Below are 566709 nucleotides of genomic sequence, written 5' to 3' on the forward strand. Positions count from 1 at the left end.
TGAAGTAGAAGTTCAGATTAAGTTGCAGCTGAGATCTGCTTTGCTGGGGAAATTGTGGAGCTCGCTGTCGTGTGTTAGCTGCCAGGAGGAACAAAGCCTTTTAGTGGCCTGTGATCAGACAGAAACCTCTGCTTTCCAGAGCTGAAAATGCTGCTGTGGGGAAAAGTGCTACCAAGCTCCTGTCTGCACTAGTGTGACCAATATCACTTCAATTATGGAGCTGCTTGATCCAGCCCAAGAAGGACAGTTGGGCTGTATTGACCTCATTGGTGAACTGGAGCTTCTGGCCTAGCCTGGTCAAGTTGTCAGCACCAATGGGTGCTCAGACAGCAAATGAAGAAGAGCAAAGTCTGCTCCCACTGATGCATTTTAGTCTGGTGTGGATCCTAGGTGTAGTAGAGAGAGAAATTGGAGCTTTGAGATATATCTCAGCTTTTTTAATTGTTTAGGTGAACTCAATTTCTGTAATTGCTTCCTCCGGGAAGCTCCCTGGCTGTGCATGTTGAGGAGATGCATCACCTGAGGATCCAGATGCAACAGTTGTGAGTTGGGAGGCAAACCAGGCCAGGGCAGCAGGTGCCGTGGAGGGAGGGGAAGGGCACTGGCAAATGTACGTGGAGCAGGCCTGGTCTGAATGCATGGACTCCGTACCGAGTTAAAACACGCAGTGGCTGTTTCTTTCAAGATATTAAAAATATCCCAGATTCACCATGAATCTGAGAGTTGCAACTGCAGTTGCCTAGCACAAGTGTGGATGACTGTCCTCCCTCAGAGCCCTGGTGGGAGCTGTAATACTTGCACCAAGTTGATATTTTAGGAACCCTTACAGCGTAAATTGCCTTAATCTTTATTTTGGCAGCTGAGCTGACCCAGCAGGGCTGTAAAACAGCGGTTCAGGGTGACCTGCTCCTTCCAGTGACTGAGCGTGAACTGACCTCATTCATTGCTCTCCTGTGGGGTGCAAGGTTCAGCCCGTGACGTTGCCTGTATGTGATTGAGGCTAAATATTTTGAGCAGACTGCCGTATTTCCCAGAGAGTCCTCCGAAGGTGAGAGCCTCCCCCATCCCGGGGTGGAAGGACCCTGCACTCAGGTTGGGGAAGGCATCCCACTCCCCGCATCTCTGGAGCTCGCTGGGCTGCAGTGTCGCCCTGCCATCATACCACCACACTGGGCTTATATTGCTGCTGCTGTATAACAGCAGCAGACAACGGCACAGTGGTGCTGTACCCTCGCTCTGCCCTTCGCGCACATCTTGTCGCTGCAGCCACTGCATCCTCTCCCTCCGAGCCCTGGCTGGTGGAAGATGGGTTTCCATCCTGCGCCTCCAGGCTCTCACTTCCCTGAGTTACTCCGGGACAAATTCAGCAAGGAGGTCTGCCGTTGCTGGAAGGACTGCTGTTTTCAGGGCTGTAATCTGCCCCCTCCACCTGTTCCGTGCTCCCTGTGTCACAGGCGCAGCCTTTCTCACCGTACACTTCCAAATCCAGGACACACGTGGCAGAAATGCTGCACAGCTTAGCAGGGGCCAAGGTGATCTCTAAAAGCATCTCTGTCTTTTTGAGATAGTGCTTATCTGTTGGGAGGGAGTGAAGGAGTGAGCAGGCCTGACCTCCAGAGTGCAAATGAGACTAAAACCTCATGCCTGAATCTCTCAGCTGATCTATCAGATCTCCTTCCACCTACAAAACCACGAAAAAATCAGTAAATATGATAGTGAGGTGCTAGAAGATGCTTGGCTGAAAAGCGATTGTGCTAATGGAGAGCAGTCAGAGGGTAATGTGGTACTTGCAGCCATGAAGTATGCTATATATTGGGTCCTGTGTGATGCTGAGCCACTGTCACAACATATGGCAGCCAGTGTGGGCTGTCAAGTCTGGGTGCCTCAGTGGGTGCGTGCTGCCAACCAAAATGGCTCGAGGGATCTGCTCTGACTACCCCTCTTCCTGCTGTACTCATGCCCTGAGCCTCTATTTCCTGCTCGTAGCCTTTGCAAAGCAGCCACATCCTTCTCTTGGAAGAATTTGGAAAACTGTAAACCCAAATGTTTTGTGTAAACCTTCATGTCAACAGCATGTTAATGTGTTGGAGATGTTGCAGATGCTTCCTGCCCTCCTCTGTTGTTTGTTTCCTACTGAAAGGGGTCAGGGGGGCTGCAAGAGCAGCAGTCCCCGGAGTTCATGTCCAAGCTGAAATTCCTAAAACAAGGGCCAATGAATGTTTGTTTAAAATTTCCTTCCATCTAATTTCCACAGATGCTAGTGAGATAACATTTTTTGCAGGGTTACTCAGCAACGAAAAAATATTTGGGTCAAGTTGAGCTGTTTACATTCGTCTTGGTTTATCCATCTTGTAGGGAATGAAACAAGTTTCTTGTTAAGATTTTTTTTTTCCCCCCTTCATTTTATTTTTGTCTTGGTGCTGTATATAAAAAGTCTTCCATGTGAATCATGGGTATTATGATTCCAGTCATGATGAAGGCCTTGTGACATCTCTTTGCTGTGGTGGTGCATAAGGGATGAATAAGCTGGGTTCAGTGCAGTTAGACCCAGCCTGGTGTCTGTCTCCTGCACTTTGTTGGCCTTCTGGTTTTGAATGGAGTGGCCCCAGTTTGTGAACTCGTGATGGTAATAGGAGTGAATTTAAACTCTTGTCTTCTAATGAGATACCCAGTGGTCCAGGGTTTCACATGCAATTCTCCAGTGTGAAAATGCTCCCAAGGGAACAGACCTGTTCTTCACACTTGTATTATATTTTCATGAACTCTTCACTTTCTGATTCTAAGTGAAGGGTGCAAATAACAATGTCTTTCAAAAGTCAGTTTCTGCTTTTTGTGTGAACACAAAGTCCTCATAAAGAGACTTACTGGAAGATTGGTTATACTGGCCCTCGTCTTGTGGAAAGCTTAGTGGTCTGTATGGGCATTAATCTATCCTAAAAAACACCCCACTAATTGATTGAAGATCGTCCTGTAGCTTTAGAGGAATGTCCCATGCCTGTCCCAATATATTGGTGCCTCTGATATTTGCTCTGTGTCCTGGGGCTCTGCTGGTCTTGTTCAATTAAAGTTATGGAGGCTGGAAAGCTAGAAATGATCAGCCGTTGCCCGAGGAGACCCATCTTGTGTGTCAGCCCTCTGTGCTCACCAGCCAGGGGACGCTGTCTCCCTTCGGGCCTCCTTGGAAATGCTGCCATTTGGAAAGGATGGAGAAAAAGCCCCGAAGGAATGGACCGGAGACAGATGATGCTGCACCAGCTCCGAGGAAATGCCCGGGCTGGCTGAATAACCCGAAAGCCCGATCTGTCATTAAAGTGAAGGGTGTTCTCCTGGTACCCAGGGGCCTGCCCCGTGCGCAGAGCACAGGTGTTGCCGCAGGGCTCTGGGCAAGGTGAGGATGCTGCTTCCAGGAATACCTGGGGCTGCCGTGGGAGACAAGAAGCGTGTCGCAAGCACATGAATGGAAAGTAGGTCAGCAGTGGGGAGCAGGTCTCCGTGGGCATTAGTGTGCTTGTGTGTGTCTGGCAAACTCAGGGAATGAAGAAATAGAATAAAAACAGCCTTTTTTTTTTTTTTCCTTCCCAATGTGTGCTGTGGAGGGAAGAAGGGGTCTTCAGGGACAGCAGGGCAGATCCTTCTCTGCTGCAAATCTTTGTAGCTCCTCCATTGATTTAGTTGGCACTTCACTGATTAATACCAGTTGAGAATCCAGGCCGGAGTGTTTTGTATGCTTGTAAATAATTGAAGACCATGTGAATATAATGATGTAAGGGGGGATGGGCACAAAACAGAGACTCTGAAAAACTTTAGGGTTTTTGCAATGAGGCTTTTATGTGGAAACACATTGGCATCTTGGCTGCCAGGCGCTATTGTCGAGTGTGAGGTTTTTACATTGTAATTATAAGGACTAGAGCTAGAGAGCTGTTGAAACTGCAAAAAATGGCAAGTACATGTCAGATGGGGAGAGGGAGACTGGTGCCAGCTGTTCCCCCTCCCTGCTGCCTGACTAGGTTTGATAAATATGCATTATTTTTAATACTAAAAATGAGTCCTAGTTCTGGCAAGGTGCTAAACTGGCAAACCTGGAGATTAAAGCCCTGGTTATCCAGGGTGAAGTGGTGGCAGCACAAGCTTCTCCCGTGCACCGAGGGACCCAGTTAATGCTCCACTGCTCTGGTGAAAACCAAGAGATCCCACTTGTGGCAATGACGGTTTGTGGTGTGGACCACAGTCTCCTTTTATGCACTGGCTGCCAAATCCCTGCCTGTGAAAGATGGCTTTTGACGGCAGGAGTTGGTGGGAGCTGATGTTGACTTGGCCTTTCTCCTTGGTCTGGGGACAAATCAAGGGCTGCCAAATTCACACCTTTCCTGTTTGCCCCTGCATAACATGCCTGTGACAGCTCCAGCCCCTGCTCACAGGGAGATGTGAGGTTAGCAAATCATTTGATGTTATTTAAACCCATCAGTGTGTGTGATGCGAGGACAAGAAAGGAGCCAAGCCAGCGGCCCATGAGCCGGTGGCTGCCTGCGGCAGGGAGTGGGGTGGAGGGCTGCTGGTACGCAGATGTGAGCTTCAAAGCCTGGAGCCTTCCCAGGACCTCCCATGGGAGGAGAGGAAGCTGCAAGGCCTGGAAATGGGCCTGCAGATTACGGCCAAAATTTCTGGACCCCTGTGAGCTGTTTACCCAGCGGAGAGGGGCTGTGTCCATGTCGCATGTCCTCACAAACCAGGAGGAGTGAAGTGCAGACACTTAGGGGGAGTAGTTACTATTTTTGGAGATTAATATCCAAGTTCCAGAAAGATTCAGGTTTGGTTAGTGCCTATGAGTTGTTGTTTTTGCCCATCACTGAGTAGAGATCAATGTCCCTAATTTCTTGTCCACCTCCTGAGCCGGGACTGAGGCAGAGCAGCTCCCACCCCTGCTCTTTGCCCACTTGCAGGAGCAGGTACCATTTTGTGTCTGGCTCTAGGTAGGCTACGGGGTGAATTGCTTTGCTTAGCCCCTTGTGAAGGCTTTATATTCTTCTGCTCTTGGTTGCTTGAAATAAAAGTCACTCAGAAACAAATGATCGGTTTGTGCTGGGTGTGGGGCAATGTAAGAATGGCTGCAGGTGCTTCTATTTCTTGGACAGTGGGTGCAGCTTAACACCATAAGCCATTTTTATCCGGGGCTTGGACTTCTCTCGCTGTAGTATTTATCAGTTAGCCGTTCACTACCTTGCAAATCCCTTTCTGCCGCAAGATACTTTTGTGTGCTGGCAGATCTCTGCTCTGCCAGTCTCTGGTCGGGGCAGTCTGCAGAGAGCCTGCACGGACACAGGAGGGGCTCGCTGGGAATGGACTAGCAGGGAGTGTTCAAAGTCAAGATGAAGATGTCTGAGTGACAGATACAGCCCAAAATCACACAGATGAATGCCCTCAGGACAGTGCCACAGTGGGAGATGGCAGGAGCAGGTGGGATGGGGCTCTGAGGGCAGCCCACAGGTGTGGTACACAGTGCTGCTGGGGGTGAGGTGGTACTTTGTCACTGCTGCCTGTAGCAGCAGGGCAGATAGAGAGTGCCCTGTAAACCAGCAGTGCTGTCCCACCCCAGCAAGCGGCAGGAACGCAGGATTTAGGGGGAAGTGATCCCCTCCCGGCTCAGCAGAATGGGTCTGACCTGGAGCTTGTCTAAACACTCCCTGCGGGAAGAAAACTAGAACCTGTGGGGAAATGTCAAACAGCAATTGTTAGAGAACTTGATGCTGGAAAAAATTTCAACCCTCACCCCACAAACTTATTCCAAAACATATATTAAAGGTTACCCAGACAACCTCAATACCTCTAGCAATGTGACCTTGAGAACCATGTAGAGAGCAAGAAACTTGCAGGAGATCTCAGCTCCTGGCCATGAACAGTGCCCACAGAGTAACGTGCTTTATTCTTCACCTTTATTCCACTCAGCTGTTGTTGCTACCACCTGAGACCCCACTGGCATCAGGTTTGGCTCAGAGACTTATTGCCTCTTGAGGGGGTTCTGGTGAGGCATCTGTCAGCACTGAAATAGTTATTTCATAACCATCTACCAGGGAAACTAAATTTTGAAACAAGTCAGCCCTGTGGGGCCTCTCCTGGAAGGACTTCTGAAGCAAATGTTGAGCACTCTGCAAAGCACTAATTTTTAAAATTCTTTATTTTTTTTAACTGCACTGAGACCTAGGGTGCAAAGCTGCCCATTGCAGGGGCGGCTGCCTTCCTCTGGAAGGCAACACTTAGTCCCTGGGCCAGAGGGTTGCAATCTAGTTTAAATACATTAAAATGGAATTCTGTAACTAAATCACCCCCATAACATTCCTCAAACTAGCAAAGACCTGACTTTTTTCTAGGGACCAGAGCAAAAGAACAGTGTGATTTCTATGCCTGAAATGTTAGTGTTAGGACATGGTCTTGGTGGGGAGGGAAAACAGTAGAAAAATGCTAAAATACCAATAGAATCACAACTTTCAAACCCTCCTTTGTCACTTGTGTTTCATTTGTCAGCTGCCCTGCTCAGTGGGCTCTCCAGGGGCACAACGGGCTCACCAAGCTGCCCCTGGCCAAGGCTGGGGGCCAGAGTCTGGTGTGTGAGCCACACAACCTGCTGCTCGTGCCTTGTTAATAAGAAGCTCTTTTGAGTCCCTGGGGTGAACCCTAGATTATCGTCCCCACAGGAGAGGGACAAAGTGCTGCTCCTACCCAGTTGGGTCTTATATTAAAGCATCAAGTTAAAACAGGTGTCAGGCTGCAGGGGATGCTTTGGGCTGACTGATGAAGGTGCTGTGGAAAGCAGGAGGGTCAGGGGTCTTCTCCTCCTGCTCCTGCCCACCTCTGAGGCTGTGGCAGCCCCTCAGCTGTGGCTTTGCTTACTGCTGAGAGGTGGTGAAATGGGCTGGGAGCTGCAGTAGGAAAGCAAAGCTGCTACTGAAAGAGGTCTGGATTGCTGAAGTGGCGACCCTTTCATGCCTGCGTGTTTCAGGGGCACTTGTCAGAGCACTATTGAAAAAAAAGGCAAGTAAAATGTCTAATCTATTATTCATTCTGGAAAAATCATTTCAGAGTAAAATAAAATATTTTCCTTCTCTGCTTCATTCTTAATATACTTTCTTCTATCTTTCTCTCTCCCTCACCTTCCTTCCACCCTGCAGGGCTCCAGGGAACAGTATGTATGAAATTATTTTATAAAATCCAATAAAAATTTTAATCGGGTCAACATCATTACAGGAGAGGAAGGTGATGGAGCTTTTCTGATACATTTACAAAAAAAAAAAAGTGAAGAAAAAAAGTGATGTAAACATGCAGCTGTAGAAAGCGGTGCAGAGAGCAGCACAGCTGGACAGCAGGCAGTGCCTCATCCTGTCTCCACGGAGCACGGTCTCACGTTCAGCCACGCACATGCCAAACCTGTGGCTGTTTGCTGACACAGCCAGAAGTGTGCACACCTGCCTCGGCCCCTTGCACATACACCAAATATACCCCAAAGCAGGGAGACGCAGGCAAAAGTCTTTGACTAGCACCCTTTAGGAGAACATCTGCCTCTGCCTGTAGGTCTTTACAGCGCCTTAGGCCCATATGTCCAGATACTGTCTGCAAGCAGTGGTTAGTAAAGCAAAGGGACCAGCTAGTTATGTGGCAACTCCTGTTTTTAATCCTTGTCTCTCCGATTACCATGGAGGGGAATAAAAAGCCCTGGCAACACATGGTCATGCTCTGAGGATTTGCATAGTATATTAAGGCTTGCTAAGATCTCATTCCTATCCTGACATTTACAGAAACTGCAGCTGGTGAGGCTCCTCTCCATCTTCCCTCTTTCAGATTAAATGTGAACTTCTAAATCTGCCAGGAGGAGTGAATGGAAGGCTGGGGAATGTAACTGTCTCGTGTCGACCTTGGTTCATTACCGCCATCAGAAACATGGAGCTAGGCCAAACGATAGGAGTGATGGATGTCCATGCAGGTCAAAACCCCTGTGGGAAAGGAGCAGACATACCAAGCCCTAGAAGTAATATACTGTTGATTTTGAGGGATTTGCAGAAGCCTCCAGGAATGAGGCAATCAATGCTTGGAATAATGTATTGTTGCCATCAGGTTCTGCAGGAGGGGCTGCTTACCCATCGCATGCTTCCCATGAAGGTCAAGGTAGTGATTGTGGATGACAGTGCCAGCTCTGGAGATGAGAACCATACTCAGAGAAGCCCACCCATGCAGTTGGGAACATAACTCCTGAGACCAGCACAGTACTGGTAGAGATGCCCATCTCTGCACTGTTAGGACTCGTCCTGTGGAGTTTGCTGCCTCCCTTGGGGAAACAGGGACCAATGGAAAAAACATGGCATCCTTGTGTTTTTCTGACTCTGCTGGAGCATAGAATTGTCCTGGAGGACTTGGGATATTTGTGTTGCAGTTTAGAGAAACTGGAGTGGAGACTTCACCTTTGGGGATGAGGGTGCCTTGTGTTTTCAAGCTGGAGACAGTCGAGTTTGCGTGGTGGTTGAGTTTACTGAGAAGGTGGCATCAGCAGGAGCAGAGCAGTGATCGCTGCCCTACAAAAGATGTCTGAATCCTGCCCTAGGACAGGAGATGGCTGTGGGGGCTATATCCCCAGCCATGGTCAACCACTGAGGCTTTTCTAGTGGCAGCACCCGCTTACATCAGGGTAGGAGTGTTTTGCAATTCATCACATCAACTGCACCCTTAGTGATGGTGTCCCTCTACATAGTGGTGTCCTGCGTGGCTTGTGGGAACATGTGCCTGGGCCTGTAAGCTGGAGCCTCTGCTGGCAGGTGGGCTAAAATCGGAGTTGAAATATTTAGTGCTTTTGGAAAGAAAAATAAACTTGCAGGTAAGTGCCAACTGTAGTGACTATTTTGGCAGAGTACCTTTGTGGGGCAACTGGGATGGGGGATAACAGTCTTGTGGTCAGTGGGGACATCCAGAGGTAGAGTCAGCCCCAGCCCAGGCTGCACGTGAGCTCGCAGCCCCCAGGCTGGTGCCTTCGCCTCCCGCAGCCGCGGGCTCTGCGGCCGGCGGCAGGCAGAGGCACCCTGCCCGCGGCACACGGGCTGGCACCGCTCCTCCTCCTCGTGACAGATCTCTGCCACCCTCTCAGTACACACACACACGCATCCTACAGCTCTGACGTTATTCTCCTTTGGTTGATGCGAAGGGCTCAAAAATGTCCATTTTAGGGTTTTTGTATTTTGGGAGCCAGACTGAAAAATCTTTTCATGGTCAATGACAAGCAGCTTATGGGAAACAGATGAACAATACTCCCAGGAATTCCTCTTATTGCTGCTTGTGTTTAAAATCTAAAGTTAGAAAGGAAAGGAGGGGTAAAAAAAATAAAGTTTTGTAGGCTGAATTCCAGTAAAGTGTTATGAGAGTCTCTGCAGCTCTCCCTGTATGGATACAGAGCTCGGATGGTAGAAGTGGGCATGGAAAGCTTGGCTGGGTACAGATCTGATTTGGAGTGAGGCCCTTCTTCTCTGATGGGAAGCTGCTGATCCTCTCAAATGGTTCGATCTTTGCTAGGGCTCAGAAAGAAATAGCGAGTGCACCTGGAGGCCAACCTGCTGTGGGGTCTCTGCACGGTGCACCACAGCCAGGCCAGGGGGCTCTTTGCAGAGGAGACCATGGTCCTCTGGTCTCTCCCACCATGAAAAAGGGATTTGCTTCCAGACAGCCTGATAGCGATGGAGGGCTTGGTGACCATCCTCAGCCACCACTGCTGTTTGCAGCAGGGTTGATTTGTTTGGCTGTCACCTTTCCCAGTGTTGCAGATGTGGCTGCGTAGGTCCTACAGGATCGATGCCCGGACCTGCCCCTTCCTGGCTGCTGGATCTTTTCCTGAAGCCTCGTGCTGCTGTCTGCAGGGAAGGGAGAGCTGCAGCTCCCGGTAATAGATGGCAAGAGGGACTGATGGCCCAAGTGGTAAATAAATCTTGTGGGCTGGGTGATATAATAAAGCACTTGACCTTTACCCTGGTGGTTTATTTTGTAATCAGTGCCCAGCAATTGATTTACAGGATAATCAATCTCTGCCTCTTTCCCTTTCTCTGGCCTTGGTGTTGCCTGCACCATGGTCCTTGCTTCTGAGTGATGACTCTAGGTTACAATGAGCTCTCAGGGACGAGGCTGCCTACCCCTGCTCCCTTCTCTCCCCCATGCCTAGCTCAGGAGCATACGTGCTATTTACAGCCTCATCTGCCCAATAAATGCGTATTAGGTATCTCTCATGCCTCTTGCAGGGCAGTCATCTCCACCTTGCCCATCTGCAGTGCTCCTGGCTGACAGCTGGCTTTCCAGCACCTCAGTTTATAACTCCTGCAACAAATTGTCCTGAATGAAAGGCTTTCATGCCTTGTGACGGATTTCCCTCATATAAATTGAGGCTGTGAGCATCCTTGCTCTTCCCAGGGATGCTCCTCACTGGGAAGCTGCAGCTGGAGCACTGAAGCTCGTGCAGGGGCAGAATTCATGGCCAGGAGATGCACGTCTCTGTGGTGTGTTCACAGCATGGCTGCGGGTCTGCAGGGCTTGAGACAAAGGGCAAAGCAAAGAGCTGCTCCCTAACGTGCAAGTAACTTCCTCCCTGGTTGTAATGCACAGTTTTTCATCTTTGTGGCTGTTATCATCCTTTCTCTTGCACTGCCTTGTGTCTTCTTTACTCAGGACTGTGCTGCCTGACAGCTGGATGTGGCTGCGGTGTGGATGGGATTGCAGGTGGAGGGGAAGCACCATTTTGTGTCTTGGGATTGGGCTAGTGAGGAGAGGGGCTCTGTCGTCCTTTGCTGCCCAGTAAATCTGTTCTTCTGGGCCCTGATTCCCTTCGCTTCCTCCTTGAGAGGCTGACGGGATTCTCGCTGCTCTAATAGCTGCTGTGTGGCCAAGCCTGCCCGAGCGATCGATAGAGACCTTGGAGGAATCTCATAAATATGATACTGTAAGGAAAGGAAAGAGAACAAATGAGGGAGCTCAGTGTGTAGCGAGTGTCTGACAGGGAGCAGATTCACCCAGTCAGTGATAGCCTGAGGAAGGCATTTAAGTGCCAATTCCAGCTGGGTGGTGTTTGTGATGAGCCAGTGAGATATGAGCAAAGGAGGAAAGGTCTGAATTGCACCAAGGCAGCAGGGCCAAGGCCCTAAGTTCCTGAAAAGCTCTGGAAAATACTTCCCAATTTTAATAGCATTAATTTTGGCCCAAATTTTTATCAGAGGCCCATCCTAGTGATGCACTCTTACATAGACCTGCATGTCTCCCACCCATCCTGAGGACATGAGATCATGTACCATGCTATGGGCAACCATGGTGAGCCACCTGCGTTGATGGAGACCCATGGGGCAGACTTAGGGGTGAATATAAAGTGCTCTGAGCAGAAGGCTGCCGGGAGAACACAGCCCCAGCCCCATGGCATGTGGGGCACAGCTCCATGTGTGAGGGACACCATAACCCTGAGGTGATGCTGTGTGGGATGTGTGGCTGGGCTGGCTGCAACCATTCCTAGTGATGGCACCTTTTCTTGAAGCTGTTTTCTAACATCTCCTTCTTCCTTGTGTGAAGTCTTTCCTTATATCTATTCTAAACTTGCCTTTCTCTTATTTAAGGCTATTCCTTCCTGTAATGCATCATCCTTGGTCAGCCTTAAAGGTTGGCAAACCCTGAGGGAAGAAAGGAAAGAGTTATAATGTCTGAGGAACTAAAGGTTTGATTTGGATGCAACCACATTTATTCAGCAGCAAATTACATCTTCAATCAAACCAATGCAAATCAGGCTCCCACTTCAGTCTATTTGTTTGGACTTAGTGAGTGCAAGGGGATTTATTATTTCTTCTTCTTCCTTCCATCCTGTGAAGTTGATATGCGCATGTACAGATCTGTGCACGCTTGTCTGTGAAAACCCTATTCCCCCCAAGGTGTTGTGCTGTTGGGAATAGGTACATGACAATCTCCGGGTGCGGGCAGAGCCTGTATCCCTTGGGAAAGCAGCAGGAAAACAGCAGTTTCTGCCCAGGATGGTACCGTGTGACGGAAGGGAAGGATACCTTGGAGCTGCAATTAGAGCTCTCTGAATAATGCAGTTTTTCAACGGGGTGTCTGAAGTAGAACAGTTAAAAAATGTCTCTGGGAGACTGACAGTGATCCCTTTCCCCTCACACACACCCTGAGGAAGAAACAAACCATGAAAATCCATTTCATTTGTTTGGGGTCATTTCATTTTGCTTCTTGTTTGTGCACGCTGCTTGCTTCCTAAGTGAAAAGTGCTCTGTTTCAGAAATGTCCAGGAGAAAAAAAAGCAGGACTGAAGTTTTATTTTCACTTCTTTTTCTGATGTTTGTTTCCAAATCTGACCTGTGTGTCTCTGGGTTGATACGAAACCTGCATTTTAGGGAGGAGAGAGGAAAGGTAAATCTGTTGCTTTTATGAACAATTTCCCTTGCCTTTGTCCTAGTCTGCCCTGGACATCTGTGTGTCTGTCCCTGCTACGAAGCCTCTGTAAGTCCTTCTCCTACACCTCATGCCCTAGAAGAGGATGGGGGACTTGTCCAAGTCCCAAGTGGTGCCCTGGGCAGAGCCACCCATCCCGCGCTTGGGTAGCCACACAACTCAAAGACGAGAGCAGCAACCTGGTTTCCCCCTGGCAGAGGGAGGCTTCTTCCCCTATAATCATCCTTTGTTTCTGGAACAGCCACGACAGCATTTGCAGCGAAGAACCCGCCGGTGGGGTTTTGTATTTGATCTGCTCCGACACAGCGCGGGGCGGGGGGTGCTCTCTGTGTCCTGCGGCGTCCCGGTGTCTGCGCACCCCTTGCACACCACAGCTCTGGTCCTGCAGTGGCTCACGCTTGGGTTTAGTTCACTGTGCTGCCACATTCAATAAAACCTGACCAGTAAAGCTCAGGAGAAGTTTGCGAGGTCTGGACTTACGATGGTAAACCCTTGGAGGCTGGAATCGTCTTGATGTTGCGTGTGTGTTGTACAGGGTTTTTGTTCCTGCTTGCAGCCTCCTGTAACCCCTGCCTACCGAGTCCAATCTGGATTCACTGCACAGAGCGTTTTGAGCTGAAAACAGCTCAAAGCACCTTCTGAAAATTGTAGGAAAAATTTCCATGCTGAGGATAATGAGTGGTGAGTGCAGAGGGGGGACACAGCAGGAATTCCTCTCCTACAAAGTTGCTCTGAGCCTGAATCTCAGTGCCACAAAAACCTTGGAGGATTTAGTACGTGGGTCTCGTTGTATTGTTTTTTTTTTTTTTTTCTTTTCCTTTTTTTTTTTCCCTCCACTCTTGAATTGGGTCAGAAAGCTTTGCGTTTTTTTTTTTAATGGATCTAGAATTGTGCATTATATTATTTCAGAAACACTGCAACTGTTGTGTGCCCGGCACTCCCCCAGCTGCCGGGGGATGGCTGGGAAGAGGACCGAGAGGCTGCCCCTGGGACACGCTCACTTTTTCGGGACCGGTTCCTCAGGGTTGGTATTGTCTGTCAGTCAAAAGCATCATATTCAAGTGGTGCCAGGGAGGATGGCAGAGAGGACTGGAGGCAGGGATGCTTGTAATCACTACAAGTGAGGCTGCTTGCTGCTTTCTTGAGCTGAAACCTGCTGGCCCAGGTGAGAGCTGGGTTGGCTAAGCCTGGCTTTCATGGGCGAGTGCAGACCTCCAGCTGCTGGATCCTGGCTCCTCCATCATCCCCATGTTATCTCCTGGCAGAAGCAGAGCTGAGAGCTCGCAGATCTTTCCCCTGACCGCCAGCAAAGCCCGCTGTGAGCACCGGGTCCTGCACACAACTGGCTCTGGGCTGGCACGTGGCAGCAGAGAGAAGGTCTCACAAGCACCAAATGGCTGCCTGTGCTTTTGGAGGGGAACGGAGCCCTCAGCGTCAGTTAGTTGCCCAGATCCCTGGACCCACCATTCTGTTCCAGGGACCTTGCTCACTTTAGGCAAGAGGAGCTCCTTTTCTGTCCTAAGCAGCCCAGAAGTTGTTTCAGTTATGTTTTGTGGATTCTTTGCCTTGTACATATTTGCTTGTCAAGCTAAAGTCATAGACTGTGTTATTTTTATGGAGAAAATGGATATTTTAGGCTGTTCCACTTTGTTACTGTCCGTATTACTTTCTGAAGGCCAGACCTCTTGTTACAGGGCAGCTGCTGCTGTTACCAGGATTTCTGAGCCAGCTGGTTTATGACTTTCGCCCTGCTGCCTCTCACTTGGCTGGTCTGTGGGAGGCTCAGATCAGCTTGCAGGGGGTGCAGTGACTTCTTCCTTACACCATGATTCCCTACCTCTTTCCCTTTTGATTTTCCCTTCCCAGAGGGCTGCTTTTCTTCCCTTCTACCTTAGCCCCCATCAGATCTCACCCACCTTTTGTCCTCCCCAATTCCCATAGCTTTTTGAATGTACCATCAATGACTGATGGCTGGCTCTGCTCCTCTGGTTCCAGCACAGGGCTGGCCCCATGCCCTGCTTTCCCTGATGCTGATAAGCTTTCCCTGGCAACAGCTCTGCACCAGCAGAACATTTCCCTCCTCCTGATCCCTTGTCCCACAGACGTCTTGAAGACTTGTCCTTCCCTTGGCAACCCAAATCATCTTTCCTGGTTTTCTGTCCACCTCTGTTTGTGTTGTCAGTCTGAAGATCTTCTTCGTTGCACCAGCAGACGATTGGGTTCGGGAATAACTCCCCAGAGCCCATCCTCAGATGCCATCACCTCCTGTGCTGCCCGGATGAATCTCAGCATCCATGTGCAAGCTCCGCGTGGGTAACTGAAGGTTACCCTGATCCCGGGCCAGCTCAGAGAGGGCTGTGCTCAGCCTGCTGCATTCCCTCGTGTTGGGTTGCTAAGGCACAGCTAAAACTCTCATCTGAGTGTCATAATCTCACGGCTCAATTCCTGCAACATCCCTTTCTCTGGCCTTGACAAATGCAATCTTCTCCCACTCCTGCCTGTTCCGAGCTCTGCTGCAAGGATCATTTTCCTCGCCTGTCATTTTGCTTGTGTCACCCGTGCTTTACTCGCTTTCGCTGGTTCCTGCTGGCAAACAGCAGTTACCTGTCTCTGCTCTCCAGGCCTTTCACAGCTTTCTCTCCTGTTAACCTCGTAATCCCTCTCCACACGCGGTTTCTCGCTGTCAGTCAGCCCCTGGTGACAGCCTCTGCCAGCACTCGCTGTCTCCCAGCTCTCTGCTTTCTGCCCCAGTGCCTCTTGCTTGAAGAGCTGCTCCTAGATGCACCCTGCAAGAAATGTCTCCCTGCCCTTCACCCCTCCTCTGCCAGCCTTTGTCCCATGTTGGTGATAATGGCTCAGGTGCAAGTGTAGGAACCACCTGTCTGTCAGGCAGTGACCCTGTGTTCTCTTGGTTTTTCTCATCTGCTGCTTAGGCTTTGGGGGCAGGGCCTTTTTTTGCAGTGGTTACCTAAAGTAATACAAGCTTGTGATATCCTCCTGGCTCCGTGCATGCGTATTGTGTGTCTGTCCTGCTGCCATGCTTCGTGGAAGCAGCGGTGACTTCAAGCTGACTTTGGCAGCCTAGCTGGGGATAATAATGTTCTCCCAGGTTTAGCGAAAAGAGGTGTCTGGATACCAGAGACAGACCTTCTCTGGCACCCAGAGATGGAGACTTGCTTTGTACTGGTTTGTACAGCTCAGTGCTGGTGCTGGGCAGGTTGAGCCCTTGCCCCTTCCTGTGTGATGCCCACTCCATTGCGCCTGGAGCGAAGGGTGCAGGCAGCCGGCCCCGGGGGGCTTCCCCAGCCCCGAACCTTGCTGGGGCCTGAGGGACACCCTGGAGCAGCATTTTCCATTGCAGACCAAGTCCGGCCCCAGATGGTACCTGCCTGGGCTAATCTGGAGCACAGGCAGTGTCACGGTGATCCTGACCAGCACATGGAGCCCCTTTCTGGACCACAAGGGCAGGAGGGAGATGAAAATGCATTGATGCCTTCATCTACCCTTATGGATTTTTCCACCATATTTTATAAGCGTTCATTTTTATTTATGTGAGGTTAAAGTCAGTCCAATTTGGAAATCAACTTGTCTAAGGAGCTCCCCTCAGATCTTATTAGCTTCATGTAGTATTTCTATTCATTTTTGCTAATACCATTCACCAGGCTGGCTGCGGTGGAGGCTGCGGGAGATGGTAACCCCCTCCTTGCCTGGGCGCTGTGGGTGGCTGTGGGGACACCGGGATCTGGCCATGCAGTGAGGGGCTGGGGCTCCTGGCTTTCCAGCTCTTCACAGCCAGGGAGGTATTTTCTGATGTCTGCTCCTGCCCAGTCCCCCCTTACTGCACCCAGCATCACCAGCAGCCCGCCTACTGCTGCTGGCACTGGGGGAAACTTCACCTGCCAGCACTGGAAATCAGTGGCTGGTGTGGACACAGAACAGTTAAGAAGTGCTCACGCTCAGGCTATCCTTGTAATTAGAGAAATTCCTGGAAGAAAAAAAAATAAAAATAAATCCATTGAGGGCTTTTAAGGGAGAGATAGGATGCCTGACTCAGGAAGTCCTTCAGCCGCAGATCGCCCGCGGCTGGAGGGGCGTCCTGGGGAGATATCAGCGCACGCTTGGCCAGCTTTTACACCCATCCCCTGGCATTTGCTGCTGGCCCTGCCAGAGAGGATATTGGCAGGACGGACCTCCTGAGGAGTTATTTCGGTAGCCCCAAAGGAGCTGTCTGCAGCCAGGGTTGCAGTGTTAGGTGGGGGTCAGAGCCAGCCCCAAGCGGTGGCCCCAGCATGGGATCCATACCCCCCCGTGCCGGTAGCGCAGCACGCGTCTGCTGAAGCGTCACGGCTGCCCTGTCTCTCCCCTGCCTTTGATTATTTATTGAAGTGGCTTGATACTGGGTGACTGTAATTAAAAGAAGAAAAATACACACAATAAAATGATTTCTGAAATGGCAACATGCTGGATGCAGTGAAGCAAGGAATGTATTAAATATTTATTGCACTGGTCTGCTGGAGGGAAAATATTAAAATTATTTAGCCTGAGAAAAACATTTTAATTATTTAATTTGAGGGGGAACCTCCCCCACAGCCCTCCTTAGTACTAAGCCTCAGACAAATGGCAGCATAATTCAAGGTTTGATTAAAATCTGAATGGGACAAAGGCCTGGAGATTGGAACAAGGTCTGGGGAGCCACAGGGTTGCCGTTTGAGCCTGAGGGATGCCGTGGCTCTGCCATGGCAGTTCTGTGTGTGTGATCTGGCATCTTGCAGGGTAAATCTTCATCTCGTGCTCAGGAGCAGTTAGCCAGGGATTTGCTCCACACGCAGGAGCCTGGGCTCAGGATGGGAGCTGCTGGGTGCATCAGTCACAGCGTAGGAAATTGCAGCAGATTACCGTGACCCACCATCTGCAGCTTGAACTCTCTGGGCCCGTGGGTTGCTCTGAAGAGCTTTGCCAGGCAGGAGCTCTGGCACTTCTGTAGCAGCAGCCCAGCTCCGCCACGGAGGCTCTGCTGTGCTCACCAGGCATGTCTGGTGCATGGGACGGGGTTCAGGCTGTGCGAACGAGCCACGGGGCTGTTAGAATGGCTCTGTCTGATGCCGGTTATATACTACGGCTGTGAGGCTTTTCCCAAGAGCCTCTGCACGTCTCCGCAGGAAAGGCTTTGGGGCCGGTGTCCTGTCGGCATGTCCACTTGAGGCTGGAGCTAAGAATCTTCCAGCTGCATATCAAAGATTGAGAAGTACGAAGCGTGAGGTCTGGCAGCAGTTGAGTGTTTTCTGTGAGAGGAGGGGCTGTGATTTTTTCCCTTGTGTCTCCAGATTGACAGTCTCTCATTATTAGCCCCCTGGAAACAGGCACTTTGACTGAAAGAGCCTTCACTATAACAATCAAAGCGGCTCAAGAATAAACATGGCTTGGCAAGAATAAACACAAATTGCAGTGCTTGCTGTGAACTGTGATATCCAAGGGAGCAAACATCAAATGAAGGATTATCCCTGTTTGCGAGGAAGCTCTTCTAGCAAGAGATTGAATAAGGACCATCTGCAGCCCAGAGCAAAAGGGCTACCAGGAGAACCTGCTTGTGCCATCAGGAGCTCTCTCGTTTGAAGCTCATATGGTCTCCTTTAGGCACCGTCTGGTTTTACTTCACATGCTCTGTTGGCTGCTGAAGCTCTGAGCTCTTTGCAGCCACCTCCAGCTTGGGCCCAGAGAGCCCAAGGAGCGGACTTGCCTGGGAGGAGGGTTAGAGAGGATGAGGAAGGCTTGACTGAGATGGGCAGGCATCGGACCTGGCTGGGGCGGCTGTTGGCAAAAGTGCTGAGCTCCTGCAGGAACTGGAGGATGGTCACATCCACCAAATGCTGCGGGAAGCTCCGCTCTCTGCTCCTGGCACTGATGCTGCCAGTCTTGGGGCAGAAGCCCCAAAGGCAGCTCTTAACCCACAGCCATCCCTGTCATGGGAAGTGAGCACAAGCAAGACCTCCTCCCCAAACCCTTGCCGAGAGACAGCCTGCACGACATAAATCAAATTTGGAGGCGCAGAGGTTCCATAAACAAGCTTATTTTCTGAAGCTGTGTCCCATTATGTTATCTGTCACTTTATTGGGGTTTCTGAGCCATTTATTTTTATGTATATACATTGGAGCTGGTGAGCCAGTGCTGGCCTGAGAGTATAAAGCTGACAAGACACGGTAGCAGCGTGTGAAACCTGTCAGCAGAGCAGCCGCCTGTGAAATGAGCATGAGAGCTGATGCCGACGATTTTATTTATGGGGAATCTCGGGTAACGTGTGCTGGAGCAGTGGGTGCTGCTGGGCACACACCAGCCCCTGGCCGTGCCACCCTGGTGCCGCTGGTCCCAAGCCCCCTGAGAGGGACCAGGACCAGACCCATCACAGGCAGGAATAAGGTCTCAAGGCAGCTGGAAATGAGATTTTCTTCTTAAGGAGTATCTTAAGCTGCTGAAATACTTCAGTCACCCAGAATCCATATAAAAGGGCAAATTTTCTTGGGATGGAAGGTAATGAATACAGTTCCGCAGCACTTTGCTTTCCAGTATTGATCTTCTTGGTAATTGTTCTCTTTTCTGTTTGTTTCTTTGTATTTAAGATAAACTCAGATGTAGTGTAAGGATTTGTTCTGAAATGGGAAAACTGGAGTTGCCTTATCTAAAAAAAGTGGGGCTTTTAAATGTTTTTGAAACGTCTTTGCATTTATTTTACCCCTGGAGCAACATCTTGCCGAACTCAATAGTCTTTACAAAAGCCTAAATGAATAATTGTTTCTGACATATTCCAGGAGAAAAGTATTTAGATCAGCATTTTTTCCTTTCAGTTAGAGCAAACATTTTGGATACGAGATAGTTCTATGGGTCATTGAAAACCTTAGATTGTCATCAGGGTGATGGTACAGAGCACAAACCCTACTCTTCCCCTGTTCTGACCTTACTAAATCCTCTGGTTTAGCACTGAGGGGATGATGCTGCCATGGTCTGGTCCTTCAGCAGGCAAAAAGCGCCGCTGGTGCACAAAACCTGGTGAGGTTTTATTTGACAGCAATGATACTTAAAATTGTAATCTAGACTCCCACGCTGTCTTCATGGTTCACGAGCAGTTAGCAATGTGTCATCTTCCCAGAACCATTCAGGACAATGCTGCTGGAGCAGCCGCGTGTCTCAAGGGCTGAAGGCCACAGGTCAGGTGATGGCATTTTTCCTCCTCAAAGCAGCTAAGTCCTGACCTGTTGGTAGGATATTTCCTGGTACTCCTCTGCTGCCTGCTTAAAAGTGAGTGGTACTATTTTAATCCTCAGCTTTCTCTCTGGTTTGCACGGGGAGCACCTGGTTTGCCTTGCAGGCTCTTCCCCCAGCCTGTCGCATGCCCGGCAACTGCAGGAACGGCCTCTCTGCTTCTCTGTGAGTGAGCATGGGCAGCTCTGCCTGATCGATCTGCTGCCTTCCCGTCTGCATCATTCCTCTGCAGGTCTGTCTCTCACCTGCGTGGGCACTGCTAAATCTTCCCTGGAAGGAACAGCTATTTGTCAAGTAAAATAGGAAGGTTTGAGTCTCCTGCTCCCCAAGGCCACTTAGCAGGGCTCTGGCTGCTCTCTGGACACTCGCTATTCTGTGCCAGCAGTACGAGTGCAAATGAAGGCAAAGCAAGCTCTTTTCTGGAGAAAGAGCTGCCTTCACCCTGCCTGATGGCAGTGCCGCTGCCGTGAGCCCTCGTGGCGAGCGCTGCCTGCGGTTTGTCCATCCCTCTCAGCCTGGAAATGTGCAACGTGCCCCAGGTTTACCCTCCATGGAGCGACGGCTGTGGTCCCCGCACCGTCGCCTCGTTCCTTTGTGCTTCTCTGCACCAAGCCACTTATTGACTGGGAGCGTAATTGTGCTGCATCTTGTCTAATTGGTTTGCTCTGTCGCTCTCCATTTGCTTTCCCTGTCTGCACCCTCCCCGCTCCGCTCTGTCAACGCGCCGAGCTCGAGCGTGAGCAGGGCACGAGGCCACAGTCCTGATTGCTGGAGAAAAAAAGGCACCCAACTTCCTCCTTTCTTCTCCTAAATTCAAATGACAAGAAACAGAGGAAAACAATTTCGCAAACCCTTGGCAGAGGGCCAGCTCTGATAAAGAACCGTAATTAATCTCCCCAGCTTTATTAGAATATCATTACAATTAACTCAGCAATCTTCTGTTGATCAAAGCCATTGTTCCCCGCAGAGCAGAGGAAGCCAGCGTCAGCCTGGATTGTGCAGTGCTTTAAAGCATCAGGATCATTTCTGCCAGCCCAACAGCAGCCGCTCCGTCCTGGCTGGCAGCGCACGGGCCGGCGCAGGAGACCTGAGCTGGCACAGACCTCTGCCCGCAGCCGGCCTCGTGAGACACTCGCAGCTTTGATTTATTGGGTTTTTAGCTCTTTTTTTTTGCTGAGCTATATATATAGCCCAGATCCCTTGCAGGCATCTCGGTGTCCCTCTTTCCTGATGTAGATGCTTTTGGGTCCAGCCTTTTAAGCACCGGGTTTATTCCTTTGTGTGTGTTCACACAGTTTTTCGTGTGCCTGCTTCCCAGCCCCAGCTGGGGATGATACGGTGAGTGCTGCAATAATACAGCAAACAGCAGCGTAGCAGGTGAAGAAACCAGGGGAAACATTTGTGGAAGCCACAGTTGAAAGAAAGAGTTGTCAGAATGAAGCTTCATAAGCTCTGCAGTTAAATAGCCTGAGATGTCTGCTTATAGAAAAGCAGAGAAAATGAGCACTGTTAAACTACCCCTTTCCTCCTTTTCAAACTGTTCTTTTAATATCGGGTATTTATCTGTAATTTAAGCCTGTGATTAGTTTTATCAAAAAGATAGTTCTGAGGCAGAGATCTTAAAAATGATTAGGTGTGTGTTTGAAAGACAAGAACAGCTCCACTTGCACTGTAGGATAAAGACGTATCTGTTTACTGCCTTGAGCATCCATCTGGGAGGGTTTGTGCCAGGAGGAGCCTCCTGGATCTCCCCAGATCCCAGCCCACCCCAGACTTCTCACTCTTCTCTAAAGGTGCCAGCGCCAGATCCTCCTGTCACTGGGCAGCATTGTTTGAGGTGATTTATGCTCTCTGTTTTCAGCCTGAGGTAAGATGGCACCGGTGGAGGTTTTATCCCTAATGTCTCTGCCACAAAGGATTTATATGCTCTGAGTAGACATGGTGAGTGTGAAACCATGCTGTCTGGTTACACAAAGACAGGGAAGTAGAGGAGTTTTAAAAGCTTTGGGTCATTTCTCCAGTGTTTTCTTGAGCAGGTCAATGGGCAGGCAAGCTGCAGCAGAAAAAGCAATACTAAGCTGCCTTGCCAGGATGCCTGGGAAGGGTTGTTAGATGAAGGTGTCTGGAGCCTTCACTCTTGTTTTTTTGTCCTGAATTCTCATCTGTTTGAATTGTCAACACTTGTGAGCCTTGGGAAAAAGAGAAGAGAAAGAAAAGGCAGGTCTATGGTTGGCTCTAGTTGACCTTGGCATTGTCCCTTTCAGCAGCCGCTCAGGAGAGGGGAGCAGCTGCTCCAGTCCATTTGCTGGTGCAGATACAGTGATAGTGGGGGCAGCCCTGCCTTAACCCTTCTGAGGTGGGAAAGGAGGGACAGGGCTGCATTTGCAGTGCAGGTTTCCTATGCACAGTGCAGGGTGTGCTGAGCCTGTAAGGGCCATAAGGCAGGCCCTGTGGCTTCGTGTCAAATGCCACAGTCTCCGTCAGGTCCTTTGCTGGTTGGTCCCTAAGATGAGAACTTGTCCTTTCCCACTCTGGCTGCCAACGCTCCTCACCATGGGCGAGGGCAGGAGAGGTGGGGCTGAGGACTGGAGGGGTGCCCAGCCTGGGCTGAGCAGGCTCAGGAGGAGCAGGACCTGGGGAATCTTCTGAAGGGCTTAAAGCAACACTTCCCTGTGCACCTTCCCCAGGAGCCGCAGGCACCGCTGCTCCCCAGGGGGCTGGGGCCATTAGTCAGGCTCCCGGCGTGACTGCCTCGGGTCTGCAAGTGAGATGCAGGGGCTGAGTGTCAGGTTGTTATTAAATATCATTAGTAAGTGACAAAACTGTGTGGAGCACTGCAGGCACAGACAATGGCTGAAGGAGGACCGTTTGCAGTGCCAGGGAGACGAGCGAGCAGTGGAGGTCAGAGATGCCTTGTGCTGGGCTGCCTCACGCTCCATCTCCTGCTCCTCCCCTCGAGGAGGCAGGAGGGATGGGTGCTTCCTTGGCAGGAGACACGTGTTTGCAGGGAACCTCTGTGTGTCACCAGGGGACTTCAGCACACCCAAACATGGGGTCCCCAGGAGGGTCTGTGCATGAGGAAGGGTGACCTGTGTAGTCTCCAGATCCTCCTGCTCTTGTTTCGTCATCTCTTACATTCAGCAGAGACAACTGGAAAAGAAATTTTGCAAATGTTTTTCTTGCTAACTATTTTCCATGCTTTCTCCTAGAGAGAGAAGAAGATGGTGAACGGCTGAGAAGTCGGTCCCCAAACCAGCAGCCCCAGCATCTCCGGGAGAGTTGCCTGCTTGCTTCAGTGCCTGGCCAGCCGTGGAGCTCTGGGGAGGAGCTGGCTTCAGTGGCAGTGACACAAGGAGAAAAAGCCAGAAAGCACCTGTCTAAGGGGTGAGAGGCGAGGCACCGCTGGTGAACATGCCTGGAATGGGAGCCAAGGGATGGCGAGTCGCGTAATCATTTGCTCCAAGCAATCTCAGGCAGTCAGTGGAGCGGAGAGGCGCTTCCTCGCGTTTATTTAAGGCGAGATGCCCTAGTTTTGTGCTTTCAGTGGACTCCCTAATTATTCTGCAATCTTTGTAGTGAGCTAATTAGTTTTGCAGCACTCAGGGCTGGGGAACACTGATAGGCTTGGGAAGCACAAGCTGGAGGGACAAGGAGGAGGAGGGAGGTGGTTGACTGGCAGACAGGAATGTCTGGGAGCAGGGCAGGGTTTGGAGAGCTGATGGATGATGGTGCAGGAGGGATGATGGAGGAGGGAAGAGCCATAATCTCATGTCGGGCAAGGTGCTGGAGTGTAACGGTACAGGGAACAGCGATGGAGTGGCAGGCGGTAATTGAGGGGGATGGTGAGGTGGGCCCAGAGGGATGGTCTGTGCGAGAGAAGCCACAGAACCCAGCGCAGGGCTTGGAGGTGGGATCCTGCTGGGGGGTGCACAGCCCCACGTGGGACAGGACAGAAATGTCCTCCTACATGGACATCCTTGGGCAGCTGCCTGTCCTGGGGTGCTGCTGACTTTGGGCTTGCAGGACTGGCAGTGTTTCCTGACTGTCCCATCTCTTCTCTAGCTTATTGGTGACACTGGAGCTCTGCTGGGAGTGGCAAGCCTGGTCCCCACCACACGGAGTGGCTGGTCCCCAAGATGGGTGCTCACCTTCCCACCCGATCAGAGCTGGTTCTTTCGGAGAGAGCCGCCACAGACAAGGTAACCCACGTGGATAACTGGTCCCATGATGCTCACACGTATGCAGCCAGCTCTGGTTGGTCTGTGTGTGTGGATGCCTCGCTGCTCTGACACAGGGTTGTGCTCCGGAGCCCTGTGTCTGCACCGTGAGCACAAAGGTCTCATTCCTGTTGTCGCTGTCATTGGGAAGTTCCCAGTGGCCACTGAGTGCAGCATGTGACAACTCTGAAGTGCCCAGGTGGCCATGGATTTATTAGGATATTATCCTACTAGTGCTGCAAATGGCGTCATCTGTCTTCTAAACTTTGCACTTTATTTCATGGAGAGAATTTAGTATATCCAGGCAATATGCTGTAGTTTTAGCATATGATAAAGCCCTGCTGGGAAGTATAGTTTTATTGATTTTGTTATTAAAGTGCCACTGGAATAAATTTGCTCATTTGAATGAAATGTCTTATTACCTGGATCGTAACAGGGACATGATGAAATCTCCGGAGGGGCTGGAGCTACCCGCTGCCTGGTGATGAGGAGCTGAGACGGAGCAGCCAACAGGGACCCGCAGCTGCCACCCTGCTCACCCCAGGCGGGGTCCGTCGTGAACCTCAGCACCCGAGGCTGCTGGGAAACTCTGCTTGGAAACCTTAGGATGCCAACAAGCTGCAGTGACAGAGGGAGCTGTGTTTTACTTGAGTTTGTATTGTTCCTCCGGTCCTTTGCTCAGGTAAGGATGTTGTTTTAAAGGAAATTAGGAAAAACCTCTTTCACAGGGCTATATTTCTTTAGTACCACCACTAATGGAGGTAGATTGGGAAATGAACCATTCCCCATTACACTGGGACCTAACTGCACAGCCCATGCTTTCCAGTTAAAATTTGATTGCCTTGAATCCCGCGGATTATGGAAAATAAGAAAAAGGCCTAGTAAAATTTATGGGTTTTAATCATAAACCGATAGAATCACAGTAAATCTATCATAAGCATGCAGATATAGACCCAGAAAAAAAAGAGAGAAAAGCAATAGGCCACTTTTTTTTCCTGGAGGAGCTGTATGTACCCATGGCAGGGCCAGGGAGATGGGGAGCAGGGCTGATCCCCCAGTCATCTTCTCCAGGGTGCTGAGCCCCTGCACCTCAAACCTGCCTCTGCCGTGTCCTGCCCTGACCCGTGGCAAACCAGGGGGCACGTGGGGACTGAGGAAGGGGGAGGTGAGAGAAGGGGGACAAGGCCAGGGGGTGGAGGAGGAGAGGGAACTGAAGGGAATGGAGAAAAGGAGGCAAAGCCTGAAGGTATTTCTATCCTTCTCTCCATGCCAATGTGCTGCTCACCGCAGAGGGAGCAGGATGGGATGCTGCCAGGAGAGCACGGAGGTAGAGATGTGGGGGAGAAATGGTGTGCAGTGCGCAGATGTGGCAGAGAGAGAAGGGCATCTGACAGAGAGAAATGGCAAGAGAGAGAGAGAGAAGCACGGAAGGCAGTAAGTATTTAAAAAGTAAAAAAGGAGAGAGCAAGCGATAAGGAAGAAAAAAGGGAGAGAGTAAAAAATTGACTCTGAAGCAGAGATAAGAGAGGGAGTGCAGTTAGTGAGAGAAGGAGCAAAATTGAGCGAGATAAGGCCTGATAGAGCTGGGAGAAGGCAGCGCAGCCCGGGCTGTGGGCAGAGAGCTGGGACTGGGGGGCACAGGGGGCGAAGGGCCTGCCCAACCCGACCCCCTCTCCTCTGGCCACCTGTGCAGGTGAAGGTGCCGGTGACAACCCCAGCCTGCGCTGCTCTGCGTGCTCTGGCCATCCGGGGAGAGGAGCTGAGCGGGCACAGGGATGGATGAGGAGGGTCAGGGATCAGCAGGTATGAATGTCTCTGGCACAGGGTGCTGGTAACTCTGCTCCTGCCCCAGTGGACGGGGACAGCTGGGTGCTGGCCAGCCACAGCCTGCGGTGGGGGAGGTGTGGAGCCTGGTGGGGAGGGAGGTGCCTAGGGAGGGTGATGCACCCAGGCTGGAAGTGCTGAAGAACCCCTCGTCCTCCTCCCAGTGCATGGTGCCCGTCACGGAGATCCCCATGGGGCTCCCATCAGTCTGGGGAGCAGGGGAACTGAGGTACATTTCACACGCATCCTCCCCTCCTTGCCCTAAACACACCTCTTCCTGGGTTTTTTACTACCTCTTTTAAGCTATTTTATGAAGTGTTTTTCATTTATCCTTATGAAAAAAAAAGCATACCACTAAGTGAGAAGTGCTGTCTGGCTCTGACACATAGCCCACAGTTACCCGAAGAGCAATGCTGGAACCCAGCCCCTGCTCTCTCACCCCTGATTAAGCTGCAGAAGAAATACACTTTAAATTTCAGCAAAGAGTTTATTCTTTAGGGTTTTTTTCCCCATCTTTACCCACCATGAGAATTGCTGAGCTGAGATGCTGGCCACTTTGAGATGCTTTTTTATGTTCCATCCATCTGCTTTAATCACACGGTGACCGAAAAGAAATATTATCCAGTTCACAAAGCACCAAAGATTAAAAAATCAGCGTGGATAATAAACTGTGTGGCAGGCAGCAGTGCCATGGAGTGTGGGGCAAACTTGCTAACGAGGGACTTGGAGCTGCAGGTTGGATGCAGGGCAGGCAGCGTGGCCTCACCCTGGGAGGACTTTGAGCACAGAGGTGGGTCTGGGGACACGTGTGGGTCTGGGTGGCAGGCCCCAGGCTGGGAAACGTCCTGCACTAGCATAGCCCGAGACGTATGCAGAAAAGAAACAATTTTCTCTCTTCTTTTCTTTTTTCAAAGCTGCTTTTTTAACAGTGAAAGGCTTGATTGCTTTCATTGCTGGGATGCTGTAGTGTGCTGCAAATACCTTGTTGGACTTAATTATTAGTATGTTTTTTTAAAAATCTGTGTGTGTTGAATTAGCTCTTTTAGCTCTTTTGATCACAGCATTAAAAAAGGCTAACTGGAGTCAATTAAGAAGCTCTTTCAGGTTGCCAGTGTTAACAGCTGTCCAGGAACACGGAGACCCCCCCACCTCTTTGCCGTCTCTTAACTGCTGATTGTCAGTCCTGGCAACAAGGCTCCAGCTGAGATTCCTGCACCTCATGTGCCTCTGCGAGCGGCTTTTTCGGCTGCACATCTTCCTCCGGAGGGCTGAGGGCTCGGTGCATCCCGGCCTCTCCCCGGGGAGTGCCGCTCCAAACCGCTGCAGGTGGAGCCGAGAGCACCTGCCTTCAGCTTCAGGTACGGTTTGTGTGGTGCTGTTTGTGGCTTTGTATTTAGCTCCCTGAAAATGTTGGTTAAACACTGGTGGGAAGGGAAGCTTTCAAAGAAGCATTTTGCTTTGGCTCTTTTAAAAAGTAAATCAAGAGCAAAAGGCTTTTAAAAATAATGTTTTGGTTTCAAAGTTATAAAAGAACGATGAGTTAGAGATGAGAAACTAACAAATCAAAGCTCCTGAAACCCGCTGTGGAGAAAGAAACACAAAATGCTTTGTTTGAAGATGAATGGAAAGCTGAAGCCAGCAAAAAAACGCACCCTCCCCACCAGCACAGATGTTTCAGGTTGGTTCTTCTAGATTGGCACATTGCTGGAAGAAAAGCAAATCCATTCTTTTCCCTGTTGGCGCTCCAGGTTCCTGTAGCTTATTTTGTTATAGTCTCGTAGTGACTTTGATCCCTTGAAGACTCCATAAGTGCTTTACAAATCAAGCATGCAAATCTCGCCTCGGCCACCTTGGCGATGCCGCTGAGGCTGGGCGGGCCAGGAGCCGATCCTGGTGGCAGCTGGGAAGCATGGGAATCACCCGCTGCCTCAGGAACACTTATAAAAACCTCTAGTGCCCGTATTACCAGTGTTTGCAGGGATGTTTTGTGCTTCCGGTACAGCCAAAGGCCATCACCCTGTGCTGGCGGCCCAGGGCACTGTACCACGCCTGTTTCTCCCATGGAAAGGCCCCGTGAGGGGATTGGCCGTGGCCTGCACCCCACTCTGTGCCTTCTGGGGGGTGGGAAGGTGGCACAAACCAACTGGGGAAGCGCTGAGCTGGTCTGATGATACTGCTCGTATTTTCAAAGCTTGACTTGAGGCATCTCTTTCCCCATGAATCTGTCTCTTAATTTCACACTCTCCTCTCGGGTTACTCTCCTGACTTGCACTTTTTGATTCATCTGCTGTACGACACCATGCTTTCTGTAGCCTGTGCTGTGTCTCAGTGCTGCAGGTCACTCTGCTGCCAGGGCAGGGTGGCACTGTCACACTGCTCCCGCAAGGCATGCACCCATCAGCACAGCCCTGCTCGGGGCCGGGTTATCCCACATTCGTCCCCTGCTCCTCCTTGACACAACACAAACCTCCCAGATCTCCCGCACGCAGAGCTGAGCAAAGAGACATCGCTGTGTGGTGACCACACACCATGGTGAGGGCAGGCAGTGCCATGCAACCTGCACCACTGTGCCTGTTCTCTGTTTCGGGGTCGTGGGGGGGCGTCTGTGTGTGTGTCTGTTTCTGTTTGTGTGTCTGTGCTGTCTGTGTGAGTGGCGGATGCACTTGACACACTCCCACAGCCAAACCAGCAGCAGTTTGGCAGACTCATGTGTGCATGTATAACCCTTTGGCCACAGATATAATACACAGAATCCTTGACCTGTTTGCCCTTACCCTCTGTGTCTCTTAGACTTGAACCGTCCGTCAAGTCTGCGGCTAAGTCTGGACCCAGCCACACCTAGGCTCCTCTCTCAGGAGGAGTTCAGAAAGCAAGGGGGTCCATTCTGAACCCTGTGACTCAACAAGAGGGGCTCCGCTGCCCTTTTGCGTCTCCTGTCCCCAGAGGAATCGCTTTGGAATAGCTGCCACCTGGCTCTCCTCAGCGCATTTCCCCCCAGCAGTAAGAAATAAAGTGACTCCTCCATCCAACTCCGTAGAGTTGCACTTGTCTGTGAGTGATCTAAATATTGCTCTGTTTCTGTGTGCGTCTGTCTGTGTGCACCTGTGTGTGCACGTGTGTGTTTGTCTGTGCATGTCCCTGTGTGTGTCTGCATGTGCGTCTGTGTGTGCATGTCTATGTGTGTCTGTATGCACGTCTGTGTGAGAGTGTGTCTGTGCGTGCGTGCATCCGTGTCTGTGTGAGTATTTGCACATCTGTGTTTTCATGCGTGTGTCTGTGCATGTTTGTCTGTGCATATGTTCTGGTGTGTGCGCATGTGTCTGTATGAGTCTGTGTACACCTGTGCATATGTCTGTGTGTGCGTGCACATGTGGGTGTCTGTGTATCTGTATGTGCATGTCTGTGTGTTCATCTGTACTTGTGTCTGTGTGCAACTGTATGTGTATGTGCCTGTCTGTGTGCAAGAGTCTGTGTGTGGGGGTGTTTTTGTATGTGGGTGCACATTTCTGTGTGTGTGTATCTGCACATCTGTGAATGTGCATCTGTGTCTGTGTGCATGTATATATGTGTGTGTCTATGTGCATGTGCACATATATGTGTGTGCATCTCTGTGTGTGTGAGCATGCTTGTCTCTGTATGCAAGTATCTGTGTATGTGCATGTGTCTGTCTTGTGTCTGCGGTGTATCCGTGTGTACGCATATCAGTGTGTGCATGTGTCTGCATGTCTGTGTGTGTGGTTTGGTGTGTGCGTATCTTTGTGTCTGTGTGCGCGCACATCTCTCTATGTGTCTGTGCGTGGGTGCACGAGTCTGAGTGTGAGCCTACGTGCCTGTGTATATGCATATCTGTGCATGTGTATGTGCATGCACATGTGTGCACGTATCTGTTTGCAGTGTCTGTGAGTGTGCATGTCTGCACGTATGTGTGCGTTTGTGTCTGCCCATGTCTGTGTGTAGGTATATCTGTGTGTGCATGTGTGCATCTGTCTGTTCGTGTGCATCTGTCTGTTCGTGTGCATCTGTCTGTTCGTGTGCGTCTGTGTGGGGGGGGATGGAGCGGGGGCGGGGGGGTGTCTGTGTGCAGTATCTCTGTGCATGTATGTCTATGAGTATGTGTATGAGTGTGATTGTCTGTGTGAGTGTGTGTCTGTGTGCATGACTGTGTCCGTGTGTCTATATGAGTGTGTGTGTGCATGTTTGTGTGTGTGTGACTCTGCCCTGGGCTGTTCTCAGTGCAGCGGATGGAAAACGCCTCTCCAAGGTGAGGGAGCGAGCGCTCGCCAGAGATACAGAGCTGGACAGATCAAGAAGTCAAGATTTTGCATTCCAACTATCTATAGGAAATAGGGGTTTTTTTATTATTTCAAGTTTTCATAAAAATCCATAATTATTGAAATCAAAGTTACAGAAGAAAGTTCGTAACTTTTTATTGATTTTTATTTCTTTTTTTCTTTCTTCCCCCCCCACCCCGTTGTTTTTCCCTCTCAGAGTTTTACCTGACACCAGAGTCCATCAGGCAAAGTCCTTACAAACACAGGAGTCCTGAAGACATCGGCTGAATGTTTTCCTGGTATAAAGAAGAAGAGGAGGAGAAAGAGGTGGTGACAGTGCGGGTGCAAGTGGGCTTGGACGGGGTGGAGGGTGTGGTGGAAGGAGAGAGGTCGGTATGTTTGTAGCAATGTTTGGTTCTTTTAAATTATTTTTTTTATTTGTTCATTTGTTCTTTAAAAAAAAATAAAACACCCACCGTTATTATTTGCAAATTGTGGCCTGGTTAAATCATTTTCATGTTGAACTTGCGCGGCGCATCGGCAGAGCTGATGCCTGCGTCGGACTTGCGCGGCACGTACTCGATTTCGATGTTGTGCTTGGTGTTGCCTTTCCCCCGGCTCCACAGGAAGAGGAGCACCAGACAGAAGAGCACGACGCCCAGGAAGGAGATGAAGCCCATGGTGGTGGCGATGATGAGAGTCTTGATGTCAAAGGGGAAAGGCACGGTGGCGCGCGTGCTGTTGGCATCGCTCTCGTTGGGCTGGTTGGAGATGAACGCGAAAGTCTTGTTGGGCTGGTGGGGCCAGTCGGGGGAGTAGCTGCGCACGTGCAGGTGGGCCAGCATGGTGTCGTTGCCACCCGCGTTGCTGGCGATGCATAGGTAGGTGCCGTTGTCCTGGATCTGGGCGTAGCGCACCTCCAGCGTGCCGTCAGGGAAGACAGTGAGGCGCCCGTTGGTTTTGGTAGAGATGAGGTGCTTGCGGGGAGACAGCCACATGATGGTGGGGGGCGGGTCCCCATCTGCCCGGCAGACAAAATGGACCGTGTGGCCTTCATCCACAAAGATCTGCTGAGGTTTGCGGTCCCGTATCCGTGCTCGGCGGCAGGTGAAGTAGTTGGGCAGGAGGACGTCAGGGAAGTCTTTGAACTCCTTGCCCTGGACGAACTCGGGGGTGGAGCAGGTAGGCTGCTGCTTGTTGAAGTTCAACCTCCATCGCCGCCGGAAAACCCAGAGCAGCCGACAGTCGCAGGCCAAGGGGTTGTTGTCGAGGATGAGCGTCTCCAGGTTGCCCACCGAGTGGAAGGCCGACTCCTCCAGGGTGGTCAGCAAATTCCCCGACACGTTCAGGATGCGCAGGTAATTGAGGCCGCGGAAGGCGAAGGGCTCGACCATGGTGAGCTGCCCTCCCACCAGCTGGATCTCCTGCAGCCTGAGCAGGTCATGGAGCATGGAGCCCTCGATGGTGACAATGGGATTGTAGGACAGGTTCAGGAACCGGAGGTAAACCAAGTGCCTCACTGACACATATGGGATGGACGTCAGGTTGCAATGGGTGATGGACAAGGAGGTCAGGTTCAACCCATAGAGGCAGTTGGACGTCATAGTATCCAGGTAGGGCCAGTGTGAGATCTCAAGGACCTTGAGCCGGTACAGCCTCTTGAATGAGTAATCCCGGATGGTGTTGATGTTCAGATGGCGCAGCCGCAGCACGATCAAGCCGTGAAGGTGGGACAGGGCCTCCGTGGGGATGGAGGTCAGGTTGCATTTCTCCAGGGTCAGCTGCTCCAGGCTGTTGAGGCCACTGAAAGCCCGGTGGGAGATGTAGACAAGGTCATTGTCCCCCACCTCCAAAGACTTCAGGTTGTACAAGTCCTGGAACATGTAGTCTAGGAGGATCACAATTTTGTTCTCACTAATGTCTAGCTTGGTAAGGTTGCTGAGTCCAGTAAACACTCCCAAGGGGATCAGCTTGAGTCTGTTACTCCTGAGCCCCAGCGTCCTGAGGTTGAAGAGGTTGTTGAAAGCCCCAGGTTCAATGGCACTGATAATGTTCTCATTTAGCTCCAGCTCCTCCAGGTGAGGGTAGTTGGCAAATTCATCCTGGTTGAGAGTCTTGATGCGGTTCTTGCCCAAGTCCAGCAGCCTGGTCTCGGTGGGGATCCCCTCGGGCACGACCATGAATCGCTTGCGGTGGCACAGGACAGCGCGCTCCTGGGCAGAGCACTCGCAGCGCGGCGGGCAGCCCGTGGCAGAGCCGGACAGGATGGATCCCAGCATCAGGAGGAGGATCGGCTGCCAGCAGGCCAGGATTGGGCTGCGCATACTCGCCTCCCCAGCTACCATCCTATCTCTCACCTGCAGGTAACAGGGGAGAGAAAGAGGAAGGTGGACATGAGCAAATGACCATGACAAAAGGTTTACCTTCCTGATAGAGCTGACATTAAAGTGAAGGCACAGCAGAGGTTCTGGTTTTCCAGGTGAAATTCAGCCCTTTGGCTACAAGACCATTTCTCTTCCCCAACCCCTAACTTCCCGCTTGATGATGGAACGTGCACAGACTTAAGTGGAAAAGCCTTGAGGAATCTGTGTCAGACAGACCTCGCTTCCTCGGCTTCTTAAAAAAAAATTAATACTAAACACATCTATCTACATCCTATTTTAAGCTCTTGAAATTATTCAGTTCCCTGTAGATGGAGCCTGAATATAAAGGCTGCTTTGCAAGTGCAGAGGAGCTGAGCACAGGATCGAGCAGCTGGGGGAACCCCGCTTGGGCTCGGCTGGGAGCGGGGGGTCTGAGAGAAGAGCAACAGCGACAGCTCCGTGGGGAACCATCCCCTTCCTCTGCACCCCCGGGCTCCGCAGGGGGTAACGTCTGGGTAGGGACCGGCCTCTTTCCCTGGGGGAGCTGCTGGGACACCCCCTCTGGGGTTACACCTGGTTGTGCCCCAGCCCAGAACCACCCCAGTCCATCGGGAGCAGTAGCCAACACTCCCTGTCTTGCTGCTTCTGCTGCATTTATTTCTCTGTTGTTCAAGCTGTTACGAGGGATCAAATCATATTAATATTGCATATTAGATGTACAGCTACTCCGGACCGTGCTTATATCTATTGTTATATGTACACTCTGCATTGTTTCCACTAATGCTATTTATGGCTGTTGCTGAATATACCAAATGCATTACTTCCATTGAGCTCCGTTTGCATCTATCATTATACATCCTGTGCATTACTTTCCCTGCTCTGGCACTATTTATGGTTCTGGTATGCATTCTGTGCATTACTTCCACTGCGTCTGTTTATATTCATCATTTAATACAGATATATGACCCAAGCATAACTTTTGTTTCCAAAAAATTACTCAAGATTTCTTTACAAGATGCAAGGATGAAAGACGATGGACCGGCCATAAAAATACCCCCAAGCACCATCTCAGAAACCACCGGGCCTTGGCAGCCCACGTGGTCTGGCTGTGAGGTCGTGGAGCCCCCCACAGAAATCCTCCCGCACATGTCTCGGCACACTGTCCTTCTCCATCCCCTTTCCCTGCTACCTCCGCAGTGGGGCTGGTCACTGGGGACCACACAGCACCCCCAAACTGGAGGGGTATGGTGCCAGGACCGACCCCACACAGCTTCCCTGGCAGCGAGGCCGAGCTCCCTCCCGCCGGCCCTGGGCCAGCACGTCCCAGTCCGGTGGAAACATTTCCAGTGGGTTTGCTTGGGCCTGGGCCAGGCTGTGAAGAGCCATTTGCCGGGTATTTACAATCCATCATCTCCCATGTCATCACCCCTCTGGTGCTGATGCTGCTGGGCAGCCTGACAAACACATCGCCATGAGGCCGGGACCTGCCGGAGGGCTGCACCGTCTCACCGTGGACAGGACAGCACCGCCCGTTGGCAGCTCTCGGGCAAAGACCTGCACATAGATTTGCTCCCCAGGCTGCGGCTGAGCTGCCAGGGGTTCCCCACGCCCCGTCAACTCTCCCTGCTCCGCCTGCCTGTGAGGTGACAGTGGCACGGCCACTGCCATAGCCCCTTTGCCAATGCGCGCCGGCTTGCCCACAGCCTCCCTCGGCCGGTGCTTCTCAGAACCTAGTCCTGGTCCTCATAGCCACACTGAGAAAGCCATCAAAGAAAGCAAAACACTGCATGCAAAACAAAATACAGTCTGAGGGGCTTAATTATACCAGGGCTGAAAAGACTTCAGCTCATTAGGGTGCCAGGCAGCTGGCCTTATTTGGCTGTGCTCTGTGCTGAAATCTCAGCTCTACCCGTGCGTGCAGCTGCGCTGGTCCCTGCTGGGCACGGGGCAGGGGTGCGAGCTGAACCCCACCGCAGAGCCCGCACACAGGTCCCGCATTGCCCAGATCCCCCTATCGCCCAGACCCCCCCGACCAAATCTGCCTTTCCACCCGCCGGAAGGGGATTGCACCGCAACGCATCTGCCCCCGCACCGGCCTCCGTACAGCTGGTGGAACTGATGCTGTGTCAAGGCATAAAATATAGGCAAAGTGATAGACAAATAAAGCAAAATCTGCATGGCGTTAAAGACAAGACAAGCCCACTTGTGCAGAATTAAAGTCTAGACACACCTCACATGTTATTACTTCTCAGCTAAATTTAAATCCATGATAAATACAATCCCTGACAAAAACATCCATAATCTTAATAGTCAGAGTCACAGAAGAGTTTTGGGAGCAAGACAATAAATAAGCTGAAAAATTCTGGGCTAAGATGAGCTTTAAATCTCTTCTGGTTCCCATTTACCTCTGGCTGTTTCAGAGAGGAATAGTCGTGCCTCAAGGTGAGGTGGATATTAAGAGGTGCCCTTCTAAAAATGACTTGAACCGTGATTACCGTGTGAGCTGAGGTCACCCACCCGTGCGTGGCTCCACAGCCACCAGCACGCGTTCCCCCAGGGTGGCTGGACTCACATCGCATCACCAAACCTCAGCCCAAAGTCGGGGCTGTCCTCTCGGCCATCCCGTGGCTGCCGTGCAGGGTGCCCGGCCACGGCCCCAGCAGAGCAGCCAGGGGGATCGGCCACCCGGCTGTGACACACAGGCCAGCCAGGGAGAGCCTCGGCCCTCCAGCGTGAACGTGGCTCTCATTTCTCACATTATAAAAAGACTTGATAAGAAAGGAGCAGCTACTGGACCCACTGCCATTAGGCAATGAGCAAATCAGTGCAAACCAAAGCAAAAATAATGCCCAGATCCACAGCATCCACTGACTGCTGTCCTTGCCACCCTGCGGCCGGGGGACGAGGGCTCCAAAGTACAACCAACCCCTTCCCTGGGGAAGCGGCGAGACCCAGCTCAAGAGGCAAGATGGGCACCGGAGCCGCGCTGTTAAATGCAGCAGGACCTGCCGAGTGTCCCCGTCTGGAACCAGCGCTGGGAGGAGAGATGCTATTCTGGGTCTGGGCCTGGAAACGCGGCTGGGCTGGAGCGCTGACGTGCGCGGGGTTCGCTCCACCGTGACAGGACAGGCTGCTGTGGCACGGGAGGAACGGCACAGGGAACCCAAACTCGCGCAAGACCCAGGAGTGAGCCCGGGCTCGGCAGCTGGGTTTGTCCCCAAGGCTGCTGCCCTCCTGCCCTGAGGGGCGGGCAGCAGGCCTGGCCGTGCTCTCTGCTGTCACCGCTGTCCCCAGGCTGTCCCCTGCTCACTGGCCCAGGGGGTGTCCAGTGGCTGGGGCCAGGCCGGTGCTCCTCAGCACCAAGCGATCTGTCTGCTGCACTGACAGCAAGCGGGCGGCAAAAATCCCCGAGTCAGCTATAACCCCCACCTGGCAGCCATAAATTACAGCGCGGGAGACGTTCACCCTTGAACCAGATGCTTTCGAGAGCATCGAACGACAACAGGCAATTTAGGATGAAGCAAGCCATATCCCCAGGGGCGCTCAGCAGGGCTGGGGGAGCACGTCCCCCATCCCATTTGTCCCTGCAGGAGCTGACCTTGCCGCGGTGCCAGAGGGCACGCAGCAGTGAGCCGATCCCTGCGGCACCAGGCACCCACACCGGGCCGCGGTGTGGATCTGGGTACGGGTGTGGGTCAACCACAGGCTCACCCCGTCTCTGATCTGCCAGCCTTGCACAAAGCTGCCGAGACACAGCTCTTGGAGTCCATGCTCTCGTCTCCGCTAAGCTGCTCCAGCTAAATCAAATTTTATTGAACTTGACTACATTTTAGAGATAAAGACTCCAGGTTTACAAATAAATATTTAACAACCTTTCCTGCTGCCGTAAGAGTTGCTTACCCAGACCCCAGGCTCTGCACTAAGTGTTCCTGTAGCTATCTGCAAAGCAGCAAAACAAAGGGAGAAGCTTTAATGTGCCAAACACGTTCCTGCCCATTTCCTCCTCTCTCCATCTTTCCCTCTGTGTCCAGTGCACATTTGCGAGCCCTTTTGCTTTGTCTCTCCCTCTCCTCCTCTCTTCCCACCCAGTCCCTGGAGCAGCTGGTGCCCAGGGATGCTCCGGGATGGGAGGGAGCAGGGGCAGGGCACAAGCACAAAGCACCACTCCCCTCACCCATGCGAAGGCACCGCTCCGCAGCCGGCAGCTTCTGCTCAGCCTGCCGAAGGATCTGCTTTCAGCTGCTGCGAGGCGGGAGCCTGGAATAGGTGTGCCACAACCTGATCTGCCCTGGCAGTTGCTCTGAGGCTGTAAAAGAGCCTGAAGTAGTATTTGAGACGCAAAGCCCCTTCCGGCGCTGACACCGCCGGGCTGGCACCAGGCACCCGCAGCAGCCGGCCTGCGGAACTGCCCCGCAAAGGCATCTCTTCACGGCAATGAGCATTTCCACGCAAAATGCGGTGCCCCCAGTGCCACAGGGGATAATATCAGAGAACCACCAAGCCAAAAGGCAAGAAGAGCAGAAAAAAGGGGAGGGGGATGCACAGGGGGGAAGAAGAGGTCTGAAGCGGGCTGAGGGGCCAGGACGCTGGGAGGGAGGCTTTGGCCCAGGCGTTCCCTGGTTTAGCTCTGGGCTGCAGATCTGCTTGACCTCATGCAGGGACAGGTATCTATGGCAGGGGGACAACTGGCAATGGCCCAGAGCCAGCCTGGAGAGTGGCTTTCAGCCTCAGCAGGCAGGTTATTGGAGCAGGGTATGGGAAGGAGATCCCGGTCGTCTCTGCAAGATGCTGAAGCTCAGAGCAGTTTTTGCTGAGGCGGTTTCTTGCTGCTATCACATCTGTGCAAGAGCTGCTCACCTTCCTAACACCTTTGCTCCTTTGTTTTTAACATCTCTTCTCTCTCTTTGGCTGCACATGCTTCAGTGCCCCATCAGCAAAGAAAACATCCTGACAAGTGATCAATAAGTAATTGCAAAGGCATCTGTGGATGCCAGGGGTGTAAAGCCCTGAGGTAGCAAGAGATAAATGAGCAGCGTGAGGGTGCAGCGCACCGTGGAGCTCGGGCTGGGAGCCAGCCACGCTCCCTACCCATCGATGGAGGTGGCCGGGCCGCGGGTTGGCCACCGCAGCCACTGCCGGGTGGTGGTTCAACACTTCCCTGCCAGGCAAGCCGGGAGGAGGCTGATATTTTTCTGCTTTTGAGACAAAGAGCAGGGGAGCTGTGTTTGCTGGGGAAATATCTCCCAAGGGTTGGCCCTGGGACTCCAGCACCAGAGACATTTTGGCTTCAGTATAGCATGAGGGTCCCTCTATGTGTTTTTTTTCCTTCACCGCCTGTAGCTGCAAAAGGAGGATGGAAAAAAACCCAGACTGTTCTTAGGGCAACGGAAACATTTGCACTGGAGAGGTGACAGAGAGGTTGTCCAGTGAGTGTCTTCTGGGAGAGCCGCCAGGGTCACGATGGCATTGCGAAGGCACCCCCTGCGCTCTGCCTCGCCGTGCCCGTGCCCAGCAAGGTGCCACGGGACGCAGCCGTCCCTGAGGCAGTGCCTGCAAAGGCTGTTTGGGGACAGCAGGGCACCAGCAGCTGCCAGAGCCTGGGCCCCCGTGCCGCTCCTGCTCATGCAGGGACAAGATTGCTTCTCCCAGCACTGCAAGCCTTCTCCAGTTTTTTCCTGGGAATGGTCTCGAGTGGTTCCCAAACACCTTCTGTGCTCGCCTGAGCTCCCCAGGAGCCCTCTGAGCACACGGCACCAGCGAGGGTCCTGCCAAGGGCCCTACCCGGGCACCAGCGATAGATTTGGGGCTGGAGAATGGGGACAGCCCAGGCAGCTCAGCCATCCTGCCCAGCGGCTGGAGCGGCTCCACATGCTGTCACGACACTGCTGAACCAGCCGGAGCGCAGCTGTACAGGGCCTGTGCTAAGCCCTGTGTTTCTGTCAGGGACAGGACACCACCTGATGTAGCATAAAAGTGCCTGGTACACAGATACCCCGCTGCCAGAGCACATTTCCTCCAGATCAGGAGCAGATGGCACTGCTGTATGAGCTCACCTTGCTGCTTGGTCTGGTGGCTTTCAGCTCCCCCAGACCCAGGCACCAGCTCCCGGCATCCCAATGCACAAACCACACCTGGGGGCAGCCACGAAGGGCCTGGCAGGGGTGGCTGCTGGCACCAAAGACAAGCTGCTCCCTCCCCAGCACTCCCTGCCTGGAGACATCCTGTCCCTTCCAGCCACCAGCCTCTGCCAAAAACTGTCCCATGGGCCACCAGCAGAGATGGAGAACCACCCTGGTACCTATTGCCCTCCTGGCTCAGCAGGAAACCAAACACCAAACCAGCCCGACACCCTGGCCCCATGAGCAACCTTACTCTATGGGGCCATAAGGGGACATCACCAAGGTTTTGGGATGCAACCCCCCTCTAACGTCCACCGCCCAAGCTGCTCTGTCCTCACCGTGTCCTTGCCGCTGCCTGAAGGTGCAAACCCGAATCCGAGCCCCAAACACCACACAGCCGCAGCAAGTGGGGACCAGTGAGCGCGTCCCAAGGCTGCGGTGCTACCGAGCGACACTGCTGCCAGAGACCAGGGACGTTCCTTAGGTTTAATCTAAGCTGCGATTGTACTTACAGCACCATGTCTGTTCCCATGCCACAGCCCTAAAATACAACCAGTCCAGGATACAAGGGCTGCTCCAGAGCACCGTCTTTCCTTGGAAACATTTGGAATAATAGCAAGAAGACTTAAGAGGACATAAATGCGGCAGCTTCGCTGACTCCAGGGAAACCTGCTGATTTACCTCCCTTTAGGACAGGCTCTGGTATTTTTATACTGCTGCCTAAAATAAGCAGCCTCAGAAGCCTTTTGGGAGAGGCCGACTGCAGCCAGCCCAGCGAAGATAGTTCTGTGATAACCCATTGGCAGGACAAGCTGCACAGGGCAACGTGCATGGGCAGAGCCGTTCCTGCCCCGTCTCACATGGCGACACGGGGGCCGAGTGGGGCGGTGGGGTCAGGCAGGGGCACGGCCGTGAGAGACGAAAGCCCTGGACCTCTTCATCCACCTCCTTTCCCGAGTCCATCCCATAAACCAGATATCTCTCTCCTCCTCCCAGTTCTTATTAAGTTTCATTCACACAATAACAAATATAGTGCCACAGGAATTTCCAAAAAGACAGAAGTAGAGAAAAAAGGAAGCCAAAGAAAGCATGAGCGATGGCAAACATGGAGAGAAGATTTCTCTTCCTACTCTGGCTTTCTCTATGCTGCTTTTACGTATATAATTCTTTTTTCTTTCCCCCTTCCTCGCTTGTTTGATTTTTGCATTATTTATGGCTTGTCTTCAGGGCCTGTATTTGCTGTTATTGTTTCATTCAACAATAAAATAGATTAGATAAAAACAAACTGTGCTGAGCCATGGCTGAGGCTGCCTGTCCTGCAGTCAGTGTAGACAAGGGGCCACCGCCTCGCCAGCCCTTCCCAGCCCAAATCCAAATCTAAATCGGGCAGGAACATGGCCTGGCCAGGATTTGGGCTCTGGGTGCTGCCAGCCCCACTGGTATGTGTCCTCTGCAGATATGGGGGCTGCACACAGAGCTCCTGGGGTCCTGGACTGCACCCAAACTTCAGCCCCTCCCTGAGCAACAAGGAAAAGGTGGGAAACGCTGGTTGAGAGGAGACAACGAAGCACTGGAAACTCTGGGTTTTTTCAGGGGAATTTGATGAAATGCAACGCACTGATTTCACCAGCGAGGGTGCCCCAAGCTGAGCCAGCGCTGGCTGCGGGTGCTGTGCCCCAGCAAGTCCCAACCCCGGCCGCTTTGGGAACGCGTGCCAGGAGGTGCAGCGCCACCAGGCAGCGAAGCAGCTGGAGCAGGGGCGAAAAGCACCATGGGCTTAATGCCTGTGATTAGGGGTGTCAGCGGGTCGCAGCCTCAGCTGCACTGTGGGGAGCCACATTGTTCCCCAGCCTTTTCTGTCTTCCAGCGGGTGATCGTGCCAAGCCTGTGGGCACAGAGAAAAAGGAGGGACCCACCGTGGGGATGGAGCGGCTCCCCACTGCCCTTGATGGAGGGCTGCTTTGGGGTGGTTTTGTTATGTTTTGCTTGAGCTGAAAGAGATGCTTTCCACCCCTTCCTCCTTCTCCACAGCGATGTTGATAATAATACAGAGCTTGCACTCTGGGCTGTATGTGAGAACAAAAGTAATCACGGGGAAATACAGCGCATAGAAATTAAATCGGAAATGCAAGGCCAGGGTTTCCATTTCGGTTCGGCTTCTGTATCGTTTCCCATTGAAAAGGATAAACAGGCTGAGCACAAATCAGTTTAATGGCAGCCCCTAATGGCAGCGCAATTCCATGTTTCCCAGAGCAAATCGTGGCTCAAGCCCAAAGCGGCAGCGCGATGCGCGGCACGGCAGCTCCGCGGGATGGCCACGGCAGCTCCGCGGGATGGCCACGGCAAGGGACGGCCCAGCTGAGCACTGGGGGGCACTGGGGCCCCCACAGGACTTGCTGTCCTCGGCAGCAGCGCAGAAATAACCTGCTTCACAGGGGCTGGTGTCCCTTGTAGGGTTTGGGGATGCCAGTGTGCCCTTCCTGCCAGATTCCCAGCAGAAAAGGGGTGTCCCAGACTGGGACCCACTGGGAGCGTGCAGAGCTGTGCCAGGATGCTCCCCCAGTATGGGCCAGGCAAGGAGGTTTTCACACTGCTCAACACTATGGTCCTAATTCCTTACCTTTGTCTGGCTCCTGCAGTGCACGGTCATTTAAAGCATGGCTACAGCTACCATTTAGTTTTGCTGCCTAATCCTCGTCGCTGTGCCTTGCTCAGTGATACAGCACACGAGCCACTTGTCAGTGGAGCTGGGACAGAAGCAAGCCACCAGGCCAGTGCGCACCTATAACGCCCTCCCTGACTTCCCAGGCTCACATTTTGGGTTAAACCAAATCAATCTGGTTCTCTGTGACTGCCTCCAGTCCAAAGGGGCGGTGGGGAAAGGCTGGGTTCAGGTACGGGAGGGAGAGGTTCGTCCACGTGCCTGTGCGGAGCGAAAAGCCTCTGAGAGTGCTCAGATTTTGCTTGCCACCCCCAGGTTGCCTTTGAGGTCTAAATCAGTTGTTTCCCATTTCACACTCGACATCTCAAATCCAAACAAAGAGCTGAAAGAATAGATCACGTCAAAATATTTCTGCTTCTCCCTCCTACGAGAATTCCCCATCAGAGACCAATCCAATTAAGGTGCTGGTTATGAAATTAACCATAATTACAAGAGTGATATTTAATGTTTTGCATTCTGGGGAAAAAACAGAATGGAAATGACAAAAAAAGTAGAAATTGTGGGTCCTACTGAGATAACCAAGAGCAATGTGGGGCACCGGCAGGGAAGGGGCTGCCAGGGGACTGAGGGCTGTGCAGGGTGGCAGGGGCTGGGTGGCACCAGGGGAGGTCACACAGCGTCCCCACAGTAGCAAGAGCAGGGGCTGGGTGCTCCTGGGCACCCCCTCAGAGAGCAGTGGCCAGCCTGTCCCCCAAAGCAGGGGATCATCCCAGCCTGATGGCTCCCAGAAGGTATTTTGCCATTTGAGCATCAGTTGGATGGTGTTGGGCCACAGGAACCACATCCCGGGAGGCACAGCTCAGTCCTCACCCTGTCCCCAACCCCTGTGGGGACCCACTGGCTCACCCACAGGACTGTCCCCAGCTCAGGACACTGGCCTCAGTCCTGAGACAAGAGACATGATGTGGGGGACTACTTCTGGTGTTTCTCCCTTTCCCAAGCCAGTCCCGTCCTCAGAAATGCCTCTCCCTCTCAGTATCACACATACCCTGACACTGTCTGAAAGGCCGCGGATTCAAACAGCCACCAAAACCGGCTGTTAGTAAGAGACGTCCCCAGCCAGGGTCACAGGGAGCTGGGACACGTGGCAAATCACGGAAACCTCTCTTCCTGCAGTCATTCCCCACCACAAGCTCCAATTTTACTCCCCCAGATGGAGAGAGAGAGGAGGGAAAAAATTGACTTGGAAGAAAATTGAGGCCATGGCCTTTGGTTGCTTTCTCCCTTTATTTTTCTTGGGTTGTTTGATTTGAGTTAAGCATTTGTAGCTCTCTCCTTTCTTATCCCCTCCCTCCCCACTACCTAACAAGCTCCTCTGGATCTTTTCCTGCCAAAAGCCATTTCTGCTCATGCTAGGATAACCCTTCTCCCTTCGCTTCCAGGGCTTATCAGAGAAGGGAGAAGAGCTGCTGACTCTGTGCATTGTGCAAACATCCCCCCTTGCTGAGCTGTGCCCTCTCTCACCAGCTCCAAACCGCTGCCATGGTGGCTGATGTTGAGTATAAAGGTTGAGCACGGGGACACAGAGCTCACATTGGCCTGTACCATGGGAGGAGAGTCAATACAAGCCAGCAGCACTGCTAATGTCCACCCCAGTACCAGCACTGCCTGAGCAAAGTCCCCAAGGAACCACAAGCCAAGGGGGTGGGCTAAGCTGACACGGAAAAGTGTCTCTCCAGCACTTTCCACACCTGAAGCTTCTCAAACATTTGGTTGAGTCGCATTTTCCATCAGGACATTCACAGAGATGTGGCCATTGCAAACATGCCCTCTGCTGCCTCGAGGGGATGGGTCCAACCCCCAGTACCAAGACAGGTGTCACCCCGGGGCTGTCACAGCAGCCCCCACCCAAGAGCCATCCAGCACACCCGGGCCTGTCCCTGCCCAGTGACAACCACATACACAAGGCAACACCTGATGGGGTGTATCCTCATTGAACCACAACAGGTTCAGTTGTGCTTTATAATTCGGCAACCGTAATAACACTATAATTACACTATAATTGTGGCGTTATTATAAAGTGATTTATCAACCCCTGAAATTAAACCTCAAGTTACAGGATTTTATACTTGTTACATACATCAAGCCATATAAACTTCAGCATCATTACAGTGACTGTATTAAGTAGGAAAGTAAAGGAATAATAAGTCATTCAGTCATGCTGTTAACCTTCCAGTGATATGAAACAGTGGTAATTAGAGGTATCACAGAGTAATTACGTTATAGGTGTAGAGTAACTGCAGCACGGTACGGTATTATAGAAGCATAACCATTCGTTTTGTAATCAATCCCTCCACAAAAAGGCCTGGAAGACCTGTCTCTTCGCCAGGTCCTGTAAACTAAGCTCCACTATCTCCTCCAGCCGCTTCCTGCCCTCCCCGGGGGAGGCTCAGTAAAGCCGGGGCTGCCCGAACACCCGGTGCAGGAGAAGCCCCTCCTGCTGTCTGGTAAGCCCAGCGGTGTCCCTGTGCTGCTGGCTCCCGGGAGTGGCTGTCCACAGCGGTGAGGGGGGAGCGCAACGGCCTGGCTACCGAAAAACTGCCCCAGTGTCTGTGGGAAGACATCAGAAGCTTTAGTCCAGGGACACATTTCTCTCTTGGCCTTGCTCACCAGCCTTGCCAGGCTAAGAGCTTCAGAGACCACTTGTACTCCATGGTATTAAGCTGCTGAGCCAGTGTGGTCCAAGAAGGAGCCAGGAGCAGCAGGCGAGAAGACACGGTCAGCCCAGACATCTCCATGCTGCAGGGGCGGGCGGGCGGCTGAGCAGGGCTTTGTGCACCGGGAGAACCAGGATGCCCCTCGGTTCCGTGCGACCTGGGATGGGCCAGGGACGTTACTGTCCACTTGCATTTGCAAAAGGTCCAGGAGAGGGACAAGGTGTGCACTTGAAATTGTGGGAGCAGACACAGAGGAAAGGGGTCGAACAAAGGTTTGGGCTGCGGTGCCGGCACAGGGTTGGGATAGCTGCCTTTTGGGGTGGGGCTGGGCTGGGCAGCGCAGGGAGCCCATAAGGCCCCTGCACCCCCGCGCTGGGGGCTGGCTGGGGGCACAGCCATCCCGTGGCTCCACAGCCGTCTTGGGCTAGCGTGAAGGTCAGGTCAGGGCTGCTGCAAGCGGCAGAGCAGGGAGGAGTGGGTTAAGACTGGCGGGAGGGCTGGGATGGGGATGTGGAAGGGATATAATTTCAGAGCCGGGCTGTGCTCCGGTGGGTGGTGCAGAAGAAGGGGAGATGGAGGGAGAAGGAGCAATCTGTGGAGCGAGGCTGCTCCTGGGGATGCTTAAATTGCTCTGCCCCACACTCGGTCCGTGGGCTGAGATCCCAGAGAACAGCATGGGCTGGGGATGAGTGCAGGGCTGTCACACGGGTCCCCCGCTGCAGGCCAGCAGGCAGAGTCAGTTGCTGGAAAGGGCATTTGCTGGGGAAGGACCGTGGATGGCGACTGCTTGGGCGGTAGCTGGGGTAGTGACGGGCAGAGAGAGGCAGCAGAGCCTCAGCTTCACCAACCAGCAAGCACTCACAGCAAGGAGACCTGATCCCACGGGTGCCCACACTCACGCTCACCTGCTGTCCCCCCCTCCTAGTGCAAATCACTTTCACGGCAACAACACCCCCATTTCTTTCCAGAGGCGGCACCTCTAGCACCTGGAGCAAACCGTGCCTCTGCCCTCTGCCCAGAGCTATTTATATATCCAAGGCGTAAGGTGAAAAATCCGATAACCTACACACAGTATCACAGAGCAACAAGCAACGCCACTGCCCGGGAGGGCTCCCAAATCTCAGGCACCCTTGTAATCCTGGCTGCCCTACAAAACCCCTCCAGCATTAACCCCTTCTTTTTTTTGCCAGACACAAGCCAAGAGCTGAGGAGTCCATGCTGACAGCCTGATCCTCCCCAGCATCTCCAGTTCTCCAGGCGTGGGGCTGAGCCCAGGCAGGGGGACCCTTCAGTGCCCTGAGAGCTCTGCTGGAGCCTGAGGGATCATCCCATCCAGCAGTAACTGCCCAAAGCCCCAGCTCACCTACCTCCAGGCTAGGGGGCTGGTGATGGAGAGGTAACCCCCACCCTGAAAAATTACCCCACATTGCTCCTGCCTCCACAGCCTGGTCACCCAGGGCTGGTGAGTTCTCCCTGCCTGTATTTAACCCTTTGTGTCTCTGCCTTGAGGATAGGCAGAGGGCTGATTCCTCCTCTTGAATTAACCCTTGCTGGCTGGGGAGCTGGGCACAGCCCGCCTGAGGGCTGATACCCCTGCTCCCCAGCAAGCCCTGGCAGGTAGCGCTGTCCCAGCCATACCCCACCTGAATATGTAATCTGCTCCAGGCCAGCTAACTCATCTGCCTAACTACGGGGGGAGCAGGAGGGCTCCCACATAAGGATGCAGCTCTGCACTCACCTCAGCACCACCGAGCCCCAGCCTTTCGCTAGGCGAGTCAGCCTTGAGTGGCCGGGACTCCAGCCCCACACCCCAGCCCCACCTGCCTGCAAGCTGGGCTGGGCAGGGGCTGCGAGGATGGGCAAGGAGAGGCACTAGGGTGCTGGGGGAGAGAGATCAGCAGCGGGAAGACGCCCAGGCAGAGCAGGGCGTTGGAGGTGGCGGGATATGCACCAGAGGGGCTGTAAGACAGCAGGGACCGGGGCACAATTTCCCCTCGGCGGTGAGCAGCCCCGTCAGCCTCTCTGTCCCCTCCTTTCCCGCCCAGGGGTGTCCGCACTGCTCGCCGCGACCCGGACCCGCACCCCGGGGCGCGGTGCAAACCCGGCAGCGGCGGCACTCGCGGCACGTACCCAAACACGCACCCCCTGTGCCCTCCCCGGTGCACACACGAAGTTCCCAGCACGGCGCCCCGAGCTCCGGCGCGGCTCCGGCTCGAGGGGACGGAGCCCTCCAGCCCTCCCGCAACGCCGGTCCCGCCAGCCCAGGTCCCCCCGCTCCAGCATCCCCGTCCTGCTTACCTGCATCTCATTCTCGCCGGCGATCTCCTTCGGTCAGAAATGGCATCTCCCCCGGCCCCCACCCCCTCCGCCAAAACCTGCACCTGCAGTAACGCAGCTCCCCCTCTCCGCAGCGACAGCACGAGAGGCGGCGGCGCTCCCGGCTCCGAGCCGCCCCGCCAGCTCCGAGCCCGGGGCCGCTCCGGGGCCGCCCTAGGGACGCGCGGCGACCGGCTGCCTCCCCTCCGCGCCCGCCGGGCAGCCGGCGGCGGCAGCGGCGCTGCGGGGCGGCGGTGGCGGCATCGCCCCACCGGGCGGGCTGGCACGGCCCGGGCTCCGCACGCCCGCTGCCGCCGGCCGGGTCTGCCGCGGCGGGGCCGGGCTGGGAGCAGCCGCCGCGCCGGCCCCCGCCTCCCCTCCGGGAGGAGCCGCCGGCGGGCGCGGGGCGGTGCGCGGAGCGGGGCCGGGAGCGGCAGCGGCAGCCGCGGCCAGTCCCCTCCTCCCGCCGCCTCCCCCGCTCCGGCGCGGCGAGAGGAGGCGGGGGGCGGGGGGTGCGGGCCGGGGCTGCGGGGCGGGCGCAGCCCCGGTCCCCCGCGGGCAGCGGAGCAGGGGGAAGCGGTGCTTTTCGGGGAAGGACCGCTGTCTCCCTCGCACGGACACGGGCGCTGTGGCACGGGCAGAGCGAGCGGCTGCCCCCGCGAATCGGCGGCAAACCGGCGCCGGGGCCAGTTGTTGGCTGCTCACTACCGGCAGCCCTTGCACAGAGGGGGCACCGGCAGTCCCCCCTCTTCCAGCCCTGGTGCAGACCCGTTGCTCGCACAGGACAAACTAGAGGACTGCTGCCGGTCACCCTTGCTTCAGAGCCCAGCCCTGCTTGAGCCCGCTGAGGGAAGATGCCAGGCTACCCTGGAGATTTCAGGATGCTCTATCCTACAGCAGCTACCTCTACAAAGCATTTTCCTCCTCTTTTTTCACTGCCCCCCTGAAACCCCCACACATGAGAGGAAAAGGGTGGCAAGAGGTGGAGGGGACACCTCTGAGGACTGCTCTGGGATCTGGTGATCCCAAAGGCCTCCTCAGAGGCTCATGCTGAGGTGATGGCATCTCATTCAAGTCTAAGTATATGACTTCCCGTGTGCTCCCCACAGCTTCACCCTCTTCTGTAATGGACACTCATTTATTGAGCAGCATTAGCAGATTTGCCCAATGCTGGCTCCTCCAGCAGAGGCTGATTTCTCTGGCAGTAATGGACACAAACTTTGCTTCTAATGTGCACTTTCCCCTCCTGCTTCCTCTCAGCAAGTCTCTCCTGGGGCCGTTCCTGTTCTGTCCTGCTTCTACCCAGCTGTCCGCACATCGTGGCCGGCTGTGGGCCAAGGCAGACTCAAGGCGGCTGCACCAGGGCCCTCTGCATTGGCAGGAGCTGGGCTGGGAGGCTCTGCGGGAGTCTCTTCGCTGAGTCCCATGAGCCTTCCCTTGGATGGCTCTTTCAGCCTGTGGGAGGTTTTGAGGAAGACGACGGCTTGGCCTTTCTCCACCAGCCATTTAACCAAGCCCAGGGGTGGGGACTTCCATGCAGAACATCCCTCCAGGCAGGTCTCCCTTCCTCCCTCCTGCAAGAGCGGAGCTGCGTGCTCGCCCCAGGCCTCTCTGGTGCAATAGCATCCCCCAGCTGGCAGTGGGGCTGGCAGGCAGTATGCCAGAGCTGGGCCACATGCCCATGGGTGCCTTCCACGGAGCGTGGGAGCCCAGCCCCTGTCCCAAACTCATGTCCCTGCAGTGGGCTACAATGTGAGCCCCCCTCCACAGGGTCCCCAGAGCCCGCAGCCAAGCTTGTTATCCTCCTGCTTGGCACACGCAAGCTTCTGAAAGGAAAAGGAATAAACAAAGGGTAGGCATGGGGAGCTTGCCAGCTGAGGGCTGAATCACTCCAGCTCCCTGCTCAGCGCTCCTGCCCACTCGTGCTGCCACCTCTCCTCCCGTGGGCGCAGACCGCAGCACGCCTGGGAGGGTGGGTGTCCCTCAGGCGTGCAGCCTTGCGTGGGCTTGGGCAAAGGATCCTTGTGGCAAGAAACACGGGGGACTGAGAGCACCTGTGTGCACTCACACATGCTCTGCTCCTGACTTCAAGGAAATTCAGGCCAGCCTCTCTCAGTGGTCCTCAGACCTTTACCCAGCACAGATCGATGCCTCTTATTATTATGGCTATTTCAGCGATGCCATCAATGTTAATAGCACTTCACAAACACAGACAAAGCCAGCAATCTGAATGCAGCCAGAAGAAACAAACAGAGGACAAAAGACAGGCTAAGAGCTCAGAATGCCATTTTCAATGCTTCCCTCCATAGTTAAAGCCCCACTAAAGTGCAGGACACTGTATATTCAATAATAACACTCCAGCATAATTCCTGGCATTGTCTGGTGTGAGAAGGGAAAATTTCACCTCAGCCCTTCCACAAGGATACAGCAAATACACCATGCAAGCGGTGCTGGTAGCTGTGTGAGAGCGATGCTATACGCTGCCTGGAAGCAGGGGGCCTTCCAAGACCGTCTTTCCCACCTCGACTCCCAGAGCCGTCCCCGCCCCGGCAGAGGACGAGGGACTTGATGTGCAGAAGCAGAAACGAGCTTTTAGGCTAAGATGGCATCCAGGCACACCTCTCTGACAGAAAAGTCCTGTGCAAAACCTGCCTTTTCTGGAACCTCTGTATTTGATTTCTGACTGGGGCGGGCGGAGGGAGCAGCGCGACAGGAGAGGCGAGGGCAGCACGGTGCACCAGGTGCGGCGGAGCTGAGCCCTGGTTTGCTCTGCCAGCTACAATGGCGTGTTTTGGCTGGCGGCAAGGCGATGGGGAGGATGGAGAGTGCAGTGGAAAGAAAGTATCACTTAATAACCACACTTCTGTCTGGGCGTAGAAGCACTAAGACCCTTATCCACGGCACCGGAGTTTATGAGGAGCTGTTGCGCTTAATCTCCCCATGATCTGCTACACCCCTCAAGGAGCAGCGCTGCCATTTGTGCTTTTCCCTTCCTCCAAATGCCGAGAGGTAACTCTCACCCCACTTCATGGGCAACACTTCCTTACCTCAAGAGCCCCAAGGATGCCTCAGCAGCAATAAACCCCCTTAACCTCAGCAGCAGGAACAGCACTGGCCCCTGCCCTGAAGGCTTCCATGTTTCAGCATTTACTGATCTGTCCTCCTAAGTTCTGTGCTGGAAGACCCTTAGCGTCCTTCTTGCCCCAGAATGTTGCTGTCGTGCAGCCCTGGTGCAACTCCTGGAACCAGAGAGAGCGATGGGGACAGTGAGGCCAAGGGACCAGTGAGCAGAACAGCTCACCGCACCCAGCACCAGATCTACCAGGGACTGTCAGGTTGTCCCTAGCTCTTCACGGGCCACTGCTTTTCAGCATCTTGCCACTGCAGCCTAACAACCACCACGAGGGCTGAGACCATCCTGCATGCAGACAATAATGGAGCCCACCCAAGCTTGACAAGAAGGTCCTGCTTGAAGAGGAACAGCAACGCAGGTCAGAGGGCATAAGTTTGTAATGTTCCCTGGGAGAAAGGCATTAATGGGACATTAGGAAAAAGAACAGGATACCTGGGTGCTACCATTCCTGGCAAGGGGCTGCTTTTGTAGAGGGACATTCAGAGCTAAAGTAAGGGTGAGGTGACTGTTAAGGTCCCCAAGGCAGTGTGGCACAGGTGACAGAGTGCTGGGGACAACCAGAAGTACACATTCAAACCTCATTGGAAGTACTGCCCTCTCCTGTCCCATTAACAGCCTGTCTCTATTAGCAGCTGCCAGCTTTGCAGTAGGCATGCTTTTTTTTCCTTTCTCATCACCTTTATTGGCCTCTCCCAGGCTGTGGAGACCAACTCCAGCTTCTGTGGGAGGCCACAGGGACCCATTCAACTGGGTTAACCTCCTTCTTGCAGCATAGAGTGACTCAAAACAAGGGGCATCCCAGCCCTCCAGGTGTGACTATCCTGTCCTGACCTCCATGCAGCCCCAGAGGACACCGCAGAGAGCAGCTCCACTCGCAAGCCCTCGTTGAGCATTTTCTTCTCTAAAACCTGCAGGGAGCAGCAAGAACATTTGGGTGTCCATCTGCAGGGGCTCATCCCTCAGACAGATGCTCCAGCTCTTTGCCACTGCCATCCGCAGATGATAACGGGCTGTGGCAGATGGTTCCCTTCTGTTGGCAGGAGGCAGGAGATTATCCCTGCTCTGAGCTCCCTCCTGAAGAGGTGCCACCTGCACCCTGCACAAGGGACCAAGCCTCCTGTCCGGGCAGTGGAGAGCAGACCTCAATCTCAACCGAGTTAGCTGGGACATGCTCTGATGTTCCCCAGCAGCATCTCTCTTGGTTTCGGCGCACGTGTCCAGGAATCCCACAAAAGGTTCAGAAAAGGGCTGAACTGACAGCATGGAGATGGATTTTAATTACTCCCATTATTATTATAGTTCCTTTTCTCTCAGATTTTCACACTTTTGTCGTAACAAGCTGAGCTGAGAAAATACATGCAAATGCCAGGCTGAGATGAGATGTACCACACCTTGAAGTACTGCCAGCACCAGTTCTGGGAACACCAGATCGGCTCTCTGCCCCTCCAGCCTGCTCCCTTCTTCAGCAAGGGGGGCTGTGTGCCTGCTCTGCCCTGTGCACCTGAGAGGAGGGTGCCCTGCACCTCCCCTGGGCTCGGCTGGTAACCAGCTCCTCGATCCTGCCCAGTACTAACCAGTCCCTGATGAAGGTTTGCCTTGCAGGGCACAGGCGCAGAGACCTGCCCTGCCCACCATGGGGCTGCAGCTCTGCGGGCAGCAGGACCCGTTCCTGAGGATGGCTGAGAGCACCCATCCCTGGGGATGCAGTCCGGGGAGAAACGTGCTCTCAGATCACGCGTGCTTTCTTCCTCGGAGGTGGTGACATTTCAGGGAGTGTGTGGGGGAGTGGGATGAAGGGGCAATGCAGAATATTCCTGCTCTCCCATCCCCACGGCCATCTGGATGTGTACTGGTGCCTCCTCACAGCAGGCTGAGTCAGTCCAGTGGCTTCTCATTACCAGCTGGAGGGAGTCCAAATTCTGCATCGTACGCCTGCTCCTGAGTGAAATTGAGGATCGTTATCAAGTATTATCATAACGGTTTCTCTCTGTACTGTCTTGTACTGCTCCTTGCCCTGGTCAGCAGATTGGTTTGGAGCAGAAGGAGGCAATGTACCAAAAATCCTTTGACCACCAGCTCCCCATTTGGGACAGCTGCATCAGGAGCCACACAATGTCACTGTTGGCACGGGCTTGGGCTGTGCTGGCCATTGAGGGTGATGCCACCGCTGTCCCCAGGCACAGCCTCGCTCGCTGGGAGGCTGCAGCCCCTAAGGCAGCAGACACACAGTCAAGGCCCATCTCCAGGCACCTCTGCTCAACTGGAGCAAGATGAGAGGTAGGAGGTGCCATGCTCATGCCCTGCCTGTCTCAAATCATGACATGACCTCCATGATGCTCCAGAGAACAGGTATGAAGAGAGAACAAAGCCAGGGAACTGCCACCACCCCATCCCGTTCGAGCTCAGGGTGCAGAAATTAGGCCTTGCTATGAAATGCTCAGCCACGGGGAGAGGCCACGTGTCCTGATGTGAGCCTGACTCAAGTGCCTGATAGCTTGGCTGCTCTGTCAAGCAGCCCAAACACACTGCATGAAGGGCTGCAGGAAAAGGTTCCATTAAATTCTTAAGCCCATTGACACATATACAGAAGGTATTAATAATATCAAGCATCTCAGTGTCTATTGTAGCCCACATCCAGGAGATGAAAGATAATTTCTGGGACAAGGAAGTTATGACAGTGACAGCTTTTTAACAGCTTGGCGTAAGAATAGGAGCTGCACAATGGGACAAAGAGCAATGATTAAAGATCTTTTCACAAAGAAGAGAAGGCCTAGAGAGAGTGGTGAGTGTGGAGGACACGAGAGTCATGTCAAACGCCCACGCAGAAAAGAAAAGTCTGTGTTGGACAAGGAGGATGGAAGGTGGTGTGGGAGATGTCCCGCTGGGGCTGACTCACGAATGCTTGGCAGCTAATGGAAAGGGGCAGGGTGCCTGAAGGGGATGAAATGAGCTCCTCACCTCAATGTTTAAAAGATGTTTGGCCCCCCAGCTGGTGTGGCAGGCAGAGTGATGGGCATGCCGTGGGGGCTGCAGCCAGCCTGGCAAGCAGCGGGACAAGGTGATGCTGGGGAGCAGGGCAGGGTGCTGAGCTGCACTGGAGGCTGGGCTGAGATGGGGGAAAAACCACGCTGGCCAGGGGAGTCTGGCATGGTGCAGGGCCAGGAGGGAGCTCTGCTCCCCGAGGGCCAGAGCTGGAGAAGTAGACGCAGTGGTTTGGGCACCTGCACACCTCCACACCTTTGGAAGCGTAATTATTACTAATATCCGTAGTGTTTCTTTGCACACATACACGCTCCCCTAATGTACATTGCACATGTAAACAGCCGCCTAGTGACATTTGCATGCCCAATTACACCTGCATATCATTGATTTACACGCACAGTTGGAGAGCAATTAAAACACCGAAGCCTGCTTCGCACTTTCCCACGGCCACCTCCGTGAACCCATGCCGAGGAGGAAGAGCAGCTCACACGGGGGCCAAACCCTGGCCTGGTCCCCCACGGCTCACACTGTTTGATGTCCCTCCCCTGCAGCGGTGTCAGGAGAGCCCTGGCCTCGGCACGTGCTGCAAGGGGCGGGCTTGCGCCAGTGCCCCCTCCTGCAACACCTTCATCTGGAGCGACCCTAAAACCAGCTGTAACGTTTGCTGTTTGCTCAGCTCCTGTCCTAAGTGACTGGCGCCTTTCCAAAAAGGATTAAAAAGCAGGGAGTGAGAAACATAAAAGCTCGTGTAATTATGTGCAAAAAGCCCCTTAATAATTTATAGAGGGAGAGGGTAAATATCTTCGTGTGTTATTCAAGTGTAGCTCATTGTCCCGTTTGGCTAATACCCAGAGTGCACGCATCACAGGCTTTATCCGGGAGGCTGTTTTGCCTTTAATACCTTTCATAAATTATTGAATTTATAAAGAGGAAAGCAGGTGTCATGTCGCTCCTATAAACAGCTCGTTAGTTAAAACTAACGAAGGTGGGGAGCAACAGTTTCCTCTTGCCTTGTCTGTCTCCCCTCTCACTGCCTCTGCTGTGGTCTGCGATGCAGCGCAGACCCCGGGCTGGGCCAGGCCAGTAGCATTTGCTTCAAAAACTGAAGTCCCAGGGCAAATCAGCAGCACTGGCAGCAGAGAAATGGCCTGTGGCACCCCTAACCTCCGGCTTTCTGAGACCTGCTTGTGCCCCCAGTGGAGGCCAGGGAGTGAGTGAGGATGGAGAGGATCCCCACACAGCTCCATCCCCAGCTCTCCTGCTTCAGTGTCATCATCTTCATGTCACCTGCGGTCCTCTGCTTGGACGCAGGAATGCTCCCGGGGGTACCTGAGGATGCTCTGAGTGCTCTGCTCCCTTAGGGAGGGTAAACATGAAAGGCAGACCCTAAGGACAGGACAGGACAGGAGGCAGAGATCTCCAAGGGCTGAGCACGGACATGTCCCTGCATGGGGGTCCTCTCACCGCAACAGCCATGTCTGTCCTGCTCCCAGCGGACCAGGGCCAGAGCGCAAAGCCTGAGGATGCTCCTGAGCGCAGAAGATTTGGTTTCAGGCTGGCTGGGGGAAGCACAGCATCTCCCTGATTTTTTGCTGAGCGAGGCAGGGTGTTAGAAGGCCGCCTCTAAAAACAGCAGAGGTGTGACTGAGTCAGGCAGCACGTGTCTGCACGAGGGAGTCAGCCGGAGCACCTGGGCTCAGGAAAACCAGCGCGCGAGGACACCCACACAGCACCCACCGGCCTCACAGGCTGTGCCCCCCACCCAGGCTGTGCCCCCTCCCCGGCGCTGGGGGCCGCGGTGCAGAGAAGGCAGACCACCACGGCAGAGCAAGCCCGTGCCTGGGGAGCAGCTGGTTCGGAGGCTCCGCTTTCACACCCATGAGAGAGTCACCGAAGAGACGAACCCCCACACACACCCTCTCCAAATATAATACACATTAAAAAACAGATATGGAAAGGGGAGCCATCAAAAGTGTTTTAAACAGAGTTTAGAGCAGCTAGTGCCAAATCAGGGTGAATATGCTGCAATGCAAAGGACCCAGATGGAGAACGTTGCTGCAGAGAAGCCGGCAGTGCTGGCATCCCGATGGCCACGGCACGGTGATGGGGATGCACAGAGCAACCCGAGCTGCTTCGGCCAGCGACTGCTGGCAGCGAGGGGTGTTTGAGCTGCACAATGCATGGTGGACCCTGAAGAAGACACGACAGGGCCTTGTGGGCATGGAATAAAGGAGCTGAAACTATTGATAATCAATTAACTCCTTCAATTACAGAAGCTTAATGAGGTAGTGCAAAGTCAGCTCTAATGAACATCAGTTTAATAGAGGCGTTTCCTCAGGGCACTGGGTTTTTGACTCAATCTTTACAAGGTAGGAAACACTGCAAAGGTATCAAGCAATTAGCGGCACTTAATGAACACTTGCTCCCTGCAGAACTGATGGCGGTTACGGTGTGGGGAGACCCACCCTGGTAGGGGCTCTGCCCTGTGCCCCGTCCGTCTCCAGCACAGGTGCCCACCAGCACCGGGATGGCCCGGGAGGCAGCTCTGCCACCGCGGCTTTACTGGTTTATCCCGGCGGAGTGCACGGTTTCCGGGAACGCTGCTGGATGCGTTAGTTGCCGTGAGATGAAGCGAATGTCACAGAGCCCAGCGCTCCCCCGAGGCACCTATTTTTTCCTTTTTTTTTTTGGTGATGACAGCGTAAGTGACAAAACAAATGTCACAGCCTGCTGGCCCCAACGCTTCCCTGGAATCCTGCCAGGTCCAATGGAGTGTGAGGGAGGGAGAGGGTGGTGGTGGTGGTGGAAGGGCGATGCTTCACCCCCAAGCAAAGCACCATCCCTGACACCACTGCACGGGCCCCCTCTGTGCCCATCACAGCAGCAAGCGGTGGCACAGTGGTCCCGGCAGTGGAGAATGTGGCTGTCCCCGCTCAGCAGGATGCTGCCGATCCAAAGCAGGGCTGGGAATCTCCCTCAAAGCTGGGATCCCGGTGGTGCCATCCCTTTGAAAGGCACGGTGCTGCACCAACTGCGTTGGGGAAGGATTTACATACTAAGGAGCCTCCAGCAGAGTAAAGACAACCTAACATCTATTTTGGGTCTCAAAGCCAAAGGCTGTATTTCAAATCCGCTAATCAGGTGAGAATACAGCAAATTCATGCAGAGAGGAACCAGGGAAGAAGGGGAAGCCCTGGGCTTCTGGCAGCGCTCCTGGCTCCACAGCCATATCCCTGGGGGGGCCATTAGCACCTGCAAGAATTGGGCTTCCAGGGGAAGGGACTCCTCCCTGCTCATGTGGGGGCTGATCCCCAAAATCCTGCTGCACCGGTCTGTATGGAGGGACCCTTCCAGCATCTAGCCCCCCATGTGCAGGAGCTGCTGGGGCCCTGCCTTTGCTCAGGGCCATCCAGAGCTGAACCAGAGCACAGGTGCCATGAAGAAAGCAGAGAGAGCGAGGGGAGAAACCCCCCACCGTCTTGTTATGAGTATTGAGACAATCTCCCCTGAAATCTGCAGTACCCAGCCATTTTTAAAAAGCGATGCTTCTACCTGAAAGAGCACTTTAAACACAGAGACATTTCCTCCAACACTGAACACTCCCGCAAAGCTCTGGAGCTGCTGGAGGCGCACCGGCGGCTCGGCCCTGCTCCCCACAGACAGAGCAGGAGGAGGCAAAAGGACTTGCTCCCTGAGCCCAGGTGTGTGGTGCAGGGGCTGCCTGTGTCCCTGGCTCCATGGCAGATGGAGGTGGATGTCTGCTGCCTGTGCTGCCTGCTGGGCCACGCGCTGGCTCAGCCGCAGCCTCCCTGCCCTGCTGATGGGCCGGGGAGTGGGCTGGGAGCATGGCAGATGCTGGAAGAGCCCAGATGCCAGGAGAGGCACAAGGCAGGTAATTCACTCAGGTGTACACGTGTGTGAACGGAAAAGCTCTTGGGTTTGAGCTCTGTACAATGTGTGGGGTCTAACCACTGTAATCAGCAACTGCCCCCAGCTCTTGCCAGTCTGACAGCTCCGGCTGCAGATGCCAACCCTGGGAGGTGCTGGACCCTGTGCTCAAATGGATCTGCTGGCAGGGACGCGCTCGTCCCCTCCAACCCTCCTAGTGCCCATCTCCCCTGCAGGGTAAAGGGGACACAGGACGCTGGTCCTGGCTGCCCGCCCCCGGACCATCTTCTCATAGTCCATAAGGGCCAGGAAAGGTGTAGGCTGTTGTACAGAGGATACTCAAAGAAAGGGTTTCATTAACAACTACACAGCTCCAGGCGTTGGAGATTATTCTCGTCTCTTTTCTTGTTTGGCTGACTTACTCAAAGACTATTAGCGGATTAACTAAAATTCTTACGATGCTGGAGCAGCATTTTCACAGGGGGCTTACAGAGGTGGAAGGGGGAGCTTTCATGTTACCCTGGAGCAAGTCTGCAGCTGGGCGGGCTTGCCAGGGGAACAACAAGAGGCACGAAGTGCTGGCAAGAGCCACCCTTTTCTCCAAAACTGGCAGGGATGTAGAGAAAGAGTGCTGTCTGGAGGGCAGCAACGTCAGAGGCTGGCAAGCCACGCGGTCCCTCCTGCCTTCTCCTCACGTGTTACGCTTTGCAGCTTCTGGGCTCCATTTCGCAGGGAGGGCTCGGGGAGGCAAGGGACTGAACCCAGGGATGGGGGAAGTTTCTGCCCACCTTCTGTTACTACATCCCCCTGCCCCCAGGCAGCTCCCAGCGGGGGTGTCGCTCCAATAAGCTCTGCTTCCTTGTCCCAGGAGGTCCCCTGGCCATACCCTGGTCTCCCCACAGCCCTCAGGTGGGCAACCTCACAGCATCCCTTTTTCCCTGGGCTATGGCAGAGTTTTCCTCCTTCCCACCCCCCTTCCCATCAACTGGCAAAGCCCCAGCGGTTTCCCCTGGAGAGCATGCGGTGAGACACGGCATGAAACAACTGCAGATAATTAAAGGATTGAATGGGGTATTGGGGAAGAGCAGGGAGCTCACAACATCCATAAATAGCTCGCCTTGCCGAGCTGCTTAACTCCTTGCTAGTTCTTGCCAAAGTGCAGACCCCAAAGGGATGGTGCCTGTGCATGAATAGGGGTGGAAAGTTCAAGAGCGTATTTTTAAACCATTCAAGCTGTACTCAGGCTGAATGATACATTATTGTCTGTGTGTGTCACTTGAAATGTCTTATGAATGCAAGAGAAAAAAAGCACCATTTTGCCTCTCTCAACTCCCACCCCACTGCTCCTACCCAAATAATGTCAGGCTAGATCTGACAGGCGAAAGGAAAGCACCGCGAGGTAAGGCTGGTTAAAAGCAGCGTGAAATGCTCTGCTCTGAAAGGAAGAGCCCCGGTTTGCAGGGCCGGAGGGCAGCGGGGCCGGCAGCAGGCACAGGGACAAGCAGGCACACGTCTGCACAAGGACAGTGGCATGTCAGCAAAGAGCCTGCTAGAAAAATACTGGGGTCCCCAAGGAGACCCCAAGAAGGGCAGTATGGCTGTGAGCCTAATGGGGATGGTGTCCTTCATCCCACACGGCAGCACATCTTCTCCAGACCATGGCAATACTGGATGTGGAGATAGCGGCCCAGGACAGCAGGGAAGTGGGCTCAACTAGTCTTGGCTAATTGCCCCAAAAGCACAAGGGGCTTCAAGGCACCGCTCACCCATTACCCCCTCCTGGGTCAGAACAGGGTGGCATCACCTCAGTGCCATGGCGCTGCCCATCCTGAGCCTCTGGGGCCTCACTGGGCGCTGACGCTTGGTCCCTGGGGCTGGCAGCCAGCCGCAGGCTGTGGCTGGAGACAGAGATACCAAAGTGCCTGACGAACGGCTGGAGCCGTGGCAAGATACAGCAGGACAGACAGAAAACAAACCAGAAACTCACTGGGAGATCATTCCTTTCCTAAATGGTGCTGATATAATTAAGCAACACGGGCTTTATGAATTATATCATCTCTGCCTCGAAACACATCATTACCTCTCTCTGTTAGAGCAGTATTTTTAAATATATATTTCCTCTTTGAATGCCTGAGGGGAGGGCTCCGTGGCTGGGATGCTGGGATACGTTGCTAATCACCTTTTATTTCACCCAGTGGCAGGAAAGTGTTTTGTGCCGAGCTCTGGCTCTCCTGCACACACATCTCTGCTCTGAGTCACCTTCCTCCCCTCTCCGCAACCCTCCCTGCCACCTCCAACACCCGAGGGGATGACGGAGCTGAACATGCATCCTCCAGCCCCAGAGGGTTTAAGCCTCTCCATATCCAATCTGCCTGAGACACTGGTGCTGGGGGTCACCCCAAACCCCTCTGTCCAAGCTATGTGAGCCCCTCACCATACTGTTTTCCTTGTTTTATAGAAACCAGGGCACCCTCCCCACCCCAGCAGGGTCTGGGTGATGCTCTCACTTTGGTACAATTTGGGTGTTTCTGTTCCCAAACAACTCACCCATCCCATGCCAGGTCTGCCACGTGTGCTCACTGCAATGGCTTAGAGAGGCCTGGGCAAGAACCAAGGGCTTTTGTGCCAGAAATTGAAAGCTGATGGAGTGTGTCACAGGAAAATGACAACAACCTCGAAAGACAATTATTTTTCCCTCATTGGAAGTGATTGAATTTCTCCATCAGTGACACTACTAATGTCAACACCAACAGTTCTCTTAAGGAAAGGCTCTTTCTCTGCTGCACACCTGAAATTTTCTCAGACCTGCCCTTTCCTCCTCTCCCTGCTTTGCTTCTTGCCTGATTTATTAAGACACACAAACCAATAAATGAGCCACTAAGAAGTACCGGGAGCCTGGTACATCCCATAGCACCAACCTGCATGGGGCTGAGCCTTGCAATGCTCCTCACAAAACTCCACACCAAAAGCTCAGGCCCTCAGACACTTGGGGAGCACAGGAGGGTGCCACCCTCCTGTGAGAGTGGTCCCCTCCCTGCGCTGTGCAGGGAAAAAATCCCGTCTGGAAGGAGAGTGAGGGTGATGCCACGTTCGGCGAGCGGTGAGGCTGGAGCAGGCAGGCACGTCACCCACGTCACTCTGCTCAGCCCCACGGGTGCTATGCACACCAGGGCTGGGAAACGCGCACACTCCAGCGACTCTGAGAGCCACATATGTTGTGTGGGCTGAGAGCACATATGTTAGATATACACACATCTATGTGTGTGTGCGTATATATATACACAGACATACATGAGAGAGACTATTATAGATGCAGATTTACATATATAATCAATGCCAGAAATTACTGCAGCATTTTTAAGATGGCAGAATCAGCCCCAGGTATCAGAAAATGGATATCTTTATCTCTACCCTCTCAGCTTGTGCCTTTGGTTAGGCTGGCGAACGCCACATGCCAGAGCCCCAGCTGGGGAGGGTGCTGGGGAGGCAGGATGGATGCTGGTGGGGTGCTGAGGAGGCAGGATGGATGCTGGTGGGGTGCTGGGGAGGCAGGATGGATGCTGGTGGGGTGCTGGGGTGGCAGGGCTGCCTGTCTCCCACACACGCACTCTGCACAGTGCCCGCAGAAGGAGCAAAGTGTCCTCCCACGCAGGTACCTAAATCCTACAGCCCAAGAGGGAGCCAGAGGGGATCCATCTGCCTGAACGCAGCCCGGGTCCACGTATGAGCCCGATGAACTGCCGTGTCGCTAATGGAGAGAAAAGGCCTCTCAGGGGCAGGATTAATCTTGTCCTAAGGTGGCTGCCTGAGAAAGGTCAGATGAATTGCGCCTGGACGTGTCCTTTTTTCTCCCCAGTGACTGTAAATGTCATCCAGCCCACAGACTCAGAGGCAGGTACCTGCGGAGTGGCCACATGCAGTCAGGTGAAGTAAATTCAAGTCCATCGTCACTGTTATGGATCAACCCCGGTGTCATACACACCTGCAGGCAGCACAGGGAGGCAAACACACCTCCCTGACTCAGGGTTTGAAACCCTGAGATTTGCTCCAGCCGCACAGCTCAGCTGTTAAAAAAGTTATGACCACTTCAGCTCCGTAAGCAAAACTTTTTCATTGACTGTATCGATAGCCCCAAGCAGCGTCACCCAGCTGTAAAGCACTTTGGAGTGGACTCAATGTCACATTTAAGTGCTGGATGCATCCGAATTCAGGATGCTTCAGAAAGGTTATGTAAACCATTACATCAAAACCTGGGAGAGTTATTAAGGTGAGCGGCAGAGCATGGGAGAATGGGCGATTATCTCGCAGCGGTACTGTGGCAACACACAAGCAATGTCCAGCTAAGGATGTAACTCATTCTCCTTACAAGCCTAATTTTGTTTCTCCCTTGTTCTTCTTAAATAAAAACAAAATTTAAAAAATCTGTCCAGCAAAAGATTCTCTATTCTGGAAAATGATTATTCAAGAGAGTCTCCAATTAATCAGCTAAGGCATTGGGGAGATAAGGAGGTTTGAAAAATTGAAAGTTTCTCACTATTGGAAAAGTCTTCTATCTCACCCCCCCGGCTTTTTTAAATGCCATATTTTAAATTCAGTGTGGTATATTAACTCCAAATTTATTTTATTCATCTGAACTAGTGCCTTTGAGGACTTGGGGGAAGACTGCATGGTTAATTTTGGAGTTATTTGCTATGGACTCTTGAACCTCTCCAAAGTGCGTAGGCTCCCCAGGGAGTTTCTCAAGTCTGCAGCACTTGTCTTCAAGGACATGAAAGCATCTGCAGGGGCCTGCAATTTTTCAGAGCTTGGAATGGACCCAGCCAGGTCAAAAGACATTAAGAAATCTTTAGGAGCAGCAAATGCATTTTGTAAAGCCCAGAGCCATTCTGTTTGGGTTAAATAATGGTAAAAAGCTTGCAGGGGCAACAAGAACTGCAGGCCTGAAGGAGGCAGCGGAAGGACCTCCAGAAGTCGGCAGCCATTGCACTGAAAATCTTTGGTGCAGCCAAGACGTACTAATTAGAAAACCATCATTGATGGAAGTCCTGCAGCATCCTGCCTGGAGGGGCTCGCACACAGCCAGGCAGGTTCCTCCTGAGAAAAGCCACGGACACCACTGAGAGACAGCTAAAGCTGTCCTGCGGATCTCCTGATCCCACAGGATCTGTCCCACGGGTTTGTACACCCCATCTCCATGTCAGCAGTCTGCATTCATCTCCAGGTGAACCACGGGGATGTTGCTCCTTTGTGCACCTACACCAGGGTGAAACGGGGAGCAGATCCTGTTGCACAGTGACCCCCAGCACACAGTCCGAGCCCCGCCTGGGCAGGCAGGGTCTGGCAGATGCACAGGGATGCTGCGTGTGCAGGCACGGCTCTGCCTTCCCAGCCCCATGCACACACACGCACACTCAGCCTCTCGTACAGAGGAGAAGAAAAGCATCACTGAGTAGCTCAGTTAATTTCTGGACAAAACGGGCAGTGTAATCCGCACCGGGTGTGTAATAAAAGGTTTAGACCTATAGTTGTGCTGCTGTCACCCCCTCTGGTGGGTTATAAATGTAGTACATGCCATTGGCATTTGAACACTTATTTTCATTTTGCTGTGTATTCATCGGTGCATAATTGCGCCGGTGTCAAACACGGGGGCAGTGACTCACAGGCGGGCTCCAGCAGCGCCCGGTCACTGTCCGGGGCGAGCTGCACAACAGTCCTGGGGAGCTGTGCCTTTCCAATACCACGGTACTGCTCATTATACCCCCAAAGCTCTGCTATTGAACAAACCCTGCACAGGCCCAGGACCCATGCTCATAGGAAGCTCTTTGGAAGGTGCTGGGGGTCCCCGTCTTGTTGGGACCAGAACCAGCCAGTAATAAGAAGGTGTCACTACAGGTAGCTCACCCAAACCCTATGAAGAGGCCGAGGGGGGACATGTCGTCCCCTGACATAGCTCCTCAAAGGTACCATGGACCTGTGCCTGTGGGACGGTGTGGAGGGGCGTTTGGGCTGGGGCCGAGCTCGACCTGCTCTGTGCATAAAAGGAGCCCAGTCTCCTGGGTTACCAGCTGGCACCATTCACTGATGTTAACATTCATTTAAGAAAAATTACAAAAAACCCCAACATGGGCTAATTAGCTAATGACATTATTTTGGCCTGATGCGCCATATAATTAAACAACTAATAAACGGCAAGAGTCCTGTGCTGCTGAGGCTCCTGAGTCAATACCATGCTATTACTACGGTGTAATTGAGTTTACTGAGAACCTCAGCACAGACGTCCCAGAGCCCATGCGAGGAATGGTATTGAAATAGCCACCAGAGACCCACCTGCTGGATAAAGGAGAAAGACAAATCTTTTAATCTACAATACAGCCTGAAGTCACGCACAGAGAAGACAAGTTTGTGCTTCACACTGTGGTAAATGCATTTGGCTAGAGGAGGGACACATGACCCCAGGTGGGGGGCTACATGTGCCAGAGCTTCTCTGGCAGCAAAAGGGGCTTCCTGGGGTCCAGGGAAGGTGGGAGTGGAACCAAATGTGGCTTGTTCTCACTTCTGCAGAAACATTTACAAAAGTCTATTTCAAACCTAAAGGTGCATCAAGGCTACTGGGAAGTCTTGGAGGTGGCTCAGGTTTTCCTCCTGCAGCCCTGGCCTTCGGAGGTGAAGTGTCCCAACCAAATACTGTGCCAGCGGGCTGAAAATGGGCCAGGAACTGGATTTGGAGCTGCAAAACTCCTGATTTTTTTTAGCACTTGCAAGAAAGAAGTAAATAAGAGGAGTGGGTTAGCAACCAAGCTCTCACTTGAGTCATGAAGCATTGACATGATTATTTGCTGTCCCTGGGGTGTGGACCCTCAGAGGTGACTTTTCAAATGCAATGAACACCCAACCTTTGCGCACACACTGTGCCTTCTCTCCTGCACCACCCAGGCTCAGCCACAGCATTCAGCCCTCCTGCATTGCCCCTTCCCCACAGCTCCCCAGCTGGTGTCCCCGTGTGCACCCACGCTCTGGCTTGTCCTCCTCACCTCCCTCCCATGGAAATGCCAAGCAAGAGCTTCTTGCGCTCCTGGCTGCTCTCAGGCTGAGCCTGAAAGCTTTGCAGTGGCACGGCAGCATCTGTCACCCCAAGGCAGAGGCACAAGGCTCTCGCGCTGTGCCGCTGTCAGGTCTCTGCACGGCAGCAGCAGGCAAAGCCCAAGTCCTGCTGGCAAGCGACGGGCTCACCGGCCCCGTGATGGGACCCTCCTGGTGACAGCACAACAAGAGGACAGGGCACAGCAAGGGATGGACATTGTGGCTGCACAGCCATGAGCCGAAGCAGGAGCCTGGGGACCAGTGCTCTTCGCACAGGGTGGGACAGTAGGTCCAGCTCATATCCAGCACCCATGTTCCATACTGGAAATGGGCCAAATGAGGTAGAAATGCAGCAGTAACCTGGCCAAGAAACACTGTCCCAGGGGTCACAGCCACATTCGGTGCAGCCTCAGAGCTCCTGGGGAGTCTCTGGGAGTGCGAGCAGGGCAGACAAGCTGCTGGGATGGGCTGAGCTGCGCTGCTCTGAGTGCCCCAACACTCTGCACCCTGGCATGCTGGCCCTGCTTCCCCCTGCATCTGCCGCGGACCTGCAGTCCCCTCCTGCAGCTCATCCCCAACCTGCAGAGCTCCTCAGGAAAAGGAGACTGGAGACTGAGGTATGAGAGAGCCCAGAGGGACCACTCTCAGCCTATTACCTCAGCTTCTGCTTAGCACAAACCACATCATCCCCCAAGTGCTCCAGCATCAAACCCACAAGTGTTCCTCACTTGATCCACCATTGATATTTAAGACACACAGCTCTGACTTCAAGAGTGCAGTTTTAGAACAGACTGAACTTTGTTGCCGATACGCAAGGAGCTCCCCCAGTACAGTGAGAGAGGGACGACAGCCGGGGGACAGTGAGCAATGGGACTACATCAAAAGAGGGGCAAAACTCTGTGCTTGCAAGAGGGCAGAGAGCAGGCACCTACCAGCGCCATGGCTGCAGGTGGACGGGCGATTGGTGCCAGGAGCAGAGGCTGGTGGAGCTGCCACCGGCTCCAGGAAGAGGGTGAGTGCAAAGGCTCAGTGACAATGGAGCTGCTGCTGACAGTGAGAGGCAGCTCCTGTCATTAGCATGAGCTAGGCTCTGCCAAATCAAATACCAACGCTGCTAAAAACGAGATGGGCGGTTGCGCACCTTTGCCGTCCCTCAGCGGCACTCAGGGAGTGCACAGCGGCTGCTCCATCTGCGATGGAGAGGGCCCAGGTTTCACTGAGGTTACTCCATGGTGGTCATGGGCAGCCCCATTGGGGTCTGGCCAGGGAAGGAGGACAGCTGTGTGAAGATGCTCCATCCTTCTGGCTGGCTGAGGAAATCCTCCTGCTTCCCTCAGCGCAGCTGCCTGCTGTCCTCCCCTGCCCAGTGCTTGGGGAGGGACCGAGAAGAAACATCTAACATGTGCTCACGCTATGCGAGCCTTGAAGAGGTGCTTGTGTGGAGAGTAATTCCTGCACTTGAGAATTACTCACAGAGCACTCAAGAGCCATGCTGAGAACAGGCAGGGTGTACTGGCATGGACCTGAGCCCTTTGCCATGGGGCCACTGCCTGCAACTGAGCCCTGGGGGGCTGCAGCCTGGGGTACAGCCTTGCCCCCGTGCTGACAAAGTGGCTCAGCAGCAGCTGCAGAAGCCACGGCTGCTTCCCCACATGTTGTGGTAATGCAGGATGCACAGAGACCTTCCCCAGTGCTGAGGTGGACACATCGGTGTGACCCCAGGGACTCACACGTGTCGAACACCTGGTGGGCAGCTCACAGCAGGACAAGACACCCAGACCTCAGTCTGGTGAGATGTCTCCTCCTGGGGAGCACAAGCTGAGCAGAGCGGGTGGTTTGCACACCCAGCACTGGCTGGAGGCCACTACGGGAGGTGTACCTGTCACAGAGAAGTATCCAGGGACAGCACCAACCTTCTCACCCCCCTGCTGCAGCGTGCAGACCCCCAAGGCACCACCATCCCCCACAAAATAAGGCTCAGCTATGGCTGAGCTCTGGTTTCTCCCCTCCGAGCCAGGCTGCCCTGCTTTGCCATGAATATGAAGTTTAAGCAGCTTCTGTGTCTCCTCTTTTATCTCTCATTTCTACACTGACATTTTGAAGGAAATTTGCTCTCCTCCTTGAAGTACGGAAATCCGTGTCCGAAAAGCACTTGGGCCCAAAAAGCCGAGAAGATAAACATATTTGGACGTGTGATTTCACAGTTGCTACGTTGATAGCTTTCAGAGACCGGGTCCTGTCCATCAATTACCCACAATGTGCATTCAGACGTGAGATGGGAGAACAAAACCGACTCATTAGAGGGGAAGAGAGGTGAGCGAACACCAAGACTAGTTAAACAGAGCAGCTCACATTTCAAGGAGTAAATGGAGATATTCCTCTCCCGCTCTCTCCCCCCACCCTGATAAAAAACTACAATGTCTGGGAGATGCACCACAGCCAGGACAAGCCCATCATTTCAGGCACAGCCACCCAAACCAGGGTGCAGGCAACAGGGTGTCCAGCGTGACCCAGAAACTGCCGGCAGAGCTGACTTTGGGGAGAGAGATGCAGCACAGAACAGAATTTGCAGAAGAGACTTTGAAGTGGAAACATTTAGAATGGGATTTTAAAGCTATTCAGGCCCTTCTCTTCCCTCTGGCCTGCAGGTACTTGGGAACACTTTGCACATAAAGAATTATTTGTCTAATATATCACGTTAGAATGTGAGATGACATATCCAGGACAGACTTTTGTATAAAGCATAGTTTTAAGAGCAGAATTTTAGCAGTCCCAGGAGGGACTGTGGCACGTAAAGCATGTGGTGGAAGCAGCAATGATTTCTGTTTAGCCCAGGCAAGGATTTTTACCTGAATTCTCTGTCCCTAGGACAGACAATTATCACAGGCACCTTGGGCACCTCTCAGCCCTGGCTGGAGGCTGCCAAGAGCCACTGTAAGAAATAGGCTTGTCCTGGGGGAAACAGAGAGTTATTTCCAACACTTTGCAGACAGGGAGTATCACAGTATCACAGTATCACAGTATGTTTGGGATTGGAAGGGACCTCAAAAGATCATCTAGTCCAATCCCCCTGCTGGAGCAGGAACGCCTAGGTGAGGTCGCACAGGAAGGTGTCCAGGCGGGCTTTGAATGTCTCCAGGGAAGGAGACTCCACAACCTCCCTGGGTAGCCTGTTCCAGTGCTCTGTTACCCTCACTGAGAAGAAGTTCTTTCTCAAATTTAAGTGGAACCTCTTGTGTTCCAGCTTGATCCCATTGCCCCTTGTCCTATCATTGTTTGCCACTGAGAAGAGCCTGACTCCATCCTCATGGCACTCACCCTTTATATATTTATAAACATTAATAAGGTCACCCCTCAGTCTCCTCTTCTCCAAACTAAAGAGCCCCAGCTCCCTCAGCCTTTCTTCATAAGGGAGATGCTCCACTCCCTTAATCATCTTTGTTGCCCTACGCTGGACCCTCTCCAGCAGTTCCCTGTCCTTCTTGAACTGAGGGGCCCAGAACTGAACACAATATTCCAGATGGGGTCTCACCAGGGCGGAGTAGAGGGGAAGGAGGACCTCTCTCGATCTACTGACCACCCCCCTTGTAATACACCCAAGGATGCCATTAGCCTTCCTGGCCACAAGGGCACAGTGCTGGCTCATGGTCATCCTGTTGTCCACCAGGACCCCCAGGTCCCTTTCCCCTACACTGCTCTCTAATAGGTCATGCCCCAACCTATACTGGAACTTGGGATTGTTCCTGCCCAGATGCAGGACTCTACACTTTCCCTTGTTAAATTCCATCAGATTATCCCCCGCCCAACTCTCCAGCCTGTCCAGGTCCCGCTGGATGGCGGCACAGCCTTCTGGCGTGTCAGCCACTCCTCCCAGCTTAGTGTCATCAGCAAACTTGCTGATAGTACACTCAATTCCCTCGTCTAAATCATTAATGAATATATTGAATAATATTGGCCCCAGTACTGACCCCTGAGGCACTCCACTAGATACTGGCCTCCAACTGCACTCCGCACCATTGACCACCACTCTCTGGCTTCTCTCTTTAAGCCAGTTTGCAACCCACCTCACTACTCTATTGTCGAGACCACACCTCCTCAATTTAGCTGTGAGGATGCTGTGAGGGACTGTGTCAAAGGCTTTACTGAAGTCAAGGTAGACCACATCCACCGCTCTGCCATCATCCATCCACCTTGTTACATTCTCATAAAAGGCTATGAGGTTGGTCAAGCATGACTTACCCTTGGTAAAGCCATGCTGACTGCCCCTAATGACCCTCTTATCCCTGATGTGCCTTGAGATGGCACCAAGGATAAGCTGTTCCATTACTTTCCCAGGGACAGAGGTGAGGCTGACCGGTCTATAATTACCCGGGTCCTCCTTCTTGCCCTTTTTAAAGACTGGAGTGACATTTGCTTTCCTCCAATCCTCGGGCACCTCTCCCGTTTCCCAAGACTTGGCAAAAATGATGGATAGCGGTCTAGCAATGACTTCAGCCAGCTCCCTCAGCACCCGCGGATGCATCCCATCTGGACCCATGGATTTATGGACGTCCAGACTACTTAATTGTTCCCTAACCCAGTCCTCATCGACTAAAGCAAACTCCTCCATTAACCTGGCTTCATCCGGGGTCTCAGGGGTACAGGGTTCCCCAGGACATCCTCCAGCGGAGTAGACAGAGACAAAGGCGGCATTCAGCAATTCTGCCTTCTCTGTGTCTTCTGCCACCAGGGCACCCACCTCATTCATCAGTGGGCCTACATTGCCTCTGGTATTAGTTTTATCTGCTATGTATTTGAAAAAGTTCTTCTTGCTGTCCTTGACCCCTCTCGCCAGCTGTAATTCTAAGGAGGCCTTGGCTACCCTAGCTGCCTTCCTGCATCCTCTAACAGCAGCCTTATATTCCTCCCAAGTGGCCAGTCCCTGCTTCCATGACCTGTAAACTCGCCTCTTCTGCTTGAGCATACCCAACAGATCCCTATTCAACCACGCAGGCCTTCTGGCTCCCTTCCTCGACTTCCTACGTGTGGGGATGCTCTGATCCTGAGCATGGAAGAAGCAATCTCTGAATGCAATCCAGCTCTCTTGGGCCCCTTTTCCTTCAAGCAGTGATGGAAGTTGGCTCTGGTCCTCCAAACCACTTGTTTCTCCTCTGACTTCCGAAAGACTTAAGCACTAACTTGACAGTGGGGTTAAACAATAATAATAATAATTGCCTCAACCTCATAACTTTTCCCTGGGCACGTGAGGGGTGATGCAGAGCAGCCCCCTGTGTGGAGGGTTCTATGGGCAGGGCTGCCCAGCGTGGGGGCTCCCCAAGGCTCTGACCCCGTCCCCGCTCTGCCTTACCATGGTGGGGTATCTTCCCAGTCAGGCTTTGGCAACCCAAATCTAAGGCCAACAGAGTCCTTCAGCACTTCCTCCTCTTCTCCAGGTCTCTTCTCCTGCCCTGCTGCCTCACCCCTCCCTCCTTCTCCTCTTTCACTGTGTTTTTTCAGGGTGTAATCTCCTTTTTAGTATGCTTATCCCTCTCCTGAGTACAAACTGCTGCAGTCTTCAGAGGGGCAGGGAAATATTTCTGTTCTGGATACTCCACAGATCCTCCTCTGCATAGAAACGGACACTATCATTATTGGTATTTCTCTCCTTTTAACACCTCAACTAAGGAAACACTCTTCTTCCTATTAACCGTGAGCCTCTGCTATAGCAGAAATGAGGGGGAAGAAGTGTAAAACAGCCAGACTCCCACTGCGAGTCTCTCTTTCATGCAGCCCGATAGGGAGTCTCTGTTGCTTTCAAGGTGCATTTTCATGCTGGGAGAAGGTGTGTGACATGCCCAGAGGCCCCACGAGAGGGTGACAGTACAGACAGAGGCAACGCACAATGCTGTGGCTGGGAAGGGGTGCTCAGCTCCAGCAGCAGGGGGTCTCCACAGCCCTGGTGAGAGACTTGGGTGGTGGGACCCTGCCTGGAGACCCCCAGTGCAAGGGGGTCCTGGCTGAGTGGCACCCAGTGTTCAGCCACTTTGATAGCTGGTTCCTGCTGGAAGTGACGACAGGTGAGGGGACACAGCAGTGTGCTTCTGGATCAACACGAAGAAAATCCATAAATGTATATGTGCGTATATAGGTAGGTAGAACTGAGCTGCCCCAGACTAGGGCCCAAAAGAGCCCATGTGAGGCCACCCTCACACCAGCAGCCCCACAGATGGGTCAAATGCTGCCCTGCTTCAACAACCATGGCACCGGCCAGAATAAAACTAATTCAAAGGGATTAATTGGTTGAGGAGGAATTTAAATGAAGCAATCACACGCATGCAGGCTCAAAAGCCCCAAGGTCAGGCAGCACCAAGCGGTTCTGCCCGTTGTGAACCTGCCTGGATTACCCCAGCCAGCGCAGGGATGGATTAACCCAGGGAACAGCCAAATCCCCCCGGCAGGGACCGTTTTGCAGGGACAGCAGCGCCTGCAGACAGGCGTGCACGCAGCTTCATAGGTGGCTGGTTTAAAGTATTGAGCTTCTCAGGTAGAGGATCATATTACTCTGGAAATGAAGGATCAAATTATTCCATTATTCCCCAGGGAGAGGATTAAATTATCCTGGAAATAGAGGATTAAATTACTCACCAAGGGAGAGGATTGAATTACTTTGTGAGTTGTGGGATTAAAACACTCTGCAGGTGGCAAACTCAAAATAGACCTTCACACAGAAGGCAGGATTAAATTATTCTATGGCTGACCAGGAAAAAAAGAAAGAAAATAATAATAATAAAAAAAAATCAAACCACTGTACTCTGGAGGAAGCCATATTAAATTATTTCTGGAGATTAAATTGCTCCACAGGCTTGTTGGATCCCAGTAGTCTGGGGCAGACCATCTGCTTGGTAAGGTGTGCAGATAGCCAAGCATGAACAGCCATCTGATGGAGTCGCACTGCTGGTACCCAAGCGCCTCCTGTCACCGCAGTACCCGGCACACGACAGTTTTGACTATATTTATTTGCACGTCAGGGCTGTGATGCGGAGCTGGGCTCTGCTCCCCTGCATCAGGGAAACCCGGGGAGGGAGCCCAGGTCACCTGAGGAGCCCAAGGCAGATCCAGGGAATGAAGCCAGGTCTTAATTCAGTTTCTTTAGGGAGGTTTTATCTTATTTTCATTTTTGCACGGATGTCTACACAACTGATAAGTCTACCTTCTCTTGAGCTATGGCATCACTGTGTATATGGGGTAGCAGATCAAAGCCTTCCCTGCTGCCAACCACAATGAGCTCTCCTCCCCAAATTCCTCACTATTTTCCAGGAAACACCACCCATCAAGCCTCCTTCCCCTCACTCACTCACTCACTCACCCCTGGGCCCAGCCTCCATGTGCCTGACTGACGCGGCTGTGTCCCCTTCCCCGGTGCCTGTCGTTGCCTGTTCCCTGTGACAGTGACAAATTGGCATTTGAAACTTGTATTGGTATTTTTTTATGCTGATTTCTTACTGAGGCTCCGCTGCTGAGATTTCAAGAGAGAGAAAGAGAATGAGCATTTTAGGATAATCTTAAAAGCAGAAAAATTATTACATGTCAAACACCGAACGGGGAGTTTAAAAGGCTCCCAGGTGGGCTGCAGAATTAAATGTTTGGAGGCTTTTCTTCCCCCTGGCGAGGTAAGAAATGGCAGTATCACCATAGCAACTGCAGGGCAAATTCTGGGCAGCAGCTCAGCGCATCAGCAGGAGCCGGGACCACATCAGCCCCTCTGCACCCCACAGGTCCCGCCTCCTGGGCATCCCGGCCCCACAGCCAAGATGTCTCAGGAGCCAGCACGTTTGCAGGCACAAGAAATACCATGAGACTCACAGGACGAGGCTGTGCTGCTGGTGTAGGACCCTCTCAATCACCTTAACTCCTCCTGGTTTCTCCTTCCCACCTGCTCTGGCCCCTCATGCAGGGCTGGGAGCCCCCTGCATCCATCCAGCTGCCTACACTGGTACTTCCAAGGACAAGGGTGTCAAGGGACACCCCAAAAGTGCTCAGCAGTATGGGCTCAGGTCCCTGATGCAGGTTGGCTGCCCAGTTCCCTTACCACCCCAGGGAGGTTTTTAGCCCCCCAGCTGCAAAGAGGTTTATCTGCCTCCTGCCCGTCACTGTTTACATGTTGACTTTCTGATGGCCGCTGGAAACAAGGGAAATCAGCATGAGCAACCAGGGGTTAACTGAGTATTAGTTAACTCCTGGTGTTCTCATCTGGCCTGCCTGGGTTAGAGTAATTAGCACAACCTGAGCTCCCTCATTGGCAGGCTTTGTAGTGAGACTCACAGGTAGCAGGGGGGTTAAACCAGCTTGATTACGTCTCTTCTCCTTTAGTACCAGTGACTCTGAGAAAGGATTTGTGGGAGGGAAACTGGTTTCTCTCCAGATGGAGCAGGAGGTGCTTTTGCTCTGTGGGAATGGGGCAGGCAGCCGGGCTGATGCCACTGGATGGGATCAGGAGAGCAGAGTTTTGCTCACAGTGGGGGTGAAGTCAGCACCTACTCCAGGGCTGAAGGCTGCCACAATCACTAACAGAGCTGCTGTTTAGTTGCAAATGATTATTATGAAGGGAAACATTTTGCAGTTACGAAGGGCTGCCATTTTGCAGGGACTCACATTTGCAAACTACACCCAGCAAACTCAGGTGCTGCCAGCACCAGTCTCAATTGCTCTGACCACAGCCATCGATCAGACAGCAGAATTGCAGCCAGGGCCCAGCTTGGCATCCAACTGCCTGGGCTTGGGACGTAGTGGCTGCTGGGTGAGGAGAGTCACCCAGCACCGAGCCCTGGTGTTCCACACCTGATGAACACCATCACTGTCCCTCTCCCCACAATTGCTTCTCCACCACAACACATGGCTCCACAAGCTCCCTGGGAAGCTGGATGCCAACTCCAGCTCTTTCTCTGCCTGTCTTGGAGCCAGACTTCTCCATTTTCTGGGAGATCACCCTAAACACAGAGTCCTGTGGGGCACCCAAGGATATACAGGAGAGCCCAGACCCACTAGATCAACTCCCAGCAGCTGCACCCCAGGCCCCATGCTGGTCGCTCATATCTCCTGCAGACCATGGCGGGGGTTACCTGACCCCATGAGGGGTCACAGTGCGTGTGGCAGAGCCACGGGCCAGCAAGGCCAGTCGCAGACCCGAAAGCCATCCGGCAGAGGCAGGGAGTGATTAAACCTCCCTTGTGGGTACCGGAGCTGGCCAAACCACACAGGATGGATGCTGCTGTCGAGAGCCAGCGGGGAAGGCTCCCTTCGGCACGAGATTTATAGCAAGGCTATAGATCAATTACCAGCAGCCTCTGACCTTGAGAGCTGCTGCGCAGAGGGCTGCAGAGCATCTTTCTCCTGTTTTCCTGCAGGAGGTGCCCGTGCCAGGAGGCTTGGTGATAAACTGGTAAGGGACTGCCAACAAGAGCCCCATGGTCCCCAGAGGGACACACACATGCAAGGAGGTTTGCTCACAGGCATACACACACACAAACTGTTTTCTCTCTCTGGCACCCCCATATTCCTGTTTCCGCCCCTCTCTCATGCACCTGAAGACACAGGCCCTGAGCCTCAGGCAGCAGCAGAAATCCAGCTCTCGAGCTGGTTGCAAAGCTACTGACTGAAGGACATGACACACAAGCAGATGGAGGAGCAGGTAGAGGGAACCCAGCTTGTCTCTGCCTTCCCTGGACTTGCTGTAGACTCCAAGACGACCTGATTTTTGGAACAGGGTAGAGTTTCCTGAAGTCCACAGATATTCCCAGTGAAGAGGGGACTATTTGATTTTACAAAGGCTCATGCGAGGGTGAAACCGCATCATTTGCTTGAGAAAGAAAGCAAGCAAGCACCTTCCAGGAGCATGGTGGAAACACAGGGATGGAGCATCTTGTTGCATGGCTGGTAGGAATGCCCTCCTTCCTCCCAGGACATGGCCCGAGGGAGGGGGTGCTGGCATCCAGCTCCCCGCTTGGGCACTCCCCCTCGCAAACACTGGGACCTCAGCTCAAAGGGCACCTTTTTTTTTTTATTGTAGGCAAACAAAGTGGAAAATGAATTCCTTTAGATAGCAAATGAGTTTAATAGAAATGGTGATGGAGTGACGCTGTGCTGGGAATGTTAATCTGGTACCCGATGTGGCCGGACTCTCAAGCAGGGCAGTGCAGGAGGAGGAAGGTTGCACTCAGAGCAGAGACATCAGGTCTGTGCCCAGACGGTGTCCCCTGGCTGCTGGTCACAACATGCAGCATGGGACACAGCTCTCCTGCCACAACCTGGCTTCCAGGGGCCGTACAGGAGATGAGCCTCTGTTTGTCCCCCAAGACCCCATTTGCTAAGACAAATGACAGCAGTGCAGAGTTTGTTGGTCCTTGCCTGTAACTGGTGACTTTAGTACAGCGAAGTCCAGAAGGGAAGCAAGCTCCAGTGCAGCAGGAGCCTGGGGCTCCCGGGTCGCCAGGGACAGGACTTGTGTGCAAATAGGAAAAACTCACCGTGTGGAGCACGGCAGCTCTGCCAGCACACAAACAGCTCTGGAGACCGGCCAGATTCACCCCAGGGCAGCCGAGATTTCAATCTAGGTCTCTGTAAACAGAGCTGCACCAAAACAAGATGTGAACATCCCTGCTTTTTCTGCTCACTGAGGCTTGCCCTCAGGTCACCCCTCCGAGCACAGCCCCAGGTTCTGTGGAGTTGGCCACTGCATTTCACTGCCCTCGGACTCCCCTTCTGGGGGAGCAGGTCTGTCCATCCCGGGGCTGGATCCAGCCCACACTAGTCCTGGCCTCTCAAGGAGCTGGGAACAGGCAGGGCAGGCAGCTGGATATTTGGACAAACAGAGAATGGGACACAAGAGCCACTGGAGCCACCTGCTGAACCTGCAGCCAACCCTCCTCTCTTTTGCAGACATTGCTACCGCCACAAACCTCCACCTGAGCGCAGCTCCAAGCTGGTTTGCCAACCCCTTCACTTCCATCCCAAGTCCGGCACCAATGAGTCACCTCAACCCTCTGCTGCTCCTGCAGCATCTGTGTCTCACTTCATACCCATCCCAGCCCAGGAGTGGGGGCATGAACACCAGGGAATGCTCCTTCCCTGCAGCTTCACTGGTGCCAAGGTGACACATGTCCGAGTTTGATAAATCCTTTCAAAGGTGGGCTGGCATTTCTCTGCACACTTTTTTTACTCATCCTTTTCATCTGGGTAATTTATTCCTTCTTCCCCAACACAGCTTTAATTGAGTTCACAGCAGGATCTCAGTGCCAGTGCAAAGAACCAAACACCATCAGCGTTCCCAGGTAGGGACCCCACAGGTAGCTGCCGGGCAGATGCTGTGCCTGCCAAAACCCTGGCTCCTGGCACCCCATCGTGCAAGGCAGACAGACCCTGGTGAACCCCAGTTCCCCCACAGCTCCTGCCATGCTAAGCACAATTACACTCGCATCGCCTCTCCCCCACAGCCCACACACATCACCCCAGTTCCAAGCAGTCCTCCATGCGCTGCTGGGAGTGGTAGGGTCTGGTTTCACCCCACACTGCTCAGGTCCTGTGCTGCCCACCTTGCGAGCCCCCCTCCGCTTCAGCCCTGCCCCCCGGGGAGCAGGAGGCTGCAGCAGGGCCCCCCCAGGCACCAGGCTCTGCGGAGCAGGAGCCGCTGCTGCTCCCCCCACTGCTTTCTTCTCCGCTCAGAGTCACCAGGAAAAGCCCATGCTTCTGCTGCCAAAGCATATTTGATTCTTCTGCTAACCTGACCTTATTTAGTTCATTATAAGCCCCCAGGACATTGCAACTGTAACTTAAAAGGAAAAAATAAAAAAAAAAAAGCCTAACAAAAACACAAACCTTTTCTCTGATCAATAGTGCAGGCAACTGGAAAAGGTATAATTCAATTTGTCAGCACACAGTTATTAGTTACTGTGATGGAGCCCTTCCTACCAGCCCCGCTTCCCTCACTGGTCCTGACGCTACTGTCCCCAGGGCAGGGGAGCAGCCCACGATGGGACACGGAGCCAGGGGAGCAGCCCGGGATGTGACACAGAGCCAGGGAAGGGCTAAGACGCAGCAGCCACACAGGAGCTGATGGAGCTATTGCCTGTGAGCGATGGCCAGGCTTCACTGCACCTGGGGAGAGCGCGAAGGACGGAGAAATAGAGGTTCTTTCCCATCTTACGAGCACTGGTGACATCTACCTCATCCTTCCATCGGCTTTGCAAAGTGCTCTCCTGGGGCACACGCCATGTTTACGGGTTGCCACAAACGCCAGTGACACTGCTCCTCCTGAGCATGCCAGTCCTGCCTTGCTGTGCACAGTCTCCCTGCCACATCCCTCAGGGATGCTGGTAAAGCCACATTGTCCTCAGCAAGGACACACCAGGGCACTGTCCTTGCACTCATCTTGCTAAAGCTCCCCACTTCTTTTCTCGTAGGGAGGGTTGGGGCAGGAGCACAGTTGGAATGGGGGAGAGAGGCAGTGTCCCCAAAGGGCTCTGCCACAAACCAGCTCACAGCCAGGGAGTGACCAGCAGGAAGGGGAACACACCAAAGCATGCACGGCCTCAGAGAAAATCAATTACCACACAAAACAAGGGGCCAAGAGACTTTGGGAAGCCTTACCATACACCTTGCATTGCTCTCCATCTACAGCCTAGCCTGAAAATACCTCTAACTGCTTCTGAGGAGCAGTAAAAGCAGAGGGGAGAGAGGCACAGCAATGGAGAGTCATGAATACCAAGTAGCTTCTGCAGGTGCTGACCCTCCTTGTCCATCCCTTGGCACAGTGTCTCCCGGGTCACCTTTTTGTCCAGACCCAAGAACCCACCAGGGAGCAGAGTGTCCTCAGGCTACACCGTGCCACCTGAACCCCTGTGAAAGAACATTTACAGCAACCTGGCTGCTCCGCTCCCTCCTCCTTCAACTTCTTCACCGGGGAAACCTCCAGATACGCATCTAGAGATGTCTCTTTCCATTTGTTGATGTCGACAGGCATATCACACACACATTCATTATTTAATCTACCTTTGAATTGGGCTAAATAGTTCTAATGATAATTACAGAGCATTTGTATTTATAGAAAACCGTCATGCACAATCTGTATCCACATGGATAATGCCACTGTGATCTATAAATACGGTTGGGGATGGTGTGGGAAGGCAGACGACACTCCTAGTCGCCACGAAACGCAAAATGCACAGATAGCCTAACCACACAGGGAGTTATTACAGCTCTTCTGGTTTCGATCATGCCGCAAACACAGAGCTGACGTGCAGCTGAGCAGCCACGCGACACCGGCAAGGACGAGGACGGGGCAGGGGCAGACCTGCTGGCAGGGCACGGCGGGATGACGGAAGAGGGTGACAAAGCTGCTCCAGGGAAGCAGTACAGGGAGGGGATGAAGGGGAGCACAGGGAAATGGAACGGGGTCTGTGCTGCCTGGCACAAAGGCTCAGAGCCCCGGAGGAGGAGCAGAGCGAGAGCCGGTGAGCTGCGGGGATGGGGAAAGGATTTGCTGTTCATCTTCACGCAGCAGTGCAAGTTTTATAGCAGCATAGCCAGCTCTTGCGATTTCATTGCCCGTATTACGGAGGTAGAGCTTCTTAAAGCCCCAGCCCCTGGAGTCAAGTTAAATGTGGGAAGCTTGGCTTTTATTAGAAACCAAGGGGAGAAGAGAAGGGCCAGTCCTCCTGCTGTGCAGAAACACTGGAGGGCGTGAAAATACTTCAACTCCAGATGGCAAATAAAAAGAAGCCAATATTTTAATATTTACTTGTTTTTGAAATGATCTGATGCCTCTGGAGTGAAGAGTCAGGCAGCCCCACGGTTTGGGAGGACTCACAGGAGGCAGCACAAACACTACACCTTGGTGAGATTCTCTATGAATATTCCTGTGCCACCCCTTCCCCCCCGCCCCCAATCTTTTGCTGTGTCTCGCACTTTCCTTGCCCACCTTCTGCCCCAGCACAGCGCCTCAGACCAGGCGTGAAGCACAGACACCCCCAGCGAGCCATGGAGCCATTTTGCAGCAGGCTGGTGCTCAGGAAAGGCAGGACAGTATGGGATGATGCTCAGGGCCACGCAGCACAGGATCCTTACATTGCCTATCCCCACACATGCACACACAGAAATTATGAGTACTTATATTGCATTAGTGCCTGGAAATTTCATTCCAGTCATATCCCATTCAGCGAGATACTGCACAGATATAGAACAAGCAGCATTTTTTTTTTCCTAGAGAGAAAGCTGTGTTTCTCTGCATATTGGTTTAACGCAAACACAGCTAGAGGCTGCAGACGCTTGAGTAATGGCCCATGACTGTGCCAATGAACTGGGGAGAGATGGCAGCGCAGTGCCCCTGTTCTTTGCTTTGACATCTCCTTGTGCTGCTCCTGCAATGGATCCACCCAACCCAGCTCTGCAGAGACCATCCTCCGCGGGAGGAACAGTCCAATCCAGGGCCTGCGTTTCTTCAATTTAGGGCTTTACATCTCACGTTTCCCATTGCTAATTTACAAGCAAATATTTAGCCATCTGGCAGCCTCATCCATTGGGCAGCAAAGCAAACCACTTGGTTTTGCTGCTGAAAGGGTGAAGCCGACTTTAAACCTCTCTCCCCAAACACCGGGCACCCCCTTCCAACGCAGCAAGGCATCCACCATTTGGCAAGCCGCTCCTCCGCCATCTGCGTGGAGAACTCTCCAAAGGGCACGGAGGCTGCTAAATATAGCAAAGAGCGTAGCAAACATTTGCAGCCAGGCTGAGAAGACTTCTCTCAAAGTTACAGCTTCCCCAGGCTACCGTCCTTGCCGGTGACATCTCAGATATCCTTAAACACCTCTGCATTTTTCTGTCCCATTTTCTCTTTGGAGTCTTTCCCTTCCCCTCTCTTCCCTATTCTCTTTTCACCTGAGTCAGATGCCTCCTCCCAGACCAGTTTTAACCTTTCCCATCAAGGTCAACACGGACCAGGACCAGTATCAATTCATGGTACCACTGACTGCTTGCTTTGCCCTGCACAAAGCCAAAGCAATCAAGAATGAGGAAAATTATTGTAGGGTTGGGCTGAACCACATTTACAGACAGCTTTTCAGACAGCTTGATCCCACCATATCCCTGCTCCCAGCAAAAAAAAAAACCCAGCCATCTCGTCGTGTTTTATCATAGCAAACAAGGAAACAGAGAAGAAAAACAAGCACCCAGCAACCTGGGTGTGGACAAGCTTGGCATGAAGAGCATCCCTTGCTGCTGGATGGCCCTGAATTGTTAATAGTGTGGCTCCTGTAGTTTCCTCATTGAGAGAGTAGAGAAAGGGCAAAAATACAAGAAAACAAAACCCCTTTAACAATGAACTCATGTTCAGTCAGACATAAAAGACGGGAAGGGGAAGAGAGAGAGGAAAGGAGGAGAGACAATAGAAGACAGAGTACTATTTCCTCTTCAAATATTTATTTTCAGGTCTGCCTTGGAGTGCTGTTTATTGAGATATAGAGCCTGGCTGGGCATCAGCCTGCAAGCCTCTGCTGCATGTATTTGTGGTCTTGCCTCATCTGGGTGTCCAGAGCCACCAGGAATTCCCATCAGCCCAGCTCCAGACCCTGCAGAGGGCAGCTCTCCTTTGGGTCCCTTCCCTGGACCTCCAGCCATGCCTGCTCTCCGTATCTCCATCCTGAGCACAGCACCGTGCATCTGAGGAGCTCATCTCCTCCAGGCGCTGGGCTGGACTATAGCTGGGACCTCCAAACTCACAGTTCAGCTCCAACCCTTGGCTCCCTGGCCAAGGCACAAACCAGTGTTGGAGCTGTGGCCCTGACCTGGCACTCCTCAGCATTTGGAGCTCCCTCAATATTTGCCATCGTGCCCTCAGGGCATCAGAGGTAGCCTGCGTGGAGATGGGAGACTCTCCAGCCAGTCTATTGGTTGAGCTGAAAGTGGTGACCAAGCAAGGTGGTAGAGAGCCCCAGGCTGCTGGAAATGACATATCTTGGCGGAGAGCCAGACCTGACATCCTGATCACAGACAGCAATTAAGAAATTAAGCTATCAGAGAGGCTTTTTGGGAGGGGTGAGTGTCTGTGGTTTGATCAGATGCCAGAGCAGGTCAATAACATTTGTCCTTCCCCTCTCCGCTGCAGATGGAGATCCTCCGCTGCTCCTGGTCCCAGCACATCGCCCAGCTCCCTCCATGTACCGTGGGGGACACGCAGCAGCAGAGAGGGAGAACACCAGGACTCTGCAAAGCGGTGACAGTGGGGACAAGGCTGGACAGACACCACCTGGAGAACTTAGACCTGGCAAAATCAGCTTCATCTTCTTCTGGACTGCAGCCCCTGGCTACAGCTTGAGCCCCTTTTTGGCAGGGAAGGACATGAACCTTCAGCAACACTCCCTGAGCACATACCAAGGGCCATTTCTCACCACCCCGCAGCCATGTCCTCTGGGCAAGAGCAGCCCATAGACAAGGACAGCCATGCCCAGGGTACCCAAGGCAGCACATGGTGCATCCAGAGCAGCCCTGGTGGTGGGGGCCCCACCACCACCCAGAAACGACTCCATGTGACAGATCGCACACATGACCAACAGCAAGATCGGTGCACCTCATTCATGATCTGAAACTGCCATATTGCAAATGACAGGGCATGCAGGTCGCAGGGGAAAACCTTTTGCTTGGCTACAAACCCTGATTAGTCCCAATTGCTCCCCATCTCCTGCGCAGCCAGCTCTGCGCATCGGAAACCAGGACGGCCCACAGTGTACCTGCGCTGGCACAACCCCCAGCCTCTCACTGGCCACTGAATTACAGGTATTGAAAACAAGAAAGCTGTGTTTCCTCATCTGAAAGACTGTGCTGGGAACCACGTGGAGAGGAAACTCACCTGTGTCCCCAAGTGCAAAGGCCTCACAGCCACACCTCTCCCTGAGCATCCCACGCACCGTGTCCTCCTCTCCACCCCAGCCTCATGTGCTTGTGTGCACACATCCACGCTTGCACGCCTGCAGCCACACACACACAGCTTCCTCTCTGTGCTGAGCCTGAGAAATATTGATTTCGTTCCCCTCTGCAATATTTCGCTTGGCTGAGCAGATTTAGAATTGAAGAGTCAGACCCTGCCTAGAGACCAGAACCATATTTAATTCTACGGTTTAAGAAGCCCTGGAGCAGGTTATTCTTATTTTAAACTACCAGTGCATTTAAAAGCAAGTGACGTTTTGGGGGATGGGATGGTAGATGGCTGGTGCCCTCTGCCTCAGTCCAGCCAGTGCTGGGAAGAGTTTTGCAGCTCTGCTGCTGCTGCGTCGCGTCCCCACAGCCCCATCAGCTGCTCTGCCCGCGCCAATGAGAGGTGAGGGGGGTGGCGAGCTCATGATCAAAGCTCAGGAGACCCGTTTCCATGTCTTTCGAACCGACGAGAAATGAGAGAAAGAACAGAGAGAAGAGAAAGGTGTGAAAACCTCTGATGAAAATTGTTCGGTGCATTGAGGTTTCACGATTCATATTGTCTGTGCCTGTAGTCAGGCCCTGTTCGTGGAGCAGAGTCCTCAGTAATGAGCAATTTGCAGATACTGAACAAAGACACGGTACCTCGTCCAGAGGATGGTCTCTGATGGTGCGTGATCATCAAGCAGTGCTGCTGGAGGGCAGAGCCACCCACAGCCACCTCCCCAGCAAACACACCCTCCAGCCTGCTATAAGTCAGGGCAGACACTTCTATCCCCAGCTGTACCACCAGCCACGCAGCCCCAGCCTGCATTTCCAAAGATGAGGCAACACTGACTTTTAAGGGAGAAAGAGAGGAAAAAAATACAATAGCAAAGACTCAACAAAAGCATCTGTGAACCTGTGCCAGGTCCAAGCTGTTGTGCACAGACCAGGCTTGACACACACACGCTGTCTCCTCTGTGCCATGCAGAGCACAGCTGCTACCCCACGCAGCAGCATGGGAAAGTCAAATGTCCCCCAAGTAGAGGGTCCTGCACAACAGGGGGTGGTGGTCCAGGCTAGTTTGGTCCTGCCAAGGAACAAGTGAAGGTATACTAGAGAAGAGGAAACAGGTCCCTACACACCTCCCATCTCCTTGCATCCCATTTCCAAGGACTCACAGCCCAGGCCTGGGTCCAGAGCCATCACCCTGCTCCAGCTAAGCCGGTCTGGTTGGTGGGTTGAACACATAAACCTCTAGTGTCCCCACTTTGCCTTCAACACCATCCTGGGTCCCAGCCATTTCCAGCCATGCAGCCGTCCCCAGTAGCCCCGTGAGACACCCATGGAGCAACAGGCAAATAGGGATGCTCTTTACAGCCTCTAAATAATGAAGATGAAGACACCAGGTGCCAGACACCTCAAGGGCACTCTGGTATGTGCATCCATGTGTACACACATGTCTACTGAACAGAAAGAGATCAGCAACAGGACTAAACGCTGCTGCTGGGGCCAGAGCCACCCGCCTGCTTCTGCAGTGGGCTCAGCTGGGCTGCAGCCAGCACGCAGGGCTCTGCTCTGTCTCGCACCCAGAAGGCAGAGGCACCAGAGAGCTCCTCCAGCTGGGACACAAGCCCAGCAGTGCTGTGGTTTGCGACCTGGGAGCTGCAGAGCCCACAAGGAGCTACAGTTCAGTGGGAGACATGATTCACAGCAGGGCGAGCTGCGGGCTCCGGGGGTGAAAGCAGCTCCCAGGCTGTGGTGGGGGCTCAGGACAGCTGTGGTATGGAGAGATGTAGCATCTACCGCAGCAGCCCGTGCATTAGCTCGCTGTGGTCTGCTACGACACAAAACGTTGGTAGCTGCGGTGTTGTATTTTGACTGAAGCAGACAAGCCAGAGAATGAAAATGGATCCTTTTATATAAGCTCGCACAAACACTGTAACAGCTCTTGACATCTTTCCCCAGCTTCGCTGCTTGCTGGTCCTTGTGGGCACAGGGTGGGAGCGAGCTGGAATTGCCTCAGCGTATGGATGCCATAGGGCATCCCAGCACCGACAGGAAGGGCTGGAGGCATGTACAGCTTGAACCTGAGCTCAACTACCTGTAAAATCCCAGGCAGGGGCAGCTCCAGCCAGACTTGGTCACTGCAGTCCATAATAACAGGCTCAGGGCTGCCAAGAACTTGGGTGCAGAGAGGTCACACACTAGGGGACTGTGTGGGGACCACCGTGCCTGGGGAAAGGTCTGAGTGAAGGAGACAGCTGAGATGCAGAGCAGGAGCAATGAAAGAGCACAATTAGCTGTGGTAAAAGCCAATGCTGTGAAAGCACATTACCATTAGTGTAGTTATTATCATTGCAATTATTTTTTCCATATTTTTGACAATTCAGTAAGAATTAGCTTAACAGAAGAAAACTTCCGTTAAATGCTCATGAATCTAAAATGTGAAGAAGTGCAATAGCATTTTACTTCACATCTGGACATTTCTAAGGATTTACTCATTTATTTAAGATCAAGGTTGAGGAACTTCACAACCAGAATGTTCTTTCTGAAGGAAAACAGCAGTCGCTTCATAGACAAAACAGCAGAATGAAACCCTGGGACATTTTGTTTGTTTGTTTTTCTGTCCCAAACAAACAATTCAGCAAAATAGAGCCATGTCTGAAGACTTCCAGAGCTGCTGAAGATGCATTTTTCTCGACAACCAGCACCACAACAAGCAGCAGTGTCTTCTGCAAGATCTTGTCTCAATCTGCTGAGACCAGCTCATGTCACCTGAGCTACCAAAAGGTTCAGCATATGGGTGCAGCCAGAGCACCCCCTCCTCCTTCCCTCATGCTCCCGGAGAACCAGCACAGGCAATAACTACACATTACAAAATGGCTTTAAAGAACAGAGTATACGAGGACAAAGTCTGAATGTATCAAAAAAGTATATTAAAATAAAAAAAGGCACTACAATTAGCTAAACTGTTGAACAAATAGGAAGGTGGTATTAAAGTTTCCTTGAATGTCAAGTTGACACAATTTTTTTTATGTTCAGGAAAGAAAACGAGTCCCTTGAGTAAATCTCCCTGCTCCAGGGCTGGGCATTAAAGGCTTTCTGGTGGCTGTCGCTGGCTGAAGTCCCTTTGATGTGGGCTTCAGCACACATCTTCTCCTGGCCATTACCACCCCAGCTGCCCCCTCCTGCATCCTCACCACGGGGATGTGCAGCCGGAGCCGCTGGGGGATCTGCCCCATTCAGATGTACGGGGAGGGTCAAGCTAAGGGAGTGCTTGTCCCCCAGGGCTATCCAAATGTGGGCCTTTTTGTCAGGGTGCCTTTGCACCCCCAGCTTGCCATCTCTCCTCCAAGTAGGACAAAGCAGCAGGGCTGCTATCTGTCACATCTCCACCTTCACCTCTCCTGCAGGCACCAGCAGCAATTTTCCCTCTCTGGGGAAAGCAGCTTTGTTTAGCAGTGTGTTACCTGTCAGCAGAGGCTCTTTTCCCTCAACACCTCCTGAAGCAAGCAAAGCCTCTCTTTTTGGGGAGGAGGGGAGATGCTCCCTCCTGCAGTAAACACTGCCTGGCACCGGAGCGAGCACTTCGGTGGCTTCACAGCGGGAGCCCCAAGAGGTGGCCTGGCTCCCGCACTCCCCACACCTCCAGAGCAAACATCCAGCTGCTCAGAAGGACCCTGAAGGCTGATGACATTATTTCATGCCTGCAAGGTCATTTATGGGAGATCACTATGAAAACAGAGACACATATATATGTATTTCTGGATTTCTCCTGTGCTTTGTACATACATAACCCAGAAACTTAACCAGTGAGATACCGACAAACCCATCAAATGAAGCAATTTGTCTCAGACAATTGCTTGAGCTGCCTCTGATGTCGCTGTCTCGTCACTGACAATAAGAGGCTCTTAAGCGTCCTGAAATTGTACCACGAGTTCCCCAACGCTCTCACCCCCGCCTTCGCTCCCCTCCCTCGAGCTCCTTCCCGTGTTTCTCCAGCAAAACACTCTTACGCAAATAAACATGCAGGGAGGCTCAAAAGGCATTTTGTCTAGGATTTCAATACAACCACGTATTTCTCATTCAAATATTCAGCCGTATCCTTCAGAGATCAAAAGCAGAGCGCTGAGATGAGGCAAGGCACAAATATCCCAAGCCAATAGCTCAAACTTTCCTTTCATTCCCACCCTGGTGGAGGGAGCGGATGGAGGAATCTGTCACCCTCATTATGGTGACTCCCAGGTGTCACAGACCCAGGGCACCTGTGCACACAGGTACAGTTCTGTCATATCACCCCCCTTTCTCCTCCATGGGCTTGGGTTTGTTAACAGGGACTGGCTCCCCTGCCCAGCAACCTCCATGGCTGAACCTTTTAGCCCTCCTGCCACCCAAACAGCCCTTTTCCCCCATGGGGACCTACACGGTGGGGCTGAGCCCTACACAGCTGAGTGCTGCCAGCTGCCTCCTGCCTTCAGCACCTTGCAGAGGAAGGTGCTCAGCAGGAGTCGTAGGGTTTGACACGTTTACTGTATACTATATGAACTCTTACCAGTTTTATAAGCCCCTCCTGGCTCAAATCACATTGTAATTCTGAACAGTCTTAAACTCATTTAAATCCTAATAAAAACACCACCCTGCATTTGCATTCACTGGTCCCTGCGGCTCCTGTGACAGCGGTTCCTGTGGAATTGATAATGCTCAGGACGCTGCATACCGGAAACCATCCTTCACAGGTGGGCTCAGGACGTGCACTTAATAGGACAATTAAAAAAACAGATGCAGGAAATGGACCTCCAGACCAATTCAGGATGATGCACAGAGCAGTCGGGTGCCAGAACTTTCACAGCAACATAGGGGAGCAGGGGCACCAGTGCTGAAACCTCCATGTCCCAGCTCCTCTGGGATCCCCGAGGAGGACCAGCCCAGGTACATGGCTCCAACAGAACAAGGTACTCACCCACAGCACCATGGGGAATTTTTAAAAGAGGACAGAGAATGACTAATAAAGTGCCAGCAGATAACAAGCACTGTGTATGCTGTGAAGAGTCTGTGCATGAATGGCACAGGCGCCCTGGGGGCAGATGGGGACAGCAGCAAGAACTTGCCCTGGTTTCCCGTGGTGTTTGGTGTGGCAGTGACAAGGGGGGGCACTGTGACAGCCTGGAGGTGCATCGCGCCACGGGGAAGGAGCTGCGACCGCATCTCGCAGCACATCCTCCACGCCCAGGGCACAGCCACGAGGCACCAGACCTGCCTTTCCCTCCCAAACGCAGACAAGGGGGATTTGCTGTGGCTGTGCTGAAGGAGGCAGCAAGGGGCTGGATGACAGGGACCCCGAGAGCCCCAGCTCCCATCACCCAGCCTGCACAGCTCTCCCACCTCACCCCAGGCACAGAGCCAGGCCCTGCCCGTACACCCAGGATAACCTCTTCTGTCCTCCCCACAGCATCCGCATGCCTGTCTGCAGCCTCTTCTCTTCCACGTCCCACTCTGCTCCATACCCAGCTCTCTACCCTACTCCCCCTCCTCGGCACTTACCCAGCACTTTATGCCTGGCTGTTCTTAGTGATGACATTAATAAGGTCCCCTGAAACAGTGAGATTATGAGCTATACCCTTACAGCAATAGAAATACTAATTATTACTGAGATAAATGGGAATATCAATGATGAAAGTCAATATTATTGCCTTCTTTGTTCCTGTTTGTTTTATTTGTAGATGAAACAACCACTCGGCCTGTCTCCCCAGGATGTGGCTGGGAGCTGGAACAGCTCCTCTTGGCAGGCTTGTCCAGAGCCGTTCTCTGATAAGAAATCATATTGCACACATGCTTGCAAAGGGTTCTCTAAATCAGCAGCTCTCAAAAGCAGGCATTGTCTTTGATTGATTCATAAAACGGGAGCTGCCTCTGTTCCCCACTCCAGTACCAGGCAAGGGAGGATTTAGGGGAGGAAGAAGTTGTAATGTGGGTGGAAGTGATTAATTGTGGAACACGGCATGGCACTGGGAACGCTCCACAGTTTCGCTGGGTTTGGTGCTCACACCCTCATCCTCCTCACCCAGCAGTTCAGCCACCAAGACGGGTGCCAAGAGCCCCTTCCAGGCTCTGACACCGACTCCCAGGCTGACCTTGGGCAAGTCCCCCAGCACTGCTGTGGCCAGGCGAGTGCTTACAACAGCAGCGTTTCCTTATCCAGCAAGTCTGTTCCCTCCGCATATTCTGAGTCAGAGCTGCTGATTTCAGTGACAAGAAACCCTTTTTTTTTTTTTTTTTTTTTAAGGCCTATTAGCCTCACAGAGCTAACACAGCAAGTGAATGGGATGCTAATTTTGGATCACATCTAACACCATCAGAAGAACACTTCCTGGAGCGGCCCCTCTCACAGGCAGGTGATGTGCTCCCCACAGCCACCACCCACATCTGCAGGGAGGTGCTCCCCATGGCTGCAACCCACATCTGCAAGAGGCAGGACACAGCAAGCACGGAGCAGCAGGATGCACCCTGGTGCGCAGCCAGAACACGTAGAGAGAGCACAAGGGATGTTTTTCTTCTTCCTAGTACACCCTAATATGTTGCTAAATTGTCTCCATTTCCAACCAAGTCCTCAGTCCATCACCAGCAAATATCCATGGGAACAAACCAAACCACTGGTCCCCAACTCACCCATCTCCAGGTACCAACACCATGACCGCCTCCCTCTCATGAATACGATCAGCCCGCCCCTCTCCACGCTAACAGGGACAAACACTCCTGATGCCTTTCTTCAAATGCAACAAAACCAGGAGAACTGGAAGCCTTGCAGGAGTAATTATGCCAGTTTTTAAAAAGAAACCAGCCTAAAAAGAAGTCAGCCTGAATATTTCATAGAATGCAATTTTTTTTAAAAAACCCCTTCCCCCCCGCTTTGTGCATGTCAGGCTGCAATTAAGCATAAAGTATCAGTGCATAAACCCAAAAGAAAAACAACCACCACGCATGCCCAGCTCCTGCTCTCACTTGCATTAATGTTAAACACAGAAGAAGCAGGAGCAACATCCCAAGCTGTGTGTGCATGACGCTATCTCCCACCTCGAGACAGGGAAGAGCTGTTCAACTGCTAGAAAACCTCCAGTGCCTCCCAGCCTCCTGTCACAAACAGTCCCCGACGGTCCCTTCTGTGGCTCGCAAGCGCCGCAAAGCCCTCAGCATCAGGCACCGCACAGCTCTCTGGAGCCACCAGACTGTGATGGTGGCATGCAGGTTTGCACCAAGGGCCAGTAGCTGCATGCACAGTGCCATCCTTGGGCTGCACAGCCTGGTTTCCTGTCCAGCTTGTTAACATTTTGCACAATTAATATTTATTTTTGCAAATGTGCTACCAAAGAAATCAAACAAACAAACAAAAATCTGCGTTAATGGCTTTGTCGGTCCTTGAAGTGAGACTCTTGGAGAGGAACCTGGTTTAATCTAGAGAGCCATGTGGGCGCAAGGTAAGGCATGGAAAAGAAATTCAGGGCTTTTCTTGGCTCTGCTGGGGTGGAGGAGCAGAGCTTCCAAAACAGCACCTACCACAGGCGACAGACACCTCTCCCGCTGTCGTGTTCCTTCCCTCCAACCTCGTTCCCTCAGCTCTTTTCAGCCACCCTGTTTAACCACAGGTTTCTGGCCCATTGCAGCATGAGATGGGGAGCCCACAGTGCTCATGTTCACATTTATAGACTTTTGACATAACCCTGATGCTGAAAACATGCTTTTAAGAAGTGAAAAATCCAAGACACTCCTGTAACACAGAGGCTCAGTGGAAAGTCTGACCTACTGCAAGTTTGTGACTGTGTCACCAGAGCAACCAACGGCAGAGAGGAGAGGGAGGATTTTTTGGGAGCATTTATGGTACACGCATTTGGAGAGGAAGAGAAACATCCCTCAGAAACCACATCGGTTCAAAAGATTTGCTCAGTTTAAACACTAAAAATTCATGCATTAAAAATCCACTCAAGTTCAGCCCTGCCTCAGAACTAAATAAAACCTCTGACCACATCATCCAGCCTCAAGGTTCAGGGTCTCCTTGAGGAGACTTATGCATCTGCTTGAGATGCCCCCTCCCAGCACCAGGTCCTGCTTTGCTCTGGGATGCTGGGCAGGACAAGGGGCTGTGTGCTGATCCCAGGGTGCCCAGGACCCCAGACGTGCTGCTACTGTCCATTACACTACATAGTGCCTGGCTGCCCTGGTCTCTCAATAGTCAGTGTAGAGACCAGGCTGAGAAACACAGACTACACCCCACTCTGCCAGCCCAAATTTCCTAGGAAATAGCTGCTTTTTTTTTCCTTTTCCCAAAACATGAAAAAAAGCACAAGGAAAACCAAAATCACCTTGTTTTCTGAATGCTGTTCTTAGGAAAAATCCTTAACTTTCGCAAATGGTGCTCTGGAAGAAAATACCCAAATCTAAACCCAAAACAGATGGCTCTCAGTGCTTGTGGTTTTTTTTCTTCAGGAAGGACTTTAACCAGCACAACTGTTTCCCAGCTGAATTTTGTTTTGATAGAAGATCACTAAGAATAAACTTGTTTCAGGGCTTGCTGCTGAGAAGGTGTTTTGACAGAAAACTGCTATTTCCATGGTCGCTCCACCTGCTCTGTCAGCCCTGACACGGCAGGATCTCCTCCGACCGGGCGTCCTTCGCGCACAGCTCTCCCCGGGGCCCAGCCTGCAAAAGCGCCCGCGGGAGCAGGGAGGGACGGGTGCCCGGGTTCGTTCCTGCTTTCCATAAAATGGGAAGCGACAACAAGAAGCTAGAAATACCTCTCCACAAAGCTGGAAATATCTCTCTGCCGGCCTCTCTCATGTACAGATGTGAGGCAAGGTGAAGACACAGGCCCCTTTTTTGCATGCATCAGGTTGAGCCTATGCAGCCTGCTCTTTGCTTTGAGCAAAAAATGTGACATAAGGGGGAAAATTATATATCTGTGTGCATGTGTCCGAGTGCGAAAGCCAGTTCTGCCTCACTGTTTTGATCCTCTTTTCTCTGAGCTCAACAGGAGACGCTGCCTCCTGGGCAGCCTCAGGTGGGCCCCTGCGCTCTGCCCCAAGCAGAGATGTCCCTCCCAGTGGCACCGAGATCACAGCACATCCTGCCATCTCATACCACCTTGGATGACATCCAATTCAAACAATTCCCATCCCCAGCTCTGGCATAAGAAAGATACTTGAATCATCCTAATTTTTTTTTTTTTCATTAGGAAACTGAATTCTGCTCTTCACAGAAAGATCCCTTTGTTCTCTCCTGAGGACTGACATCCTGGGAAATTGCCTCAGCCCAGTCAGCTCTGATGTTTGCTGTCTCACGTGTTGCCTGCATCAAACTGACAGTTCACAGATTTCAGCGGAGGATTTGTATGTACAGTACAAGCTGAAACCTGCTGCCGTCTCTTAACCATCCCGGCGAGAGCGCTGAAGGAGGCTGAGTCGGCAGCGAGCACGCGGGCGCCGTGCAACGGTAATAGAGACATCTCGGAAAACGCTGCTTTCTGAGGACCCTCTCGCCTGCCCTCTCCTGGAAGATGAAACTGCTTCTGCCCAGCACCCCCAGGCCGCAGCGTTCAGCTGTCCGTGCTGGTTTACTCCGCACAGGCAGCGTTCGCCCCTCACTGATGCAATACAAGTTGGAGCAAACCCACCTGCCTAAGCAAAGCCATATGGGCCCATGACAAAGCTCTCCTTTCTCAGCAGAGCCACTGTCCAAATAATCATTTTAGATGCTTCTCACCACCTGTAAAGCCCTCCCCTCTGCAGGCACGATGGATCGAACATTTCCCACCTGCTCTAGACATGCAGTCCGCTGGTGGAAAGCTGCTTTATGCTCCAAAAGGGCTGGATGACAGGGGGGAAGGCACTTCTACCACGCTTGTGGCAGCGGAAACCAGTCCCAGACTCAGCATGACAGAGGCATACAAGTGTCATATGCTCAGCAATACAACAGTGCCCGAGCTCATGTGCCACCTACCCGGGTCAGATGAAGGCAGGACGCTGGGGGATCGGATGCCAGGGGCGCGCTGGGCTTTGGCCTCTCCTCTGCTTTCCGCTCATGCACTGTGGGTGAAATGATACTGCAATTAGGGCTTTGAACCCGGTATTTGAAAGGCAAGCAGGAGAGAAATTAAAAAATCTGTGCATGCTTTTGCACTCTCCCTCCCCAAACCAAAGCTCAGCTGAGCTTAATCTTCATCTGAGCTGATATTTAAAAGCTATACATCAGGCTGCAACAGACAGAAAAACACAACTACCAAAATTTAGTAGACCCACTGCTGAAAGGCCCAAAATGAACTGCTTAATAGAAGCCACTTTCCCATGGAAATAGAGCAGGCCTGTACTTAGCAGAGCATTGATCTGCTGACAGCTACCGGGACAGATTTGGGCCAGAGCACTTGGGAATCGTCTGCAGTGATCTCTCAAGAAACACAGACATGCAAAAGCCCTCTGAAAAACACTGTTGTAAAACAGTGCTGCAGCTGCCTACAAGGCTGGGCAGCACTCGCTGGCCAGTGTGGGCTCACACCACGCTCAGTAAGCCTCCCAGGGCAGCTCCGACCCAAGCCTTACTCCTGGCGACATCCCTGTACCCCAGCCTTGGTGGCTCCAGGTTGTGCAGAGCAATAAAATGCTTCACACAGGACAGGAATTGCAAAACAATACTAAAGCCCAGAGCTGCAAAAGGGTCAGGGCCCCAGCAATGGGGCCCAATGCTCTGGCTGGAGGACACTGTGTCCCATGGACCTGGGGTGTTTGGGGATCCTACCATAGATGTCCTGGCAGTGCCCAAATCACCATGTCCCAGCCTCGGGCTCACCTCCCCGCTACTGTCCCAGCTGAAGGATGTGCTGGACATGGGCAGCACAGGTGCCATGGCTGTGACTCTCCTGACAGAAACCATTTACCAACACAATTTTCACTGTTTCAGGGGATGAGGTCAAGGTGGGGGGACATATCCCTTCTTTTCTGGAACAAGATTATTTCTCTGAATCCTGAGTAGCTCCACAAGCTGGGGGGCACCAATGAGCCTCAGGGAACATGAGTGCTGCTGGAGGACTCTGCCTGCCCTTCCAGCACAGGGACACAGCGCTGGGCTGGCCAGGAGCCTCTGACCTGCCTGCTAGCCTTAGAGAAGCAGTTACCATCCAAGATAACCTAAGGACAGCCAAGGAAAGTAAAAACATCTCATTTCCTGAGGTGCTGAGTGCCCTTGGCACTTACTGGCTTCAAACCCGGGTGCTCACTGTCCCCAGCCCTTGGCTAATTCTCACCATCACACAGTCTCCACAACAGCAGCAGAGAAAAAGATGACTTGGAAGACACGTGGGGCAGAGAGAGAACAGGCGAAGGGGGACACGGTGCTTTCTCTCCTGCCCAGCCACCCCCCTTATGCACACAGCCCCTGCACAGACTGGATCTATAATGCCAATTAATGGATCGTTGTTTGTTGTGGGGCATTTTATTCTCATTATTGACTACACCTCCTTATGAACTCCTGTACTTAGTAGATTTTACAATGATCCCCAAAGCTACCAAAATAAACCTTCCATGTAAAAACTAGGAGTGAATCAACACCTCTGCTTTAGGGAAACACAACCCATGCAACCATGCTTCAAAGGACATCTGAGGTCCTAACATTGCTCAAGAGCCTGCAGAAAGCATTGAAAAATGGGAAACAACTGATTTGGTTTATTTATTTATTTTTGCTTTCACACTTCACTTATTTTAAAAGCCTAAAAACATGTTTATGAATTTAACATATTTAAATGGATCAAAAATCTGTTTAGCTAGGAAGGAAAACAACTCTCCCACCCCAAACTTCTTGTGGGCTGGGACCTGCTTTTCAATCTTCCACCCACGGCAAATATTTTAAATCCCTTTTTAAGCTGAAAGGTTGCTTCTGGGGACTGATCATGGAAAGGACCTGAGTGGGGGCTGTTCCAGCACTCTGCTCCACCATTGCCCCAAGCACCCCGTACCCAGAGACGGTCAGGGACACCTGGGCAGCGGGGTCAACCGAGAGACAGGGGACAATAAAGGCATCTGTGTGTGGGGACAGCATCCAGGAAGGACAGACAGAATGAGCTTTCCTTCCTCCTCCATCAGCAGCTTTCCACAAGGAGGATCAATGCAGCCCACTGTAACTGCACCGTTGTTCCATTTTTAATTAATGAAAGAAAAAACTAATCATTGAATTAAACTTCTCATTACTCCAGTTGAATACCCACTAAGTAAATTTAATTACTGTACGAATTGGGTTTCTCCCTGCCTGTTTCATTAGCTACTGATAAAGATGAAGGTGGGGGGGAGAGGGAGAGATGAAAACAGAGAAATAGAATGGAAGAATGGGATTAACTAATGCGAAAACAGAGGTAAATGATTCAGCAGGTTTCAGAGCCTTCCACTAAGGTCCTGAGGAAAGACCCTCCCACATCCCCCAAACCAGGTTGAAGGGATTCCCTGTGGGATAAAACTTGTCCCTGGCCAGGAGGTGGGTTGGAAGAAGAATCTCCATCTTCATCCAGACCCACATCATGGGGAGGAATACACAGCCCTACAAGCTCTGCTCTGCATATTATCCCCCATCCCAGAGGCTGGTCCCTGCTCCAAGCACCCAGCAGCTGAGCTGTGCTCCAGCACCCACATGGACCTTGGCCAGGAGGCCACGGGGATGAGGTTCCACCAACCCACCCTGGGTTCACGGCCACCTGCAAAGCAGCGGACAGGCTTGGGCACAACTGGCTCCCCTCCAAATAACAGCAGACAGATTTCAGATCCGCAAAAAACCTTGATCCCTTCTGATCTCCCATACATCCAAACAGCCCATTTTTGCCTCTGTAACAAAGGGAGCAACCCTGTAACGCTTCAGCAGGAAGCTAGTGCTGACAAAAGCATGGGGAGCACACGAAAATGGATATCAGACACCTGCTGTCCCACCACATACCGAGACACCTGCCTGGTACTATTTGCATTTTAAGCTTTTCTGCTGGAGTGGGAGTCCCGCGTGGCCAGGCTGCGGGAGCCGGGGACGCGCCAGCAGCACGCTGCTCCTGGGAAACTGGCGGAGGATGGATCCCCGCAGCCCCCCGCACTGCTGCACAGATTTTGTTTATGGCACGATTTCTGGTTTCTCCTACTCTCCCACTACGATTCAGCTCTCCATTCCTCCTTCCTGACGAAGGGCATGAGCCATCACAGGGCAGGTACAGCCCCACGGCAGGGAGGAGCCTGCAGCCCCCACTTTGCACAGCAATCTCCCTTCCAGCAGTTCTGTGATACGACTGTTGATAAGGTCACATTTGAGACAAACTGGGGGTGGAGATGGTGCAGTAAATCAAAAGTGCAGCCTACCTAATTGGGTGGTTTCATCTTTCAGCTGAGCTGAGAACATGGTGGAAGGGCTACCCAGGCGCTCGCAGCAATGGGTTTGACAAGCATGGTCAGATCACCTCCTCTCTGTCCTAAAGGTACCAAGAAGAACCCATGGAGGTTTCTTCTCTGGAGCCTTATGGTTGAGGTCTTGTTCACCATGAGTCACTGGCTCTCGCAGAGCCCAGCTGCTGCTCTTACGCAAGCTGAGGTGCTGCTGGGAGGTGGGTTTTCTCCCTCATTCCCATGGCTCCGCTACATCTTCTGACCCCAAACCAAGTTGACATGCATTTGAACCCTTCACAACCCTACTTTGGCCATGCAAACCAGCCACCTCTCTCCCTTCCCCAGCCCTTTTGTGCTCTCCTCTCTCCCCAGACGGGTTTCTCCTGTGCAGGACAAGCACAGCTGTAAACATCTTCCAGGCAGACCAGAAAGCCCCTTCAGTGTCACATCAGTCCCCTCTGAACTGGATTTTCTTGAACACTGGACAGGGAAAGCATTGAAGTAACAGGCACAGGTGCTGTGGGGAACAAACAGGGCTGGGTGAGCCCAGCACAGGCCTGGGCAGTGGTGCCAGTGGCCACCAGCCCAGCCTGGGGACACCATCCCATTCCCAGGAGGACACCGGCTCTCAGGTGGGCTCAGCACAGCGCGCCCCCAGGCACAAGCTTGCTGCTGTAGCTAAAATTAGCTTGCACAGTCTCTCCTGTCATCCCCCAAGTCATCGGTACAACATGTCATGCCACCACAGGCTCTCCCCAAGCTCTCACTCCAAAAACCCCAATGATGCGCAATGCGTGCCTCGCAGCTGCGACCCCCTCCCACACACAAAGCACAGAAACCCCCACGTTTTGCAGCCACCACCTCCCTGCTCTGTGCTGCTGAAGACACAGCTCCCTGCTCCGGGGGCTGCCCAAACCCCACGGGACTGCCCGGCAACCCTGGTGTGACACCCATTCCTCCAGCTTTCAACGCAACAGCAACGTGTTCTGAGGATTTGAGCTGGGAAAACGCGGTGAAGGGAGATTTGTTTATGTTTTTCCTGTTTTGGTGGCCAAATTGAGAAAAGAAAGTAATTCAGGTTGCCGAAGGTATTTCTTTTACTTTGCTAAATTTTCAAACCTCAGCAACAATCTGGGGCTGAATGAAGCATTTTTTTTTGTCTGAAGTGAAGCTTTCATTTTGTTTGTAGGTGGCTTCCCCCCCACTGAAAAAAAAACTCTAGAAAAAAAATCAAAATGAAATGTCATCTCGAAACAGATGGCTGAAAGGTTTCATTTTGAAAATGTCAAAATGAAACTTTTCAATGTTTCACTTTTTTTTTCCCCCCAGCCAAAACCACTTGCTAAATACAACCTGAATTCGTGAGCTGTTTCTGTTGACTGAAACCTGAATTATTCGGTGCATAAGCTGTTCCCTCAAATCTTTTTTTGCAGGCCTGCGTACACACCCCACGCTGCGCATCCCGCTGCAGCGGGGAGGGAAAGCGGGCAGCAAGCTCTCCTCCAGAGAAGCGGCACGGAAAGAAGAGCAAAAGGCCATGGACTCACCGTGGCAGCAGAGCTCGGCAGCTCCGTTTCGGGTGCTGGAGGGGCTTCTGGCGCAGCGGGGGGAGAGGCGGGCGCTGCAGCCCCGGGCGGAAAGGACAGGGTGGACCTGCCGCTCTCATGGGACCCAACGCAGAGCAGCGGGGCACCTTGCTCAGCCCTGGACACACAGCCCTGCAAGACAGGAGGACGAGGAGAGCGTAAGAAGGTGCTCAAGGGAGAAACATCCCATTTAGGCAGAAAAGGAGGGAGGTTTGGGGGTCTGAGGCCAAGTACATTTAAGGGATTAGGGCAAGGTGGCGGCAGCACGCAGCTCTAGAGCACCGGTTGGCCAGTGTCAGGTCTGTTCCCCGATTCTGCTCTCCTCCATGTGACAGTTTTCATCTCCCCTTGTCCTGCTCCCAAGGTGTACAGCCCATCCGCTCACCAGCGCAGGGCTTTCCATACCAGTGGCCACGCAGGAGTCTCCTGTCCCCCAGCTGGGTCCCTAGGGGACACCGTGATGCTGCAGGGCAACGAGCCAGTGGAACCATGCACACAAGACTCCCACTTGCAGCAAGCAGGAGTCAGGTTTTGATTGCAAAGCTCACAGCCTAAGAATTCTCAAGAACAAGGAAAGTTCAGCAGCCCGCAATTCTGCCTTGAATTCAGAGCTTCAACACACAGGAAGGGAATGGAAATATTTTAAATTTGTTTTCAATTTGCTATTGCTCCCCAGAGAGCTGCAGGATTCCCAGGGTGCAGCAGCAGCGTGCAGCAGAAAGAACTGAAACAGGCCAGGCTCAGGAGAGAGTTTGAAAAAATAACACACACAACAAACTCCAAACCTTTAATCCAACCCGAAGTCATAATGTCACAGTTATAAAAACCTGGTTTATGTTCCACAGAAAGCCAGGTAAGGAAGTCACAAGACACAGAATCCCACAAAAACAAGAGCTGACTCCTAAACCCAAAATCCACAAGGCAGGTACAGAGTTCAGCTTAGAAACTTGGGTTCATTTTCTTCTCCCTTTTGCCTCTGGCTCAGCTGAGGGGCAGCAGCACAGAGATGCCACAGAAGCTTTACCCTTCCAGCACAAGCACCCACCACAAAATGCTGAGGCTGGTGTCAGGAAACCTGTTTTTGTGAGATCACTAGCCTGATTGCTAGATGAAAGAGGATTAGATGAAGCTTAGACTAAGCACCTCTACAGTATCAAGCTATAAGATGACGCTCAGCCATTGCTACTGCTAAAGTACCACGGAGGCAGATTTATCTGCTAAGAGAGAAAAAAAGCCCTATTTCCAAGCGTCCTCCTTGGCATGAGGAGGGGTATTTGCCAGGCCCTTGGCTGGAGGTCCCATGTCCGCAGGGCAGGGCAGACCTGCCTGCCCACAGCAGGACCCCGCCGGATGGAGTCACACGGATTACGAGAGGCAGATCTGCTCCAAACTCAAACCTCCTCCCAAGTTCAGGGGGCAGCAATCGGAAATTAAGCCCATCTGTTCCTAAAACATTGTGCTAGCAGAGAGGTGAGGAGGCTGAAAATCTGAGCTAGAAAGAAATCAAAAGCCCCAAAGGCAGCAAGCTGCCCATTGGGGAAGGGAGGCTACATCTCAGACCCACTGCTGCAATGAGTTTGGAGATCTCAGTCCGAACCTCAAATTTCATGAGCAAAGGAGTTGCAGCAGCACATGGATTTCCTTATATTAGCCCACCCCAGCAGGGATGGGATAAGGCACTTGAGGCTCCCCAGACCTCAAGGATGGGCTGCATGGGGTGAGGGTGACGGAAGGGAAACTGAGGCAGCCCCGGGGCCGTGCAGGGCGGCAGGCAGTGCCATGCCAGCTCTGGAGCTCCCACCGCCAACCTCACCCATGAGCCACGCGGCTGCGGCGATCCCAGCCCCAGCAAACACACCGCATCATGTGGAATGGCGTTTCAGAAAAGAATATTAAGTGATCAATCAGCATTAAAAACAGCCAGTTTTCATGCGTTTAAAATAAAACGTCTCCCTTTTTTCCTCCCTCTGAGCCCACTTTTCATTTTAAGAATCTCCTCACATTTTTTTCTACCTCTACTCCAAACAAACTCTGCTGTCAAGCCCAAACATTCACTTTGCATTTCTGCCACACTCATTCAAATAAATCATTCAGAATCAAACTAAACCTCTGCATTTCCCCCTTCTCCCTTGAAGAAATGATGCTAAACCATTTTTTGCTTGGTTCCTGCTAAAAGCCAGGACAGCGGGGTGTTGGCTGGGAGCAGAAGCGTGGGAGGTAGCGGCCAGGTGGGATCTGGAAGTGCTGTCTACAAAGCACCTCTTGGTGCCAGGACAGTCAAAAAAAGCAATTTTTACACAGCCTTTATCCCTGAGAGACGGAAATAACATGGGAGCAGAATGGGATCAGGCGTGGGGAGGCCGAGGGACATTTAGGAGCAGGTCCTGAGCACCACTCAGGGTACCTAGAGCCTGGCCAGGAAAGGAGGCACATCCAGTGTCAGGAACAAGACAGGCGTACCTGGTCCATCATGTTTGCAAGGAGTAGAAACTCAGATTTAGCAAAGAGTATTTATGAGTATTGAGGAAAATAAAGCCATGCCACAGAGAGTAACAGGCCTTTCTTGTGGCTGGCAGCTGAATGGAATAAATCTATCCACTAGGCATAAATTGTTTAAGCAAAAAATCTCTCTCAACTTGAATATTTTGCAAGAAAAATAGCAACAAAAAAAAAGAACTCTAAACTCTCATCATTTCTCTCGTCAAGGTCAGAACTGTTATTCTCTTCTGTGAAGGAGGGAAAAAAAAAACACCTTTCACTAGTAAGTTTAGCCAAAAGAAATGAAACATTTGGGAAGTGCATGCATTACTGCCTGGACTGACTTGCCTGGTCAAGGCTACAGCAGTCCAGGGGAGCAGCCTTGTGGCAGAGCAAAGGCTCCCGAGCCTCCTCAGTTATTATGCAGAGGCTGTGCTAAGGTTGCTGCTTTAGTGCACTGCAAGCACTAAATTAAGGGGACATTTACAACCCACTATGCAGGGAAGCAGCTGCTAAAGGTGGCCACAGTGAATGACTTCACCTCTGGGAGAAAGGTTGTGCAAAATCTCAGCCAGGAGAGATCAAGATGGGAAAACAAGCCCTTCCTTCCACCTACTGCAGGACAGTGTCAGGGCACCTCCGAGCACCTGGGGAAGAGGGGACCAGTAACAACCTGCTCTGCTCAGCACCAGACAAGGGCTCCAAGACCTGCCCCTGCTTGGAGGGGATGGAAAACGCACAGAAGTTTTGTCCAATTTGCAGAGTCCTAGCACGACGAACCACACCGCTCTCACTCAGTTGGAGCAAACCCAAGGGATCTCCCTAGAAACAAAGCTCCCCCAGACCAAGCCTTGCCCAGGCCTCACACAGCACAGTCCAGCAAAGCAGTTGTCTAGAGCATCAAGCGATTCCTGGTGGCAAAAGAAGCCCTGGTGCCTCCTCAGCTTTTTTCACTGCCCTTGATAGCCAAGCTGGCTGCAGCTGCCAAAAAGCGGGTGGCACAGGGTGACAGCTCCTATGGCACTGTTCTTTTCCTCCTTGCACAGCTCTGCCAAGCCCGGCTCACCAGGGCTTTCCACCCAGCAATGCTCCTTCCTCGGCAGGAACAGACAACTTTAGCACTGGCCAAAACCCAGCGTGTCTGCACAGGTGAGCCAGCCTTGCCCTGCGCTTCCCCTCCTCCCCGGTGCCATGGCAGTGCCCAGCTCGTGTGCTGATAAGCAGCACCAGGACCCTCTCCCTGCAGATCCAGGGATGCACCAAGCCATGCTCGGCCATGCAGAGAAGGGGACAGCTCGTGGTGGGAGCTGGCACAGAGCTACCCCAGCCCAAGGACCAAGCCTGCAGCCAGACTCCTCCTGGAACAAAGCAAGAGCAGGTATGAGCCAACACGCACCGGAGATGAGGAGAAAGGGGTTAACTCGGCTCCAACAACATGAACACAGGAGGTTGCACAGGAAGGGGATCTCAAGGTCGCAATGCGCCCTGCCAACCAGCACACACATGGGGTTTCGTCAATAATTCAGCGTGCTGGGTTGCAAGTGCAACCATGGAGGGGCTGCGACTGGAGGGGACATTTCCACCCAAGCAGAGGGAATGGTGATGGGTGGGAGGGCACCCCTGCACAGGACCACGGGGTGCTGGGCACCAAGAAAACTGGCCCAGTCCCTCCCCAGAAAGCACAAATGGCACCATGCTCACATCCTTGCAGCTTGTACATCCTTTTGAAAATTTAACTCAATGAATTAACACCCTGACCCCCCCAAAATCAGGTTGGTTTGTGCTTGTAGGAATTCGCAGCTCCATGGAGACCTCTCCTTCCTGCAGCACAGCCAAGACCCTGCAGCTCCATGTCTTTGGGAACTGTGTGCTTGAGCGTGCCCAGAGTTACTGCACCTGACAAAGGAATTGGGAGGGGACTATTTCTGGCTTTTATTGTGGAGCAAGTCAGAGCAGTGGGTCATTAATTGTCTCCTTCGGCCTTTAAATGTGCAACAGGTGGAATTCAAAGGTCTTAAACTCTGAAAGATCAGCCCTGAACCTGGAGGGCTGCCCAGGGCAAAGGATCCTGCCATCTCAACCCAAAGCCTGTGCAACAGGCCCCTAGGTGAGCATCTGATGAGCCATGGGGAACCCGAAGTAATGGCCAAGGCCAGTTACAGGAATAGAATTGGCTCCGGCCGAGCAAATGTAACTTTCCATCACTTTGCAATCAGCCATCCATCCTGCAGACCAGCTGGCTGCCCTGTCAGCCTGCCTTCCATCCATTTGAAGTGTCCAGATAACACGGATGCTTCACAAGACTCGCTCAAGAAGGCTTGGGAGAGTTATTATCCAAAGCCAGGTGGCTGGATTTGACCCAAATCTTAGGCAAGTGATTAAAATGATTGGCATTTTTTTGGAAAGAAAACTGCTGTGCTGTACCTTCCATCCATCTTCAGAAAGCCATTAACTGTGCAATCACAAAGCTGAACACACCTGTAAGGCTACACAAGCACTTGCAGACTTGTGTCTGCAGCTCCGGACCAGCCACCCCCTGCAGGCTCCAAAAATGGGGTGCTTGGGCCAAGAGGCTCCTCTTGAGCATCGTGTTCGCACACCTGAGCAGTTCTTGCTGCAGGATCAGGGCTGGGATACCCAGTCCTGGGGATGAGTGTTGAATTGCTGGTCTGTGTGTCCCATGGCTTGGATGAATTTCACCCCATGGGTCTGTTCTGGCTGGGAACAGATTGTCACAAAACTGCCTTTGCTTAGGATCTGGATTCAGGTCCTATGCAGGCCCCTCTGCTCCTATGGGACTCTAACACTGCCAGCCAAGAACAAGGTATCATCTTCCCCTTTAACTACATATGCTAAAAATCAAGTTTCTTTTCTTTCAGAGCAAAGGAAACTAAAGGTAGCAGCATCTCCAGGTGAGCAGAGCATGAGAGCCGCTACCAAATGACACCAACTATTCCCATCATCTCCCATGTCCTCCCTGCCAGTGCTGTCCCCATGCTGGGACAAGGCAGGGCAGGAGCAGGGGATGCTGCTCCCAGCCGCACTGGGCTCTCAGGCCAGCTTTTCTGCTTGCCAGGGTAGGAGGACACCCCACTCCCTCTTCTGGGTTCAATGCCAAAACCTCAAACTCAGCTGTCAGTCCCTCACAGATTAAGGGAATGTAGGTAAGGACAAGCCCTGCCTGTCTGATGAACCAGCACAGCCCCACCAGCCCTCACTGACTTGCTTCTGTTTGACCACGTTACCCCAAGGACCGACAACCCAGGATTTACAAATTGGGGACGTTGTGTGGCCTCAGGGTCATTTCACATGTCCTTGCCCTTGGAGGATACAACATCCAGGAACCTCTGGGGAGCCAAGGGAGGTCACTCAGCTTTATGTCCTGTACATAACCAGTCCGTGCCAAATGCTCAGCCGGGGCACCACCATGGCAGCTGCCAAACTTGCTGCGCTGAGAACTTGAACTGTGCTTAGATGGGGATCCCAAACAGGGTAAAATCTGCATTTAATACCTATTATCCTAACATCTCCCCATCTGTCCGCTTCCCTCACATGCCTGTAACTGCAGTGTGCCAGGGCTGCCTGATATCAATGACACTTTAATTTCATCATTCCCAACTTATTTAGAGCAATTAGGAGGCAATGAGCACATGCCGGGGGCCAGGATGCACTTGAACAGCATCCAAGGGTTACCGCAGTTTCACAGGAGACCTTCAGATGGAATTATCAGTCTGCAAAAAAAACTTAAATAAAAAGGAAGACAATCCCCAAAGGGAGGATAAGATTCTCCTTGGTCCTACAGGTCCCTTTTTAATTTGAAATCAGCTGACAGAAATATAAAGAGATTATATTCCTCATTTAATTAGTAAAGATACAGCATCACAGGTTGGAAGACAGAGATAGATGCTTTGCCTGAGCACCTGGCTGTAGAAATGATCACGGGAGCAAGGCAGGGATTCCTGCGAGGTCGATTACTCAATTCCACCACAGGGATGCAAGTTTTGCCATTCACTTTTCTGGAAGGAGAGGTTCAAAACTAAGCAGTTTTAGAAATCCTACCCAGAAAGGCAAAAGCAAAAAGTAAGCTTTTTCTCTCTAGTGATTTCTGCTGGATAGTAGGAGCACTGCACCAAGCCAGTGCTACCAAAAAAAGCCGGCCTGCAGTCTGTCTTCCCAGCGTCCCCATTTTATGCAAGGCAGGTGAGCTGCCAAAGGAGGGGACAGCTCCTCACTTCATATTTAGCCACATGCCCACACTCCTCCCGCACAGGCTCTTTAAATGCCTGCCTGCGTGAGAAAGGCAATGGCCTATTTTTTACTGAGCAGCTCAGCACAGCCTCCACCTTGGAGCACGGCGCGCGCAGGTCTTATTTAGGATGCTTCAGACACATCCGGAGGGACTTCGGGAACGGTCTGCAGAAAGAGAAGACTGAGTGGGCAACTTGAGTCACTTCATTGCTTACAGAAGTGTGCACAAGCCTCTTCCATTTTAGCAAAACTCAGCACGGCTCCTGTTGACTCTGGGGACAGCAGGAAAGTGCATCTTCTCTAGTATCCTCCACTGATGCAGAATAACCGCACACCACCTTTCTCAGCCAAGCTTACCGAAAGAGGGATCATCCCTGCAGCTGTGATCCAAACCTCTGATCCTGGAAATTCCTCCACTGAGCAGGAGGAGCCAAGAGCTGCTCTAATCCGTTCTGATGGGTGAGGGCTGGGCAGGAGATCAGCCTCCTCCCAAGGAGAAAGCGGCACAAGACATGCGAGGGGAGAGACGCGTGTGCACGCGTGCAACGCCCTGAAGAGACATGATTACAGCTGGCTGCAAAACTCAGCTCCAAACTCATTGCCAAAGAAGCCGACTCACACAGAAAAGTCAACCCTGCACCATCCACCACACATGGGGAAAGGAGGAGGTAAGCACAGGAGTTACAGGAGACCCCGGTCCAGAGTCAAAACAGACTCAGGCTTTCCCTTGAGCCCTGTCCCCTCGAGGAAGCCACTTTGTTGTCGAAGAAGGGCCTCTGCACAAAGATCCACATATGCTGAGGCTGAGAAGGGTCATTGAGAGGCAAGGACAAGCCCTGCTGCTTTCCTTATTGACACTGGTAAAAGGTGCTGGTTTGCACCCCAAAAGCGCAGAGCCTCTGCTCATCTGCCCAGCAGCACAGCCCAGGTCACACAAGCATGTCCTGTGCTGTCCTTCCAGTGAGCCTCTATCTCCACACAGGACACAACACCCACCCTGGGCTCCCTTTGCTCTCCCAGTCCCACCTTTCTGGTCACAACAGCTCTCCACGATGTCACCAGCAAGGTGCCTGCTGATGGTTCAGATGCCCTGAGCCAGCTCTGAAAACAGCCCCCGTCATTACAGCCACAAGATGCTAATGGCTCCTGGTCGCTGCACCACAGTGACTGACAGCACTTTCACCTCTCTCCATCAGGGCATTTATTTTCCAGGAGATAAAAGCCACAAAGTGGATGCAGAACAGCCAATGTTATTCCACAGGACTTCTGATGCCATCAGCAACCACACGCACAGCAGTTCCTCAGGACGGCAGGGAGGAAGGTTCATGGGAATAACATGTAAAGTGCCAAAATATGAACTGCTAATAAGATGTATTTTCAAATGTCAACAAGTCATGATCTATTGATCTCACACCAGAAGCTTGACTTTTTCCTGTGTAATACTAATCCACGTCACTTACACATTCTGGGAACTGCAGACTGAATGAGTGCCACTACATTAAAAGTAGGTAGCACAATTATTAACTTCTAGGGCCCCAAACCAGCAAGGTGCTGAAGAGCCAATCCAAAATAACAACGGCTGAACAGCCTGCTGGCAGCATCCACGCACACGTGAGCTGGAGCACATCGGTGCAGCAGTGCGGGACAGGGGCACGAGGACGGAGCAGGCTCTGCTCTCAGGGTAACACCCTGCCCAGGGAGAAGCCAGTTTTGGTGCGGACAGGAACAGGAGCTAAATCCTACCCTGAATCCAGGGAATCCCAGGAAATAAAGTGTTCCTAACTCCATCCAACACACAGCTAGGGCCTGAGAGCCCTCTGCAAGATGCTGTGGGGCTGTGACACACAGCCAATGCAAGGTGCTGCTGGTGACACCTCCTGGACTGGTCGGTTAAAGCCCTTAGGAGCACCTGCAATTCCTCATGGTGGTCACCCCAAACCCGAGAGCATGATTCTGGTAGGAACTCTAGAAATAAGTTGTTTAGCAGACGGTTTTTGCAAAAGTTGAAAATGCTGCAATGGGACTTTAGCCAAATATTTTAGATCCCTTTTAAAAACAAGGCCAACCCGCAGTCACTTCTAACAATCTCATTGACTGTTTTTTCACTGAGTGCTAACAGAGACAAGTTGTCTCCTTTAGACCACTATATCATGGCTGAGAGCATCAAGAGGGGAAGATGATGGGCTTGGAGAGGAAGAACATCCTTCCTTTGCTCCACTTCAGCTGCTAATAGGCATGCCAGAGCTCTCTGAATAGCATAACATTAGTGCTGCATAAAAGCAATAAAGCCCTAAAAAGCCACATTACATATTTACTGAGCTACACACCACACAAAAGTCTGTCCCCGGGACACAACACGAGGACTTGAAACCACAAAGCCAGGGGCAGTAAAAAGCATCGGGCTGTGCAGACATCCACAGTGCCCACGGCCAGGGTGCGAGTGCACGTGAGAGCTGGGCACACAGGAGCACAGCTGTGGGATAATTGCATTTAACCAAAGGAAGTGGCATAAAACGCTCGGTCTCCTCTGTCAGAAACCTGGGCAAGCCCCAACCATCAGGCACAGAGTCCGCAGAGCAATCGGCATCCACGCGAGGAACGCAGCGTCCAGGGCGAGCGCTGCTGCTGTGCCAATGCACAGCCCTGGCTGCTGCCTGCCTGGCACCCACCCCCAGCTTCCCTTCACTCCTTTGTTTTCATGTCCAGCACTTCAAAACGTTCACTCCTAAGCTCAATGAACTGTCATTTCCAAATGCCTCTTGCTCACACAAAAGGGAACTGCATGAAATGCTGTTTGATATTTTCCAATAACCATCATTGTGGCACAGGCCTGATGTGGAACCTTCAGCGGTAAATTCACATGACAATTTTGGTGGGATGAAATACGTAGTTTCTAGAAGACCTTTTTCTCCCCTTGCTCCCAGCACCTGGCAGGCCTACAGCATATTTCCATAGCATATGGCAAGATCACCTGGCCCTGCTCTGCCACCACAAAGGGCCATCAAATGTACCTCGGTTGGAGAGGTGAGGCCCCCACCAGCTGGTGGCCTGTGGCAGGAGGACAAGACAACAGATGTGCTGGAACAGAGGTGGAGAACTAGAATGGGTCAGAGGCAGAGAGGGGGAACCTCCCTCTGTGCTAATGCTGGAGAAGCGGAGTCAGAGAACTTTCAGATACATGTTTCCCCCCGCCCTCAGAAAGGGCAGATTTGCTAGATCAGCCCATCTTTGCAGGGGAGCCTTGCCCTTATCAGCAAGCAGGAGAGGCTCAGCTCCCCTGTTGTAGGTGAGCTGACAGAGAGGCACAGAAAAGCCAAGTACACATCTGACTCTAAATGTACTCAGCTGCTGGAAATCTGGGATGAGCAGGAGCCCATTGCACCCGGCAGGACCAAGTACAGGAGCAAGCACCCTCCAGGCCTGTGGTCCCTGCCTGCCACCACTGTGACACCCAGGGCACAGATCCAGAGCATGGCACTGAAACAACCTCAACCACATGGCACCTATCTGCCCAGTTCCCTGCTGTTGGGGACATGGCAGCAACCTGTGAGCAAAACCCAGTGAACACCCTAAACACACATGCATCTCTCCCTCCATAAAAGTAGGTCCACTTTTTGAAGGTTCCTTCTGGAGAAGGTCTTCCCCAACACAGCTTGCAAAGGTGCAACCAGTGTGCAACATCACAGAGGAACTGACATGCCTGCAAAGCTCACCGCTGCCTGAGAGCACAGCTCTGAGCCTTTACCCCACGCAAGCCAGCCACAGCCACGCTGCAAGCCCCACAGCCCCCACAACTGGGGACACAACTGGGGACTGGCAGGGAGATGAGATGCAACGCCTCAGAAGTTTTGTGAGTTATTGAGTCACACTGAACAGCTCTGACCTTTTCAATATTCTGTATTTTTATTGGCTGCCCATTTCCCCCCAATCCCCACAGGCCCATTAGACAGCGAGCAGAGCTGAAGGCAGCTCCAGCAGCCAGTGCTGCTGCACAATGCTGCAAAGGTCAGAGACACCGAGGCTGAGCGAAGCTGCTCTCGGGAGGGCGGTTACAGTGGGACAGGAACACTCCTTGGCCAATGCAGGCTGCAGACCGGGAGCTATTTCTCAGGGGCCTTTCCTTCTGCAAGATCACTGTTGCCGCAGGAGGACCTGCCATAGAAGCACCCTTGGTACAGATATTTGCAATAAATACCCCACAACACAGAAAAGCACAAGCCTGGGCTGTGCTCCTACACCAGAGATCCCAGCAAGGGGTGAGGCTGCAGAAACAGTCACAACTGGACAGACAGCCTCAAGGCTCCCACTCAGGTGCTGCCAACAGGGAGAAGACCAAGAACATTTCTGTGTCTCTGGCACACTGAGATAGGGAAAGCAACTACCCAAGGCGATTATCACACATCTTCAGTAGATAGAAGAGGAGACTGACTGGAGTCCAGGCTCTCCCTGAAGCATTCCGGGGAGCAAAAGGAAAACTGAGCCCTGCCAGCAGGGTGCAAGGCAGACAAACGCAGCATGCCACCGGGCAGGGAGAGCACACGCACAGCTCCTTCTCTCACAGCCTTTTCAGCAACCACAGTCCAGCCCAGCCATCTTACACGAGACAAGAGCACGATACCCCCTCCCTGAAGACCTGGCACCCTCTCTGCCTGCTCTGCGGGGGGAGAAAGTCAAGCCCCAGGAGTTCACCTTCCTCCCAGACACAGGCTACAGCCCCAGGAAGACACCACGAGCCCTCAACAAGGCTGCAGATTCTGGGCAGGACCACAGATGGATAAACACACGTAAACCCAGCCTGGTTCTCCATGCTGGTCCTCAGCACACCCAGCGTTACAAGCACAGTACATTGATAGAGCCCAACTTCAAAGATACACACCAGGAACCCCAGCCAGTGAGCTAACAGCAAGGTGGTAGGAAAGCCAGTGCCTTTCTAGAGCTCAGTCCTCTACTGTGAGGTCAAACTCACCTTGTGGCTTCAGAAACACGTTCCCTGGAGCACAAGGGCTGGATGCAGAAGGTGCCCTCCGCAGTGCGCTCAGGGCTCCAAACACAGCAGGCAGAAGTGGGTGCTGCAGCCAGGGCCATCAACAGCAACAAACCAGGTCCAGGAGCCCCATGAGCAGCCAAGACTGAAGACAGAGCTAGAAACACGTCCACACTCAGGAAAGGAGAGAAAGAGCCAACCCTGAGCTTCAAAATGGTTCCCAGAGCTGAGTCAGACGGGGGCTCCAAGTGTGGCTGCTTAGGGCAATTAAGACCCTTAAGCAATTACCTCATCTCACAGCAGCTGGGCTCAATGTCCACGCTCTCCTTGCCAATATGGTAGTAGATGACCATGTTTTGCCAGCACGGACAGACAAAGTGATGGAGCTGCCTACCTGTCTGCCCCCAGGGCAGAGCCACCCATGGCAGGAGCTATTGGATGAGCCCCAGACTTCTTATTTGTTCATAAATGTTCAAAGCCAGAGGAAATAGGTGGCAAATGCTCCTTTTCTATCAACTTGTAATGCCAGAGTGAACACTGCCTGAGATACCATGGGTGGCCATGTGGGATTTGGGTAAACAGTACTTGCCGAGCTTCTCCTTTGTCAGTATGAAAACACACCCCAAAAAATCCCAGATAACGAAGGACATAAATAAAGAAGCAACAGCTATAAACAGCCCAGGAAAGAGTAAGGAGGAAGGTGCTGAGCTGCCCAGTGGGGGTGAGGGTGGTGCAGCCCCTTGAGATGAACACTAAGGGTTAAAAACCGCAACAGCTCCTTTCCAAGGAACAGAAAATATCACAGCTCTGGCAACACGTACTCAGATTTTTCTAAAATAATGTTAGATTTTTAGGGTGTCGGGTTTGGTTTTTTTTTAAAAAAAAGGATCTGGGCAAAGGAGTGCATTGACATTAGCGACAGATGGGATGGAAAAATTTTTGTTTGGAAAAAATATCTTCTTTTGAGTCATATACATTCAGAAAGGAAAACAACGTAACCCCTCCCGTCCCCCTCCAACGTGGAGCTGTAACATGGCAGCAAAGAGCCAAATCCTCAGCGGCTGCAGGGATGGACCCCTGGCCCTTCAGGTCAACAGAGGCCAGAGCTGGAAGGAGCAGACACGGGGTAGAGATGTCCTACAAAAAAGCGTATTTATTCTTCCCTGGAAGGCAGTAAAGGCAAAGCAGCATTCAGCCCTCCCTGTTAAACCCACGTGGCCTTGCGCAGGAAAGATGTCACCCTCACAGCCGTGGCAATGGCAAGTCCTGGGAGCCATATTATCACCTCCCTCTTGGTTCCACTTGGCCGAGTCCAACCCTCAGTCCAGGGACCCCAGCAGCCCTTGAGCAGCATCACCTGCATGTTATCTCAGAGCAGGACGGGCTTTGCAAGAGCTTTGCTCAGGCTGCAGGGATGAGGAGCGTCAGGGAGACGAGACCTGGGGAAGACGGGATTTATGTCGGAAAGCGGAGCCAAGCGAGGAGCTGTGCTTGCCTGGAGAAGGCGGGGAGAGAGAAGGAGTGAGGGGCAGGAGGAGGGCCGGGATGAAGAGTGGGGCAGGGGAGGGAATTACAAAGTGTTTGCCCTTGTGGTGAAACCAGTTGGAGATGAACTCCCACCACTGCTGTTTTGACAGCCCAAACGCACTCGCTCGCACAATATCTCTGTCTTGTTAAAGGTAATTACAGTTCTTCCTGTGTAATGAGATGGTTTTTAAAGGCCATTCAAAAGAAATTTTCTATAATGAGGTTAAGGGTTTTATGGTGTAATACATCAAGGGAGCTGGTAATTGGTCGGATCCAGGCAGCATCCTGAAGCGGGGAGATAGGAGGTTCTGTGAATAATAGGCTAGCAGAGAGTGCAGAGTCTCCAAAATGTTTTGGGTTTGCAGAGGAGGGAGAATAAAAGTGGAGGAAGGAGGGAAGAAAAGTGAGAAAGGCAAAGGCAGAGAGATCCAGACTTGCCCGCCACCCCCGCCTGCTCCATCTGGAGAGGGGAAGAGCAGAAGGCTTTGCCCGCGCAGGGGTCTCCCCGCTGCGCACGCAGGCACAGCTGCGGTGGGCTGGACGCCACGCGGCTGCCGTGGAACCTGCTCCTGCCTCCTTCCCACAGTCACAGGTCTGTGTGTTCAGCGGCAGCTCCCCGGCGCTGCTGCCGAAAGCCTGCAGCATTTCCATGTGTTCAGAGCCAGCTGATGCTGGCTGAGACGCTGCTGTGGGTGAACAACAGGGAGCCAAGCTCCAAGAGTGGCTATTTTCATGCCAGTCCTGAACCGCGAGCCACAGGTGCTAGAACTTCATAGCAAAGCTCATTCTCTTGGGATCTCCAGCCCACTTGTTCACAGTGAAGAGGCAGGAGTGGCAGCGGAGAGACAAGTACCTGAACTCTGGGAGGCTTAAGTGCTCATCTGATTGAAAAATCAGCCTTTAGATGTGTGGAGGTTCACCCACCACTTGTGCCGGCAATGCTGAAGGAGTCAGACAAGTGTGCTGGTGATGGCAGGGGAGGATGCTCATTACTCCCACCTCCTCCATGAGGACTGCTGGCTCAGGCGGTTAGGGGGAAATGACTGAACCCCAGCTTCCCTAATAAACCTGAATTTTCTCCCAGCACATCATTTGACCCTCCTGTGAACTTCAAAAGATGTTTGAATAGGGGCATCTTTTTGCTTGTTTTAGTTTTCCCAAGGGTTATCTGCCTATACATTTGCTTTATAGTTCATAACTTGCCCTTAGCAACAGCCAGGCCCAAGCTTTGGATCGTGATCTAGTGTCTCAGTGGGGCAGTAGAATTGATTTCCCAAGGGACAGACTCATGCCAGGGCATGTGGGGATGGCGCGGAAGTCCTTTGAAAACCTGGCACAGCTGGACATGGGAGTTTGCAGGCAAATCCTGAAAAATCCTGAGCAGATGCTACTTCACGTTGCTACACTGCAGCTGGACAAACTGCTGCAAAGGACATGGCCCTGCGACTCAAACCGCTAATTTAGCTCCCTGGCCTTAGTCCCATCTGAACTTTCTGGTGCTTTTTGCCCCTGCAAATTGCACAACAACTGCTGGACCCTGAGGAAACGGTTTTTAATGGCTGGAACAAAGAGGTCCTGCTTGGCTGAGGCAGTAGCAAAGGTGCATGTCTCATTTCTGCAGACAGTGAAGTCCCATGCTTGAGCATCCCTAAACTCCACACTGAGGAACAAGCCGTGCACTGACTCACACATCTTGGCACCAAGCAGGGCTCCCCAGTTTGGGGCCAGGCAATGCGAGGCAGGTGTGTGGGGCAGATGCCATGCATCTGCTTTTGGGAGTGAGCACGAGCCTGCCCTGGCTCCTTGAAACACTTCCCAAGACCTCACTTTCAAACCACACTAAGTGCATTTTGCAAGATGCCACCAGTCGCTGGGTAACACACATTACTCACCTTATTCTGCCTGAAGAGTTGCATTTAATATCCTGCCTATTTATATTTTTTAAAGACCAATTAAATATTAAAGGCATTTATCAAGGTTTAAGGCTGCAGTGAGTATAACAGTGCGGATGCCAGCGATGCCAATGCGTGTGGTTTCAGCGGGGAGGTGCAAGGGCAGCCATGGGTTTCTGAGCAGCTCTGCCCTGCACAGTGGGGACACAGGTGGCCCTGGGGACTCGAGAGGGGACAGTACTGCCCTTTTCAGCTCCAGGTCTCTGCTTTGGACCCCAGCTAGGCAGGCGCAGAGAGCTGTAACTGTCTGAGAGGCGCCCGCCCTCAGGATGCGTCCCCACCTGGGATGTGAAAGCTCCTGATCATGTACCAAACCCTTCCTCTGCTCTGGAAACCTGAACTCACAAGCATCGCCTGAATAAAGCTGTTTTGGGGATTTGTCAGCTAAATGTGTTTTCATCAGTAAATACCAGTTTGTTGAAATGCAAAGCCTTCCAGAAAAATAAAAAAAGGATCAATAGTGACAAATTATCCATTATCCATTTCACAAAAATTCTAGAAAAAGGCTCAGAAGGTCAAAATGTCCCATTTTTGACACACTGAAAATGAAAGAAAATCATTTTCGAGGTTAATAAATCTAAGGTAATTTATAGTTTTGCAAGAAGAACCAGAAATGAAAAAGCAACTATCAAAATGTTTTGAAATTATTTTTTAAAAAAACCTTATTCAGTGGAATCAAAAGAGGTTTTGTTTCAATTTTTTTTTTCTTTTACTGCTTTTGGAAGTTCACATCTCTGTTCCTGTTTCTGGTGTTGCTGGTTGTTCTATCTCAACAATTGCAGCGTTTGGGAGATGCTTCCTCAGGTGGTTCTGGTCTCGCTAGCACAACCTCCAATGCATTATCGCTGTTATTGACATTACAACAGATGCCAGAGGCCTCCGCCAAGCTCCACTGCCCAGGAGGCTCCGGGTGAGTGTGTCTGCAGACACCCATCCCTCTCCCGCTTTGAGTGCCAGCCCTGCCGCCAGCAGGGAGCAAGGAAGGCTCACGGGATCAGCCGTCACCCTCGTGAGCCGGCGGCTCGACACGGGGCAGATGCAGGTGACAGGGGTTCCCATGGAGCTCAGAGGCGTCTGGCTGTGCCCAGGCACCCCGTTCAGCAAACCCCAAACAGATGGAGAGGCAGTGAGCCTTTGGATGCAGAGCAGATGACAACACTGAGTGGGGAGCAGAGAAGAGGAGCGCTTTCCTTGCCCTCCTTGTCCCCCTCAGCCTGGCGAGATGCCGTTGTGGCACCCCACAAATCTGCAGCATCACACACTGGTACCCCACATGGGAGAGCCAAACCTCTCAGTCGGACAGCATAAAACCTGCAGGCCTGGAAAATAAGTATACTGCTCCATATGACACCCCTTCTGCCACCATTTGGCATGGACGGCTTCCTCATGGCCACCCCACCACCGGTGTCCCTGTCTCCCGGTACCCTGTGCTTTGGGGTGGGCTGTGAGGGGCTGGCCAGGGCTCGGCGGCCGGCGTGCAGGTGAGCACGTGCTTTGCAACAGACATCTGTGTGGAGATAAAGGCAGCAGAAAGGGAAAATATGCTGATAGAAATAAAGGAGGCTGAGATAATGAAGCAGCATCCAACATTTCCAGCGATGAGTAATAGGCAGGCAGATCAAACAGGCCCCGTTACGGGTAGCAGGGAGAGAGGGAGCCAGCCGGTCCCCTCCCTCTCCACGCACGCTTCTTCCCCCTCTCTCTCTTCTCCTCCCACCCCCTGCATAAATCTTTCATCCAGAATAACATCTCTCTTCATAAGGAGAGAAAGAATTAAATATTTCACGAGACTGCAGTCAATCTTGCAGGGCCCTTCTGTTGACATTTCAAACATATATTTGACATTGCTTTCTCATTCTCTCCTGGCGAAGAGCTCTGCAGAAAGCCCATTACCCCCTGCAAGGAGGGGATGCCGTGGGCTCTTCAAGCCACGCGAATGTGAAATGAGGTGGAGGGAGCAGCCCTCTACCACCCTGCCTCCACTTTGCCAGCACACTGGGAAACATCGTCACACGTCTGGCTGGTGGGAGAAGCCTGGAGCCATGCCAAAGGGGTGACCCTCCCCTGGCTCCTTGTACAGGGAGTCTCAGTCGCAGTTGGAGCGCCAAGGGTGGGGAAGCCTCACCCCCATGCAAGAATCAGGCAGAAGAAAGGTGGAGGGATATTCCTTCCTCAGCATCAAAACATCCAAGCGTCTCTCAAACACATAAGATGTCTTCAATAGCTTCCCGGGTGCCAGGAACCCCAGCTGCTCTCTGTGCTGGTGCCAAAATCCCCGGCGTTCCGCTCACATCCCAGGAGGCACAAATCTGCAGCACACAGGGTGTTTGCAGCAGGGTTGGACAGGGCTGGGTGGCATGTCCCCACGAGCCACCAGCACGGTGTTGCCCTGACCTCAGCACTCCACAGCAGCATGTAAAGATGCCGGGTTCAAGCTGTCACCTCCTGTTAGTGCTTCTCCAGCAGTTGCCTCTGATCCTTGCGGCCCCTCCGCATCCTCTCCCAGCCTGCTCTCCCGAGAGGGAAAAATGGCAACAGCATCACTGGTTTCTCCTCTGCAATGCCTCCAAACAAGATGAGGACAAGGAGACGCTTTGCAGCAGAGACACGAGGTAATGTGTGCAAAGCAGAAGGAAAGCCACATCTTGCCCCTGAAGTCTCTGACCCAAGGCGTCCGCTGCCCCTTCCAGCCCCTGTGCTAACGCCAGCCTCACAGAGAGCCAGCGCCTGCAGAAACTTGGAGAATCAGAAGCAATTTGAAGGAGGGACCCTGGCTGCACTTACCATCCCACACCGCAGCCGCAGGGTCCCGGGAGGTGCTCAGGACCTGTGGGCAGGTTCCTGCTCTGCAGCCGCAGCAGCGAAGAGCTGCACACAAGAGCAATAGGGAAGGTTCAAAGTTCGTCAGGAGAGCTGGATGGATTTGCAGAGCCTTCTCCTATTTAATGAGGTTTTACAAATTGTTTCTAAGGGCCTACAATTCCTCCGGTGTGTCAGTTGAACAAATTCTTTCCTTCTTTTTAAGATCTGTATTTAAAGACACATTTAATCCCCCTGTTAAAATACTTCCTGATTCCTAATAAAATTACAGAACTAAGGTTCTCATCTAGTTTTACCCCTCTGACTCAAACTCTTACTGTAACCTTTGAGCCTTCTTTAGATCAGCAGAGATTGATGTTTGGAGATCAAAAGGAAAGATTTATGATCACCGGTATTTCCCGTAGAAACACCCACGACCCACACAAGCTTCTGCAATGAGACCCAGTGGCTAGAAATGAAAGCCAGGCAATTGCTGGCTGGAAAAGAGACACCACTGTCTAAGAGCAAAGGAAACGGAATAACAGAGCTGTCTACGAAGAGCACGTTCTTCTGCCTCCTCAGACCTTTCAGCCCAAAGCAAAGTTGCTAAAAGCAAAGCTGGGGACACTGGCGGGGACCCCAGAGTGCAGGTCCAACACGGCCACTGCCAGCCTGGGGACTGTGCCCACGGCCCGGGTGGAAGCCCAGCACCACACAGGAGGGTGGGCTGAGATGGCGGCATTGATTTCTGCTGGCATCAAAGCTCCAGGAAGAGAAAAATCTCTCACATTGCAAGGAGGTATTTTGCATTGAAGCATTAATGTGCCAGTTCTCTTCCCTGCTAATTTTTGCTTTGTCAAAGCTACTGGAAAGTATTTCTTAGGACTGACAAAGCGGTGGAATTTATGAATAGGCAAATTAAGAATAAAGAGGGAAGAAATAAGTCTGTTGATAAAAAAGCTGAATAATTCAGTTGAGGATCAGTTACTTGAGTCGATTCCCCCAGAATTTGAATGAAATAATTCTTACTTAAAGTAAGTTTGTCTTTTGGTTTGAAAACCTGCGAGCCGGAAAGCAACATATTTGCATTTTGCTTTCCAATACATAAACTGAGACTTCATTTTGTAGGCTTTCTTGTTGAATAATCTGCTCTAATTTAATTGGAATTTGAATCCTATAAAAAGCATTTTCTACTTAGTTTTCTACTGATCTTGGGTATTGAGATTTTGTGATCTGAAAAAGCAATATGTCTGTGTTTGCTTATTACCATACTCAGAGGAGTTTCATTGTTTTCCTGTTTTCTGCTGAATAATCTGTTGAATCTAAAATGTAGTTTTGACTTAGCTCCTTATTGATATTTTTATTTTATAATGTTATAATATGAAGAGCTATTTGTTTGTATTTTCTGCTGGGCAGTGTTTTCTATTGAGTATCAAAGGGTTTGATTCTGTCAATGTTTACAGGAGTAACTAAGTCAACAGAATTAGTCATACAATTAGCTTTACCTGGTCCTAATAGCCAGATATTGAAAACATTAAAACTGCAGAGGGGTGTCTATGGGACAAGTGAAGAGGGTGTAGACACATAAACTTTCTCAGCTCCTCTCTCCAACTTTCGATGCTCAAGTGCCTTTAAAACTTTGTCCCAAAGCTCGTAGTTCTATGGAAAATAGGAGAGGTTGGAAAAAATAAGCAACAATACAGTTTAGATTTGGTTATAGCCGCCCAGGCAGAGCCACTTGCTCCTGCCCAGCTTGGACCCAACAATCCCAGGGCACAGGGACAAGTGGGAATGCAAAAGGGAACTGAGCCAAGAAAATCCACATTAGGAGCCCAACAGGTGCTGCCGGGGTTACAGCTTTCCTGGAAGATGGGTAGAGTCCATGCATCCAACACAACTGCACTGCACCAAGCTCAAGGCCCAGACCCACTAAAACTGAAATCAAGCAACTGCACCTTGGAAAACCCTCTGCAGGCCTGGGCCAAAGCCCTGCCTGGGGAAAACCAGTCCTGTCTCATCTCTCGGTCTCACTAACGTAAACTCTGCCGTGGCCTGGAGTGCCTGATCGCTGCCAGGATAAGTACAGCCTGGCACCTAACTTGATCACAGCAGCAACCAACAGAAATTAAAATAAATGTATACACGTAATAATCACGCAGCCCTGGGTTATCAATAATACAAGAGCAGCTTGGGAGAAAGCAGAAGACTGAATGAATCCGTACCCTGTTCCTGTTCGGCAATAGCCGATCATAATTCACAGCAGCAGACAAACACGGCTGCCCGTGAACGGTGGCAGCTTGCTGCTTGGAAACAAAATGGACAGCAGGAGTGCTAGGGGGAATATAGCATTTTATTCAGTGCATCAGCAGAAATGGATTAATATAAGACAGAGATCCTTTGAGCAATGTCTGGGTAAAATATCACTGAGAGGACAGGAAAGTTACATTGACTGTGAAATAATTCCAAAGGGCAATATCATAATTTTGGTATCCCTTCTGTCCCATGGGTGTTATTTCACCACTCCTGTCATCAAAACAAAGCCATGCAACGCTACAGACCCAATTCACTGCGTCGGAGGCTTGCAGACTGATTCCTTGCAGCCAGGCTGTGTCACTCATGGATGCAGGGACACGTGTGGCAGCCCGGGTCCCTGCTGCTCCCATGGTGTGACACCAGCGCCAGGCTCAGCGTGGCCCTGGCAGGCACTGGGGACGCGTGGGTCTGCATGGGGGTGAAGGGCACCGGCTGGCTTAGCCAGATGCTGAGGGCACTGTGGCATGACCTTCAGCAGGGGAAGAAAGGACTTATTTGGCTCCCTTACAAGCAGCCACAAATCCCCCTGACCTCAGCAGGAGTGGTGCCGCCGTTCTGCAGGGCAGAATTCGATTTCAAGAGTTTAGGAGTTCAATGCCAACCATTCATACATGCATAATCCTCCTCTTAACTACAAGCAGCCATGTGCTGGTGTGGCTCAGAGGCTTTAGCAGGAAGAGCCCAGGATGTCTGCAGCTCTCATCAGATGCAAATCCACCAAAGGTCTGTGCTGAGCCCTCCAATGTGCCCCTCGCCAGTGCTGTGCCAGCGAAATCTCCCTCTCACTGTGCGCTCTTGCAGAGCCATCCTGAGAGCTCCTACACTTGTGGGTCTGCTTGTTTGCTTCACATTTGCTTTTCTATCACCTCGCTTTGAAAACCAGAGCTGTGAGTTATAGCGGTGAGGGGAGGAGACCCTCCCGCTGCCCGTGCGTGCTTGGCTCCCTCGCTTGCCGCGAGTGACAGCGCAATTTAGGATCACCACAGTGGTTTCATGTTAACAATCAAATCGCAGAAGGTGACAGCAAATGCTGGTAGGGCTCAGAGGCTCGGCTGGTTGCTGAAGGCAGGAGGAGAAATGTGTCAGGATGAAAAAAAACCAGAAAGAGCCAAGCTGAGATGGGGTGGGTGCCAGTGCACGCGGGGCACGTCGTTGTGTTTGCTGAGCGGGATGTGCCCCGGGGCCCAGGACAGCCCTACCTGTGAGCTCACATGCACACCAGCACATGGCCTCATGTGGTCAGGTGTGAGCAAACCGCCCCTGGGCACAAGGAACCATGTAGTCAGATGCATTCAGCATGCGTCCTTGGCACACACACGTGCATACACAGCTATGTAAGATGCTGTAGCAGAAAGCCCGTGCTCCAGACTTCAGTCAATAAGCAGATGGCTCCCCAGCACTGTAATTTTACAACATTACAGCTTCTGCTCTGCTCATGCAGTAAACATTTTCTGGCTTATTACATGAAAAAAGGTGGCTACTGTGGCTTTGCAAAATTATACATCTCCTACCTTATCTGTTTATTGAACACTTTTGGGGTGGAGGGAGGGAAGAGCATTTCTATTTTTGATTCACATCCTGCAGGACACAGATCTTTCCCTGGATCCCAGTGGGTTTTTGCTTCTTGTTTGCCTCTACCCAGATTGTTATAGCTCTGTCACTCTTTGCAGGGAACCCAGAAATGGAAGGCTGTTATGCAGACATCAAGGGGTTGCAATTGCACGCTGGTAAACACGAGAGCGAGAGGGATTTCTGATGGTATTAGAAACCACAAGATATCTGCAGATGTAAGTGTTCCTGGAGGCAGCAGGTCCGGCCGTTAGTGAAACAATTAGACCTGGTGCTATTCCCAGCCCTGCCGTGTCCCTGCAAGTCCCCATGGAGGAATGGCCGGTGTCCGTGTCCCACCCACCCATGGGTGGCAGCCCCACAGCACCCGTGGGTCCCTGTATCCCACCCTCCAGCCAAGCCATCGCGCGTTTCCACCGGGGCCTGACAAGCTGGGGAAAGGAGATGATCTGGAGGATATGACACGGTGCCTTGCTTTACATGTACTGCAATTACCATCCTGGCATTTTCCCTGTGTTCGGAATAAGAATGTCAATAAGGAACAAGTTATTAAACCAGCAAGAGAGTGGAAATGGCAGGAGCTCCCGGAGGCTTGGGGACCTGGGTGTTAGTGCAAACGCAGCCCGTTCCCGCTGGCTCTGGGGCAGGGGTCGGGGCTTGCTCTCCATGGTCCCTCCTGAGGTCACCATTAGCCCGACTCATCAGAGGCTCCCCGGTCCAGGATGGCACTGAAACACTGGAGCGAGTCTGGCAGGGAGCCAGCGGGATGGTTGGGGGCTGAAGCACGTGGTGCATGAGGAGAAGTTGGGTTTTCAGCCTCCAGGCAAGACCTTACTGCCCTCCCCGCTCCCCACAATGCTGAGGCTTTCCTGGGAATTGTATTTTTACTTTTTAATGAGACTTTTCAGTCCTTTTTACTTGCCTTTCCCTTTCCAAGTCTTTTCTTGGTGCCCTGCTGAGCTCTGTCTCCCCACCAGCACTGCCAGACACCCCTCAGGGAGCAACATTTCCAAAGGAAGCAAAGCAATTCCCCACCATTGCTCAACCTTGGGGCTCCTGCATCAAGCAAAGCTCTGGGCAAAGGGCAGCCCTGGCACTGTGGGCACCAGAGGAGACCCCACCATGTCACAGGGCACAGGAGGAGGATAACAAAGGGAGAGGGATGTTCAGAGCCAGAAGTGGGCAGGTTTTCTCACATGGGGCCCAGCAGGGAGGATGAGGGCAGGGTCTGGGTGCTGACAGAGCCTGGCAGCAGTTACAGCCCAGCCCCAGGAGCTGGGCCACGTGTGGCACCCTCCTGATGGGGGACTGCTCTCCTGCATCTACAGTGCCTCCTGCTCCCTGTTTTCAATTATCAAAGTGAAACAACAGAAAAAAAGAAAAACCAAAGCTCCAGGAATTAATTAATGATTCATGTTGGAGCTTTGGCAAACCTCGCTTTGCAGAAGTTCAAAGCAGGAACAATAAGTATTTGGCAAGGAGGAGGCAAGCGATGGGAGCTTGGCGGCGTATGGTGCGGAGTACTGGCAGAGCATCCCGACATGGCTGGGGACAAGGGAATGGCACTACCGAGCCACCCCTAGCCTAGTGTCACACCCCACTTGACTGATCGGCCACGTTAAAAGTACAATAAACCCTTGTCTTGGGGCAGAGGCTTGGAAGAGCCACACAGGATGGCTGTGCGTGCCCTGCCTGCTGTAGGTGCGACACATCCTCCACCTCATGCTGTCACATACATGTGCCCTCCCGAAAACCTGGGCCTGAGCAACTCCAACTCTGCATCCTGGAGATTCAGGATAATGAGAGATTTTTTATGCAATTAATAGATGCCATGGGACATGGTCTTGTGAGCATAGAGCAAATGAGGCTTGAATAATTGGTGTTTAAACACATATATCAGTGAGGGGAATTTTTTCCCCCCCAGCAGAGGTGGAGGCTGGAACATGCTGTCGACTGATACCGTACAAATGTGTTTGGCTATTTGCTGACTGCATCTTCCAAACCAAGTTGTGGTACGGAGCCTCTGCCAGACAGCCCTGCAATCCCAGCAGCAAACAAGCTGTCATTTGTTTTTTTAGAAAACTTGCCTGGAACGCGTCTTTCTCCCTACACGGATGCACAAACACACACCGCGCTCACGTGCACACACAAGCGAGCGGCCAACAGGCACTGGCAGCAGCGTTTGGGTCACCCCGAGCTCTGCCTGCAGCTCTGCTTTCCTTTTGCTTAAGTGGGGGGTTTGCTGGGGACACAAAGGAGCCTTTAATCTGTGTGACCTGAAACCTGCCAGGGTGGCAGCAGGAGCAGAGCGGCCTTACCACCCCAGGGCAGGGAATAGGGATGCTCTGCATGGCATCTACCAGAGGGACATGCCACCTCCCAGGCACCCTCCCCAGCAAGGTACCCACACCAGCACAGGACACGGTTCTCCACAGACACCTCCGTCCCTGCGAGGTCAGGTCAAAGCCATAAATCTTGCTCTATGTTATCTCAGCAGCAGCTCCAAACATCAGCCCACCTGAACCTACTCCAGGGCTCAGGTGTCCCTTTGCAGGGTGCACATAACCAAAAAGCCATGAATTTGTCAGAAACTGCAATATCTGATCTGTGAGTGGTTCCTAAATTAAAAGTTTTGTTTTGCACTGAACTCAATGAATCAAAATCAGCCGCAGAACAGGACTCAGGAAAAACCCAAGCCCTCACATTTCACCATGAAACATTCAGGCATTTTGCTGCAGTAAGGGATAAAGTATTTCATTTGTCAAATGCGAACCATAATAAAATGTTAAATATAACCTGGATATTAAGTTAAAACATAAAAGTCAAAACACGTCAAATCAAAGAGACACGTTTCAATTTCCTGGACACTGTCAACAGACGGAAGCCAGAACGATTTGCTTCGATACTCCCCCACCTGAATTTTGCTTCATGGCTACACACCAATTTTGATAATGCAGCTAGATAAACCCCCCCACACACACATTTTCCAATGGAAAATTTAAGCCTTGATACCTTCTGCCTCCAATTCCAGAGTGCGGGTGCACAGATCTGCCTGACCGAGGATGCAGGGGACAGATGATGTCCCTCCAGTGCCAGGTCCCCAGCAGGGAGGGGACCACAGAAGATGGGGCATAGGTGGAGTGGCTCCTGATTGCCACTCAATGAGTGGGAAAGCATTACCCTGGGTTATTAAGCATTTGTGTATGGGTTTGGAAATTGGAACTGTATCACCCCATTATAATCATGCATAAACACCCCATGGGCCATTGTAGCGCACTAGGGCAGGAGGTTGGGAGGAGAGGGGCCCTGTTACCTTCCCTGCTCCCTCCCCAGCGCTCCCTGGGAACGCTGGAGCTGGTGATGGGCAGTCTGAGCCATCAGCCGCACACCAGAGCAGCTCTGCCAACCAGCCCTGGGCACTCCTGACTTGCCAAAAACCAGCTGGCCAGGGGCCAGGCTGCTCCGAGCCAAACACCAGGAGGGCTCCCTAGGGACAAATCACTGCTGACAGCAAAAGCGGGAATCAAATCCTGGCTGAACCCGGTTCCCTGCTGCCACCAGGCACCTGCAGCCAAACCATGCAGATGCATTTGTAGTGCTCCAGCCCCTGGGAGCAAAACCACAGCATTGAGAAGAAAGCTGTTTAAAAAACAAAGGTGGGGGGGATAGCATAGCCATGGGCTTGTGTTATTACTATGCAGCCCTGTATTTCTGTGGCAGGGGAACACTACCGGGGGAGATGTTCCTGTCTTGGGGACTGCTCAGTGAACCTTCATCACTGCATTAGGCAGCTGTGGAGCCTCGTGAACCCACTTTCCCCTCCCAGGCAGCAGTGCCAAAGGCACGGGCCAGTGCCAGGGCGCAGAGCCAGGGGTGCCGTTCCAGGGACCAGGACACAGGGTTGCTGATCCCCTCTGCCCGGTGGGGCTCACCAAAGCACATCACTGCACTCAGCCCCCATGTGCAGATGCAGAGGAGGCTAATGCATGCAATGCCTTCAAATCAGAAGTTAGAGAGCAGCTCAGAGGCAGCCCTGTGGCTGGCTGCCAGGTGATGCAAGCAGTGCTTTCATAATTCAACAGGTAATAAAGTCCTACAGCAAGGTAAGCCCAGCAGCCTGGCTTGGGGAAGGCATCTTGAGAGCAGGGGTACCACCCGAATCCTCCAGCACACAAGTCTGTGTGTGCAGGAGAAGCAGAGGGGGCACATGGATGCCCCGTGAGCAACCTGCAGAACTCGCTGCTGCAGGAGGTGGTAAAAGCAGGTGCTTCTTTAAAGGATGAGATGGTATTGATATGAATGAGAAGAGTAAATAGAGTTGGACAAATGAGGGCAGCAGTGTGGAAAGTCCTTATGGGCTAGGGTGAAAAACTGGAAAGAAGATTTACCTAAGATCTGCCACTTTCTATTAGACTTGTAGCACAGAGCACGTTCTCCTGCGCCGGAGGTTCATCTTGCTCCAGCTGCCAGCGAAACGGAGACAGGATGCCTTCCTGAGGGATTGCTCCAGCTCTGCCACAAGTTGCCAGGCTCCGGAGCACTTGTGCAAGCAGCAGGGAAGAGACTTTCTCTGGATGTCATTCCTGAGAGTGCAGTTAGAGGTCCTGGGTTTTGCAGCACCGCAGAGCCATGAAGCTGGCACCTGGCTGCCCCAGCCTGAGGAGCTGCCGAGGGCTTGGGACAGCCTGGGTCTTGATAGGTGACCTGCCAGTCCCATCCACCACGTGCCTCCCTTCTCCACAGGCAGCTTTGTGAATCTCCAGCTCTCCTGACTATCCAGCAGTGGAGTGTTAGGTCTGGTGGTGCCAGCAGAAGAAAGAAGGTGGCAGCTGGAAACCATCATTTTAGATACAATCCAGCATGGGAACCCCAAAAACCTGACACCAGCCAGCCAAAGGATGTCCAGAGCCAGCACGGGCAGTGTGCAAATGCTTGCTGTGTTTGCACCCAGAGCCCCTGCAGCACCCAGTGCAGGCAGAGACACAGCCCGGCCCAGCGGTGGGAGCCACGTCCTGTCCGGGGACATGAGGAAGCGCTGGGACAGCCTGGGTGGCACAAGGAGGGTTAACTCACAGCCACGGGAGCAGAAAATGAGGTTCCAGTTATTAGTTGATTTATTGGTCTGTCCTCAATTGGCACTCAGGACTCAGAAGAAAATGTTCCACTCCAAAGCATTAAGCATCTTCAAAGAGCAGAAGCATTAAAAATTGAAATCATAAAATAGACATGTAAATATAGCAGAGGTAAACGGGGCAGTGAGGAGAGGAGTGGAGCGGATCCAGCGCCAGCCAAGCCTGCAGGCAGGGAAACAGCTTCGCTGGGGGGCTGGAGCTGCACTGGGGCGGGCTGGGATGGCTGTGCCTCCTGAATTGGGGCAATCACCTGCGTGGAAGCTCCAATGGCTTCACCATGTGCCAGCAGCAGACATTTGGAGGGGGTTAGGGCATGAAAATCCCACTGCACAGCTGCTCGAGTGTGCATGTGTAGTGGGGCTGTGACTCGGGTCAGCCCCTCTCCCCGCATCGGTGACCCCGCTGAAGTCACCCAGGCGCCCTGCTCTGTGTCACAGCTGGGTGGCAAACTCATGCCATCATCTCTTCGGGCAACAGATGGCAACACAGAACCAGGGCGAAGCTGCCCTTTCCTCCTCTCTCACAGGAGCTCAGCAGAACAGAACTAAACTCCGACCTTACCCCTGTGTCAGAGCCCTGTGCTGGGCCCAGGAAGGGTAAGTGGGAGCTGAGAATGGCTTCACGTGTTGCTCCAGCATCTGGCCCAGTGTCAGGCACCATCACCAGCAGCGGCAGCAAGACGGGGGAAAGATATGGAGGAAGGAAAAGGGAGGGAGGGGAGGACACCACATCTCCTAGCCACAGTGGGAGTATATGGCTGGCAGGGGACTGGCACTTAGTAATGACTGTGTGGCAGTCCTACCCTCCTTATGAGCAACAAGTGATGCAAAGGCCTGCCTGTTTACAGTCTTTTCAGAGCTACCCGCAGAGGTACTGAGCCCTCCTGGCTTGCCACCGCTCCCCAGGAGGGTGGTTGATGCTCACCGACTCTCCAAACCCACATCAGACCATGCTCAGGGTGGTTCAACATACGCACACAAGAAATGAACTCCTTCAAGCACCAACAAACCAGACAAGAGACAAAACGCCATCCAGCAGAACGCCAACGGTCACGTGAGCTCCTGACCTTTAAAATCTCTAAGCACAACCATCATCTTGGTAAAGGTCTCCAATGAGGAGCTGGAGAACCGCCATGTCCTCCAGAGCCTCGGCATCCCCAAAGGGCCCCAGCCCACCCGTGCTCAGCGCGAGGGACCACCACCCCTGCCCCTCGCCGTGCTCCATACACCCAGCTCTCTTGGCACCCGGACCTGTTTTTTTCCACTCACACACAATTTTTTTTCTTAATTGGGAGCTTGTTAATTATCCCAATACTTTGCAGAGGAAATAAACAGCAATTAGAGAAATAAGTGGTATTTTTATTCCCTGGCACTCTCGCAGAGCTCCCCGACACCTCCCATCCGCGGCTCCCACACGGGCACATGTTGCTGCCGGCTCCGGCGCGGCCGCCCGAGCTCTCTCGTCCGTCTGTTCCCGGAGCAGGGTGCTGCGGCGGTGGGCCGCCACGCTCTCCCCCGGGTAGGAAGCGTTACTGCGTGAAAGCAGCAGGCTGTCCCGCTCTAATCTGTTTTAAAAGTCATAAATTGCTGAGAAAAGCCAGTTTTCCTGCGCAACAGAAGGTTAGCGTGTTTAAAGAGAGCACTGGAACTGTTTTTATTAATCAGAACTGCTATAAAGAAAGCATTTTAATTAACATAATTATCCTGTTTGAGAGAAGCAGCCCGCACCTCACAGATACTTTTCAAACTAAAGATGCGGGCTGTCATAGTCAGTCATAATTAAGCAAAACGAGCTGGTTTTCCTTGCTGTACGTCTCCCTCCTCCCAGCCAGATGCTTCCCCTTTCCTGTCACGCTCTCCGCAAGGCAAGCAGAGACAGCATCGTGCCGTGGGGGTGGCATGTCCCCATGTCCCCATTCCTGCATCCCTGCCTCCAGCCCGCACCAGTCAGGGTTAAACTCCGTCCTAGCCAGCGGTGCCAACACTGGGCACAGACCAAGCTGCAAATAGGCAACCTGGGAGATGGAAGTGGCTATTAAAAACCCACGAGACTTCGTTTCCAGCGTGGTCTCACAGTCAACAGATAAAAGATTTCTTCTCGTTGAAAAAGACAAAAAGAAAAAGCATAAAAAGCCTGGCTCCGAGCCACCTGGCAGTTGTGAGAGAAAGGAGTGGGGAAGGGGAACAAAGGCAGGCGCGGGCAGGCAGCGTGCGGTCCAGGTTTCTCGGAGCTTCCCAAAGCCCAGCCAGACCCCCAAGGGCAGCGAGAGGTAACCACATGCCTCAGGCAGCACATTTTATGCCTCCTCCTGATGCAGCAACAGGCTCGGTAGCTCCCACGGCACATCCTTGCCCACCCTTCACCCTTGACGCTGATGTCCCCCTTGCAAACGCCAAGACAGGGCACGCAAGGCTGCACAAAGTAACCAGGCATCGCCTCCAAAGCCACCGCTGGCTGCTTTATCAGAGACCTCCTGTCCCACCAACACGTGCTGGAGCAAGACACTGACCTCAGGCTGAAGGCAACACCAGCAACCAGCCAAAGTCCCTTGAATGGCAGCACCCTCCAGTATTTTAACAGGTATTTTAATGGATGCTCTGCTATTTTGCTAACATCTCACCTTAATGTGCAGTATAATAGACTGTTGAAAATTAGTGCTTTTCATTAAAACCTCCTTTATTTATAAAAGATGGCTGTGAGTTGATTGGTCTGCCCTGAAATCACACAGCACCACCAGAGATCCTCGTACTGTGGCTTAATACAGAGCCAGTGCCACAGCAGAAGAACCAAAGTCATCGTGCTGAGCACTCAGTGCCATGTCCCCATGAACTGCAGGGACCAGAGCACCCATCCTGCCCACAGCAGTGCTCAAAGATTTTCAAAAGAGGAAATTTTAAGGGTTTGGGTTGAGTTTTTTTTGGCATGAATTCCTCAAGAAAACAAGGTTTGTGCCATCACATGTTGCACGTGTTATCTGTCTCCCCTAATTACCCTCCGACTCAGCAGTCAAATTCAGCAGCATGTGAGTGACAGCTGGAAATATCAAAGATATTAAATTCCTGGAGGTTTCATGAAAATGGGCAGGCGGATGGAGAGGAGAGGCCTTCCTCAGCTCAGCAGCAGGAGCCCAAGTCTTGTGAGGCTCTGGAAGATCCACAGGGGAGAAAGAAATAGCATAAAAGCCCCAATGGTTCAGGGAAAGGCTGAATCAGAGGATACATCTCGCTAAATATTGAAATCAGTCAATCTTCAGGCACTAGCCCCTAGAAAAGCAGCCTTCTGCAGTGCCGATCATTGTGTTAGCAACCTGTTTCCAAATAGGAAATGTGATTTCCATGGGAAATTCAGTTTTTCTTGGTGGAAGAATTAAAATATTCAGGAAAAAAACCCCACAAAAACATCAAAGGTGCTTTTCTACTTTGGTTCAACACAGACCAACGCATTTCAGGTGACCAAAAAAGATGACAAAGTCTGGCTGTGATTCAAGTAAACCTTCAACCATGTCCCTGCTCCACATTTTCCACCTACTCTCATCTTCCTAGGCTGGAGATGGGCTCCACGTGCTCCATGAGTGCACGAGGGACAGTGGCCAAAACATCCTCTTTTGTGGCAGTTGGATGTTTCCCTTGAAATGCTGTATTCAAAAGATCATTTCCACTGCTCCATTCCTTGGTTTTCCCCCAGAATGACAAGGCCCCACCAACTCCGTCCACCTGGGAGCCACAAGGGAAAGTCCAGAAGCATCTTCTGCCAGTGACCTCCGCTGGGCATGGCTCAGTTCCTGTGACTGCTGCAAGTGGCCCTGGGAGGGCTGGGACAGGGACAGAAAGGAGAGCACAGGGCAGAGAGAACAGAGCAAAACGCCGGCTTGCTGCTGTGAAGGTTTTGTGGCACACAGCAGGGTTTTCTTTGCATGCAGGCTATGAAGCACCCACTTAGACATGTCTCAAGACCCACTTGTAAGACCAAATAAAAATACCTCTGCTGGTCCTGGAAGGAGAGAGCTGGGAAGGAGGCTTCCAAAACTGGGTTCTCTCCCTGCCTGTGTGGAGGATGGGCTTGTGACACCGCGAGAAGCTGTTTGTAGGTCTCTGTTCACAGGCTACCAGACAGACAGCTGCCCCCTCCCTCAACCAGGGCATCTGCCGCACTCGTAATCGCCTTAGAAGGGAAATGTTAACCAGCACTGAGTGGAGGGTGAGAAAAGACCTTAATCGCATTAGCTGCCGGAGCTGATGAACGTCCCCGTCCAGCCCTGGGGCATGCGAGCGGCTGGAGAGCTGGACCCCAAAACACTGACCCACCACACGGGGTGGGAAGGGAAAGCTTCGGTCAAAGCCAAGCTGATCCCTTGCTTAACCTTGAACCAACATTTCCTGGGAGCTGGCAGTGCCTATGCTGCATGGCTCTGGAATCCCAGGTCCCATGGGGACGGGACACGCTCTGGCTCCACCTGAGCAGGAGTAGGAGGCCGTGCCAAGAACGGCTGCTGGCATCCCCAATGAACTTATGCTTCGGTTGCATAAATAAGTCACACGCCAGGTTTTTAGACTGGGAACTCAGTTCCGAGCTTGTGTAACACTCTGATTTTTTTTTCCTGTGCAGCCAGGAAATTACCGTATAAAAATATATGTATAAAAATAACAATTTTTTTCAGCTAAACAGCCACATGAGCGGTGCCTTTTGTGCTGCCCTGCCTTTCAATCCCTGCGTACTCAGTGCGCACGCACATGTGTGCCGCTCTGCGACACACAGGGACATTTTTTACGGTGACAGCCTGCTGCACCCCCTTGGGGGAAAATGTGGTTTCATTTTTAGTAGAACCTTAAAAAGGAGACTAGTGAAGCATCCCTCCCACAAATTTTGTAAGTGACATTTACTTCTCGGTGCATTATCACCAGTGATGGACGAATCTGGAGTTTAGGGTTCAGGTTCAGAGGAGCAGCCACCTTGTGCCAGCTCCTGCAGGATGAGGCAGTGTCGCTCGGGCACTGCTCCATGGCTGAGTGCTCTTCTCCCTCCAAGAACACAGCCTGATATGTGTCCCCACGTGCCCCAGGGGGCTCTCAGGACTCCTTTTGGCTTCTGGAGACCCCATCTCTAAGGAAGGCCTCACTCGCCCCCACCCACGGGCCAGGTATCAGCAATAACGAAGTAAAGTTTCCCACCTGATCTCATCAACTCAGCCCATAAAAGCATCTCTGGCAGGCTCAGATCCCTGCCCATACTGGCTGGGGTACAATGAAGTTTGCTTCAAGAGCGCAATAGATCTTTCTGGTCACCGAATCCAGCTCCCTGCTACCATCGTAAGCCTGCCAAGTTTCAATTTGAATACACATAAAAGATCTCAACAGCTGGGTGTTTAATTACAGGGACTAGAAATCAGGTTCTGCAGAGCCGTATCAGGTAATTCCAGCTCCCTCGCACTGGCTCCGTGTGCCAGGACTGGAGCCCTGGGGCCGGCACTGCCAGCTCTGCCCAAAGCGTGGAGGCTCCAGGAGACACAAACCCGCCAAACACCCACAGGCAGAGCTCAGAGGAGCCTGGGCAGGCACCTCACAGCACAGCCCTCTCCAAAATGTGTGTGCAGGGGCCTTGCATCACTGCATGCAAGGGCAAAACACTGCTGTTTGTGCCTGGCCAGGGGAAGAGAAAGATATCATTAAGATCTGTGGCATCCACATGAATCCTGCAAGAGACAGAGGGACAGCAGATAGCATGAAACTGCCCAGCAGGGGACATGGCAGCATCCCCGATTCACTACTGTGGGGCCAGACTAGACCCAAAGAAACACTTCCAGTTCCTCAGCACCAATAAAAGATTGAAGGAGCAGAAAACACAGGACTCTTAATGGATCGTCAACTCTAATGTAATTGGTGGCACAGTTACTTACACCTAGGAAAACACAGATGACAAATTCCCTAGCCCTTGAGTGCTGGCCCAGCTGCTGGTACCTGGGGATCTGCAGAGACGTTTCATTTGAATACCTAGGGAGCAAATCCTTCAGAAATTGAACTCCAAGTCCTAAAAGGCCTGGGCACCTCCTCAGCAATTTCGAATCACATCTTGGCTACTCCCCAGCTCCTCCCCAGCATCTCCACTCAACCGGGTGCACGAGCCAGTCTTGCTTGTGTTTTGGCAAAGAGGTGTCTACAAAGCCTGACTGACTTTAAAAAATGAGAGAATATGAATAGAATAAGGCAGCCTGGTGAAGCAGGCAGCCCCAGCAAGGCTGAGCAACACCGACTGCCTGCACCCGTCACCGCTGGGACCAGGGTGAGCGGTGGCACCCCTGGGAGCACTGTCCCCCGCAGCACCGGCTCACAGTGCAAGAGACCAGTAATTCTTCCTCTGCGTTGACTGAAGGCTGCACCATTCCTGACTGGCCCCCAAAGGAGCCAAAACACACATGAACATCAGGTCAGACACGTCTGCTGCTCACAGCCATGCATGCATGTGCCTCTCCCAAGAGCTTGGAAGCAGAGTTGCAAGCACAGCCCCAAAAACCGCTCTAAAGCATGCGGGCGAGGAGGCAGATGAGCCCTGCGGTGAGACCGGCAGGCTGCATGGTCCGAGGATGAGGCTCAGAGATCCTCAGAATGAGTTTTCCATCCCCTCTCACTCAGCTGCCCGTGACTGCTGGTGCCTGCTGGCCAGAGACCCTCGGGCTATCACAGGCACATGTTGAAAGGCAGCTCAGAAGGCCCTTTCCCCTCCCCGAAACGCTGTGTTTAGCTGAACACCAGCTTAATGCAGGTGTAAGGGAGCCGACGCCCTCATGAGTTAAGATTTACAGTTTTAACAACAGCAATTCACAGTTTTGTCTGGACAAGCTGCTGGGAACACCAGCAGCTCAATTTTTATTAACAAAAGGCTCTTTTCTCTAAAAACATGGGACTGGTTCTCCCCATGACAGCAAAATGTGGGCAACGCAGAGCCTCACACCACAATCTCCCTGCATTTCTGCTGGGCCACAAGGCAAAAAACCACATCTGACAACATCTGCAAAGACGGGTATTGTGAAACCCTCAGATATCAGCGGGTAGAGCAGGTTTCCAGCCTCTTCCACCAGCCCAGAACCCACTGAAGCACACCATCCGTCACCGTACGGGGCACCTACATGGTGCTTTGCTTTTCTGTCTGTTATTTTGCATCCCAAAGCAAGCACCTGCTGTGTCCTCAGCAGCCCCTGCCAGCCCCAGCAGAGCAGCCCCAGCAGAGCTTTCCAAGGTGCTCCCATCGACTATGGGGGGACAAAGCGATCAGGGAGCAGACAAGGAACGTGCGACTTTCCCGTCGCAGAGGGACCGCTGGGACTTGCTGGAAGGCATCCAATTAGTTAACGAGCACTCCAGAGTGGAGTCTGGTCTGGAATCAGTAATTAACTGCCACAAGCAAGAGTGAATATATTGGAGGAACTTGCGTTTGTCCTAGGGATGCACCTAGGAAAAGAGAGTTTGCCCAGTCAAACCCATATTGAAATGGAGAGGAGCAGCTGGCAACAACCAAGCAGGATGATTTGGATCCTAAAAAGGCATTCATCCCCCTGTGTAACATCAGGAGCAAACAGCACAACTGGCTTCCATCCTGCGTGTCTTGTACCAGGAGCTGGTGCAGCTGAGTGTCACCAGCCCTGGAGCGGATCCTTCGTGTCAATACCAATCCATTGCAGGCTGCAAGCGTGCTGTGGGCACGCCACTGATGAAAGCTTTGCTTCTGATGAGAAGTGCTGTAGTAATTTAGCAAACAGGACACATCAGCCTGGCCAGGCACCTCCGGCTTCCACCGTCTGCAAACACCGTAGTTTTGGAAGTCCTGGAATAATTTCTTTACATCCGTTTTCCTCATCAGTCTCCTGCTCCAGGTTTCTGAGCATCCTCCAGCGCAGGGGGACATGTCAGCTCCCAGGTCCGAGGTGGTTCAGAGGAGCCAGGCTGACACCAGCAGCATCAGCCCTCCTGGATGCAAGCAACCTCCTGCCACATTCTGCCTGAAAATCAACGGCTGAGCTCCAGGAAGAAGAAGACCTCCTCCCAAGGTGACCACTCCCCGCCCTCGCAGCTCCCCAGCACCGGTCACCTCTCTGGAACGTGTCCCCATGCAGCAGGAGCTGCCGAGCGGCTCTGCATCCCACCCCTGTGATAAATTAGCCAGAGATTCAGGCATTTCGGCACAGCTGCCTCATCCTCTGCCGGCATGACAATGTGATTAATTTTGGGTGCAGATGAAGCTTATTTATCAGCGGCATGTGAGGGAGGCATGGGCTGCAGGGCCTGCGGGGAGCCCCGGGGCGGAGGGCAAAAGGCAGGAGGGAGAGCACAGAGCCGAGCCCAGGGCATCTCCTGTTTGCCTCACTGGCTGGTGATTAAGCACACTGGGGGTGACAAGCCCCATATGGGAAGAGAGCTTTTATCTCTGCTAACACACACGGCCATGGCTGGGGAGAGATGTGCAACAGGAGAGGTGTAAGAGGATCGGGGAGAAGCAGCCCTGAGCTGATTACCGTGCTTCAGGAGCGGCAATTCTACCGCTGTGGCCAATTTTCCCACTGCTGCTCTATCCTACAGGCCATTTTTTCCACCTTCTCCTCTTTTCTGGGGACTGGCAGGTCCTGTCCTGCCCATGTCTCCCATCAACCCACCCATTCCAGATGGGAAGAAAGGACACTTGTAGATAAGTAGTGCCAAGGAAGGGACCCAAGCTGCACCCCACTGAGGCTGCCAACATCACAAGCAAAATACCAACAGACCAGGAGTCTCTGCACAGGTTTGGAGTGAGGAATAGCTTTTGGGGTGAGTTGCTGTCATCCCAGATGCCCTCTGGTGAGCTGGATGCGCAGGGAGGGCAGCAGGCCTCCACCTCGGGCGCAGGGATTTACAGTCGCCCATGCCACTGGTGCCAGCCAGGGAGGGGACAAGGCAGGTGACACACAGCCAAGAGCAGCAGCTTGTGTCCCAACGGTCCTGCACGGACAAACAACACACCTCGTGTCCCAGTGTTCCCGCATGGACAAACAACACATCCCACGGTCAAACAACACATCTGAGAAACCATGGGGATGGACAGGACAGAGGTGGGATGTCCAGGGAACACCACGTACAGTGGCAATGGCAGGAAGCAAACATCATTGCAGGTATTTTTTTGCCCCACACCACAGTCAGGCACACCCTGGAGCAGCTCTGTCCCAGAGCAAGGTGACACCAACAGCACCTGACACCCTGCGACCACCATAACCTCCCTCCCTTAGACGTTTTTAGGCCTTAAATAGTGAACCATTTTCTGCTAAAGAAAATAAAAAACATCAAGTTTGAGGGGGCCACATGAGCTGGGACAACAGCAACAAATCCTTGGGCACATGACTGGTGTCAACGCCATCGGTAGGACTCCATTATCAACTCAATGGGTAGCATCAAACAAAGAAGCTTCTTTTTTGATAAGTACATATTTTTTTAAAGAAAACATGTCAAGAGGCCAAAGGCAAAGACGATGCAATACATGGCAGCCCTGCTGCTTGCAAGACAGTCCTGCTAATCTATCCCAGCACAGAAGCAGAACCCCTTCTGCTGGGTTAAATGTATGGTTAGAAAACCTGAGGAGACTTTAGATGTGTGAAAAAATCAAACAAAGAGTGGCATAGGCACTTGAGCCTGAAAAATGGGAAATTTCAAGCTTCTCCCTGCTGGTTCCCCCAGGAGAAAGCAAACAGGGTGACAGGTGGCAGAGCGGGTGGCCTGAGAGGAGCCCATTGCTAGACAGGTTACAGGTGACGACACAAGACTGCAGCCAGGATTGCAACCTCTGACTTCCATGTTTCTTCCAGGTCCTAAATGCTCCTCTAAGCCCGGCTCCTCTGCAAGGTCTGCAGGGAGGTCCTGCTCCACTCCCACCTATCGCTTCACCTTCTCATCTTTCCAAAGGTCCCCCAAGTCCCACCCAAGAGCTGTTGTGGCAGCACTTACCAGAGCTGAAATCTTGCAAGGACCTGCTGGCGAGGCAAGGAACCTGGAAAGGAGGAGACATGAGGTTCAGTGGGTCGGCTGGTGACAAGAGCAGGCATTTTAAGAGCATGACAAGGGATGTTGACATTGCACAGTGGGAATTTGCCAAGGGGTTAGGGTGCGACTTGCTCCATTCTGGTATGAACACAGGGCTGCCCCAGCACCACTCCCCTCTCCCAGTGCCTCACCAGCTCTTGGAGCACTTCATGCAAATCTATGCGAAGGAGTCACAACAATGCGCCTGGGAAACCATAAATATCTATGAACAATCTCCCCATAAATCCAAAGGAAGGGGAATTTACAGCACTTTCTTTGGAGATTTCTCCAGGTGTTCCCTATTAAGCCATTGTGCTCGTTTGCATAAGTATTCCTCAGACAATAAGTCTCCTCTGCCATCAGTTATCAGCTCTGCAAACAGGAGCAGTGCTGGGTACCAGGCGAGCAAACATCCAGCCATAAAGATGAGGGACTGGTTCCCTACATTGCCAGCTCCCCAGCGGGGATCAGAAACAGGTCCCACAGCCACGGCAGGTCCCTGTGCAGCGCCAACATCCGTGGCCCCTTCGGCATGCAGGGGACCATGGTGGCTTCTCAGAGGTGAGGACAGCTTAGACCCAGAGGTTCATGTGGCCAAGGGACATCTCGCAGCTCAGTCCCTGCCCAGGGACTGGTGCCCAGCATCACCCTGCTTCTTCAGAAAACAGAAATAAATTAAAATTGAAAATCTGCCTCAGTGCTAGACCCCACATTCAGCAGATTTCACCCCAAGCAGGTCCTGCAAGGCTGCCCAGGTTAATTGCCAGAAGAGTATGTTGTATTTCAGCGATGACATTTCTTTGCCTGTTGAAGGTATCCTCATCATGACTTCCATGTACTTGTGTGTAGATAGGAGGGAGACATGAGAAAATGAATAATACGCTTCCTTCCGGCATGAAATTCTGAGCGTGTCCTCCGCTGAGTGCAATTACTGTGTATATGACTCCTGTAATCTGGCTAATACTGTTAAGTATACTGGAGATTAAGGGATTTTGGGCTGCAAAGTCCATTTCATCCACCCAGGCCTGTGCAAGGGAATACAAGCAGCTTGCAGCAGCTCCTGTGCTGAGCAGAGCCTGGGCTGCAGGTGACTGTCCCACCATGTCCCCTTGCTGCTCAGGACCTCTGGCATGTGGCTCTGGGCCCTGTGTGTTGGTGCCATCACTCGTGCCTGGAGGGGAAGCCACACTGAGTCAGCTCCATCTCCTCCAAGCTGATGCCACATGAAGCAGAGCAGACACAGGGTTGTTCTGTGAGCACAGATAAGCGACGCAGAGCAGGGAGATGGCTTTAAGTAGTAAAAGCTGCCCTTATGTTACAAGCTCAGACACAGCCTTATATATCCCCAAGCAGCAGAGGAGCCATCTCCGCTTTGATCCGGGTTTGATTTAAAATGGAGCATCTCCCTCAGCGTCACCAGTGGGACAGCAGCGAACTAACCTCATTTTCCTCTGCTTTGTCCCTTTTGCCACCCATCGTGTGCCAGAGGTCCCAGGGCTACACGCTGGAGCTGCAAACCCCAGTTCCCTGGGCTCCGGGGGCTCGTGGCAGCCCCCAGCTCTGGTGTGTTCCCCTCCCCATGCCCCCCACCGTGGCACAGTCCAGCTGTGGCAGCGGGGATGCTTGGGGAGATGCTCCTTCCGTGCTGGGGTGCGGATGAGACAGCCCGGAGCCAGGGAAGCAAGAACCTGCTGGGGCATAATGCCAATTCACCGCCCATTAGCTCCCTGCAAATCCTCCACTCCCCAGCCTTATCTTCCTTTGCCATGGCCCCTGGCTCCCCTCCTTCCTCCTCACAGGCTAATGGGCTTTTTGGATGTGGAGACAGCAGCACAGGTACCCTTGGCTGTGCTTGGGAGCCCTTAAATGGCTGTGTCAGCAGGGATTTCTGGCAGGAGACATCCCCAGCACCCCTCAGACACCCTCCTGGCACCCATGGGCCATGGGGCTGCCCCACGCAGCAGAGCTCATTTACAAACACTCACTTGCTCTGGCGGATTTAATGTCAGACTCCAAACGTTAACTTTTACAGCGTAATATATCCAGCACCAACCCACATTGTCAGGAGATACCCCAAAGCTATCAACACATCTGGATGCAAATGATTGTTTAAACACCCCACACGGTCCTATGCATACGGCATAGATTTACTGTCACTTCTTGTAAAATTAGGAAGGATAAAATCAAAGAGCTGAGTAGCAATGTTTGCTGGGCAGGGGGGGAGCAACCACCAGCATAGCTCAAGGGTTTTGGCTAAAAAGAGAGCTCCGGAATAAACACCAGTGACACTCACCATGAGGCATCTTGGCTTACAGCTCCTGCCTGAATAACGGATTTGACCTGTGAGCCCTCGTGACCTGCAGCAGAGTGCTGCCTGGCTTTGGAATCAGCATTTTTCCAAAATCAGACAGATCTCTGTGGGCCTTTGCTGCAGCGCAGGCAGGGCAGGGGGGCCAGGAGGCTCCTGTGCCCGTGGCTGCTGCCCAGCGTGGGCAGACGAGCTGCCCCGGGAGGTTCAGCCCAAACCTCAGTTTTCTATCAGAAACTGTTTGCACAGGAAATTTGTGTCCAGTCCTTTCTGTCAAGCGGTGCAGCTTCCTCCGTGAAGAAGGGTTTAGAACAGCAGAGCATTCCTCAAGGCAGCAGATAAATGTTGGACCAGAGTTAGTGGCTGGAGGCTGAATCTAGACAAGCTCAGACTAAAAATAAGGCACAAGTGTTAGACAGTCACAAGTACTATTGCAGCCGCTAAATTAGGAGCAAGAGGAACAGTTTGGCTTGGAGCTTGGGGATGGCACAGCCATGGCAGTCTCAGCATCATCATCCCCAGCTTGGTAACCGTAACCTTTGCAGCATCTCCAGCCCTCCCCAAACTCCCCTTCATTGCAGCTCCCACATTTTATCTTTAAAAACCACAAGAGGCATGGTTAAAAAAAACCAAAACATGACAAACAATCCAAGGGGAAGAATATAACAGCCCTTGAAACCCCATCCTACATTTGAAAGGGAGGGATGGAGGCAAGGCAAGAAAGCCGGTGCAAAGCCTCATTACCATCAGAAATCCTCTCTCCCTGCCCTCACCTCCCTGCTCATTTCCATATCACAGGGGACACAATACCTTTCTTCTCTTGAAAAACGTCCCATTTTTGCAGAGACTGGCTGTCCCCACTCCCAGCACCAGCTTATGGAGCTGGGGAACAAAAGCCCAGCTCACATCTGCCCTGGCAGGCGGTGCTGGGGTGTGAGTCTCCAGGCCCTTATCGCCCTCTTGGGAGCAGTTTTTATCATTATTATTATTAGTCTACTTTATCTTTTTTTCCTTTAGCTTCAAGATCCTTTAGTCAGTCAAATTACACTCAGAGTAGCAGAAGCAGCAGAAAATAAAGCATTATAAGGGGTTCAGGAAGTTATTTTCATCTCAAGGAGCGTGCAAGAAAGGTTGACAAGTTTTTATTCTGCTCTTATGGGATAATCTGTAGGTTCCCAGCTGATATGGGGGAAAAAATTAAAAGCATCAGAAGATATTACAAGAAGAAGTAAACCCCAGGTCTCTGTGCAAATTGAAGTAACGTGCACCTTGGCTGACAGCTGAAGGCACCAGACGACGCAATGTCAGCGTGGGGAAGGGAAGGGGTGGCCAGAGGGTGCTGGGTGCAGGACAGGAGGGTCACTCAGCCCCTCCAGCTGGGCATTTCTCCTGCTAACTGGACCCATCACATCTTCCCAGTCCAAAACATCACTGACACAGCAGGCAGAGGAGAGAGGGAAAGCAAAGCAGCCCAGGCACCAAGCAGCATCTCCCGTACTGCGCCGGGTCGCTGGATTAGTCCTGCTCCTGTCTGGCTGCTCCAATAAAAGCTACAATCATTGAGTCAGGCACGGCAAAATTTTTCTGCAAAGACTTTGGGCTCTGGCATTTACATGTGCAGTGCGGGACCCCGGGACCTCCCAGCAACCACCCAGCAAGTGCCAAATGTGGGGCTGGAGCGGAGCCAGGAGCTGAGGAGGGCCCAGGACCGCAGGGTGCTGTGCAGAGGGGACAGCGATGAGGAACCATGGACTTCACACCACCAGCCCATGGGGAGCAGAGCTGGCTGCAGGTGGTGCTGGATGGAGAAGGGATGCAGAGCCTGGCTGCAGGCAGGGGTGTCCTGAGCAGCACAAAAAAGTGCATGAAGGCATTTGTGGGGCAAGAAATCCTTCCTCTTAGTAGCACTGTCAAGGGCAGGTCAATGGGGACCCCTCTTTTTGGCTGAGGAAGCCCCCTCCCGACATGCCTCTCCGTCTGCTCGGCGCTGAGCCGCGCGGTGCCGAGGCGGTGCTGTCACCCATGATTGATGGCCCGGTTCGGGAGGAAATAAATTCCCAGGCTTTCACAGGAGGTGAACTGGGGGGTGTATCCATCTTAAAGATACTTAATGAATGTGCCGCAGCCCACCGAGTGGCAGCAGATACATCTCTGCAGCCAGCACTCCCCACGCTGTTCCTTGCGAGGGTTCAGGCACAATTTAACAGCTTCTTATTGATTTTATTTATGTTCCCCAGGCCATGCCATTGACTATATTGCCCTGTCCAACGAGACCCCCACAGTCATAGCAAGTACCTGCACTTGCTTTTCGTTACCCGCTCATCATCCCTCACTCACCCTGGAAGGGGCAATGTGAAATCAACTGCCCCAGGGCAACTCTGGGGACAAAAACTGCTGTTTGGCCAGAAAAGATGCAGTTTGGGGCTCCTCAGAACCTATTAAGGTTCATGTAGGCTTCAGCTCATCTCTTTAGGCCAAGAAAAAGGATGATGCAGGATTTTAGAGCCGTGGTGAACACTGGCACAGCACTGGGGCAAATGCTGGTGCCACCCACCCCATCCCAGCACCGGGCTCTGGGTTGCAGCTTTGGAATGCAAAGCAAAATAAGATAAAGACCTTACAAAAGACATCCTTACAAGACAGACTTTGGAAAGTCTTAGCTTTTATGTAGCATAGCAGACCTTCATTTTCAAGGTAAGAAAAATGGCAATCAGTAGTTCTGGTGCGTGGCTTGGCTTTGTTTTTCCCTCTTTCCCTTAGGGAAAAAAAAAAAAAAAGAAAAAAAGAGAAAAAGAAAGCAAAGCAGCAAAGAACAGCAGAGACCCAGCTGACCTTTCTGGCTAAGAGACCTTGTCTGAATCACTGGATGGTAACAATGAATGAAATGCCAGTGCCCTGCTTTATAAATACCAGCTTCCTCTTGGGGTGAAATGCCAGCTTTCGAACGTGGAAATGCCGCAAAGAAAATGTCACCCTCCCCAAGGTGTGAAATGCCAGGCTGCTGCGAGCACCGGGCTCACCCACGGGGGAACGGGCAGGGTAGCACCTGCTGCCCGGTCCCCAACCTCCTCCCTCGGGCTCTTCTCCAGGGGACAGGCCGCTAAGGTGGGATCCATCCTGCAGCCTTATCTTGAGCATCACAGCAGCCAGCGGCTCAGAAAAGCTGCCTTTGGGATTTGGGGGATTTTTCTTCCCTTTCCCAGTGGCTACGAGATTTGTCAGTGCGGCTAGTGAACCAAAAAAATCACATTTAAAGACTGATTCAGATCAAGCCAAAACAGTTGTTTCCAGTTTTCCCAGCTAAATGGAAAAACAATTGAGCATAAGAAGATTTTGCCACTAAAGAGTTTATCAAAACCCGAACTCCTAGTTCTCAGTGAGCGCTGTTGTTGCTGGGTTTAATCCTATTTCTAAAACACGGGAAATCATCCAACATACTGTCCTTTTGTGAAGAAATGCTTCCTGTGAACCTGGCAATATTTGCAACATCTCCCCTACCCTTCTCAGGGCCAAGCAGGATAAAAGATTGGCTTAACCCAAAGCCCCTTTTTTCGGTAGCTCATCCTTTCCTTTCCCAGCACCCTCCTGCCCCAGCATCCCTGGTACCAAATCCCTGACACCAAATCCACACCAGGCCACGGCAGCAAAGCTGGAGGGATAAATTCCCCCTTCGGGACCAGTGGCTTCCCCAGGATTATCACTGTGAGCTGCGTAAATGTAACTCAACCTTTCTACCTGATAAAATTACATTGAGAAATGAATGAAGTTGCTTTTTGTCATGTGGGAATTGGAGCTGTTCTTCCCCACACCCACACCTTTTTTTTTTCTTTCCCCCTGTAAATGTGTGAAATAATTTTACCACACTTTTTTTTCTTTCAGTTACTCCTCCTCCCCTCAGATCTCGCCCTTCCTGGCATTTGAAAATAGCTCATGAAAAGGAGGAGGAAGTGGAGAAGAATAAAAGAAAATGTGTAGGGATGCAAGATAGAAGGAGAGAACAGGGGAAAATACAGCATTGCACCCATAATGCCCTAATGCAGATTGGCTCCTGCCCCAGACGGATTCAAGGTCTTTGGCCCCGAGGCTGCTGCGTGCCCAACTCTTTGCCCTTTCCTGAGGTCTCTCCTGTCACTCCCATTCATGTTGGCAATCACCTGGGCATCCCTCACCTCCTTCTGGTTATCTCCTCTCTCCCTGCACAGCACCATCCACATCCTTCCCCCTCCTGTCCTTCGGCAGCGGCTCTGGGGCCAAGGGGATTCTTTCCAGCTCTTTTCTTTAAAAAAAACCCAGTAATCTAGTTTGTCACAAAGTGACCACTTCTTGTCTGACCCAGAAGGAACTTGGGGATCGATGTTCGGGGAACGCATGGCTGGGGTGGAGGCGGGAGAGCTGGCAGCGGCGTTGCCGGCACAGCTGCTGCCGGAGCCCCAGGGAGCGAGCCCCCAGGAGCACTTCTCCACAGGGATGCACAGATCCAGCACCAAACCCAAAGGATGCTCCCAGCCTGATCAGGAGCATGGCAAGTGCTCCTGCCTTGAAAGCAGCAGGAGCCGAGAGAGGAACTACATCTCATACTATGCCACAAGCAAAGCCCGCGGAAAGCTGGGCTGGGCTGAGCCTCGCCACAGTGGCAGCACATCAGGGACAGTCTGGCTGGTCTGGGTCAGGTTCAGGCCAAGCAAGAGCATCCCTGCATCCCCCAAGAGTGAATGCGGGGGGGCCCTGCCACCAGCTGTAGCTCTCAAGAGAGCCTGGGAAGAATGAGCTGACCAAGCCCGACAGCAGCGATGCCCCACCCCAACACACAACAAAGGGCATTTGCAGGAGCCAAGCACTTTGGAATCGCAGTGGGATACTGAACAATTCTCCGGCTGAACGCCTGAGCCCAGCAACCCGCTGCTTTCCTTGGGAGATGCCACCCTGCACTGCTCCCGCTTCCCACCTCCCACAGGGACACTCATTTATTCCAGCTGAGCCAAGGAACAAACAAGTCATCACGTACTGCAAGTAGGTGGGTTGGCAACGGCCGAGGAGAAGATGCTTTCTGTTTGGCGAGAGTCCACAGAGCTAACTCAGCAAAGCCAGATGATAGGCAGCGAAGCCACCCCTTCCAATAATAGCACCGCGTGGCATGCAGATCACTCTTGCTTGAGAGATCTCCTAGGGCTTAGTGTGAACTTCATCACAGCCCCGTCTCCAGCACACAGCAACGCTGCTTGCAAAGCTAATCCCTTCCTAGTGCGTCTTCATTTAAACACTCTGCTTTTGGCCTCCTGCATCTCCACAGCTCCTGAAGGCCGTGGACTGAATCCCACTCTCTTGCACAGGGGTGTAAATGTGTTTATCTGCAGGTGAAAGCACACTGCTGGGTGTTACACCCATGTCCGAGCGTGCCCTCAGATCCTCAGCAGCGCATTGCTCCCTTTGCCTTCAAGGTGAGAAGGAGCCTGCAAGACCTGCAAGCCCATCCTGGATCATGTACCCTGGGTCTGATGGAATTCCTCCCCCACAACTCCACTTTTTAGCTCCTGCAGAGGTCTGTACCTCTCAAGGCCTGCAGAAATCCCTCCTCAGCTCACAGGAGACATTTCAACTGGAAATAAGACACAGCACCTCTTCACCTGCACCTCCCTTCGCGCCATGGACCAAGAGGCAGACAGTCTGAAATATGCCTTAATCCTCGCTCACAGAAGAGTCTCTTTCCAGGGCAGCGAAATTATTTTATTGTAGGAAAAGCCCAACCAGGGACCATGCCGATAGCCTTTCCTAAGCCATGTGCACACAACTGCAGGTTAACAGCCAGCAAACCCCTCTCGCTGGCCGGCAGCAGAGCAGGGCAGAGCAGTGCGGGCTGGAAACGGCAGCTCTGCCCAAGGCACGGCCAGCAGCAGGCTCCACAGTGTCCAGAGCCCCCAGCCCTCCTTTCAGCTCCACAGCATCTACTAGTGGGGTACCTTCAAGCTTTACCCTGTTCTCAGGCTGTTTGTGGGGTCAGCTTTCCCCCAGCCCAGCCCTCGGAGCATCCAAAACCTCCCAAGGTTTTAACACAGACTCCCACAAGTGGTTGAGCTTGGCAGAAGTGGCCTTCTCCCAGGAAAGCACATTCTTACAGGCCTTTTCCAGCCAGCTGGAAAGGAGCATGGTGCCTGCCAGCACTTGTACCACTCGGGTGTACTGTGGGGGTCTGGACCAGACCTGGCACAAGTGTCTACCCTGGCAGGGAGGTGAGGAGCTGTAAAGCTGGCAGTTCAGCCTTACAAAGCTGTGCCTAGCAAGACGCAGGGTTTCCATACTCCACAGCTGCCAGCATAGGAACAGCCCTGTTGGGTCTCTTGTTTGGGATGTCACATGGCAGGGAGACACGATGTCCCTGGGCAAGCCCATCTCTCCTGCTGCCTCTGGGGCTGGATGCGGGGCTGATCACAGGGATTAAAAACCAGGTTGGCAGCCGGCGGCAGGAGGGCTGTGCGGGTAGGGACCAGGCTCGCCAGCCTGCAGGACCTCACGGGGGGATCTTGAAAGGAAAGGAAGATCTGAGCGGGCACATCGCCGCTCGGCTCCCTCTCTAACGAGGGACAGGAGCAACCTGCGGTTAGCAAAGAGCTCCGGGATGAAAGCAGCTCCATCCCCAGGATCTTGTTATCATTTCACAGATGCATCTAACATGCCTTTTCTTTATTGTTATTTTTCTAAGGTCTCTCTTAGCTCTAGATAAACGGTGTCTCTGTGGCTGCCGGATGGGAATGCAAGGCAGCTCCTAGGGGCTGCCCGCAGCCCCAGCAGGGCCAGGCACTGCCCAAACACACGTACCCCACCTCTGGGGATGCTCAGAGAACCAAGCAGCAGGGTCTGGCAGCAGATACCCTGTGGGGGACCTCAGCTTCCCTGGGAATTGCTAAGAAATGCCAGCATGAAAAGCACCAGCAAAGAGCAAACTGTAGTGACCCAGCCTTTACCTCTGCCTCGGGGCACGATTGCCATAAGACAATTAGAAATCCAAGCTGAGGAGATCCTGCCCAGCCTGCCCCAAATCTGGCAGGCTGAAAAAAAGAGAAAAAAATGAATCCTCCCTCCTTGAAAACCTAAAGCTGCTAAACGGCAGCCAGCCGTGGCTCGCTCTTTCTTTGCAAAGCAGCCCTGAGTGGGACAGCCTGGGCCCGGGTCGCAGGGCAAAGGGACCGTCTAGGGATGGGTTGTTCTCCTGCTGTGACCCAGGGCACTCAGCTCAGCCCTTGGCCTCTCCCAAACCCTGACCGAGCTTTAGCAGGATTAGCACATCAGCGGGGTGACAAGGGAAGGCAGCAAGAGGGAAAGGGAAAGGATTAAAAATAGATTCCAGTTTTGTTTCAACTATTGTAAAAGAAAAGGTCCTGCAGCAACCATCACTGAACCAAAAAGCACACCTGCACCTCAGGCCATGAGGCAGCTGAACAGCAGATGTATTTTTCATTAAAAGACTTGTTAATATTCCAAGTTCCTGCTGCTTTCCCAGCTCCAGCTGATTGCCGGAGAGCCACTTCACCCTCCCTCACCTGGCACAGAGGGGCTTCTGTCCCCTAGCCCTCAGCATCCCCTTCTGCACACCGTGTCCCTGCCTTGGTGTCCCCACGTCCCCTTCTGCACACCATGTCCCTGCCTTGGTGTCCCCACGTCCCCTTCTGCACACCGTGTCCCTGCCTTGGTGTCCCCACGTCCCCTTCTGCACACCGTGTCCCTGCCTTGGTGTCCCCACGTCCCCTTCTGCACACCATGTCCCTGCCTTGGTGTCCCCACGTCCCCTTCTGCACACCGTGTCCCTGCCTTGGTGTCCCCAGGAGCATCTCTGGCTCCATGAGCATCCCACACACACCCTTGGCACTGCCCCAAGTCCAGCCCAGCCACTCCAGACGGGGTGAGCAGTATCATGCCATCAACCTGGCAAGCAAAGGTAAATAAGAAACAAATTTTCTGGCATTTTAAGAACAAAAAAGGTGAGAGTACTCCCAGCTGCACAAACCCAATGGCTAGGGAACTTATTTCCCCCTGATGAGAAACGACAACACTTCGTTAACTCAAACTTTCTCATTAATCACTTTTGCATTGCCTATGCCTGCCTCATCACTGTCAGGCCATGATAATATATGAAGAACATTCATTTATCCCCCAACATCCCACTCAGAAAAGGTATACGGTGCTGTGCAAATGGACTTACCCTGACACCCAGCTCCCACCACAACACGGCTAATTCAGACATACCGCTGAGCCAAACCCTTCCTTCTCCTTTCTCTTCCTTTTATTTTATTTTAAAGCCAGCAGGTGCTGGGCTCGGCAATGAGAAGTGACAGGCAGCTGTAGGCAGAACATCACGGGTTCTCCTGTCTGCTCCTCTGCCCATGATGCCCAGCCGGACCAACTCCCCTGGGGTACTACCCCGGGTGCTCGCAGCATTTTGGGGCTCCAAAAAGCAGCACAGGAGCCATCGACATGTTGGGACATCTCAGCAGCAAGGTCTCGTTGCAGGCAATAACCTTGTATTGGCTTTGCCATCCCTCATGTTTCCCAAACACGCTGTATTTTATTGCAATCGCAGGCAACAGGCTGCCTCTGCCTCCCACACCGCTGCTGGTTTTGCAGCAGGGCTCTGTTCAGGATTTACTCTGGCAAGGAGGGGAGAAGGGAGCAGCGAGCAGCTCTGCAAAGGGGTGCGCAGCCGTATCCTGTCAGTTTTTAAAAATTAAAGGAACTGGAATTAATTAATTCTTAATTAATCACCAGGGACTTCCACCTTGAGAGATCCAGAATGCAGAGGCGAGGAAAAAAAAAGGCAAAAATCCCTGGTTGTTGGACACATTACTTCTGGTAGAAAAGCTTTTCAGGAGATTACAATATCACAATCGGATGATTTTGGAAGCTGGCAGAGCTGGCTGGAGCCCCGTGGGGCAGCCTGAGCGCTGCACCCCCCGTGGGTGCTGCAGTGGGTCCCTCACAGCGGGGACATCACCTGCCACCGAAGGAGCAGCGCCGGAGCAACCGCCCGCAAACGTCCCCTGGGCTTGCCGGGAGAGGCAGCGCCAGACCTGTCTGGAAATCAAACAGCAGAGTCGGAACAGAGGGAAGAAAGGAAAGAAACAATGGGAAAATGAAACCCCCAGTGTGGGTTGTGCAGGGGACAAGACACTTTCTCATCGCCCCATGAGGCTGCAGCGGCGTGCAATGGAAATCCAAAACATCTCCAAGCCAAAGCAGCTTCCCCGGCCACCGTCAGCCATCAGAGAGGGCTCAAGATGACAACGGCCATATTCCCCAGCTGCAGGTTTCTGGTGACAAGCTCTGCGATATGCAGATGCTGCATGCATCATAAAAAGCCCGTTTACCGGAGACATGAAGGACATGGAGCTCCTGCCGGGAGAAGCAGGGCGGGCAGCCTCTGGGCTCTCCCACCAGCAGCAGAAAAACTCCCCGTGTAAGAAGAGCCCCACTGCTGGAAGAAATCTTGCCTGGAGGTACCAAAAAAATCCCTGATGGAGCTCAAACCACATGTTTCAGCCTTACGAAGCTGTCCCCTCCACCACTCGGTGGCAATGAGCAAAGGTCCAGGAAACCTCAGGGTTAGCCCAGAGCAGCCACCAACTATGCATGGATGAAAACCAGACAAAAAAAACTGAGGATGCAGGTTTCACGGCTGGCTAATACCTCATTTGAAAGCATTATACTATCCTGAACATTAATGGAAGCCACGTAAAAGAAAAAAAAAAAAGTTGTTAAAATTGGAAACGGGATGCTATTTCTCTACTCATCGTTACAGCGATCTCTTGCTGATCTCCAAGTTGAAGCCATACATCAAAAACGTTCGCAATGCACATATCAGACACTGTGGAAGCAGGATCTCTGGCAATTTGCACTGCCATCAGTTATGAATCCGTACAGGAACTTGGAATCTCAGGCAACAAAAAGCATTTGCAGTGCGGCTGGAAAGGCCAAGGCAGGTAGGACCAGAAAGTGAGGAAAGAGGGGACGGGGTAGGGGATGGGTGTTTGCACCTCTGGGAGCTCCCCTGCTCCACCATGCTCCAGTCTGACCAACTTTGGGCAGGCATCTCCAGAGCAGAGCAATGTGTCACCCAGGGAGCACCCAGGGCACAAACAAGGACCTCCCAAAGGTTTCCCAAGCCCATGAAAGAAAAGGATGGGAGATCTTACACGTGTCGTGGGATTTTCTACCACAATGTGCCAGCAACACACACCTGGAGGGTTTGCTGCCTGGCTGGACCCAAGCACGAGGAGCTGGCTGCGAGGGAGGGGTCACAGCCCCTGTCCCCAAACCACCACCATGGCTCTGTCCCCAGATGCCCATGGCCACAGCCATGGCATGGGCAAGGGTGGAGGATGCACCATGGGTACCCACGGGAGCTGGCTCCTCGTCCTCCCTCCCCAGCTCTGGCCCCGGCAAGTGGAATTAAGTGCAAGTTATAATTAAGACTGGATGTTTGAAGAGAAACATAATCTCCATTCCGTGGGATTCGCCGGCACAACAGTAATTAACGTCTCATTAACATTCGCCTAATTAAGCAGTTTATGAAAGTGGAGAGATTTGCATAGTGCTCCATTTCAGCTCAGTGCAGCCAGCTAGAGCCCGGCACCAGAGTTAACCCTTCCAGAACATTCCCAACCCACCGCAAGGCTTCCCAGCCTCTCCCTGCAAGGCCACGGATCTCACTGCATGGCGCTACCCAAAACCAGGGAAAACATCTCCCTTCACCACCTCTTTTCCAGACAAACACATCCAAAGCCCTTCAGACTTTCTCTGTTGGTTATCTAGTTTTAAAACCCTCAGCTGGTCTCAATGCTTCCCCCCAGATTCTCAACACATTCATCAGAGAAGCAAAAAAGGCTTGTAAGAGTTTCTGAAGATGGGGAGAAATGTCTCCTAGAACATTTCATGTTATACTCATCTCCAAATGTTCTTTAATGTTAAAAACCAACAACTTCAAGATTAAAGAGACGCTTCAAATTCCAAACACCAGCTTAAAAGCAGGATGCACCAAGATGTCGCAGCAGCTTCCAAAAAGTTTTGACATAAGAACTACATTCCCTTCTTTTAGAGTCTTCTTCGGGAGGAAAAGAAAAGCAGCAAGAGCACTGACAACCCCCAGCTGATGTCCCACCCCTCTTGAGGACAGCAGGGACCAGGACCACTCTTCCCAGAGAGATCCTGGAGCAGCGAGGGATGCATAACACGGCCCATCAAATAAGACACATCCCACATGCAGTCCCTTAGTGATAAGTCACTTGAAGTGCTGGACATAACATTTTCCGCTGTTAATACCGGCTTTCTCTTCTGGTGTTGGATTAGCAAAGCCGCTGCATCCATCATGTGCTTAAAAAGACCATGTGCAAACTTGCCTCCCCCGCTCGGCATCTCCTGGTAGGGGGGGTGAGATGAGCTCTGCAGTTAGTGGTTAATGCTTGGAGTCGAGGTGCAACTTTGCAGCAAACACAGTGGGAGAGAAAAATTCATGACACAGCCTTTCATTGAAAATCAATAAAGCCCAGACCTGCCTGTGATATACACACTCAATTTATTCCCTGCCTGCCCTGCTGCATCTTTGCCACTGGCCTTCTCAGACCAGTCCCTGTCCTTCCTGGAGGATGCAGTGTCCCTGTCCCCTGTCCCCCGTCCCCTCTGGGTCATGGCATTGATGGCAGGGTGGGATTGTCACCTACCCAAGCCTAGCAGCCCCAGGCCGCTGGCCCTGTACCCCTGACTGCAGCCAGCCGTGCTCCACGGCTGCGACCCAGCACCCACAGCATCCCTGCCCCCAGCCCAGCCATACCCTTGCACAGCAAAGGCAATTTCAAAGTTTTCTTCCATCTCACAACAGGTGCCTACAGCTATAGCAAAGTGCTGCCCTGGGCTCCGCCGGGAAACGCTCCTGATTTGCACTTAAAACACCTCTGGCTTGAAAGCATATCTTAATTTTCCCTTCGCCCCAGCAGCCACAAAACCTTCCTGGAAGTGGTGATGGGCAGAGCCATCCTCCTGAGCCCAGCCAGAGCATCCTCCAGCCCCAGCTGAGCCTGACCCACGGGACCCCTGTCCCTTGTCCTGTCCTGCCCTCTCTTCCCCTCCAAGGAGGGCTTGTGGGGTTCCATGAAGCACACAAAATTGCTGCATATTTAGACATTAAACTCTGCCTTTAACCTTTCTTTTTCCTCCCTTCCCAAATCTCCCTGCCGATGCAGAAAATGCTCCCAAAGTGGAGGGCTGGCCCTGTGCTTTGCCCACCTCCAGCTAACAGAGGAGCCCAAAATGCCAGGGAGCTAGAGAAGCAGCTGCTCCCTCGTGATGCTGGAGTTGCATTCCTTGGGCATTTCTCTAGCATCAAACTATGCACCGAGCCAGGAGGCCGGCTCAGGGCGCAGGCAGAACGCAGGCAGGGACGCAGGCAGGGGATCTGCCCACAGCCACCGCATCCCCTCCAGCTCCGTTTCCCTTCTGCACTGAACCCCAGGCTGCCACGCTCATCCAGAGCAATCCCAGTGGGATCACAGGGCAAAAAGCCACCCTGACACCAAGGTGAGGGGCTGATGCCACCCCAGCCCTGCAGTGGCTGTCCTGGGCTGCAAGCGGAGCAGCCGGGGTGGGATTTGGAGAGAAGTGGGTGTTCGGCTGTGCTGGGGACTTTGCCTTCGCGCCAGGCTCTGCGGCAGAGCCTGACCTACTTTCTGCGGCGGCACGGCCATGCCAGCGCGGGGTTTCTTCTCTACCACGTACAGATGTTGTCTTATAAACCAGCAGTGAGATTGTGGTGGGGATGGCCATGGCCCCCTCCTTGCAGGGTCCCCTCCCTCGCCTCTAGCCAGGCTCACTCCCCTCCTTTCCCTACCCTTCCCCGAAAAATTCATGGCACATCTCAGCCAAGAGGAGGATTTATTGATCGTCTTATCTGTGTCTAATCCCAGCCGGAGCACCGCGATAAACGAAGCCGGCTAAATAAAATGCCCTCCTGCAAGGTCTCTGTGTTGAGAGCAGCTGGTTACTAGTTGGGTGCAAAGCGGGGAGCAGCCCCCCGGGGACCCCAGACCCACCTGTGCAAGGAAGAGCAGCCCACGATGGCAAAGGCACTGAAGCAAGGATTAACATGCAGTGCTGTGAACACCCATCTGAAGCTGGGGGCAGTGGTGGGGGGACAAACCAAACCCAAACCATTCCATCTAATCAATGGTAAGCAGTTTAATCACTGGCTCTCTGCAGTTCAGGGAGCCCTAATTCCAGGCATGACCTGAATCTCTTTAAAGAGAGAGGGGAGGGGGGCAAGCATGCAAGGAGGGGGTAGCACCAGAAATGCTGGGGATGCCCTCCTGCCACCCCATGCCATGATGTCCCCGCTGCTCTCCCAAAGAGAACCACTCATTTGTCCCCAGCCCCTCCTTGGAGGGATGAGCTTGCCAGGCCCCATGCCAAGCACCGCAAAGGGTTAAGGGGTGATGGGGAGAAAGGGCCGGGATGGCTGGTCCCCTCCATGCCCCTCAACGGGACCTGCACCGGATGGCTGGTCCTCTCCATGCCCCTCAACGGGACCTGCACCGGCAACTGTCACCGCAGCCCCCCCAGCCCCAACTCTGGCAGAGCACGCAGCGAGCTGTCAGGGCCCATCATGACTCACGCAGTCAATTCTCCCTTCAAGACAGGAAAAAAAATAAAAAATAATTTAAAAAAACAGGCAAGTGGTAGAAAAACTGGAGATAAACAGAGGGGAGAGGAGATGGAGGCAGCTAGTGAGGTACAAGGAGCCCCCAAGGGATGGTACTGTGCGGCACAGCCCCAGCACAGCGTCACGTTAGCAAAGGGGTGGCAGGACATCCTGGTCCCCTGGAAACCTGACCATGCTGCCAGATTTATTTTTCTCCCGCACTCTCCATAACACCCATGAGCTCAGCAATGGTTGGCTGAGGAGGAAGCCAGAGCCCCCAGCCAGAGACCCCCTAGTTTCCCCCATTTGCCCCATGGCTGAGCCACCCCCTGCCCCAAGGACTGAAAAACACGAAGAGCCGAAAAGCCTTCATTCTTACAGTTCAAACCGAACGTGTCACTTTAGTAACAAATCAGCCTGCCTGACTGGCAGAAATAGCTCTGTTAAAATATATATACATATTTGGTTTTTTTGGTTGCCTTTCCCAAATGAGTTCAAGAATGGGGAGGTTCTGAAGTCCCCATGGACAGTGAGTCTTTCTGCTCCCTTCCCTGCACCCAGCAAGGTAATTATCTGCCATGAGCCGAGCTGTGCGATGGCTGGTTACACCGCTAATTAGCAGGAAGGAGCCAGTCCCCCAGAGCACCCTGGGTCCATCCCCATCCCTCTCTGCCTTCCTCCTCCTCACCCCGGGGTGCAGCAGAAGAGCATCTTGTGTTTAGCATCGCAGCCAGGAGGGTTTTGTGCTCCTCTCTTGGATGCCAGAGGTGCAAAGGTGCTCCTGCTCACCCAAGGGAAATGGAACAGAGGAGAGAAGGACCCCAGAAACTTATCCATTGCCAAGAGGTTGCTCCTTGCCATGAAGCTATCTGGGGGATGAGGACACGGTGGAGAACACTACTCCTGCTGGTACCAGTAGACTTATCAAGTTCATGATTTAGAGTCTGCTTCAGCCTCTTCTGGGAGAGATGCTTAGGAAGCGGAGGCTTCCCAAAAAGTCTCCTCTTTCCAAAAGAAAAGGAAAAAAAGTCCCGAGCTTGGAGTCAGTTCAGCTCACAGGAGAGGCAGGGCTGCCTTCCACACCTGGACTTCTCTCCTTTTTGCTCCTCACAAGCTTCCCTGTCTCCTCACTGCCAGCTGCTGCCAGAAAGCAAAAGTCACACATAAATTAGCCACCAGCTTTGTTTGCAGAAGGGCACCCAGACGCCAGGGTGATGGGCTGCAGAGTAGCGTGGAAGACAACCGGGGGGAGCGCTGGGGAGATGCCCCTCACGCACGTGATGCGCCGGGAGGAGCATCCCTGGTGCCCGGCCCAGCAGACAGGCGCTTGGTGAGATGCGAGGGAGCTGTTGGAGCCCAGACATCCCTACAAGGCTGACTTAGGGCTGCCAGGACACCACGTGGTTGTCCTCTCGCCAACAGTAGGAACGGGATCTTGATGGAGCACTCCGATGGACCACGCTCTCCATCTTGGGATCTCCGAGTGCAGAGCAGCACGGTAAACTGAGGGACTTGGAGAACAGCTTGGGCTCTCCAGATTTACACCCATCCCTTCCTAATGGTCCAGGGCAGGACCTCCAAGGCCGCATGTCACCAAAAGCAGGGACCTTGGATCTCAAGGGAGCAGCAACAGCAAGAACTAGGGCTATTCTCACCACTTCCAGGCACCACATTTGAGATCTTTAAGCTGGGCACCAACCTTCCCTGCCTGAAGCTACTCATCCAAAGCTACACTCAGACACAGAGCAGAAGCCCCCGATCGTCACTCCAGGGACTCCAAGACTTCACTGGACCGACTATCCTCCATCCTCTGTCCCCAAGATGTTCCACCTCTGGCTGTCTGTCCCACCCTGCCCCAGGGAGCCCAGGGCAGGGCTGAAATAGCCCTCAGCCAGCTGGTGCAAGCCCAAGGCTTGTGTGTTGCCACCAGCAACCCCTGCCCACTGCCTGCAGTTCCCCTGGGAGAAGCAGATGGGGATGGTGGGGCCCGTTCTGCCATTAACGGGCAGGATCCCAGGCACCCAAGGTACCCAAGGCGGGACGAGCACAGGGCTCATTCCCATCTCCCCACTGCTCTAAGGAAGACAGTTCTTCCTCCTGCTGCCCCCCTTCCTGCCAGGCTCTTGAGCGGGATGGGAGGAACAAGCACTCACCCAGACACCGTTCCTGGAAAACTCAAGCTCCTCTTCCCATCATCTTCCCACTCAACCAAGAGCCAGACCAGCCTGCCAGCAGCCACAAGGCAAACTCCACGCTCACCTGTGCTCTGCCCCTCCGGAGAGCGGCCGGGAGCTGCTCAGCCTTTGCAACCAACTCCCCTCCGCAGCCAGACATCAGCCTGTGGGTGCTGCTCGCCCCTTCCACACGCTGCTGCTCTCCTGCCTTCGGGATTTTTTTCCTTCTTTCCCCCCCCAGCCTCAGAGCATTTTGAATGTGCAGATGCCCCAGCTTCTTAAAATTCAGCCCGGGGGCGTGGGAAGTGTTTTGGAACACGCCCAAGCTGTCTGCTCCGTGCGTGTGCGCTGCTAAAAACGAACCACCTCCAGCCCCCATCTCCAGCACCATTTGTCAGCACCGCCGTGCCTTTCACAAGATAAGCAAGCTTACACACGCCACCGGGATCAAAGCACCAGGAGCAATCCCACCCAGGCAGGGGGGAGAAACTTCTCTGCTCGGGGTCACCCGGCGAACTTTTTAGGTGGCAGCGGTGAGTGAGGAGGGTGGACAGTCCGGGAACGATACCCTTGAGCCAGCGCTGCCTCCATCCCCTCCGCATCACAGCAAGGAAAGAGCACCACTGCTGCACAGGTAGAAAGCAGATGCAGAAAACCAATTTACTTGGTACCAAAAGATGTAACAGCAGGACTGGGAGGTGAAGGTAGCCCCTCTCATTATAAGGAGGATGTTGCAGGGATGGGCTGTGCTATAAACACGTGTTTAGGATACCCAGCTCGGCAGCTGAGCATCCACGTGGTAGCACGGTCCAAGGGAGCGTAACACATCTCCTCCCAAGCAATTCCCAGGTGCTTTACCAATAAATAAACAAGCGACAACAATTTAACAACTTAACCTGTGAAGCCCAGCTTGTCTAAGACACTAGCAAGCAGCTCTCAGTGGGGGCCCCACCAAGGTAACAGAGCTACACCAGTTTACACCAGCTGCCTCTGGCCCCAGCAGCCACCATGTTAAAAATAACAAAAAAAAAAAAAGAACATAAAACACCCAGGCTGAGATCTGCTGAGGAGAGCCAGGCCGAGCCCCTCTGCCATGTGCAAGACGTAGGCTGACGGCCCCAGATCCCCAAGGGACGAGGCCGGCGCGGCCGTCTCCAGCCCAACAGCCTGGCCCTGCACTCACAACACAGGCTCTCGAAATCACTGGCAAGGCTGCTTCTCCCTTTTTCTTTTAAATCCCTCCAGCAATCTGGCCTTCAAGTGCTCATCAATTCATTCAGGGTAGTCTCCCCCCACCCCGGCATCACTTCTCTGCAAATTTGAGTGAAATTGGTATTTTCCTATCAGAAACATGAAATTTCAAGCACACTGAATGCTGGATTTGAAAGCTGACTTTTGTTGGGAAGGTGCCTGCCTCTTTGTTCACAAAAGGGCTCATTTTTCCTGGAAAAGGGCCCAGATTTTGAGTGAAAGATCAATAACATACAGAAAGGAGGTCCTTTTATTTAATTTTGCCACGATACTACAAAGAAAAGCAAGAATCTAACGCTGAGAGTGAATGACTTCAAAATATTTTGCATTTGTTTACCCCATTGCGACACTAGAGCATCTATTCAAAGGAGCTCAATGGGAAGGATTCAGTCTTTGGGGCTCCCTTGGAGCATTCTCCCATCACCTGCTGGTACCCCACTGGGGACAGCATCCCCGGCACCACTCCAGCCCAACCTTTTGGGGGGAATTATTAGAGATTTAACCACTGCATCTCCTGTCCTGCCTTGGATGGAGGCCAAGGAGCTTCTCCACCGAAATGCTCGAGTATGGCCCTCTGCGCACGCTAATTACTGGGAAGGGGGAAATCAAACTTTTATTTCAGTTATAGCCTGGCTGAGGGGAGGGAAGGGAGGAAAGGGAAGGAAGGGAAGGAAGGGAAAGAAGGGAAGGAAGGGAGAAAGGGAAGGAAGGGAGAAAGGGAGAAAGGGAGAAAGATCCACACCATGAAGACACAGCACTCGAGATGCTGTGGAACAGTCATGACATGCTGCATCCTCCCTGATCCATATGGGGGAAAACTAACACTTTGGCAAATTTATGAAGATGTGTGAAAGTGATTATATTCCTGAAAATATCTCAAGTGGAACGGCCTACCTGGCATATTTTGTTAGTCATGAAACACGATCCCTCCACCGACTGTAGTTTGTGGCTTCCCATCTGCTTAAATACTTTAAATACTGAAACTTTGTGATTTTTTTTAAGCTGAAAGCGCAGGATGGCAGCAGCAGCGTACTGCTGACTCAGGGGCGCGGGGCAGGGACACGCCGGCTGCCAGCAAAGGGCTGCAGAAGATGCCTCATCAAAAGAGCAGGAGAGCAGAGGATTCATCACGCGGGTGATCAGTTCTGCCTCTGGCCAAGAAATGCAAGGTGTTGGCTTGTGTCAACTGAATTAAGAGCATCCAGCAAGGGAGCTCCACGTGCAAACCCAAAGAAGAATGTTTTGGGTCAAGTGTGGGCGTGAAAAGGAAAAAGGTAAAGGGAAGACATGGCTCTGATTTGCCATTTCTTCCACTTTGCCAGAAATAAAAGGCAGCGGTTGTAAAGCTTACAAGTCCCTGCTGTCAAGCCCAACTTCAGTGAGAAATAGGGCTTCTGGGCACCTGACCCAGGGCAGCCGCCACCCTGCCCCCCCAGATTCCAGCTCTCACAGGGACCGATGCCCCTTTCATCCCAAGGATAACTGTTCCGAGGCGCCGGGACTCACTGAACCCCGAGATAGCGCTGGCACCCTCCTGAGGGACCCAGCTGCCCCCCCTGCCCTCTCCTGCTCTTTAGTTATTAGTTTCTATTTTAAGCCCCTGGCTGGCATCACTCCGACCACAGCAGCAGGAGGTGGGGTGGGCACACATGGGGATGCAGCCAAACATCCCCCAAATAGCCCAAACCTGCCCCCAGGGCTTCCCTGGAGGTGCCCTTAGATGCGCTCGAGCATCGCACACCCAGGAAAACTCTGGGTATTGACACCAAGCAAGCACGTAACCACAAAGCAATAATTTTAAGTCTTTCAAGCAGTTAACTACCGGTTGCAGAAGGCAATAACAATTGTGTCCTGCAAAGCATCAGTGCGTAGTACTCACGGTGTAACTACAGTGTAATCACTCTTAGCCTGATTATGGAGAATGATCGAACTAGATGGGAGCATCTCGGCCGAATTGTCTCCCCCCGGCACACGTGGGCTGTGCTATAGCAACCCCAGACATAGATCTGCATAAAGTAGAGCAGAGACCAGTAGAATGTGATGAAGATTTTCCCAAATAGCAGCGTAAAGCTGAATATTAGGTGATTTATGGTGGATTCTCTGCAAGTGAAAATCTCTCCTACCATGGTGGTAGTTTTTTTTACAGCACATTTGGCTTTTCATTTGCTGCACGGCTTTGTGCTGTTTTCTCTTGCAGGATGGGGCCTCATCATTTGTGTTTAATACAGGTTTATTTTTTTTCTCCTGGGAGAAAACCATCTCTCCTCCTGTTCTCCGTGAGCCTAATTCTGCATCCCCAGCTGGTGTGCAAGAGTATTGGAGTTACTCCCACCTTCCAGGGGGATAAATCACACCGGAGGCAGGGGCTTTTGTTCAAGGTCCAATATCTGGAAGAGGAGTTTCTCCTTCCAAACAGAGATAGTCCCCGGGAGAAATAATCCCACTGGAAATAATCCAGCTCAAAGAGGGTTTATTGCATCTTTTTAAAGGCTCTTTCTTACTGACAATTGATGAGTTCATAGCTACCAATATCCATTAGGGGGTTTATTTTATTTCTTGTTAGAAAATAAAATAAAAAGGCAGAGCCCGAGAAGAGTAAAACCAGCCACAGGGAGGGAAGACTGACAGCAGCTGCCTGGCAGACAGTGAGTGAAAATGTTCTGACAAGATGAAATGTTTTTTCTTTCATTGAAATCACTCCTTTCCGAATGACTAATATGCAGCTATCGCACCATGGATATTTCCAGAGTGATGAGATGTTTTTAAAATATCTCACTGTGCCTCAAAATATCTCACTCTGGCTCAATAGATCATCTAAAACACCACCCACGGAAATCATAAATAAATAGATACTATATTGCCGTGAAAGAGCAGACTGGCCAGGGCCAGGGCAGCATCCTTCATCGGCAAGTGAATGAGGCCACTGAACTCCTCACCTCGGTGAGTAGCTCCGGCAGCGAGGCTTTTTGGAGATGGAGACACCAAACCCTTGCAAGCAGAGCTGGACACTCCTCCTCTCCCCAGAACCTTTGCAAATCTCTCCTGTGCAGATCATCTCCCTGATGTCACAGATCTCTCCTTGAGCGAGTAAACTGGACATAAGAGGTAAGTGGATGTAAATGGACCCTGCAGTACCAGCAACCACCTGCACCCACCAGCACGACAGCCCCGGGAATGTGACAGACAGGGTCGGGTTCACAGGGCACCCCTGGAAGTGCGCACACCCCCTTGCCTGTGCAGCAGCTTCAAACCGCAAGCAGCAGCACCCAGAGTGCAGATGTGCTTTATGAGCTCCCTGAATCGCGATGTCCCCAGCTGACCCAGCCCGAGGCAGGTGTGACGCCCCGAACCGCAGCCCGGCCCCAGCTCGCTCTGCAGGAGATGCATCTGCTTTGTTTCTTCCCTAGGAATCAGGCAACACTTTCTGGTTTTGCTGATTAAAGGAAAAGACAGTAAATTGTTTTGAAGAACTGAAAATGGGCTCCTTTGCTTTTCTCAGCAAGATTAAAAAAATTGTTCAGGTCACCCAGGCTGTGTTGTTCCCAAGTTGTTTCCCCTTTAGAGGCATTTACCAACGTGCATTTTGAAACTTTTGGAGATGAAGCAGCTTTTCAGAACAGACAAGTCAAAATATATCCCTCGGAAACCACAGGCAGCCCGACGCTGTCTTCTTTTTTTTCAAAAGCGCTGAAACTACTTGTCCAACACAGCAGGAATAGGTGGCTTCCCTGGGTTTGGGAAAGGAAAACCCCTTGCCCTTAGAAATTCAGTCCTGCTGCTGACAACCATAGGGTGCTGCAGCAACTGGCCATCGCCACCCAGCACCCCCGGCAGAGCCCTGCCAGCCTTAGTCATTCCCAGCAACCTGTGCTTGGCTTTTCCCTCCCATTCCCTTCCTTCCCACTGGGAACTGGTAGCACTGGGGGGCTGGAAAGAGAGGACAGAGATGCTGCAAAAGCTCGAGGGAGAAAGCCAAGGCCCTGGCACTTCCAATGAAGACAGCTCCCACATCTGTCCTCAGCCAGAAATGTATTCACCCGCACAGACACACTCATCAGATGAGGCTCTAAAATATTTACTGCCCAAATATCAATCCTCATAAAGCGAGGCAGCCATTTGGGCTCGGGGAGGGGAAAGGAGACGGGTGGGTTGTCAATAATGTCATAACCACGGGCAATTTTATGTATCTCTGGAAATGGCCAAGGAACACGCAGTTTGACAGATGTGCAAACGGGTAATGCAGGCTTCCTAGTTATGAGCATGAGGATGTCAAGAGGAATAGATGAGCAGTAATTCAAAGTATATTGGGCTTAGAGAAGCACACGGGCATAGCAATGAATACGTGATGGGCACAGTGGTGGAGAGAGGGCTGGAGAAGGACAGGGTGGCACACGCTGGGCTGGGAAGCTCAAGGTTTTGGCCCAATAGCAGCATTTTTCACCAAGAACAGCAAAAAATAAGACCTCACCAAGAAACCAAATTAAGTTTCAAGTTTAGGCTCAGCAAAACTACTACTGCATTTTTTATTTGCTTCCAGCTCCGAATTGAAAAGCAGCCCTCAAGGCTGCAGCAAGGGCTGCCGCCTCCAGCGCCACCTCCGAGGCGCGGGCGCCGCTCACACGTATGACTAGTGCCTCGCCCGGCATTTCCCCGTCCCGCCCCGGCGCATTTGAAAAAGCAGCATCACGCAGACACACGCTACACCTCCAGCCACACGCTGCCGCCTCCCGCACACGCGCCCGCCCCGGCCGCGCGGATCTCAGCGGCACGGAGGACCACAGGGGCTGGCCGGCTTCCAGTGCAAAGTTAAGGTGCTGGGAACAAATAATATATATATTAAAAAAAAACCCAACACATAAAAACCCAAATTAAATAGAAGTAAACGATGCTGGGACACACTTCTGGTCGAGCGTCTGCTTTGCCACGAGTGCCGCGGCACGTTGCAAGGGGGAGTGTTGGCTGGCCCCATCCGACCTCCCTACGGCACGCACAGACATCTTGGCTCCCCTCTTTTCCCCCCCTCAAGACTCGCCTCCTTCTGCATTTCTGGCAGTGAATTTCCCACTCCCCCAGCTCCTGTGGTGTTCTTCAAGAGGATACACTCATCAGCTGTGGCGGCAGAGCCAAGCACACCCTTCCTCCCTCTCAAGGCCCCTCTGCAGTTCCCACAGAGAAGTTCATCGTTTTTCCACACCTCGGTGCTTTTGGAGAGGGGTGGGAATTACTCACGAAGGCAAGCAGGCACCCTGTGCATCAGCAATCCCCACAAAAGTGATTTTTCCTGTGGAAAAATCCATGAATCACTGTAAAAGTCAGTCTGGCTTGAACTGAGACACACTGCTCACTATTGTTTATTAAAAAGAATTAATCAGCAATCTTTTTCCCTGGCTGATTTTATGAAATATGACTTATCCCAACCATTCACTAATAAGTTATTACAACATCCAGCTGCAATCTTGCCCTGCGTGTGCTCTTGGAGCTTTCCCCACAGCTCATCCAGTGCCACAGGGTTTTGTTAGGTCAGATGACCGATGACTGAATGAGCTTGAATCTTCAGGAAATGTTTCCTACAAGTCTCATACCTCATCTTTTCACTCCCGGGAGGCACTGTCTGCTCCTGCAGACGTGTTGCTGGGTGAATAATCCCTCCGGAGCCAGGGAGCCCCAGGGTGTTGCAGCTGGCATCGCTCCGCACAGGCGCAGCGGTTCTGACACAACCAGACAACCAAGCAGGAACAAACCCATAATGAGAATCTCTTTCCCCAAAATCTCCTTGCTATTATTCAGCTTTTTTTCCTGGCAGTGCCCTCCTGTGCACAAGAGCTCTGCGAGGACACAGTGTGAGGGCAACGAACTTCAATGCCCCCATTGCAATAGCAGAAAAGAGAGATAATTGCATTTCTTAGAGCAGTAGTAACAGATCTCAGGGAAACTTTTCCTGCTAATGAGGCTGTTCTGGTCTGAAATTCAGTGAGAGTTGAGAGGATTGGTCCTGCTGCAGGCTGGCGGTGGTGCAGGCAGAGGTCAGACATCGGAACAGCTGCCCACGAAACCACTGCCACAGCCTGAACCTCATCACTTCGCAGCGTACTGGAATTAGCTTTCCAGCACTAGCACTTCGCCAGTGAGCTGGCTTGCATTTATTTCTCCTTAAAGAAAAAAATCCCGCTATATCATCTATTGCCTCCTCTTGCCTTTGGCTACATGCTGGTTTCAAGGCATCTCCCAGCAGAGCTGCACCTGCCACCCAACCCCAGGCCTCTGCAGGGGATTTTCTGCATCGGTGCCCACACGCTGCCAGGTCCCAGGGAGCCCGGGGGGACGGGGACAAGGCTCCCTGCCGATGAATGCCAGCTGCCGAGTGGCTCGCCTGGGCTGCGGTAGCTGGAGGCAGAGGTAGCAATTTGCGTGCTCACCTGGAAAGGCAAACATCCTCCCATCCCTTGCTGAGAAACCAGCTCCTGGTTTTTCTCCTGAAGGTTTAACACCACCATACTTGAGCTACAAGGAGAAGATGCAAAATCCCCCCTCCCTTGGTCCAGGCACCCCCCGTGGCAGAGCCAGGGGTGAGCCAGCTCTGCATGAGAGCCAACTGCCAGCCAAATGCTTGGAGGGTGGTGGTTGCAGCCTCCTGGAACCCCTTTTGCAGAGACCCCCAGGACCAAGTTTGCAGCGTGGCTGTGCTCAGCGCATCCCGGGGCAGAACCACCGCTCCCCACTCCGTCGGCACACTGGGCACATGCATCCCAGCAGCACAGGGCTACTTGCTCCAAATTCGATCCCTGTATCCGAATGGCAGCATCAGGAAGGCTTGGAAAAGTAGAGCAAGGCATGAGAAAGGGAGAGAGGCCCAAAGCCATGGCTGAGCACAGCACAGGAGCTCAGGCTACAAAGACAAGGCTGGCAGCATCGCTCTGGTTACCCGCACGACCTTGAGAACCCAGGACAAGCTGCACAGATGAGAGCAAAAGCCTCTGCATGCTGCCAGGGACAGGGAAAGGCAGGCAGGGTATCGGTGGGGGGATGCCATTTGGGATGTGCCACCCCAGTGATGGAGCTCAGGCCAGGCTGCTTTTACCTCTGTCTCAGCCCCTTCCCCAGAAACACAGCTCGCAATCCCAAGCCTTCTTTGCACAGCACTTGAGTGGGTCCTTGGTTTTGTTCCCACATGGGCACCCACATTGGAAGAGGCAAACACCCCTCATCACTCCTGTCCCTGAGGGAGGGACAGCCAGCCCCCCTGCCATGCAGGAGACACCATCAGCACGCAGGCAGGCTCCCCAGATCACAGCGTGCGTATCTTGAAAGCTCAGAATACATATTTAAAGGTGGAGGGAGAAAAAAAACAAACAAAATGCCGCTCCTCTCTGTGAGCAAGTTCTCCGTCTTTGCTCTGGGATTTGAGGCAGAGACAGACGGAAATATGACAAAAGAGATGCAGGTTTCAGCAAATCATGGGCACATCAGAGGTGATGGCTTTCAGATGCCGGCTTTGCTGCAAGATAAATTCCCTCCTGGCCATATGCCTGACAACCCTGACAGCCCTCAGGGACTGCAGGTCTGCTTGCCCTGCAGACATGCGGGATTGCAGCGAGGCCCCCACTACACCCATCTACGGCAGGGAATGCCCAGACAGTGAGGGGAGCCAGGGCCTCACTCAAATCCCTTTCCAGGCCAGTTAAAGCAGGTCCTGAGCCATGGGGATGTGTGGTCCCTCCTTGGCCGGTCCTGTGAGCACACACAAGGCCATGGGCTCTGCATTAGGGTGTTGAACAAATGCTCCCAAATTCCCATCCCTGCAGCAGAGCTCTGCCAGAGGAGCAAACCACAGCTTGACTTTTTTGGTGCCTCACATGGGCGATGGCTCTGGGGAAGGATGGGCGGTGACAGCTCCACTCACAGCCCTGAGCTGGGCCATCACTTGGAGGCAGTGGCCGGAGCAGCCACAGAAAACGAACTGCTCTGTATGGCGAGGCTGTCCTCAGGATGCTTTTATTTCCAGAGAGAGCTCATTAGCTCTGCTTGTGCAGGAGTTTGTGATTTTTTTTCCCCTGTTACCAAGAACTGGAAAACTCTGCTGAATAACATCTCTGAGCATGGGTGGAACAAAGACAGGGCACAGGGGAAGAGCAGCAACAAAACCAGGGATAATCAAAGCTGCTGCTGCAGCTTCACATCACTTACAATCTCTGGCTCATTTGGATTTCCCAGACGGAGCCATCTCCGCTTGCCCAGCCCCCAGCAGCCTCCTGCGTGCCGGGGCTGCACCCAGTCTCGCTCACCCCACTGCCAGGGACCACAGGACTTGTCCAGAGCTGCTCAAAGGGGGAAGAAGCTGCAGAGGAGGGTTTGAGGTGGGAGGGAAGCGGACTGAATGCTTCCCGGGAGCAGCCCGCTGGAGGGGATGGGATGCCAGAAGCCAAAGGGGCTTGTGCATGCACTAGGCATGAGGAAGGCTCTGTCTCTGGGGTGTAATACAGGCATATCCTACACAAGGTGAGTGCTCAGGGATGCTCCAGCAGCGATGTCCTGCTGGGACTGGTCTGGAGCAGCCACCTCCTCACAAAGTCCTGATGCTCCTCTCCCATCACTGCACGGGCCAGCACTCACTGCAGGGGCTGCAGCTGAGAAATCACGTACCAACAGCAGGAGATAAGGTAGCTCCCCAGATACAATCACAAGCCCCATTATCTCCTTAACCCTTATGCAATTCACTTATCCATCCCAGATCTATTCCTCCTTATCTGAATCCTACTCCTGTTCTTTCCCATCTCTCACCCCATGGTCACTCTCAGAGCATCACAGCCTCCCCAGAAGCAAAGGAGGCTGCCGGAGACCTCAATGCCCTAGGCTGCCACTCACCACAGCTAATGGGATAGACTCTGATTGACTGACCCCAGCGATTTAAAGTTAATAAAACGTTAAAAGCAGCCCTATAAATCACCCATGCAGGAAGTGACTCGGACAGGAGGCCTAACGAGTTAGCAGAGGGTTTTATTTAAAAACCATTTGTCTAAGAAGCGCAACACAAAGAATCAAATATCTCTTCGGAAAACAGCAGCGCTGGAGTTACCAGGAGGAATAGAGAGGGCTGGATATTTACAGCCAGGGTTGTCAGCTTTAGCAGTGCTAACTGGCCCCTGCTTCCCTGGCTGGAGCATCCCAGCTGCTCCCAGTTCTAGAGGTGAGGGTAGGGAGCTTGCAAGTGGAGTCAGGACAAGCCAGACACCAGCTCTGGCTTATGTTTTAGCTTACTGGGACTGCTGTGAGCCTCTCACAGACCTCTCAAAACAGGGGTCTTGTGCCTTTGCCCACCCTGACATATGCCAGTGACACCCACATCTTCCTCCAGGTCCCAGCTCCCCTTCACAGGGGATCACACACACAGAGAAGTCTTGATTCCCATATGTTACCACACACAGCTGACACCCCTGTTTGCAAGAAGCTTGAAAACAAGAGGCCCAAAAATCTCAAAATCAAAAATAATCCTAGAAACCGAGGTTTTGGTTTCTAAACATGATTACCACTCCTTAGCCATGAATACCGATTTTTGCATGCATCAGGAGGGCAGTTAGCCCTGCATCAGCTTCAGCCCCGGCTCACTCCCCACAAACCGTGCTCTACTTCTTTAACCTTAAAAAAAAAAAAAGACTGCAAAGTGCAAAGGGCAGATGAGGGTGTTTCACTGGGACAGGGGCTCAGCCTTCTCCAAAACACCTCCCCATAACCATCCCCAGCTACCATGCCGCAGGAAACCTCCAAAATACCCCAAAGGCCTTTTACAGTGGGAGGAAAGGCAGCGTGTGCTTGGGAAGCCTCCAGAGCATCGTTAAGAGGCAAATTATAGACAATTATGCTCAGAAGTACATCAGGGAAGCTGAGGCAGTCGCAAGGCGCCAGTCCCACCCAAGCCCGGCTCCTCGCGGCAGCCCTGGCCATGTCCCAGCAGCTACAAGTGAATTCACATAGGCGATTCGATCTGCAAGCAACAGGTTACGTCAGGAGCTACTCCACCTTCAAAATCACCTTTCAATTGAAAGACAAGCGCAGTTCTCGCCCCTGACCAAGGACGTCACCCTGCTGGAGAGGGACAAACTGCAGGCAGGCAACTGTGCTCACTGCCTGGGGAATGGTGCCCATCTGGACCAGGCAAGAGATACAACGACCCGAAAAATAACCCAGCTTTCACTTGCATTTGCAACTTCCTTGATTTTCACTGACAGAAAGGATTTGGTCCTTACCTTGAGAGGGATGGAGAGGCTGGGTGTGGGTGCAGCTGGGTCTCCCCACCAGCAATGGGCAGCTTCCGAGGGGAGCGGGGCAGCCTAGCAGGAGTGGGGGGCTGCGGCCAGGGGGCTGCTCCAGTGGCTCTGCGGGTGGCTCATGGCTCCTGGGCACAGGGGGCTGCAGGAGAGAAGGTACAGGAGATGTCAGGCTGGGAATGAACAGCCTCAAGTGCCCACCAAGCAAATCCACAGCAAGTTTGACTTGAAAACTAGGAGGTGAAGAACTTCAATATTGACTTTTTTCTATATTGTTCTTCTTCCTCCCCCTCCCCATCATCAAGGAAACAAGGAAAATCAGGTAGGACCTGCTTAGCTCTGGGCACTAAGCAGATGTGAATATGTGAAGAGGTCCAGCACCCCTTGAGGGGCTCCTGCGAGGCACAGGGTGATATTTGGGAGCAGTTCCCAGCACGACTGCATGACAGGGAGAGAAAGCACAAGCTTGGGCTCTCCTGAATTCAACGCTGAAAGAGAAGCAGGACCCTCACTTGATGGAGGAGGTGGCACCTTCACCCCTGCTCTGACCAGCTCCACCTCTGCGTGCAGCACCATCCTCTCCAGCACAGGTTTGATTTAAGACATTTATTTAGCAGTGAGGTCCCCAAGGCAGAGCTCACATCCTTTTTTTGCATCTCAGTTTTGAGCAGTCAGTGTTTAACAAATTAATAATAAAGTGGTGGCGCCTTGAAAAATAGACTTTCCCGTCCTCAGAAAAGGGAATACATCTCCCAATTACTCCGAAGGGCACCACTTTAGACCTTGCTGAGCAAATGGTATTTAGCCACAGCCACCTTTTAATAGGAATGATGTGATCCTGCAACGGCTGCAGTCAAGTGTATCACATCTGAAGATGTCCTCACGCTACACAGTGAAAGGCCAGGGAGGAGGAGGAGGGATGGAAGCAAGTGCTGTTAGCCTAGGTATTTTTCAGCAGCCATCCCCAACCGGACGTCTGGCATCCTATCCCAGTTATGCTCAGCACCTCTCAGTCATGAAAAGCATTGGTGAGATTCACAGTGGAGGCTGGCAAATATTTGCCAAGGATTCTTCCAAATCTCCAAGCCCACTATGGGCTCACTGCACATTTGTTTGCTGATCGTGGTTCTTGCGCTAATTTGCAAACGGAGAGCAAAGAACAAGACGGCATCCTCTCCCCTTCCCTGCTGCCCAAACAGGTTCCCACCAGTCTCTGCCCTGATCTTGGCACCTTACCAAGCTCCAGCCCAGGCCAAGCACGCTGCTAATTAGCTGCACTAATTAATCACAGTTTCCATTGTTTATTCTTTTGTTCTGGCACAAACACTGGCGCTGCCCGGCATGGTGAGCTGCCATGGTCCTCAGATGCGCCAGCAAGGCTGCAAAGCAAAACTGGTGGAGCCGATCCTGGGGAATGGGGGACATTGAGTGCCTGAAGCTGCTGCCACCACTGTGGGGCGTTCCCTGTCCCCAGGGCAGCCCTGGTACCCCAGAGCCATGGTGGGGAACAGAGGGACACCCCAGTATGAGTCCTTGCCAGCGCTGGCAGGCTGTGCTGGGGATGAACACGACAGACCATTACCTCTCTGCTTGCTCCTTTTGTCAGGGCTTTTTTTAACCAGGTATTTTGGAAAAAAAAAAAAGACAAGACACGAAGGGGAGAGAAAAGAACTGTTAGTCCAAGGGAGCCTGTGTTGTTAAATACAGAGAAACCCAAGTCTGGAGACCAACAGAGGCCAAGGTTTCCAGGCTTTGACACAGCTGACAAGCTGGAGCACAATGAGAAAATACGTGCACAGAAATAGCCAGGCAGGATAAAGGATTTACTGCCTCTTTCACAGAAAAGAAAAGAATAAGCTTAAACACTCCATTTAGGGGCGGTAAAAAAAAAAAAAAAACACACAGATCTGCAGGAAGAATATTTGAGCAGCAGGATTACCGGGAGGTGAATAAAAACTAAATCCTGCCTGTCCTGTGCACAGGATGGTGCTGCAGAGGGGCAGCAGCATCCCCAGGGAGCTTCTCACCAGCCTCCTCGAACCCCCAGCAGCATCTTGTAGTAAGCGCACGCACAACACATCATGTCCCACCTCAGGGCCACCCTGTCTGTCCCCTCTTGCCCTGCCCTGGGACAGAGCTGCACGAACACGGCCCAGCGCTGGGTCAGAGCACCCCGGCACAGCCAGCTGTCACGCCAACATCTGGATGCTCTCCTGGCTGAAGCATTTCTCCTGGACTGATCCTGGCAGCAACATCACTTTCTTTGCTCAAATCCCTCTCCAGGGTCCACTGCCCTGGTGCCATTCACCCAGCTAATGAGGGCTGGGGCTCCCCAGCTTTCAGACGGGCTTTTCCACATTGGGAAGACTCCAGGCTCTCGGCTGCCCTCCGTTTCGTGAGGAAGGTGTCTTAGTCTGCCTCCGTGGCGCCACGGCTGGGGAGGCCTGATGGAAGAAGAGCTGAGGCTGGCAGGGTCTTTGGGGAACAGTTGCCTCCCACCATCTCTCCAGGTTTGCCCTCATTGAAGAGGAAAGTTTGGAGTTCCCTGAAAGTTTCTCCAACTTATGATGAAAGAGAAACTCTCCAGAGGAGAGACAGGAACCTAGATTCCCTGATAAAAGTATTGCAGTGGGATTTTTTGGTTGGCTTCTTTTTTTTTTTCTCTTTTGACTAGCGCCAGACGGAACAGGGCATTGCAACCAGCCAGGAACAAGGTCTTATCCTTTCCATGGCAGGAGACCAAGTCTCCCAGCTGGAGACCAGGACAAAACCCACCCGTGGTCCTTCCGAGAAGCAGCTTAAAAGCCAAAGCCATCATTTCTGGGCTGAAACAGTGCAAAATTCGCAAACCCGCTCACTCCTCCAGCCTGGGAGTGCTGATGCCAGAACAGCTCAGACCATAGTTCTGACCCTCCCGGGTGACCAGGAGCTGCTGGTGGGTCATTGAGTCCATTCCCCCTTTGGGAACGGGGTTTCACTGTGCCTAAAGCATGTCCGATGGCTGTGGGCAAGCCTGGCCTTCAACATCGCCAGCAAAGCCAGTCCTACAACCTTCCTTGGCAGCTTACGTGCTGCTTAATTGCCCTGATAGTTATGCATTGAGGGTTTTTTTGTAAAAAGCAGCTGATTTCTCAGCAGCAACAAATACTTGGGAAAGCTTTCTGTCTGGCAAACTCTCTCTATTGTTCATCTCTTTCACATAAAACATTCCTAATGAAGAGAGAAAGAAGGATCTTGGCTTCTTTCAAAACAATCTGAAATATTATATTAAAAACATGCACTGAGTGTTGACATATTCAGTGCGTTGCTTTATAAAGCAAATTGCCCGAGCTCATTCAGAGCTTGACACCATTAAGACAGCACATAACTCTGCGACTGGGAGGATAGCGCTGCAAAAGTCCCACTTTGGGGTGGTATGGAGCACCTCGGAGCAGCCTGACAGCCCCGACTCCGGCTGCAGGGGGAGCTGAAAGCCACCAGCACCATCCAGCCCCTGAAGAGTGGGATGGACGAGCACCATCAAGATGTTAATGTGAGGACTGCAGCAGGTTTCACACCCGGGAATCCTCCCTGCCCAAAGCCCCAGCTCCTCACCTAGGCATCTCCAAAGGGCTGAGGCTGGGAGGACACGGTATGGACCGTGATGGACACCCCTGCTGTGGGAGCAAACCTCCACATTCTCTTCACCACATGAAGCCCACTCCCTTGGAAATGGGCAGAAAATCTCAATTCAGTAGGTTTTGAGCTGGAAACAGCCAGGTTTTCTCTCCATTTAAAAGGAGAAAGAAGGAGGCAACCTGCCCTCAGTGTGAGCACGCAAAAAAACAAATGCTAGAATTACCTAAACCCTACAATTTCTGACCAAACTTCAAGCAAAAATGTATTCAGCAATACAACCTCCAGAGCTCAGAGCCACCTGGGTTTCTCTCCCTGTCTGGCATCACAGGGTCCATACAGAGCATCCATGCTCTCCCTGGGCGTCTTTGAAGTGCTCTGGGCTCCACTGCAACAGGATTTTCCAGACATTAAACTGATGCTCAGAAAACAAACAGACATAGAAAACGCTTTCATTACAAGGCTGATTCATGTCCAAGAGCAGCCCAGGGGCCAGGCTGAGATCGGCAGCGGTGCCTGAACAGCCTCTCACTGGGGCCTGGCATGAGGTACGGCTCTCCATGGACTCATGGTCCATGCCAGCTCCGTGTTTGTTTTGGAGGACGAGGGGCAGGATAAACGAGCGGGTTTTCTGGCACAGTGGCTCTCCAGGTACCAAATGTTTTGATGCTGACAAAGCCGCTGCACCCTGTCCTGCTATGAGGGTGCTCAGCCAAGATATTTGGGTGTCTCCAGAGACGCTGCTGGCCTCAGCTGAGACATCCCAAGGGTGACCAGCACCCTCCCTCCCGCATGGGAAGCAAAGGAGGAAAGGGAAATGCTGCTCCATGCCAGGATGCTACTAAAGCCACCCAAGGAGGGCACAGACCCTCAGATGCCTTGGCATGCCCCAACCCTTCCAAGAAGGTCCAGCAATGCCTCAGAACTTCCACCCTCTCCAGACCCACTTGGGTTTGCCAGCACCCTGCAGCAAGACCCACTGAGCACCGGGCATCACAGCAGATCAGAGGGACATGGGGCTCCTCCTCATTTATATTCCCCTCCAGCCGCAGCCTTCACCATGGCTGAGGAAGGCAAGGCAAGACAAGGCCTACAGAGAATGCCTAAAGATTATTTCTCTCAGATTCCAATTTATTCTCTATCATTAACGCTTTTGAAAGCACAACACGTCCTGCAGATAGAAAGAGCATGTTAAACATGCAGGCGACGGAACTGCAAAAACCAAGATGAACACCAGTACCCAGGCAGGCAGGGAGACCACCGGCACCTGCCAGCAGCACGGCCAAGGGAAAGGCTTCGGTGCCAGCGAGCATCACCCTGGCTCAGCAGAACCTGCGAGAGAATTTAGCTAGCCCCCACAGAGGTCCCTCACCACACTCCCACTCGAGCCACTTCCCACAGCCCCAGAAAAACGAGAACATCATCCCGGAAAGCGGAGGTACCAGAAGCCCAGGTGCTGAGCATCGCACAACAGCACAGAGACGGCGGGGCTGTGGGAGAACGGCTTGCATGGAGACGAGAGGAGCTGGAGTCTTCTGTTGTGTAGAGAAAATTGCTTTCGCCAACTATCTGCAGTTTGAAAGCAATTACATTTGGGGGAAAGCCGAGAGCATGTCTGAGTGCTGCACACATGGCGGGTGTGTTTTAAAATGCAAGAACCGAGCAAGGAAAAAAATAGAAAAAGAAAATGCCTTTCTTAAAAATATTTGAGGCAGTAGGTACTGAGAAGATAAAATATTTATAACTCAGGGAGGCGACAGATCTTGGAGGCAGCCAGACATCCCAGCAATGGGACAGGAGAGGAGACAGGGCAGCGGGCTCCCACTGATGGTCCGGCCATGGGAAATCCTCCTCAGGAAGCTCTGACAAAGCTGAGCTCTACCTGGCACATCAGAAATAGGGTTTGCCTCAATTGAAACACCTTTCACCTTCCACTTCATCTGCTCGCGCAGGAGGGATGGTACCAAGCTGAGATGCTGCATCAGGGTCAAGTCTTAGTGGGCTTAAACATCCTTGAGAACATACTGCCCTCAGAGGGAATATGAAGCTGCCTTAAAACTTCTGTTTAAGGACCTGCAGGCTGACCCAAAACCCAGTAAGCACCCCAGCACCTACCAGTTAGAGCCTTTCTAGGCTCAGATTTACACTGGAAGGCAACAGCTTTATTCAGCTATAGAAGCTCCTTCAAGCTATAGAAAATAATTCTGATCTCCTTTCCAGACAAGCCATCACCCTTCACCACCATTTTCCCCTCTAATCTGCTGGAATTAGGAAGGATCCCAGGCCATAAACCCATCTTCTCTAATTAACTAAGGTGGCAGGGGCCAAGCTGCTGAGTGCTGCCGGCACAGCTCAGACATCCCATTTATCAGGCAAATTCCCCTTTTGCTTTCTGGCCACGCATCTTCCCCTCAACTTTATCTGCTGCAGGGACAGGTGTGGGAAGCGGAGAAGCGGCATCCACAGCTGCTGGTGACAGAGCCCCTTTTCAAAGGATGCTGTTCTGCTGTTAATACCAACTCTTGCCAAGTGGAATTGAGACATGAAGTAGATTTGTGCCCAAGATAACGACGTTTATTAGACAAGCTATTGAGGAGGAAACAAAAGCTAACAGTGGAGAGCCACTAAGAGAAACGCTTAAAGAGAATCTATCAAGAATACAAAAAGGAGCAGTCTTAATAGTTGGTGCTTCCCATCAATGATTAGAACCTTGAGCAGTCCCTTAAGGGTGACAGGAGAGTGAAGGTTAGTGTCACCCAACAAGAGGTGACAAATAGCACAGAAATGTCTGGGCCTTTGGACAGAGCAGCATCTGACCCCTTTCTTCACAGGCAGACATGGCTGAACATCTCTGCCCCAAAGTGGCAGCCCCCAGCTCACACACAAGCCTTCTCCTCACCTATACAAGAACCATACGCTATCTATACCTTTCAATAAAGGTGTTGGAAGCCCCCCAAATCCCTGGTCCCAAGGCCAGCCCACAGGGAGACCTGCTTACACACCCAGACCTCTTCATCCCCACCCTCCTCTCCCTCTCTGGGAGGATGCTCAAGGGCACGGGGTGACGTGGAGGAGGGTGAGCCAAGGCGGGAGCACAAGGGTGTCCCTGCAGCCCAGCAGCTACCAAGAAATTTATTGCTTGTGACACGTTGTCAAAGTGAGATGCGCCTCATTAGTCAGAGCCAAAGCAAATGAGAGGGCTCCTTAGCCAATTATAAAAAAAAAAGAAAAAAAATAATCAGGGATGCTCCACAGAGCCCTGCATCTCCCCTCCAGCCCCGCCAGCGAGTAGGAAACCAGGGCAAGATGTAACACAGACCTGAGACACAGCTTCTGCCCTTCACCAAGATGGTGAATTCCTCATTTCCAGCAAACAGCAGCAGCTGGGAGCAGCCAGCAACCAGTACGCAGCCAGGCTGGATCCGGCACAGCCAGCTGAAAAACACAGAGCTCGAGGAGCCACACCTGACGCTTGGAGAGTTTGAAAATGAGAGGTTTAGTTTCCCAGCTCCTGGAGCATTTTGTTTCCCCAACTCTTGAAACAGAGCTCATTGACTCTCCTGAATGGCATTCTCTGCTAAAAAAATACCTATTTTTAAAAGCTTTTCTTTTTTAAATGACGTGGTTTTCCTTTGTGGGTTAAGCTGAGCTGGCACATGCCTTTTCTGTTGTTTTTTCATTTTTTTTTTCCTCCAAGATTTATCTGCCTTTGGTGCAAAGGGCACTATAACTCTTCTCCAGTTTGGCAGTGATGCCGACCCCCCGCAGTTTTACAGTGCCCTCCTCCACCCCAGCCTCCTCGCACCATCAGGAGCCCCTGGTGAGCCTGTCCCAGCCCTCCCAAGGCTGCTGCATGGCAAAGATACTCAAAGCTTGCAGGGAGGGGAAGCAAAACAGGCAGAGGGATTTTTAGGTGCCAGTAGGTACCTGTGGGCAGAGCTTCATCTTCCCTGCCACAAGCCAGGATGCCATTTTGCAAGAGTCAGCAGCAAACACCCCAGCTCACCACTTTCCAAACGTGCACCAGAGGAACCCAGGAGCTGAAGATGGAGCCGTGGATATTAGATCACAGAATCACAGAATGTCCTGAGTTGGAAGGGGCCCACAAGGATCATCAAGTCCAACTCCTGTCCCTGCATATGACAACCCCACAGTTCACACCATGTGTCTGAGGGCATTGTTCAGTCTCTTCTTGAACACTGTCAGGCTTGAGGCCGTGACACCTCCCTGGGGAGCCTGTTCCAGTGTCCAGCACCCTCTGGGTGAAGAACTTTTTCCTAATGTCCAACCTAAACCTCCCCTGGCATATCTTCCTGACATTCCCTCAGATTCTGTCATTGGTTGCCAGAGAGACTGGTGTCTGCCCTTTGTCCTCGCCTCGTGAGGAAACTGTAGCCGCCATGAAGTCACCCCTCAGTGTCCTCCAGGCTGAACAAACCCAGTGACTTCAGCCACTCCTCATACAGCTTCCCCTCCAAACCCTTCACCAACTTCATAGCCCTCTTCTGGACACTCTCCAGTAGCTTTATATCCTTTTTACTGTGGTGCCCAGAACCGCATACAGTGCTCCAGGGGAGGCCACACCAGTGCAGGGCAGAGCGGGACAATCTCCTCCCTGCCCAGCTGGTGATGCTGTGCTGACGGATCCCTCAGACAGGCCCAGCCTGTTGTCCCCACAGCAGGGACTGGGACACCACAGCAGAAAGCGGGTTCCACCTTACAGAGGTCATCTCCAACAAGCGGTGGAGGCAGCCAGGGAAGAGACAGCTCTCCCACACGAGCCCCAGCAAGAGATGGGCCTGCAGACCCAAAGGGTGCCCCAGGCACCATCACCCCGAAGCTGCCCCTGCTCCCCTGCCCCAGCACCAGGCAGGCTGTGACCGGCACAGCGCATTTTCCTAAATTAAACAATAAACAAAGAGCCGCTGCAGATTTTCTTTACACTGCATTTACTTATTAATCCCCACGGTAAACACAAAGGGGGAAAAAAAAAAAGGAAAAACCAAACAAAACAAAAATTAACCTAAGAGGGAAGCTTTCTGTTTAAAGATACAAATGGACACCAAAAGCAGACAAAGAAGCCTGAGCAAATGCACAGCAGAAGGAGCAGGGAGCAGCCCATGGACCCTGGGGAGGGAGGGAGTGGGGGAAGAGCAGGGGCTCACACCAGCCATGCCTGGCACATGGGAAGGGAACCAGCAGGGCAGCTTGGGCTGCATGATCCTGCAGCCCTCACAGGGTCTGTCACCCCAGCAAGAGCTTCCTGAGGAGAGGGACACCCCCTCATGTACCCCTGTACACCCCAGGCTGATCCAAGCCTCTCCTCCCAGCAGGTCCCAGGGGCCAGGTGAGCCAATGGCTCCTGCAGTGCAAGTGGGGAGCAGCATGTCGAGCTCTGGGGGAACAATTGGGCAGCAAAACCACAATTACTTGCCTGGAAAAGGGCCAGGACACTGGAACTAACCCCCTGTGCCCACTGACTAACACCACGCAATGCTGGTTTAATGAGAAATGGCCATTTGAAGCTTAACTGCTCTCACTGGCAGGTTCCCCCCTCTCTTCCCACTATAGCTGCTTCCCGTACAGTGCGCCCAGCTAATTAATTACAGAGCACAATCCAATCAGTCAGGCCATCCTATTGCAGTTAAAGGCATTTAAGAGATAATGCCATGAAGCTCCAGATGGACTGGCTTGACCCCAGCCTCTGACACCACCGGGCATACTTAGGAGCTGCCGCCGCTCCAGCTGACGTCCCAAATCCAAACGCATCTCCGGCCTCACTGGAGATGGGCTTTGATGGCAAGTGGAAGTAGAACAGTGGCTAAAGCAACAAGATGCTGGGCAACCAGCCCCTTTTTTATTGCGGGCACTGATGTGCTGATCTTCATATGGGACTTTCTCAGCTTTGCAGGGATGGTTTAAATCTCCTCCCTGGACTAAAAGTGTGGGAGTTCAGCCAAAATATGAAGCACTGAGGAAGGAGGAGTTATCAGATCCTTTTTACAATGGTGGGGGCTAATGTTAGTTCAAGCCCATTTGGTCCTAAATCAATCACTGTCCGTCCCGACAACCTGGCAAGCGGTTGGTTCAATGGGTGCCCTTGGTTCCTCAAGCAGCATTTTTTCTTTATCACACCCATCTGAGGCCCAATCCTGACCACATATGGCTGGTTCCCAAGCTGTTTGCTGCAACAGTATTAAAGAAAGAAACCTGTGGCACCACATCCTGAGCATCCCCACAAAGCCTTGGTGCAGTTACGTTGCCTTGTGCCAGCTGAGCTCCCAGCTGCCTCATGTTCAATGATGGAAGTGGCTGATTCTATGATTTACTGATCCTACCCTTGGTTAATTTTGCCTGCCTGGGGTAAGGATGAGCTCTTGGATTTGCAAACATTTTGAGGATTGCGGTTTTAATTTTTTTTTCCCCTTATTGTGTGTGCATGCATCAAAAGCTTTTATGCCTTGATCCAAAGCCCAAAGTCAAGGCAAAGATATACATCAAGTCTAAATATGCTCCTGTCACAGATGGCATCAAAAGCTTGTTACAGTTGAAATAAAGTGTGAATTTGGCTTTCACTTGGTGCAACCCATCTCACAGCAGCTTGACCTCCAAGGAAAAGCAAGGAATAGTGTCTGCCGCTCAGCCACGCCTCCAAAATGCTTTTGTCAGACTCCAGCACAGATAACTACAGGAGCATCAACAAGGTTTGCACCCGAACAACAACCTACAAGCTTCACTAATGCGGATTTGCAAAGGAGGGGTGTGACTCCAGCAGGACTGGAACACGGCTGCAAGCGGAACGGCAGTGGTCACATCGAGCACAGATGGGAAGGGTACGGTGCCAAGATGACATCTAATAACTGGCTCTTCCTGAACACATCTACAAAACTCACCATCTTACAAGACCGTTCACTAAACATCTCTTGACAGTGCCAGCAACAAATGGCAAAGGTTAGCAAGAGGAGTCAGAACTGCCAGGGGTCAGTATGGATGAGACGGGACCAACCCCAGATCTCTCACACCAGCTGCTGTTCTGTGCTGGTGCGAGCGACATGAGGGCTGACTACCACCTAGTACAGAAATGAAGTACAGCTAAGTCATTATCTTGGACCCTAAAATAAGGGACGTAGCAACACAACACCGCAGCTTCCTCCAGAAAAGCAGCCGCACCAGCTGCTTGTACCCACATCCCCTCTGACAAGCCAGCAGGGATGGGGGGCACTGTTTCTTTAAAACATCTGTCCCACACCTGCCCTGGGAAAGCTAAGGAAGGAAGACAGAGAAGAGTTCAGCACATCTAGATGAATAATAAAATAGAATATTAAATCCCTCCTCCTGCTGGTGTGTCCCAGACCAATACGTTACAGGGTCTGGCCACAGAGAGGACTCATTTCGTGGCAGCTATACAGCATGGTGGGATGCCACAGCTGGAGCACTTTATGGAGCGGCTTCTGCTCTCTGATCCAAACTCGGCTCCGGGGGCCAACAATCAAGGCACAGAAGGGAAGGGAGATGAGGAAACAGATGCTCCATTGCATCCCAGCACTGCATCCCTGGCAGGGTGGGAAAATCCCCTGTGGGCATCAAGCCACAGCGTTTTGGAGAGGGAAGAGGCTTTTCCCCATGGAATCGAAGAAACAAAACTCTTGAAACACTTGTCCTGAGAGCTTCTGTAGAGCATTTCAAGGATTTTGGCAGGAAGAGGGAAGAGAAGCCGTTCAATAAACCCTGAGACCATCCCACCTTACGACCCTAGAAGACAGTTCTGGAGTGCCCTGGTTCTGGGGACAATTGCCTCATTCTCGGCTCCCCGACTCCCCATAAAATAGGTCATGTCTCCTGATGGCCCTGCAAGGACTCCCTCAGGAACTGACTGTAAAGATGAGCAGAAATTAAGTGATGCTAGAAAAGCATGAGCCCCTGAGAGGACAGCATCACGTTGAGGTTGCACCACCAGCCCGAAGCACCCGCTCTGCACCAAGCCCCCGAAGCAACGCGTCAGAGAAAGATCTGAGCCTTCAGCATCCATCTTCCCTTCGCCACAGCTGTAACACCAGGATCACTGCTGGAGCCTGCACCGTCCCATTTTCTGTACCCTGACATGAACCCTTTCTAGGAGCCGCCAATTAAACCACTGAACTGTTCTCAGCTGAGCCTCCCATGCATGAAAACGTCCTGTTATTTCGCACCTGCCAAGAGCTGTGTCCCAGCAGATTTATCTTGAACTGACACTTGAGGATAATTAAACCCCTCTCTCTCCTCTGTTAGCAGCACAGCAGATAAAAGGAGAGCCCTGGGGCCCTCTGGTTGCTGTTGTGGTGGGTTGCTCCTGTACAAGCTGAGGAACATGAGACGAGACTCAGTTTCTCAACAGAGACATGGACTAGGGGCAGGAGGACAGCTTTGCAATTTGCCCTCATTTGGCAGGAGAGCTGAGCAAGATGTAAAACGCGTGCAGATAGCTTCCCTAGCAGCACAGATCAGCTGGTGAATGGAGCGGTGCAAATCAAATGGGATCAAATTTAACCCCTCCTGTTGTCAAACCTGGGATATCATCCGCTATTGAGCTATTGATCCCTAGAGGTCCAGCCTTAATGGTCCAGGCACCTTTCTCATCTCCTCTAGGTCTAGCCTAAGCTGCCCAAGGCAGGGACTGGCACCCTTTGCATGTACCATTCACCGTAGTGGTGGGTACCAGGTGCCCCACAGAGTCAGCCCAAAGTTGGCCAGTTTTGAGGAGCGGGTGGCAAGGTGGGCAAGCAGCCGGCCTGCCGGCAGCAGGCAGCCCCGCGCCAAGCCCTGCCCGTCCCCCATGCGCACTGCCTGAGGTTACTGGATGCATCGAACCTCAAAGCCGAGCTTCGATCGTGGCGGTTTTGAGGTTGGCGCTGAGCATCTGCCACCGCTGCGGGCTGGGCCTCCAGCAACTCAGGCTATGGGCTGATGGCTGCGGGGCGCTGAGAACACGGTGACCCCCACCTGCCTGCCCCTTCGCACAAGGGGAGCCCTTTCCTCATCCCAGCTCTGCTGGGAGGGGGCAGTTACCACTTGCTGAATGATGCTGTGAGGAGCCACAGGTCCCCAGGGAGCACAGGGCGGTGGCAGGGTGCCACTCCCCCCGAGAGGATACAGAAACCCCTCCAAACCCATCCCGGCGCGGCTGCCCGGCTTCCCGCTCCCCTCCGCCGCCGTTACCTCCGCGGGCTGGGGCGGCGGCCGCGCTGGCTGCTCCGCGCTGCATTTGGGCTCGGCTCCGCGGGGCTCGGCGCATCCTCCGCCGTTCGGGGCTCGGCCGGGCTCCTGCGCCCCGCTCCCCGCCGTTCTCCGCTTGCTTCCGCGCTCCTCCGCCTACCCACACCCCGCTCCGTCGGCGGGGGCGAGCGCATACCCCGGGGCTTACGGCTGCTGCCGGCCCCGGTGCAACGAGGCACAAGGCTCCACTCGCCGCCGCGGCTCCGGGAACCTCCCGCAGCAGCAGCCGCTGCCGTACCAAGGCGCCGCGCCCCCCGCCCGCCTCCGCCTCCCCGCTCCCCGCCGCGCTCGGCCTCGGCGACAAATCGCGGCCGGGATTGTTTTAAAGAGAGAGCGTCCTCATAGCCAGCCCGGGGAGTGGGGGAGTTGCTGACACCCCCCCACCCGGGGATGCAGGATGTTCATCACTCCCCAGGTCTCCCTTAGGCTCCCTGGGGCGCTGGGCATATGGTGTGGCTGAGTCCCCACAGCTCGACACACTGATGGCTGCAATCAGTGCGTGGAGCTGTGGGGGATCAGCCGTGTCCCCAGTGCAGGGTACAGGCAGCCCTGATGCTGAGTAACCCACCTCTGTCATTTTGCAACAGCAACCCAGCAGCGGTGCCAGTCAGGTGGAGGGAAAATGTTCCTGGATCCCTGTGGAGAGAAGAGTTAGCTGTGGTTATCTGCTTCCCTGCATCTTCCCAGTGAACCCCAGTCCCACTGCAGTTGTGGGACACTGGGACAAACTGTCCCCTGTGCATAGCACTGCCAGCAGCCTGCGTCTTGCTGGAGGGGTTGTCCAAGGAAGATTTTATCCATAGGACACGTTATCAAGGTCTAAGCGAAGATGTATTCTTCTCTGGTTCCTGGTGCACTCAGCAGCCATGTTATAAACTCTGCCTGGAGATTATGGGCCCAGCCTGCAAGCTCTGCAAGGCCTGGCAGCCTGACTACACACAGAGAAAGCCCCTCTCCTTGCTCCCCACTGCACCCCATGCCCAAAGAGGCCCCCTGGCCTTGCAGGTGCATCCTCAGTTGTTGCTCTGCAAGACCAACTTACACCATGTTCCAAGCACGTGCGATGCTCGTGGCTGTACACGCAGTACGGGCCACATGGTGCGGGAGACACTAATCCTTGCAGAAAGGCGTACAGAGCTTCGGCAGAGTCCTCTCCCAGAGCAGCCCTCACCCACTCCACAGACCCCATTTTTGTGAGCGTGTTCATGCACTCATCTGTAAAACCCTTCATTACATGGCATTCGGGGTACTCTGCTGCAAGTTTGCAAGATGACTGAATTGTGCATTGTTCTGTTCCCAGATCTAATCTTATCCCCCTGGCCGGGTTTGCCTTCCCCCTTCCCAGGGCTGGGGGAAGAGGAGCCGCTGAAGGCTCAGCACACCAGACCCTGCCCGGTCAAAGGCTCTCTGCAAACCTGCCACACTCTTACTTCAGATATCATCAGATCTCTTTGTTTTCTCCTGACGATATTATCCTCATCCTTATTCAAGAGGGAGCCAAAGCTTGCAGGTCTGTGGGTTTTAATCAAAACTGGAATTCTCTTTGCACAGTTACATTACCTCTGTTTGTCTTGCTGGAATTAAACTATGTGTTTGGCGAGGTTTTATAGAGCATGTCAGCCTGTGCAGCCCCAGGGGGGGTGAATGAGCTGCACACTGACTGGGAGGGACCCCGGTGCCCCCTGCCCTGAGGAAACTACTGCCGCCACAGCAAGGGCAGGCAGAGCTGGGGGCAGGAGCAGGCAGAGGTGCAGGCAGAGATGCAGGCAGCTTATGCCAGCGCAGCTGGGGCAGAGCTGGGCACCGCTGCCCACCCTGGCTCTGCAGCAGGAGTGCAGGCAGCATCCCTCCTTACCTTAACGCTGCAGTACCGGTGCTCACGGCTTCTGCACTTGGCGTTTTTCGTCAGCGAACACCATCTGTACCAGAATCGGATGTTGTTATGACCTTTGAGGCTCCATCCAGTGGTCGCTTCCATCAGATGCTTTTGTGTCTTACTATGATTCCAGGCATGGTGCCAGACTCCAAAGGCGCTGAAGCCAGGGAATGGCTTTTCTCCGGTTTCAGGAAGGAGGTACAGCGTCCAAAAAAACCTGCCCAGATGCCAGAATTAGGTCTGGAATTATTCCTATTCCATTAACACTAGAGATAAGTGAGATAGGAAAACCCACCTGGTAGGAGGATTGTAAAGTAATTACTGCATAATATTAGTGATGATCTTCTTATTCCAGATCTCCTTATTATTACAACAAGCTTTGCTCTAGTCCACCATGATGTGCTGTGTGAAGCAACTGTCTCCTCAATCTGATTTCCTGCTGAGAAATTACCTGCTCTCAAAACTGATTAGAGTTCTCACCAGCAGATTCTTCGCCCATTCTTTAGGGAGGCCCTAGAATATATAGGGAATTCAGAATAATTCCATGCAGGAGGTGAGATTTGGAGTTTATGACCCAGCTGTGTGCCATTTCCAGATAAAATCCAGAAAAACCAATGACAGCGGCAGGTCGCCAGCCCAGATCTGGGTGCTGCGAGCTGCCGTGCTCAGGCTGGAGGATGCTTCAGCTCCCGTGGTACCATCCTTGCCAGTGGCCCACACTGGCTGCCTCTGGCTCATCACCCGTTCCACTCCCCAGCACTTTGGGGAGCTGTCCCAAGCGCTGGGTCCCTGCCAGCCCCCTGGCAGAGAGAGGCTGGTGTTGGCTGTCCTGATGCTCCCTGCCCTACGAAACTGGGGACATAGGGGACCTTGAGGCTCCTGCAGTTGCAAGCAGGCGGCTTTCTGCTCCCTTCACACACCAGCCCAGCTCCATTTGGAATGCAATGAGGTATTTTGCATCCTCTGCTTCCCATGGCTAAAAACTGTCTCGCAACTCCCATGGTTAAAAACTGCCTCCTAATTTCCAGCCTGCATTAGCCAGTTTAAACCTATTTGTTCTTGTGCCAACACAGTCTTTTAGCTTAAATGGTTCCTTTCTGTACCTGGTGTTTACTCGCTTGATATATTTATGGAGAGTAATCATATCCCTGCTTTACCTTCCCTTTGCTGGGCTAAACAAGCCAAGTGCTTTCAGTCTCGTCTTATAAGACAGGCTCTCCATTCCCCACCATGCTAATAGCCCTTCTCCACACCGCTTCCAGCGGGAATTCATCTTGCTGGAAGACAGGCCATCGCAGCTGCTGAATGCATCTGCCCAGCTGCTGGCCGCTCCAGCCTGCTCCCCTGGCTGCTGGCTCCTTCCTCCCCCTGCAGCCGAGAGGCTGGGCGCTCCCGCATGCTAAAGGGAGCCAGTTCCTCCCCTCTTGGCTGCACCGCAATGGTGTGCGTGCAGAGATCTCCCGGGGGGGGTTATAAACTCCCGTAGCCTTAAATGAAACTCACAGAGGCCGCACAGACTCATTCCACTAAACACAAGAGGGAGATGGTATCGCCATGCTCTGATGGTCACTAATAACTTTACCTCTCCTGTGCTATTCTCAGCAGAGATAAACCTCCAGTGTCTGATGAGCCAGAACAGAAATATCCAATGGCTCTCCACTCTTTTCTATTTTTACTGCAAGCTGGTTAACCCTGAAATCCAATTACTGCTCATTATTCGGTAGAACTTGCCTCTTATCAAATGGACACATTGCAAGGCCACTGTGCCCACTCTGATTGTTAATGGAGCTGCAAATTACTCCTGCCATGCTGAGGGACCCATAGGCGTGAGCCATGGGGTACCGCTCCAGCACCCCCATGCACACAGGGCTCTGGGATGCCTACCCCTGCATCCCTTCCCCTGCCCAGAGCTGCCTGCACACCAGCCACAAACAAATGCAACCACAAGCTCCCTGGAGCTGCAAACACAGCATGCACAAGGCAGCGCTTGCTGTGGGCTTGGGTCCTGAGGTCACCACGTCACAACCTCACCCTCCAGCTCAGTGCCGAGGCTGGAGCCACCCTGCCCAGCCACCCATGGGTGCTACGGGCTGGTCCCACATCCCAGCATGGGCTGAGCTTGGCAGCCAGTCACTCAGAGGAGTCATGCAGGCTGAGCCTGCAGCGAGTAGCCTTTAAGCTCCGGGGGTTATTAGGTACAGTGCAAAATGCCGCCGTGGATTAGCTGGGGAGGCCGGCTGTGTGGCAGATGCTGGCTCCACACGTTAGCACGGGAAGCGGGTGATCAGCCAAGCCCAAACGCCACCTAATTCATATTCGACGCTGAATTCAGCAGGTGGTGAAAGGAAAAAAAAAAAAAAGGCTTTGCAGTTTTCTCTGCTGATTAAAGTCATGGCACAGCAAGTTTCACCTACGTTCATTAGCAAGAGGGGAGGGAGTGGGATGTTCCCAGCAGCAGCTGCTGCTGACGCTCCCTCGGCACCAAAGAGGCAGCCGGGAGCGGACCGAACCTCCTGCCCATGACCTGGATCTGGATGCAGTCTCGGGGCCCCAGTCCACATGCTTTGCCCTCCAGCTTCCCCTCTTCTTCTCCCTGACAGTAGCCCATCCTGCCACCATGGGCTGAAGGACAGATTCTCAGATCAGCCTGACTTAGATAACTCCTGCAACCGCCTCTCTTCCAGGCCATCCGTCAGTCCTTGTCTGACACTCTTTAGGCTAATCCTGCTCCTCAGAGACAGGAGATGGAAATGGCAGGGGATGCGCCAGGTGAGGTCTCCTGGCCCAGGTCTGGTCCCCCCTCTCCAGCCCTGGCTTGGCTTCATCCAGCTCCTGCCGCAGGCAGAACATCTCAGGGAGCTGTTGGAAGACAAGGGGAGAAAAAAGCCAGTGAAACCCCAGTAACTGAAAGATTAAATATAATACCAAGTAAATTAATATACAAAAAGAAAAGGCAGGTTTTAAATAAACTCATTACACTGCTAGGCTTTCAAACCCATTTATTCACCCCATACATTCCTCCAGCTTCGTATGGAAAATGGCTTCTGCTTGGCTGCGATTAAAGCTCAAAGGCAGAATGGCGGGGCTGCACGGGGCTGCCCAAGGCTGGCAGCGACACCTGAGCGTGCCCACGGATATACGCAGGGATGGGTAATTGCACATGCAAAACGTTCGGCTGTGACAGCAAACAGGACGATTGAGCAGAGAAATGGGAATCCATTTCCATGCACAATTACCTGGGGGGGCTGAGCCACAGCTCCAGGAGATGACAGGGCAGGGTCCCCTGTCCCCCGAGTGCTGGATGTGCCGTACGACAGCCTCCTCCCCTCCACGGCTGCCTATTTCCCTGGGGAGCAGGGCATTTCCACCCTCCCAGGAACCGGGGGACGCTGTGACAAGCTGGATGAACCCAGCGCTTATCGCTGGGTTAGCTGTGATTACAGAGCAGCCAGCTTAATGAACGAGCTGTTCTTTGGGGCGGATTTACTGGAAAAAGGGGCAGGGGAAGAAGTGGATAGTCTGAGCCCTTTTGTTTGGGAAGTCTCTGTGATTAGGCGAGGCTTTTCTACAGTCTGTCTTATTCAAGAATTGCTGTTCCCCGGTCTTACTGAGGAGCTAGAGCTGGTTTGTAACAGATGATAAATGAAAGAGCAGGGGGGGTGAAAAAAGCCCAGACCTCATTTTCTTCCCACTGCCTCCCTGTGAGCTGGCAAACGAAAGCCAGGCTGCCCGGCAGGACGCTCAGCCCAAGCTCCAGAGCAGCGGTTCGTGCCGAAGGCAGACGGCATGTTCCTGGGGGGCTCTTTGTGGCGGGGTGAGGTCCAGTGCTGGTTCAGCCAAGCCAGCGAGGAGCCGAGAACCTGCCTTTGTCTCCATTGCTGACCAGCGGCTTTTCTGCACTACAGCTCCCAGCAGCCTGCAGGAGGGTCTCCGTCTCGGAACATGGCATCAAGCGGAGCGCAACGGTTACGGCACTTGGACTGGGGACGATGACACTGTGGCCACAGGTTTGTATGGGATCCGCTGGGATGGGGCAGCCCTCAAGCCCCCTCCGCCCCTGCCTCTGATGATCACCCCGTCACCTGGGGGGAGTCAGCCCTGCTTCTCCCCGTTCATAATTCAGCCTGACACAGCCCAGCAAAAATCAATTCACTCTTATAAAGAAAATGCCAAAGCAAATTATTTCCTAAAGCCTCCAATGGGGCTTACTTGTCTCCCAGTGACTGTATCTTTGGTGTCAAGTCCTAAATTACAGATTAACCCTTTGAGCTCTTCCTTGCAAGGTCACTGGCTATGGTGCACTGGATTATTATGTGGCCTTTCAAACTCATTAGTATAATTTGTTCCCAAATACAGAAAGGGAAGAAGGAAGAGAGAAAATAAACAAAGGATGTTGAGGTGTTAGCAGTAGGAGCTGCGAGGTCCCTGGGAGCACCAATCGGTTCCGGGCTGAGCATCAGGCTGTCACCCCCGGCCTGAGAGGACATTGGAGGAAAACACGAGGATGCTAAAAAGCCTTAAAATCTTCTGTTCAAAGGCTTTCACCATACTTGGATCACTAAGGATGGAATTCAGAGGGAGTCAATGAAATAGTAAGTCTAATAAAGGGAGTTATAATCAAAGGAAAAAAAAAAAAGAGAAGAGCGGATCAGAGTTGTAAACTGGCTGGAAATCCATCCCTTCGTTATCACAAACACATGATCATGACTTAATTGTATTTGACATTTCGTTAATTTAAACCAGGAGTCTTGGGAATCGAGAAAGAAAAAGAAAGAACATTATTAATTTTAACGACTTCCTCCTGGAAGGGTTCACACATCGAAAAATAAAAGAAAAATTTTAAAATAAATTTGTTTCTTTGTTTTTGTTTTTCCCCTACTTTCCTCCTGCCTTTTCTCCTCTAGCTGTGGAAGAACTTGCTCACAAACTCAGCGCTGGGCTGCTCGTGCCTCTCCCAGCCTCAAGCACTGAACGTTAAAAGACCAGCGGGGCAGATGCAGGGTGGGATCCAGGACTGCCCCAACTAGCACCTGGGTGTGAACCAAAAAAAGCCACAAGCTCTTAGCAACTCATGGACAGGTTTGCACAGCCTTGGGAGGTACCTGCAGCTGCTGCCCAAAAGCATCCGTCTGTCCTGCACCCGTCAGTGGATGAGGAACCGAGGCCCGAAATAGCCATCCCCAAACCTGACAGCATCACAGCATCCTCAGCAGCTGCAGGCAGGGGGGAGCATCTCCCTGCTACGGAGGAGCTAAGGGCGAAGATGCCAAAAATAAAAGGATTCAGAACACCATCTCTATTGTGAGGGCAGATGGATGTTGCTGGGGCCGCGCTTGAAAAGGCAGATCTAAAAGGATGGAATTAAAGTAGCTTTGGAGAAAGAGAGGCTTTCTGCAAAAGCCAATATGTTACTTTGCAGATAAGGCTTCTGCGGGTGGAGTGGCAGGTCACCCTTCAGGGCTAACTTAGAAAGGGAAAAACCCACCCCAACCCTCCCAGATGCCTCCAGCAGTGGGAAGGTGCCTTCCCTCGCTCCGCCAGTGCCCACTACCAACTTCCTAAAAAGCACTTCTGGATCTTGCCCTGGTATTTTAAGAGACTTAGATAATCTTAGGTGATTATTTCAAGGGATTTTTGAAATTGTATTCCTTTTTGCCCCACCTTTTTGGTGTGGCGGCACATCATGCCACCTGAGAAGTTTCGTGACTGCCTGTGGGGTGGTCAATCTAGCTCCGTGTATTTTGACTGGGTTCTCGTGTCCTGCTATTGAGTTTTCTGACAGGTCCAGCTGAGATTTCAGCTTATTAAAAAATCACAACAGAGACAGAGATCTGGTGCTGATGTTTGCCTCCAGATGAGGCTTTCACCTTTCCCAAGTGTGGGTCCTGCCACCCCGAGAGTCCTTTGGTTTTGGGGCTGATAGGGTGATGGGACCTTTTGATAAAAGAGAGAAATTCCCCCAGTGATGCCCAGGTTTTGCTCCATGCCAGAAATTACCTGTTTTGCCATTGCACAACCTGTTTAACAGCATTCGCTTTCAACTGGTTCCAGCACAGATAATTTTAGAGCCTTAGCCCTCACTTTATCTCTTCAGCTGAGGACTTCATTTGCTGCTAATGAAGCTGGTGGTTTCAAGAGCTGGGCCAGGTTACTTGCCTTCAGGCAGATGTTCAGTGCTATTCAGCCTGCTGGAAATGGAGAAATAATAGGAAAAACAATGATTTCTACACTGAGCCCTTCAGGAGCCTGTTGTGCCAGCTCTCAACCTCGCCATCTCAGTGCCGGGCTCCCCGTGCCCAGCAAACACCCCTGTGCTACCAGCTGCCCCCCAGCTAATTGACTTTCATTCCTCATCAATATTAGACATGCCCTGGAAGGGGTAAGGAAGCATCAGAGATGCTGAAGCCTCTCCATGATGGCTTTGGCTTTTGTTCTCTTTTATTGCTGCCTTCTGACAGAGAAGAAACGCAAAGGAGATATTTATGAGTCCAACCAGCAGTGGGTTTGGCTCTGTGCTCCATTTAAAGCACCTCTGTTTCTTCCCAGTATAAACCACCTCCCAGATACTTACAGTGTTTGACAGCTGGAGACAGAGGCAGGTTAAAGCGCCTGGCTGTTTGCGCAAGCGACCTGCACCTTGGGCAAAAATTTGTTAGAGGACGCGGGAGGAGAGCTCCTGGATGAATGCATGGCCATCTCTTCACAAGCCTGGGTCCCTTTCCCCAGATCCCACTGTAGGTATGGCCAGCAGGAGCTGGGGAGGGATGCCAAGTGCTGCCCGCATTATACCAGTGTGTTCGCAGTTTGCTGTCCCTAGTCCCTCACTTCACATGCAGGGGCTGGGGTTCGGCAGGTCTCCTCTTGCCTTTACTCTGCTTCCCCACCTCGGCTATGGATCTGTATTGTTTTTCTGCCTTTCCCATGCTCCCTTTATCTCATGTTTATTTTTCTTTTCCGCTTTTGCATCCTATTAATCTGTCTCTCTTTCCATCTCATCTCCCCATCCTGAAAGGCTTGTCAGAAGAAGAAAGAGACAGCCCAGCTTCTCCCTGCTTTATTTACCAAATAAGGCCTGGAGTCAGGTTTTATTTGAGAAAAGGAGAATGAACTGGATGCAAGTAGGCCAGAAGAAGCACCTGTGAATAAAAAGGATGATGGCAAAGAGAAGGATGAACACGGGGGAAGAGGCAGAGCATCCCCTTGGGATGCTGGACACCAGCTCATTGCCAGAGCCCAGTACTGCAGGAACCGCCAACCACAGCCTCGGCAGTTCTGCTCATTAGTGGTACCGAAACGGCCTGAAAAATATGGGGCCATCACAGGAGGTTGGGGAGCAAGTCTGGTGGTTAATTAGTTGGTTTAGGGCATCTTCTGTTTGAAGCCAAGGCTCTGGTTTCCTCTCCCCCATAGGCTACAAAGCAATTAGACAAACAGCAGCAGCATCAGACTGGGGCTGGCAGGGAAGTGGGGGCCAAAAAGCTGCATAAACCTCTCCTGCCCCCATCACGGTGTGAGGGCACAGCCTTAGGGGAGAGAAACCCAGCGACTGGGACGTGGCTGGGGGATGCTCTGACTCACCGGCCCTGGGGCAGGGACTCTCGAGTCCCCCTTCCGAGGCTCCTAGAGCACTCCTGGGGTTCCTGCAAGAGATCTGGGGTGAAATAAGGCTGGTTCCTTGCAGCCTGCCCCCTCTTCGGCAAACACAGGTTTTCAGGGGCCTTTCTGCACACGTCTCGCTTGGGCTCAAGGCCGCTGAATCAAAAGCGACTGAAAATACATTTTTGCAGGCAATTCAGCGTCTTTCTGGAAAATAGCCTCTAAAGAGGGGCCTGGCCCCGTGCCTGGGGAAGTTAACTTCAATTGACTCGGTTGCATTTTCCTTCAGGCCCTCTCTGATTTTTCTTGAGCTCCTTGTAATATTGAAGTGCTATTGCAAGGAAATTAAATTCATTGCACTTAGCATAAATGTAAACCTTTTTCCACAAGCCACACTCTTACACAGGCACCTGAGCATCTTCACCACCACCTACCTCGGGCTGATGTGCTTCCCAGTGTTTGCAGGATCAGGACCCCAGTTACACATCACTTCTCAACACAATATCCTGAGATAGTAAGTAAAGAGATCCACAACAGAAACACTGTTGTATAAAGTTTGTATGTTATATATTTTAGCCTCTCCCCATGAGTGTTGTACATTCTCCAGCACAACCCTGCCAATACACTGCAACAGGAGCCTTTGTACTTCCTTTAAATTAAACCCTCATTTACCCAGATAAGCGGGGCCCGGGTGGAGAGGCTGCCAAATCCCCACGGCTTGTTACCGGTCTCACGCTTATTAGCTGTTACTGACCATCGCTGGCTAATTAACCCACGCTACTGGGGGAAAACACAAACCCAGGCACCTCATTAGGAAAGCTGAGGTGGGATGCAGCTCCTGGCATATCCCCGGTGGCAGAGGGTCCGGGAAGCTCTCAGGGGGTGAAAATTGTTATTGCCTTTCCCATAGTTCAACAAGCTGCCCAGCAAACCCTCTGCCTCGCTTGGAAGCGTTTCTTAAAACAAAGGCATTTGGCCTTAAATCCCCTTTTTCTCCTCGTTGTGAACAGATTAGGTCTGGGAGCGCGTGTGCTGGGCAGCAAACCCACGTACAAGGAAAGCACATCAGCTCCTTGCGGGAAAGTGAATTATTGAAGTTGTGACGAACCAGTTAGGGTGGACGGCCGTATGTTCCCAGTGAATTATTCAAAGCCTGATTTTAAGTGATTCCTGAAATAAAGATGATGGAGACTGAGGAAGAAGGAAAATGACTGCAAAGGACCACTGCAATGTCCCCCCAGATAGGGGACCAGGCTGTCCCTGCTGTGGGTTTCTGTTGCCCAGCAGAGATGGGGGCTGCAGGTTTTGCTCTGCACACTCCGGGTTTTGTAAAAACATACTCCTGAAAATCAGCCCCTCAAGGCATTTTTTAATGCTGTTTTATTCTAAGGCCAAACATTGTGGTCTGGACATGGTGGGGCTGGTTTAACCGCACGGATGCAGCCAGGCAGGAGAACCAGGCAAAGAAAAGCCCTCACTACAGAGGACATCACATGAATCTTATTTGATTTCAACAGACCAGAAAGCAGCAGAGCTGGAAGCAGCGTGCGGTGCTGGGAGGGGGGAGGAACCAGGCTGAACTGCCTCGAAGGCTCCTAAAAAAGCCAAACCACAAAGGGAAACCAGAGGGAAAGAGAAAATACTTTATTACGTCTGTTTGAAGTGAGGAAGATACAGGAATGAGCAAACACCAAACTGTTTTGCTTCTGCTCACAAATGAATACGCTGCTGAGCCTAATGGGATTTTAGATTAAAAGATTTAATGAAAAATAACAACCACCTCCACAAATAGAGTTTTAGAAGGTCAAATAACAGATGCGCAGTAGCAAAAACTACTGCTGATGTTCTGCCTCCTCCTGCAGGGATGCGTTTCCCAGCCCAAGCCCCAGGCTCCAGGTGCCCTCCCCTAATACCTGCCTTATCCTCGGCAGTCATGTTTCCTACTGGGGAATAATCCTCTGGGATCCTATTTTGGTTGCCTTTTCTAGGCAAGAGCTGTAAAAGAAGTTTAGTGCCAGCAAGCCAAGGCCACCTTTGCAGAGCAGTGGTGCTGGGAGGGGACCAGAGACCCGGCCTGGGTGGCGACAGTGACGTCCTAAGGGCCTCCCCATGACATCTTCAGTGATACCAGGGAAACAGACAGGCAAGGGATCCCCTCCATTGCAGCCTGCCCAGATTCATAATAGGATGTGCTTTAGATCATGCTTATCCCTTTAAGCTCTTGTTCTCCAAGCACCCCAGGGTGCTCCCACCCTGCTGCGCACTGGCATCAGCCTGAGAGGAGGTGTCTTGGCACCCATCCCCTCCTCATCCCACCACCCTATCATCAAGGATGGGCTCCCCCAGACCTCAGCCAGCTCTTCCCCGAGGGAAGGGTGAGCATCTCTTTCTGCGGGGGGATTCTTGAGCAGCTGCTGGAGAGGATCGATTCCGCAGCACCAGCCGCGCAGAGCGGATCCTCTCCAGCAGCCGCCCCGGGCCACCGGGTGATTGGGAAGCATCCTTGGCCTCTCCAGTGCTCTCAGCCCCCCTTCTCCCCCGCTGATTGCAATCAACACCTCATTCATACGCCTCTGTTTACCAATTTTCCAGGAGGTATCACACTAATGAAGGGAGCCAGGCAATCAACCAGCCTCCCAGAAGTGGGGAAAAGGAGAGCAAAGGAAGAGAGGGTTGCTGCCAGGAGAAAGAAGGGAATGGGCCAGGCACGGTTGTGAGTGGGGAGAGCCAGATGGGGGGCTCCCAGGGTCCCCTCTGCCATGTTTCCCACCCTGCATCCCTTTCTGGAGCCGCCATGAGGGCAAAGATGCTGCTACCTTTTAGGCAGCATCCTTGGCAGGGGTGTTGAGGTAGCTGGGTACCACACTATGGAAGGCAAAGATGCTGGCCAGGGAGCTGTGAGGAAGGTTTACTGCTTTTGAGGCAGTTTGGGTCAACCTCTGGAGAGCACATCACTGAGCCTGGGGCAATGGGCTGTGCTCTGCAATAATATCTGTCTCATGAATTATAAAGGTGCCGTACAACTGAGGGCTCCACACAGATATCAAAGTTAAAACTCAGCAGTGAGTGCTGAGCCTTTGGATGCACCGTCTTGGTTGTCTGCAGGTGAGCATCGCCAGTGCTTACAGGGGTTTTTAAGTTCCCCGTACCTGGCAGAGCAGCGGAGATGGTTTTTCACTGGGAGGTTTGCAGCCCATGGCTGAGAGACTCAGAATAAGGGGTAAAATCCTCTGCCCAAAATCCTGCCCTGGCAGGCAGCTGGAGCCCTGCTTGCTATGGATTTGCAGACGCCAGGCTGTCTGTAACATGCTGCTGGCAGCCCCTTGTTATCCCCTCTGCAGGGCTGTGCTCAGTGCCCACAGCTGCCAGCCTCGCCCCGGCGTCCCCGCAGATGGGGACAGGCTGTTCGTCACCTCCCGCTGCCCCTTCCCTGCCTGCTGGCTCACCACTGCCAGGACTATGCGTTTATGGATGCTCTTTGGAGCAAGGTCCTGTTTTTCAAAGCACAAAGTCCCCCAGGGCAGGATTACCAGCATGGGTGGCCAGGGACCCCACGTGGGGTGCTGAGGAAATCTCCTTGGTAGAAAGCAAAGGAGAAAGAATGGGTTACAAGTGGCAATTGGGCAACAAATAACAGGGCAGAAGACAGACGTGATTCCAGCCAGATGGAGAAACAGCAACAAACAATCTGTCTTCAGCAGAGGAAGCCCCAGCAGCATAGAGGGGACCATCTCAGTGAGCATCCATGAAAGGAGAGGGGAGAGGAGGAGAGCGGGGGCTTCACCAGGAGCCCACCACGGCTTTGGCACCTCCCTGAAGCATCCTGCTTCCCAGTTCCACTCTGATCCCATGGGACACCCCCCTTTCCCCTCAGGAGCGGCTTTTTGGGGTGCATGGCGCTGGGCGCTGCCTGCACTCCCTCCTGCCTGCTCAGCCCCTGGCACAGCTGATTGATGAATGGGCTCTCGACATGATTGATCTCTTTGACAGTATGAAATGCAGTGATTACCTGGTGCTTGGAGATTTTTCTAAGTGTATCTCACGCAGGCACAAGACATTTGGGCCATTATCGTTATTAACTCCATTGTTAGTGGCTAATCTATGCAAAGATTTGGCCTGGCCGGTTTGAAGCCTGCAAGGAGGCGGCCGTGTTCATGCCGGCAATGGACCCTGCAACAAGAAAGGGGATTTTATCAATTTGATTTGTTTTATTTTTTCTTTTTGGAGTTTATTTATGGAAACCTAACCACAATAAATGAAACCCAGCAAGGCCATGAAGGACCCAACACTGTAACCCTAAAGCTGTTTCAAACTGCTGTGGACATCCAAAGCCAGGGAAGCAAGAGGAGAGCAAATACAGCCTTTCCCCTCCAGGTCCCCAAATCAGCCTCTCCCAGGGCTGGTGCAGCCTTTTGCTCACAGAACCCCAGCAGCACAGTCAGTATTTTCTCCTTTGAAAGCAGCCGTCAGCTGGGACCTAATCAACATCTTTCCAAAAAGGAGAAAAAAAAAAAACAAACACCACAAAAACCTCCAGAAACAGCATTGTAACTGATGCTCAAGTCAGGGGATCGTTTAGAGGATGAGTTATTAAATAGCAAACAGGTAAAAGGGAGATTGGGCCAAGGGGGGAGGCACAACAAAACAGGAGGGATTGAGCAACAAGGCAAAAATAGCCTAAATATACAGCAAATGAGAAAACAGAGACAGTTGCCATCCCCACAAGGATGAGTTAAAATCCTGGCTGGTGTAACTCAGCAGAGTGCCCGGGAAGGCAATGGAGCTGCAGTAATTTACAATAACTGCTAGTTTGGCTCAATTTAAATAGCTCAGCTTTATGAATACCAGGAATACGTGTGTGTGTGTACGCGTGAGAGAGAGGAGAGGCGAGTTGGGAAGGTTTTATTTACACTGCAGCTTAGAAGCTGCTTAAACTGATTTGGAAGCAGGTGAATAATTAATTGCATCTTTAAGGAATCGAGCTGTTAATAATACTCCCCACAGTGGCAGTTTATAAATGTTCCTGTCAGGGCGGAACATGGAGCATCGCAGAGCGAAGGTGGGGGGGAAAAGCCTGAAGGAAAATCTTCCCCCCTTCCCTGCCTGCAAAACGAATTAAAGTTGCCATTTTTTCTGCCATCCAGCTGTTCCTGACACCTGGATGTCAAATCAATATTATAATGACAGCACCACAGAAAAAATAAAAAGATAAAAAAAGGGGAAATTTAAAAAAAGTCCTATTACTACATGGAAAATATTTATATTACCTCCCACTCTCCAAGGTACAGCTTGTTAATTGAGCACAAAGGGTAGGCTTTGCCTGGAGCCTGCAGAACCCATTAGAGCAGCAGCCGATGACATTCTGATGAAATCAGGTAGATGGGTGCTGCGAGGGGAAGGTGATCCTGAGCAATGCAGAGTTTGGTCCCTCCTGTCCCCAGGAAGCCCAGGACCTCCTGCTGCATCCATCCATCCATCCATCCATCCATCCATCCATCCATCCATCCGTTCCCTGGGCACCCTAGGGGACCCCACCACCAGGAGGTACCTGTAGAGAGGGGGATGCACAAGCAGATAGGGTCCTTCACACTACGTTCTCTTGATGCTGCTCTCTCTGCTCAGCTCATTCCAGTGCCCTGGTTAATCTCCCACAGCCAGGCCAGCCCAAATCCAGAGCACCAAGGGCTACGGTGATTAAAACAGGCACAGCAAAAACGTCGGGAGACAGGAGTTTGGGGAGGAATCTAAACCCTTCTGGTTCAGGACAGGAACAAGCCTCTAATAAGAAATGAGGACGGGAAGAGCTGGGGAAAAAGCTGCTTCCTTCAGGGAACCTTTGCCCTTCTGCTGAGAGAGGGATTTGGCTTCACGCAAGTCTAAATCTCCACAGCGAGGGAGTCTCTGAGCTCTCCCACCCCCCAGCCAACAGCAGCCCCTCTGCTCCCACCCAGGACAGTGAATGGGAACGAGAATCACCCAAGACTTTGCTCACACCCTCTTTGGATGCTCTTCTGCCTCCTTAATCCAGCAAGAGACAAAACCATCGCTCCTCATCTCTGCAATCTCTCTAGCCATGTCCTGGGACCCATGCGTGGGGTAGGGGATGGCAAGGGAGCCCACGCTGCTGCTCACAACCTCCCCAAGGTGGAAATCAGCACCTGCAGAGCCCTGCCTTGTTTTCCATGATTAATCAGTTTGCTGGGGAGCAGCAGGACTCCCCTCCGCGTCCATCCTCACCGACAGCCACATGTGAAGGCTGACATTCATCAGATAAATTCCTTTGCAATAGCACCAACAATTTTTCTAAAGCGCAGTCTCCCTGGAGCTACTAATAATTACTCTAGACCCAGACATTAAAGCACCACCAAAAAAACCGTTTTTAATTAAAAAATTAATTTTTCTGACAGTAAATGCCTCTGTGCTGCCGGCGAGGGAATGTGGAGCCAGGCAAGAGCCACATCTCCCCAGGCCCCTCGGAGTGAGACCCCGCTGGCAGGACACCCCCAACCTTAGGGGTACAGGATGGACCCTGCAGAGTAACCCCCTTCCCTGGAGGTGCCTGAACCATCCAGCTGGGCTGGATTTATTAACCCTGGGCTGGGAGGGGAAAGGATGGAAATAAAATGCATCGTCAGTGAAAAAAAATTTCCATTACCTCAAAGGGTTTGTGATGAGGAAAAGGGAAAAAGTGCAGACTCCCTGAGCCCCAGTTTCCACGAGCAAGCTCAGAGACGCAGCCCAGTGTGGCTTCCCTGGCACTATCGCTCAGTGCGATGATAATACAGAGGTTGGCACTAAAAAAACCCACTATGATGCTCTGGCAAGCTCCATCCCAGCTCCCAGGGTTACAGCCCCAAGTTTTTCCCAATTAATCACAGCATTGCTCGAGCTCTCTTTCCCTCCGGCTGCCTCTCATCTGGGGGTCTCAGGCTCAGGTACCTCTGCAGAATATAATGAATCTCTTTCCTTCCACTCCCTGGTGCCAAGTTTTGCAGAACAGGGTAATGAACACCTCTGTCTAACATGTTCTGGGGGTGTTTTACACAAGCCTGATGGAGAAACACAGCCCAGCAGCGAGCTGCTAACAAAAGATGACTTTATTGCAGAAGGATGAAGGGCAGGACAGATCGAGGTTGCACAACGCTTTGGTGGCAGGAGCTGAATTAATTGGATGTGGGAAAATACCTAAATATATATATGTGGAGGGAGAAACAGCCAGATACTTGTGCTGGATTGCGTTCAGGAAAAGCCAAACTGATGGGCTTAAATAAAGATAAAGAGGCTGAGAGGTGATTTCTCAGCTGGCACAAGGCTGTTTGTACCACTGAAGAGAGGCACGGCTGAAAAAGCTCCCTAAACTGCTGGAAATAGCCCCTGTGTGGCTCCAAAGGCCACTGAGGCACCAAGGCAGAGGAGGAACCTTGCCCCCAGCGATAAGCCTGGGCTGGGACAGGACTCTCCTTCCTCCTGGACCAAAAACCCGCTAATAAATTCAATTAATTCAGTGAAGTCAATCCTGGAGAGCTGGGGAATACAAAAGGTTGAATGAATTTGAGCTGCTTAACCCAGAGAAGAGATGGTCAAGGGCAAAACTGAGACTGCAAATACAGAAGATGGTGGCTGCAAGGTGAAAGAGAAAACCTGTTTGCTGCATCCTGTATGGGGAGGAGAGAAAGGGTTGGGTTAGGTGTCAGGAAACCCCTTTCCAGTATCACTGGTGGGGAGATTTAGACAGCCCAGGTCCCCGCTGAGTGCTAATACATGGCTTGAGTTGGTTACCCAGCAATCGGTAGATTTAATGCGGAAAGCTGCAATATTTGAGGCTACAACTGGAAGACCAGTTCCCCGGGCAGGTGGATTACCGGTATTGCTTTTGATAGTTCAGCTAGGATATCTGCCGGCATATAGGATATCTTCCCAACACTCCCCAAAGCATCACACACTCAAACACAGTAGCTTGGCCTCCATAGGAGCAGGGAGGAGGAATATTACTTTATTTTCCATTGGCTCATCAAACCGGTGAGCAAACAACCAGCAGAGCTATTACCCTTCACATATAGCGAGCAGAGATTAACGGTGATTTATCTCAGGTGCTTCCCTTGGTAAAGCATCCCTCTGCCTGGGCTGGGGGAATACTGGGTGCCAGGGGAAAGGGAGCGAGGGTGGGGAGTAAAACACCTGTGGGGCTCTGGAAACCACAATTCATTGTCTTTCACCTTCCTTTGAGGATTTTTCAACTGTTAGAGCTCTTTTGGAGAGCATACCTGTGTCAGCACAGGGCTGGACAACCCCCTGAGAGCCCCAATTTGAGTTCAAGAATCATTGCCTGCAGGGATGGAAGAAAAATCCCCCTGCAAAATAAACGGGGAGAAAATGGTCCTTTTTGGTAAAAATCAGAAGCCAGCTCAACACTAGTCTGAAACACACCACTGAGCAGCACTGCCAGCACTAGAAGCAGGTACCAATTAGAAAAATAAAAAAGAGAAAGCTCACTTGAGATGTCTTAAACCCATAAGGGAGGGTGCGTAGATGTTTTTCTCCCTCTCACAGCACTTGAGCCCTTCTCCCGCTCCTCCTGAGCATCTTTAAGCTTTTTCTCAGCATTCACCAAAGACGGAGGCTCATGTGAAAAGAAACCCAAGCCAGACAGGATCCTCCTGCATTTCCCTGCAGAAGGGATGGTGGGTTTTCAAGCATGTGAAGATGCACAATAAGAATCCAGCCTCTGTTTTTAACGACTGGCGGCATCACCGCTAACTCCTCTCTGCAAGGCGAGGTTATTCCTCGAAGCAGAGGATCTTCTAGTAATACACCACATCAGGCAAGCCCTTCAGAAAAGGCAGCCAAGCATTCTTAGCCTGTTTTGGGGGCCAAGAGAGTAGCTTTTATGGTGTTCACGGCTCCAGCGGGCTCAGCCCACATCCCCGGCTCCCTCGGGGAGCACCCGGCACCCCACAGCAATGCGCTTGCAATGAGTGTCTTCTACTCGGCTTGATCACCCCTACAAAGGGTATTTCAAAGGGGCTGAAAAAAGTGCCAGTGACAAAAGGTTATTTTAATACAATGTGCTGAGAAAACTGGAACTCCAGTGGTAAAACTGAGATGAAGCTAAAGCTTTCTCAAAGGTGAAATTATAAGGAATGTGGAAAGTCCCAGCTCTAACCTCTGCCCTTCCCTGGGGTCTCCTCCCCAAGCAAATATTTCCCCTTCGCTGTTGCAAAGGAGCTTGTTTTACAATGAAGTATCTTCCCTTAGAAGAGATACTCACATTAACGTGGCACAACCACCTCCGGGAACCTCGCAGGGAAGGGCTGGTCTGGCCCTTGCTGTCGGTGTGCCAGCACCACCAGGATGCACACAGCATCCCCTGTTCAACACAGCCCCAAATACAGCTGACACCGTAGTTTCTTAGCATTTCCCCTGCACTTTATTTTTTTTTTTAATTATCAGGAGCATTTGCAGTAAAATGGGCAGGGCTGGGGCAGCAGCAACGCCAGCACCACCCCACCAGATTGTGCCGCTTCATTTTCCACAAAGTGTCAATAGAAAGGGAAAGAACCCAAATCCTCAGATATAAGTTTGGCTCTGGCTCTTGCCCACCTCACAGCTGGCTGTTCCTCTCCTGGCTCCAGCCCATTTCCAGGCCTCTGTCACTTCTTAACACGTATTTTTTTTCTGGACTCTTGTGAAATTAAATGCTGCTAATTTACTTTGCAGAAAACTCTGCATCCTGCTGGTACTTCTCTGCCAGCTGTGACCTCATCCACCCCATGATTGGATTTGGGAGTAAATTAATAGATCAAGTCCATTAATTAATTGCAACTAACTCGGGTGGTGAACTGGACCCATCTCTCATGTTCACAACTGTCCAGGAACCGCTCCAGGTTTCTACTCAGAGAACACTTACTATGTTTTCCTATCAGCCGAGTGGGTTGGATGAACATTTCCCGGTGCACAGGCCATTAGCGAACAGCAAACCTCTGATTATCCTGTTTGGCTCCTGCATCTGAACCCCAAAATAGAAGGGGGAACCTTAAAAGCAACAGTTTGTAGAGTAACAGTCCTGAGCATCGAAGCCTCAATAATCGAGGATAACACTGAGCATCGCAGAGGTGCATTTGTAGACAGGAGCTGGCAAAAAGTGAACGCTCCAGCAAAATCTCTAAACACTGCACATATATTTTCAGTTTATTTGCTGGGCCTACCACTGAATCTTATTTGCTGGCGTGGTTTGGTTGTTGGCTTTTTTTTTTTTACCTCGTTCTCCCTAGGAGAACTTAATAAATCTTTGAAATCATCAAAAAGAAATGCAGCTTCAACACTTAGAGAGAGCGGTTAAGTTACTTCCCGGCAATATAAACTAAGGCTGTAAAGTCAAACATTTCCATGCCATAACGCAAGATGAAAATGAGAGTTTGGAAGGAGAAGGAACAGGAATGGCCTCGCCTTGGCCCTCCCATTGCTCGGGGCTAGAAAAGCCTATGGCTGGGTGACAGTGGGGAGGAGGACATCGTTATCCACCCCCAGCCTTTGCCACAGCAATTTCAGTCCTTCTCATTACGGTGGTTGTCTCTGCGTGACCCTGCTCCCAGGCAGGGACCAGTTTGATGAAGCACACAGAAGGATGCAGGCACTGGCAGCTTCAATAGGGGACCAGCAGACACAGATTGAATAACTTGGGGGTGCCCATCTCCCTCCCTCTCTCTTCTTGTCTTTTAATAATATTTTATTGAGTGTTTGGAGAGATGGGAACTGTGGCCCCCAAGAAAGCCATCAAATCCCCTTCACTGGTCCCCAGAGGGGAGGCTGGTGGTACTCACTGGCTGCAGGGCCTGGGGGGGACACACAAGCAACATTTCCATGGCAACACAGCAAAAAAGCAGCCTGGTGGCAGCCCAGAAGGATACACCATTCAGGAAAACTTTGCTGCTGGGAAGGGCACAGAGATACAGGTCCTTCAGCATCAGGGAGGTGTCGGGGCTCCCACCCCAAGGTCCAGCACCCACAAAACCCCTCAGCCACAGCAGCTTGGGGTGCAATGAGGACCCTGCACTCGGGTCCTTGTGATAGGCTCCCTCGTCCTCCCCGCATGTTGAGGAGCTGCGTGTAATTGCAATGCAGATTGTCGAGGCTGTGCCATGCCCTTGATTTACTCTCTTAAGCCTCCTGCTTTCTAAATCTTGCTTTATTAGTATTACCACACAGCAGAGCACAATTAGCAGTATATTAGCAATAAAAAAGCAGCCAGAGCCAGAAGTACCGCAGGTTATTGTTTTAAATCCGGCATCTGCCAGAGTGGCCATGGACACACGCTCCTCTGTGACCCCCAGCCCAGGCTGTGGTGCCACGTTGTCCCCCCACACCCTCCCAGTACGGGGGCAGCAGCTAATACCCCCACTCAAGAGCTTTTACCTGGTCCTGCAGCAGAGAAAACACCGATCCTGGCCACCTTTAAGCATTTATATTGATTACCCTGTCAGCTCATTTGAATAATGAAAACCAGATGGAGCCCTTTTATGTGTTTAAGGGAACAGCACCGGGAGCATCCCCGGAGCGGTGCGGTTTCAGTGGAGGGGGGCAGGGGAAGCTGGGAAGCTTTTGCTGTCAAATCTTCCTTTTGGTGACGTTTGCCACCTTGTGCGGTACCTCCCATGTCCCCACCCATGGTGGCATCAGCTCAGTTCCCACCCCAGGGCCCATCAGAATCAGACAACAGCATCCATGCTCTTATTTATACAGAAATAATCGCTGTTGTACACTGATGCTGCTCCTTATACAAACAGCACTAAAAACGCAAGCCAGCTGCAAATCTGATAAACAGCAGCAAATAAATTAACCCAGTGCAAATGTGTGTGTGTAAGGGTGGTGATGGGGGGGTCCCAGCATCCAGCTCCTCCCTAGCATCATGACCCCCAGCTTCAAAGCCGGCAAGTGAGAGCAAAGCCCTCCCACCAGGGCTCTGCCAGGGACCTCTGGCTTCTTAAAAGTGTCTGTATGACACCAGCTCACATCTGGTTACGTGGTATTCCACCATCTTTTCAAAGCAAGTAAAATATTCCTGGTTATGCACTCCTGCCATCAAGTAGGGATGAGTTATCTTTACAGAAAGAAGCATAGATTAACATGTCAAATGAAAATGAACTATTGGTAGAGTAAGATGAAAACACAATGGCCAGTGATAGGGAGAAAAGGAGAAGAAAAAAAGAAAGCAAAGCTTCTTTTAGGATAGGAACATGAAAATTGAATAGTAGATCAGCGTCGGTGAAGTTGAAGGGAGTTTGAACACCCTGTGCAAGGCAGGGCCGGTCTTCTCCTCCCTGGTTATTGTGCCAGTGTCCCACCAGCTCTGCTCAAAATCACACTCCAAGGTGCTCTGAAGCCTCTGGACCAGCTACAGAAGATTTTGGCAGCAGGACACACCAGTGTGTCCCCATCACACCGGCAGACCCATGTCCTCCTCTCCTGCCTTTCTCCAGCATCACCAGTGAACAGCTCCGCACTTTTTGCATCCGATCTGCCGCTCACTGCAGCATCCAGCCCTGCTTTGCTTTCCCAGCTCCAGAGTCGACCACCAGAGATAAATACCACCCACTGAACTCAAAAATATTTTTCCAAGCAGAAATGGGTGTGCTCCAGCAGTGTGTCCCAGAAACCTCACAATTTACAGGTGTTTCTTGTCTGGGATGAGCAGTCAAGCTTAGTTTGTTTTATTTAGACATACTTCTAGTCCCTGGAAAAAGATATTTATACAGTCCCTGTGTTTTGACGCGTTTAGGTGCCTGCATTTTGATGGATGGAGCCCGGGAGCAGCAGGCTGGCAGGTTTCTGTTTCCTCTCCTCCCAGCAGAGCCCCACACCCAGGCAGGAGCCCCATCCTTGCTCAGCACCGTCAGGATGCAGCCATGGAGCCCCGATGCTGGGCAGCGGCTGCAGCCTCCCCTGCCCTCCCCTCCTTCTCCTCCCAGGGGGAAAGAGGCCAAAAGGTTCCCTCTCCCTGCACACCACTCACTGCCTCTGTCAGAGATTATAAGAATTAATTAAATTTGCCAGCCTTTGTAACTGCCTGGGGGAGTTATCAGCTGCCTCCACCATGGGGTCTATCTGATTTAAGGGGGGGGGATACATATATATACTCTATTACACGTGTCTAAATACTGCAGACAGGATATTGTCCCTGAGCGCCGAGCAGATTGTGATGGGAGCTCATGAGCAGGGCTGGGAGGGAAAGGGGATGGGCACAGCAAAGAGCACTAGCAAGGGTCCCCTTGCTGGGACCCCCACCAGCATCCTCCCACCCAACCCCATTGCAAGGGGAAATGCCACCAATGTCCCCAGAGCAGTGCCCAAAAGCAGCACCCCAATGCTCTGCAGGATCCGTGCAGATGTGAAGTGTGGGGACATCCCATTCCTTAGCTCCAGCCAAGACTCAAAGGCCATTTGCAGAGTTGCTTCTTCATTCCCCAGTGCCTAGCGTGCCACAGCCCCCTCCAGCAGTGCCAGGGCAGGTAGGGCCACCCCAATGCCTGTGAATCACCCCCTGCCCAGGCTCACACCACCCCAGCTGGGTTTATGGTCAGGCAGGAGATTATGCAGAGGAATGAGAGATGGTTTCATCCAAAAATCAAGTCCTGCTCCATCCCCAGACAAGAGTTCTAGCCCTTGGAGACCTGATGCCGTGACAAACAGCATCATCCCACTCAGCACAGGCCACCCCACATCCTGCACCCCATCTGTGTCCACCTGGGGGTGGCAGGGCTGTAAAAGCCTGTGGCGGAGGGACCTGCCATGAATCATGCTGAATTTACAGCCGAGCTGCGGGAAAGGGAATTATATAACTCTCAGGAGACAGGCTGGCAGGGAGCGAACATCCATCAAACACAAATTCTGGATTATTTACCGCAGCTGGATCTCACCAAGAGAAACACCCCCTGTACTGGACAGTCTGTGAACAGATTCAACCGTGGGGACCCATTCAGCAAAGGAAAAATCTCTGTGCTTCTTGCAGAGTAAATGGGGATGTTTATTTTCCTCCAGACCCCTCTGCCCATGGGGCAAGCCCAGTTTCAGCTCTTGTCCCCCCAACAGCACAGCCCTTGCTGGGTCCCCATTCCCGGAGACAGAGGATCCTAGCAGCAGTGCCAAGCAACTCTTTTACGAGCAGCACTTAATTATTCACCCTTTTAAAATGTTTTGCATCATAAACTTGGGATAGAATGGAGGAAAGTGAGTATTATATGCCGCTTGCTCTCCCTTGCTGGAGGCCAGCAGCAGCTTTGCTCCCTTCACTGGGCACAAAGATTGGGGATACAAGCAAAACCAGGACCCAGCCTTGCTGACACCTGCAGGCTCTTATCCCCTCCGGGATGCAAACACTGAGCCCTGTGTGAGCAGCAGCCTTCCTCCCCCAGCCACAAGGAAGGTGAAGGGCAAAACTCCTTCAGAACAGGAGGCAGAGCAACATGTCCCCACATTATGCTGAGTTAAAACCCGCACAGGAAGATTTAAGGAGGCAATACGTGGACCTCAGATGTGCATCATAGTCATCGGGATCCATTGTCAAATCCCTGTGTCCTCAAAACAACCAACCTTAAATCAAGGCAACAGAAAGGGCAGGGCCCGGTCTCCAAAGCTCAGCCCAGGTGGCCACAGGGCTCCCTGTGATATACAGGAGCAATCTTCCCCAGACTCAGGTTGTATTTTGCTCTCCCAAAGTCCTGGCCATGCCATGCCACCGACTCCCACCCTTTGGGGATGTCGTTTGTCTGCTTGGGTCCAGCAGCTGCTTAAGGAGCAAATGAAGATGCTCCTGTGTGATGGACCAAGAGCTGAGTCAACCTGAGTAACACAAATAAACCCCTAATTGTGCTACATTACATTACTGACATTTAAGGACACATGGAAGTGTTTCATCAGTTGGGTAGGGATTTGAGTTTTAAAATGAATGATTTTTAAATTAAAGCAGGACTCGCAAATCCTGCATATCGAGTTTTCCCAGAACTGGGTTTTCCTGCAGCATGTCCTTGCATCTGGCAAACACCTGAAGCTCACGCTGTGCCCCATTAACTCGCTAATTCCGATCAGCTTCAAATAGTCCTCGATGCCACAAGGGAAAGGTGGGAGTTCAGCCCCCAAACCCTTGTGTCAGCAGGCGTTCAGTGTTTGAGCCATCACAAGAAACCGCTGCGATCCTGCTTCCCAAGTGCCTCCTCAGCCCTCTCAGAGAGAGAAACGGATCTGATCTGTCTAAAGGCTGAGGTTTTAGGAAGGGTTTTGGATCTGCTCCCAACCTGGAGACTTTATATTGGTTCTTTCTTCACTGCTTTCCTTAAATTGGCAGTAAAAATTCAGGGAGACTAAAAGTCTGTGATTTGTACTTTGCACATGGGAAGCGGAACAATCTTTTGTTCATTTACTGTGACAACTGCAGTTCAGATTTAATTATTTACGATAATGTTCCAAGGTGCATTAGGGAATGTTCTCTTAGTTCGTAAAAAATAATGACGCCTTAGCACTGAGTGGCACCTAGCTACGAGCTCTGCTATTGCACTGGCGGAGGCACGCGTGGCTCTGGGAGCAGAGCCGGCCCCGTTGTCACCCCTCACCTGTCCGGTGGCTGAAACATCCTCCCTGCATCCCAGGAAGGGTGGGAGACAAGCCTCATATGGCCCCTCATCCAGGGGCCATCCAGTTGCTGATGGACTCCCTCGGCTTCTGCTGTCCCCACAGCTCCTCTTCCACCTTGTGGGTCACAAGCAGATGGAATAAAATGAGGAAAAATGGCAGCACAAGCAGTGCAGGCTGCCCCATCTCAGTCCGTCTTCCAGCATTTACGATACCAGTGTACGCTGTTATGTTTTACTATGTCCTTCTCCATTAGTCACAGGAATTAGGAAAGACAGTTGGTATTTCATCATTAAACGTATCACATCCAATAAATTGATCATTATTCTCTGCTGATTAGCAGCTTGGTTTCCATCAGTTTAGAGCAGTTATGTGGTTTTTTTTCTCCCCATCTTCAAGGAGTAGCACAGTTTCTCTTAAGATCTGTTATAATCAGAGGATTAGAGCTCTGGAAATGTCCTTTGCATACGCAGGAAGGTTTTTTTCCTGCTCTCCCTCTCTTGGAGAGAACGTGCTTTGAAATCCTGGCTCCCAGCTCCGCGATACTGCCTGTACCTGACCTGCTTTAATTTTAGTCTTGCCTGAATCTGCCACCAGCTCATTTAGTTGTAGCATTGAGAGCTCTCCATAGAGAGCTGGCCATAGGTCAGCTCACATACTTTTATTACAATTGCCGAGTCCATCCGTGTCCTGCAGCTCTGACCCAGCTGTCGGCAGCCAGACGCCTTCCCGTTCAGGGTGATAAGCCCCTGGCTCCTCCTGCATCTCTGCTCCGGCCAGTGCTTTGGGGATGCTGTTCTTACAGCCCCCCCATCACAGCATGGACGTCAACAGCACGGTTTGCATCACATCCACAGCTTCACAGACTGTGGAGGAAATGAGAGGTGGATATTTTCTTTTGGGACATTTTCAGCATTTCTGACATGGCAAGTGGTACCCCGGAATGAGCTGACCTAGCTGCCCAGTTTGAGCCATGATGGGGAAAGCAAGACGTAAGAGCATGAAAATTCCAATGAATATTCATTTAAAAACTTGTTCAAATATTCCCAAGGTAAATTTGGCTCTGTATTAATTTCACCCTGCACACTAAGCACATTGTTATTGCAGAGATAAAGCCGCACAGTCAGATAGAAATTGGTTTGGGGTTCTCTCTCGCCAGAGCAAGAGGATTTAAATACCCCAGCTGGAAGGGCTCAAAGCAGCATATTTCCACCATGGATGTGCCCATAGGTGGTGGAAGGACCATCTTCCCTGCCAGCAAGGCTGCAGCCAGGACCAGAGCAGCAGGTCCCACCAGGCAACAGAGGTGGTTGCCCTTTCGGTTTGCATTTTTTCAGATGTATGGAAAAAACACATGCTGAAAATACCCATGTAAATACTCTCCCTGGAAATTCATTTCAATTAGTTTCGTTGACCTTTGAGGCAACCCTCACCAAGGCTTTTGCTGAGTCTCACAAGTCAGGAAGAACTTGGCAACATAATTAGCAGAGTGCAGAGCAGTGAGTCTTAATGGGTGGTAGCTCTTCCCAGAACAGACCCAACAGCCTGAGCTCCTCCTTTGCCAATGCTCTGGCTTTTCAACACCCGATGTCACTGCTTCTTGTGGCAGACCAGGGCTTGCCCCACTTCATCAATGCCTTCATCCATCCCCATTCCTCAGAGCAAAACACTGCATTTCTTCCTGGGCTGTAATTGGGACGATGGCCACGTTTGTGGAAGTGTTTGTCATCGGGCTCGTCTTTCTGTCCACTCCATAATGTAAGATCCATGCATATGTATACATTCATCATTCCTATGTGCTGCTCTGGCACTAATGTCCTCGCAAGCATCACTGGATTGCTTGAGAGATAATGATTTTGCATCTCTAATGGCTCCTTCAATATTTGTAACTGACTCGGTCTTTGCCTGGGCTGAATCCCACTCTTACCAGGAGGTCTCTAATTGTGGTGTGACACGTTGGTTTAGCTGGCTGGTCACCAATCAGTCTGTCAGCCAGACCCTTACAGCAGCACCTGGGGACCAATTCACTCCAGTGACATCTCAGGCAGTTCCACACAGTCCCAGGAACAGGGACATCCAAGGGAGGGAGGGGGACAGCGAGGACCAGGATGCAGTCACAGAGCCAACACCTCTCTCTGCAGCTGCATCCCATTGCAGGGGCTCCAGCAGCAAAAAGAGAATGCAAAGAATGAGAGCTGGGCAATTTTGGCTGGGGTTGGCAATACGTCAACCCAAACCAAGCAGCCAAGCTTCAGAAAGGCATGCAGCTTCTGCCTTGTTTTAAGATGTTTTGAAGCTCTACCTCTAAATCAGCCCTGGTAATCAATCCCTTCTGCACTCAAAGTCAGCTTCTGCCTGGTTGCTTGGCCCTTCTTAATCCCCTTAAATCACAGCTCCTCACTTTCCATCTGTGAATTTGGGGAGCAACACCCAGCTACACAGGTGAGCATTTAGGTATCCCTTTAAAGACAACTGCCATCCCAAATACAAGGTGAGTTCCTCCATCCCATATCAAAGGGAAGGCGGTCACCCCAGTTCTTCCCACATCCCATTTACACCAGTATGAACTGGCACTGGAAAAACAACCCCAAAGCAGGAGGGGTGTGGGCAGAGGCGAGGGATGAGCTGCCCTCAGCCCTCCTCTCCATCCCACTGAGGGTGCTGCAGCTCTTTCCACATCCCACTCTGCCTTGTCCGCTGGCTTGTTCCGCTCCCAGCTCAAAAGGTATTTCAGCCATTTCAGTGCTCCTAATCTCTTTGGGAACATTGCTGAGAAACACAATTTCAAGCCTCCCAAGATGTGACATGACTTGTAATTTGAGGCAGAGGTGAGAGCCTACCACCCAAGGGACAGAAAATAAACAGTTTCTGCACATTTCTTCTCCCAGTCATCCTCCCCGTGCTCAGCGATGCTCACGTTTCCAACCTGGGCACCCAAACCTCAGGCTGGGGTCCCTGGGAAGACCCCATGTCCTTGCACCCAGAACCCTGGACACAGTCAGAGGGCAAAGCAGAGGCTGGGAGAGCACCTGGGTGAGCAGGAGCGAGATGTGGGGCACAGGATCTGCGGCAGGAGATGCTGGCAGCAAGGAGACAAGAGGACGAGGATGGAGGGCAAGCTCAGGGACTGTGTTGGGCCACCACAGCCAGCCCCAGCCTGGAGCTGCTGCGTGGAGAAGCTGGGGAAGCCATTTCAGAGCAGCTTCTGCAAAGCAAGAGGCTGCGTGGCGCATTCTGGAGTGCCATCTGCTGGCATCCAGCCCTGCTCCCCACCCCACCCAGATCCCCCCAAAACCAGCCAGAGTGCAGGACTCCAGAGCAAGCCCCCTCCGCAGGGACCCAGGCAGCCTCCAACCCCACTGTACCCCAAAAACCAGCCTGCCCAGCTGCAGGCAGGCTCTGATCCCCAGACACCCCAGGTCCTGGGCAGGGGCTGCCCACACCAGCACTGGGCAGTGATGCTCAAACACGCTGCCTCATCTGCCAGTGCTCAGGTGAGTGAGGCTGAAACAAGAGGAGAAATAACGCTGGCAATTAGCCTTGACATCACCAGGGCCAAAACAAGGGGGAGGCAGAGGAGTGGGAAACAAATCAGAGACACTAAATCTCAGCACCAGCCAAATCCAATTAAGCATCCCAAATTTCATTCTTAAAAAAAATTCTAAAAATGAGTGATTGTACTGGAGAACACGATGTTTTTGCAGATCTGCAGATGGGTGTGCCAGCCCTCCCAGCTCCCGGGGATTTGCTTTGTCCTCCCCAGACCTCCATGAGAGGCGTGGAGGGGACACACGGGGCAGTGCAGAGGAGCAAATCGGCCGCATTGGCACACGTGCCTTTGCATTTCACGGAGGAGGAGATAATCACCACGCTGCAATCCTGCAAACTTCCATTACCACACCAGCGATGCTCTGTTCACAGCTCAGATTAATTACAAGATTCCTCCGCATTTGTTACCGGCGCAGCACCCGGAGGTCCCCAGCTTTTTGGCTGGGGGATGGTTTCCTTATCATTTCCTATATGTTAGCTTTAAATCCCCAATAATCCCACACAACTGGAGCCCATTCCAAGTGAGCAGCGAAATCCAATTTAGGATCCTATTCTCTCCGGCTGTGTAACCAGAGCCTACTTCGTGCGGGCACAAAAATCCAATTCAGCTTCTTTGCCTCTCAACAGCTGCCCCTGTGAGACTTGCCCAGATTAAAAAAAAAATCACCAACAACCAAAAACCAACACACAAATGAAAAAACCCACCACAAAAGCCAGATCCAGAGATGAGCCAAGCCAACCCAAGCAGGCTGGCAATCCACACCATCAAAGCCCTCCAGTGAGCTGGCAGTCCCCAGAGCTCTTCCAGGGGATACGTGACTTTCAAATCACACATCGCTAGCTGGAAAATACTCTGTACTCTGTGCGTAAGGTCTAGAAATAAGTAGCTCCTGGATGGTACCCCCAAGCCCTGCCCAGCCTCTCATGGTATGGCCACAGCATCCCTGCTCTGAGGCTTGTGAAACCATAAGATCCCAGCTTCCAGCCATCCCATTCCAGCTATCATCTCCCCAGATACTTTCCAGGTGATACTTTTCTTCAATTAATGTCTACTCCCAAGGCAGTTTAGTCCTCCCAGCGCTTCTCTAGCAGTCTTCTTTAGTTCCCACTAATCCCTATTAACCACATAGCATTCAGAAGTCACTCCAGCACAGACTATTTAAAGAAGATTCCCCTGATTTAGCAGCCTACCCTGCCCCAGTGCCAGCCCTCCTGCTGGAGGATGCTACCACCATACTCCTGCTCCCCAGGCCTGGAGCCACACTGAAAAATCAGGGGATCAGTAACAGCACCTGCAAAACCAGAGCTCACATTTGCCACACTGATCTTTAAGCATTTTTAAATTCCCAGTCTCCTGAATCCCCCTCTTGGGCTTCTGGACTGGCTTTCAGCCACTTTCTTGCTAGAGCTGGTGGGAAACGGCTTTGTCCCCCAAAAGGAATGGTTTCCTCATGTGGCTGGGACATCAGGACACAGAGGTAGCCAGGAGGGCTGGGACACAAAGACAAGGACAAGAAGGTGCAAGTCAAACCCACCACACCAGAAAACGCCAGGTGGATTTGGTTGTTGGGGCTTTTTTTTTTGTCTTTAGATGCATTGCAAACTCACATTTCCCAGGCAAAAAGTCTTTTGAACCAGCTCTCCCCCATTTTGTCTGATTACAAATCACTGAAATGAGACATTCCTGTTCATTTCTGAATGCCTGCTTTCAAACTGGGGAGATTTATCAAGTCTGACCTTCCCCACAAGCATTTTCCATTTGACAGAGGAGCAGTTTCCAACAACAACAAAAAACACAGCAAACGCAAGGTTACTCCAAAAAATCCATCCTCATCCCCACAGCGGAGACCCAGCCTGAGACCCTCCTTTCAACATCACTGCCAGCCAGCTCATCCTTTCTGCCTCCTACCTTCATCTTCCTCCTTCTACTTGTGCTCTGCCTCTGTGGTTAATCCCCGAGGGTCTGGGCTAGATGAGGATCACGTACTTCCAGCGGAAAGCCCGATTTCTTGGTCCGCTCTCCACATGCATCCTGGCAGCCTTGACTTACACAGAGAAGTCTTCTGGGATGTGCCTGGCCCTTTTAGCAAGCTAGAAAATAAAAATAATGATTATCTGTGCAAGAACTAAATTTGATGCATCTCCCTAACAGCATGTGGTGAAAAAAAAAAAAAAACACACAAAAAGATGGGGAATTTTCAGTTATTTCAAGACACAACATGGGGAAGGGGACCCATCACTGTGTGTGTCCCAGAAGGGCTGTGGGGAGCAGCTACAGCTCCAGGACTGGGGCTGGGAAAAGATGGGGACATGGACCCATGGGTGCCAGGTCAGCTGGAGAGATGGACAGTGCAAGAAGGAATGGCAGGGGGATGAGGGACACTGGCTGGAGAAGGATGAGGTGATGAGAAGCGGTTGAAGTCAGCCCATGCCTGGGGATGGCAGCTCTTCTTTCCTCATCCAAACCATTTTTTACCCCTCATTTCCTTCTTCAAACAGCCAATCTCTTTGCCGGATTTGGTATTTTTAAAAAATATTGTCCCTTTTCTTTCATCTCTCTTTCCCTCCCTCCATCCCAATCAGACCCAAAATACCCAGTGAGGGGTTTCACAGCAGCAACGCATTGAGTGGAAACACACAACAGAGGCTGTTTGTTTTTTTTTCAGGGAAACAGCTCTATTTGTGCCGTGTCAGCAGCTGACAGCTTTCCCGGGGCTCAGCAGAGCTGCCTGGGGGGCAGCAGGATCCCGATGGGAGGTGAGCCTGACCCCAGGCTGCCAACCTGCCACTCTCCCTGACATTTTCTATATTATTCTTATTATCCCCAGCTCTGTAATGCACCCACCACCCACTGAGCTGCTTCTCCCCACCACATTACATCCTTCCCAGCAGGGTCTGGGTTTACTATGGCTATATTCCTCATGCCTGCTTGGGTTTTCCCCTCTGCCCGGTGGGGATCTAAGAGGAAACAGGGGCACAAAAAGCACCTTCCCAAAATTGCTGGCATCATTGCAGCATCCACCCATGTCCAGAGAGCAGCTCTTCCACATCTCATGAGCATCACCCGCACCAACAGCACTGGCTTCAACAAGGCTCCATGCACACTCGCTGTGTGCTCCAGTCCTAGCAGCATCTCCCCACTCACAGCACATCTTTGGCTTTGCCAGTATTTAAAGCCTGAAGAGGCTTAGATGACTGAGGAACATTTTTCATGGGTAAATAGACCCTTTTACCTCCGTGACACTGGCTCAGCTCCGGCCCTGGGTCAATTGAGACAGAAAGTCGTTGCCGACTGATGAATGCCTGCCAGGGCAGAAGGCATTGGTCTCAGGCTAGTTATGAGGAGACAGCTGTCCTCAGCCTGTCACAACCATTGCTAACCAGCAGCCTCCATCAAGGGAAGAAGTTTAGATAAAATCCAAGGGCTCACAGGTGAGAGTATTTCTGGGAGCATCTTCTCCACTGCCTTGTGCTTTCAACAGGACAAAGCCAGCAGCTGGTTTCCTTCAAGTCAGTGCTGGGGTCCCACCTGTACAACACGACCAGGATCCTCCACATCACCAGTTTCCACTGGGAATCAACCCTGACTGAGGCAGAGGGTGTTCAGAGAAGCCTTGCCTGGTTTGAGGAGAAACAGATTATCCCCAGGAACCTCTCCCTGGCTCTTTCCACAGATGCTATACTCATGGAAAAATGTCAGACCCCACTGAAAAATGGCATTGGTACAAGATCAGAAATATCCAGACTTCAATGTTTGCAGCGGTGTTTCCAGCTCTCACATTTAGATGTTTAAAAAACCTGATAGCAAACACGTGCTAGGCTTCACAGTTGATCACCCTTCATTTCTGCCATCTAGAAACTGGTGCATGTGTTTGCAAACCAATAACACTCACAGAAACTCTAGCTTCTCACCCTCCAGAAGGAAAAGCCAGTGATCTGAGCAGAAACCAGCCCACAAAAATATCTCTCTTATGTCAGTTGAGTGCAGACACCAAAGAGCCCCCAGATGCTACTAAAGAGGCATTTACTGCCCCAAAAGTGCCAGCTTTGACCCTGGGTGTACAGGACTTCCTTGATGCAGAACTTGGGTCCCCAATGTGTCCTCTGTGGGCACTGAGCGGAAGAGGTGATGGAGAAAAGCCAGGAGAGAAGCCAGCAGGTGGTGGGCAAGGTGGGGCAGGTGGCACAGAGGGGAAGAGCACGGAAACACATGCATGCCCTCGAGGAGCCACCACAGCCAGCCTTGCTCCAGGGTAGAGATGTCCCTGCTCTGCCACACAGCCGAGGGGGACAGATCCTGACAGCAATAAGACCCTCGTTACTATGGTGATTAACATTGCCTTGCAAATGTGATCGTGTGCTACAAGATGGCTGTGACAGCAGTGGGTGAGCAGAGAGTCAAGAGACAACATCAACAGACACAGCCACCCTAAGCCACCCCAATGGGGACGGTGCAGAGACCCCCAGCAGCATCCCTCCTGCAGCCCCAGAGCGACACAGCTCGGGGCTGCAGCTGATGGGCAGGTTTAATTGAATGTTTCTCCCTTTACATTTCTCTTTCCAGCAAATAAAACCAGAGTAAGATAAAAATATATGATGCTTAAAGGGGACACTGCCAAGGAATTTTTATTGGTTTTAATCTGTATTTTACTCTTCATTTGTTTGCAGCACTGTCTCTCTGTGACTGCAAAATAGCACTTTTTGTCCGTCCCCGCCCGGCTCCAGAGTTTTGCCGTGTTTCCAGCTGGCACCTCTTGATCAGGGCCCCTTGTACCACTGCTGTCCCCTGTGCAAAGCTCAGCTGCTCCTGTGCACACAGGTAACCCCTGCAAATTGCAACAGGGTGATGTGGTTTGTCCCAACCCTCTGATTATTATGGCAAGGCCGAAGGCTTAATATACGTCCCAGTTCTCAGAATTAACTACTGGGAGGAGAATACTAACTTTTGGTTAAAAGCCCCAGTGCTTGAGAGGTCCCAGCTACTTTGCCCCATAAGTTTTTACAGAATGTATTGCTCTCAGCCCCATTGGGACCCCAAAGGTGGAAATCCCAGGCACTGGTTTCCCCCTCAGGATAAACTAATGCCAATCTAGAAACAGTCTATAAGCCTCTACAACCTCAACCTACACCACCAGGACAAGCCCCATTTCCCTCCTTCTTGCCCAGCCCCTGCTAATTTCCCCAGCTGCCATGACAAATGACCATGCTGGCAAAGTGACATCTTTCTAATCTGCTCCAAGACAGATGGGTCCTGTTGCAGACACAGAAATCTCCCAGTGAAGCCTGACCAGGAGGGAAATGACAGCTCTGGGAACAAGGGTGACGAGACAGGGGGTCACTGCGTCTTTCTCTGCTTATTTATTCCCACCCACCCCATTAAAGCTTTGGGAACTTCAAGGTTTGTGTGAAGGAAGAAGAAGAAAAGGGAGTGCAAGGAATTAGGTCCCTGGTCAAGTGTCATCTCCACCATGAGCCTGACTGGAGACCAAGGTCTCCCCCATGGGACCCTATCCAACAGAAGGGTTTGGGGTGCTCTCTCTCTCTCCCACATCTCTCATTTTTAACTGGTCTCCCCCGGGGAAAGCTGCCAGCAATGCCCGCAAGGTGGAGGAGCCAGGAGGGCACCTGTGTCAAGAGCAGAGACAGGATGGACCCTGAGGCTTCTTGTCACCCACTCCTGGGAGACAGAGGACAGCTCACCCCTCACCAAGAGGCTGTCCAAGCCGGGCTGGGCTGCTAGAGACATGTTCTCCATCACCAGGCCACCTGCCCCCTTTTCCCTGCAGTGCAGCCCCACATTCCAATGCAAACACACTCATATCACCCTCCCAGCCACATGTCCCAGCTCTAGCCATCACCACTAGCCAGAAAATACCAGAAGACCAGCCCAGGCAGACCTTCAGACCTAAGTCACCATCTGATTTCCCAGCTAGCTCGAGCAGAGCTGGGCTGGAGCCCAGGCAGCCCCCCTGCTTGCTCAGGAGTTGGAGAACATGGGAGGTACCAGGAGCCCCGGGCTCACAAGGACTCTCCCGGGAGCAGGCTGGGTCTGTCAGAGCGGTTCCCAAACGCCCTCCCCGTTTCCCAGGGCAGCAGCCAGGCAGCACCGGGCGGGGTCCAGGCCCTACATTCACAAGGAAGACCCCCTCCCAGATCAGCACGGGTGCCAGACCAAGAGTTGGGGAATCAGCCCCTAAGGTCCCCGCTTCTGCTCAGCCCCAGGAGGGACCACGCCCGGGGCTGGCAGCGGAGCCCTGCCCGTCCCAAAGGCCCTGGAGCAAGACTCCTCCCCGGCGCGGGGTGAGCATCCCCGGCCCGGCGCTGGGGGCTCGCACCCGGGAGCCCCCGTTCCCCAGGCCGGGGCGGCGATCACGGTGCGCTGGTGCCACCTCCTGGGCAGCCGCCGCTGGCAGCGGCTCCCGGGCCCTGCCCGCGCCCCTGCCTGCTACGGAGCGGGGCAGCCCCTGCGGGAGTGGGACAGGACGAGTACGGTGCTTGACGTGCTACCCAGTCTAGCCGGGGTGCTCCAGCCTTCTTCCCGCACCGGCACCTTCCTCACCTCCCACTGGAGCTTACCCTGCTCCCAGCACCAACCAGTCCAAACTAGCCCAGGCCAGAGCCTGCCATGCTTTTGGGCTGGTTTGTGAGGGGCTTTAGGTCTAGTTGGTGTTTTGTGAGAAAAAGCATTTCTTCAAGCTCCCTGAGACCAAGCCCAGCACTATCATAGCCCAGTTAGATCCTGAGACCTTGCCGAACACCTAAAGTCAGGCTGAGTAGCCAGCACAGCTCACCACCACTCCCCTGGATGATCAAAGGCTTGCTGAAGCCCTCCCGGTGCCCGCAGAGGGTTTCCCACTCTCACAGCAGGGAACTCACTCCTTGAAAATACATCAGTCAATATTTATCTAGCGTTAAAAGCCAGTTCCTCTATCTGACAAGCCCTGGAGAAGCCGGTGAGCCTGCTGGCTCCAATCACAGCTCAGTTCCTCTTCCAAAACACCCTAAATCCAGACTAAAAATAAATGGGCTTTATTGATTTCCTTTTTTAAACAAACACTGGGGAGTTATGTGTTCAGTGCTCAAGGAAGAGCAAAGGGTATTAGTCACAGGCAAGTAGAGTCACAGAGCTCTGAACCCCCCAGGGGTGCTAATAAAGGCCACCCCACACCAAGCCCCTTCCATGAGACCTGGGGAAAGCAGCAGGAGAGCTGTGGGTCTGGCCCACAGTGGTTATCCTGTGGTCCAGCTCAGCTGCAAGGGCCCAGCACAGAGGTAGCCCCCCAGCACTGCCCACCCCAGCAGCTTCCTTTTCAGGGACTTAAAAACCCATCCCTACACAGAGACTGAGCATGATGTGCCCAGGTGAGAACACCCTGAAGTAGTATCAAGTCAACGGAGATGAGATGTTTGCTCACCATGCTAGGGACACAGTGTGACCCCCATCCTTGTCTTCAGAGGGCAAGTCACTGCAGGCAAGGGGACCCTCCCTATCTTGGGCAACACAGGCAGCTGGGGATGCAGCCCCTCTGCCTATGGGCTGGCAGCTCTGCCAGGACCAGCAACAGCAGCCAGCAGCAGCCCAGTACCACAGCACATCCCTGGCGAAAGACAGCAAGGGCTGGAGGCACCAGAGTTTAAATGCAGCCTGGGCGGGGGGCAGAGGGTGTAAGAGAGAGCCCAAATGGGACTTGTCAGGGCAATTAGCACTCAGGGCCCTGAAACTGCAAAGAACTGTCTGTCTCCTTAAATTTATAGCACCTCAGTTCGCTGCCAGACCAAGACTGTTTGGCTGGTGTTGCAAAGAGACAAAATAGAGACAAAACAAAGACAAAATAAAGGTTCAGGAGGACGCGGGGCCAGGCTTTTCCCACCTAATGCAGCTGACGGCACCCCCAACGCCCTGCAGCACCCTCTTCTTCCTCAAACTTGTTCCCTCACCCCAAGACAAGGCAGGCCAGACCTACCGAACAAACCCTCCTCTCTCTACTCCCCTGGGTGAGCCCAGCCACAGAGATATTGCACATCTGCCAAGCTGTTCCAAGCCATAGTCACAAGTTTCATGTCATTTTCTCCCTGAGCAAGTAGAGGTGACCTCTGTCTGCACAGCCCAGCTGAAACAGCACCCAGCTGATGTCCCACTGGGCGCATGGCCAAGGCTGGGGATCCGCCACCCCAGGCCAGATCCGCCTGGCACCTCCAGCCAGGGCATTGCTTTGGTCAGGTTGGATCCAAAGGCTTTGCTTTGTTTCCTATTCAAGTCCCTCCAGCACTTAGGAAGGCAGATGCTGAGAAGATAAGTCCCAGCAGCATTCATGAATGTGCTCCCTCCTGCCAGCACCGGATGGGATATTCCTTCCAGGCGCTCACAGCGCGCTCCAAGCACGTTTGCTGCTCCCCTCCCTCCATTGGACTTGCTCCCCTGGCTGCAGCCCCCCACAGCCATCGGGAACCCCCATCCTCGCTCCATGGGTGGCTGACCCCCTCCTCTGCCAGCAGTGGGTGACAGGGTGGAAGCGTGGGGCTCATGCAAAGCCCAGTCGGGGTACAGGACGTTGTGTTGGGGGCAAAAATCCAGCACAGGAACTGAGCTCTGTTCATTAAAGGGTGCCTGGGCTGTCTCTTCCCCGCAGGTGAATGCCAGTGTCCTGCTGCTCTGAATCACTTGAGTCTCGAACAGAGCAGGTAGTGGGGTTGGAAGGGCTCTCCGGAGATTTGGCTCATCCTGGGTTATTCACACAGAGGCTGCAGGACACAGTAGACAGCAAAAGGCAGCCCGTGAAATAGCTTTGCCTGTGCCAAGGAGTGCATTGCTGTCCATGGAAAGAGCTCTCCAGGGAAAGCCCTGCAGGCTCCCAGCTCCACCAGCCCACGCAGGGCTCAGATGCAGCTCAACAGCTGGCTCCCACCAGAGACTGGGTGGCCAAGAGGTGCAGGGATGGCAGGGCTCTGGGTTGGGGTCTATGGCTGTGGAGCCCCTTGGCAGCAGCCCTCCACACCTCCCTCTGCACCGGCTGCCCTGGAAACACATCCTAAATAAAAGCTGGGCTTGGATAAATAAACGCATCCGGAGGCCAGCAGGCCGGCCAGCACAGAGCGGAGGCGGGGGAGCAGCCCTGCGGCCGGAGGGATGGAGACCGCAGCCACCTCAAACACCAGTCCCTGGGTTGCAGGCGAAGGAAGGAGTTTAAGTTTTCTTGTTTTTCCCCCAGCCCTCCTCAAAGCACCCCCTCGCAGCTCCCCACGGCCACAGCCTCTTGCCCACTGTGTTTCCCTGGGTGGGCACTCACCAAAGGGCAAGAGCAGCTCCCACTGCCTGCAAATGGAGATGGGGGCACCCAGGGACTGGCTCCCTGCACTGGTAGTGGGCAAACCCCACCTGAAGCTGCCTTTGCAGGGGACAAGTGAGGGTCCCTCCTCAGCAACGCCAGCACCTGAGAGGGTTTTGGTGCAGAACCAGGCTGCTAACCCTGTCCGAGCGCCTGGAGAGCAAAGGCACCACTCCACGCCAGCTCTGCCCCTCCGCAACCCAGCCAGATGTTGGCTGGGAAAGGGAAAAACAAATCCCCGGCTGGCGCCAGGGCCTGGCTGGGGGACAGCAAATGTGCTGGCCAGGCGCGGGGCATGGGGCTGAGCTTGGGGGCTCCGCCGGGGGGCGGCCAGAGCTGGGGACAGGTGTCTGAAAAGCATGAGGGGTTTCAGCCAGAGGTTGCGGTTTCTTTACTGAAGCGGAAAATGATAATAATAAAACAGTAGTAAAGGTTTTACTCTGTTCTCTCTGTGGCCAGGTTTGTCTCTGATGTTTTCCCACCAGTTCCTTCCCAGTCAGTGCCGGGTGACACTGAAACCAGAGTGGCCAGCAAGTGGTAATCCCCGCTGCCATGGGCAGGTGTCCTGCTGCTCGAGCAGGGAAAACCCCATCTGCAGAGGCGGGAGCAGGCTAGCCAGCATCCCTGTGTCGGAGGATGCTCAGGGTGCTTGGAACCATCTTCTCCTTGCTCAAGCTGTACTTGCTCCCCTTGCCTGAGGCCGATGCTTCCCTGGCAAATGGTGGCTCATCCCCAATGCCACAGGGAGCAAAGCAAGTGGGGCCAGGAAGCCAGGAGCAAACCCAGGGATGTTTGTTGGTGGTTAGAGGTGGTCCTGGTGCACCCTTCCAGAGAGCGGAGTGGGATCCTGCATGCTAAGAGAGGGCTGGACACGTTCAGCCTGCCTGTAACCCATGAATAATGACAGAGACAGCGGAGATCAAACATTCCCCAAAGGACCGAGCCCTAATCGCCTCTATCCCTCAATCAGCCCTTAACAAGGCAGAGAGAGGGGGACCAGACAGAAAGCGAAGCAACACAGAGGTCCTCAGTACACCTTGAGATAAAGAGCAGGAAAGGGAATATTTGGCAAAATTGCATCTGTACAAATCAGCAAGTCTGGATAATATGTAACCCCCAGACTAAATAGAATTAGCTAATGAACTTACTAAGCCCCTGACAATTACTCATAAAAAGTTACTGAGAAAACAGCACATCCCAGGTTTATTTAATGTCTTTATTAATGATCTGAAAGCAAGAGTAAACAACAAATTAATTATGTTTGCAGATGACTGTAAGCTGGAAGGTGTTGTGAATGCTGCCAAAGACAGCAAAGTCACACCAAGGCCCTGAAGAGGTTAGATATAAACCAGCAGGAAATAAGCTGCACGTAATCCATCAGCGAAACGCGGCGCAGGGAGAAAAAGAACCTGAAATGTAGACATCCAAGAGGAAGGAGGGGTGTGCTGTACAAGATCCAAGGGGAGGCTGGGAGCAGGTTTGGAAGGGGATGGAGAGATGGGAGGTGAGCTGCACCCTGAGCAAGGAGAGCCCCAAAACCTGATAGAGCTGTGTGGGGCAAGGAGCGGGGACTGGGCTGGGAGGGATGCTGTGGCTCTGAAAGTTTTGGACCTTGTCCTGAACACGAGTGGCACCAGCTTTGCACCAGGGAAGAAGCTGGGAAGCCCTTTCCCATTACCATGCTAGCACGGTTGGTCCATTATGAATCCCAAGGGCTGGGGATGATCCCGATTGCCTGTATTCTTGCTGAGAGAGGTGTGAGGTTTGGAGAGCCGCCTCGGCAGGCAGCAGGGAAGGTGGCAGGGTAGCCAGCAGGCCAGCTCACTGGAGGAGAAGTTTGGGGATGGGTAACATGGCTTTGGGATCAAGACGCTCATCTGGGTCTGCTCAGACACCAGGAGCTGGTTGTGCTCCCCCAAAAAGTGCCGCATGCCGGGGAGAGCCATGGATGCCCTGCTTTGCCTGCAGCAGACGGTGCCACGGAAGCGGTGCCTCTGGAGCCGCCCGTCGCACCCGATGTCGGGCTCCTTTCCCTCCCGTCTCCATCGTCGGCCACTCCTCCCTCGCCTCGCCCGGCGGGAACAAGGACGCTTTGAGCGGCGGGTGGGCGCAGGCAGGCGGGGGCCTCTAGCCCTTTAAGAGAGAAAATTGACTTTGTAATCTGAGCGAATTCCTTCTTTCTGACAGGCGGGAGAAGTTACAGGTCCCTCCCTCATTCCCTTTTATTAAATATAGTAGTAGCAGCAGCCTTGCCTGGAAGCAGGCGCTGGTGGAGGCTGTGCCGTGCCCGGAGCCTGAGCCGCTGCGCCAGCCCCGGGGACACCATGGGTGCTCAAGGTGGCATTGTCACTCTGCTGCTGCTGCTGCTGATGGCCTGTCAGCCCCAGCCCCTCCGTGCAGGACCCTTGGCTGGAGGTAAGCCCTGTCCCACCAGCCCATCCCAGGGATGGAACGGTGAGGAACTCGAGGAGAATGGCTCAGCTTTGGGTGCGGGATGGGCTGGGAGGGATGGGACCCAACAGGCAGTGCTGCTGGCACCCATGGGTGCAGGCTGTCCCTCCCCGAGCTGGCAGGAGCACTGAGAGGCAGCTGCAGTTTCAGGCAGGGTGTTTGAGCCAGGCTGCCCAGCAGGGAAAGCCAAGGGGCTGCTCGCTCTCCATGGCTCTTGGGGTGCTGTGTGCCTCAGGTTTGGCTGATGCTTTCCATGGGCGCACACGCAAACCTGGTGCTGGGTGGGATGGAGCTCATGTCATGGGCAGCACATGGGAGAAAGGCACCCTCCATGCTCGAACGAAGCCCTGGGGACAGAGAACAGGCACATCCCACAGCCCTGATGGGGACAGCCAGCCCTCCCTGCCCATGCTTGGCCTTGCCACAGCAGCTGTCTGCTAGGGCAGCCCCTCTCATCCAAGGAATGGGATTTCAGATGGTACCGGTGGGGAGGAAGGAGCTGAGCAGCGTTTGACAGGGTGTGTGTCACATCCCGACTTTGCTCCATCCGTCTGTCCTGTGCACAGTGGCTGGATGCGTGGGGCCAGGGGCTCACCTCTCCTGCCAGCACAGCCCCAGAGGGGTGCAAGGTCGCCCCAGAGGGGTGCAAGGTCGCCCCAGAGGGGTGCAAGTTCACCCCGAGGGTGCTGGGACACCAGAGCCTGTCTGGGGCTGAGGGTGTCCCCCAGGATAAGGAGCCACGGTGCTGCAGAAGGGACTGGCCCCAGGCAGCGGGAGGGACAGGGACATTGGCTGCTGCAGAGGGATGAGCTGGGCAGAGGGGTTATTGCAGGGCATGGGCTGGGCAGGGTGAATTATATCCAGTTTTCCCCGGGAAGTGGCCGGGTTTGACCACACGGCTCTTGGCACGCTGTGCCTTGCCTCAGCATCCCCATGACTGTCCTGCAGTCCCGTCCCACTCTGCACCTCCTTCCTACGCCTTCTGCCTCCTGCTCCCTCCCCTGCTCCAGGTTGCTGGTACCCACATGGTCCGAGCCTTGGCAGGTTCCGCAGGGTCTGGATGTGGGTCTCCTCCTCAGGACAGGTCTGCACCTTAGCCCAACTCTTCAAGCTGTGCTCGGGGTCTAAGCCACCATTTGCACCAAGTCAATGGCACCTGCAGCTCCAGAAGCAGAGGGGATTTTAAAAAACACTGATTTTTTTTCTATAATTCATGCCCAAAATAATATAACATCTCACTGAGCAGTTTCTCTTCCCCAAATCTCCTCCTGGGCACTGGGGCTCTGACCAGCACCAGGGCAGGAGTTTGCCTTGTCCAAGCAGTTTGCAGAGGAATTCCTGACTACTTTTGGTCTTTTGCTCTTCAACCATCTTCTGCATCTGAGCCTGCATTGGTGTGAGGAGCAGGACGAGGATGATCCCAGAGCCTATGCCTGTGGCCCTCAGCACCCTGCGGGTCCCTTGTTGTCCCCATGCCCTCCCCAGTGAGCAGTGGCCTCCAGGGACTTGCTGCTCTCCTTCCCTCCGGCCTCCTTCTTTCTTTTTTTTCCATGCACCAAAACATGTGGATGCCTGGCAAAAAAATCCTTTTTGTTAATGAACAAAGTGGTCTTCTTCCTTCCAGCCCCAACCTTTCTATCCTGGGCAGGGATTTTACCATGTGAAGCCATTGCCCATTCGAGCATTCAGGGTGGTGACCAGGGCTGCCCTGGCACTCTTGAGCTCTATCATGGTGAAAGGGCTGGAGCAATCCCAAAAAACAGCAAGTGGCTTTCACCAGCACCTGTCAGACCCCCAGATTGCCCCAAGGTAACACCACCCACGACCGGGACACAGCTTCAGGGATCAATGGGTGTTTGCCTGATGCGGACCCACGGGGCTGGGAAAGGAAAGGGGTTTTACACCATTTTCTGCATCTGGCCGAAACAGACGTGCCAGCAGTGACTCCAGATCTAGGCACTGTCCTCCCACAACCCCCATCCCCTTGGGAGCCCCGTCGTCTCAGGAGAGATGGCGCTGGTGCTTCTGAGAGCACCAGCGCCGGTGCCAGGCATTCCCATGGGCTGCCGGCACTGGGACATCCCTCTGTCCCCATCAGGGAGAGCCACACCAGCCACCAGCAGTGTGCTGGGGGACAGGCTCATTTTTAGGGGCAAAGCCTGTGTTTTGTGTCGTCTTCCAGCCCAGGTTCAGGGGCCTGGGCATTCTGCCCAGCCTCAGATGGAAAGAGTCACCATGCACATCAACAAATACAAGATTATATCAAAAAGAAAAAACACTCATAAACTTGTCCTCTTGACATCGGAGTGTGAAGCTGTAGTAAACTGTTTTCAGACAGCCCGGCTCTCCTCCGCTTCCCAGGGAGGTCACCCGCAGGCTGAGCTCCCCCATCCCCAAAAACCTCTTGCTTGGAGTTTGTGATGAGGATGGATGGGGTGGAAGACGGAATTGGATGCATAGGGTCCCTGTAATCAGTGTTCACTCTGAGCTTCCAGCAAAGGGGTGCCAAAAATGTGAACCCCCAGTCTTGGGAGACCTCAGGCAGTGGTGATGGGGGCCCTGGGGAGGCGAGTGTCACCGCAGCTTGTCCATGGCTGCTCACAGTCATGGGCAGGGGACAGCGTCTGCCCCAGGGTACCCGACGGGACCCCTCCTGCCTCCTATGGGGTTGTCAGGTCCATGGAGCCGCCTCAGCTATTCCTCTCCTCCACTTTTGGAAATCTGACTGATTTATTCAAACTTTCTTTTTTGTGAATGCGCCACATGTTTTGAGGTCATAGCTCCAAGCATCTGGAGAAGTTTCCAGTTGATGGGAAAGTACAGGAAAAAAACTGAAAAGGGGGGAGAATGCAAACTGGTATCGTGGGAATCAGGGAAGGATATTCTTGTCTCACTCATATTTAGCATCAGAGGGCTGTGGGCAAATATATAATAAGTGCATTCCTCAAAGATCGCAGGACAGGGTTAAGCTCACTCGGAGGAGCTAACGTCAGGTTGAAGGCTGGACAGTAACAGGACTGGGGAGGCGGTAGCCTAACGCTGTCTGCGTGCCTAAATAAAGCTCAAAGCACAGACTGTTCACAACAGGCGTTGGCTCAGCCCAGGCTCAGCTCCCAGGGGCTGCTCCGGTCCTTTCCAGGTGCCTGGAGGAGCCAGGCTCTGGCTTGTCTCCTTTTTGGGAAGCCAATGTTAGCATCACCCCCCTCCTTCAGCTGGGAAAGCCCTAAAAACTCCCGGGCTCATGTTTGCAGGCTTGCTGGGTCCGGCCTGGGCATCCCAGGCCATTTCCACACGCCCAGGTCCAAGGTAGGTCCAAGGCAGGTCTGAGACCCCTCAGTCCCAAACCAGGCCTGCCCTGAGCCTGGCACCGGGGTTGCACATTGCCTTGCTGCATGTGGCTGGGATGCCCTGCAGAGATTTTCTGGGGGAAATGTAACAGAAAAACTGCTGTAAGGAGAAATGTGTTATAATCTTTCTCCCTGAGCTGCAGGAGACATGCTTGCATGATGCTCATTTTACTTGTGAAGTTTGCAAACAGACTTGAGACTTTTTATTCATGTGCCACAACCAGAGAACCAGCTTTATGCCATTGCAAACCCATGGGCTGCTTTGCAAAGCAGAGCCCAGACTCAGGGCAATCTTGGATTCCGCAAAGCTGGGCTTAAAACCTGAGAAGCGGGGCTGCTGCAGCTTTTCCCAGTGCTGGCTGGGGTGATGCAGCTTTGCCACCCACTTTGTCACTCGTTAACGGTCACTCATCCTCAGGACAGACCAAATAGGGCTTCCGAGCATCCTCCTGCCAGCCGCAGTGAGGTGGGGCAGACAATGTTTATGTCCTGTGTCCTGGATCCAAGCGGGTGATAAATTCCCATTTTCCATCCTTTCACCCCGGGTGTGTCGCCTGTGCCAGTTGTGCATCACTCTGTGCAATCCCGGTGGGAGCTGCCCTGCGCCCAACGGCTGCTCCTGGCTGCCTGACAGCCGGACAGACAGACAGTAGCAGCCAGAAAGCATCCCAGGGAAAGGGAGGGTGCTGCTAAAAATTGACGGGAGCAGAGAAAGTCACGGGGCGAACAGCCCGCTTTGGAGATGGCCGATCCCATCACGTGCCTCCAAGCCAAGGAGAGAGAAAAGTAACGTTCATCCATCACTGTGACTCACTGGCTGTGACTCAGCTTGGGATGGCCCCGTGAATCCCTGCGGCTTCTTTTGCCCAAATCTTGGCTTTCTGATGGTTGTTTTTCCTCCCTGCTATGAGCGGGTGGGAGGAAGGTGAGCGAGGGAGGGGGTTTTGGGGCCAGAGCCCCCAGCTGCTTGTGGTACTGTGCCCAGGATGTCAATGGATGCTCCCCATCTGTGACCATGCTGTGAGCCCCCCCACTGCTCCCCAATGCACATGCAGTGAGTGAGGGGGGTCAGGAGGAATTTCCCATTCCCTTTCCCAGCCTCCAGCTGGGCTTCAGCCGGACTTCGAGGTTTTGTGCATCCCATCCCACAGAAATTTCTGGCCCTGCTGGGGTCATTTCCTCTGGGAGCCGGGGAGGAGAGAGGGAAGTTTTGGCCCGAGGTAGATGTGGCTGAGAAAAGGCTCCTGCCCTGCCCCACAGCCCTGGGAGGGGATGTATGCGCCGGCTTCCACACCCCCACAGCCCCCCGTGGCCAGCTATACCTTCCCCCGCGCTAGAAATAGAGCAGGCATTTATTTTCTCTATAAACATCACCCCGCTGCTCGTTTCTCATAGATGGAAAAGCCAGGGAGATGACAGGGGTGGGAAGGGGAACCTCTGAACACATGGGAAGGGAGAGAAGTGAAGAGAAGAAGCAGCAGCAGAGATTTCAACTCTAGAATGAAAAAAAAAAAAACCTGATTTTCTTCACAGTTCCAACTGCAAGACAGAAAATTTAGCATGTTGTCCCCAGATGAGCCTCTCTTTCCTCTTCCATGCTGCAAACACCCCTCCCTGCCCGTGGTGACACTTTTCTGTGCCCCTCAAGGTTCCCAGCATTGCTGAAAGCCCATCGAGCCATGGCTCCTGTAGCCCCACGCGGTGCAGGGTGCTTGCCCTGCTGCTGTGGCTATGGCCAGATCACCCTGAACTTCACAGGTTAAAAGCTCCTTCCCTGCCACTGGCTGCTGAAATTAAAGCTGGCAGGTAGCTGGGACTGGAGACTTGCCTGGGAACAGGCACCAGCTCTGTGGGGTGGGCAGGGATGGGATTTGGGGATGTGCAAGTGGGATGTGCCACAGGCTGTCCCACCACTCCCGCAGCGCTGGGCGGGCCAGGATTGTCCCCTTGTGTGCCATCACATGCCCTCCTGAAGCTCTGCAAGGCTTTCCCGGGCAGGGTGGGAAGTTGCCGGCACGGAGCGTGGTAGCGAGACCTGTGGGAGCTGGGCTGGGATGTGCAGGGTGGAGCTGGAAAACCTGCCAGAGAGGGGGAGACGGCCTGGGAGAAAGAAAAAGAAAGAGAAGGGGAAAAAATAGAACAAAACCCGACTTCAGATGGTTTGGAAACCACGTCCTCTGGGGCTGATATAATATTTCCAGGCCAGCTTCTCCTGGCAGCGGGAGCCTGAGCAAGCCTGAGTCACACTGCAGGGGACAGCACAAAAGCCCCATTGAGCCTCCCGCTTCCCCAAATCCTCCCACATGCTCCCCCCGCTTCTCTTCCCAAGGCAACAAGGCAACAACTCCAACCACTGCTTCCAGCTCAGGCTTATTCCTTAAGTCCCTCTGGAGTCATTTGGCCACAAGTCGTTACAGGCTCTCCATCCCTGGTCCTGCTTGCACAAGGGTGTTCACCCTGGGGATACCACCCTCGGGTCTTAAGAGCGCTGTGACCTTTGTAACGGGGATGTGACAGTGCCAGCTCTCTGCTCCTTGCCCTCCCCTCCATGGGTCTGCATCTGGCCGAGCAGGAGAGCGCAGGAAATACCATCAGCTTTAGGGCTGCTTGAATCATCGTAAAACCACGCTGGAGAAGCGAGGGCTGGAGCTCCGGAGCTCCCGCCAAGCCTCCTAGACCCCGCTTTATGGCTGCCAGCTCTAGCAGCTCCTCCACACTGCTTGGTGAGGCTGGGGGAGGCAGGAGCAGGCAGACGTATTGGGTAGAGGGGCGAGGGCTGGTAATCAAGCAACCCCCTCCCAGGCAGTGCAGAACTAGCAGGGGGCATGTTTTCCCCTGACCCCAAAGTCCGTGGGCTGCAAAAAGGCTTTTTTTTCTCCCGAAGCTGTCGAGCAGGAGTGCAGCTGGCAGGGGAATGGGGAGAGGAACTGAATTCATAAACACAGGCGGAGGTTTTCAAAGCGGCGCAGTGCAGACAGAGGCAGGGGCCAGCCCTATGGGACGGGGCTGAAGCAGAGCCCCCCAGCATGGGGGCCCCCCTCCCACACCCAAAACAATGGTGATGGCCTCTTTTGGCAAGTGCTTGGTGGTCACCAGCCCCGGGAAGGGTGATCAGCTGTGGCTTTGCCAGCGGTTTCCCTGGCGCTGCTTTCCAGCAGTCTCTGCTGGCCGGCAGTCCTGGAAAGCGGTGGCCCCGGGAGCCCCGCTGCAAGGGAGGGCCAGGTGCAGGGTGGGAGGCAAGAACCGGAGCTCTCCTTCCCATCATCAGGGTTTGAACTGCACGCACAGCCCTGGCTCACAGTGTGGGAGCTACAATTGCCGGCTGGAGTCACAGAGGATAAAACCTAAAAGTCGGGCATAAAGGGAAAAATCTGTCCTCTGCACCAGGAGTTATCCCAACTGGGATGGATCTGTGCCAATGCTGCCCCACCCCAGAAACGCTGAGACTGAACCCCAGGAGCAGGAGAGTGGGGAGAGGGTCCTACCTGCATGAAGGGGACCATGAGATATCCCCAAGGTCCCCACAGGGCTCAGATGCCATTGCTGCAACCCAAGACTAGCTCACGTGTGATCTGTCTCCATTGCACTGGGGTGTCCTCGCTGCAGAGACCCAGCTGGGTACTCAGCCCTCCTGCTGCACCCAGGGTCCCACTCAGGACCCTGAGCACGCCTGAAGGCAGCGGGCCCCCGCGTTTGCCCCAGCACCTCCTCCTTCCAGCAAAGCCCCAGCCAAACCCGAGGGCCGCTCTGCAGCGGCTGTGTTTGCCTTAGCTTGCCTCGCAAGCTGCTCATTTCCTTCCCCAGCCATAAATAAAACCACGCCATAAAAACAAGGGAATGTGTAACATAATGAAGCCTTTCTCAGAAAGCCCATCGCATCCCTTCCTCCCCCGTGCAGGGACGGGGGCTCAGCCCAGCCCTGCTAACCGCCCGGGATGCAGCCGTTGGGCTGCGGGTCCCGTCCAGCATCGCAGAGCCAGACTGGGATCAGAGAGGATGGAATTTGCGACCACCCACAGTAGAGGCAGGAGGGCTGGTCCTGCCCACCCTGCCTGCACTGGGAGTGGGGACAGGAGCTCACGGACCCGCCGCAAGAGGACCAGGAGGGGTTCGAGCTGCTGAGCAGCATCCCCAGGGCTGGGTGGCTGCCCTTGTGTCCCTCTGGAGTTTGCACAGCCGATGGGTGTAGCATGGCATGGCTGGCGACAGGCTTGCTACCTTATAAAGTCATTAAAATTTAAAAAAAAACAAAACCAACAACCCCAAACAACTCAGAGGGCCTCGAAACAAGCTCCTGACGCTGTGGAGGAAGAATGCACCCAGTTGGCCACGGGGCATCCCGGCAGCACGAGGCTCAGCATTGACACAGAGGCGGTTGTTGGCATGGGCTGGCGGGCAGGAAGGATGGCAGCCGGCCGGCTGGGCTGCACCCGTGACCGCACAAGCCCGGGGCTGTTCGGGCAACAAGGAGCCTTCACTCCCAGAGTGTTTTTCCACCATCAGGAAACTGGTGTGGCCGGGGTGGGAAGCGGTTGCAAACACAGGGAGCCTTTCAGGAGGTGCACGTGTGCGTGTGTGTGCATGGGGCTCTCCTGGAACCCACTTTGGTAATTAAAGAGCTGCTTTAATGAATTCCAGTCCCCTCCCTGCAAACACACATGGGCCACCGGACCTGGCCCACATGTGCCCTGCACCACAGCCTGAATGAAGCCTTGTTGAGCAGCCAGCCCCTCCCCAGCACCATGTCCCACCTCCCTAGGCAGAGTTTGCTCCAATCCTTCCTTCTTGGCCTCAGCATCCTCCTCCAGCATGCCTGTAGCCCCTTGGGGACTTGTTTGTATGCCTCCCCAAAAATGCACCCAGCCATCCCATGGGCAGGGCTGGGGATGGCCCGAGCTGGGATAGGAGCCTGTGGGCAGGGAAGGCATCCATCCTCCAGTTCACATTTCCCTTGCACACCCAGGAGACATCTCCTCACTCCGAAAAACCCTTGCAGCCAGTGCTGGTTCACTCCGCGAGCCCTCAGGCTGAGCTTTGTGAATGCTTTTCCTCGCCTGGGCCAGGACTTGGCTCATCTGTCTCACTACGTGCTGGGGAGGAGGTGGGAGAAGTTTGTGTGCTGAGATGTTAAAACATGGAGAAGAGCCCAAACCAGCCACACTGAGCCCCAGAGCACCCCAGGACTCCCCACCCCGGAGCCCCCAGGTTGGACAGGGATCCCTTCCCCTCCATGGTGCTGCCCAGCATCAGGCTCTGCTGGACCTGGCTCATTCGGGGACTGTGGTGCCAACAAACTCCCTCAACAACAAAAATACAGCAATTGGAGAGGCCAAACCCTCTGTGTTTTCAACTGGAGGAGCAGAGGGAGAGGGCCAAGGCGTCCCGGACCCGGCGCGTGGCTCGCACAGAGCCCTCGCTTGTTCGCGGTCCCCAGGAGGAGCTGAGCACGCCCGGGGCCCTGCTCCCAACCCCTTGCTCACAGATTTTGGCTCGTCATCTTGGTTTTTTTCAATGCTAAGAAGACCCAAAAAACAAAACCCAAATGACACTGCAGCCTATAATCTGCTGGCTGGATGCTCGGAAACTGTGACGGAGGTCCCTCTTACATCAGCAACACTTTTCCATCAGCCTGCCAAGGCAGGGGCTGGGAACATGAATTATTTTTATCCAGGGTGAGCAGGACGGCTGAGGTGTCTGCCCCCACCCATGGCCACAACACAGGGACCCATCGCCCTCCATGATGGAGGGGGGAAAGGCCAACTCGGGCATCCCCCGCCCAGGGATGAGGCTCCACTCAGGGCATGATGTGCCCATGGTGTGATCATGGCACCCTCAGAGCACCTGGGGAAGGTGCTTTTGGATCCCAGGATGTTCAGCCGCAGTGAGCCCACAGACATGACTGTGTACCTGGGGGGTTCTTGCCCTCTCCATGTGTGCCTGAATTGAAGCTGCCATTCAAGCCTTCTCCAGGGCAAAACACAACCCCCAAATCCAACAAGCCATATTTTCTGCATCTTTCGCAACTTAGAGGGCAAGAAAGAGGGGAAAGGGAGGTGAAAAGCTGCAAGTCCCTTGTGAAACAGAAATGCCACAAGTCGAGCAGCGATCGCATCCTGGCTGGGCTGCAGAGCAGAGCCTGAAGTAAAGCAGGAATTTGGGAAGACAAACAGCAGTAATTCACACCGCTCTGCTGCCAGAGAAACATCCCAGAGCCGGGCAAGGGTCCCTCCTCCCTTCCCCAGCTAACAGCAACATTCCCCTGGGCATCTGTGCTTTCAGTAACGTTTTATTGGTAGTATTTTATGAAAGAAGAAAAGCAAAGCATCTCTGGCAGCTTTGGGAGAATCGAGGCAGGACAAAGTGTACCGGTTGCAGGAGCTGCTGCCCCTTAGTGCACTGGAAAACAGGCTGGTTGTGCCCAGCCAGCTCCTTCAGCCCCAAAATGTGATCCCCAGCACCCATGGGAGACACTGCCCAGCTCCTGGGCTGGCAGGGGAGCTGCTGGAGGGTCCAGCGCCAGCAAAGCAAAGCTTTTTCCCTCCGTGACAGCAGCCTCTCAGTGTCCATCTGAAGAACACATTTTTGGGATTAGGGGAAGCCACAAAACTGAAATGCAGCAAAATCCTGGTGGGAGCTGGAGCACAGAGCACCAGGGGCCAGCACATAATGTACATGAGATGTCTCCAGGGATCACAAGATATTGCATCCATGTGTGCACGCCTCACTGGGGCCTGAGCACAGCTATGTGTGGCTGTGCAAGGAGGGAGAGAACAATTCCGTTTTGCAATGTGCCACATCACTCCTGCTCACCGAACACCAGGACAAGGTGGTACTGAGAGCCCCAGGCAGCACTCAGCACAGCACCCACCACTGCTGTCTACCGAGCCAGGCACAGTGGGGCTGGCTGGTTTTGCAATGGCCACTGGAAGGAGGGAGCAGGTTAGGAGAGGACAGAGCATTTCAAGGTCCTCCAAAGACTAGCAAAGCTCCTCTGAGTCACTGGCTGGGCTGAAGACAACAATGAAGCCAAAGTGCCCCGTGCCAAGGGCAGGCACGGGGTCCAGGAAGTGAGCAGGCCTAAGGCACGCTGGCAGTGCTGCCCCGGGCTGAGCAAAGGCCTTGGTATTAAAGCAAGGACCAGATATTTCCATGCTGCCATCCCTTCCCTGCCCAAAGCGGGTGGGGTGACAGAGCTTGCAACGCCCACATCATTCTCCCATACCCCAGGAGAAAGCTGAGGCACTTTCTCTGCTGCCAGGGGCAGGAAGTGATTTTTTTGTGGTGGGGCAAGGAAGGGCTCAGATGAGCATCCCCTAGGCAGGGCACCACAGAGCTCAGCTCAGAAGAAAATGCAAAAGACCAAAGCAAAGTGTTCCAACTCTTCCCCTGCTACGCAAACCCTCACGTCCAACAACAGGCTCCTTTCAAACCCTCCGTGACTGTGGCTGCTTGTTTTTCCACTGGGTTTTTATTTGCACCATGCCATGAGCAAAGCCTACCTGCCAAAGCAGGGGGAGCCTGCCCAATCCCTGCCTTTTCCCACCCCAGTCATATCCCAGAAAACTGGGCAGCAGGAAAACACAACGAGGGAAGCAGCTGCAAAAACACACGCGGGTTTTTACACCCAGACCTGCTGTGCAGGAGACTGGGCTCACCCCAACACCCGACCTCCACTCCTGTCGTCTCCAAAACAGAGCAGGGGCTGGGCTGGGCTCCTTGGAGAAGCCACAGTCTCATCTTTGTTGCCTCATGGCACCTCAGACTGAATGTGGGACCCTGAAAGCAAATGTGGGTCTGATGGCAAAATGTGCAATAGTGCAATATAGGAGGAAAGCTCCACACAGCAGGCTTTATAGAATGTGACTACATATGGACTGAAGATGTGCATGTTCACCCCCCTCCCAAAGAAAACCCCAAACATATCCTGCCCAAACATTTACAGCTTATGGGTCTTCTGAGTGTTTATGCTTTGCCCTGCCAAGGCAGAGTCAACTTTACTAGGGGTTGCTCTGGAGCTAACCAGGTTGGGTGGCAGCACATCTCAGGCGCAGGCATTTAACATGCGTGCAATGCACACGCATGCATCAAGCCAGCAAAATGTGTAAGCACTCTAAAATTAAGCCTTGCCACTCCCTGTGCTTATAATTCTGCCCTCTCCCGCATATGCCCTGTGACACAGTCTTTCATTTCATGATGACATACCATTACGCTGAGTCCCTCCAGGCTGATGTATACTGGGTGTTGAACATCTTCCAGCTGCGGCTTCAGGCATCCTGTTTGAGCCGAGGTTTCCATACAGTCTCACATCCACATATGGATTGCAGGCACACGCATTTATTCCTCCAGCACTGACAGAGCAGCCACCTTCAGAGTGAATGTCAGCTATGTTTGGATGATATGGAGAGCTGTTAGAAAGCGGTATAAAATAGGGAGAGGAGCAGAGTGCAGTGTTGGGTGACCCAGTGTCATCCCCAGGGCACTCACACAGCATTTCTCAGTTCAGCAATGACTGGCACCAGCTGAGGGATCCAGCCAAGGCACAACAGCCACTGCTGGAAGGGTACATATTCATCTAAAGGGACATAGCTGTGGCAGAAATAAGAAAGACTGCTTGGGGTAATAAGGCCAACAGCTCACTCTGATGACAGGTACTAGAGCATCTGCCCTGGCCAAGTAATGAAAAAGAAGATTCCTCTAAAATGCTGTGTGGGCAAGGAGAAACACAGCCTGTGCCTCACCTCCCAATCCCTAGGAAGCCCACCCTCTAGGAAAAACAGAAAACAGACTGTCCTGGGAGCCTCTCCAGGCTGCTGGGCTCCAGCATGCTGTTATGGGGCAAACAGGGAAGCACTGATGGTCTTGGGAGGCTCCAGATTCACAGCATCCCCACAGACAGGGCTCACACGTGGGTGTCCTTCCCTGCCTGACCCTCTCCCTTTTCTCTGCAGCCTCTTTCTTCGGGGACGGCTACGTGGAGATGCCGCTGGCGGATTCCTCGCGCACGGTGCGGCTCCAGCTGCGGCTGTACACCAGCCAGGGGAATGGGCTGCTCTTCCTGGCCGCCGGCCAGCCTGACCACCTCCTGCTCCAGCTGCGGGCCGGCAGCCTGCAGGTCAGCACCTGGTGTCCCGCCAGGGTCCCTGGTCAGCCCCTGCAAGGGTAAAGGGGAAGCACCTGGAAGCAGACATGGGAATGGACAGTTGAGCTACCAAGAGCGCTGCTCAGATAAAATCCCCTCTTGTGGTGAGAGTGTTGGTGTCCACCATAAAGGAAAAGAGCAGGAAGCACCCAAGGCACAGATCCTGCCTCTCCTGCAGCCTGGGCTGAGCTACCAACCACATCCAAACCAAAGCAGGAGAGCAAGCGAGCAGCTGGCTGGAGGTCTCCCTGCTGCAGACCATATGTCTCAGGGTCCAGCATCTCACCCTCTATTTAGGCAGGCTCCAGGCTGCTTCCTGTGGGGAGCAGAGCTGCTATTTCCCATGCCAGCTCACAGGGCAGGGGCTGGCAGCAGCCCAGGCTGCAGGGATGGAGCAGGAGAAGAGGAGCCAGCATCTGGCAGAGCTTCTTCATGGAGGGAGAGGGAAAGCCCAGAGGTGGGGCTGGGGGACTGAGGGATGGAGGAGCCCAGGGAAGTAGCTGTCAGACTAGGGGTTGCTGAGAAAAAGTGAAGGAGAGAAATTCAGAGAGCAGGACAGAGAGGGCATGCTCATGGGGGCATGAGGGAGGAGCACACCCACCTCTGAGTGAATAGAGTGAATTAGGGACACAAACACTTGCAAGTCCCCAGGGACAGGTCCACACTTCAGCAGGTATTTATGATGGATGGGAAAGTATCTCCTGTGCTGTAGAAAGTACCTTGTTTGAGCTGAACGCTGTTCATGTCCTTCCCTGCAGGCCAGGCTGCGGCTGGGCTCAGAGGAGGTGACCCTGTACTCCCCAGAGGAGCTGCAGCTCAATAACCTGGCGGTGCACAACGTTGAGCTGCTGGTGGAAGATGGCAGGATGACGCTGAGCATCGACAGCCACATCAACAGCTCAGTGGACATCCCAGGGCCCGTCCGGGAGCTGGACATCCAATATGGCCTCTATGCTGGTGGGACAGGCAGCCTTGACCTGCCGTACCTCGCTGAGGCCAGCTCACCCTTCAGAGGTTGTCTCCACTTAGTGACATTCAATGGCCTGGATGTCCTCTCCCGTCTGTCCTCTGATGGCAGCTCAAAGATCTTCCACCGGGTTCAGGAAGGGTGTAGCACACAGTTCTCTGCAGATCCCGAGGACCCCTTTGGGTTCCTGGGGCCACACTCCTACATTGCATTTCCTACATGGGATGCAAGTGAAGAAGCAACCATTGAGTTTGTGATAACAACGAGCATCACCCAGGCACCCCTCATCTACCACGCAGGGCTGGAGAATGACTTCTTCTACTTGGAGATCTCCAACGGGCGCCTGAGAGGGTTTGTTGAGAAGGGGAACGGCATCATCGTCCTGCACAACAATATCTTCATCAGCGATGAGCAGCAGCATTACGTCAAAGTCTACACAGACATCCACAAGTTTGAGATACTGATAGATTACTACGCATCGTCCACATCCAACCGGGGCATCAACAATTACCTGGACCTTCAGGGAAACCTCTTTGTTGGAGGCATGAATGAAAAAGCATTGCAAAGGCTGAGGGAGCACCATCTTGCTTTCATCTCAGTGTGGACCATGACCAACAACTCGTTTGTTGGCTGCTTGGAGGACCTGCGGATAAATCAGCAGAGGAGGAGTCTGCAAGATGCGGTGATCACAAAGGACATCACATCAGGCTGTGGAAAGCAGGACCACTACTGGGACTATGAAGAGGTGTACGAGCAGGATGAGGCACCTACTTCGCCACCTCCAGATGTCTGGTCAGGAGCATCAGGCCTGGTGGTGGAACCATGCCGGCCAGACAACAGCTTCCCGCCGGCCTTCGCCAACATCAGCAGGCTGCTGCATGTCAGCCCCCTCATCGTCTCTGAAGGAGGCATGGCCTATCTGGAGTGGAAACATGCCCAGCCAACGGTGGACTTGAGCCTTGCGAACATCCGCCAGTCCCAAATCCTCTTCAGCATCACCAATGACCCCAGGCACGGCCAGCTGGAGCTGGACATTCCTGGGTCCAGGAGCAGAAGGAAGTTCACCTTATTGGACATTGTGAATCGGAAAGTCAGATATGTTCACGATGGTTCTGAGGGGCCCATGGACCAGCTGATGCTGGAGGTTACAGTGACTGCCCAGCAAGGCGTTCCAGAGTGCTTGCGGCAGGGGCAGATGTACCTGCTGCCCATCATGATCAACCCCATCAATGATGCCCCACAAGTGATCTTTCCCCATGGGAATCACATGACAATCCTGAAGCACACACGGAAGCATCTGACCACAGACATCCTGCAAGTCCTAGATGATGACACATCCTGTGATGACCTCGAATTCCAGCTGCATGGTGGCCAGCAGATGGAGGAGGGCTATGTGGAGTACGACTTCCACCCTGGAGTACCCATTGAAGAGTTCTCCTGCAGGGACCTGGAAGCGGGCAATGTGGTCTACGTGCACCAGAGCGGCACAAACTCACAGCTCACCTTGCAGGTGAGCGACGGCACCATCCCAAGCCCCATTGCCACCCTGAGGATCCTTGCCATTGACCCTGACATCCACCTGCACAACAACACTGGCCTCTCCATCTCCCAAGGAGAGGCTGCACGCATTACTACAGCCAACCTTTCAGTGGAGACAAATGCTGTGAAACAACGGGTCGCCATCCTCTATGTCCTCACAGAGCCTCTGAGGTACGGTGAGATCCAGAAGCAAGTGAGCATGGGAGGGGAATGGAAAAAAGTCGAGTCCTTCCACCAGCAAGACTTGGAGCAAGGGCGCATCCAGTATTTCAGCACAGACACAGAACACCGGCTAGAAGATGTTGTGGAGAAGCTGACATTCAAAGTCCAGGTGGGGCAGAAGGTCTTGCAAGACAACACCTTTCTCATAAGGATTAAAAGAGCCACCATTAAGATGAAGACCATGGTCCCCCTCCAGATGAAGAACAGGCGGCACAGGAATATCACCAGTAAGGAGCTGGAGGCAATGTTAGAAGATCCAAATGCTGCCCCGGTCCCCTTCCGCTACTTGATCATCCAGGCTCCCAAAAAGGGAAACTTGGAGCTGCTTGGCAACAGGCTGACCGAAGGCTTTGGATTTACCCAAGATGACCTGCAAAGAAACCACCTGAGCTATAGTGCAACCATCAGGAACTCTCAGCAAGCCCAGGACACCTTCCAGTTTCGCGTCCATGCCGGTGAACAGCACTCTCCTCTCTACACCTACACAATCAGCATTGGTGGGGACCCTGATGCTCCAGCCCTGACCAACATCCTCCTGACCGTGCCAGAAGGGGGGCAGGCAGTCATCTCCAAGGACCACTTGTTTGTGCAGAGCGTGAACAGCATGGACTACCTCTATGAGGTGATTGAGGGGCCAGCACACGGGAGGCTGGCCTGGGCTGCATCCCATGGCTGGGCCTCCAGAGAGGAGATCACGGAGTTCACCAACGATGACATCCTGCACCGCCGGCTGCTGTACCAGCATGATGACTCTGAGACGCTGGAGGATGACATCCCCTTCGTGGCCATCAGGCAGGGAGAGGGTAGCGCTGAGCCTGATGCAGAGGAGGTGAGAGGTGTTTTTAGAGTCTCCATCCAACCTGTCAATGACCATGCCCCAGTTCAGGTGGTGAACAAAGTATTCAATGTGGTGCGCAATGGGCAGCACCTGCTGACAACAGATGACATTGCCTTCACCGACAAGGACTCTGGCTTCTCTGACACACAACTGGTGCTGGCAAGGAAGGACATTTTGTTTGGCAGCATCGTGTCTGCTGATGACAGAACTCACCAGGTCTATCGGTTCACACAGGATGACTTGAGGAAGAAGAAGATCCTTTTTGTTCATTCAGGGGCTGATCGGGGCTGGATCCAGCTACAGGTCTCAGATGGCCTCCACCAAACCACAGCCCTCCTGGAAGTACAGGCTTCAGACCCCTACATCAAAATAGTCAACAACACCGGTCTGGTCATCCACCAAGGGAGCCAAGGGAACATTGATGCTTCTGTCCTCAGCCTGGAAACCAACATGGACATCAGGTCAGATGAAGAGATACGGTTCCTGATAACAACCCCCCCAAAGTGGGGGACTGTGCTGAGAGGGGAGCAGCCAGTCATGGCCTTCTCCCAGAGGGACCTGCTGGCAGGACAGATCGCCTACCGCCACAATGGGAGCAGGAACAGCCAAGATGAGCTCCAGTTCACTGTAGAAGCAAATGAAGTGGTGGTGGAGGACACACTGGCCATCAGTGTGTTCTTGGACACCCATCCCAGCCCCCTGCGCATAGTCAACCACAAGGAGATCCACGTCTTCCAGGGGGAAGCAGCTGGGATCAAGGAGGAGTACCTACTGGTGAGTATCCCCTTCTCTAGTCATTCCCCAAGCCAGCATTGCTTCCCTGACCACCAAATCTGGACAGCCACTGGTGGGAGTCTAATTTACACCCACCTTGCCTGGAGGACAGGACTCCTGCCCAGATCACGCTCTGCCCAGGGGCAGAAAGGGGGTTCAGGCATGGCCCGGGCAAGAAGGTGACTCTTGCAGCAGATCCCACTGCAAAGCCTTGGGGGACTGCACACTGGTGAGCTGTGGGACAGCACAGACTCACAGGCACCAGCCTGTCTCTCATGCCTTGTCTCCCCTATGCTCTCAGGTGACTCATGAAGAGATTCCTCCCCAAGACATAGTCTACCTCGTGAGCAGCCCACCAGCCTCTGGCTTCTTGGCAATGCTTCAGCACAGCCGAGACTCGAATGAGCAGCCCAGCCTGGACCCCATCCAGTCTTTCACTCAGGAGGACATCAACAATGACAGAGTCCTCTACCTCCACTCTAAGCCCAAGGAGGAGCGTGACCAGTTTGTTGTGGACATCACAGCTGGCAGTGCGGACCCGCTGGAGGGGGTGGTGGTGAGCCTGGCAGTGCTCCCCATCACCATCCCCCTGGATGTCCGCAACATCACAGTGTCAGGAGGTGGCTCTGCTACCCTCTCCAAGGGCATCCTCAACATCCCCAACACCTACTACGCAGCTCTTGGTGTGGAGTTCAGGGTGCTCGAGCCGCCCCGTTTCGGCACCCTCCTGAACAGCCAGCGGCCTGAGGATGGTGGGCTGCACAGCTTCACCTGGAGCCAGGTACAGCAGCCAAGTGTGCCCACTTGCCCACCACACTGCTTTCCCAGGGGTTTGGGAAGAGCCCAGGGGTGGCACTGGGAGCTGGGGAGGGCTGCAGGGCTCCTCTCCCCCTTGGAGATACTTGCCCTCAGAGTGGAGGGGTTTGCCCTGCAGACAGGGCATGCATCGACCCCCAAGGTGTGTTTAAATGTCCCTGGGGATACGGGGTGGGGGTGTAGGCAGAACATCCACTCTGAGCTCCAGTTCTGCTTCCTTTGGGGATCCTGCTCCTCCCTTTGTGCCGGATCCATCCCACAGGGATGCCCCAGAGCAAGTGATAGGTATCCAGGCTGGTGTCCAGGTTCCCTCCCCAGCAGGGCCGGTGGCCCCTGTCCTCTCAGGAGGGTCACCCAGCCCCTGCCCCATAGGTGGAGAACCAGCAGATCCAGTACAGGCAGGACGGCCCCCGGGCCCAGGCCGACAGCTTCACCCTCCTGGCCAACGCCTCGGCGATGGAGCGGCAGAGCCAGCCCAGGACCCTCTTCATCACTATCCTGCCCCGCAGCTCCCGGGCGCCCCGGCTGAGGCTCAACGCCGGTCTGCAGGTACGGGCGGGATGCCACGGGGATGGGCGGCCACCCCACCGGGCCTGGGGGGCCTCCGCTCCAGGACACCCCCGGGCTGGCCAGCCGAGCCTGGCCACCCCATACACCGCCGGGGAATTTGGGCACAGCGGAGCCGGGGCGCGGAGCAGTGGCGGGCGACGAGCTCCAGGGCAGATGGGCGGTTTCCCGGCGTGGCGAGGCTTTGCAGGAGGTGGAGACCGGGTGTCCCCTCCTCCTTCCAGCCCGTCCCTCCCCGCTGCCGATGCTGAAACCGGCCGCAAGATGGGAGCATCGTCCCGCTGCTCCGCCCGCTCCCCAACCGGGCGCTGCCACGGCGGCAGCCACTGCCCGCAGCAGGCAGGACCCGCACCCCGCTCGGGCACGGGGTGCCCCTCCCAACTGCCGGGAGAACCCCTGGGAGCACGAAGAGCAGCTTGTCCAGGTTTCATCAGCATAGATTGGAAATATGTAATTAGCCAGCCTTCATGCACCTCATTACACCCAGGTTTCCTGATCCCACTGCAGCAGCGTGGATTGCATGAGGTAACTAGTGCCTATCTTTGTAAAGTCAGAAAAAAATAAGTCTCAGCTGCTGCTGGAAGTCCCACCTTCCTTTTCAGACACCTCCTTGCTCCATTCAGAACCACTAATGCAAAATTGCAGCAAAGAAGTTATGAGACAAAATGCCGGAGTGCCAGCCCAGCAGGATCATTCCCTGCCACCCTCACGCTACCCTTACCCATCCCAAGATTTCCCAGACTAGCAGCAAGGAAAGAAGCTCCTTCCATCAGGGTCATCACACCAGGGTCATAACAGGGACTTTGGGAAGGTGTCTGGGAGCCAGAGCTTTGGAGAAGATGCCCAGAGGAAAGGGTATGGGCTGGGCAGCCATCAGGCAGCCCCAGAGACAGAGGTCGGGGCTGCTGAGGACATTTTGGGGGAAGTACCTGCATCCACAGCCAGCCCTGGCTCTATCCCTGCCCACACTACCCTCAATTGCACCTCCAGCCCAGGAAGCTCAGCCCCCTCCCAGCAAATCCATTTTATAGTGCATTATATTATCTGCCCCAGCTGTACCAGAATCCCACCCTCCCAACAGAGAAAGGTTAACCCCTCGGCTCTTGGGCCCATGGCAGCCCCTCTGCCCTGCTCCAGAGGCACAGAAGCTCCAGTCTGCTCACTCAGGACCACTGCATCCAAAAGGGCTGCTCTGGGCTGGCTCTGGCATGGCAGCAGGCAGAGCAGGCAGCTCTGTCCCCATTGCCACATGTCCTGCCCAGCTATGGGCAGACACACAGAGCCAGGCCTGTGCAAGGGGAGGAGGAAGCTCCATCACTGCCTTATTTTTAGCTAGTCCATTAGGCCAGTGATTGCAAAGCACTTAGGGAAGCATGTCCTACCCTCCCAGCCACTATGCCAAAAAAAAAAATGGTGAAAGGAAAGAAAAAGTTCCCAAAATTAACTCCAAGGCAGACGTCCATCTGCCTTTCCATTGGGATCCCCCTTGGCCCCAAGAGGGGGAACGACAGCCCCCCCACTGCCCACAGGAGAGGCTCTGGAGCTGGGAACGCTCCCTGCTCCCAGCAGGAGCAATGCTAAAGCAACACAGGACTCAGGAGGGGCCCGGCCCTGCTGTGTTTGTCCTCTGGCGAGAGATGACTTCAGCGTTTAAAGGTCAGGCTGGGTCTAGGAGAGAAATTGCACAAAGCTTTCCTCTGCTGCCTACGCCTGCCAGCTCTGGGGGCAGAGTCCACACAGCGATGGGGAGACAATGGGCAGGGTTCAGACCCCAAAGCAGAACCCCCTGGAAACCACCAGGCTTGCCTCAAGCAGCTTTTTGAGTTGCATCAGAAGAAAGCATGGCCGGGTGCCACCAAGAGAAAGGCTTCCGCTGCTGCACCAAGACACACAGACACGCTCCCGGCACTATTTCGTTGCCTCCTCGCATGCTCTCCCGGAGCACAGAGGCGACACGGAGGCTGAGCAAACATAATAAACCAAGTAAGCGAGAGCAGGAACCAGGTGGAAAGCTTTAATAATTCAGAGAGGACAGGGAGTGTGGTGAAGCAGGTCAGCCCTGGCAGTGCAGGCTCTCGGTGGTGAGCAAAACTGCTTGGGCCACCACCGGTGCCTGTCCCCTGCCCTGGGCTGCCAGTCCCCTCTTGCCTGCAAACACCTCTCTGGGCTTTGCCCACAGTGAGCTTTCCTTGGCATGGAGCCCAGGCTATGATTGCAATCCCAATGGGTGCTGAAGTGACCTGGCTGTGGGTGCTGGGGAAAGCGAGCAGCTCCAAAACTTTGGTGCACACACAGCAGAGCAGCAGCCCCCACTGCAAGAGTTTTGGCTCCCGCACTGGCTGTGTGTCCAGCAGCGCTCCCCCATCCCCTCTCTCCAACGCTGTTTCCGAGCCTGCCTCCCGCCATCCCACAGGGACTGCTGAGGGATTTCATTTCACTGGCGGCACCCACACCCACTCAAGAAATGTTTTGGGATAGGCCAGCTGAAAACAGCAGAAAAGAGCTCATCTAACCCAGCACAGTCAGCTCCTCCAGAGCCTGGGTGTTGTTTTGTGGGTTTGCAGAATGCAGCTGGGTGGGCAATGCTGTGGGATCACCCTACATGAGCTGTGCGAAGGCTCAGTCCATGCACCCCATGTTTTTGGAGCATCCAGAAGGTGAAAGGCAGCTCTGGAGAGCATGGGGAGAACCAGTCTGGCAGTGCAGGATTCATCCCTGTACTCTTCCGAGATCAAGATATGGTACAGGATTAGGAGCGGAGAAAATTATTGCCTCCAGCTGGAGAGGGGACATGTTGTCTTTGGGGTGACAGTGTCCCTGGGGGTGGGGGGCCACCACTGGCCTGGGGGAAGCAGCTCTGGGAAGCTGTGAGGTGACCGTGAGCTTGGCCACATACTTGTCATTCCTGAAGGGTTTGCTGGGGCGGCTGGTGGCCTCGATGCAGCCTTGTGAGGGGGCGGTAGGATGGGTGGTTTGCCTGGAGCATGAGTGAGGAGAAACACTTAGCTGGGGAGAGACAGGGCTGCGGTCATCACATCCACAGCAGCAGCTCAGGGAGCAAGTTCAGGGCTTGGGTACCTTACAGCAAGCCCTTTGCCTGCAGAGAGCTGTGTCAAAAGCACAGCCCCTACCCCGTGCCTTCTTCCATTTCCAGTGCTTGGGGAAACTGAGGCACGGAGGGGCAAGCCCTCACCTCTGCCCTCTTGCACGTGCCGGGAAACACGGCAGCAGTGCAGGCCCAGGGTGACGCAAGGCTGGGAAGAGGCCAGATGATGGGACGTCACCCAGCGCAGGGACAAGGCACCCTTGTTGGGCTGGGACATGCTCAGGCACCAGCAAAGCAGTCTGAACAGAGCCAGGGGCCAGAGCAAACTGGGGAAGAGGAGAGAGGTGCTGGGGGCATTCCAAGGGGATTACAGCCTCTCTCTGTCCCCCAGCTGCGGGAAGGTGCCACAGCTGCCATCGGCCCCCATGTCCTGAGTGCCGAGGACGAGGACTCCTCAGCAGAAGAGGTGACGTACTCCATCCAGCCCCCTGCCAACGGGAAGGTGGTGCTGAGGTCGGCACCCAACACTGAGGTCCGACGCTTCACCCAAGCCCAGATCAACAACGGCCTCATCTTCTTCGTGCACCAAGGTAGGCCAGGGCTGAGGTGCCCCAGTGTCACCACCAACCTGAGGGAGGGGACACCGCACTGTGCCACCAGGGCAGATACTAACCCCATCGTTCAGCACCCCGGTCCAACCTGTGCCAGGTTAACAGGAGGCTGCAGCCCACCCTGCCCCACGTAAATGCCCAGCTCTGTGCTTTCTGCAGGGCCCCTGGATGGAGGCTTTGCCTTCGACCTGTGGGATGGTGAGAACCTGTCTCCTGGGCACTTCTTCCTCATCAGAGCCCACAGAGAGCCCCTCATCAGTCTGGCCAAGAAGCAGAGCCTCACTGTCTGCCCAGGTGAGTACAGGCTCATTCCCCATCCTCCCAGTCTGAGGGCAAATGGGACCGCTGGACCCTTCCACCCTGCCTGAGCACTGTCCGTGGCAGAGGCTGTGGGTGGGTGGCGAGGCAATGGGTTAACATCCATACTGGATGTGTTTTCCAGGTGCCTTGCAGCCCCTCACCAGCCAGAACCTGCAGGCAGTGAGCTCCAGCCCCACAGGTTCCACCGCCCTGTACTACAGCATCGAGCAAGCCCCGCGCCTGGGCAGGCTCAGCACCTCCCAGGGTGAGGAAATCAGGAACTTCACCCAAGCCCAGGTGAGTTTTTGCCTCCCACCCTGCAAGCTCACCCTTGGAGGCAGCCTGGCCTAACTCTTGGAGGATGCTGAGCAAGCTCAGTCCTTCCCCTGAGCCTCAGTTTCCCCAGTTGCTGGGTGGAAATACCCTGGCAGAGAGACACTGGAAGCTCTCAGTGGGGGCTACCATGCCATGGCTGGTTATAAACCTAATTTCTTACCAAACTCAGGCTTTGCTTCTCCTTCCTACAGCCAAGACAAGAGCTCAGGGTGCACAGTTTGGCTCTAACAGAGTCACCAAGGTTCCCCTGGTGCTACAGTGCCCATCACAGCAGAGATGAGACACATGCACCCATCTCCCATGTGGTCTCACCCACGCTGGGTATTTATTTTACCATTTAGCAGACCTTATTGAGAGTTGGTTTTTTATCTTTAGGTGGATAGCGGGTTGATTTTCTACCAGCACGAGATGCCAGAGGAGCCATTCTGGCTGGCCCAAGATGCCATCCACTTCCGCGTGGTCTCTCCTACCACCATCTCCGATTCCTTCATCCTCCTCGTGCCGATCTCCTTCGAGGCCAAGTGTCCCCAGCGCTCCACTCAGCTCTGGAGAAACACAGGTAAAGAAGGAAGAGAGAGCAAGGAACAAACAAGCTCTCCTGAAGTTTGCAAAATCACCCTGACTTCTGGGTTTTCCCTTTTGCACCCAGGTCTCCAGCTCACAAGGGCTCAACGGGCTGAGATCGGCACCTCAGTGCTGGACGCCTCCAACCTCCTAAGCCAAATCTCAGTTCCCGAGAGGGCTGCACATGACGTTGTCTTCCTGGTGACGGAGCTGCCAGCTCATGGGCAGCTCTTGGTGGCTGGTGTGCCCCTGGAGCGGTCACAGCCACTCTTCCTGCAGTCAGACCTGGCCACAGGACGCCTGGCGTATGCCCATGGTGGTGAGGGCGTCTCTGAAGACCGTTTCAGATTTAAGGCTTGGCTCCAGCCCCGGATGCAGCAGTCCATCCATCCTCCTCAGGAAGGGGTGGTCATCTCTGAAGCTTTCAATATAACGGTGACCAGCAGCGGCAGCAGCAAGGCACCGCAGGTGGTGAGGCGGCGAGAAGTGCTGCGGGTCCCACCAGGCTCTGTGGTGACCCTGTCCCAGGAGTACCTGGATGTGACAGACTCACCAGGTTCGCCAGAGGAGATGGTGTACAGTGTTCACCAGAGACCCCTCGCTGGCCACCTGGCCTATGCACACAACCCACGGGAGCCCATCAACCACTTCACCCAAGCAGATGTCAACGCAGGCCACGTGGTGTTTGTTGCTACCAGGAGCCATGCCACAGGGCCCTTGGCCCTGAGCCTCTCTGATGGCCACCACCCACCCACCTTGACCTCACTGAAGATCGAGGTGCTGCCATCAGTGAGCACTGCTGCCAGCCCGGTGCTGCTGGAGGTGCCCCAAGACCTGAACAGAGCCACCATGTCCCACCGTCACCTCCTGGGAGCCTCACAGCGAGGGACAGGCAACACCCTGTACAGGATCACCACGGACCCAAGGTTTGGCCAAGTGCAGGTCAACCAAAGGCCAACACGGGGCTTCTCACAGAAGCAGCTGGACCGTGGGGAGGTGACATTCACCTTCACTGACCTCACCTCTCCTGAGGACAACTTCCAGTTCCTTGCCACATCACGGGCAGCCAACAGGACCGGGGTGGTGAATGTGACTGTCCGTGCCTTGGTGAAGGCTCAACCAGGCAGTGTGTGGCCCAGAGGCACCACGGCCCTCCTGGACACCAGTATCCTTGATGCCAGTGAACTGGCCAACCGCACCAAGAGTGTCCCAGTCTTCAAGATCCACAGGGCACCCCATGGCAGCCGTCTCGTGAGGGTCTCCAGGGACCCGGGACAACCCACCACCCCGATTGAGACTTTCAGCCAGAGCGAGCTGGAGCAGGGGCTGGTTGGGCTGGAGGTGCTGGATGCTGGGGAGACTGACCAGCCCCTGCAGAGTGACAGCTTTGTCTTTGAGCTGGCAGCTGCTGGTGTGCCACCAGCCCTGGCATCCCTGGGCTACAGCACTGAGCCCTACAACGCCTCGAAAGCCTACAGTGTCACCCTGCTCACAGGTCCCCCAGGACCACCACCCCAGGGCACGGCCCGGAGCCACTCCAACGCCAGCGAGCTGGGGATGCCCCCCACCACCTGGCCTATCCCTGGTGCCACCACCAGCCCCAGCCCTGTAGAGGGGGGCACCTTCCTCAGCTTCATTGAGGCCAACATGTTCAGCATCATCATCCCCATCTGCCTCATCTTCCTCCTGCTGGCTCTCATCCTGCCCCTGCTCTTCTACCTGCACAAGCGCAACAAGACAGGGAAGCACCATGTCCAGGGCATCCCCAACTCCAAGGCCAAGAACGGGGCTGTGCCAGACCAGGAGACCTTCCGGAGGACGGACCCCAACCAAGGCATCCCCCTAACAACTGTCAATGCCCTGGAGGGCAAGGGTACAGGTCCCCCACCCCAGGGCACGGGTCCTGGGGCGCCGCCGGACCCCGAGCTCCTCCAGTACTGCCAGACTTCCAACCCCCCCTTGAGAAACAACCAGTACTGGGTGTGAAGGGCTCAGGCACAGGGACACGAGCCCACCTGGGATCCCAGACCCTCCCAGAGCACTGCCGGCTACCTCCTCCTGACTCTCCTCCTCTCTGGGAGCTGGCATCCCGCAGATGCAGGGGGACCCTGGGGACAGGGGGGCTGCCGGTCCAGCCCACCTGGGAGCCCCAATCTCCAGGTGGCTTTGGGCAGGGGAGGGAGGCACTGCATAGGCAAGGGGGAGCTGGCAAAATGCCTGAGAGAGCGCTGACTTTGGGTGTTCATTTGGGCCACCCAACAGTGACCATGGTGCTGGAGGGGACGTGACAGAACCAGTTCCCACCAAGCCATCGGTGGCCCCTCCATGGGGGTGTTTGCCACAGCTCTCCACGGACAAGAGAGGATGAGGAGCGGCTTGTGCTTAGTCAGGCTGTGGATGAAGCTACCCAAATCCCCCAGGGCTAGACAGGCTGAGACACTGGAGCAGAGGCTCGGAAAAATCTCTGTGGCCAATGCCAGGAGAATTTAAGGAGTCCCACCCACTTGGAAAAAAAACCTGCCTCGCTCTTCCTCTGCGTGCTTGCTGCGTGTTTCATAAAGCAGATTGCACCGAGCCTCAGGGGGGTTGCACAACAGGTAGATAGCCCTCGGCGGGGGGTGGGACATCAGGCGCTCACCTGGGCAGCGTGAAACCAGAGAGGAGAGCGGAGAACCAGAGCCAGCGCGGTTTTCCACTGTATACTCCAGAAGTAAACAGGATAAAGTGCCTTTTCCGAGGTGCATCATGGTTTTCGTAAGCCACCTCCCTCATGTCGCCGCTCCTTGCCAGGCCTCCGTCAAGGCCAGGGAGCTGCCGAGTGACATTTGGAGGTAGTGGACCAAATTCTGGGCTCTTGCTCAAATTTTCCCCAGCCTGGACTCCTAAAACTTAAATAGAAATTATCTGAGGAAGAGCAGAGGAAAAACTGAGCGCTGAGCTCAGGATGAGACCCAACAATAACACCCTGCACTGCTACAGCTGGGAAGCTCATCACAGGGCACATCCCACTCTCTCAACACCGATGGGAAGCTGCGACGAGTCCCCAGGGGGATGTTTTACACTTGTAATCCCTACACCCAGGGTAAAACCCATCCCACGATCCACATCAAACCAGCACCCTGGGGTGACCCCACTCCAAGGCTCTGGCAGAGCTGGGATATTTGCTTGCTGCTTTTATGGTGTCAAATATCTGCTGAGTGATAAATCATACCTGCCCCGCTTGAGCTGGCGGGTGCTGGCACGTCCCACCAAGCAGCCAGAGCCACTGGGGTGCAGGCAGGCAGCCCTGTTCCCCGCCCCGTGTGTGACCCAGCTCCCGCTTCCCCATCCCATTCAAGCACATTTATTATTCTATTTGCTAAGTGCACAGCCCCCAGCATGGGATGGGGTTTTGTGGAGAAGCTGGTGGCACCCACTGAGGCCCTCCTGGAAGCATCCAACATGTTTTCCTTTCAAATGATTTTTGCCTTGTGCCCAGGGATTAAATAGAAGGAACGTGGCCTATTTTGTGAGGAGCATTGAAAGCAAGGCAGGTTATTTTTAAGGCTTGCGGTTGTATTCCCGCTGCTGGGAAACATCCACTTCCTGAGGTCAGGGGAGGACAGGCAGTAACCTGGAAAACGCCAGCGCAGATCACGGCTCTGCAGGGCCAAGCTCTGCTGGAGGAGTGTAAACCCCGAACAAAGCCGATGGCTCCGCTAGGGTTGTTGGGGGTTTGCAGCAGGATGGCAGGGGCAGGATGCAGCCCAGCCTGGTGCTGCCCATCTCCAGCCACCCTCCTGGGGAAGGGCTGTGGGTCTGGGGGGCAGAGTTAAACCACAGCCTAAACAAGCCCTTTGGCTTCCCTGTATCGGGAACTAGTGCAGCATTGCTGCCTTACCCAGAGCCCCATGGGCTTTGCACCCAGCCAGGACATAGCAGTAAAGCTGCCTGCTCACACAGAGGTGTAGTCCCCCCTCATCATCCCAATTTGGGCCAGAACCATGCGGATTGGTGGGGTTTGGGGGTGACAGGACCTGGGCTGCACCCCTCTATGCTGAGCTGGTTACAGAGCTTGCAAAGGTTTAGGGAAGGTGCTTACAGCTGCTCTGCCAGATGTGCTGTTCCTCTCCTCCACTCAGACCAGATGTGCACAGCTGTGCCCATGAACTCACATGCCCCACTCCCGGGGAGTAGCTGCCAGGTCTCCCCCCAACACCTCCCCACCTCCTCCTGCACCTCCTGCCGCTGGTGTTTCCCCAAGTGTCTCACACCTACACCCATCCTCCACCTCCTACCCTCATGTCACTAAGGGAAAATGTGGAGTGGCAGAAAGCAGGGCAGGAGTCAGAAGACACCCAGATACGAAGACAAAAGACAGTGAGGGAGCCACAGTGACTCAGAGGTGTGACAAGATGGAGACGAGAGACCATACATGCCATCACCTCCTAAATGGTAGGAAAAGGCACGTCAAAAGCAAGGACATCCCCAAGTAGAGCCACCCAGAAGGTGTGAGGAGGACTTGATAGCTGGTGTCCCTTTTCCATTGTGCCGCTTCCAGACACCTCGAGGTGACCACCCGGATAAAAACATCTCACTGACTGCTTACCTGGTTACCAGCACAGTGACATGGGGCTCACAAGTGGCAAAATGCCTGTGAGTTTCACTTCTATTTTGTTCTTAATTAGAAGTCACTCTTTCCTTCTCTAAGCCCCAGAAGCAGGGAGTTTCTCCTCCCCTGCTGGGAAGCCCCTGCAGATGGATACCAGGGCAGGATCCATCAGAAGTCCCTGCAGCCCTGCTAGAATTTCAGCCTGGTGCTGGGATTAATGCCCCAATTTGAGCTCAGATCAGCAGAGACAAAGGCATCAGTGCCATGGCACAACTGAGGGAGAAGGCACCCTCGCTGGTCCAAAACCTTTCCTGAGTTAAAACCAAGACTGGCATCATGTTATCAGCCCTCAGCAGGAGCTGAGGACACCAGAGCTGGCAGGTGGGGATGGACGCGCAGCAGGAGGAGAGTTTGGCACGGGTCTGGTGACATGAGCCAGTTTCCAGGCACCTATTCAAATGCAAATAAATAATAGGCCAAACAGGTTTCTTTCAGCATCCACCCAGGGCAGATCGGATCAGTTGGCTTTGAAACCCTCCCCAGAAGCCTCAGCCATGCAAATGCAGGGGTTCGACAAACCAGAGGCTTTGTCCCCAGCCAGGCTTCAGGCCAGCACGTCCAAGCCCTGCACACAGGACAGGATCCACACAAGTATCGTGGCCCCAGTCTCCAAACTCCTCCGCTGCTGCAGACTACCACAACAGGAGGTCCTTGTCATCACAAGCTGCGGGACCTTGTGACAACGTCGTCCACATTGCTCCTGGAGACAGAGGCACAGCAAGTGCATGAACTCCAAGTTCACACAGGCAGCTCTGCCCTGTTTTGGGGAGGCCGAGCGTGGTCCCAGGGCTCCCACCTCATTGTCCCCATCTCAACCCTCTGTGGCAGCTCTCAGCAGCCCCAGCAAAGGCTCTGGGTATTGCTGAGAGCCAAGAGAAACATGCTGAGGTCTCTGCAGGGGGCACAGGTTGTGCTCCTGGATGGCAGGTGAGGAGGAGAGGTCTCCAGGAGAGCCTGCCTGGGGAGGCAGGAGGACACCTCTCCCTCCCAAAGCAGGTGAAAGACCTGACCAGGGGTGGCCAGGTCCTCCTGGGAGCTGCCCCACATGGGAAACTGAGCTAGAGCTCAGGCTGGCTGTCGTGGAAGGATTTTTTACACGGCTTTGATTTAGCAGCAATTTGAAATTTACTGAGGTAGGTCATAAGTTTAATATAGGATTTCTAATAACACATAATTGGCAGCTGATTAATAAAGTGATTTAAAGCAATTAAATGGGATTGGTTATAATCAAAACAGTGACTTGATTACAGATTTGAAAATAGTAAGGGTCACACTGTACTCAAAGGGCTAAATCAGATCACACACACGTAGACAGGCACACAGGTACATGGATAAAACATACATACAAATATGTAAGTCACACACACACACATGTGCAGTAATCCATGGATATTTTAATATAAATGGAGGCACACCTATAGCCAAAGCTTCCCTCCTGAGTTTAGCGAATTACTCTGCTTGTTGAGTGTCAAGAGATCTATCTTTGCTCATGGCTTTGTGGAGTCTATTCATCATAAGATGACCCTAGGAGATGTCCCCCCTCCCTGCCTGCCCGGTTCTGGCCAGCCATGCCCACAGCCTGCAGAACAGGCTCCACTGGCAGCAAGCTGCAGGCACGTCACCCTGGTGGAACCTCACAGCAAGCCCATGCAGGGACAGTGCTGTCCCCAGGAGCCAGGCATCGCCCCCACTGCCTTGCCCACCTGAGATGGAGCACAGCAATTTATTCTGAAGGGACAGAGGGGCCCTGGCAGGCAGAGGAAAGGATGAAGAGCTGAGGAACTGGACACCAGATAGCATCCGCCAGGCAACTGCTGTGGCTCTCCAGCCAGGCTGCTGATTTAAATTCAAGCCAGATTGAGCCTGGCCTCGCCTTCCACACCCAGCAACTCCAAGGCAGACAGACAATGACAGAGGGACAACCACATCCCGGAGCCCAGGCTCTCCACCCCTCCTGCAAAAACAACACGCCCAGAGACGCAGATTCCCGGCCGCACAGAACCTACCTCCCCGGCTCAGTGCCTCCGGGGACCGGAGGGAGGTTATCCGTGAGGGGAACGGGAAGGGCTGGCAAACCCTGGCTCATTCCCCCAGCACAGGAGCTGCCATCTCCTCAGAACTGCTCTGGGCTGGGAGCAGTAGGCGGCATTTATAGCCACAGCCAGGGAACCAGGTGCTGCTCGCTGCCTTGCCTGGAGGAGCCCACTCGGGGTCACGCTTCGGAAATATTTGAGAAGTGCAGTGATTAAAAGATCGGAGCTGGCAGTCTGAGCTCTCTCACTCTGCCCTGGCTTTGCTGCTGCTCCATGCTGGTGCCCTCCCATGTGCATCTGTCTGGTCTTGCTCCTCCAGGCAAGCACACGCTCATCTGCTTCCCCGTGCAGCAGGGTTGGGGCTGGATGGGACCATTTCAAGCAGCAAAATCCCATTCAGCTCCATCCTCTGCACGTGGAGCCCCGGAGCTGCTGCCAGGCCAAACCAGCAGCCGTGATTCTGCTCCCTGTTTCAGCCGTGACTCTGCTCCCCAGTTCAGCCATGACTCTGCTCCACAATTCAGCCGTGACTCTCCAGCGCTGCCTAAGAAGCAGGTCTGATCCTGCCCGGCTGCCCTGCTGGGACCTGCACCCTGCACTCCCCTTTGCTGTGGGGAGGAGCCAAGTTGGGGTGCTGGGCTGCTTCAGTGTCTGATCGCAGATTATGGAGTACTCAGGGCTGGTGAGGTATCCGTGTGGCTGATGAGCCTCTGATCAGCAGCTCCACTTGTCCCTGAAGCAACCTGCACATCCCCATCCTTCATCCTCCAGCTGCTCCCCACAGCTGCTTCTGCACCCCAGAGTGGGTCCTCCCACCCCAGAGCACCCATCCTGGGCAGAACTGGAGAGGACGCACGGCAGGGTGACAGAGGATTGGTCTGGCTTTGGAGGTGGCTTATCCCACTGAGCTGAGCCTTGCTGATCCAGGGGGTACATGGGGATGGGTTGGATCCGAGTTGTTCCCACTGCCTGCTGGCCCAGCCCGCATACAAACCCTGGTGTCCCAGGGGTCAGACCAAGGGTACCAGATTTTCTTTCCACTGTGGGGAAAGGCCTGAAGGGAGGGAGGAAGACAAGAGCTCCTAGAAGCCACCGGCCAGAGCAGAGGCAGAGACAGGCCCACCCCAGGGAGGATGCACCGGTTGCTGCTGCCACCTCCCCACCGACTGTCACTCATGGCGATGCCGTGCCCTTGGCTTTCCCACGCAAGAGCAACCTTGGGAAGCAGCAGCAGCAGCAGGAGGAAGCGGACCTGCCCCATGTTCCCGGCATTTCCTCTCAGCCCTGTGCACCCCGGCAGGAGCAGGGAACAGCCTGTGTCCTGGTTAAGGGCAGCAACCGAAACCGCTGGGGAATGGGGAGCACTGCTTGCACGCCCAGAACACCTCCATGCTGCCACCCCACACCGCAGGGTGCCCACCCCGCAGCTGCTGGGCTTGGAGCAGCAGTGCAGCTGGTTCCATCCTCCAGCAGGATGCTGTCAGTTATGCAGCAGGCAGCAGGAGGATGCTTGAGCCCCCTACCCAGCCAAGGCAGACCCTGAAACATCTGCCTGTGGGCAGGGAGGGCCCCAGCCATTTGCTGCCAGGCAGCAGAGGGCAGGGGCAGGAATGTCAATGGGAAGCAGGTTCTCCCAGCTGATAAGTTTGCTGTGCTGAGACAACACTGGGAGCGTGGTCCAGATGTGGGTGTATGGTGGGGCAGGGAGATCTTTGTGGGTGCTGAAGGACTGCAGAGAGCACAGGTTCACCCTTGGGAAAACTGGGGCACAGCCTTCAGAGTGGCTGCACGCAGCCTGCAGGGATCCTGTCCTGTTCCCATCCCTGTGCCAGGATGCTGGAGCAGAGGATGAGCTCCCAGGGTGCTGGGACATGTCCCTGCTCTGGTAGCACACCTTATGAGCAGAGGTGGCTCTTTGCAGCATTTGGTCTTCACGGAGGGTGTGACCAGCCTGGGTTTGGGACCCAAATCTGCAAGTGTTTATCAGGGTGGCTCTGAAGAGGATTACCTCCTTCACCGGGGCTGCACGCACCTCCTGACGACGCTATGGGCTCTCCCACCCTCCCCGGCCCTTGTCCCCCGACCCATGTCCAAACTCTCCAAAAGCCACTGTTGGCCACAAGTCTCTGGAAAACCCCAGGGACTCATGAACGCGGATCCCAGACGGCATCCTCGCAGGGAGCCAGGGCCGGGGGAGCTGGGATAGCACAGCTGGGTGCCGGCATGGCTCCGGAGGCTGCTCGCAGTGCTGGAGGCTGGCTGCCCGCCCGGGGACAGCGGTGGCAGGCTCAGCCCCAGGGCCATTGTGCTGCTGGGGACCAGGGGGAAGGGACACACAGCCCCAAGGGATGGAAGGGGCTGCCCGGGTGGTGGGATGCAGGAGGAGACACGTCCTGCCTGGCTGGAGGCTGTGTGGCGGCTCTGGCTGTATTTCGGTGTGCTCGTCCCCATGGGCTGGGGCCGGGGGCTCTGGGAAAACAGAGCGCAGCCCGCCGCATTTCCAGCACCGCTGTTATTTTAACAATACCCTGCTGGCCTACATGTCGGGGCTAATTTTAACCCTGGAGCCGGGCCAAGCCGGCCCTAACTTTCCTTGCTGTGATTTATCCCAGCCATTTCCCTTCGAAAACATGGCCCCCGTGCCAGCCCAGCTGTCTCCCCAGGCGGCAGCACGCTGCCCAGGGTCCTGCCCTGCCGAGTGGGGCAACGGGAGGCAGGATGTGCCCCTCAGTGTGTTGTCTGGAGAGCAGGAGGGCAGCTGGTGTGGGTCCCCCCTCCCGGTGCTGGGTCCCCCCTCCCGGTGCTCAGCCCCCCCACCCCCATAGCACAGGATTTTCGGAAGCTGGCTGGAAGCCGAGGGATGCTCAGAGGTAGAGCCTTCCCCAGGAGTCTGGAGCAGCTCTGTTTTCCACAGACATCTCTGGGAACGAGGTGGGTTTTTTTCTACCAACAATTTTATTGAAAAGGCTGTGGGGCTTTTTCTTTTTTCCTTTTCTTTTCTCCCTTTTCCCAGTCAACAGTCATCCTCAAGAAAGAGATTTCCCTTCACCTCTGTGCATCTATTTAAAAACTGGTAAAAATGCTGCAGAAAAGTTTGCGAAAAATGGAAAATATTGAAAATATCTCGTGACAAAAAAAAAAAAAAATCATTCTCTTCCAAATAAAGATCTTTTTCTTCTCTTTTTCCCATCAGAAAAACTTAGTGTGCAAAATGTCAACCGCTTTTGATTTCTTCTCCCAGCGGGCTGGGATGTACCCACCTCTCTGCTCCAGGAGGATGGGTGTTCAGAAAGCTAAAAATCACCGGGCAGATAGTGGCACCGGTACGTTCACGTCCGTCTCTCCTGTGAGCCTCCCTGAGTCCCCACCAGACCCGCAGCAGGGTGGGAGGTCCCCGGGGACAGAGGTGGCACGGCCAGCCCGCGGGCGAGCCCTTCCCCGCAGGACCACAGCCTGCCTGCCCGGGAAGCGGGGAGAAAGCCCGAAGGTATTTGGTCACTAGCGTCATGAGTTCCCGTTCGTTCTCAGCCCATCACAAGCAGAGGAGGTCTGTGAGGCTGCAGATAGAGAAGTGCATGATTTCGGCAGGGCACAAAGCAGAGGAGTTAGAGGTTGTCGTACATGCGCAATGTCTTCTCCAGCTGCTGGCTGACACGCTGGTAGAAGATGATCTGCTGCTTCAAGTAGGACTGCATCATCCTCTTAAAGTCAGCCACGCGCCGCTCATGGAAGTGGTTCATCTCGGCTTGCAGGGCAAAGCCCACCACACGGCAGCGCTTGCGGATCCCGTCTGCCTCCTCCTGGTCCATCCTGCCCTCGTCGCTCATCCGCTGGCTCTCCTTCACCTTTGCAAAGGCGCCTGCCAAGGCAGGGGGGAGGGTGAGAGGCTGACAGACCAGTGTGTCCCTCTGTCCCCTCCCCTGGCACAGGCACCTCCAACCAGCACCTGTGGCTCCCATTGCCGAGACACCAGCCTGGCCCCCCAGCCAGACGTGCAGTCCCCCACGTTAATAAGGGAGGCACCTGCATGTTCCCAGGCTGTCACCTCCCCGTGCCCATCAATCCCCATCCCTCTCCTCCAAACAGAGAAAGAGCAGGAGCCTTTTCCTTCTAGATTCTGACCACCCCAACTCCTTTTCCACCCCATCCCTGGGCAATCAGCCTCAGATTTAGCAGGAGCTTTGGAGATCCGGGCTGCTGGAGGGGTGTGACTCAAGGTTTGGGGTGCCAAGCTAACACGGGGCACCATGTGCTGCCATAGCCAAGGGTCCCAGCCAAGCCTGTTCGATGTCACCCCATGGATGGGAGTCAGGAGCCGCCCTGCGGGACCCCAGCCCAGAGGCGGTGAGTTGGGGTGCGGGAAGGGTTGTGATGCCAGCTGGAGCTCGGCTGGGAAAGCATCTCCCTCTCTCAGAGGCAGCTGATGCTCTGACACCAGTTTTTTCCCTTCTCCTTCCATTTATTTTTACAGCTCGGTTTCGAAAGAATCCTGCCTGGCTCCAGCCCCGCATTCCTCCCCCTCTCATTAGTACAGAGCCTGTTTGCCTGAAAACAGGACCCGGTCCGCAGCTCCCCAGGCTCTTTTCCCTTCTTCCTGCCCCTTGCCGGGAGCATGGGTCCCGGGGTGACGGTTCTCCTGCTGCGCCAACCCCGCTCCCAGCGGAGAGGAGGAGGAGGAGGAGGAAGAAGCAAAGGTTGGAGGCCAAACCCTGCCTTCCGCTCTGCCCCCGCGGCCTCGCTCCCGGACGGGATCCAGCCCCTCTTCACGCGCTGCCGTAAACAACGCAGGGAGGGAACGCCGAGGAAGCAGCCAGGGCCAGATCGCATCCTCCTCTTCTTCCTTCGTCTTCCCAGCCCTCTCCGGGGATGCAGTGCCATGCACGGACACCCCAAATGCTCCAACATGGATAGTCCTGGTTTCACCCCAGGAAAAGCTCCATATCGCCCAAAATCCGGAGGTGGCATGGGTGTCTCCTCCACACTGCGGGCAGTGAGGCCAGGAGTGTGAGGACTTTGGCCCTGCTCCCACACCCAGCTCCCCAGCTGTGTCACACCCCATTGTGGGGTGACAAGGGACATGGAGCCCTGCCTGCCCACTGCTCGCCCATCAAGGGCAGAGCAGATGCTTCTCACCCCTTCTCCTCCTTTCTGATCCCCCCAAATATCCAGGAGACCTGCAAGCACAAAGGGACAAAGGGGACATGAGGAGCCCCAATGCCCTGGGGCTGCTAAACGCAAGGTACAGCGTGTCCACCTGGAGCCAGTGCTTTGGGAGTCCTAGGCATCACTTGAGACAAAACCTGATCCTGGACCCAACAGCCCCAGCAGCTTCTCCCAGGCTAGGGTGACCAGGGAGCAGTGCCAGCAGGTCCCCATCCTTATCGCCATCACTGCATCTCCTCACTGCATCCCCATCCCGCTCCCCATGCTGCTCCCACTCATGTGCAGCCGTCGCGCAGGGGAGGTCATCACCAGGGGAGAAGAAGCCACCCTTACCTTTCTGGAGGTGGATGATGTCTGGGAAGTTGGAGAGGAGCCCTTGGTACAAAGAGAGAGTGTCCAGCATGAGGAATAGATCATTGTTGGGCTGCTCGGCAAACATCTCCCCCACGGTCTCGTATGTCTTGCCCGTGTGGGAGATGGCGTTGTTGAGGGCATCTGAGCTGTAGGGAGGATCCATGTAGAAGGAGTGGCTGATGGCTTGGAAAGCATTGCCCAATTTCTGGAATTCCTTCCTGAAGCCCCCCACATGCTTGCGCACCAGCTCCGAGGCCACGTTGGTCAGCTGCAGGACACTGTCTTCCATCTTCTTGCTGAAAGCCTTGAAGGTGTCCACGCGGTCCTCCACGTCCTGCAGGTCCTGGTGCTCCGTGGGGATCTGGATGGTGAGGAGGAAGCTGGCGCCCACCATCTCGTCCTTCTCCGCCCGGCGTTTGCCCAGTTTCCACTGCTTCTCGTCACGGCAGCAGAGGAAGTGCTGGAAGCCCTCGTACTGGGAGAGGACGGGGTGGCTGGTCATATGGTCCATCCAGAGGATCAGCCGCCGCTTGCGCTTCTCAATGAAGTCCTCCTCGAAGCGCCCGGTGGCCTGTTTCTCAGGCAGATGGGGTACCGAGATGACCGTGAACTTGTGCAGGAGGCGGTTGTAGAGCCAGTCAAAGTGCTTGTACCGCCGATAGACAGGCGAGTTGATGTTGCTGGGGGTCAGCTTGTAGGAGATGTAGCTTTTAATGCCCTTGAACTTGGTTTGCTTGGTCGGGTCCTCCACAGAGCAGATGAAGGGGTGGGGGTTTGCCCTCCACTGAGGACCTTTGGAGCCCATCTCGATGCAGTACACCTCAGCGATCTTGGACATCAGGGGCACGTCACCCAGGATGAAGGCTTCTACCCCTGAACGGACAAAGCAGGAGAAGCGGTTGAGGTTCCTCCCCACCACACTGCCCCTCTTGGAGGAGCTCATGCTGTCCTGCCTCTCCAGCGCTGGCTTGGGCCGGTAACCAGTGTGCTGGTGGTGGCTGTACGCCGTCGGGTGCTGCAGGTTGGGCGACGGGTGCCCGTTGGTGCCCGGCGCGCTCCGGGGCTCCTCCACCACCGTGCAAGCATCGTCCCAGTCATCCCAGTCATCATCATCGTCATCCTCAAAACTGCCCTGGTAGGATATGCTGGGGTTGGGGGCAGCCGTGTAGGAGGAGTCATGCCTAGGGGAGCCGGCCGGGCTGCTGGAGCAGTCTGTATAGCTGGAGCCCGATCGGGAGCGGAGGATCTCGACGTAGGAAGCAGGGAAGAGGCCAGTCTCCCCGCGGCTGTTTTGGCCCTGTAACCACCCGTCCAGAGAGTTCTCACTGAATATGACGAGCTCCTCGTTCTCCTGGATGCTGATCTCCTCTTTGTTTTCACTCTGGAAGTTGTAAAGCGCTCTGGCTTTCAACGCCATGGTCCTGGGCGGGGGGACCACGATGTAACACAGTCCTCGCAGCCAAAGTAACCCCCCGGTGATACTGAAACTTGCTCGGCACGGGGGCTGCCCCACACTGTGGGAAAAGGCTTGGCTGGTTTCTCAGGGAAATAAAAAAAAGATGGAGAAGAAATTCCCTACGAGGTGACGCTGAGGTCTGTATGTCCAAGCAACCCCCCCAGTCCCAGCACTCTGGTTAAAAACAACATTCCCCAGTCAAGCGAGCTGCATTTCCCTCACTCCTCAGGGATGGAAACTCCTGCCGGCCCAAGAGCTGGGCTCGGCCATGTCCACGCAGGTTTTATCTTGCTGGGACGCCGATCCCGTGGTTTCACTTTCCGGGAGAAAAAGATCCGGCTGCCAGTGAGGAAATAAATCCGAAGTGACTCTTCACGGGGTTCCTATGGATAAAACACCCCGATTTCCTCCCGCCAGCAGCTGCTAATCGGTGGGTGCCGGTAAAGCGCCGAGAACTGACCCCAAACTAGCCCAACCTCCCGGTGATCCCGGCCCGGGGATTTTGCAATTCCTTTCCAGGCCGCTTTCCCGGGATTTGCTATGTTTGTTGTTGTTGGGTTTTTTTGTTTTGTTTTTGTTTTTATCTCCTGAAGTCCGCAAATCTCACGCAGGACGGAGAGGAAGGGCCCCGCAGGCAGCACCGCGCCGGTACCGGGGGCAGCCCCCGCTGCAGCGGAGCGGGGAGCGGGCGGCAGAGGGAGGGGGAACCGGGGCACCGAGCGCAGCCGCGGCCCGGCCGCGCCTCCCGTCCCCCCGCGGACCCGGCGGGCCGACCTCACCGCATGGCCGGGCAAGGGTCGGGGGCGCCGCTCTCTCAACTGCCGCCCGGGCTTGGAACCCCGGGGCCGCTCTCGGTACCGCCGCCCGCTGCCGCTGCGCGATGTCGGTGCTGCTGCTCGGTGGCGGGGCTGGTGCCGGTGCCGATGCCGGGGCCGGTGGCGGCGCTGGTGCCGGTGCCGATGCTGATGTCGGTGTCGGGGCCGGTGTCGGGGCTGGCCGCCAGCCTCCCGTGACGCACGGCAGCGCCGAGCTGCCCGGCTCGCAGCTCGGGAGCCGCGGGGAGCGGCGCGGCAGGTCGCACGCTGCCCTCTGCAGGCAGCCGGCCTGGGGACACCGATCCCGCCCACGGCCACGGACCGGCCCGCGGGGACAGTGCTCCCGGCACCGGCTGCTGCCGCGTCCCTCACCGGGAATCCTCCGGGGCATCCCTGCCCGGGGTGTCCTCTACATCCCTGCACGGCGTGTCTCCCTCCATCCCTGCCTGCAGTGTCCCCTGCGTCGCTGCCTGCACTGTCCCTTCCATCCCTGCCCGAGGTGTCCCCCGCGTCTCTGCCCGGAATGTCCCCCATGCCCGTGCCCCGAGTGTTGCTTCCCGGTCCCCGCCCCACTCCCGACGGGAGGGGAAACTGAGTCACGGCGGGGAGGGGGGCACTGCTTCTGTCCGGTAAGGGCACAGAGCCTCCCCGTCGCCAGGAGGCGCTGCGTGGTGCCTGCGGCTCCACCGCTCCCCGCCGGGCGGAAGTACGTCATGACGCGGCGGGCGCGGGGCGCGCGTTGCCATGGAGGAGCTGAGCGCGGCGCTGGCGGCCGGTGTGGCCTTGGCAGCGCCCAACAGCCCCGCGGCCCCGCACCCCCGCCTGGCCGCATACAAGCCCCGCGGCGGCCCGGGGCAGGCTGAGCGCCGCCAGCGACTCCTCCGCCTCCAGAGAGAGTGAGCTCGGCTGGGGTTGGGGAGCGGGAGGCCGGAGGGGGGCGGGTGGGTCTGCGCTGGGCCTGCCGGGCGGCGCGGGGCCCGGGGTGTGGGGAGCGGGACTGGTCTGCCTGCCGCAGAGGGCGAGCCGGGCTCCTTCCTTCCCCCAGGAGGCGGCTGGACTACGTGAACCATGCCAGGAGGCTGGCAGAGGACGACTGGGCTGGGCTGGAGAGTGAGGACGAGGACAAGGAGGGGGAAGATGCAGAGGAAGAAGAGATGGACGTGGACACTGGCAAGAAGCTGCCCAAGCGCTATGCCAATCAGGTGAGGGGCTGCCTGTTTCCCTGGGTGGGGAGCGAATGTGAATGCGGGGTGGTGGATGTGGGGTGGAGAGCGGCCATGGGGATGGCTGCGCAGAGGCTGACCTGTCCTGTGTGGCTTGGTGCTCAGGGAGGAATTGTGCCTCAGTTCTGCCTCCCAGACACGGTGCATACCAATGGAGGATGGGTGAAGATGGGTTGCCTGTGTGCTTTGGGAAATTTCAACTCAGCTGGTAGTGTTTGTATCCTGTTGTGCAGCACTTGATTGCCAGGATTTCCATTTCTGCCCATGTATGGGACAGTGGGAAGGAAGGGAAACCTTGGCTGGTGGGTTTTATTAGCCTTGGCTGCCATATTGGTCCTAAAAGACATAGAACATTTCAGGTGATTATAGCCAGGCAATCTCTGAAGAGGTCAGCTTGTTTCTAAGCTCTGCTACGTATTTATAAACAAATAAAGTGCTGGAGTGGGGACCAAGGTATGGGGGTGTTCAAGCGAGGGCTATGAGCCCCATGCTGTGGTATGACACTTAGTCAGCAGCTGGGAAGCAGCAGAAAGACCTGGGGGAGAATCTGTTACGCAAGTTGGTTGAGGAGGAGGAGGAAGCCCCTTTGGTGCTGAAGTGCAGAGTGACGAGCAATGCGGGTTGCCTTTGCAGTACGCAGTGCAGCTCTAGAAGCCAAGTCAAAACCTTCTTGCTGTGAATTTTCCATAACTTTGGGACCGTTGCTGCTAACTGTGTTTTTATTTTTTTTTCCCCCTGGCTGGCTATCTCCGTAGCTGATGCTGTCTGAATGGCTGGTTGATGTCCCCTTGGATCTGGAGCAGGAATGGGTTGTAGTGGTGTGTCCCGTCGGGAAAAGGGCGCTAGTTGTGGCATCCAGGGTAAGCAGCAGCAGCGATGATGTCTCACCAGCTGGTAAAGGACCTGTGCATGTTTCCCAAACAACACAAGACCGGTCTGTGTGTCTTGCTTGACTTCTTTTTCCTCTCCTGTTTCTTCACAGGGTTCAACAGCAGCTTACACCAAAAGTGGATTCTGTGTCAATAGGTTTCCTTCCCTGCTGCCAGGCGGGAACCGGCACAATTCAACGAGCGAGAAAGGTGACAGTCTGAGGAGGTATTTGGGATAGAGAGAAGGCAATAGGCTACTGCTCCCCGTGTGTGCACCAGCAGACTCAGTGCTGCCCCTGCAGCTCACACGAGCCCCGTGGCTGTGCTGGGGGTGGTTTCAGGCCTGTTTGCATATCTCTGGGGCTAACTAGACGTGGACAATCTCAGATACTTTTATACTAGATAAAAACATATTTTAATTAGCTGCCTGCTTAACTGACACTCTTAAACTTCAACATCCTCTCTGTCTTCTGACAGCTGTGTGCAGTGTGGTCTTTCTTAACACCTCTTGCAGTTGCTTTCCTGCCCTGAGGAGGTGTTACTGTTTGATGAATGCCGCTTTCTGAAACAGGCCCTTGCTTGCTGTGCCTCTGGATGGTACCTTTGTAGCCTTGTTGGACTCCTCAGGCTAAAGGCTTTTGTGCTCGCACGCCCTGTTAGTGGAAGGGGGTCCCTCTGCACCTCGCAGCCTTACAGCAGAGCAGGCTTAAGGCAGGAGAGATTTCACCTGGCTGTTGCCCATTGGGTTGAGCAGTCTCTGGAGCTCGCTGTGTTTGTGTGTGCAGTGTACTGCATCTTGGACTGCATCTACAACGAGGCAGCGCAGACATACTATATCCTCGATGTGATGTGCTGGAGGGGACACCCCGTTTATGACTGTCAGGTACTGAATCTGTCCCTCCATGCCACCCTGTCCTCCCTTTTCTGCCCTGTTTTGTGAGCTGCTGTGCAGCCTACACTGGGCTTAAGCCCCCATGCAGTAGGATGGATATTTCCTCTATACACCAGCATCTGTGCAGCTTGTGGGCTGCTGGAATAACAGGGTACATCTCTTAAGGTACATGGGAAAATAGCAGAGTTTGGAGTGTTGGCTGGTTCCGCAGGTGAAGCGGAGTTGGTAAATCTCCTGGGTGAGGGCAGAGGAATGGAGATGCTCGGCGGGTGCCGATCAATGATGTGTGGTCAGTAGTCGCTAAGTCTCTGCCTCTTTTCGCAGACCGACTTCAGATTCTTCTGGCTCTTCTCAAAGATCCAAGAGGAGGAAGGGCTGGGAGAGAAAAGCAGGATTAATCCAGTAAGTTCTTTTGTACTGGGAGGAGAAGGAGGGTGGGGGGTAAAGCTCTTCTGTTCAGCAGGCTTCAGCACTTTCTTTCACAAGCGGAAGCTTTCTTCTTTTTTTCTCCCCCCTTACAGATCAGGCTTCAAAGTGTACTTCTGATGAAACGGGATGCTGTGTTCAGGATGTAAATAGAACCACTGAGTATTGTAAATGAGTGTGGGTTTGTGGGTTTTTTTTTCGTCGGCCAAAGTGCTGAGGGAGATCAGATTGCAGTGTATCAGCTAACTTCCATGCTGTTTTTAGCTTTCCCTTGAAATGGAATGGAAAACCAGTGTGGTTTCTACAAGGGGGAGCATTGGTCGGCAGCGGGATTACAATGGGATTTATTCTTGCGGAGTCTTGTGGGCTTGCAAGGCAAGGGGAAAGGCTTGGAAAGCTTTAGCCTTTCCTCCTGCTTAAACTAGTCATTGAAGTTGTGGGGATGGATGCTGGATTGCCACCTGGAGTCCCTGCTGAGCAAGGTTAAAAATTCTTCCTTTGAAGACTTACACATGGAGGTCAGACCTAAAACACACAGCAGCTTGGAAAGTGATTTTTTGGGGGTGAACATAAGAGATTTGGCATCCTGACTGATAGGGCAGGTTTTGCAAAGTGGGACCTGATGGATGCGTGCCCCCAGTGTGTGCTCAGACACAGCAAAGCAGAACAGCTCCTGTGGGTTGAGCAGATTGATCATAAATAGGGATGACTGCTCCTCTGCCAGCAGCAAGGGTGTCTGTATTTGAAGAACATCCTGCTCTGACTCCAACAGGAATATCCAGAAGACAACTACCTAATGAAAGGGGGTCGTTTCAGCTTCCATTTCCTGGGTGGAAAGATTTGCTTGGCTGAGCCAGCAGCCTGGAGCAGACGACTGTCTGCTTTGCATCCTGCACAGAGGTCATCACTTTCTATTTTGGTTAAAAGAGCATCTCAGGGTCAGCTCTCCTGAAAACTCCTCCCTGCAGTCTTAGATGCTTGGAAGAAATGGTATCAGGAGCCTGTGGGAGCTGGGCACTGTGTCTCTGCCATCCCCATCTCTGATTTTTGCGCTGATTTTTGGAGGTTTTCATGCGGGCACTCCCAGTTACTCTAGTGGGCTCTGATTGACACCACAGGACAGCTTGATCCTGTCATTTTGTCTCTAGATCTGGGGTTTGCTTAGAGATTGCTGTTCTGAATCGCATCAGAGATCTGCCCATCCCAATAATCCATAGTAATCACAGAGACCAGTTGCTATAGATAGAGTAAGAAACGGGGGGTGCCTGTCATGTTCTCTCTGACTTCATCAGCCAGTGGTTGTACCCAGCCCACGGAGTTAATGGCCACCAGGGCACTGCCTTTCAGGAGCTGGTTTAATCCTCTTTTGAGTCTGTTTGTGCAGGAAGGCCAGCAGTTTAATGATGTGGCCCCTGCTTGAGATCACTCTGGTTACTTTATCTAACGCCTGTCTCTCACCCTTTCCCTCTCATGCTGGATCTTGCACTGGGAGAAACCCTTCTGTCTCAGCTGTCTCCACACCAGTGCTCGATTTGGTGACTTGTTCCACTTTAGGCCATACTGTTGTCTCTACTAATCCTTTCTTACTCTTTCAGTTCAAATTTGTGGGCCTGCAGAACTTCCCCTGCTCCTCGGACAGCCTGTGTGAGGTGCTGGCTATGGACTTCCCCTTTGAGGTGAGAACATGCAGGTGGTGCCTGGACTTCAGCCTTGGAGGGAGTGCGGGGAGAGAGACAATGTGGGGAGAGAGACAGTGCGGGGAGAGGGGTGCAGCAGGTGTTAGCGATGTGTGCCTGGGGTGTGCAGGAGCTGGGGCCAGGTGGCTGGGAGAGGTTCAGATGAGTGTGTCCTCCTGTCACTGCTACTGGATCTTGTGGAGGGGCGAGTGTGAGCTCGGCTTTTTGCTTTGGTACAGAGCCAGCAGCTTCCTGCTTTTGGCTCCTGCTGCTCTCTGCTCTCTCTCAGGTGGCCATTCCCCCAGCAAGAGTGGCTGAACAGGACACCTGTGTTTTCTTCAGCAGCTTTAGAAGTCAGGGCTGTTGTGCTGTTCAGCTCTCTCTGCTGAGAAGGACAGGACTGACAACTTGATGTGCTGCCCAGTTCAGCTCCGTGTGGTTGTGAGCAGCGAGTCAGAGGCCTTTGTGAAATGGCTCAGGCTGCTTTTGACTGCCCTGGCTGACTTGGCACTGAAGTGGAAGAGGCTGGAGGAGGTGGTGGCATTCCAGCACAGCGTCAGTGACAAACATCTGGGAGCCAGAAGCTGCGGCAGTTCCTGCAGAGTGCCCAGTTTCAGCCCGAGGTCAGGAACAGCCTATACAGCGGTTGTTTGTCACGCTAAGCCGAAAGCCACGTTGATTTGACTGTGCTTCTTGTGCTCTCCCGGCCCAAATTAGCGATTAACTTAAGAGCAGGTTTAAATTTGAGGGACGCTAATTTGGCTGTGAGGGCTGACTTTGCTTGTCAAAGCCAGGACAGTCATTAGAGCCGGAAAGTCCCAGCCCTTTGCTGGTCAGTGCCAGACCCCACTCTGGGGAATGTTGAGAAGACATCCCAGGTTTCCTCCAGCTGACTTCCTCCATTACAAATGCTCTGTGAAACAGTGATTCCCGTCTTTGCTGCAGAAAGCTTCATTCCTTTCTGAGGCATCTGCTCCCATGAGAAAAGGCTGAGGAGTATTACCCTGCTGTGGTCAGAGCATAATCATTTGAGCCTGCGAAGGAGACTGTTGTGAAGTGCCATGGGAGGGAGATGGAGTTTCTCAATATCTCCCTCGTAATCCTGCTGTGATTTGCCCCCTGGTTTCTCTGATACATTGGGGTATGACCCCAACAAGTGAAACGTGGTGTCATTTGCCTCAAAGCAGCCGGTAACCCCACAGAAACCGTGGTGCCGCTTCCAGGAATGAAGGAAACAGTGGGTCTCTTTGTGATGTGCCGCAAGAGGGAGCCCAAGAAATCACCGTAAATAGCTTTCACCAACAGCACGTAATGAAAGAAACTTTGCAGAAGGCAAAATAGAGCTTCGCTGTAGGTAGTGTAGTATCACTGAGGTGTCCTAGGGCCTGGGCCCAGCATCTTGTGAGCCTTATGAGGATCTTGTGCATGTGGTGGCAACAGATGTGGTCAGTGCTTTCAGATCTGGGTCTTCAGAGTCAATCTGTAAACTTGGAGTTAGGACCTGATCTGCTATATTCAGTGCAAACTTTTTTTCCACTGAATTCAGTGGACTTTGCGTCCATTGGCTGGCACTGAATTTGAAATGTGTTTTGGAGTAGATCGTAAGAGCTACTGCTGTCCTACTCGCAGATTCGAGTAAAACAATGTTCAGGTTTTCACAAAGGCAGGGAGGGGGAGCCAAAATCTCAGAGAAACTCCGATGTGAAGGAATGAACATACTGTTAAGCACCTAAAATCTGAAAAGCGTGGCTGTGAAACGTGAAGTCCTGCCAGGCTGGTTTCTCATCACGTTCGGCTGTTTAGGGACAGTGTCAGCCCTTACTCTGATGGGGCTGGTGTCAGTGTGATGACTCAGGGTGGGGACCCAGCCAACGAATTAAATAAACTGGAAGGAATATGGGAGTTGCAGTAACTTAAAAGAAATCAGGGGCAGGAAGAATACGACTTAACTCTCCACCAGGCTGAACTCCTTTGAATTCTCCAGCTTGGGGAAGATCTTCGGAACAATCTGGAATGCAGAAGCCTTTCCAGGCTCTGTTCTTTACCAAAACATTCCTGTGGGTGCTGGAGAATCCCCGTTGCTCACCAAGTGCTGTGCACCCACAGGAATGGGCTGGATGTGGTGCCGGGGTGCTAGAGAATCTGACTCTTCCCAAGCCTTCCCGCAAGGCAGGGGAGGAAGAAGCTTTGTGCTTTACATATCCAGAGGGTTACACAAGCTCATCACAATGTTTACTGGTCTGGTTTTATGATTTCCTAGCACAGGAATCTCCCTTTTTCTGGAATTATTTTGCAAGATCTTAACAGTGACTGAAAATTGTGGACAGAGGAGCACAAGCTCTCCCCTTTCTGCTGGAGGTTAGCATGTGTGGAGCAGAGACGGATGGATGCTGCTCTTTGCTCAGCCTGGCTCGCAGTCCAGCGTGGCAGCAGATATCACCTTGATCTGCTTGGTTCCTCCGTGCCTCAGCTCGCTGCCAATATAGGTGCCATTCTGACTTATATATTCTGGGGGCTGTAGGCTCAGGGAGGGGCCTGGGGGCAATTCAGCCTGAAGTGGGCTCTTTTTCTGATCTGCCCACTCAGCCACTTACTTGTAGGCAAATGGTCATTTTGGAGCTTGCGAGGCTGAGCTAAGAGCAGCACCACTTCCAGCATTAGGCTGGAAGCAGGATCTGACCTTCAGGAAGCGCAGGAAAAGGAGGTGAAAATCCCTTAGCATGGCAGGGAAGCAGGGAAAACATCAGCCAGCTGCAGTATTGCAGAGAGTGGAAATAGTAGCACAGGAGTTCAGGTCTCAACCTTCAAAGTCCTGAGTGCCCTTAACTGTCATTGATTGCTGGAGAAGTTCTCTCTCGGGAAACATGAAGAATTTATTTTGCATAAGCCAGCTGAAAGAGCTGTAGCAGCATTACGAATCAGGGCTCCTTGGCGTCACGCGCTCTGACTAATTACTCTCCAAATGTATTATTTAAAATAACCTTAATCCAGTAAAGTGGCCTTTCTGTGTGCTGCCTTATTCAGAAACCTGATGACTTTTCTGCAGAACAGGATCATAGCAACCAGAGGAAAAGTGCTGGTCTGTGTCGACATCAGGCTGAAATCATTTGCCTTTGATAATTTAAAGCCATCCAGCAGTTGCTGGGCTTGTGCTGATCTTTCAGGTCAGGAGCTCTGCAGGTTTCTTCTTTCCCTTCCGCTATTTATTGCACTGCTTGAGGGGAAAAATGATCCAGCTGGTGGTTTTGGCTTGTAAATGGAGAGCAGTGCTGTCGCCTGGCACTGTCATCCACCTGCAAAAGCCTGCGGCTCTGGCCTTTCATTCACTCTCCTCTTTACAGGTCGATGGACTTCTCTTCTATCACAAACAAACCCACTACACCCCAGGCAGCACCCCGCTGGTGGGCTGGCTCCGGCCCTACATGGTACCCGAAATCCTCGGGCTCGCCGTGCCTGCCACTGTGCTCACTGCAAAACCAGACTATGCTGGGCGTCAGCTCCAGCAGATCATTGAGAGCAAGAAAAGTAAAAAACTGGCAGCAGAAAAGGGTCAGCTGAGCAGCGTGGTGGCTGCAAGGAACGGACATTACGAGCTGGAACACTTGTCTACCCCTCAGCCAGCAAACTCTCTGGAGGGCCAGGATGGAGCAGTGAGCCAGATGGAGAATTAGGCTGGTGGGACAGACTGGTTGGGTAAGGAGAAAACAAAAGATTCCCCGCTGCTCACTGTCACTCGCGCTTCCAGAGAGGGGCAAAGGTAATGATAGGATGGTTTCATTTAAAAGGCACAAAAGTGGAATATCTTGTTCCAAGTGCAACTGGACTTTTTTTTTTTTTTTGGTCGCCAGGGCTTTTGTGAGGCCCTAACAGGATCGTCTGGTTCTTTGCTGAGCCAGTCTCGCGTTGGGAAACAAAATTATCTGTCCCCACACTGCAGGGTTCCCGGTTCGCCTCCTGACCCTGCTTCTGTTAAAGCCTCTGGCAAAGCTCCAGCATAGGAAAAGGGCTCAGGCCCCCGACGTGCAGCTGCTGCTCGGAACCCTGGCCCCAACGGCAGCTCTGGCCCTGGAAATCAGGGCATTTCAGCCTTTGATCCAGCTGTTTGCTCAGGCCTTCTCAATGAAGAGTTTTGTGGTCAAGCTCCTTCTGGTAGCAAAAAGTTTGCAGCAGGCTGCTGTAAATCCAAAGGCTGGGCTTTCTACACTCACGTGTTACTGAGAAAAACTGAATTTCCTTGCATCGCAGCAGGCCATGCCTCCGAGCACAGCTTTGTGCAGGGCGAGCCTGTACTGGAGGCTTTTCTCAGTAGGGGGAGGAAGGAATGGTTTCGCTCTGAAAAACGCTAGCATTGATTGTGCCAAATAAAAGGTTTCTCAGAAAGACAAATTCTTGAGCGTCTTCCTGCTACCTAAGGGTGGATGCGTGCTGTGCCTCCCAAATAGGGATTGAAAAACTGGTTACAGCACTAACTGGAGCGGAGGAAATGCTTGTGCGGGTTTGATTCTCTTCTGCACACTGAGGTGCTTCGCTCCCTCCCTACCGCTGCCCCTTTTATCCCAGCCCAAGCCTGCTTTGCAAACACCAGCTGCTGCTTTTCCCCAGTTTTAGCAGGGACGAAACGGTTGTACTCACCATCCCCTGGTTGTTTTCCAGAGGGAGATTAAAAGGCCAGAGTGGGGCTGCTCTTGCCGTGGAGGGGGCAGGTGAAACATCAGGCTAAACACAGTGTGGGGACATCTGTCTGTCTATGAAAATACCCCCAGAGGAGGGCCTGGGCCCAGGAGGAGATCCTGAGAGGGGGAGTGGCTGCCTGCAGATAGTGGGGACACTTGTATCCTGCCCTCACACCCCCCATTTTTTCCCAGAAAAACACTTGTTTCTGTGCCAAGCATGCGGGCTGTGTACGATCATCTGTCTGTGCAGCCGCTATTGATACCAGCAGGCAGCAGGAACTGGCCTAACTGGGGCTGGAGCTGGCTGTGGGAGGGGGCTGGCCTGGGCTCCCCCTCCCCGGCAGGGAGGAAACAGCACCCCGGCTCCACAACACTTGCATGCGGCCGAGCGTGCCTCAGGCTTTTTAAAACGGCTGCTTACTCTATTAGTATTTTTATTTTTTTAGCATATGAAGCAACTGGCCTGGGGGAAGAGGATAAACACCTGGGCTGCCTTGTCCTCCCTGTCCCTCGAAGGCTCAGGGCTGCTCCGGTTGGCAAAGGGCCGCAGGGAAAGCCCGGGGCCAGGAGACCGCATCCAGCCTCTTATCAGCGTAGTTTTCCTTCCATCAGGCAATTAAACCCGGAGGTGGGCATCTGGATAGAAGATTTGTGCATCCCTCAGGGCAGAGAAAGCTGCAGCTCAGGTTACTGCCTCCCTGCTGCCCTCCAGCAGCCTTCCAAGGTCCTCCAGCCCCGGGAAGGGAGTGGGCAGGAGAGAAAATGCAGCTGAAGAGGAGCTGCCTTCAGCTGCGTCCTCTGGTCCGTGGAGGAGAGCGAGGGGGAAGCAACCGGAGCTTTCCGACAGGTCCAGATCATGCCGCATAGTTTCCCTTTTAAAAGCATGAGCTGGGCTGGAGAAATAAATATTTGTGTTACGATTCCTGTTGGAAACCAAAGGCCGTGTTTGGAGAGAGGGTGTTAAACGGAAGTAACTGGGGCCAACGCAGTTTGTTGCTGTGACTGTTTTATTTGCTGGGTGTGATCCCGCTCCCAGCTGTTCCCTGCCCAGCTCCCAACTGGAACAGGCGGCACAGTCGGTGGTGACTGAGAATGGGTCTTCCCCCCGGGGCTTAAACTTAGTCTGGGGCAAGAGCTCAACTTGTAGATGTGGCCTGGAAGCTCTGGAGGAAAGACAGCCAGCCTGTGAACCTGCATCCAGCTCAGGGCTCAGCTTCTTCCCTCTGTCCTTTCTTCCATTTTCTCCAAGTTAGGTGCAAAGGCTCTGGCTGTGGGCATGTTGCCAACACAGTCCTCGGCTCAACAAAATGTCCCCCTGTCCCAGGGCCTGGCTTTTTGGTAAGGCTGCTCCCCAGGGTCCCTGCTCCTTCCCAGCAGTCCCTCCAGAGGAGCATCGTGACTTCCCATCCAGGTGCTGACACCTGCACCCAGCGCTTTGGGGGTTGTAGAGGAGGGTGAGCCAAGAAATGGCTGGGAATGCCGGCTGCCGGTCCGGGCTGCCCGCAGGGGAAGGCTGGAGTACCGGGAATGGAGGACGGCGCTGCCGGGAAGGCCGGCGAGTGAGGCTGCAGCAGCGGGGCTCTCCGGAGAGCTGATCCCTGGGGCCGGCTGCCCGCTCCTGGCCCGGGGTCGCTGCTTGCAGGGCTTGGGGGGTACAGCACATATTCAGAATTAACAAAAGACTGATTATGGGCCACGGGGAGCTTTGCTCGGCGGTGGGCTCACACAAATACACAGCACAGCCTTTGGGTTTCTCTGAGGTCCCTGTAAGCCTGGCGGCGAAGGTGTCCCAAGCGGGAGGGCAGAGCCCGGGGGGTTCCAGGCGCCCCTTTCCAGCGCTGCCCCTTGCTCGCCCCCCCGCTGCCCGTCTCTCCGCCGCAGGCAGCGCGGGGGATGCCAGGCAGGGCTGCAACCGGACCTGGGGGATCCCGGGAACGCGCCGCGCTGCCGGCAGAGCCAGCCCGGGGAGGGGCCGGGCCGGGTTCGGCGGCTCCATCCCGGCAGCTGCCGCCCCCCCGCCGGGCCGGGCTTCCTGTCCCCCGCCTCCCCCTGGCCGCCCGCCCGCCGGGCCGGCCCGGCCCAGCCGCGGGAGGGGAGGGGGCTGCGGGCGCTTCCTGCCGCCGCCCCCGCCGGGGCAGAGCGGAGCGGGGCGGGAGCTCAGCCCAGCCCAGCCCAGCCGAACCGCGCTTTCCCGGGGCCAGCCAAACTTCCCGGGGGGCTGCGAGATATAGATATATATTTTTTTTCTTTAATTTATTTTAAATTTTTTGGTATTCTCGGCGGGGACCCCGGGGCGGAGCCACCCTCGCCGAGCCTGCGGCGACCGGGAGGGGCCGGTGCCCGCAGCGCCGCCGGCCCCCGGGGATGGGCTCCGGCGGAGCGCCCGCCACTTAGCCCGGCCCGGCGGGGCCAGCGGGGCCGCGCAGCATGGCCGCGGAGCTCAGCGCCGAGGAGGAGCAGGTAGGTCCCGCGGCTCCCCCTCCCCGCAGCCGGGCTGGGCTGGGCTGAGCTGGGCAGCACCCCAAGCGCTGGCCCCCCTCCCCATTACTTGTGTCCCCCCTTTGCAGCGCTGTTTTTTTTCCCAGCGAGGCGGTTCTCCCCAGGAAAGCCCTATCTGCAGACCCCTCCCCCCAACCCGCACAGCCCCCAACCCGCACAGTTCCCCATCTCCATAGGGCTGCTCGCACGGTGCGCACCCCAAAGGCCTTCGCCGGGCCTGTGCCGTGGGTGTCAGGGCGAGCAGGGATGTTGCAGCGTGGCGTTGGGGTCATGCCCCCCCAAACTGGCGTGTCTCCCCCGTTGCCAGTGGCCTCTCCTGCCGGGCCTCCCCCCCGTGGGCAGGCTGGCGTGGGGATGCGTGTGCACGCGCTTCCCACGCCCCAGGCCTCCCGTGACGTCCCGGCTTCCTCCGCCGGCCTTGCGTCACCGCGGGAGGATGTTGCTGGGCTCGGGGAGCGGGGCCGATAACCCAGCCGGGGCGCATGGGATGGCGAGAGCAGCCTCTGGCTCTCCCCTCCTTCATCCTCGTCCCCAGGGATGCCCACCCGGCTCTGCATCCGCACCCTGAGCCGCGACTGCCAGGCTCCCCGCTCCATAGGGACATGGAGCCTGGGAGCTGGGACCGGAGGCTGCCTGCAATCCGGGGTCCCCCCTGCCCCACGGCGATGCTCAGGCTGGCTGAGGGCACAGCATCACATCCGCCACCTTGCTGGCTTTGGGGGCTGCAATGCGAAGGCAAAATGGGCCAGGTGGTCAGTTTCCTGTTTGGTTGTTGGCTTTTCTTTTTCAAAACATTCTTTATTTCTACAGGAGGGTTTTAGGAGGGTGGATACAGAGACCTTGGGTTCCCAAACCCCCCCCATGTCCCCCACAGGGAGTGCTCACCCAGAGCTGGAAGAGTCTGTCCCACAGCCCGTGCTGGTGCTCGGGAAGTGCAGCTCTCACAGGCTTCTCCTCCGCCACACCTCCCTGTTATCAGCACTGCTCCGGTACTGCCATCTCCAGGGTAATAAAACCTCAAGGCGTGGGGTTGTTCATGCCCCATGTTCCCGCAGGTGCCTGTGGTTTGCATTTCCCATGTCAAAGAGGGGGCAAAGCTTCCAGCAAAGGGGGCTTTAGAAGACCCTGCTCCAGCAGGGAGGCTTGGTTTGCAGCATGTTCCAGGAGAGGGATCTGAGGTGTTTGGTTTGTGCGTGAATATCAGATGGAGAAGATGAGGAGATACTTTCAGTAATGTTCCAGGTTTATATCTTCAGGCTGGGGTGGGAAAGGCTGCCCTCAGTAGCTTGGCAGTCAAATAGTGGAAGTTTCTCTCTTTTCATGGGTAAGCGCTGGTTGGGGCTGGGACATCCCCTTCCTGTCACCCCCTTGTCCTCCTTGGGACCATCAGGATTTCTTCCATTTGCTCCACTCTCCCTGATTACCGACAGCAAGCCGGGGGGGAATTCACCCCTCTCCTTTCCCTGCCAGCCTCGGGATGTCTGCTGCTCCACGGGATCCCCACAGTTCCCTCCCCAGCCTATCCCAGAGGGACCAAACCAATTTTCCTTGGGGGTTTTCCGCCCAGCCACAATTTTCATGGGGCTTATTTCTGGCCCCAGGTTTAAGGAGAAGGCTGGGTTTGCTGCCTGGGGGAGGAGGGCTCAAAGAGCTCCCATGTTCCTGTGGTGGTGGCTTTGTCACCACCCTGCCCTGGCGCAGCGAAGCAGGGACTTCGATGATGCCAGCGCTCCAAAGACCAGCATTGTTCAAAGCGCCCCGCCGCAGACCATTTCGCTGCCGTCACTTGCAGAAATGGGTCTTTTTTCTGCAAATCTTTCCTCCTCGTTTGCTGGGAGTGATGTTCTTGTGGCTCCGGGTTGTGGGCCCTGCAAAGCCAGTGCTGCTTCTCAGGGGTCTACCCCGCTGCAAAAAAAAAAGCCAGCATCCCTCGTGATGTGTGCTGGAAATGGGATCATGTGAAGTGCAAGGGGTTAGATGCTGAGGAAGGAGACCTGAACCACCCTTGCATCCTCTCCCCACTGCCGCCGTGCCCCTTGGGGTGTTCCTCCCATCATCCCAAGGTGTCCTTCCCGTCATCCCAGGGCATATTTCTCATCTCAAGTCCATCCAAGGGCAGCGGGAGTGTGCCTGGTGCTTGCCTGCATCCCCGTGCCACCCTGTACTTGCTGGGGAAGGAGCATCTCTGCTATTGTTTTGGGTTTGCATCTCCAGCGCAGCCCCAGCGTTTGGGCAGCCAAGGGCCCCGGCTGGTGGCCGATCCAGCCAAATTCTGTGAGTGCCCTCCTGACCACTCTGCAGGGCTCTGAGACCCAGTTAGGGAGCTTCTGGCTGTGATGTGCTTGAGTCTGGGCTGGCCCTTAGCGGCTGACAGCAGCCCGGTGACCCAGTACTCCTTCCAAAAATGCCTCCTGTGATGCCAGGCAGGCTGTGGAGACCCCTCGAATGAGCTGAGCTCCTTCAGCTCATCCCATGAGAGGCGCTCGCTGCCGCCGCCAAGCCTTGTGCCCCCGATAAACCCTGGCACTTCCCTTCCTCCAGTCGGAAGTCATTAACGCCAACGAGCTTTTCTGGCTGAATAGCTCCTGGTAACTCCTCCATGACATCCAACACCGCCGCCTGCCCGCGCTCCCTGCTCTGAGAGCCAGCCTTCAGTGCTTACTGTCCCTCCTCCTCCTCCACTCTTGTGAGGATGGAAATTACTCCCATTTGGGGTGTCTGGGTGGGAGTGGGGCATGTCAGGGACCTTCCCCGTCCTACCTGCATCCTTTGACTGGTCGGCAGTGGGAGGCTGGGCCGTGCTGCCCCATGTCCCTTGGAGCTCCTGCGTGGGACAGCGGGTCACTGCAGCAGAAAGAAAAACTGCTTTGCTTTGCATGGGACCCTCCAGGACTGAGCCCTTCTCCTCTGATCCTCTGCGGCCGTGTGAAACTGGCCTGACTGGGTGAGCCGGTCTGTGTCCGGTAGCACATCGGAGCGTCAGCTCTCGGTGCTGGTCCTGCTCGTTACCTGTGTCCTCACGGCCGGGTTCACCGCTCCACGGCAGAGCTGCAGCCCTGGGAAGCTTCTGCCAGGCTGCTGTGTCTGAGTGGGAGTTTGCCACCTGTGAAATCCTCCTTTTGCTCCCCCTCTCCCTTCCATGAGTCTCCCCCAGCCCTAAGGCCATTTTTCCAATGCCAGCTCTCCTACCACTTGCTCCCTCCCCACTGCCCTTACCCCCTTTCCCAGTACCTTGTGCACAACTCCCCTCTTCACCCGAGGAGCTGCGGGATTTGCCAAGCGCTGCTCAGCCCTGCCCGTGCCCTGAGGACCACGTAGCTCCCACCATGACCAGGGATGCTCCTCGGGCACTCCTCCTCCTCCCACCCCATCTCACTACATGCCCCTCGTCTCTTTTGCAGGCGACCAAGCAGTTCCTGGAGGAGATCAACAAGTGGACGGGCCAGTACAATGTGTCCCCGCTCTCCTGGAATGTGGCCGTCAAGTTCCTCATGGCCCGCAAGTTCGACGTCCTGCGGGCCATCGAGCTCTTCCACTCCTACCGGGTAAGCGAGCGAGGCCAGGTCAGCCTGGTCAGGGCTTTCTGTGCTGCAAGAGATCTCTGGTCCAAGCACAACCCTGCCTCTGCTTCTTTCCTTTTCCCCACTACCTTATGTGTTTGATCCAGATGGAAAATCCTTTTTCAGCCAAGGCAAGTCACCATGGAGATCTTGCCGACCCCAATTCCCTCCCCTTTGCTGAGAGTGGGGTGTGTACCTGCAGAGCATCCCCCCATGTATAATAGAGATATATATATATACGTGTGTGCATATATATATATATATACACACACCTTTCCCGTCCTGATTTTGCAAAGCTGCTCTTCTTCCCATGCTGGAAAATGGTGCTGTGGAGCAGAGGTTTCCCTGGCGAGGGCTTCCCACAGAGGGCTGAGTGCCCCATGGGGACATGATGGGGCCAGGGTGCCCATGGTGACACCAGCTCCATGCCCGCAGGAGACGCGGCTGAAGGAGGGAATCGTGAAGCTGAAGCCGCATGAGGAGCCGCTGCGCTCGGAGCTGCTCAGCGGCAAGTTCACCATCCTGGTAGGTGGGGACGTGACCCCCCAAATTACCCCAGCCTGGTGGCTTATCCCAGCTCCACTCCGCGTGGGCACCCTCGGGTGCGGCGGGAACCTGACCTTATTTCCTCACCAGAGCGTGCGGGACCCCTCGGGAGCCTCCATCGCCCTCTTCACGGCCAAGCTGCACCACCCCAGCAAGAGCGTGCAGCACGTGGTGCTCCAGGCGCTCTTCTACCTGCTGGACCGTGCAGTGGAGAGGTGAGCAGGACACCATGACCGATGGTGGCAGGTCCATGGGGCGCCCTGCCCCTCCCAGGGCAAAGGGGAGATGCCGCTGCATGCGGAGGTTTTGATTAAGTTGCTCCAAAAGGCTTTGTGGGGAAAAGAGGTGCCATCACTGCTGTGAATGTGAATCCCTGAAGGTGAAATTGTGGCTGCATCTGTCTGCGAGCCTCCTGTCTCTAGTTAGGGGAGAGAAGGGGTCACAGCTCCCCATGGCGTGAAATTCCCTGTCTTCCACCACTGTGAACTCCAGCCAGTCATCCTCATGGAGGCATTCAGCAAGGAAAACAAATCCCCTGAGCGAGGCTTTTTGCAGCCTTTCCCTGCCCACATCCAGGACTCAGTTCAGCCCCCAATTCCTGCAGGAGACAGCCCTGCTGCCGGCGAGACGCAACGTGAACCCTGCCAAAAATATAAACCTGGGACATCCCATTCATCCTCCTGGACTCTTTCCATTTCTGAACTTACCCATCACAGGCGGTGCAGCTGAGACAGACTTAAGACACGAGCCAGGCTTAAATAAGGGTTGCAGGAAGAGGTGGTGGAGCAGCTGGGAAATGCAGAAACGAGCTTTGGGTCTGTGAGTCCTTCTGGAAGCACAGAAGGGGATTTTTTGGGGTCAGCAGGCTGAGGATGAGGTCAGCATGGGGCAGGAGCTGAGCAGTTGGATGTTGCAGGGTTGATGTTGCTCTTTGCCTTCTCTCAGCTTTGAAACCCAGAGGAACGGGCTGGTGTTCATCTACGACATGGCAGGGTCACAGTACACCAACTTCGAACTGGACCTCAGCAAGAAGATCCTCAACCTGCTGAAGGTAATGGCCAGGGATGACCTGGTGTCTGGGGATGTCACACGGGCCACTCGCTCACCAAGTACATGAAGTCCTGTGGTTTTGACATAAATTTTCGTGGCTGCCCACGTCTCGGCTGAGGATCAGCGGCTGCAGCCCTGCAGGACCTCGGGAAGGCGCTGGGAGCTGTGGTGTCTCGCGGGTGGGGGATCAGCTGTCCCTGCACTGGATTCCTCTCACAGCTGCTGGCAGCGCTTCTGGGAAAACAGATGCAAATTATTTTTCAATTGTGCTGGCATTTTGTGCCTCCTCCCTTCTCTGGGAAAAAAAAAGAAATAACAGTAAATATTGGCCGGATGTCTTCTCTGCACAGTCCCAGCTCCCGGGTATCACCTCTCCCACACGGAGCCAAACCCTCTGCCTGCCTAATTCCAAGGAAATAATTTGTTTCCATATCAGAACATAAAAATATGCAGGGCTGTGGGCTGCCGGCTGTGTGCAAGGCATGCTTCAATGTGGCATTCCCACCTCGTGGTCCCTTTGGTCGTCACCTCTGCTGGGACATGTCCCGTGCCCCGGCAGCGTGGGTCTGACCCTCTCCTACCTGCAGGGTGCCTTCCCGGCTCGGCTCAAGAAGGTTTTCATCGTGGGAGCGCCCATGTGGTTCCGCGTGCCCTACTCCATCATCAGCCTGCTGCTCAAGGAGAAGCTGCGGGAGCGGGTGAGCGGGGACCCCTCAGCGGGGAGGGCTGAGCCTGTGTTCTTTTTGGGACAGGGTGATGCGAGCAGCTTGTGCCCTCCGGCCACGTCCGCTGGAAGCTGCTGAACCCAAATCTGTGGGAAATGGAGGCTTTCTCAGCCTCTTTAGCTGGGGCCAACCTGTTTCGGTATTTTCAGCAGATATCTTGAGCCCCTTTTGAAATCACCTATGGTTTCTTCCTCTGCGGTGCGGCTGCCAGCAGCAGCAGAAAGCGGAGGCGATGATAAATGATTAAAAGGAAAGGAAACCTCAGCTGAGCACGTAGGAGAAAAGGGAAACTTAAATACTTGCGTTCAGGCCCTATCTGGCAAAGCCAAAAATACCTAAAAGAGTATGCTCAGCATCAGCTGTGCTGCTGATAGAGCCCGTTTTCAGCCCAGTGCCTCCCTTAGCTGGACTTTGCCCCTCTGCCTTTGGGAGGAGCTCAGATCTGCTTGGAAATTCAGAGCTGGGTGTCTGTGTGGGGTACATGGGGGGGCCAGCCCCCACCCCACTGCTGACATTCCCCTGAGTACCCTCCCAGGGCAGGGGAGGAATGGGAAGACCCTGGTGCTGTTGGGAGAAAACTCAGGGCTCCATCAGGATCACGCCAGACTTGGCATCCCTGTCCGTGTCCCCAGCGAACCCTCTCCATCCTTCTGGGAGTCACCCCTGCTCCTCCTCTTCCTCCCGCAGGTGCAGATGGTGAAGATGTCGGAGCTGAAGGAGCACCTGCCCCGGGAGTGTCTCCCCGAGTATCTTGGGGGGTCCCTCAAGCTGGACCCTCTGAGCTGGAACTGCCGGTTCCTGCCCCAGCAGAATGGGCACCCCGACCCCCTGGACGAGCTCATCCTGGTGCCACTGGTGGCCCCCAAAGATAACGGCTCTGTCCACGTCCCCGGGCCCAAGTCCCTCACCCTCCAGGAGCTGCTGGATCACGTCAGCCGCAAGCAGAAGCGGGGCATCTACGAAGAGTACGAAGATATTCGGCGCAGGAGCCCGACCGGCACCTTCGTTTGCTCTTTGTGAGTTTTGGGGAAGGAGCTGGGTGCGGGCCAGCATGGGGGTCCCCTCTCTTATTCCAAAAAAGCTGGGTCCTCCCCCTCCCTGCACTTCTGCTGCTCAGTGGTGTCCTCTTTGGGGTGCAGTGCTTTGGGTTAGCAATGGACACCCCCAGCCTAGCGATGCTTCAAGCCCCCTTTGTGGCTCCTGCAGCCCGCGGGGGCAGGAGGGAGCTGCACAGGGGACAGCGGGAACAAGGACCTGGCCGGGACTCTGCTTCCCGAGGCTTTGGCCAGGCGATGGCAGCAGAGCCCAGCCTCCGGGTGCCGGAGACTTGTGCAGAGAGAGGGATGCTGCCTTTCCCTTCCCGCCTGGAAAACATCCCTGCTTCCCTTTCCCGCCTGCCTTGCCTCCCAGGGCACCCTACAACCAGGAGAAGAACCGGTACGGGGACGTGCCCTGCCTGGACCAAACACGAGTCAAGCTGGCCAAGCCGTACAGCCGCCCAGAGGTGAGCCAGCCTAGGATAGACACTTGGGGTCCCACCTGGAGCCATCCCAGACATGGGGCTCCCGAGGGCTCATGCTGTCCTGCTTTTCCCTCCCCAGCTGACCGACTACATCAACGCGAGCTTCATGGATGGCTACAAGCAGAGGAACGCATACATCGGGACCCAGGGTATTGCCCCAAGCTGCTGAGGGGTTGTTTGGCTCCTGATGCACGTGTGGGCTTCACCTCCCTGCCCAGCAGCAGCCAGGGGCTGCGGAGGGGGAGGCACTGCCTGGCAAGTCCTTTCTGTCTCTGGGTGGATTTACTCCTCTCTGAGTGGATTTACTTACTCCCCTCCTGGTACCCAGCTGAGAGGGAGCAGATTTTTTCCTGGAAGAGGGCAAGTGGGTCTGTCCTCCTTCAGCTACCTCCCACAAACGGGGTCCTGAGCAGACCCCTGCTAGCAGCAGCAGTGGCAGCCCCCTCCTCCCGCCCCTGCCTCCAGCCCCTGCCTCCAGCCCCTGGCTTCGCCTCACGAGCATCTGCCCAAGGATGAGGCAGCACAGAGCAGAGAGGAGGGGTCAGGTTTTTGGCTGACGCGCAGGCTGTTCCCACAGGGCCTCTGGAAAACACCTACGGTGACTTCTGGCGCATGGTATGGGAGCAAAACATCCTGGTGATCGTGATGACGACCCGGTGAGTGCCCTGGGCAGGGCACAGCTCTGTTTTTATTTGCAAAATGTTGGCTGAGCAGCGCTGTGCTCTCTGCAGTGACCCTGCAGCCACAGTGCCAGCCAGAGCCCCGCAGGTTGGGGACACCACATCAGGGATGGGCCATGGGACATGGGGCATGGTCTTAGCAAGGTGAGGAGGACATCACCAGCTTGTCCTTCTGCTCCCAGGCTGGAGGAGGGAGGCAGGAGAAAGTGTGGCCAGTACTGGCCCCTGGAGAAGGATATCCAGGTGTGCTTCGGGGCCCTGACCATCACCAACCTGGGCATGGAGAACCTCAACCATTACAAGAAAACCATCCTGGAGATCCACAGCTCAGAGGTGTGTGGCCACAGGGGGAGGCACAGGGGTGCCAGAGGTTCTCTGTGGCAAGGGGCAGAGGAAGGGAGAGGGTCTAACCCCTCTGCTTTCCCCCCAGACCAGGGAGCGGCGGCTGGTGTCCCATTTCCAGTACCTGAGCTGGCCAGACTATGGCGTCCCCTCCTCCGCCGCCACCCTCATTGACTTCTTGGGGGCTGTGAAGCAGCAGCAGAGGGTGGCAGTCAGTGCCCTGGGACCTCGCTTCAAGGGTCACCCGGGGGGACCCCCAATCGTGGTGCACTGCAGTGCTGGCATTGGCAGGACAGGTAAGGTGTGACCCCACTGCTTGGGTGGAGGTCTTTGGGGTGGCGGTGCAAGTCCAGCCTCCCCCTGGAGCACTTCCATCCCAGGAGCCCATGGCTGACTGGGGCTGCATGTTGCCAGGACTTGCTGTGGAAGCTGGGGCATCTCTGCCCTGCTTCTCCCGCTGCCCATGGTCTCATGCAGGGGGGCAAGCAAGGGGCAGCGATGGCTATTGGATGGCTGACACCGTCCCCGTCGTTGTCCCCAAGGTACCTTCTGTGCGCTGGACATCTGCCTGTCCCAGCTGCAGGACGTGGGCACGCTGAACATCTACCAGACAGTGCTGCGCATGCGGACCCAGCGCGCCTTCAGCATACAGACCCCCGAGCAGTATTATTTCTGTTACACTGCCATCCTCGAGCACGCCCAGCGCCAGGGCCTCCTGCTCCCCAACCACAGCCGTGCCGCCCAGGAGAGGAGCTCGCCGGGACACTGAGACCCGCCACCTCCCCACGGAACCCGCTTCCTGTCCTCCTGGGGCCCGCCGGGACGCGGCAGAGCTGTTGGGGCAGCAGTGCTGGAGCAGGCAGCTGCCCGTCCTCGGCCATCAGCACCACCATGGAACTGTGCCTTATTCAAACCAAACAGTGGTGGAGGATGTGGTGGGAAGGGGCTCTCGCTCCTCTCTGCAGTATTTCTGTTGAGGGTTCGGTTGTTCGGGGAGGTGGTTTTTCTTCTTTTTGAGCTGTGTTGTTGTTTGGTTGGTTTTATTTTATTTTTTTTTTTGTTGGGACCATCTAAAGTGTATCTAGAGAACGGGCTTTGCAAAGCCCAAGTTAAATGTATTTCCAGTCCTGGCCTGGGGTTAGGAAGAGCCACCTACTTCAGTCTTACCTGCCACTACGTCTGTGTGTCCGTACGTATGTGTGTATGTGATATATCCTCACTGTGCCCAACCACGGCTATTATATAGATACATATATAGAAGCACCCGCTTTAGCAGCTCCTGTGGGTCCCTGCTCTCCTTCCGTCTCACTGCTGTGATCCCTGGAGTGATGAGGTTGGTCATGGCTCTGTCTTGTCTTCCCCCTACTCCGTTCTTGTCCCCTGTCCTGCCCCTCGCGGGCAGCCCTGGGACCCAGTACCCGCTGCTGTGCCCGTCCCACAGGATGCTCGGCTGCATCTCCTCGTCTCATCTTCCCCGTCTTCATCTCTTGCTGGGAGAGGGGCAGCTCTGATCCTGGGGTGAGGATTTCTGGAGGATTTTGGTTGTGGGGGTGAGGGGCTCACCAGCATCCCCTGCCCCTTGGGTCACAGCCGCGGCAGTCACTAGGTACGAAATGACAGGGACGGGGACCAACCAGTTGTCTGGCTTTCCCGAGCTGGCAGTGGGGACCTGGCTCTGCGGTGAGTCACGGGCTGCAAAGGCGCTGAGGAAAAAGCCAAAACCCTCGGGAGGTGCTGAGCTGACCTCAGGGAGCAGCACCCACTGGGACACCCTGGTCCCTGACACCACGCCGGCCTTCCCCTGTGCTGCCTGGGGAGCCGCGACCCGCGGTGCCTGGACCCCCATGACTTTATACTGTAATAAGCTCTTTGAATGTGTATATTCTTATTTTTTTATAATCTCTGGGGGTGTTTTGGCTTTGTTTATTTCTGTTTTGGGTGGGGTTTTTTTGTATTTAACATTAACTTGATCCAAGCCAGAGCCAGAAGTATTTGTAAATGTTCCTATTTTGCTCTTGTTCAGAGAAACATTTTTGTTATTACTTTTGGGGGTTTTGTTTTGGTTTTGTTTGTATCAACATATATAAATATAATACCAGTGACCCGTCCTCTTAGCTCTTGTGGTGGAGTTGATCAGGGGCAAGAATTCAGGGCTTTGCCTACCCCACAGTCCCCATCCTTGGGGGGACACTGACCTGCCACAGCCCCCCCAGCACTTTGCGGGCAGAGGGATGGAAGCGGAGATTAAAGGAACGGAGTTGTTGAGCACTTCTGGTGTTATTTCCATGGCAGGTACTAAAAAAACAACATTAAAAAACAACAAATCAAACACATTCAAACATGTTTTGCTTTTCAACTCTCCTTCTGAGAAGATCAGCCTTTCAGTGGTTTTGGACTTTAAACGTGAGGTTTGGGGATTTTTAACTAGTCTGGTGGTTTTTTGCAGACAAATGACCGCAGAAGATGGGGCAGAGGATTTCTTTGGCTGCCTCCACCCCTTGGGGAGGATTAACCTGGAGAAAACTGAGCTTAGGTGAAGCCAAGAGGGTGAGAGATCACTGATGCTGGCTCTGAATGGGAACTGCTGGATACGCTGCTCTCCTGGGCCTCTGCAGTTCCCCGGAGGAGGGACAACGATCCCATCTGTGCTGGAGGTGGAGGAATGGGAAAACATGGGAAACATGAAAAAAGACCCAAACACTCATCCTCCTCCCACCCCATCATTTCCAGGGCTGCCAGTACAGGGAAACCTCCAAAGCAGCAATGCCATTCCTACGCCCCCCTGTCTCCTCTGGCTTTCTGGGTCTCCTGGCTGCGTGCTCACCACCTCGCTAATGAGTTTCAGTACTTGTAATTTGCCCAGCACACGCTGAGCCCTGGGAGCCTGGAAGCAGCCTGGCTCTGGAGCGTTTCATTCCCAGCCCTCCTGCTTTTTCGCCACCAGCTTCCTAGGCTGGAGCTCGATCCCTGGCGCGGCACAGCAGCCGTGCGGGTTCGAACAGCCCCAGCCTTTTAGCAGCTGAGCTGAGCCGCAGGTCCCGGGGAGGCCGCAGGTCCTGTGCTGGGCCTGCATGTCCTGGCAGTGCCGGGGCTGCTCCCTGATAAGGCTGGGAAAGGGAAAAGCAGCTAGGAAGAATAAAAACCACCTATTTTAATAGAAGTGCAGAGCAGGTGTGTTCTTATTCCCCTCTCCCGAGCACGCTGGGTGCCCAGCCGGGCAGCGGGCCCGGTGACAGCTCCTGCAGGCCAGGCCTGGCTGTTGGAGCCGGGATTCCAAGGCAGGCGGGGGCCGGCGCCTGCGGCAGAGGGGAAGGCAGCTACTCCCTCCGCAACTTCGGAAACCCGGGAGGAAAAAAAAGACAAACATTAAGCCCCGTGGCCGCAGCTCCACCTCGTATTTAATACCGGCAGAGGGGTCTGCGCGGCGCTCCCGCCCCGGGGTGCTCAGCGTCTGCCGCCGGCCAGCTCCCGCCCGCCCTCCGCGGCCAGGCTGCTCCCTCAGCCCCCGCCCCCTCGGTGGGCGGTGCGGCCATGACGATCGGCACGGCGGGGCCAATCCGCCCCGGGGGGAGTTCCCCTCCATTCAGGGCTCCTCGCCTGCGCGCTGAGGGTATGTAACAGCTGCTTCCCCCCGCTCCCTCACGCCGGACCGGGGCCGGGGCCGCGCTCCGCGGGGCGGGGGCGCCGGGGACCGCGGGGCGGGGGCGGGAGCGGTGCGCGCGCGCCAACGGCCGCCGGCGGGAAGCGCGGCGGGAAGCGCGCGGAGGGCGGGGGGGGGGAGCGAGTGTGTGTGGGGAGGAGGGGGCGGGCGAGGCCCCCGCGCCGGCCCCGCCCCCCGCCCCCATTGGCCGCAGAGCGGCGGGCACGCCCCCGCGGCGCGCGGGCCGCTCAGCGCTCCCTCCACCGCCCCCCCGCCCCAGTGCGTGCGTGTGTGTGAGCGAGTGAGTGTGTCTCCCCCCCGCACGTGTAACCGACCCGTCCCACGTGGGGCGCTGCCATCCCGGAAGTGAAGGGGTCGGGGGACAAAAGGCAGCGCCGCGCCGCCCCTCCGCCCGGGCCCCGGGGCCGGTTGGCGGCCGGGTGTGAGGGGGTGTTGGCGGCGGGACCCGGGGGGAGGGGAGGCGGCGAGCACGTGCGCGCTCGCCGTGAGGGGGAGGAGGCCGCGCGCGCGCGCGGGCCGCGGCCGATGTAAACATTCCACAAAAGGGCTCCCCAGAGAGGGGGCGGGGTCTCATCGCCCGGGGGCGGGGTCAGTCCCGCCGCGTGGGCGGGCTCCCCGTCGTGACGGTCGCGCTGCCCGCCCGCCGGTTGGCTGGCGCTTTTCGGTCGCCGCCAATGGGGCGGTGGAGGAGGCGGGACGGGGGCGGGGCGCGCTGCTTATACGGACATTTTTCTTCGGCGGTCGCTGCCCCCCTCCTCTCTTCCCTCCCTTCCTCTCCACATCCCCTTCCTGGGGGCCGCGGCCAATAGGGGCGGGCGAGAGGGGAGGAGCCGCGGCGGCGATTGGCCGCGGCGCGGACGGGCGTGCGGCGCGCCCAATGGCCGTTCGGGGCTCCCCCCCTTCGCGGGGAGGGGCGGGATTTCCCGGGGAACAGAGAAGCGGGCAGCGCTCCGCCGCGGCGGCCGAGAGACGGTTACTCCATCTTACCCCCCCGCCCCACCGAGTGTCCCCCCCCCACCCCGCCCGGGGTCCCGGCGCCGTCTCCCCCCTCCGCCTCCGGGAGGAGGGGCACGGGGACTCCCCCACCTCACCGCACCGGGGACAGCCCGCCCCCGCCGCCCGCCCGGGAGGGGCCCACAGCGGCCCCGCCGCCCCCTGACCCTGAGGGAGACTTGGCCACTGCCAGGGCCCGCTTCGAGGTAAGGGGGAGAGGGGGGCGGAGAGGAGAGGGGGGCGCCAGGCCCGGTACCGGTCCCCTCCGGCGATCCGTAGGGGGCGGGGCCTGGCGCCGGTGCCGCGCGCGCTGGCGGGGGGCGAGAGGGGGTGCCGGGGGTTTGGGGCCGGTGCCCGGTGCCGCTCCCCGGGGAGCCGCGGGCCCGCGCGGGCGGTCGCGCGTCCTCCCGCCCCGCCCCGCCGGGCGTAAGGGGGTGTCCCGGCCCCGGCATGGCGGGAGCGGCGGGCGGAGCGTGCGGCGGCCGCTGGGCGCGCTGCGAGGCGGGCGCCTCCCTCCCCCCGCCCCTCCTCCCGCCCTCCGCCCGGTGCCGCTCCCGGGCTGCGGCGGGCCCGCCCCCCGCCCGCTCGTTCCCGCATCACACGGCCCCGGTACCGGCCGCATTGCGCGCTGAGTCCCCCGCCGGGGCTTTCCCCGAGGAGCGGCTCCGGTGTCCCCCGCCCACCCCAACTTCCCGGAGAAGTTGCCGTTGGGAAGCGCTTTGCCGCCCCGCGGAGTCCCGCTCTGCTGCCCCTCGTACCCCATCCGGCACTTCCACCATGCACCGGGCCCATCCGGCTCCCGATACCCCCCGACCCGGCACCCGGGGTCGCCGAGGAACCCCCCGGTGCTTCTCGGAGCCCCGGTTGCAGTTTTTCAGCTCGATACCGCAGTGATCCGTAAGGACCTGTTGGAGCAACTTATAAGGAGACCAGGGCGCTCTTCTTGCACACGTTAATTTTTAAGCGTTTTTAATAGCGAACTGGCCTCTTGTTTTACACGTATGCTGCACGCGGTGTTGTGCCTTGAACTTGTCTGAGACTTGCCTTATTCCAGCCCCGATTTTTCATTCTTCAGGCTGCTACACATCCAGTGAAACAGCGTTTGTTTTTCCCTGGGATTGCGGGAGTCTGACCGTGGGGTTCAGGTAGATTTAAAAATATGAGTGCACTTTGGTGTCTACTTAGCTAAAGACTGTCATTTCTGTATTTTTCTGGCCCTGGTTCAGAATGAGTTTCTGCAGTCATTATTTGTGCAAATAACGTGTATTCAGTGCACTGATGAAAAGGGTATGTCCCAGAAGAAAAGCATTTATTTGGACCACTAAAATGCTGCAAAACTAAAAAATAATTTGAAATAGTACTGGAACAAGCGATCGAAGGCATCTTGAGCTGTGCATGGATTTTTAATCTCTCACGTTGCCCAGAGGAATCGTAACCTGGTTTGTGCACTAAAGTGTAACTTAAGGATGACCTCACACCTTACATTTCTTTTCTAATTTGTCACTTTTATATTCATCAGTTGTGCTAAAAGGTGTGGGGTCAGTAAACAAGTGGGAAATGCCTGATTTATTTCAGTACAGCTCTATCTGCACTTCGGTCTTGAGGTCCTAACATACATTTTTTAAAAAAAATACGGTTTCAAAGAGAGCTATACATTTCTTTAAAATACTGTGCCATTACTACTATATAATAAAATGTCACCTCATGATAATATAGTAGTTTTAAAGCACCTGTAGAATTCCTTCATTTCATCGAAGTGCCTTGGCAGCCTGGTGTCAGCCCATGCTGGATCTCTGGGAACAGAAAAACACTCTTTAGGGTCTTTTTTTTCCCTGTTTGTGTGAAATTTGCAGTTTTTCAGGCCATTGTGGTCTTTGCAAAAGGAAGCTGCGCTTTCTCACCCCAAAGTGTCTCATCTTCATCCCTTCCACCCACCCTTTCTGGTTAAGATGCACGGTCTCAGCGTTACCTTGTTTGAAAAGCTTAAATGTGACTGTTCACTCAATAAAATGACAGTAATTTGCTAAAGTTTTGGGAAATTCTAGGTCGTTTAGACAGCTTTTGGGAGCAGGGTGGGAAGGGGGATGCTCTCCCAGAGCGCAGGCTTCTGGCACGTCTGCGAGCATCGCGTTGGAATTGGCAGGCAAATCAGTTACGTTTCCAGGATTTATGAATCGTTTTCTGTCCATATTTCTGTTCTGGTCTTCTCCAGCGTTGGAAAGCTTTTATGGCTGTTAAAGCTGGAACAGAAAAGAGAGTTCCCTGATAGCTGTCATTTCAGCCTGTTAGGTAGGGGGGGGTGTGCATTTTTGGGGACATGCTGCTTTTTTTCTGACTCCTGTGGGAGTCTTGCCTCTTTAAAAAAAAATAAATAAAAGTATTCTCATCATTCTCTCTGTGTGTGGGGAAAGTGTACTCAGGAAACTGGGCAAAATGGTGCTAAGCTCTGTACTGAGTGTAAAGCTCAGTTTGGATCGTCTCTGTGGTGGAGTTTAATGCCCAGGCTGTTTGCTGCTCTGGCAAAGCACAGATCAGTGCCAGACCAACTTGTTATCCATCTGTACCAAGACAAGTGGGGTTTATTCATGTCCCTTTTGCCTCGTGGTGGGTTCTGGCACTTACTCCGCAGGCTGTCACCGTGTCACCTTCCAGAAAACCCTCCTAACTGCTCCAAAAGCTCAGTGTAATGCTCTTCCAGCACCTTTTTCTTTTGGATGCCTTTCATTTCACTTCGGAGTGACTCTCCAGTCACGAATGTGCTGCTCTGCAGTGGGGCCACAGGCTTGTTCCTGTGTTCCGGGTGAGGGATCCGGGCTGTGTGGCACCGTGCAAAAAGCACACCAGCGATTGCTGAACAAGCTGGGTCATGTTCTGGAAGTCTAGTGCACAGACAGCAGCGCTGCCAGGGGCTGAGCCGGCTGCTTTCTAACAGGCACCGCAATATACAGCGTCAAAATCTGAAAATCTGATGGGAAACTTGTCCTGCTGCACATCTGTGATGACTCCAGGGTCCGGAGCTGCAACTGAGACTTACACTTGCTGCTCTTGGGTTTTGAGTCCTTGCTCCTTGAAAAAGGGAACCTTTTAAAAAGCCCCCGCAGGTGTTAAATGCATCATCTGCAGCTACGTGTAGATTTCCTTGCCCTTTTTCAGAAGGGTCCTTGGTCTGTGGGGACCAAAGTCCTCTTTAGTGGCACTGTCACAACGTGGTACAGAAGTGTGGTGGTTCCAACAGGTGCCGAGGCAGCACACCTTCCCGATTTGCTTTCTTCCTACTCTCTATTTGCCTTTTTCTTTTTGGTTTTGATTCTGACACTTATTTCATAGCTGATATCTAATGCCAGAGATGCTTATCTTATCCCTGCTTATCTGATGGGAAAGCCTGAAATTAAAAAAAAAAATGCAGATTTTTGAGATCTTATTTGTTGAAAAGCTGCGGAGCTGCTGCAGGAGAGGCAGAGGGGAAGGGATGCGCTCCGCTCACATTTATCGGTCCCGCTGGCCTACGCAAGGTAGATAGATGGGGAAATCCGCTGATGAGGTTGGTGGGGTAGAATTTCATAATTCTGATGGTGTTACTGAGATGCAATGGACCTTTTTTAGGAGGTTTTTGGTGTTTTTTTTTTTTCTTTTTTACTTGACCAGCTGAGGATCCCATATGCATTTGTGGTTTGTGCCTGTCACACTGAGCGCAGCCGGGAGGTACCAGGGGTGGGGGGCTCAGAGGTGTGTTCCTGCACAGTGTCCCTTCCCTGCAAAACGGGATTGCTAAAAACCTTGGAAAACCCGTAGGCAGAATGCAGTGTACTCTAACTGAAGTTAGAAGGTAGTTTGGGTAGAAGCGATCCTGGGGAAAGATGTAATTCTTCATGGACTGGACAGAGCGGGACTCAGTGTGTTCAGTTATTGCTGCGCTCTCACATGTGCCTTGGGTTAATGCTTTGAACGGAGGAAAGTACCTGAAGTGCGTGACTTGTTTTCGGTCTGTGCAGTCCTTGCTGTATTTCTGGGGCTTTTTTTTTTTTCCGTCCCATTTTAAGATTACAGATGATGCAATTTGAATTGGGGCTTTCTAAATCTTTGAGTCAAAGTCCGTATAGGAATGCCAGAGGTGTGCGCTGCGTTTCTGAGAAGACAATATAAGAGTCGTACTGTTTGTAGTGTGATGGAGGGCAAGTAGCTGATCCAAGTCTTTAACCCTGCCGATTGCAATTATGTTATTTTTCTTCAAAACACCTTTCCACGTTAGCTGGGCTTTGCTGTCAGCAAGGTTATTGAGAGAAATGAGTTGTTGCTGAGGGTCAGAGTGGGTGGAACTGCCTCTTTGAGCAGCAGGCTTTGGCTACATCAGTTTAAAATGACATGACCAGTCGGGTTTCATCACAGCCTCACTTCTGTATCAGCCGTGCGGCATGCTGTAGGAGGGCAGGACTCGCTGCACGACAGATCTCTGCAGCTTCTTCGTCGGGAAGATCCTTGGAAGATGCCAAGTCAAGATCAACAGGACCTCAGTGAGGGAACAAATGCACTTTTGGAGCATTCAGCATCATGTTTTCTGCTGCAAGATGCAGACCAGTTTCTGCTCTGGTGCAGGTTTCCTCACCCTTCAGTGCTTCTGCCTCTGTGTAGAGGTTTGGTGGTGGTGGATGCACAGAGTTAAGGTCACTGCTCTTCATCTAGGTACAGCAGAGTATCGAGATCATCTCTCTGCTAGGGTTAAAAAAAGCCTTTGAATTACTAATCTTCGTTAAGTGGTGATCTGCTGCGAGCCACAGTGAATGCAGACCCTAAATAAGAGTTTAGCAAGGTGTTACCTAGGAAGATGGACTAATGCTATTGACTGCAATATTGACTATATATATAGACTAGAATATGAACTTTTAATATTGAAGTAAGTACAGTGCTTGGATAGAGGTAGAATCCAAGCTCAGTGAGGGGAATTCAGAGGGAAGAAAAACCTCCAGGAGCTTTAGTTTTCACTGAACAGAAGCTTTAGTGTTGACCATGCAGCAAACTGGGTTTCTGGAAGATTGCTCACTTTGGCTATGAGAATCAGGAACTTCAAAACCTGATGTTCAGGCTGCTGGGATGTGTGTGGTCACGTCTCCTCGGTGCTACAATGATTCCCACGGCCTCACAGGGCTGAGATGTTTGGCGTCTCCGTGGGGAAAAGGCTTCTCCATCAGCCTAAGGTGGCATTTTAATCCTCATAACTTGTAAGGGCACAAGAGTCTTCCAGGCAGCCTCTGTCCTCAAACAGCCTCTGCTTTCAAGGTTGATTAGTCCATGCAAAGAGACAAGTGTGGTGTGGTGCTTTGGGAAGTGAGACACAAGCCTGGGACACTTAACAGCTGCCACGCCACCTTCCATGTGTATATATACATATATATACATGTACACACACCTCATCGCAGACAATGTGTTAAGCCTGCTGGAGCCGTTTCACTTCTTTGCAGGAAATCACATATGAATTTTGTTTTTGAAAGCGTTCCTGCTTTGGGGATAGCACATGCTCCTGTCTGTGAACCAGCAGCTCTTGGTCACTCCTGTGGGGAAGAAAAGCTGTTGCACCACGGGAAGGGTGAGGGGCGAACCAGAAGAGAAAGCAGAAGGTCTGGCTGGGGTACCAATGTTGAGAATAGAAGGGTATCCAGGTTGGGGAGCAGGTTATAAATAGATGCCACCAAAGCTTTGCCCAGACTTTCCTTGCATAGTCAGCCATTGTTACGGGAAATCCTGGCTAGCTCTGCTCGCAGGATGGTGGTGCGTGGCCAGCTTTGCTCGGTTTAGTCCCAGACCTATTAGCATAAAACTGAACAGTTCTGCAGAGCTGGATGTGGGCTGTGCTGGAGGAGAGTAGCTCCAAGTGAAGGTGTCTAACTCTTTATTTGTGAGCAGAGACCAGCTGAATTGAAAGACACCCCACACAGGCACCATGAGCAAAATGAGGTCCTGGAGTGGGTTCTTCTTCTTTCAGAGGGTGTGCTGGAGGTCAGACCTACTTAGGATTTGTTACTTGTAAGCAAAACCCAGCTAGCAAGCTTTCCTCTTCACTTGGGTTGAGGTGTCCTCCTCTGCTTCCTCCAGCTGATTTCTACCTGCCAGGTGCGTTGGGGACCTGATAAGGGACTGTTCCAAGAGGTTGAACTTGAAGAGCAACTTCAAAAAGAAATGAAGTCATCTGCCTTCTTGTCCTACTCCCTCCAAGTGAAAGGAGAGACTGGTACAGAGGGTCACGGAGGGGAAAACACCATGTTGCATGAAGCTCATGTTTTCAAGCCCACCTTGGTCTGTTCTGAACCTCTGTACTGCTGGTTCCCATTTACTTATTTGATGTGCACTGAGATGTTGGTAAATGATCTTCTGGTTAATTTAGTTAATGATAGATTTAGACTGTGAAGAGCTGTCCTGACTTCGTAGATGAGGATTGGCTTAGGTGGCTGTTTTACCATTATTCTGGGGGAACTTCCTTGCCTCTGGTTCATCAGCAGAAGTGTTTAACTGCACTGGAACAGAAAAGGACTTGCTTTGCATAGGTCCTGATGCATCAGAGGCAGAAGAGGGTTGATTTCACTGTGTCCTCTGTCCATCAAACTCCTTAATAAGCTGCAGAAGCTTTGAGCACCCAGTGGTTTGATGAACAGCAGATAACGTCTCAAGGATGGCAATAACTCTAAACACATAGAAGAATGGCACTGGAATTTGCTCACAGAAAAGAGTAGGTGAGTAGTTCAATCAGAGGGAAGAATTCATGGCACTTTTTGGAGCTGGACAGTGGCAAAATCACCTGTCAGATTTGAAGTGAAATGAAGTTGCATAAAGACAGCTTGAAGTAGGGCAGGAACACACCTGCTTGTTGGAGAAGGAAAATACAGGAGGGGAGGCGGGAGCTGCTGGTATCTCAGTACTGGTGAGTGGGACCAGGATGCCGGGAGGACACGGCCGTATGGCTTACGGTATCCGAAATACTCCTAGTCTAGTAGGTCTGCAGGTTTTGCTGAGGCTACACATTTTATGTGTATTAAACGGAGGGTGCTTTACTTTGGGCCTTTGTAAGTGATTTCATAACCTGACTATGCATCTGGCTTTTTGCTGCCTTCTTCCCCCTTCCTCCTACTTTTCGAAAGCACCTCTCACAACTGGCTGTCTTCCTGCTTGCACTGTCCAGGAGGTGGGTTTTTTCTGCTTTCAGTGCAGGCAGCTTTGTCCAGGCTGTGTGTCGGTGTGTTCAAATACTGCATTCAATGAGTTTGCATCACTCAGGGTCTGTGTGTGCTGAAGATGCCCATGCTAGCAAAGTTTTTTAAGGGAGATTGAAGAAATTGTTAACTTTTAAGCAGAATATTTTATTTCCAACAATAAGGCTGTATTTTTTGTGATTGCATATTCTGTGCAGAAAGCCGAATCTTCCACTTTTCTATCTCAAGACACTGATGAATAGACAGAAACTTACCCTACCTGCTTGTGGTGGTGCTGAGCGATGAATCAATTACCTTTGTTAATTAATTGTTCTGGTTTTTATCAGGTTTTGTAGTGCTTCCCGAGCATGAGTTCAGAATGAAGCGGCGATTGGATGAGCAGGAGTCACCCGTGTATGCGTCGCAGCAGAGACGTATCACCAGCACCACCGAAGCTTTCCAGCACCAGCACCGCGTCCTCGCGCCGGCCCCGCCGGTCTATGAGGCGGTTTCGGACACCATGCAGTCTGCCACGGGGATTCAGTACTCGGTAACTCCCAGCTACCAGGTGCGTGCGCTCGTCCCGGTCGCTGCGGTCCTGCTGCCTGACCAGCCAGCACTGTGTCGATTCCTGATAGGATTCTGTATTTAAGACGAGGTTTTATTTTAGTAAGCAGGGCTTCCTAAAGGAAGACCAAGTTTGGACAATACATTTATCATACATCTCATTTGAAGCATTTGCTTTAAGACTATTGGCTTCGTTCATGTTCAGAGCCACCTGAACAAACGTAGTGTTGTTTGGCGTTGTTAAACATGGTTCTTTTAATGATTCTCTCAGATCATGGTCTCTGAATCCTTGAGGCAAGTGTGTGCAGGACTTTTTCACCATTTTTCTTCACTGGGAAAATGTTAGTTCTTTTGGTTGCTCTGTAATGGGTGTATGAGAGCTTAGGTGATCTTAAGCTTAACAGACTGGATTGGATCAGCATTTAAATTGGAGACTTTCAGGAAAATTGAAGTGTTTCAGAAAACATTACCCCAGGGTCATTAGGTGGCACTCTTCCCTCTCTCACCTCCTTTGCAAAGAGCTGTCAGCTGGAGAGAAGAAAACTACTTTAAGAGTGCACTGGAGATACCTCCCAAGGAAAGGCTGTTTCTGTGTTACTTTGCCGTGTTTTTGGCATGTTGCTGATGAGCTGCTGTCCCTGTGTAGGGCTGAATTATGCACACAGCTTCTTCCTTCCTTCTGCAGAAGGGATGTTCATGCTGACAGTAGCAGCCGTGGAGCTGAAGAGCCTGCAGGCAGACACTTGCAGGGACTGGAAGAGGATGTGTTTATGCTGGCAGTCCTTCCTAAAAAGAACTTGGATGGCCCAGCAAGCAAATTGTTTCTTGTTCATGAGAAGGATTTAAAAAAAAAAAAAAGCGCATCCCATCTAAAAGAGGCTTGAATGGAAAACCACATTTGTGTAAAAAGTAATTTACTTTTTTTTAAAGGCTCTTTTAATGGATTTTCCAAACTGAAATTTTTCTGGTTTAATGTATGAAGGAGACCCAAAAAATGCATGCCTCCTGTTCCCTTCCCTGTTTTTCTAGAGGAGACACCAAGCTGAGTTTTCCCCTGAGTCTGCTGGTGCCAGAGAGCCACAATTTGACTTCCAATACCCAAACTGAATAGCAACAGTGTAGAAGCTTGTAAAGACTCATTCAGTCACTCATATTATTGCTTGTGATATGTATCATAGAAAAAAGAGAGAACCTTGACTCTATCAGACTAAAAATCCCATTTTATGCCCCTTTTGCAGGTCTTTATATTAGTGTTAGTGACTAGACAGCCAGTGAGTCTGCAGGCTGGAGAGAACCTGCATTTGTAACGTGTTTGCAGAGGGGCCTCTGCTGTATTTGGAGTATGGGATTAGAGTTGTCTTGTTTCATTTTTAGGTCTCTCTGGGTTGTCATTGAAGAAAACAAAAGTTGTTAGCAGACTTTTTACAAGGACATGTATTACAGTGATTGGACAAGGGCTAATGGCTTTAAACTGAAAGAAGGAAGATTTAGATAAGATATAAGGAAGAAATTCTTCCCTGTGAGGGTGGTGCGGCCCTGAACAGCTGCCCAGAGAAGCTGTGGGTGCCCCGTCCCTGGGAGCGCTCAGGGCCAGGTTGAACGGGGCTACGAGTGACCTGGTCTGGTGAATGGTGTCCCTAGATGGAACTGGATGATCTTTAAGGTCCCTTCCAAGTCAAACCATTCTATGGTTCTGTGTTTCTATGGTTACAGTTCAAACTGTCTGTGTTCCACTTCCTTAAAATTTTGCTCGTGTACCTGGCTGTGGGAAGACCGACCTTGCTCTCTGCCCGTGCAGCAAGCGGGAGCAGCGGCCAAGCCGTAGCCGTCCCTGATGTCCTTTTTGCCTCGCCAGGTATCAGCCGTGCCGCAGAGCTCGGGCAGCCACGGCCCGGCCATCGCGGCTGTTCACGGCGGCCACCACCACGCCGCACCTGTGCAGCCCCACGGGAGCCAGGTGGTGCAGAGCCACGCGCACCCCACGCCGCCCGCCGTGCCGGTGCAGGGCCAGCAGCAGTTCCAGAGGCTCAAGGTAACGCTGGGCGTCGCTGCCTGAAGTCAGCCAACCTCTGCTGAAACCGCAGGGCAACAGGGGCCTTCTTCTGTTTGGTGTGTAGGGGAGGCCAGCCTGCAAACCCAGCTGGTGACCTCCGTAAAGCTTTCATTTGCTACGCCTTGTAGATGCTTCTGTTGGGAGGACTGTTGAATGCAGAAAGAGATTTGTGTTTCAAATAGCATAATAAAGAATGGACTTGCTAGGGAAAGAGCAGGGGCAGGAAGGAATAGGAAAAAGTATTGATCAGAGGATTTGTATGAATGGGTTAAGTTGCCAAAACATTTGGTGCTTTTCTGAACACATGGCTTATGTGGGTGGTTGCGTGGGAGTAATTTGGGAGTAAGGCAGGCTCTATTCTCGGATTATGTGCTGTAAAATCCTTAAAAAAAAAAATGTCCACCAAAAATAACCCATTTAAGTAGCTACATTGTGGCCTTCTCGCTAGAGCTGAACCCATATATACAAATTGATGTCTGTTTCTTAGTCTCTTCCAAACACAGTGCGAGTCTCCTCCAGTTGTGGTGGAACTCGTTGGTGAGAATCCCTTTCCTTTTTGCTGAATGTAGGGCACTGCATTCCTAGAAACCTCTAAAAATGGTTTCAAAATGTGTTGTTCTTCTTCTCAGTGAAATCGATGGCAAATCCTCTGCCAATGCAAGATCGGGGCTATATGTGATGGTCTTTTCTTCCTTCGCTGTTGTTTAATTTCAGACAAAAGAGGTCCCGTGCATAGCTCTTGGAGCCGATGGGTGCGTGGCCGGGCTGTCAGACGTGATAGGGACCCCGAGCTCTCACTCAGAGCTGTGGCTGTTCTTTTCAGTACATCTGCAAATTGGATGTTGGTACATGAATGGTTCATAAACTTCTTGCTGTTTGAGGTGTAAAACAATTTACCGCCCACAGTTACCATTTTCAAAATCCTTATATATTTAACTGAAATGTCTGGCTTTTAGAAAAAAAAAAGTGCAAGCGTGTACCTGGCAGACATCTACTACACTGAATATGTCATTTCCACTTTCTACTTATTCTTAGACTTCTGTAATAATTTCCACATATGAATGCAGGAAAAATACTCAGTCTAGGTCTGTTTATTCTAGCAGTTGCTTCAGTGATGGTAAATTTGGAGTATGTGCTGTGTTTTTTTTTTTTTTTCCTAGTAATTCTGCTGATCTATGTTGCTTTTTTTTATTCCCCTATTTGTTTCTTTTTGGTACAGTTCTATCTTGTGAGCCAGGAGTGGGGAGAGAGTATCTCTTACTCAAATGGTACTGGTAGTATGCTAACCAGGCTCATGATCTTTTGTTCTGTAATTCCCCGCCCAGGCTCAAGGCTAACAGCTGTGTTTTCAAATAGCACATGTTTTGCAAAACAATGGGAGGTGAAATAAAATCTTCTTGGCTAATATAACCTGTCTGTTCTGTCCTCAGGTGGAAGATGCATTGTCTTACCTTGACCAGGTGAAGCTGCAGTTTGGTAGCCAGCCACAGGTCTACAATGACTTCTTGGATATTATGAAGGAATTTAAATCTCAAAGGTAACAAGCTGCATTTTGCTTCTTCCTTCCAGGTTAGAAAGGGCATATGTGGGCATGGGAGCGACGTTCTGTCCTTCGCTGGGCAGACTAACATACCTCTAGCAGCAGTGTAAAAGCAGTTGTGTGCGTGCTTTTTTGAAAGTTAAATGCATCCCTTCGTTTCTGCTAAATCTCCGCTTAGAGTGGGAGTTCACAAGTTCAACCTTGGTAGCTGATTCATCTGGTTGTCTGGTTCTCTGCCCATTAATAATGGTCAGACCTGGGACTAGATCTCAGAGCTATAAAATGCTCTCTGGGCAAATAAAATAGTTTAATGTCGTTCTGAAATTCAATAGTAGATGTGTAGGAATCTGTTTTGCATTGTTTCGTAGGCTAGAGGTGATAAGGTACAAATTTGAATGTAAAGTTCTTGTGAGGAGAACTCGGTGTGCCACTGGCAGGGTCTCTGAGAATCGTGACATTTTGATCTTCTTCCTCCTTCAGTATTGACACTCCAGGAGTGATCAGCCGCGTGTCGCAGCTCTTCAAGGGCCACCCAGACTTGATCATGGGATTCAACACCTTCTTGCCGCCTGGTTACAAGATTGAGGTGCAGACGAATGACATGGTGAACGTGACAACGCCGGGGCAGGTTCACCAGATCCCCACTCACGGCTTGCAGCCCCAGCCGCAGCCCCAACCCCAGCATCAGTCGCAGCCTTCGGCGCAATCCACCCCAACACCAGCACAGCCAGCGCCGCAGCCACCACCTGCCAAAATCAGCAAGGTGAGAGGCTTGGAATGATATAGATTGGTAACACGGGGATCCCGCTGCCTCCAGCTGAAACTGGTATGCGGCTAGAGAATGAAAAAGGAACTTCTACTCTGCTTTTTCAAAGTATTCGTGAACCTCTGCCTGTGTTGTGCTTCTACTGCTGGATTAATTTCTCCTTTTGAAACTTCAGTTTGGTTTGACAGTAATTCAAATAAGCCACCTTACAGCTTTGGAAAAGCTTTGTGGCTTTCAGCAGGGAACTGAAAGTTGCTAGGAGAATCTGGTTATCCCAGGAGTGATCCAGCAGCCCCAAGATAAGGTTCCTGAAACGCACTTGATGTTGCAAAAAGGGTTTCCTAGTTAAAGCACCGGGCACGTGTTGAACTGCCCGCATTTGTGTGTATTGTCATGGAATAACTGAAGTTGCAAGAAATCCCTCATAAAACAGAGGCCATGATAAAGATGTGGCTCTTATTGTGAAGGTTTGTGTGGTTTCAAATGTTTGGGGCAATTAAGCCTTCAGAAGAGCTTGATCAGTAATGTGGTAGATTCTGCATTGCTTGGAGTCTTGTTTTCAGCTCAAACAGCTGTTGTAAAATAGAAGTCTAATTCAGCCATCAGTTAGATGGGCACAGGAGTTGTTGGCAAAATCAAAGGTGCAAGAGTTCAGACAAGATGACCATGATGTTCCCTTTAGGTATCAATATGCGTGCCTGAAAGTGAGACCTTTCAATAGCAAACGCAATTTGACTCTGCTTTAGATACAATCCAGATGCTACTGTCCAACATATATATTTTATGTGATTGAAAACAGAATATGATCATATAAAAGGTATTCAGGGAGCTTACTCCAGGTAAAATATTACATATTTCAGCCTCAAAATGTAGAAAGATTTGAGAGCTGATATCTCGATATTGGAAGATATTCCGGTTTTCCCTTGCTGCTGCCTTACTTTACACATCTCAAAATTCTTCACTGGGGCAAAATAACTTGCAGTGTTGGAGCAAGCCGTGCCTGTGCATTTTGACTCTGTTACATTTTTGAGATAGTAGGTGTTGCTTGTTGGATTTCAGTCAAAAGCAATTACCAAGGCAAAACTGCTGTTAGTCACAACAGTTCGAATGGTCTGGGTGTTTTCTCTCTGAATTCTGGTCTCTACTGGTCCACTAAATATTTATCTATTTGCTTTGTGTGATAGTTTTCTTCTGATTAGTCTGCTTGTACTTGTGCTTCTGTTAATCTTTAAAACCCAACTCTGACTGTGAAATGGCACTTGTTAATTTTGACTCTTAAGAGCAGTTTCTGCTTAGACAGCCACTAGGAAGCATTCAGTTTATGAAAGATATTGTTCAAATTCCCTAGAGCTGTGAAGAATTCAGTAGCAGTTTAAAAAGACCAGTCTTTTAAGGACGTGCAGCAAAAGTCATCCGGGGCCAGTCTGTAGGAACAGGTTGTTAACCTGGATATGGTAGCAGGAGATTTTGTCCAGTTGTGATATTCCAGCTCAGAGGTATCTGTGGAATCCATGTTGTTCCACTGTTGGCATCAGATACAGTTACGTGCTGGGTTGTTTCCTCCATGTGGTACATATACAGAATAAAAATGCCTTTATTCCCAAAATAAGGAGTCTGCTAATTTCTAACATGACTTCTTGTCTTCTTAGCCATCACAGTTGCAGGCACATACTCCTGCCAGCCAGCAAACTCCCCCAATTCCACCGTACGCATCACCACGTTCGCCACCGGTCCAACCTCATACACCTGTGACAATCTCTCTGGGAACCACCCCATCCCTGCAGAACAATCAGCCTGTTGAGTTTAATCATGCCATCAACTATGTCAACAAGATCAAGAATCGGTTCCAGGGACAACCAGACATCTACAAAGCCTTCCTGGAGATCCTCCATACATATCAGGTGAGCGTTAACAATGCAGATGTGAGTATATGTCTGGTTATTTCTCTTTCTTTGCCATGGAGAGCTAACTGTGTCTGTCCAAGACTTGCCTTTGGGTCTTCTGCTGGGTTAGCATTGGCAGGAAGCTAACCAGGATTCTTGCAAATGAGAAGGTTATGTAGCAGCATGAAATAATAAGATTTCAGTCCAACATCTTTGTTTGCGAGTGTCTGAAATGCCTATTTTAAAGTCATATTTAGTGTTTTTTCATGAGCACAGGTCAGGAAGAGACAACATGGCCATAGTACTATGTTAAAGAAACTGATGCTTTGGTCAGTGTCCTGCTTGTTCAGGGCCAGTTGGGCATTTAGTGTATATTTATAGTATATAGAAGAATACGTATTCAGTGTGCATGAGAATCATACTAGTAATATAGCACGATTCTTTATGTAAGATACTGAGACCTTTGCTGTTTCATTCTTTGTATCGCTGAGGGCTTTTTTTTTTAATTTGTCACTTAAATAGTTTATGTGTCCTTCTGACGCTTCTCCTCTTTCTCATGGCAGAAGGAGCAGCGTAACGCCAAGGAGGCGGGAGGGAACTACACGCCGGCGCTGACGGAGCAGGAGGTGTACGCGCAGGTTGCTCGCCTCTTCAAGAACCAGGAGGATCTGCTCTCGGAGTTCGGGCAGTTCCTGCCTGATGCCAACAGCTCTGTGGTGAGTTGTCTCAGAGATAGATTGGAGCTGAAATACGTAGGGAAAGCTGGGCTGTGTGTAGCCAGAGTTCAGAAAAATGCACTTTTGCCTTTTGTTTCTTGGGGGTTTTTTTTGAGTGATCTTTTGCTGAGTGTGAGAATAGGGTCAGGGTGTTAGACTGTGTTTTCTGGCCATAACTTGTGTTTTAAATACAATCCCTTTGCCTTAAAGGGTTGTTCTAAAACTGCAATAACTGTGGCTTAATACATCTAGACCTAGGAGGTGCAACATGTTTTTATGCATGGATGTGTGGAACTCAACTCTAATGGCCTTATGGGTTTGTCTCTAAATAAGCTGTTAAGTAAGACAACTGCAGAGAAAGTGGAATCGGTCAGAAACGATCACGGTGGCACAGTGAAGAAGCCACAGCTCAACAACAAACAGCAAAGACCCAACCAGAACGGCTGTCAGATCCGACGGCACTCGGGAACGGGAGCAACCCCTCCGGTGAAGGTGAGAGCTGCTCGTTCGGCAGCCCTGCTTCTCCCAGGAGCGGGGTGTGTTCTACAAATTGAGTGATTTTTGCAGCACAGGCCACAGATTGAGGAAACAGAAACTAAACTTTATGAATTCCTTGTTTCCAAGAGCAAGGCTTTGTCTCTGTTTTCACAAACTGGTGGTGTTATCTGTATGTGAGGGTGGTAATAGTTATGTTACTGGCTGAGGAAAAATAGGGCTTTCCCTGCTTTATTAGGACGCTGCGGAACATGTGGCAATAGTTGTATGGGTGAATAAAGCGGTGTTTGGTGATTAGGGGGAGATAGGGATTGTGGAGGTAAAAGTCTCATGAAAATCACAAAACAAATTGGTCCAAAATTTGTAGTGATGTTTCTAAAGCACATGGGAAGATAAACTGAGGGAAAGATAAAGGTGTGCCTGAAAGCTTTGTTGTAGCAGATGCAGCGGAATCATGTTTGCTCATCTTTCCTCTGATAAACCTTGTAATACAATGATGAATGATTTTTCTCTTAGCAGAGTTTGCCCTTTTCAAATGATGCACAGGTTGAGAGAGCAAGGCTTTGTAGTGTTATACAAATTGTCCTGTGGCCAGGTGTTTGTGCATGAAGGATAAGTTTGCCTGCTTTGTTTGAAGGTGGTGCATCAAAAATTGTGATGAAAAACATCAGCCAACATAATCGTGTCATTTAAATCCAGTGATTTACTGCCTCATCTGAGGATGTAGAGTCCACTGCTGGTATGGGGAAAGTAAAGGATCTTGCAGCAGAATGCAAGAGAGAAAAAGGCAATATAGTAATTTTAGGGAGATGGAAGACTTAAAGAATTGGGTGAGTGATATGAGAAAAAAAAAAATGGTAAATATGTAAACTGGTTAGAAAAATTACATGTGCTGTAGCGTGACCGTTTCAATCAACTGCTTACAGAAAAGGATGCAACAGTGTGTTAAAAATATTTGGAGTTCTATGCTGATGATTAACCTTTAATACATTAATTTGTGGTGCACATTTTCATACAAGTTTCCTCTGAAAAAGCCACGTTTCTTTTATGTAAAAGCAAATGGTGGGGTCAGGGAGCTGAAACCCTTGCGTGACAGATAATAGAAATGTGGCAACTTGCCCCACTGAACAGCCCTTTTTTTTGCTTGCCTTTCTTTTTTGTTGTGAACAGAAGAAACCGAAGCTGCTTGGTTTAAAAGACCAGTCTTTGACGGAAGCCAGCAAACACGGTGTGGGGACAGAATCTCTCTTCTTTGAGAAGGTGAGAAGCAAGATTCGGAGAAAGCAGTCTCACATCATTGATTTATGTTCTTAGCATGTATACATCCGGACTTCTATCACAGTGCAGTATGTGATATATATACCACCCTGATAACATTTGTCAGCTTGACCTCAGAGATATCACACGACCTTTAAGTCAGATCTGTTGCATTTTTTTAAAAGACTGATGATCTTTTTATGCAGATACTTGTGTTTTTTCCCCAAAGGTCATTCTCCAGCTTTTCACCCACTGCTGATAGTTTATTTGCAGGATTGGGAATTTTTTTCTTTAATGCATGCTCTGATTTTTTTTTCACCTTTCTGAAATCCCCGTACAACTAATGTGTGGTGTGTCTTGCTGTGTTGGCTCAGCTTGCTGTACCCATCCACAACCCGCTGCCTGCAGCGGGGGAGCTCAGTTTACAAAGCAGCTGATTCATGACAACATTGTTTTTGTTTTTCCTGAGAGATAAATCTAATTAATTGCACGGTTGTTACCTGTTGCTGGTTTACCACACAGAACAAGTAAAAGATATGTGGGATGTATCCTTGGTGTCTTCCCGAAGTGTCCATACATTTCCTTATGGCTCAGAGGGGAGCATATAGTGAACATAAACAAGTCTTTTAAATAATAGTCATGTGTCAGTGAAAGTCTTGGCTGCTCCCTGATGATGTCGTGCATTTTGCAGCGTGCTGCAGACCAGCTGATGCTAACTGGGAACCGATCCATTGCTCAGAGGATGTGTAGGTGTTAACATGAGTAAACCTCGAAATCCCTGCTGTAGAATTACAACTGTAATGACAAAGATATTCATGATGATAGATCTGTGTCTGATGTATGGATGTTAACTGTTCTCGTGGGAAGGGTAACGGTGTTGGGATGAATCGTTTGGTTTCCTTGTGCTGTGAAGATAAGGGTGACAGAGGCGGGTTTATCTGTGATAACCTGAGCAGGCAGAGGCTGGAGCACAAATCTCTTACCCTGCTCCCTGCCTGCAATATTTTCCAGTGTTTAAAGTCAGCCTGGGTTGGTTTGTGGGGCTGCACTTATAATGGATGTTGCCTATGACTCCAGCATTTTGTAATCCAGCTGTTCAGGGATTTTTGAGGGATTTCATTCCTCACTTGCAGCTCCTTTCTGCAGGGGAGTGCCCCAGGTGCTGATGTTGCAGGGCACACCCAGCACAGAGATGTTTCACGTTGGTGTCTGTTTGTCCAGCCCTGCATATGGGGCAGGTCACCCTCTGTTCAGCTCGTTTACAGATTTGCGTTCTCATTCCGTGTGTAATTTCCATGTATCGGTGGTAAGCACAATGTTGAATCCAAGTGTCCTGGACAGCGATAGCTCACCCAACTCGGTCTCACCCTGACAGCAGCTGTTTGCCTCTTCTCTTCTCTCCGCAAGGTCCGCAAAGCTCTGCGGAGCACAGAAGCATATGAAAACTTCCTTCGCTGCCTGGTTATTTTCAACCAGGAGGTGATCTCCCGGGCTGAGCTCGTGCAGCTCGTTTCTCCGTTCCTGGGGTAAGTGGAACCTGTTTCCTTGCGTGAGGTGAGAAGTTTAATACACTCAGGTCTGTTTCTGTTGCAAAGCCAGGAAATACAAGCCAACATCTGTGGTTGTTCAGGGGAATGCATCTCCTGTAGTTGAGTGGCATGGAGGAGGAGGAGGAGGGGAAAAAAGTGCTGATATGAACTCACTAAAATTTCCAAAAAGCAGCTGAATTCTGTCAAAGACAAAAATTATAAGCAATACAATAGTTTAAATAGGAATTATGACTTCCATAATTGCCAGTAGTGTACAGAACAACTCTATTAAATCAGCGAAAACCAAGCGATTATCCTCTCATCAACTTTGGGCAGCGAGATTAATGTTCCTTCTTCCTGCGAATTGAGTTGCTGGTTCCAAGGGAGAAGGCAACAGCAATGTAAATTGGGTTCGGGACCCCATTACACTAGTTGCTGTGCAAAGACACTGCCCCAAGGAGCTTCCATTCTCTCCATAGCTCCCTGGAATTAGTCAGGCATCAGCAGGATGCTACCTTTAGCAAGGAAACGTGAACTATTTAGCAAAAACTTCTGGATTTTTCCCATTCACTGTCTGTGCTCCTAGCTACAATGGTAAATAGCTGTGTTGGAAAAGGTCTAATACAGTTTTCCTATTCTGGAGTTGGGCATTATCTTCTGTCATGTAATGAAAAAGCAATAAATGAGCAGTGATTCAATAAGCTTCAGTAACAGGTTCAATTCCTCATATTGCTGGAGCTTTGCATGAGATAAGAAGAGTTGAACAGATGCAGTATTTTAGGCTAATAAATTCTTCAGAAAACTGCTCTCTCCAAGCAGGTGAACTTGGGCCTTGCAGGCAGAGGCTCCTCTGTAATTTGTGCTGGTCTGTGTGGTCTGGGGAGGCAGCACTGGTGGAAGTGATTGCTCAGCACTGAAACCTTTTGCTGTGTAGTTACAGAGTCGCTTTTCGGTTTCTTCTTGCTGCTTTTGGAAAGGTTTGGTTTAAGGTTAAGAACATTGGCAAACGTCTTGGGATCTGGCCTGGATTCACTGCTGGGATAGTTTGGGAAACCAGATGTGACCCCGTCCCTGCGGTGAAAGCTTTGGCTGCTCTTACTCGCTGGTCACTTGTCTTGTGGGGTCTGTACCCACACAGGATGTGGAGGATACATTGGTGCTTGTCTGTGTATCCCTGGTAATACACAGGGATAAACCTAAAGCACCTTAGTTGCACCAAGAGAGAGAAATCCAGCACCTGATCAACTTCCCGTTTGATCAGGCTCTATGGGATTGAGCAGAGAGGGTCCTCTCTCACCAGAATGATAATTCAGAGGGTCTTCTTGGACACAGTCCATCAATTGTAGCCTCAGCATCGCAGCTCAGCGCTGTTTGATTTCTGCTTAGCTAGCTTTTCACTTTGTTTGTTTTAATTTTAGGAAATTCCCGGAACTGTTCACTTGGTTTAAAAACTTTCTGGGGTATAAAGAGTCTGTTCACATGGAGACGTATCCAAAGGAACGGGCGACCGAGGGGATTGCCATGGAGATAGACTACGCCTCCTGTAAAAGACTGGGCTCCAGCTACCGGGCCTTACCCAAGAGCTACCAGCAACCCAAGTGCACGGGGCGGACTCCACTGTGTAAAGAGGTAAGATGCTCTCGGCGAGGAATTGCATGGCAGAGGGAGGCTACTCCCAGCCTTCTCGGAAGGAGTGAAGTAGAGGACGAGCAAAACAGCGCCCCGGCGTGTGTGGGCGTATGTCCTCGCTCAGGATCACCATGCTGTGTGTTGGAGCCCAAGGCGAGCACACCCTGAGGTGTTCCGAGGAGTGAGTGAGCACTCGGCTCTCCTGTGAACATCTGGATTGTGTCCAGAAGCTATTGCACAGGGTGAGGCGTCAGTCTAGGAATGGGTCGTGCTGGGAGGTGCGATGCCCACGTGGCTTTGGTTGGCATCAGCTCTTCTCCAGTGGTGCTTGTGAAAGGGTTGTGTCAAGTGTTGGACAGCAGCTGGAGAAAACCCCAACAAGACAGTGATGTTTAAATAAAGTAAATTGTGGGGTCATTAGATACGGATGTTTTATATAGTGTAACGTGTGAAAAGAACATGAAGATCACAGACTTAAACGTGTAGTAGGAAGTGGCAGAACTAGTTTTCTCTATGGTCTTAATGTGATCCACGGGGATCTTTTACAAGGCAGTACATAATTTAAGACTATTGCTAGGTTTTTAACCAAATCCCCACTTAGTCTGCTTTCAGAGTTATCTTTAGTCCAGCTTTAAAAAAAAATCACATTTTCTGTAGCTAGATTCTCCCACGTATCCCTCACGTGTTTCTTTCTTCCTGCCTGAAATGCTAGGAAGACCTCTTGTCTTCAGAAATAGCGCATTGCTTTGGGAAATCGGCTCCCTACATGAAACCAGCCTTCTTGATCAAACGTCAAAGCTGATCTCCCAACAAAGTCCCACAGGATCAGATATACTCATTGAGTCTTTTAATGTGTTGTAATGGCCTTTTGATCAAAGTGGGAATGGTCCTAGCTGGTCCTGTTCCTTCCCTGATGTTGAGGGTAATATTTTGGAGATGAGTGAGCAGGGCTCTTGCTGAAGGGTGGTTAATAAATGTGCTGGTTCAGAGCATTCACAGGAGGAGGGGAGAGCCCTAGAAATCCCTTCCCTACAAGCCTGCAGTCAGCAGCGGCACCCGCACCAAATCGTGAGGAGATTGCCATCTCAGAAGTGTCTCATGTGATGCAGTCGCAAACTTTTCTTCCTGCTACTCTGCTGTTCAGGCTTCAGGTTTGAGAAAACTGGGCCTGACGTTCAAGGCTGCCTGCCAAAATCCTCATTTCTTTGTCTTTGGCCTCTTTGAGGTGGTGGATTTTTTTTGAATGTTCTGTTCCTGTTTTGGAGTTGAGGAAAGCTTGTCTCCTCCTGTCTCCCTCAAAGGTTTTGAATGACACCTGGGTCTCCTTCCCATCCTGGTCCGAAGATTCCACGTTTGTGAGCTCCAAAAAGACGCAATACGAAGAGCACATCTACAGGTGTGAGGATGAGCGTTTCGAGGTAAATTTTTTTCCCTTGATTCATGTCTCAACTTGGGATTCCATCAACACTCTTGTTGTAATTACATCTTTAATACTACTGCTTAGAATCTGGTTTTATTTCATTTCTGTCACGTGTTTTTTGAATGAAAGCTTGTGATTGCTTAATGCAAGAGGCAGTGGCTGCATAACCACATCTCGCTGCAAACTGCCACCCCTACCCCTTGCTTTTTGTTCTGAGCTCTTAGTTCACACCATTCCAGGTGAAATTGTTCAATGACCAGCATATAATCAATGCATCTTTTCTGTTCTTACTGCCCACGTGGCACACAAGAACATGCATTCCCCTCTAATGATCTGAAAAGCGATACGTTCAGGATGTTAAATGATTGACATCTTGACTTGAAGTGGAAGTTAGCTTGGCAATTACCTGAATACGCTCAGATTCAGCACGTCCTTTTGTAGAGTAACTGTCAATTGTGTTCTATTCCCAGGTGGAAAATGTAATTTCCGAACAGTATCATTCTGGTAGCCTTTACATTCTTACACAGTATTATCTAGGTAGCAGATAAAATATAATTGGATTATTTGAGAGCAGCCGAACATGGAAACCACCGCTTGAGAACATCTCGTTAAACATGCATGGCTTCTTGTTTCATGTCACTTAAATGTTAGCCTCTGTGAAGTATTATGTTTTATCTATTCAATGATGGCTAATGCACCGTTCGCTTTAGCTGGATGTTGTCTTGGAGACCAACCTGGCAACGATCCGCGTCCTCGAGGCAATCCAGAAGAAACTCTCGCGCTTGTCTGCCGAGGAGCAAGCCAAGTTCCGGCTGGACAACACGCTGGGGGGCACTTCGGAGGTGATCCACCGCAAGGCTCTCCAGAGGATATATGCTGACAAAGCAGCTGACATCATTGATGGACTTCGGAAGAACCCGTCCGTGGCTGTTCCCATCGTACTGAAAAGGTACCACATTTCTGTAAAAATAACTAATTTCTGCCTCTAAAGGGTGTGACCTCCACAAGGCTGTAATTTAAGAAGTGTGTTTTATGTTCTGGTTGGTTGCTGTACTTCAGAAGAGTCAGGTAATTCAGGGGAATCACCCTTCTGACACAAAAACCTTACCAGCTCAGGGGGACGGACATCAAACTTTTGTTGTCTCCTCCTAAGCCCGATTCCTTCCCTAGTGTCAGCATCATGTGTAAGATGAAGAAACTCTTGTGTGGATTGATCCAGGGCTAAATTTGATCCCTTTCCAAATCCCATGGTGTATGTGACCGTGAGCTCGGACTGTGGTGGCTGTGTTAGTCTCAGATTCCCAGTTCCGTTTCTGTTGTCGCCTTCCCTTTCCTCAGTCACAAAAAGGGAGTGGATGCTGCTGCCGCTCCTTGGGGAAGCTCCAGGAGATGTGTCAGCAGGAGATAGTGTTACCTGGCCACTTCTCATCTCTGTGGGGCTGTCACTGCTGTGTCTCAGGGTTTTGAGAACTGAGAGGAACAGCCTTGCCCAGAACACCTGCAGGGTCACAGTTTCCCCACCCTGCTTATATGCTCAGAGCAGACCTCTTAGCTCAGTGTTGTTTTCTTGATCCAAGGTTAAAGATGAAGGAGGAAGAGTGGCGAGAAGCCCAGAGAGGATTTAATAAAGTCTGGCGAGAGCAGAATGAGAAGTATTACCTGAAATCCTTGGATCACCAGGGCATCAACTTCAAGCAGAACGATACCAAGGTCCTGAGGTCAAAGAGTCTCCTCAACGAGATTGAAAGCATCTATGATGAGGTAGGATGGTCACCAACAGTTTCCTTCCCTCAAGCTGATGTAGTTTCCAAGTGCAGTTTCAATTCCCATCACTCCTCACTGCTCGATGACAGGAAGCCTGCACCCCTGTCAGAGCTTCCTAAAGGCTCTTGGGTGAGGAGAGGTGGTGTTTGGGACTCAGGTTTGTGCTGTGTTTCTCGTTTGTAGAGGCAAGAGCAGGCTTCAGAAGACAATGCTGGAGTCCCCACAGGCCCACACCTATCCCTAGCCTATGAAGACAAGCAGATCTTGGAAGATGCCGCCTCTCTCATCATCCACCATGTGAAACGGCAGACAGGAATCCAGAAGGAGGACAAGTACAAAATCAAGCAGATCATGTATCACTTCATTCCAGACCTGCTGTTTGCTCAGCGGGGGGAACTCTCGGATGTGGAAGAGGAGGAAGAAGAGGAAATGGATGTGGATGAATCTACTGGGGCTGCAAAAAAGCACAATGGTGTTGGGGGCAGTCCTCCCAAAACCAAGCTGATGTTCAACAACACAACAGCCCAGAAGCTGCGGGGCATGGATGAGGTCTACAACCTCTTCTATGTGAACAGCAACTGGTACATCTTCATGCGGCTGCATCAGATCCTGTGCTTGCGGCTGCTGAGGATCTGCACCCAGGCCGAGCGGCAGATCGAAGAGGAAACGCGGGAAAGGGAGTGGGAGAGGGAAGTGCTGGGGATAAAGCGAGACAAGAGCGACAGTCCTGCCATCCAGCTGCGACTGAAGGAGCCCAGTGAGTGATGTCTGGAGGGAGATGGGGAGGTTTTATTATCACTGGGCAGCCTCGAATTGAGGGAGGGGATGAGGTGGTGTGGGGTACATGGGACTCAAATTGCAGAATCGTAATATGCAACAACTTTTATTTTATACCTGCGTATCTAAAGCATCCTTGAGTTCCCTAACTAAAAGCTTTTTTAAAAGTCTCTCAAACAAAGACCTCAAGGAGGAGGCTAGAGCTAGAAAGCAAGAGATTACGAAAGCACCCGTGGCCTTAAAAAGACTCACTTAATGTCTATAAAAGACAAACTCAAGCCTATTCCAGTAGCTCTCCAGCTTGACTGGGTAGTCTGAGGACCAGAACTCGAAGGAACCATTCCTGGGGATGGGGTGTTCATTGCTCCCATTCTCTCTCGTTGCAGTGGACATCGATGTTGAGGATTATTACCCGGCCTTCCTGGACATGGTGCGCAACCTCCTGGACGGGAACATGGACTCATCGCAGTACGAGGACTCCTTGCGCGAAATGTTCACCATTCACGCCTACATCGCCTTTACCATGGACAAGCTGATCCAGAGCATCGTTCGACAGGTGACTGCTGGCAAAGGCTGGAGGGTGGTTGGCCTGGGGTGCAGAAAGTAGCTGGGTTGTTTGCTGCAGTGACAGCCCAGGCCCACATTGGAGGAGAAGTGTTGTATACTAGATGGGGAATTTCAGAGGTAAGCAGGTAAAATCTGGCTGTTTTTTAACGCAGCTCTAACCCCGACGTAAAGAGATGTGATAAAAGTTAATTTCTGAGGTATCTAAATTATGGGGAATATCCTGTCTATGAGAAGAGTTCTCCTTTTGTTTTTTAGAAGTTTTAGGATATAAATATTCAGCTTCAGACCATCTCCAGAGATAATATTGCTTTAACTTTGAAAAGGAATTAGATGACATTGTAATGATTTCTTTCCTTTTCAGCAGTGCTACAGAAGCAGCGCATGCCTTTTCTGAAAAGCTTTGTCTTTTTATTTGGCCGTTTGAGTAGCTCGTTTTGGCTGTTAAACCCTAGTCCTTTTATTGGGCTGGAAGGGAGCATGTGTGACCAAGGGAAAGGTTCTTCATGTGCCTTTCTCTAGTGTAAAGAACAAAAACAGACACAAGGGGCTAGAGATGGAATAGCTTGAAAGGCCTCATCTCTTTCGAAAGGCAAGAGCTGCTTTTCACAAGCCCTTCAGTCCAGAGATGAATGGAATTCAAAAGGTGGTTGAGCAGGTTTTGATTTTTAAACTTTTACAAAACAAGGATTCAATACTAAATCTCCCACTTCTCTTGTCGGACGCAGCAGCCCCTTGCTGAGGAGGGGACGTCTGTGTCACGGTGCTCCTGCCCTTCCTCCCCTGCTGCCCATCAGGATGTTCCCTGCCCGCAGTTTTTCTCCTGAGTAGCTGTACTTTACCCCCTGCTAATCTTTTTAAAGATACTGTGGCTTTTTTTGGGTTTGTTGGGTATTTTTTAACATAGCAGCAGAGATCTTCTGCAACTAGAAGACATTACTAAAAATGTAGCCTTAAACTTGCTTTTTCAGCCTTTTATTCGCTTGTGCTTAAACCCATGGTTACATCTTTGTTCCTTTCTGTTCTGTTCTTCGTTTTTGCAGCTCCAGCACATAGTGAGCGATGAGATCTGTGTGCAGGTAACAGACCTCTACTTGTCGGAGAACAACAATGGGGCAACGGGAGGTCTTCTCGCTTCCCAGTCTTCCCGTGCTCTCCTGGAGGCCGCGTACCAGCGCAAAGCTGAGCAGCTCATGTCGGAGGAGAACTGCTTCAAGGTAAAGCCAGGCTGCGAACTGCAGTGTAAAAGCAGCGAGCAGCGAGGGGGATGCCTTTTGAGAAAGGAGAGGCACCAGTCCTTTAAAAAAGGAGCCTTGTTTGGGCACCCAAGAGCCCTGAGCAGTTTCTGTAGCTCTGAAAGTTGAAAGTTTTAGTGGCTTGACCCCAGCTTTTGGCACAAGGGTTAATGTTTCTGTAAGGGCCCCTCAGAAATGACGTTTCAAGGAGAAATGTGTTTCCTGGAACACAATGAGTATCCTTCGTGCTTCACAGTGTCTTTGAGTTGTATCATATTGGCTGCTTTTAATTTGTTAGCTCAGACTCTCCCATTTCTCTTGCGCCTCAGCCTTTCTCAACTGTGGGGAGATCTGCTAATACTGACAGGGCATTAAATCGTTGCTGACTGCATACATTGCTGAATAAACCTCGTGCACTGGGCTAAGCAAATCCATATGTCTTTTACCTAAGGTGCAGGAAGTGGTCAGGCCCTTTCTGGGCAAGTAAAGTACTTTGGATAAAAGCCTGCGTGTATAATCTCTCTTCCTTTGCCCTCCAACTTACGTAGGGGGCTCAAGGACCCACACCACTCAAAAACCAAAAGATTTTCAGAAAGCTTTACAATTTTTCTCTTCCTCAAAGACTGCACAATTTGGCCGGTGTTTTCCCTTTGCTGTCAGACATGTGGGAAGCAGTTTTTTCACTGGTGCCAACTTGTTTCTTTCTCCCTTTTTTTATTTGAAACTTTTTCTGAAGTCCGTCCTGCCTTTTCTTTATAGCTGATGTTCATCCAGAGCAGAGGTCAAGTTCAGTTAACCATTGAACTGCTGGACACAGAAGAGGAGAACTCTGATGACCCAGTGGAAGCAGAGGTAAGAGCAACTTGTCCGGAGAGCTCACCCTGACAGTCAGGGGTGCACTGGATGAGGGTGTCTGGTTGACTGTTGTTGTGGTTAGCACAAGATAAAGAAACATCAAGGACGTGCCGTAAACCTTTCAGTGACGGGAGCAGGCAAATCCTTCTTGGTTTATTTTGTATTAGAAAACCCTCAAAACCATATAGAGAAATGTCATACCCGCCTTTTGGGCGTTAAGAGGCATGGAGCCCTCAAAAGTAATCTGTATAAGTTCCAGCTTAGCCTCCTTAACAGCCCCTCGTTGTCTGGTGGGAAGGCAGCAGCTGATCTGTGCTCTGTGCTTGTTTGCAGCGCTGGTCGGACTATGTGGAGCGGTACGTCAACTCTGATTCTACCTCTCCTGAGCTCCGGGAGCACCTGGCCCAGAAACCAGTCTTCCTGCCGAGGTGAGGAACCAGGCTGGGCTGGGAACCCTGCCCGATAGGCTGGGTCTGGCTCCATCACAGCACTGGGCAGTCAGTCTTGCCTGTGTCTTAATGCTGTGACAGAAGAAATTACGCTGGCAGTGTGGCGTTTGTCCTAAAAGCCTGTGGGTCTGCCCCAGGCTCCTGCTCTCCAGGTGGCAACGTCCGCAGGTGGCAGAGAGGGCAAGGGCTTCTGCTCCAAGCCGTTGGCCAGGCTTTTGAGAGGCCAGCACGGATCCATCAGCTCCGTCCAGTGAGCACTAATTCCAAGAGGGGTTCTCTGGTTTGCAGGAATCTGAGGCGGATCCGGAAGTGTCAGCGTGGCCGGGAACAGCAGGAGAAGGAAGGGAAGGAGGGGAACAGTAAGAAGTCGATGGAGAATGTGGAGAGCTTGGACAAGCTGGAGTGTAAATTCAAACTGAACTCCTATAAGATGGTGTACGTGATCAAATCGGAGGATTACATGTACAGGAGGACTGCTCTGCTGCGAGCTCAGCAGGTAGGAGCGAGCAGGAGGCCTGGGGTAGGCAGCTGGTGGTTCCTGGGACCCTCTGCTCCTGAAGGGCTGGGGGGGGAGAGGTGATCAGGGGACTTTATCAGAGCTTTTTCTTTCTCGGTACCTGTGTTGCAAGTTCCCTCTGGCTGTTGATCCCCTCAGTTGTGTCGACCACGTAATGCTGCAGTTTGGGGGCCTTTTTTTAACACCTCTTCCTATTTCCGTAGTCCCACGAGAGAGTGAGCAAACGACTGCACCAGCGGTTCCAGGCCTGGGTGGACAAATGGACCAAGGAGCACGTGCCCCGCGAAATGGCAGCCGAGACAAACAAGTGGCTGATGGGCGAAGGCTTGGAGGGCTTGGTGCCCTGCACCACCACCTGTGACACAGAGACCCTGCACTTTGTCAGCATTAACAAGTACCGCGTCAAATACGGCACAATATTCAAGACACCGTAAAATAAAATAAAATTTAAAAAAAAGGAAAAAAAAACCCAACAAAATCCGGGGCGAGGGAAGAGCCCGGGAGAGGTGTGTGTGTGTGCGCCCATCAAGGAAAGGAGGAAGATGCCTTTCTCCCCTCACTGTGTATCTGCGTAACGTGGCCACTTGACTAGTGTGTGGCTGGTACAACTGTCACCAGCGGGATTCCCTGCAGGGACACACAGGTCCCCGCTGGGACCGCCGGCCCTTGGACTTGGGCTCACGTCCCCGGAGCGTAGGGAGGACCCTTCTCTGAACTGAGCCATCCCAGAGAGACACCACAAGCTCGTACACACCAGCAGCACTGAGGCTTTGACTCTGAGCGGCGAGGGAAGAGAACCGGACACTCTCCACCGCCGGATCTGTCCCCACATCCCCAGGTGCCTGTCGCCACCGGATTCTCCTTCCCCGAGGCTGTTTCCAGTGCCAGGGGCAGCTCGGCGGCACCTCCCGGAGCGGCCCCTGGGCTCCTCTCGCCTCCCTCCCAGGCTGGACTCACCCCGTGCAGATCGGTCTGTCCTTTCTAGTGCCAGTGGAACTGTTCATTTTTTGTTTTCTTTTTTCTTTTTTTGTACCTGCTTGTTTACTAGTCTCTCCTAGTGCCATGCACCAGCTTTTCACACACATGTACGTACACACACACAACAGAGAACAACACGATTTTAACATGTTCCCCTCCTTTTTTGTAAATAAATGTACAAATTGTCAATTTTTTTTTCCTTTTTGTTTTGTTTTTGTTTTTTATTAAAGGAAGTATGCTTGATGTGCTAGCATAACTGTACTAGCTTCTTGTGTACCATAGTACCAGGTGGCTTAAGAAATTAGCACCAACAGACAGACCGACTGGAGACATTTATTACACTTTTTACCAAAGGGAGTTACCATTGTAGTGCTTTTGTGTGGAAACTTTTTTCTCCTTTTTTTGTAAATAAAAATAATGTCTTTGTTCTTAACTGGAGGAAGATGCTCGCTCACCCGCAGCCCTGTTCCTGGTCTGAAAGGCACCGTGCAGCACGCAGCTTTTGGGGTGGGGAAGGGGGATGGGAGGGTGCATCCCACCATTTCATATGATCGGCTTCACAACCTGAGAGGAAAAAGCAGAGGCAGCCTGTGTGTTCTGCAGTCAACACAACTGAGGTATAAGCAGCTTGTTAAGGTATATAAACATTATATTATATATGGGGTTGGGTTTTTTTTTTCAATTTTTGCTTTTCCTGGTGGATAATTTTCACCTACCTTGTCTTCCAGCTCCAAGGACCTTCACTTTTGGGAAGTGTTGCTGAGCTACTTTGCTGGGGTTGATTGTGCTGATGTTTCGTTGGTTTGCTTTGTCTTGTTCTGTTTTTCCCTCTCAGTATTGGAGAAAACATCATGTGAAGTACCGAGCCAGTATTGGATAGAGCTGCTCTGTGTGTGTGTTTGTGTGCGGTGTATGCATGCAAGAGAAGGGTGAGGGGCTGGGCTGGGTCTCAGTGCATTTCATTACGGAAATCCACATATGGGATATATATTTTTTTAAGTATAGAAGTTTAGCGCTGGCAGATATTTAAAACGGGGGAAGATTCTGATTTTTAAAAAATAAGTCGGCCGTGACTTCATACACTCCGACAGACACCACTGCGCTGTCTCCTCCTCAAAGGAGGCGGCTTTCCTTGCACAACTGCTGCCAGACCTGAGCACCCAAACGGCTTCTGTCCTCCCTGCAGGGAGCTGCAAGCAGGGCTTTGACGCTGCTTAAACCTCTCCCAGGGGATTTATTTTGGTTTTTAGGTTTGTTTTTTTGTTTTCCAAATCAGTCTCCTGGCCCTGGGAGGCAGGAGCTGGGGAGGGGGTGTAGAGGGGGGGAGCTGCAGCCTCGAGGGGCCGCTGCCCATCGGCCGCCAAGGTGCAGATCCTGACTGGCAGCCTCTGATGGAGAGAAGGACGAGCCCAACGGGAATGTATTTTGCCAGCAATAAATGACCCGTTTCCCTTCCTTGGCTGCAACCAGGCAGGAAGGGGCTCTTGCGTGTCCTCTTCATTCCAAAGGTTTCACACCTGTGCCCCCACTTGCTATTTCTCCTGGCTTTTTCCTATTGTATGCTTAAGGTGATCTGGAAGTGAGAGTCTTGGATGATTTCTATTTTTTGACCAACTTGGAAGTAACAGCTGCTGTTGCTGCTTGGTGGGTGTCTTGTCCCAGGCGTCCACGCCTGCAGGTCTGGGGGTGCTGGGGGGACCCTGGGGCTGCCCTCCCTCCCTCCACCATCCCAGCTCTGCTCCCAGCCTGTATAATAGCAGAGAATTTTTTTTCTTATTTTTATTTGAACTTGCCTTTTTTTTCTTTTTGTAGTCTGTAATGTGATCCTCAGCCCATGATCCATGTGATTTCTATACAAATGTTGTAAACTTGACTGTAGTGCAGTATTTCCATTAAAATATCAGGGCTAATCACTGTGTTACAGATTCTTCTTCCTTCCCCATCACACACTATGACATTTTGGGGCACTTCGGAGGGAAATGGGATAGGGAGGACGAGAGAGGGGTTTAGAATTGCTTAGGCCAAGGGACCGAGAGAGAGAAGACCGCTCTGCTCGGGTTCTGCCTCTAGATTCCAATTAATTTACTAAAATGTGTTTTGCAGTGTTTTGCGGTGGATGGAGGTAATTGTTTTTTTTTCTCCTGAAGCTGTGAGAGTGACCAAGGCAGCCTCGGCATGAGGCCGTTCTTTAAAGGCAGGGCGAGGGCCTCGCACCCGGGGACACCCCAGGGCAGCCCCAAAGGTCGCCCCAAGCCCGCGGACGGTCGCCCCTCTCCGGGAGGGCAGCGGAGCGGCCGGGCACCGAACCTTCGCCCCGGGCATGCGCCGCACGCCGGGGGGGGGGGGAGAACGGCGGGCGCGCATGCGCAGCAAGCAGCGGGGCTGCAGCATGGCCGCCCCCAAGCACAGGCGCACGGCGCTGGAGCGGGTGGAGAAGTTCATCTCCGAGACATACTTCACCGACTGCAACCTGCGGGGCAGGTGGGCGGCGGGACTGTCCCTCTCCGCCTCCCAGGGCCCTCCCGGGGCGCTGGCTGCAGGCGGGCTGCGTCGCGCCCGGGCCCGCTTCCGGGGTGTCCCCGTTCCGGGGACGCGGCTGCCCCGCTGCCGCTGGCAGCCCGGGCTCGGGGGGCTCAGTGCACGAAGCAGACACACGCGGAGCTCTGGCTGCCGCGGGCACCGTCACTTCTGCCCCCAGCCCTCCTTGGGGCTGCCGGCGGGGACACTGCTGGGCGCGGCTCCAACGCGCCCCTTTCCCGCGGCAAATCACGGCTCTGCAGTTCTTGCTGTTAATGTCAGGGTATAAAGTGGCAGCGGGGTGATGCAGCCACGCAGGGAAGGCGTGGCGGTCTCTGTCCCCCCTGCCACAGGCTGGTCCCTGCGGGACCGGTTCACTAACGATGTCCCCGCTGTCCCAACCGCAGGCTCTTCGGGGATCGCTGTCCCCCAGCGTCGCTCTCCTGCTTCCAGACCTCACGCCGCATTCCCTACGATGAGGCCGTGGGGCAGAAGTTCAGCCCGGCCAAAGTGGGGGACTCCTTCGGGCCCACGTGAGTACCGGGGGTCGGTGGCACTGTGAGTGCGATGGGGCTGGAGCTCGCGCCTTCGGTGTCACTTGTGTGCCTGAATCCTCACAAGCTCCCCATACCAACATGTAGCACTGATGCATTCAAATCACACTGAACTTGCGTGCTGTCCCCGCTCTGCTTTTTCCATGGAGGCTCTGAGGGAATGCGGATTCCCTCTGGAGAAGGTTTTGGGATGGGCTGAGGTTGCTGCCTGCTCTCTTCCAGGTGGGAGACGTGCTGGTTTAAGGTGGAGCTGAGCATCCCCCCGGCGTGGGCAGGGCGGGAAGTGCACTTTGTCTGGGAGAGCGATGGGGAGGGCATGGTGTGGCGAGACGCCCAGCCTGTCCAGGTAAGGAGATGTGGAGCACCTGTGCCAGGTGCTCTGCTACTGAGGGAGTGGTTATCTCCTGTAGCCCCTCTGCAGTGGGGCAATAGAAGAAACCCCTTTCCCATTTGTCATGTGCTGTTCAGAGGGATGCTTGCGGGTGTTGGGGGGCATAAAATAACATGTGGACCAACAGGAGAGAACCAAGAACAATTGGAGGTGTAGACACAGGGATCACAAAGAAAAAACAAAGGAGGTTATATAGTTGTAGAGTTGTTTAGCCCCGAGTGGCAATCTCTGAGGCAATAGGAGAGCTGTCTTTAAATACGCTGCTGTGCAGAGAAGGGCAGTGTTTGTGGAGTCTGATGCATGTGGTGGGAGTTGTCAGACTGCAGAGTCCTGCTCAGAAAGGCAAGCCTCCTGGTGGTGGGTTTGAGTTGATTTTCTAGAGGTTGACCCCCACCAGGAGTTAAAATTACAGTCTGCAAACTGTCAACAGCTGAAAATCCCTTGTTTAGGCATTAGCAAATCCATCTTGGAAGAAGGATAGGCAAGAACGGTGGGACAGACTCTCGTCACATGTGTCAACTTCAGTCCTGCTTTAAGGTGTTGGGATGGTGCAGGTGACCGTGTGGGGTTGTCGCAGGGCTTGGGTTACTGCTGGGGCAGCACCAGCTTCTGTGCCGGTTGTCCTGGTGGGAAGGATTGTCCCATGGTATGTGGTACCAGTCCCCTCCATACAGCTGGACATGTCCTGCCCATCAGCCTTCCGTCACAGACCTCTGGAGCCATGTCTTGACTGCACCTTCATCCCTTGCAGGGTTTGACTAAGGAAGGTGAGAAAACCAGCTACATCCTGACGAGGAGCCTCAAAGAGATGGAGCCTCACAGGTGGGTACCCGGTCACCCTGGCCAGAGCCCCTGCCACTGTGGGGGGTGTTTGAAGCCAAGAGGCTGGGGTGAGAGATCCGTGTCTGCATCAAGGTGCTCTGAGAAGTATCTGGCATTCAGGAGCTCTGTCGGTTGTCCATGGACTTTCCTGGCCGCTTGCTTGTGATCTGCTCCCTGATGATTTCCTTTTGCTCTCCAGTCTGACGCTGTACGTGGAGCTGGCCTGCAATGGTCTCTTTGGGGCCGGCAAGGGCAGCATGATTGCCCCTCCAGACCCTGACAGGAGGTTCACCCTGAGCAAGGCTGAGCTGGTCATCTTCAACAGGGATGTCTATGAGCTGCTGGTGGATCTGGAAATACTGCTAGACATGGCCCAGGTTTGTGAGCTCGTTCTCTTCCCTTCTCTCACCCTTTCCACCTTCTTCCACAACTTCAGTTTGCCTCCTTCTCCCACCATCCCATGATTTATCTCCTCCCACCAGCAGGCCCTGGAGTAGCAAATGTTTGCTCCTGTTGCTTTGGCACAGCTGATGTTGTCTAGAGTAAGAGAAAACTGAATAGAGAGAGGCCACAGGTGGTTTTCTCATCCACTTTCTGCTCCAAGGCAGGATCTGTTAGTCCAGGGCCCCCTGGGATGGGCTTATGTTTAACATGGCTTTAGAAGGCACATGACCAAAGACCTAAAGTTGTGTCTGTGAAGCAGGAACATGGTGTTTACCTGGCACCACTGGCAGAGGCAGGTGTTGGAAGGTGGTAGCAGGTTCTCCCTGGGGCAGGTGGTGTCCGAGCTGGCACAGAGAGTTGCTCGGAGCCAGAGGATGTGCTGAGCTCCAGGTTAAGCTGTTATCACTCCCAACCCCAGCTCCTCGGGGAGGAAAACCAGCGGAGTTTCCAGGCGCTGTACACTGCCAACCAGATGGTCAACGTGTGTGACGTTACGGACCCGTCCACCTTTCCTGCTGCCCATGACCTGGCTGCGGCCATCTTCAGCCAGAGGAACGGCGAGAGCCAGCACACCATCCACGCCGTGGGTCACTGCCACATCGACTCTGGTGAGAGCAGCACGGCGTTCCCTCTCTGCTGAGCTGCAGGCCAGGGCGTGCTGCCCCTGGGCTCCAGGCTCTGGCTGCCCCTGGGCTCCAGGCTCTGGCTGCCCATGGGCTCCAGGCTCTGGGTGCCGTGCCCTGGGAGCAGGGAAAGGGTCCTCTGTGCTGCCATACAGCTGCTCTGTCGCTGGGGCAGGGGAACATGTGGCTGGCTGTGCCATTTGGAGCACTGGTGGGGCTGATGATGAGGGATGAATTACAGGCCATTGTCTTCCCCCTGTTGGACTTCACCCCTTGACTTCCAGTCCCTGGAGGGGTTTTGATCTCAACAGAAAGGCAGCAGGAGAGCTGGGAGTTGCACGCCCCAGGCTGTCAGGCGCTTAGGCAAAGGACAGCATTTGGCTCTAGCATCTTCCCCAGTTGATGCATGAAAGGCAGCACAGAGAAGCTTGTGCCAAGTAATAACCATGGTGGGATGTGTCTGTCCCTGCAGCCTGGCTGTGGCCGTATGAGGAGACCATCCGCAAGTGCGCTCGGAGCTGGGTCACAGTGGTCCGTCTGATGGAGAGCAACCCGGAGTTCACCTTCGCCTGCTCCCAGGTGAGCAAGCTCCTGCTGAGAGCTCTCCTGCTGCTTGTGGCTCGTTGCTTCTCCAGTGCAACTCAAAATGAGACAGTGGGGGGTGACTGGGAGTGTCCTGCGCAGTTGCAGGAGGAGGACATCTGTGGTGGGAGCTGGGGCTGACCTCTGTGCTCCGGCAGGCGCAGCAGTTCGAGTGGGTGCGGAGCTGGTACCCCGGGCTCTACGCGCAGATTCAGGACTTTGTGGCGAAGGGGCAGTTCGTTCCTGTCGGAGGCACCTGGGTGGAAATGGTGAGGAGTGCGGTGAGCCTGGCGCCCTCCGTGCACCGGGATCTGCTGGGGCAGGGTGCCAGGGCTGGGAATGGGGTGCTCGCAAGATCTCCCTCGCAATACTCCCTGCGCTGTTCCACAGGACGGGAACCTTCCCAGCGGGGAGTCCATGGTGCGGCAGTTCCTACAGGGACAACGGTTCTTCCAGCAGCAGTTTGGACGGATCTGCTCAGAGGTACTTGCTCTCTTCCAGCATGCTTGCCTTGTACGCCGTCTCCTTCCATCTCTCGCTGTGTGTGACGGTTTCTCTCTGCTTCTCCAGATTATAGTGTGCAGGCACCTCGCATTGGCCTGTTTTTTGCAGCTTACGCTGTGTTGAGTAAATATCTAATCCCCTGTATATCATGGCTGTTAGCGCAGGCCTAAGCCATGGTTATATTGCTTGTAGGTCCGTGGCAGGTCTCTAGAATTCCTCCTTGTCTAGCACATCTTCAGTGTGCTCTACAAGAAGGGCTCAGAACCTGACTACCAAGAAACTCTTCACGAGCTCAGGCTGTGATTTGTGGCCAGTGTGACTCAGGTGTGTCTCTCCCCCTCTGCTGCTGTCACCTCTGCTCCCAGTTCTGGCTGCCGGACACGTTTGGATACTCAGCCCAGCTGCCCCAGCTGATGCGTGGCTGTGGGATCAGACGGTTCCTCACGCAGAAGCTCAGCTGGAACCTGGTGAACGCTTTCCCGGTGAGCTGTGCTTCCCTTCCTCCCCCAGGATGGACTTGCGGTTGCTGGAGTGTCTGCAGGGCTGGACCTGTCTGTTCCACAGGTCGGGCCAGTCCTTTAGCTCAGCTGACACAGGCTCTTCTACCAGAAGGCACCAGTTTATGGTGGTAGCAATGTGGTGTCAGGCTTTAGAAGAAAGGAGGGCATGGTTAGAGATCCCAGCTGGGCCCCTAGGTCTACAAATTCCTGCTGCTGCCAGATGGTAAGCTGCGACTTGCAGGCAGGTCTAGCAGGCAGCAAAGCCAAGCCAGCCTCTCCTCTGCTGTCCCCTGCCCCTGTGGCCGTCCTCATCCTTCTGCAGCTGTGTCCTTGCTCTGATCTGCCAAGGCATCCTGCAACCCCATGGAGAGAAAGTGAAGGCCCAGTCTGAATCCTCAGGGGGCTCAGAGAGGCCTGTCACCACTGCACTTCCCAGGTACTAAGGTGCTGGACTTGGTGTGTTTGACAGGGCTTGTGAGGAAGCTTGGGCTTTTAGTGCACGAGTTCTGTGCTGATGTGGTTGGAGTGTGCCTTCCACATACATGTTTGTGTGGGACATGAGTGTGGGAGCCTTGAAACACTGACCTAAAGGTGAATTTATCTTCCTGGTAGCAGCAGGACCAGGTATTTCCTTTTGGGAAATCCTGGGAACAACGGGCTGTGCTTTAGCATTTTATCGCCATGTGGTACACAGAAGCTGTATGAGACACCACGCTTTCCTTTGTCTCCCCTCCAGAATCACACCTTTTTCTGGGAAGGCATCGATGGATCCCGAGTCCTCACCCATTTTCCCCCTGGTGACTCGTACGGGATGCATGGGCGAGTGGAGGAGGTGAGTGAGGTTGCCAGCCCTGCCGTGAAGTGCAGCACCAGCCCCTCGGGGCCGGATCTGGGGCTCCAAGGAGAGGGCACAGCCTGGGAAGGGAGCGGGACAGCTGGTGGTGTTGCTGGACAAAGGCTCTTTGGGTGCCTGGCAGTCAGTTACCTGCCTCTGAGTTGTGTCCCTGCCTGATTTTGGCAGCTTGGGCTTGGGAAGAGGGGCAGGGCTGGGCTTTGCACCCCAGAGGGTGACGTGGCTTTCTTGTGTGGAGCTGTGGGAGCTGGGGCTGGGCACCAGGGAATTGCGCCTGTCCAAAATTCTCTCTAGGTGCTGAAAACAGTGAAGAACAACAAGGACAAGGGACTTGTGAACCACAGCGCTTTCCTCTTTGGCTTTGGCGATGGAGGAGGAGGCCCCACGCAGAAGATGCTGGACAGGATGAAGAGAATGAGTGACACAGATGGGCTGCCAAGGTCAGTCCCTGCCTGGGGAATGTCCACATCTCTGTGGCAGGCAACAAGAGCAGCACGGGGTAGGAGAAGAGAAGGGGGACGTTGAGGGGAAGAGTGTGTGTGGTCGTGTTTGGTTTTCTGAGGCCTCGGTTCCAGGGATGTCACTTTTCTGGTGTGGATGCGCCATTACCTGTGTCACAGGCTCACCACTGCTTGTGCCTGTCTCCCGCAGGGTTCAGATCTCCACTCCCGACCAACTCTTTTCCATCCTGGAGAAGGAGTCGTCGCAGCTGTGCACCTGGGTGGGAGAGCTCTTCCTCGAGCTGCACAACGGCACCTACACCACCCAGGCCCAGGTGACTGCGTCCGTGGAACGGGGACAGTGGTCACCCCAGGGAAGGTGGCTGTTCTCGGTTCTCCTCACTGCTCAGGTGGCTCCAGGGTTCGGGCAGTGCCCTTTAGATCTCCACAGTGGGAACCACCATGTAGCCAGGACTCCAAAAGGCATCTCTGTCATCAGACTTTCCTCACGGGATGAGAAGGAAACCTGGACACGGTAGTGTCCTTTGGGCAATAGCTGCCATGTCCTTCACTTTAGCAGGTAGTTGCAGAGCTTGGGTGAAGAGTCAGAGGAAGGTGAGGACAGAGACAGGGGAAGCTCTGTGTCCCATGCTGGGGGTTTCAATTTGATCTGTGACAAAAAATAACTTGCTGATAATGGCAAACTCATGACACCTACAAATAACCAACCTTCTGACCCTGGATCTGGGCTTCTGCTGGTGGTGTGAGAGATCCTCTCCTAGCCACTGATGTCCTAAGCATCTTCCTTCTCTCCTTGCTTTGGCACCAGATAAAGAAGGGGAATCGGGAGTGTGAGCGGATACTCCACGATGTCGAAGTACTGAGCGCCTTGGCTCTGGCGCGGGGCAGCACATTCCAGTATCCTGCCAGCCAGCTGCAGCGGCTCTGGAGGTGCGGGCGGCGGGAGCACCGGGGGCACTGGGGAGGGTGTGGTAAGGGCTGGGGGCTGCAGCGTGAGAGCTGGGTGCTCCTGGGGGCCCGCTCCCCAGCCCAAACAGCTCCCTGTCCCTGAGCCTGGCTAGAAATCTGTGCTATCACTGCACCCAAATTAGCCCGGACCAGTCAGGCTGTACTGGTGTGGGCGGTAGGGACATTTGCGGAGTCAGTACTGCAGTGCTGCACCTACACAACCCCTTCCATAAGCTGATCAGGGCTGCAAACCCGCATTTCACTGCTTTACCTGATCCTCCCGGTGGGAGAGAGCTCCAAAGCCTCAATGCTCTGCTGGCTGGAAGCTTAATTTCCGATTTAAGATTATTCCTCGCCTGTTTTGACTTGTCTGAACTTGTGCAATAATATATCTGGTAGCCTCGAGGAACTAAAAAAATTAGCTCTTACTCTCCATGGTTGTAGTTTACAAGATGACAGCTGACAAGACCTAAGGTGCTATGGAAAAAATCCTTTTGTCTTGAGTTTTCCCTTTTCATTTGCTAACGAGAGCATAAGGAACAGTTATTAAGTCTGTCTGTCTTGCAAACAGGGCTCAGTAAGCCAGAACAGTTCTGGTGCTCTCCTCTGCTTCCTCGCCTGAATTTCTGTTTCTTTTCTAGGTTACTGCTGCTCAACCAGTTCCACGATGTTTTGCCAGGCAGCTGTATCCAGCTCGTGGTTGAGGATGCTCTGCGATACTATGCAGGTGAGCAGGAACTCTGGCTCGGAGGATGTGTTGGAGCACCCTGGGTCCTGCCCAGGGGGCTGCAGGGGTTTCAGTCCTGGTCTGCCAGGTGCTGTGGGGCAAAGACCAGATCCAGCTCAGGGCTTTTTCTGGCTCAGAGATCCGCAGGGCTGGCGCTGGGCTGCAGGACGAAGCCATACGGTCCTTGTGCAGGGACCTGCTGCAGCCCGAGGCTGGGAGTGGCGAGAGCACCCTCGTGTTGAACACTTTGCCCTGGGAACGGACTGAGGTGATCACCAGGACTGGGCCAGCCGGAACAGAGACGTTAGGTATGTCTAACTGGGGGGCAACTTGCATATCAGAATTTCTTATGGGGGCAGAGACAGCTAGCAAAGAAATACTCTGCCTCTTGTTCCCTGGGAAGGGTTTGCTGACTTGTAAAATTGCTCCTTGGGGCTGATCGCACTTCATGTCATCCCTGAACTGTGGATGAAGAAGAGGAGGGTATGATAGGAGGTAGAAGGTCTGATGTAGGAGCAGCAGGGCAGGATGGTGTGTCTGGGGAAGCTATCAGAACAGAACCTCTTTGCTTTCCAGCTCTGGTGACAGTCCCCAGCATGGGCTACGCTATAGTGAGGGAACCGGTGCTGCCCGCCCAGCCTGTGGCAGTGAGGAGACAGGTGAGCAAAATAACAGCTGTCCTCAGGTCATGTGCACTGTGTCACAGGCTGGCTGGGGAGAAATCTGGGGAATCTAGCACACAGCAAGTCTGCACACTGGATTTGCAACTGGGGCACTGTGCTCCCGCAGGTGAGGTCTGTGACATTTCTTTCCACCTCTTCCCCGCAGGCGGATGGCTCCATTGTCATGGAGAACGGGGTGATCGCAGTCTGCCTGGATGTGATGGGGCGCCTGACCTCACTTCGGCTGCTGGACTCCCAAAGGTCTGTCCCTCACCTGGTTCCAGGAACCAGGCCCCTCAAACCTCTCTTGGGTCTTCTCGCTGTAAGCCCTTCACCACTGCCAGGTATTCTCATGCTGCTCTTCCTCTGCTCCACCTTGTTCCAGAGAGTCACTCCCAGATGGCTGCTGTGCCAACCAGTTTGCCCTCTTTGATGATGTTCCTCTGTACTGGGATGCCTGGGACGTGATGGATTATCACTTGGAAACCAGGTAGGCTCAAGGAGCAGTGCACTTGGATTTTGTCTTTGCTCTGAGGTTCTTGCCTCCCCATCAGCCAAAGCCATGACAAAACCTGTAACAGCATTCATGCTGGAGAAGCGAGTGTGTCTGAGGCTGGACGGGGCTTTGAGACCTGGATCTGCCAGGCTGAGACCCGCTTTGCCTTTTATCCCTTTCTCTAGGAAACCAGTGACGTCGCTGCTGAAGCCTCTGGAGATCACCCTGGCTGGGGGCCTGCGGGGAAGCGCGAGCTTCACTCTGCGGGTTGGGGAAAGCAGCACCTTAACCCAGGAGATCATCCTGGACGCCATGTCCCCGTACCTGCGCTTCCTGACCCAGGTTGGGACGGTGTGATATGGACACCTGTGCTGCGCAGGCAGGGCCCTGGGGAGCTGAACCTCACATCTGAATTACATTTCCTCTTCTGTTTCCTTCCGTGGAGCCCTCCACTGCCTATGGGGAAGGCAGCCTGAGGGTGGGGGTCCTGAAGGACAAGGGTGGAGAAGAGACTCACCAGTTCATCTGTGTTCAGACTCTAAGTGTGCTTTTATTGTAGCCAGTATGGCCTGGGAGCAAGCTGGCTGCTGTGCAGTGGGGAAGGACGAGCTCAGCCTCTGCCTGTCAGCCCCCATGGTGATGTCCTGCTGTTACCACGTTTAGGTTGAGTGGAACGAGGCTCACAAGTTCCTGAAGGTGGAGTTCCCTGTGCAGGTCCGGAGCACAAACGCCACCTACGAGATCCAGTTTGGGCACCTGCAGCGGCCAACGCACTGGAACACGTCCTGGGACTGGGCTCGATTCGAGGTGAGGGGAAACGGGGGTCTGGTGGGGCTGTGCTTGCTCCCAGGCAGTCTCTCTCTATGGTGAATGTGTCCGTCGGTCCCTCCTGCAGGTGTGGTTTCACAAGTGGCTGGATGTCTCTGAGCACGGCTTCGGGGTGGCACTGCTGAACGACTGCAAATATGGGGCATCGGCCCACAGGAACGTCCTCAGCCTCTCGCTGTGAGCGGGGTTGGGGCGAGGGTGGAGCTGCAGCAGTCATTGCACCTTCTGAGGTGTCTCTGGGGAGTCAAGGCAACGCCTGGTCCTAAATTGGGATTGATTGTTAATAAGGAAATAGTCTGGTATTAGTTCGAGTGGCATCTGAGAACTTTGTCTGACCTAATTACAATTGACTAAGATAATGTAATTGCTGTGAGTTCTGCTCATAGATAACTTGGGAGAGATCAGATCCACACTTGCAGCAAGTAATTCTTCTGCAGTTTGACTCCATCAGCCACAAATTTCACAGGAAAAGACCCTTGAAAGGTTTATTTTAACTTCTGAGACACCTTGTTCATGGTCTGTTTGCTGTTGCCAGAAACCAGCAGCATGTTGTCTTCCACCTCTGGGCCCAGTCTCAGGGCAGCAGGGGGAGGCAGTTGTCTTGTCACAGTGCTCCCCTGGCCCTGGAGGGGGTGACAGAGGGGCAGTGTCAGGATTGAGCTGAGGGAGGGTGCTGCCGAGTCACCATCCTCACCTTCCTCTTGTCACCTTTAGGCTGAGAGCACCCAAGTCCCCCGATGCCACGGCAGACATCGGCCACCAGCAGTTCACCTACGCCGTGATGCCTCACCAGGGTGAGCGCTGGGCAGAGCTGAGTCCTCACGGGGTGGAGGATGCTCTGGTGAGCCTCGGGCTGAGCACACCTCTGGCTGCTGGCTCAGGCTTCTGGTGTTACAGGTTCCTTCCAGGACGCCGGTGTGATCCAGCATGCCTACAACTTGAATTTCCCTCTCCACGTGGTGCCGGCCAGCTCTGCGCAGTGCCCGGCCTGGAGCGCCTTTTCCGTCAGCTCACCTGCTGTTGTGCTGGAGACGCTCAAGCAGGCGAGTTCCCGGGGCTGCAGTGGGTTAAGCTGTTGTTGTTAAGTGTGGTTTGCTCTTTCCCCTGCGATTGGGTGGGGGGGCAGGCCATACCCCAAGGTATAGGGTAGGATGCGCTTGTCTCATGTGTCTGAACTCCCATCTGTGCTGTGCCCCAAAGGCTGAGGACAGACCCGATGCTGTGGTGGTTCGGCTGTACGAAGCGCACGGCAGCACGGTTGTCGCCTGGCTCCAGACCTCCCTCCCCGTGAAGGAGGCGATGCTGTAAGTCTGTGCTGGAGGGCCGGGCACCCGTGGGAATGGAAATCGCTTGCTTCGGCCTCACCCGCTGCTTTTTTCCCCAGCTGCGACCTCCTGGAGCAGCCGGCTGCAGAGGGCCGCCTGCCGCTGGAGCAGCAGGGCATCAGGCTGTCCTTCACCCCCTTCCACGTGCTCTCCGTCCTTTTGGTCTTGAGACAGTGACACCGTCCTGACACCTTTGCTGATGCTGTGGCAACCTGGTTCTCGCACTGCCCTTGCGGAAGGGCTCCACAAATAAAGAAGAGAATTACACAAAAACAAGCTCCAGCTTGCGTTCGTATTTCCAGATAACTGCACTGATCTGCCTCCTTTCAGGGGCTCTGTTGTAGCTGCTGCTCTCTTAGCATCCTCCTCAGCACGACCTCACTCCCGGGACTGGGGAGGCAGAGCTTACCTTTATTTTTGGGGGGTGAGGTGGGAGGGAAGCCTGCTCCAGGCCATCCAGGGACGAGGCTGAGCATAAGGAAGTTATCCTTAGCACAAAACAAGGCATGCATGCTGATTTCTATACAAAATACTTTATTAGTCAGCTAAAACCAATAATCCAAGCAGCAACCACAAAGGGAAAAGGGGAGAGAAAAGGGAATGCACTTTTAGGCAGAGGGATGGGTCAGAGTTCAGCATGATAGGCAGCATGACCCTTATTCCCTTCAAATGCCTGGGGACAGCAGGAGGACGCAGGATCAATCAGCCCCATCACCAAGCCCAGCTTCTTTGCACATGGGCAGGATGCAGCAGCATCAGCAAGCAGGTGTGATCATGGGTACAGAGCAGCCCCTTTTCCCCCCAGCAGTAACCCAAGCCCTTGGCCAGACCCTCCCTGAGCTCCTGCAGCTATTAAAATGTTAAATGTCCCTTGGGAGGTGGGCAGCGTGCAACACTCACACAGCAGGGGCTGCGCCTGGAAGATGGAGAGGGAAATGAGAAGGTGAAGGGTGAGGGGGTGCCTGGTTCTCCCACATCCCCACCTGGGCATCTGAAAGCCACAGGGACTACCAGCCTCACCTCTGCGCCTGCGCGCAGGCGTCTGGCGGCTTCTTTTGGCTTTGACCGGCACCTCAGCCTGGGACAGGGCTGGAGCAGCGGTCGCTTTCTTCCTCCCACGAGCACGTCCCTTCCTTGGCCCATCAGCCACCTCCTCAGCTGACTCGGGGGGTTTTTCTGCAGTCTTGGGACGCCGTTTTGAAGCACGTGTGGTGACCTGGGTGGATATCAGAGCTTAGCAGCAGAAGTGTGCTTGGACTGCCAGATGATGAGAAACTGCAGATAGGAGCCCCACTGTGGATCTGGGAGCAGCCTGAGCAAGGCTCGGGGAACAGAGCAGCCTCCAGACCCAGCAGGAGCCACAGGAGCCCCAAAGTTTCTTACCTCAGGGGTCAGAGCCTCAGGATCTGCCTTCAGCTGAGCGCGCTTCTTGCGGGACCTCTGCCCTGTGGAAGACGTGCCCAGGTTAGGCAGGGTGAGGAGATGGGTGCCCAGAAAAGCACCTTGTGGGTGCAAAGACTGTGCCTGGGCCGGAGGGGGAGGGTAGGAAGCTTTAGGGACAGCAGGTCCTGTCCCCCAGTGCCACTGGCCATCAGTGGCCTGTCAGCACCCCAGGGAGAGCAGCTTTGCTCCTGCCTTTGCCCCTGTGCTGCACAGCAAGCACGGGCTGCCCAGGCTCCAGCCCTCCTGAACAAGAGGGGGTCCCATGGGGAAGAGAAAGGCCACTCACCTTTGGGAGCCATGGGGCCAGGCTCTCCCTGAAAGGAAGGTGACAGAGCATTGATTGGGGCACAGCCATTCTGCACATGGCCGTAGCAGAATTCGTGCCCCTTCTCCACCACACAGCCAGGACAGCAGTGGGGAAACAGCCAGGTTTGCCTGGGAGGCTGGGGGACTCGGGCTTGCTCTGCCTGCCCTGCACCCCAGGGACCTCCCCCCCCCAGCCCCTGCTCCTTCTGCAGGGCCTCACCACCATGCCTCACCCCAACACCGGGCACAGGAGGGTGGAACAGGGCTGCCAGACCACCCGCACCCACCCCATTCCTGCAATCAGCCCCTCTGCCTGCCATCCCTCGGCCAGCTGGCCACCACAAAGCGGACCCTTGTCACCTCCAAGTCCAGCAGTCACAGCAGTATGTCAGACAGGGAGACCCCCCGCGACACAGCATAATGCTGGGGGCTCTTGGGAAGCAGAAAACGGGCTGGTGTCCCCATAAAGGAGTGGTTGGGGGGCACCCAGGCAGCAGCCCCAGACTCCTACCTGGAACCATATGGTCCTGCCGTTGTGGTCACGCAGGGAGCTCATGCCAGGCACCAAGTAACACTGCAGCCAGTTCTTAAAGGCGGCATAGTTATCCGAGTGATCTGGGTCAAGGAGGTTTTTCTCTGGGAAGGGAGAGAGGGAAAGGACAGAAGTAGAGAGGAAGCACAGCCCATGGTGCTGGGGGTCCCTCCCAAGCCTCCTGTTACCAGGAACACAAATCCCAGGCCTCCTGGCCAGCCCCAGCTGTCCCTGTTCCCCGGCTCCCTGTCCTGTCACCTCACCCGTTGCGATGACCTCCATGGGCACAGCGTGGCACAGCTCCAGGAGATCCGGGTTATTCCGCATCTGCTTCAGCTTCTTGCTCAGCGTCAGGGAAGAATTCTGCAAGGGTGGAAAAGAGGAGGGAAGTCACATTCCAACCAGCCCAGGCCTCCCCCCCAATACCAGCCAAATTCCCCAGCTCCTCTTGCCCTCCTGAGGATGAGCTGCCACCCTGTGCCATCCTGGAGCTCACTCCACTGTAGGCTTCGAACTGAATTGGGCATTAGCACATTCCCCACAGGGCCAGCACACAGAATCACCAGCAGTTTGTAAGAACAGCCCTCGAGTCATACGCTTTGTTTTCAGCTTCCTTTAAAATAGCCTCTTACTCTTCCTGGAGGCCACAAGATCAGCCATGGGCTCTACTGCAGGCTTCCCCAGAGATTTTAAGTTTGCAAGGTGTTTGTTTCCCTCGTCCCTCTCCCTTCACCAACCCCAAATACCCCCAGAGGCTTCCTGAGGCAGAAGCTGAGCACTGTGGGGCACCGGTGCAGCACGCAGGGATGCGCCGGGGAAGCTGTCACAGCTTGCCAGCCTGGCCACGTGTGAACGAACGCCGCACACGTGAGGTTACAGAACTGCTGCGCCCTGTTTGCCGCTCCGATGGAGGAGCAGATGTGCCCAGACATGGGTGTTCGTGGCAAAGGACAGTAACGTGCTCGAAAAGAAAGATCCTGTGCAGTAAGTGTTATAGTTGTGAAGGGTAAATCCCTGTTGTCAGGCTGGGAAAGACTCAGAGTGGCAAATATCTCCTGACAACTGTGTGCAAGACTGTGTGAACTCTGCAAGGGCCTCCTCACAATGTTCTGCCCCATCAGAGCGAGGAACCAAACACGAACTGAAACTGACGCCAAACCCTGAGCTGGAACAAGCCCAAAAGAGCAGACCTGGACAAGAGTTTTGTGCCCAGCTAAGCCCAAAGCAGAGCCAGAGCAAGACAGCCAGCTGAGCCCAAACTAGGGACTGGAAGTAAACTGAATCACCTCTGCTGCTGAGCCCAAACCTTAATTGGGAACGTTTTTCAGCTCAGTTCGGGTCCCTGTATGGAAGTCAAGAGACTCCCAGGATTCCAGAAAGCTGCCGAGATGTCCTGCAGGGCCACACTCAAACAAATCCCTGGTGTGGTGTCTGTCTGGAAATGTGCCCTGCAAAAGCACTAGGTACTCCCCACCTTCTTCCTCCTTGTCTGCTCCTGATCCTTCATGGCCTCCAGCACAGTTCGAGCCTTTTCAAAGGGAGGGATCTTCAACCTGAGAGAGTCCATCTGTTATACACAGTTCTGGCACTTGCCTGCGCTTACCAGGTGAGGAGGCCCAGGCAGCTTAGCCGAGGAAACATCAAGCTCTGGGAAACACTTGGAAACAAAACCTCCATGGTAGTTCAGCGGGTGCTCAGCCCACCTTACCTATACAGGATCTCAGCGCGCAGGTAATTCCCAATCCCATTGAAAAACTTCTGGTTTAAGAGCGCCTCACAGATGGGTTTGTCAAATGCCTTGTCATCCAGGTTCTTCATCACATTCTCCCTGTAGCAGAGCATGAAGCACGAGGAAGGTGCACCTGGGCATGGCCATTTTACTGCTGTACAGCAAAAGCAGCCCAAACAAAGCAGAGGAGCTGTAGCTAACAGTGTGGTGGGGCGCTCACCTGAAGGCCTGGTACTCAGAGACGACGCAGGGCCCGCGGTCCAGCTGCCAGGCGTCACCCAGGCGCCAGGAGCCAAAGCGACGGACGTCCACGAAACAGAGGGCGCGGGGTGGGCTCTCGCTGGTGAGGAAGCGCAGGTGGGCATGGCGGGGCAGCTCGGCGGCAGAGCACAGCCGGAACGACCCCGACATGCCGAAGCGGAACACGAGGTCCTGGGTGGCCCCGGAACCCAGCGGGGCCAGCGTGAGCCGCAGCTCCTTGCCCCGGGCGGTGGCCGAGATGCGGTAGGCCTCGCTGCGGAACGGCACCTCCGGGCCTCTGCCCACCGCCGAGCGCTCCACGCCGCCCGAGAACACCAGCCCGCCGCACGCCTCGTTGATGTAGCGCCCGGCCAGGTGCAGCTCCGGGCACTCGGGCATCGCCGCCGCTCCGGACCCGCGGCCGCGCCGCTGCCCGCAGACACGCCCCGCCCCGCCCCGCCTCCCATGCGCTGCGCGGCCAGCGGGGCGCGCCGGGAGCTGTAGTCCCGCCGCGGGGACACACGCGACACACACACGGGACACGCGGCTTGGTCACCGTTATCTTTATTGGAGTGTCCCCCGGGGACATACTCGCCCCGGGCGGCGCAGCGAGGGCTGGGAAAGCTACCCCCGCCTTCCCCCTCCCCAGCTGTGCCTGGTTGGGCGCAGCAGGTCCGGCCCTGTCATCCAGTGTCGGCACCTCCCACCATCGCCCCCTCTGGCTACTCAGAGCAGGGTGTTCATCAGGGCCTGGGCCTGCTTCAGCTCTGAGAAGAGGAAGGAGGCAGTGGGGGGGCGCCAGGTGCTGCAGCATCCCCCGCAGCAGCCCCATGGGACCAGGGGTCCCTGTTGTCACCCCTCCCCTGGCCTCACCTGCCAGCAGCACTCGGAACTTGTCAGCCGAGAGGGCCATGGGGATGGTCGCTGTTCTCCCGTGCTCCCCATCCCGCATGTTGAAGTTCAGATGCACGAGGGGCTCATTGACTTCCTGCAGCTCGCTGGAGCTGAGGGTATAATCCACCCGCCAGGACACCGAGCCCAGCTGGCTCACTGCAGAGGGCAGGCAGCGTCAGCACCCCAGCCGCTCAGGTAGGGTGACTTGACCCCCCAAACCTCCCAACGGCACACTCACGTCTCAGGCTGCAGGCCCTGAGGCTGTCCTGGAGGGAGCTCTGCTTCTCCTCGTAGGAGCGGCACAACCCGCTGGCGTGCTCTGCACAGGGGGACAGACAAGACGACAAAACCACCCACTCGTGCTGGCTCTGCTGCTACCGAGACCCAGTAACAGACCCAGAGGAGTCCCCAGGGATGGATGGTGTGGAGAGGAGGTGACCGGGGACCATATGGCTGCCACCCTGCATTGGGCGTGAAGAAGGCAGTGCTGGGGGCTGCCAGCTCAGCCCCAGCACATCCCAGCAGGTCCAGCCTGTGGTGACACCCGAAGGGCCCCCCCTACCTTTGGGCAGCCCCAGCTGCTGCAGCTCACTCGACAGGGACTCGCTATCCACATTGTGCTTGGCAGCACTGGAGAGGATGAAGCCGAGGACAGCGATGGTCGCCTTCACGTCTCCTGACTCTGTGGGTGGGATGGAGGGTTGGCTCTGTTGCTGTGGGAAGGCATCCCCTGCCAGATCACTGTCCAAAGGAACCAAAGTGGGGGCTGGGGCAGCAGGGCTCCACCTAATTTGGCATCCGAGGTCAGCTTCAGGATCTTCTCATACTGCAGGAGAGCAGAGTGCAGGGCTGTCAGGGCAAACACCAGGCACTGCACATCCACGGAATGCGCTCACTACCATCAGTAATTTTCACCTTAGCATTAATACTATTAACACTTAACATCCATATTATTACTACTAGCACTGGCCAGTAGCATTCTTAATCCCGAGGCTTGTAGTAAGAATATTTAAGTCAGTAATATCGCCAATTATGAAATTATAGCGTTATAACGCCCTGCCTCCATCCCGCACGTGGGGGCCCTCTCACCTCGATGGCCTCTCCCAGAAGGTCCCGCAGCACCTGGGCGCAGATCAGCTTCAGCTTCACCGAGGACTGCAGGGGGACAAGGAGGGTGAGCACCGGGCCCGGGGCGGGCAGGGGGACGGGGAGAGGGGCGGCGCGGGCACTTAACGATTTTGGCCAGGGTGCTGATCTCGGCCAGGACCCAGTCGGGACAGTCCAGGTCCCCGCAGAAGCGGAACCGCTGCGGGGGAAGGCACGGTCAGAGCCCGCCGCGGACCCGCCCGCCTCGCCCGCCACCCGCCGCCGTCCCCCGCCCCACCATGTTGCCGCCGGTCCCCGGTGCCGCCGCAGACCCCGCCTGCGCGACCCGGAACCGCTCCCGGGCGGGAGGTGCTGCGGCCGCTCCGCCCGTCCCCGCCCCGGCGGCGGGGCCCGACGCCGGGAGGTGGGGGGATTCCCGAGGGGCTCTACGAGTGGGCAGGGGCCTTGGGGCCGGGACCCCGGGACATCAGCGCCAGCAGCCCAGGGAGCGCTGCGCGGCCGAGGACCGGGGCAGGGGCTGGGCGTCCCCGGGGCTGGAGTTGGGGGCGGCCGCTGCCCCGTGGGAGGGGCCGCTTCGCTCCGCCCCGCCCCGCCCCACCCGTTTAAACACCGCTCGCCCCGTTCCCGCTGTCGCGGCGGCTCCCGGCGCTGCCCCCGGAGTAAGCGGCTCCGGTTCCCTCCGTCCCGCTTCGCTTTGGCCCTTGCCCCGGTCGGTTCCGGGTCCTCTCCCGCGGCTCAGATCCCAGCGTACAGCATTTATTTCGGCTCCAGCTCTGCGTAATGTCAGCTCCGAACCTGACGTGTTTATTTCAGCTCCCGTCTCTTGATGTCAGCCACAGCTCTGACATGTTTCAGCTCCACTCCAGTCTGTGTTTCAGATGGTACAGATTTCAGCTCCAGCTCTACGGCCAGTATTTCTGCCCCTGCCCCACAAACCTTATTTCAGCTCCAGCCCAGTCCTGCTGTGTTTATTTCCTCTTTAGCCTTACAACCTTTATTCCAGCTGCAGCTCCAGCTCCGCCCTTACACAATTTATTTCAGCTCCAGCTCTGCATCATTTCAGCCTCAGCCATGCATCTCAGCTTCAGCGCTGCTGCAAGCTGCTCCCGGCTCTCACAGCAGCACTGGGGGCAGCTGACAGGGTCGAAAGTCAGTCACTGTCCCAATATTACCTTCATTGCAATGTCCTGAACAAAGCCTTGGCCCCTTGCCCAGAGACTATCGAGCTCAGCCTGGTGCATGCTGGCATCCTGTGATTTGAGGAATAAAGGCAACCAGAACTGCCACCCCAACACCAACCTCCCCCTGGCCCCCAGAGCTGGAAGGGCTGCTTGGCCTCTAGTTCTTTGTCCCAAAAGGCAGCACTTGGGGTGGGTCTGAGCCCCAGAAACAGCCCTGAGATCCCAACCCCCCAGTTGGTTTTCAGGCCCAGAAGTGCAGCCCTGATGCTCCGTGCCCCGTCTCTGAAAACACAGCACTCAGTCTTCTGGGTTTTTTGCCTGCTGAACCCCACAACCGTGCTGGGTTTTTCAGCCCCAAAACAGCCCCTGAGCATATTCGCAGGCATCAAAACACAGCACTCAATCCCCAGTTTGGGGCTGGAAACACCTCTGAGGCTCAGGAGGGGAGTGCTTGGGAACTGTGGGGGAGTACCTCCCACAGGGACAAACCATCCCGGGGGCACTGGGAGTAGCACCCACCTCACGGGAAAGTTTTATTGTTCCTATTTTTTTTTTCTAAGTTACTGTTATATGTTCTGCTTATAATACAGGGTGTTTCAAACAAATGGACCCAATTTCAAAGCAGTATATTTCACAATGGCAATGCGTCACAATTACACAAAAATTTACCAACAGTTTAATGAATTGCCAAGTTTTAGTAACCTTTGTATAAATGCTTTGTGTTTTTTCCACCTGCTGCATGGACAATGTCGAGATGACAGTTTAATTAGTCCCAAACACCTCTCGAAGTGCCTTTTTCTCCCAACACCCCAACACCCCCAGCCACATGAGATGCCCAGATGCATGGGACCCCCCAGACACATGGGACCCCTGGTCCCAAAGCCACGGACTCCCTGGGACCCCCATTTTCCCGAGTGTCTGGGCAGAGCCCCCCTGCCCCGGGGTCACTCACAGTGTCCTGGACAGTGCCCGTGGAGTGGCCCTGGCTACCAGCACCACTGCGGGAGTGCGCTGGGGATCCACCAGGACTGGGATCAGGGCCGGGACCACCTGCCTGACCCAGCCCATTTCCTCCATCCCTACAGGATCTGCACCCCTCCTCACCACCACCTTCCTGTGGGGGGGACATAGAGCCCAGAGTGTCCCCAGGCCCTGGGGAAGCGGGGGACACACACACAGGCCTCATTATTAAACGTTGCCTTAACACCCGCCAGACCGTCGTGTGAGGGATCGCAAGTTCCTGGCTGGCAAGACGAGTGGATTTGTGTGGGCTGCGCAGAAAACTCTCTTCAATTCTTCTCACGTTCTCCTCTGAAGTGCGTGGTCGCCCTGTGCTCTTCCCCTTACATAAACAACCCGTTTCCTCAAATTGCCGGTACCAACGACGAATGCTCTTTGGCATCGGCGGATCAACACCAAAGTGCCGCTGAAACGCGCGCCGCACTGCAATTACGGATTCGGTCTTGCTGTATTGCAGAACGCAAAACGCCTTCTGTTGCGGGGTTACCATCTTGTGAATGACTTCAGGCTGTTTGTGCGCTGGGTAATCATGTGAAATTCTGTCCCCCACCCTTCCAAGCGGGAAGAGTTTTACTCGTGGGCAGTTCGTTGTTCCAGAGATAAAGTGGTTTCAAATTGGGTCCATCTTTTTGAAACACTCTGTAACATTATAAAATAATAACTGTTTTATTACTATTCTCAGCTATACTACTATTCCAAACCCCATCATCACGCCCCCGCCACACCGCTCACCTGGGTCCGGGGAGCGGTAGCACCGCACGGCCGCTCCGCACTGGCAGCACCGCCTGCCCGCGCAGGCGCATTCTAGCCCGGCTCCCGACAGGCCAATCCTGGTCCGAGACAGTGCCCGGCCCCGCCAATCCCCGCCCGCTCGTTCCCACTCTGTCCAATCCGAACGCGTCCTTTCAATCCGCCCACGCCCCGCCCGACTCCGCGTCCCCCGCTGGCCCCGATCCCCCCGCAGCCCTTACGGGAGAGCGCGGGTCCTGGCCCCGTTGCCGTAGTCCCGGCAAGCGGTGTTGAGTCCCGGTTAGGGCGGCCGGGGGCTCCGCAGCGAGGCCACTCCCGGTCCCAGTTCATTCCCCCAGAGCAAGGAAGTAGCGGAGCTCCCAGCCGGGAGGGGCGCCCAGGCCGGAAGGTCTCCGGGAGGGGCGCCGCGGCAGAGCAGGAGGACGGGGCGCGATGGTGCTTCCTCCCCTCCCACCGGCCCTCTCCTCCCTGAGCGGTGGCGGAGGGATCGGAGCCCCCGGGGGGCAGCGGAGGCGGGCGCGGGCGGATTGAAGAGACGGGCCGCGATTGGGTGGAGCGGAAACGGGCGGGGGGCTGGGATTGGCGGAGCAGTCTCGGGCCAGGAGTGGCTGGGCGCGTAGGGCGGGGCCGGACCCGGAGTCTATAAAAGGCGTGCCTGGGGGGCTGTCAGTATGAAGGGCGGCAGTGGCGGGCCGGCTGCGGGTGCTGCTGCTGTGTGAGCGGAGGAGCGCCGGTGAGCGGGGCAGCGCTGGCAGGCGGCGGGACCTCTGATCGCGAGGGCGGGCCCGCGATTCGTGTCAGAGGCGGTGGCTGGGAGCAGGAGCGGCGCGACCGCGCTCCCCGGGCAGGAGGAGGGCGGGGGGGACCGGCCCGGGGAAGCTCCCCGCTTGTGTCAAGCAGCAGGAGCCCCGGGGGTCGATGCGGTGCCAAGCGGGTCCCGAGCCCGCAGGGGCGGTGAGGGGGCCGGTCCTGAGTGGGAACGCAGCGGGAGCTGAGGGAACAGGGGAGGCCCAGGCGGCGCTGAAGGGACCGGACCCGGCTCCCCGCGGGGGCTGCGGATGGGGTGGCGGCGCTTAAATAATGTAACTGAAAATAATAAAACTATTACTATTTTATTATATTATAAGCATAATGTATAACGGTGACATAATAATAATAATGAAGTAATAAAGTCCAATAAAGTTTCCCGGGAAAGGTGCTGGGCCCCCCGCCCGCTCCTCCCCGTGCAGGTGCCCCCAGTTCACAAGCACTTTCCCCCTGGGGTGCGGGTGGGTTTGCTCCCCGTTCCCCATCGCCCCGGGGATTCCAGCCCCAAACTGGGATCCGGCTGTCTGCAGAGCCGGGAGCAGAGCCGGGAGCGGAGCCGCAGAGCTGCGCTTCGGGCCTGGAAACCCGCGGGAGGTGCGGGCTCGGGGCTGTTTCGGGGCTCAGTCCCGGCCCGAGCGCTGCCCCGGGCTGGGCGGGGCATAGAGGGGCTGGGTCACCCACCGACGCCTCCGATTGGCTTGGAGGCCAAGGCTCTATTCAGGGCCGGCCAATCAAATCGGGACGGTGGTGACATCTCGTATAGATACGTGAGTGGAGGCAGTGATTGATTGACAACCTTGTCAACAGCCCGCAGCGCCGCTGGGACAGCTGGGAGCAGCTGGCGGAGGAAGAAGCTGGAACCAGGACAGAGATCCTAGAGCTAAAGCTGAGAGCACAGAGCTGAAATCACAATGAGGGGCATAGGGCTGGAGCTGAAATGAAGACACTGGGGCAGCGGATGGAGCTGAAACGAGGCAGAGCTGGAGTTGAACCGACGGAGAGCTGGAGGTGAAATAAAGATTGTATGGCGGGGCTGAAATAAAATCTATAGGGCTGGAGCTGAAATAAAGCTTGTGGGAAATGGGATGGAGCTGAAAAATCACTGTAGGGCTGGGGCTGAAACATCCCAGGCCTGAACTGCAGACGGGAGCTGCAGAGCTGAGAGAAACCTGCGGGACTGGAGCTGAACTGATGGAGACCTGGAGCAGAAATAAAGAATCTGCAGCAGGAGCTGGAGCTGAAATAAAATCTATAGAGATGGGGCTGAAATAAAGCTTGTGGGAAAGGGGCTCAAGCTGAAAAAAAAATCACTGTAGGGCCTGAGCTGAAAAATCACTATAGGGCTGGAGCTGAAATAAAGCTTGTGGGAAAAATACTGGAGCTGAAAAATCACTGTAGGACCTGAGCTGCAACATCCCAGAGCTGAACTGCAGATGGGAGCTGTGGAGCTGAGAGAAACCTGCAGAGCTGGAGCTGAACTGACGGAGACCTGGAGCTGAAATGAAGAATCTGTGGTGGGAGCTGGAGCTGAAATAAAATCTATAGGGATGGAGCTGAAAGAATCAGAGATTTAAAAAAATAAAGCTTGTGGGGAAAAAAAAAGGGGGGGGCTGGGATGAAGCTAAAATAAAATCTATAGGGCTAGAGCTTAAAAACTCACTGTAGAGCTCAGGTTGTAGCTGAAATCTTGCAGGGCTGGAGCTGAAATTAAGATTTCAGGGCTGGAGCCAAGACAAGAAACATGAGATGGGCTGGGGCTGAAACACTGACGTTAGGGCTGGAATAAACATGGTAGGGTGGAGCTGAAATAAAATCTGTAGGGCTGGAGTTGAAATAAAGCTTGTGGGAAAAATACTGGAGCTGAAAAATCACTGTAGGACCTGAGCTGCAACATCCCAGAGCTGAACTGCAGACGGGAGCTGTGGAGCTGAGAGAAACCTGCAGAGCTGGAGCTGAACTGACAGAGACCTGGAGCTGAAATGAAGAATCTGTGGTGGGAGCTGGAGCTGAAATAAAATCTATAGGGATGGGGTTGAAATAAAGCTTGTGGGAAAGGGTCAGGAGCTGAAAAATCACTGTAGGGCCTGAGCTGAAAAATCACTATAGGGCTGGAGCTGAACTAAAGCTTGTGGGAAAAATACTGGAGCTGAAAAATCACTGTAGGACCTGAGCTGCAACATCCCAGAGCTGAACTGCAGACAGGAGCTGTGGAGCTGAGAGAAACCTGCAGAGCTGGGGCTGAACTGACGGAGACCTGGAGCTGAAATGAAGAATCTGTGGTGGGAGCTGGAGCTGAAATAAAATCTATAGGGATGGAGCTGAAAGAATCAGAGATTTAAAAAAATAAAGCTTGTGGGGAAAAAAAAAAAGCGGGGGGGGGGGGATGAAGCTAAAATAAAATCTATAGGGCTAGAGCTTAAAAACTCACTGCAGAGCTCAGGTTGTAGCTGAAATCTTGCAGGGCTGGAGCCAAAACAAGGAACATGAGATGGGCTGGGGCTGAAACACTGATGTTAGGGCTGGAATAAACATGGTAGGGTGGAGCTGAAATAAAATCTGTAGGGCTGGAGTTGAAATAAAGCTTGTGGGAAAAATACTGGAGCTGAAAAATCACTGTAGGACCTGAGCTGCAACATCCCAGAGCTGAACTGCAGACGGGAGCTGTGGAGCTGAGAGAAACCTGCAGAGCTGGAGCTGAACTGACAGAGACCTGGAGCTGAAATGAAGAATCTGTAGTGGGAGCTGGAGCTGAAATAAAATCTATAGGGATGGGGTTGAAATAAAGCTTGTGGGAAAGGGTCAGGAGCTGAAAAATCACTGTAGGGCTTGAGCTGAAAAAAATCACTGTAGGACTGGAGTTGAAATAAAGCTTGTGAGAAAAATCCTGGAGCTGAAAAATCACTGTAGGGCCAGAGCTGCAACATCACGGAGCTGAACTGCAGACAGGAGCTGTGGAGCTGAGAGAAACCTGCGGGGCTGGAGCTGAACTGACGGAGACCTGGAGCTGAAATAAAGAATCTGCAGCAGGAGCTGGAGCTGAAACAAAATCTATAGGGATGGGGCTGAAATAAAATCTTGGGACTGGGACTGAAATCGAGAATGTCTGGAAGGGAATGGAGCTGAAATAAAGGATGTAGGGCTGGAGCTGAAACGTACCATGGGTTTGGGTTTGACATGACACAGAGCTGGGGCTGAAATAAGGATTTTGGGGCAGGAGCTGGACCTGAAATCAGCGCTGCAGCCTGAGCTCTGAAATAAAGACTGTAGGGCTGCGTATGGAGCTGAAACATCCCTGAGCTGGAATCTCACAGGGCTGGAGCTGAAATACTTTAGGGCCAGAGCTGACATGAGGCAGAGCTGGAGCCGAAATGATGGAGAGCTGGAGCTGAAATAAAATCTTTATGGCTGGGGCTGAAATAAAGAACGTGGGGAGGACCAGCCCCTCACCTGGACACCTGTGGGGGCATCACAGCATGAAGTGGCATCCCCCTCCCCACCCACGCCTCCCCAGAGGACACGACGTGCGAGGTTCATGTCACCACGTGTGCCTCAGTTTCCCAGGCGCTGAGCACAGGGAGTGACAGCAGTGCTCTGTGGTGGCCCTTGGGCCCCTCAGGGGACAGCTCCTGGGTCCCAAAGCACCTTGCTCAGCATCAGCAGGGAGTCATTTTATTAATGGTCTAGACTGAGCAATGCATTATCACTACCAGCCAATCAAGCAAGGAGTATATTGTATATCATTTCAGGAGATTTGCTTAATTCAATAAAGTTATTTATTGCCCTAAAAAAAAAACCTAACAGACTCTGATTCTTCCTTATTGCTCTGGCTTGGAGGGGGGTTGTCACAGGGTGGCTGTGGGTGGGAGGGAGGTCTCCAAGTGGGGCCATACAAGCCGGTGGGACACTTGAGGAGCCCTTACCCCACAGAGACACCCCAGCTGCAGCCCTTTCCTCATTCAACAAGCCCATCCAGCTTGTTCACTGCTGCGCTGCTCACCCCGCAGTGACGAACCCATTTCTCAACAGATGAATGAGCTTTAGGCAGCTCAGGGCACAGAAACATTCAATGTGGCTCCCGCAGCCCATTGACTTGGCTATTGTTTTGCAAGATATTGATGAGGCTGCAGTCCCTAACCCTGGGCAATTCAATCATCACTCCCATCATCAATTCTGACCAGGCTTAATAAAACAATTCAGAAGTTGTCACCAGGCTGGTTTCAGGCCCAGTCCTATCATGTCTACCCTTCATGTAGGACTGACAAGGAGCAGTAGCCTTAACGTTGGGACTAAGCAGAGAATCTGGCCAGGGAGGAAGGAAACGGTGGTGAATGAGGCAGGGAAGGGGAAGAGCGAGGGACAGAGTTGGACAGAGATCAGAGGCCCAGAGAACTCAGTTGGGTTCAGGAATGGCAGCCGGACTAAGCTGTGACCAGGTCAACACAGCTAAGAAACATCTAAGTTGTAGGCTTTTCTAGTGCAGCGTACTAGTGCTGTGCTTACAGGTAAAATCAGGCTCAGGCTGTGCTTGAGTCAAATACTGTCAGTCATTTCCTTCAACTGATTTAATACCACACGTACTACAGATTAATAGACTCCTAATTCAGAGATCCAGAAAGGAAAAAAATCATGCAAGCTTTCTTTTAAAGCTGCTTTTAAAGTTCAGCTTCAGCTTTTAAGTTATTTGCCTCCTCTCACCACAAGCTTGGCAAAGCAAACTCACGTGCTTCAGAGGAGTTGCAAGGACAAATCTGGACACAGTATTTAGGAGTGATTCATCACTCAAAATTGTTGTGTCCCAGTCTGAAAAGAGAAAGGATTCATCAAAACTGGTTGCTCTTTCCAACCAACAAATATACTTTGAGTTACATAATAAAATAACCAAACTGCCAAGCAAACTTCCAAAAGGCATCATATTTTTTTCATGGGGAAAAAAACATCGCTGTCCCACTTCCTTACAAATACCTTAATAACGTTTTTTTCAGTTAAATATTATCCATGAATAAATATTACATGTGCCAACAGCTGCAGAAATCACAAAAACTTACCTGGCTACACAAAGTTCGGTCTGACATACCCGCTCTCCATCAAATTCCCTTACTTTGCATTTGCTGCTACGCTGTCACAACTGTCAGCCAGCTGGCATTGCAAACAGAGCAGAACCACGTCCAGTCCTAAAACACTCAATTCCATAACCAAAATAATACATATTAGCCCATGCATCTCAAATTTTGTGAACAGACAACCAGCATTTTTTACTGCAATTCCTACTTGTATGGAATTCTGCAGCAGAACTCTCTGTGTAGCTCTCAAAAGGCACACAACACCTTCCGCTCTGTTCTTGGTCTGGCCCGCTTGGCCAGAGCTACACAAGATTATCTCTGGGTCCAATAGAGAGTTACAGCACAACCACAATACTTAGTGGATCTCATCAAAAGGACACCTGGGAAGCTTGAGCAGGAACCCAGATTTTAGGTAATAAGCATAAGGAGCCATTAATACTGCCAGGCTAGACTCCTAGAGACTTGAAAAACAAAAGACAACTTACCCCTTCATCCAATTCCTAACATATTTTGCAAGTTACTTTGCCTTCCCCCATCAATTTTTCTTTTTAATTCCAAGTTTCACCCTAGGGAAACAAAAACATCAGTAACTGAGTAAGCAAACAAGAGTCTCTCTTTTCCAGTTTGAAGGGAAAAAGAACACTGAAAAACACGTTTGCCCAACACTGGAACCAATGTCAAAAATAAGTAACAGAAAATGCAAAAGACAGACCGTGGAACCTGACAATAAATTAAGTTTTATCATTAAAAGTCATTGCCAAAGAAATTACAGGATTCTACTAGGTATGTAGTTGATGCATCTGGTGCAAACAAGCTTCTCTCTACGAAGACCCATGAAGTGTGCCCAAGAATCAGTACCAAAAGCAGCCAGGGCTGCTCCTCCAGCCTTTATATCCCCCAGAGCCAGGAGCTGTCTGGCCCTGGGCTCCTCTTTGGGGATGCTGGGCACCCACAGGTCAACCCTTAGGGTACTGGGAGAGGGGAGGCACGACCCAGCCATTTCTGGGGTGCCAGAACCCCCTGGTCCCAGGCTGCCCAAGGCAAGAGAGAACATCCTCTTCAGCCTGTTTGGGGAAGCTGTTTAGAAAACTCAGCAGAAGTCGCAGATGAGCACAAAGCAGCCCATTCAGGTTCTAAGGTGAGAAGGGGCTTTTCCAGGCTGCTGGGGAGGTGACGGGGTGGGGAGAGCTGTGTTGGTGACCCCAGTCAAGGCCCATCCCATTCCCTCTGTTTGGATGCTGATGTGCCAGGGGGACAGGGAGCCCACATGCTCAAACCCCCAGCCAAAACGGGGGCTTTCAGCATCCCACCAACACCCCAGCAGGGCTGGGACCAGGATGTTTGGCCACACTTGTGTCAGTAGTGAGCATGTTTCACCAGCTACTGCTGGGTCAGTGGTGAACAACACAAGCCACGGCCAAATAACCCCCATTTTGGCCTCAGCCATGACTTCAGTAGCCACAAAGGCACAGGCTCTCTTTTTTTTCTCTCTGCTGCCCTTCCCCAGCCCTTTGGCTTGTGTTTGTTTTATTGCCTTCAAGGAAACACACTAGTGCTACACCCATCCCCAGTTTGTATCCCAGTCCCCAGGAGCAGGGCTGGGCATTACCCAGCTCCTCACAGCCAGAGAACAGGGAAAACTGCTTAAAAATAAACCCTTTTTGTTCTCAAGCCTCATCATTAGAGTTTCTGTCCACTCTTTTGAGTGTCTCTACCTCTTTTCCCCTGTCAGGGCTTCAACAAGCATCCCGCTGGCTCCATCTGAGGGATGTTCCATTCCATACCCCAACAGTGGTTTCCCACCGTTACAGAGAACAAGAAGTCTTGGGTTTAGAGCAGGAACATCTTGCCCTTACAGCTGCTCTGCTGAGCAGAAGAGCACAAACTTCAAGGCAATGGAAGGAAAAAAAGCCCCTTTCTGAAGGGGGAAGTGGGGGCAGAAATTGCAATCCCTGCCCCAAGGACTGTTTATATTAATACCTTTAATCCAAGGTTTGTTACATGTAACTGTGTAAACAGTCCAGGGACTGAAACTCCTGCCTCCCTCTGTCCCAAGAAGTACCCAGCCCACCAAGTCTCAAGTTGTTTTCCTCTCCTCAGCCAGCAAAGCTTGACTTCTCCTTTCCTCATCCAGAAAAACTGGATTTCTCTCCCAGAAGCAGCTTCAGGCTGGAGGAGAGTGGTCCAAGTCTTCATACACCCTTAGGTGGTTGAGTGAAGAGTTACCAGCATGGAGAAGACCCAAGAAGCTCCACAAGAAGGTAAAATGTTTTGGGACTAAAACACAACTCCATAATTCTAGAGACAAGAAACCACAAAGAGTTCTCCAATCCCCCCACAAAGCCTCCCACAATCCTTCAATTAATTTTTTTCTTTTATTGGACATACTACAAAAGTTGAAACAAGTGACTTAAAGAGGGTTGCTGGGTTTCTGGCAGGCAGACAGAGCTCCTACAACAGCAAGGATCACCATGACTAAACCAGCAGCAACTGCAGCCAGCTCCAATAATGTCCACAAGCGACCTGCATCTAGGAAGGAGAAGCAAGGAGGTGGTTATGGTCAGAGCCAGGACCCACCACACAAACCACCCCCCTTCCCCAGGTTTGCTCTACCTTGTGGAGGTGTCCTCTTAACTGGGTGATCCTGCCAGCTGTGGATGAAGAGAGGTCCAACCACAACATCTGCTTCTCTCACCAAGGGATCTGAAAGACAGGATCAAAGCTCTCACAAACTTGTCTGGACATCTGGCTCTCCCAATGCTTGGATCAGCACAAAGGAGCCAACAGGTCATGAAGGATCTCCAGCCACCCAGCTCTGAGCAAGTTGTCACGATGGCCAATAGCCCCAGAAGCAAGCAAAGTCCTACCAAGTTCAGAGGGCTGTTCTCTCCGGACACGTCCTCCCTGCCATCGGGAGGGAGCGTGGAGCCTTCTGGAGTGGCTGGCAAAGCCACAGTTCCTCATCTCACAGCAGGAGCAGATATCCTGGGTGCCTTCCACAGGATCCCAGCTAGAAAAGAGCTTGGTCACCAGCCCACCCTGTGGTAGGAATCCCTCACATGCTTTGAGGTCTCCCAAGAGAGACCCAAACCCTCCCAAATGCAGATAACAAATCCCTCCTTCCTGAAAGGTGGCACACACTAAATGAGAAGCCCAAGCTCTTTGCCTCTGGTCAAGACAGTGTTCCAACTACTCACAGGTTGCTGGCTTTGTTGAAGGAGCAAGCCTTGTTCAGAGGGTCTGGATCTCGGTCAGCCGGGGAAACCTTCAGGTGGCAGGTGATGTAGATCTGGGGAGGCCAGGCAGAACAGAGGGATCAGGCTTTCACATGCACCATGAAGCTGGTCTCTAACAGGATCACCATCTCCCTGAAGCAGTTCAACCCCACCCTGCTTCCTTCAAGCCACTCCAGGATTCAGATATTGAAGTTCATCAGAAGGGTTTGTCTTGACCAGTATCAGAACTGGTCTCCAAGGAAGATCCTCAGCTCAGAGGACTGTGACCCAGAAGCAGTAATACAGAGTGATCTCATTCAGAGGCTGCTGTGAGGCAGTTGCCTGGGGAATGTAATTTAGATGAAACCACATTGACATTGTTAATGGCATGAGGCTACAACCCCACCTAGACCAGGGAGTTCGCTTGCTTTAGGAAGGATTTACCAGGTTGCTGGCGCCTCCTGCGAACTTGAACGCATCTACTGCAAACTGAAGCACATCTGGCCTGGGCCTTGGGGATATAAAAGCTGAGCTGGCATCATCCAGTTGCCCATCCACCAAGCACCTAGACACAAGAGCAAGGGTCAGGATGATCTCACTGTCAGAGATATCCATCACTTGCAGAAAGGTACCTGTAAACAAGGGCACAGCCAGCTCTCACCCACTGAAGTCAATGAAGGCATACTGGGGAGAAGAGCTCCTGGCTGGGGTTGGGGTGGCCACACAGTTATCCACAAAAAGCCTCAGAGGTACATGGTTCTCTGTGTTGACAGCAGCTTGGAAGTGGAGGACCTCTCCCAGCTGAAACACGGTGGAGACTCTCTCAGCACTCCAGTCATCTGGAAGGAGAGAGGTCACCAGGCAGCAGCTTGTGCTTCACTGCTTCCCCCCAAGGAAACCTTAATGGGCACAAAGCCCTGGGTACTCATCAAAACTCTACCCAACCCCAGATGTTCCAGGAGCACTGGGGTGATAACAGCACCAGCTGTGCCACCCAGCAGAAGCATGGCCAGTCCAGGGTGACATGCACCAGAGGAGACCCTCATGCAAAACCTACCATTCATGAGGTGCAGGGAGAAGGGCAGCTTCTCCTCAGAGGCCAGGGTGGAACGAAAAGGCATCCATGTGGGATTGACACCATTGCTGCTCACGTTCGCCCTCCTGGGGAAGAGATGCCCATGGTTAAATGCTCTGGGGCAGCAGAAGGGCTTGCTTGGTACCCACCTCCATCAGCTCACCTTGGGTAGTGGCACTCGATAGGAACCACGGCAGGGCTGGTGCGAATGATGACGGGGTTGCCAGCAGGAACTGGCTTGTAGTTTAAGCTGGTACTGTAGACCAGAGCATCAGGAGTCACCTAGGGAAAGACAAGGCACATTATTCAGTCAGTGTTCCTCAGCGACACACACAGAGCAGCACATTTAAGCCCAGAGACCCAGAGCTGAGATGTTTCTTCTGGAAGGTTCAGACACATCTATATTCACCAGGAAACAACCAGTTTCTCTGCCTGTTGCACACTCTTCACTGCACACACATTCCCAGAGAAGACAGCCCAGCTTCTACCGCCCTTGGAAAGCAGACTAAGATGTTCAGCTGCTAGGAAAGGCTTTGGTCATTTCCCCAAGACCAAATACACCACAGCCCCCTGCCAGCCTCAGCACGCCAAGATGTAGCTCCCCACCCTCGGGTCCCAGCCTTACCCTGAGGGTGCTGCCGCACTCGTGCAGCCCGGCCACGAAGGTCACGGTAGTATCAGCAGAGCCCTGTGCCGCAGGCAGGCAGGCAGCCGAGCCCAGGGTCAGCTCCGCAGCCCTGACCAGCCGCCCCGTGCCAAAGAGGTCCCTGTGCACCGTGACCACCACCTGTGCCTCCTGGCACTGCACAGCCACGGGGTGCAGAGGGGCAGCAGCCTGGAGCTGCGAGATGTCCACCCACGCCCAGGGGGAGGGCCGGGGAAAGGCACGGGGCTGCCCCCCGTCCCCTCTGTACCCCCAGAGCTCTGCCTCCCGTCCAGGGAGGCGCCAGGGGCTGTAAGCAGTCACCTCCCCCAAAACCCAGCAGAAAAGAGCAAACCCCAGGCTGCTTCCAGGCCTCATCCTGCCCACCAGGGTCCAGCACAAAGAGCACCTCCTGCCCAGGGCCTTTTATAGCCCACACCTCCCTCAGTCCAGGGGATGCTCAGGTCCTCAGGGCAACTGGCAACACCTGTGAGCACTCAGTTCCCTGCTCTAATTAACTAATTAAGTGCTGGATGGGGTGCCTTGCTGCCAGGAGGGATATTGAGTTTGCTGTTCAGCCAATTGCAGTTTTCTCCCTTGCTTTTTCGGTAGCAACCAGCTCTGTAAGATCCATAGAGATGTGTCCCACCTCCAGACTATGTGTCCCAGCTCCAAACCATATGTCCCAAGTCCAGACCATGTGTCCCACCTCCAGACCATGGGTCCTTCTGCTGTGAGGTCTCCGGGGCATGGTGTGGAGGGTGACACTTTCAGATCCTCTGTGCCCAGCATGGGGCTTAAGAGCCTCAGGACCCAGGGTCAGCTCTAGGGGGAAGAAACCACCCAGTCATGTTAATATCTTTATAAAATAAATGGCACCCTGGGGATTCTCCAGTGTCTGGCATAGGGTTGTGTGCGGGGAGCAGCCTCTGCAGCCCAAGGAGAGCAGACCCCATTGCAAGGATTAGGGTTTATCTGACAGGATTTTTAATTGCTGTTTACAATCTACAAGTGGGATATTTTTAATCAAGGAAATTCTCCTGTGACATCAGGATTATGAGGCTTTTTAGCTGTATTGTAGAGCACTAGTGATGCTTTTTTAAATTGTGTACGTCTGTTTCCTCCTTTTAATTAACATTAAGCAGATATGTGACCTTGCCCCTTCCCTTCTCGTATTTGCAAGAGATTTGGCACTTTGAAAAGCATGGGGTGTAGTGTGTGCACACAGGACAACGTGCACGCGTTAACCTTGGTGGTTCTGGGGCTTAACGAGCATACACAGGGTGGTCATTTTGTACACACGTAGTATAACAGATCCGTTGCTTCGTGTTCGTGTCGCAGCTGTTGTGTCTGCTGACAGCCAGGTGCACAGTGCTGTGTGTGCAGGAGGTTCCCTTATGAAAGCCTCACGCTCACTGTGCAGATGCGATACAGCAAATGTCAATGTACACAGTAGATCGGTTGCTTCAGGGACATCGCAGACTTAATATTGTTGGGAAAAATAGCGGGTTTGTGTTTGCATAGTATACACAGAAATGTGTGAGAAGAGGTGCCAAAAAAAAACCCCAGTGAACATGATCTGCTGCTACCAAGACCTTTTGTGGGTTTTTTGGAAAGGAAAACTGCCAGGAGAGGGCGCATGAGTTACGCTGGTGGGATGTGTATGTCCCAAGATTTGTACGATGAAAGTATTCTAAACCCACTAATGTAGCTGTATATTTTATATTTAGAGCTTTACCTTATTCAGATTGTCTTAAGCCGTTTCCTCCACTGGAAAACTGTCTTTTAGGCAGTAAATATTTTGCTGTCCAGCACTTATATCCTCAAATTGATAGAAAGCATCAACCCAAATGTATCCACTCAATAAAAAATATTTTATAAATTAAAATTCTATTCTTCTTGTGCTAGTCTTCAGTCTTGGGGTTTGCATCTGTTTAATCGCATTGAAATAAAGGGGAGGAAAAGTGATACGAATTCAGGACTGTTAAGAATATAAATGGGTCTTGATTGCCACTTGTGTGTGATAACCTAATGTGGCTTCCAAGTAGACAGGTTGGTTTATGACACCTTTTTTTTCATATTTTCTTAAAATGATAGGTAACAAGCCTTCCTCTCCATGGTTAGTCAGAGTCAGGGGCTGCGGAGAGTAAAAAATGTCTCAGCAATGATAAGAGAACTTTTAAAAGAACTCAAAAGGCTTGGAACTGAAGAAAAGGTTAACGTCTGTCCTTCCTGTCTGCGCTTCCAGTTTCATTCCTTACTGTGTAGTGCATAAGGGTCTTAGATTTTAGAACTAATTTCATGAAATACCAGAACATTACAGTGTCATGCCATTAAATATCTTTAAGTTGTGAAGAAACAATGGAATTATTTTATTTGTCTTTGGGGTGAGCATTTCTTACAGATAGTCAGACCTGGTGAGACCTTCTCTAGAATTTCAGCTCTGCTTGACCAAGTTTCTGTAATGCTGTGATTTATTTCTTAGCTCAGCCAAATCAGAGAGTACCAAAAGATATCTGTGGCTCAATTAGGCAGAATGGAAAGGAGGAGTAAGTATATTCACTTCTGTTGAGAGCATTTTTGATGCACCACATAAAGAATGTTTTTGGGAGTTCATAGCTAGCTCATCAGTTGTCACAGAGGAAAGAATAAGCCCTAGGAATATAGTCTATTAAAATAAAGTGTGGGGTTTGAGTTGGGGTGCCTTTTAAAAAAGCATGCTGTAGTTCAAACAAAAAACCTGAATAATTCAAACCTCACAATGTTTCTCCTGTGTTGTTATACTGAGGTAGACTCAAGAAGTACAAGTGCTGGGAGGTAACTGCAGTACGGTTGACCGGGTGAGGCGGCGCTCAGAAACGTTCACCTTTCCTCAGGTGGAAACCCGCAAGTGTGTGAAGACTCTTGGAACGCGGTGTTACCGGTCGTGAGTACTCGATACCACAATCAAATCCCAGTGTGTTCTAGCAAGGCAAATTCTATACAGCAGAATTAAACTGTGCCAGCCTTTGTGTCAAATTTTGCAGACGATGCCACGACAACCCTTTATTAAAAAAACAAAAGAAGTTGTTTCACTTCCGTGTAGCAGAGCTGGATGGAAGAAAGTCACAGCCTTGTGGTTTGGGATGAAAATAGCTATTTGGTTTGTATTTTGCAGCGAGAAACAGGGTGTTTCTGTAGGTCTGGACTGTAGCGTGTTCCTAATTTAACATTTAAAGCTATGGGTTGTAAGTCACTGTCTTTTCCTGTAGGTTAGTTATGTAAACTAGTATTTGATCATATTGCGCTTCCTTTAATGTCAACTTCAAAAAACCTTTGCATATCTTGTCAAAGTACATCATGCAGAGGGTAAAACTGTGTTTTGCACACGTTGCCGTGCATCCCTCATTTAACAAATAAGCCTAACAAATCGGCTACAAATGTTAATCGCTGAGCAAGTGTCGGTTGTCAGGTACTCTGCTTCTGCTAGAAACATCTTAGGTGGTGTGCTTGTCGGCCTCAGGAGATGGGATGACCACACGGATATATCCTTTCACAGATATTTGTTAATAACTCTCTCTCTGAAACTGATGTAAATTATACAGTGACTCTGTCTGCAGTGGCTTTATGCCCTTTCCCATTACATAAGGAGTGTAGAAAGCGAGGGGGTCTGGTCCCAACCTCACGACTCAACCGGAGGGTTCTCTTTGCGTCTCCTGACTCTGCATGAATTGTTCAAACTCAGTTCTAACTCCATTCACCTTTGTATGTTTCTTCCATGCACTAATCAGTAAGGGGAACCTTGCCATCAAGCTTACTAAACCTTGTCAAAGCACTGTTAAAATTTGTAGAATTCTATCAAGTTTATTGAACTCTGTCAAATTATCATTTTTATCGCAATACAACATATTGCTGCTTCTCTTCTGAGTGAGGGGCATTCTGCTCATCCGTGACATGAGGGGTTCAAAGTTGAAGCTTTCAGTCTCAATCATGTCTGGCATTCATGGCAGCGATGCAGGGTTTTCCAGTTTCAAAGAACAGAAAGCAAACAGTTTTTCCTCGAGACTGCCCCAGTGGAGACGCCGCAGCCTTTACAGCCATTTGTTTGGACTTAAACCCAAAAGCAGGAAAGTAGCTGCGGTTTGTTGAAGCTACACTACCTGAGAGGAGAGTGGAAGTGAGGTAAAACACCCACATGGTCCCAGTTTATACAATTTGTTGCACTTAAAGCTGAACCAATTTTCGCGATGCCTTTTCAAGCGTCAACTTTTTTTCTGGCTTATTGTCTGGAATCATGTCAGCACTTCTCTCCGCTCTCAGCGTTACCGAAGGACGTTTTTCCCTGACTCTCTCCAGACCGGTCCGTGTTATGTTCCGGCAGAAATCCACGTGGAGCGTCTGCAGCGATCCCCCGTACAGGGTCACCGCTTCCAGTGTCCGGTCAGTGATCCGCACACAGTTTTCCAGTTTGAGTGTCTTGAGGTTTGGGCAGTTCTTGAGGAGAAGCAAGATGCAATCGTCTGTAATGTGGCCACATCCAGACAGCGTCAGAGACAGCAGGTTTGGACATCTGAAAACATGATTGTTGCAGGTGAGATGAGGGGGAAAATAAATCATGGAGCTTGGAGAGGCTCGTATTGTCAAGAATAAATACAGAAGTTAGAAAAATACCTCCTCTTCCATCAGGAGGGGTAAGAAAGCATGGGTTTAAGTGGGGACATAGTTAAAATAGATCTTAATTCTCAGCTTTACTAATTGCAAAACTTAACCATAGCTTTTCCTGTTGGTAGCAATGTCTATAGCTCAGTTGACATAGTGGAGAAGGGGATGCAAATGCCTATTTAAGCTGCAGCTGCACTGTTTTTTCTTAAGGAGCTGCACGGTGCTGCGCTTCTCCAAGTGCGGCAAAGGAAGACCCAGCAGGGGCGAGATTTAAGTCAGGACGGACTGGAGGACAACAGAGTGAAGAGGGTGCTGTGTGCACATGCTGAGCGTGGGCAAGACAGACATTCCTGCTTTTGATTTTACAGGGATTAATGGGTGTTTCAGCTCCTTGGGTTTCCTGAATTAGGTGCCAGCCACTACCTGAGAGTGCTGATGTTTGAACCCCACACAACTCTTCAACCTTCCTTCAAATCACTGAAACCGGTAAGAACTTTGCTGTTAAACAGCGACGCAGCAAACAAAAAAAAGCTTTTATTTTGTTGTTACTTGGGTAGATCTGGGAAGGTGCAGAAAGAGCCTGTTCCAAGTCACTGTGTGATGACTTACACTGACTGTCCTTGTGTGCGAAACTGGAGCAGACCAGTTACTACGTCTGTTGTGCTGACTAGAAATGTTTGCGAGGACTCTTGTGCACACACCTGCAAGGCCAGTGTTTGGTGTCTGGCTTATACCTCTGCAGGGAGCAGCAGTTCAGCTGAGCCAGCCATTAGCTCAGTGCAGCTTACTGTTTCTCTGATGGCTCAGGGCTTCATTAGACTCCGCCATTGTGAGGAAAAATGATGGCAGCAGTGCTGGTGACCTTGTGGGACCTTTGTACGGAACTGTCAGCCCGCCTCCCTCCTGTAGGAGCTGAATTGTGCTCAGCCTGTGCTGGGTTTGGGGTGCACAGCAGCAACGGGGCAAACACGGGGCTGGGCCAGCACCGCAGCATGTGTGCTTCTTAAAAACTCCTACATGGAACATTCCTCTTTCTCCACACCCCCTCCAGCCCCCAGCTGCTGCTTGACTTCACCTTCTGAGCAAGATCATGTCAGCTGCATGACCTCTCTTTTCCTTTACACTTATGAACAGTTAGAAAAAGAAATGTTTGAAAGTAGGCAAGGTCACGAAAGGCTCTGACCTGCCATCTCTTGTGGCTTCCTTCTCTGCACAGAACGCCAACCGTTTTGTTCAGATAGAAATACTTTCAATGGGTTGCTGCAAAATAAAAGGCAGTAACTTGTCTTAAGAAAGCTAAAATGGATGAGAAGGGAGCAGGGGTGACTACCAATATTGAACTGTCTTTAGGAGTTCAGTTTAACTTGTGGAAACAAACCCATGTCAGGCTGAAAGACATCTGTGGATTTTTTTATGGACTTGGCTTACTACTCAGGCTTTGCTTTGAATTTTTGTCCAGCAACCAGTTTGGGATTATGGATTCTGCAGAGGAGAAAGGCACTTGAACTACTTCTGCAAAGCTGCGGTCTTGCATCCTCTTTCTGAATCCTAATTTGTGACTGCAAAAAAAAATGTAAATATTTGAGTGTGGCCTCATGGTAGATATTCCAGTACCTAAATGAGAGACTACTTCCTCCAACACGCTTGTTTATAGGCACAGATGTGCTTCCTAATGATACTTCGCTGATTAATCCAAATTTTTATCAGTTGTTCTAAAACAGTTCTCAAGTCTGTACTTGCAACTTAACATTCTGTTTCGAATGCACATTTCAGTCCTTGCTTTGAGACTGCACTGTTGCTGCTTCTCACCAAGAAAACCTGTCCCGTCAGTGTCCTGAAATCCGTTTGGTTTTTAAAGCTGTTCCTCCCCAACAGAACGTTTTGCCTTCTGTGCTGTGGCACAAAGCCGAGGGCTGGCTGGGCACACAGCTCAGGACTGGCACCGGGTTCCTTAGAAGTTTATAAAAAACTTAGAAAATTCAGTACAAAAGAAGCACTTATTTCTCAAAATGAAACAAATTTGGTCCTTAGTAACACGTTTAATGAACTTAGTTTTGTTATGACACCTATTCACTATTTGAAATGACATCTTTCCTCTAGCCCCCTCCTGCACCCCCGACTGCTTTGCACTGCTGCACTGATACATTTCAGTTAAGCAATAGGCAGTACTGCACTTTCCCATATTAATTATTCACTCTTAAAAAATAAAAAATAAGGAAAAACGGGCTTAAGGAAAGTCAGTAAGAAGTATACACTATTGCCACTATAAAACAAATTTAATACTATATCAAAACTGCAAAGTCAAAGCACTCACATATTCAAGTGCTCCATTTCAGGTAGGATGTATGGAGTAAATAGCTCTCAATTCTCATTTCAAATACAGCAGAGGTAGAGTTTCACAGCCAAAGAACATACCTGTTGCAAACTTCTAGTAAAAAGTCACTGACAGTGTTTTCATGCCTGTTACAGAAGTCTTTCTGGAAATGGTTTTTCATCCAGTCCTCAATGTTACACACCTTGACTCTCTCTGAATACCAGCAGATGGATAAGTACTTTAAGGCAGGTCCCAGGAGAAAATTATTCTTCTTCAGTTCCGCTGGAGAATGAAAGTTCAACAAACACCACAGTGAAGGATCCTGAAACACTTCTAGCAACTGGTGACATGTTTCTGCTAAACTTTTCCTACTATTTTTGTCCAGAAAAGAAAACAGATGTAAAAGGCATTCCCGATTCAGCTGGGTTATATGCATAGTGAGTTAGAAAGAAGATTGTCGCTGGCCTTCTGGAGAAACGGCACTGCTGGAAGGGGCTCCGGAGCACCAGGAGCCTGTTGTACATATATGGTTGTGGAATGGTGTTTATTTTTGGCAAACAACTGGTGCAGACACGAAGAACAGAGGAAAGAAACATGCATGCAACCAACTGTTGTTGTTTCTCCAAGGGAATGGAATAGGCATGTAGAATAGCAGCACTTGGCTGTCAAGAAACGCTTCCTTAAAAGGGATTTCTTTCCTTTTAGGCACTCCTGAAGTTTTGTGAGGTTCTTGTGCAGCGTTAATGAACTGGGGGCTGGGGATGGAGGGGGTGTAGCCACAGCTGCAAGGAATAGCTTTGCCAGCCTCTCAGGTTTGGAGCATTCCGCCTTCTGAGCAGAAGTTTGTCTTTGCAGTGTAGAACGACTTTAGCCTTGATTTGTTCACTGATTTTTCTAAGGTTCCACTTCGGTTTCACGCTCAGGGACTGTTACATTGGATAATGAACGTTCACAAACAGGTTGTGAAATGAGCTGAACAGTTCCCTGGCTGTTTTAAAGCACACACACACACACACACCACACACACAGAGCCTGCAGCTTCAATTTACAAGCCTCAGACTTCTGGGCAGTTTCCCTTACAGTTATTTGAATAAACACCGCTAGCTATTTACCCACCTTTTGCGTGAGGAAAGTAATGGTACACAGGAAGCCATGCATGGAACAGCAGGTCTATGTTTAGCTGCTCGGAGGCGTGTGCTTTTAAGAGATGTCTTCTATTAACTCGAGTTTCACAAGTTTTCTTGTGCTGTTCAGTGTGTGGTTTAGTTCGTGATTGTAGCCTTGGAACTTTTGGTGGGGAAAGAATATATGGAACTGCTTTAGGAATAGAAGTGTTGGTTTTCCAGTAAAGGAAGAAACTGTAGCTGTAAGTCCCTCCTGGAAGAAAAATAAAGCTACAGCAAGGGGGAGGCTGGAATTAAACCAATCAACAGCCCTGCAACTTTCACATTTGTGAACTAAAAATGCTCAAGGTAGTATATGCCCATCTATCTTGTGTTAACACAGGAAAATAATACATTCAACTGATTAGTAGGTAGCAACAGCAAAACAGCCCTGCAGGAATTTTTGAAGTGGCTTGCACATTTTTAGTAGCTGGGTGATTTTATGAACCTACATATTTTAATTGGGTTTGTTTCAATATATGACAGGGTTGAGGGAGACCAAAAGTTTCACCTTTTGCTTCTTACCCTGAGAATGCAGTTTGAAAACCAACTCTGAAAAACAAGACTCGAAATCCATTTGCAGTCTGCAACAATTAATTTAGCTTCTCATCTGGGCTTGAGTAACGTGTATGCAGTGACTCAAAAAACCAGCAATTGCAGATCTCTTTAATTCTTCAGAGTTATTAATTTTCCATTGTGTACGGTAAGCTGTGCTTAACAACTGCCAGTCTTTTTGGTTTCATATCCTTTGTCATTTAATATTTCCCTTGAAATGAGGAGAGGCTCCTGCTCCCCACCGGTGGGCGGTGGCATCGGTGCTTCATGAAGCCAGGAAAGGGACAGGGATGGCAGATGATTTCACGTACCAGGTAAGCCAGTCACTGGAAAACAGCAGTTAAACAGTGTGCCAGCAGCTGTTCTTCTTTGTTCTCATATTAGTATTTTTCAGCTCTTACTCTGTCCCTTCATCCTTCTCAGAACTTACCTTCATTTTTGAGCAGTTTTAAACAGCCGAGACTGATCAGAGTGGTAAGAAACACAGGAATATTATTTGTAAGAAACCAAAATTACCATTGCTAGGACGGACTCTAACCACACAGAGGACACACGCCAGAATCTGACGTAAAAATGGGTGACAAGGCCTTTAAAACTGGATGGCAGGTCCTCTTTGGGCGTAGGTACTAAGTTTTGGTAGAGGTGTTAAATACTGGGAACACTTCTCTTTGCTGTATTTTGTTTTCCTGAGAACAAGTTAAAATAGTTTACTATCTGTGTTCGACGTATTTACACTAATGATATTCTGCACACCTGTAGAAGCACAAGAGGAGTTTCATTTTCTAAGGAAAGGAGACACTTTAATGGCACATTTTCCATAAACACACTGTGTGAATGAGATATAATTCACATTCAACCTGGAAATGCTCCAGAAACACGCAAGATGAGCACAGTCAGTAATCCTCACTGAAAATTACACACTAGCTTTTAATGGTAAACAATTACAACTATGGCACTACAGTACTTGAGGATATCCTAAAGCACATTGGAATCAATTTTCAAGGTGCTGATTACCTCATCAGTAAGACACAAGACACATCAGTAATGAAACATTATTGGGGAAACTTTTGACCACCACGTGTTATGCTTTCCACTGATTTAGCAAAATCCTTACAAATGGCCTCCTGCTTTTGATACAAGTCCACTGCCCCTGTCTGAAAGTTTCAAACTCTCCCCCCCCCGACATCTGTCACCACCTGGAAAGCACCTTCTGGCCAGACCCCGAGAAGGAGCTCTGCCTGCACGTGCCTTAGAGTTTTGCATACTGCACTTAGCTCACTGAACAACACGCTAAAGCAAAGTATCCTCTGAGAGCTGGACATTTTGCCATTCTGTTTGACGTAAATCCCATCTCCAGTTGTATACGTGGCTGAACGATCACTAACAAAAGGACAACCTTTGATCAGACGGATTTTGGTGAAAAATACGCAAGTCTTTGAACTGCAGAGAGCAGTTGTTGCTTGCAGAGCAGTCACAAGCAAGAAAACAATTCTTGCCAGTTAGTGTGTACTATGATCAGCAGTAAGTAGAAAAGAAACATTTGGCTTAAATGAAATGAGATATCCCACCCCCCCCCCACGCTAGTAGATAAATATAGGATATACAAGTAAGGTTAAAAATGTAATACTAGGCCAGGTGCAGTATATGTTACTGGTTCAGTGCTCAGTTACTTTTTTCTTTTTTTTTACTTTTTTTTCTTCTTTTTAACGTTTTTTTGACACCACACTGAATAGAATACAGCGGATAAGCAAAGTTCTCCACCAGGAAGAGAAATACTTGTGTTGCCACAACGAAGTGTTCATACTGTCCATCTGGGTTTGCAGTGGGAGAAACTTAAATTAGGAAAGGATTTACAATGTACTTGTTCCAGCGGAGCATATTGTTGAGTCCTTGTCACCACCTGCTGCATGAACAAGACTGACCTGATTGCATTGTGTTCCCATGGCTGTGTCTCAAATGGACCATGCTGGATGCCGTTGCCCAAGACCTTAACGTTACAGAGCAAATGTTGCTGAAAGGAACATACTGAAGTGAGAACATAACTCTGACCCCAAAAAATATTAACTGGAGAAGTAGAAGCTGCTTACAATAAGTGAATGTTGCTGAAGATTACAAATTTAAGTTTCTAAGAATACAGAAAGGCACATTTACATCACTGGTTTGCGAGAACACTGCATACGCCTGACTACTGTCAGTTAAACTGCTGCTGGCCCATAGCTAGTTGTGTATTTTAAGCTTGGTATTCTCAAAACTAATTTTCTAAAGCAATCCAATCCAAGCAGCATGCAGACAAAAGGCAGCTATAGATGGAATCTACTTCACTCACCAACTAACTGAGCAGCCAGGCTGCCCTTCAGGGGAATGACATGCTAAGGTACTTCACTTGTCCACACACCATGTCAAATCCCTTTTTCTGCCTGTACAAACAGTACCAGCTCTCTATTCTGACTAGAAGAAAGGCTCTGGCTGCGAGAAATGCTAGGTGACAAACTATGTACTATTTAAATCAATGCATAGTTCTATTTATTGTTCACCTTAAGTAAAAGATGATGGTGTTATATATGTCACTTAACGTATCAAATAACAATCACAATCTGTTTTAACTAGACTACAGTTTACGTATTCATACACCATCAGCAATGCTGAATGCTTTCCGCAGTTTCATATTAAGCCAATTTCTCTCTTCCCTGGTTTAACATGCTGTGAAAAAGCTATGAAGACAGACATTTAAAGAAAAACCATCTGATTGCGATTTCTCTCTACACTTGTCAGCGTACAGCTAGCAGGTAACCCACGGCAAATATAATAAACTGCTGCCTACTCCACATGCACCAGGTTGAGCTGTGGGTACAACCTGTAGGGAAATTCTTACTGTGTACTCTGATGCCTTTCAGAAGCTTTAACTAAAAAGGGAAATCACATTTTCCTTGAGTTCTTATGTGTTTTCAGACTACTCTGTTTTACTGTTACCATAACTAAAAGGCCGAGTTTGACTGTGTGACTATGTTAAGTAAATTCTATTCTTATTACCATGCTTTTGAGATTTGAGAAGTGTCCAGTTCCTTGTTGGGCACACAGGAGGGAGCTATAGGCTGGGCTGGGGCAACAGAACTGAAATGCAGCATTTGTCTAATTTCAGATGTTTTGGGGGGACTCCTGGTTCTTGCAATATCAGGTTTTCTGTCCACCTTTTAAAAACCATATCAGCCAGAAGTCTTTCTCCATTACATAGCCAAGTTTTAGAAAATATATCATGCCTCCAGTGTTCAGATGGAGACCGTAAAGGTCCCACACTGGGCCGATGCTTAGGCAGCTACCGTACCAGTGCATTAGTATTAGCTAATGTACTACCTGCTCTGGCCTCATCACCTCCTGTCAGGCAGGCTGTGCTGTGCATCTGAGCATCTTCCCTTTCGTTTGCATCTGAACTGGTACAATTGTCATGCAAAGCATCCATAACACCGTCTGCTTCCTTTCAGTTCTAAGTGAGCTGCAGGCATTTAGCGGACACGAGCTCTGTTTAGACCTAAGACTGTTCTCACACACCCCACACTTTGGGGCTGTACTCCCAGTGCCCACCAGGAAGGAGGGTTGGGGTCCCACTGCCAGAAGTCTCCAAGTCCTCAAGCAAGTAAGTGTTTGCCATCAAATTTCAGGATGAGTCTAAAACAAGAGATGTCTAAGGCAATTCAGGTTCGGTTAAAAAAACATAAATCTCAACACAATTTAGACATGAATATATTTTAAGATAATTTTTAGAAAATTTGATGGGGGGAGGGCAGAGCATACGTGAGGAATACTTGAATTAAACTGCTGTATAGATACAATTGAACCAATGGTTTATTTACAATGATTCCTGAAAGTCAGCAGCCTGAATACACACCAATATAGCAGCAATTACCTGGTCTATTTAATGATGCCACATCTCTCTTCTGCAGACAAAGAACGATTGTTCAGAGGTCGCTGTTTAATTCTTGCACGAGGGAAAATAGTACGTGCAAACAATTCTGTGATTTAAAGAGATTAACTCATATCTACATAACAGCTGTGAGAACAGCATGAAGTCGTATTGCTCTTCATAATCAGAAGCACATTTATCTTGCTTGTAAGGAGGATAGAAAGCTTCTCCGATGTAAATGTGCCTTTAGAAAGTGAGAACTGAAAACATTAATATAAAAAAGTCAAATAACTAAGTATTTCATGAAACTATATATATAAAAATCGAGTTATCATAACTAAAGCAGCAAATCAAAATCTGCTGAGGTTTTCTGGTATAACTAAAAAAAAAAAAAAGTTAGTTTGTGTCCAAGTTCAGTAAGTCAAATGCTACCATCGACACAACAAAACTAAAACCCACAAGAGGAAATTGAAAAGTGCACAATGAAATTAATAGTCTTGGATCAAGTATTTATGGAAAATGGAAATGTTTTGTCCGGTGGACTTGATAAGTGAGAATTAAAAGGAGGTATTAAAGTTTATCTGATCCAGATTTGGCTTGCCGTTCCACGTAGAAGAGGATGTAGGCCTTGGCCTTTACCACAGTCTCCTCGTCGGTCAAAGTTACAGTACTGTCGTTGAAATGGAACCAGCGGCCTTCGTGAGCTGCGTACGCGGTGTAATGTCCAGAGCCAACGCTGTCAGCAGGGCAGGTGCGGAAAGAAAGCACAGTCAGAAGGAGACAGAGCACCGCGCTCCCCGACGCGTTCCCTGCTAGGGCTAAGAGACCTCCGGACACCAGAGGAAGAAAGGAACCGACAGCCCTCCGCAACAGTTGGTAAGGTGCTTCCCTTCTTACTCTGTGGGGCTCAAAGTTCTCCAAATTAGAGTGGTAAGTAAAATAATCACTTACTGGGATGAGTTGGAAAGGGTTTTTTTATATGAACTTATTAGCACTCTGTAGTTTTTGTGCAAGCAAGGCTTCTTGCAACACTGAACTTCCACATTTGCCTACATAAATATCTAGTCCATCATCTATCAATATTCAAGCACCAGCTATAAAAAATTCACTATGCTCCCTTATTATTATTTCTGACATTTACCCCATTTACTTCTAGAGAGACTTGCATAGCTTAAACAGAATCAAAATCATGCACAGCAAATCTAATCCCAGAATACTAAGAAGAAAAATTTTCAAGTTCATCTTAAACAGATGCACATCTTGGCACCGTATTGCTTGAATCTAACACACCAGAACTACAAACCCATCAATTTTCATCACCCTGCCACCCCAAGATAAGGTCTGCTTTTGCTGGCTTGCATGTTATAACACACTATGTTTCCAACCATCTAATTACATTCTGATAATGACCAGCTCTCTTGCTGTCCTTATAGTTCTACTAGACTTTGAAGCACCAGTCAGCTGCACTGTGGTGCCACAAGGGCTGTCTTTGGTAGCCAAATCTTTCTTTAAAAAGAGCCCAGACCATTCATCTAGAAGAAGCAAAAAAAACCACGGGCTTTCTGGACAGAACTTCTGTTTCCTATCTTTGGATTAAATCCAGTTATCAGCAAGGTTTTCATTAGCAGGGTTTTGTTTCTTTCAGAAAACTCCTTTCACAGCTCACACCCATAGCAGAGCGATCACCTGAACAAGACGACCAGATTTCTCTGAGGATGAACAGTTGTCTTATCCCTACTACTGTTACTTTCAACAGATCCTTAGAGGGCTGGGAAAACGAAAAAAAACCCCAAACCAATACACACCCAGCTACTTTTACTTCAAAACATGAACACTAGGCAGCCTTGTGGCCTGCCTGCTAGCTAACACTCATTTTGAAGTTCAGTCCTGCAGGAGAGAAGGTACATACAGGATAATTCTTTTGCTGTGCCAATCTTAAGTCTACAGTTGTTCCAACATGCACACACACTCTTTTGGTATAAATGCACACGTGCATTTCAAAGTGAATAAAAGAGGAAAAAAATATTTCTGCTTTGTACTAAGAATTTCAAAATGAGGCGTTCACTTCTGAAAGGGCTTAGGGCTTTCCATTCCTAGAGCAACTATTCTGTTTTCGTTCTGTCTCACGCTTGCAGTCATTACCCAAAGAGACTCCCAGAAGTCATTCACAGGAATAACTGCATAATGTGTCTGAAGTTAATTCAGCTTAGTCCCATGTAAGTTTATAAATTACTGCTTATTTCTACCAGTAAAAATAAAGACATTCAACAGCAACAGCAAAACCTCCGTCAGCTCTGCATGCGTGGGTGGGGAGACGGTCTGTGCCGAGCAGCACTCACCCCGAACCATGGTGCACGACGACGGCCGCGAGGTCATACAGGCAGCTTTCGGGGCCGCTGTTCTCAGGCTGCAGGTAAAAAGACAGAAAACACTTCAGATCTCAATGGCACCTACTGTAACTTGTGATAAAGACATATGTCGTGTGACAAAGTTCTACAGAAATTATCGGTGAGTCTTCATACCTCTAACAAGTAGCATTTCATGTCTAGGCCTCGTAAGGGAAACTCAACGTAGGTGTCAACCTTGTTTCTCAGATATGCTGTCCAGTGAAATCGTTTCAAGTGTAAGCATAGCACCTACAGGATTAAAAAAAAATAAATGGATGCATTAGAAGAGGAGGTTGAACTTAGTGCTGGACATCAGCAACAGCCTGCGGGAGGGTTAGACGCTGGTCTGCTAGCGGTGGAGTTGTCATTTCCTTTGACAACACTGTAACCTTTTCATGCTTACACGAACCTTTGGTAGTTTCTGAATCCAGAATTTTTTGGTGGACTTCTGTTTCTTTTTACATTTGTGACACATATACAGCTCTGTCTCATCAAGTTCTTCCAGGTCTGTAAAACTGCGAAGACAATCTAAAAAAGAACGAGATACAAAAAACAAAATACCCACACAAAGAAAACAGATTCAAGATGACATGGAGTGATGTTTGTAACGTGAAATACAACAAATACAGCAATAGAGGTGTGCCTATCTGCTGAAGTCATTCTAGTTATTATATACACTTGTGCAGCAAAAAGCTGTGTTTTAATACAGTAACATGCCACATTCCCTATTCCTTAAAACATAGCTACAAGCAGTTCAAGAGAAAAAAAGGCATTCAGGAAATGGGGAGTTTTCAAATGAGATTCTGTCCAACATTCAGCAGAACTATTTTCAAAGGAAACTAAATGACTTCCTAAGAAAGATTATTCAAAGAAAAACCTCTGCTGGAACCCTTGTTGATATTCAGCTGACCCCCTGAAGCAGTTCTCAGCCCCAGGTTATCACAGTAGCACATCAGTACACAGTGACTGAGGTAAAACCTGCACAGAAAATTATTTTGGCATCGTCTTCTACCACAGATTCTCACAAAATTAGAGGGCATGTGGCAACCATGTCACACCCAGGTGAAAGCCTGGCTATTCTGAAACAGATACTCGAAAGAGTATATACTCTTAGTCCTGGTAATGATTTCATTATCCAAGCACTCTTACCTCGTAGTGTGCACATTGGTCCATTTTCTTGATTTTTAGTACGTTTATTTCTGAACTGACTTGGAATATCTAGTGAAAGGTCTAGAAAAACAAAGATTAAAAAAATAAGGCTGAATAAAACAATGCTTAATCTTTTCAGGCTAAAAGTCTAGTTTGTCATGTGACAGCTAAATGTATCGAGTTTCAGATTTATTTTTCCGCCTTAAGTCACCCAGCATCTTGAGAGCAAGAGGCACCACCTTACCTAGGAATGGGTCGAACTTTCTAGATTCAGTCCCACATATTAGGCAGTTGACTTCATTTTGAAGAATGCCTCCAAAAATCGCTGTGACAACAGTAGACGCTCCATTTCTAGACAAACCGCATCAGAGACAAAGTCAGTCAGGATGTCTGAGCTTCATTTTCAATACTTGTTACATGTTTACTGTTTACAACTCACCACTACTAGGCAGAGCAGTTTCATCTGAGTGTAACAAAGGGACTGAGTTCATCCACCAGGCATTTTATTCACCCAGAATTGTACCGCACAAGTATCTAGCGGCTATCATACCTTTGCTTTATCTTGTACCTCAAGAAAGCGTGAACCGCATATGGTCTAAACAGATGCTCAAAATTTCAGCGTTGAAAGTATTCCAGTTGATTGCATTTCTATAGGGTAGAGCTGATGCTCACAGGGGTACAGGATTTTAACCGTGTGATTAAAGGCTGTTTCTGAAACAAAAATTCTCCTCTCTGAGGTAGGCCAAGCATATTTTTGTTTTAATTCTGTACCCTTTGTTACAAGTAATTCTGACTTCTTAAGGTGTATTTTCGCATTTCCCTTGCCGAGACAATTCAAGTTGCAGTAGGATAGACAACATGCATCATCATTGTTCTCTATACTTTCATCGCTCAATCTTTTCAGCAGATTATGTAATAGATTTCTCATAGTGCAATCAAAAAACCCCCCAACAAATTTTAAAGTTGTATTAAACAACTCCTAAACTTGCTAGTTTGTGCTTACAGATCTGACACCACCAGCCTGCAGAAACCTGTGTTCCTTCTCTGCACTCCACATACATCTTTAAAGGTAATTTGAACACTTCTTGTTGAGCAGAAGAAAACGTCCACTCAAATAAACCAGAGCTCAAGAAGAGAGCATTCACAGCACATTTATTACATGACTGTAGGCATTTAAGTGTATGTGACCTTAATTTGCCCTTGAAAGAAAGCAGCTTACTCCACCTCACCACGCATTTGAACTGGTAATTTCAAGATATATTTACAGTAGATACGTGAATGAAGTTAAATTCTCCTTGGGTTTTGACATTAAAAATGTTGACAAAACAAAATTGTGTTACTTTTCAAATACACTTCAATTCTAAGCACATTTTGGGACTCTCTGGTGGGATTTTTAGGCATCAGCAAAGCAACACAAATGTGGTAAAAAGCACAGTCCAAACTCCAGGCTTTCCCTAATGAGGCAACTGTAAAATCCTGCCCTTCTCGGACCTGCTTATTATGCCCTAATCAGTACAGGAAGGGAAAATGTGCTCAGCTCTTACACAGGGGATCCAAGAAGTTAGGGACCTAATGTGCAGGCTGAACTGATCCAACATTCCTTCCTGAAACAAACTAAAATGGTTTCTCTCAATCTGAGAGAAAACACACCTGGGACAGAATTCAAAAAGAACAGTATTTTGAGAAGAACAGAAAGAGGAATGAAATACATGGATCACCTCTGCTTCAAGACACACAGTAACACGAAAAATCAAAATTACCAGGAAAAAAGGCAACAGCTCTAAATGTGTCAAGTGATTTACCAGTACAGCAAGATCACCTGCAGAAAAACTGACTTCAAAGCCGAACTGCATTGCTCACGTGTTAATCCAGGGGGTCTGCTGACAATTTAAACCTACAACACTTGACCATCTTTATTGCTCCTGTATCGTTCAAGCCATCTGTCACCCCAAGACAACAAGGCTGTCTTGACAAAGAATTCTATCTGGGTATAGAAAATACAAAGATTTTGTTTCTGAAAGACTAATGAATTAAAATGTGTTTACAACTTAGCCTGTATGCTCACTTAGGCCTAAGAAAAATGCTGATCCTTCGGATATGAAGCACATCCTGTAGGATGCTAATCCTTTACAACCTGCAGCTTTGTAATCTGTAACATTACAGAGCCACTAAAGAGAACTTAAACAAGGAATCGTGAATTTGAAATTTCAGATCTACCACATGCAGACCCACACAAAGGCATTAAGGTTTTGAAGAAATTAAACACTTCTTACATGCAACATTTGTTGCTTGCAGACAGGGTAGCGTTTTCTTGCAAAATTACTGAACGTGAAACGCCATTGAAGCCACCCTGGAGTTCCAGATGTAGATGGTCCAAAAGGTAACGCATGAACTCGTGGGCATCCTGTTGCTGGTATCCCCTTGAGAGAAAAGGAAACAACAGCATCACCATTTATACAGGTTGGTTTAGTGCCAGCACACAGAGAGCATCAGGGTCACATGAAACAGCCTTTGCTTGTTTAAATAATACTGAGCAGACTTGACAGACATACATATTTTGTACAAAAGAAGTTTTCCAAGTAGCCTTTGGGAAGGTACAGCTATGTCTAGACAAACTAAGCACCTCTGGTCCTTTGCAGCTCACTCATGCTCTGCGTGTCTCTTTTTGAGGATGGAGAAACATTTAAGAATATACATTTTAGAGAGGAAGAGACCTTCTGGAAAACAACATAACATTTGCTCAGCTATTGGGTTAATGCTAATTGGTATCACCAAACTCAGCCTGCGCTGGTAACACCCTACAATTCACATGCACGTTAATGAAAAATACACATTGGCAGCAGTGACTTCCCCAGGCTCACGCAAAGCATTTGTCCTTTTTCTTTGCTGTTGACTGTATTTAATCAATTCCTCTGCAGAACTGCTATGAACCAGGTTCAGGCAGCACACTATTCATCCCTACACTTTGAAACTACCATAAATTACGGTCAATCTATTGACATCTCAGACCAAATAAGACTCAAAAGAAAGCTACCACAACACGTATTCTTCATGTGGGATTCCATGTCAGTATTTCTGTGCGGTTTTCATTCAGCTGCTGATCCTGCTCACTTCAGCAGTTCCAGGTGTTTGCTTCCCTGTTTCCTTCCCTCCCCAAAGCCACGAATTTTATCTTTGGGTTTGTTTTCCACAATAAGAAGTCTGAAATAATTAGGCTGAAAGATTTATTTCCTCTTCTCGGGTGAGCTGGACAGCCATGCTCAGAACAGGACACTGTGTAACCCGCACACCACGTGCATCTCCTGAGCATTTCATTTGCCAGGATAGGGCTCTGGTCTCAGACGCGTCATGTCACCAGCAGCAGCGCTGTTCAAAGAGTCACCATTATTATTTCACCACTTACAAACTGAACTGAAGGGAACAGAGAAGCCATCAGGGCAAAATATGCCTTTAAAGTTATTTAAGCTAAATCATGCAATAAATTTAACAACCAACTGCTGTTCATTTGCCGCAAGATGTACACTGAGATGAAGTCAGAAAGCAGACACAGCGAGACAGTGAAAGTTTTGTGCAATGCTGACATAATTATGTGCAAGTCTTTGTAGGCCTAGTTACAAAAATCCCTAGAGAGCAGAGTTGGCTTTTTCTCTTCCCCTGGTCCATTCTTTCAAGCTGCCTTAGCATGCTGCCCCTGCCCCGGCGGTATGGGCAGTAATTGTCACACAGGAACGCCTGGGAAACACCAACCAAGATGGTTTTTATGCTGCTCAGGTGAGGGAAAATGTCCCTGAGACTCATGGCACAGAGTACTCAGAGTTGGAGAGAAACACAACAGACTTGGTGCAACAGAATATGTGATGAGAGGCTGATGTGCTTAGGGAAGAACATATGTATGTCCCACAAATCATTGCTACATGTAACAAACTGACATAAAGCCCTTTCATCTTGTAGAATGACAGTAACATTTTCATCCAAACTAACAGCTTTAATGATCACTGAGTTTTTATGCAGATCTTATAGCACCCTGAAAAACACCAGCAGCACCACCCACCTTTTGTAAAAGTTTTTCTGTTCTAACAGAAAAACCGGCATGCAGAAACACGGCTGTGCTTCAACAGGCCAGGGTCCTGTGCAGCCAAAAACAGAACTTGAAAGCTGCAGAATAATTATACACTACTATGAAACAAGGTAGTAAACCAGAACTCAGCTTGAAAGCTGCATGTGAACTGTGCACACTGCAGGATAATTTTGAAGTTGCTGAGATAACACAGGATTTTTTCATTTTCCTGAATAGAGGTATCTTCAATTTAATGAACATACGCAATCATAATAAACAGCTGAAATTTATGGAAAGTCCTTACTTCAGACACCTTTTCAACACTAAATTCCTCATAAAAGAGCTCTGAAGTATACAGCAGCCTTGCTCTGCAACATATTTGATGAAATAACCCTTGGAATCATTCCACAATGTTGGTTGTGTTCCTGGTGCATGTGTTTATACTTGCATACAACTATGTTAACAACAGATGAAAGAATCTTTGGGTTTGTTAAAAAGCATAGATGTATATCTTTAAAAGAACATGATTATACGGACGATGCACTCTTTAAAATAAACTCTGATCTAAGCGCCTGTCCACAAAAGGCAGAGTTTCTCTGACAGTCAACCATTTCCTCCCTCTGCCCCATCACTTCAGGCTTCACGAGCACAAGCCAAACTGACTGGTTTTGCTACTAACATGCTGCTGGCTCCAGGTTTCTTTCACATGTACATCCACCCACCTTCTCCTCCCAGTCTCACAAGAGGCGCACAAAGCAGAACTAGAATTGTAGCATCATTAGCTTCTAAGAGGTACAATTAAGCACTGAACAAATTCAAATTTTCTCCCTGGATCGTGTAGGCTCGGGGATTTACTGAGCAGCTGACTTTATTCTTCATGTGATTTAACAAGTTCTCTTACCAGTTAATTATAGACATGTTTCCAAGTAACTGGGAATGAAAAGGGGAGTGGGAGAACCCCAACAAACAGCACTTGTTCTTTTAAAAGCTCTCAGTGAACCCACAGTGCTGAAAATTTGCTTGAGAAACTTTAATGAACTGGTTTCTCACTTAGTCAAGAATTATAGTGAAGACTGTGACAGGGAAACTGGTCAAGGACATTATGGATGATGTTCATTTGCCTATAATGTTTTGGTTGCTGCTTGCAACTACTGGTATTAAACTTCCTTGATTCTCATAAGCCAAGTGAAACATTTGGCAGTGTGAAGAACAGAATAAACAGATTTGTGTTATTCAGGTTACTCGTTGAGCAGATGTGTTCACAGCATCTTTTCAGCACTGCTGGAGAGGTAACACATAACAGATCATCTTTACTACCTGAGAACACAGAGTAACTTACCTTCATCACAATATATCCTAACACGTTTCAGTGCTCCTTTGAAAGAGGTTCAGGGGCCAGGACAGGGAGACCTTGGAGAGGAATGATACTTGGATTTACTCGGGTAACCTTCTTTTTCCCTTTCTTTTCATTGTCTTCTTTGTCAGTATGAGCACAAAATGCATATTATTATGCACTAGATTTTTTCTCATAGCCCTTATTTCATGTCCTGCTGCAGACTACAGTATTTTGTGAGAATCAAGGAAGTTTCAGCCAGTGTGTTTGCATTTAGGCCTGCAGGTGCTGTACCTTTTTTAACCTGACTACACCCCTTTCTTACTGCAGCCCAGCTTGGGTTCTGCCAACACCACGCACCTGGCCCTCAGCTACCAGTCGTGATCATGAGTTTTCTGCCCTTTGGAGCACTGGTTCAAAGGTACAACTACTACTATTTTAGTATTTCAGACATCTGTCACTACTACACGTAGCACGTGGTAAAATGTCAGGGAAACACAGAACTGTCAAAGTGAAGATCCTTTTCAAAATGTATTTGTGTGTATAGGAAAGCTGCATAGAGTGCATCTCGCAGATTCAGCAAATTTTAGAGTAGGACACCAGCAACAAGAGGTTGCAAACGAATACCACTTTTATTCTACAAAACTTACCTGAAGTTTGGCATTATTTTCCAAACAACGTAAAATAAAGACTCTGGACTAAACGCAGTTTGGCTTCCTTGCCATAAAGCACAGAGTGTCTTTCTGAATTCTTCCACCAACGAACTGAAAATAAAGTAAAAGCTCTTGATTAATGCGGGTTTGTATTATAACCTTAGAGGTTTACTAGCTCGATGGTACACCTATCAGGCATTACTTTGGTTCAGATTGTAATGATTAGGCAAATAGCCCTTCCAATACTTCAAACACTTTATGGCCAAAATCCTACCCACAATGCCACAGAGAGGCATAGGTTAGGAAAACTACATTTCAGATGTTCAGGACCCACCAGGAAATCTATCCACCTTATGCCATTTTACTGTGGACTCTGCTAACATCATCCCTTTAACACTTTCTTAAGCAAGCTACAGACTGTGAATCACTCTGATCTTTTTCTGTTACGTTCACTTGCAGACATCTCCATGACTGTACTTCAACTGGAACTAAGTAACGTAATGTCTGGAGTTCATATAACCAGTAGATCCTAACCGTAAACTCAGTTACACTTCAGTGCTTTCTGATGTACCTGACTGCTTCCCCCTGCAGCACCAGGTGAACTGCAAGCAATACAAGTTTATTTTTTGTACAGCCAACTATTTTTCTGCGACTCAGTCCCCCCATCAATCATTTTTTCTATGATTCTGCAACAGTGAAAGTGTAAAGTGGCTCTACTAGCCAAGTATTTGCTGTTTTCCACGAAGTTCAGTTGAACAAGGAACACGCAGCTTACACATTGTTGTCCCCCTGGCTCCTGGTGTGGTAAGTTCGCCTGCCTGCCGTCTTCCCGTTCCTCAGCTCCACAGCCGGCAACTCCTTGAAGTAACAGCAAAACTGCTGAATGTTGCTACAGAAAAAGGAAAAATGAATTAAATCCTTAAAGGGCCGAGAACAAAGAGGTTATTAAGCATTCTGGAGCCTGTCCTTTGAAATGCACAAACAACTTCATGCAGCAATAGAGGATGGCAATTATGAACAGTTCAGGATACATGAAATACCATAGCGAATAATTATCTTCTGCAAATGACTGAGCAGATCTGTAAATATCATCATCCCACCTACCTGAAATAATTACATTTTGGCTGTGCTTTGACTAAGAGATTCCATGACAGACGGGGGTATCAGAAGGGTTGCCACACAAACCAGGCTGTGCTGACAGCGCGGGCTGCGTCTGAGCGCTGCATCGCAGGCATCCCTCGCGCTGTCAGACACAGCCCCATGGTAGCTGCACAGCCCCGCTCCTGACAGCCAGGCACACTTTTGTGCAGTGGTGACTTGCCTAATGCTGCAGCACCCTGGCCCTCCCACAGCAGTACCTGAGCGACTGAAGGATCGCGTTCATGAAACACGTATTCCCCAGGTTCCGGAGGCCCGTGGCACAGAGGGCAGTGGTGCTTCCCTGGAAACGAGAACGGTTTGGTTAAAGAAAGACTTATTGCTCCCCCGCTTTCTCCGCACAAAGCTGTTACTCTTATACCAGCATAAATTTCAACAATAATAAAACATACTGTTTGAAAAGTGCAGTTTCAAAGCCAAGGCAACCACCTCACCAGCTCAAACTGCCCTGAAGCTCCATCTTGACGTGAAACCTGTTTCTTACTCATTCCTGTTAACAGAAAACTATACTACTGCGTGGGAATAATGGAAGATCGGCGAGAAGGAGAACTGTGAATACGCTCAAGTGACTGCAGCTGGGGTGTAGAAAAACACATATATCACATTAACTGTTGCTTAGCCTTGTGTGCTTCACAAGTAGAATCTCTATGTTTAGATAACACAAGCCTGTGAAAGTCTTAAAGGCACCTTACCAAGCATCCTTGAAATTCCTTTAGGCAAAGACCAAAGCAGTGTGGTAAACTGCGCCTGCGTGAATCCCTAATACACAGGTGAAATGAGCAGGCTAGTGATGTTCAACAACGGCTGAATTCTACAGCATCTGCGTCTCTGCTTGTGTGACCCCTGCCCGGGAGCTTAAGTGCTTTTCTGGAGATTCCCAGCTAGCGAGGCAACAAAAATACATTTACTCTTTGCACCGCAACTGTAGTTTGTGGTTGTTCCTGTGACCTGCCTGCATCGCCTCACACAACTACACCTTCTCCTATATAAGTACATCTAGAACACGACAACACAGAGTTAATCACAGGTTTTTATTGCAAAATATATGTGTGTACATCGTTAAATATTCACACTCCAACAGTGTCCAGTGAGACCTGGACAGCAATTTCCCTGAAGTGCCTTTGAAGAATGAAAATACCAACCCTTATCCACCTAGTCCTGTGTCTAACATGCACCGCGTGGCAGCCTGCAGGTTGTTTTTAGGTCACCAGCACTAGCCTGCTGTCGTGCTGGGGTTTTGTGGTGGCCAGGAGGGGTTTTGAAAGAGAGACAACAGCATTTATTGCGGAAAGAAACAGTCAAGTTGGACTGCGCAAAGAAAAAGCAACGTGTTGAATGGAGCGAAAGAAAAATCTACACCATGTATTGAACTTTAACAAGTTACAGCACTGTTACCCACAGATGAGCTTGAGTTTTGCTGACTAACCTTCAGAGTGGGCTGGGAGGAGAGGGAAGAGAAATGTGGATAGTGTTGCATTCATGATTTCTAGAATCCACAACACTTGGACATTGTCTAAAAAGTATCATGTTGAAAGTTCATCAAGTTTTTGGGCATTCTTCATTGTTCTAACAGAACTAAAAACCTAGACTATCTTTCAGTAGCAGTATCTCGAACATATTACTTGACACCAAAGACCACATGCAAATCCACGTTACCACATACATTATCCAAAGTGTTCCAGTAAAACTTTTTTCTCCCCGAATCTACCAGAAACATCATCTCTAGTGAAGAACTAATGACAGCAGGACATTTAAATATATGTTGTTTAAAAAAAAGGTTATTATTTATATAAGCAACTGATCAATTAGGTAAGAATCCTTTAACAAGAGACCTGTTTTCCAATAAAAGAAGAAAACTTTAAAGAACAAACGCCACAGTGTTCTTAGCATTTTCTTTTCTCACTCTTGCCCAGGGTGAGACAGCCAGGTATTTATGCAAACAGCAGTGCCCTGTCTTTTCTAGATAAGAATCGAATATGCCAATAATAAAAAGAACATCTGTTGCCACGGGTAATATTCAGGTATTAATAAAACTTAGAAAACAGCACAGATTAAGAAGAATATAAGCAGCATGAAGTTCATGCTTTCTAATTCTGTCTTCTCCGTATCTAAATGTTGCCTAACATTTTCCTTCTGGTTCTTGCTGGCTTTGAGTTTCCCAGATAATGATGCTGTGTGTTCCCATAAGAAAGAAACCACAACAAACACCACTATTTCTCCCAGGCTTTCTCAACCTCCCCGTGATCGGGACGGTACAGGAAGCACACACAACACACTCAGAGGACCCTAAACTGACTGCAGGTAATGCGTTTTTGAAGTAAATAAACCCGTATAGGTTTAGTAAAACAACTGACTGCTTTGCTCTCACCCCACCCTCATACTTCCATCCATCCTTCTCTCACGAACACTTTCTCTTCACAATCAAGTAATTGCCCCTGTAGTTGAAGGCAGTGATGGCTCCAGCCCCTTGGACTCCCTGCTGTCCTGCAGGAGGAACAGCTCTGCTCTGCCACCGAAAATGAAGCAGGGTCTCCCCTCTCCCGCCATAAAATCTGGGAGTAATTATGAAGTTCGCAAGTCCCTGAACCCAAACTGGAAAGCAGAGGCATTTGGTTTGGGGCGTTCTCTGTCTGGAAGAAACTATGTAGCCCTTCAGCTGTCTAGCAAGGCTTGGATCATCCTCTCCTGGGTGCTGTCCTGCAGATGTGAAGTTAACATAGCAGGGAGACAAGACATGAGAGTGAGAAAAGCTTTCAGAAAAGCCCTCAGTTCTTTCAAAAGCAAGTTTTACTAAGCTCTTTTAAAAACTCCTCATTATTTTTCTTGCTTTTCCCTAACAATTAGTCTCTTATTCCCCTAGAAAAAAAAGACAGAGCACCTGCTTCTCTGCCTCTGCAGTGTAAAACCAGAAAAAGTAAAAAAAACCTACATGTGTGGTCAGGAAATGACGAAGACATAGTGCATCAAGCACAATTCGGGTAATTGATCATAAGTATTTCAACTCTGGGCCAACTATGAGCCTCAGGCGGTTTAGAAAAACCCTTTAAACTCACCGTACCGGATCCATCGTACTTACATTTACTTTTAATAACTTGCTGTTCAAAGATGAGTTTTCCAATAGTTTTCTTTTCCTATGTCTGTCTGATGTAAAGGCTGAACTGTTGGAAAGTAATTAAGAGAGGTTACTTACCATGAAAAACAAAATCGTGTGCAATGGACAACAGATAATCCTCCTAATGTTGGACACACTGATTGTGTCTGCCATCAGTTGTCATTAAGACAGCAAAGAGCTTCCTGATAGCAACATCTGCTTTTCATTGTCTTGAACAGACGACACCTCCCTCAAAGTACAGATGCACATCCCATTTTCAATGCTAACATCCGAGTCAATTGCATTAAGCTACGCATGCTACAGTAAGACCCTGAAGAGCGGCCTTATCGGCATGCTACTTTTCAGCTAAAATATTGATTGTTTTTTAATTTATCAAAGGAATATGTAATACAGAATTTTCCATAAAACACTTGTGATAGAAGAATCATCTAAGCCTTTAGAAAGACAACTTTAAAAAATGAGGACTAAGTAAAATTACCGCAAACCAAAAATATCTCGATGTGCTAGCACTTAGGTATTATAGCCAAGGTCTCTTAAAATATATGAGTTTATCAGGGTTATGTAACACTAAGTAACAAGAGGAATCCGTTTTTCACATCACTGGAAATTACTGGCCTCTCAAGTCTATCAGTTCATGACTTGCCTTTAATCTAACTGCAAAATCATAACTTGTTCTAGATTTTAGTTTTGTTTTGGTGGGGTTGTTTTTTGGTTGTGTTTTTGTTTGTTTGGGTGGTTGGTTGGGTTTTGTTTGTTGTTGTTGTGCTGTTGCTGTTTTATTCTTTTTTTTTTTTTAATTAAAATCCCTCCAAACATTCAAAAACTGTCATTACACACAATGGAAGTCTCCACAGTACCATTTAGCTCCTGACAAGCAAAATCTCCTGCACATTTTCGAAATCCAAATGTGCACTCCTCATTATGTTTAAACATCTTTACATCTCATTATATACCTAACAAGCCCAGCAACGAGAGAATGGAAAATCATGAAAATGTTAATACTACTGCCAGAGAAAGCGGCACACTTCAGTCATGGGAGGATCCAGAAACTTCCCGAAAATCACAGCAATCTCTTAGGAGTCCTATTCGAACCCTGGGGCGTTCAACTGTGTTTGGAAGCAGTGTATACGCACACATACTTCTACTTACTATTATATAAGATTTCCAAGCAAACTGTGAAAAGCCTATTTGCTATCCAGCACTGGCCACAGCATCTGCATCACAAAGACTGCAGTATCTGCTTTTCAGTAGAACAGTGCCCTGCAGAGGAAAAACACGCCTCTGCCTTACAACTCCAAGTTCATAAACCTTCTTCATCTTTCTTCTGGAAACCAAACTATGCAATTAATATGAATACTACTTTGTATTTCTCTTCAATGAAGACTACTTCATTTTCTCCTCAATTTCTCTGCTCCAGAAACTTACTTATTCTGGTTTTGACAAAACTACGCTCTGGAAATTCTCTCCCACTTATAGGGAAAAAGACAGCAATTATTTGCTACATAGAAAGAAAGCTAATCGGTCTCTAAATTCCTGTTATCACCACGTGCTGCTTCTGCAACATTCACTGTATGAGAAACAAAACATACAAGATCAGCCAAATCCATTCATTCTGCACCTTTGCTTCTCAGTGACGAAAAGGATATTTAAACATACCCAGTATCACCCACACAGAAGGACCACAATACATACATTAAAAACATATATACATGTAAAACAGAAATATCACTGAAACGATGCAGTATTACACCCAAAGCAGTCTGGATGTAACCAACGTACTTACTTTTCCAAGTTCTGCAGGTGCTCTCTGACCTTCTGTACCAGGCCCAGCTTGGTATCATTGACTACAAAGTCATCACAGCGGTAACTGCAAGAAAAACATTTATCAAAGGATTTCAGTGAAGTGCTCCAAAGCAGCCCTGCAACCCCATGTGCAGGAAGCACTCAAGTGATTCAGAGACATTATGAGGGGGACAGGGAAGGACAACACCTACACACTGAACTCAGTTCCCTCCGAAAACTACCCTATAGGGAGAAAAGGTACAGGTACTGCCTTACTACATGCTTTTTATTCTAGCTCAGTTCTTTATTAGAAATCAGAAGCATGATGTACTGCTTGCCCCAATGCAGTTCCAATTCAACAGAAATTCAAACATACAGTGTAACCAAAAGCAGCACTAGTAGACAATCCATAGAAGATTTATCAGAAAAGACCAATCAGGCAAACAGAATACAAAGTCTTTATTAACGCATAGCATAAGTCAAGTTATTTTAATACTGTAGAGCTATCATTAAAACCCAAGGTGCCGAAATGTACAAGTTTCTGCTACGGAAAAAGGACCAGGGAAGACGAATTAAGTGATTAAAATGGTTTGTCCAAAGACACACCAGAAGTCCATGGAAACTCGCACCTTGTGCTTTAATCACAAATGTCACCCAAACTGTCATACAGTTTTTATATAGAGAGAAACTCTCATAACCTTAAGGAAGTATTTTGAGCTTTTTCAGGGTAAGTATGCAAAAGTAACTGAGCTGAAAAAGACAGAGAAGTTGATTTGCTCATTGCCTCAAAGTAAAGTGAAGCCAAATCAGACTGGCCTCTCAGCAGAAGCAAGGGTTACAAAAGTCTGTAATTCTATAATGTTCTACAAAGATCTCACATTTCCCAAGAAGATGTTCATTATAATTTAATGTCCAAACTGTGGGCTTGTAACTCCTCGTATAGTGCAGAAGGCAGAAGTTACAGAGCACTTCTAGAGCGGGGGGGAAGTGTCTTCTAGGGAATGCTGAAAATGACCCCACACCTTATTTCCCTGCTTTCCTGAGCACATGTAAATCCACAGTGCACATGTCAGTTCGAAGAAATTAAATGAGAGAGCAGCAAAGAAAACTGTCACCAGGAGAACACTCTTGTAAGATGGCATTACTTCTGCTGCTTTGCTGTATTTTAAATCCCTTGCATTTCTCGCTCTCACAAAAAGGGGGAACAGAGGTCCCAGAGTGATGTGGACCCTCTTTCTTCCATTTCTGAAGGAAAGGTGATGCCTGCACACAGGGATGGGGTCACAGAAAGGGAAGAGGGAGGAAGGAAGGACAAATATCCCTTAAAACCAAGAAACACTGCAGACAGTAAGGAAGGCCAGCCCCGCAGAATCCACCTGCACATCGGTAGCCAAGGGTTCTGTGTGGCTTCCTTGACACTCTCTCCAAAGCAGAGCAGCGGCCCGAGCGCTGTGCGCAGGAGCCGCAGATGGCACCTCCCCGTACTCCTGCGGGTTAGCCAAGAGCCAGCTCCAGGGCTGGATAACCTGTGTTCTGGCACGAGAAACATGAAGGTAAGGAAAGACTGAACAGCACTTGCACCAGCCCTTCTGCGAGCACTGCGACAACAAGGGTGCACAGCTCCCCTCCCCACGGCCCTGCGAGGCAGCCCAGCTCTGAGCAGGGTTTCTCAGCCCGGTGCTCGCTGCCAAGTATCAAATTGCGGCCTCAAATTCTGGCAGGCAACTGAACGCTTCCTGTGAAGAAAACTGACTTGCTTAGGATATGTTTAATATCAGAACCGTAGCTATTTCTCTCCGTTCCCTTTGGCACAGGACTGACTGAAACGCGAAGGAACACCCCCACAGCCTCAGTTGCTCTGCTGGAGCAGGTCCGTGCTCAGTAGCTGATAAAGCTCTTGACTTCAGGCACGACCAGAATCTATATTCTTTGTTGCATAAACCTGCTATGTAGTTCAAAGGCAACAGTATTGCTAGTGCTAATTCAAACACTGAGTTCTTGAAGAGACTACAGAGTTGAGAAAGTAAGGCCCTTGCCACCGAAAGGGGTCTGCAAGACCAGTCTGTCCAGAAACTGTCATGGTTTTTACCTCTGAGAGAGAAATCAGTATGACTCTCAAGATTTCCGGATACTGAACACAGCAGTTATGGACACTTATGCAAGATCTAGAAATTATAAGATAGCTATTGCCAGTAATATATGTATGTTTTTTTAAAGACTGCCACAGACCTAGTTAGTTTGGTAGGGGGAAGAAGTCTGTAAACGTGCTTATTCTTCAGCCATGTTCTAAGTAGTCCTGTTCAGCTTTATCGGCCACCTACAATTACCCAACAAGCGTTCCTGCCTCTGCCACTCTCGCAGGACACCACATCCCAAGGACAACCAGGCCAGTTTTAGCGAGAGGTAAGCACAGTGCAGGTGAGTACAGCACAGTCTGACCTCTCCTTAATACCGAGCATGTCCACACCCCAGGTACCCTGGCGCAGGTATATTGACACCCCACTTGTGTCGCTACTGACATTTATAAACAGGGAGTGAAAGCAGATGCAAGCTCACTGAAAGTCTCTAAGCCAACTTATTGCTGAAAGGTGATTTAATACTTGCTCCCAGGCCCTAAACATCATGTTAACCTTATTTTTAGTCTCATCTCACATACCAGTTACATCTTCACATAAAATCGCAAGTTAGCACTTTCCCCAAGATGGAGGAATAAAACCAAATACATTAAATGTCAGGGGCCATGCAAGAGTGAAAAACTAATTTTAAGATTAACTTAAAAACAAGACAAGCTGCTTCTATTTCACTTTTAATGAGCAGGGGTTTTAAACCCTTTCAACACTGAGGATTCAGCACTACTACTAGAAACAAAAGCATTACTACCCATCTGTTTTGGATAAACAAAGCCAACAGCATAGGAACTCGTTTATATTTTAAGAGCTTAAAATTCGTCAAGCCCACACCCCTTGAACGTAAACTGCTCAGAGATTACTTCCTGTATGCGAAGTCGACGTTGAAAACAGACATCCGATTTCTGGACCTCAGGACTATAAAACATTAACAATACACCTTTTTGCACACAGTAGTTCTACAGCAATTGTATAGAACAAATTCTGTACTCTGGGGAGGGTCCCTTATACGGATTAGCAATATTTTCCTCTCTGTACACTTCCTATTTTTAGCACCTCTACCTCCAAGGCCTGGTCTTCTCTGGCGTCTTTTGCTGCTAAAATGGCAGGAGTCCAGTGCCCGTGCGCTCTGCTCTGGGGAACAGGTCACCCCGCGCCAGCCGCTTCGGTGGGTGACACAACTTCACGCTACGAAAGCCCCAACTGCATTTTAGGAATTACAGGACAAGAAAAATAAAGAAAATCCAAGTTTCCTTAGTTGTGCTAATGTCTTATATAAGTAAACTAAGAACTCAAGTTCTACTGTGTTGATAACAAAAAGCTTTTTACCTTCTTTAATTTCCACTGACTGCAGAATGAAAAGTAATAGTCCTAACCAATCTCATATTTGGATGCTAATGTGCTAGCACAGTTAGCCTGTTTTTAAAATATAACCACTATCACAAAAAAGAAAGACTAACAATCTTTGGAAGTCTTTGGCACTTAGTTACTTTCACACCAGCCCAGGTGTGTGAGCGGGGAGAAGAGCAGAACGAGCTTGTCCCTTTAAGAGATAACAAGGAGGATAATGGGGCAGAAATCTGACCTGCAAATTGCGTCTGGGATTAAACGAACACAGGAAAAATATGCAAATATGTGAACAGGGCGGCCTTTCTTCTGCGCCAACCAACTGCCTGTGCGCTGGCACAGAGGAAAACAGATTTACAAGAGTCCTCTTTCAGGAGATGTATTTCTCAAAGCAGGCTTCTTCCACGTATCATTTTACTTCTCCTGCACAGAAAAACAACCACCAACACAGGAGGAGAAAGCTTCAGACAACAGCTTGAAGAGAAAAAAGATTTGTCCTTCTCGTAAACTCCTTGGATTTGGTACTTTAGAACTACCTGAAAGGCTGGTTACCTCCAAAAAGTGGAACCCAGGAGTCAGTGCTTAGGGTCTCAAACACAATTCAGTCTGAAGATTCAGTATTGCAGCTACCGTCTCAAAAGTGACCAAAGAAGCAAAAAGAGAGCTGTACTCTCATAGTAAATGAAAGATTAACATTCTCTCAACTTTTTCACTGTGAAGACTGAACAGGTGAATAGGAGGGCATAGAAGAAAGATCAAAACCCTCTGGAAAAGCAAATCCCTAGTTGCCCAATACTCAAGCATGCCTGTATTTCTCAAAACATTACCAAACTCATATGTACAATAAAAACCTCATCTCAGATTAAAAAGGAAAAATAAAAATCCACCATCCCACCAGAAGTGAAACACTTTCCTTTCAAAGTTATGTCAAAAGCTTGTGATCACGTAAAAGAAAACATTCACACTTAAGACTTCCACGTTGAAATGCAGTTACAGGAGACTGCTTGTTCTGGTTTTGGTTTACAGCAAGACTGCACGTGAACTAGAAACAAAATTCAACAGTCACACAGTATTTCTTCCCCTTGGACTGACACTAATAGCTAAGGCAAACCCCCGCACTGTGCTCTCATGACGGCATCAACGTTTGTGACATGGGCAAAGAAAAGCAAAAGATTAAATGCTTAGAAAAGTGCCCAGACAGGCTTGTTCACTGCTACTATCACACAAGCTAAGGAACACAGTAAACTGGGATCCGCAGAATAAAAATGGAACCAGAATATTCCACTCAACTCTGTGCAGTGAACAAAATTGCAAATAAAAGCATTGCATCAAAATATCTGCATTATTTTAACAGTAGAAGTAAAATTCTACTGAGTCTTAGGATGGTATATTTTTCAAACTAATCAGGTTGCCCACATTGCTAGCATAAAATATTAATCTTTAAATAAAAGCTCATTTGAAAGAAACACCATTGCATAAGCATAGCACTGTCTACTGGATCTATGTCCACACCAAAGAAGTTAAAAAATAGCGTTTCAGAATTCCATGTCCACAGGAGCTAGTTACGGCTTGACTTCACTCAACGATCTGCTGCAGCTGGCAAGCACCACCTGACAGCAGCCACTACAGTGCTGTCTGCAGTAAAGGGGCAGAAGTTGGTCCGCACGCTTTCTGCTTCATCTTTACACATCTAAACTCATTCCCACTGAAAAAAATGGGTACAATTAACAAATCCAGGTATCTCTTTCTATTATCAGGTGGGGAAAAAACTGTAATATCCTAGATGAAAGCAAAGATACACTGCTTTTGAAACTTGTTCAGCGTCACACAGCACAGGAGAGTTATAATTTGCTCGTGAATTATACACAACAGGAGCTCCGCAAGGCAAACCTCGGCAATTAGTTCCAGTTCATCCAGAAATGACTCAGCCTTCTGCTCCAGTCGCAGCAGAGAAGACATCACACACTAAACTGCTTCTCACCTGTCCTGCCACAAATAGGCTGTGGAACACCAAACGTGTGCCTACCTGCCCCTCGCAAGCACATCATTCTGCAATGCTCATTTGGATTCGGGTAAGGTCAGCAGGGTGCCCCGACTTGTTAGTGTAATTCATCAAGCCTCAGCAAGTTGGGCATACTAATTGCCATGGTAAATGGAGACATAACCAAGACTTCAAATACTGTGATAAACTCCTCCACATGTTATTATTACCTTCAGAGTGATGAGAAGACAGGTCATACTTAAAACAAAACAAAAAGCCACAACGTAGAGCTCAGTTGTTAGCAGCATTAGTTCGGAAAATGGAATTAGCTTCCCACACCTGTTCCAATGCTGTTAACCTGTGCGTATGTATCACTTTGAAAAATCTGACATCTTCGAATGTTTTCACGTAGAAGCAGATAAAAATGCTGGTCATTTAAATAAAATGTAAATAGAAGCAAAATCCCTGTACATCGCAAAGCTACTCAAACTTTTCTTCTATGCTTAAAAGCAGTACAGCTTTTGTCATTGCTGCATACACCATCTGAATAATTTTTGAGTTTTCTTCAGGCGAGCCCACTCAACTGTGTTGCAGGGGATAAAAATATCTGTTACAGAAGTATTCTGTGTAAAGCTGCATACTCAATCTTTAGCAGACAGACTTTTCCCTGATGATATACAGAAAAGATACCCAATTATTGAAACAAAATACCCATGGGTGGAGCTATATCCTCAATAATTTTACAAGACCGTAACACGGATTTCCCCGAGATTTGCACTGTTCAAACCCTGCAGTGCCGCACTGCACGAGTAACACACACAGGAAACCACGAAGCTAACAGGAAACTGCTCACATCTCACTCAAAGAAACCGACAGAACACACCAGCCCAAGCCGTTCTTCTCTTAAAAATAATCACTCCCTGTGATTCCGCTACTTAATCTTGTCAGAAAGCTGATGCTGCTTCCAAACAGCATCCGTCACTTTCCCAAACTCATACAGGTTGCTCCAAATCTCCAAAAGAAGGAAGCCTTTCAGAGTGAAGAAAAACAATAATATTGGAAAGGAAAACCCACACAAAACCCACACATGCACAGCTTAGGTTCACATCCCTTGGGCAGGAACTATATCGTATTATTTTAATTTCTGATGTTCTGAGAAATAAAGGGTATGTGAAAGGCTCACCAACTTGATGGAAGGAGAAACACTACAACCAAACAGCAGCCTTTGCAATTAAAAGATTAGGTTCTCAACATACCCCAAAGCAAACAGAAGCAACTCCAAAACACATTTTAATAAATAGCATTTATTTCAAAAAGTTTCTGCTAAGTCATTTGAAAGGCAGGAGTTTAGCCCCAGTCAGTGCTACAATACACATGCAAAAGTAGAGGGTTTATTTTGTAACTGTTTTTAAACAGCCAGGTTTGGAAATCAAGAGATAAAGTGCATAACAATATGTGTAATATAATGCTTCACAAGAGTCTAGAGTATTTTTCTTCTAGTATGTAAAAAGTTGTCAAATTACAGCGTTTAAACCCTTACCAGTATGTACTGTAACTACTGCAATCCATACACACAGTATGCTGAACTTTCTCTTGCTTTTCTGTTTTCTTATGATTGGTCATAGGAACCTGCGCATCTTCATAATGCTTTTTTGCATGGCCATTCACATATCTAAAATAAATGAAAAACAAAAAAAAAGTCGTATACTTTTAAACAGTTACTTAACCAACATCCATTGAATGTAAGAAGAACAAAGGCAGCCTAATAAGCATCCAATATTTATACCAGCATTAAAACAGGCAATTCACCTCTGTGAAAACATCGGTTAAATTTTCTAACTTTTTACCCTTTTACTCTTCCATGTTGTCTAAATTAATCTCTCCATCTCCTTCATAGCAACCACCAACTGGCATCCTTGTACCAAACCCGGGGATGTGGGCCCTGAACAGACTGATGCACCTTCACAACTGTGAAACCGTTGGCTCCCTTTTTCTATACCTGTAACGTGGTCAGTTCTCTATATTACTTTCCCATATACTGTTCTTACAGCTCTAATTTTTTCTCCACCCAGCACCCATCACATTTATGATTACTTTAACAGTGTGCTGACCCCCATATGAAAGCACATCCATTTTAAGCTTTCCCATTCTGCAGCACCATTTAGAGCATTCTGCGTCTTATAAAGTTCATAATTTGAAAAGGCTCTGGTGCCTGGGGTCACATCACAGAAAATCTAAAATCCTGTGGCTCTTTTGCTGACACAACGAGCATTTTCATGCTCAAAATTTGAGATCTAGAAAATTAAGCATCTTTCATCAATAAAGTGTCACTACAAATGCAAGAGCCCTAAGTATCCTCTGAAAATCATTAACGCCATTTCTCGCTCATTGGACTCAGTACTGCAAACCACCAGGAACGCTGCACATGCTCCACAGGAAGGTTTCTCTGTCGTCCGCTTGTTCTCAGTTGCAGGTGTGAACAATTCTGCTCACACAGCCACGCTGGTTCAGGCACCAGAGCCACAGGGCGACTGACACAGTAGCCAACGCTGCTGTGCTGGCAGAACCCCACAGCACTTTTGTCACAACCCCTCTTCAAGAGAAGATTTGAAAAGTCCCATTTCTCTTCCTTGAATTTCAAACATTATCCAAATAGAATATGCTGCGTGCTTTCATGATCAAAAGTGTTCTCATTACAAGGTATATTACCTACTTCTTATGCAATTATTTTAAATTCTAAGGATGGGAGCACTTTAGAAAGTCAAAATTGCATAAATAACTGACTCAATGTCTACTACCTGCATACAAGAGAGGTGGACACTAATATGTGGAGAGTAATATGTTTTTTTAATTGGTAAAAAGTAAAATATTCCAAAGTATTTATTTTACACCATCATTTTAATTGGTAAAAAGTAAAATATTCCAAAGTATTTATTTTACACCATCATGACATGAAGTAGCTCCCCATCTCTTGGCTCTCACCAAGTATAAGTTTCTAAGATAAAACACTAAATAAAAAGAGAAAAAAAAAGGTTTTCTGCTGAAAACCCTAGGAGGCTTTATGAAAAATGTGGCCCTTACTGCTATCCAGATCAAAGAAACAAAACCTGGACTTTATTGAATACACTTTAAAACACAAAGTCACTAAGAAGCAGCAAATTTTCTACAATTATCCTGACATATAAATAGCAGCATTGACCGTATCATCCCTCTACAATTTCTTTGGGTGTACCTTAACTAACAGAGACAAAACACAGGTGTACTCTGAATGAATTCTGATGATAACTCGTCCTTATATGTTATGGTAATAAGTTTCTTCCAAAACTACACTACAGTACATTTAAGGTATTTTTCTGTCTTAGCTAGACAGTTGCTATTTTTCTCAAAATCAGTTATGCCAACATTTGTGGGTTTCCAAGAATTCTTACTGGTTTAATCTTATTACAACAGAGACATCTTTTCCAGAATGGAACTTTACAATAATCCACTGAATCACTAAAGGCACTTTCTGAGCTGAGCAACCACATCCACTGTACACTTATCTTTTGGAAATAAAATACGATGTTGAGTATAATCTCTGGATTCTCGTAAGGTAGCAAGGAAGTGTGTTCAGTATAAACATACACTGTTAAATGAGATAATGAAAGGTTTATTTCAGGGAACTGTAAGTCATTCAGGAAAAAGTTAAATCAACTGCTGCAGAGTCAAGCAACAAAGGAAAAAGACAAAGGTCTGATTAAAAGACTTACACACCAACACTTGTACCCACCTTCCACAATGGACACTTGAGCACGTCAGACAGACCCACGGACTTTTATTTGACCGGCACACTATAAAAGATTAGAAAAAAAAAGTATTAAATGAATTGTGTCTGATATTACAGTTGCATAACACGTTCTGAACACCAGCAACAGCTCTGCTGACTCCAGCTGGCAGCACAGTTACGTAAAATAGCCAGTCATGTTCATTAACCTTTATTAGAGACTAAACTATGAGACTGAAGAGCTATTGACACTAAAGCACATTAACCTTCTTCTGGCTTGGGTTTTAGTTGCAGGCTACACATTTACCTGCTACTTTCAATGAAAAATTTAAGGTTTTTTGGTCCTATTACATCCACATAAGTTCTACGTGATTTTGAAACACAATAAATAGCAGCAAACAAGTAGCAAAAACCCTAGTAAAGATTAAAAACCTTTCTTTAGGCTTTTCATAAGGCTGTCCACCCAACACCGGAAAAAAAGCCACAGCACTTCACTTCTGTTTCATAACATTATTTAGACAGCGAGCCACTTTAAAGAAGATACTGCAAGAAAGCCTGGCAATCTGATAAAAGCACACAGAATAAATTACTGTGCAATGCATAATAATATTAATACATATCGCTTATTCAATATGTATTCCTGTGCTGGTAAAGCCTTTATCCATGAAGATGTCACCCTTTCAAGTCAAACACAAGAAGCCTAAAGGTTAAAGTGTAACCCAGTGCTGTGCTTCACAACCCATGCAAGGCACCGGAAGATGTTATCTAAGTTTTCAGCTCTAAGTATAGAAAAATTAAATAACCGTGCTTGTTTTCAAGCTAAAGGGCTTAAAGGGAAAAACCAGCAGATACTATAAAATTATGAAACATCATCCCAGGGTAGAGTCATAGAAATGGGATATTCCGACTTCTACCCCAATCCAGGAGCAAAGTTTGCAAATTCAGATTAGAAACAAAATCTCAGTAAATAACCCATGTAGGCAGAACACAGTGGAACAGGCAAACAGAGCAAAATTTTACACAGAATCACACTGATTAGTCAAGAAAATGTATGTGCATCTTTATAAACAAAAGCAATTGTGGAACTACAACTAAATTGATATTGAACTCTCAAATTTTGAGTGGAGTTCCAATCTGGATCATGTCACTGAAGGAGGGATGCTACGATATACAGCGCTTGCATCTGAATGAAGTCAAATTGTTAACAATTATCCATTACCACAGCATGTACAGGAATAGCATTACATTTCCAAATACCCAACTAGTATGGTAAGAAAATTTAAATGCTAAGAACAGTAAAAAGACAACTTCAATTACGCCCAAAATACAAAAAGGGTACGATGCCACCTTGTTCTTCTACACGCTACGAACAACTGCTCCTTGGAGTAGCCACTCAGAAGTCCCAGAGGAAAAATAAGACACTGGAAACACACGGGTCTGCAAGGCAATGGGGAGGAAGAGACCAAGAGAAGGGGATTAAATCCTAGCGTGCATGTAAATTATGTATATTGTTATTTGTTGTAGAAAAGCTTGAGAACAGTGTTCCATGTCTGCAGTAACACCTCAGAAAGCTGCTCCAGGGCAGGATCCCCGCAGCAGGCTCACTGAGGACTTCTAGACAAACTCAAAAACACCTTCACCAAGCTACAAACTGTGGCACACGACAAACTGTTAAGATCAAAGACTATCAGAGAAAGTTAAGCTAACAAAAGTGAAAGAAGTTTCTTATTCAAATTAAATAAGCTGTAAGAAAAAACATTAACCCCCTCCTTGCTTTAATTGGGAGAGAAGTGACTAGTTTAGCTGATTAGAAGAGCTACTTTGTCACCATTAGATTTTGCCTATTTAATTTAAATTGGACAAAAAAAGCCCCCTAGCTAACACTGCTTCTTAAATAATTGCTTTCTGCATTTGAATTCATTATTACAAATTGTTGTATTTCAAGTCACAGGAGCAATCCAAGGAACGGTTAAAACTAAGAGTTTCACTGTGTTCACTGGAAAAAAGCACAGTTAAGTAGCTACTTTAAACTGTTCAGTAAAGACTCCAGAGCTGTTTTCTTCAACTGCTGCAATCTTTACTTCACTTGACAAACACATCTCACATGTCTCAGTTTCCATGTTTTGGTTTTCCAAAAACAAATTTTCCTGTTTCTGAGGTTGATGGGTTCTCCCAACTGTGATGGTAACCTTGCAATAAATAAAGGAGCAAGGTACAGCTGTTTCAGCTTACATTTCAAGTTAGAAAAGTGGAAGGAGTTTGTCTAATTTGACTAAAACATTACTGAGAAAACCAACATTTGGCAGTGGCAAACAAAAGAGGAAGGGCAGACCTTAAACAGCCATCATCCGTTAAACACCGGTCAAATGCACCACCACCGCAACCTGATACAATTCTATTTTCCTGAATTACACAAACTGAAAGGTAAAAAATTAACCAGAAGGAAACGGGAGCCAAAATCATTCATGCACTTAAACAGATTAAGTGCTGCATGACCAAACTACTACCGTACACTTTCCTTGACAGGAACATGAAACAGTTTTCCCAGCATTCAAACCCCAGCAGAAATCCCCACTTAAAACCAACATTTTTGCTTTCACTGCGGTATCATCTGTGGATAGCACTGGTTCTCGACCAGCAGGTCAAAGCATTACAATGCAAACTGTTGCTCTTATTTTCCACCATGTACCAATTACAATTTGACGTTCAGATACTTTAAACATCAGCACTCCTTGCTTGTCAAGTGTTAAATTATACTGAAGCGTTAAATTGTACTGAAGTGTTATATTATACTGCTCACTCCACAGAGTTCACCTCACGTTTAAGTGTTCTGCACAAACAGCAAACAAGTCCACCAACTTCGCACAAGGCCAAAAAATATCTTCCACTAAAATGTTCCATCTTGCACATGAGGGAATAGGAAAAGACGGCTCATTTGTTTGCTTTAACTTTGAGGAAGAACTTTGCTCCAATTGCATCACATTAAAAACGTGTAGTTTATCTTCTTCACAAACATCTCCTCCCACAAAGAACTCAAATAACATGGAAGTGACTCCCACTAAGATTAAACACAGAAGGCAGTATTAAATTTGTGACCTACAGTCGCCCTGCTCTGAGAGGATTGCACAATTGATTTTTTAAAGGTTGCTGAAGATTGTGTTCCACGTTTCTCTGAAGCCAGCTCCCTAGGTACTCCTCAGTTCAGATCCTGAGGCAGTTACCGTCTGTTCCTGACTATTAATGAATTAAATTAGGCCTGGAGCTTCAGGCATTAGTCAGGACTCTAACACAAGAGGTACCATGGAACAAACAGTAAAGCGCAGTCACTGCCTTGAACTGCTTACAATCTAAATTAAAGGTAGACAGTTTGGCTACATCTATAAAGAAAATACACGTTATTCCTTTCAGATGTAATATTGACTTGAAGGCACTAGGCTTAGAAGCGGATCAGAAACAAGAGACACAGATTCGCAGCAAATCCATTCTCAATTCAAAGCACATTACACAGCCCTAGAACTTGCTCCTTAAAACAGACTTGGGTGTTTAGGACTTTTAAGTCAGACAGTTACCCAGAATCATGAGGAAAAACTCTCGGACCCATTTGTACAGGTATGTACATCTTCCTTCAACCACCAGTGCTATTTAAAAAAAGAGGAGGGGGGTGCACTACACAACACTCCATACTTTGATGCTCAGCAAACATCTTAACCACATTAAAAAAATATATCTGTGTTTGTTACATCTTATTTAGTGGTATCCAGGCAAAGGAACACTGGCTGCTTTCTCAGCTTGAACTTAAATGGCCACTGCAATGGTTAGCAACCCTCATTCTGCTATATTTTTAGAATAGCTCCAAGTGGTTAGGCAAAGATGATACTAACATGCCAAAAGGACAGGGAAAGCAAATCTGCAGTGCCACAATGTCTAAAGCCGTAAGCCATTTGCCATTTTACATCAATATCAGCTTATTCAGACACTTAGAAACATAATTTTTTATAATACTATATTTTACAGACTGGTTTAAGTGAAATCTGAATGAATACTCATTATTAGCCCACAAAGCCCTCTGTAAATGGAGTATCCATCCAGCCCCAAGAGGGCAAACAATCACAACCCAGTGCATACAGACTCGTACATAACCACGGGAGCGTTCAGAGATGTCCCTCCAGCTCCCGCTTTCTGTAAATCATCCTGATACATAATGTTCATCAACTTATGCCAAGCAGAATGAGTAAGATACAGCTAATCAGTTTGGCACTGTCACCACGGGGCCCCCACCCCATCTTGCCCTCACAATAGCTCAGAGATGTACTTGTGAATTGTGACCTTTTTGTTTTCTTTACTGAAAACTGACTCCAAGAGCATTTGCGAGGCATGAAAGCTCCTGCCAAACACTGCGTTCCTTATGCAACAAAGCTGCAGATTTCCACTGTAAGAAAGCTACAGCTATGTAAGAGTATACAAACAAGCCGTGAAATTAATGGGTTTGTTTCAATAGCAGACTGCATAATTTATAAATTGGCAAAAGAAAAAAGCAGCAGGAAGAGGAGGAGAAAAACAGGAAGCAGTTTCTGTGCAGCAGCCAAGGTCAGAAACCTGCAATATAGAACGTGCCCCGCAGAGCCGGCAGCAGCGAGCCCGGGGACCAGGGCACAGCGGCACCCGAGGCCACAGCTGCTGCACAACTCCGTTTGAAATAGTCCTTCGTTACATCACTAAAAAAGGCCACAAAACATGAGCACAGTGAGAGCAATACTTTGGTCCTCCTGTCAAGAGCATGTTGAATAGAAACAAGACTAGGGTCGCTGAACTATTCCCAGTGGTCTTCACGGCCTTCACAAAACAGCCTGGACTGTTCTCCAAAGGAGCTGTACCAACACTACTATCTTACTTGTATAATTATATGGTTAAACTACAATAATGTAATAACCTGCAGAGAAACATCTTTGGATTAAATGACCTTTTTTCATTTCAGTTTACGTCACCACAGTAGGTCGGCTATGCTGATAGAAGCTGAACTGGAAAAGGTCACTGTTCCTCTGCACAGTATCTGCACCAGGAACAATATTTACACAGTTGTGGTTGCACTGCTGTACCGATACTGTGCTGAGCAACTTGTCCCACAAACATAAGCACTCAGTGACAAACAAATATATATCATAAAACCATATAATCATAGAACAGTTTGGGTTGGAAGGCACCTTCAAAGGACATCTAGTCCATCCCCCAACATGCCACATACGTATAGCATGCTGTATGTGTAGGATGTATACAAACACTATATGTATGCTCACATAGGTGTATCTCAAAAAAAAAAAAAAGGGAAGAATACTGTTAAAAGTATTCTAGAGATACAGACTTTCCCTTTCCCATACTTTCAATATCACCTTGCCTAACAATCCCTCATTGCCCTGGTTGGTTAGGATTTTGTAACAGGACAAAGTTACTCTACATTTGGTTCCTCATAGAACCTGACAAACCAGTAAAAAGAGCTGGGCTGCCTGCATTAGCACAAAAAAGAAGCAACAATCTGCACACCAAAAAGTGAAACCCCTGCTTTGTGAAACATGATCCTTCTGCCACACATCAGGCCTAAGGAATCAGAATAAAAGCTGCTTCCTCCACAGACCTGGAAGCAAATGTGAGAGAAACTTGCGAGCAAAAAATCCTGGGAAACAATTGCAAGTGGTGGGAATGCAAAATACTGCACAAACCTTCCAACATTATGCATACCCTTTAGAAATAACATCTCAAATGCAAAGTTTTTCAGTCATGGGACTCAGAACATTTCTCAGAGAGCCCACTTTCATTTTACAGACTGAAAAATGGAGCAAGAGAGATGAAAAATTAACCAAAGAATTTTAAATTAATCGGCATAGATCAGAACTGGGCCTACCAGCCCTAATACCTTAGACCTTTACGTCACTTCACTTGCAGGCAAGGGTAAGACATCCCAAACTCAGTACTCTACACAGAACTTTTAAGGTGACTTGCAAATCAGCTCTGAATTAAAACACCTAAAACTTCCCATATGCCATACACAACAAATACCAGACACACCAGAGTCATCTATAAAAGCCAGCATTTTAAGTTGGGAATTGCTGAAGTTCTTAGCCTACAAGAAATATCAAGGAGACAAAGGTGCTAGATGTTGTCGTTCCTCTGGGCTCACGTGCTGGGGCTGCAAAAAAGGCTCTGGCCACCACTGGAATTCACAGCTCTGGAACTCCTTCTGGATGCAGGAACCCCATCTTTTCAAAGCCTGAATGAATCAGCTGAGAAGTTTCCACCATGGATTCAAGATGTGAACGCCTCACATTTAATGCACACACATCCATCCTCCCCGTGGAAAACCTTCCTTCCAGACTACTCCTAAGTGCCCAGGGAGAACCAACCTCTCCTTTTGCTAAAGACACCTCCCATTAATAGTTATATAGGGGAAGAGTGAGACAAAGCAAAAGAGAAAGTGTGACTTTCACCAAAACTAGCCTTTACCGCTTTCACCTCGGCTGCATGCTCTGCAGCAACCAAGAGCCATGTATTCTATGTTCCAAATCCTCCAGATGAAACATTCAGTTTTTAGAACTGAGACCAGAACCAAGGATTTTCCACTTAAAATGAACCGTCAAAATCACGACGTTACAGAGTCACGTGCACTGTTTCCTTCTGGCCCATAAACTCGGTTATAAACCAGCATATACAATAAAACAGTTTCTCAGAACATCAGTCAAGACTGCAGGACAGCTGGATGTGTGCAGGATCGGATACACTGGCACTGAAAAAAACCTTTTTAAGCAGAACTGAAGAAGCCTCAAAAAACATAGGTGTCCTCCAAGTAAGTCAGTATTTGTAGAGGCAGCATGTAGAAATTCCTAGCAGGCAATTACACTTAGTACCAATTACACATGTAATAGCACAACCGATCGTGTTCCCAGTTTTTGGCTTTGCATTATTTCGTGTATTTAAAAAGGCAGCTGCTACAAGCATACGCACCAGCTTTATTATCCAACCTTATTGTCTGTTGACATTCGGGAGAGATCCAAAATACTGAAATGAGTATCTCAACTAAACGTGTTGGTAAAATCATAAAACAGGGCAGGCACTGACATACACAGGAGCCCACTAAGTCTAAGCAGAATTCTAACTCTATTTTATACTCTAGGAGTAGGTTCCAGAAGTTAAATACTGCATTAAATGTCAGTAGTTGCTGATTTACTTTTTTTTGTTTCTGGGGGGTAGCAGCTGGGGAGGGGGGAGCAGTGTTTTTAAACCATATACACATCTGGTAAAAGTATCTGCTCTACATTTTAGGAACTTAAGGGAAGTCAATTCCAGACGAGTAACTGTAATGAAAACCAGGTGACTAAAAGAAGTAAATGTTACAAGAGTACTTTTTAAACCTTTGAGTAAGCTAAAGCGCCATTCTAGCCAGAGAATACAGGACAAAGGAATGTCACAGGCATTGCAAACTAGAGACATCTTCCACACCTTATCTACAGGCCAGCTGGTTTACTGGTTAGGTTTTAAGGAGTATTCCCATTTGTTTTCAAGCTTCATTTCACATAAAGCTCTTCTATCTTGCTCTCAGTCCCATTACAAGAAATTCATAAATGGACTGAACTTGTGTTAAACTATTTGATTTTAGAAAAATAAATATTCTATTTAACAATACCTTACATAAGTTTCATTTGTTAGACATCTTATTGTGTGCTTCAGAAGAACAGCATTCTAGTCAAATTGAAACCAGACAGAAAGGGAAATGGCTTTTAATTACACTATTTTAAATGGTTTGTTTTAAAACCAGCTAATACCCCATACCAGAGGAAAAGGTAAGAAAGGATGCAATTTAAATTACATTTAAATCAAAGCAAGAGAATTTACAAGGAAGTAAGCTTCCTGGTAAGCACCACTAACAATACAAAAATGTTAACTATTGTTTTAGTGTTTCATACCTTCATAACAAAGACTTGCACAATGAATAGGAGTCTCAAAAAATAGCAAGTCTTAGCCTGTCTCAAATCACATTGAAATGTAAGAGAATTCAAAGAGACTCTGAAGAGCATAGAAGGCAAGAAAGCACCCTCACCATACAGCTATGGAAAAAACCAACACAGTTATTTCTTCTGCTATTGTATTTCAGCTGAAACCAGAAAGATTAAGTTTTTAGTGAGAAAAAAAAAAAAGTTATATTGTGCTAGTGAGTGGACTTTGAAAATCAATCAATATTTGTGCTCACGCACAATGGAACGTGTGGTTTCCTCCTCTCTGTCACGAAATAAAAGCATTGCTGAGTCTCACATATGAGAGATTTCACCAGTGGTTACAGTGAACCACTCTATCACAACAGAAAACTGCATACAATTCACACACAGTAAAAAACAACTGAGTAAGAATATAAAACATGGGTAGGTGAACAATCTTTCATAGGATAAATAGGTCACTGAGGTCCCCAACACATTCCTAACAGTGAGGAATGTTTGCCAGAGAACAATGTCATTAGCTCCATCTGCATGTAATTCAGCTCCGGGTTACGCTCAGCCGCGCTGGCTTACAGTTTGCTATGTGGATTATGCAATCAGAATTCCACACCAAACAACTTGGAGCTCAAACACGCGTGTTTTTTAGTCTGCCTGTATTCTTTATCCCGTGGTGGAAAAGCAGACAGGCAGGTAAGGAAAGCATCTTTGAACCGGGGGGAACAGGCACATCAGCTCCTGGGGAAGCGGCTGAGCCAGCTGGGGCTGCAGGGAAGGTGCAAAACCAAAGTCACATCTCCTATAGCAGCAACACACAGGTAGAGCGTCCTGTGCTGCTTCTGTTATGGTAAAGAAATAAGGTCGCCCAGCACTACCAAACACATAGACTGTAGCTCTCAGGCTACAGTAGTGCCCTATTTTTTGGCCATTTAGTCTTTCTACACGCAAAGTCAAACTTGAGGTCAAGCAATACCAGTAGCTGTTCTTCCTGCATATACCACATAGACCATTTCCTACCTGAAAACAACAGTGAGAAGATCATCGGAACAGGCTTATTATACAAACGATCATAGAATCGTTTCAGTTGGAGGAGACCCTCAGGATCATCAACAACCAACCCCAGCACTAAACCGTGTCCCTAAGAACTGTGACCAAAAGCTTTCTTTTTTTTTTTTTAATTATTGCCTCTATTTCTCCTTTACATTCTAAAAACAACTTCTAGTGGCTTGGCTACTTTGATAACTAATTAGTACCCAGATTTAAATATAAACATACACACATAGATATATTTTAAAATTAAATGCTTTCTAGCCCTCACAGGAAAACAGATATTGCTCCTTATTATAGTAGTAGCATGCCAAGAAAAAAATAAAGTTATTCAATCTTTATATTAAAGCGAGACACACAAATATCCATTTTCAGACAGCGGCCAGAAAAAACACAGCAAAGCCAACAGTGTAACATAATTTTTAAACCCTTAAGGAAAGGAATCTTCTTGAGTCAGTTGGCAATTAATCTCAGGTCAAAACACTCAAGCTAGAAATAGGAGGGAAAAGAAGGGAAAGACAGCAAGGTTTCTTGCTTTTATATAACATAGTAATTAATCTACTTATTTGTAGGCCCCACTATTTCATCCCTACTTCCCCAATATTAGCCAAAGGCACATGGCTAACCATCCCTGTGATCAAAAAAGGAGGACATCAAGTGCTCAGTGGACAAAAACATTACCAACTGAAAAACTTATGAACCCAAGGTTAAACAAGAAAAAAAATAAAATAAAAAGGGTCATGGCTGCCTGTACCAAATGAATCTGTATTTTGACATGGACAAGTGGGCACTCACATTCACACAGAATCCTCAATAACGCACCTATGAATTACCTTGAAAAATCAGCACCTGCCTGTTTGGTACCGGTAAGAACTCACATCCCCCAACTTGCAGTATCACGTCGCTCTGAAATTAAAAAGCTCCTGTACGGAGAGGGACGGGCTGACTTCCAGAATAACCACCTTGTTTTGCCAGGTTGCCTGTGGGTATTGTGATTCAATTCAAACGGGTAATAAAAATCTATCAAAGAAATTTCATAACTATGTTTACGAGATCCAGAATTATGTAAGATTTTCCAAAGAACAGGAAAAACCCCCAACCACTAGAGGACTGCCCTGACATACCAGTTGAGATTGTTGAATGATAAGTGTATTCATCGTGTCATGTACAGTTTAAAACACCCTCTTATAATCAAGGAAATGAATCACTAAGTACACAAAATCTTACACTGCTCCCATAGCAAAGACACCACAAAGCAATGACTATTTTATCAGATATCATTCTCTCTACAATAAAAACTGTTTCCTCCAATAATCTCAAAATAAAAATCAGAAAAGCCTTTACTAGTTTTCAGATGTAAATTTCTGAACAAGTTGCACTTTCTAACCTCCACGGATTATCTTAATGGCCTTTAACCACTTTTTACCTAGGTAATTAATGTTTGTTAAAAGAGAAAACACAGCAAGAACAGGTTATTAAATGGAGTGCCACTGATCAAATGAGAAATGGCTCAAAGCTTAATTTCATTCCAAATTTTCACTCTATGAACCTCAGAGACAGATGTGACAAAAACCCTGACGAGTTTCAGTCAGCCCTAGCACCTTGCAAAAATTGGAAAAACAAAGAGTAATGCCCTGATCTTGTTTAACACGTGCACATCTTGAAGGACTCAGGAAAGACAGGTGAAAATTATTATCCTGCTTACATTTAAAGCGACTGTAATGAGATTTGCACTAATCCGTGGGTATATCAAGAGTCTGCCATGCACATGAGTCTCTCTCCCACACACTGCGCGTGCACTTTGGGTCATTTCAAAACATTGAGTTTTAGTTACATCATTAAATACTTCAGAAGCTCAGTAGTAAAATTCATCCTTCAAAATCCAACTTCAAAATCATCATGAAGATGAGATCTGCTTTCCAAACAAAGGCAATGTACTAAATGTCTGACTGCTTCTCTCTTCTGCCAACGTTCAAGTTTTGTGATGGATTGTGATTTTTTTGAGAGTATAAACAAATTTTTGAAAAGCAAATCTAGAAAATATTCATTGCCATCAATTTAAGTTGGTTGACTTTAAAAAAGACCAAGTATTTGAAAACAAAGACTCTCATTTTGTAATTAAAAGGAAAATTAGGTCTAGCTTATTAGACCAAAATTGAGACCCATGACCCACCTCAACAGATGTGCACCTTGTAACAGTCAGTTCCAAAGCACTGTGCTCTATCACACAGGTAGACACCTACCGCCCCATGGTTGGCTTGTACGTCAGTAACCAATTCAAATGGGAAAAAATAAAAAGAAACAGTTTTCAGGAAAATGAAACTTCATCTAAAAAAACCCCCAAATCTAACAAGCTTTCATTTAAAAGATAGCCAGGGAATTAATTTGAGGAGATATAACAACCTACAAAGTCTGCAGAGTTACTAACAAGCATTCCTGCATTGCAGCGACCCAGACAAAAGGACATAAGACTACTCAGGTTTGAATTAAATTGAAGTGACTGAATTTAAAAAAAGGTAAATTTCTGTACATCCTTATTTTGTCAATTACATTTCAGACTAGATCTGGTGATTTTCAGGCCAAATTAATTTTCCAGACACAGTGTGACAAATGACCATCGAACATACAGGCCATTAGGCCCACACGCTGCCCATGAGTTCACCCTGAGCCAATGGACAGCTGACTGAACACAATTTTTCATGGAAAGAAGGTCCTACCCACCCGTCTGCAGTTTTAGTGAGCTGTCTGTCCTTCTGTATTGAACTGCGAAAGAGGAAAGAGGAAACGAGGACCTCCGGTAACAAAAAGAAAAAGCAAAAACAGAGACAAAAACTCATGGAGATGGAAAACAAACACTAAGAAGGAGCTGAGATGAAAAGGAAAGCCAAGACAGCTCGAGTCTGTGTGCCTGAGCATTTACAGTGTATTTGTTTTGGCACTGACTACAACAGCCCAGCAAATGTGGCAGAACGCTGTTACCTACCCCAGTGAAAAGAGAACAGTGTACCTGATTTATCTGAGGAAACAAAACCCAAAACTGCCTGCGGAGAGCAAACAAAATAACCGTCAAATCCGTCTGACCCTGTACAGTTGTGTTCTTGAAAGTTCTCCTACTCAGACCTAAACATTTGCTCTCACATAAAAATAAAGCATTCAGTGATACTCTGGGTTATTCTGAACTAACTGAATTCACTAAGTAATTTAGTAAATTCGTTCAAACACAGAAAAAATGTCATTAATTTAGCATGTGGATTTCCACCTTAAACCCAGTTCACTAGGCCGCAAACAGCTTCCTTGTGCCAGCTCTCCCCGGTACTTTTTATGGTCCCAGCGTCACTCGCGAACACCACAATGTATGGTTCTGACCAACGGTGAAATTACAGCTCTTACTCAACACAAGCCAGAATGCACGAAACAGATGCCAGGCATATATATTTAGCTCCTGCAGGAAATAGCAGTCTACAGCCAGAATTGCTCTGCAATATCTAACAAAATTATGTCACTTAAGAAAAACATGTATTCAACTGACAGCGATCAGAAAAGCAACAGTTTAAGCGTCCTTCAGAAGTACAATTCCTCTTTAAAAAAATTTAAAAATCAAAAATTAACCGCATCTCCATTTCAGCGTGCACAATCCCATCTGTCTGCAGTTGTTCTTCTAAAGAAAGAACTTAAAATTCTACATAGAACAATCAATGAGTCCAGAGAGAACAAGTAATGAAACCTCAGCCATGCAGAAAGAGTCAGAAAAGCTCTCAGAGCTGCACAGGTGTGCTCAGAAGGCCGCAATCTCACTTAGGTGAGGCATGGCTCCCCGTGGCTTCGTGAGGCTATGCAAAGCTGCTGAGGAATCCCACATCTGAGCCGCTCCGGAGCGCTTTTCACCATCGCGCGATGTGCGCGGCAGCGCTGCAGGTGTGGCACAGCACACGAGCCCCGCTGACTCAGCCCCTGACGGCCTCGCCGATGCCCGCGGCTGCTCTGCTTCCAGCTCCAGCAGAGCTCCAGAAACCCCGGCGCACGAAGGACTGCACTCCAACGGGAATTAGCAGACGCTTGCGTGCAGTATTTCACACTACAGCACCGATTAAAAGCCATTTTCAGTTTCTGTACCATCTCTGCTTTACATATTCGTCTTCTCAAATACAACAGCAAACTACCTCCGAATCTGCAAAAAAAACATTCTGTGCTTTCTTCCAATAGTCTTCAAGCTCCTCAAAGCAAACGCACGCTGCTTTCTGCACTGCTTACTGTACAGAACACGCCTGACCAGATTAAACTCTCGGGAGAAAGCATGCCATTTTCTAAATTGGGTGCTTACACCCTCAGACTTCCTAACTACACAACAGCAACATCACAGAAGTTCTAGAGACGCTCAGAAATTAACATAAACCATTGCTCTTTAATTTGCAACAGAGACATTCATTCTTGGATCAACACACTTGTTCTCGGTGCTTCCTCTTATTGGTTTTTAGAAGTCTTCCTTCATCACAAACCCCCAGTATCAACTCAGATAGCTTCAAGGGGAACTTGTTTAGGCCAAAAGAGCGATTCAGGCTGGTGCACACGCTCCTCTGATCAATCCCCTAACTTCGGTAAAAACAGCTTCCAAATATCAGTGTCAAATGCAACACCCCTCCACCATACAGTGATACGGTCGTGTATTCAAATATTCAAAAGTGCCTCCACATTACCTTGTGATGTTATTGTTGCAACGAAGGGAGTTTTTGTGTAGAGGAGAGGAAAAGGTACTTAACCAATCAGCATCACTCCGCCAGCGTGACAGCTCCAGCTCCTCAAATCGTAGAAACGCAAGATAATGATAAAAATAGACAGCAGCAGCCTGAACTAACTTTCCAACCTATTCTGCAATGTTTTGCTATCACGGGCAGGTCACGTGGCTGCCAGAAACCGCCCGTATCAGTATCTTCACTCACTCTCCTTTTCTGGAAAGGTCAGCAGCAACTTGGAGCAGGGCTGGTGACAAGTTCTGAGTCATTTTAAGACAACGTGCTTCATGAGAGATGCCTCATAATTACAGACTGCAGAAAATTACCTTCTGAATATTTTTCTCCAACTGAGGCAACACCACCAACAAAAAGAACTAAGCCAACAGAACCTTAGAAAACAGCATCAAAAGTAATTCGAAATGCATTAAATTTTGACAAGATACTAATTTATACATGTCATTTTCACAGTTTAATTTTACATTACCAAGTTGCAGCAAAACCAGCAAATAAGAAATGGCATTTACTGTGAATTGACAGAAACCAGTATTGCACTCCTTTAAAAAATTAATCTCACTAAAATGAGCAGAAACAAGAAAGATAGAGGACTCTGTATACCATTAGGGAGTTAATGTAACAATAATCACATATTACTAGCCGGAACTAAAAAGGGAGGTGCTACATTTTACTATATTAGTAGGAACGTAAAATCCATTTTAAAAAATAACCATTTTAATTTGCTTTAAATTAACAAGAGCCTGCTGTTTGTTCATCGGAATGGTTTAAAGTCAATGTACCCATCTTTTTCCCTAGCTCACTTGTTAAAATTCGAAGTTACATCTGCGAGTACTGTATGACTTTTTAATCTTGATTCTTAAAGCGCACAGCAAACACAGACACTCCCCTGCATGTGGTATCACCATCAATCTCCTCGGTTCCCCCAAGCGTCTGGCACCTTCTTCCTGCCTCCCAGCCGCAATAAATCAGTCGACTGCCCAGCAACTGCCTCTCCCTGTAAGTGCTGGTTTGGGAGAAACACCTCTGAACAACAAAGAAAAAATTGTTCTAATTGCTGAACTTCTTTGTTGAGAAGCAGCATGCCCAGCAGGGTCCTGGGAGCTGTAAACTGGCTGGTTTTTTTAAGTTGGAAAGCTATACTAATACCTGAGCATATATTTTTAGCTTTTGCAACCTTGTTTTTAAAATTCTCTGAAGGGTGGTTCCCTACTGCCATATGCTTTTGGTTGACAACTTGGCTTACCCTTGATACTCTAAAGATAACAGACGGATCTACAGAGTTAGACTTCTTGTCATTAATTTTTTTTTTTTTTCAGCAAAGACACATTAGGCACAACAAATTTTCCTGTACTGCTCCTTTCCTTCTAACCATTTCTCCACATTATTCCCCTGTATACTCCCTGTAAAATCAAAAGCATTACAGACTGAAAGAACTGGTTTTGCCAAAGGTAGCAGCAGCACCACACCTTGGCTCCAGGAAAGCCGGGAAGAGCCCGAGCGAGCAGCAGCCTCCGCACACAGCAGCACCGGTACTGTGAGACAAAGGACAACCCTCTCTCCTTTAAACAAGGAACACCCTAAAATACAGCCAGCGTTTCAGTGCTCCCCGATGGGTCGGTGCCCGCAGCACAGGCCACGCTGCTGCCCTAAGCCAGACCTGCTTCTGAGTTAAACCTAACTTGGGCGCATCTACTTTCACACCGAGCATAACCAGACACGCTACAGCTATAGAAAACAAAAATATGGACCAAAACGGACAGCAATCACCAGAGGTTATCTGTGTAGAGGCGTGCGACGATCTATTAAAAGCTAAATTTAAACAACCTTGGGCCCGACACCTTTAAAGGGAAAGCCCCCAAACAAACAGGATCAGGCAGGGACAGCAGTGAAGACAGGATACGTTTCAAAGATGGCAATTTGCATTATTCAATCAGCGAGCAACACACTAAACCAAGATGACCTCGACACTCCTACCGACCGCAGAGCAGATGAACGTAACTCCCGAACCCCCCAGACCGCCCCCACCGACCTGCTCCCTGGATTGAAGGGGGGGCCCAAGCGTCGCCTTCAGCCTCAGCGGCCCAACTCAAACTGCACTCTTCAGTGCCCTTCCAAAACGTACATTAGACAAAAAGAAAAAGTAGTGGCAGAGTGGCTGAACGAGCACACTGACCCTGCGGTGGCCCCTGCTTCCCAGCCCCGCTCCCCCGGGCCGGGCTGAGCACGCAGCTCCTCCGCCAGACAAAAGGATCGCGGGTCCCGCATTCCTCCGCGCCCGCCGGGGCCAACTCAGCCGCCCGCCCCGGGCCGGCCGCGCTGCCGGCGGACAAAGCTGCGCAGGCAAGGCCGGGGCCGGAGCGGGGCTGTCCCCTCCCCCGCCGCGCCGGGACATGCGGCGGCCCCTCCGCGGGGCGCAGGACGGGCGGCCAGGACAGCGCCGCGGGGTCTCCACGTCCCCAGCGCCCCGGAGCGGGGTCCCGTGGGGCGGCCCCCGGTGGGGTGAGGGCCGGGGCAACCCCCCTGCCTGCTCCCTCCCCCGTGCCCTCCCCGGCCGCGGGGCACCCTCCTGCCCGGGGGCTGCGCGGCCCGCGCCGGCCGAGGAGAACAAAGGAGCGGCCGGCGGCGAGAAGCGCCCGCCCAACGCCGGAGCGCCGCGGGGCGGCCGGGCCACCGCGGGCCGGCAAAGCTGGCGCAGCCTAGGCCGCGCCGGGCGCACTCACCGCTGCAGCACCAGGAGGAGGGCGAGCCCTGCGGGAACTTGGCCGAGTCGGGGGCGATGCAGACGCTGGAGCCGAGGTGCGGGCACTCCATGGCGGGCGGCGCGGCGGGCGGCTCCTCGCGGCGCTACAGCGACGGCGCCCCGCGCACAACAGCCATCTTAGGGCCAACCTCGCGATCCGCGCGCCGGGCTTTGCGGGCAGCCGCCCTCCCGTCCGCGCCCAGCGGCTCCCTCACCCCGCCTCCCGCCGGGCTTTCCGAGCAGCCGCTGTCCCGCCCCGCCCGCGGCCCGTACACTGCTGCTCCGCCGCTGCCGGCGGGCACCGGGCACGGCCGGCGGGACGGGGCGGCCCGGACTCGGGGCTGTGCCGGCGGGGAGCGGCTCTCGGGCTGCCTCTCGTCCCGCCGGAGGCCGCGCTGCCGCGGAGCTCTGTCCCTGCCATCGCCGCTGCTGCAGGTTTGCACACCCAAGCGCAGTCTCGGGCGCGAAGCGGAGCCCGGCGCAGGCTGGAGCGGCTCTGCCCGTGTGCCGCCCGCCGCGGGCAGCGGTTCCGTGCGCTCCGCTCACAACACCGGTGCCTTGTGCTTGTGAGGGGAGCGCACGGGTGTGCGTGGGGTCCGGCAGGTGCTGGACAGATGCGATGTACAGGATGCACAGCGGTTGCTGCCCGTGCTCTGCTTTAAAAAGCACCGTGGTTCAACTTCTCTCTAGAGACAAGGGGGAGTCGTGGTCATCTTGTGTCTCTCTGCTGATCATTTGCAAATCTCTTCGGCTCACACTTTTTTTAAAGAGTTCCCTGGCCTCAAATTTAGTTTGTTACTGAATTTCCCACTCTACGACTGTAACCTTTAAGTTAAGCGGTCATACAAGTACAGATGTTGCATTGCAGCTTTTCCAGGCAATGCAGAATAACAGTTTCATTTTGCATTGCATTGCTTTTTAAGATTTGCATGCTTACACTGCATCAATACAAATGTTCTACTGAAAATACTCAGTTCCTTTTCAAATGTAGCAAGTAAAATGAGATTCATATGTCTCGGTGGTCACAAATCTCCTTGGTTGAACAGTGTTATTGACCTCCTCTGTTCTTTTTCACCATGTTTACACAAATTCAAAAATTCAGAGCATGGAAGATCCAGTTTTCCACAGCATCAGAAACTACTTTGACTGCCCTCAGTGGAGTTAGTTTGTATTTCTAGCTGTGTAGTTAGGAGCAGATTTAATTCATAGATACCAAACTGTGAATGAAATGCCTGCAAATGTTATCTTGACAAAACCATGGAGCTTCCTCGTGTCTCTCTCAATCCTTCAAAACTACCACGTGATTGATCAGGTAAGTAACATTCCCAACATATATTCCACAGAAAGCGTGTATTTGTATAGTTTCCTAACAAATACTGTATAAATAGAGCAAAAATGAATTGAGAGGACAGAATTTTAAATATTGTTTCATACGAGACAACTTTGATATACATCTAAGAATTACTCGTACAAGTTCAAGGAGCAAAAAGGTGGCCATGTTAGCATGTTTATGTGTTAGCCAAGGGGTCCTTTGGTTTCTTCTCCACCCTCTGCCATTATACATGAAGACATACATTAAATCAAAGCAGCAGTTTGCAGTTGCTTTCTGTCTTTTCTAATGAATGCATATGTTTAATTCTCTTGTCATGCCCCACGCATCCTTACAGACAAACAGTGAGAACAAAACCTTGATTGGATCTGCTCTTCTCATCTTCCCCTCTATATCAGCGCCACTTGGTCTTCTCTCAGTATTTTGCAACCAGAGTTTAACCAGAACAGTTCTTATCACAGAGTGGTTGGGGTTGGAAGGGGCCTCTGGAGATCATCTGAGAGCATCTGAGCTTAGAATTCGGCCCTGAATTGGTATCTTGCATATATACTAACAATTTACAGGGGAGAAGTTTGCCTGGAGGGTTCTTCAGTTCTGCCGTATTTCTCAGAAATAAAATCTGTGGTCTTAAATATTTGAAAACATTAAGTTGCCTCCCTTGTGTATGTATAACGATATGGTCTAATTATGCAGTAGCAGATTTTACCACATAATCTTGGCTTTCTTCGACAATCACTAGATGAACATCACTCTGGATTAAGTGAAGCAGATTGTTGCCTCAGACGATTTCCTCATTTGCTGTAGAAGTTGATGAGCATGGAATGAAGAAGGGACGATGCTGGAGGAGTGTAATGAATGCTAACCTAAAGAACTAGAATCTAATTCAGTCTTTACCACACAATTCGTACATGCCACCTGGAAAGTTATTTAAACCAATTTTTTTACTACATAAACCTGTTTGCTTAAGATTGGATTTTTACCTCCTGTTTCCCAAAAGTGCAAAAGTGAAACATTCAGATACAATGGCAACAGCAATGGAGACTACACAGAAACCCACCACAAGGAAATGAATTCTTTACTCAGTGCAGATGCAACTCTGTGACAGACAACTGCCATGGAAAATATCAACAGAAAGCATCAGAATATTGGTAAGTTATAATACTAAGGTCTCAGCCTAATAAAACCTTTACTAGAGGCTGGCCTAGCAGCTCTGTGAGTTATATGCAATGTCTATAGCAGACAGAAGCTTAGCTGCATGCATCTGTGTATTAAAGTATGCTAGAGCACCTTAAATACCACAAGCACATTTCCGGCAGCATGTTGTCTTATTAACAAATCTATTTCCATTTCCTGCACGTCTCTGAAAATAAAGGTCACACACTGTTTCAGTCTTTGGTCATAATGCCACAAGCAACTCCCTTTACAAGGTTCAACATTATTCTCTAAAAGGCAAGATGTCCAAAATGAAGGACAAAAATGTAAAACTTGGCAAATGCCCACAGCAAGCATTTGTGACAGTATTAGGAAGATAAGATTAAAGCATGTAAATAGGCCTGGCTCCCTTCAAGCGTGTCCCCGACACTTCTGCACACATACCTTGAGGGGGCGATGTGACACAAAGGATTGTGCAAAGGTACCGGGAGCGCCAGAGGACAGACGTGTTCTGGACCCCCCTGTAAGAAATTACCTGAACTTCTGCTTCCATAGGATTCATCGTTCTCTCCAGTGCCCTCATTTCTTAGTGAGTTGCTTCTTGCGGGGAATAACGTTGACTATCGCAGTACAATTGTATTAGGGTGATACAGATTCCATCAGAACAGAGAACTGCTTTGGCTGGTTTAAGCCTAATTCAAGTGTGTATCTGAGGTCTACAGAGCAGCTGCATTCCCTAAAACACACAGAAAAGAAGGAAATTGGCCAAAGAAATTGCATGCTACGGGTAGGATCCACATGGGCTAGATTGTGTAGACATGCAGACACACATATATATGGGTTTTTTTCCTTGTATATTTCCTTCTATGTGTATGTGTATATATATGTTTCTCTAGAAGGATGTTCCTCACACAGTCAGGAGGATGGGTCAGATGCCACAGGGGTATATACGGGAGTTGTTCTGCTAACCTGAGTTCAGAGTAGCTGAGAGCTGCCTTTGTGTGCTTCCTTCAAATGGAATCCCCAGGCTGTTTGACTCTCCTTTAAGCCCATGAGTCAGAGTGGGCCCAAGGCACAATTTACCAGAATTCTCATTTTCAACAAAAAAATAACAGATATTCATATGAACTTCCAGTCCTTTCATTTCTGAGAGCCTATGCTGATTTTAAATCACTTTTCGAAGGATTCCAGAAGTATCTTACTGAACAAAGGCAACGCTTTAACTCTGATCCAAACTTCACCTTGTCTGCACCATCACAGCTCAATCATAATGCAAGGCATAAATAAAGGTGAATGTGATTATTCTGTGTGCTGTTTTGTTTGAACAAACCAAAGGAGATGTGAAAAGTAAATGATACAAATAAACAGAATGTTTTTTTTAATTCTCTGCATGGTTTTCTTAAGGTGTTATTTGTGCAGACGAAGAATTATTTTTAATTCATGCTTTACACAAATGCCTTAAAGTTCTCATATGTCGGGCAGATTTCCACACCAGCTTCATTAATTGTTATACTGTCCTCAGGAGTCTGTTCAATAATGCAAGTGCATCATGGTGACACCCAGGAGTATTATTTCATGTCACTGGCATTTAGCTTTTACTGTAATCAGTTGTGTAAATTTTATATTATTTCCAAATGCAGTCTTGAAAATTTAATAATGATTCTGCACTTGTGCTTAAGCTAATTCTAAGATCAGCAGGGTTTATTTCATCTATCTTTATCGAAATAGAACATTTTATAGCCGACATAACTAATTTCTCTTCATCGCAACTGAACAAGGCCTACTCAGTAATTTTTGGCAAACAAGGGAACTACTGGTGTATTTTAAAAAACTTGGCAGCTCAGTTTACGTACTGTGTCAGGGCACAGAGAAGAATTCCCAAGCATCCTATCAGAAGAAAACCCAGTACCACCTATTTGCCCAGGACCAGCCTATCCGCCCATCAATCAGATCTAGGAAGGGGAAACTATTCAAAAGCACTCGAGTCATTCCAAGTGTTAAAACTGGCAAGTAACTTCCAAGTAACCTAAAACTTGCTATTTCTGAAGTCACATGGGGCAAAAGCACATACATTTCTAATCCACAAACACTGCATGTTTAAATGACATGCAGGTTTTCAATTTCACTGCTGTGATTAGCTTGTTAACAAATTAGGGAAAATAAGCAATAATCCAGTCACAAAAACTAAAAGAATTATATGATAATCTGGGAGGATTGGGAAGAGAATGAGATGGTGCAGAATGATACTACTTCAGATAAAACTCAGGAATCAGAATGTGAAATCTATTTGCCTATGAAAGGAATATGTAAAGAAAATATTGTAAAAGAAGTGTTTAAATTAATTTCTACAGTCCCATTCCAAATACTTAAAAATGACATGATAGGAAAGTCCCAGGATGAACTGAGTGAACTAATATGACGTTTTTCACCTCTAATGTCTGTTATTTCCATGTAGAATATTGCTACAGTAAAAGTATCATATGTAACTATGAATTGTAACTGTACACAAACAATATCACTTTCCCCTCTATATTAAACAAGACTGTTGATAGCCAAAATATTCTACAAGCTATTTTTGCTTCTTTGCTGTAAGTGACAAAGGCATCCCACTTGTCTCTCTGCTGCATGTACTTGCTTCTAGTTTTGTGCAAAGAATTTTGTACTGTACTGCGCACATGTGATCTTGGTTCTGCTTCACTGACCACAAAGAACTGTAAATATTAACACAAAAGGTGCCGATGTGTGAGTATTTTGATTCTGAAGTCTTATGACTTCAAAGCATCCCTAGGAAAAAGTTGCCATTGTACACAAAGACAGTTTGTGCACTTCACTGATACCTGAGCTGAAAAGAGGATTGTGCTGGCTCACAAATGGCAGCATTTTACCCTGTCTGGAAATCCCCTCATTACCAGGGCAACAGGAATTTTCCTGCCTTGTCACTAGGATTACATTATTTGTTATTATGTTATTCTTCAGACTCAGTTATTCACAATGTTGAGCAGCAATCTGAATTGTGAAAAAGGAGACCATTGGTTCAGGTGTCTTTTCCTCGCTCCCTTCGCTTAACATCTGTGGATTCAAGGACTGAACAAATCCAAACATACAAGCAATGTAAAATAGGCTAAAAACAGATGACTTAGCACCATCTATCCCTACTGCATGTTAGCAGTTTTGTAAGTAGCAAACAGCTGGAAAAACAATGCAGGGATCTCATCATAGTGATCCTTTCATTAAATTATAATTGTTTCAGCAGAAAATCACTTTGAATGTTTCCTCGTGTCCTACAAATGAGTGAAGCCTAAGCAATGTGAGACTTCGTTGCTGTACTGTCTCTATCGTAAGCATGGTATTTAAAGTAGATAGAGACTGTCTGGCCTGCATTTAGAGCATGGGATTTTACTCTTGTAAACACAACTGAGCATCCAAGCCCAAGAAATTACTAAATTTGTGCGGTGTGTAATGTAGTTTAAAAAAGGGGCTTTTAATTCAGGACAGCCAATTCTCCTTTGTCTCAATACCAAGCTGAAAGGAAAATGGCAGGCTCAACACCTTCCAGGTACATAAGGGCCGAAACTTTGAAGTACAGATTAACCAAGACATGCTTGTGGAATATTAGGATAATTTTCTTTAGATGAGTAAATGCAACAGCTGTAGTAGATCAAAAGGCTGATCTAAATAGCCAGAGCATTTAGGTACTCATAAGTATGGCATGCAATCATGCATCTTGCTCCCAGATTCAGGGCTTAAGCTTTATACCATAGCTATTGGTATTCCTGCCTTAAGGTAAATCCGCTCACTCCAGTGTTCCTCCATGGAGACTGAGGTTAACAAGCCTGACTTCTCATTACAGCTTCTCACCTGCATAGACAGTGCTGCATTTTGCCATTCCGCAGCAGGCTGCTATCCCAGACAGCTGATTTGCTGATGTCTAGAGCCGACCCTGGCTGTTAACTACAGAAAGAGCACTGGTACGTCACCTTGTCATGTGGGAAAACAAGCAGATATTGTTGACTGTGCTGTAAAACTATTAGCAATAGGATACAGCAATGTATCTATGTACAAGGAAGGTAAGACTTACCTCTTCCTGCAGACTTCACTTCTTCCTGCAGACTTCACTTCTTCCTGCAGGTACGTGCACTGTGGTCTTTTTGTATGTGTTGTTGGCACATGCTGCTTATATTCTTTGCAAACACTTCTTTTCTCAGAGAGGCTGAAATTAAAAGTGAAATTAGAAATGCATCTGGTTTACCATCATTTGGACAGATTGGTGCAGCTACTGTGGAAAAACTCTTCATGCATTGCCTTCCAGTGAAGAAGTCCTTCCCATTCCCACCAGCACCTCTGTAAGCAAATGGTTTGCAGCAGTTCACAGTTCTGTAATAGGAGATGCTGTTGAGCAATGCTTATAATCCATAGTGCTGGGTTATGCTAGTCCCCTTTATCCTATTTGCTATGATAATGTGGTTATCGCTATGTATGAAATACCACATTGCAGCTCTGGACACAAGAGTGCTGCAGGAAACAAGCAGGTGGGAGAACTCCAACAGCCCCCTGCTCCAGAGGCTGCATGAAAAATCCTGTTGTGGGGAGGTTCAAGCCAGCAGCTGCACCACTGCTGCACTGCCCTCCACAGGGAACACGGGCCAGGAGGTGTGGACTCCCTGCATCTCTGGATGACACAATTTTCAATAAGTTTTTGAACATATGGTTAAAATATAAGCAGAATACATTTCATTTGAAGCGCACCCATTTTTTATGCCATCATGCGAAGAACTGATCTCCAATTCCTTCTTCATCTTCCCCACTCCTAACTCCCTGGCTTTTGCAGTCACTATTAAGAGATTTAAATTTCTGGAAAACTACAACACTGACTTCTTTCATATTGGCTTTTGAAGCCAACATATAACTGGCAAAGTGTTTACCAGTGAGACAAACCAAGCAAGCTAATAAAATACTGCTTGGAACACAGCTTGCTTTGAGTTTCTGCAGGAGCAGAGCTCATTCTGCTAGCCCAACACGAGAAGATGGCTATTTTAATCACCCTGTAGTTGCTTAAGCATAAAGTCTCCTGTTGCTTTAGAAGAGTCTCAACCCAGAGCACTAAGCCATAAATACATCTGGAGCTGAGGTTGAAGAGGAGTTAATATTCATTTCTCTAGTTTTATTTTAAAATATATCTTTAGATCTCTCAATGTGTAGCAGACATCAGTGAGTCACTCCAGACAGTTTAAAGATATTTTGGAAAAAGCTATAATGTGAGTTTTTGGTGGTGATTTGTTTTTGGTTTTTTCCAGTCACAAGCAGGCTTGGCTTAGTTATTTGGTTTTGTTTTGTAATAGAAGAACAACTAAAGTTGCATAGAAGTTAATGAGCGTGTAACATCCCTCAGCCACGCAGACACCCCAAGAGACAGGAAAGGACTTCTGATCTGACACCCGTGTTAATGAAGCAAGTGGAGCAGTCACAAAATGCCTTTGCATTCATCCTCTGTGCAGCAGCATCAGCTGCAGTGAACCTGTATGCTCAGAGCAGAGAGCACAATTGCACCAGTGGAAGAAGAAAACAGAGCACTGAAGCTATTTTTCCAGACGTTCCCAATTTATACAGCTGGCTGCAATGTGGAAAGTGTGCAGCACCTACAGATATTTACAAACGTGTAGAGACAGAAATTAAGCAGAAGGAAGTCAGTCACAGTCAGCAAAGTGAAATCCATCATGGGGACTCCTGGTATCCTGTCCAGATCACTCCCTTCTACCCTGCCAGCTTAGAACCCAGACAAGGCCTCAACTGAGGAGGAGAGTATCTGAATGCCTCTGTCTTCCCTATAGCAAGACTTTTGTCTGGCTACTCCTTTGGTGTCTCACCTTTAAGCTCTTAGCCAACACCATGCCCTTGTGTGGTGAATGAAGCAGACAGAGCCCAGCAACAAAAATGATCCTGTTATTGTGAGGAGTATTTCTGGCAGGATTCAGGAGCACGAAGCAATGAGGAGAAAGCTGTGTTCCATCTTTAGCAGAATGCCTCACTTTGCTCTACTTTGCTTCTTGACTTGTTTGCTTGAGCCTTTTTTAAACCACACTTTTGGGCTTTCCAGTGTGTGCAGACAGGACAAATATAGTGACTCACAAGTGTATACCTATTATTTAGTTGTTATATAAAGCCCACCTGAGAGCACCATGAATTCACATTTTAGGTTTGCTGGAAACTTCTGCTGGAAATTTGTTCTGGTCTGTTACCACCTTGCAGGGATCCTTCCTCATCCGCCCACCACAAGCAAATCCTCAACATATTTTTAAATGAGTACAGAGAGGCCCTGTGAGTCACAGCAGTGACCACAGAAAAGGTTTTGCCTTTGAGACCCTTTTATTATTTCATACAGCTTTACTAGGAAACTTTTCATAACAGAGGATACCATTTGTGCTTTTCATGTGGTGGCAGGGGTCACCATCCTGGCAGGTGACAAGCCTATTTTAGATACCAGTTCTTGTTGCACATCATTCATATAGTTATTACTTCTCCTCCATTCCCCCATTCGAAGACTTAGGTCCTCAGCTTCACTCTAATGATGGGGAAAGACCTCAGTCCCTGCTAACGTGGAATCTAGGACAGGCTGATAAAGCAAAGATTGCAATAAAAAAAGTGACAGATCTTTCTCTAAAGGGGTAATGCCATTATTCAGATAAATGCAAGAGATGAAGAGAACTAACATTTAATGCTTCTCCTCTATTTGCTTTGCAAAGCTCATTTAAACATGCTTCAGAACACAATCACAGTGAAATATTCTCAACTTTATGTCACATCATTACTGCTCAGTCAGTACCACAACCCAGCGCATCAGAAGAGATAGTACTCTCAGCCAAAGACCAAGACAAGATGCCTCTGCTTTACTGAGGGCCCTGCAAATCCCAAAATTTTCATATTATTTTCTGGAAATCCTGCAGAAAATCTGGTATCCTCCTGAGGCGTGCTGGAGGGAGGGGAGGGCAGCCTGGAGCTTGTGCTGATGCAGGACATGGGCAGCAGGAGGGTGGGCACACGGCCCCCAGCCCTTGAGCAGCTGGCATTGCAATCACCAGCTCAGGCTCATCAAAGGAGCTGCTTGTTGAGCTGGTGGCAAGGAGCAGGGAAGCACTCTGCTGTGCCGAGTGCTGATGCCCTGGACTCACTTTCAAAGCCCAGGATCCTCACTGCCCTGGTTAGGGATGGGCTGCCTTTGGTTTCAAGCTGAGCTGTTCTGATCTCGGTGTTCTCCATCTACCTCTAGGCCTTCAGCAAATCTCCTGTCTTCCTGTTTGCTTTGTCAAACCCTAAAAAAGCAAACATTGCAACATCACAGGGATGTAGCACAATATTAGAACACAGATTTCAATAGTAATGACTCAGACTTAATGGCCTGCCTGCAGAGCTCATTTTTCACCTGCCAGTTCACAGTTCCTAGAAGGCTGAATAGGTTTAGGAACAAACAGTGTATTCAAAAAGAATACGTTGACTACAAAAGGCTAGAGGGGCTATTATAATTTATTCCTATTTTCAAGCAAAAACCAATCCCGAACATTGCTTACTGAAGATAGACAGCCAGCAGTTTTCTACAACCATTGGGAAACTTTCCACAGTCCCGCTGCAGTAAGCTGCTGTGCTGGGGAACAGCACCCCTGGGGGCAGCATCAGGCACCCCCTGCAAGGGCTCTGGAACCCACTTGCATACAAGATGATCCTCATGTCCTAAAAGTTATATGGAGTAAGCCATGCTCTTGCAGAGCATGCCGTAATCATGGCCAGGCCCTGCACCTACAGTTAATTACAAAGCAGAGCATCTACCTCGTCCCTTTGATGGAGAACCTCTGTTAAGTCACATTGTTTATTATCTATTAGTAACAAAAAGGTCAATGTTTAGCTTTGTATATACTCAGCTTGTCATTCATTGCATATATTCCCCACATGCAACTAAGCAGATATTTGACAGGTCTTTTTCTCAGACACAGAACGTAATACCTTGAAATTAACTGGCAAGTTATTTCGACTTTTGACTCACACGCCTGCCAAGATTAGAAATATTTCTAACTGCTTATAGTTACAGCCGCTGTAAACACAGCATTCAGTCTGCTTCTTTTATGGGTGCTGCTTAACCTATTCTAAGCATCACAGTTTAGTCTGCTGCTTAAAAACAAGTTTTTTTCCCAACGGCTGGGACCTGAAGCCAAGCTGCTTTGCAGTCATGTTTTACTGTAATAGGTTAAATTCAACCCAGCAATTCGAGAGAAATGAATCCTTCTGAAAACAAATTCTGAACAAAACAAGAAATTCTGGAGTCCTGCTCTGCTCTGCCTGCCGGTTCCCAGCACGTTTAGCACGTACTTCAGAACACACAAGAACCCTTGAATCTGACTTCACTGGGCTATTCTGCTATAGCAGAAATTTCTTCCATAATGGCATAATATTTTGGGAGGGTAAATGGAAAGTCACTAACATACAGGGAATTTCAGAGAAGCAGAATATAATTAAGAGGGCAGGACATTGGATTTATGAATTCCTGCTCCAACTCTGTGGCTTGTAAACACCAGTGATCAGTATCTTGGCTTTGTGCATTATCCCCAATATGAAGGATTTTTTTAAAGTAGTTTTTACCTTCCAGACTTGCTGATATAATGAAATTGAGAAAAGAACAAAATGAATACACAGCAGAAAAAAATCTACCATTATGGATGGATGTGCCTCAGGATGCACCTTTAGTGCCTTTGCCAAGAGAGAGGTTATCTATTTTCCCCACAGTTTATCTGATACTGCAATGTTCACTCCAATGCCTGATCTCTGCCATAAGGAGTTAATTTGCATTAATCTTTAACAGCTAGGTACCTAGTAATGATTTTATATATTCATGTATACCTTCAAAATATTAAATGGTTATGTCCATCCCCTCCTAGTTGTTTTCTAACATACATATTTATTATATATTCTTATTCTGAGACACCCAAAATATTATTAACAAGTTGGTTTGTTAAGGGATCCCTCTCATGCACACTTTTTCTGGGGTCTTTTTGTCCTCATCTAGTGATTCCTGAGGTGCGAGTCCTAGTTCTACAGTCAAGAGGACTAAATACTTATTTCCAGGGATTAAATTACCTCTATCCCTAGCTCTTACTTTCCAAATGCCAGTAAGACCTAAGTTCTGGTAAACAGCAAAACACCTGCTGTTTCTGCGGGCTCATTTGGTTTGTCACTGGAAAAAAAATGCAAGACTCAAAACAAATTTCTGGGACTTGCACTAAAATTCACCTTCAGGAAGCACATGGAGCCAGCTGGTGTGGGTCAGTGCCACCGTTTCCTCGTTGCCTGTGCCCCACAAGGAGCCATCCCCAGCATGGAGGTTTGGCTGCAAAAGGTAGACAGGCAACACCTAGTAAGGTTAACTATCCTCAGCTTCCTCTGCTTGCCAAGCAACTAACTGAAAGTATGTGAGCATTCAGTAGGGTGGGTATAATATAAACGAAGATACTGAACAGTTTCCTGCATTGGATAGTAATTTAGAAATGTACTTGTAAGAGACTGAAAGGCCTAAAGGAGGATCATGTCAAGGAAGCAAGGAACTCATCTTAGATAAAAATACCACTCATAAAATACCGTAACCTGGAAATGGGCAGTTTGACAATAGAGTGACCTTTCTAGGAGAGCCAGTGTCAAAAAGAAGACAACAAATACAAATAGTTTGGAAAAATGGCTATTCTGGCTCATTTATAATATGAACAGCTTTCACAAAAAGGCATACACAGCCTATTTCATATATTGCGTAGTCATTAAAGATCTATTGACTTACTGCAAATGGTGACAGCATCACTTGACATCTGCATTTTCCATTTCTTTTTCCCATGTCTTGCTCTCACACCTACTCTAATCACAGTTAAGGGCATTGCCATGAAGAAGTAATTCTTGGAATAACAAACAGAGTATTTATTAATTCAAAAACGAAGAACAAATTAGCAAACATGAGCTAATAGGAAGTAGTTTCCCAGTATGAGAGCCAAATGTCATTGTTGTATCTGTCAATCTGTACTTAAGTGTGCTGGCCAACAAAATGCGCACAGCCATTTTCAAAACAAGGATATTTACACATGAAGATGTTTACCCATGTCCATCTCCTTGCAATATTCAACCTGTGTGTCCGCTGCGACCACTACCATACCAAAACCACAAACCTGAGCAAGGAGCGTCTCTTTATGATATACTTAAGCCTGAGGACTGCAGAGAGCAGCAGCAGTAATCTTGGCTGGTGGTCCCAGCGGTCCCAGTGCACCACATGCAATAGAGCTTACATACCTACCTCCTGAAGGACAGCACGTGTTCAGATGTATCACAGAAAACAACAATAGAGTAAATTGTCACAGTAAATTAGCATTTTGCTCATCTAAGTTACTCAGGAGGATGGTCTGCAGTAAGAGCACTTTATATGCCCTGAGGCACAGAAGAAACATGGCTCTTGAACAGAAGTAATAGAGGGTTGATTTGGTTATAGACTTGGTTACAGCACTGCCCAGGTCTCATCATAAATGTCTCCACGACAGTGTGGCCTTCTCTCATTTTCCTTACTTAATGGCCACTTACCCTCTCATTGTCTAATTTTTACAGCACTATGCCCTAGGAAGCAAAGTTCCAGCCTCTTTTCTGTTCCAAATTCTACACACATAGACTGGGAGGAAAAATTGGTACAGAAGAGTCTGACTGAAAGTAACAGTGCTGATAACAGTGCATCTTCTGCCCTTTGAAATATACCTCAGTAGGGGGAATCTTCTGGTTTTAAAGCAGTTCTGTTCTTACACTGTGAAACTAGTAGTGTTGAATACTCCATTATGTTTGTCATGTTGAGGTGCCATAGAAGCTCAAGTTTCAGTGTAATTTGGAGAAAATCAGCCTGTACTGCAAACTCCTGGTTAGCTAGACCACAGCTGAGTGGTGGTATTCTGGTCCCATTGCCACGGAGACTCTTGTGGCATAAGCCAGGCATGCTCTGCCACCTGCTCAGCTGAGAACAGCACAACTGGAAGTTTTGCCATTAACTGCTCTAGAGAAAAACAAGGAACAGAAATTGTGGAGCTGCTAAGCAAACCCATATTCAGACCAGAGAGCACCAGGCATTTGAACCTGCTTTTAAAAAGGATCCATGATCCTTAATTGCATCAGGTGGGGAGTGCTGTCTGCTGGCTGGAGCAGGGCCTCAAACTCTGGGGACTGTCAGCTCAGTTTTTCTCCAGCATTGGGACATTAGGCAGCCTGCCATTCACCCTTGCATTCCTTTGCCTCAGCTTTAAAATGGGAAACCACAATTAGGAAGAAACAGGATATGGAACCATGTTATATTACAGTATAATTGCACTTCAGCAGTTCCATTCAGCAGGGAATCTCATAGCAGCCCTGAATCTCCTCTGAAATCCATGGTCCTGTTGGGTGGTTGCGTTTGGGTTTTTTGTCCATTACCCACATCATTTTTCAGCTTCTCTGTTCTTGGCTCTATTTGTTGCATACTGCATTGTAAACATTTATTTTAATATGGCAAACACCCACATTTATGGAAGACGTTTTTCAGCATAATGGGTTGCCTTAAACTTCTCCCATGCACTTTCCAGCATCACTGTCACATTAGTCTATATGTTGCTACTGCCTTGACGAACACCACTGAAGTAAAGAGACAGTGAAGTTAAAGACTGATAAACCCACACCACAAAATTTCAACCTGCCCTTTCACACTGGGGATCCAAATATACTACTTCTTATGAGCTTCGTCAGTCTATGAAAACCCTGCTCTGTCTCTGCCTCGGACTGATGTTGAGATGAAAACCAACTGCTAGAAACCTAAAATTTCTTAAAGATGGAATAAATGGTGAGCCCTCTGTGGTTTGGGCAGAATACAGGCAGGTAATTGTGTCAGGGAGCTGGGTTTTTTTCCCCCTCTTTTTTCTGTGGCTTGTATTTTGCAAGCAAAGAGCCTTCTATCCAGCTGGCCTTGAAAGCACAAGCAGTGCCTGGAATTCGTCCCAAGGATGTGAAGCAAAACTACAGCAGAAACTGGGGAAGGTGAGATATAGATTGTGAAAACGCAAAAAAAGAGCTGAGGGAGATTCTAAGAATCAGTGCATACTTCAGCATGGTGAACTTTTCAAGAACACTGGCAGAAAAGAGGAAGGAAGAGATAAGAAAACACAGTTTGGCAGATAGCTCAGTCCACACCCTCCTACACAACCGGGCCTTTTTGTAGAGGAGGCAATTTTCAACTGTAATTAATACCTGTTTTAGCAGCCTGTTGGACAGGTTGCCAGTTATGTGAAGGGTGATGACAGAACAATTTATTCTACAGAAACTTACAAAATTATATTTCCAAACTTCCAGCAGGTTAGGGAAGGCCCTGCACGTCAAGACAACTGTGTGCTGACTGTACAAGTGCTTCAACACACTCAGCGTGCCCCTCTGTAGAAACATGGAAGACAGCATCCCTGTTTTTTTGACAACAGCACTTAAAAAGCCGTGTTAAAAACATTTTCACTATAGCTCACACCCTCTCCCTCTAGATTACATCTGGTTGAATTAAAACAAGCAGAATTACAATCTAGGTTTACAAAATACTACGGAGAAGCGTGAGAGGGGAACTGTACTCAACCACAGCTGCTTTCTGAAAGACTACGAGACATGAATTAGTTGCTGCTGCTCTCTCAGTCTGTCTCTGCCCGGCTTGGGAGGACAGGGCTACAGAGGAACAGTGGCAACAGGTCAGAATGATGCTCTACAGCAGATCCCTACCTGCAATCTAGACAGAAGCGAGCCATGTTCCAAACAACTTTCCCTTTATCAGCCTCATAAATGACAGCAGGAAAAAACAAGGAAGTCTAATACCATTGAGCAATTAAACAGCAGTTGATAAATAAAGATGACAAAAGTATAGTTTGACCAATCAAAACTAATATATGCTGTTACTGAGATGTACTCAACAGTTAATAATAATTATAAACAATGATGTAATCAAACCAATAGCCTCTCCAGCCCCACCTTCCACTTCTCAGCTATCCATGGTACACTCAGTTTAAGGGGCTACTCCTCAATCACCTTCAGAGGAGGACATTAACTTATACCCTCTGCTCCCTTTTACCCCTCTCCATACATGTCCTGAACACAACATTGGACTCTGGGGCTGTATCTGCATGAATTTTCACTCCTCCCTGCTTCATGTGTTCTCCCAGTTCCAAGAGCTTTCAGCTCAAAGAAACCCCTTCCTGACAAGTTGGATGGTTTTTGTGGAAAGTGTCCATGGTCCCTCTGTCCCACACACAGCCTCACTTCTCTCCCTCCCTCCAGTCCTCACAGTGGCCCATTATGCTAAATCACACTCATCCAAAAATGGGAGTTGAGGGAGACAGTCTGAAATAGGCTAGAAAAACGCTACTGTGGTATGGCCCATAAGAGGACAGTTTTTTTAAACATCTGTGTCTCTGCTAAATAATTTCTGAAGTTCCACATTTAAATTCCCTCTCTAAGTGCTGGAGTCTGCCCTGCGAGGAGCTCACTAAAACTGAGGTAACGAAGGATATAATCAGTTTTCTGAGGGTGCTGTGACCCAGAGGCAGGTCGGATTACATCATCTGTTTTGGGTTGAGTCTCGGGAGCTTTATAAATGCCATCCTAAAAGGAAGGGGAGAGATAAGGGGAGAGAAGGGCAATAACTCATTAGCAGCAGCTCTGTATGTGTGCATTCTGCTGTTTGCCACATACCTACAAGGGAGTTTCTTCAGACTGCAGAGAAACCGTGAACTGTTGGAATATTATAAGTCTTTCCTTGAGATGTCAGCCAAGAGCTTCAGTATAGTCCCAGTTGCTACTGTGCTTATTTTCCTCCTAATGATACAACTCTCAATGCAAGCGCCGTTGAATGGTAAAGTCTTTCAGCTTTATCTTTTGTTCTCACTTGTAACTTCAGGCAGCTAATGTATACAGAAAACTGGCATCTTTTAATTAATACTATTTCAGTAGCATGCTCAAAGTTGTATATTGTTGCAGTCTGCAGTTGTTTTGAGTTAGTATCCTTATTCCAGTTTCTCAAAATAGGTATTCTGATATATACAGGAAAAATATTTTTTTCTCTGATTTAGTTGGCTTTACAGACCTCTTGCATGCTCAGTATGTCTTGCTTTGTGATCTTCTTGTTTCTCATAGAATGAAGCAGAGATTGGCCCTTCTCAGTGTCAGTGGAAGCATCACACCTTTCCCTCTGTCCTGTTTCTTTTTAAATCAGAGGAAAAGAATGCAGTCCCTGTGAAGCACCCTATACACTAGACTTCATTCCCTTATATTTTAACAGGACCAGTTTCAGGTCAGCACTCCTCGCTCTCTTTTTAGGAGTTAATGTTCATCTGTTCAAGCTGCTTATACTCAGTATTTATCCATTCCAGCTAATTATAATCCACCTAGGGCGATTATAGGATATTAAGGAGAATAATTGTAAAGGGTTGTGTGACAGGACTTACTCAGCATGTACATTCGTGGGATGAAAATCCTGAAGGTTCAAGCATAATTCAGAGCAGTCAGCTTCACGCAGAGCTCTGCCAAAGCAAATTTCCATCTGAAGAGCAGAGGATCCTAGACCTTCGTGCTTTTCAGAATAACAAAATAAAGCAAGGTGTTTTCTCAGACAACACAGAAAGCTTGGAAGTGAAAGGACACATGCGAAGGACATGTCTTGTGATACATCCTGAAGGGAATGCTGGAGAATTCCTGTCTTAGAATTAGACAGCCAGCACTAAGAAATGGCAAAAGCTACAGCACCTCCCTCTCTCTGACATTTTCCCAAACCAGAGACGCAACTAATGCAGATTATCACAACTATTATAAAACTATTGTCACTTTCCCAGCTCCCAAGTGACACTGGAAATGTATTAATTCCATGGATATTGATGAAACACAGATAGAGTGGCAGTAGGAACCTCCTCTGCCACGCATGGCCATGTACTTGTGTTACTCATCAGCAGTCACCCCAGCAGGGGCAGAGAGCCAGGAGCATGCTCATGGGTACAGACCTGGTGGTAGTTCCCTTCCAGGTGTGCAACAGACACTTGATGACTCTCCTCCAGCTCTGGGAGACTGTGTGACACTCTGCCTCATCCTCATCTCATTATCAAGCAAAATAAGGGTAAACAGCAACCTTGCTCACAGTCTGAGGATGGCAGCAAATCACTTTGGCAGCTCTGCATGTTCATTCAGACAAAAATCAAGAAGTTTCTGCCATCTGATCATCTGTTTATTTCCAGATCCAAGTCAGATGAAGTAAGTGTTAAATGTGCCTCAGATCTACCTACACTAGTTGCTATCACTGTGCTCATCAGTAAAGTCATAATGGTAGTGAATTGCTAAGGAAATCTTCACTTGGCAAAAGACTTTAACTTTCATTTATTTTTGTTTTGATTAGCATAAACACCCAGAATATTGAAAATATTTCAAATTGACTGGTTTAAGGTTGTTCTAGATTATAAAAATCCTAGTTTTGACACTTTGTGCACATGTTAATGGACAGTAAGCATGAGCAGAGAGGAGCTGTTGTAGTTAAGCCAGTATTTCTTCAAATCCTGCTCAGATGAGGATGGGGTGATTTCTAAAACCTGTTGACAGTCAGTTGCTATCTTCATGCAAGGTGTATCTATAGAACATGCTGACCAGAGGACAGAAGCACCCCTCAAAAAACTCAGTAGGAGATAATCCCCTGCAGAGAGAAGGGGAGAGGAGAACGAGGTTTCCTATCTTGAAATTTAAGACAGTGCATGAATTCTTCTACACAAGGAACCTGGGGACTTCAGCCAAGATGATTACACAGACCTTGTTTTGAGATTTCCAGTGTAAAAGAACAAGGCACACTGGTCCTAATGAACTGGAAGGAAAGAGCTTAGTGTTCCCAGCACATATGAATACGAAAGAGCTAAGTGCAGCTGGTTTGCAGATCCTTACAAATTAATCCTAAACATTTCACACGACATTCTTTGGAGTAGAGCTGTATCTGTGACCACGCTTCAGAGTACAAGAAATGCAGCCAAGAATCATGTACTGAGCAGATATGTGCATGTAAGGATAAATATTTGCCTGCACACATGCATGTACACACAGGCACACTGAGTGTTTGCAAGACTCATAATTCAGAACTGTTTTCTAAGCAGAAATAAAATTAAATTTCCGGAGAGTAAAGATCTGCATTAACCTGATAACCAAAACTGCTCAGGTTTGTCAGGACAAGCAACTGTAATTACACAGCAAGCTGAATAACTGTAAGCATGTTTCAGCCCCACCCCCCAAAAAACCCCAAAATTAAAAAGAACATTTAATAAGTCAAGACATTTCCAAAGTTACATAGAGACGCTGTCCCAACTTCAGTTCCTTAGGCAATGGATTAACATTGACCATTTTAACACTCAACCCCCCAGGATCCTCTGAATTATATGGGTTTGTGTATTATACTTTTTCCAAAGTCCATCTATTCCTATCTGTTTCAGTTGGCAAATCCCAGAGCCGCTGTACGGAAATGACTGTCCAACGTTTCTCAGTGTAGCAACTGGCAATCCACTGATGTTTTTAAAACTCTTCAACTAGGCGTGAGGGGGTTCATTGTAGCTACAACTCATTTCCTAACCAGAAAAAAATCTGGGATATGCCTACACACAGAGTTTGTGGCTATTCCATATATACATACTGGAAAAAAAAAATTTGACTCCAGGATTTAAGTGACCACTAGAAAATCGAGCCCTATGGGCAGGATCACAGGGATAATTACAGTTATAACCTGGGTGAGAAGGGTTCATAATCTTTGAAAGGGTTTATGTTTTAATAAAAATCCTGGGCTAAAAAGACAGATAAAGGTATTGCAAAATTCAGTACCTAGGCAATTTGTTTCTTTACAGAGTATGATCAATTTCAAATATTCATAGTAACATTTCCTTTGTCTTTAAACAGGGTCAAAGTGGTCTTATATAGGTAAGTACTATCTAATTTGTACATACTAAGCTGTGGCTTTGTTCAGTATTTTAAGGACAACACGCCCAATGTACTGTGGTGAGTCCCTGCTGGGTTCACTGTCTTCACCCAGGTTTGGATCAGGCCCATTCTCTTGAAATCTGTTTTTCAACCACCAGGTTTCATATCTGGGTGACTGAGAGTCAGAGACTGGGGTCTAAACTGTCTTGCAGAACAACAGGAACCTCAGCAGAGTAAATCAGCCCTGCAACTGCAGAGGTTCCCCAAAGCCCTGTTTTGCAGCAGTCCCAGACCAGCAGCACATTTCAGCCCACTTCTGCCAAAGCACACCTCTCCCTGCTCATGCAGGGCTTCTTTTTTAAGTGGAGCCAGAGTTCAGAAGTCACCTGTATCGTGTCACTGGAGACTCAGCTCCCTGAAAATCCCAGCACTGACAAGGCAGAAAACTGATACTCAGGAAAGCAGTGTTACTTCGTACACTAGTCCTTTATGTCAGCTACTAACCCAGAAGGATCTGATGGCTGCTCAAGAAGAATTACCTAGGGATTTTATTTTAATTGATCATATCCTGTGGCCCGTTATTTCATCATTCAGAGCAGTGTTTTATATGCTACACGCCCACAGAGAAATGTATTGAGAACATCAGCAAAAAATGCTTGTTCTTAAGCCTTTGGTGCTGATCCAAGACAACACAAAGAACCTCTAGGATTGAACTTGCTGCTAATAACGACTCCCTTTGGGTGTGCTCCAGGTTAGCTGACTTGCCTCACATAAGCACAAGGAAAGCTGTCAACTGCATGTCTATAGGTATTAATCTAACTGCCAGTGTGCATACATATACTTTGCCTTCTCATTAGGAATAAAAAGCTTGACGCAGTTTGAATAACAAAAGCCTGGGTTTTCCACCTTGACAGCTGCCATCAGATAAACCTAACCCTACTATAATACCATCAGAGTAGAAGTTTTGCCCTCCTTCTCAAGGCAATGCTTGCTTAAATTAGTTACTGCTCCCTTTCTGGGAATTTGGGTACCAGTGTTTATTCCAGTGTATGTTATTCTCAGTGTCCAATTTCAACAATTCCTGCTAAGCGCTTCCTTACTGCACTCTGATTTCTAACATACTGAAGGAAAGAGGTAAGGGTCACACAACAGATTCCTTTTTTTTTTTTTTGCTTCAACTACTGATTTTCAAATATATCTGCATAAACATACTAAAGCTACTTCAAAAAATTAAAGTGGTGACTGAACTTGTACAGAATGGTTCTTTTCATATACGTGGAAAAAAGCAAAGGTAGAACATTGGTCTGTACAGATTAAAACAGCAATTACAGAGACTGCAGTCAGCCAGAAAAGAGCCTCTCCATACTCTCCTACTGATCCTGGTTCCTTACAGCAGCCTACACCTTCCACCATTTACCTTTATCCTTGCAACACTTTGCAATTGCTCCCACTAAATTTATGTCAGCAGGGAGGGAAAGGAAGTCAAGCCATTATAATCACAGTGCAGAACTGATGTCAAGATGAGGGTCACGGTACAAGATTAAAGGTGGAGGAGGAATACAAGCGCTGATTGTCAATGAGAGTTCTATTTGTTCAGCATGACAATATGCAAAACTGAATGTTGATACAGCACTAGCAGCTCAGGGTGTGGTGGCAAAGCAAGATGGCACTGCATGTAATCAGGCCTTACCTTTTCAGCACAAGCTTTCCAAGGAAATGAGCATTTGGCTTGGCTATAATGAGAACTACTGTATTAGATACAATAAATATAAAGGCTTAACCTCTCCTCTATTTGCTTCTTACTTATCCAAACTGCAGTGACGCTATTTGTTCTTCCTGATTTCACTCCTCTGTATACAGAGCAAGAAAAGGTGCTTGGAAGAAACAGCACGGGCCAGTGAGCTGGGGTATGAGCCCTCAGCCCTCTCCGATGAAGGCTTGGCTCTGTGTCATCTCATGGGCTGCTTCGCCTTCTGTAAAATGGACAAAGTAGACAAAGAAAAGTGTTTTCAGTTAAAGACTTGAACGAATTGTTCCAATGCCCCACAGCTCAGGACAGCAGGTGCATGCAGCTGTTGGCAATCTTGTTGTATGGCTGGAAGGTGCAGGCCTGAAGTCCCCTGCCCCAGAAGAAAATTGGTAGAATCAGAGAACTGGGTTTCAATTCTTTGGATTTTGGCTTGCTGCTTCTGTAATGTAAGAGGACTGGAATGCAACCAAAGAATCAGAATCACTCCTTTGGGGTGGACAAGCAGCTACAATGGAGAAAACTAGCTTTACAGCCAAGTTTAAGGTAACAGTGCCAACAGAATTATTAACATGCTTTAGCATGTGAGGAGACAACTTCACACTACAAAGCAAACACAAGAACTGCTGTTAACAGACATCAGGCTAATTGGACTTACAAACTCCTTAGTTCTACTGTTGCCAAATACTCTACTTCAATTCAGTAACATGCTGAGAACCTGTGCTAAGATTCCTCCACTTCCCCTTAGGAAATGCCAGATTTAGTGAACACAATAGAACATGCCCAAAATTTCTCATACAGAACTTGAATAGAGTAGAAGGGACAGCTACAGCGCTTTTCAATTCCTCTGTGTCACAAGCTTCTCTCTGGACACACACGTGGAAGATATACACGTATTGGATATGTGTACACAGAATGATACCACTGAGTTCTGCCTGTGCCCTGAGTGAAATGGAAACATGCGGTCATGTCACTGTGGCAGGGAGCCTGGGCTCAGCCGTCACTGCTAACTCAGCCCTGGGCTAACAGCAGCGACACAGCTTCCAGCTGGCTGTGAACAGGGCAGAGAGTTTGACGGGCTGCAAAAATACCACAAACAGTCCCTGTGCTACTGACCCAATGCATTTCACTGCATCAGAACTTGGACACTCCTTGAGAAGCTTGAGCAACATGAATATTAATTGGTCATGAGAACAAAAGTCTGTTGGTAACACCCATGTCACATAGGGCTGTTTTCTTCTTTTTAAAAAAAGAAGTCAGCCAATGTACACATCCTGGGAGCTGACACCAGTGTCCCTCCTAAAGGAACATCTGTCCTGCATCACTCAGCAGCGCTAGGGCTGCAGGCTGGCTGAAAGCTTAGGCACGGAAAGCTAGAAGCTGGCAAAAGCAATGGACACATGCGGCCACTATGCTGAGGGTATTTTGCTCAGCCTATTGTGCAGCTGGGTGACAAAACTACCGAAAGAGTTAGTACTACTTCATTTACAGACCAACAGCTCCTTCATCTGCTCATCCGACAGCTGAATGGCAGCGTTGGGTGGGCAGGACAGGCCCATGGCACAATTACTGCCCTGCTGACAGAGTCCTGACAGGATCCTCAGAGCAGCAAACATCACCTGAGATGTCTGGGTATCTCCCTTTGTCACAAAAGGAAGAAAATAAATACTAAGATATTTTTGCAATACTTCTTATGTTAACACTGTTTGGAGCTTGTAGTACAGGCCAATCTTAATACATCCACATGCTATTCTTTATTCAGTAGTGATCAGACAGAGCCTTTGTAAACACAATGTGATTTCCACCAAATTTATCTGAACGTGCTGGCACAGAAAAAGGAAAATCTGGTTCACAATCAGGCATTCATTTTCAACAGAGCTATCTGAGAAATGCCTTCCAGCTGTGTGGTTTATCTGCCATGGAAATCTCAATTTCATGTATGCAAACCCAAGCTGCAGTGACCTCAGCTATTGAGGCAGGAATTTTGAGGCACTGAAATTAGGAAGACTACAGGACACAAGGTAGAGTTTCTAGAAAAACTGGGTTTGTACCCAAAAATGGGGTTTTTTTAGTTGGTTGGTCTCCTTTCTTTTTTTTTTTTTTTTGTCTAAATTATTGAGCAGGAGTGAGAAACAAGCAAAACCTGCTGTAGGTTAGTGGCCTGCAAGTGGAGCTGCAGATTTATGTCAAGGATAGCTGCTAGAAAAGATCAAGGTACATAAAGACTGCAATAAATGCAGCATTTTATACAAAACACAGGAGCTTCCCTTCTGAACTGCTGATGTTGGTGTGGAAGTTCCCGTACTCTGCTGCCAACTCTGAAGAACATTAAAGTCATCCAAACGCAGTGCTGAAAAGGTGAGGGGTACTTCACGACATGGTTTCCACTGGCTGGGACTAGGTTTCTATTTTATGCATCGATTAAAGATTACCTATTTAAGTATCAAGTCTCTGAACCTCTGATATATAATATATTAAAGTCTTCTTGAAAACTCACTGTTCTATCAGTGCACAGAAACCTCAAACCTTTCAAAAGGCCTTGAAGTCTTTTTACAACAAAGGCTTCACACCAATTTTTCTGATGCTTCTGTAGCCTTAGCTCCCTGGAAAGTGTTAAATTGCAGTGTTGTTGCCTTGTACATCAAGTTTCAAACTGAAGGAACTATAATTTCCTGGTATATCCTTACAGATGTTTTCCTGGGAAATATCATTGAGTATGTATATCCCATAATATGGAATTTATGTTCTTCTGGATGGATCTGTTATTTGCCAAAAAATGTGTAGAGGATAGTATCCAGTTTTCTATAATGTCAGCATAACATTTATTGGCTTTTAAAAAGAATGTCAGTAACTTTAAGATAGTAGCATGAAGATGTAAGAGGAGAGAAATTAATGTGATTGGCAGTGAACTGGAGTCAAAGGCTTTAGTTACAGCAACATCAAGGCTTCTTAATACTGAAAAGCACAGACTGAGCATCCACACTGCAACCAATGACACGTGCTAACCTGCGTCCTGAATAATCTCAGAGCTTTAAGAAGGAGCTAAGTCTGTCTTTGAGCACCAGAACTGAACTCGCCAATACTGTCACATGCATTGTCTTTAAGTCAGATTTGCCTCCACTAACCATGTTCTTGGAAAATGTCTTTCTTATTAAAAAGTAAGCCTCTAATAACATCCTGACTTCTAATTTTCCTTCAGAAAAGATCTGAACTTGCTTTGCCATTGATGACCTGATCTAACATTAGATCCTGGCATTCACAATTCACGGAAGATTTTAATATACTGGAGAGACTTCAGAGAATCCAAAAGGAATACTATAGGTTTGGAAAAGAAGCCTTCTACCCAAAGGCTCAAGTAACTCCATCTATTTAGTTGAAGAGAAGTGAGAAACTGTGTCCTCTACACTATAAGTACTTCAAAGAGGAACAAAAGTATGCTAACAGGAGGCTCTTCAATTTCTAAGCAAGGGATTAAAAGCAATCATGATCTAAACAAGTCAAAACTAGACAAACTCAGAGTGAAAAACAAGCTGGCAAAGGGAGTAATTATCCACAGGACACTAATGAAGTATCTTTTACCTGCATTGCTTAAAGGAAGAGCAGGTGTTTTTACCCTTCTGAAAGATATGGCCTCATTGAAGTGGAATTAAGACAGGGAGGTCCCAGTGGCCTGTGTTATACAGATCAGGCTGGGGGATTCCACAAGATCATGATTAGAAAGAATCACAATGAATCTGCAGAATCAGGGAGAAACACAAGTTTCAAGTACCTCTCTTGGTCTAAATCCAAATGTTTTCAGTTTACAGCTTGCAGATAGCCACAAGCTACTTGCATAATTAAATCAAAGGCACAATTTAAAATCTCTTCATATTATCTGTTCTTTGTAGATCCCACCCAGGGCAAAAAGACTGCGATGAAGAAAAGTTTCACAAGAGTTTACACAAGTTACTGCAGGTCAAATTATCATAACACCTTCCATTTTTGCAAGTTAGCTTTTCACTGTGGGTTATGCAACATTGCTAGATAGATCGAGACAGTTTGTATCATAAGGAAAATTTGATAAGGGTCAGGCTTTCTGTGTACTGAAAAGTATGGAAACTTCCCTCTGTCAACACAAAGTCACTTCTTTCAGCAATTCTCTTCAGAAGGCTGGAATGGTTGTGTTATGGTGCATACGCCTGTTACTTGCATAGGGAAAAGTCATTCATGTCAGTAAATAATCAAAATATTGTCACAGATCCAAACTTACCAGGCTTACAATGGGCTCACGAGAGGGTCCGAGGCGCTGTGGCTGCCGCGGTGCTGCTGCCTGCAGCTCAGCCTGGCACCGACCCACGAGTGTAACACCCGCAGCAGCTGAGATTGTAAAAAAGGCAAGGGGCAGTAAAGTACCTCTGTGTGAGCTTTTTGTATCGGCCCTTTTCTATCCAATAGCACATTGGAAAGATGAAATTAAGTTTTTTAAAAAAGTCTTAAATATTCAGAAAAGGCTCCTTTTCCAAATTATGGGTGAGGGCTGAAACATAGGAGTTTTTATATTAAATGCATAGTTAAGGCTTGACAAATGTATCTGTTAATTTTCACAGGTCCTGATGGAGAGAAGGCCTGGCCAAAGAAATACCCATTTTGTGGAGGATTATTCCAGTCGCCAATAGATTTCCATAAAGATATCCTCCAGTATGATTCTAATCTCTTGCCTTTAGAGTTCATAGGCTATAATGTATCCTCCACGGACCAGTTTACATTGACCAATAATGGTCATTCAGGTAAGGGAGCTCAATGACAGCAAGGGATTGTGATGGAAGGAGTTGCTGGGGCTTGTGATTTTTTATTTTATGAGTGAACTACTTTGATTATCAGATGAAATTAAGCTGTGATGATGAAGCCTTCACATCAACATACCTACATCTAGAGAACAGAGTAGGAGAAAGTACTAAGATAAACTGAGAAAATATGGGTGCAATGGGTCTCTGACATTCCAGTCTAATCAAAGCAGCTCAGCTGATTTATGTGAGGGATGCAAGGGAGAAAAAAAACAGCTAGGAGCCCCATTCTGTTCTTTTGACTTGAGAGAGAAACCTCTTTAGTGTAAAATGAGACAGACAGCTAAAAAGACAGAAAAATAATTAGAAATAGCGAACAAACGTACTCCACTGTAGTAGTAAATCAAAGTGTCAGTACAGTAGGTAAAAGCAGGGAAGATGGAGTCTCATAAAGGTTGACTATACTGACACAATATAAAATATCAGTAAGATAGTCCTGACATTTTTTGTTCTTTCCTGAAACATTTGAACACGTAGAAATAAGAACAGTTGTAAGGCTCTCCTTCTTCGTATCCTCCTCTGTGGCATAAGCATTAAAAGAATCTGCGTTATAAAATGGCCTCTGTCTCCGCTCTTGTCTGGCAGTGGGTAAACTGTTCTGTAGAACATCATAACCCCACTCGTCAGTCAGGGCCAAGCTCTTAGGGCATTGTTCTTGGTTTTCCTTTTGATCGATTTTTCCATCAAAACCAGGTTGCTTTAGACTAGGAATGACTGGAACACCCTTTTTTCCTTGTGAACCTTCTTTTCCTAAGAACATTTCTTGGTCCCAAATGAAAGATCGTACTGTCACCATTGAACGTATTACACTGATGTTAAGTGACAGGCAATGGGCAGAGAAAGAAACATGGTCATTCTGGACTTTAATGGTGCCAGAGAGCAAACGAGACAAAAGAACATCACTGAGAGCCTGTCCCTCACACAAGTCAAACAGGTAAAAGCAAATTCCTCACAGAGCCTACATCACCAACACTGTCAGACCTTGCCACTAAAACAAGAAGATCAACAACTAAAATATATCCCACCCTCAGTAAAAATGGGAATTAACTTCTAAGGTCAGTGCCCTCCTAGAAAGCAGGGGATATATGACCTAGTCAAGAAACCTCACTCAGACACAAACCTTAATTGCTCTGAGTAATGAAAAGTCAGCCTCTGTCAGAGTGACCATTACACCATCTGCTGCTGTCTGCTCTTATGGCTGGAGAAGAAATCAGTAGGATGTTTGATATTGTGGTATCAGTCATTCCTACATACAATTAATGTGCTTCACTGGCCAGCTAATCCAGATACACAAACCATTGCTTTATCAAGTACCAAACCTGACAAGTGAACAACTCCGTTTCTGCTGAGTTGAGAATTACTATTGTAATTTCTACACAGAAAAACCAACCCAGCCTGTCTTCCACACTAGAGAGTGTTAGTGAGCAGAGGGAGGGTAACACAGACCATGGTGTCCCTCCAGCATGACAAGAGAGGACATGCTCCTTCTTGAGGCCTAGGATTATCTTGACATCAGTGCTCTGGGTTTCAGGGGGAGAGGGGGAGAGTTTATTTGCTTTTGCCATATGCTCCTAAAAGAAGATTAAGAGGCAGAGGAGTTCAATATAACAAGACTTTAAAAATACCATGAGAAATATTCATTTATTAAGCTATTTTTAACCACTATAAAGTGATTGACAGAAGGCACATGAGCCAAATTTTGCTTTGACATATCATTAACTGTCACTTCAATGACTGAGATAATTTTGCATTCTTCAGGGAGAGGAAAGATTTCTATTAGCAACAATTCTCCCATTCAATTCCTTTAGTTTAAGAAAATAGAAACAGAGTATATTCTAAATTATCCTGAATTGCCTAGAAAGGGTTAAAGACAACTGAAGTGTTTATCTTCTACCACAGACCGAGATGGATTTGCATTAAGAATCTGCTTTCCTCATGCTCCATATGTAATATACACAGTCTTTTTATTTGCCCAGTGCTTGAAAGCTGTGGTATCCCTTGCTCCCATCTGGTTTTGGTCTGCTTACAGTGAAAATGTATCTGTCACCTACTATGTACATCAGAAACCTCCCATTCGAATACACGGCATCTCAGCTTCACCTGCACTGGGGAAACAGAAACAAGTCAGAAGGCTCAGAGCACACGGTCAGCGGGAAGCATTTTGCAGCAGAGGTAAGACAAGCTCAGACCAGGGAAAGAAACAAAGGTTGGCCATGTCCTATTGTTTCAAAGTGGGATCTTTATCTTGGGTTTGACTGTAAAAGCTGCAAAGTTCTAATCCAAGTATGTACGATCGGGGTATATACCGCAAAAAAGGATGGAGTCTGATGTACTTTCATGACTATGCCACAAGTCAGGGAATTAGAATTTAGGCTCTGAACTCCAAGTTGGCACTGGGTCACTTGAGTTAATTTCAAGCGAACTGCTAGATATTTGACATCTTGGTTCCTCTCTGTAAACCAGGTATATCTTTTAGGTGCATGCCATTGCTTCTCTGTATACCTTTGCTCACCTCCTAACTCATAAAGAACTATTTGTTATCTTTTCTAATAGTAAATTATGGATTTAGGAATAGTTTTTTAAAAGCAGCACCAATGGAATATTTACCCCAAAATGTCAGAATAATTTCTTTGCATAACAGCACTTCAGGAATCCATTTCTTCTCAAGTTATATTTAACACCAGGTTTTGCATTCTAAATATCAGAGACCCCGAAGAGTGCTAAGACGTTACTTTTCAGAAGAATTTCCTAGTACTACAGTCAAGATGCCTTGAAGCTGAAGTGATTGATCCTCTTCCTCTCTCCACTCTGTGGGCATGGGGGTAACTCAGCTACAGCGGGGATGGGAGTGGGACTTCCAGGACCTTTTGCTTTCCTCTAGCAAGATCTTACCCCTACACCCAGAAAGCACTGAAGGATCCCTTTGTATTGTCTTAGCCTGAGGTGGCTGCACTGATCCTTTTTAGCTGTGAAACAGAAATGTAAGCGTGCCCCAGACATTACCATAACACATATCTCCTTTGCAGATGCATATTGTGCATTATAACTCTGAGAAATATCCAAATATAGCAGCAGCAATGGACAAAGCGGATGGACTGGCAGTTTTGGCTATTCTCCTTGAGGTAGGATGTAGGATCTTCTTTATGCTTTAGAATATGCTTTCAATCATTAAGTCATCACAGACCTTTAATGTCCAAAATGATCTAGATTATTTAACAATCCTGTGGTTGAATAAAGGTTCTTCCTTTTCTCTACATAAACATGAAGGAATTTTAAGAAAAGGGGAACTCTGAATATTTCCTCTTTTTTTCTAGTAAATTAACTTCAGCTATGTTAAACGCATTTTTGCACTCATTTACAAACTAAGGGCTGGTAGAGTTTATCACATAACAGGCAACTGTGGATTTCAAACTCACTCGAGACTGCCTGTTGTAGCATGAAGCAGTTCTAGCACAGCAGAGGCACAGGCAGACACAAGCTGGGCTTTGGCCACCACATGTAATTAGGATTTGACCACAGCCTTCAGGTCACAAACTTCCCACATTCTTTGAATCACAGATTACAGTAAACAAGCGAATTCAGTGCCCTTTTTAAGATGACAGAAGGACCGCTTTCCAATTTTCCCCTCTAAAGCCACACATACAAGCAATTAAAGATAATAACAATCTGAAAGAAAAAATTTTAGAAGCTTGTACATATATAATTCTCCTTTTTCTGAGGATTAAAACTCCTTAATAAGATAACTATAAAGATTATTTTCAAATGTGAGGATTTTCTGCAGCATTAAAAAAAAAAAACTGAAAACACAAAGGTTTTCACATTTCTATCAGAAAAGTAAAAATGTTCTAGTTAGCAGACAAAGCTCTAATTCTCATTAATATTATCAAAGCTCACTTCCCAGCAGCTCTAAGACTTCGACAGTAATTTTGTGTTAATTTCAGTCCATTTGGAAGTTGCAGCTGTGAAAAGTGTCAGAGTATTGTATGTTATGCTAGGGAATAATACTGGGATTCTGGTTATTTCTAAGCAATGGTGTTTAAAAATCAAACAAGGGAACAATGGAGATTAGGTCTCTGAAAAACTTTCAGACAGCTGGTGGCTTTTGCAGTTGATCTAAGGACACCAGTTTACTATGTGTGGTTGTCAGAGGAGTTGCTAAGCACCAAGTCTAAAGAATTCATAAAAAAGGCATTGATTATTGGACTGAAAAGCTGCTGGGAGCAGCTGAACAACATGGTCTTGTTTGATAGTTGAGATGTAGCCCTTGCCATCAGCCCTGCAGTACCCAATGGTGCCATTCTTTACCTTCCTGGACTGCGAGAAGCAGCAGGCTAAAAACTGTTGGTGGGTGGAAAAATGTGGCTTTGACTAGAAACCAGCAGACACTCTGAGAAGCCTGTCAGTTGAGAACTTGTGCTTGCAACGTTCTCAGAGGAAACAGTTCCTCTTCCTTTGCACAGCATCTCAACATGCAAGGGCAACAGGGTCTTTCGAGTGCACACAAGAGGTCTGCACTGCAGCTGTTAAGATATCATTACGACAAAGTAGCTCTAACAGCTCTGGAGTAAGATCATCACTGGGGTTCTGAGGATAGTGTTGATGCTCTGAGTAAAAAGAGTACTTATGCCATTCTAGTAATGAATGTCTGGATAGCTGCGATACTTGCCTTATGGCAGAGGCCATCAAAGCCTGCTGTCTGCTGTGTGCAGAAGCAAAGACTCTTATTCGGACTGCGGTGATTTGAAGAGCTGTTAATGGTCTGCTCATTACAGATTGGACCCTTCAACCCATCCTACGAAAAGATCTTCAGGCACTTCCGGAATGTGAAATACAAGGGTGAGTGGCTATCAGCCTGCACTGGATTGAGGATGGCTGAGAGTATCAGATGTCGCCCTAAGCGGGACTGAACTGGCTGAAGGGACAGTACAGAAATCCCAGGCAAACCCATCACAAACTGTAAAAGACTTAAAAATGCAGTGCACTTCCATGAAGAGTGCATGGCCAGCGTGCACCATGTGTTTCTGACTGGGCCTTATTTCTTGCACATGGTGGTTTTTGGTTAATATGGCCAGTTTATCTATGGCAATTCTGATTTTGTGCCTAAGACAAGATTTGCACATAGGAAACCTAAAAAGATGTATTCCTTATTAAACTGAGACCATCACTGTTAAAATGTATTCTGCTTTTCCTAGTGATATGACTGAAAGCATCCTACTTACTGAAAAGCAAATTCACTTCACTGGTACACTGCCTGTGTAGTAATGACACAGCATTTAACACAAATCCCCTATTTTAGATCAGACGGCCCAAGTCCCTGGTTTCAATATTCGAGAACTGCTTCCTGACAGACTGGATGAGTTTTATCGCTATGAAGGATCCCTGACAACTCCTCCTTGCTACCCTAGTGTTCTCTGGACGGTTTTCCGACACCCCGTTAAAATTTCACAAGAGCAGGCAAGTTTAAATACAGCACTTTTTTTCCTGATTGGTGTCTGCTAAAGAATAGTAAGTGCATATTCTCATTTCCTGAATTTCTCTTATGTACCTGTAAAGTGAAAGACGACCATTGCTAAAATCCTTTAAGTGGGAAGAACAGCACAGAACTGACATAAATCAATACCCTATTCTGTTTGTAGTCAGGACGTTTTCAATTGACCAGAATAAGTTAAAGACTGACAACTGCATAGCAATTGGTAGAGTATCAGCTTGAAAAATCACAGTCAAGTGAGATTAATTTTCATTTTTACTATGTACTTACTCCCTACTTTGAGTCTTTCCATGAGTCACTTCTAGATCATTTTTGTTCAGGCTTTATGTCTGGGCCCTGTTTGCTAAGTATTTGGTTTTGGAGATGTCATACCATTTATACATTATTCTATATTTGGGGCCACAGGTCATGCAAGACTTAAGTGTTACTTAATGCACCCTCTTCCCTTTGACTACCCCTTTGATTTCAAACACTCCCTCCCCTGTATTCTGGGAGATGAACATGGTGCTTCCCTTTGTAGTTACTGGCACTGGAAACAGCCATGTACTGCACAGAGAGTGACGACCCAGAGCCCCTGGAAATGGTCGATAACTTCCGAAACGTTCAGGAATTTCGGGAGAGACTGGTTTTTATCTCCTTCCGTGAAGGTAAGCTGTACGAACGCTCCTATGCAAAGAAACAGTGCGCAGTGATTTGTGTGAGCTTGAAATACTGAGGCGGCAGTCCTGTTGCACTGTACCACTACAAAACATAGCAATCTCATTTTCCTGCAGTTCATTTTGTTCCCTTTTCTTCTCTTACAATAACGAGGTATTCGAAGAGTATATGAGAAGTTTGTTTCCCCACAATGGCTATCAGGCAAACCTTGCAACCGTTCCCATTACTAGCAGCAGCTAGCTAAATATTTACGTCTAAACTAGTTTAGTTATGTCTTTCTTCTCTTTAAAGCCACCATTTCTGCTCTTCAGTTAATGCTGAGAGAAGTTACTCTGATCAATCACCTCTTTTCTCATTTTAATTTGTTTATAGTTTGCAGCCCACTTTCAAGATCTGACTAAAACAAAATACTGAGTACTGTTGGCTAACAAAATTTCGCATCAGTCTGCATCAGGTCACTTGTTTCCCTTTCTGAAAGATCATGAATACCTTTCTGCTATGCATGATGAAGAGTCTCTGCCATCTCTGCTCACACATAGTTCTCTGCAGTGAGCAATAATCTTAATCTTACTGCTTCAGACTCAAGAATAAATCACAAACCAACCTCCCTATCTGTCAGCTAAGAAAACTTATTTGTTTGTATTATGTTGGTAACAAGTGGAAACCTTGTTTCTTGAGTGTAATATGACTTAGCATAAGACAGAAGTTATTTCTGTGACTGTATACAACTCACAGGGCATACACAAGTCATGCTTGGGATTTTGTTGCATGTTTCTTGATTTCTTGTTGTATACTACATAGAGCCATAGTAATGATATTCTATTCTATCTTCATGCCTCTTCATGCCTCCTCATGCTGCCACTTGCAGAGTATAATGATTATAGAACAATGCCTCAATTTAATCTCATCTTAAAATGAGAATTAGTGCTTCTCTTGTTTCTACGTTCTTACCAAAATATATAGAAAAATGACAAGCTCACCAAATCATCAACAATCCTCAACAGCCCCATGATTAACATGCAAACTGGTATTCGTTGCACAAAACTATTTCAAGTAAACTAAAAGATGGCTAAATAGTGAAAGAGAGAAAGAACTAGAATATGTCAGTCCTTTTTCTGCTTTTGTGGATAGAAATATCCCTTTCTCTCATGGTATTCTTATATGACTGGGGAAAGGGTTAAAACTTTCCTCCCAAACTTCCAATCTCAAACACCGGCTGCCAACTTGGGAAGTAGTTGGGTCCAGAACGGCTGTTTTAGTAATCTCCTTCAAACCTCTGCTCAAGTCAGATTACATACAATGATTTTGAACAGCAGCATCAGGATTTGCAATACAGCTGCTGAGTTTCTGAGACTGGAAGGCTTCCTCTGCAAGGTCTTTCTTAAAGGCATGCACAATCTCCTATAGCAATGCCTCTGCAGAAACACTGCAGTAACAGAAGTTCTGAAATGAGCAGCTACCTTATGTTTAAGACCAGTTCACCATGGAATCCTAGAGACCCAACTTCTTTTCCTACCCTCTCAATTCATCAAGATTCAGTACCTGGTGCACTGGGCAAGGGGATGTTGCTGATTGCTTCTATAAGCCAGTGATTTTCTGAGTCAGACTGGTCAGCCAGAAATGAGAAATAAAAGTTTTCCATCTGTTGCTCAAGCTGACCTTCCACAGGATCTGACTACCCTCTCTCTGTAAATCACGCTGGATACTTAAAAGGTTGAGAGTTACAATCCACGGTCCTGGTAATTAAAAATCAGATACTATGTTTTTCACCTAGGAATCTTTAAACACTTTAAACAGAAATAGTTTAAGCATTATTATTTCCATCTGTGGGGGAAAATTTGACCCAGATGTGACTTTCTCAAAATTGCTGCTGTGAATCAGTGCCAAACCCAATAACAACATTTGGCTCTCCCTCTGCTAAGCCACATTATTTGGCTCCCATGCAGAGGTGACACCAGCTACAAAAGCATTTTCAATGTATCTTTGCAGCTGGCATGACTTACCAGAGTTCAATCGTGTGGGTTATTGCCCATCCTGCTGTTCTCACCCAAGAACTGGTCTCTCAGGCCACAAAAGGCATTGCTCGGTGCTACTTTAATAGAAACCCCATTCAGTGTAAGCACATTTAATTACAAAAACTCATTGACTCTATCAGTGAACCATGGAAAAATGTTCTACCCATTTCAAAAGCAGTATTCATCACCCCTGCAATCGCACATTCCACGGTGACAAAGGCTCCCTCACAGGTGCAGCCCCTCACCGTTGTTGGCTTCAAGTGCCCAGTCTGATGCAGCCAGCTGTATCAGAGGTAGGAGCAGAGCATGCTCATTAAGAGGGGAAAGAGAAGCCATACACAGGATCATGGCCTCAGCCAGGCTACCACAGAAATTTGTGAGTGAAGCCCTGTTGTGCACACCCTAGGCCTCTACTAAAGCAGGTTTTCAGAGCAACTTTCCTGCCTTTTCAATAACAAGACTGAGGGCTGCAATCTTCGCCTGAGCACAGACGCCACAAGATGGGGGCACTGAGCTGTGTCTTGTATCAAAAATGCAAATGACTGAAGTGTTCAGTCATCCACATTTTGATGCCAACAATTAAAATCTGAATTCATGCTCATTATTAACAAGTACGACATTTCAAAATGTTTCTAATCTTAAAGCATTATTCAGAAAAACTCGAACATGTATAATGTATTTTGTCCATCAGCAATCTATTGCAATAATGTCAGTTTCACATACATGCAGCTGAAATACATTACAATGTTCAAACCTTTCATTGCCCACAAGTTAAACAGAAACTCGTGTCCAGTTTTGATTATAGCACCATGCTGAAATACTATCTGACCAAATTTTGCATGAAGTCTTCTCATCAAACAGAAATGCCCCCTACCCTTCCTCTTCAAACTGTAAGCTCTTTTTCTACAATTATCTATTTGGTGTTATATTTTGTTGTCCATTTGGCACACCTTTAGCATAACAAACTCCCCTTTTTTAAAAAAAGCTTGGATTGCATGCTGCTTCTATTCAGCTGGATGTAAAATTAATCAAGTATTTAATGGGTTAAAAAGGATAAGGTTAAACTCCATGTTTTACATTTCTGTTTTCTCAACAGCTGATTTAATAAGAGCAAACATTTAGATAGAACACATGAAACCTGTCAGCTTCACTCTGAAGGAGTTCTGATGTTGCCTAGCGAGAAACAGGCATTTGGTAAAATACAACAAACAACGTGTAAATGAATCATGAAAATGCAGTTAAGAGAACTCACCTTCAGCATCTTTGGGAAGGCCAAAATAAATAAAAATACTTTTATTGCCAAAAATATATCTGAAGGTCATTATCGAAGGTGCCATTATAATGATAATGCTTAACATCTCAATGCAAACATGAGATTACTCAATTCTTCACAGTAATATCCTGAATTCATTCATACCTTCTTAGATGACTTTAAGCAATGTTCTCAACAACAAAGCACATCACTCTTCAGCTGTCCACATTCAGTGGTGTTCTTCTGCCCTGAAAAAAAAACAAGAAGCACCAAATTTAACATCCTTAGTTGCCTGGGTTTAGTTCTTCAGTTTTGCTTATGCTCTCTTATACATTATAGCCCTGAAATCCAAGGAGTTTCTGATCTGCTATGCCTGTGCCTGCATGTTGTGAGTTCAGCGGGTGCCTAAATTCACAGCTCTGTGAACTGTGGACCCAGGTGCGGAATTAGGACCTTCCACTACCCACCTCTGCAGAGTTGTCCATTCTGCCCCTGCAAAGTGCTACGAGCCGCTGGGGGGAAGCTGCAGATGCAGAATGCAAATGTTATGACACATTAGAGACGGACCTTCTCCCCTCAAGTAAATGAAATTAACTGTTTTATACGCTTTACCTCTTTTCCTAGGTTTTGTTGTTTCTCTTGTGATAGTCTGCGTTCTGGGAGTTCTCATCGTTCTTGCAGTAGCTGTTTGGCTGCTGAGGAGGAAAAGGTAAGATGTCTGGCTGTCACATCACAGGAAGAGAAGTCAAACCAAAACCTTCTTCAGGCACAAAGAAGTGCTTGTGTTTCTGAAACTGTGCACATTTTTAAAAGTGCCAATGTCTGATCTTTTATAAGATATGATCTCTTCCTTAAAAGCTTTGATTTTTTCTCACTGTAAACATTATTTCTCCTGTATCATATACTCTGAACTAATTCTATTTTATTGCCAGCAAACTATGTTTACATGGCTACAAGGTCTCTACTTGCTGCGACCTCTATGCCACAGCGGCCACCATTCTGCCATTGTAGGAATAGTTGTTTTTTGTGAAAAGCAGCCATATAAGGTGTTTTTCCCCAGAAACAATTATTACTGGAACAGTGCTTGTGTAAACTCTTAAAAGATACAAGGACACGAAATTGGGATTGTATGTGAGTACTGGGGAGAACACAAACCCACTTTCCACTCTAGGTACTGAGCACTCCCACAAGCAGGTAGGAAATGAGACTCCCCTTCCAGACTAAGCAGGACAAGCAGGCTGTGTTGACAACACCCAGGTTTTCTGTTTCTCGATTGCCATTTGTTCTTTTTCTTATTCTTTTTGCTAGCACTGCTGCTCCTAATTGCTTTTTGAATCCTTTTTTTCCTAGAACAGTAAGTGAAACAAGAAGGGAATGGAGTTTTAGAAAAAACCTCTCCCAAAGCTCACATCATTTAAGGGGAAGAAATCTGTAGTGATAAGAGATCATTTAGCCAGACAGCTTGCCACCAAAGACAAGTTCTGGAAAAAGTCTAAGATTACAAACTTTCATACAGCCTCAATCCTTTGCAATCAGCATTGACTCCTCCACACAGAATGCGTTCTCCTGAAATATTTGTAACAATAAGCTACTGTGACATAAGCTACTCTGCACTGGTACAGAGAAAAATAATCTCATGCATGCATAATGGGACATTTTCAGTAACCAATGATGCTTTTCCTTCATTGGAACCATAGTTATTTAATACATTTGTTTTATTCTAGCTGTAAAAAAGGAGGCAAAGATAACAGAGGAGTCATCTACAAACCAGGCGCATACAAGGAAGAAGACAACATCTCCAAACCTTGATGCCCTGCTCTGTCACAAATCAGTACTATGAATGTAAAGGGGCTTTTCTTTTGCATGGGTGAAACACATCTCTTGTTCTTGGCTAATTATAAGCCTCAAGAATGTTCTAAAAATGTACCAGCCAGAGTTTTCCTGTAGCCCTTGTTCTCTTGTTTTCCAGGGAGATATGATCCACGAATGCTCCTGAGCTAAATTCCTCATCACATTCTTTTCATGTTCGCTGCTTACTGAGTCTGGGTCTTTTAATTGATTTCACAGTTAATCCTAAACACCAATTTTATGGTTTGTTTAGTGTAGATTTTCCCACAGGTATTCGAATGTGAAGACACTCATCAAGCTACAAGCACTCTTCCCTGCTAAATCAAGGTTTTGGTTTTAGCACCATGAATATAAACATGATAAAGGGCAATGTGTATGTGAGATCAGAATTTGAACTAGGTTGTTCAGCAGATACATCACAGCAAATTATACTAGTACATTCACCAGTGGCTTTGTAACAGGAATTTAGAGGAAAGGATGAGTGTAAATGCAATGAAAGCCACATGGATTGTTAATGGGGTTCAAACCCAGGAACTCAGTGCTGAAAACACACTACTGCTAGAGGAACAGCTTGCTTCCCAGTCAGTACACGGCGGTCAGCCTCTGTCTGTCATTGGAATTACAGAAGCATCTCGTCTTATTGTCCTGCTCTTATAATGTGTGTATGAATTATGTGGATACAATGCAGTTGCCACTGCTTTTAAGCAGACTTGCCATTTAATAATGAAATCTTGATTGATTTTGCAGTATATAGTACAACTGTAAATGGTTTCACTGATATATTTCTCTGAATTTAGTAATTAAATTATTAGAAAGTAATCAAAGTTATTTTTTCAAATCCCATAAGCTGGATACTCTTGAGTCTTGTTATGGACTTCTGAAAGTGAGAAGCATAACCCTGTTTCCACTAAAGACAATGTAAAATGTCATTGACTCCAGGAAGAACAGAGTTTAGCCAGCCTAGCTCCAGATGTATACAAAATTCCTCTTGAATTTGACATCTAAAGTGAGGTCTGAAGTGCTTGTACTTCCGTGTACAAGCAGGAAGTGACTGAGCACAAGCTTATACCTAAAATAACTTCAGGTCTGAATGCTGCTAAACACCACTGGGGAAATTCCAACCTGAACTTTATACTTAGATCCATTTTACATTCAGTAGCATCACCACCACATTTGTGTTTTTAAAATCAATACACTTTTATTGTGTGCGTTTTCTACTTTAAGGATGGCAGGTGGATACTTATGTTTTACCTTCTTGCCCTTCCACCCCCAAGAAAATTGTTTTGATGTCAAAAGCAAGCTTTTGGGTAAAAGGACAAACGACTTATTAACACTTACTGTACAGGAAATTTAGCAGCATAATCTTACGACTAAGTACATCGCATTTGCCAGCATTTTTATCTCGCATAAACAAGCGCATAAAGATCATCTTGTTGAAGTATTTGAAATTACTTAAAAAGCAGCATTTGTGTGCTATGGGGAACATTACTTACTCTTTGAATACAGGTGTTTATAAGTACAAGAACAGATAATAAATTTTTGTGATGTTTCTTTGGTTTCTCTTATTTCTTCTAGAAGAGTAACATTTTAATTAGTATTTTCATCTTCAGTTCAGCTGATTAGAAGCATCGATTGATCGCTCTCTTCTGCATGCAACATCTTTGGCATCTGTAAAAAAAAGCATAAAAACCTCAGCTGAGTAATAGATGCCCAATGTGAGCAAAAGTCTCACATTACCAGCAAAGAAAACATGTTACACATTAGGCAAAAAACATCTCCTTCGGAACTATTTCTTCAGCAAAAGAACAAACTGAAGATGGATTCACACAAATCATATTCATGCTACTCCCACTTGTAACACATTCTAACTTCATGGACTCTTCCTATGAAATCCATGCTGCCTTCAAAAATGAAAGCACATGGGAATTTTTGTGTGATGTTAGCACCGTATTACCAGTATGCACTGCCAGTGGTTCCTGAGCTGAAAGAATCTAAACCCATATGTTTTCTGGGCTCTTTAGCCACTATCATATAATAATAATCCTATTGATGTATCACTTTTTTTTTTTTTTTTTCTTAATACTTTCCAGGACATTTCCTTTGTCATTCTTACCTGCACGATATTTCAGATGTCTGTAAGAATCAAACATTATCTACTACCAGAATAAATTAAATCAAGTTATAAAAATCACAACTCTCTCCTTTTTAAATAGGATTACCCATTATTGAGGCTTCAATAGCAGAAATTAAGCCTAAATAAGCCGGAAACAAAGTGCGTGAGATGTCAGAAGAGGTGTAGGGCTCTCCTTCCACTTCCTTGTGATATAAGGAAACTCGTTCCTTTGCGTTACATTACAATGTAATGCTAAATCCAAACGCAGAGTATTCACTTCCTGTAAGCAAACAGGAATATCCTCACAGAGATGCTTTACTGCCTGCCTTACTTCCTGGTTTAGTCAAGGATCTCTCCTCTCAGGAAGAGGTTATCACAATAGCAGCTACCAGGCTTTTGGTTTTTTCTTCAGAAAGGAGAACTTACATCAGGACATCCCATCATAGTTTGTATAACGAAGCTTGAAGTCAGTTTGGTACAACTTTGTCCGAACTAGCTGACCAGTCACAAGACTATTCTGCTTTAGCAGGTGTCTACAGTAGGATCATTATAAACATCTTTTTGTCACATATTCTCTACTGTGAGCAGTGCAGGGGTATAATACATCTTGCACTACTAAGTGTATTTCAAAATTTTCTCAGGAAGCATTGAGTCACAAAAAGTTCTGTATATATCATATCTAATGTATGAAAACAAATCCCAAAGGATTACTTTTAATACATACACCTAAAAGTTAATACCCAACAAATGCAAATTGAAACTTCTGAAAAAGCTTATAAAATACAGCAGTTTTTAATATTCATTAAAAAAAAAAGCTTCTTGACTTCAGCTAAAACGGTGGAAGAAAACTGAGTTGTCTTGCTATTGCAAAGCTTACTGTATTGAAGTAAAAAAATTTGTACATTTTTCATTAATAGTTTTATTTGAGCAAAATATGTATATTGCTTACTCTGAAGAAAAAAAAATAGCTCCACAAAAACCCTCAAAAGTCCAATTATTTTGTTTGCTTTTAAAAACATAATTAACAACCCTTACTAAAAAAAACCAGGTAAGACAGTTTCTGATTCCAGAGAAGTGAAATGGCACCATCTAGTGACTGACAGATGAGAAAAATCAAGCCAGGAACGTGTTCATTACTTTTACTTCCTCTCAACACCACACATTCAAGTTTGGAAACAATAGCAAAAGGAAATGTAAAAATAAACATGAATGCTGGAACACTTACTATGGAACAAGGAACTGAAAGTGTTATTACTGAAGGATTATTTCACTACCAAACTAGCTACCTAGAATCTTTAGTACGTGTATATATATATAAATGCGATAGTCACACACTACTGACCCAAATACCTTTCCGGGAAAGCTCAATGACTTTTAAGCAATGGTAACAACAGCTTAGTGAGGAGTTTTCTATCAATTAATAATAAGACAGCCGTCAAAATTTGTGAACACAAATCGAGTAACTTTGGATGAATCCGATTCTTCACCGGTAAAATCAAGTAAGGCAGTGGCCTCTTCAATTAACACCACAACGTATTTGCACAGGCACCACCATCCCACGTGTATATGGCCACTGGTTCACATCTCCAGCAGATCACCTAAAAGCTACTATGATCTGTAGCTTCACTGACTTGTTGCTCATCCAGAGCTCCACAGTAGAGCAAAGAATACTACCTATTCTGAAGAAAAACAAGACAAATAAGATTAACTGTCTATTGTAACAGGGTTTAAAGTTGTTAAGAAAAGCAGCAGACAGAAGAGCTGGCCTTGCTCCATACTGCTGCAGTCTTCAGCAAGAACAAGTTTTAAAAAACCACGATATTCAGGGAAATCACAGCAGAGCAAGCTGGTACAAGCTACTACAGGCATGGACCATATTCCAAGAGCACATGGATAAAATCCTTTCTGGTTAGAACAAGCATTGTGTCAAACAATATTATCCACTAACTTCAACATACGCAGCTGGCCCAGATGAAATTATTTCTCTATTTCTATCACCCACTTCACCACACAGATACCTATTTTAGCTTCAGCAGAGCACAGAAACATGTGTTTGAAAAGACTGCCCTTCCTCTTTCAAAAGTGATTTCAGTTCAAGTTGAAATTTCTGCCTGCAAGAATGGTTTTCAGCTGACACAGCAAAAATGGGGCTCTTGTAATCAGTCTTTCAAGAACACCTGCAGAACCCAGTTTTACAAAAAACTGTATGATTTCCGAAATGTGATTTAAAGCAAACCAAACCCCCCCAAAACAAACAAGAAAACGCTTTATTTTCAAATATGTGGGGGTATTATTTATAAAAATTGTCACTTGTTTTAATCCTCGTGGAGACGAACACAGTGCAAGTCCACAGACTCCCATTTGAAATGATGACTTTATGACTTGCAATTTCAGCTACAGATATGGTCATGGGACAAAAAAAGCAAATGCTTCTGGTCATAAGAAGCAGGAAATAAGGAAAAGATATGTTAGAGTATCTTCTGATTCTAAAATTTTGCATCAATACTCTGAAGGAAAAGATATATAAATAATTAAGAGAGAACACATTAACAAATATGCCTTGTTAGGACTGTTACTGTATTTTCTCTTTAACTTGATTGCACTAAATTTTTGGTAAGTCAGTGTTCACCCACTGAGTGAGTTACATAATTAAAAAGAGATACATTAAACTGGTCCCTAAAATTAAAAGGAAAAAAGATAATTTCTACTACTTCTTAAAGCTTAATAAGGGGCTTCACTAACAAATTTTAGGACCCTTTCATTGGAACACTTGCTTGCAGTCTAAACCCCAGTTTTGCTGTAGGTGAACCTCTGTGGGGGAGGCCGAGCTCCCTTGTTGGAAACCACCGATGTAGATCAACAGTGACAGACTTGCCAGGGAGTCTTTCAAGAAGCACTTAAGCATCTGACATCTCTAAAAACAGACGGAGCACAAACCTTTAGATCTTAAATTCATGAAACCAGTGAGTGTGGTAGTATGTTATCAAGGTACAGGGGGGTCTTTGGTCACCAGCTGAAAATCAAAAGCACAGAGCAATTTTATTAATAGGTAGTATGACTTAAAATATTCTAAATATGGTAAACATGCAAAGATGGTCAACATACAGAGCTGTTGGCCATCTCAGTCATCTCTATAGCTGAATCTTCAATTATTAATGCAACCTAATAATTGGCGTAGTTACCATAACACACTCTTCATCTTGCTCACACAGGAGATGCTTTGGACTTCATACTTCTTTGTATGCTATAGACACAATCATGTCTCCACACGAGAAAAACACCTGTCTGTCAAAAACTGTCAAAAGCCCAGCGGAATCAGGGATCTACTTCATTGGTATGGAGAAACATACAGTAATCAAAACCGGCGTTGGTCGCCTTTTCCCCAAAGCAAGATAATTTTGGAAAGATCTTTGGAACACAAATCAAAGTTTTCACTTGTTATTTGGAAACTGAAAATAAAAATAATATCTTTATCTCTTGGTTTAATATCAGAAATCAATCCCTTGAAAGATAACTGGCAAAAACAACCTCGTTAGCATTTTGCACGTTACCGGAACTATAATGTGCCACAAAGGTCATTTACTGTTCGAGTTATTAAAGATTACATTTCTGTCATAAAATGGTGACTATAGGGTAAGTATCACGAAACGCCCTGTATGCAGTTCCAGGTGAGTGAAGCAAGCCGTGGCTTCTGCACTCAACCACAGCCCTTCATCTGATGTTATATGGCAGTCACAGGACAATGTATCATGGGATCAAAGGTGTCACACTGCAACCCACTTCTAGAAAACTTACCTGACTCTATTGGCCTTGTGGTCTCATTTAGATAGAATTTAAATAAAGAGAAAAAACACTTTCAAACATCATATGAAGTATTTCATTCTACAGCCTTAAGCAAAGCACAGCTTGGAAACTTTATTATCATTGAATCACTTTGATCTTTACAGAAAGAGCTACGGTGTCATAAGTTGATGAAAACTGGCAGGTAGTAATAACATTAACTCATGAAAACTTCTAAATATATGGCTGAAAGGGAGTTTGCTCTAACCGATACTAACTTTTAATGAAAGCCATGATAAATAAAAAAGTAACAACTCTGTTTTAAATCCTTTCTTTCCAAGAGGTGGTCCTTACTATGGAAGAAAGTTCAAGGGTTAATTAACAGGGTTAACTCTATTAGCTGTGTTTGATCTCTAGCTTGCATCATATACTCAAATTTAAAAACTGAAGTTCCTAAGTTTTATTGTTTGCTTTAAGGCTGCAATAATTTTATTTTCTATTATTAGACCTAACTTTTGAGAAAGCACACTGCCACAAGAGAACTGCTGATACTGAATTCTGTTGGCTCTTTGTCCAATATGATTCCACACTTAAAGGATCTCCAGTGAATGGGAAATATCATATGACTTACTTCGAAAGTCTGTTGTAGGTAAGTCGGAATAGTTCCAGGAGCAGAACAGAAACCACCACTCCAAAGACGAGCACGTTTTTCCACACTGATGCTTAATGGCTGCCACAGTGTGCACAGCAACAAACCGCACAAGGGAAGAAAGCAGCAGGGAGACCAGCCAGACAAAGCCCTTGCATAAAAGAGGCAGGGGAAAGAAGCGCCAAGAACTGTTATCCATATTACATTTTCCACTGGCATCTGAAATTTCTAATGGCATCTCCATGAGGCAAATAAATGGGTTAGAGAGTTGCAGAGTAAATACCACAAAACAAATAAATTCTAAGGAAGAGTACATTTCCCATGACAAGAAACTATTTTTTTAATTTTAAGAAAAATCAAACTAGCTATTTCCTCTCTGATGTGGACAGGGTGGTTAAAAAACAGTTAAGTAACTGCATCTATTTATGCAAACTACATTCCTACCAAAAGAGGAAGGACTGCGTGTGAGGAAATACAGAAAGAGCAGCTTCTAAAACCACTTTTGGTAGAGTCTGTCTCTTACAGCAGTTATGGTTCTTGGGAATACCTGCCGGGCACCGAAAATCAAACAACAGTGCCTTGAAATCAATTTAAAAGCGCGTATGGAAATGAGGGCCTGCCCGGGCACGGCAGCTGGCGCACGCCGGGCTGGCAGCCGGGCTGAGGCGGCGGGACAGGCCGGGGACAGGCCGGCCCGCGTGGGACAGCCCGGCCCGCGTGGGACAGCCCGGCCCGCGTGGGACAGCCCGGCGGGCACCCCCGGCTGTGCGGTAACCGGGAGGGCGGCTCCACAGAAACGCCTGAGGAGACACTGGGCGGGGGCGAGCTGCCGCCGCCATCTCAGAACGCCGCCAACCCCGCTCGGAGGCCCGGCTGGGCCTCACCGAAGCCGCAGCACGGCGGCGGCTGCCCGGGGGACTGCGGGTGAAGGGAACGGAGCTCAGCCCGGGCGAGTCAGGGCCCGGCGGCTCCTCGCCCCTCCCCGAGGGCGGCTCCGTCACCCCGATGTCAGAACACTGCCAGGCCCCGCCGCTCCCGCTGAGGCGAGCGGCAGCCGCCGTGAGATGGCTGGTGCCCGGCCCCGCTCTGCAGGCAGCCGGTGCTCGACCTCGGCACCGCGCGGAAACCAGCGAGGTTCGTGCCGGAAAGCAGCACCGACAGCGGCTCCGCTGCCCTCTGCCCCTGAAGGCGGGGCCGCCGCTCCCGCTGCCTCTACCGGTGTCCCCGCAGCCCGCGAGGTTTCCCCGTGTCCGGGCGTGCAGCTCCGCCGGGACCCGCGGACCGCCAAGGGGCTGGGGGAGGCGCAAGCGGAGCGAGGCCCCGCGGGGCGGGACACAGGTTCGCGCCCGAGCTGCTCCGGAGACACGGGGGAAAACGGCCCCGCGGGCTGCTCTCCTCCCCTCCCTCGAAACAGATAAAATAACTGCTGAGTAATGTACCCGCGTGTGCTAAATAGGACATTAACTCAAAGAAGAGTTAATTGAATACTATTTTCAAAGGATTGCCCATCCCTACAGTGGGCAGAGTGAGTACTCTTACCACCGCTATTCTGGAAAATTACTTGCAAACAGTACTTAAGACATACGTGGTGGCCTTTTTCCCAGTATTTTATTGGTTCAGAGCATAACTGTGAGCTGTACAAAGTCACTGCATTTCAGGTGAGGAAGCTCAGAAGCAGTATTCAGCAGCATTAGACATGAATCTCACGGACAGAACTTGCTGAGGCTTCTTGGAAAGATTCCATCCATCATCTAGAATACATACCACAGCTAGTTAGTTGCCATGTTGCCTGGGAAAGGAAAAAATAGATAGATAGATAAATAAAAGTAACACTGAGAATTTGCCAACAGCCTTGAAAATAGATTAAATATTCAACTTTTTATTTTTTAAAAAGCATCACTGATATAATAACTTGCACTTCACTTGTAGTTAGTTGGGTAAATAAAGGCTGAACATTGCCAGTGTGGACAACATAGTGCTCAAAGTGTCAGAAATTGTGAACGCAAGCAGTTGAGAAAGGCACCTTCCATTTTCTATCCCAAGATAAGCATGTTCACAGTCACAGTCTCTGTTTATGCTGTTCCGCAAAGGTGCTAAACCAAGTCAGAAAGGTGAGGACAACGGTAACGCTTCCCTGATGAATCAAACCCCATCAGTCTGAGACCAGTGGCCACCCCCAGGCTGGAGCTGTGTGTCTCCTGGGGAGCCATGAGCAGAGAAAGTCACAACTGCAGGAAGACATCGCAACCATCCACGCAAGTATTTACAACTAAATAGGGTGAATTCTCAACACTTAGTGCGTGTTTACAGAATTCTTGTTCACTTTGAAGTCAGTACTGTGTATTCAGTACTAGAGTTAAAGTTATACACGCTTTCCACAATTCATTAGACGTGCTAATTCCCTAATTCCTCAGCTGAGGAACATGCTTGTATCCTGCTCGAAACTTAGAACATAATTTAGCAAACTGAAGGAACAATATGTACCGAATATGCGCTCAGAGGAATTTACACAACATTTGTTCACACCAGAAGCTTAATACTGATGTGCTCTGCTAAAGACAGTAAAATATTTTTGAAGCAACTGCAAAACGTCCTGGAGCACTAAAACTTCTCTTCAGTGTGTTTTGCTTTCCATTCTATGCCCTTTCTTTAAACATCTAGACGGCAAGAATAAGCTTATGCAACATAAAAGCTTCATTTATGTATCTCCTGAAGATTAGAATCTTTTCAAAGAAAAGTTATTTTAAAATCTTAGATTATATTGATTTTGGTATAGTTCAAGAACGCTAAAGAGCCGCTAGTCACCTAAGTTGGAAAAAAAATCGTTTAGGAAGAAGGCGATTTACCAGATTATAAAAGCTGGATACATTCTATGTGTGTACCAACAACTTGCCTCTGGTCTACAAGTGTGCACTATTTGTATAGCAATTCCTCGTCTGCAGCCAAAAATAGATCCAGGAACTGTAATAAATCACCAATTTCAAGCAGTGTAAGCATGCCTGCTATTTCCTTTCAACAAACGGAGAATGCAAAAGTATTTAAAATGTTATTGGGGTGCAGATGCAGGCCACTAACTTCTGTGAGAACTGAGAGACTCACAGAAGAGGTTTTAGGACTGCTGAGCATCTAGAACCAGTTCAGATCAAGGGGATCTGCAAGATAATGTTTAAACAGCTGGTCCTAAAGCAGCAAACTTGTCTGCCAGAACAAAAACAAGAGTAATAATAATAATAATAATGTGTAACAAGAATGGAACTCCCGCTTTCTGCTGCTTGAGGTAAAGAGCCAATACATGCCTTCAGCTAAATAGTTTATTAGATGAACAAGTAAAAAGCACAAACTTTAGAAGCTACTTGTCATCCATGAGTTTCAAATTTGTTCCTTAGGGTGCCCACTTGGGTGTCTCAACCATTAATCTGCTTTTGTCTTGAGCAAACAAAACCATTCTTTCCTTAGGTTCACTCATTTTCATACCCACTGTAACTGCCAAACCAGAATAATTTCAAACTGAAGAACTCTCTCTCTCTCTCTCTCTCTCTATATATATATATATAGTCAACAGATATTCCTGTCAAATCCCTCCATATTCAGTGCTGAAGGAAGCTGGACAAACAATATTTGCTATATTAATTCATAATATTTGTGCCTCGGGTAACTTCTGAACCTGTCACATAACCCTGATTTAAAGCAAAACAAAAAAGAAAATGTTAACAGCCCAAGTGAGTAGGTAATTCTTAGTCAAACCAGAGATTGTGTGTCATGTTACCTTTACTGGTACTGCCAGAAGTCACTTTGGAAGGGTATTTCATGACACTAAACGTCTGGTTCCTTATGAAGCTGAAGGTCACCGAAATAATGTACTTAAACAATCACTACAGGAATAGAGGATATTTCAGGAGAAATCTAGAGAACAGTCCGGTTCAGAAACAAGCAAAGCCACACAAAAACCCCTGTGGTTTGCCATGGAAGTTAAGCAAAGCTTTACAGATGCAACTCAGCTGGACCCCTTTCCACAAGAGATGTATCGAAAATAGAGTGGAAATGCCAACTGTATAAAAACTACGTGGAATATTTCATACAAAATACTCCAAATACTTTTCATTACGTAACTTTTATTTGAGACACACGTTGTAAAAAAGTTCACATGGAATAATAAAACCATTGGAGTGTGAAGCTTTTTTTTAGGGGTTGGGTTTGGTTTTTTTTGTCTATAGACATCAATACACAATTAATGATTAGGTTTACAAGTTAACCACATGACAAGTTCACTTTTATCTGCAGGAGCTTTTCACATTACACCTTTATACCAGAGATAAAATGTGCTTAAACACACACAGTAGAACACTTCTATTTCAAAATTAAGTATTTTCTCAAGGACTAAACTTTTTATTCTGAATTTAGTAGCTATATAGCATTAAAATAACTGTAATTGAAGTTTTACTTGCAAAAATGCTTGTAAGGCCATAGGAATGCACTACATTATTAAATTCACCCGAAACAAGAAAAATCAATAGAAATCCTGCTTTTGTGGAAGAAAGAAATACAAGTTTTATTTATAAGAATAAGAATGGCATAAGCAGGTCAGTGAATGGAAGAGAAATAAGACCTATTATCACCTACAGACCAATCCTTAAGAAGTTTAACATTGCAAAATTTCAGTTACATTAGTAGATAACCAAATAACAGATGCATTTTCACACATAACACAATTATGCATTTTACATATTATTCATGTACTTTCAAATCATTACCCATTCACAATATTTTAATGTGATATGTATTCAAGACTCTTTTTATTCACTTGTGAAAATGATCCACTTAATTCACTTGACTTCAGCAGACTGGTATGGGAAAGGTACTTACAATGGGAAATACTTTCTGTAAAAAGAACTACAGGTCTGAAAAGTCAAACAGCATTTTTGAGACTGTCCCCCAAATAGAAAAGTGAGCTGCGCTAAGTTTCGTGGGTGGTTTAAGCTTCAGCAATAATAGAACTTCCAGACAGTAAGTAAATCAAATATTCTATATATACACTCAACAAAAACGTCTTGTGCATATTTTGCTGAGCACAGACTGAAAGCCAAAACTGCAAAGCACTGAAACGAGTTTGCGTTTTGTTTGGTGCTTTTTTTAACCATTAAAAAAATATTGGTCGAGATATAGTGCACAGACATGGGGCTGAGGGAAAGATTTCATACAACTCAATAGCATAAGCGGCATTTCTGTTTTACTGAAATCCACCAAAGAATGTCTGCCTTTCCTGAAAGGTTAGTGGCAATTTCTGGAAAAAAGAAACAAACACATTTGCTGCTTAATGAATAATAATTATATTACTTTCACTGTAATGGACATTAGAATACTAACTAGTTGACTGAGGTATAGTTAAAAGTCCTTCAAAATTTAGTTTATATAGTCTCGAGCAAAGTAGCAACAGAGACTGCACAAAACATAGTGATTTTAGAAAAGCCCGTAGCACCAAGCATCTGATGCGTAGGCAGAACATCCATTTATCATCACCCGCCTGTCTGCAGGAAAGTATAGCTGAAAAAATTCCCAGTAAAACATAGAGCTGATCTGCACGCAAAGATCCAGCACATTTTCCATGTCTGGCAGGGCAGACTGTACACAGAAAGGTCTGTACTGACCAAAAGTTCGCACACCAATAAAGTGCAGCCACTCAGCCGTTTAATACTGCTGGAGAAGAAGGGTGGGGGCAAAACAACAAAGAGAGAGAGAAATCTGCATTTTACCTTATCCATAAGACCACATGATATTAGAATTCTTCAGTTTCAGCAGGGGACAACAAAATTGCATTAAATTCTTCTACAAATAGAAAAAGATGAACTTTACATGAACATTAAGCAAAGTGATATATTTACTGCATTATTTTATCATGCATAAAGTGAATTTCCTATGGTCTTACCTCACATTTATGTACAGTTTAGCACAGCTAAATGTAAGAAAATAGCAAGTTTTTTTCTCCCCACCCTCCCCAAATACAGAGCAGATACCCCAATTCGCTGCTGCTTCAAGAAGCACTTCATAGACTCTACTACTTACAGGCTCTTTCAAAGGGAAGTTCATGGAGACTAATATTGAATGAACATTTAACCACAGAGCGAAGACAGGAAAAACAACACAAAGCATTCTGTAAACGGTGCCAAACACAGAACATGTCAGTTTTGGTTTGCAGACAACCCCTGAGATAAAAAACCAAAGTATTACGACACCAAATAAGTCAGAGGTAAATTACTGAAAATAAACAACATTCAGAATTGGTGTCACAACACTTTCTGTATAGAAGCACTTTTTTAACCATACAGAAAACAGAACTGCTTTAGCCTGTCCGAGAAAAACATCAAGGGTAGACAACAGAGCAGTTAGGGTTGTTTTTTCACTAAACCTTGCTGCCACGAAGATTTTCCTGGTTTAGTGCAGCAACAGCAGTTTATGAGATTCACCATCTAGTTACAATAACTATTTCTATTAAGCTACACATGGGGATGTGTTGATAACAACTTAAAACTTTATGGAACGAGCTCCTAAATGTTAAACCTTTTAAAACCAACAGTCTGGGAATCTAACGCTACCGGCCTGTTCACTTTCGAAATATTTACAGCAGACCCAGAGATGACAAATCCAGTACCTGACACCACGAGACGGTGCGGATACCTGTGGCAACAACCACCTCACTGTTCACAACTCCAGACGACGCAGCGAAGCAAAAGCAAGAACGCCAGATGTCGGCTTGGACAGCGACAGAACGCACCTATCCCCTAAAAACAAACACGCTGGACGCAAACTTGTCGTTAAAGCTTACAATGGTCCAAGTTTGGCACATCGACAGAACTAAAGCACCTGTTTTAATTGCTCATTGAGGAAATTTTTCAGAAGACAATAGAAAAGTAGTAGAACAAAGACTCGGTTATACAATGCTCGGTTGAGTAAAAAAAGGCAACTACGTTTCAACTCTGCTCCTAACAGTCGGTCACTGACCCAGTTTTGAAGAAAAAAAATAACTGCTTGAGTAGACCAAAGAGGGCTTCACACATTCAGCATTAACTGCAGAACTAATAGTACATTATAGCCCCAATGTGACCGTCTCCTTAGTGCCACAACTTGACAAACTTATCAACTGCACAGGAAGCTGGTTTTTTGGACACCTCTGTTGTGAACGCTTACAGCCATTAACGAACTATCCCTAGAATTGCGGTAGGAATGGAAGTCACCTTTAGAAGCAGTCATTTCTGAACAAATGAATCCACAAAGAGGTGACTGGGAACTCATGCATTCAGCTTCCACAAGCCACTTAAGTGACAGTGATGAGGCCAATGTGTGACGATGATTTCAACTCCAGAGTGTGCTTCCGCATCGGAAACAACACAAAGCTGCTGCAGGCAGTTTGAGCTGACAAAGGGAACTTACGTGAGGAAAGACACTGTGTTTATTCAAATGACTGAAAGGTGCATCTGTGAATCAGACAGTGGCTGGCAATTCAGAACGCAACTTTGCGAAGTCGGGTAAAGAACGAAAAGCAACATACTACATTCAGAATAGAAGCTGCAGCTTCTGCATGAACAGATTTGTGCATCGAAGAGACAAAACCCATACAAATTATTAAACGCCAATTGTTAAGAGGAATTCTCATCACTAGAGCGTCCACATCCACACTGCAGTCATGGCCACAAGTATACAGCATAGAAAAGAATGGAAGTGAGACTTAATTTTTCCCCTGGTTCTTCTGCTTGAAAATAAATTTGTTTAAAAAAAAAAAGAAAAACCTGCACAAATCTGTTAAGAATCTTACGTACAAGTCAAACTGTGCAAATACAAATGTAAGATTGTGCTGTAACAGGCAGTAAGAGGCCAATACGGATGTGCAAAGTTAAAAGAAACATAGCAGCTTTTGCAACAGGCAATAAAACAGAAAGTAAAAAAGGAAAACAAGTTAACTCTTGCATTTGTGTCTCCACTTCATAGCTTCCATATCTGAGAAAGAAGAGCCTGACAGGTCAATAGGCTTAGTGAGCAAAATCCACTTGGTATTTTGTGTATCGCAGTCTACGTTCAATGGAGCTCTCAGCAGCAGCTTGGTGGTATTATTTCTGAGGCTTTGTGACCCTGTGCTTTCAAAGAAGCAGAAAAGGTTCTAAGTGTGCTGCAGTCTATCATTAGAAGTTCATCAAAGTAGCGTGCATCGAAAGAAGCTGCTCTTCTTAGATCGATTTTCTGTTATTTTTACTGGCCCACCTGCCCCTGATGAACTGTTGTCATTCTGAAAGAGAAAAGGGTATCAACATTGTAAAACGCAGAAGAAGAGAAGTCTAGCTTTCCTGATTTCCCTCCTCACTCCCCCCTGTTGCAAAGCAATAATCAGAGCAGAGGTTTGTTGCAATTCAAGCTCCACAATTACTCTGCTAATCACTGAATAAAACTGCCTGTCTTAAAAAGAAACATTTATCCAACAACCCAGATCTCAAGCATTAGGTGGAGAAGTGACTCATTTGATGTTTAATAAAGCAAGGATCACGCTGTCACATTTCAAAAGAACACATCAGCTTCAGGCTTCCCACTGTTCATGTCCATGCAAAATAAAGCACAATGACACACTGATGTGTACTAAAGTGTGATAAAGCACTGTTTGCTCAGATTCGATCTAGCATTCACTGTAATCCCCAGCATTTTTTTGGTAGGGCTACTACTCAGCCAATTATTATAGCAGTCATTTTAATCTATCTAGTTTGTATGCCAACTGAAGATACAAACCATTTTTCTGTTGAGCTTTGTCATAATGTCCCGTGCAAGTGTGAAAAATGCCTGGTGAGAAGCAGAAATTAAAGAGAGTCAGTCACAAGACACATTAAAGAGCAGACAGGTTTGGAGCAGACAGACACACCAACAATACAGCATTCTGTGGGCCACTGATAGCACTTCCAGTTGGAAGGAGCTCTACGTACCACGCCTGTTAACTTACAACTGCAATAAATATGCTTTAGAAGAAAAAACTGTATGTTTTGAGTCTCCATCCCTCTAGTCTTTGAAGCGAGTGAACTTTCCCATTGGATACCTCTTAGGCAAAAAACCCCACAAATAATCTGCTGAACGAGAAGGTTGCAGACATACACTTAAAACTTTTTTTCCAAACTATACTGTGCATCCCCACTATAAACCCACTGGCAGGTTTGAGGTCTGGGAATTCACATTAAGGTCAGCTTGCCTTCTGTCCTTCCAAAGCTTTGCTCCTGGGCTATCTATAATGTTCTATATGCCTCCACCATCCCTATGGGGGAAATAAATGAATAAAATCATTCTGGCAAATGTCAGCGCCTCAGACTTCAGCTTACGAAGGAGCAAAGAACTTCTGTAGCAGAAAAACTCTGCAGCTCTGCAAAGCAGGGAAAAGCAAGATTTTAGGCTATCTGGAGGTATCAACAATCCAAGGACAGTTCTAGAATGTAAAAAACTCTAAACATTCCCCCTCCCATTGTGTTTGGAAGGAATACATCCAAAGACAAACACTCATTTCATGCAAATAAATCGCAACAAATAAAATTCTGATCATGAAAATATCACAATTGTGTAATTTCCCACAAGTTAAGCGTTTAGTGGAAAGAAGACTAAATTGTTACTTGCTGAATGCTTACACCAGCTGCAATTTTTTAATGCTTTCTTCACTATTCATGTGATGATTTAAAAAAATCTCAGACACCCAAGCTGTTTGGAATAAGCACAAATTGACGTTGTACATTTAATGACCTACAGGAGTTAAAATGAAATTGCAGGGCATGTAATGAAAGAGCAAGTCAACCATCTGCAGGAACTAATGAAGACGACAGGTACTTTTTATTAATTAGGACACTATCACTATCCACCATTGTTATTAGCTGCTAATGCTCACACTTCCATTGTCTGCTGTAGGAATCACGATGACGCTGTGAAAATCAGGTCAAGCGCTGTTCCAAATGCAGCACAATGCAAATAAGTCTGCTCTGACTGTACTGTATAACAAGCATCCTGCAATCGGAAAAAACCCCTTGCTGGCACAGCATCAGTCACATTATTTTAAAGTAGCAGTCTCTTTAGTTTCTAGTTAATTTGTTAGCTGCATGATCTGAATTAAGTATGTGTTTGGAGGACTTTTGAAAGGTATTCCATCAATACACATGGAAAGGCTTTTGGATTACTAGATACAGGAGCAACATTTAAGAATAAATCTGCCTTATCTGAATGAATAAATCTTAATGTAACTGCCTTTTTATATCACATTATTTTCTTGTCCACACTTTTCACAGAGTTAAGATCCTCCCCCCGCCCTACCTGAGATGACCAGGGTGATTTATAATACAATAGACTGGAACTGAGCCACTCTCCCTTCCAATTCTACTTCCTTATGCTCTCACAAATAAGAATCTTGTGTTTTTATCACAGTATTTACTTGCATAAAAACAGATTTCAAGTCTATAAAGTATTATAAGCCTTCTCCCTCCTCTACCATCAGCTTACGACAGCCTGTGCTGACGTTCCAGGTCAAAGTACGTCTCGCCTGCATAGCACACATCTAGTAGTAACCCGAAGGCTCCTTGACACAGTAGCATGTTTTTCTGAAAGTAAAGAATCTTTAATTCCATTTCCTGCACAAAGCATTGTTCTAAAATTATACCTATTCCCGCTCCAAAAGCACTTGCAATTTAAATAGCAAGGCACAGAACTCTAAAGCAACTGTTTGCTACAATAACAGTCAACCACTGTTAACACCCACTTTAAAAACAATTTCCGAAATCAAGAAGTGCTGGATTTTACAGTAGCTCTCTAAATACAACCAGACTGGTGACCCAGGAGCACAGCTGGGGCTGCAGGTCCCACATGGGGTCCGAAAGCCCCACAGATCATGTACAAGGAACACACGTGAGCACAACACCCGTCTCTTACCTCTTCCACGTTTATGCTGGATTTTGCACTTGTCTCCAAAAATTTGATTCCATAATCAATTGCTAACTGGAAGAGAGGTTAAAGGTTTTCAGTGCCTTGGGGGTTCATTTGTAAAAGGAATGTTTCACATAGGTTCATAATAGAATAGATGCGGTATGCTGCAGCAAGCTTTAAACCCAAACCCAAACAAGCTTCATTTCTGCTTTTCTCTTGCAAAAACATTAAAGTTACCGGACAACTAGACAAAATATTAGAACAGGCCACATCCTCATGTGAATTCAAAACCAAAGACATTAATTGCTTACAAAAAGACTTATTCAGGACCTAAAAGAACATTAAGATAGAATCTTCATTGATAAGGATTTATGGACCAGATAACTACATACCATCGTCCCATAAGTTGTGTTACTAGCAACTACACTACTCTAGGTCTGTGCATGGTTAGATAGTATTCTTACTTGTTTGTTCTGCAGAACAACTAATTGCTTAAGCTTTAATAACAGTACTTATGACAAGAGTAAGTAACCATCATGGTGAACTGAGTACGTGATCAAACTATACACAAGCCTTATATTGAGATTTAGAATACTTCACGCTCCAGCAAAGGTTAACATTCTTCACTGGATCTTCCTCTCAAGACAACAGTACCATTAAGTTTATTCAAACTTGAAGACAGTCAAGTGCTATTTAAAATAACAAAAAAAAATTATAAACCTGGCATCCTATAAGTTTCTGAAACAAGAGATTTGAGGCCCATCTCTCATATGCTTAAAACATACCAAATATCTAGCAGCCAAAATCCTAAGAAACGTAGGCTTCTAAATAAGGCAAGTCACCAAAACTTACCTTCTCCCCCTTTTCTTTTGATACTTGTCTCTTTTCATTCATATCACATTTGTTACCCAGGATCATTCTCTCTACATCCGAAGAGGCATGCTGAAAGAAGAAAACGTAACCTCTCAGAAACAAAGTGAATCATTATTTAAAAGAAACTTGTGCATCAAACTCATCCACAAATGAATGTTTTATTTTAAAGTTATCTGACGAGAAGGCATTACTGAGAAAGACAATGATTTTTGAAACAGGCAATTTAATATTTAAGTTTAAAAAATATGTTCAAATAAATACTCCTAGATTAAATTTACTCGAGTATTCTTACAGATCAAATACAGCACCATGAGCTCTGTACCAGGTTGTGCACAGGTACAGACGTTTGGCTATTCTGGAAACGTAACGGTACACACTTGACCTCATAGTGGTGCATGGACACCTGGGGTGTTTGGTTGGAGTATCATTATGTGATATATTGTTAATAAAATACTTTTAAAGTAATAATCACTTCACCAAGAGAACTTCAACAAGAGAACTTTTCTAGCCCAGTCACTAATACAGACATTTGGCTTAAGAGCCAAAGAACAATACTAAAGAAAAGCCCAGAGATTTTGTCTAAAGAAAGAAAGAAAAAAAAAAAGTAAGATTCTGTCACCTAACTACAGCTTCACTAAGATTAGGGCTTCTCCTCTAGATTCATAAAGACCACTCCCTACTTGACAGCATGTCCCATTAAATAATCCACAGCAGGAAGAAAGCTTACCCAAGATCAAATGAAAAGGGCAAAAATCTCTGATCAAACACACAACACAATAGCAACTGAAATTAGACAGATGTGTCATCACCTCTGTGAAAGGCAGACACCCTGAGATCTTGCTCCTTCCCATCCCTTAGACACACCCAAAAGCAAAAAAGAACAAAACTCACATAGTAAGAGCAGTTTTGAAACACTTTACGCCTACTTTTGAAACTTAAGTTTTCTACTTTCTATCCCTAGATGAACGAGATAATACTCTCCCCATTAATAACCACTGTTGCATTCACTGCCCCGTCTGACTTGGCCATTTATGTTGGCTACTATAATGAAAGTTAATAATTACTTGATTATTATTTGTCCCAGAAAAATCGTAAGATGGAGCAGGTAAGAAGTACTTTCAAAGCACCTACCTCCTCTATGTTTCTTATCCAGTTTTTTATGTTGTCAAAAGACTTTTCATTTGTGATGTCGTACACCAGCATAATTCCCTAAATAAAATCAAGACAATCTAGTTAGATGAGGTAGCACTATTGGCTGACTTTTGATGTATGCTGTTGATTTGATTACGCTTGCAAGAAATTCAGCATATGACTTATGCACCTACAAACAATCCTTTCTCAAAGCATTACACCACTTTTGAGAATTTACACAAAATATTACTATTTAATACCTCTTGCCACTGTTAGAGGTCGAATACATTACCTATATGAAGTTTTAAATTATTAGCCTATAGTCAGGAAAAATTCAGAAGCCCTACTACAACAGCAACCAGGACTCTGTTGTTAAAGTCAGGTTTAGAAGCAGCAGCTTTAAGCAGTCACAGATGTCAAACCTGAGACCAAGCAGTGGAGTTATTTGGACCCTTGGCCAGACTATGAACGGAACGGATCTGTTCATACAAGGTGACAGGAACATGTAGTAGCAGCACAGGTAGTAATCAGCAAGTTGAGATCAACAGTGTCCCAGCATAAAGCATCTCCAATCACAGCATTAAGAATCATCACAAGCAGTTGTACCACAGACAGTGCAGGCTCTAAGTCAGTTATTTGACTTCAAGTCATTCTTAATGGAAGAAGTAACAGTAGCTTTTGTAGGTGACTGTATTTCTAGACTAGATTTTGCATTTCCTACCGGCTGAAGGAAAAGCAACTCAGGGAAATACATTTTTAATATTAAAATCATTCATTAACTACTTTTCAAACACTTTAAGTGTTTAAAGGGGTTAACTGCATTAAAAAAAGGTGTCTAATGAAAGCTTGGAAACGTAGCTTATTATAATCTGTAAAAATTTAATTACATTAAAAATACAATAGAGCTTGAAGTTTCATCACAAAAACAGGACTAGACAACGTACCAGCAGGTTTTAAATAAAATGAAAAAATACAACACCACAAACAAAACAAAAAACCCCAACCAAACCACAAACTTTATTCCCCTCATCACAAGTCACAATTATCCAGTCCTCCAACTGAAGAGTTACATGATATAACCTTAATAACAGCAAACCAGTTACACTAGTTGTGCCTAATTATTTTGAAGTAAGAGCACTCACCATGGCTCCTCTGTAGTAAGCTGTTGTGATTGTGCGGAATCTCTCCTGGCCTGCTGTATCCCTAAAATTCAGTGAAAACAAGTTGGAGGTGATCTTCACACTCTTCTGTACTTAGAGATATCTTTTTACACAGAGTAACAACATATTGGTACTCACTCATTAAGAAAAAATACCATTTAGAAGCTGTTTGCGCAAGTTTCTTCAGCCCTCAACATCTCCCTCACTCCCAAGCTACCCTAGTTACATTAGTGCTTATAGCAGCACCATAAATATGGCACAAAAGCATTTAAATTCTCATGCAAGCAGTAACACTCAGCACTACACAGCCTTCCCTAGAGTAATTAAAAAGGGAGCTCTGATGCATTAAACAAAAAATTAAAACATGCGCCAGTAAAGTATTTCAGGATAGTGCATTTTCACATACAGTTAGCTATTAAAAATCAGCCACTATACCTCAGTGTGCTGATATTTTATCCTAGGTGACTTCAAAGCAGTATTCGTCTGTGAGTGAACAAGAGGACCAAAGTGTTTGGCTACTAGTCATACCTATGGGGAGCTGGACCCCAAAGGCCCCAAAACCCCTCCCTTTGACTTGTACCAACCACTTGTGGCACTTCCTTAGTCACAAGAATTCTGGCTCGCATGCAGGTGTCACAACTATCTTTGTGAGAACCTGAGAAATCGGCAAAAGCCCTACATTCACCAGCAGCATTTTAAGAGTTTGGCACGTGTAACAGTGCTACTCCAAAAATACTCATCTGCTGCTATCGGGAGGCTCAGTCTCTGCTAACTCACCATGCAAGGAATGGGAGGATTACCACTCACCTGTGCCTCTGGGTATCAAAGTACCAGAGAAGATTACAGTTTGTGAGGTCACATTATTTTAGTTTACAGCTATGGAGCCAATACTCCTCTTCCACGCAGAATAGCTAAAAGTGCATTCAAGGGGCCAGCTTTTGATAAAATGGGAAGTTGCTGTAACATTCGCATGTGAACAGGATGCTTCCTGTGCTGCTGAAGCAGAACCGTTTCAAGAACAAGCCAGAAGAAAGCACAAACTCACGGACAGTCAATGAATAGAACGTATGCAACGTCTGGTACACCCTGGCTCAAAACATATGAAGTATTTCTGCTCAAAGATTAATTCAATACTCACTGAAAACTTAAATTATTTTGGAATACTTACCATATTTGTAGCTTGATTTTCTTCCCATCTAGTTCTATTGTTCTGATCTTGAAGTCAATTCCTGCCAGAGAAAGAGACACTCTAAGTTTTGCAATAAATGAAAAGGAAGTGTTTCGTTTCCTTTGGACAATTTGGTAAGAGCAAACTTATGCAAAAGAATTATTCTGACGTTGTCATTTCTTCCAAACATCAGCAAGTGCTGAGGATGCACAAAGGTTTTCAGCTGCATCCAACATGTCAAGGATAAATTATTCTGCACAATGAAAACAGACCAAACTCAGACTCACTACCACACTTAGTCAAGATTATGCGAGGAAGGTTTAATCTCAAAATTCCTCCATTTTACTCTGAGAAGATCACTAGTTCAAATGTATATTTTTCTCAACTTTCGACCAGCCCCTGCAGTTCAAATGAATTCCCCGGAACCTCTGCTGGATCTGAGGATAAAATACTTCCTATGATCCCTTGGTTCCTTTTTAAAACCAGCATCTACTTTTAAAAACAGATGTTTAATGCAATCTGTTCGGACATCAGAGCTGAAGGTAAAGCATCACAGGAGATAAAAGCTCTACAGATAGTTACTGAAGGCGGCTGAAGTAGCTCACGCATGCCACTTTTTCAGGAGCATGAGTTTAAGAGTAACTTAGATTTTCTAGAAAACTCCAAAAAGTACCAAGAAAACACTTCTCTCCTTTTCCCCCGTTACACTTCCACATGTGGAACTCCCATCAGTTCTGAGATTGATGTTCAAAGACAGATTTTAAGCCATGGATGAAAAAAAAAATAATAATTCAGATGAGCTTACTAATGCCTTTAAGGTTTAGATGGATCAAATGGACCTAAGAATCAAAGCCAAGATTTCCAAACAGAGTAGCCCTTACCCTGTACTATTTTCACTTTCACATCCTATTCACTGTTCAAGCCCCACAATGTGACTGCTGGATTCTTGAATCATCCCAGACACCTCCATTTACCCCCCATTAACCTGTTTTGAAACTAATAGCCCATTTTTTCTTCACTGAATCTTAGACAGTTATTTAACATACAGTCACAGTTTGTAAAGGATTTGGGGGGTGGGGTAGGTTATTTTGTTAATATTTATTGAATTTCTTCTTTCCTCAGATGTAATTTAAGTGAAAATTACCAAGAGTATCTTAATTGGGAAAATGCTGTTTACAGCTGTAAGAATTCATCCATCACTTAAACAGGAAGCTAAGGCATTTTTTTAATATACTACAGTAGCATTTGGATATGAAATATAGTCGTTCATTAACTATTTGACTTTCATTCTTCTCACATGCGATATTAATATTTTAATATACTGAAAATACCAAGTTTCAGCCACTTAATCATGATGTGCTATGGATATGTAGTTTAGCCCATTAGTTAGAAAACAAATTATGAGCAGAAATATCTCATCAGCACTTTTAACAGCGTATGAAATTAATTGCATTAATTTAAAATGCTGTAACTACTGCTACAATTGCATTTTCCCAAGCTTCACTAGTACATTTACAGGCAAAAAGATATTTTCATTAATTCACATTCTTCTAAAAATGACAGAAGACTGATGTGTACTTGAAAAAAAAAAGTCCTTATTATACACAACAGAAGTTTATCGAGTATTTCCATTCTACATTTAATAGGTTTTTGCATCTCCTTTGTAAAGTTGTTTTTTTGTAACTAGATGCAACACAAGCTGAAAGCTGTCCCCTAGATCACTTCTAAAACCCAGGATGTGCACAAAAGATACCTTCTCGGAACTTGAGGCTTCTCGTAGGAACTTAACCAAAATTCTCAAAGATGAATTTCGAAGCTAAAAGAAGAATATAAAGGGGAAGGCCATAAATACCTCTGTTATGATACTAAGAAGTTTAGCAAATGTGACTGCAACTTTTGAGAGGCTAAAATGAACTAGAAACTGGCGTTTCTTTTGTTCTTTCTCTTCAGCAACAGGAAGCGGTGAGCGGCAAGCGCTGGTGGAGCCGGCCCGGTGACACTGCGGCCCGGTGACACTGCGGCCCGGTGACACTGCGGCCCGGTGACACGGCTGTGCTTCCTGCCGCCGCTCACGGCCTGCGCAGCAACCCTCTGCTTACAGATAAATCTGAACTGCGCCACGCAAAACACTCCAATGAGCATTTCTAAAGTAATTATGGACAGAAAGCTTCCTTTGTCAATGAATACAAAAAGTCTGAAAAGACACTTGGGTCTAATAAAGAAGACTCAGAAAGTTTGATTGCAAAGGATCACACAGCTTTCACGGTTTAAAATGCAATATGCAATGCTGTTCTCTCCAGTAGGGAGAAAAAGACCAGAAACGTTTGCACGTCCATCTGAAGGCTTAGAAGCTTTTAGAAAACACAGACCCAGATGAATTCTTAGAATGCAAAGGCTGACAGGATAATTACTTTCAACTGCTAAAGTGGAGTCACCACACAAGTCACCCAGCAAGTCAGCCTGTGCTAGACACAGATAAAACAGCACCTGTTGTAGGTATCACAAGCTTGCAGCCTGCATGGACCAAGTCTAAGGCGAGGCCTGAACCGTGCATTGGCCAGCACTGTAATTGCTTCCATTTCCCTTGCTGCATGAGGTAAAAGCAGCTCAGGGCTTATTGTTCTTCAAAAGCCTTTTCAGTTCCTTGCTAACTATAAGCCAGGGATGCATCCCCTCTCATCCCTTTACTGAGGGCATTTTCTCCCACAGCTCCCAACAAACCTTTCGCAAAGAATACAGTGAGCAGGGAAATCCGCACACTAAGAAAAAAAACAGTGTCATTAATGCCACACAAAGATTTACACAAAAACCCCATGAGATCTGCAGGTTGCCATATTTCCCTTTTATCACCACGCGAAGCTAATAAAACTCCCCAGCTAGGGTCTAACCATTGTCCAACACCACGCAGCCAAGGGCACTGGCCTCACCGAGGCTGCTTTTGCTCTAAGCCAAGAAGTCATCTTCATCTCATCCACTGAAAGCTCTTCTGCCACTACCACCTCTTCAACCACTCCACTCCATAGTTACACCTTCCTTCATACTCCAGCCAACCGGGGCAGATTTTACACATAATTAAGCTACAATGCAATCATTTTAGAGACATTGAGAAATGTTCCAAAGAGCTACGTTGCAATACTGAATATATAGAACTGCCTGGCAGTGCAGATTGAGAGGTTCCTTTTCCAGTTGCAGTACCAATGGTTTCCCACTATGAACCTTAACAAAACCAGTCTGACACAATTCTTACAGAATGTAAGGACAAACTGAGCACAGATGCTGAAACAGTTCATTTTGCTACTTCAGTTTTTAGAACAGCAGCTTACTCCAAAGGCACCACTGTTACTCTTCTGCCCTCTCCTCATCAGCGATTTTAACCCTGCAGTCACCAGAGCCAGCGCCTCAGGTTTTCCAGTGTCACAGAATCCCAGCTGGGCCCCCACTGCAAGTTTTCCCCACACAGTACCGCTCTTCAGACTCACAGGTTGTCTTGTTTCTTCTTTTAAACAACATTTCTGCGGCAGAAAATGCTACAGCACAAGGAAAACAAACCAAAGCATTCTGGCTGGAACAAGTACAGTGTTACAGCAGCACCACCAAACGCTTCTGAAGGTAAAGGTTTCTCTGGTCTTCAGTCTGCTTAGAAAGAAGGTACTGGAAGGGCCATGTTCTCCAAGAATACAAGTAGTGAAAGACAGACAGAAAATGGACAAAAAGTAATATATATACATATATATACATATATATAAAATCAAAACTCACTTAGTAGCCACTGGCAAGCACATATCAGAATTCTTAATATTTAACTGTATTACACAGTTAACCAGTATATTAATTTTTCATGTGGTTCAACATCAGCTTGCAGCAGCTGGACCTTACATGAGAAACCTGTATGATCAGATGACAACTCCTGTTGATTTGAACCCAAGCTGACTAACTAGGTTTCCCACTTCACTAAGCTCACAGAGTCTTTAGATTTAATAACATTTTTCTGGTGCAGCTGTAGCAATAAATCAGCCAGGAAACCAATTCCTTTCAGGATGTGAATAAACGTCAATCTCTGAGAGCGCACACTAGCCTGTGTATCTACCACAGTATTTCTCTATCTCTGACAAAGCAATACTTAATAATAATAATTACTCAACGCACTAGCATTTCAAGTGGTTTATTGTTGTTTGGTTGTTAAAATATACAAGCAAAGGGAATTTTAGAAGTTATCAAAAATTGGCAAAGAAGCTATCTGACTCGCTTGCTAGAAAGTCTCATTTTAGACTCATCTATCAAAGAACATAAAAGATGCATCAGTGTCAGATCTTGTTTATCAACTAAAAATTAAGAGATCTGTTTTGCATGACCTGCACATATTAAAAATCTCACTCTCTTTTAAAAGTTCTCTTCCTACTTACCTTACTCTTTTGAAGAAAAAAATGGAAGAAGTAAAATCAAATGGAAATAAAATATTTTTCCAACAGTATTCCCTGATAAACAGAAACTTTGTGGCACTTATCACCATTGGACATAGATCACAATAAAAATGAACTCATCACGAGCCAGGGAAAGGAATCAAGGTACAAAGTCTCCTTATACTTTTGAGCAATACAGCATCGCAACAACTGGAATTTATGCAACAACTTTCAAGCTGGGCTTGCTCCAACCTCACAGCATTGGCCCTTCCTATCCTGCTGTATTTATGTGTAGGGTCAGGGAGGGGTTGATTTTTCTTCAATGGGCAGAGCTACAGAGGGAGAAAATTCTGCAACTTTTTTTCTGCAAAACACAACATATAAAAGTCTTCACAACATACACATGGAGAACATCTTCCTGCAGTTGCTCAGAGTTAAGTCTGAATTAAAAGCAACTCAAAAATAGGCAAGCAGACTTGTAACCTACCTTCAAAAAAAGGAAGCGAGAAGAGGCCCATGACTGAAAATCAATATGCTTCACCATCCCTTTTGTTGAACTCCGGGAGAGAATTACTTGGAAACAGGCCTCCCTATGGGCTTTGCTGCTCATGAACAGCAAGGACCGAGGTGCACAGAGGCCCATCAGAACCAGTGAGCAGCAGGACCTCTGCAGAGCTGTGACAGCGGGGACCGTTCTGCTCATCCTCGCAAGCACGGGTCTGCATTTGAGAGCTGTCACAGTCTGTCACCTCTGCGATCTGCAGCAGGACGTGCCTCAGAACCACCTGCTGCCAGCACATTTGCTTTTCATGATGCTCTGGCGAGCTGGGAGCGGTCGGTACTGAAGGCCAGGCCGCTGACTCGCGCGCACCTCGCTCACCACAGGATGACAGACACGGTATCAGCACCGATCACACAGACGAGCTTTGCACGGACACACGTCCGCACAGCTGAAGGGCTTCAGCACTTCCACGCAGACTCCAAGCAGGGACAGGCCTGCAGGACACCACTCCGCAGAAACCTGCTCTTTTCCATATCCATCCAACAGCCGAGCGACATAAATTTGTTCTTGTAGATTTTCCCCATAAGCTTACCCAGGCATTATTTCTTTTGTTGTTGTTCTCAGCAGCAGGCATTGCAGGATTTGGATTTAATTCACAACTATTTTTTTAACGGTATTTTTAAGGGAATACTTTATTGTGCTACTTGAGTATACTGTCTCAATCTACAAAGGCAGATAAATGAAGCCTCAGAAATCTGCTTTAAAATTAGATCTTTTGTGAAGGATTTCAGTAAACATAAGAAATGACCAAGTAGGAAACAAGATAAGTGTAAAAGGCAGGGTGGGGAACACTTGCAACATACCAGTGTGTCATACGGCCTCACGCAAAAGAGCAAAGTCTAATCGTTTTGAACTTGAACGGTTGGCTTTAGTCCTCAGTAACATCTGCGAGACATTTTCAGATTATCTCAGCAATGTCTTGTATCACTGCGCAAATTAAAGACGCAGTAGTCTTTTTATTGTGACCATTCAAAACTACAGCAGATTAACATGGAACAACACAACGGGGTGAAGGTCAACCTTTTTTGAAAGTTGCAACATGAATTTATTTCAGAATTATACACAAGTGCAAGCAGTTTTATTCATCCTTTCACAAATTAAAGGGACACAGCTGCATTCTATTCCTTCTGGGCAGCCCACAAGAATCCACAAAACATGGCTGATTTCAGAGTGGGCTGGACAGGCTCCTTCAGGTTAGCTCGCCATTCTTCATCTTAGTCTTCACCCACACTAAGAGTCTAATACTAGCACCCTACACAATGATACATGGAGCTGTGCCTTGCACCTTGAAAGTTATTAATACAGAAAGGTTCTTAAAGTCTAAACATACGACACTGGCAAAATAAATACATACAAATGACTGCCATAGGTAAGGCGAGAAAGAATGCAGCTGCCGTGTATATTTAACACAAGGCAGTTTCCTGCTCATAAGACCTTGAAACTGCGTACCAAGATCAGACTGATGCTTGTAAAGCTAAAAGCCAAGGGCCACTTCCTTCAGCTTGTGTCTCAACCACGGCACAGCCACTGCACTGAGCTGCCTTTAGCATACACCACCTTCTATCTAAAAGGGAACAAGGGAAGCAGCATACAACTTATTACCCTGAGAATCAGACCAACCTACACTTCGAAACACTCAGGTTTTTGACAGCTCAATAACCTACAGTGTCATTTGATGATCACTCTAAGGTTTGAACCTGGCGCTCCTCCGAGCTCTGCCGCCACCACCGAGCACCGCAGAGCTGCCCTGGGACGCCACACGGTCCTGCAAAGAGAAACTCTCTTCTCTGCAGTATGAATTCAGGATTTACAGACTGCTTTGACCAGCCTTTGAATGGCATGATTTTAAGCACCAAAAATACTCGATCGAAGCTATGAAACAACACAATAGTAGAAACTTATTACTGCTTGACATGACTAAAATTACCAACTGTCACAACAGCCCAGCTTTAAAAGGGCTGGGTCTGTTTACAACACCGGTACTTCTGCTCTGTGGAAGTGCACAGAAATTCACCTGTGTCTACCTCTCATTCTATTTTGAATGTAAAACAAGCTACACTTGGTGGTAACTCGGTTTCATCTAAAATAATTTTGAAATAGATTAAAATTGCACTGCTGATACAGACAGCAAAGTTTGTTTATTTTAAGGATTATTTATAGACTGACTGTCTCTAGGAGGAATGCACTAACTTGAGAACATATTCCTCTCAAGCCAGGGTGCAACTGGAGAGCAGCAAATGTTAAAATCAGCCAACAGACTTGAGTTAAAGCTACAGTTTCACAGTTAGTTGGAACTAGGGGAGGTGCCACCACTGAAGAGTCACGACCAAATCCTTTCCTCTTTTGATCTGGTTAGTTTACATGTTTTTCATGTTTGTTTTCCGTGCGAGTTGCATAATTCAGTTTACCATCATCTCTAATGACAACTGATGGCGTAACCCAGAGAACAGGCACACACAGTCACAGCTCTCCTCTCTCCATAGCTGAACACATGCTCTGTTTAACCAACCAGTTCCTAGAGACCAAAAGGTGGCCCACAAATAGGTCAAAAAAACTCCTTATTAAAAAAATCCTATGTAACAGATACAATACTTGCCACCAAGACTTAAAGTTCATTGTTCACTATTCATATACTACACTTCAGTTGCAATGATGAGAAAAGGCCAAAAAGGTTAAGTTTCATTTTGCTCAACGATTTTTGATCCAGATGAACCTATATGACTGTGGAGCGAGAAATGGAGATGCCTCTTCTCTATAGAAAAGCTTTTTAAAGCTCTAGGGCTCCCACTTGATCTGGATATTTGCACTGAACCCGTTATCCAGAGTAAAGAAATAAAGACCTTTGGGGGCCATAGCACTGTCTGTTTAAAACAGAAGAGCTGCTACATGGAAAGCAAGCGCATACACTTAGAGATAAAAAACCCTTGCACACTACAACCACTGATCTTGGTGTCTTCTATTCTGAGGATACCTACGATAGGCGCTGCACACATTTCCCACTGGCTGCAGATACAAGACAGGCATGGCAGACCCGATGGGAACAGTAGGTATGTATAGTTAAAACACAGCGACAGCCCAACAACTTGCACGGCCAAGCATCTCTGAGAGAGATTCAGGGATAACAAGGTAAGGTCAGAGGGAGAGGAAAAAAAGTTGAATTGGTTAATGTTAGAGCAGGTATAAATAAACCATGACCACTATAAAGATAAACGCAATTTTAAAAGATGAGCACTGGTGAAATTTTTGAAGCTTTTATAGGAACGCAGGAACACCCCACTCATTAAATACGTGAGACTTCAGAGGGCATAGACCGGCTAAAACTGGAAGGGAAAGTACAAAGAATATGAGTATTAGTAGCAACATAAACAGAGAGAAAGATACCAAAAAACCCCCACACGTCAACAATGGCAGTAAGACGGTTCTTAGCTTTGTAACCGATGGCCAAAAGGATTCTGGTTATCTATGAAGATCAAAATGTCTCATCCAGTAATAACTATCTTTAGTAAGATAAATCATCTAATCTATGAATTTCAGTTACAGTCTGAAATATGGTCGTGTTTCAGAAGCAAGTGTGTAAAGTTCTTGGTCTGGCAGCAAAATTAGACCAACAGTCAAAGCAGAAGGTTTGGAGTTACTGAAGTTATTTAAAGATGGCACTCCCAACAAGCTCTGGGAACACCATCATTACCTTTTCCTGCACAGCACATTCTCAATGCTCCTCTTAGTCACTCCTGCTCAGCCAGAGAAGTTCTCCCATCCAGCAGTTACTCTGACTTACTCTGTCTTCCTCCCTCCTCCCATCCCATGCCTGGGCTGACACAGATACCTTCATCTTCAATCCCATCAGAAGTCACACCACACAGACATTTTGTTTCAGTAACATAAAGGAGGGTTTTGCTGCGGGGAGCTGGGGTGCGGTGGAGCAGGGTATGTGTTTCCTGGATCACAGCCAGTTAAGCTCTGCCCAGTTTCTTAAACTCAGCCTGTTCTTCCCAAGTTCCAGATTTGATGCCACACTCCTATTAGTGACCAGTCTGCTCTCAGACCCTGAATACATATAAGAGAACGCTACTGACATTCAGCATCAGTTTTCCTTCCTCTGGTGCCCAAACCAGTAGAGTTTGCACAGCAGCAGCAAAACTAATACAGATCATCTTAAACTGGGCCAACGGCTTGTTCTCCCTAGCAGAAGAAAAGTCTTCTGAAACATGCAGTACTTTAGTTGTCTTTAAAACTACATACAATCTAAAAGCCTCATAGCTTACACGTAAGAGGAGAGCTTACTATACACCACAACGTTAAACTTACATGCAATTAACAGTCAAAAATCCTTTGAGAGGTGCCAAATCACATCTCAGTGCAAGCCCTGTAGGAACAGGAAGCTGTCAACTTCAGTTCTGAGTTGCAGTTGAAAACCTCCGGACCAACTCCGCTCGTACAACATTCTTACAAAGTGCAACTCTGTTGAAGTTACTGTTGTTCATAGTTCATCTGCATGAGAAAAGGATCAGATCTATTTTATACATCTACAGTCAGCTTCATGGACTGGACACTATAGCTTATCATAACACCTGACTAAAGACAAAAAGCTATATAATATCATTTGAATTACAAACAATTTATATCACAAAACATGAAAGCATCACTGTAAATACTGCATGCATTCTGCATCGCCTCTTATGAATTTCAGTTCAATTCTGAAGCCAGTTCCAGATCTGTTTCTAATAAAAGGATGCCCTGTTGCAGAAGGACTAGGAAATCCTTTCAAGAAAATAAATATTTCACAAACAAAAGCTATGTGTCTTCAATACCTCTCTCAAAGCCTGCAATCAATTAATTGATACATTTGTTCCTACATTCAATGTTAGTCTGTGTTCTTAACTTTGCATTCAAACCAAGCCAGAAGAGCAGCTCTAAGCCGCCCTCCTGTCACTCAAATAACCAGGTAACTTATAACCAAGACAGAGCTCCATCTGCCAGTTAGGAACAGGCACAGAACAGTTGGACATCTGTCACGCTGCTCCAGATTAACATGCAGCGAGAAAGCCGTAACAGCATTTTTAATAGAAGACAAACAACTTCACTTGCCCATTGGTCTGTTGCAGAATACAATAGGGTAACACAACCTCGTTGGTAGATGAAAATCAAAGTCTAAGGTGTCTTTTGTTACCTGCTGGGTGTTAGTATCAAATTTAAGGTCACTCAAGACACAAACTTTAATGCTTTCAACCTGTGATGTCTCCAACTATGATGCCTTCTGATCAACATCAGAATAATATCTTGCTGACCACCCATCGCATACCTTGAAAACCAAATCACTCTTCCAGTTCCACGTTTACCTCCACAGTACTGCCTGCCCCATTCCCACGCAAACCCTCGACCTTCTCACACTGAGATACCGAAGTCCCACATCCTACAAGACTTGCACATGCACTTCCATTCCATAGATGTGAATAACGTTGCCACCTGAGACAAACTAGTCTCAGTCACTTCAAAGTCTTACTTGCAATTTGTTCATTATAATGACGATAAAGTACTACTGACAACTCCTTCCTCCCTCTTCCCCCACTTCGCTCATGTATCACTGATGTTTGCTTTCTTCTACAGCTCCTACCATCTGGAGAAGCCCAAGAGAAACTGATTGAATGAGCATAGTGAATAGGGAAGTTTAATGGGAGGGTGAAAAAAACCCAACAAAAAAACAACAACCCATCTTTTGTCTGTCAGACAAGTAGCCATGGCGAAGAAGAGAAGAAATATTCAGTGGGGCATAATTTGACTTGAGTGCACTACAACAATTTCCATCACACATTACAGACATGGAAATTTCACTGCAAAAGGGAAGTTGGTAATTTTGCTTGTCAAAGGACTTTCATCAAAGTGTTCAAAGGTCAGCATGCATGTGTTTGATTGCCAGAGCAGTGTCCTATTTTGCAAGCTGTAGGCTAAGGAAAAGTTACTTCTGTAAAATCAACAAATTGTTTCAACTCTCAGAGCCAGTACTATCTCGTGTGGGCAACTTCCTGCCAAATGCTGATATCATCTTGGATTAAAAAAAATAAATATGACAAATTTTGTTTCAGAGTCAGCAAGCCTTTGTACTAAGTCAGAAATGCTATCAGCCAGAAGATGTGATTTACTCTCATAGAGACTAGTTTAAACAAAAACTTGCAAGGAATGCAAAGAATAAACCTTATTATTTGGAATGATAAACCAAATCCAGTTTTACCAGACAGCACTACTTGAACAGCAAGTTAAGATACTTAGACTGCTAAATTAATGCTGCTTATTCTTGTGCACCCTGCTGAAACTACGAGCAAAATGCATGCAAGATACTCCAAGATAAGTTTTGCTTTAGGAGCTGTTGAAATGTGAAAATAAGCTGACTCAACTGCATTTCACTTTCCATGTAGAACTGTGGAGAAGCAGAAGTTTCCACTCAGGAAGCAAACCAAGCAACATAACCTTACATAACACATTCCCGTTGTAAAAGTCTTATCCCACGTTAACAGTGACAAGCTGATCCTCACTAGGGACCACAGAACTATCATGACTTGTCAGCCCTTTTAGATATTTTCCAAACTGAACTATGGAGCCCTACATAAAAAATGTAAAGCTGCTGAAGGCCAAGCAGCTGCCTTGCCTGAAGCTGCTGATTGGAAACACATCTCTTGTAATACCCAAAAGGATCACCTGAGAAAGATTGCTGATTTACTGCTCATAACAGGTAGCAAAGTTTGCTGAAGGTATTAGTTATGCCAAGTAGTCAAGATAAAGACAAAAAGATTCCTGAGCTGAGATTTGCCCAAAAAGAATTTTTTAAAGTCTAATAAAATTATAAATACACATGCACTTCACGTTTTTCCTGCTTCTCATGCAGCTGTTGGCCACAGGACACAGGGCTGGAAGACTTTACTGTCTGAATGAGTACAGCCACCATTATAGCACTGCCAAAGTCTTGAAAAGTCAAGAGACCCTTTGCAAACTTCCAGTTTTGCCTGACAGCGGAAGAGCAGGGAACCTGCAAAGTATGACACACGCATATCGCGCAAGATGACAAAGTAACCACAAGTCACTACTGACTCACTCCTATAATACAACCATCAAGGCTAAGTAAAAATATTCTATAACAAAGCAGTATTTCCATATCCCCCTCCTACTTTCTTTTTCCCCTTCTGGAAAGTGTTTCCATTGCTCTGCTAACCAAAGTGTTGTGGCTTGCCCTGGTTAAACTAATAAACAACAACAGAAGTGGGAAACTATAAGAAAGATATTTGGTGTGTAGACATGATATGGGGTGTCTTTTGTCACTGCAACAAAGTCTGCTTTAATTTCTGGATGTAGAATCTAAGCAAAAAAGTTGAAACGAGTTTAACCCCATGTAGTTCAGAAAAAACTCCGACTCACCTCACTCACACATAGCATTTACCTACATCCGAGTAAACAGTAAAATTTAACATCAACACATCTCAAGCACATGTCTTCATGGACTGCTACAGTGAAACCAACTCTGATCCTGCTGGCAGACAGATCAGAGGGCACCACTGCGGGCTCATCGTATCATGAGTGCTAATTGCAGTCACTGTGAACTGAACAGACACGGTAACAGTAAGTAGCACCATATTGCAGAACACACTTTTTGGAGAACACGTAAACAAAGCAGCCTGGTAGCTAACCCTTCGGGAAGACTCGCTGTACTTAATTAGGAACGCTAATCTGGAGACCTTAAAACTAAACCCATCAGGTGGGCCCGTTGGGGACAAGCTTTGCAGCCCTGTGCCACCGCCACACCAGGGCTGGCTGTGCTCTATCGGCCAGCGAGAAAAAGCAGAGTTGTTAAAAGCGGAGTGAATGCCCCTGAGCTCATTAGAGGTACGAGTTATGACTGTAAAACCAACCAGCACTGAGCAGCCAGCATACGCTCACAGAGGGTGCGCGGGTGCGTTCTCAAGAACAGATTAGATCTACGTGATTAACCCAAAAGTAATACAAGCAATATGTGACGAAGACTGAAAAAAACAAGTATTGTTATTTAAGCCTACATAAGGATTTCATGAACAGTTTCACTATTTCCTACATTGTCCACTTTCCTCCTTGCAGGTCCTCTGGTAAAAAATAAAAGGGACTGGAAGAAACAAATTATAAGGGGGAAAACATAACTGTGAAATCACAAATACTACCTATGGAACCAGAAGTATGCCTCAATTACTAGTAACTTTCTTCAAGTTGAATAGCGGTGATAAGAGACAACCCTTGTAAAACCTAACATAAAGGAAGGAAATAAGAGCAAATCGTTTATTTACTGAATAAGGTAAGAAAAACCAACATCATATTCACAATTCTCAAGACTTCAAAGTGAATCAGTGTGAAAAAGAAATCACAAGGGCCTAGGCAGTTCAGGAAACAAAGAACATGGTTGGAAGATATATGCACCGGTTTACGTTAGCTATCTCTTTATAAGTATAAAAAGGTAATTTATATTTAGTACAATACCAAAGTAGACATTTTTTTAACTATGGAGCACTTATTACTGTTTATTAAGCCTTTAATTCTACCACAGATACAGCAAAGTACCTTTTTAGGTAAAACGCTTCTCAGGTCTTGATTAGCCGGTGTTACCATTACAGCATTTTGAAAACGGTTGCAGAAAGAAAAGGAATGTGCCATTTTAATTCTTCAGAACTTCTTTTTTGAAATGCAGAAAATCTGTTCTCAAAGCGCTAGAAATGCAGCCATACCTCTTCTAGTCAACCACATCCGCCTAAATAAAAATGTATTGTTGTCGTTCCTTGGTTTTATTTTGTTTGGGTTTTTTGTTTTGGTTTGGTTTCTTGTTTGTTTTTCCCTGTGCATCAAGTTCAGCACAATAAAATGTCTGAAGAGGTTACGGCATTTGGGTAACATTAAAAAAAAAACAACCAAGCACTCATTATTCTACATCATCTTTAAATCAATCTCCTTCCGATGAAGAGTCTACTCATCCTCTTACCATTAGTTTTATCATCCTAAATACTTGCAGCCTCCACTGCAGTTCATCCCTTCATCCCAAGTGTCCTTCATTTTATTTTAGAAGTGACCACAACGACAAGCAGCTAACTATAAATCTCAAGTCTTGTCAGACAGATTTCAATTCAGCAATATCTCAGTGAACAACCTGGAAATTGTGCTTATGTTTAGTTGAGCACGAAGTATTTTAAGACTGACAAATCTTGCAGAAATATAAGGCACTGTGGTCGGTTTCGGTATCATTATCATTAAAAGAAACCAGTTGAGCTTTAGAAACCCCTTTTCACCAGCAAATTTATAACCGAACCCAGCTTTTGTCAAGGAGGTTCTCCTACCGTCACTAAGGAACTTTTAAGTCTAGTCCACTAAGGAGTTTGACCAGAACCACTCCGGATCTCCAAAATGTAGCTACATGTGTGTGAACACACACGTGCATGTACAAGGAAACAGCGAAACCCTGTCCAGAGCGGTTCTGTCACTGCGCCACACTCAGTTTAAGCGGCCCAGGCCCGCTTCTGCTTTCTGAAAACGAACATCTCACATCCGAACATGAAAAGACCGGTAGCGAAAGAGCAAGAAAAACGGACGGATCATCCCGTAACGCGGCCGGTGCAACACCAGAGATTTCGCGCAGGGCTCGGTCCCGGTGCAGCCCCGCACACGCCATCGATCGCACAGTCCCCGGAGATACCGGCTCCGCCAGCAGCGGGAACAACGGGAGCGGCCCCGGGGCTGGGCGGCCGAGGCCGCGCCAACTGTTGCTGCCGCCGGGGCCGCAGGACCGACCCGCATCCGGCGGGTCCCGCCGCGCCGCCCTCCGGCCCTGCGCACCGGGACAAGCCCTTTCCGCGCGGCCTGCCCGCACCGCGCCCCCGCGGGCCCCGCCGCCTCCGCAGGGCCGGCGGGAGCGGCGCTCCGAGCGCGGGGGCTGCGCTCCCCCTCCCCGCGGAACCGGGGCACGGCGGCGGCGGTGCTTCCCCTGCCCGGGGCCCTGACGGCCGCGGGGCTCACGTTCCAAGCACAGGCCGCCCAGCGCGGCCCCAGCCCCGGGCGGCGAGACGGGCGGCGCCCCCCGGCCCTCCCGCCCGGCCCGCAGCTCCTCTCCCGGCGGGAGAACCCCGGCCAGCACCCCGCTCGCTGCGGGGGACGCGCGGCCCCTCACCGATGGTGGAGATGAAGGTGGTGTTGAAGGCGTCCTCGCTGAAGCGGAAGAGCAGGCAGGTCTTGCCCACGCCCGAGTCCCCGATCAGCAGCAGCTTGAACAGATAGTCGTACGTCTTCGCCATCTTCCCTCGGCCTCGGGCTCGCCGCCGCAGCAGGAGGGGGCGAACGCGGCTCGGAGCGCAGCTCAGCACCGCCCGGCCCCGCTCCCGGAGACGGCTCCGCCGCGTCACGGCGCGCCGGAAGCGGCCGGGCCCGACGGGAGCTGTAGGCCGCGGGGGTTCCGCCCCGGCCGAGCAATCGCTGCGGACCTACACTGACAGCAGGTCACAGCTCTACCCGTTCTCTCTGAGGCCTCACACTCCTGGTGCTCCCGCAGCAGACACGTGAGTTTTCTGCATAGAAACACACACGTCCTGAGTTTAATCCCACTTGCAGAACGGCAGTCACTGAGCAATCGGATGGCCTCATTCTACAAGGGGCTGGGCTAAATCCTCCAGGGAAACTATTGATCTGCTCGAGTGACACAAATAATGCCCTGAAAGTGCACATCGCTAACAAGCACAGGTGAAACATGAGTGGCCGTGTGGCCTCAAATGTTTACATGTTGCTTTGGTAATGCCAAGTAAGGAAGAAACTTGTTCGCACAACAGAAAAAATTCTCATGCAGTCTCAAGTAGCACTAAGCCCGTGGGTATTCTGCAACAACATGTGGCTATTCTGGAGCACTTAAATAAACACTTTTCCCCATCTTTTTCCACTGATAATTATCTCTTGGCATGAGGCTGCCTCGTTATGTATTCACTGTGCTGTGATCCCCACAGGATGTCACAAGAAACTATAAAAATAAATAGCATTACTGAAACACCGTGACAGCAAAGAGCTATTGCTTTCATTTAACTTAAAAATTGTAGCCTTTGAACAAGATATAAACAGAAATCTCCGACACTATAAATCACTACACCAGTTCTCCCCTCTTAGGAAAACAAAGGAAAGCGCTGTGTTCCCCAAATCGTCCATTAAGGGACTGCCATCCTGCAAGGCCTGAGCCACCAGCTGCCTTCCCGGAGATACCTGCTTGGCAGGGTCTCCATCTGCAGCCAGAGCTGGTAGTTACAGCCCAGCCTACAACTGGGAAAGCGCTTTTCTAACTTTTTTCCTGGTGTTAACTTGGCCGATATATACGCTGAGTTCTATATAGAATCAAACAAAATTAGTTTTGACTATTAAAGCTCTGTCATCCATGTTAGCCTCCATATTCCAAGCACACACAAAAATCACTCCATGATGTTAACCTACAATTTAATGGGGTGAAATATGGCTAAACTATTACAACGCCTGGCTCGTGCAAAATATTCCGAGGAATCACTCCAAACAAACACCTTCACCTATTAAAAACCTTGAAAAAGCAAAAGCTATTCTGCTCCTAGTTATTAATATTTCCAAATCTTCCTATTAAGGGTCTCAGTTTGGAGGTGTACCTGGCCAGTACATGTTTATGATAACAAACCACCAAAAACCACCTGATGTACACCTCTGTACAAGGTGAGTTCAGTCAGAACTTGTCATGAATGCTAATCTAATGGCAGATAATTGTATCAAAATCTGATTTTATATCATGGATGCTGTGTTGTGATTAATGTAAAAATTTATTTCTTTGTTTGATGGAGGCTTCTGGGAGAGCAGGGTATTATCTCATAGAGCAGAATCAAGGCAGCAAAACAAGGATGGGGGGAGTTGCTGGTCCATTTATTTTTTTACACACTTGGAGAGTTCTGCCTAGTTCAGCAGTTGGGCTCTTTAGATGTTAAGATGGCTTGTTACAATACTTATTACAAGATTTAATTTTATAAATGATAATGGCAACCTGGCACTGAAGCAGTCAAACCAAATTGGTTAATTATTTCAGTCTAGCATGAATAATCAGCTTATAGGAAATCGCAAATGAAAAACTAATCTCTGAAACATTCCCCCGTTATCTGTATTTTCAGAGACCTGAGTTGCTATGTACTGCAATTATGGCCACACTGAAGATTACTACACAATCGCATTTTAGCATTGACGAGAGTAATTTTGGGGTTAATATTCACTCTTGAGTTTTATGGAACAAATAGGCTTCCATATGTCTCTGGAGCAATATGTTTGCGATCGCCATCTGTTACTCAAGAGTAGTTTTATAGAAAAATAATGCAAATTACTTCCCTCTTTAATTACACTGGTGCTTTGCAATATTGTGTTCTGTTCTGATTTGGAAAAGTGCCAGTTTGCCAGATTCAAGGGACAGATGTTTACTTAACCATGAACTTTAAAAACAAGACATAAAAATTAAGAGTTAATTTTTTTTAATTCTCCAGAATATGGAAAAACTGTGATCACACAATTGTACAACCTTGAAATACGTTAGTAAAACTTTGAGGAGTACTACAAAGCTTCTAAGGCTCAGTAACCAAGCTGCCATGATACCTGTTCCATGAAAATATTGTGCAGCCCAGTCTGTGTTATTGCATTAAATTGGAAAAGACCTTTTTTTTTTGTTTAATAATATCGCATTAGAGTCAAATAGATCAACTACAGTTAAACATTCCATTTTTTTTCTTATGTGGGAGCAGCACTGAGGGGAACATGGAACGCTGCCACTACACAAAAGAGGACAGCACTGTAACAGTGTGATGCTGATTTGTATGTTTCAATAAAGCAGGATTTTAATCCCCTGTACAACCCTAAATGACTGCCCTAAAAGTTTTGTGTGAATACCACAGCTGAGGCTCACCCAATAAATAGATGTGCAACCAAGGCCAGGCAGAATGCCATTAGTCGCTGAGGTGTGTGTGAAGTGCATATGTTAAAGCATTCAGTTTAACAAAGGCACTGATATGAATAGCAAAATGCAACTACTCACTCTATTCATGTGCAAAAAATCCAACAGTCTTTACATACAGGGTAAAAAACTCAGAGAACACTTGTGAGTAGTTTACCAACACCTACATTTTAAAGAAAAAAAAAAAACAAAACAGATTACATTGCTACTTCCTTCCCACTCTTGTTTTTACTTTACCAACTGATAGATGTCATTACTTCTAGCTTCCAAAAATCCTTTTTCCCTCTCAGTTCAAAGGCGAGACTGGTTAAGTAAAAAGAGAACTGTGTGAAAATCTGTCTTTAACCAAGCTCTTCTGTTCAATGCATACGAAATTGTAGGAAATCCTACATCTTAATTAAGTACAAGGTTTAATAAAAACAATAGAGTTTAAAACACATTGGTAGAACCAAGGTCCTGTTAATTTGGCACTAACTGGAATCCACAGGTCCAAGTCCTACAAAAGATAATCCTGTGAGACAGTCTTGCCCTGAATGCCACCTGACTGCAAATCATTAACATGAGCTTTGCTCCCTAGCTCCTGGACTCTGCTGGCTAATAGGATAATATTTTTGATGTATATCTATAACAACTCTGGTTTTGGCAGGTGCTTCAGCCATTTAGTACTGTTTGATCCCCATCATGTGACACTCCTTTAAAAAAATGTCACTGATTCTCCAGTTCAAGTAAATATGTCTTTCAGTGCTTCTATGCCCATTCTACACTCTGTCTTAACTGCATTTGGTCTGTCGGTTTAATTTTTGTGGTCTTTACAAAGAACGGTGTTCTCCTTTACTCAAGTGACCTAAATGTATGGATTTTCCACATGTATATGCTGCAGAATTTTACATAGAAGAGCTTATATCAAGTCATTATTGGCAAAAATAAAGTATGTACAGTTCAATTCCAGAAAGGAAAAGCCCTGTAAGACTGTCATCTGTAAGTTCTATCAGTTTCAAGATTTGCTATTAAGGTAGTATAGTGCGAAAACTGAACCTTCTTCAAGTTCCAGTGCTAATCTAAACTCTCTCAGCATATGCATATTTAAACCACACGACTACATGCCGTGGTTTAGACCATGAATTTCTAATCAATTAAAATTATAACACTAGATTCTGCAGTACAGGCAAAACCATGGGCAGGGTGTTTACAGATCAAATATACCTCTTGAAGTGAACCTACATATTCTGCGTGCACCTTAGAGCTGGTTAGTGTATGAAAATCTAAACAGTCTTAACGATAGCACTACAGAGACACCTAAACACGTTTTAGTATTCTAGACAAACCACTACGAGCATTAATAGGGTGAATCTGTTTGTTAAAAATCAGCCAATACTCTCTTCCTCAGTGACCACATGAGGTTAAATGAGGTTTTGTAGTAACCCCCCCCCAAAATCCTCTATTCTCATGACATGTGTCAGCAAATCTGAAGGATGTGCAAAACCTCGGCTGCAGAAGGCCACAAACGGAGCAGAATGGAGTAGCAGTGGGTGTCAGCGGGCGCAGGGAGGGCTTGCTGGCTGTCCCAGCCCTGCAGGAGACCTCCACAGCGCATGACCTCAGAGACATGGACCCAGCTTTTCAACAAGGGACTGCCAGTCACAATGCAGAGAAAAAACCCAACTGTCACTATGTTGTTTTTAAACATCTCCAGATCAGCTTTTGAAAATTTTCTGTTGTCATTCTGGTGGACAGAAAACGTTTCTTGTTCTTTTCTCTAAAATGAGATCAAAGTCTTTGCCGGGAAAAGGGTGGAAAGGGGAAGTCATTCTGAGAGCTGAATCTATCTCTGTGTCAGCCACACCACAGAGTGCACACTGTATTTCTCTCCTCAACTCACAGCACGGTGTTTGTTTTCTAAAGAGTATACTTCAAAAAAACTTCCATCACAAGACTGAAGATAACACATTAGAATTGACTCATTCAGCAGGTCACTGAACTACAAGCAGTTACAAAAAGGAAATGAATCTCCAAGTAAAACCAAAAGAGAACCAAATAGAGGGATGTGTCCAAAACACATCCTGTTTTCAGATCATCCTGTGTGCCTCTCCTTCCACAGAAACGAATTTTTGCTGTAAATGGTGACTCTGAAATATTCCTCAAGCACCAGACGGTCCTTGCAGGAAAGACATTTAAGAAGGGAAAGCCAGGAGGACAAGGTGATGGAGAATGGCACTTTAGAAGTTCTGGGTTTTTGTTGGTGGTACATTATACATTGTGCAGATATTTTCTTAAACAAATAAAAACATGACTCCTCTTCAGATTCTGAATCAACAGGCTGAACAGATTCCTCCCTTTCCCTTCTGCTTTCAGAGAAATAACATTCATTTGAAAAAGACTGAAAGGCAGTAGGGACAGCTAAGACTCCAGAACTAACTGCGCTGGTAACTGGCTTACCTTCCCAGCTTCGCAGGACAGCGTGCAGAGGAAAGTATGAGTCAGAGCCTTCCATATCAAATTCCCCATGATATAACAAAAAATCCTTCCAAAATACCTCTGTGTGTCATCACCACTCCAGCACATAAGGAAAAAATGCTAACACACCATAACTGTTAAAAGACAATGGTTGTGACAGCAAGAAGAGGAAAACCAATGTAATGGCTTGTAGCACAACACATGGGTCTATTCTTGCAGAATAATGTAGCGTTTTGGAGTGAGAATAAAGTACTTTGAAAGTTGTGTACAGTGTTGGCACTGGAGAGGCCATCCCAGCTTTGAGAACATGGTTGTCAGAAAGATACGACTCTGTAAAACTTGCATCTTCACTTCTGCTCGTGGCAAACTTCTAAAATAATTTTTGCTAAATGCATCAGTTCCCTCTTCAAAAAGGATGTGGCTTAACATGTTGCCACCCTGCCAGTTGTACGTTTTTGGAAGACTTCTCATACTAAGCAATTTTTGTAAGGTCTATTTGTGCCACTTACTGGACTACTAGTGAATTACACTTTCAACTGTTACAGGCTTGATTAAATTGAATCCGAGTCTTTACATATTATATTTGTGATTATTTTAATTTACTCATGGAAAACAAACAAAAACCACAAACAAACACAACACTCAACGTCTTACTAAAAATAATTAATGAAAAATGTTTTTTTTCATTCCAACTATCTGAAATATTGTATTTCTCACAGGTTCTCTAAATAGATTTAAACCCATAAATGATAAGTTACAAGTACTTCTGCATTTTTCTGAGTGGGGTGGGAAACTGCAAAAGAATTTGCACATAGATACAACTTCATGCAATTTGTCATGTAGTACTAAATGACATATGAGTGATGATTTAGTCAGCATCTACTTTAAAAGTAGATGGGACTTCTAGATTCCATTTGAAAATACTGTGTCATGTATTAATGTGTCAGAGGGAAAAATGCACAGATTTTTTGAAAAGAGAACTTCAATAATACTAAGACTCTGCTTAACCAGCTTTTGGGTGCCGGTGAGAGAGACCACCGTGGTGCCGCCCTACCATAAGCACCGGAAGGGCTGTTGTGAAGTCTCTCGCTGTTTTTTCTGAATGCCTGTGTGAAAGCAGCAGCCGCGTTACTGTGAGCTCGCATCGAAGGCCTCTACGGGCACTGAACCGAACGCGCACTTTCCCTCTGCACTAATTGCCCAGCCAATTAAAGGCTAACAAATCAAGTTACGTGCGGGGAAACAGCACGATGGTGCTTTCGCAAATCCGGCAAACAACGTCCCCGCGGGGGTGGAACTGCTGCCTGGTTGCTGGAGGCCCATCAGAAGGCGGCGCCGCCGGCCCTGGGGTGGCGGAGGCTCCTGCTGGCGCTCCGCCCCGGGACTCCGCACAGCTGGCCGCCTAGAGCAGCCCGGGCTGCGCGGCCGCCGGGAGCAGGCGAGGAAGGGGCTGCCCGGACCGGCGGACATGCCTGTGAGTTGTGCATCCACCGCGCCTCTCCGCGGGGCACACGCGGGGCCAGCGGCCCAGGGCCCGGCCCCGGGGGCTGCTCGCGGCTGACACCTGCCCTCGGGGCTCCTCGGGACAGGAGACCCCCCCTACCGCGGCCTTCGCAGCGCGGGGAGCGGCGCGGACGCGCCCGTCGGGGGAGCTGCCGGCGGGGCGGGGAGCGGCTGCGGGCGCTCCGGTTTCACCGCTGCTCCGGTTTCACCGCTGCTCCGGCCAGCGCCGGCCGAGCCCCGAGCGGCTCCGGCTGTGCCGCCAGCCCGGCCCTGCGCGGGGTTGGCTCCCCGGAACACCCTGAGGGCGCCTCGGCGGCAGCGGGTCTGTCCGAGCAGCCCGAGCGCCGTTTAACGTGCGGGGCTTTGTCCTCTTGCCCTCCCCAGCTGGCTAAAGACCTGGTGCACCCCTCCTTGGAGGATGAGAGGAGAAAGCACAAAAAGAAACGTCTTGTGCAGAGCCCAAACTCCTACTTTATGGATGTAAAATGTCCAGGTAAACATTTAAAATGTTTATGTCTTACAGAAGGAGTGAAACTAATTTTGTATGCGGTTCATCTTCATTAAAAGTCTGTTTTAAAAAAATATTCTATATTTTTAAAGCTAAATGTGGTTTATCTGTTCTGTAGAGAAAGTCTGTATATTGCTTTGAGTTTTTTTAACAATAAAAGTGTTTTCAACCTTTTTTCAAAAGTTAATTTAAACAATCAGCTTTTTATTTTCTTTTCTGGAGGTTTTAATGAGTTTTTTTTCTTGTTTTGTTTTTTCCTTTATGAAATCCTGGCATGTAGGGAAAAAAACACCCCCCCAGATTTGCACGTATAAGAAGTGAGATGAAATGCATGTTTTAAAGCATTCCTGGCACAAGTTTCAAATACAAAACAACACTGTTTTTCCTCCTATTGTAAATGGCTTGATTCTGGAAGACAAATCAGAAAAACTTCTCACAAAGATATACACAGCCGTACTGGGACTTCACACAGAAAGTAAAACATCTACAACTGCCTTTTTTGCACATTGCTATTAAGAAGTAAGCTGACATCTAACTCACATATACAGGGGTTATATTATAAGGTGTTGCATGTGTCTGCTTTTCACATATTTTCATTGCTTTGGCTCAGAAACAGCTGTATAACCAACTTACCCTTTGTAAGCTAAAACATGGGACCTCCTGGCACAGCTACAGGAGTATGTTCTACCATCAAACAGCTTCTTTAATCAGCACAGCTACACCCATATTGAGGCACGGAAATCTCAAGTGTGGTAACTTATCTCCTAGAAACTACTGCAGTATAAGATTAGAGCAGCACGAAAATCCATAGACTTACTTACAATAGTGCTCATGCTGACGAGAAGCAGGGAATTGTTGCTGTATTCAGATTTTCTTACTATCTTATTCTTTCTTAGTAGCTTAGATTTCTAAGAAGCTCCGAGACATTGTTCTCCATCTAAAAGTGAGGTAAATGCATTAAAACTGCTTGAAAGTAAAGTCTAGTTACTTTTAAAAACAGGGTTGAAGGCAAAGCCACTGTTTTTTTTTAAAAAAAAACTTTCTTCAATGTACATGCATGTATATAATAAGATACATTTAATGTTAACATAGGCCCCTAGATCACTGGTTATCTTCATTGATGTTGGATCAATTGGTTACTGAGTTTGAGGGATATACAGAGCAAAGGAGGAGAGCTTCAGCAATTACAGAGTCCTAAGCACGAGGCACTGAAAATATCAGACAGCTGTAGGCATCATTCGGTGGTGTTGGAAGTTGCTGCCAAGTTACCAAAATGGATTGGGCTTATTTCCCTGCAAAGTGTTGCTGAAGCCTCTTCTTGCATCTGGAATTAATGAAGTTGTTCTGTGCAAGTCCTCTCGTTTGAATATGATGCCAGCTTTACAGAATGCAACCAAGCACATGCCTTGTATGTACCAATTATTAAACAGAAAGCAAACACAGATTTGAACAGCACTGTTTACACTCACAGCTGCCAGGCTTTGCCAACAGCAATGTTGTGCTATTACAAGTTAAATATTTCTCTAGCTCGATAGGCTCTTCTATTCAGCGCAGACAGCTAGTCTAGAACTCCTTCATTTTTTTTTGCAGGAGACATACAACAGGAAAATCAGGGCCTGTCAGCCATTACTCCATGTGGATTTTCATATGGGGAGTCATAACAGTTCAAGTTACCTAACGTGCTTTCATATGCATGTTAGTAAAAGCACTTCAGACCACAATAACAATGTTTTGCTTTGTTTTACTTGGTATGCTGTGTAAGGAAATGTAGATGCATTTTTGGACAAGTGTATTTAGCGTATCTGATTCAGTTACACATACAATAAAAAAAAAACATGGTAGAAATACTCAACGGAAAGCTTGATAATGCTGTTTTCCAGGATGCTACAAGATCACCACGGTTTTCAGCCACGCTCAAACAGTAGTTCTGTGTGTGGGATGTTCAACTGTCCTGTGTCAGCCGACTGGGGGCAAAGCCAGGCTCACAGAAGGTACGGGGCAATGCTTAGCAGCCTAAATATTCCACTTATGTAAATGCATTTATGTATTTATAGCCTGCAAATATTTTAGCTTGGATTTTGAAAACTGATATTGGAACACTTGTTTTGCAAATTGCATAGAGTTGGCTGGTAAAAACACTGTTAATGGGCCCTGAATTGCAAATTTTTCTTCAGATTCTTGTTTTTAAATGGCTATACAGGTATGCCAGGCAGCTAAGCAGCTGCATCATGATAAAACATGGTTGATTTTAGGTGCTTTAACTTGTAATTTCCTTTAGCCTATCTGTAATAAAAAGCCTGTTTAATTCTGAGCTAAGGTTAGAGCCTTAAAAAGCACCCTTAAAGGAGTAGGGTACTTTTGCCAGGCTCAGGCGATTCTGTGCCACTGCTAGTCAGTGGTGACTTGCCTGGTTGTTTTTAAGCAGTAGTACTATAATGCCGTTCACTGGCTCAAGTAACGTAACCAAAATGTGTTTTTATAAATTATAAGGGAAAAAGTAACCACTTATCATTATATACAGATAATTGGTATAGCACCATTATCTTGAATTGCAACCCCATGTCTGGGGTACATGAAAAACACTGAAAACACTTCAATCTTTAAAAAAAAATTAAGATCAAATCCAGGTTTAATTCACATTTTGTTTACAGGACAAAAGGTAAATATATATGTAAATTACATATAGTAGTGCTTATACCATGTGCTACTATACAGACATAGTTCATAGTTCATACGAGGCCAGAGTAAGGCTGTTGAGCAGTTGAAAAGGTAACAACACTCCTAGCAGCTGTTTCAGTTGGGGGTTTGTCTCACTAAGGGATGAACAGTAGACTGAATATTTAAAAGGCATCTGGAAGAAAATAAATTGTACACCTTAGTCTGGTTTTAAGCTGAATTATATGACAGCCATGTTTTTCTAGTTGAGTCAGTGCTAAGTCTTCACCTCTTGTGATACATGAAATCTAATTTATTGCATGAGCTTTCCTGCTGAGGTTGGGTGGGCAGTTTTCCAAGGCAGTCTAACAATTTAAGGACTATTCATACTTACGTGGGGTTTCTTTGGTTTTTTTACAGGCTGTTCATTTAGAAGAAAGCAACACTGAACACTTCAGGATGTGGTTTTGGATCTGTGTTCCTGAAAGCCTTACCAGTTTAAAAATGCCCATTAATACAACAATGTAATTACAATTGATTTTGTAACAATTACACGCTACGGGTGACTAATGAGCTGGAATCTCTTTTTCAATAAATAATTTGAAGTGCTAGTTTTTCCTGCAAGTTTGCAGGTCACTGAGCTCTCTTTTTATAATTTTACTATTAAACAGTATATTGTTAATTGGGTGGTGTCATTTAATGTGAAAACCTTGGGCTTGCTGCATCCTTTCCGTCATTAATTAGCAACTACAGCAGTGTAATGCATACAGTGACAGAAACTACTGTAAGAATGCACTTGGTATACTTCATTACTGCAGCTACCCTCACTGCAAGGGTTGCAAAGGCTCCATGTATTTAAAATAGCTCATGTACTTTAAAGGTTCTATTGAGTAACATGGTGATAAATAAAAACACAAAGTTACTCACTTATGTTCAGCTGTTTTTCTGGAATGCATTTTTTTTTCCTCCCTCAAACCTGGTCTCAAGACTGTATTTGGTATTCTATACTAAGATTTCTATCTATAAAAAAGAGAAAAAGGAATATTTTGCAAAACACCGAAAGCATTCAGTACAGAGAAAGCATATTGGCATATAAGGAACAGCAAGTCAGCAATCTACACTGACAGCTGTGAATTGTATCCAGTCACTAAAATAAACTAGTACAGCAATACTATGCAAGCTTTCAGTATTAAGCATTGACATTAAAACTGTGAGAAAACAGGTTTGCAGTTATCTTTTAGAAGCCATCCTTTTCTAAATGGCTGTTCAAAAGTAGATTTTTTTTTGAACCATGAGAAAACATTCTAATGAAGTCTTATTTTAATAAATAGTATCTCATGTATCAACATCTCTCTCAAAATTTCAGGTGTCCTAGTGAGCTAATTATTGTTGGGAACTTCTACTTAACTTGTATTCTTCTTATGACTTTTAAACCAAGTACGTTTCTAGCCAATAAAACCCCCCGCAAAACCCAACATTATAATGTGTTGCATTTGCAAGATAAGTTTTATTTCAGTTAATTCAAACAGTGAACATTTATAATTACCAGATACAAAAAGTAGATGCTTGGTACAGAAATAGATGCACCAATGTAGTATACATGCCTTTTAAGGAAAGTACAGTTTTATGTCAGTACCATACTGTTTTCACAATACAGTTTCATTTAAGAGCAAGTTTATCATGAAAGCTGCTCTTAACTGACCATTTTCCCACACTTAATGCCAGTCCATCAAATACGTGATTTCAGAACAGAGATCAAAGTGGCAATATTAATTCACTTGTGACCTGAATACATGTGCTAAGGCCAGACTGATTCCTGGTCTCCCAGACCTCTGCCTTCTCTTCCCCCACCATAAACAGTAAGAACTCCTTATTAACTAAATACCAAATCAGAGAAAGTCAGTGACTCATTCTATTCCAGGTACTGGAAGATGAAATTTAGACATCATAGCATCTCCCATACTGTACATGTGACAACAGTGGGTTTTTTAAAAGCTTTAAGTTATGGGAGATAAAGAACAACGTATGCATATAGAAAGCTGGTGGCTAAACATACTCTATGAGGGGAGTGAGACATTGTCATTAATATCTTGGTGTTAGAAATGCCTTAGCCACTCCTTCCCATCATTTGTAGAATCACAGAATGTCCTGAGTTGAAAGGGACCCACAAGGATCATTCAGTCCAACTCCTGTCCCTGCATACAACAACCCCAAACACGTTCATACATACTTCGAATATTTACATTTATTAGTTTGGTCATGTGCAGCCAAGCATAATGGTAAACCTGTGCCTTTTATGTTCTGAATCTTTTGTCTAAACCCAAACACAATGGTGAGTGAAACTTGTCTCAAGTATGCAAAACAGTTTTCAAGAACAATAAATACCATCTGCAAAACAGATGCATCACAGAAGAAAAGCATGTTATAAATCCTAAAATAATATTTACTTTTCATATTTTCTATATTTAAAACATTGTATTTGGTCTGTATCCATGTATTCTTCAACATGAAAACAACTCAGACCTACCTACTCCAGTTCCCTGTGTAAAATTGGCAATGACTTCTGCAGCTGCACGTTTACCCAGCTTGTAGGTGCTCATGACTGGAAGAAAACAAGAATGTCGCTACTGCATAAGATGCTCATCTACTCCCAGTACTTCTGTATTGGAACTGTCAAACAATATCAAAGACTTCAGTGGAAGAGCAGGTAACTTATTGCCCAACCAAATGAAAGTTGTTTCAGAAAGGTTCTCTCTGTTGTCTCTACTGATTTTATATTATTGAGATAAATACAACCCATTATTAATGAATAAAAAAGTGCAGTTTTAGTGAGTGGACCATAAAACCCAAGCAGATAGTTTAAGTGTAAGATTTTACTATTTAAAGGCACAAGAACTATTATAATTATGAAGAGGAGTCAACAAGTCCTACTAGCTTCAATTAAAAATGTAGGTAAACACTGATGCCTCAAAATGTTCAGTTTCCTGGTTTGCCAGTCTTGGGCAATAAACGTTATCACGGGCGTGCTGCTAACAGAGGTGACAGTGTGTTATTGCATCACAGGGCAGGTAACAACTATGAGGTTAATGCTAAAAGCACTAACTTATGGAAAAGGCAGGTAAGTCTGTCTCCTGTTAGCTGTTACCTAAGACATCTTGCTCCTTACACGCAGAGAAGCAGAGCTGCCAAACACTGCAGGGACAGAAGTATTCCATTCAAACCTTTCCTGAAGGTTATTTGGTTTGTCTCCGCCTGGAAATACTGTCTGATGTAACTGCAGGGCAAGTGTGAGGTGGTGGTAGATCTTGGGGATCTTCCACGCCATTATGGAATATATACAATTAACATATTCAGATGTCATTGTATTCCTATAGCAAAAGTAAAGACTAGAAACTGCTTCTTTGCAACTCACAATTTCTTGTTCAACCATGTACCACACGAGGCAGGTCTCCAAATGGAAACAAGGATGGTTTTCCAAAAAAAACCTCTCGAAGTCTGTGAGCCTTCTACTACTGGCTTCAAGAATGGGCTTTAAATTGTATTGAGTTATTTGAGTTCCTAATTCCTATACCTAAAGAAATATCTGCATTGCAGAATACAGTGCCATTTCTGGCTACCAAAGGCAGCAAGTGTGTCATTCAACATCAATAAGACAGTCTGACAGCTTACCATGTGCTATTCAGGCATATTCAACTGTGGAAATAATATGCTTATTTCACAGAAAACTAGTTTCACACATTCTCTGTGTCCAGTAAAAATGGAAGAGAGGATGTCTAAGTGACAATAAGATTTTTACTTACGTGACTCTAGCTTCACTCTTTTCTAATTCTTAACAATCCACAGCTCTGACAAGAGCATACTTCTGGTATGAATCTGCATTCTGGAGGTAGCTTCAAGATTTGGGTTTTGTTGGGGTTTTTTTTGCTTTTTAAGCAAATAAGCACTATGTGAAAATATAAAAATCAACAGTAAAACCATTTTTCTTTGAAAAGTAATACTGAACAGTTTTGGCAGACTGGAACTGTGAGAGCAACAAATTACATCTTTGTGTGCTCAAATCAAGATATGACATTTTTCAAAAGTTTAATATTTAAGGTAGATAATTTGTTGTACTTCTCAGTGCAAGAAACCAATGCCTTTTTTTTCTTTTTAACCTTTGTCAAGCGCTTGACTGGATGAGACAAAAAGCCTGCTAAAGTAATCATGATTTACACAGGTGTTACAGGAAGTCAAATTTGACTGTTACATTCTTTTTTTCTGTACGTTAGAAACTTCCCTGAGAGATGAATTGCAGCTACACATAAGTTTAGCACCACTAGCAGAAGTTAAGTGAATTCTGGATGCTTTTTCTTCACATATTTTTAGTGACCTTAAGAGTCCAATTTCTTCTCTTTTTTTATTTTGTGTGTGTGTGTTTCAGCACAGTGAGCTCAGTTATTCGTATCTCTATTTTTAATCTATATATTGTACCCATTTTTCTTTATCGAATTCCCTTGCAATCTTTAAGGCAGTGCTGTTGAGTGAAACTGATTGCATGTTACAGATAATACTGACAATTACTCCTCTGGGTGGTGCCACTAGCCCAGAACCTATAGCTTCCAAGTCCAGCTCTTCAGGAAGAATGAGGAGGACGCTGCTGGCCCCCACTGCACCGCCCGTGTGGGACGCGTAGTGTTTCTGCTGCCTGCAACAGCCACATTGCTGGTTTTTCTCTACAACAGCCCAAGCCATTGCGTATTTACCGTCCCTGTCCCACGACACTTCTGTTTTTGGCACCGGGGTCCACATCATTGCAACTGTGTCTGGTTTGAGGTACCCTGGAAGAAGTTTGCCATTCGTGTTTTTAAATTGTCCGGCTTGATAGCTGTATAACAAGGCATTTCCAAATTTCAGAAGGTCACCTACTGACGACAGAAAGCCACCACCAGCCCACTTGTAGGAGTTGTCCACATACGGTGCATTTACCAGCCGTCCCTTTTTGTTGTAAACATAACACCTAGGATTCAAGAAAATTCAACTTGTCATTCTCAGATGGTACGCACAACTATTTTAAGCTGCCCTACCTTAAAAAACAAACTGAACATGTATTAGCTTGTTCTCATGAAACTTCAGAAGTTCTTAAAATGTATTTTCCTTAAATATATTTCTTGCAGAAAAATCAACAAGAAATTCAGACAAGAAAACAAAAATTAAGGTGACTTCTTAGGTTAGAAGCTTAGTTTCAATAAAAGTACTAAGCCTTCTACTGAGGATATGGTAAGAATAAAGGCAATATACACGTAAGAGATGTAACAGAAATCTATAGGTCAGCCAGCACAGGATTTTTATTAAATCCCTGTACTAGATTTTAAGTGTTTTAAGAAAGAGGAATCCTACAACTACCCCATGATTATCAGACACTGAGCTGAAATTTCACTGAGGTCTCAGGTGACTGCTCCGAGACAGGAGTTTCCACTTAGGATTGATTTCCCCCCACTGCCCCATTACAGTTGCCATATACTACAAAAACTGAATATTCTGGAACTACTAAGAAAACTGAGAAGCACGGAAGTCTGGCAAAACCCGTAATTAAAATACAAATTAGAAACTACCAACCAGAATTGCAGAATGAACTATCAGGAACAACACAACACGAGTGCAGGCTGAATGATGCTTTTGAAAATAGAATGTTGAATATCTATATGATCTGATGAATTTCAACCTTTGGCCTTTAGGCCAGTGACAGGGGGAGCGGGGCAGGGCAAGCCCATTATCAAACAGTACAGAGATACACTCCACACCCAGTCCCTGCAGTCAGTTTTTTGATCACAATAAAACCTGTTACAAAGATACTGAAATGCTTGACTAATGCCTCCAAAAGATCTGGAACACGATTTTTCAAACATTTTCATGCCCGTGAAATACAGTATAACCAAACTACTGAACAAAACACAACATGTCAACCTGTTCTAGTTTGAGGCACCAAGCTGTCTGCTTTTGGAAGCAAAACCATCTCATTAGCGTCTTAGTTTTGGTTAACAATGAGCAGCCCATAAAGACCCCTAAAACAGTGTCTGTCCCAATTCTTTCATCCCTACCATATTTCTGTTTATAAATGGTTTAACATATTTTTAAAAGAACTCCGCTGTCAAGCTTGATAATTGATGAGAACATCAACAGCATCCAGAGTCAGAAGAGCCTCTGAAAATTTGCAAGCAGAATAAATACCAGCACAAAGCATCTCAGAATACAGAACAAAGCTACCCCTAAAACATTACAAACCGCTTTGTACGTCAGTGCATGTACACACAGACACACTTCAAATATACACTTATATGTAAGTACTATAAACCTTGGATTCAACACGATCATCAACATTTTCATTCTTTGAGAGCATTTTAGAAGCCATAATTTTAAAATGTTTGAGTGTCATTTTCACGACTTTTTCCATAATCTGCTTTTGTGATTCAGTTACAATTCTTCTGCAAAACACATGCAAACTTCAAAGTCACCCAAGCCACTTCCCCCTCCATATATACTCTTCTAACAGGAAATACTTCTTTCCTATTCTCTAATTTTACATGCTAATTAACCAATACCATAATCCTGACACAAAATCAATTACATTACTAACTTTGAAATAACAGAAGCCACTTCATTCAAAAGCCTGAAATAAACCTGACACATTTTTAACTCAGCTGGCTTAACAAAGATAGAAGGAGCAACAAATGTTGGGGAAAAAAAAAAGCTTCATCCTTATTTACCTTGCTCTGTTATATATCATTGCTTCATTGTCATCGAGTACAGTTGATAGCATATCCAAATCACGAAACATTTTTAGCATATAATCTGTAAATTTTTGTCCTGAAGCTCTCTCCACAATAGCGCTCAGAAGAGTAAACCCATACGTTGAATACAAGAACTGACTACCTTGAAGAAACACAATGAGAAAGGGGGGGCGGAAAGAAGTTAGCTCCATGATACTTACAGGGAATCTGAAGGATAATATTTAAGTAATCACGTGTGCACACAAAACCGTATATACAATGAATAATCGATTAAAAGACTCTCTCGTCACCTCCACATTAATATGATGTGGATCACAAGCTTACGCTGCTGGGCCCTGGGAACACACACGGGCACTTGCTACATGCAGGCAGCTCTGAGAACAGCACTGGAGAGCTTTCAGAGATCTGTATGCATGGCCAGGCTTCGCACCAAGATGTGAAGACTGACATTTAACACCCTTTGCACAAGATTTACCACACTGGCTCTAACAATAATGTCTGGATTTAGAAAGCTGAAGCAAACAAAAAATTACTTCTTAAAAGACACTCACCTACTGTGACTGGTTTGTGTGTCTATACCCTAGAGACAGAAAAACCAGGGTAGCACTCGCTCAAGATTTTCAAAGGTCTTGGTCACTTTTACCAGTGTTTCTAGTTCTACTTTTCTAGCTCTAGAAGATCCTGAAAAAATTACAGGAACACTAACATGCATATTATTTAAGATTATATAATTTATTTACAAAACAATGTTTCATTTTCTTAACTATCATCCTTACACTAATGCTTTTTATGAAACATCTACATATCAAGCAACTGCTGAACTGCCTGCAGTCGAGACAGATTTCTTACTCAAAATGGATCCTAGAACTCTCTAAGATGGTAAGTGGCTAACAACTCCCCCATGCTACCTCTCTGCCCTTAAATGCACATTATTTGCTGTTTATCAACAATGCGTACCATTTCCCTGTTAACCTAACTCATTTAGAATTACACCTGAAGTTCTGCAAAGTCCTCTCTAGAATTAGCTTAAATAACTTTAACAATAAATAACCTCAACAATTGTGTGATTCTGTGGCCTTCCTGTAGAATTTTTAAGCTCTGGTTCAGTGCCTCACTAAGATTTTTTTTGCTTTTGATTCATACCTAGAGGGCCAGAGCATGAACAGGGCAAGTTGGTATCTATTTGCTCACAAAATGCTTTGTAGATACAAATTTGTTACCAAACTTATAACCTGTTTTAGCATGTATAAATGCAATAGCTGGTACATTTCATAGCACTTACTGCATTACTTTGAGCTCCTGGAAGAAAAGTTTTATTTCTACCTGAGGTCTCACTTTCTCTGCTCCCCTGCATTACCTGGGACAATTTGTATTAACTTTTAAGTCATACTTTGAACCTGCTGGATTATGGTGCAGATACACCATTAGAAGGTATCTATATGAGCATAATTCTTCAAATCAGTAGATTGGTAAATATAAAGACTGTTATCTAAAATTGAACTGATAAAATCCTGATCAGTTCAGTCTTCAAAAGTTACCCCAGTTTTAAGACAATTACATCACCAGATGGTTTGTGTAGAACAGTCCCAATACTCCTCTGTCGAGCTTTTAACGGGGTACAAGAAGTTAAAAAACCAAAACACATATTTTGGTCCAAATGAATAGAAACTCACCTGGTTTAAAGAATAAAGGATCGTTTTTAAATATCTTCAGTGATTCAAACACACTTTCAAATTTTTCCTTCAAATAATACTCTTCTTGTTCAAATTCCTTGTCTTTCCCGCCAGGTTTTGAATTTCGGCTTTTTACCTCACCTTCATGTTCTTTCCTCAGTTTGGCAGAATCAGTCTTTTCAATCTCTTTGCCTTCTTTTTCTTTTTGTTCTTTATCCTTTGTTTGCTTAAACACTCTGTTTGCCTTTTCCTTTTCTTCCTTTACTTTTGTAATATCTTTTTCATAGTGACGAATCCCACTCAAGTGTGAAACTAACAGTCTTGTAGTAATAGTGACCTGGATAAAAAAGGACAATATATAAATGTGAGCTCTCTTCATTAAAAATGCGTCACACACTAAATCACCAGAAAAGTAAAATTCAACATGACAAGGAACAAAGATATAAGACCTTTTAAATATCACGTATTAAATGCATACAGATATATGTGCACGCTACACACTTGATATAAAACTGAAGATCCAAATTTCCAGTGTTGCTTTATTGAGCAGCAAACAGTGCTTGTCTACATGATTTCTGGTGTTTTACAGGACTAGATTCAGATACAGGCACCTGTACACACATGGCTGTGCAATGACAGTAACAAAAATCCAGAGAAGTGTTACCAATAAGCAGTTGCATACCTTTTCACCCTCATAGACTTTTTCTGGAAATTCAGGGACATATTTCTGCACTGGAGCATCTAAATCCAGTTTCCCCTCTTCCCACAATTTAGCAACAGCCATCATTGTAAGACACTTGCTAATACTGGCAATTCGCATGATGGTCTCCGGCTTACATACCACACGATTCTCTACATCAGCATAACCCAAACCTTTAAGAAAACAAAAACACTGTTGTTAATATTTTTGCATAGATACATGATGAATTAATTATTTGCAATGAATTAGATTTACTGGCTCCTCAAAATGTTTTCCTCTAGCTAAACCGGAACATGAAGCACTGGACTATCCCTGCTCCTACTTCAATTAAGTTGATAACATTTTAATGTAGTAGAAACAGTTAATCAAATCCCATTGTATTGGCCAATGGCATCCCAAGTTACTGACTAAGACTACAAAACAAATCTAATGATGGAAGATTAAGCCAAAATTTACATTCCTGAGGTCAAATATTCAGTGTAGAAAAACTAAAAGAGACCAAAGTCCAGACTGTAAAATAACTGACCACCAGTCATAAATACTCCTTTTACTGCAGTGAATTAACGGTTGAAATAGTAAAGGGTCTTATTTTATCAATACAGAAACTGAGAACGGAAATCACAAACTGATAGCAATTCCTACACTGTAAAGCTTTACAGAACAGTGCTGTTATACACTATGTTTAGACATCACCCAGCACGACTTCAGTTAAAAGACAGTTTAATATTCTCCATACCAGTGTTTCCCTATGTAACCAACCCACAAGTCTGGTAGCAAGAACTGGAATTAATAAAGCATTATCAAGCTCCCATGCTAGTCTTCAGTTCGAGCTAGGTCTGAAGAAACTGTGCAAGTGATGTTGCAGCATAAAAAACAATGAAATAGAGTAATGACATATTTGCAGTTTTCAGCACAAGCAAGGCCTGCAAGCAATGCATGTCTGTCTAATAATGAATTACTAAAAAAAAGAACCAACCACACAACTTGCTAAAATACAATAAATAAAACTGATGACATGTCAGTCACCCAAGACCTTTTCATTTACATAGGGTAGCTACTCAAGCAGCAATCTGATTTGAGAAATTTGTGATTAAGTTTCTAACACAATTTTCTTATTAGGCCACATTACAAAAGGTACTAGAGGCTCTTCAGCTCACTCTTGACATGATGAAAGAGAAACCAAAGCCCCATAGTCGGCTTTATACATACACAGAAGTTAATGCAACAACACTGCCAGAAAAAAGTTCGTAACAATCTTACAACTTTTTTTAAAATCCTATAACGCATTACTGAAGTATGTTGCCTTTTAGTACTACCATTCAAATTGTGTAAAAATTCAAAAGACATTATTAAAGTGTTTCTGAAAAGAGACACAGTTTGGTGGTGGGGTTTGTTTGTTTTTTAATAAACATGAAATGTCTACATGATACAAGTAGTACCAACAGACTATTTACAACTAAACTGTGTAACCACAAAAATCACTTGCAGTTTCTGGAAGGACAACACCTGTTGAAACTCAGTACCCTTCCAGCAAAAACCTACACACACCTCAGCCCACGAATGGGAGATAGATCACCATGTGGGGGCAATTCTCGCTGTGACTGTGCAGTAGTTGCTGGGGGAGAGCAGCTCTTTCCCTCCCGGACACATTTCTACCAGACCGCGGTACAGCTGTATGCCTGCAGTGCAACGACGTTCAAAGACTGATCTGGCAAACTAATGGAAAGAAGGTTCTTAAACATAACCGTTGAGATCGAATAGCACAGGCAGGAAGTTAATAAGTTATCGACTCCTGGAAATTATTGAAGTTTACCAAGGAAAGTATCACTTTGTACTTCCTTGGCACCTGTTTCTGGCCACTGTCTGGAAATGGGACATCTAGTGGATAAAATTGCAGCCTGATCGGTGTGTCTGAATTGTTCATTTTTAAAACATTCATCCCTTACCAACAGCACACATAACTACCGCCCCCACATACCGACCTTCTGACCAGACTTCCTTTCCATCTACAGAAACTCCAACCAGTATGCCCGGGATTCCCGCTTCATCCTGATAAGAGACAGGAGACATGAAGGCGGCTCTTTACAGTCAAAAACACGGACTCGCGAACGCTAAACCCGCAGAAGCAGCACTGCAAACGCGGCGGGCCCGGCAGCCCGGGTCGTCCCGCCGCCTCCGCACAGCACCGGACCCCAAAACCGCTCCTGTGATCCCCCACTCCGACCCGGCCTGACCGTGACCTCACAGCGGTGGCGCAGCCCCCGGGCACGGGACTCCGGCCCGTTCCCCTCCCGCCCCCTCCGCACCTTCACTCGCCGCAGCAAGTCCCGGCTCCTCTCGATGGCCGCGCCGAAGTCCCGGGGGGGCGGCAGCGGACTCGCCTTCGCGTCCCGCCCGCCCTCAGCCTCGCAGCCCGCCGCCGTGGGCGCCTTCACCCCCAGCGCCAGCCCCAGCGCCAGCCCCCAGCCCCATGGCCGCGCCCCGGCACCGCCGCCCCCCGGCCGGGCCGCCCAGAGCCGCCCGGGGGCTGCCCGGAGCCGCAGGGCCTGCGCCAGGCCGGACATGACAGCTGCTCGGCCCCGCCGACCGCCTGCCCGCCAGGCAGCTCCAGCCGCCCCCGAGCGCTCGCTCGGCCGATCTCCGAGCGCATCGAGCGAGGGCAGCCGCCGGTTTGTTTTGTTTCGTTTTAAATAAACATGAAATGTTTACATTATATGAGCAGTACCAACAGACTCTATTTAAAACTAAACCGTGTAACCACAAAAATCACTTGTAGTTTCTGGAAGGACAACACCTGTTGAAACTCAGTACCTTCCCAGCAAAAACCTACACACACCTCGGCCCACGAATGGGAGACAGATCACCATGTGGGGGCAATTCTCGCTGTGACTGTGCAGTAGTTGCTGGGGGAGAGCAGCTCTTTCCCTCCCGGACACATTTCTACCAGACTGTGGTACAGCTGTATGCCTGCAGTGCAATGACATTCAAAGACTGATCTGACAAACTAATGGAAAGCAGGTTCTTAAACGTAACTGTTGAGATCTAATAGCACAGGTAGGGCTGGGCACACCAGGCTCAGGCGGCCGCTGTGACATTTCAGTGTTCTTTTAATCACTCTTGTGGCTCTGGTTCCGGATTCCAGGCCGCCCAGTCCCACAGGGCAAAGGTGAGCGCGGGAGGGACCCCTGTCCATGGATGAGCCACCCTGGGCCACCATGAGCAGAACATTCCAGAGGCGATACCAGAAGCAGCAGAGCCCTTGGCACACGACAGCATCCAAACACTTGAGAAATGTTCCTAGTAGCCTCTTTTTAACTTTTTTTTTTTTTTAACTTTCTTTTCTAAGCCAGTCCTGTCAAGTGAATGCCTTAGACTGGACTGCTGTAAGGACCTCAAGCCCTTCAAGTCACGCATAGGTTGATGAGGATATGTCATTACAAAGCTCCTGGTGCAGAAGGCCCACGGTGTCCCGTTTGATGGATCACGTAGGGGTTTGCCATTTCTCTCATGGAGACTTTCTGGGGTATTTAGACAATGACTTAAAATATAATATACACATGTTGAAGGATTCTTGAACAACAGCTCCGTAACACTCCATAAATATATATATATATATGTTGACAGAGAATACAACAGCTTAAGAAATGAAAAAATAAAATTAAAATCCATACTTGCTAGCAAAAGTGGGGAGCCTGTCCTTTCAGAACTCCACATATGCTCTGCTAGGAGAAGACTGCAAGATGCTGACCTAGGGAGTTCAATCATATTCCTGCCCAACGAGCTCAAAACCTGCAGGGTCTGGCAGAAGTCAGGCCTAACAGCTTTCATGCATGAAGCCAAATGCAGACCAGATGCTACAGTTTTCACTGCAGGCATTTATTTCTCATTAATATTTTCTCAATAAAACTCCACTGCTTATCAGAGTACAACTTCATACCCAGCTGGTACAAGATGCTGTATTTACTTTCTCATAACTCATTTTCACTGTGTTAAACTGTCTCTGGAAGCATTTTGCAGCAGGATTCTCTGCATTCTTACATTAACCTGCTCAGCAGGAACTCTGGCATCACACTTTTGAATGGGCCTAAGCCAGAAATGGCTCTTTCCATTTCTCTCTGATTGGCTTAATGAAGAGCTTTGTGATAAATGCAGTAGCACAACACATCCTGCTGTTATCTGTTTTATCTTCCTCTGAGCTGCTCTTTTTGTTAACTTTGAGTTGAGATATCAGGCTTACAAGGTTTTGAGAATTTTCTTCTTCCCACCAATAGCAAAACGAGGACAGCAAGCACTGGCCTAATCCAATTCTATTCTAAATTTAACAACAACAAAAATCCAATGTTTTTCTTCTATCCTTATCCACCAGTCATTTAGACATATAGGCTCAGCTGTAATCCATCTTCCTTATGTAACACAGCCAGAAAAGTCCATCTGAAGACCCCTCTGGAAAAACTCCACATGGTTTAGCACTCAACCAGCTGATTCTCCCTCTGCTCTGCCTCCTTGCCAAGTTGTGTTTACCAGATACAAAAAGCCCGTGTGAAGAGATTTGCCTTATGGGGATGATAAAGACTGTCGCGACACAACGTGTCTCTCGGCAAAAGTAGGCCGTGCTCGCTCAACGCGAGCCAGCTTTAGGGTCTTGCCATCAAGAATTCTTTAAGGCTTTATAGCCTACGAGTAAGACAAATGTTAAAGCCTCAATAACGTGAGACCTTAAAACAAAGTCCTTATGTATCTTCCCAGTCATCCTGTGGTTGCACACCGCTGCACGCGCTGGCTTTTTCATAATTCTGTTACCGTGTGAGCTGGAGAACAACAAGGTGGGCAGTGGCTTTCATGCTGTTCTGCACCATTAAAAGGCGTAACATGCTCATTCTGCTGGTGCTGGTCAATAGTATGTGAAAACATCAGGTATTTGCAAATTGTGAGGCTTCATCAGTATTTCCTAAAACATGACTCTTTAAAAAAAAAAATCTACAGGCATTTAGAAAACAACTGCATCACTTCTGTCCGTCCCTCTCCATTTCTGCAAGTGCTTTTGTGGATCCAGCAATATTTAACAGATGTTATTACGGCTGCTCCTGTTTGTAGGTCTGGACTTCGATCTCAGTATTTTTGCTATGATGGTCTCATTTGCTTTTCTAGCTCACCGATGTGGCGAAATTCTACTGTGACCTGCCTCTAAATTTAACATTTCCATTGAAACTGAAAAGATGGGTAATGTTTTTAACAAACAACATCTAAGGTTTGAATGACACGAAACAACTGATACCTGTTAGTATTCCCTTGATAAAGGGCTGGCCAATTCTGGAACCATGAGCCCAGCTCAGCGCTTTTATCGTATTAGATACCATTAATAACAGCCGCAGACCCAAACTGAAGCTCACAGGCTGAGTTTGTAGGAAGTAGCAGTGCAACAAAACTCCTTTGTTTTCGTTGTTTGGATTTATTCTGAAACAAACAAATGTTCCATTAATCCAATGGATTCCAATTATTCCATCTGATTCCAATAGTCAAAGATTCTAACTTTTGTAAAGACTTCTGCACCTAAAAATGTTGAATCTAATGGAAAACAATTAACAGACAAAAGCTGAAATTGTCAAAAAGGACTGTAATTTGTGCTAGATAAAATGAAAAAGAATAAGAACGTGGCAATTAAAAATATTATCTATGTATACATAGATATAGGGGAAAGTGATGTGGATGAAAAATGCAAAGACTAAAGGGATAATGATTCCTTTGATCACACCTGATGTTTCTACTATCAATTTAGGAAAGGCTTAAAAAAAGCAGAACAAAACAAAACCCAACAAATTCTTTCTGAATTTCGAAAGAAGACAAATAAAAGGAACGTTAGCTATAGAGACAGATCAAGCTCTGCTTTCTCTCTGTCTTTTCAGGAGCAATTTCACTTATTTGAGAAGCAGGAGACGAATTTTTTCCCCCGCGGCTTGCAGCGTTTGTGCAGCAGATGGCAGTACCAGACCCGCCAGTGTTCAGCCTGGTGGCAAAGCGCTGCTTCCTCTGCAGGGGCATCTCTGGTTGTCACAGTCCTACCGAACTGAGTTGTTATCACAGGTTCCTCACCCACGTACAATTTTCATTTGGTCTTGGTCAGTATAGCAGTTCTCAAGAGCATTATCATTTGCTTATCAAATAAGGTAATGGCTGCATGATTACAGTCTATGGACCATTTCAGTGACAGTGCTAATCTCACCAGTGTAACAGTCTGTGCCAGGACAGTCAGACCCAGCCAAAAACCAGACACCCCTTCCCCAAAAGGCACATACATAGGTGCATACTCACAGCTTTAAGATTAAAATCTTCCCTGATTTTTTTTTCCCTAAACTAAGGCCACAGATGGATGGATTCTCCAACAATGTAGCTGAGAAACATTGATCCAGAACGAATCTTTAAACGTGTAAGATGCCTGGATTAGGAGAAAAAGTAGCATTAAAACCAGTGGGTCTTCAGGCACTGAGACCAACATGTTCATCATCAGCTCTGCTGGGACTATGATTCAGGTATTTGTTAATCTTAACTTCTCAAGGAGTTTAGTTAAACATGATGTACTTTTTCTACCCACCACAGGTTGGTGAATTTATTCTCCCTCCCCCTCCCAACACACATGCCATAAAAGGAACACAACTCACCTTTATTTACTCTATTTCTCTATGTACTCAGGATGTGTCACCTGGGGATTGCTTACTTTCAATAAAATAGAATATGAAAGTGTTTTATAGTGCCACATTGTTACTGCCTTAGTTTTGCAAGTTGCATGCAGTCTGACACAGTTCCTAGAAACAGCAGGATGGGAGGTCGGGAGATATTTCACATGTCAGGGAAGGGAGTGCTGAAACAACCACGCTGTGCTTACAGACCAGCCAAAGGGTACACAATATTTCTTTTGCTTCTTTGCAAAATCATGAGTTTTGAAACTCCAGTTTCTCAGTGGTGATTTTCTCATACTCTTAATTCAGGGCCTACTTGGGACTCAGAGGAAAAATAGTTTTCACCAGCTGAAAGTAGGTAATGAAGGAACATTTGTGAAATACATCAGTGTAAAAGAAAGAAAACTACCACCTCCCCCCTCCACAAAAAAAAAAAATCATACTGAATTATTTCCTGTTTTTCCTGAAGTTATTCTCCAGGCAACAGTCAGTTCTTGTAGAAAACTGAGCACAGAGAGGACCGAACAATTTTGTCCATGAGAACAGCTTCCCATTTATCCTTAGATTTCAGTTGCGGTGTATAAGCTTTTTTACCCTCTCCAGGTCTTCTCCCCACTCAGGGGTAGAGGTACAAGACAAATGTAAAATGATGCCTTGAATAACCACTATTCGCACAACGCAATATGTACCAGACAGCATCAGTGCCTTTTGCTTTTCCAAGTATCTATTTCTAGACTAAAGTATGTTGCTTCAAACAGAAGTAACAAAACTTTCTGGTTTGTTGCTACAAATCAAAGGTGTAAACCACCTAAAACTTTACACATACTAACCATAACGTGTCATTCTGAAGCTGGTGTGCCCAACGCTGCAATTATGAGATGCGGGCACTCCAGGATAGCTTTCCGGTGTGCTCTAGAAAGAGGTCCTCACAACTGGGTCACAACCACCTCTCTTCCCACGCTTTCTCCCCTAAATGCAAAGCTCAATGAAATGAACAAGTCCCAGACAACTACGCGTCAAGAAGCACAGCAGTGAGAGCTCTGCAGCCGCGTTCAGGCCCCAAGTGCCACCTTCACGGCAGGTGCCTGCAAGTCAGGGAGAAAACAACAGGTGCGTTTGCTCCGACAGATACAGCAACAGGAGGAAAAATGCGTTTCCAGATTTTGTATGTGAATCTTCAGGCTTTCCCTGTATGAAAAATACGGTCCTGATTTGCATTTACCGTCTCTATCTGCTCTTCTAGATAGAAGACTCTAGATCCTCCTCAGTATCTACTCCTCTAGCAATTTTTCCAAACCATTCAACACTATTTGAAGCTCCAGCATGTGATTTACTGATAACTGTTGTCATAAGCAAATGCTTCCCTGCGGTTCACACCAGGTACTCCTCCAGCTGTATGTGTGTGCTGGTTGCCAGCCCATTTTGCACACATTCGCTGCTGTGACCATCCATTCTAGTGTGGTTTCACCCACCTGTGCTGCAATTACACCTTCATTTCCCTCTGCAGACATGTTCTGTGCCACTAAAAACACTCTTTATGAGAAATGAGCACAGATAGCTTGAGAAACGGCACAGGCTACTGAAAAACAGGAAACGGCCTCTTATCAAATTAGTAACATCTCGGATGTTTGGGTGGAGGCATTTGGCACTGGGCTTGCGTATTCTTATGGGAGTGTGTCCATGCACACTACAGACTCCATCCCTTTGCTTCGTATTATTGTTCCCAAGTTGGGGCAAGTTTCAGAAGAGCCTTTCTAAAGATGTGTAAGTGCACAATGACTATATGCTACACAGATCACTAAGAAGGGATTTTAGCTCTATCCCCTTTCCATACATTCACACAGTTTTGTGCTGCAATAGAATAATTGCAAAAACTAAACTGGGTAGTTCTTTTTTACCTTTGCATGCAGATCTATGGGAAATGACTTAGAAAATTTGAAACACTTCACTAGTGAGGGAAGGCAGCTGCCTGAGGTGACTGACTCCTGCACTAAGCGTGGGACAGTCTGTCCTTCCTGCCCCTTGGAATAACCCATCAGCTGCATGAGTTGGAAATACTATCATTTATTCCTTTGTCCTTGAATCAAATCAAAAGCATTTCCATGTTTTAGATGCTATATCCACTTTCTGTTCTCTAGCAGCGTATGTCAGGTACACATACACACACTTAACTTCCAGTCATACTTTAGTGTGATTACCATTACTCAATAGACCAGTTTTACTACCTGCATACTTGCCTTAATGTCTGCCACCCAGCATGGATTCTTTTCATCCCTTCCTCTCCAATAAAAATCTTCTCTGGCAAAGGCAAGCAAGATCCTGATGCATGCATCAGAAGAGAATCAGGTGTAGGGATGCTGGAGGGGAAGCTGTGCTCTACTTCATGGACAATGACATTTTTCCAAGTGGTGTAATGAAAACTAACAAGTTCCTACTTGACTTGGTGCCTGTCAAATTTAAACAACAGGTGTGACTTAAAAGTATTTCTTATATGGACAGCTGGTGTTCTTGTCAATTCTCTAACAGCAAAATAAAATAGAAACTAAGAGAAATCCCACATTGTCTATGAAATACATCTATAATGAAACGAAGTGACATACTTAGTTTTACAGTATGCACTGCGGAAGAGCGAGCAATTTCTTCATTACTGCTTCAAAGGCAAAACAGACATGGGGAAAAGAGGAACTGGGAAAACAGATTTCAGAGCGTTCTGGTTTTACTGCAGTTTACATAGGGATTCTGCAATCTCCCACTTTTAATACAGTTTGCAGGTGTCCTGCTCAGATCAAAAAGAACTGCTCAGCTCCTTTGAACATCAGTCTCTTTCTTTAGAAACTGAAATACAGCATCGCAATCTTCACTGGGGACAGCTGTTTGTTTTTTGAACCTACGTACCAAATGTCACAGCAGCGAAAGACCCAGCAGGTTTGACGCAAGAGAGAACTTCTCATTGTGCAATGACTCTATAAAGCTTGATTCTACAACACTGAGACTTTGCTCTGATGGAACTGTTTGTTTGCCTAAGGCTCAGCCAAACAGGCAGGCCTTAGCTGGATATACTCTATATATGTGTATGCCAAAAGTTGTATACGCACGTGTGATTTGCTAAAATGATCTCCTTTAAAGCAACTTAGCTAAAATGTCACAAACCCCTATACAATCTGCACTCAATTTAAACTTGGATTCTATTGATTTTCTTTAATTAAATCCAAACTGTTAGTGGCAAGTGATTCATAAAAATAATGGGTCAAGAGTAAACCCTTCCTCTCAGCCCTTTTTCTAGCTGTAGTGTTGCTAGTGCTAGCAGCACATACACTGATGGGGAAGCGCAGGGAGGAGTCAATAACTTAATTGCTCAAAATGGCAATAATCTCTGCCTCTCCTCTCCACAGACATACAGGCCCGTGTGCTTTTAATTTCAATTTACAACAGTAAGTCTCAGTCCAGAGCACCTCCCATGAATTAACAACCCGTCTGAGTCCCCTGGGCTGCCTCTTGCAGCCCCAATCCTTCCCACCCAGTTGTTAATCTCCAGGAAATGCCTTGCACTCAGATACGGCTGCATGGGATGTAATAAAAGCACACACACATTTGCTACGTGATTGCCAACTGCCGAAAAGCAGTAAAAAATGGTGATTTTTTTTGTTTAAGTATCATGATTTCCTGGTTAAGGCAACTCATAATAAAGTTTAGCATAGAGGAATTTAATGCAGGTTCTGCTGGTGTGGTGAGAACCAGCGAGAGAAAGGATTTTTACTGATTTGTACAGGAAAAGCCCCTGCATACTGTACTTTAAACCCAGATAAGGGGTGACAAAGACTTTGCTTCTACCTGCACTTTGCCATCACTTGACTCTGTGGCAGAGGAATGAAGCGGCTGCAGGAACACGAGCAGAGGCTACAGGAGCAGGACAAGGCAGAACGGCACCCTCACATTTAGAGGGGGAGGATTCGTTCTTGTGTAGATCACCGTCCTGCTGCCTGTACCCTCCTGACTGGCATTTAGCCCCCGTGTGCAATTCAATCTTATTGTTTCCCTTCCAGTTGCTTTCCTGCCTAGTTCATCTTCTAGATACCTTTTTTTTTTCCTCTGGATGGCCTGCACAAATTACATCATCCCTTCAGCCTATTTTATAGTCTACATATGTACAATAAACAAATAAGGAAATAGTACAGCGATCCAGATTAAGTGGAGAAAGTCTGGCAGGCTCCTCCTTGCTGGCTACAGAAAACCATAATCCAGGAAAGATTCTGAAGCATTTTCCCAGGCTATTTCTCCAACTAGTATTCCTGTCAAGAGAAACATGCAAACTATTGGTGGACCTGCAAATAAGTCCTCTCTTTTTAAACTGGAAACTCACCCAGATCTCCATCTTAATATCAATAGCAATGTGTCCTAAGCAAGTTAAAGCAACTTACCAGACCTTTGCAGTTTCACCTGCCTGATCACTCTTTCACAAACTCTCCTGCAGACACCAGACCTGCCCGGTTCTCCTCAGCGGCACAGGCAGCTGTCAGCACCAGGCGTGAGGCCTCTGCGGGTTTTATCCAAAGAAATACTGTTTGCCACGAACTTTGGCTGAGACAGATCGCACGGACACTTCCTTGGCACTTGTTTGAATCTCGGGGCAAAAAACGGAAAAGGCATCAGAGAAAGGAATAAACCTGAGAAGCAGATCATGGTCAGGCTCTGGAACAGAAGGCATTCAAATACTTTGCAGGATCATGGCCCCAAACATATTTCATTCCTTTATACCCGTGATCCATATATGCTTACTGTCCACAAAGGAGAGCAATGTTCCCACCACACACCAGGACGTTAGGACATGTGGTACTGTCTGTCGCAGAAAGGTCTGCAGGACTTTCATTTTTTTGGTGTTGGCTCTATTTTTTTAATTAAAAAGATGCTGTTTAATCTTTATCCAGCCATTCCTCAAACCAGCAAAGAGATGGGAAGAAACCAGTGCTAAGGTACCCTTAAAGGTCCTAATATTCAAATCCAAAATATTACATAATGTCCTTTCATTTCAGCGCATTGTAAGTCAAGAAATAAAAAATGGGAAGGCACGGAGGTTTTATGTGTCTGTAAGATTCTATCTCCTATTTCCCACTGTTTCTGCTCTCATATAAATTAACTAACTGGGATATCTAGATTGCTCACTAAGCTGATCTCATTGTGAGGGGTATCCTGCATTTATGCAATTCTCAGCCAGAGCTCACGAGTTGGCAAAGGTAAGAGTGACAGAAAACTAGACAGGTTTGCAACTGAGGCCAAGAAGATTACGCAAACTTTTACAGATTTTCCATACCTTGGAAAGAATTACAACACACATTGAAGAAATTAAATTACACAGCATCTCTGTTAAATAAAGGAACTACTTCTGCATGCATTATAAAAAAAAAAAAAACAACTCCGAAAAGCATTATCTGTATTTTCTCTACCGCTTTGACCTTTTTGCTGCACTTAATCTTTCACTGATGCTCCTGTTTTAATAATTAAAAGCTCAGCAATTAAAACAAACAAAAAACCACATGAAAATGATCACCTGAGGAAAATTACTCTGTTTTCCCAAATGCTGAGCCATGTAAAAAGTATTTCCTGCCCTCCTGGTTTTTAAATGTTTTAGTTGGCTAATCAGTTCTTCTTTTGTGCCACTAACAGACACCACAGCAGTCACCAACAGCCCAGTGTAGCAGCTGTTTGCTGTAACAGGCCCTGCATACTATTAGACATCAGAGAAGTCTCATGAGGGAGCAAGAGACAACACAAATGTCTCAGTATCCGGAAAAAAATTGCTTGCAAGTTTACAACCAACCAGGGGACATGGATCTCCGAGAAGGGAGGTTTTGCCCGTTCTGGTCTTAGAACTACTCATTTAATTGAGGACAACTTGCAAAACCACCAAGACAATTACATAGCATGGCTGTGCAATAATGATACATTTCAAACTGCTGAATGTGTTTTTGCATTGAAGAATAGGGTGAGTAGCTCTCCAAACCAAGACACACATCTTGGGGAATTCTGAATGATGCAGGGTTCTATAATAGAACAAATTTTGAAAGCTAACATTTTGGGCAAAGTAGCTGCAAGAAGGACAAATCCACATTTGTTTGGAATGGGGTTAAATCAGAGCCCAATTTATTTATTTTTATACGCCAATGCTTTTTAGCTTCACTAAATATTGTTTGATTAGGCATGCAAAGGAACCATAATGGGTAGTGGCTTATGATACACAGTAGAGACAGATTTTTCTGCTTCAGAAAATACATCATATGCCCTTTTATGTGTCTTGCAAGTCAGCAAAAAAAGCCACTTGGCGTGACTCACCATCTTGTTCACTGCTCCTTTCAGCTCTCCTTGAAACTGGAAAGCTTCTGTTTACCCATTATGAAGCTTTTTGGCTTTATCTGCAACAGCGCACTGCAGGGAAGTCTATTCTACAAACAGGTTTTTTTTCAAATTAATTCTGATCTCCATACTTGCACATGCTTGCCCTATTAATGGTGACACGATCTCATTAGGAGGCATTACACCACAGCCTCCTCCCGACCTTGCACGCAGCAAGGGGCGAATTCAGATTCCCCAAACCACAAAGCAGTTTGTGGTCTCCTGGAAAGCAAACCACCTCGAGCAGCAAACAAAGGCTCTGACCTCGCTCAGACACACTGTTCAGGACCCAGGCACAGACCAGGGGACCACAAAGGCAACCCAGAGGAGCAGGCAGCACACTCGGCTCCAGAAACGGCCAAGTGCCAGGAACTTACCTCTGCACAGCTGTTATTTGGAGCGCTGGACTGTTGGCCTCCAGTACAAGCTGAAGGAATTAGGAGCCCTGTAACATATATTTTGCTTCCCAAAAGACACTTAAAGGGAAACACGAAGACAGGGATCTCATCCTTTCCATTGAGGATGACCTGGCAGCAGCCAGCGAATCATGCAAAAGCTTGTAATGTTAACAAGTTCTCCCCTTTAAAACACAATAAAAAAAAGCCAGAGACTCACACCTGTACATCTTCACTCTCCGACTCCCATTTAGCCTGAAATTATGTATTACTTTACCCTTTCACCACTACAGCAGCTGCTGAGGAAGTAACTTGTTTGCAGTGGCTTGCTAGGGATCCACTAATGGAGATTCGTTGCTGATGTGGAAGGTTATCTATACCTGTCTCTTTGCGAGCTCCTTGCTGTTAGAAGGATGAACAGCATCAGCTTCCAGCAATAGACTACAGAAAAAGGAGGAGTAAGAATTACTTCTGAAGTTCCCAAGTTGCTCATTGACAGAGCTTATAATTAAAATAAAGATACCTACACGTGTAGAAATTAGCAACGAGTAGTGAAAAGTCAGGTGAAAGGCTCTCTCATGAACTTGACACATGATTTTGAAGTTTTACCACTGTATTGAAGTAAATTGACACATACTAATGAGTAAGATAAACAATACATAGTAGTGTTTTCAAGAGCTTGGCCTTTAGGGCTCATTTCCTACAGAAGTCTATGGGAGTTCTGCACTGATCTTACTGAAAACAGTTTTGCTCAAAAATGAGTAATTTTGGAAGGGGACGGCTGCATTCTGCACCCATCTGGGAATACAAGTGAATAATGAGGACAGATTCCTGCAATGTGGCCCTCAAAGGGCCCCTCTTGGCAGCTGCAGACCCACATCAGTCCAAACCACTGCATTTCACTGCATTTTTATTAGCCCAACAGCACAGAAGAGACCGAAAGCCAACGTGTTAACAGTGAATCCCAATGAGAGACAGTGCACATGCGCATATTTTACACAGCAACACAGAGAAAGCTGATGTGACGAGAAACAAATCACAAGAGAACAAAATTTAAAAAATGTCCTAAAATGTGCATTTTATTCCATATCATTATACAATGTTTACATACAGGTATACTTTTAAAACTGCTCAAAGAAAGTGTGAAAAAAGTGAGGTGAATATCAGTTTATAAATTCCACCCCCTCCCCAAAATCCACACAAATAAAATACATTTTAAAACAATCTCTTCCAATTTTATGTTTTCTCCTGAATTTATTGAATCTTTCATTTCAACATGAAAAATACAACCGAATGAATACTCAAGGTGAAATGCTGACCTACACTTCTGTGTTGAGTTGCAAGAACACAATTTAAACCCTTCAGAAGCCTTCGCTTTTCTCTATTGCTTACAGACCTTCATTTTGTTGAAATAGAAGGCACAGAACATCCAAATCCTCACAGATCAATAAAATCCTGATAAAAATAAATTACTGTGCTGGACAACTCCTGACTTGTCTGATATCAAAACAAAAGCCTTCAGAGCCTTTTGTTCAAAATAGCACCATTTCCACCTGATCTCTCTTGAATGTGAATCATTCCTCTTGTTAAAAATGGTAGTTGGCACTTGAGGTGGGACACTTTCTGCCACAGCCAGGATTCTTCAAAAGACTAAGCACACTGAATTGCTGAACTCTCTACAAAGTGTAGGTAACATTTTTGTTGGGAAATGGCACATTTAAACCATAATGTAATGTAGCTTAACCCGCATATGGCTTGCCCATTTCGGTGTTTCCCTGACCCCCGCCTGATAATTTAGCAGATGTTCCTGTGACTGTGGTGAAACTAAAATAAAGACGTACTTATGGGGTTTCACGGCAAGCAGGTGTAAAAATAATATAACAAATAATGTGGTTGCTGCTAAGAAGATTTTCACATGTTGTTTAACTCCAGTAAAGTTTGATCCAGCATCTGATGCATACTAAGGTTTTCTTCTTTGGCATGCGCCACTTTCTCTGTTGTGGGATTAGAAAATTAAAACATGAATAGCAGTTCTTTGGAGGCCCGGATTCGCACAACACGAAGGCATGCAATCATCATTTCTATCGGACGGTTTAGAAAGTTAAGAAATGTGCATGCTCATAAATACCAATGTCCCCAGACAACACAACCGGAGAGAATTTCAAATTAATAAAACAAATGGCAAGTAATGCAAGTTTAGAACTGTTTACAGCTGCATTTATTAAGAAAATGCACTGCCAACAGAGACATCATTCTTGCATGTTCTGGAAGTTCTTTGCTTATAGGAATGTGGGACGGTGAATGGCTTTTTTTTTTCTTTTTTAAAGTAGGACAATCAAGAAAATAATTGAGTGGTTTGCAGATCCATACTTTAAGTTTCACATAACTCAGAACTTGCAAAGAACAACAAAATTAAAACGAATCTCTTCTTTAGTGAAGTGACCTTTAAGAAATTTATTTCTTCTAGAAAATAAATAAAGTTAGTAGCTTTATGTTGCATGCACACTTTTATAAGTCATTTAACCCACTTATTTGATACAATACATGAGCACTATGTTCTAGAGCAGCATCCTACCAGAATCATCCAGTAATAGCAACTTCAAAGCAAGCATACCTTTAAACTGACCGGATATTTTCAGATGGAGCTCCCATTCCTAGGGTTTTGCTACTTTGTTTTTAAATTTATTTTAAGTTAAATACAAGCCAAATTCACAGTAATGCAAAATTATTGCATTTAAGTCTCCAGATAACAAAACAGCTCTAAGTATCCGTTATGTTTGGTTTGAAATATGAAAATATGAATCCCGGTGAACATTTTTCTCTTGTCCACGTTCTAGCAAAAAATCTCAGGGGCCAATTCATGAAGTCAGGTGAACAGAGCGTCTTGCTACAAGGCAGGCTGTTAGCTGTTCGGATACTGTCAGCCAAATGCTGCAGCTGTTTACTGAAGTGGAAAGGAGCTACTGCACAGCCAAAGGGCTTACTGCTCCTCCAAAGGAGGTGTGCATACAGAAAACAAAAAGCCTCATCCAGAAGCAGCATTTTCATATTTTTCCAACAGAAACTGAGAATTTCATCCGTTAATTTACCACAGAATCAACAGCCTGAAAAAAAATCAATTTCTAGGTTTCTTGCTTATTTCTACATTTACCGATTCATTCTTCAGGAAATTTGGAAGAAGCAGTTTTTAAACAAGCTAACAATATAGGCACACTAAAGTTTAATCCTCATTCAATGCCAGCTTTAGTTCATTAGTTAGGCGACTGTTTTGCTCAAGTTGCTGGTAGAGTTGGTCTGTACAGGCAGCAAGCAGGTTAGAAGGGAAAAAAAGAGGTAGAATGAAGACAGATTAGACAGAGAAAACAGTTAAGTAAGAGTTAATAAAGAAACTGGTCACACCACAGACAGTTCAGTAACACATAGAGAAATGTTTTACCTTTGTTTCTAGAACTCTAGTAATCAAACAGCTACTCCAAGGAACAGCTATTATAACCTATGAAGAACTGGCTAAGAGTCCTGTTGCAGGAACAGCTGGGAGACAGGTAAGTGGAAGCAGATGGAAGAACTGTAGCAATATTCCCAGAAGAACCAAGTCCTACTTTAATTTTTACGTATAGTGTGTGGAGGATTTGTTGTATGAGTGCCATTTTTCTTTGTAAACTATTTCAGATGTGGTGAGGGAGGGAAAGCAACTGCATCACAACCAGGGTAAGTAAGGGCAGGAGATGCTGGGAGCCAGACAGCACTAACTCTGACTCAGCACATACTCCTTTCCTGGGGAATCTGACAGCTGAAATTGTATTTTTGGTAGGGAAACATATTTCTGTTACTGGTACCAACACACTTTGAGACCTTTAAATTTCCCAGTTGTATTTTGTAAGAAAACTAAACCAAACATTCAGTGAAAATGAAACAGAAGCATGAAAACCTGTGTTGCTCAAATACAGCAAACGCACAGTTCATGGTCAAAGAGAACACCCACAGCGATGTTGTAACAGCGCATTTAGTTAAAGTTGTTCTGCAAAGTGAAAGAACCTTCCGCGATGGGTTTTGACTCGCTTGTTTTCTCATATTGTCCATATTCTTCTAAATAGGCTGGTTCAAACTGCACTCCTGACCTCTTGATCCCAGACTGTTCCCCTACAGGAAATGACTGTTTCTCATCCTTTTCCACAAGCTTCCTAAACAGAAACCCTGCACCCCTGTGGGCTCTGGACACGGCAGCAGCCAAGCCATGCAGTGAGCGGCTCTGCAGGACAGCTTGTGCGGCGGGTGCGACTCCTCAGAGCGTCCCCCCAGCCCAGGATCCAGCAGCCAGCTTGGTGAAACCGGGGCACATTTCAGAGCTCTGATCCCAGACCAGTGACAACTGGGTCTTGTCTCTTTCATCAGGATAATGTCACATATATGTGGAAAAAAACCTGAACCCTCAAAGCAGCTAAAATTTCACTACGTTTGGCAAAGTGCATTTAGTTGTTATTCACACACGACAACAATTTTAACTAAGAACTTGATGCTTGCCTTCATCACAGAAAACTCCTCTCTTTAATTGAGGCAGAGATGACAGTATTTCTCAACATCCAAAATGAGACTAAATACCCCAGGTAAAGCACAGAAAGCATTTACGGAATGTTCAGTCAGCCCCTGATTACCCTCAGGCAACCTGTCAAGTTGTGATTTACCACAGAGGTAGAGCGAAAGGCTGGCTCTGTACGCAGCCACCTTAGGCCAAGCTGCAAGTTCAGGCTCTGGTGTGGGCCCAGTGAGGCTCAGCCTGAGCCCAGCAGAGCCCAGGCACATGAGACATCAGAGCCGGCCACTCCTGCCAACCAGCCCCACGGACACCACCAGCCACACATGGACGTTGTGGCACGTACAACATAACGTAAATGAGAGCTGATCCCATTCCCCATAACCTGCATTTGTGAAGTTAACCATGTAACTCCAGCCCTTTTACAAATGCTCGTCCCATTATCTTTGGTTAGCTTTCATACTAAACATTTTACTTTTCAGTTGCAATACACACAGTGTATAAACGTACTTGCTGTAGCTCAACTGATGAGTAGCTAAGTTAATGAACTTTACTATCTGGGTGACCTGTGACTACGGATACTCATCCTGTACTTTACCTTCTCCCCACAGTCAATAACATTAGCACATGTGTCATGGGATGAAGAACCGGGATCAGACGAAGTTACCTGAGAATGGCAGGGGGAAAACGATGCATCCATTTGCAAACTTGACTTGGAAAACAGGTTTTGGGGAGGGGGCTATACCTAGGCTAGACTGCACTACTGAAGTTCACAAAGAAACTTATTCTACAAGCTAACAACTAAAACAGCTAAGCCACGATGAGTTTGTCTAGCTGTTGTGACTTAGGAACTTCAGTAATACATACAGTGCTAGGCACAATCAGAAATCAATCCAGTTTAAACTGATTCACTTTAATGTGAACCGCAAAACAACTTCTTTCATTGTGAAGAAAATGAAATTAAAATAATGCAATAAACTCTCTAGTTGCAAGTAACACTGCAAAAAAGCAAGATGTCAGTATTTAATGTTTTGTCCTTAATCAGGCACTGTCACATCAGCCGAAAACCAATATTTAAGCATTCAAACCCAAAATCTGTATATTCCACTTTGCAGCAGAATAATTTCATCACTAGTGCAATGATGAGTTTTCCCACTCCAGTTCTGAAACATTTGTCATGAGTCTGCAATTCAAACTCACAAGTCTGAAAGTCAAGCACAAGAGTGGAAAGCTACCGAAATCTCCTTGCTGAGCTTCCAAGCGCGTCACTCAGGAGAAGCAGATTGGAAAACAAAACAAAACAAAAACCACCACACAAGAAGAAAAAAGAGTTAGCAAGCAACGTCTGCGCTGAGTAATCGAGGTGTGAAAGAGGGGAACACTTTTTTTGCAAGACATTTAAAGGACTATTTTTGGGTGAAAAAAGAATTTCCATTTTTTTATATTGCCCCTTTACATCTGTTTCAAATATTTAAGTTAACGAACAAACACATTTATATAAAGACAGGAAGTCTTCAGGATCAAGCTATGAGAAAATTTCAGACTTTAAAGTGAAAAATTTGGCATCAAGAACTTAGCTGCTCCCTCAGCAATGCTCCCACGACCAAATGACCCCAAGGAAGTAACGTCCTTGCAGATTTTGGCCTAACAATAACAGCTGAAAAAATTCCCCATTACATCTATTTGTCATTTTATCTGCAACAGATGTTGAGAAAGATTAAGATCACAACTGGTCAGTTTTGACCCCAAAATATGAAGAGTAGTATTCTCATCCCCCAGACCGCTGTCACTGGCTTTGCATTGGCAACACTCAGGTAGAAGTCTTGGCAAAAAAAAAAAAAAAAAAAGAAGGAAACACCAAAAAATTTAAATCCCTAATGGCAAAAAAAGCAACTTTTATTAATAACTGAAAGTTATTTAAATAAATAATAGGCAAGGGAATAGCAAAACGCATCCAGCTGGGATGTTTATTTTACATTGAAAGATGTAGAGTTTCTGTACAGCAGAGCACAAAGAGCATGTTCTGAGACAGGTGCTAGAGGAATAGAGTCAAGTAAGCTAGAAGACAGGACAAATAACCCATGACACATCCAAAGCTTGGAAAGATGTTTTATCCAACCCGATGAAGATGTCTTTGGAGAAGTGAAGCAAAGAAAATTATCTGCATGGAAAGAAAAAGTGAGATAAGGTAGGAAATAAAAAAGGTGCAGTAAAAGCTTCCAAAAGAGCAGCAACAGCACAGCAGAGTCCAGCATGCCAAGACAGCTACTAGAAAAACACACCATGCTGGGACTGGAATGCTACAGTAACATCCTCATGTACCAGTAGAATACATTTTAAAGCCTGTTTTCCATTTAGAAATATCCCAAATTGAAGGAATACTGTAATCTCTGTACACAGAGGAGGAAAAAAGAAATCCACCTGCTTGATCAGCTACTGAGCAAACGCAGGGGAATTAAAAACAGAACAAACAGAACAAAAACGAAGCACACAAGGCAGACAACATTAGACCTTTACTAAAAAGTTGGGAGAGGGAAGTAATGAACAGATATAGAGATGAAAGGCAGCAAAGAAAAAACATTAAAGATATGGGTGCACACAAAATACATTTCAAGCTCTGAGCAAAGCTTATGCCTCGCTGAAAGCATGCGAGCTTCCCAAAAGAGATGCTGGGAGTAAACATCGCACCTCATAAGCACCTGAGAGCCACACAACTCTTCCTCTTTCCCATGTCAACCGCAGAAGGTTCATGCAAGTGAAAGGTATGAGCACGGGAAGGTGGATTAGCATAGCCGACCTCTGTTCAGAATTTCAGGTTGACAGCCAGTTTGTGTCAAACACTGCACAGACTAATCACACCTAACAACTCATCACTCCTGCTTTCTGGCTGCCTAATACACTCTTTATTTTTTTCCTTCTGACTAAAGTGTTTGGTATATGCAAACTCAATTACTACTACCCTCCACAAAATATGCAGAAGCAACCTACAATTCAATTCTCACTTTCATGAGTTTAAATGACAAAGTATTTTAAATTGATTTCCACGCTTGTTATTTAGTGATAACAGCTGAAATTTTCAGAGCCAGTCAAGGAAGTTCAGATAAACACTTTCCGCTGTCATTAACAGAGGATACAGCTAAATCTAAATTTCTTCGAAACTTTTGTAGTAACTTTGCCAGGGAAAAACTGTAACAGCAGAAGAATACACTCAGAGTGCAACATGTACCAAGGCAATTTTCTTCAGTGAACTGAACATGATGGGCCTGGTAGAAAATACTTGAACAGAGGTGAACTGAAAGGACAAATGCAGAGCTACAAACAAACAGCAGCCGCAAGACACAAGGATTGCAGATACAGAATGAAAGGGTAAACACTGGCTTATTAGGCAGCTTACAAAATCACCATGAGTATTTACCAGGCTCGGCACAACACTCACCCACACTCTGCCACGGTAAAGAAATTGTTCATGGTATTTTGTACACCTAGTCTCACTACAGGAATGCGTCTCACGCTACAGAGGGAGTATAATTTCACAAGGCCGGAACTGCGCAATCAATGAGGGCGGGGAAGCAGGTGCAGGCACAAGCTGGGAAGACATTTACATGGAAGTCATATCGTTGAGAGCGTGGTCCAGCTCCTCGCTGATGGCTTTGTACTTCAGTTTCTGAGCATAGAGCTCATCTACCGTTCACCCGAGGGATGGCAGAGGCGTGCAAGGAAATGGAGCGTGATCATGGGGTGGAAGGTGAAGGTGGTGGCAGGGGATACCATCCAGAAGCCGCAGGAAAGGGGAAGAGTGCACAGAAAGAGGCGTTGCAACAGATAAAACAAAATTTACAAAATTAGAGTAGAATAAAAAAAAGTCAAATGAAGAGTTTTATGCGACAAGTTCATTAATTGCACTGCCAGTGGGAAAACCTGTGATACAGAAAAGACTAAGGAAAGAAAGTGTACACGGGAAGCAAAAGCCATGTTTTGCTGCCCTAGATTTTTGTTTTAACACACATTAGGAGAGCACTCAGGGGCTATGGAGAGAAGATTAAAAAAAGGGGCTCAAGGATGCTACCGTTTGTTTTCTACCACTTTTTTTTTTTTAAAACCACTTTGGTTTGTGTGATGGCATAAACTCACTTTCTTACAGCAACTTTTGTTCCTTCTAAACACTTATCTTTGTTCTCTGTTTCCTTCCTGAGTCAGTGATCACAACTTTTCAGCAGCTACCTAGGCATTTCATACCCTTTCTGCAGAAGTCAGCCTGCCATGCCAAGCAACCAAGCTTCTTAAAATCCTAGACATGGTGTGACGCATCTAAATGAACTCCACTAAGTTTTCATTAAAAAGCACTACTGAATTATTTTCTCTGGAGGGAGAAAGCACTTTTTACTACACTACTGGAGTTCTGAAAGATTTATCAAAACCTGAAAACAAACCCTCTGAAGTTCAGTAAGCTGTCCTTCGGATTACGTACACAACCCATTAGCTTTACTGAAAAACAGCAACTGGCCTATGTCACAAAATGTCTGCCCAGACCCACACTTATCACAGTAATAAATTAGGTTAGCTTGCTACATTCCTAATTATTACAAATGTAACATAAAAGTGTTGTCAGCTTTTTAGTAAGAAAAAAATACTTATCACCTAATGATTTACCCTATACATTTATATACCTCCAAGAAAAAGAATGAAAGGAGTTTTGAGAACATGAGAGAAAAAGGATCAGGCAAGAGCAAAACACTGTTCGCCTGAAGCACTTACATTGTCAATACCTTTCAATCAGAAAAGATTTTGCTTATTTTACTCTTTAGGCATACCTATTTATATAAGCAGGACAAGTCAGGTGAGTAGAATTGGGTACTGAAAAAAAACACCCACCACAACAAAAGAATAAAAGATCTCTATTTCCATAGTAAGTGAGAAAAACAAAACCCCCATACCTTCTAGGTCATCGATGCTCTTCTCCAGCTTGGTTACTGACCTCTCAGCAAATTCAGCACGGGTCTCAGCCTGAAGTCAAGACAAATATGGACTATTTTAGGAAACACACACATAGGACTTAAGAACAGAGGAGCAACAATTCCAATGAGGAAAAAATTACAATGAGAGAAAGCAAATAATAAGGTGATACTAATTTTTAGGAGACACATTTGACACTAAACTGTCTCCCAAATGACGTGTTTGTCCTTAGAGCAAGTAGCGTCTATATCAGAAGAATCAAAGTTGCATTGGGAGATCTGTAAGAACAGCTCTAATTTTACCTCCTTCAGTTTGTCAGTCAGGACTTTAATCTCCTCTTCATATTTGTCTTCTTTCTGTGAGTACTGTAATTAGAAAGAGGATCATCGATATTAGACCAGGTATTCTAAATAAACAAAAAAAAATACCACACTTGAGACTCTCTTCTAATAGATCAAGTGCATACAATAAATTAACATGGGTGTAACTAAATTAATTCCACTTACCAGACTGTGGTAACAGACACTTTAGTACCAGAACCAAACTTTCCTTGAATTACATTCCAGTGCTGTACAGTAGGAACTATCAGTAGAAATTAGTACTACAGTTTTAAAGAGGAGTGGCGTTTGGAGAAACTTAATGGTAGCACACAAGTGCCCTTTTAAGTGCCAGTCTATAAATAATACTTAATCCTGTCAGACTACTTGACAGAACATGTGGTCAAATAACACTGACCTATTTGGAGCTAGAAGGAATGCTAAATTCTGGTAAGAGCCAAATATGAGTTGGGTAGTGAGTCCAAGTGCTCCTACTGACAATGGCCTTGCTGAAATGCTGCAAAGTGATCAGCACATAGCGAAAACCCCACAGGCCAATCCAGGTGACAACATAAGGGACACGTTCTCGTGTAAGTCTCTAGCCTACCTTCTCAGCCTGAGCCTCCAGCGACTTCAGGTTGTTGGTCACAGTTTTCAACTCCTCTTCAAGCTCAGCACATTTGCTGTTATTTCGGAAGGAAGGCAGGAAAGGGGCGGATGGAAGATTCAGTCAAGCAAAAGAAACAGGAGAAAACAGGGGGAAAAGACAGAGAAAAATGAAAACAATTACAGAGCAAAAGAACAGCCTCAAAAGCAGCTGAATCCATCACACATTGAAAGCAATTCTTTACGATGCCAAATTCCACTTCAAGCGTACATTGCAGTGATGACCAGACAGAAATTATCTGCAGCCCTTGGCTTACACAGAAATATTTACATAGCCTTTACACGTGAGACAGTTCAGCTTCTTTTTGGCTGCACAAGAAATCGGTTTTAAAGGCAAAAATGGATAAACAAAAAAGAGATCAAAGAAAACCACCAAAGCAAGATGCAAAGAGTAAAGAGCACAGTGAGGACTTGTTACTACTGAGTGAACTAACCAGCTACGGAAGCTGAAAGACTTGGGTTGCAGTTAAACCTAAAAACTGTTTATTAGTATCAGTACCTTATCCTCTGCAGCCATTAATGCTTTCAAGGTTTGATCCATTATTCTTAACTGTTCTTCCAGCTGTCGGACTTGGCTGTTAGTGAACACATGAAATGCACAAAAGCCATTCACAAAATCAGTGTGCAGGTACAGCATGCAGTGACAAAACACACGCACACATGAACACATTTACTTGGGCGCTGACCACTTATTTCAACCATTAAGAGTAAATGAGCAAAACATAGCTTTGAGCTGCACACACAGTGTACTGCCAACGTTTCATGCTGTTACAGCTGCCTTGTAGCACCTCACACACATCTCGGGGCAGCTCAGCACTTACCTTTCTGATAGTTCAGCACGTTCCTCAGCCCGCTCCAGGTCACTCTCAATGATCACAAGCTTACGAGCCACCTGTAAGAGACGGCAAATGACAACCAGAGATATTATGTTGCTGCAGCACAGATCACTTGTTTCTAGAGCCTGAAAAGCGGGGAGCTGGGTCTCTTTCCATCTTTTGGTCAACATGTGAGTTTTGACTATGTGACATCTTCATTACTCATTTGAGTCTTTGTTATCTGACATTTTTCAAGACTTCTCTTTCATTTACCAAAAGGCAGCTTAAAAATATTTTTCTCCCTAAGAGACCAGGGAACACTCTCAACCATTTTAGTGTAAAGATCTGAGCATACATCTCCTGCTGTCTCGTCCTCTGAGGTATCTGGGTGCCCATTTCTTCTTCCACAGCTGTAAACAGTGGTGTTTGTGATCTTTTGAACTTAGAAGGCAAAGGAGAAGGAAAAACAAACAAACAAAAAGAAGGGATTACAGACACAGCCTAAATGACACTCAAGAACTGACCTCTTCATACTTGCGGTCAGCCTCTTCAGCAATGTGCTTAGCTTCTTTAAGCTGGATCTCTTGGATTTCCATCTTCTCTTCATCCTTCTGGGCTCTGTTTTCAATGACCTTCATTCCTCTGGAAGATGTGGAAAACAGGAAATGCAAGGGTCAGGGCCTGCCAGTTTATCTCCTGCTCTGCTACTACTGGAGAGAAACCTTCAGACAGATGTGTTAAGGTGAACAAAGCACATCAGATACTCAATTCTTCACACCACAGATCTAGTCCTGTGCATTCATGCTCCAGAAGTTCAAAAGAAAGAAGCATGTCTTAGGAAGAACGAAAATTTAATTTGTTTAGCTCTTACCGCAGTTTGGGTGTACTATGATTTCTCAGATTAAATTGAAGGAAAACTGGTCTTATAGAAAGGTAAATGAAGGGTTTTGCTTCTAAAGACCTAGCAAGATGACTAAAGACATCTGTGCTTTTACACTCCTTGTGAAAGGGCACGTTACAGCCCCAGCGGGACTGAAAGGCATTATGTTTAAGGCCCAGATTCCTGTGAGTTTTGCCATGTCAGAGCCCTAGAGCACTGAAACTCTGTGCTCTGCAAAAGCAAAATTTAACTCCTTCGTAACAGGAAACATTGTGTGTTGCTCCTTCCACGCATGTCTGACCCATATTCTCTTAATTATTCCACAATGCATTGTGGGTCAACAGGCTGTATCGTTAGTGAGGTAGAAATACATACACAAAATACATAGAATTCTTTCCCAATAAAAAGTACTCTCACAGATATAAAATACCATTTGTAGAAGCAGAAGAGGAGGATCTTCCAAAGCCAAGAAATCCGAATTCCTAACTTATATTAAGTACTTCTGGAAACCCTGCTCTAAATCTGAAGGGATTATCATGTTCTCTCTCCTTTGCTCACTTTTATGTACCAATCTCACCAACAGAAGAAGCAAAGCCTCCTCCAGCACTTTGCTCTTCTCCAGGTGAGATTTTCTACCTACAATGAAATCAAGAATCACCATCAAAAAGTTCTCAACCAAACAGAGAAGTGTGGGCTGGGCCAAGCAGTTTTCCCAGGACGTGGCAAGATACATCAAAAGCCCTGCCCCACTTAAATCTTATCGTTAGAACTGAGACATGAACAAGAATTTTGGACCTCCCTACAGACAAGCTGTAACTGAAGTCCACGTAGGCAAAAGAAGAGTGGATTACACATCTTCAGAGACATAGGAGTGGTTTAATTTATTTCCCTAACCCACACCCTGGCAATTATAATCTTTGTCACGAGGGTTAACGATCCATTCAAGAGTGGCCGCACCCACCTTTCACTCTCATCTGCAGCCTTCTCAGCCTCCTCCAGCTTCTGCAGGGCAGTAGCCAAGCGCTCCTGAGCCCGATCCAACTCTTCCTCAACCAGTTGGATGCGTCTGTTCAGAGAAGCTACTTCACTCTCAGCCTAAGCACAGGAAGAGCAGAAATTAGTTCATAATAAGGCACATATCACCTCTTCTCCAAGATTATCCCACGTACCATGTAGCAGCACTTAGTAATTTCTGACTTCACCCACTGAAAAGCCCGTATACAGAGATGTACGTGCCCTCATTGAATTGTGAAGTTATTGTTTAATGGAGGAAAAAGTGATTAATGCTTCCTTTAAATGAAATATATTAAGGAATGTACAATTTATAATAGAAAGAACTGCACTGGATGGATTATGCATCGTTCCCTAAATATTTTCTATTATTGTATTTGCAGACATTAGCCAATTGTAGTCTCCCCCACCTTTTTTTTCTTTTTCAAATTAACACAAACTAATTACCCGATTCTTCCATGTTAACCCAAATGCTTCATTTCTGACCTTCTGCTTTATTTTGGTAAGTATTTTCCCAATATTTCCCTGAGTTCCATAAGAAGGATTCAGTGTAAACGTGCAAAAATACACCTAGATGGGCATTCGCAATGAGACAGCTGACAGAGAGAGCATGAGAACTTTTAAGAAATGCCTGAATATCCACAAGTTTTGCTTACAGGCAAGCAATGCAAGAGGTGACAAAGGCGGCACCAGCAGAGGCTACAGCTTGGATGGGCCCTGCTACAGGCAACAATCCCTTAAAGCACCTATTTTTTTCCCCCCAAAACTGCCTTCCTCAAACTTCCCCCAGATTTACCTCTCTTGTATCACCTGTCCACTTAATCCCTGGTATAACACTTGCAACTCACCTGCCTCTTATCATTACAAGCTTCTATCTCTGACATTTTCAAACCTACACTTGCTTAAGTTGCAGAGTAACTTCTATAACAGCCTTCTTGTAGTAACCTCATTATTAGACTTTATTTCTTTCAAAAGGATATTAAATACAAAATACATATGAAAGGGTCACTATCCTAGAAAATTAATTACTTACAAGAATAACAGTTACTCTTAATTAGTACTGAAAACGATCTTGCTATATATGAGGAAGTACATGTCAGAATTTCCTATGATATCTTGTTGGGGAGGCAAAAAAAACCCAACCCCCTATCAAAAGTAGAAACCAAAAGTATCAGTTTAGTACTTTTTATTTAGTTCAAAATTTAAGAGGCTGTTATTTGCTCCTTTTACTAACCAGTAGCAGCTGGATACACCTTGCAACAGCTAAAATTGTGTTGTACATAACACAAATAAGAATAACTTACACACCAGACAAGTAATACAACCTTTTACATAACAGAAACATCGCCCCACTAGAATGACTGGAAGTAATGCATAAACAGGGAAGCAAATATGTATCTGAACGTTAGTGCATATTTACAGTGAACACGTTGAACCAGGAGCAGAAGAGACTACATCCTTAGAGATCCACATTAACCCAAATATTAAATTCTTGGGTATATAATCAAGCAGTAGTGCTCCATACGTGTACCATCAGACTTCTGGCTTTAAACAGTAAGAATATGAACGTCCTCATTTGAGAAACAACTTTTCTAAAATGTTACCCTTGAGAAATTTGTAATGTTACAAGTTAATTATTATCGTGTCAAGACTCCTCATCATGATAAGGGCACACAACATGCTTAGAAAACACAGGGCGACTAAAGTTCACATTTTTACTTCCTGCTCCAGTAACTCAATAAAAGTTTACCAACCAGCCTTATATGGCCCAAGTTATTCTTCTGCAGAGCAGGACTTCTCTCCTTATATGGCAAGGAAGGAAAAAAACCCAGTGACATTAAGGGGCACTCCCACAGTTAACAGACAAACATAACCTCCTGCGTTTTTGCCATAGCACTTATACACCGCATATTTTTACAATGAGCAATGACGTGGATAAGTTACCATTGGGCGTTAATTATTACTGTTGTAAGAGAGATTCTGTTTTCCAGAAGAAGGAAGAAAAATGCACGCTGAAAATGTGGCTGTCCCTTGAGATGCATGCCCTCAGAACAGAAGATGCTTTTTTACGGCAATGGCTGCTAGTCAGAGTCTTTAAACTTTTAACAATCTGGTTCAACAATCAAAAGCTGTAAGCTGTGATATGTTCTGGCTGCAGCTTTCGCTTTTTCATTGTTTGTGTGTCGGTGCATTGCACAGGAAGAAAAAAAAAAACACCCAAAAACAAAAATCCAAAACCTAACAAAAAAACCTATCCTAGCTAGTCATGTGCTATATCTGTAAGGCATTACAGTAAGGAAAGGGTCAGATTCACACCTCAGATTGCTCGCTGCAATGTTCTCAAAGTCTCCCTCCTCAAGCATGCAGAAATACAGCTGTGACAGTAAAAAACCATTTGCCCCCAGACAGCGCTACAGAGGAGGCACAGATCTACATGTGCCTGTGAGTTCAGTTTTCTGCCTTCATTCACCCCAGCAATGACCCCTCCAAGCAAAACCTTAATAACACGCAGATGTGCTCTGCAGAATTCCACATCATCGACATAAACCATTTCCAGGGAAGAGATAAACATTAACCTTTAGGATCTTAAGCCTTATAGCAATGTGGCTGAGCTCTAATGGGAAGACTTCCCCAGCAAGCGGTAATTGCTCTGCCAGCACTATTCCTTCTGCCACAAACAGGAACAGTAAAGCTTCTATTTTAATGGGAATCCCTTAATAGGTTGTTTAGAACAATACATGTTACTGAAAGCAAGAAAATTGCTGTCCTTTACTCCAGAAAGCTTAAAAAATGAGTACAGGTTATTTTTTTAAGTCAGAAACCCTTACAAAACAAGTTAATGACTGAACACAATTCCTCACTGAAACAAATGGATATCTGAAGTGACTTGCAAGAATGCAGTAGTTACATTTTGCTCCTTGGGAGGATCACCTGAAAGTAATCAGAAGGCTCCTCCTTTCAACTTGCTGCCCAGAATGTGCAGAAAGCCCCATATTATAAGGAAATCCAATAATAATAATTTTAAATACTGTAAGAAGCTACATGAATAACCAATCTCTTCTTTCATATCACTTTTATGCAACCACTGAAGACGCTAAAACTGCCGCAAAGGACACTTACTGTACATTTTATAGCAGGAAACATCGAGTTACAGCTGCTAGAATTCCCGAAGGTCAGTGGCAAGGCAAACAACAGCCCTATCAGGTTTTTGCTGTAACCACCACCCATAACCACATCTGTCTGCTGCGAGAGTCTGTGCTTTTCAAAGCTGATCTTGTGTCTGCCTAAAACTGTGCCTACTGCTCCTTTCCCACCTCAGTAGGGGGTTTTGACAACCTAAACGTACTACAGACTGACAGTGGCCACACGATCACATTGTTGTGGTGTTTGCAGATACTGTGAGTACCCAGATCTGGCCACCTCACGTTCAGTCTGAAGTGTGTAACCTCTCAACAGTCAGTACACCGACCTCTCACTTGAACTTGTCTGCACGGGATAAGCAGACAACTGGCACTCATACAAAAAAAAAAAGAAAAAATAATGAAAGCTTGCTCAAAACCTAATACAAAGCACTCAGTCTCAAACACCTCACCTAAGTTCAACCTCATTCCAGATCAACATTCTGCTACGGGCTTGCAGCCCTGGTGTGGTCCAGCGGGGCAGCGCAGCTCGCTCTGCCCCGCTCCGCTCACGTTACAGAGCCGAAGGGTCAGAGCCCGGGCCGAGCACCGCACTGACCCGACGTGCACCTGCGGCCCGGGCCTGCCCGCGGGAGCAGCGGCCTCCGCCCGCGGGTGGGGAGCGGGCACTGCGGCCGGCAGGTACCATCTTGTCGCAGATGGTGGCAAAAGGAGCGGCCGCCTAACCCGCCGGCCGGGGAGCGGCGAGTCAGCTACGGCCCGGGACCCGCACCCGGGACCCGAACTCGAGACCCCACCCGCTCCCACCGGGCCGCGGCCCCCGAGCCGGCCGCGGCGGCCCTACCTCCTCCCGCAGTGCCCGCTCCTGGTCCACCTCCCGCTGCAGCCGGCCCGCCCGCTCCTCGGCAGCGTCCGCCTGCTCCTGCAGGCTCCGGATCTTCCTCCGCACGGCCTCCAGCGAGCTCATGGCCGCCATGCCCGCGCCTCGCCCGGCCCGTACAGCCTCCCTCCGCCCGCCCCGGCCCCGGAAGTCCCCTCGCGCCGCAGCACACCGCGCACCGGGGCGGGGCTGCCGGCACCGAGCTGGGAGCGGCGCGCCGCCGGGGCGGGCACAGGGGCGAGGCCCGGAGGAAAGCCGGCGCCGGCCGGGAGAGGGCTCAGCGGCGGGGCCGGGACCGGACGGAGACACCGGGAGGCGGTGGCCGCTGCCAGGTGATCGCGCTGGCGGCGGCAGCGCCCCCTGGCGGCGCAGCGCGGGCTGCCGGGACCGGGACCCGCCGCCCCAGTACGAGTAGCATAAAGTGACACCGAGAAACCTGTCCCTGCTAGCTCCTGAAGCACGGGGAGCGGAGGGGTGGCTCAGGGTATGTGCCCGGCTTTCGCCAGGTCGGTAACACCGGCGAGAAGGTTTCCTTATCCCCCTGCGTAAGGCGAGTCCACCCCGGGAGCCGGCACTCCCTCCCTTGCCCCCACCTTCTTCCTAAGGCTTGGAACTATTCAAACTAGTAGGGGAAATACTGGGTCAACTGCAGTGCCCCAAAGATACTCCACATCACCAAAAAAAGAAACATCCCTAACATGTCAGACGTACTCCATGCATACCATTAAACACAACCTTTACTTTGATGAAAACAAGCCAGACACTTGCCGACAGGGCGACTGCAAATAAAGTTGCCCTCAACTAGCTTCCAAACGCTGTTTTCCAGCAAAGGAAAACAACATTGGCATTGGTTAGGAAGATCTTCAATTTCAAAAAGCGAATCTAAGTAGCATTTCTCCTGCCTTCATCCTAGGCGAGCTATTTCCAAATAGTCTGCATACTTTTCCTTATAAGGAATATCTCCCATGGATCTATATGCGGTTCCTTTGAACAAGTCAAATAAATGTCCTGCTAGGAAGCTGCCTCTCATCTATGCAGCCATACACAGAAGACAACAGACATCTGATCCACATTACACGCAGAACCCCTCTCTCCCGTTCCTACGCACGCTTACGTTAAGTTCTTGAGTTCTCTTTCAAAGCTATAAAACGTAATTGCCATAATGAAGTTACAACTTTTTATCCCTTGTTCATTTCAGAAGATAAAAGCGTGTCGTCTTTCATGCAAAGTTGGTTTTCGTAACATTTCCCATTCAAAAAGTATCCTTCCTGCCGCTGAAATACTTTGCTTGCTCCGTTTGTGGCAACTCCTCTTTTTATTATGGCTTTGAGGATAATTTTTAAAGCGGAGTTATAGGAAAAGGACACTCATTGCTTTGAAAATGCTGTGGTTTGACCTAAACCTGTAATTCAGATTTGAGATTCACTCAGAGAGAATTGGATCACACAGCAGCAACCACAGAGATCTGGACCTTAACTGCACAGACAATGAACTTGCATGGTTTTGTGCATACAATACATTAAGTGCAAGTCAGGGGCAGACAGGTGGGTGGGATGAGGGCCTGGGAGAGGCAGAAGCCCTTGTATTATTACCATATAAAGTGCTGAGCTATATATATCTCCCAGCTTGCTCCCAGGATCCCTGTCCTCTGAACTGCTAACCTAGCAAGTATCATCTTCCCAACAATCTCCTCTCACATGAGACCGAGCTTTTCTTTGACAAGCGAAACAGTTCCAGTGATCTCTGGGGGAAAAAGAACCCTAAGAGAAGATCTTTTATCTCAGGGACCAGTAAGTGACCCAAACTAGTACCTAGCAGCCTTTCTAACACACACATGCTGAGGAACAGCTCTCTTGAAGGCAGAACTAGCAGCCCTTGCTCTTCTGGATCTCCCTCTCCTGGATCTACTTACTTTTAACTCTCCAATTCCGCTTCACTATCAAGATAGTGTTGTTCCTGCCTGAGACTTTTTCCCCATCACCTCAATGGACAATCCACCCTTCCTTTACTTTCACATCAATCCACCCTTCCTTTACTTTCACATCTAGAATGGCAATTCCACATGAAAAGCATGTGTTGAGTGAGCAGAAACCCAATCAAATGCCTTTGACAGTGTGCAAACCTCATGCAAGGAGGCAGTGCTGTGTTTCCCACCTGCCTGCCCAGGAGGCACCAGGACCCTGCCCTCCGCAAGGCTTTGGAGCGCTCCTTGGCAGGTGTCCTGGCTGTCCTGCGCAGAGGAAGTGTGTGGTTTCGGTACCGGGGTGGTGGTGACAGGGATGGGGGTAACTTACATCTGTGGCCTTTTTGTCAGCCAGTTCCAACTTTTCCTGTGCATCTTTAAGGGACTCCGAGTATTTGTCCAGCTCATCCTCAGTGCCCTTCAGCTTCTTTTGTAGAGCCACCAGCTCGTCCTCCAGCTGTGATATGGGTGGAAAGTGGCGGAGAGGGGAGGGCAGGCAGGAAAAGGTGCAGCAGGCAACGTGACCGTGCAATGGGAGAAGTGCAAGTGCAGAAGAGACAGAAAAGGACAGACGGACAGAGAGAGAGAAAAGGAGAGACAGTTAGATTCTCTTGGCTTGCGGCAAGGGCACGATACCTTGGCAGCATTCTCCTCTGCGGAGAGGAGGCTATCCTCAGACTTGTGTAGTTCTTCCAGCACTTGGTCCCTTGCATCCTCCGTCACATGCAATTGCTTTTCCAATTGCACAATGTCATCCTCTAACTAGGTGCACAAGAGGAAACACAACGCACAAATATGTTTCTCTCTGGGCTTAGAACAGTGGGAAATTAATTTTGAAATCCCTCTCCCTCCTCCTGCAGGATCTCCCAGAAACATGCAACCAATGTGTCCCCCTCCCTCGAGTAAGTGAAGCCCCAGGTGTAAAGTAGGGGGGTTGGAGAAGGCCAGGAAAATACAACACACATCTGGAAGGGGGAGGTGCATCGGACAAGTCTGCTGGAGGGGGCAAACACAGCTTTAAATGTCCTTTCCCAAATCACAGCACGTCTGTCCATTGCTAAGGAGGTGCTCAAGGCAGCTTCTCCCAGCTGTGCCCCGATGACAAAGGCACCGAGGCCATGCGGCTCCCCAGCTGGAGTGCTGGGGCCCCCTGAAACCCCCAGCCAGGGGCAGTCCTGGTGCCTTAGGAAAAGTTCTACCAGTTCTGAAGGGGGTGGAGGGGGGAGGAGGAGAAAAAAAAAAAAAAAAGAGAGAGAGAGGAGTCATCTGAAAAGACGTGTGCCCTGGCGCTGGCTGCGCCCAGGCCCTGAGAGCAGACCTGCTTGCTTCTCTCCTCTGCTGCTTTCTTGTCTGCTTCGGCTTGCTCCGCTCTGTCCAAGGCATTCTCCTTGTCCAGCTTCAGCATCTGCATCTTCTTCTTGATGGCATCCATGGTGGCGGTGGGCTAGAGCGCGTCCCCGCGCGAATCACACCCGAAAGCAAAACTTGAAAAGCTGCGGGACAGTTCCGAGTCTGAGTCCCACCGCGGCCCCAAGGGAGCGGAGCTGCTGGGTGGCGGGGCTGATCCGTGCGGGACGGGGCGCCGGCGGAGTGCAAGCGGCGGGCAGGCAGCGCCTCACAGATATGTAGGTTCCCAGGGGGCTGACTGCATTCCTCAAGACATCCAATACTTTTTTGGAAAGGGCTTTTTTTTCCTCCCTCCTCCGTTTGTCCCTACCCCTTTCTCTCTTTCACTCCCCCCCAGCTTTTTTTCGGAGGCTCAGCACTCCCATTCGCTGCCGCCTGCCATTTGACCGTAGATATGACTATATATGGGATGCGATGGGCGAGGTAAGGCGGGGGAGCAATTTGTTCCCATTTCCAAATAGGCAGGACGGGACGTTTCACTGCTAGGAAAAAAAAAAAAAAAAGCAGCAGCAAGCCGGAGCCCGGGGACCAGAGGAGACGGCGGCGCAGGCTGCTGGGGCGGGCAGGGTGGCTGGGTGACACCAGCCGTCCCCAGCCGTGGGAATCGATGTGTTTTAAAGCAGGAGGGCGACTGGGAACTGAGGGGGGAGGCAGCCGGAGGGGCAGGAAGGGGTTAACCACATGCACGTACGGAATGAATGTGTTTTAAGACCTTCCCGCCGGCAGCCAGAGGCAGGGGAGGAGGAGGGGGCATCTCTACTGAGCAGCCCAAACTTCGCGGCGGGGCGGGCAGGGCTGGGCAGGGTGTCCGAATCCGCCCACACCGCGGGGAAAAGGGCTGAGGTGTGACCCAAAGCCCCGGGCAGGTGACCATCGGGGCACAGGAGGGCCCGTCCCTCCTCCCCGGGTAGAGCAGAGCAACCAGCGGCTGCCAGTGCTTCCCAGCCTGCCACCCTCCCTGCCCTACCTGGCCGGGGCTCCTGGCTCTGCAGGGAGACGTGCCTCATTACTGCAGTGCAAGGGCCGCAAACACCGAACTGAAAGGAAAAAGCAGAGCAGAGTTAGAGTGCACATCAACCGGGACAGTGGCAGATGGGCTGCCCTTCTAGGGGTAAGCAAGGGATGGAGGCCCGGAGAAGCTGGGGCAGAGAAACTGGCTGGAGAGGCAACTCGCGCCCTCCGTCTGCAACGCCAGCCAGAGACAGGCAGTAGAGAGAGGGACAATTAACAAAATAACATATAATTAAATGGAGACCTATTTTCGCTTCTGGCGGGTCTCTCACAGTCTCATCAGTGCAGCAGGCAAGACACAACACGCCCCATCCCCGCGACGCACGCTCTCTTGTACAGCGCGCAAAGTACAAGGATTTGGGTTGCACAAAGAAAATTAAGCAGCCTCTTTGTCTGTGCTCAGTACTTGAGCAGAAAATTCCACCCTGGTGCTGTCACTGGATCAACTGATGTTACTTTGCAGCAGGAGGGAACGTCCCACAGCTGCGGCCGCTGTGCTTGCCTGGGCAATAAAGCCCCTGATGTGGGTTCAGACCAACAGTGTGACCTTCGCCCTGCTCTGAGAAAGGCCATACTCACAATTCAGCTACCAACTATACAAAGCTCAGGGAGGCTTGCAACCAGGCGCAGGGTTTTATGTGCATTGCTACTACAGAGTGTGGAAGCCCATTGGTAAAGTAGAAGCTTTCCCTATGCCTCCTTAAAGAAAAGATTATTTCACTCCATTCCTTTCTCACTGCATTGTTTTAATACCCTACCTCCTATGACAGTAATAGTAAAATAATAGCAATAATTAGGAAGTAAAACGGTACTAGAGGGTGAAATTCTCTTTTCTGTACAGACAATAGTGTTCATTCACGCCTATCTGTTAAAAAAAACCCAACTATTTAAACCCATCAAAATATAAACAGCATTGCACTGTCACAGAATGTTCAAAAACACCAGAGCACTGAAAAAGTCCACAGATTTAGTCTCAGCCAGCTCTTCGTGCTTATCTTGCTCTTATAACAAGGCAAATTAGAACAGATCAGGGCCTTTCTGAGTAAGTATAGTGAATATTTAGAAGACACCTGGTTACATATTGTTCAACAACCTGACTGTATTATGGAATATATCAGTATGTTTTGTTCCTAGTTTAGGAGAACTTCTCTGCCACCAAAAAAATTCCTTAAAAAGTGCAGAGTATCATGGCTGGGAATTCACTGAGGTAGCTTTTCTGGCTTTGGGGAAAGCAAATGTCTTGCGAAATTAAACAAACAATATCCTGTCTGGCTAATTTGGGAGTGGTGCTGATAGGCTCTTAAAGAATTCCTGTGCAGCTCCATTTTTCTAAAAGAATGTTAGCCGTGACATGGGAGCCTCTGGGATACGTGAGAAAGTATGAGATACGGGGAGAAGGGAAGGAATTCTCACCTCCACAGAAAAACAAAATCTTGAGGTTCCACTTACATGAAAATGTCCAATTAATACGCTTTGTTTATAACAAGATGACCCTGTATCCATGGGGCTGAACTGGCTGATGGTGATTTTATTTTTTCCCCCTCATAGAGAGAATATGAAAAGTACAGACACGTGTAAACATGCTTGCTACACCTTTCATTAACAATTTCAATTGCTTGGAAATTTCTTTTCCAGCTGGCTAAGAAAGTGAGGCTCGGGAATCAGATAACTCGTGTAGTGTCTCCCTCTCCAATTGCCATGTGAAGAAAGACTGCCTACAAATTATTTTTGCATATTGAAAAAAGAAGGCAGCACAAACCGTGCTTTTCTCACATAATACCAATTCTGTAATGTTACCTGTTTTGCAGCACAGCAGCTCTCTCATCTCTCTCATTGACAAATGGTGCAGGAACTCCCCAGCTGCAGCTTTGCTTGCTTCTGCAGAGCACCTACTGTACTCATTTTGAATTCTGTTAATTTGAGGCTCCTCAGAAAATCAAGACAGCCAACACAAAGAACCAGAAAAGGATATACTGTTTTTGAAATTCACTACCTGGCCTATAAGTAGGTGATGTTGTACTTCAGGCTCACTGACTATATGGTACCATTTCCCAGAGCAAGGCAGGAACCCATTTATATCACAATGTTTCCGTCATGACATAGATCCCTTGACAGAGGCAGGAATTTGCCTCAAGAAGGACCTGCTTTTTTGTGCACGGATTGGGCTGGTCAAAGGGAGTTCACATGGCTGATTCTGGTAACAGACAAAAGGGTAGGTGGATATATTCATTTGGAAAAGCTTCAAACATACCCTTACAGTTGCTTTTCCTTTTCTTTTTTTTTTAAAGGCATATGCAGGAAATGACACCTAACTTTATACTACAACTGGTTTTGCCAGTTCATGAAAACATACCTTACAAGATGATTAAGGATTCAAATTAGGTCAGTCAGAGTGAACTCATAGGCCTGTATGTGTCATTTGAAAAGTGGAGTGTTCCCTCACAGGGAGGCAAATATAAATAACATAAAAACTAATTTCTCAAAGGCCTCTGAGAGCTCTGCAGGCCTTGCAAAACTGGAAGGCTCATTCGGGACAAAGGGAGCAGTAAAATGAGTGTGGCATACCATCAAAAAATAGGAAATTTGGAACAGCTGTATTCACCTGGAAAAAAAGCAATAGATCCTGATGAAATTCAGCAGTTTTTACCACTCCAATTAGTGTACTTTATCCAGTAAAGATCTCTGAGAGCTTTGCACAGAGAGAGCTGAGGGACAGTATTTCCAAGAGGAGCGTGTAAATGGCAAAACTTCCCCTGAGGGAACTGGTTGTATACGCTCCAGCCATATGGCAAGAGAAGGCCCTAAAATAGAAGGTAGGAATCCTGGTGGTCAGTTCTCTGCACAGCTCAGTAGGCAGCAAATGAGTACAGAAATACTCCTGAACATGCCAATCATGCTTAATAAACACATGCTGTAGTTCTGTAAAAGGTTTTCTGTAACATTTCTAAGGTAAGGAGGAAGAGCATTTTAGTTTTTACAATGAAGAACTACGGGATGACTTGTTGAAAAATAAAGCTTTAATTTCAGTAATTTTCCTCTTCAGAACTAACATGTCTCTGCTGGTTTGTCATTCAATAAACTTGTGAACTCCTTAAGGGTAAAAGTATTTATAGTACAGTCTTCTGCACCTGCCCTGATCTATAATCCAAGGGTCTACTCAGATACCACACCAAATGCTAAGAAGCTCATGACCTAACTCATGACCTAAGATCTTAAAATATATCTGAGAAGGTCTTTCTCTTCTTTTTCTCTCTTCTTCGCTTTTTTGGTAAGACTCCTTTCACCCTAATTACACTCCTGTTATTCGCCACTCTTCAGCTGAGTGAACTAATGTCTCCCAAGGTTTTATACTGCGTTTTCTTTCTCAACCATATTTGCTTTAGCTGGTAGTTATGAATTAATAATACAGTTCCCTGAAAAAAAATAAACCAAAAACAAGTAATGGAAAGACAAAAATAAAAAAATAAATCACTTTTGGTAAGATGTGTTCCCACGTTCTTCTTTTTATAGGTTCAGAGGGCTTTAGGCCAAAAAAGATAAATAGATCATCTAAAACTGCTTACTTGTATTTATACATTGTTGGATTTATATTCCACTCAGTGAAGTCTTTATTGAAGTCACTTACTTCAATTTGACTACAGTAATCTCGTGTTTAAAAAAATAGCCTTGCAAAACACCGTCCAGTCCACTTTGATTTAAAGCATGTTATTGTGAAAGAGAAAAGTAACAAAAGAGAAAAGGATAAATGACAGAAAAGGACAAGTAATATGGGATGTGAGGGAAAGAAAAAAGAATGTCCAAAATTAAGGGTACCCAAATACCAAACTGAAAAGAACTGTGAACCAAGAAATCCTAAAGGAAGTGACTGTCTCCTGATGAAAGGAGTACAGCCGTAACCTTACACTGGTACAGAAATTGCATTAAATTTCATGGATCTCCTGATTTACACTACCCCAAATGATATCAGACCCAGTTCTACTGAATGTAAGGTGAGAAAAAGCTGTAGAAGACCCACTGCCCTGGACAACAAGAATGCCTACTCCTTTAAAAGACACAGTTCCATCCTTATTAAGTAGTTCATTTGCCAATGCTTTGAGCTATTTATAGATAAATACACTATCGTTGTAACATCTACTGCTATATCTACACAATTACAAGCTGTACTGCAGTATAGCTTTGCAGTTTTGTCAGGGATTCTTTTTTTTTCTTCCTGGCAGAATCACAGAATGGTTAGGGTTGGAAGGGACCTCTGGAGATTTCTAGTCCAACCCAGAACAAAGAACAGTTACCCTTAAATATCCTTATCAGACATGTTACTGATCTTATTGGTACAGCAACATACGATGACAGTAAATAGTGCAACAGAGCAGGAATAGAAAAAAGGAGACAAGAAACCTAATGATATTTCTGATGTCCTCCCCTTCACACAACAGCACAGAGGGAGATGCTGTAGACCAGGGCAGACAGCTACTTCCCTTCTCTTGGCTGCAACTGAGAAAACTGAAAGCGTTTTAGGAATGTCCTGAAATCATATAGCAGAGTTCATAGCAAGGAATGTACAGCAGTAGCAACTCCTGTAGCACAGAAGGCTAGAAAAGAAAAAGCTGCTTCCCTAAGTGAATCAGCAGAAGCTTCTGGACTGTACATGTGAGAGCTCCTCTCCTGTCAGGAGTTCGTTTTTGTTTTGTGGAGGTTCTCAGCTGTCACACAACAAGGCATCAATCTGAATTTGGACAGGATGTAGGAAAATATGTCCACATTCATGCAGCCTAAATCCAACCTACCTGCCCACCACTGATGACCTAGGAAGATCAATGTCTTCAGAGATTCCTGGCCACGAAGAAATACCAGCATGGGGAATTTCTGCTGTGTGAATCTGTCTCCAGAAAAAGCAAATTTTCTGATAGCAGATAGAGCTCTCATTACACTTGATCTTCAACTATTATTCCACTTCAAACTGTGTGTATAGCTCAAGAAAATAAGTAATTAAGTTGTCAAAATGCAGTATATAAGCCTACAAGGTAAAGAGGTTACTTCTGGTTACTTTCTTATCTGATCTGAATATTCACCTTTCTGATGGGAAGATCCTGAGGACCTCACTGACTGTGTCAGTAAATAGTGTAAATTTTTGTCAATAGCTAACCCTACCAGGTCTGGCCAAAGCTTTCTTACTGCCATCAAGACTACACCCACCAGGGAACAAAAAAAAATTCAAAAAATAAACAAAAAAATTCTCTATGGAAACCTACAAAAGTTTTCTTCTCTGATTTGTTCTGAGACTTTTTTTCCTGGGAGGAAAGAATGGGAAGAAAGTGGCATTCAGCGTTTTTTTATAAACGATCATTCATCATGTAGCAGAACAAATAATACTTTATCCCCTTCACTTCAGGCCCTATATTTGTACAGCCTGAAACATGCTGCCACAGCAAGAGAAGTGTGAAAGTGTTTAGTCTCAGCTCAGGCCAGGAGTGCAGCCCAGGTGCTCACTCTATCCTGCCGACATCTATCTCCACATATCTCACAACCTGAGCTTGTTCTTTCCTATCCCCACGGGCAGCAAACATGGATTCCATATCACTGAAATCTCTGAGATGGCAACTTGACATGTTATTAACAAGACAGATGAGATTCCACAATAGTAAACAGAATAAATCCAATACACTGAAATAATATATAGGTATTAATCTGTCCTCTCATTAGTCCCCTTTTCTTTTTATTTGTAATTCTGAAACCTTTCACTAATTACTTGGCCCAGTTAAAGAACTTACTTGATGTTCCAGTAAGTTTCATGTTACTTTTGCTATGGAAAGCTGTTCAGACAGAATTCATGGGTCTGTGCAATTTACGTCTACACACTCCTCCCTGCCTCAATGAAACAGAAAAAATAAATGTCCAGATTGTTTTCCTGGAATTAATCCTGATTTGCATGTGTTTCCTCAAACCTCAGAAGACATATTTTTATGTCCCCATTATGAACCAAATTACTGGAGTTCTTCAGAGAAGAACAATCTTTGAGCTAGTTAAAATTATCTGACCTACCATCATGCCAAATGAATGGCTTTCCATGTGCTTGGGAACGCTACACAAGAGGGTTGGATCTGAGGCTGCCATGGGATTGTCACACAACAGCCCTTGGGTAATGGCAGAGAGAACGGCCTCTGCAGGCCCATCGCGAACGTGCTGCAATAGTTCAGGAGTACATCACAACATGCATATTTCAGCATGCAGATAGCAGTTTCAAGCATTAAGATCGTTTGCAACTCCTTTTCATCCTGAAAGTAAAATGCCTTCTGTATTTCACGTTTTCAGATCAATTTTACTGAACAACGCATTGTTTTGAAATCTGTCTAGAACCTGTTGTCACACCTCTCCCAGCTACCCACTGGCACCGTAACAACACTTCGCAAAACAGCAGCTTGCGGGTGCCAACAATAAACCCATTTGAAGTGGTAATCCTCTGCATGTCAGTGTGTTTAACATCCATCTCAACTATCCCAGGGTCTGCATGAATTGTTAATCAAATAGAATTGTAAAGTGGCACTCGAATGGCATAGTTGCTGCAGGCTGGGAGCCAGCCAGAAGCTAAAGTTTCATTAGAAGCTATTTTAACATTCATTTGTCTACAGGGACAACAAGCTTAGAAAACAATTGGACTTTCACTAGAGCCCTCTGCCAAAGTGAATCTTCAAAGTTCGTGGTTGAAGTTAACATTCACAAAGAATCAACTCCACACTTTCCCAGTGAGTTTAATCAGTGGCAGAATTCCCTAATGGCCTTTTTGCAAAAGTTTTACTTTGTTGATTGCAACTTCACTTTAGCTTTTTATGAGAAATCATGATAACTTCTAACAGAGGCTGCACAACTTTTTGTTCTACTTCTGACAGCATCATATCAAACACAAATCCTGATGAAGCTGAAGGCCGCTCACAGATCTTCTAGAGTAAAGGCTTCAAAAATGCAACCGCGGAGAGTTAGTGAGATTTAGATATTAGGGACTCATTCATCTGGGCTACAGAGATGAGTGGGACTGCACATTCTGACTCATTTAATCGCGGATGGAATGAGGTTCTACATGCCAAGAGCTACTCCTTCTAAAGACCTTGTTGAAAACTCACAACTGCTGCAAGTCTAACCTGTGTAAAACAAGCAGTTTTTGGGTCCCTTTCATGTTGCCAGTTCAACTTTTGTACAGGCAGCATTTAGTTTTTGCTGTTGCACCTCACAGCCTGAATGGTTTTCAGGACAGGATCTGGCCAGAATTCACTCATTGTTCCTGCTTTTATTGACAGAACTGGTAACATTCAGCAGACGTGTAACGTGAACACTAATGCCAAGTAAATGCTAAAGAGTGAATTTTAAAACATTTTACTAATATATTTGAATTTGAGTGTAGAACAGATAAGTTGTATTTTAAGATCTTTTGGTTTGCTGAAATAAACCCCGTGTCAGAAGTTGTGGTTCATGCTGAGCAGCTAAACCTCAACTTGCATGAGAAAAGCAATCCACCATGGCTCTGTAAGGGCTGCTGCACAAAACAGAACTGGCTCATGGTATTTTCCTTGCAAAAGCAGAGAATTCACTTCATTCTCTTTTTCTCCACAACTGTTCAAATCAGAAAAGTACATTGTACATATCACACAGGAGCCTTCCTTGTTCACACTCGGTATTTTCCAAATTACTTTGCTGTAAAGCAAGATATTGGTGCCTGTTTCTATTATACTCCGGGGTATAAATGCATTTCTTGTGCTCAAGGGAATGATAAACTTAAAACCTACTGGTATTGTTATTATTTATTTTTTCCCTTCCCATATCATTGCTTATTACCAGGTTCACTTTGCAAATCCTTTGGGCATGTATGTATCATATAATGAGCACCTTGCAAAAAATCCCCACGCAAGTGTTTAGCAAGTTAGTGTCAGAACTGAAAGAAGTTCAGCTGCATTAGTATACAAATGTGTATATAGGCTAATTAGCCCTTACAGTACTGCCAGGACCAAACTCCGCTTAGTATCTCTGCATGATAGTATGCTGCCCAATGTAGAATCAGTAGCTTGCTTGGGGCTCCTCTCGGCGGAGCAGACCTCACCACTCTTTTTTCAAATTAAACAGGGTATCTGCAGGACCTCCTCTGTTCTGCAAAATACACCCTTGGGATGGATGTACAGGCAAAATACCTGCTTCTGTCTGTTGAGTGTTCTACAAACAAGGAACATAATACACTCCTGCACTGTATGTTAAAAAACAGAAATAACAAAAGATAACCTAGTCTGAAATGTTACGTATGGGTTACTTCATTTTAGTGAAAAATATACTTTAAAACAAAAACAGTGTGTCTTCTACCTCCAGTTTGAGGTGAATTAATTCTTACTATTAGTATAGAGGTTGGTGTTGAGAATAAGCTCTTTGTGTTTCTTTTTATCCTTTTTGAACTTTGTATGACTTTAAATTTCACTCCTTCCTGCACGGAGTTTATTTTGTTTAACAACTGATTTCCAAAGCATGAAGAACTTAAGCTCTCAAGAATTCTGACAAAATGGTTGGAAGAGAATTCCCCTGCCCCCAATAAGTAATTAATTCAACAAATGACACTGCCAAGCTGCGTAAGAGCTTTGAATCTTGTTCTTTAGATTTAAATAAGGTAAACTAAAGACAAATGTTTTGATGGGCTGTATTCTAAAAATATTATACAATTTTATTAGTTAAAAGCGAAGTTTTATAAAAGCTCATGTAACATTGCAGGGATCAGAAGGAGGGAAGGAACCCTATTCTGAGTCAGAGCTTGTCACCAATTCCCAGTTGGTGCCTTTGCCATGTCACTTACCTGCTTCATGCCTCTGGTTCCAAGTCTGTATACCGTGAAAACGTTTGAAACTGGTTAAAAAATTGCTATTTGTGAAGCACTGTGAGAACTGTAGACTAAGTATGTTGCCATCTTCCACTACACCGCTTGTTATCAAGGATACACTGTAATTATTTCTAGCCACCTATACAGCATATCTTAGCATCGTATCAGGGGATCATCCACATGAAATATCACTAAAATCACTGGAAGTAGAAACCATATGGAATCACATCAGCTCCTTTAACAGTGTCTTGTCTTTGAGATAATACAGCTGGTGACAAGAGGCTTAGACTAACAAGGCATTAGACTACCAGGCCAGGTTCTCACCAGCTTCACCACAAACTATCCAAGCAATCTCTGATAAAACAAACACACTCACTCTGGGTCTCAGTAAAACAGGGATTACAGTACTGCTCTTCCTCTTTTATGATTCAAATATGAGCACTCATCCCTTGGCGCATCTGTTTTCTCAGATTCTAGGGCAACAGAGCCCCACTTTGCACCGCAGACAGCATAACAGTAACAAGTAATACTGCGAGTTGATGGGCAATGTACAAAGCAAAACTCAGACCCACAAGAGTGGCTTCTTCGTTACCTCATGGCACATTTTTTGTTTGAACTTACGAAAAATATCTCAGGGTTTATGTTACTCAGTACTAGAATTCAGCACTGAACCTACACTGCTTCTTTTTAAAGAAAAACTAGACACTCAAGATAATAAGAAAAATGAACAAGTCATTAAGTGATTTTCCCTGCCAGCCAAGTGTTTTGCAGCTCACAAAATCTTGAGTGAACCCTCCATTTGGCGGTTAATTTATAAGTAAGAAAATTTCGTAATTTTCTTTTTCATAATCTCTCTCTAGATTAAGGAGATATTTTCTTAGCATTCTAAACACTCTCCCTCTCCTCTCCTTTATTATTTTAAATTAAGTCATTAAGTATTTGCTATGTAAAATCTGACTTTTTCTTCCTCAGACTAGGACAAATTTGCGGTAGAAACATGGCAGCAAGAGCACTGGGACTAGATCAGTTTCTGCTTCTGTCTTCACAATAGGTCATTCACTCCAGAAAGAGCTGAAAATCTATCTGTTGGAAGACAGTTCTGATGACTGGAGAAAGATGATGATTTTCAGGACATCATGGAGTTCTTAATTTATATTACACGCGGGCAGAGAAAGCACTCACTGAGGACAGAATATATAAACAAGATGTAATTTTCCAGAAGTTCCTAAAGAAACCCTCAACTGATATCAAAAGTCAACAGGCATAACCAGTTATGGGCTTTTGCAAATACCAAGTTGAATGAAAGAGAAGAATAAACTACAACTACACTTTTATCTGTCCCTATCACAGGCTGTGATAAAGTGCAAAAACGTAACAACACAAAATAGGTTTGCTGAAGAGAGGAAGAATGGGGGAGCAAGGTAGGAGGCAGAGTGCTGTGGCCTCTGTTGGTCCCCTAAATATTCCCTCTGAAACCAGAACCATGTCAGGAATCTCTACCTTCAAAAACAAAGTCTTTATCCTACTTAAAAGTGGCCAAATGGATTAAATTCAAATTTAAGGAAAAAAAGAAATCCCGGACTGCATCTTTTAATGCCAAGTTTCTGTCTGGAACAGATTTTTGTGGTTGCATATTAATCCCCTAAAAATGGCACAGAAATGTTGACAGTTGTAGTGGTTATTTGTATTGGTCCTTCACTTCCACAAACTTCCTAAAACCTTGTATTTAATTATCCATGCTTAATTATCATGCCAAAGTAAAAAATCTCTACCCCCTTAATCTCCCAGAAGAAGACCCACTATCTGTCTGTAACACCAGCATGGGTGATCTTTGGCCACAAATCCCATAGCTTTTCACATCAGCACAATGCAAGAACACAGGACTGGGTGAAACCCTTTGGCATTCAGGGACACTGGTGGCACAGAGCCATCCTGCACCAGTTGCTCCCTGTGGAAAAGGGGCCTCACTGCTTTATTGCCATCTTTGAAAACCTGCACAACCTAATTCAGCATTCTGCATTTCCCAGTGTTGACTACATCTCCTGGAGAAGTTTGTGGCATATGAATTGGCCAAAAACAGTGGTTCAGAATACAGATCTCAAAGACACTGCAAGTTTTGGGTTTGGAAAACCCAAAGCAAGTCAACTTCAGCCTGTGGCGGGTGGGGCCAGATGACACTTGATTATCAGCAGGAAGTTTCTCCATGGCTGTTAGCAGTTCCCTTGAGAAAAGCTGATTCAGAGTTCTTTTTAGATGAGGTTCTGGTGTACCTCACTAGAACTGCTTTAACATATGCAACTTACCTACTATATTGCCATTTAACTACACTGACTGGTAAAACAAAGCATTTCTTTACTTATCATACGTGGCTTAAGGTTGGAAACAGGAAAATGAGCACACAGCGTTAAAGTTATCATGCAACCAAGTTTAATAAAACAATGTGGAGGGCCAGGAGTCTTTTGTTCTTTATGATTAACTGGTTTCAAAGTGCAGCCCAAGGAGCAGGGGACCCAGAGCTTGCAGGCAGGAGATGCATCAGTGTCCATTAGTCACAGGGACAGGAATTTCCAGATTTCAGGCTAAGCTGATATAAGAAAGCAGGAGGAGGATGGGGTAGGGGTACACCCAAGGCAGATTTTAACTGGAAACGATCTGGGTTGCTATTGGATAGTTTGGCCAAGCCAAATTAAACTATTTGACCTTGTCCCTGTTAACACTGAGCAGTTGGGGTAAAACAAAACCACACCAAAAATGAAGCAGCCCTCTCTTGGTGGAATGGTAACTGAACTTTTTACAGAGTTTACCACAGGATAGTGCAACTGAAATCTGAAAGGTCTGCAAGAATATATACATAAGTAAAACGGTTTTCTTCCTGGTTTCCCCTGTTATTTTAATACCACCAACATTCCACAACATCATGAAAGATCAGTACTTTTTTTTTTTTCCCCCCACTTTGCTGGAAATGTCAAGATCTGTCCCATTTGATTCATTTTTTTACTTGGAAATTTTTCTGCTGAACAAAAATTCTGGGAGGGGGTTTCTGTTGGTAAACAGGCTAACAATGATGACGTGTTCCATTTTGACTGTGAACAGAGAAATCATATTAAACCAGAGTTTTAGGAAACAGATTAAAAAATGAGGAAGCTCAAAGAATACTGATTCGAAAAAGTATGAATATATTTTGATTTATAACCCGAATTTCAGAATTATAAGAAGCCCTTAGATTCAGCTATGTCAAGAATGACAACTTAGTCACAGAAATCATTAAAGATTTCCCAGTTAAAGGTTCTCTCCTGTAATTTAAACTGGGTAAAAATGAGAGAAGAGGACAGACTAACATCAAGCAAATTCTTGATTTTTCTAAGAGAAGTAATGTACTTTGGAAAAAAGCACTGAATTTAACCTATTAATGACTGAGAACAACTGTTTATGGGAGCTAATTGTTGACAGTTCTGTTAATCTTTATTCACTGGGCTGATGTGGTTAGAAAACTTAACACTCAAGTGGAAAAGAAAATCATTACCATATTAAAAGGCTATTTGAAAGTGAAAGGCGTACCTGCACTTGTGAGTCCCTTCAGTTCTGGTGAGCAAGTGGGCGAAAGTGAAGCTGAGGACAGAGACTGGCGAGGGGACCAGATGAAGGAAAGACTTCTCTTCAAAAACAAGCATGGATGAAAGGAACATAAGTGTTTATTTTGCAAAGGAAACTAACAACAATTAGGCTATATAAAAATAATAAATGGTGCAGGAAAAAAAAGACAGGAATTTCTTTTTGGCCACTCTCGTGTTAAAAGAAAAATGAGACATTCAGTAAAGTGCTGGAAGACAGAAATTTTTAAAAGGATGAGAAGAAAACTTGCATAAAACACGGTTAATCCATGAAACTTACTGCTGCAGATAAAACTGGGGCTAATACTTCAGCAGATATGAATCAGGACCAGTTATGAGATCATCAGGAATCCAAACACCATCGGATTTCTGCACAGCACAATTTTTTAGCCCTCCATGCTGCCTCTTTCCCCACCTCCAAAGAAATAAAAATCAAACCAAAGACTCAGAATATAACGTACTCTGCTTTAGGGAGGAAAATCAATAAAAAGAAATCAATGCACAGGCAGGTTATGTCAGAATTGTACTCTACAGATTTGGGGTGCTTTCTTTGAAACATCTGGCTCTGGCTACAGAGACAGACTTCTAGACTACATTCCTCTGAGCTAGTAAGTCAAGTTTAGCTTTTGCCTTCATATTGTGTGTATTTTGCTTTTCTGCCTCCCTATCTGCTAGAGACACAGTCAAAGCTTCCTGTGTTTATGGAATGTCTGCAAAAACCACCATTTTTTTGGGTGGGGAAAACTGACCACAAGTGCTGAATGTTCAGAGGTTGTCTCAAAATTCATCTGATGATTAAAAACAGGCTTTGGGAACAGATATCTCTCTCTCCCTTCTGCAAAATCAGTATGCTGATTTAAATGCGTACATTTTTTGAAAAAAAAGATGAGTGGTTTTGTGTGGTATTTTTTTAAAATAATGGAAAAATAGAGGAACTTTTTTTTCTTCCCTAGTAGCAAGAACTTGTGTTAGCTTTGAACTTCACAAGTTCTGTTTCATTTGTGTCTGGGCATCTCCTCCCACTGTGCACGCACATGCAAATAATCAGCATTTTCTGTGGAGAAGGAGAAATAGCAAGTAGAAACTCAAACACGCTTCCACTATGCCCAAAATACTCACTAACTCTTTCACCAGTCCTTTGAAAAAGATCCACCACAGCGGCTTGCGTGTCTGTGACCACAGAAGCGAGAACTAAGTTTGAAATAGTGTTCGCTAGAACCACAGTCTGATCTCCTCAACAAAACAGGACCCCCAGGGCTGCAGTGATTCCCCAGCCAGTGGATGGCCCCTCAAAAGCAGAGTGAGCTGGTATCCACCACAGCGAGCTCTAGCAAGGCTGTGCTGTTATCCTCACTGTACAACTGAGGCGCAGACAACCAAAACCCCTTACCTACTGTAGAAATTCTCCTGACAGAAGGGACTTACACTTAAGTCTCCTAAAGATGAAAACCATGGTCCAGTTGCTAGAGCATCTCTTCCTGGAAGTCCTATTCACTCCCTACCTTGCTTTCATGACTCCCTTATTTAGCTGAAGAGACCAGCCAGATATAGAAAAATATCATGTAAGATCGAAAAAATAACCATTCTTCATTCCTTTGTACTTTTTTTTGATGTAGTGTGGGGAAAAAGAAAAAAGAGAATCCTTTTTTTTTTTTTTGTAAGGACTTCACAATACAAAGCACAGAACTGCTGCAGGACACATTCTGATGAGACTGTGAGTCCAGTAGTTTTCTTTCCTTGGGACTCATAACAAATCTCAACTGGATGCTGCCACTGTATTTCTTATTGCAATGAAGATGTGTATTGGACTCTATAAAGAGCCACAGGGAACTAAATTTACAGGGACAAACATTCCGCCTCCTGTTTCTCAGAGAGATTTGCTCATCCAAAACAGAGCTAAGAGTTGGCACCTGCTGTTTGGCAATTCTTGGGCTACATAATTTAACTCGGGAAGTTAAGAACATAGAGAACATAGTTACTCTCACTGGACTTCAGCTAGAAGACAGGAAATGTCAACACTGGCAAAAAGTAGTAGGTAAGTTGTACTACAAGAGATATTGGCTACGACATGAAGCACAAGTCTCTTAGAGCTTTCGGTAATGGTGTACCTAGGAAGGAAGGCGTGGGAATTTCGGCGTCATATTTGCTGTCAGCTCCATTTCCCAACCATTGCTGTGTTTGTTTCCATAAAAGCAGAAAAACATTAAAAGTGCTGGAGCATCATCAACACAGCACATGAAATCAGCAGCAATAGTAAAAACCAGAGCTGAAGCAGTCTAATTCAATTGCTCAAAAACAGAAGAGGACTTCTGCACGTAGCTCTTACCCCAAGGGTAAATTGTGTATAGCCCTCTTGTTAGGATGCTCCCATATTCCCCTTAACAGTTTTGCAAAAAATCTTGCAGAAGCCAGAAGTATTTGTTAGAAGCTACAGTGAGAGCAACTTTGATACTAAAGGGTGGACGGGGGAAAAAAATAAAATCAATCCTTCTGTTTTTCAAGTACTGCTTTTTAAAAAGTCAGTTTTACTAAACTCCAGACATTGCTCCTTTAGCAGACTGCCTGTGGAGCCATTCACTAACCAAGGATATTTTGGAGCAGCTGGTTTCTTTTAATACATGCATATATAAAAAATTGGTGTTATTCCCTCCCTTTCCCACTGAGACTCGTCTTTGAGCTATTCTCAAGTGCCTTGGCCAGCTTTATTAGCCAAGTCAGGCCAAGCTCATTTCTCTGGCACCAGCATTTAGCAGCTCTGGTCAGCAGACAGATATTTGGGGGTAGGTTTCATGTGGCTTATTTTTTAAATAATTGAGAGGGAAATTAAAAAAGAAAAAAAAAAAAAGGGAAGGCTGACCTTTGGAGATGGTGCCATCCATATGTTTAAGATGCAAGTAGAATGCAGAGTGACTTGATCCCTTCATGCTTTCACTCCTTCAACACTAGAGCTGATGTGACAGCTGACAACAGTAAAAGCTGTGTTTTCTGCAATAACAAACTGCAGAGCAGTCGTTTAGTTCGAGATGTGGAAAGAGACAACAGTTATGGAACAGTACTCTTGGACTATAGCACGTCAGTAGATGCAGTGCTGTTTTTTCAAAAGGCACAACAAGTCCAATGCGGCAATTCTTCAATTGCATAAGCCACCGATTTATTATACGAATTTCATTTCCCATTTCTAATGATGTGAAAGGACAAGACAGAACACGCCCTGAAGATCACAGCACTCCACAATGGCCATGCTATTTCACATGGAATATGCTCACATTCTGTGGTGATGGGCAGCAGCACAGGCCTCTAATAACTTAATTTTTTTAAATACCTTCCAGCCTTCGTTCTTACAAACACGATTTTTTACAATACAGGTATTCTTTCAAATACTTGTGCTTCTGGAAAGCTAAGGAGAGAATAATAGAATTATATATTTAAACAGATAGGCCTTCACAATGGGAAGACAGATTAAAATAACGAGAGATTATTCTTCTGGAACAATCACCAAGGGTAAGAGAAAAAGCCCATGTAAGAAGTACTAATGAAGAAAGGCTATGAAAACAACAATAGGATATATTTGTGGTGATAAATTTTTGGGAGACTTCAATTCGATTATTCCCAGAGAAAAACTGTCTGGTAAACAAAATTATTCATAATTAGATTATGTCATGATATGTTCCTGTTGAAAGAAACCAGTTCTGTAACACAATTAGCTATGAAAAGACAAGAATGATCCTCCCACCTGTGGACTAGACAGGTTCCACTGAATTTGTCTTCCAAACACAAAACTATTTCATTTTGGCTGTTCTGAGGGTGATACTATGTTTTCAAGCAATACAATTACAATTTCATTTTGGCTGTTCTGAGGGTGATACTACATTTTCAAGCAATACAATTACTTTATTGAAATATCAATGGGACTTTGTGTCAAATAGCTTTTAGTAACTGATGGCATGAGCAATACAGCTCCAAATTTTGAAGTCACAATATACTGAGGATCTAATCAGAACATTTATCTTCAAATATTCAAGTGAAATTTTTGGGATTCAGATATTTTTATGCCATACTGTTGTTGTCCCTAATCACAAAATTTAGTAGGCAGATTTAATTCAGAAGATTTCTCATTATTCTTGGTATAGTGCAGAGCAAAAATAATCAGAAATCCTTTGTTTTGACATTGGTTGCCACCGGGAGACAGAACAGGTAAGTCAAGCAGAAAGAAGATGACATGCGAAGGAGACAACAGTGGAGAATTCTGCCAGTAATATGAAAGCTCTGAAAGACCAACAGGCACAGAGCGCTCTGTATAAAACAACGGAGTATTACACTCAAAGTTAGAAAGTTAGAAAAATGTGTATATTTCAGGTCCTGCAAGAACTGTTAAAAGGTTTTACCCCTAGTGTCTTTTGGATACAGCCTGTGTGATATAGTGTTTTATCAAAACATAAGTTCAGATCTTGGAAGTGGAAAACCTTGCAGTCATGAACCACTCTGGCTAACAGTGTTTCTCCCCACAGCCCATATACCTGGCAGAGCGCAGCCTTCTCAGGGCTGTATCTCATCACGCTGTGTGGGCGCATCTTCTGTTCTGGACTGGCTGAACTTGCGAAAGGGAGAACAGGAGGTTCCGCACCCAGCTGACAGTGAAGAGTGAACAATGCCAGAGCTGGGACTCAATGCTGTGCCCCAGGAGAATCTCCTGTTTCCACTGCATTGATTTCCGTCAAGTCAAACCCACACTTTGATATCACTTTTTAACACCAGTAGGTTGAGTAAAGTGACTGTTAATAAAGCACACGGATGTGGTATCTAGTTAATTAATGCAGGCTCTGGGACAGACAGCAAACTATTATGCAAGCTGCTGTTCCTCTACATATTGTGATCCAGATAGCCATAAATGAGGTTTCACGTGAGCAAGAACAGTGAGAGGAAGACTTGGGACAAAATGCTTAACTTCCCCCTCCCTGCCCCAAATCTAAAGTTAAGATTATAGGAAAAATCACTTGACAAAGGCACAGCAAATGTGCCAGTTCTCTATGAATCAGGTACCTCACATTAAAATTCTGTAAACCAGCATCTCCTGAAGAAATGCCACAGCTAGATAAGAAAGATTTATTTGCCTGAAGCTCTTTCTGACTTCAGACTCTCTACCAATCCCAGTGCTTTAAGCAGTGATCCTGTGAATTCCCCACAGCAGGCAGTGGGAATGACAAGTATTCTTTTCAAGGCTGTCTCCAGCAGTGGACCCCTTGTACAGACTGCTAAAAACAATCCCTTAATCCCCTCCACTCAGTGCTGACCTAAAGGAACAGAGGATCAAAACACAACCTCTGGAATGACCTTAGCTTGCTCGGTAACACCTCACCAGGGGTCAGAGATGTCAAACAGCTCCCTGCAGGCCCTTGCTGTTCTCTGAGGAATGTGCTCTTTATCATTTAACCAAGAAAGCTCCTTTAGAAATACCTAACACATACATAAGGACTACTGGTCATCTTCCTTATGAGATCCACATGCAAAGCAGAGGCAAAAAAATACACATATACAATCAACTTACCAAGGTCACATTTTTTCCAAGGCTAACTGTCTAAATTTCATTTTCCAAATAATTTCTATAATTTCTCAATTTCCCAAAATGTAGAAGACACTGGGACAATAAATGCACAAATCCAGAGTTGAAAAATTAAAACATCTCAAGCTCGCAGCAGTCGTCTGCTTAAATGTACTGTGCTGCATTTTTAAGCCTCAGAGACATGGAATAAGGCCTAGAACACAAGAGCAGATGACTCAAGACCACAAAATGATGCAGATTTCCTCCCGTTCCTTCAGGCACAGGGTCAGAAGAGAAGGAGAGAATTCAAGCAGTTTTGTAAATGTAATTAAAACAGCTCTGACAGACACCTCTGTTCAAGTTGGTTGTCTTGAAGCTAAGCAAAGTTGATTCACTTTTATGAAAACTATGAAGTATCTGCTTGATTAATTACCCCATTAATTATGGCTCTCTCTAAATTCAGTGACAACAATAGAGGCACACGAATGGGATGGCAAAAAAATGCTTAACTTAAATACCTCAAAGGGAGTAAGTAAACTTGCAAGCTCTTTATAGTTTTGAGGATAATCACTTATATTTTGGCATAATTTTCTGTTACACTGTCAGGATTTCTTAGCTATTCACTTTGCTCAACAAGAGATATTTTTTTGCTGGAGACAAACTTAAAAGCTTGGATCTTTTGTATCAGTTATCAAGATTTTGATCTGTTTCTGCCAGTTTATAGTAATACAGAGCCTGTGACAAAACTCACGTGCAACTACTGCACTAAAAGAAACCTGTATCTGCCTATGGAAGAACTCCTCTGTATTCAGACTCCATTGTAAAATGGAATTTGTAGGTGGCCAGAGGAACTCAGGGATGACAGCACAAAGACACACAGAAAAGCAGAAGTTAATTCTGGGGAAAAAAAAAACCAACCAAACAACAAAACAAAAAGAAAGGAAGAGGAAAGGAAATGACATCACTGAAAAAAAATCTCAGAAGCGTATCACTTTTCTGTTGCTTACCACATTAGTACAGAAGCACACTTTTCCACCAGTGTTTTTTAATCCATACTCCCCAGCCCACTGGCAGTCTGGCATAGACAGGAGAAGAAAGTCCGCAAAACAACAGGAAGAAATAAAAAAAAAAAAATCCCACAAAACAGAATATGCATATGCACACTGCCACGCACTTACTTGAGGGAGGCACCAAACAAAACCAAGAGCGCTATAAATTACAGAGGAACAGTTCAAATTTAGCCTAATTTTTATCACTGTGACAATGCGTGTGGTGCGTGAGGTGGTCTTTCTGTCGTTTTCCAGAGAAGCTGGTGGTCCTTAGACAAACAGAATAACGCGCTCTAGAGCACTGTTGCATTCCAGGATTTGCCAGCATGCTGGGCAGACTCAGCGGAGTGTGCCATGTCACACGGTGTGTGTGATGCCACAGCACATGGAGCGCAGAGCCGTGCTGTGACTCTGCCGCATCCCCGCAGAGCGGCTGGTCACCCACCTGCCCGGTGTCAGTCTCTGTTCCAGCCCTGCACACACAAGACAACACAACCCTTGCTGCCTGGCTCTGCCTGCTGATTGCCACAGGACAGCCAGGCTGTGGTATTCCTTCCCCCAGCAACAGCGTCTCAGCACAACCAAGGAGATTAAAGCAAATTCACCATGATGCAAACTAAAGCTTTGGAGACAGAAGATCACAGAGGAGTCTTTATGTTGTTCATGGCTTACACATTCAGGGAACACAGAGACACAGCGTGGAACTCATTTCCACACAGTCCGGAGATTAAACCTTTAAGGGTTCAAAAGCAACAGACAAACTTACAGGAAAAAAAATCCAACACAAAAGCATTCTTTGATTAAGGTGATCCTTACATCACAGATTACTGGGGACTAGGGAAATACCTGGGGAAGGATCTCTACAACTGTACCTTGTTCTTCCATTTTCCCCTAGGCATCCACAACGATTCAGAGGACGTGAGGCTCAATGACAGAAGAGTGCGGCTGCTCATCCACTGTGATTACAGCAAACTGCAATTGCCGACCAGGAAAACATCTATAGGCAAAGGACAACCCTGTGGGAGTCTAGTGAAAGCATGGTATGTTGGTATCTTTTGAAAGGAATTTCCTTTCCTGTTCCCACAAAGAGTAAAGATAAAAGCAAGCTGTTAGTGGATTTGCAATCCTGCTGGGACATTTTTATGCCTTTACTTTACATTATTTTGATGATCACAGTGCCCACTGGACTTGGGGTTTCCATTGGCAGAGTAGTAAATAGCATAGTCTACATCCAAAAATCAGGATCAGCTAACAAAGCGAGCTGTTGCTGTAGACACTGTTGCTTCTGAAGATGCTGCAAGGTTCTGCAGGTAAGTCAGGCCTGCACACCTGAAGCGTTTGGTAAGATCATAGATCAGAAGAGTAAGGCACAGAAAGTTCCAAGTGCAAGATCAACTAATCACAAAATTCAGCAATTTGAGATGAATCCTGACTGCTGATCATAAGCCGCTAGAATAAAAATTCCTACCTTGCTCTTTCGTACCTGATTACATGCCAGCCTGAATCTACTGGAAGTCCTATTTTAAGATCATATTTGCATCACACCATTTATCTCAAGCTACTTGTTTCCTAAAGAGGTAGTTGCCACTAGACTTAACAGATGCTACTTTCTGCCCTTAGTCATCCTGACTTACAATAAACAGAAGAAATTAAAATCTAGAGCTTTCTCAGCAGCTCCTACATGCCAGACCTTTCTGATGTCCATCATGTCCAAAACCAGCTGGCTTATTCACTCACCAATGGTGTTTTAAAGTGCTGAGGAAATTATCAGGCCATTTCTTGGGACATGTTTGATGCGCTGAAAGGACACTGCTGCTCTAGCAGGGAGGAAGCCTCTGGGCTATGTTGCCATCACTCCTGCCGCATCAGTTCCCACCAACACATCTGAGCTAGCTTGGTAGCACTGTTGCCATGGCAGTACAAAGCTAGCTCAAAACCACAGCTTATATATTTAGCCAGCTTCTTAAATGGATTTTACAGCCTGTTTTGCCTTAGCTATACTGCTCCCAGTGGTAAAACGGCCTGTTTAAGGACAGAAGTAGTAAACCTGCAGTCAGTGCCTTCCATTCTAATTACATTTACTGCTCTAGTCTCTGGAAGGAAATGTCTCCAAAGAAAGTCACTTTCTAAGCATTTTATTTTTGAAACTTAAAAAGCAGAGATGGAATAGCAGAATCATGCTTAAATCAGCTCAGAAGGAAATGCTGGGATCCCCAGAGGGGCTGGAAAACATGTGAGTTTGGGATGAAAAGAACCTAGCCAAGAGCTAGCTGGCTACTTCCAGCTTTCACACCATAAATCCTTACATTCCTTAATGGCCAGCCAGCTTTCACATGTAGAAAGAAACTGAAAGCAGCTGAGTACGGTAGAATATAGCAGACAAGACACAGGGCACACTGAGTCAGGGACCCTTTTGTACTCTAGCAGCAGCACAAAGGAAAAACTGGCACAAGGCCCAGCACCTCTGTAAATCAATACAGCTGTTTATTTAAACCAAATGGCTGGCAAGGATATCTACCTTTGATTGTTGTAGACATCTCCAAAAGGAAACTAATAACATTTCCGGAGATGACAGCAAACCCATGTAAGAACAAAAAAGTTCTTTCCAACTAAGTTTTTATTCATTATAGCACATGCTTTCAGTTCACTGCTTGAAGCCCAATAATAGACAGTACACATTATTAGCAGTATTGATTATTGCAAAGCTCAACAGATGGCCAAGCAGATATTCCTCCCCAAGTGCTCCTGATGGCAGAAAGCTCCTAAATGTATTTGTAGTCATGAATGGCATGGGTTTAAGCTTCTCAGTAATGCGTGGGAATCAAATCCCTAGATTTAACTGCCGAGTGTGTTAAAGACTGGTGCGGACACGTGCTGCTACAGCGATACATGATCCATTGGGTGAGAAGCCAGACTTGGCACAACTCTGCCCCACGGTTCCGTCTGTGTACAGGAGTAACAGCAACAAGAACACTAACTTTGTGCAATGTGATCTCTCGCTCTAATCCATTTTTTCCCTTTCTGGCCATGGCAGCAGATACATAAATCTCTCTGTTACAAAAAAGTAGGAAAAAAACAAGACAGAAGAAGAATTTTCATCTCTAACTTGCCCTCCCATCCTATCCTGTTGTTGTTTTTCAAATCTGATGGTTTTTTTAAATGAGACTGCTTTTCACTGTACAGGTGCTCCTTTTCTATTTTCAAGGTTATTAATCTTTTTTTAATAACCTTCTATGAGATGGAAACAGATACTTTTAAAAAAAGCTACGACCTTTGACTTTTTTAAGCTATGTTGTCACACTTCATTGGAAAGAATTTAAGATGACAGGGCAAGATAAATATGACAACTTCAAGTGACCACCGGGAACATGAGACTAAAGTCTCTTATTTTACACTTAGCAACAAAATTGCTTGACTGTGGGTCGGACTCAGAGTTGGTGCAAGAGGATAACACAGACACCACTTTGGCCCACTGTGAGTAAAATAATGTGAACCTCTCGAACATTCATAATTAGATGCTAGGGGACTTCTGATCTGAGCAGTACCAAACAAGAGTGAGAAAGTGGAAGATTGAGCAAGCGTAAATTACTCTTTAGCCTTCATTTTGTCATTGCTGTTGGAGAAGTCACAGATTTCTACATACTCATATAGTTTAAAAAAATTAATCCGTAATTCCTGACACACAGGAAGGTTCGTCTATGAATAAGGTAGAGGAACTGAGGTATTTTCACAGAAGGCCTCCTGAGCTGAAAGCAGGCAACATTAGGCAACAATTACTATAACAGCAATGGCCAACCATCTGCTCTATAGAGACAGGATTCCTTTCACGCACTGCTAATACAATTGATTATGAAGCATGAGGACCATCTTGCTATTTTTAATTTGGTTTTGCAAAGAAATAAAACCTGTGTGGCTGAGGATTTCAGACTGCTAAGAGATGGAGGAAGAAAAGCTCTTTGTCACTGTGTTGTGGAGATTTGTAGTGTATAACCGCCAAGAGGCAGCATCAGGAAGTTCAGTGTTTGCTAGTTCTGTCATTCACTCCTGCACTTCCACATATTGATTGATGCTCTTGGACACAGCAATGATCCCAAAAATTGCTCCTTCAATTCTCAGAAGATACCCACACCTTAGATACAACTCAGAGACTCATGGTGAGAGGTGCCAGAGAAGCAGTGTTCTGTTCTGCATTTTTTTCTGTTCCTGTAGTACTATTGGCAGAAATTTCAGACAATCGGTAAAAACGTTTTTCTTTGGCATTTCAAGCCTGATTATAGCCATGGTAATCTAAGAGAGAAGGAGCACAGAAGACTGTCCCACAGGTCAGAGTGCTCCAGCTGGCAGCCTGCAGGACTCTCTAACCCTCCCTTTTCTTTGCAGGAGCTCCTACATCCACGCTGACAGGCAGGTGCCCTATTACATCAGTGCACAGCCAAGAACGTTGAACCATCAACCACTGCCTCACAGAGGCTGTAATTGAGGCCTGAATTCCATCATTAAGTGATTGTTCTGCCCTACATAATGCACAGTCAGAAAACACATGCACTCCATATCACAATCAATCTTATGTTATATTGTCTTCTCCTCTAAGTAATGCTTCACTCATGGATTCATCTTCATCTGGTTCAAAAAAAGACGACGGAACAGGAAATAAGACCTATGTAGCTTCAGGCACTACCTGAGCTTGGACTCAAAATCACAGTACTTACTTAAGCCAAAGATATATCAGCAAACAAAAAGAGATTAGAATACTAAGTGATTACAAATGGAGATTCAGAATCCAATTTCAGATACCAAACACAGCATCAGTCTGGAAATGAGCGAGGTTGCTCAAAATAATAGTAATTCTGGTCAACATAAACCTTGTCAAGCTTCATGGTAGAGAATGTAACACCTTCCCTGCCCAATACATTAATGCATAATTAATTAAAATAATGAATAATTATGTCTTGTAATAGAAAACAGAAGAGTAGCCTGTACCTCTTCTGGGGTAAAAGTTACATCCTGCAGAACCTGACTGCTGCTTTCAGAACTCTCCTCCCTCAGCAAAAATGTGCTTGTTCTGGTCTTTGATGGGGCTGTTGCAATATTTCTAACCCTTTAATCAAGGACAAAGCACAGATGTAACCTTACTGCTGGTCTGAAGATAGGGACTTCATGATGTTGTACATATGATCAAACACATGCAAAAACCTTCTTCTCAATATCCTGAAAACTACATATGAAGAAATCATGTATATACAGTATCAGGAATACTGAGTGATCTTGGCCACTAAAAGACTGGGTAGGTCCTCACATTTAACTTTTTCAGTTCCTTTCCTGACACGGATTTTCAGAACATACATCACACCTACCAAAGAAAGGTGCTTCTGTAACAGTTAGTGACAGGGACAACTCAGGGAAAGATCATGTCACTCCAAGCACTGCAGTCCCTGAAGTCCATATCTCAGGATCTGACTAGCATGGTCAAAACCATACTGTGACTACACAACAATAGCAGAAGGGTAATTCATAGAGGAAGTACATTCATATTTCGGTATTTAGACAGTTCAGTGGGACACATGGCAAGAAATGTGATACCCACTCACCTTTGCATTGAAGCAAGCACATTGCTTCCATTCAAACAGAAGAAAGAGAAGGGAGACCAGGAACATTTTAATATGCACATTATTTAACTAAGGGACCACAGGAAATTTTAGCCTCACTCCTCAGAAATCCAGTTCTAAAAGTAGCATGAGTATATCCGTCTTGCCCTACACGTATGTCTTACACTCAAATTCCTCTTGCTGTTCATGCTAACTGAGGACATGCTGTGATCCTTGCACAACATCTTGTAAGGGCTGTTACAAAAATAAGAGCAGAGAAGACTCTTGGTTCAATTCAAATCTGTTTTCAATGGAAATAAGCTCACTCTCACACCCACTGGACAGCTCAAATTAAGTACCGTAGCCAAGAGCTGGGACTCTATCAGCTTTTTAACTGTACAAAATCCTTCAAGGGTTTGGCAAGCTTTCTGTTGCCACTTCTATCACACCTCTGTAAGCTTTCTCACTCTTTCATCACTTCAAAGCTGAATGCCAGCAGTTACAACATGAAACTTGGAAGAAGTCAACAGACAGGGCAATTCAGATGTACTGTGGCACACGTAGAAGACTTGTAGAGGGATATAATGCTCATCTTTCTTCAGGAAATTCCACTAGTGCTGAATGGTACACAGCTTGGAGGAGGAGGATTGGGGGAAGGAAGAGAGAGAAAAAGAAAAGGAGAACAGGAGCTGACTTAGCAAAATATTATTTCTGGATTCTACACCAATAGATGCATTAGAATGGCACAACTTGCAGAGCAGAAGTACTGGAGACGTGCGCATCTGTGGACTCTCTAGCTTGAGAGACAACGTATGGGAATTGTACAGAAATGGTAAAGATTAATATTGGAAAAATGGAAAACCAGTTCATGTCACATTTACATAGTATAAAAAAATAACAGCATCTGACACTGCTATTTATGTAGAAGGTTGTTTAGATTCCCTTAACTTTAGTAAGAAAGAGTTTAGGTGGAAGAATTGATCGTAATTATGAAAAACACATCTCCGTGCTTATGAAACTAGTATTTCTCAACAGGAAGATTTTCAAATCTGGAGTTAGTTCTTGCACTGGCAACTGTGCTTTCTTTTTATATTTCCTGTAGACGAATAAAAAAAGCAGCCTTCCCTAGCCCAGGGCACTTCCATCTCAATTGCCATGCACTCGTGTGTTACGGCAATGTTTCTTGTAAAAAAATATATTTTTTTTTATTAAACATTTTCATTGTGCTTCTTAAAAAACACCTGTTGATTTAAAAACAAAACATGACTGTTTATAATCCACTGTTTATTTCCTACGCAACCCCTTTTACACAGGGCTGCTTCCTAAGCCATTTACTTCTCTTCATAAAGCCAGGAAAGGGAAAGAATCACGTTGAGCTAATGATTCACGGAGACTGATGCTTATCCCCCTAACGCTCAACAGTAGATCAATGATCAGCACAAATTGTTGCATGGTTACCCAGTTAGTAAAAAGAAATTTGAAGATTCCACCAGATCCAGTCCATTACTGAATCTGTTGTGCAAGAAAGCAGAATTCTCTCCTCTCCAGTGCAAAATGGCTCAGAAGATATTCTGGAACTCAAAGAAACAGCTGCTGAAACAACATTGTGACTTCTACTATTCCTTGATATGCGTTGTATCACGTTCTGTAAAGTCACCTTGGTTCTTTGGGATTATGTTTGGTGGCAATTCTCCTTAAGTTCTAACAGTATCACCTTTATCTTTCTAGACGAAATCTGCTGCTTTTTCTCTCATGTATTTAATTCAGTTGTCACACAAAGACACTAAGAACATGGTTACTTGGAGTTGCCAAAGTCATATAAATAAAACAGAACTGTTTATATTTGCTGGCACTATCTACGTGCTGCTTTGCACTCTCTAATATGGACAGCCACAAGAATAAAAAGAAAAATGCCTGAAAATGGAGCTGTAAATTCCTCACTAACTGGTTTGAAAGGAAAGGACACAGGCAGCTTTGTCACGTGTACAGTTATCCTCTTACTCACCACTGGATAGCTTTTTGGCTGAACATCCATCTGGTCCCTGTTAGAGAGCAATGAAGACACGGATACCAGTGATTGGCCAGGTGGATTACAGGATTCAATAGCACACACCAATAAATTTTAGAATTTGTGGACACAGCATTCGCTAAGCTGAAGGGTGGATATCCCAAGCAACCTCAATTTATATGGCACATAAGCACATCACAGGACTCCACCTGGAGTGTGAAATTACTTTTGTGAGCAGCACTGAGAGCAGTCTCTGACACACAAATGTAGTCTAGGTTTTATGAAACACTGTGTAGTGATAAAAGCAATTCTTTTTGTCCACAGTGAACAACAATCTGCAAGTCTATCACCTCTGGATACAAAATGCAGGGAGGCTTTCAGCCCCGGAGACTGAAATCCTTACGACAGTGTAAACATCCATCCACTCACAAGGACACCATTAGAACTGTGTGTGCAGTTTTCCATCAAACTGTTCAGCAAGAGCCTAAAGTTTTAATCCCCTTGGTGGACACCATGTATGTGGTAAGGAACAAAATACTCCCTAGGTGACCAAAATACTGCAAAAGAGTGACAAAGTGTATGTGGGGGTGGGGATTGTCCTAGAGGACAGAAAGGAGAAAGATGGTATCAGCCAATAGAAATCTGCTGAACTGCAGCCGAAATGGCATTCAATTACAGCAAAGCAAACTCACTGCCCACATTCCTTTCTTTCAATAACATTTTAACGTTTGTAAAAATATTTTGCATGTCATACCTGAAGCAGTTGAGAGGACTGATTTTTCACTCAAAAACTTCATATATGCACAGTTTCACAAAAGGTTTTCTATTTCAGAACTATTAAACAACTAGATTTCTGATTATGCTACTTCTTAATCAACAGCCAGTCCTTGTAAGCAAATACCTATAAAGAAATATTTTGTGTAATATGACCTGCTAAATTTATCAAACTACTTCTGTTCTAGTAATATTGATCATTCCAGAAAGTGGACTTAACTTCCTAGAGACATGCTAAAATATGGAGCCTGAAATGTTGTAGTAGCAGACATAACATGAATTAAAGGAAGCACCTGATGGGTTCTCCACTGAAGTGGTACCCAAAGTTAGCTTGATAAACGCTGGATGGAAGATGTGATGGAGAAGAAACCGGTATAAGAACTCTTAGCCTGGACACAGCCACCTTTTCTTCAGAGATAGGAGGCCAATCTGTTTGATATGCCTGTTGTTACTGACAGTAGTCACGTTGGCTGGGACTCTGCATGTGAACTTGGAGTCTCCCAAGCCGAACACATGAGCTACCACAACCTGAACTAAGGCACTAACGCTTTCTGGCTGGCCAACAGCTGACTAATAACAATTTGTGGGTTGGGCACAGAGGGAGACTTACACCACAGGCTCACTGACAAGTTTCATTTGTCCAATTTCTGAGTTTACCACTGGTAAATCTACATAAAAAGGTTGAAGAAAATTTCTGCCAAGTTGCTGTCAATTTGGATAAGAACAGAGCCCTTGCAATAAAATCTGAAGTTGGAGCAGGCAATGTACATCCCAGTCTGAAAGCCCAGTGAATTTTTTCTTTCATCCTTCCAGCCCAGTCATACCATAGGCATTTATTTTAACAAACAGCTTAAGATACACATTTAAAACTTATTTGCCTCAATAAAAAATGTTGGGATCAAGGCTTCTCCTTTAATGGTGGGGGTGATTCACTGTGCCTTAAAGGTTTGACCTGTTGAGGCATTATTTACTACAGATTTGTAACTACTAACACTAAATAAATACACATATCAATTATAACAGGTGTTTGCTCTGCAAATGCAGGGAGGGTTCTCAGATTTCCAGTAATTCCCCTTCACCCAGTTCTACGTGCTCACCAGATCTTTATTATTACAGCTCCAAGGATCCCATACATCCAGGTCCTGATAACAAGAGGACAGGTTAGCAATGAGACCAAAGGGAAGTGGAAGCCAGCATTCCAACCTGCTCCTCTGCTTGGAGCTAACACTAATTCTGAAGACTTGGTATTAATTCAATCACGTTTTTAGACAGTAACTTTCATCTAACAGGTAGGTACCAGCACGCTAGCAATTCCCCTCCAGAAAGCTCTTCTACAGTCTGTCTGCTGGTCACAAACGCATTAATTGACAGGCAGTGTTTTGATCTCCTCTGATGCTTTTTCCATACTACTGGAGAACTCAGGTCTAAAAACAGGACACTGCATGAGCACTGTTTGGAAACTGCTCTCCTCTAATGGCTTGCTAGACCTTCAGCCTGATGAGCTTAGTTCTAAACACAACTGTTTTCAGGGATTTAATCAATTGATTAGTATTTGCCATGGCTCGGTCAAAGCAGGATGGCAGTAATCCTGCCCTGGAAGCAGTCATGCATTTTGCTCTCTGGGAAGACTGCCAAATGCCAGGGCTACAGATAACCATTGTAAGCTTTCAGACAAGGATCTTCCCCTTGGTTATCAATCTCTGCTTATAGGAGGCCAGGATCAACCTGAAACAACTTGCTTTGTTAATCTGAATATGTTTGCACAATGCCTATTTACATTACACCTGGCTCATACCAACACAATGAGCTACTTGCTTTCATCACCACTAAATACATTACCAAGCTCAAAAGAATGCAGCTGTTAGAAATCAAGGAGGAGCCCATGGTGCTCCTATGTTGAGAGCAAAAAGCACCTGTGCTTTTTTAAATCTCAAAACCCAGAGCCAGCCCAACCCAAGACAGGAAAAAGGGGATGTGCAACATCACACCACTACAATTAGGCATTAGCAAACACCATTCACGCAGGCCTGTAAACTGGAAGGCTGACAGTCATTTTATTTGCTGACCCAGCTTCATAGCTTGCTTCCACAAAACCTAAAAGTCATCTGCTGAAATCTTCTGTAAAGTCATGTCTATCCAATTGTCTATTTCCCATAATGATCTTACAAAATAGCAAGAATACCTGAATATTTCATAGGAAAGTACTTTTCCCAATGCAATTAATTAATGAAAACACAGATTCTGGACAAATAATTTGTGAGTTATGAATACATTCTGTTATGTAATTAGTCTCTCCTCATTAACAAGTGGCCTGTGGTTTACTTGGTCCTCAATACACTTAAAAGGTCTGTCACTCAAAAATCTCAAGCAAAGACTAATATAAAAGTCTGTGATATGTTTTTAACAAATAGTTATTTGTGATGAGGTCAGAAAGCAAAATTAATTCCTGAGCATTTCTGTGCACAGAGGATCTGGGCTCCCTTCCTTAATTGACTGCATGCTTATGGATTGCATCAAGTCAAACCGTTTAATAGTCTAAAGAACTAGGTTTACTTGTGTTTGCATAAGCTCCTGGAGGCAGACCCTCTCTACTCAGTGCTTCCACTGAAGTAAAGGGGTCCTCTCCTTTGTAATCGATTCCTCTGCAGATAACTGTAAAGAAAGTACACGATCTAAAAAAAACTGGGACTGAATGTGATGTTCCAGTGCATTAATGAGTTCCTCCATTCTCTTCTCTCTACAGCTTTCCAATAAAGCATTGTGGAGACAACATTACTGGACACAAGCCCAGATCCCTAGATATGTCTTCATACCTCAAATGATAAATAGAAGGTTATATTAAGAAAATGTATTGCCACTTGAGCTACCTGTCAGCAGATGCAGGTATAAAATGTCCATTTTCTGCTTAGCAGTGTTTCAGACATCCTCTTCAGAGTATCACACTTATTTTCTAACTGCTCCATGAGTACATTTCTTTACTTTATAATGCTCTGACATCTAAATTGAGAGCTATTCTGGAACACAACTTGATCTTCAGGTTACTCAATCCTGTTCAGGTTTTCTCAGCATTATTACAACACCAGTTCAAGAACCAAAATGCCAAAGCGTAATGAAGGCTTACTACTAGGGCAGGAAGTTACTACACCAGAATGATAAACATTTCTTATTGCATTCCTGAACATGACACTAATTCATTGCTGAACACTGGGGACACTTTAAATACAACATGACTTGAAAAAAAAAAATCCATTTTCCAAGCTGAAAAAAAAGGTGCAAATTCTAGTAGATTCTATAAGACTTCAAAATCTATCACAACATGAAACTTCCTGCATCTTCTTCAGGCAAAAGGCAAGAACAGAGAACATCTCAAACTTTGTCCAAGCTACCTCTGCATTTTGAGCCTTTTTGCGGAAGCTGTAAAAAGTCATAATTTCTTTGGGAACATGTGCCTGCTTCTTGTTGACACTAGCAGATATATATAGCTGTGAGCTGTATAAATAGTTATTTTCAGAATGGATAGAGTCAGGCACAGTGGTATTAATTCATGACAGCAGAAAAAGGAGGCAGCATAATTAGCCCAAATGAAATATGAGAAATCCTTCATGTAAGAAAGGGCTGGACAATGTCTTGTAAGGAAAAGCTAACCCACGCAACTTCTCACAGTGAAGTAAGATCAACAATTCTGTCTGGAATCCCAGCTCTCTGACATCACCAGCTCTTTAAACCACAGTGAGCTGAGGGAAAGGAATATGCTTGCAATGCTCTGATGACATCCCTGAATATGGACTCCTCTGGTGACTTGGCTTCCCTAGTGGATACAGAGGACAAGACTCATTCTCTTTTAAAAGGAAGAACGCCACCTTCCTATCCAAGTTCTAAATTTTTGCTTTCTCCTTGAATGCTGGCATATATAACGCTCAGTGTGTTACTGAAACAAACTCCCAAGTGGAGGTTCAGGAGCAGTTACTATAAAGGTGTTTAAGTTCAGGCACTGACACTTCAACAGAAAGCCTCAAGCTCCTTCCTCGCGTTTCCCTTACTTTCTTTTTCCTTTTAGACGAGCAATGCCTAATTATGGCTCTGTACCTCCTAGGGAGAACTTGGAAGCACACAGAACTAAAACATCATGAAAGACAAAAGCTAACTGAATGTGGCTGATTTGAGGTTTTAGATAAAGATGCTGAAGAGTTTTTCTTTCATAATTATATTCCCTTGCTTGTTGCACAGTGATGCCTACATGTGCCAGTTCAGAAATCAAAATCCCACACGTTATGATTGGTGCTACCTTAGAATATGTGAGTTTCTGCTCTAAATACTGGTTTAGTTACAAATGAAAGAATCAAGCAGCTGTTCAGTGATAGTAGCATTCTCATGCTATTCGTTGCTGCTGCTTTGCTAACACTAAGTGTACTGCAGCAGAAACAAGACTGAAGGGGGGAATCAGGAAGGGGAATCAAAAGGGAAAAGTGTGCCCGACATACTGCTGCTTCTGCAGCCTGAGGAACAGTAAAGCTGGTTAACACAACTGCTGTTAACCCAACAGGCCAATGTTCACTGCTGTGTTCTGCCTCCCTCTGCTTTATTAGGAAGGGCAATAGGATGGAGGTGGCAGGGAGCCAGGAACAAATTCCCAAACCTAAAACCAGTTTTACATCAGCCTCAGCAGCCCTGAGAGCAGCCTAACTCCCCAAGAGCTTGTAATCACAGGGGCAGTTACACCAGAGGTACTCTGTCTACCTCTCTGTCACATTTCTCCCCAGAGAGCAAATGCCAAGGCATATGGCCAACTGTGCTGACCCTACATCCACTAAGTATCTCTGGCATGTGGCAAGTTTGTGCTTTTTGATGTTTTCAAAATATACACCTGGAGCAGAGATGTGGTTTATACATCGTTGAAAGTAGTCTACCTATCTTTTGTGCTGACAGATATTGGACCTAAGGAATTCAAACTTGTTTACTCACCTATGCTAGCAAATTTTCTAAGCTTTCTATGGAAGTGTGTATTTTTATATTCACATTTCACCTTCTGCTTTATTCCAAGGCTGAACACTGAAAAACTGTTCTGTAGTTCTCTGTGTATTCCAGGGGCATGCTCTTTAAAAGGCAGAAGCAACAAATGATGCAATACATCTTCTCTAAGGCCACCCCAGAAAGCTGGAACAATCATAGAGCCATCTCTTCAGTCTAGATTTGTACAGCATTTATCACTATGGAGAGGTTCTCTCTAACCTTGTTCAAGAAAATTAATGAACTGTACAAGAGCTAAAAAAGAGGCAGGATACGTTCCATGCAGAAAATAGATAGTATTTATGAAGTTTTCTGCATCTGCCCAGCAAACACAACAGAACATCACAGAACAGCTGAAAGTTTCTATCAGGCATGACTTTTTCTGTGCATCTGTGACTATATTCTGATTCAGCAGTCTCACTGTAAATGAACTCCTTAAAATCTTACAGGACATTGTCCTTACTCAAGTAACATGTATTGCTTTCCTTTGTTTCCTTTCTCATTATTATTTACTGTCTAAATATTATAGAGGTCAATGTCTTGATGCTGTTTGTGCTGACAAATAAATTATCATAGAATAGTTCGGATTGGAAGGGACCCTCAAATGTCATCTAGTTACACGTTGTTCCTCTCTGATGATCCACACCATACAGGGTTAACTATGTTATGGCACACTTCAGAGATATACAGAGACAATTAAAAAAGCCCTAAGAGTCAAAACTGACTATGAGGTTACATGCCATCCTAACCCACTTAGCTGTCCCAAGGGATCCTTTCACAGAAGTAAAGGAAAAGTAGAATAGCACCTACCATCACCTGCTTGAACTTACATTTTAGTCATGGATATAGTGATATAGAATACATCATATATTCTATTCTAATACTCTGCACAGAATATTCTGTTCTCTGCCATGTTCTATGGCACCGGTCTAGCGAAGCTGTCAGCTCTGTTCCCTCATGGCCACAGAGCTGAGCTTAGGGAACCCTTCTGTACTTTCACGTTCAGCCAGAATTTGAAAAGATATACCAAGGAGATCATTCGAAAGGTTCACTAGCCAGGCAGGAAAAACAAAAATCCTAACTACAAACCATTTCCGAACCCTTTCTCTCAGAGTCTACTTCCAAACCCTACATTCAAATGTAAACCCAGCTAATTCAGAGGGCAAAGGAACAAATTCCCATCTGCCCTTCCTGCTGCAGGAGCTGCAGGAAAGGGGAACACCCTTCTCCTGATAACCTCAGCCGCCCTGCTGGGCTCACAGCTGAGCCCAGAGCAGCCAGGCCACCAACAGGAACGGTCACTGCTTACTTGCCAGAACACCTTTAACTTGGCTGTAATATGACACAGAGCACAGCAGCTATTGGGTGTAAAGCCACTGGCTTAAGTCCTGAGCAGGAAAATGATCGTGTGAATAATACCGAGGATTTTTTTGCTTAATCATTCAGCTATGTAGAAACAGTACCCTTACAAGCAAACTGTTTTGGACAGAGGAGAAAAAGAAGACTATGTTCTTCTTTCCTGAAAACACAACTAGAGATGTTTCTTCTAGAAAAACGAACATTCTTGACTGAAACTGGAATTTAAAAAAGTAATTGTTATTTTTTAAATTAATTTGCGTGGTCAAGCTATAGCTCTGAAGGGAAATTGAATCCATACAAAGTTAGGAAAAAACATGAAACACACATATGAACTTTTTCAAAAGCAAAGGGTAGAACAAGAGTGAGATTCTCCAGGACAGAAGGAGCCTGTGAGAAATCAGAGGTGACACAAGAAGCAGCTCAATTTGACTATTTATGTACATATCATAACAATACTTTGAATTCTAACACAAGGATAAAATAGCATTTTGCAGATTTTGACTAATCAATTAAAAATACTTAAAGACAACACAGATCCATTACAAACTGTGGGGTTTTTTGTTTCTTTGTTTTTCAACCAACTTACTCAAAATGAATCAAGAAGTCTCTGGAAGAGAACTTGGGAGATCTGCTTTGCTGGTCCCAGTTTCAGTTAGCTAGCACGCCCTCTGCTTTGTTTGTCTTTCATTTAAAATATCACATTTGAGAAGAAATTGAAGCTCTACCTGAAAAAAAAAGAGATGAAGTGAGAGAACTGCATAATTACAAGCTAGGATAAAAGAGTTCATTTATCATCTTGCATAGCCCTGAAGAAATTCCAGTATCATTACTATCTTAATTTACAGATATTTACAGATGTATCTCAATATATGACTTAAAACAAACCATGAATAACCAAACAAAAAGTATTTCAAGCAAGAGACCCTGAAAAGAACTCAAGTTCTTACAGGCAAAGTATAAAAGCGTCTCTGGAATTAAGGTTTAATTTATGAGTCTATTACCATGCTATGAAGTATTGCATATGCCTCTTGTAAAGAGGACAGACCTGCTACATCCCTAGTGACAGGATTTAGAAGTATAGCCAATTAGTAATCATTCAAATAGAGACTTGTCATGAACTAGACGCAAACAGAAGCAGCTAATCTGACACACCTTCAGAAAAATCTGTTTCATGATTCACAGATGAGCTATGATGCAACCTCACCTGCTCTGCTTCCAATCCATAATGACAGTCCCAGGCACACCACACAAAAACAAAGTCTGGTATCTTGTTCACTATTACTTTTTCAATTCACCATGGTTGGTAACAGTACCCTTGGAATAGCCTCAGGGCCCAAGAATGGGCTCTTGCAGATAATACTCTTTCTACAACAGGCTTTCTAGGATTTACAAGAATTTTGTCTTGTCTGTCTGAGGAAATCAACTGGAATGGGTATTTGAAAAGAACAATACCCTACACAGACATTAAAATAACTCAAATACCTTACCCTAGGATAACCACTCACAGCTTACTGTAGAGCCCTATCATTTTAACCAGCCCACTTGCTTTTAGTAGTGCAGTTCTATTCCTAGTCAAGTAATCCAATACTGCCTATCTTGGTAATTTTTCTGCTATCAGTAAGGCCTGCCTCCAGCTGGCAAACTTATGCCAATATTATCCACTCCCCTCTCCTTGTGATGTTTCTCCTCTGCCACTGCTTCGAGAAGTAATTTGCACTCCTCACAGTCTAAGGAAAACTGCTCCCTGCTTGCAATTTTTGAAGAAGTTGCTTAGCATGGAACAAGATATATCAGTGAGCTGTGCACAGCATCAAATCTCAACCACTGACAATGGAGGAAAAAAGGACATTTCATTATCTTATAGTTTTCTTAGAATTTGAAGTATGTGAGAATTCATTCCCAGAAGAATAAATCAAGGGACTTGCCTGACAGCAGATCCTGATTCTATGCTGCCCTTCCCCTAAAAAACACTGCCAAGTTCACGAGCACACTGGATCCAGGATTGCATACAGCCCACACTGCTATCTCATTCTCATACATTGAGAAGGATATTACGGGGCTGAGCCAACACACAGCCAACAGCCTGCTGTTATTAGGAATATGTACTTAAAGATCTCATTCAGATCCTCACCTCCTAGCATCATGTAAAAGCACCAGTTCAAATGGCCAGTTAGTAAGGAGAGTAGTATGAAGCGTACAACAGCAGGGAGGATTCAGTTCCCTGATGTCACAGTTTCGGGGTGGTTTTAACCAGACACAGCTCTTCTGAATACAGAGCAGGTATCTGTGACCATGGTACAGTGGACAGTGATGAGTGGGATGGGACAGCTTTCTGTTCAGGTCATCAGATATTTGCTTTTTAATTAACTGTTAAGAAAGCCATTTTCTACTCTGAGTCCACACACCTTCTATCAGTAATAAAATCTCTCACTTGCCTTTAGCAAACTGACCTCAACCTTATATGGAATTTAAACAGCTCACAAAGAATGCAGTAAACCTCTTGCCCCTTCTCTGTTTGAGGCAACCGTTCTTTAAGTGCTTAGCAGAACAATGCTAGAGATCCTTTAAGAAATGTAGGAATTTCAAGCTCAAGCTACAGACTGGTTTGTAACTAAGAAGGGAAAATTCAGTTCTACTATCTATATATTTTTCCAGAAGTGTAATTTTTACACTGGTAAATAAGACATGCTTTGAAATACTAAAAGTACATGACAATTTTAATTAGGGGTCCAGTACAATGAAGTTTAACAGCTTAAGTTTTAGCAGTGGACATCACTGGGTTAAATCCTTTTCTGGGAAAGACTGCAGCTTCCTACACATGCTGATGCAGCACATGGCTCTTGTGTGCTAAATTTCACAGCAGCAAGACCACGTGGCTGCTCACTCCAGGGACTTCCCCAGGAAATCCCTGATCGTGGGATTCATTTCTGCTAACAAATGGGGTCATCAGATACTAGACTTCTAGGGTTCACCTATGGCAATGGTGGGTGCTATCAAGGAAACAGACAATCTAAGTACAGGAGCTGGCTGCAGGCTGGTTGGGCCCAGCAGCACTTCCCAGGGCCAAGTACTGTCTGTTGCCAGGAAAGGGGATCCCATTGCACAGGTCTTTGCAACGAGACTCCTGGTAGCCCAGCTGTATCAGCACTTTCTGAAAAAAAAGACAGACAATTTCTATCCAGACATGAAAAGAAGAGTGTGGACTCCAAAAAGTTCAAACAATTTGTTTTCTTCTTTTTTTTCTCCCGCGTATCAGAGATAGCTTTTGCAACAAAGTGACCTTTTGGAGCTTGATTCATCCATGCATTCATAAAGAGCATCTAAGTAATCCTATATTCACCCAGAACAATTTCTGCCCCCCCTTCGCTCATTGAAGCAAGGCAAGGGGTAAGCAGGCCTGGTTTAAACTAAATACTGAGTCTTCTCAGAAGGGCATCTCACAGCAAGGCTTGTTTGGACTACACATTCATAAGCAAACTAGAGGTACAAACATTCAAACCTTAGTTACCAGACTAAAACTTTCATATTGAAATACGATGAAAACAGAGGTAAAAAGCCTTATATATTTATGTGCCAGAGCAAGAAATGCGCTGCCTTGCATGACTCTAAGGATAGAGTCCTTGATAGAAAATTTCTAAAAATGAAAGGAAGAATATAAACTTCAGAGAAAAACATCGGCCTAAAGCCTCCCCTCTTCAGCCCTTTCTCACAACTGGTCTTTCAAATTGAAAATCTCCTTTGCACTTTGACAGCCTGCCTACGAGACACTGCCTTGCTTTTCACCACCTTGCAGTGATAAGTATGTAGCAAAATGTAGTATGGCTGAAGTCACTGCTGAGGTTGTTTTAATTCTTTCATACAACTTCATTTTATTTGGAGTTTGACGTTTAGTGAATCATGCAGTTTTAATGGTTGTTTTGGAGATGGGAGAAAAAACTTCACCTCTGTGCAAATGTTTGCCCTCCAGGTAGATATTTGATAGAGAAAGGCTGTTCAAACAGTACATGGAAGGAATAAAGTCCAGGTTTTCTGGCACTGCTGACCAGTTCTTTAGTTCTGCCTACCTCTTGTTAAACAGGCATAGGCTGTTGGTGTTCTGGATTATACTTAGGGGGCCACTTTTCCAGGAAAGCAGAAGCTTGACAGAATCTTATTTCAAGGCTCTCGCAAGACAAATATTTCGTAAACAACAAAACCCAGTGTAGAAAGGTACTTAGTACTGACTGAGGAATGGTTTTTCTCTCCCCTTGTCACATTCCAAGATAAGTGAAGGCACCCTGAGCAAGAGGAGGCAACACAAACTAGAAGATCCTAATCAATCAAAATCATTTGCAGAGTTCAGTGACAGAGAGTGTGCAGAAATGCTTTCCTGTGAGCTCTGTGTAACAGTACATTTTCATCCTGTCAAAGCTGCACCATCCACAGAAGCCGCAAAGCGGTGAAACAGTTTAAACTAGCACATCAGCAGCAGGCAGAGCTCCAGAACACTTTATGACGTAAGACGGAAGCAGGCACATAAACCAGCAAAAAAAGTGCACGATATCCAAGGTTGAGACGGGAAAACAAAACAAAACACACCCACACACATCAGACTTCCAAAGATTCTGGCACTTTTAAATGTGCTTGGCTGAGATTTGGGGTTGGTTTAGGTGAACTCCTGGATTCAGCACTTTTCTATTCCCTCTCTAAAAAAAGGTTACTTAATTAATTAATCAAACCGAGGGTAGCAATGCTGACAAAAATCACAGTTTAAATATAATGCTTCCAGGGAACACCACACAGTGAAAACGCCATTTCTACCCACAAATGCTGCCAGTGGAAGCTGTTGCTCTGAATCCAAGTCAGAGACACTTTATTTGGCATGAAGTCACTGCTGAGGTTGTTTTAATTCTTTCATACAACTTCATTTTATTTGGAGTTTGATGTTTAGTGAATCATGCAATTTTAATGGTATGAATTCCTTAACGGGGAGAAGGCATTAGATCAGTACTAGAACTGCTCTCCAAAATCAGCCTTTACAAAGGGGAAAGGACACGCGTTTCAAATACAATCAATGCTCTTTACTAAAACACTCTAAGTTAAATAATATGTGTTTTCCTCCATAAATCTCCTATCTTCCTACAGCTTTGACACGGTAACAAAGAAAGATAATAAGGGAACAAAAGGGGTCTTGTGTTTTTCTCTTCTAGGCTTTCTCTTTTGGGAAACTACGCATCTTCGGCCTTCATGAAGCCACTCCCTTTTTCCTTATATAACTAATGTGTAGTAATGAAAGAGACACCTGCCTCAGTAGGTATCTGCAAAATGAATCGAACTATTCCTCTCTCAATGAGATCACGTGTTAAGAGGGCAGAGAATTTCTGGTAGCCATATCTAACCTGTTACAGCTTGCTGTATGCTGCTACAGGGACCAGAACCACAGAGCAGTGAGTTTGTGAGAATTTCTGCTATGGTACAAATCCTGTACTGCTCAATCCTGAAACGTGCTTATACTCTGGAAGTCTGGGGACGGCACAGGTCAGCAGCCCTCCAGCATTTGCAGCAAGCCTGCAAGAAACGGCTCTGTCCTAGAAGTAAGAGCACAAGTCACAGAGCAGGGAAAGAAGTCTTCCCCACAGCAATCCCAAGCAGAGACCAGAACTGCTCTGCTAGTGCACTGGACAGGGGCTTGTGACAGAAAAGAACAACAAATATCCCATTTTCACATGTTAAACTAGGCAGCAGCAAGCAGCCCTGCATCTGAGAGACAATCTCGTGTTTTCCTTTTATTCTTACCTTCTGTATTTTGCCAGTTTGACATCTGCTGTGCTCCTTCCTTAGGGGCCTACATTTGCTCGACTGCAACAGTCGTTCAGCTGGACAGGAGAGCAGCAGCAACTTCCTGTTGTAGCAGCCTCCTGTAGTAACATCACTGAGCAGCATGCTGCTGTTTCTTCAAGCTCTGTGCTGTTAAAGTACATTAAAAATAAAGTAAGTCATGCATGGGATACCTTCCTAATAGCCTCGGTTCATCTTGTGCGCAGTTTCCACAACAGGATCTGCTTAGAGGTGGCCTGCGCTCAGGAGAAACTCCAGTATGCACTAATGTAGTACATCAGCTTTGCTCCAGCAGCCCATAAAAGTGTTCACAGCACCTGACACCACACACAAAAAACCCAGTACAGCATTTTATAAATCAGAGACCTGCCCTGATCCTGTCAGGCTGGTGCATCTGGGCTGTTGCGCCAAAACCAGCCTCACTCAACAGCAGCCGTGTCAGATGTTTGGCCTCCGTGAAGCAAGACACAAGGGCTTTACCCCGCTTCTTGGCAGGGGGTGCCCCCGGTCAGCCGAGGCAGCAAAGTCTCTCAGCCGCCGGTCCCTAGAGGAGCGGGAACCGGCAGCCGTGGCCGCGCGGCCCCGGGAGAGGCCCTGCCACGCGCCCGCCCCTCGCGCCCCAGCGCGTGCCGCGGAGAGTCCGCGCAGGCGGCGGCGGCCATTACATCGCGCTGAGGCGGGGGAGCGGCGGGACAGCCTCAGGACGGGCAGCCCGCGGAGCCGCTCTGAGCCCCCTCCGGCAGGCACACTGGAGGCTGCGGCGCGGAGGAGCACCAGTGGGTGAAGCGAAACGGCACCGGGGCCCGCCCGCCTGCCTTTGTTTTTTTGTGGTTCCTGCCCCTGGAAACGGAGAGAAAACCGTCGAGCCCCGTCAGGCGGGGACACAAAAGGCGGGAAGGAATCGCGGCACGGGAAAGACTGTTTTTCACCTCACTAAAGGGTGAGGGCACAAAAAGACTGGGAAGAGGCATCACACCTCTATCGATTACAGCTCAAAAAGACGCTGGAGGAAGGGAACTCTGCTGCCAAATCCCTTCCTCACACCAGCGGGTGTCTCCGTGCGTTGGAGGAGCCCCGAGAGCGCCTGCCCGCGGACAGCCGGGCCGCAGCCCGGCCCCACGGCACTGCCCCTCGGCACTGCCACACGGCCCGGCCGGAGGTGCCAGAGGCGGCACGGGGTGTGGGCACACCTGGGGCTGCCCGGGCTGGCACTAAACACCCAGGCTGTCACCTGCCTGCACAGTGGGGGATGGAACAACATCCACACAGGGACCTGAGTGCCAAAACCCACAAAGGAAAGGGCAGTGCTCAGCAGCACATGGGTTGTATTATATAATATCGGCCACAAAATCTTTCTAATGTGTGTAGATAAAACAGACTGTTTTGCTGCTGCGAAGATCAGAACTTAGTGGCACACGGAGATTATAAAATGGCCCATGGCCTTTGACTGCACTCCAGTGACTTTTGCCACAGCAGTTTGAAACATGGTCTCACCCAAGTACCCTCCATGCCAGCACTGGCATCCCCCACAGCAGGGAAAGCAGGAGAGGAGAGATGTCTCTGCGCTTTAGCAGCTCCAGTATGTGGTCCAGCTTAGTTCACCAGAAAAATGAAAGCTGATGGAGCAATGATACCAACCTGTGCAAGGGACGGGCTCAAGCACAGCCCATTCCTTTCTGAAAGCTCTGCCGTGAGGGCAGTAAGCTTCGGCGTATGGGCACAGTGGACAGCAGGGACAATTTTGGCTTACAAGGCTTTAGTGAGGTGTGTCCTTACCTTACTTTAGTGAGATGAGTCAATGCTTGCCTGTCCAAGCCTCCAGGCAAGTAAAATATGCCCCGCTTTGCAATGAGTGAAGCTCTGAACCCAGCTCACCTGAAGTCTCCTCTGAGACACTTGCCTATAGGGAAGTAACAGCTGAGGTAAGAGTTTGAATACCAGACAGAAATCCCATTATTCGTTCTATATAAACTTGAGACAGTGGCTAGCAGCATTCTTCCTCTGCTCCAGAGTAACTTACTTGACTGTGTCTGTTTCCTGCGAGAGAGGATAAACCTCACTTTAAGTGTCCTGAACTTTCAAAGAGTTTTGATCATATGTGGTAGCACAAAAAGTTGTACTTAAATCATCTGCTGGTATCAGAGCAATATGATGACCCACGAGTTTATATTCACCTAGCTGGCTAGCTTAGAAACAGCAGTGACAGCTCCTCAGAGTTGGTAGACTTGTCATTGAAACAATATCAGGTACTTACCTGCTACTGCTGTGCAAATCTGAGTAAAGACTTGTCTCATGTCAGGATCAACCAACAAATAAAGCTTTTCTATATCAGGGTTACTAAAAAAAGTATACGTGCAGAAGATAATTGCTTTCCGGTATCTGTAGAATTACAGAATACAAAACCAGCAAATGTAGGGTAGGCTAGAGTTTTAACACCAAAATACAGAGGTTTGTTTCATTATTAAGTATTATTTTACGAACAGTTGTGCCCAAACATGCCCACATACAATTGACTGACTGAAGTGAGGTAGTGTGACATAAAATGTCTTTAAAAAAAAGTTGTTAGACTATTCAATTAAAATAGCAATACACTCATATAGTTTTCAAGTGAGGCAAGCAAATATCTCTAACTAGATAAAGGCCCTTCAACCTTCCACATTCTCACTTTCAGTGTGTTCAGCCTTGCTCCTTGCAAAGCACAGTCCAGTGCTACATGTAATACTTTTCCATCACAATAGCATTGGTGCTCAGAGCCAAAGTCTGCACGGGGAGACAGGTCAGCTCCGTTTTTAAAAACCCTTCGATGGGCTTCTGTCTCACAGAAGCATAGGGGTGATTAAGCGAGATCGTGCAACAGCCTCTGGGAGAATCACAGGTTATGTGTTCGGCAGAGATAACAGAGCAGGTGCCAGCAGATGGCACTCAAGAATGTGAGCAGCACTCCTGGGGCACCGGAGCTGGAGCCCCGCTGGCTGGGAGATGCACTACCAAGGACTTGCACACAGGCTCTAACAAGCCCAGTATTTTTCTGGACTGAACTAATGCAAAATAAAAACTAAGTACTTTCAGTGTTTCACATCTTTCATCAGGGATCTAATTCCCATCACCAGTTTAGGAAATCTTTGCATGTGTACCGCATATGACCAAAGCACTTCACAAAATAGTGTCTTTCTGGATTTAGATTACGGCTGAGGTTTTTTGCTGTGTTACTGATAAACAGAACCACTTCCTGTCTTTATTTTTCTTTTCCTTGGATCCTGGCAGATGGGTTAAAGAAATGGAACTTCAATGGTTACAGGTTAAGTGCCCTTTTTTTAAAGGAGAGCTTTGGTCTCCAGCATACTATTCTTTACTAAGATCACCGCAGTAGGTTAAACCTACTGATCTTAGGAGATGAGTCAATCATCTTCTATAGCTTGGTTTTAATTAACAACACTAGATAGGCTCTGTCCACTAGAATTTTACTACTGGAGTCTAGGAAATGCTTGGAAGGAAAATTCAGACTTCCTGTTTACGTTGCTGAGGTTAACCCTGCTCAGGTCTTCCAGCTAACCTTCTGCTTGCAGGAGCTGAAGACTTCTGTCAATGTGGAGCATAAAGTTACATCTTAGAAGAAAGACTTTAAGTAAGGAAGGGAGCCTGGTTACTCCATAATTCATGAAGTTAGCCTCTCAGTTTGCTGACAAGAACTTTCTTCTGTGATTTATACCTGGATTCTAGGGAATTAAGAGGGATTTTTTCCCCTTCCTTTTTACACCAACATTCTTACACTCTGGAGTTTTTAGAGTGCCTGAGTCATACTTTTCGCCAGCATTTCTTTGGTCTAATATGGGCAGGTAAGAAAGAAGTCTGTCAATGCCAAAAGCATTTTCCGGAACTCTCCCTGCAAGGCTTCAGACTGAATATTTAAGTCTGGGCTGAAGTCCAGCGCCCTGAATCCACAGAGGTTTCATAAGCTAAACAGTAGAATTAAGCAACATTTCTGCAGTTTCAAATGTATCCATAGCACCATAGCACCATAGGACTGAGGGTGGCATGGATCTGAAGCTCGTTGAAAGGATCTAATGCAATTTCCAGTATAAATACAGTTGTACAATGTTACAGTTGTTCTGTAGAACTTAGCACTCAAATTGTGTCTGCTGAAAGCTTGGTATACAAGTTAACAAGTTAATTGTTAAGGTCTTAAAAATTGTTTAAATTGGTAATACCATTTTGAAATATTTTTGTGGTTTATTTCATGAGGGTTTTGTTTGTTTAATAACCCATGAAATGAATGTTTAATTAGGAAGCTGACATTTGCATACTGATCTGTTCCTCCCTGAGAAAGCCAAAGTGAGCTCTCCACACATGCACACCAACAAGCAGCAGCTCTGGCTTCCAGCCCACTGTGATGTGAGCCTGCAAAAAAAAAAAAAAGTTTCCAGTTTCCAGAGGGTTCACATGCTACTCATGAATGTCTTAATTATTATATTTGGAGTTACCACAGCTTCAGTTAGGATACACTTGCAGATGGCTTTTCATCCAAACTGTGCAGCTGTCCTGATTGAGGGAACAGTTCAAAAGAAGGAACTGAACTAATTAACAGAAAATAAAAATTCTTAGCTTATACATAGGCTAATAGGAAAGATAGTGGCCTTGGAAACATGCACTGAGATTCAACTCCAAATCCAGCTTTCTGCTTACATTCTGACTTTCAGCAGGTTCTGGTGTTCTGAGTTTTCCCCATCTCAGGCTTGGCTGGTAGTTCTAGTTAAACCAAATTGATTTACTAGAGGTATTCAAAAAGCTTTTAACCTCTTCTCCTAACATTGGTTTGTGCAGTACATATGCCTGTATTCTGCATTATGGCCCATGCTGTGTTGCTCGAAGGCCCATACAGTCAGATTGGATTAACAGCCTGTCCTAAAGGAAGACGTGTCCTCCCTTGGAGACAGCTGATCCCTGTGAAGCCTCTAGGACTACTGAAATACAAACACCAGTCTTGATTCAGTGTTGCACAGAGACAGTCAAAAGGAAATTTGGGGCCTCTATAATGTTCAGTTAGTTTTGTCTCTGCTACTTCTGCACCCTTGACCTAATTTTTCTCTCACAATGATGGACTTGTTTGAAGCAAAGGCAATAGGTGAAACAGGAAGTGGAATGGGGAAATATAAAGAAAAAGCCAGAAAACAGTTGAATCTCACTTGGCAGATGAAGACCAGAGAAATATTAGATAGACATTGTAACACAGGTAAACATTGTCTCTGAGAATGGATTTTTAGGACAGCAGTGAGAGCTTACAGGACTCTGCAGAGAATGTATCTGTACTAAAAATCAGAAACATATAAGGTTGGGATTGAAGGTAAGCACCTCAGGGCTGTCATGGAGTCTTGAGAAAAGACCAGACAAAAGAGGGG

At 48.5% G+C, this 566709-nt stretch overlaps 17 protein-coding genes and 5 long non-coding RNA genes across 37 annotated transcripts; 8 read left to right on the forward strand and 14 right to left on the reverse strand.

The window, feature by feature from the left end:
- Window positions 1–30089: 30089 nt before the first annotated feature.
- LINGO1 (leucine rich repeat and Ig domain containing 1) lies at window positions 30090–174977 on the reverse strand. Of its 3 annotated transcripts, XM_065847344.2 has the most exons (6): window positions 174696–174977; window positions 161865–162027; window positions 132141–132183; window positions 95141–95311; window positions 90193–90278; window positions 30090–32382 (listed from the first exon to the last, which is right to left on the reverse strand). In XM_065847344.2, the coding sequence occupies exon 6, from the start codon at window positions 32368–32370 to the stop codon at window positions 30529–30531; it is 1842 nt and encodes a 613-aa protein (XP_065703416.1). In that variant the 5' UTR covers window positions 32371–32382; window positions 90193–90278; window positions 95141–95311; window positions 132141–132183; window positions 161865–162027; window positions 174696–174977; the 3' UTR covers window positions 30090–30528. The 3 variants fall into 3 exon arrangements, with proteins under 3 accessions (XP_065703416.1, XP_071669900.1, XP_065703414.1); XM_071813799.1 differs by lacking the exons at window positions 95141–95311; window positions 161865–162027; window positions 174696–174977 and having other exon boundaries at window positions 132141–132158; XM_065847342.2 differs by lacking the exons at window positions 90193–90278; window positions 95141–95311; window positions 132141–132183; window positions 161865–162027; window positions 174696–174977 and adding an exon at window positions 46185–46497 and having other exon boundaries at window positions 30090–30321; window positions 30502–32382.
- A 5240-nt stretch (window positions 174978–180217) lies between these two features.
- Window positions 180218–181477, forward strand: LOC139829009 (uncharacterized). Its single transcript, XR_011741167.1, has 2 exons — window positions 180218–180635; window positions 180985–181477. It is a non-coding gene; the product is annotated as an uncharacterized lncRNA (long non-coding RNA).
- Window positions 181478–214841: 33364 nt separating this feature from the next.
- On the forward strand, window positions 214842–243309 carry CSPG4 (chondroitin sulfate proteoglycan 4). Of its 3 annotated transcripts, none has more exons than XM_065847215.2 (10): window positions 214843–215135; window positions 227467–227630; window positions 228416–231997; window positions 232299–232778; window positions 233186–233362; window positions 236818–237016; window positions 237197–237331; window positions 237480–237634; window positions 238049–238232; window positions 238323–243309. In XM_065847215.2, exons 1-10 carry the CDS (start codon window positions 215045–215047, stop codon window positions 240221–240223), a joined length of 7068 nt encoding a protein of 2355 aa, XP_065703287.1. In that variant the 5' UTR covers window positions 214843–215044; the 3' UTR covers window positions 240224–243309. The 3 variants fall into 3 exon arrangements, with proteins under 3 accessions (XP_071669902.1, XP_065703287.1, XP_071669901.1); XM_071813800.1 differs by having other exon boundaries at window positions 227467–227522; XM_071813801.1 differs by lacking the exon at window positions 232299–232778 and having other exon boundaries at window positions 214842–215135.
- A 4547-nt stretch (window positions 243310–247856) lies between these two features.
- SNX33 (sorting nexin 33) lies at window positions 247857–252628 on the reverse strand. The gene is made up of 2 exons (XM_065847604.2): window positions 250418–252628; window positions 247857–248780 (listed from the first exon to the last, which is right to left on the reverse strand). Exons 1-2 carry the CDS (start codon window positions 251853–251855, stop codon window positions 248527–248529), a joined length of 1692 nt encoding a protein of 563 aa, XP_065703676.1. The 5' UTR covers window positions 251856–252628; the 3' UTR covers window positions 247857–248526.
- An 801-nt stretch (window positions 252629–253429) lies between these two features.
- On the forward strand, window positions 253430–262181 carry SNUPN (snurportin 1). Its single transcript, XM_065847605.2, has 8 exons — window positions 253430–253605; window positions 253755–253911; window positions 254688–254792; window positions 254915–255011; window positions 255587–255684; window positions 256018–256095; window positions 257715–257795; window positions 261137–262181. Exons 1-8 carry the CDS (start codon window positions 253454–253456, stop codon window positions 261464–261466), a joined length of 1098 nt encoding a protein of 365 aa, XP_065703677.1. The 5' UTR covers window positions 253430–253453; the 3' UTR covers window positions 261467–262181.
- Window positions 262182–264571: 2390 nt separating this feature from the next.
- On the forward strand, window positions 264572–275725 carry PTPN9 (protein tyrosine phosphatase non-receptor type 9). The gene is made up of 13 exons (XM_065847702.2): window positions 264572–264928; window positions 268369–268512; window positions 268963–269052; window positions 269164–269288; window positions 270019–270124; window positions 270711–270821; window positions 271536–271864; window positions 272259–272352; window positions 272450–272519; window positions 272948–273026; window positions 273233–273383; window positions 273481–273688; window positions 273935–275725. Exons 1-13 carry the CDS (start codon window positions 264896–264898, stop codon window positions 274159–274161), a joined length of 1767 nt encoding a protein of 588 aa, XP_065703774.1. The 5' UTR covers window positions 264572–264895; the 3' UTR covers window positions 274162–275725.
- Window positions 275726–276930: 1205 nt separating this feature from the next.
- Window positions 276931–306651, forward strand: SIN3A (SIN3 transcription regulator family member A). 3 transcript variants are annotated; one of them, XM_065847439.2, is made up of 22 exons: window positions 277981–278252; window positions 279122–279191; window positions 285572–285792; window positions 287647–287823; window positions 289275–289381; window positions 289865–290147; window positions 291800–292051; window positions 292597–292749; window positions 293083–293241; window positions 294415–294504; window positions 295909–296027; window positions 297449–297659; window positions 298961–299077; window positions 299790–300028; window positions 300657–300840; window positions 301027–301600; window positions 302007–302176; window positions 303228–303401; window positions 304179–304271; window positions 304608–304702; window positions 305012–305219; window positions 305444–306651. In XM_065847439.2, exons 3-22 carry the CDS (start codon window positions 285604–285606, stop codon window positions 305672–305674), a joined length of 3825 nt encoding a protein of 1274 aa, XP_065703511.1. In that variant the 5' UTR covers window positions 277981–278252; window positions 279122–279191; window positions 285572–285603; the 3' UTR covers window positions 305675–306651. The 3 variants fall into 3 exon arrangements, with proteins under 3 accessions (XP_065703512.1, XP_065703511.1, XP_065703510.1); XM_065847440.2 differs by lacking the exons at window positions 277981–278252; window positions 279122–279191 and adding an exon at window positions 276931–277002; XM_065847438.2 differs by lacking the exon at window positions 279122–279191.
- Window positions 306652–308572: 1921 nt separating this feature from the next.
- On the forward strand, window positions 308573–319698 carry MAN2C1 (mannosidase alpha class 2C member 1). Its single transcript, XM_065847276.2, has 26 exons — window positions 308573–308699; window positions 309143–309268; window positions 309512–309635; window positions 310432–310502; window positions 310702–310879; window positions 311365–311554; window positions 312042–312148; window positions 312310–312420; window positions 312542–312634; window positions 313021–313137; window positions 313892–313987; window positions 314303–314448; window positions 314660–314783; window positions 315278–315399; window positions 316059–316144; window positions 316282–316452; window positions 316721–316803; window positions 316973–317067; window positions 317192–317296; window positions 317488–317644; window positions 317966–318109; window positions 318198–318307; window positions 318845–318924; window positions 319028–319173; window positions 319331–319434; window positions 319515–319698. Exons 1-26 carry the CDS (start codon window positions 308581–308583, stop codon window positions 319630–319632), a joined length of 3123 nt encoding a protein of 1040 aa, XP_065703348.1. The 5' UTR covers window positions 308573–308580; the 3' UTR covers window positions 319633–319698.
- Window positions 319699–319972: 274 nt separating this feature from the next.
- Window positions 319973–324185, reverse strand: NEIL1 (nei like DNA glycosylase 1). 3 transcript variants are annotated; one of them, XM_071813819.1, is made up of 9 exons: window positions 323686–324185; window positions 323445–323598; window positions 323211–323289; window positions 322000–322099; window positions 321716–321840; window positions 321185–321212; window positions 320839–320900; window positions 320476–320671; window positions 319973–320371 (listed from the first exon to the last, which is right to left on the reverse strand). In XM_071813819.1, exons 1-9 carry the CDS (start codon window positions 324170–324172, stop codon window positions 320352–320354), a joined length of 1251 nt encoding a protein of 416 aa, XP_071669920.1. In that variant the 5' UTR covers window positions 324173–324185; the 3' UTR covers window positions 319973–320351. The 3 variants fall into 3 exon arrangements, with proteins under 3 accessions (XP_071669920.1, XP_065703923.1, XP_071669921.1); XM_065847851.2 differs by having other exon boundaries at window positions 323445–323564; window positions 323686–324171; XM_071813820.1 differs by lacking the exons at window positions 319973–320371; window positions 321185–321212 and having other exon boundaries at window positions 320535–320671.
- A 68-nt stretch (window positions 324186–324253) lies between these two features.
- COMMD4 (COMM domain containing 4) lies at window positions 324254–326236 on the reverse strand. Its single transcript, XM_065847852.2, has 8 exons — window positions 325984–326236; window positions 325834–325905; window positions 325689–325754; window positions 325386–325425; window positions 325162–325281; window positions 324838–324918; window positions 324579–324755; window positions 324254–324472 (listed from the first exon to the last, which is right to left on the reverse strand). The coding sequence occupies exons 1-8, from the start codon at window positions 325984–325986 to the stop codon at window positions 324432–324434; spliced, it is 600 nt and encodes a 199-aa protein (XP_065703924.1). The 5' UTR covers window positions 325987–326236; the 3' UTR covers window positions 324254–324431.
- A 1260-nt stretch (window positions 326237–327496) lies between these two features.
- LOC139828923 (uncharacterized) lies at window positions 327497–328868 on the reverse strand. Its single transcript, XR_011741002.1, has 2 exons — window positions 328640–328868; window positions 327497–328546 (listed from the first exon to the last, which is right to left on the reverse strand). It is a non-coding gene; the product is annotated as an uncharacterized lncRNA (long non-coding RNA).
- Window positions 328869–336934: 8066 nt separating this feature from the next.
- Window positions 336935–343138, reverse strand: LOC136106822 (zona pellucida sperm-binding protein 3-like). Its single transcript, XM_065847464.2, has 9 exons — window positions 339440–343138; window positions 338978–339096; window positions 338797–338900; window positions 338401–338578; window positions 338184–338304; window positions 337722–337813; window positions 337392–337534; window positions 337138–337227; window positions 336935–337053 (listed from the first exon to the last, which is right to left on the reverse strand). Exons 1-9 carry the CDS (start codon window positions 339833–339835, stop codon window positions 336935–336937), a joined length of 1362 nt encoding a protein of 453 aa, XP_065703536.1. The 5' UTR covers window positions 339836–343138.
- Window positions 343139–343280: 142 nt separating this feature from the next.
- FBXL22 (F-box and leucine rich repeat protein 22) lies at window positions 343281–348767 on the reverse strand. The gene is made up of 2 exons (XM_065847745.2): window positions 346514–348767; window positions 343281–344006 (listed from the first exon to the last, which is right to left on the reverse strand). Exons 1-2 carry the CDS (start codon window positions 346846–346848, stop codon window positions 343661–343663), a joined length of 681 nt encoding a protein of 226 aa, XP_065703817.1. The 5' UTR covers window positions 346849–348767; the 3' UTR covers window positions 343281–343660.
- Window positions 348768–351855: 3088 nt separating this feature from the next.
- On the reverse strand, window positions 351856–393576 carry USP3 (ubiquitin specific peptidase 3). 5 transcript variants are annotated; one of them, XM_071813803.1, is made up of 16 exons: window positions 393365–393487; window positions 378224–378313; window positions 376883–376943; window positions 374654–374785; window positions 367661–367744; window positions 365842–365923; window positions 362966–363048; window positions 362383–362496; window positions 361605–361718; window positions 357838–357984; window positions 355809–355915; window positions 355565–355645; window positions 354825–354943; window positions 354551–354664; window positions 354368–354435; window positions 351856–352764 (listed from the first exon to the last, which is right to left on the reverse strand). In XM_071813803.1, the coding sequence occupies exons 4-16, from the start codon at window positions 374734–374736 to the stop codon at window positions 352599–352601; spliced, it is 1362 nt and encodes a 453-aa protein (XP_071669904.1). In that variant the 5' UTR covers window positions 374737–374785; window positions 376883–376943; window positions 378224–378313; window positions 393365–393487; the 3' UTR covers window positions 351856–352598. The 5 variants fall into 5 exon arrangements, with proteins under 5 accessions (XP_071669904.1, XP_071669906.1, XP_065703104.1 ...); XM_071813805.1 differs by lacking the exon at window positions 393365–393487 and adding an exon at window positions 392674–392970; XM_065847032.2 differs by lacking the exon at window positions 378224–378313 and having other exon boundaries at window positions 393365–393576.
- A 1849-nt stretch (window positions 393577–395425) lies between these two features.
- On the reverse strand, window positions 395426–437893 carry LOC136106630 (uncharacterized). Its single transcript, XR_010652175.2, has 8 exons — window positions 437210–437893; window positions 435736–435811; window positions 432179–432353; window positions 429450–429532; window positions 429003–429085; window positions 399945–400076; window positions 396402–396602; window positions 395426–395512 (listed from the first exon to the last, which is right to left on the reverse strand). It is a non-coding gene; the product is annotated as an uncharacterized lncRNA (long non-coding RNA).
- Window positions 395511–432237, forward strand: CA12 (carbonic anhydrase 12). Of its 3 annotated transcripts, none has more exons than XM_071813807.1 (10): window positions 395511–395862; window positions 412835–412855; window positions 419189–419368; window positions 421455–421597; window positions 422452–422547; window positions 424198–424261; window positions 424722–424879; window positions 425434–425560; window positions 429462–429546; window positions 430562–432237. In XM_071813807.1, exons 1-10 carry the CDS (start codon window positions 395829–395831, stop codon window positions 430644–430646), a joined length of 993 nt encoding a protein of 330 aa, XP_071669908.1. In that variant the 5' UTR covers window positions 395511–395828; the 3' UTR covers window positions 430647–432237. The 3 variants fall into 3 exon arrangements, with proteins under 3 accessions (XP_071669908.1, XP_065703108.1, XP_071669907.1); XM_065847036.2 differs by lacking the exon at window positions 395511–395862 and adding an exon at window positions 409513–409775 and having other exon boundaries at window positions 430562–432236; XM_071813806.1 differs by lacking the exons at window positions 395511–395862; window positions 412835–412855 and adding an exon at window positions 409514–409775 and having other exon boundaries at window positions 430562–432236.
- A 3426-nt stretch (window positions 437894–441319) lies between the features above and the next one.
- On the reverse strand, window positions 441320–467969 carry RAB8B (RAB8B, member RAS oncogene family). Of its 2 annotated transcripts, none has more exons than XM_065847095.2 (8): window positions 467613–467953; window positions 452483–452543; window positions 451297–451357; window positions 450155–450232; window positions 449003–449092; window positions 448157–448222; window positions 445994–446044; window positions 441320–445502 (listed from the first exon to the last, which is right to left on the reverse strand). In XM_065847095.2, exons 1-8 carry the CDS (start codon window positions 467734–467736, stop codon window positions 445410–445412), a joined length of 624 nt encoding a protein of 207 aa, XP_065703167.1. In that variant the 5' UTR covers window positions 467737–467953; the 3' UTR covers window positions 441320–445409. The 2 variants fall into 2 exon arrangements, with proteins under 2 accessions (XP_065703167.1, XP_071669909.1); XM_071813808.1 differs by lacking the exon at window positions 441320–445502 and adding an exon at window positions 446445–446507 and having other exon boundaries at window positions 467613–467969.
- Window positions 467970–474198: 6229 nt separating this feature from the next.
- RPS27L (ribosomal protein S27 like) lies at window positions 474199–478231 on the forward strand. The gene is made up of 4 exons (XM_065847250.2): window positions 474199–474357; window positions 474771–474879; window positions 476775–476885; window positions 477970–478231. The coding sequence occupies exons 1-4, from the start codon at window positions 474352–474354 to the stop codon at window positions 477996–477998; spliced, it is 255 nt and encodes an 84-aa protein (XP_065703322.1). The 5' UTR covers window positions 474199–474351; the 3' UTR covers window positions 477999–478231.
- Window positions 478232–479036: 805 nt separating this feature from the next.
- On the reverse strand, window positions 479037–489287 carry LACTB (lactamase beta). The gene is made up of 6 exons (XM_065847249.2): window positions 488996–489287; window positions 488672–488738; window positions 486672–486862; window positions 485990–486326; window positions 484293–484458; window positions 479037–482545 (listed from the first exon to the last, which is right to left on the reverse strand). The coding sequence occupies exons 1-6, from the start codon at window positions 489251–489253 to the stop codon at window positions 482002–482004; spliced, it is 1563 nt and encodes a 520-aa protein (XP_065703321.1). The 5' UTR covers window positions 489254–489287; the 3' UTR covers window positions 479037–482001.
- A 657-nt stretch (window positions 489288–489944) lies between these two features.
- LOC139828922 (uncharacterized) lies at window positions 489945–500622 on the reverse strand. The gene is made up of 3 exons (XR_011741000.1): window positions 497782–500622; window positions 492999–495810; window positions 489945–492143 (listed from the first exon to the last, which is right to left on the reverse strand). It is a non-coding gene; the product is annotated as an uncharacterized lncRNA (long non-coding RNA).
- Window positions 500623–501197: 575 nt separating this feature from the next.
- Window positions 501198–520956, reverse strand: TPM1 (tropomyosin 1). The gene is given in 10 exon segments (XM_065847418.2): window positions 501198–502139; window positions 509611–509680; window positions 509932–509994; window positions 510554–510629; window positions 511434–511504; window positions 511952–512069; window positions 513269–513402; window positions 519633–519889; window positions 519892–520063; window positions 520620–520956. Coding segments are annotated over 10 exon segments (1158 nt in total). The 5' UTR covers window positions 520734–520956; the 3' UTR covers window positions 501198–502056.
- Window positions 506618–508272, reverse strand: LOC139828921 (uncharacterized). Its single transcript, XR_011740999.1, has 2 exons — window positions 508113–508272; window positions 506618–506837 (listed from the first exon to the last, which is right to left on the reverse strand). It is a non-coding gene; the product is annotated as an uncharacterized lncRNA (long non-coding RNA).
- Window positions 520957–566709: the final 45753 nt, after the last annotated feature.

The sequence above is a fragment of the Patagioenas fasciata genome, chromosome 12 (genome assembly GCF_037038585.1).
Source record: "Patagioenas fasciata isolate bPatFas1 chromosome 12, bPatFas1.hap1, whole genome shotgun sequence".
In the NCBI taxonomy this organism is placed as follows: Eukaryota; Metazoa; Chordata; class Aves; order Columbiformes; family Columbidae; genus Patagioenas; species Patagioenas fasciata.

Excerpts from the sequence above, each read along its gene's own strand:
- CSPG4 (XM_065847215.2), top strand. The coding sequence starts at position 215,045 with ATGGGTGCTCAAGGTGGCATTGTCACTCTGCTGCTGCTGCTGCTGATG. Across the intron at positions 231,998-232,298 it reads TCAAGGAGGAGTACCTACTG|GTGACTCATGAAGAGATTCC; the intron begins GTGAGTATCCCC and ends CTATGCTCTCAG. Across the intron at positions 237,635-238,048 it reads GGAACTTCACCCAAGCCCAG|GTGGATAGCGGGTTGATTTT; the intron begins GTGAGTTTTTGC and ends TTTTATCTTTAG.
- SNX33 (XM_065847604.2), bottom strand. The coding sequence starts at position 251,855 with ATGGCGTTGAAAGCCAGAGCGCTTTACAACTTCCAGAGTGAAAACAAA. Across the intron at positions 248,781-250,417 it reads CATCATCCACCTCCAGAAAG|GCGCCTTTGCAAAGGTGAAG; the intron begins GTAAGGGTGGCT and ends CTGCCTTGGCAG.
- SNUPN (XM_065847605.2), top strand. The coding sequence starts at position 253,454 with ATGGAGGAGCTGAGCGCGGCGCTGGCGGCCGGTGTGGCCTTGGCAGCG. Across the intron at positions 255,685-256,017 it reads ACCCCGTTTATGACTGTCAG|ACCGACTTCAGATTCTTCTG; the intron begins GTACTGAATCTG and ends CTCTTTTCGCAG. Across the intron at positions 256,096-257,714 it reads AGAAAAGCAGGATTAATCCA|TTCAAATTTGTGGGCCTGCA; the intron begins GTAAGTTCTTTT and ends TTACTCTTTCAG.
- PTPN9 (XM_065847702.2), top strand. The coding sequence starts at position 264,896 with ATGGCCGCGGAGCTCAGCGCCGAGGAGGAGCAG. Across the intron at positions 269,053-269,163 it reads GCGGCAAGTTCACCATCCTG|AGCGTGCGGGACCCCTCGGG; the intron begins GTAGGTGGGGAC and ends TTTCCTCACCAG. Across the intron at positions 273,027-273,232 it reads GTGATCGTGATGACGACCCG|GCTGGAGGAGGGAGGCAGGA; the intron begins GTGAGTGCCCTG and ends TTCTGCTCCCAG.
- SIN3A (XM_065847440.2), top strand. The coding sequence starts at position 285,604 with ATGAAGCGGCGATTGGATGAGCAGGAGTCACCCGTGTATGCGTCGCAG. Across the intron at positions 289,382-289,864 it reads AAGGAATTTAAATCTCAAAG|TATTGACACTCCAGGAGTGA; the intron begins GTAACAAGCTGC and ends TTCCTCCTTCAG. Across the intron at positions 304,703-305,011 it reads AAACCAGTCTTCCTGCCGAG|GAATCTGAGGCGGATCCGGA; the intron begins GTGAGGAACCAG and ends TCTGGTTTGCAG.
- MAN2C1 (XM_065847276.2), top strand. The coding sequence starts at position 308,581 with ATGCGCAGCAAGCAGCGGGGCTGCAGCATGGCCGCCCCCAAGCACAGG. Across the intron at positions 312,421-312,541 it reads GAGGCACCTGGGTGGAAATG|GACGGGAACCTTCCCAGCGG; the intron begins GTGAGGAGTGCG and ends GCTGTTCCACAG. Across the intron at positions 317,645-317,965 it reads ACCTGCGCTTCCTGACCCAG|GTTGAGTGGAACGAGGCTCA; the intron begins GTTGGGACGGTG and ends TACCACGTTTAG.
- NEIL1 (XM_071813819.1), bottom strand. The coding sequence starts at position 324,172 with ATGGGAGGCGGGGCGGGGCGGGGCGTGTCTGCGGGCAGCGGCGCGGCC. Across the intron at positions 321,213-321,715 it reads GCAGGACCATATGGTTCCAG|GGAGAGCCTGGCCCCATGGC; the intron begins GTAGGAGTCTGG and ends CCTTCCTTTCAG. Across the intron at positions 320,672-320,838 it reads CTGAGGCTCTGACCCCTGAG|GTCACCACACGTGCTTCAAA; the intron begins GTAAGAAACTTT and ends ATATCCACCCAG.
- COMMD4 (XM_065847852.2), bottom strand. Across the intron at positions 324,756-324,837 it reads CAGGGCCTGCAGCCTGAGAC|TGAGCCAGCTGGGCTCGGTG; the intron begins GTGAGTGTGCCG and ends TGCCCTCTGCAG. Across the intron at positions 324,473-324,578 it reads GTTCCGAGTGCTGCTGGCAG|AGCTGAAGCAGGCCCAGGCC; the intron begins GTGAGGCCAGGG and ends TCCTCTTCTCAG.
- LOC136106822 (XM_065847464.2), bottom strand. The coding sequence starts at position 339,835 with ATGAGGCCTGGAAGCAGCCTGGGGTTTGCTCTTTTCTGCTGGGTTTTG. Across the intron at positions 338,901-338,977 it reads ATCGAGTGCCACTACCCAAG|GAGGGCGAACGTGAGCAGCA; the intron begins GTGAGCTGATGG and ends TCTCTTCCCCAG. Across the intron at positions 337,535-337,721 it reads TTCAACAAAGCCAGCAACCT|CTGGGATCCTGTGGAAGGCA; the intron begins GTGAGTAGTTGG and ends GCTCTTTTCTAG.
- FBXL22 (XM_065847745.2), bottom strand. The coding sequence starts at position 346,848 with ATGCATATAACCCAGCTGAATCGGGAATGCCTTTTACATCTGTTTTCT. Across the intron at positions 344,007-346,513 it reads TTACTAGAAGTTTGCAACAG|ATGTCCAAACCTGCTGTCTC; the intron begins GTATGTTCTTTG and ends TCATGTTTTCAG.
- USP3 (XM_065847032.2), bottom strand. The coding sequence starts at position 393,455 with ATGGAGTGCCCGCACCTCGGCTCCAGCGTCTGCATCGCCCCCGACTCG. Across the intron at positions 374,786-376,882 it reads TCAAGTGTCCATTGTGGAAG|ATATGTGAATGGCCATGCAA; the intron begins GTGGGTACAAGT and ends CATTTATTTTAG. Across the intron at positions 361,719-362,382 it reads AGCCAGGGGGACAACAATGT|TTCGTTGGTGGAAGAATTCA; the intron begins GTAAGCTGCGTG and ends CTTTATTTTCAG.
- CA12 (XM_065847036.2), top strand. The coding sequence starts at position 409,685 with ATGTCAGCCAAGAGCTTCAGTATAGTCCCAGTTGCTACTGTGCTTATT. Across the intron at positions 412,856-419,188 it reads GTCAAAGTGGTCTTATATAG|GTCCTGATGGAGAGAAGGCC; the intron begins GTAAGTACTATC and ends TAATTTTCACAG. Across the intron at positions 429,547-430,561 it reads TGGCTGCTGAGGAGGAAAAG|CTGTAAAAAAGGAGGCAAAG; the intron begins GTAAGATGTCTG and ends GTTTTATTCTAG.
- RAB8B (XM_065847095.2), bottom strand. The coding sequence starts at position 467,736 with ATGGCGAAGACGTACGACTATCTGTTCAAGCTGCTGCTGATCGGGGAC. Across the intron at positions 449,093-450,154 it reads GGATAAGAAACATAGAGGAG|CATGCCTCTTCGGATGTAGA; the intron begins GTAGGTGCTTTG and ends TTCTTCTTTCAG. Across the intron at positions 445,503-445,993 it reads CAAAGCTCAACAGAAAAATG|AATGACAACAGTTCATCAGG; the intron begins GTTTGTATCTTC and ends TTTCTCTTTCAG.
- RPS27L (XM_065847250.2), top strand. Across the intron at positions 474,880-476,774 it reads TATGGATGTAAAATGTCCAG|GATGCTACAAGATCACCACG; the intron begins GTAAACATTTAA and ends GCTGTTTTCCAG. Across the intron at positions 476,886-477,969 it reads CAAAGCCAGGCTCACAGAAG|GCTGTTCATTTAGAAGAAAG; the intron begins GTACGGGGCAAT and ends GTTTTTTTACAG.
- LACTB (XM_065847249.2), bottom strand. The coding sequence starts at position 489,253 with ATGTCCGGCCTGGCGCAGGCCCTGCGGCTCCGGGCAGCCCCCGGGCGG. Across the intron at positions 488,739-488,995 it reads ACTTGCTGCGGCGAGTGAAG|GATGAAGCGGGAATCCCGGG; the intron begins GTGCGGAGGGGG and ends GTCTCTTATCAG. Across the intron at positions 486,863-488,671 it reads AAAGGAAGTCTGGTCAGAAG|GTTTGGGTTATGCTGATGTA; the intron begins GTCGGTATGTGG and ends GTTTTCTTAAAG.